The 576,716-nt window shown below is 43.2% G+C and overlaps 1 protein-coding gene across 1 annotated transcript; it reads right to left on the bottom strand.

Annotated features, from left to right (window-relative positions):
- Positions 1-240,311: 240,311 nt before the first annotated feature.
- On the bottom strand, positions 240,312-470,615 carry MXRA5 (matrix remodeling associated 5). The gene is made up of 6 exons (XM_086934665.1): positions 470,404-470,615; positions 337,153-337,282; positions 306,201-306,591; positions 255,784-260,964; positions 251,949-252,849; positions 240,312-244,597 (listed from the first exon to the last, which is right to left on the bottom strand). The coding sequence occupies exons 1-6, from the start codon at positions 470,589-470,591 to the stop codon at positions 242,689-242,691; spliced, it is 8,700 nt and encodes a 2,899-aa protein (XP_086790791.1). The 5' UTR covers positions 470,592-470,615; the 3' UTR covers positions 240,312-242,688.
- Between the last annotated feature and the right edge of the window lie 106,101 nt (positions 470,616-576,716).

Raw genomic sequence — 576,716 nt, 5'->3', positions numbered from 1 at the left:
TCAACCTGATCATCGCATCGCATCAAGGCGCCATCTTACACACCGCAACGGGCCCACAGGCCGAGAATCTACACATCACCTCCGCACCGGTAAGGCTCACGACGAGTCCCGTACTCTGCGCAAGCATTGAGGAAGGACGCAACCGTTCCCCTGGGTCACGGAACCGACGCATATCCCCTTTTGCGAGCCTTTTGTTCACTTTGCGTTACGCATCCAGGTACTTTGTTGAGAACTTTGCGCATTTACCAACAACTTGAACTAAGAGACTTTAATTATCTTTTAAGTAATCTTAAGTGTAGAATTGTGGATTTTTGTCGTTTGTTATCTTATGTTAAGTCTATATAAAGAATACTTATCTTGATAAAACCTGTGTTGTGTCCATCTGTAGTGTTGTCACTGTATTACTGTGTATATTCATAAATGCCTAACACACTGCCTCTGAGATAAGCCTGTCTGCTCGTGCTGAGCTACCAAGGGGGTGAGCAGGGGTTATTAAGGAGTGGAATCCCCTTATCCTGACTTACAAGTAAGGGTCCCTATTTGGTCAAAGGTGGTAACCATTGCCAACTAGAGACCCCCAGATCTAACACCATGTCTGAACTGGGGTGGGCTGGAGTGAGCTAAAAAATGATGATGGTTTAAACCCAGATCAGTTGACTGGGGGTGAGTGCTTGCAATGTTCAACACTCCTTCTATCATCTCCTTTGGTTTTGCTTTGTTCTCCCTAAGTTGGCAGGGTATGCCCAGACGTGGGTCCCTTGCTCACTTTGCCACTGGAGTCAACTAGCCTGGCTGATAACGGCTGATTAGCCCGAAACCGGTCCCAGGATGCTTGTTTCTGGTCCAGGTAAGACATGGCTTGGCAGTTCGGGCTGGACTCTTTCCATGAGGCACAGGGTCAGACTGGTATGCATATGGCCATGCCTGAACTGGGGTGGCGAGTGAGCTAAAGAATGATGATAGATGAAACCCAGATCAGTTGACTGGGGGTGAGTGCTTTCAATGTTCAACACTCTGTCCATCATCCCCTTTGGTTTTCCTTCCACTTTGATGGCTTTTGGTGTCGAAAATATTACTCAGACGTGGCCTGTTTGCACTCCTACACAAAGTTGCAGATGTAGATTTCTTGCCTTGGTAGAGGTGTTTGATACAGTAACTTAATGTTGGGCTCCGGTGTGCTTCTGTGATGGATCTGTTTGGCTACAAACTCGACAGTGTTTGTCAGCCTGGAGAGGTACAAGCACAGTTCGTCCCCCAGTGCTTGGGAGCAAGCCTCTGTGCTTAATTTGACCTGGACCTTTGGGATAGGGGTCCCCATTAGTCTGCATGTCACAATCTAGTCAGGTGTGAGGTGATGAATGCTACTGGTTGTGTTTCTTAGTTTGAAGAGGGCTGGGGAGGCATTGGAGCCTTTTCTATTGAGGCTGGCACATGTTTTGCTTATCTTGTTCTTGAGAAGATCATTAAGTCTCTCAACAATGCAATTGCTTTGCAGGTGGTCTACAGAGACTAGTTTATGTGGGGGAAACCACCGTTACAACGCAACTATTACAACGCACACCGTTACAACGCACACCATTACAACGCAGGTTCCTTTACAACGCATGCCTTTACAACGCATGATATTACATAGCAGATGCTATTACAACGCATGCCTTTACAACGTAAGTATAGGTAAGTATTTCTTTTTATTTAACCTTTTTTTTATTTCAAAAATATTAAAAATAATTAAAAATAAATTTATTAAAGTAATTTTATATATATAGTTTGGGTTTTGGGGTACAGGGGTATTTTTAGGTTTCAGGGTTGGGTTTGGGTTTTGGGGTACAGGGGTATTTTTAGGTTTCAGGGTTGGGTTTGGGTTTTGGGGTACAGGGGTATTTTTAGGTTTCAGGGTTGGGTTTGGGTTTTGGGGTACAGGGGTATTTTTAGGTTTCAGGGTTGGGTTTGTGTTTTGGGGTACAGGGGTATTTTTAGGTTTCAGGGCTGGGTTTGGGTTTTGGGGTACAGGGGTATTTTTAGGTTTCTAGGCTGGGTTTGGGTTTTGGGGTACAGGGGTATTTTTAGGGTTCAGGGCTGGGTTTGGGTTTTGGGGTACAGGGGTATTTTTAGGGTTCAGGGTTGGGTTTGGGTTTTGGGGTACAGGGGTATTTTTAGGGTTCAGGGCTGGGTTTGGGTTATGGGGTACAGGGGTATTTTTAGGGTTCAGGGTTGGGTTTGGGTGTTGGGGTACAGGGGTATTTTTAGGTTTCAGGGTTGGGTTTGGGTTTTGGGGTACAGGGGCATTTTTAGGTTTCAGGGCTGGGTTTGGGTTTTGGAGTACAGGGGTATTTTTAGGTTTCAGGGTTGGGTTTGTGTTTTGGGGTACAGGGGTATTTTTAGGTTTCAGGGCTGGGTTTGGGTTTTGGGGTACAGGGGTATTTTTAGGTTTCAGGGCTGGGTTTGGGTTTTGGGGTACAGGGGTATTTTTAGGGTTCAGGGCTGGGTTTGGGTTTTGGGGTACAGGGGTATTTTTAGGGTTCAGGGTTGGGCTTGGGTTTTGGGGTACAGGGGTATTTTTAGGGTTCAGGGCTGGGTTTGGGTTATGGGGTGCAGGGGTATTTTTATGGTTCAGGGTTGGGTTTGGGTTTTGGGGTACAGGGGTATTTTTAGGTTTCAGGGCTTGGTTTGGGTTCTGGGGTACAGGGGTATTTTTAGGTTTCAGGGCTGGGTTTGGGTTTTGGGGTACAGGGGTTAGGCCTGGGCGGAGTTCGCGGAGTGGGGCTTCGCGGAGCTACGCGAAGTGGGCGAGAAACTACGCCCACCTCCGCACTCCGCGTAGCCCCACTCCGCAAAACCACTAGCCGGCAGCCCCGCAACCCGCCTCCCTCCCGCCCTCCCTAAATACTTTACAATAAAAGAACGCAATAATTTTAAAAGCACTTACCTTGCCGCCGCTGGCCGCCGCGTTCCCCGGGGCTCGTTCTCTTCCGCCTTCCGTATTTTGCAGTAATGCGCATGCGCGGGCGGCCGCGCATGCGCATTTTCTCGTGAAAATGCGCATGCGCGGCCGTCCGCGCATGCGCATTACTGCAAAATACGGAAGGCGGAAGAGAACGAGCCCCGGGGAACGCGGCGGCCAGCGGCGGCAAGGTAAGTGCTTTTAAAATTATTGCGTTCTTTTATTGTAAAGTATTTAGGGAGGGCGGGAGGGAGGCGGGTGGCGGCCAGCTACGCTCCGTCTGCGGAGCGTGCGTAGTGCCGCCTGGCTCCGCCAGCTCCGCAAAATGCGGAGTAGGCGGAACTACGCACACTCCGCAGACGGAGCGTAGCTGGCCGCCCACGGCTAATTTTTAGGGTTCAGGGCTGGGTTTGGGTTATGGGGTACAGGGGTATTTTTAGGGTTGGGTTTGGGTTTTGGGGTACAGGGGTATTTTTAGGGTTCAGGGCTGGGTTTGGGTTTTGGGGTACAGGGGTATTTTTAGCGTTCAGGGTTGGGTTTGGGTTTTGGGGTACAGGGGTATTTTTAGGTTTCAGGGCTGGGTTTGGGTTTTGGGGTACAGGGGTATTTTTAGGTTTCAGGGCTGGGTTTAGGTTTTGGGGTACAGGGGTATTTTTAGGGTTCAGGGCTGGGTTTGGGTTATGGGGTACATGGGTATTTTTAGGGTTCAGGGTTGGGTTTGGGTTTTGGGGTACAGGGGTATTTTTAGGTTTCAGGGCTGGGTTTGGGTTTTGGGGTACAGGGGTATTTTTAGGGTTTTGGGGAACTGGGGTATTTTTAGGGTTCAGTTTTAAAACAAATAATTTAAATTAATTAAAAAAATGTATTTTAATAATTTTTCTTATTTATTAATAATAGTTCTTTATTAATAATAGTTAAAAATATATATATATTTACAAAATATTTATTTAAAAATAATTTAATTTTATAAAATAAAATTTTAATTAATTACATTTTTTGATAAAATAATATACTTTACTATACTTACGTTGTAATGGCATGCATTGTAAAGGCATTCGTTGTAAATGCATCTGCGTTGTAAAAAATGCGTTGCAACGGTGTGCGTTGTAAAAGTTGGCGTTGTAACGTCATACATCTGTTTATGCGTGATACCTAGGAGGGAGCAGATATGATCAAGCATCTTTCCATGAGGCACAGGGTCAGACTGGTTTGCATATGGCCATGCCTGAACTGTGGTGGCGAGTGAGCTAAAGAATGATGATGGATGAAACCCAGATGAGTTGACTGGGGGTGAGTGCTTTCAATGTTCAACACTCCGTCCATCATCCCCTTTGGTTTTCCTTCCACTTTGATGGCTTTTGGTGTCGAAAATATTACTCAAACTTGGCCTGTTTGCACTCCTACGCAAAGTTGCAGATGTAGATTTCTTGCCTGGTAGAGGTGTTTGATACAGTAACTTAATGTTGGGCTCCGGTGTGCTTCTGTGATGGATCTGTTTGGCTAAAAACTCGGCAGTGTTTATCAGCCTGGAGAGGTACAAGTGCAGTTCGTCCCCCAGTGCTTGGGAGCTAGCCTCTGTGCTTAATTTGACCTGGACCTTTGGATAGTGGTGCCCATTAGTCTGCATGTCACAATCTGGTCAGGTGCGAGGTGATGAATGCTACTGGTTGTGTTTCTTAGTTTAAAGAGGGCTGGGGGAGGCAGTGGAGTCTTTTTTTGTGAGACTGGCACATGTTTTGCTTATCTTGTTCTTGAGAAGATCGTTAAGTCTCTCGACAATGCAACTGATTTGCAGGTGGTCTACAGAGACCAGTTTATGCGTGATACCTAGGAGGGAGCAGATATGATCAAGCATTGCGTTGGGAAAGGGCCTCCTGTTTTCTGATCGGATAATTCCAGGCACTCCCACCTTGGTATCGCATCCCTGACAAGGAAAGTTGCTGCTGCCTTGCTGTTGCAGTGTACGCAATGGCCAACCTCAGTCCACCTGGAATAGGGGCAGACTTCAACTATCAAGTACCAATAGTTGGTATATCGGTCTATCATGTTTTCAAAATTCATATGCAGGGCTTTGGACGGCCTGGTGGGTTGAGGGATGGTCGATGCTACGACCGTTAGGGTGGATTTGGGGGAGTATAGTTGGCAGACATTGCAGTTATTGAGGTACATATTTATTATTTCATTCCAGTTGGGGATAAACCAGTCATTCTGAAGCTCAACTGCCATATTTTCTTTGGCCATGTGTGTGGGTAGGTGCAGTTGTGATAAGGCTATGCAAACTAAGCTGCAGGGAATGATGTGTTTCCAAAAGGCTGTGTACCAGTATATGAAGTTGTGTACAGTTTGTGGGCAGCCCCTGGCCAGCCACCATTCCTTCTCTTCAGTTGGGGCCATCTCCCTTAGTTCCCGTAGGTACAAAGTTGCTGTATTGGTGTTTGGTTTGTCATGTGAAGGCTTAGTCTCCTCGCTCTGCTGCAATGACATTATGTGAGTCTCACACACCTTCCTACACGCTGCTCCCTTTGCCATCTAGTTTGCTAATGCATTCCCGTGGGACACAAAATCCTTGTCCCTGGTACGGGAAGCATAGTTTAAAATATATATACATTTCTTTAGTGGTATTTTAAGTAACAACATACTTGAAAGCACTGAATACATACATGGAGTGAAATAATACAGTTGAGATGCCCTCCACAAGTACATAACAGAAAGTGTGTATTGTATAGTGTATATAATTCACACATTGCCTCCAACAAGTATGCATACCAGCCTACCTGTCATTCAATACCAATAATCAAAATGTAACACACTAAACAATTTGAGGGCAGTCAAAAGTGTGGAAGATACATTGTGTGATGACTAGAGGCTTTAGCACAGTGCAACAGCATGGGCTCGTGGATGGCGGTGCCATTCAACCAGGGCAATTAATCTGTCTTTTTTTTGTCGGTCTCGGGAGGGGGGGACTGCAGCCTTTAGTGTGGAGTGGATGGGCCCAGGATCATTGACCCATTCAGGAGGAAGTATGGGCAGCACACTTCACCATGATGATGTGCTGTTGAACGGTTAGTGCATCTGTCAGCAATTCCATGAGGTCCCGGTTTGCCATCTGATTTTATGAACGCCCATCACCTCCACTTTCTGATGCTGGAATGCAGTGGTGGTGACATATGCAGAGTCAGAGTAGATGGTTACTGTTTTCCCTGAGCTCTGGGTAAGGACTTCAATTAATGCGAACATGACAACTAGGCTTGTAGCATACAAATATGCAGAGGCTCATACCTGTCCCACTAAACTATACAAAAAATGATGGATGGAATGCTTTAATTAATCTCGGTCATTGGTAATTGCTCAAGCCACAACCCAATCCACTGTCATTTTGAGCGCCATGCCACCTCAGTTTGGATTCAACTATATGCAAATCAGTCTTGACCATGCTCCAATGGGAACAGCCCAGCCCAAAATGCCAAGCCAGGTCTTCCCTGAGCCGGAACAAAAGCAAACCAGGACCGGTTCACCCTTCCTATGGGCTCATCAGCTGGGTATTGGTTGGTTCCAGAGACACAGTGTACAAGGGACCCATGTCTGGGCAAAACTGCCCCATTAATGGCGACATACTAAAGTACACAAAAATTGATGTATGGAACACTTGAATTAATCTCAGCCACTGGTAATTACTCAGGCTGCATTTTTGTCCATCATTATTTTCTGGGTCAAGACAGATTTGCATATGGCTGGACCCAAACTGAGGTAGCACAGTGTGTAACATAACAACGGACTGGGATGTGGCCCTTTGTAATTACCAGCTACGGAGACTAATTCAAGCATTCCATATATCACTTTTTGTGTATTCTCCTAAATGTGATCCAGGCATTGACTCAGATTAACTGTACTCAGGCAGGCCCTGTACTGTCTTGGAGGGATCTAATGTCTTTGTTTTCATTGATGGTTGGTCTTTGAAAGCTTCCAAGCTCAGATCTTTCAGCAGGTTCCAGAGATCAGCTCCGACAAAACAGATTAACTTCCCACCATGTGATTTCTACAAGAATCTGTTATGGAGAAATAGATTTGCATTGCTGAATCTCATGTTTCGTTTTGGGGATATCATTTGTGAATAAGGAACTGGAGATATTGAGGTCTTATTTCCACCAGTACTTTGAAGTCAATACAGAGTATTTCAAACTCTTTTCTCTGAGCCATTAAAAGTCAGCACAACTATTTAAGAGGCAAATTGATATGGGATGATTTCTTTATATTGAGACACAGTCTGGTTTAGGGTGACCAGATTTTGAGAAGCAAAAACCAGGACAACCCAGACATAGAAGTAGGACTAAAGGCTGACAATGATAATGGTATAAATCAGCCTTGTCGTGGTTTTGGCGTATATATACTCATCCTGCAAGACATAGTTGAAAGTCATGCTCTCTGTTTCCATAGGCGCCCATAAGGTCTGAGGTAGGTTTTGTGGTTTGTTTTATTATTTCGGGCAGCACAAGAGGAGGTCAGATGTGAACGCAGACATTGAAAGAGTGCTTGTATATATGGGGACAAGTTTGCAGGGTTATGTTTGTATGACATTAGCTATGGCAGTATCTCAGAACCTCCACCTTGAAAACCTCTGCTCCCATCCACACTCTGTCTTCTCTCTGCTAGATGAATGCAGCTGACCTCCTCCTGTGCTGCCTAAGACAGGGGGTGGATTGCATGGGCTGTTTCAAACGGTATACAGACATAATATCGACAACAAAAATATCGAGGTAGTTAAATATCGAGTTTAAAATATCGAGTAGACAGAATATAGATAAGACAGAATATAGTCTACAAAAATATCGAATAGAAGGACAATAATATTGAATCAAAAATATAAAATGGACAACATAAATATCGAGGGACAGAATATAGACAACAAAAATATTGAGGGACAGAATATAGACAACAAAAATATCGAGGGACAGAATATAGACAACAAAAATATAGATGGATAGAATATAGACAACAAAAATATCGAACTTTAGGTAAGGTACTAAGTCAATTTATGGTATTTAATTTTTGCGTAATATAATTCTGGAGTGGGTTGTGGGTTTATAGGGGAATAGGGTGGAAAATAATTTAATTATAAATATTTTATTTCTTTTTTATTGGTATTTATTTAGATTGAATTGTAATTTAATTTGTAATTGGTAATTATTTAATTTTAATTGGTAATTAATTTTTATTAATTGACAAATTGATAATTATGTTAATTTTATGTATTTAATTGTGGTAGTGGGTTGTGGGTTTATAGGGGAATTGGGTGGGAAGTCATTTAATTGTAATTAATTACATTTATTAATATATAAATTGGTATTTATGTTGAATTAATTGGTAATTATTTTTAAATGTTTTAATAATTTATTGTTATTTGTAAATATTTTGTATTATTTGGTAATTATTTTTTAGTAATCAAATTAATTTTATTATTTTAAATTGAATAATTATTATAATATCTTAAATTAGGAATTACATTTATCAATTTGTAATTGGTATTAATATTTAATTTATTTTCTAATATATATGAAGTATTTACTTTCCCTACTTTTGCACTCACTGGAGTGGGAATAGTAATTTTTTCCCCCACACTATCCAACGCTTACCCTACTGTTGCACTCTCTGGAGTGGGAATAGTAATTTTTACCCTCCCACTATTCAACGCTTTCCCTACTGTTGCACTCTCTGGAGTGGGAATGGTAATTTTTACCCTCCAACTATCCAACGCTTTCCCTACTGTTGCACTCTCTGGAGTTGGAATAGTAATTTTTACCCCCATGCTATCCAACGTTTTCCCTACTGTTGCACTCACAGGAGTGGGAATAGTAATTTTTACCGCTACGCTATCCAATGTTTTCCCTACTGATGCATTCTCTGGAGTGGGAATATTAATTTTTACCCCTACGCTATCCAATGATTTCCCTACTGTTGCACTCACTGGAGTGGGAATAGTAAATTCTTCCCCTACACTATCCAACGCTTACCCTACTGTTGCACTCTCTGGAGTGGGAGTAATAATTTTTACTCTCCCACTATCCAACGCTTTCCCTACTGTTGCACTCTCTGGAGTGGGAATAGTAATTTTTACCCTCCCACTATCCAACGCTTTCCCTACTGATGCACTCTCTGGAGTTGGATTAGTAATTTTTACCCCTACGCTATCCACAGTTTTCCCTACAGTTGCACTCTCTGGAGTGGGAATAGTAATTTTTACCCCTACGCTATCCAACGTTTTCCCGACTGTTGCACTCACTGGAGTGGAAATAGTAATTTTTACCCCTAAGCTATCCAACGGTTTCCCTACTGTTGCACTCACTGGAGTGGGAATAGTAATGTTTACCCCTACGCTATCCAACGGTTTTCTTACTGTTGCACTCTCTGGAGTGGGAATAGTCATTTTTACCCTCCCACTATCCAACGCTTTCCCTACTGTTGCACTCTCTGGAGTGGGAATAGTATTTTTTACCCCTACACTCTCCAGCGCTTTCCATACTGTTGCGCTCTCTGGAGTGGGAATAGTAATTTTTACCCCTACTCTATCCAACGATTTCCTTACTGTTGCGCTCTTTGGAGTGGGAATAGTTATTTTTACCCTCCCACTATCCAACGCTGTCCCTACTGTTGCACTCTCTGGAGTTGGAATAGTAATTTTTAGTTCTACGCTATCCAACGCTTTCCCTACTGTTGTACTCACTGGAGTGGGAATAGTAATTTTCACCCCTACGCTATCCAACGTTTTCCCTACTGTTGCACTCTCTGAAGTGTGAATAGTCATTTTTACCCTCCCACTATCCAACGCTTTCCCTACTGTTGCACTCTCTGGAGAGGGAATAGTAATTTTTAACCTCCCACTATCCAACGCATTCCCCACTGTTGCACTCTCTGGAGTTGGAATAGTAATTTTTACCCCTACGCTATCCAACGCTTTCCCTACTGTTGTACTCACTGAAGTTGAAATAGTAATTTTTACCGCTATGCTATCCAACGTTTTCCCTACTGTTTCACTCACAGGAGTGGGAATAGTAATTTTTACCCCTACGCTATCCAATGTTTTCCCTAACATTGCACTCTCTGGAGTGGGAATATTAATTTTTGCACCTACGCTATCCAACATTTTCCCTACTGTTGCACTCTCTGGAGTGAGAATAGTAATTTTTATCCTCCCACTATCCACCGATTTCCCTAGAGTTCGACTCTCCGGAGTGGGAATAGTAATTTTTACCCTCCCACTATCCAACGCTTTCCCTACTGTTGCACTCTCTGGAGTTGGAATAGTAATTTTTACACCTACGCTATCCAATGTTTTCCCCACAGTGCACTCTCTGGAGTGGGAATAGTAATGTTTACCCCTACGCTATCTAACGTTTTCCCTACTGTTGCACTCACTGGAGTGGGAATAGTAATTTTTACTCCTAAGCTATCCAACGGTTTCCCTACTGTTTCACTCACTGGAGTGGGAATAGTAACTTTTACCCCTACGCTATCCAAAGGTTTCCTTACTGTTACACTCTCTGGAGTGGGAATAGTAATTTTTACCCTCTCACTATACAACGCTTTCCCTACTGTTGCACTCTCTAGAGTGGGAATAGTATTTTTTACCCCTACACTATCCAGCGCTTTCCATACTGTTGCGCTCTCTGGAGTGGGAATAGTCATTTTTACGCCTACTCTATCCAATGATTTCTTTACTGTTGCGCTCTTTGGAGTGGGAATACTTATTTTTACCCTCCCACTATCCAACGCTTTCCCTACTGTTGCACTCTCTGGAGTTGGAATAGTAATTTTTACCCCTACGCTATCCAATGTTTTCCCTACTGTTGCACTCACTGGAGTGGGAATAGTAATTTTTACCCCTAAGCTATCCAACGGTTTCCCTACTGTTGCACTCACTGGAGTCTGAATGGTAACTTTTTACCCCTACGCTATCCAACGGTTTCCTTACTGTTGCATTCTCTGGAGTGGGAATAGTAATTTTTACCATCCCACTATCCAACGCTTTCCCTACTGTTGCACTCTCTGGAGTGGGAATAGTATTCTTTACCCCTACACTATCCAGCGCTTTCCATACTGTTGTGCTCTCTGGAGTGGGAATAGTAATTTTTACCCCTACTCTATCCAATGATTTCCTTACTGTTGCGCTCTTTGGAGTGGGAATAGTTATTTTTACCCTCCCACTATCCATCGCTTTCCCTTCTGTTGCACTCTCTGGAGTTGGAATTGTAATTTTTACCCCTACGCTATCCAACGCTTTCCCTACTGTTGTACTCACTGGAGTGGGAATAGTAATTTTCACCCCTACGCTATCCAACGTTTTCCCTACTGTTGCACTCTCTGGAGTGGGAATAGTAATTTTTACCCTCCCACTATCCAACGCTTTCCCTACTGTTGCACTCTCTGGAGTGGGAATAGTAATTCTTAACCTCCCACTATCCAACACTTTCCCTACTGTTGCACTCTCTGGAGATGGAATAGTAATTTTTACCCCTATGCTATCCAACGTTTTCCCTACTGTTTCACTCACTGGAGTGGGAATAGTAATTTTTACCCCTACGCTGTCCAATATTTTCCCTTCTGTTGCACTCTCTGGAGTGGGAATATTCATTTTTACCCCTACGCTATCCAACGTTTTCCCTACTGTTGCACTCACTGGAGTGGGAATAGTACATTTTTCCCCTACACTATCCAACGCTTACCCTACTGTTGCACTCTCTGGAGTGAGAATAGTAATTTTTTCCCTCCCACTATCCAACGCTTTCCCTACTGTTGCACTCTCCGGAGTGGGAATAGTAATTTTTACCCTCCCACTATCCAACGCTTTCCCTACAGTTGCACTCTCTGGAGTTGGAATAGTAATTTTTACACCTACGCTATTCAATGTTTTCCCTACAGTTGCACTCTCTAGAGTGGGAATAGTAATGTTTACCCCTACGCTATCCAACGTTTTCCCTACTGTTGCACTCACTGGAGTGGGAATAGAAATTTTTACCCCTAAGCTATCCAACGTTTTCCCTACTGTTGCACTCACTGGAGTGGGAATGGTAATTTTTACCCCTACGCTATCCAACGGTTTCCTTACTGTAGCACTCTCTGGAGTGGGACTAGTCATTTTTACCCTCCCACTATCCAACGCTTTCCCTACTGTTGCACTCTCTGGAGTGGGAATAGTATTTTTTACCCCTACACTCTCCAGCGCTTTCCATGCTGTGTCGCTCTCTGGAGTGGGAATAGTAATTTTTACCCCTACTCTATCCAACGATTTCCTTACTGTCGCGCTCTTTGGGGTGGGAATAGTTATTTTTACCCTCCCACTATCCAACGCTGTCCCTACTGTTTCACTCTCTGGAGTTGGAATAGTAATTGTTACCCCTACGCTATCTAATGCTTTCCCTACTTTTGTACTCACTGGAGTGGGATTAGTAATTTTCACCCCTACGCTATCCAACGTTTTCCCTACTGTTGCACTCTCTGGAGTGGGAATAGTAATTTTTACCCTCCCACTATCCAACACTTTCCCTACTGTTGCACTCTCTGGAGTGGGAATAGTAATTTTCAACCTCCCACTATCCAACGCTTTCCCTACTGTTGCACTCTCTGGAGTTGGAATAGTAATTTTTACCCCTATGCTATCCAACGTTTTCCCTACTGTTTCACTCACTGGAGTGGGAATAGTAATTTTTACCCCTACGCTATCCAATGTTTTCCCTACTGTTGCACTCTCTGGAGTGGAAATATTAATTTTTGCCCCTACGCTATCCAACGTTTTCGCTACTGTTGCACTCACTGGAGAGGGAATAGTACATTTTTCCCCTACACTATCCAACGCTTACCCGACTGTTGCACTCTCTGGAGTGAGAATAGTAATTTTTATCCTTCTACTATCCACCGATTTCACTACTGTTCGACTCTCCGGAGTGGGAATAGTAATTTTTACCCTCCCACTATCCAACGCTTTCCCTACTGTTGCACTCTCTGGAGTTGGAATAGTAATTTTTACACCTACGCTATCCAATGTTTTCCCCACAGTTGTACTCTCTGGAGTGGGAATAGTAATGTTTACCCCTACGCTATCCAAAGTTTTCCCTACTGTTGCACTCACTGGAGTGGGAATAGTAATTTTTACCCCTAAGCTATCCAACGGTTTCCCTACTGTTTCACTCACTGGAGTGGGAATAGTAATTTGTTACCCCTACGCTATCCAACGGTTTCCTTACTGTTGCACTCTCTGGAGTGGGAATAGTAATTTTTACCCTCCCACTATCCAACGCTATCCCTACTGTTGCACTCTCTGGAGTGGGAATAGTATTTTTTACCCCTACACTATCCAGCGCTTTCCATACTTTTGCGCTCTCTGGAGTGGGAATAGTAATTTTTACCCCTACTCTATCCAACGATTTCCTTACTGTTGCGCTCTTTGGAGAGGGAATACTTATTTTTACCCTCCCACTATCCAATGCTTTCCCTACTGTTGCACTCTCTGGAGTTGGAATAGTGTTTTTTACACCTACGCTATCCAATGTTTTCCCTACTGTTGCACTCACTGGAGTGGGAATAGTAATTTTTACTCCAAAGCTATCCAACGTTTTCCCCTACTGTTGCACTCTCTGGACTTGGAATAGTAAATGTTTCCCCTACACTATCCAACGCTTACCCTACTGTTGCACTCTCTGGAGTGAGAATAGTAATTTTTACCCTCCCACTATCCAACGCTTTCCCTACTGTTGCACTCTCCGGAGTGGGAATAGTAATTTTTGCCCTCCCACTATCCAACGCTTTCCCTACTGTTGCACTCTCTGGAGTTGGAATAGTAATTTTTACATCTACGCTATCCAATGTTTTCCCTACTGTTGTACTCTCTGGAGTGGGAATAGTAATGTTTACCCCTACGCTATCCAACGTTTTCCCTACTGTTGCACTCACTGGAGTGGGAATAGTAATTTTTACCCCTAAGCTATCCAACCGTTTCCCTACTGTTGCACTCACTGGAGTGGGAATAGTAATTTTTACCCCTACGCTATCCAACGGTTTCCTTACTGTTGCACTCTCTGGAGTGGGAATAGTATTTTTTACCCTCCCACTATCCAACGCTTTCCCTACTGTTGCACTCTCTGGAGTGGGAATAGTATTTTTTACACCTACACTATCCAGCGCTTTCCATACTGTTTCACTCTCTGGAGTTGGAATAGTAATTTTTACCCCTACGCTATCTAACGCTTTCCCTACTGTTGTACTCACTGGAGTGGGAATAGGAATTTTCACCCCTACGCTATCCAACGTTTTCCCTACTGTTGCACTCTCTGGAGTGGGAATAGTAATTTTTACCCTCCCACTATCCAACACTTTCCCTACTGTTGCACTCTCTGGAGTGGGAATAGTAATTTTCAACCTCCCACTATCCAACGCTTTCCCTACTGTTGCACTCTCTGGAGTTGGAATAGTAATTTTTACCCCTACGCTATCCAACGTTTTCCCTACTGTTTCACTCACTGGAGTGGGAATAGTAATTTTTACCCCTAAGCTATCCAATGTTTTCCCTACTGTTGCACTCTCTGGAGTGGGAATATTAATTTTTGCCCCTACACTATCCAACGTTTTCGCTACTGTTGCACTCACTGGAGAGGGAATAGTAAATTTTTCCCCTACACTATCCAACGCTTACCCGACTGTTGCACTCTCTGGAGTGAGAATAGTAATTTTTATCCTCCTACTATCCACCGATTTCACTACTGTTTGACTCTCCGGAGTGGGAATAGTAATTTTTACCCTTCCACTATCCAACGCTTTCCCTACTGTTGCACTCTCTGGAGTTGGAATAGTAATTTTTACACCTACGCTATCCAATGTTTTCCCCACAGTTGTACTCTCTGGAGTGGGAATAGTAATGTTTACCCCTACGCTATCCAAAGTTTTCTCTACTGTTGCACTCACTGGAGTGGGAATAGTAATTTTTACCCCTAAGCTATTCAACGGTTTCCGTACTGTTTCACTCACTGGAGTGGAAATAGTAATTTTTTACCCCTACACTATCCAACGGTTTCCTTACTGTTGCACTCTCTGGAGTGGGAATAGTAATTTTTACCCTCCCACTATCCAACGCTTTCCCTACTGTTGCACTCTCTGGAGTTGGAATAGTAATTTTTTACCCCTACACTATCCAGCGCTTTCCATACTTTTGCGCTCTCTGGAGTGGGAATAGTAATTTTTACCCCTACTCTATCCAATGATTTCCTTACTGTTGCGCTCTTTGGAGTGGGAATACTTATTTTTACCCTCCCACTATCCAATGCTTTCCCTACTGTTGCACTATCTGGAGTTGGAATAGTGATTTTTACACCTACGCTATCCAATGTTTTCCCTACTTTTGCACTCACTGGAGTGGAAATAGTAATTTTTACCCCTAAGCTATCCAACGTTTTCCCCTACTGTTGCACTCTCTGGAGTTGGAATAGTAAATGTTTCCCCTACATTATCCAACGCTTACCCTACTGTTGCACTCTCTGGAGTGAGAATAGTAATTTTTACCCTCCCACTATCCAAAGATTCCCTACTGTTGCACTCTCCGGAGTGGGAATAGTAATTTTTGCCCTCCCACTATCCAACGCTTTCCCTACTGTTGCACTCTCTGGAGTTGGAATAGTAATTTTTACATCTACGATATCCAATGTTTTCCCTACTGTTGTACTCTCTGGAGTGGGAATAGTAATGTTTACCCCTACGCTATCCAACGTTTTCCCTACTGTTGCACTCACTGGAGTGGGAATAGTAATTTTTACCCCTAAGCTATGCAACGGTTTCCCTACTGTTGCACTCACTGGAGTGGGAATAGTAATTTTTACCCCTACGCTATCCAACGGTTTCCTTACTGTTGCACTCTCTGGAGTGGGAATAGTATTTTTTACCCTCCCACTATCCAACGCTTTCCCTACTGTTGCACTCTCTGGAGTGGGAATAGTATTTTTTACACCTACACTATCCAGCGCTTTCCATACTGTTGCGCTCTCTGGAGTGGGAATAGTAATTTTTACCCCTACTCTATCCAACGATTTCCTTACTGTTGCGCTCTTTGGAGTGGGAATACTTATTTTACCCTCCCACTATCCAATGCTTTCCCTACTGTTGCACTATCTGGAGTTGGAATAGTGATTTTTACACCTACGCTATCAAATGTTTTCCCTACTGTTGCACTCACTGGAGTGGGAATAGTAATTTTTACCCCTAAGCTATCCAACGTTTTCCCCTACTGTTGCACTCTCTGGAGTTGGAATAGTAAATGTTTCCCCTACACTATCCAACGCTTACCCTACTGTTGCACTCTCTGGAGTGAGAATAGTAATTTTTACCCTCCCACTATCCAAAGATTCCCTACTGTTGCACTCTCCGGAGTGGGAATAGTAATTTTTGCCCTCCCACTATCCAACGCTTTCCCTACTGTTGCACTCTCTGGAGTTGGAATAGTAATTTTTACATCTACGCTATCCAATGTTTTCCCTACTGTTGTACTCTCTGGAGTGGGAATAGTAATGTTTACCCCTACGCTATCCAACGTTTTCCCTACTGTTGCACTCACTGGAGTGGGAATAGTAATTTTTACCCCTACGCTATCCAACGGTTTCCTTACTGTTGCACTCTCTGGAGTGGGAATAGTATTTTTTACACCTACACTATTCAGCGCTTTCCATACTGTTGCGCTCTCTGGAGTGGGAATAGTAATTTTTACCCCTACTCTATCCAACGATTTCCTTACTGTTGCGCTCTTTGGAGTGGGAATACTTATTTTTACCCTCCCCCTATCCAACGCTTTCCCTACTGTTGCACTCTCTGGAGTTGGAATAGTAATTTTTACCCATACGCTATTCAATGTTTTCCCTACTGTTGCACTCACTGGAGTGGGAATAGTAATTTTTACCCCTAAGTTATCCAACGGTTTCCCTACAGTTGCACTCACTGGAGTGGGAATAGTAATTTTTACCCCTACGCTATCCAACGGTTTCCTTACTGTTGCACTCTCTGGAGTGGGAATAGTAATTTTTACCCTCCCACTATCCAACACTTTCCCTACTGTGGCACTCTCTGGAGTGGGAATAGTATTTTTTACCCCTACACTATCCAGCGCTTTGCATACTGTTGCACTCTCTGGAGTGGGAATAGTGATTTTTACCCCCACTGTAACCAACGATTTCCTTACTGTTGCGCTATTTGGAGTGGGAATAGTTATTTTTACCCTCCCACTATCCAACGCTTTCCCTACTGTTGCACTCTCTGGAGTTGGAATTGTAATTTTTACCCCTACGCTATCCAACACTTTCCCTACTGTTGTACTCACTGGAGTGGGAATAGTAATTTTCACCCCTACGCTATCCAATGTTTTCCCTACTGTTGCACTCTCTGGAGTGGGAATAGTAATTTTTATCCTTCCACTATCCAACGCTTTCGCTACTGTTGCACTCTCTGGAGTGGGAATAGTAATTTTTAACCTCCCACTATCCAACACTTTCCCTACTGTTGCACTCTCTGGAGTTGGAATAGTAATTTTTACCCCTATGCTATCCAAAGTTTTACCTACTGTTTCACTCACTGGAGTGGGAATAGTAAATTTTACCCCTACTCTATCCAATGTTTTCCCTTCTGTTGCACTCTCTGGAGTGGGAATATACATTTTTACCCCTACGCTATGCAACGTTTTCCCTAATGTTGCACTCACTGGACTGGGAATAGTAAATTTTTCCCCTACACTATCCAACGCTTACCCTACTGTTGCACTCTCTGGAGTGAGAATAGTAATTTTTACCCTCCCACTATCCAACGCTTTCCCTACTGTTGCACTCTCCGGAGTGGGAATAGTAATTTTTACCCTCCCACTATTCAATGCTTTCCCTACTGTTGCACTCTCTGGAGTTGGAATAGTAATTTTTACACCTACGCTATCCAATGTTTTCCCTACAGTTGCACTCTCTGGAGTAGGAATAGTAATGTTTACCCTACGCTATCCAACGTTTTCCCTGTTGTTGCACTCACTGGAGTGGAAATAGTAATTTTTCCCCCTACGCTATCCAATGCTTTCCCTACTGTTGCACTAACTGGAGTGGGAATAGTAATTTATACCCCTACGCTATCCAACGGTTTCCTTACTGTTGCACTCTCTGGAGTGGGAATAGTAATTTTTACCCTCCCACTATCCAACGTTTTCCCTACTGTTGCACTCTCTGGAGTGGGAATAGTAATTTTTACCCTCCCACTATCCAACGCTTTCCCTACTGTTGCACTCTCTGGAGTGGGAATAGTAATTTTTACCCCTACACTATCCAACGCTTTCTATACTGTTGCACTCTCTGGAGTGTGAATAGTAATTTTTCCCCCTACTCTATCCAACGATTTCCTTACTGTTGCGCTCGTTGGAGTGGGAATAGTTATTTTTACCCTCCCACTATCCAACGCTTTCCCTACTGTTGCACTCTCCGGAGTTGGAATAGTAATTTTTACCCCTACGCTATCCAAGGCTTTCCCTACTGTTGTACTCACTGGAGTGGGAATAGTAATTTTCACCCCTACGCTATCCAATGTTTTCCCTACTGTTGCACTCTCTGGAGTGGGAATAGTAATTTTTACCCCTAGGCTATCCAATGCTTTCCCTACTGTTGCACTCTCTGGAGTGGGAATCGTAATTTTCAACCTTCCACTATCCAAGGCTTTCTCTACTGTTGCACTCTCTGGAGTGGGAATAGTAATTTTTACCCCTACGCTATCCAACGTTTTCCCTACTGTTGCGCTCTTTGGAGTGGGAATAGTTATTTTTACCCTCCCACTATCCAACACTTTCCCTACTGTTGCACTCTCTGGCCGCCATAAGTGTGGCAGGGTATGCTCAGACGTGAGTCCCTTGCTCACTTTGCCACTGGATTCAAGCAAGCCGGGCAGAAGACGGCTCGAATGCCAGAAACCGGTCCTCCGAAGCTTGTTTCCGGTCCAGGGAAGACATGGCTTGGCAGTTCGGGCTGGACTGTTCCCATGAGGCACAGGGGCAGACTGATTTGCATACAGCCATGTCTGAACTGGGGTGGCAGAGTGGGCTAAAGAACGGTGATGGATTAAACCCAGATCTTTTGACTGGGTGTGAGTGTTTGATTGATTCAGATGCTCCGTCCATCACCACCCCCTTTTGTACCACTTACTGGAGTGGGAATAGTAATTTTTACCCATACGCTATCCAACGCTTTCCCTACTGTTGCACTCTTTGGAGTGGGAATAGTAATTTTTACCCCTACGCTATCCAACGTTTTCCCTACTGTTACGCTCTTTGGAGTAGGAATAGTAATTTTTACATCTACGCTATCCAATGTTTTCCCTACTGTTGCACTCACTGGAGTGGTTATATTAAATGTAACCCTCTCGCTATCCTATGGTAAAAATATGGTATATGTTTTGTTAATAAAATGTATATATATATATATATATATATATATATATATATATATATATATATATATTCACAGAAAAAACCATAGGTTATAGACCATATATAGTTAGAAATTTGCATTTAAAAAACCATTGAAATTCAATGAAAAAACCATAGGTTATAGACCATATATAGTTAGGGATTTGCATTTACAAAACCTTATTTTACTCGCATAAAACCATTGAAATTCCATATATAGTTAGTTGCGCTAACTATATATCGCGCACCCGCAATCCACTGCTGATGATGTCACATATTACATCATTCATGACATGGTCAGTGACATCACTGATGACATCACTGATGACATCTCATTTGACATTACTGATCACATCACTGATGATATCATTCATGTGATAATACGATGAACCTCTTCAGACTCTAATATAACCTTAGATACAATCAGTGTAAACAGACACTCACAGACTGTCACTCATCCATGGAGTTACTCACACACCTAGTCAGTCATGCAAAGAATCAATCACACCTCCATTTCCTCAACTATACAGTTATACAAACTTTACTTATTCAAACATATACTAACACATATTTACTCTCTTATACAATCCCTGAAACAAGTTCACAATGATCCATACAGCCACTCACACATTCACTGGCTCTTATGCTCAGTTATTTATATATGTTAACTCTCACATGTACTGTGTTTTACATATGTACTTACTTTGACATGTAGCACTGAGATATCCATTCACTCACCAATACACTCATGCACACAGTCAACCGCCCATACAGCTGTTTCCACATGCACTTTTGAAACCATACATCTAGTGAATCAACTGCTCACACATCTATGCACAGAGTCATACACCTCCCAGCCACCCACACACACACTCAGTCTCCCATACAACCAATCAATAACCCATATAGTTACTCATATAGCTACTTATCAACACATGCAGCAGTTTACAGAACAACAGACATAATGATGCACAAATTAAGACAGTTTAGTCACTAACCCATGCACTCAGTGAGACATATTTAATCACTCACTCATACAGTCAGTCATGCACCTACTAAATCCTTCATCCAAACACTTATACATCCACTCATTCTTCAATATGTAAGACATATTTACACTTTACAGAAACATACAGTCACTGGATGTTGTCATCAGTGATGTCATCAGTGATGTCACTGACCATGTCATGAATGATGTAATATGTGACATCATCAGCAGTGGATTGCGGGTGCGCGATATATAGTTAGCGCAACTAACTATATATGGAATTTCAATGGTTTTATGCGAGTAAAATAAGGTTTTGTAAATGCAAATCCCTAACTATATATGGTCTATAACCTATGGTTTTTTTAATTGAATTTCAATGGTTTTTTAAATGCAAATTTCTAACTATATATGGTCTATAACCTATGGTTTTTTTTGTGAATTTCATTGGTTTTTTAAAAGCTAACATCTGTAGCTGTAAAATGTATTCTTCTTTAAATCCCAAAATATATTTAGATGTTTATTGATAATTTTTTTTTTAATTTTTTTTTTCTTCGCTTCTAGTTCACGAACCAGGAAGCTTTCCGTTAGCTCATCTTGATGCCGCGATCTAGTCCGCGAACCGGTCAACGTTACGTTAGCGGAACTGTGACGCGTCGCGGAAGCGCGACGTATCACGTTATCGCGTAATGCGTCTAATGACGCGCCGCGTTAGCGCTCCCAGAAGTGCTCGGAACCGCGAACCGGAAGCGATGTGGTACGCGGCGCACGCCGCGTAACGTAAGCGGAACAGGTCATGTGACTTGTTTATCAAACTTTTCATTGGTTCATTTCACTTTTGGTTTCCAAATGATGTATGACTAGGTCATGTGACCTAAAAATAACACTTTTCATTGGTTCAGAACTTTTGCTTTCCCCAAATCATGTGAACCCCTCCTTATTTCCTCACTCTGACTTTCATCTTGGTGAGAGAAAGACCATTTAGCTAGAATTGAACAATGGCTTCTGTACTTGCTGCAGCTGGTGGAACCCCACCACCACCTCCACCTCCTCATAAGAAGAGAGGACCACCTACTCAATTTATCCCTAACAGAGAGGAGGAAGAGGAGGAAGAAGAAGAAGAGGACAGAGAGGAACAACAATTTGTCGAAGAGTTGCCCCGGGTTTCAAAACGAAAAACAAGCTTCATCTGGCAGTTTTTCTCCATCCCTCCTGGATCAAAGAAGGTGAATGCTAAATATGCCACCTGCCTCATCTGTGATTACAGATTGTCGAGAGGCACAGATAAGAAATACAGTATGGGCAACTATACGATGCACCGACACATGAGCAGGTGGCATCCCTTAAACTACAGCCGGGCTGAGTTAAGGGATCTTCAAGACAATCCCACGACAACTCCTGTGGCCAGATCGACCTCCACAATGTCATTGACGGGAAGAGAGGCACAAGAAACTGTGCCAAACATTCAACCCAACTTCCAGCATATGAAGTTAAGTTGTATATACTGTGGTGCTATGCTGTCATATGGCAACATGAGCGTCAACCTGATGAACATGGCGTACGAAAATCATAAATGCCCTAATGCACCCAAGAAGTAATTTTTTTTTTTGCTCCAGTTGAGCCGTTTTCAATGCCTGTTTTTTGTTGTCTCCCCTCCATAAAAAACACAAAAAAAACATAAAACAGTTCTAAAAATACAAAAAAATCAAAAAATGTTCAAAAAAAAAATAAATAAATAAAACAACAAAAACAAAAAAAAACAGTTCTTTTCAGAACTACCTCCCCTTTCAATCAAAATTGCTAGAATGTTTATCACTCTGGCAAGCTCTATTTCTTTTGGTTCGCTTCAAGTTCGCTGACCGGTTCGCGAACTTTAAGCGAACTAAAAAAATATTTTTTTAAAAAAAAGAAGAGTTAGTATAAGGGAAGTAAACAGAGAATAATGTAAAAAGAAAGACAGCTATAGAGAGTAAATGAGAGATACTGTCAATAACATCATCAGCAGTGCATTGCGGGTAAAAAGAGTAGAAAACATTTACCTTATAATTCTTGTTACCTTTTTTTAAATATTTTTTCATACTTTCAATCTGTAAAAAAAAGAACAAACATTTCCAAAAATATTAAAACATGTATTTAAAAATTAGAAAAGACAAGGGAAAAGGTTCAAAAACAAACAGTTTTTCAACAACTTTGACATTTACAGAAGTCTCTGCTTCTCTACGTCCCCTACACAATCCTAAAGATATATATTCTAAAGAAACTGTATCTTGATGTTGATGAACTGAGGCCTATTTTGGAACATGATGTTTTTCTTGCACTGCTAATGTCTCACAATAGTGATGCAATAGCAGCGCAAAAAAGATGTAAAGCCATCATAAAATTGTGTCTAACATTGTAAATGCTTGATTTAGGATGCAAATAAGATGTGTGCTTTCAAGAGCTTTCTTTGAGGTGAGGCCTCTTTTCTTTTTTTAAAAAAAACACTACCCAGAAGTACAGCATTGAAAGCATTAAAATTGATATTTACAGAACTCAGCTTACCCATATGTACCTCACATTTCTAAATGTATATCATTCATAAGGACAAAAAGCATAACATTAATTATACATGTTAAATGGTTTCTTTTTGCTGTTCTCAGAATGTATCAAATTTCACTTAAATCAGTGACTTGAAGGTATTCATCATGTAACAGCGGGGAAAAAAAAACACAATCAAAATGACTGTGTTTAAAAAACCCATACAACCTTCGAAATCTGATTTCAAAACTCCTTAAAATTAACTTACTTTCAATGACGTCGAACGATCTCCTATGAACAGCATCCACTCTTGTGCTACAAATATTTTCAGCCCGCCACTTTCTGAAAGAAAACCTCCATCGATACGTAAAATATGTTACATAGAAAAAAAGACTTCTCTCATTATATCACATGTTTCCACTAGGCCAAATCATGTTGCCGCGTTTCGCAAGTCTTGTTATTCTTCCAATCAAATCCCGACATTTTCTATTTTCGCAACTTTCAAAAATAAAATATTTGAGATTATTTTCACAATCCTGGACTACTAATAACTTACTCTTCTTTGTCACTCATGTTCTCCTTTTCCTATGACACTGATACTGCTTACTATGAAGCAGACTTACTTGCAGCAAGTTTATATAGTTGGATTTTTAATCTAGACAGCATTGCAGACTTACATTCCCTCTACTTAAAATTTTGGTTTTAAAAACACCAGGTAAGAATTTTTAAGGTCAAACGGCAATTTTTTTTTTAACGTTACAACGGAATCATTACAGAATGACCAGCCGTTTCCAGACTTTAAGTAAGCTGTATAATGTCCTGATGTTGTTGATGGACCATCGTGATAGATAATTGCTACAGTAACAAAAGTCCTCCCTGATATTGACAGCTGAGAAGCCACAAAATTTTTTATTAAAGTTGACAATTTTGATCCATCAGGCCTACAACGTTGGATCATTAAAATGACATACTGGCCATATCTACGTATAAATAATGTTGACATCATATCACATTTACATTGGCTACACTCCATGTTGTGATCTGCTGCATTTACTAGCTTATTAAAGGAGACTGATTTACTGTCTGGCAAAGTTAAATATATAAATCTTTCTGAGTCTACACTAGTAGTACTTGATAGCCTACAATTCTCGCAGTCATGCTGCCATTGATAAGAAAGCCCAAACAGGTGATCTACATCTACACCCTCAACTTGCAATATATCAAGCATATACATTAAAAACTCCTGACAATCTTGCTGATTATTTTCAGAGAAGTCTGTTTGACCTGAACATTCATCTAACAGATAACGAACTTCAGACACACTTTCTACTTTTGTTCGATCAGTGCTACATTTCTCGAAAACAGAATTCAACAAACAGCATAAAATGTGTTCAGAATTCAACAGAATCTGTTCTTTTAAACTCTCTAGTGAAAAGAGAACATTAACCACTACATTTGCATAGCAGTTGACACCAGAACTGTTTTCAAATTGAAAACCGACAACATCTTCAACAGAATCCACTTTCTTTCTGCTAACAATTTTCGGTTCATTGACTTTTAGTCTTTTTGCAACAACCTCCCTACTATTACTGCTTTTTCTACGTTTGCGGCCTACCACACGTTTCTCAAACAAAGGATATTGAGGCAAATGTGGTGCATACTCTCTTCTTAACCTATTGTATTCCTTAACACAATCTAGATCCGCACAAATGTTTGTGACATCACAGTCAATCAAGTACAATCCCGATAAAGTTCTAACTCGTGACAATGCCACATATGCCATACCCTCCTTGAACACAGAACTGCCAATATTCACCAATGCACAGTCTACACTTAAACCTTGCGATTTATGGATTGTCACCGCATATGCCAAGCAAACAGGAAACTGTTTACGGCGAACATATAAATCTTTAACAAGCAAAAACCTAGCAGAACAACGACCAATTTGCTGTACTTCCTCAATGCCATCAAATTTAATTCTTAAAAATTCTATTCCATCTCTATTTCTGTATTTCTCAAAATCAACAACATTACCCATTGATCCATTCACCAGACCTCTTTCTACATGTAAATTCCTTCTCAAAATAATTCGGCAATTTAAACACACATTCAAAGTCTTTTCAAAACCCGCTGTTTTAGATATAGTCTTCTCTAATGAATCCAATTTTGATTTCAAATTGTCTGACAAAATAATTGTTGATCCCATATGCTCTAATTTGTCGATAGCTTCAAGTTTCACAATCTCTTGCTTTTCTAAATTCAACATTTTGTTGTTGAAGATGGCACATTCTGCAAGAGTTGGCATGAGACATATCCCGGATTTCTTCTCAGTAATTTTCTGAAAAATATTCTCAGGCACAATCTCTTGTTTGGGATATAAATTTGACAGTAATCGTGCATTTAAAGCTTCTTTCCCATGCTCGGTCACTTTTCCAATTCTAATATCTTGTAGAATATTCTTGTAATCTTCATCCTTTGCCTGACGCATATTTTGATGCAGTTCTGCATAATTGAAGTTTAACCATATATTGACGTTGCCAATGCTCCCTAGGCACTTCCTGGTATCTTCATGCGTGAGTATTTTGAACACAGGTTGACCTTTTACTGGTGTCAGCTGCAGAAGATCTCCGAAAACAATGATGTGTTTCCCACCAAATAACACATCATATTCAGTTTTAAGTACTTCTTGCATTCTCAAATGCACAAAGGCAAGCATGACATTGGAAACCATGCTTACTTCGTCAATGATAAGTAGTTTAATTTTCCTCAAGACTCTTGAAACTTCACAGCAAGCATCTCCAGATAACTTGTTGTATTGTAATTTGTTGTCATGCTCCACCGGCAGCATCAGTAGACGATGCAAAGTAATACCTTTAATGTTATGTGCTGCCAGTCCAGTAGGAGCGGTGACAACACAAGACAGCGATGACTCAGTCCTTTCCTTCAAATAACAAGAGATTGCTTTAATGAGGAAACTTTTTCCAGTTCCCGCTTCTCCACTCACGTACAGTCGGACAGGCTTCAACGACGTACATGAGCACTCTTTCTTCTCATGACTTAATCCGTGCTCAATTTCCGTGGTAACTTCATCATATATTTTCCTCTGCTCAACGTTGAGTTGTTTTTCCAAGTCTTCTAAGTTAACTGAATCCTCCTGAGCATGTGCCATGGCTCTTTCCACTTCATTCATAGCAGTGGCAGCTTCATTTTCGATAATAGGTCCTCCAAGTGGATCTTGACTCAATGAAACAGAACTCTGACTGTCCTGAGAACTGTCTCTGGCAATCTCGGCTGCAATCGTTGCTTCCTGCTCAATTTCCAAAGTTAGCATTTCTTGATATTTAGAAAAAGCAGGACATTCTATGGACTCCTTGGCTGCATTGAAAGAGTCTTCGTAACAGAGGAAATCTCCAAGCAGTTCCTCTTCTGCACGCCAAGGCTTGAAAAGTTGCAAAAGTGCTAAATAAAAAAACTCCTTTTTTTCTGGAGATTCACCACTCAATTTTCGATGGTTTACTAATTGGCATTTTCTTTGCTTGACCAGGCATCCCTCACTTCCAATTACAGCATACACTCCTTTCTCAATATCTTCTTTGATGTTCCTCTTGAATATATAATTTTGGAGAACCTCATATAGACAAACATTCTCAAGGTGACTGCTTCGATTTGGATAATATGTATCCAACATGTTGGTCTTCAAAATGTCGGTACTGTTTGGTTCCTTTTCTGCCAAATACTCAATTTCCCGGACAGGTTTTAGAACTCGATTTCGCGTTGCAGCAAGACCAAGACTCGCCCAAACGAGACTCCTGGATTTGGCATAGAGACTTGCTGAAGACAACCGGTCAGAACATTCGTAAGCTCCGATTTCTCGATGCGACAACATCTTCAGACTGAAACTGTACAACTTCTTGCTGAGGCTCTTTTCATGAGAAATGTCCTCCCACATATCCTTCAGTTCGGTCTTTTCTTTTTTGGTGATGTAAGATGTCACATACCGAGCCACAGCCATACAGTTGTCAGCCACAAACTGTATATCCATGTTAGCATTCCACATGGACAAAATCACTGGGTTGTAGTCATTGATGTACTTGGACTCTTCGTTCCTTTTCAAATTGTATGTATTCTTGGGTGATTTCCTCGTCACATTATGTCGCAGCGAAGACATCAAACTGTTCACTCTTCCTTTAGAAATCACCGGTCGTGGAAAGTTGAAACGACATTTGGTGTAGAACTTGTCCTTGTTTCTGAATTTACGACGACAGTACTTTCCACAACGATGGCTTTGGAAACGTAGAACTTGTTCTCTTAGACTTTTCTTCTCCGTTGCGTTTGGAACAGCACACGTAGAATACTGTTCGATGAAATTCATCACTAAGTCATCCGGATCTGTTCCAAATTTAGGTGCATCCTTGATCCACAACAACATATGTATATGAGGGGCACCTCTTGCTTGGTACTCCTTTCTCCAGAAGAAATCCAACACCTCTCCAAGAGGTGGATTCTTTTTATTTGTGATGAAAGACATCATAGCTTCAAATCTATGATTGAAGTACCTGCATACATTCACTGGATCCAAAGAACACAGTTCTCCAGGTGTCTTGAATTCAATGTTTTCAATATTTCCATTTGCCTCTCGTAGAAATTCAAGTAAGTCTTCCCAGCCATACTCGGCACAGCTCAGAGTGAGGAACCATGTTGGAGTTCCTAAGTTCCTCAGCATACATTTTAAATCACCATGACGACGGTACCAGTACTCATTAGTACCACGCTGACACGCCATGAGATTAATTAAGTGAGAATCCAAAATACTGTCTTGGACATTGACTTTATGCATAAAGTCACTTGCCGAGATGTTTCGCATCTGTATACCACTTTTTAAGATGTGGTTCACTGCATATGACAGTCCAGACGGATCGCTTTCAAACAGGAGATGAAACAAATAGGGAATGCATTGCCGAAACCTAGGATCTGCTGCATACAATCGTAAAGTCCGGTATTCAGACGCAGGAATTTGATGAGGTCGCTCATCATATCTTCCTCCTTGACCTGTGGGAAATAGCTGTGGGAAACACCGAGCTTCCAAACTTTCCTCCCAAACACTAATGGGACTCCCTTTGGCTTGTTTCATTTGAAACAACTCAATAGCATTCCCCATGACTTCCTTGGAATGCAAAGGATGAACACTATAATGTTCATATATTTCTTCACTTTTAGAGGCCTCTACTTTCTCAATTTGGCCAGCACACAAATCGCTATCCTCTTCATCACTTACTTCCTCTTCTGCAACATATACATTCTTATAGTACTTATTATTTTTCTTCAAATACACTGTTGCCTTTTTGACTTTCCTAACATCCACTAAATCTTGCCATATTTTCTTATTCTTTGTCGGAACCCCATTAACCAAGATAACCAGAGGTTCCTCTTCCACTTTTTCTATTCCAATTGTGTTAATGTTTTTCTTCAAATCTAGAGGCAAATAAACAACTCTTCCCTTTAATCCTCTCTGTAAATCTGCTGGAGGCAACTTCCCTGTCTTTGGCTCCATTCTTACAATAGCCTGAAAGGGATGGATACTTTGAATCAAAATAGATTCATAAGTATTTAAATCCTTCAATTCAGAAGGAATCTCAACCAATTCCAGATTATTATGAACTGCCCTAGCAGGCATCTGGTTTTGGTTTAATTTATTACAACAATAAGTACACACACGTTGATCCGATCCCAAATCAAAATAATTTTCTACCATCAAGTATGTGGCAAAATCCTTCCATTCACTATTATTTTCCCTTCCACTTTTTGCATATAAATCCACTACCTTAGTCTGATTCTTATAATAAGTGCGTCGACAACATACACAAGTGAAATTAGGCCTCTCACTTGATTTCATCTGAAACGTGGCAATTTCCTTCTGAAAATTATCTGTACTGGAAACCTGTACATTATCTTCCACATTACCCTCTACTTCTGGGTCAATTTGAACATTCTCATCTTTACTACCAAAGTAACAAAACTCAATTTCTTCACAAATATTCTTCACATCTATTTCAGAACCATGCAAAAGAGCAGCACATAATTGTTTAAGCATAATTGCTGGACTCTTAGCATAATACAACATTCTCACTAATTTTCTCACTTTATTATGATGCACTGCTAGCATCCTGAAATGATGAAAAACACTCTGGCATACTCTCCTGGAAAGACAAGCCAGTGAATGACCACGCAAACCTGTCATTTCTCTCACTCTGCAAGGATCTAAATCTTGCAACAACTTCATTTTCTGCTTCAAACTTTTCTTATTAAATGTCCGTATAAAATCACAAAGCAAATTGATGGAAACCTGTCGCACACTGCAAATAGAACTACACTTCCAAATGTACACAGGACCCTTAGGACGTCTTCCTAAAACCTCATCACTTAGCACCTCTTCTGTCTCTGTTGTCACAAGTTGTTCTTTTTCAACTGGACAACCATCCTTCACTTCATAAGCTCGACCACTGATGTCAACTGCATGCACCAAATCATTATCCTGAAAATAAGTCTCCTCATTAAAAAATGCCTCAGAACTTGAACTATGCATCCATTCTCCGAAAAAAACTTCACAAAAGTTAGTACGATTTACTACTCTCTTCCATCTACTTTTTGTTTTGAAATCAGAAATTACCTTGCTTAGTTTCCTAATTCTATTGATTACCAAAATAAACAACTTTCGCTTAATTTCAAAAGCATGATCAATAATTTTCTCTACATTTTTCTTCTTCTTATAAAATGCCGCTTTCTGTTGGCCTTTCTTTTTAATACTTTTCAATAAATTAACTAATATCCTATTACGGAACATTCGATTTCGAATGTCCCTAAACTGTTGTTTCCTTCTACTATCATGCACAGAGTTATCTCTTCCTCTACCAGTAACATTTGTGATGGGTCTCTCCTTTCCATTTAAATTGCTTTTCTTTTTGTGGACTGAAACATTTTTTTGAGCAAAACTTTTTTTACTACAAATATTTCTTAAGAATGATTTCGTGCTCTTACCCGGACCTTTCTTGGTGTTTTGACAAGTATTTGGGGAAGAGGACTGCTGCAATAAAACATCATCCTGCTGTCTTTGACGTTTTCTAGCCTTTCGTATTCGACTTTTGGAAGGCATTTTCCAAACTATGAAAGAATCTGCAGTTGAATCTGTGGAAAAATATAATATAAAATGTTATTAACCACTATTACCAAACAGTAAATAAATAACAGTCATCTAAAACTTAATGCCGTACTAATTATTTAACATAGCAAATGTTTTCCACCAGCACTGCATCACAAAAATGACACTCAATGGTACAAAAAAGGCATACAACACTCATAAATCACTCCCTAATATTTTAAATCATTAATTCAGGATGACGATAAGATGTAGCCTATCTAAAGATTTGTTTAGGCCCTGATCTTTAGACTGGGGTAAATGTGTGTCATTGATCCACATTCAGTCCATCACCTGTTTTGTTTATTTGAGGTGAGGCCAACACATGGTTGCAGATAAGATTTTCACTGAAAAATATCAAAATAAAAAAACATGTGAAGGCCTACCAATGAAGTAAATCATTAAATGAAAACCAATACATTTCTGGAAATATGCACTACTAGTGCTTCATAAGATGTTTTGGGTCATATTTATAAGGCATTTGAGTATCTAGTATGCTATTTTACGTTCTTCCTGGTGCAAATTTATTGTAAATATGCTCCCACCTGCGGTTGGCAAATTTAGATTTTGATTATGGGAGTTAGATAGGCATGTTACTAATTTCCCAAAAATTATGTATAACCCCAAACAACCTTTGAAGCAAATGCTCTTAGCCATGTTATCCACCTCCCATTGCATAACATGGCTAAGAAGTGCTTGCAAATGTGAAAAAAAACGGCCGCAATGCATGAATATCGCAGAAAAGTCAGCGATATTCATGCAATTTCCAGCACATGCTCTTAGCCATGTTATCCACTTCCTATTAAATAACATGGCTAAGAACTGCTCAGGGCCCCATGAGGAACGCTTTCCATTTAAAAAGAGAAAAATAACATCAAAGACACTCAAATGCCTTCTAAATATGACCCCAAACAACCTAAGAAGCTCTAACAGTACATATCCTGAAATGTAATTGATTTCAAAATTCGTTTTTAAACACAGCATATAAATCAATTGTATACCTGCATTCAAGGAGAAATGACTAAAAATGTCCTTGAGACACATGAAAGTGTTTTCTGGAATGCCCTAGCACCATTTTTGGGACACTATTAACATGGCTACGTAACTCCCATAATCAAAATCTAAATTTGCCAAGCGCAAGTGGGAGCGTATTTACAAGACACTTGCCCCAAGAGGAACACTTTCCATTTAAAAAGGGAAAAATAACATCGCAGAAAAGTCAGCAATATTCATGCACTTTCCAGCAAATGCTCTTAGCCATGTTATCCACTTCCTATTAAATAACATGGCTAAGAACTGCTCAGGGCCCCATGAGGAACGCTTTCCATTTAAAAAGGGAAAAATAACATCAAAGACACTAAAATGCCTTCTAAATATGACCCCAAACAACCTATGAAGCTCTAACAGAACATATCCTGAAATGTAATTGATTTCAAAATTCGTTTTTAAACACAGCATATAAATCAATTGTATACCTGCATTCATGAAGAAATGACTAAAAATGTCCTTGAGACACATGAAAGTGTTTTCTGCAATTCACTAGCACCATTTTTGGGACACTATTAACATGGCTAGGTAACTCCCATAATCAAAATCTAAATTTGCCAAGCACAAGTGGGAGCGTATTTACAAGACACTTGCCCCATGAGGAACACTTTACATTTTAAAAGGAAAACAAAACATCTTAGACACTCAAATACCTTATAAATATGGCTCAAAACAACCTATGAAGCTCTAGCAGTACATATCCAGAAATGAAATTGATTTCTTAAATCGTTTTTAAAAGCAACATCTCTGTTTCAGCTTACATAACAGACCATAAAATGGGCTCCATGTACCACAATAACTTGTGTTACTGCATGCCAGAATGTTACACCAAATATGCAATTACAATTTCTCTATGAAACTAATTCTATTAGTATATCACTAGAGACAAAACCACATTTTAAAAACACAGCTTTCTTCATCATTTTCTCCTTAAATCATACTATTCTCTATCTAAATTAAATAAATCTTTTCTCACCTTAGCAAATATTTTTTGAGTTTTGAAAACAGTCTGAGAAATACACCAAATTGTCTTCAGCAGAAGAAAAAGGATGCACTCCAAAGGCTGCAGCTATTGAAAGCACAGAAATACAGATATTCTTTTCACATATCTCTCATATTAGCCAATCATACCTCTTCCCTCACTTTTTTCAAATCAAAACCCTTCCCCCCTCTGCCCTGTCTGCCTTGTTTCCATAGCAACCACCTCCTGGAAGACCTCTCATGTTTGCAAATTCACACAACAATGTTTCAATTAAACTCTGAACTCTCAGTGCACCTGCGTATCCAGTGCAATCTTTCATTAAATGTTTCTTCCTTGACCATTCAAATTACATCTTTCAAAGAACACATCCATGCACCCTAACTTTCTGTTTTCAGAAATGGAAATACACCAATCACTGCTAATGAATCATTAGCATTGTAAATCCACAGTTTTTTTTCTTTAGAAACTCCTACTGTTTCAACTGCCCTTTCATTACCACACTTCATCTGACTGCAGAACAACCTTCACCCACCATGTTTAACGTCTGGATTGTTGGACATAGTTACATCCACTGGGCTCAAAGGTATGCTGAGAGCAGAAATTTACCTAACCTCAATTTACAAGATGTGGAAATTAAGTGGTTGGGCCAAAGAGGATTAAAATGTCACCAATTGATACCATTGGTGAAAACCTTTATGCATTTGCCAAAACCTGACCTGTTAATAGTGCACTGTGGAGGTAATGATTTGGGCACTTTGACAGGGGTAGGTCTGGAAATGCTTTTAAAGGACACCTTTGAGCAATTAATGGCACTTTTTCCTCAAACTGCCTTGGTATATTCCAATATATGCCAAAGACAGAAATGGAGGTGGTCCAACCAATTTTGTCCACAAATTGAGAAAGCGAGGAAGCATGTAAACAAATCTGTTTCAGCTTACATGAGAGACCATGGAATGGGCTCTCTGTACAACAATAACTTGCGTTACTACATGCAAGATATCTACAGAGGAGATGGAGTTCACTTCTCAGATGAGGGCAACAGAATTTTCATTCTGAATTTAAGACTGTGCATTGGTACCTACTTATAAGTACCTAAATGTACCATAAACCCAAAAGCTCTTCTCAGAGCTACCCTACATCTGATCACTCACAATTATTATTTTCCTCTAACTTTTTTCACTAATTTTCCACAAAATTCGCTCCCCGGAGCGCTACCCGGTTCGCTAACCGAAAGCTAACCTCGCGGAATTTTTTTTAAAAAAGTTTTTTTTTCCGCACATATAAGCCTCCTCTGCCACGCTCAGAAAACTTAGGGGGTCAAGATAAGTCTACCATGACCCCTTCTACCCATTCTAAACATTATTTGCCCTCCATCTTGTATCTTAATGCGACCGAAACACAAAATGGTGGACTCCCGTGACGCTTAAGGTTCGCTAACCGAGCCGCTTTCCGGGAAGCGGTCCTAAAAAAAGGTGGGAAAGTAATTTACAGAAAAACGACTAGAGACACTCTCACCAAATATAGATTAGCTCATACTACATAAAAATCCCTTTCATTTTTACAAATTTGATTGAAATTTCATTTAGCCATTTAGCCTGTAGACCTCTCTAAGTACCGTGAGGTAAATTACTTCACAAAACACATCTGAAGTGTTGGAATTGACAACCAATGAAAATGTTACTTTCATTTTCTACTTTTGTTACCTGACATTTGATTGGTTATATACCTGAATATATATAAAGGAAGAGAAGGAAACACAGCCATTTTGACTGCTACTTCGTGAAGTGCACAACAAAAAATCAACTGATAACTTCAACTTATATTTAAAAGGTAAGATATTATTTATAAAACTTAAGTATGTTCTGTACTGAAACCTAATTAGAAAAACATTTTCTGAGAATTATATTCTATCACTCTGTAATACTTATAGAAAAAAATAGACTACTCTGTTTTAGTTATGGCAGAGCCATTCCAAGAATTCACAAGACCATAGTCTAAAAAGGAACGTGCGCAAAGCCCCCTCCAATTTACATAAGTGGCATCTTGCAAGGAGACCATTCACAAGCACTGAGGGGGCCCCATTGTCCAGCATTTTGACGCCCCCACAGTTTTAACTTTAAATCCACACACATATCTCACTCCTTCATAGGTGTGAGAATTGATTGTGGTCTAAAAGTTAAAACTGTGGGGGCGCAAAAATGCTGGACAATGGGCCCCCTCAGTGCCTGTGAATGGTCTCCTTGCAATTGAGGGAGCGTCTCCTTCTCCCTCCCCTATACCTCCTGACACCATCCATGGGAGGCCCAAGGAGGGGGCCCCCTGCAATAGACCTTAATTGCAGGCAACACCTTTCTTTGTGAAAAAAACACTATATAAATAACCAAACTGCCAATCTGTACTGAAACCCAACAATGCCCTTTCTGTACTGATATATTTTTTAAAAATTCATTTTTCAGAATTGAAAATGGAAGAACAACAAAACAACATGAAAACTGAAACAGAAGAAAAAATTGAGACACAAGATGACATGGATTTCTACGACGACACAATAAATAATGAACTTATCCAATGCATAGATGCAGTAGATTTTCTACTAAAAAATGAAGAAAAAAATGATCACGATTTTTTAGATTTTCTTTTAAATTTTGAAAAACAAAATGAAAAATAATTTTTAATTTCTTAATTCAAAAATTGTTTCACACATTATTTATTTTTATATGTTTATTGAATGTTAAAAGTTTAATGAATTATGACACACAATCAAAATAAAAAATAAAAATTTAAAATAAAGAAAACAAAAAAAAACAACAAATAATTAACATACAGTACTAGCAAAGTCTATCATTCTTTTATCCTTATAGTACGCTGCCCAGAACGCTTTCCGGTTCGCGAACTTGGCGCTTACCACGCAAAAAAAAAAAAAAAATTTTTTTGACCCTCCTGGGCTCTTTTAAAACCTCCACATAAAACCTAGGGGGTCAACGAGGATCTACTATGCCCCCTTATGGTAATTTCCCCCTTTGTTTTGGCCTCCTCTTGTCTCTCGATCCTACCGAGAGACAAGATGGCGGCCGCTCCGGACTGTTTAGAATGTTGACAGACACCGGAGGGCCAATCAGCTTCTCATCGCAAAGTTCCGTTACGCGAAAGGTTCGCTAACCGGATAGCTGCCCGGAGCGCTGTTACAGATATATATCTTGATTTAAACGTTAATTTCTCAAAATCCACTGAAGCACATATATTGAGACCTAGCAAAGGCACATCGGGCTAACAGTCCCTACAATTTTGCCAAGTTTCGTGGAAATCCATTCAGCCGTTCGGGCTAAAAGTGAGTCCAACCGCCCTATGGAAATTAACATGGGAAAAACGCGTTTTGGGACCCCCCTTTTTTCTCGGCCCCCCTTGACGAACCCCCCCCAAATTTCCAGGAGCTGCTCAGAAACAAAATGTGCCATTTTCCTGAAAATTTCAGCCAATTCCGTCCACAAACGCCAAAGTTATTAGGCATAGAATTTTCAAAAGTCCCATAGAGAAAAAATCCTAACTATATATACCTACTGGCTATCGCCAGTAGGTAATATATATATATATATATATATATATATATATATATATATATATATATATATATATATATATATATATATATATATATATATATATATATATATATATATATATATATATATATATATATATATATATATATATATATATATATGTATTACATTTTCTTTTTTTGTATTTTAAATTTACATTAATAATAATTTAATAATAATAATAATAATAATTTTACATTTATGTAATTATTTTAATAATGTTTAAATTAATTATACTTATTATTATATTACTTTTAAATTAATTTTAAGACATTTAAAACATTCGATATTTTGACAGAATGTATTTTTTACAATCGATATTTTGGAGTCGATATTTTTGTACTTTCCTGTTTCTAGATAGGCAGCCGATATTCTGGCATTCTATATTTTTACCTTGATATTTTGGTAGGTCAAAATGTCTTCTTTCGATATTATGTCAGTGATCCGTTTCAAACTCAAAAGGGGTTGAACATTTTTTTTCAATATTCTTTTGGAGAATGAGTTGACATTTGTCCCAAAAATCAGGATTGCATAAAAAAAAAATGGGAAAAGCATTGGGAAGTCGGGGCAATCCTATGAAAACTAGGCTGTTCAGGGAAATCGGAACATCTGGTCACCCTAGTCTGGCTGCTTGGTTATGCAGTCTCTTGAGTTTCTGAATCTCTTTTTTTGGCAATCCATCATAAACCATAATGCAGAAGTCCAATGTCAATTCCACCAGTGCTCTTTAAAGTTCCTTTGATGATGAAGCTGAAATAATAAGAGAATCTTTCAGAATAGCATGGATATTGCTGTGGAATTTTTAACAAAAGAAAGGTCCGAGTTGAACTATACTGCAAGGTTTAATACTGATTTCCCTGGAGCCGGCATAGTTTCAGGTGCTAAATGTACAAACAATCGATTCACATAAAATGTTTGAAATTGTGCACTGACACTTTATGAACTAATTAAAATTTTGGGAATCAATCTACATACTAATAGTCAGTTAAAAAAATCACCATTCAGAGTAGGTAGCAATTTGATCTACCGCATTAATATTCACAAGGTAGGCATAGGACTTAGGTATCTCTTCTTCATCCATTTATAAAAATCTTTATAGGCAGTTGGACTTGATATTGGTTTTGTTCCTTGAATGAATTAACTCATATATTCAGTAGAATTGTATCTTCATACATTTACAACTGAAGTTGGTATTGAGTGATCTGTTGAGGTAGCGGTCTCAGGATATGTTGAATAGGCAAGGAAGTAAAGATGCGTTTAGTCCTTGTGGAACTCTGCATGTCTTAGGCAACAAAGAAGAACCAACTTTGCTTTGATGGGTCCAGTTTGACAAGAAAGGTTGACACAATAGGAGAGTCATTCCACTAATCCAGACACCATTTTTGAAACAGGCATAGTAATACTTGTTGGTTTGCAGTGTCATAGGCTGCCAACAGCTAAATAAAGATTAGCATTCCAATGCAGCCAGCATCCACAGAGGAAAGCAAATCTTCTCTACTGTCTATTGTGGTTTTCCCCTCTTTTACAGTTTGAGCCCAGATTGCCTGTAGTGGAGGATCCAGGCGGATTCTTTTGCAACAGTATGATGTGCAAGAATGTGACATGGTGATGGGTGGGAAGACACAATAACTAAAGACGTGGCATGGAGAAGCCTAGGAGAAAAATAGGGACAGATGGCAAGACATGTGTGCAGTGTAGGAAACATTGGCAGTTGATGTAAAGGTACAGTGCTGAAGGAGAGATTGTGTAATTCACCGTATATGGTTTCAGTTAGATTCAAGGTACCAAACACTGCTGGCTTCCAAGTTTCAATGTACCATGTTCAAAAGGGTTGGCACTTAAAAGTCATTAAACACATGACAAGTTCTTTCTAAAAGACATGCCAAGACATGCTTAAGTAAATAAAATTAGACTTAAATTGTACATTTACCAGAAAAGCATTACAAATTATATTACAACTAGCATTCTTATGGAAACTGCCTGCAAGGATAAATTACAGTACAAGTCACAGTGCACTTTCATTGCAAGTAGGTTTTAACGAGGTACAAATTATGAATGACTTATTTTCGACGTAACATAAACATTACGTGTGGCATTTCATTTAGTGTAAATGACAACCAATTTTAAAAAGTCCGGAAATGTACCTTGCAAATGCCATTTTAGTGCATGCAGACGATAGCAGAGATGATATGAGACAGAATGTATGTTTCACAAACTGTATTCCTCGAGCCTTTTAGCTATTGCAAATCGTCCAGTCTTAACAGTGTTCCTAAACTTACATTTGACTTTAGCAGCAATAAAAGAAATTGAAGACATCTCAAACACGTCTGCTCAAAATTGTGTCATGAAAGAATCGTTTGGAGAATGAATGCATTACATTCGTAATACATCCACTGAGTAACAAAAAGAAACTTTTTGAATGGTATTTACTCTGAAACATCTTCAGCGATTAAGCAACAAACTATTAAAGGGAAGTCTTAAAAGAAAGGATTGATTCTGCCTTGTTTGAATACATCTGTACAATTGTGTATTTGAGTTTCAGTAGGAAAACACACTCTTTCACAATCTACCACATTTGACACGCTGCAAGATAAAAGGACAAAGAGAACTGCCCGGATATTTCTTAATGCACTTGTGTTTGTTGAAGTTACAACCAATAGAAATTACACTTGGCATAATAAAGCAAATAATTCGACAAGTATAAGACCTAGAAGGACACACTACAAAGAGGTACGTTTATTTCGGATTCTAAATCCATGAAATCAACCTTTGATATAAAAACGATATTAATTGCGGGCCTGAGATAGAAATGCAGCAACACAAATTCAACACTTTGTGTCAAATGTGTACCTCATTATTTGGACATTATTATTGCATCCTTACATGCAGTGATCAAAACACCTCTAAAATATTGCATATATAATAACCTTAACTTCTCTGATACAAACTGAATAACTGAAATAAATTAATCCATAATTGACATTACGCTGTTCATATCCCTCACAATATAAATATATCTTTTGTTTGAAAATTCATAATACATACATCATCACAGAGTGCATTAGAGATATGAACATGAGATGACTATAAATCCAAAGTTTAATTTTCCCTTTAACAATTTTGAGAGGGGCCATTGTTTGCTAGGATTGGTCTTATAAAATGTATTGGGCTAACTTGTGCAGGTGGCTGTGGGGCTGTAATGTATTGAGAAAGCCACAAAGTCTACACACAGTCTTACTTGCCCTAAAGTTATGGGTCCTCCTATAACCGGGCCACCAGGGGAAAGAATGACTTGAATCTTACGGACCACAAGGGACAAAGTGAGACATGGGGATAAGGCTGCTGGTTGACCTGGGTTAGGAGTCTGGGGCTCCCATCACCAGCCCCTTACTCATCCTAAACACAACGTACACTATGTGAATGTGCTTACTATACATATGCATGATTGATCAGCAATCCCTACTTTAAACCCTCAAACATTTTACAACCTGATTCTGGCTTTTGGGCATTTTCATTGGTGATGGACTCTGCAAATTTACAAAAGAACACCACCAAGTGTCAAAAGTAAGTCTCAGTAAGTGAGTGGAAATTTAATATAATGATTCACATGATGTGAACTGGCACTTGTAAATGGAGGTACTCACATTGAAACATGTTCTAGTAAGGCACAACCTTTGAGCTGGGGATAGGTGTGAAAATTCCAGGGAATGGGCAGCTGCCATACCAGCTAAAAACAAGCAAACACAAGAGCCTAATATTCACAAACAATCATAAGACACAAAAAATTGAGATTTACCCCTGTCAAAGGCAGGATTAATTCTCTTTTCGGAGGAGCAATGTGAAGGGGAAACTCCCAAAATTATTATAAGTGTTGGTGGTGGGAATTTTCCATAAGGAAAATAGTTTTTCAGTGGAGAAATAGATAAATAATAATAATATTACCGAGAAAATCCATTACAGTAGGACCTTTCTGTACTTGAAATATACCTATCTATAATCCCATGTGCGAAAATAAATGCACAAGTGAGTACCATTGTGTATCTGCTGCAGGTGTAAGTTCCCAAGAGTACTGCTAATGTTCTTTGAGATATCCAACAAAGTTGCAGTTCTGCTCAAAACATAGGAGATAACCTACATGAATATATATTAATCGGACCCTTAAATATTTCACTGTGCTGCTATTTGACTAGCGGCAGGAAACAGTGACTATCGTCCTCTCAATAATTTGGTTAATAAGTGAGTTTTATTGTTTTCCATATGACTGGCTCAAGAAAAGCTTCATTCAAATTAATCAACAGGTTTTATGATCAGCCATGGGGAGAGTTTTCTTTGAGCCAAGTAAATTGCGATTCTCCTATTAACATGACCAGAGAATCTGGATTTCATTAAAGACACGGAGGCTAACATTATTCATACAACTTTTAATGCAGTCCAAGCATAGCCGCATATGTCACAAAGCAAAAGTTCCAACTTAGAATACATATGAACCAACAATAGCATGAATCACTAGGCAATCAGCCTCTTTTAAATGTGGTGGCAGTGAGAAAGGAAATGTCCAAACAACTCCAATGAAACATCAAACTTGAAGAAGGATGACAGAAGAATACACCATCCACGATTGATTCACCAGATGTGGAATCAAGAAGACAAAATCAAGAAAGGTTATCTGCAAAACAAAGAAAGGTTGTTAATAAACCCAAAGAAAAATATTAAGGATTTGAATAATAAACAATCAGCTAAATAACAGTCCTGAAAAGGAAAAGAAAGTAAACAGTCCTGCAAAGGAAAAGAATGTAAGCTTGTAAGTAAAATATTCAAATAAGCATATCATATCATAAACATCAACCTGTACCGTAATATATCATATAATCAACCACCCAGGGACAGGGTGGGAGGGATAATGTTAGCCTCCGTGTCTTTAATGAAATCCAGATTCTCTGGTCATGTTAATAGGAGAATCTCAATTTCATTACAAGACCGGAGGCTACCATTATGCATGTTGGTAGCCATGTAAAACAACATCAGACATGTGAGATACAGGTTTGGAATAATGATGCGCAAAGGTTCTATAATTAGACCAATCACCAGTCTTTAGAATATTATCTAACTTACCACCTGACCAGAATGACTTACTGGCCATTGCGCCTCTAATAGAATGTGATTTAAAAATATTCAGATTGATTCTAGCAAGCTTCATGACAGTCTTAACCCATCTAGCAATAGAGGAAGATGAAATTCCTTTGTGGGGTTTAACAAAAGAGATGAGTAATTGAGATACATTCAAAGGACGAAGAGAGTTCATTCTAACATCGTATACATCGTATTCTTTCATACATTGAACAACACAGAGTTTAGTGCAACTATCAAAATGAGGATAGAAAATAGAATCTGTCATAGTTTTAGTTCTTCTATGTATTTCGAAATTAACCCCAAACATATCATAAGATCTATAAGAAATATCAAGAGCTTTAACATCAGAAACTCTTCTGCATGAAATTAAGCAAAGAAGAGTAGCTAATTTGATAGAAAGATTCTTCCTGCTGAGAAGAGAATTAACTGGCCAAGAACAGAAAAGGTCGAGAATTAATTTAACATCCCAAAGAGATTGATATCTATGTAGAGGAGGTCTTCTAAGTCTGATACTCTTAAGTATTCTACAAATAATAGGATTTTTCCTACCATTTTACTGTTAATTAGAGAATGCCCAGCAGAAATAGCAGATCTAAAACAATTGAGAGATCTGTAACTCAAACCTCTGTCGAATTGTTCTCCAAGAAAATTAACTATATCAACAATAGGTGCCTCCACGGGATCCAAGTCCCTTTCCAAGCACCAACGTGACCAGACTTTCCAAATGTTGTTGTACCGGTAATGTGTCCCAGGGGCCCACGACTCTCCAAGGAGCGATGAAGCTGTTGACAAAAGTCTTGCGGAGATCGTTAGATCTCCTGACACCTTCCAAGCAAGAAGGTTCAAATTCCCTGTCTGAACAAGAGGGTGAATTTGACCATCTGCGTCTGTGAGAAGATCTTTCAGAGGAGGAATTAGGAAGGGAAAATCGTAGGCTAGTTCCAGAGCTGTTGGGAACCATGCTTGGGATGGCCAAAACGGAGTTACTAGGACGATTGAGGAATGTTCTTGTCTCACTTTCTGAAGGAGTCTCTGGATCATTGCGAATGGAGGGAAGGCATAAGCGTTGATCCCTTCCCAAGATTGGAGAAAGGCATTCACTGCTAGAGCACCGAGATCGGGCATCCAGCTGAAATAGGATACCAATTGGGTAGTCAATCTGCTCGCAAATAAGTCTATTTGGAATGGGCCCCAGAATGATTCAGGGAGTTGAAAACAGAAGTGTTGAGTTTTCAATTGCTGTAATCCAAGATGAATCTTGAATTCCAATCTGCACAAAGATTGGATTTCCCGGGAAGGTATTCTGCTCGCAGAGAGATTTTGTGTTCTAGGCATAAAAACCAAAGCTTCTTTGCTAGATTGGAGAGGTCTTCTGACTTGGTCCCTCCTAGACGGTTTATGTAAGCGACGGCCCTAAAAGTCTGGCTAGTTCTCTTAGGGTGAGATATTTTTTGTTTCAATAAATGACTTATCTCCTTTATGATTTTGGCAATCTTCTTGGGAGGGAGAAGGAGAAGACATTCTGTTGTGTCTACTGTGAAACCCAGGAATTCCATCTTCTTTGAAGGAATTAGAATGGATTTTTCCCTGTTTATGATAAAACCCATACTTTCTAAGAGGTCTATAACTGTCTTGAGATCTTTGATGATTTGAGCATAATCTTGAGAAAGAATCAGGATGTCGTCTAAGTAGATGATGAGACGAATACCTTTTTCTTTTAGACATGAGGCAACTGCTCTCAGTACCTTGGTGAAACACCTGGGACAGAGGAGATACCAAAGGGGAGAGCCTGAAATTGAAAGAGATGGTTTTTCCAAATGAACTGAAGAAAGGGTTGGTGTTCCTTTGCCATGGGAATGGTAAAGTAGGCGTCCTTCAGATCTAATTTGACCAGTCCGTCTCCATCTAATAAGAGGTCTCTGAGAAGATGGATGCCCTCCATCTTGAAATGTCGGTAGACAAGGAATTTGTTGAGTTCTCTGAGATTTATAACCGGTCTCCAACCCTTGTCTTTCTTTTCCACAAGGAAGAGAGTTCTTATGAATCTCATAAATTCCATGGGAACTTCTAAAATTGCTCCTTTTTTTAGCATTGAGGAAATTTCTTCCTCTATGATTTTTTCTTGATCTAGAGGGGGGGAATCGGTCTTGGGAGAGAGTTCTGGATTGGAGTCTGGATGAAATCTATTGAAAAACAGAGAACAGTGTTTAGAACACAGGGGTCTAGTGTAAAATTTTTCCAATTGTGGTAAAAGAATTTCAGTCTCCCATCCACTTTTGGATTCGAGGGAAGGGGAAGCTGTACTCACTTTGAGGGGTGGATTCGGCAGGTGCTCATCTAGCTCGGAATCCTCTCAAGCGAAAACCTCTTCCTCTGGGTGGATAGAACTGTGGTTGGTTGGATGGATGGTATCCTCTACCAAAATTCTCTCTGTTTCTTGGAAAGAGGCGTCGGTTGAACCGGACGGAAGATAGCCCCCTTCTACCAGCCCTTCCAAAAAGGTTGCTGTTGTAGTTAAAAACTTTTTTCATGTTCTGGTGCGCTTTATCTAAAGCGGTAAAGGTCGATACATATTTGCCCAAACTTTTTAATAAATCTTCTCCAAAAAGTAAGCCTTTTGGATTAATTAAGGTTTCCTTTTCAGCCATATCAATTAGTTTAGGGCTAATTTTAGTGAGGACCACTCTTCTTCTTTCACAATTAAGTCCCACATTCACCTTGCCTAAGAGGACTAGTGCCCTTTGGCTCCAACCCCGAATGGAGTGTGTATCAAGAGGGCAGCCATTAAGGTAACTCTCTTCTGCTGCGTTGATTATTTTTTTTTAGGGGTCCTAGAATGTCGAGAACTTTATCTTGACAGATCTTAAGCGATCTTTCCAGGCCTTTACGTGGGTCTCTCCCTAATTTAAATAGGTAGGTCATTAATTCTGGGTCAAGGTTAGGAGTTTGACAAACTTTACCTTCGATTGAAGGTCTGGTACACTCTGCTCTTAAGAGATTAAGAGTCTCTCTTTCTAAAGGATTTCTAATCCATTTAGTTATGAATTTAGATACGTGCTTGTGTGGGGTCCACTCTGAGCTTCTAGGGTGTTTAATGTTAAAAGGGGAGAACATCTCCTCCCCCAAAGGGTCCAAAATACTATCCTTAGAAGATGAAGGACCGTTATTATCATTTAAGAGAAAGGAATCAATATCTTGATCATCCTCATCGAGATCAAGAATATATTTGTCAGGAACATCGGAGCCATCATCAATATCAATAGGATCATTGTCTAGAGCACTTTGATGAATTGTGCCGCGAGGGACACCCATTAAATTTGTGCTGCTAAGGACACCCTTCAAATTTGTGCCGCAAGGCACACCTGAGGCAAATGAGTTGCGAGGACCTCCTGTAAAACCTGGGGTGCTAGGACCTCCCGTGCTCTCTGGGGTATAATCAATATTTTTACTTTTTTTATGCCTCTTACCCCTTTGTTCAGTGAGATCATTAACCTCTGTTATGTCCAGATCTGATAAATAATCGTTTTCATGGATCAAGGATCTCTTAGATGACATAACTTGAGAGAGAGTAGAAAACATACATGATCTCATTTCCTTATGGATAAGTTTTTTGATGGCATCATTAGTAAAATTAGATTCAACAGTATTACCATGAATTGAATCCGAATCTGACTCAGACATGTTAGTCAAATAAATGTATATAAATGTCTGATCCTCAATTTTTTAATTTTTTTTTTAAATAATATAATAAACTTGTAAATATCAATTATAACTGTCTGATTTCCTTTTTTTAATTTTTATAATATAATAAACTTTCTGATTATTGGGGGGGTTACACAGATAATCGGATTATGTTAATAGAGGTAACTAAATATAATAATTTCCCAATTTATAATCAAAGAAAGGAAGCGCAGTAAGAAACATGAAGCCTCGAGCATGACAAAGCTTTCAGAAAATATAAATGAACTCCAAAGCAGTGGGGAAGGTAACTACACTTGTGACGCGAGTCAATGTGTGCTTTTAAACATTTCATGCGCTAGTTTCAAAGACTTAGTATCATTCATGAAATATAAAGACAAACGAAGGGAAGGAAAAAACGGAAGCCAACCTCCGTAAATTGGAGGTTGTGAAACCGAAACCACCTCATTAGCGTGTTATGTTTCCCGAGCACCATGTTTTTCAACATTTATCCCACAGCGTTTATCCTTCACTTTAGCACGCATGAACACGTGTGACCCAGGGGCTCTTATGCCACTTATTCACCTACGTCTTGCGCACTTATTCTACTGGATTTCTTTAACAGTAATTAACTTTATGTAATTGTCTCTTTGCTCACCTTTGTTTGTACATATCGTTCCACCATCGAGGATCATACTTAGTCCATTTTATTTTGCTTTTAGGATTCCCCTGATGAAGGATCTAGTATCCGAAATGCATTGGGAAATGACGTGCACCCATATTCTGTGATATTGGATACATGCATGACGTGTAAATTTCATTGATTTGAAGAAACAATACATGTGAAATTAAACATGGAGAATCAATGATGAACTTGATTTAATTTCTGACTACAACTTTGAATGATTTATTGAAGAAACTCATAGGTTTCTAGTAAGGTTGTGCGCTGAGAGTTGGCATCTATACTAGGTGCCACCAACCATAAGTGATTTCCACACCTTCTAGTCAGGGGGTGATATCTCCGCAGCACACCACAAAATATCAACTTTGGTACATCGAGGAGTGCGTGACCCACACCTTTCTCTTCATAAAAGAGGGTTTCTCAGTATACGGTATTAAGGTAAATTAATAATAAAATACTAATCTTAACTCTAAAATATAAGACTTTTCATGAGCTAAGTAGGAAGTTGACTTATCTTGCTTGGAGCCGCATTTAAAAGAGGCTGATTGCCTAGTGATTCATGCTATTGTTGGTTCATATGTATTCTAAGTTGGAACTTTTGCTTTGTGACATATGCGGCTATGCTTGGACTGCATTAAAAGTTGTATGCATAATGGTAGCCTCCGTTCTTGTAATTAAATTAAATGTGTGACCTCTTTGATATTGTCTTCAGATTGTCACAGCCTGATTATGAGTCTGGTGGTCTGAGGACTGCCAGACTCATTGTGGGCCAGAGGTGGTGGTCTCCCGACTGCCCGATTACATATTGAGCGGTGAGACAATCCATGGGAACACTGCCAGGGAATCACCATCCCCTGAAGTTGGCACAGTAGTCCAGAGGCCACAAAATGCTTGGCCAGACTGCTGTGGTTCCTCCAAGCATATTACAAGTTTCCTCTCCGCCACAGTTTTCTTGGCAGTTCCTGCTCCATGAATACCCTGGTTGTGAGGAAACATGTGCCCCCCTGTGTGCATGCACACAAGTTCCTGCATGGCATGGATTTCAGAGTCCATGCTGTGCAGGAACTCTTTTTGGCGTTCCCATTGTGGTGCCTATTTTTAAAGGCACCACCATTGGAATGGCAAAAAAAGCCTGCCAGACATAGGCTTAACTTGTAATGTGGTGGGGGGCCTGACCACGGGTTTGGCAGTGTGGCAGCATGGCGGACCCACCGCTGCACAGTTAAACTCGTAATGGGGCCCTTGGTGATGTACTATTTCATTGCCTGTATACTCACATGTTTCTATTACCAGTAAGCTTGCATTTTGATGAAGAAAGAGACACTATTGATGATAAAAACTTCAGGAGACCTCTATGGATAGGCATTTGTTTGTCCATATATTTGTTAAATAGATGTATGTTACAATTTTACAAACCACTTCATCATCAACCACAACATTACATACAGAACACTGTTTCACTGAATCATATTTAAACATACTATGTAGTTGATAACTACATCAAAACATGTTTGCTTCTTTTTATGTATTTAATTTTATTTTTAGATTTATTAAAAAACAACTTCAGTTCACATAATTCAATAGTCTAATCTCAGCCTTTCAATGCAGTTAAATACTTATTATAATTGTTTAAATTACCTCTTACATTTCAATGCATGTAAATTCTTTATAATTTACTTAATTAAATAATCAAATAGTATCCTTATAAATGTGTTATTAATTTTTAATCGAGTGAATTCATTAACCCAATCCTGTCAATTTAATATATTTAATTATTTTATAAGTATCACATTTAATGACCTTAAACTAATCTTTATCAATATTTTATTAAGTATAATTGATTTAATTTATTGACCTAATGAAATACTTCCTAAATTACTGAATTAATTTGTTATTTTTTTAATTTGAAAACCTAAACCAAATTTTTTCCAAATATAAATATTGGCTTATAATTAATTTAACTTAATAACTGAATCTTAACCATATTAAAATCTTTGTTTATTTCTTATTTATTCACTAACATGACCTGGATCTTTAAGTTGTTATAAATAATTTGTCATTATTTCACAATAATGAATTAAATCTACTCCATATTTATTCTTACTGATTGTCAGTTTAATTATTATGAGAGATTATTATGAGACACTTCCACTAGATACTCCTAGATGCCAGAATTCGCTTTGTTAGCCTGCTTCACATGTAAGTGAACTCTACCTCCTGCAATTATGCTAATCTCACAGGAACTATTTCCTGGACGATTTACTCCTCTCCTTCATTTTTCTACCTTGCTCTTGTCCTCCCATCCTCCATTTTAGCCCCTCTCCTATTTTCCCGATTCCCTCCTTCTGCCTTACTATCTTCAGACTTCCTCTCAGCTTTCCAATCTTGCCCATCCCCTCATCCCTGCCTTTACTCTCCCCACATTTCAATTTAACATCTTCTTTGACCTCTCATTTCTTTCTCCCCCTCCTCCCTCTCCAGTGAGTCTTCATTTCCACCCTTCTTTACCCTGCCTTAACCCCTCTACCTCTCACTCCTTTCATCCTCTTCGTAAAAACCCTGGCCCCTCTGTACTTTGCCCGGCACCTCCTTCTCATCACCATATTCACTTTGACCATCCTTAGTTTTGTCCTAAATTTCACATCTTGAGCCAGTTATAATAGCTATCATTTCACAATTATTAGCACACTTTTCTTCTACTACCTTTTAAATGTAATTCAACACCTCCTTCTCTGGTAGCGGCTGACATCTACAGGGAGAGGTGGGAGGGCAAACCGTTGGTGGGTAGTGCACTATCATGAGCATGCCTCAAAAATGTTTTTTTTAAATAAAAACCACTGACTTTACACGGACGACAAGGCATCCTCCTCTCAGCATTTCCTCCTCCTGCTGCAGTCTGATGTTCAGGCACACTCCAGCCAACTCCATTAACCAATCCTGGTGCTCTCTCTCCAGCGTGAGAGCAGCACCAGGATTGGAGGGAGTGGCCTCTCTCTCGCCGTTCCCAAGGACACTGGAGCCCTACACTTGCTCTGTCTATAGACAGCTGTGCTACAGCTTTCTAAGCGCACATGTCTGGCTGGCCGTCGCAAGACGGCTGGCCAAAGGGACATGCACACTTTGAGAAGTGCTCAGGTAGTCCACCCTCCTCCCTGGTGCCGTCACTGTGCAAGCCGCCCCCCATCCAGACCCTTCTTTCGGGACGGCGGATGAAAAAAATGGTAATAAACTAGCTTAATTAACCATTTTATTTTTCATCTAGTAGGGGCTTTTGGGGCATTTTACTTGGCGGAGCGACGCTCCTCCGCTCTAATGGAGGAGCCCCCTCTGTCCATCCCTTTGATTTTGTTACACTGAAAAGCACTTTGACTCCTCAGTACAATGGGCTATAAAAAAAGCAAGACACCTTGGACTACCTTCCTAATTAACAGAAACAACTCTCAATGGTTATGGGGAATTGATGCACCAGAAACTTATTGCATTTTGAAAGTAAAGAAAACTAAAACAGTGAACTAGGCTTTTCCATTTTGAGTCTAAGACTATTTAACAATCTGCCGAAGAGCCTAGGACTAAACTACATCCTACTCGTATTCTCATGTAGAATTCTGAAGATCCACCTGTCCAGAACACATTTATAAGACTCTGCTGCCACTTGCTCCTTAAATATAAACTTTTCGAAACCATCCCTTGCTTTCTTTGGCTGCGTTTACAAAACTCTACGTTACTTTTAACTTTATTATATTTGTCTTCTTAAAAAAAAATGCTACATTACCCATATCGTTAGTCTACCCTATATAAATATTACAAATAAATAAATAATAATAAATGTATAACCTAACTTTCACTAATTGTACTTTGTACATCATAGTTTATTTGCAAACCTAACCATAGCATTTAATTTTATTTATTACATTTCAGTGTATACAACTTTTTATTGTTTCAAATTGTATTAAGTGAAGGTATACATCAAACGTGACTAATATATCTTGGGGCTGGCAGGTTTGCCTTTGTATTATATATCCATATATGTTTTATTAATTACATTTACTTTTTATACACAACCCTTTAGCCCAGTGTACTTATATTATATTAAGACTGTCACTTTATTAGTCACTGCAACATCATTGCCTGATATTTGATCAAATGATGTTGTGAGGGTGCAATGATATAATTTACCAGCATGTTTAATACCACAGAGGCAGTGACACTTCCCATCTATAAACAAGAATGTGTACAGTTATGCAAATAACTTTAAAGCGTAAGCTGAAAATGAACCATAAAACAGCACTAGGAACCTCTCTGAAGCATGTGTTGTACCTGAATCGATAAATATAGCTCCTTGTGCTTCTTTGGTAGGAACGTGTATGTGTCACATTGTTTAGGAGAGATCCCTAGGAAAGGAACTCTGTGAAAGTGTTTTCTTTCTATTCCTTTCCATCAACAATGTGTCCTGCTTACATGCTTGGATAGGTGTCATTTCTGCATACACAATTACATTGACACTGGCATTTTCATTCAGGGTTGGATTTTACTTGTGCTCCAATCTTCTGTTACTAACATAGGACTTTGTTGAAATAAAGGATTTTCAAAACAGGCCTTATAATGGTAAATATTATCTTCCTGTGTCCTGCGTACAGGGCTTACTAGCATTATGATCTTGTACTGGATCCTCCCACCTCTGACACTTGTATCATAAATATTAGAACATTGGAATGTTAGGAGCTCCATTGCAGACAATGGAGTGTTCCCTGCTTCTACGGGCCGGTAAAGGCCCGCAGAGCAACATTCCAATGTTCTACAAAGGCTTCTCGAAGCTCAAGGGGATTTATATTCCCTCGAGCTTCGAGAACCCTTTGTTTAATTTGTTAGAACATTCTGCCCTCTAGTGGCAGAATGTTCTTATAGCCTGATAGCCCTTCGTAGCAGCGCTATACCGGTATTAAAGTCCCACTGTCTCGTTAAAGTCCCTCGCCTTCAGCTCAGGCCTTTAACAATTCAGCGGGCCTTTAATAGCCGGTATAGCCCACTACGGCGGGCTATAAGGCTATATTACTGCTGAGAAGACAGGGGCTGTTGTTTGTTACATTTAAGGATGTAGTCTTGTAGGTCACAAAAGCAGTAGGTTTATTAGGTTTAGATCAGGTTACAGGTAAACCATGTAAAGCCCCACCAGGAGCAACATCCTGCTGCTCTCTCTGTCCTTCTCAATCCAACTGTCCACTTATCCAAGCACAAACACTCTCAACATTCCAGCCATCCAATGACCTCACTAACTGGCTGAGCTGCAGGGAACATCAAGAATGTGAAGAAAATGCATAAAATAGCAAGAAGCCACAACATATCTCTTCCCCATGAAACAACAGGAAATTCAGCAAGACACCCTCTCACAAACAGTCCAACAAAACTATAAATACCACCCACCAAAACAAACAGAAAAGGTTAAACAACACTTTCTGCAAAAACTTCAATGCTTCATTGGGATGTAAAATACACAGGCAATGAATATGTCCCATAAATTCGGAATTCAACAGTGCAGATAACCCAAAAACTGAACTCAACTACCTGTTCACTCTATCAGGAACAGCCTGTGACCCTCCATAGCAAAAATTTGAAACGGGACCAGGACTTCTTCCATACTCTACTGCATAGGGTGTAACCACATACTCCCAATATCCGAACAACTAAACAGGACCAGGGATTCACCTAACCTCTACTGTATAGGCGTGTAACAAAGTACCCCCTTAACTTTGGGCTAAAAACTGTCCCATTATCCTAACCCATTGGAAGGATGGTAACTACCCACTGAGCTTAACGCATTGCACCTACATCCTAAACCCCTTAGGAAGGATGGTCAAAATCCCACTTCACAAAATTGTCACTCTACCAAACCTACTCCTTCTGCATAGTAAATAGGACAGAGAAAATGTCCACCCATACAACCTTGGGCTAAACTCATGCCCCTACACACTTGATCCCTTAGGAAGGGTGGAATTTTGGCTTTACGCACTGCCCCTACACCCATCACACAAGAACATTGAAAATTATTCATTGGCAGAGAGCGTTAAATCCACCTCTCCAGTACGTGACTCCTCACTCTAATCCAAAAATCCACGTCAATGGTGAGTCTGCCTCCGCACTCACTGCACTTTACTGTGTAGTTCACTAGGTATTTTACCTTGAAAGCGCTGTTGCCCAATACTTATTTCAACCCAGTGTGCTCATTGCTGGTGTTCCCGCTTTTCAAGGCATATTGCACAAGCTTCACACCCATTACCAATTTACGTGCAGTTCCAGGTGCTTCCACACAGCCATTTGCAAAACCCGCTGCTTCGCGTGGGTGAAGTTAATATACCCTGGTTCCATAATACAGAGACTCCCGATCAAATGCAGTCAGCACTCTAGATTCCTCCGAGTGCATTCTATCTTCCATCTTGATGTAACCCTGTTGAAGGAGGATGTTGTAGCGGTTTAGTTGATCACCCGAGGAGAGAGGAATCCCTGGAAGCACCTCAACACTTTGTATCACTCTCTGGCCATGCTTGGTCAGAGAGCATAAATAAAGGGGCGGGGTTCGCTCGGGACTTCCGGCCCAGACGACCATCATACTGTGTCTGTGGTTCTTGGCCTCATGCGATGCCTGTAAGCATATGACTCCCCATGTTGTATGGCCTGTCGCATCTGTGTTCCCAAAACACAACAATGGTGATGAGGGTGGGATCTGCCTATGCCCTACCTGAACCTGAAGGCGTTACCGGCAGGCTCAAGCTCAGCAGCAAAGAAGCTTGCCGGAGAAGAGCGACATCATCGGCAGGCCCAGGGGTGACCGGCGCGCGGCCCAGCCGACGCTTACCAGCGACTCAGCTCCAGAGAACACTGCGCGCATCGACCGATGGTGCCTTAGCGCTACCGGAGGCTCTCGTAGTCCCCGCGAGCAACCTGCGCATGCGCAGAAGCAGGGAAGGCTGTTGCTGATGGCCGAGTGAGCATGAGGGAAAACACGCCTGGCCACAACGTGATCAGCAGAGATTGTGGGAGGCTCAATTACTGGCATTCGAACACCGAGTAAGCAGTGTAGTGCCCAGAAGCAAGATCAGTCCTTCCCAGGCAGGCCCAGGCAAACAACCATTGGCAAAAGCAACACATGCTTGTGAGAAAAGGCACAATAAACAGTGATGAAAGCAACTCACCTGAGACACTAAACTCCATGGTGGCAAAAACAACATCCCCAGAAGAAAAAGAAAAATAATATAAAAACAGCAAACACTGGCAAAACCAACTCAACCTGGCACAAAGATAAATAGAGACATAAACACGTGGGAAAATACTTGTGCTGCAAATAAGTGAGAGTGCACCATGTCAAACACAGCGGCGCAAGCGGCTCAACAGAAATTGGCCCCACCAGTGCCATCACATCCAGTGCACACCCAGATTACTGCACTTCCACCATTAAGTGAACTAATTGACCCGGCTACAGAGTCACCAAAGTGGAAAGTGTGGGTGGGCTGCCTCACAATTACTTTGTGGCAACGAGGGAGACCGATGGAGCCGTCAAAAGATCACTACTTTTACACTTCGCTGGAGATGAAATATACAAGTTATTTGAGTATCTCCCGAATACTGGCGCGCCCACCGATTATGATGCTGCGGTCAAAGCCTTGAACGCCCATTTTAACCCTCAGATCAATTCTCACTATGAGCAGTTCAAACTCAGACAAGCCAGGCAGAGAGAGAGAGAGTCAATGGACTCCTTTCATGCACGTCTCAGAGAGTTAGCAAGCACCTGCACTGAAGATCATCAGACCAAAGAGGTGACGGCACAAGTCATCCAAGGCTGCCGCAACAAGACGCTGCAGACACTCATACTTTGACAACCCCTCATCTACTTAGAAGAAATCTTGATCCTCGCTCGCTCACACAAATTAACAGACACCCGAGCAAAAGCAAAGGAGACCGCGCTCATTGACCAAACTGAGCAACCAAGTAGCACGAAAACGGAGCGAGCTGACACCATTTGCACACCATCTCGTGGTGGGCGAGGAAGATGGCCCGCCAGGACAACGCAACGTACACAGTGTGGTTACTGCGGGAGAGAAGAGCACCCTCCAGACAGCTGCCCAGCGAGAGGGAAGACGTGCTCCAAGTGTGGCATCCCCAACCATTTTGTGAGCATATGTTGAGATGGCTCGCGAGGTAGAGGAATCCCAGGAAGGAGGATACCGACAGGAGCCATCAGACACCTATTGCTAGAAGAGCCAACAACATCACGATCAACAAGAACACCAACCACCAGCGCATGGATGACTCCTCCACAAGGAGAAGACGAAGAGTGCTACTTCGTATTGTTTGTAAGTGACCTCAAAAGGAGACGACGGCCGCAACCCAAGTGCGACATTGAGATTGATGGGTCCCCAGTAACCGGCCTGATTGACACCGGAGCAATCGTTAATGTGATGGGGTCAGAAAGTTATAAACGGCTGAACCCGAGACCACCACTCACCCCATCCAAAATCAGGATTCTGACGTATGGGAGCCAAAAGCAGTTTCCCCTGAAAGGAAAGATGACAGTCCAAGTGAAGTCGGAGACCTAAGAAGTAACAACAACATTCCATGCTGTTGATAGGGAAGCAGATATGCTAAGTGGAATTCACACCGCCAAAGACCTCAACTTAATTGCGTTTGCAAATGCAGTGAAACTCCTCCAGACCGATGACATTCTGGATTTGTTCCTACAATTGTTTAAAGGATTAGGGAATATAAGGAGACTGCCTGTAAAATTGCATATAGATAAGGGAGTACAACCTGTCGCGCTAAGACACCTGTGAAACCCTTTTATCTCCGACCACTAGTAGAACACAAACTCCTGAAGCTAGAACAACAAGGAGTAATCGAAAAAGTAACATGTCCAACTCCGTGGGTATCCCCCATGGTAATCACTGAAAAGCCATGGTAGCCAGGGAAGATTCGGATCTCATCGATATCCGCATGCCCAATCAAGCCATAAAACGAGAGAGGCATTTAACACCAACAGTTGACGATATCCTAGCCGACCTCAATGGCTCACAGTGGTTCTCGTAGTTAGACATAAACGCTGGTTATCACCAGCTGAAACTAGTAGTGGAAAGCAGGTACATTACCACTTTTTCGACCCACCTTGGGCTTCGTCAGTACAAAAGATTGAATTTTGGGATATCATCCGATGCAGAGATTTTTCAGAACGCTGTGAGGGAGATCCTTTAAGGCCTCCAAGGTGTCCTGAATGTAAGTGACAATATCCTGATTCACTCCAAAACTCTTGAAGACCACCACCGACAGCTCCGAGCCACACTCCAGCGGCTGGCAGAACATGGCGTGACTCTTCACAAGGAAAAATGCCAATTCTTCCGTAAAATGATTGTCTTCTTTGGTTACGTGTTTAGTTCGTAGGGGGTCAAAGTAGATCCCAGGAAGTCAGAAGCAATTCGCCTCGCTCCTGCTCCAACCAATGCTTCTAAAGTAAGGTGTTTTCTAAGGATGGCAACATACTGCAGGCGATTCATCCCAAACCTGGCAACAATTGCAGAACCACTGCGAAACCTCACAAATAAAGAGACCCCCTGGAAGTGGACCTCCGAGGAAGACAAAGCTTTCAAACAAGTAAAATCAGCTCTATTAGATAGTACAACTATGGCATATTTTGACACCACTCTCCCCACAGAGTTGCTAGTAGATGCCAGCCCGGTCGGCCTAGGGCTTTGCTCACCCAAGAGACTGAACCAGGAACCTGGGTCCCACTAGCTTTTGGAAGTAAAGCGCTCACGGCAACCAAGTCCCAGTATTCACAAATAGAGCGAGAAGCACTGGCCATCAAGTGGACATGCAACCATTTTCATTTATATGAGAGCGGCCACCCCTTTCGAGTAGTAACAGACCATCAACCTATTCTTCCTTTATTCAAAAGAACGGCACATCACCCACCTCCCAGGATCGAAAGGTGGGCCATCCAATTGCAACATTACCAGATGGAATTAATGTATCGACCAGGCGCAAAGAACCCCGCTGACTTTTTGTCTCACCACCCAACGCTAACAACCAAAGCTGACGGTGATCAAGAGACAAGGACAGAAGAGTTCGTCAAAATGGTCGCCCAGTGGTCATGTCCGCAAGCTCTCTCGATAGAAGTAGTAAAGGCAAATATGGACAAGGACACGATCCTCCAGCGAGTATCCGACGCTCTGAAGGATGGATCCTGGGAAGGATTCCTTAAGAACATCCAAGGGTTGAGTGAGCCTGACAGGACCCGCCTGGGAACATTTTGGAAAGTTTGAAACAAACTCAGTGCCGCGGAGAACGGAATTATACTAAGAGGTTCACGCATAGTCATACCGCAAAGCCTGCAAAAATGAGCAACGGTCCTCGCACATGAGGGTCATCAAGGCATCGGGCAGATGAAGTCAAGAATGAGGGAAAAAGTGTGGTTCCCCGATCTAGAAGGCAGCGTAGACACCGTCGTACGAAACTGCAGGGCTTGTCAATTCACAAGCAACGCCGAATCTCCGGCACCCGTGATCACCGAGGATCCAGCCCCATCGCTATGGTCGTGGGTTAGCCTTGACTTCGGAAGCTTCCATGACGGGAGAGTCACAGCTGTGCTCATCGACAGTTACACCAAATACCCGATCGTCGAAGTCCTGCCATCTACAACATTTGCTAATCTGCAATCCGTCTTGGAGAAGTCGTTTGCCCTATTTGGCCTGCCACACGTCATCAAGACCGACAACGGGCCCCCATTCCAAGGCAGTGAGTTCAAAGACTTCTTAGCATGAATGAGAGTAAAGCATCACAGAATTACTCCCCAGGGGCCACAAGCCAATCGGGAAGTCGAACGGTTCATGCGCACCACCAACAAAATACTACGCATAGCGATGGCCGAAAACAGAGACCTGGAAGTTGCTCTACAACAATTCCTGAGAGAATACCGCAGCACATCCCAATGTACAACACAACGATCTACATAGTTACTCATACTGACTGGATCTCGACGAGATATGTTACCAATGGCCGACAACTGGAGGAAAGAACCCTACCACCCAGTGGGTGCCCAAGCTAAAAGACAGAAAACCAATGACAAAGCAAGTCATCGACGAAGAGCCAGGATTCGCATAGTGACGCCTGGATGTTCCGTGTTGCTAGGGAATCGGTGGAGCAGAGGGAAATTTCGCACTCCCTATGAGCCCGGGCTGTGCACCGTAAAGTCAACCAAGTGAACGGCAGTCACTGTAGAGCGAGATGGCGAAAAAATAACAAGGAACCTTTCATGATTCAAGAAAGTTCCACCCCCAGTTGGAACACCATGAGGTGTGGAGCAGTCAAGAACTGCCGAGCTGCATCCGATGAGGCTGAAAACAATTTTGATGATATTCCACCTCGAAGCCCAACGAAGTCACCACACTCAGCAACCCTCAGTCTCGAGGACACTGCTAATGGTCAAGGACCAATAAGTCCCAGACAAGAGCAAGAGAGCCGCCGGCACCTGCATAATCTTAGGCGGAACCCGCGGCCTAACAAGAGACTAGCTGACTTCGTTTGCTAAAGTATACTTTTTATTAATTGTTTGGAAAGCCAAGTTGGGATGGGATGTAGGGGTCTAGTTGATCACCCGAGGAGAGAGGAATCCCCAGAAGCACCTCCACACTTTGTTTCACTCTCTGGCCAGGCGTGGCCAGAGAGCATAAATGAAGGGGCTGGGGTCGCTCGGGACTTCCGGCCCAGACGACCATCATCCTGTGTCTGTGGTTATTGGCCTCATGCGATGCCTGTAAGCATATGAATCCCCCTGTTGTATGGCCTGTCGCATCTGTGTCCCCAAAATGCAACAGATGTCAAAAACATGTAGCACACACCCCTTTGATGATCTCTTTAAATACACAGAATATATTGGTGTGCCAGAGCAATGGCTGCACCCTGGGTAGAATGTCCATGAAATGCCAGAAACAAAAGGGTGCGTCCAGATATGTCTTTTCACACAAGACCACCGGTGAGCAGACGTGCACTAGTTTTCACTATGACATGTGTGCGAAGACTCCCATCATGCACTTCACCTCCCACACAGACTTGAAGCGCAGCTTGAGCTCCTCAGTTCGCACATTCCACAACAACACTGCTGACAAGCTACAGAATGCTGCTGCACCAGCATTCAAAACACGCCAGTCATGCTCCAGTATCCAAATGCTTCACGACGCCACTTGGCCAACGGCAAGAAAAGAAAACTTAATAAAGCATTTCACATGGTCCAAATGGCATATAGAAAAGAGGCTCACCACAAGCAAAGCTTAGTCATCAGTACCTTGAGACACTCTAACCTTTTCAACGCTAGTTGCATAAATTAAGTTGAACAGTTCCAAAATGCCTTTTATACAAGGGTTGTTCCAACACTAATTTCAGGTACAGGCTCCCCGCAGGTCAAATGCTTCTTGCCTCATCAGTTCACTCCTCACCAGTGTTTCTCATCCATATGAAATAGGCATCCCTCTGAGTCTGCTGCACACTGATGCTGGCCTGTTAAAATGCCCTGGACTGCAGGCTGTCTGATGTACATAGACACTGGTGGAGCCGCGAGGCTCAATTCTTGCGTACAGGTTTCAAACTCTTTTTCTTTGTAATCCACATAGTTTTTTTATGCAATTCCTCTAGTTTCTTCTCAGTTTCTTGAGTTTGTTCTTAACTTATTGTTCCTCACACATAGTTTCTTTTCCACTCGTCGCCAATGTTGCAATCAAAGATGTAGTCTTGTAGGTTACAAAAGAAGTAGATTTATTAGGTTTAGATCAAGTTACAGGTACAGCATGTAAAACCTCCCCAGGAGTAGGATCCTGCTTCTCTGCCCTTCTCAATCCAACTGTCCACTCATCCAAGCACAAACACTATCAATATTCCAACCCTCAAGTGACCTCACTCACTAGCTGAGCAGCAGGGAACATCAGGACTGTGGGGGGAATGCCTAAGATAGGAGAGGAGTTGGCCTAACGGCTAGGACAGTCGACCTCTAATCTGGGGAACTGTGTTCGAGTCTCAGCAATAACGCTGAACAGCCTGTGATCCTGGGCAAATCACTTAATCCCCCTGTGCCTAACAAAAAAATGAATGTGTCTTTATGCAATGCAACTGGTGCTATGTAAAGTGGTCTGATACCTGATTCGGGTCTAGTTCGCATTATGTAATAAAATAATAACAACTTTCAGGGAAGCGTAAATCCACCACAAAATTCCCATCTGGTTTCTGAATTACTCAGTGTGTTTGTGTTTACAGTGTGGTGACCTCCTTTACATGAATCCAGGGCTGGTGCTAAGGAGAGCAGGCAATGTATGAAAGAGTGTTGGTGTGAAGCAGTTCGCCTATTAGTTGGATTTCCCACAACCTAACAAATCTGTAGGGTTTTCGGTAACCCTCAGTTAGGCACCTGACTCATTAACCTGAGAGACTCATGAAAACACAATGCCAAAGGTCACAAGATGACAAAAGGGGATGGCTGTAACATACCTTTGCACATGGCCTGTAAACATGCACATCAGAACCTTGGAATGCACTGCTGCAGATTGGAGGTGAGTCGAGCACTCATCAGAGATCATTTTTTTAGATGTGTTTTTAACGTTGGTCCATGATATATTGTCTTTTTATTTGTATAGGAGCATCATTGTAGGAGGGTATTCCTAATTAATTATTTACAAGCATCCTTCGCACATTTCACTTTGCTGCTGAAGTCTTGCTGATTTGCACTTTCTTTCACTGATTCCGCTTCCCCAGTCTTGCCGTTTGATTGGAGGGAAGCGGACACACCTTCAGGCAGGAGCGGCCTGACTTCCAGTGGGGAAAGTCAGAATTCAGCATTCTCCCACGCTGGGCCAGCTACTTAGGCTGATGCTCGGCTGGACACGCGTTGTATTGGAGGTGAGTCGAGCACTCATCGGAGATAATTGTTTTTAGACGTGTTTTTAACAATGGGCCATTATACATGGTCTTTTTATCTGTATTGAAGCATCATAGTAGGGCGGTATTCCTAATTAGTTATTACAAGCATTCTTTGCACATTTTACTTTGCTGCTGAAGTCTCGCTGATTTGCACTTTCTTTCACCTTCTCCACTTCCCCGGTCCAACACGGCTCTTGCCGTTTAATTGGAGGGAAGCGGACACACTTTCAGGCAGGAGTGGCCTGACTTCTGGTGGAGGAAGCTGGAACGCAGTATTGTCCCGCGCTCGGCTAGCTCCTTAGGCTGATGCTCGGCCGGACGCTCAGCGGGCGCGCCGCCGGCGCTCCAAAGGCATGCCAAAGGCAATCCCGTCTGCAACCGTCCGCGCCAAGTCCACGACAAGGGCAGGAAATGCTGCCCAACATAGCCGAAAAAAATTGAATATTCCTCAGCCGCACTGCAAATGTTTAACCCTGGTGGGCAGTGTAAGAGCTTGATAACCCCTAAGAAGCTACAAGGGAAATGCTTATGCCTCCACTGTAAAATGGAAATCCCCAGTACAGGCATTATCCCCAAGTCAAACAGATCCAATAGCGCGGTCCAATTTAAAGGGGGACTAATCAATGCACGTTCATTATGCAAGCTCAGCCAAGGCATTAGAGAACTTACAATGGAGCAACAACTTGATTTCCTATTTATCATGGAGACATGGTTGAAAGAATGGTGTAATCCAGATATTACCATAGCTCAACCTCCTTTTTATTCGATCCATAGAAAAGATCGAGAAAACATTAGAGGTGGAGGGTTGGCCATTATCATTCGAGATTCCAAACATTGATTAACCTTCGACTTAGATACATTTAAGGGAGCAGAAAGCTTAGGCTTCTGTATCTCACTGAACGGCTCGGTGGCTTTTGCAGGAGCCCTAATTTATCGCCCACTGGGCTACAGTTCTATTTTTAATGAATCATTGGGAGATACCCTTAGTCATCTTTTTTCGAGATATGCTAATTTTACCCTACTGGGAGATTTAATGTGCACCTAGAGGACAAAAAAGAGCCAGGAGTAGATAACTTCCTCCAAATAATAGAACTACTAGGGCTGACGCAAATGGTGGACTCTCCAACACATCGAGCTGGTCACACACTAGAAGGGGTTTGTTTGAATTCTATTGTTCTCGCAGTAGAACTACCCACCCCACAAATCTGGGCGGATCACAACTTAGTCTCTTTTAATCGTAGTATTCCTAGAACGATCCACCATGACAAACAAGCCAAGGTGCATCACACTAGAAGGAATTGGACACAACTAGGCCGCCGTCCTAAGCTGGTGAGCACCTCTCAAGCGCAGATACCTATTCTCACGAGCAATACTTCCGCAGACTCATGTCTCTTCCACAATTGGATGGCTGCAATAAGTAATAAACTCATCCCACAAGATAAATCTAACACAACTGGAAAAACAGAATCCAAGAGAGCTCCCTGGTTTATGCCCATACTTAAAACAATGCATACCCAACGTAAACAACAGGAGAGTAAATGGAGGAAATGTTACGACGATAAAGAAAATCAAGCATTCAAAAAAAGCAGAATGCTTTATCACAAACAGATCAAATTAGCAAAACAAGCATACTTTTCAAGGAAAATACAGGAAGCTAATCTATCTGTTCATTTGAAGCGGTGTCATTGGACCAAATGCACAAAGCTAGCATGACATGTAAATCGGGTTCCCCTTTAGATGCCTCTCCCCCCTCAATTCTTCACCAGATTATTGATATAGTCAATCCAATTGTCAATCAGATTGTTAATTCCTCTCTAAATTCAGGGACTGTTCCAGAAGATTGGAAGCTAGCAATACTAAAACCTCTGAAAAAGAAGCCTAATATTGATCCATCGGTCTTTTCCAACCTAAAACCCATATCTCTTCTTCCCTTACTAAGAAAAATCACTGACAAATGTGTCCATAAAGAATTAACAAGATTTATAGAGGCCGCTAACATCCTCCACCCCTACCAATCTGGTTTCCGACCTATACATTCCACTGAGTCTGCACTCCTAGAGATTACAGACTGACGTAAAATGATTGCTGACAGGGGTAGGAAGGCTGTGTTGATTTTACTCGACCTATCGGTCGCATTTGATACCATATCACACAGCATCCTCCTCTTCAGGCTCAAATCATGTGGTATTTCACACATTGTCCTGGAGTGGTTATAATCCTTTCTTTCAGGACGCAGGCAAGCTGTATCCCTTGGAATCTTCTTATCAATGGAACGTAACAATACAACAGGGGTACCACAGGGCTCTTTCCTCAGCCCCCTATTGTTTAATGTTTATATGACCCCACTTATCTCATTAATAACTTCATTTGGGATCGAAGTTACGTCCTATGCTGATGACACCCAGATGATTTTATCTCTAGATCACAACTCTAAGGAGGCAGAACTACATTTAAAAAAATGTTTCACCAAGGTCCTCCAGTGGATGAAAGACAACCACCTTAAGTGCAACACGAAAAAAACTGAAATACTACCTATAGGCAAAGAAGTTTATTTCTCACCAGAGGAATGGTGACCAGAGGATACTGCACCCCCTCCGTAAATGGTTGTGGTAGCAAGAAACCTAGGAGTACAGTTTGACTCCGTCCTCAGTTTTAAGCCACATGCACTAAAGGTCGCAGGGACCTGTTTTAATCTTATAAAATCATTAAAAAAATTATTTGACCTACTCCTCCTCACGGCAAGAAAATCAGCAGCGGTGGCCTTAATATTGGCAGAGTTAGACTACTGTAATGGTCTCTTGGCAGGAGCAAATAAACAAGTATTAATAAGACACCAGTTTGTCCAACATGCGGCAGCTCGGTTGGTTCTAAAACTTCAGCGTAGATCCTCTGCATCTGCTGCCCCAAAAACTCTGCATTGGCTCCCTTTGCACAAACAAATACTTTTCAAGATTCTCCTTATTACCTTCAGAGCCTCACTAAAACTGGATCCCCATTACCTCTCGTCAAGATTTACCCCTTATATTACAACCTGAACCCTCAGGTCTTCAACAGCCAACCTACTTAAACCTCCCAGTTTCAGATGTAAAACTAGGGGAGGAAAAACTCTGATTGCATTAGGCGCCAGGGCATGGAATCTATTACCTCCTCATTTGAGAATACACAAATCCGAAACCCAATATAGGAGAGAGCTAAAGACCTGGATTTTTGGTGCTCCAGATGCAGTATGTCTCTCTTTTATCTAAAAACCTCTGCACAGCCACTCACCTACATATCAGCGCCAGGATGCTTCTTTCGGAGTGGCAGATTCGCGCTTTACAAATAACAATTTTCATTTCATTTCAGATTCCATGCACAGGCCCCTCAAAATGTGACCTTGCCCCAAGTATCCATTTGCTATATCCTTAATTTGCTAATTTGCTGATGTTTTTCATTCCAATTATAAAGGTCCACAAAGATGTAAAAAGTATGTAAATGATTTCATGCATACCTCATATCCACTAACTACACTTCTACCTGCAGTTAATGCAGAAGAATGTCTTGCTTACCATTATCACACTGGGAAGTTAGGACAAAGCACTACCAGGTACATGCATCATTGGTGCCGTTTGCGATTCCTTAATTGCGAAAATTAAGGAATCGCAATTAAGGAATCGCAAACGGCAATGCATCAAGAAATCGCAAAAGTTTTAGCGATTTCTTAATATTCCTTATTTGCGATTCCTTAATTGCGAATCGCAAATAAGGAATCGCTTTACATTGATTCCTATGGGCCTAGAGGCCCATAGGAATTAATGGGAAGGCATTTTCATTTTGCGAATTCGCAATTAAGGAATCGCAAAATGAGAATGCAATTTCAAGGGTGCAGGGGGGGTCCAAAGGACCCTCCCCTGCAACCCTGGAATGTCACGTAAGTACATTTTACTCACACACATGTCCCAAGGGCATGTGTGTGTGTAACATGTAAGTGTCAAATATGCATTTATTTGCATTTTTTACATTTTTCGCAAAATTACCATGAAGGTGTACTTCATGGTAATTTTTCCCTACAAAATTGCGAATTCGCAAAATAAAATTAATCATGCATAGCATTTAAGAAATCGCAAATTTTGCGATTTCTTAAATGCTATCGCAATTTGAGAAATCGGAAAAAATTGCGAATTCTTAAATTGCGATACATGAAAAATAAATGATGCATCCCAATAAGTGATTTTGGAATCGCAAACGGGCGATTTTTGCGATTCGCACCGTTTGCGATTCCAAAATCGCTTGATGCATGTGCTTGTACATCTCTTACTAGGTCGTGAGATAGGGGCTGAACATGTGTTCTGTGAAGAACAGTATAGCACACAAAAAGAGGGACTGTTTGTGCTGAGATGTGTTATACAAGAGGCAGTGTTCCTCTCTGGAAGATTCCACACTGTTTCCATCTACCCTATCACTATCCTGTGTTTTTGTGGTGTCGTCCTTGGACGGTAGGGTATAACTGTCCTTCTTTAACTTTTTTACTTAGAGTGTGCACTATGCCAAAGGCACCATAGGTTTGTGTGGTTGGAATAAAGACTCATGTTGCTGTTCGGCCAAAGTTTTACGGCTTCAAACAAAGAAGGCTTATTAGACTTATTGGAATCCTGACAAATTTACATTCATCTAACACCGTCACCCTACTTGCCTGAAGCAGTTCCATTACGTTTCTTGAAAGGACTGCAACATCTGCACCACTCTTGGCAGAATGCAGAAAATTTGCCAAAAAGAATAATTCTGCATTTAGTGCTGTTTTCCTAGGGCAAAAGTGCCTCCTCGCACCCAAAATGGGCACGAGGAGCATTTTGCATTCAGGGATAGCACTAAATGCATCAGAACACGAATCGTGAGTGCGCACAGCTGCTTGTACTTGCTTATTATGCACGTGGGGTAGGTTTTCTCTCCAACTTACTACCAGCATTTAGCACTATTTTCTTAGTGTAAAACATAACAGAATATGAATAGCGAATGCAAGCAGCTAGTTGGGCTCATTAAATGATCTCACTGTAGGTTTTACCCCATAAATTATGCAAGCGCGGGTAATGACATTATTACTGGTAATTCTGTGTTACAGAGTAACGTAGAATAACCAAAATTACTCCAATTACTCCAGCATAATTGAAATTTTACCTAGTCCTATTCCTTAACAGGTTCTGCAACCAGCCACTGGACTTTTTGAGTCGTTCCTCTACTGAGTTCCAGTTTTCACTATTGCCTTCTTGGACATCATGGATGATTTACATTCAGCCCCTCCACACCCTCTATTGACTTGCATGGATTTCCATTCATTTGTCACTGGTTTTACCCTAAACTTGAATTTGGTATTTTCTGATGCTGCAGCTTTTACCTCTTGCTTTTTCTTCCCACATTTTTCTTATCTGTTCCTAGGAGGAGTTCCTATCCAATAGCTTTAGTCCCCAACTGTCTTTGGTACCATGCCTGACTCCTGGATTTTTCAGATGGCTTGCCAGATATTTTTGATTAGGCTCATTGAAAATAACGCTTGACTTTGTGCGCCGTGAAATTAAGTAAATATTGAATTTGACTGACTTTATGTTTCATTAATTGAATTGCAGTGTCTGTACATCTCTATTCCAGGATTGAAAATTGGTGCTGTATGTTGTTCAAAATTCCATTGTTTTATTCCAATTTTGTAGAAAATGTCTTCCTCACTTTCCAAATGGTAATTGCTTGCCTCCGTGTTTCCAATAAAACTAACCTGCAATGCTTGCATAACTTCCTCATGAATATCCTCTTTCTGTTACACTGGGCTGTAATGTGTACATGTTTTTCCTATTCTTTGGATGTCAATATTTTGCTCTGCAATTTAGCGGCAGTTAAATCTGGCTACGCTGTCTGGAAAACCTCTAGTCATCCAACTTAACCCACTTTCAGCAATATGTTGTTTCTAATAATTTACTTTTGCTTCCACAAGGCCATGGAATTTTATGGTTGGTTAAATTGTCCCTTTTCTGATCCTATTGGGTTTAGTAATGGAGTAATAAGTAGTGCTTTAGTTAGACTCTATATAGTATATCACATGTTCCTTAGAAATTATTCAGTATGATTTTGTTATATTTACTTTGTTGACACAATAGCATTTTAATTCATGGCTTTCTGCTTCAGATCTACAGGTGTTTCTGGTCACAAAGTATACAAATGGTCACACATAGGTTTTCTAAGAAAATAGATTTGAAATACAAGCCCTTGCCAACTGTATATAATATGTAACATTTTGCTGTGTATGCCTTTTAAAACCACCATTTACAAAAAACTTCAACTACCCCCTCCTTTTCCTAGCTTTTTTCTTTGACAGCACAGGTTCACTCTACCAAAGCTGTTTGTTCAGGACAGGGCTTCACTTCTAGATTCCATATTGTTGGGCCCGAGATGTTACTTCATTATGGAATTTTCTTTCTAGGACAGCTAGAAGCAACAAAAACAAAGGCCTTATTTAGGCTTTGCCTGGAGTCCCGCCATCTATCTAGGGTGATGGAGATCATGACCACCATCACCACCAACATCCTGGTTGATTCTGCTGAATTTAGAGATCCCTTCCTGAATGCTGGGATCTCTCTTCATTGAAGGAGCTGCTGCTATCCCAGCTCCCTTCACACCAGTAATGTTTGCAAACCAGGCACTATGTTTAAAGCACCTGCTCTGCAAACCTGTGATGTGCAGACAAAACAAGCCCTCGAAGCAGGAGTTTAAATTTTTAGAGCAAAACAAAAATTGCCCTCGCAAGTAATGTGTTTTTTCCCTCAACACTGGAGCCAAGGACACTTCTACCAGTTTCTGCTTGACCCTGCAATGGCAGACACAGGCAGGGAAAATTAGTTATGGTGGTCACTCTCAATGGAACAGGGTGACCCTCACCATGGCCCAGTGATCTTGTCGCAAACACACACTTAATCAGTGGTTACTCTTGATGGCGTCATTGGATGCTCAGCAAACATAACTCAGTAGTTTCCTTGCTTCTAAATTGAGCAGGGGATTGGCAGGTTCTACGAACTCTGCCAAATTCAAAGGCCCAAAGATACCAAACTATTATCAAACCCTTCCTATGATTAAACTATTTTGGCTTGTGAACTGGATTGATGCATTTGGCACGACACATAACATGAAGAGTGCTGTTAGAATAGATTAGTTGAATCTTGAAATAACTCGGGTTTCACTCAAATAGAGAGGTTGTTTAGATATGATTAATAATGCATCTGCATTCGAGGGATAACTGCCAGTTCAATTGATCTGATCGTCAATCTGCAGTCATCGGACACTTACATGATGAGTCTTTTTTGGCTCTCTCGCGGTTATAACTTTAAAATGTTATTAATCTTTCACACTGAAGGTACATACTAGATTTAAGAAAGAAATTTAACATGTATGTGCTATAAATCTCACATGTAATTCAGCAATGTCCTTCACTGACAGTAATAACTGAGTGTGAGCTTTGAATTTTATGAGAGGCTCGGGTCTATAGGTACTGAGAAAACAATGGTTAAAATGACATTATAGTAAGGTGTTGAAATGAGACACAAGCTAACATAATGCACTGCTTATCATCTGAAATATTAAATGGTGAATGGCATCATTGATGTCTTCACCAGTTATCTGTAAAAAATAACATTGTAGAAATTATGAATGAGATCAACCAAAGTGTGCTGCAGCCTTTGTGCAACAGGTGTAATTTAAATACCTACATAAATGGTTAAACTGTTACAATTTTTTCTGTAAACTTTTGAAAGATGATGAAGAAATTGGATGTTTCAGAAGAAGGGCACTTTTGAGAGATGTTATTATCTCTTTACTTGTATTCACCCAAGGAATGGGTGCAGTAGGGGAAGGTTATTTGTGGAGAACTGGCCACTTAACATCATTTAACAACAGGCCTTTTGGTTAAACTTTTGCTGTAAAGGGTTGAAGGCTGAGCAAGTAAGATATTAGCAGGTCATGTAAGTGTGGGCACAGTATTCGGCCACAGGTGAGGCCCTGCAGCCAATCCTGTGCAGTGCATGGTGGACGTGGGCCACATGCGTAGGGCTGGGCACAAGTTCTGGACATAGGACAAATCGGCTGTCTAACCCATGCTGTATGTTGGATGCAGGATACGGTATAAAACTAGGCCTTGCTCAGAACCTCCACTGTGTATATCCAAAGTCTGTGCATAATGTGGGTTGGCTTCTTGTGGAGGGTTGGGTGCAGACCTTGGCCACAGACTGTCATGTGTCAAACTTGCCCCATGTATGGCTCAAATTCTGTGTAGTGGATGTTTGATGCTTGCAGTTGGTTAGGTGCATTGCCACACTCTAAGCACCGAATCCAAGTCCTAATGCAGATTGAATGCAGTACTGGGCAGAGACCATGACTGAGATGTGATGAGTGATGTCATCAATGATGTAATTTAATATGTCATAAATGAGGTAATAAGTTGTCATACATATTTCATTATGGGGTGCAAGTTGTAGCTAGTTCGCTCAACTACAACTGGCCTTTTTCAGTGTTGTTTGGGTTGTTTAATGTTAGCTGGTATCTCATTCCAACACCTAAATATAGTGTTACTTTAACCATTTCTTTTTCAGTGAATTTCAGTTTTTTTACCATAAGCACCTAACCGAACTATAATTCAAATTTGATCTTTGGTGTTTTCATTGAATATATTTATATATTCACTGAAAACGTGACGTTATAATTAGGTGCAGATAAGGTAAAACCTAACATTTAAAAAAACAGAAAAACACTGAAATCAACAAGTTATCTTTACCGGCCTAATTATAACTTGTGCCCCGACCATACACTGCTTATGACCTCACATATTATATCACTCATGACATGTTAAATGACATAATTGATTACATCACTGATGAGATGATGCAGTCATTGTGACATTGAAGGAAATTTTGGCAGCTCCTGCTAGTGTCCCACAGGACTCAGGGAGGCTCCCCTGTGTTGTCCCACAGGACACCTGCAGGAACCAGTGCAACCTCTATGCTGCAGTGGGAGTTCTGAAAGACTGACTTTTTTCTTTAAAGGAAGAATGTGGCGTGTGGTTCCATTGGCGGTTAGTTGATCATGGGGACTTCATGCCCACCTACCCAATATAGGGGGAGAATTATTTTTTTCTTTACAAAAGTCATATCCCGTTTTGGGATTTTTTTTTCAAAATGAAAAAAGATGTTTGTTTGTTATAGGGAAACATCCTTCTGATCAAGCCCTGTAACAGCCAGTAAATGCATTGACGAGAATTGCAGTGACGGCAGTTCCTGCCAATGTCTTTATAAATGATGACTGCTAGGCGGTCATTTATAAATTTGGCAGACGGATTAGTATGGGCCTGGCAGATATAAAGATATAAAGATATAAAGATATTATCTGCCAATAATTAAATTGGGCCCTTAGTTTACTGACCTAACTATAAATTACGCCCTCCATGCCCTGCTTATGACCTCAAATATAATATCACTCATGTTGATGACTTCATTCGTAAGAACTCAAATTACATAATTGATGACATAACTGATGACATCCCTGCTGACATCATCAACTTACTGCTGTTCAAATTACTCTATAAACTAGTACAGGATTTCAGATACCAAATTAAGTTCTGAATGTTGCAGAATCATGTAAACTGTAAATGGACATTTACACACATAAGCTCAGTTAGGTGAAGCAAAAATCTCCGACTCACAGCCTTCATCGTGTACTGAATACATTATGGGTAGCCAAACTTATATGGGCAAGCAATCAGACACAAGTGGGCTAGCTAGTGCAGGTGATCTCTCCCCTCCGAACAATTTGTCAGGTAGAATTCACTTCTTCCAGACACCCAAGCCCCTACTATGTACAGCCTTTACCCTATGCTGAATCTTTTGCAGAAAGCCAACCTCTCATGGACAATCAACCACACATGAGTGGAAAGTACCTATTGCAAATAGTTTTCACCCTGTGCAGAACATCTCCACAGAGACCCCCTTCGGTCTAGGTGGTGAAGGCCCTACTACGCACAGCCTTCACCCTGTACTAAAATAATTTTCAGATAGCTGGCTTCTTCATGGCAATCAAGCACAGATGGGTGGACAACTACCTGGTGTGTACAGTCTTCACTCCTATGCACACATTGTCATACAGATACCACTCCCTCCACTCCCTCCAGACACTCAAGGCCCCGTATGAGAGAAAGCACCTACTACATTCAACCTTTGCCCCTTAGAAAAGCTTTTACAGATAACCAAATTATTGTGAACAATCAACGAGACACGAATCAGCATTTGTCATGTTATAAGTTATATCACCAATGATGTAGTTGGACATAGGTGGAAAGGGCATGCTGTCCTTATGCAGATGTCTCTCTCTTTAACTAGATTTAGTCCCTTTAAAGAAACATATTATTCCTCAAATTACAGAAAAACTGTGATTCTGCTCACATTGATAACCTTTCATAACTGCATTAACACCTCAATGCACACCACAATGCAATGCTCATTTACTTCAACCTGTTCCTCAGGAAAGGCTTTAACTTCAACAGCTCCTATTTTGACAAAGTGGTGTTCAGGTGTGCCTACGTTTGCCTTAAATGCAAAATGTTAGCACAATTATTCATTAGAACTCTGTGTTGAAGCCACCGTTGATCACTAGGCAGTTGACTGACAGACTGCTGCTGGTATTCAAAGTACCTTTTTCATTCTGCATGTCAAAATGTTTAATTGAAATGGAGTAGAAAATATTTGTGAACTCACAGAAAACATGTCATCATTTAAGCTTTCTAGAGAAGTGGCTCTTAATCTGGGGTCTGAGGGCCCATAAAGTTCAGCAAACCTACTCAGGGCTTCCACAATTGCTTAGAAAATTAAATATTATTAACAGATGAAGAAAGTGTAAGTAAATAAAAAAGCAAAATGTAAAGTTGAAAATTTTAACATATTCAATAAATGTTAAAGAATTTGAAATTGGAGACTAAAATTCCTTAGATTGATTGGCGGGAGCAGTGCAAATGCATCAAGCAGATTATAGTTTGAAGAATGAGTGGCCTAAATTGAATTTAGAAAAACTACAACCTTACCATTACATTTAAAATGCTTGTATTTTCTTTTTTGTTTGCAAATTTCATAATTTGTGTATTTGTTTGATGAATGCTGATTTCTGTATTTTTTGTTTATTGTTTTGAGGTTCTAGCTCTAGTAATGACTCAGTGTGGAACCTCTGATTCCAATAAGGATTCAGTGACGATCCCACGTTCCACTAATGATTAAGTGGAGGTTCAGAGAATTCAAGAGGCTAAGAACCACTGCCTTAGAGCACGAACCATCATTTCTATGACAAAAAGAAAATAACGCCTTTATTGTGTTCATTTACTCTTTCATCCACTGTAATTACTTTCAGTTTTGCAGCTTTAATTCCATCAAGATGGTATTCGCAAAGCCCTTGTTAAACATGTATTTTTTGATTTGTGTGCATAAAACGGTTCGTGAGACGAAATGTTACTAAAATCAGATCTATCTTGCCTTTGCACATTTATTTCCAGAGGCATAAATTAAAGTGTTTTGGCTTCTGAAGTTGCCTGATGTAGCTGGCACGGATAGACAACAGCCAGTCCGCAGTTAGTGTGGGTTAATTTATACTGAAATGGCCCTGCTTCAACTCCAAATAGACAGGCTGCTTCGATGTTATTAATGATGCAGACACATTCATGGTGTAACTGACAGTCTATTCAGGTTCACCCTATCTGATTACAGATCTGCAGTCAAACACTCATCCCTAACTCGTTCATTTCAGAGTATTTTTACATCTCTCACTATCACATCTTAAAAGCCTTATGAATCTTTCAAGAAGTCATTTTAGACTTGATTTAAGGTACAAGGTTAAAATGTGTGTGCCATAAATCTTAAAAGCTATTCAGGTATTCACTTGACTGACAGATCGGGATTCCCTTTCAGCATTTTAAATGCAATTTTAACAATCGCAGTTATTCTTCAATATTTCTGTAGTTAAGGTTGGCACTTGAGTACGCACAGGATCACATGTGCACCATTAGCAAATTTTAGCTACCCTTACATCACTAGCACTAAACTTGGAAGCAGGATAATTCATAAGTTGTTCATAGAGTCTCTTAAATGTAATGCCGATAGTTACAATTGTAAGCAGTAACAGGGTACAGAACGTACTACTTTTTCAATTAACATGGGAGTCTGATAGAAGGGAGTGTGGTGGGACTTTTCCATGCCCCAAGGAGCTGCACTTCTACAGGGGCACCCAAAGGGTTGATGGGTTGGTGTGCTATCAACAACACATTCCAGTATTCATCAAACACATTCATATACACAGATACACACAGACACGTTGGCATAAAGGCACACACACACATAAGGTCTGCATGTACTTACATCTCCCACTGACAAACATAACTTTAGTAAGCGCTGATGTTTAGATTACAATCCACATCACACAGACATCCTACACACACCCAAAGCCATGGCCATACAACATTAAACCTTTCAACTCCCATAAAACAAGTAGATTTTTAATGGGTGCTACATCATCTCTATTTGGAAGATTGTGAATTTCAAAACATTCCCCCACATACACGAAACCTTTATGCAGAAATGAGGTCAATAAGGATGCAGGTCCAATCTCACATCTACAGATGAAGAAGCAAAACCATGCACATTTTAAAGATCACGAACATCAACATACACACAAATATATGTCGTCAATGACGTTGAGGACCACACTCTGTAGGCCCCAACTATCTCAACACTCACACAACAGCTGTAGTTCTGATGGATTTTGATGTTTGCACACATAAAGGCACATACACTCTCAACATGCATACTTCCAAGGTTGGTAAGAGTGAGGCCAACATTCAGACCCGCCTAATTCTCAACCAACCCACATTCACACATAAAATGATTGTGAACATTTAAAACAATAAACAATTGCAGACACCTGCAACAACTATACAGAACAGGATCTTCATAACATTCAGATCTAACTCCAATTCTGCTACAGTAATTGCATTAACCTGACCTTGAGTCAAACGGTTGAAGTTGAGAATACATAAGAGAAATGGAGAGCCTGTAAATGTCATCCTGTAGGGCACAAGAGATAATAACTTGCGTACAGTTCCCACCGTTCATCATCAGCAGCCCTTGAGGGCAGTCTGACTAGACAGATATTGCAGACCACATGAAAAGAAGCATCACGGTTATCTCTGCTCATCTCAAAACCCCTCGTTTTGGGTGGTAGAGGTTGCTGCTTGCTGGTCCACATCTCTGTAGGGACACCAGAGGGCATATTACCAAGCCCCTAACGCCACATGAGTGTCACTTTTTTCTGACGCTCCGGTGGCATTGACCATTTGAAAAATTTACAAGGTGGCGCTAAGCCACTTAACGCGGCTCAACTCCACCTTGTAAATATGCCCCTTGCCGCTGCAGTAGTCCGCTGCAGAAAAGGGGTGTGCAATGGGTGTTGCACTGGGCTTTTCACCACAGCACCCATTGCTTTTTGACGCTGCTCCAGATTTACAAGGCTGGGGCAGCGTCAAAAACTACGGCCAGGTAATACCTAGGGGGATATTTGCAATAAAATACCAGAGAATGGTGTTACTCCAAAATTGGTAACACCCTGCTCTAATATTTCTTATACACAGGAATGTGCCGTAGTTATGGAAATACGGCACACATCTGCCTTTCCCCTAGAGTTGGCATTAAAAAAGGTTGCCTAGCACCGGTGCAATGACCCTTGCGCCATTTTACAAGGGTGCCTACGCTTCAGGGGTGATTGTTTATGTGCAGAAAGGGACACCTTCCCACACATAAACAATCTTTACATGTGTTTTGTTGTTTCTATGTGTGCTGCAGAATGCAGCACACATAGAAAGAGCAAAATACAAGGACAAATGAATAATTTCTGCTCATATCGCTAGTCTAAGACCAGGTATTCCCTGGTCTTAGTTTTTGGCTTCTCCATCCTTGTAATTCTGGGGCAGCATCAAAATGGGTGTTGCAGTAGAACACCCACTGCAATACCCATTGCATGCCCCTTTCACACCTAGTGAAGCATGAAAAAGCCCTTATTTACAATGGCGCCTTATAAGTAAGGGGATGAGGATATCGCCACTGGAACACCACTGAAAGTGATGTTCTGGTGGCAATATCTCCTTGTAAATATGTTCCCTGGCCTTAGGAAATCATTAATTTCTCCTCGTATTTGGCTCTTTCTATGTGTGCTGCATTCTGCAGCACACACAGAAAGAGCGAATCGCCATTATGTGCAGGAAGGTGCACCTTCCTGCACATAAACAATCTCCCTTGAAGAATGGCACCCTTGAAAAATGGTGCAAGGGGGCCTGTGCTGGTGCTAGGCATCTTTTTTAGTGGCAGTGCTAGTGGAAATACAGAGGTGTGCCGTATTTTTGTAAATATGGCGTATCCCTACATTTAAAAATTGCCAGAGTGGAGCGTTGCAAAATTTGGCATAACACAACGTTCCGGCATTTGTTTGGAAATATGCCTCCAGGTGTGGCTATAACTAAAGAGGAAAGACAACCACCATCGTCCTTAACATAACGTTCATTTCTAAATGGCACCATCTCCTTGCAGGGCATATTGGAGATGAAATATGATGTTTATTACTATCTAAAGCAAAGGTACAAGTTTTGTCAGCCTCAGAAGGGTGATTCAGTCAGTAAAATTTTATTCGATCTAATTAAAGCTAGATCATAAAAGTATACAAATTTAAAAACAAGACAGTTCATAACATCCATTACTACAATAAGTTTAAAAATAAAAAATAAAATTATTTTAATTTTTTTTATTTCTAGCATTGATAATGATTTAATTTTAGGAGGGGATTTCAATATTTTGATGGATCCACGGTTAGATTCCACAGTACAAGGGAAGAGGCAGACAAAGCCCAGATCTTTGAAAGTTTTGAAATACTATGAATCTGTACTGAACTTACATGATCCATGGCGTTTAGCGTTTCCTTCTCAAAGGAGATATACATGTGGATCTGGTCGATTCTGCTCCTCCTCTTGCATTTATTTCTTTTTTATCTCCCAGGGATTAGAGTGTTTTCAGCAAAAAAAATTCTTTAATGCATTTTCGGACCACGCAATGCTGACTTTAGAAATTCAGCTGGGGGAAGGGTTGAGAATCCCCAAACGGTGGGCCTTTCAAAAGCAATACTTTAATTATAAAGACTGGGTAAAGTCCATGGATTTGAAGCTTAGGCAATGTTTAACTCAGAACATCACCTCTGCTGCTCCACATAGTTTGGTATTCACTGAAAGCATTTGTGCTGGGGCTATTGATAGGTATGTCCAAGAAGGCCAGGTTGGAAAAGTTACAGCTTGAAGATAAGATCCAGGCCCTTAATGAGATATTCCTAGAGGCCCCCACTATTTCTAATAGAAAACTTCTTGATCAGGCTTATCGTGAGCTTTGCACTGCTTATAACATCCAAAGTGAGATCTTTTTTCAACGCTTTCAGCAGACGGTTTATGAAGAAAGTAATTTCACTGGCAGGCTATTGGCGTGGCAGGCCAAAGAGCAGGCCGTAGCAAATCAAATTAAAGCATTAAAATGCCCCCTGACAGCAGTCCCTACAGAAGATCCAGGGATAATAGGGGACATTATGAAGACCTACTATGAAGCTATTTATGGTAAATCACAAAGGGTCGATGACCAACTGCTTGCCAAATTCCTTCAAGAAAAGCCATCTTTAACCCTCTCTGAAATAGACAACCAATCTATGGCGAGCCCTTTTTCTTTGTCTGAACTGGAGGAAGTTGTAATGCTTTTGGGGAATGGCAAGGCCTGCGGTCCAGATGGATTGCCTGCAGAATTTTTAAGGTTTTTTTGGAGCACTGTCAGATTTTCTTTTAGTCCTGATTAATTCTTTATTGGAAGGAGGGCCTGTCCCGGAATCTTTTAGACAAGGGAATATTGTAAGTTTCCCGAAAAAAGGCAAGGATCCTAGCTCCTATCGTCCAATTACGCTGCTGAAGTTGGACTATAAAATCGTAACAAAACTTTTATCTTGTCGGTTCAATACATTCGCAGCACATTTAATCCACCCCGACCAGAACAGGTTTTTAGCTGGAAGACAAATGGCCACAAACACCCACTTTCTTGCAGAAGCCCTGGATTATTTTGAGGGTCAGAAGAATTCGACTCTCATTTTATTATTAGATGCCAAAAAGGCCTTTGACCTTGTGGTTTGGGAGACGTTATTTTAAATTTTACACTCTTTTAATATCCCAAGGTCATTGATATTTTTAATTCAGAGCCTATATGAGAATGCAATGGACAATATAATTATTAATACGGAAGTGGCAGGATCTATTAAAATTAAGCGAGGTACAAGGCAAGGCTGCTCTTTATCTCCGGTGCTGTTTGCGTTTTTTATTGAACCCTTAGCAACAGCTATTCGTAACTGTGCTGATATTTCCCCTCCAATTTCAGCAATGCCCAAAATAAAGCTGTATGCCAATGACATCATGCTCCTAATTAATCCCACAGTCGAGGTGCAATCCAAGATCTTTGAGTGGTTTGCAGACTTTAAAGCTCTAGGGGGGTATCATATTAATAAGGGCAAGACGGAAATTATTCAGTGTGGGAGTGCTGCTCTAAATTTACACCCTGATCTTCGAGGCTCTGCTAACTCTAATCCAAAGAGATATCTGGGAATATTTTTCTCAAACCTAATTGATGATCTTTATAAATTAAACTTTGTCCCCTGATAAAGAAAGTTAAATGGCTGTTCTCCCGATGGAATTTACTTCCCTTATCTATCATGGGATGAGTGGCTCTGATAAAGATGTCTGTTTTACCATTATTTAACTTTTTGTTTGCTTCAATTCCGTGCACTTTATCAAATTCCTTCTTCCCTCAGGTTGACTCTGTGTTTAGAACTTTTATATGGGCAAAGAAAGTCCCACGCCTTGCACTTAGCACTTTATATGAAGACCTTGATCAGGGCGGATTCACACTTCCCAATCTTAAAACCTACTATGATGCGTATTTTGCACAATATTTATTGAGGTTTAAGCCCGCACCACAAGTTCACTTTTTTATCAACTTTTGTATTATTCTTATGTGTCAGGATAGCCAAATTCATTCTCCTCTGTTAATGTATAGATCGCCAAAGCTGGTGCGCTATAAGAGCTTGCAATGGCTTTTTAAAAGAAGGCAGGCTTTTAAAAAAAATATTCCATACCTGCAATCAACACTGCTTCCTTGTTAGAAGAGATTCTCCCCCTTATAGGTGTTAGACAACCCAGTTATCTGGCCGTAAAATGGGCGGAAGTGGGATTTGTTAAAATTGTTCAAATTTCTTCTGATTTTATACGGGATGGTAACTGGGTGTCTATAGCAGATATGCGTCAATTATTAACCAGTGATTTTATCTTAATGAATTCTTATAGTACTCTATTTAGATATCTAGCTGAAATCAGTACTATTTCTTTTTTGGCTCAGAATTAGCTGGTGGAGGATCTGTTAGTCAAGGCTTCAGGCAGGAAACCTGGTGCCAGGAAGAAATATTTGACTTCGATAAGCGGGGAGGATGTTGAATCTAAAGCTTTAAGGAAATGGTCAGAGCAAGAAAACTGTGAAATGTCTTCTCATATCTGTACCACTATTAACAGGTTGAATTTTAGCGCCTTAAGAGGGACAAACTGTCGCAGGATGCTATTTTTTAGTAAATGGCTCCTGTATCGAAACCCAGCTGCCCTGGCCAAATTGTACCCCAATCAGTCTTCCCAATGTTTTAGATGTCTGAATTCTCGTGCTGCAAATTGGTCACATATTATGCTCTGCTGTCCAAAGATTAATGTATTCTGGGCAGAGGTTTTTGTCTATCTCGAAAAAGAATGTAACTTACAGTTGGAAGTAAATGACAGGTTAATCCTATTTGGCTTTGATCAGGACCTCCAGTTTGTTGATTCAGTGATTAGATTGCTCTACATAGTTTTGGCGATTGCGAGATCACTGATTCTCCAAAATTGGCGCTCCAACTCAATTCCGTCGGTCTTGGAATGGGGGTGCAAGATGAGAAGGGTTAAGAAAAGTGAATATACCTTTGCTGCAAGAAATGGGGGACTTGTTAAATTTAATAAAATATGGGGCACAAGATTTGATTAAAACAGAAGGAAAGGACGCAGTGGTTAGCTTGCTTGGTGGTGGGCTGAAATGAGATTTAAAACTTCGTCAATTGGTTACTTATTTATCTATTTATCTATGTGTTGTGTAAATGTTTACAGGGGGCATTTTCTATGGGAATATGATGCTTTCATACTTGATCTCCTATTTTTATGAAGTGTATATGATGTAAGCAGAGACAATGACTTAGCGTGACTTTTGTACTCCAAATAGATTAATTGTGTTGTCTTAATGGTGTGCTATGTATATGTTTTGTTGACAAACCTTGGCTTCAATAAAAAAAAAATGTAAAAAGAAAAAGATGGCCTAATTAAAAAGAATACACAATTTAAAAAAGGAGAGTAACAATATGTTATTCTACATTGTTAAAAATTCAGATTTTGGGTAACATGATTAACTAGCAAATTAACAATCAAACCCTCAAAAAGGGTTAGTTTGGGACTGGCAGAAATCTCACTTATAAAAGGTATCTTTTACGCTGGCAGCCCACAAAAAGGATGCTTCACAAAAGCAGACATGGGAAACAGAAAGTTTCTTCAGATAAAATAAAGCAATTCGACATTGACTAAAACCATGCTGCCTTAGGAGAGGTAGAATGTATCTCAATCTCTGGTCCTTGTAATATTTGCAGAAAAAAAGAAATGAAGGTCTGTTTGTATTGACAAGTTATCACAGGGACACCAATCCAGATCACTAAAAAAGAATTTTTTAGATGGAAAACTCGACATCAAGGTTATAAAATTAGTGCGAAATCTTATTAGAATAAATCTATGCTGTAAGTTGTTTATGCCCTCCAAATACGAACATTCGCATTCATTTATGGGGGGATCTGCTGATAAGGTTTTGCTACTGTTTTTACCTGGTGTATCTCCTTCCTTGCATAGTTGGCCTGAGCCTAAAAAGGGGCTTTAAGTTTCTTTTTACGGTTTTTGGAGCAAGCGCGTGGGTCTGTATACAATTCTAAGATGCCTAAAGAATGTAACGTGGTTCTTACATACTCTAACCAAGGAATTCTGTGAAAATTGTCTAGTAACAAACAATTTCGTAATATGACCTGATTTACATCCACAGTGGATTTTCTCCAAATCGAGTTCCACAACATAATCGGTACAAGTCTTACTATGTCAGTTATGTAGGGTAGATCCAATTCTAAATGATACACATAGTTACAGAACAAAGTGGGAAGAGAGGCAACCCTTTTTAAAAAGCCATCCTCCATCTTCTGCAGGTGGACGACTGACACCATACCCCACAGCCCTGCTCCATATGTAGCTACCGAAATTGTTTTAGCATTATACATTTACTTTATTGTCCCTATGGGTTTAGAGCCCAGTTTTTTACAAAAAGTAGCAATTGCAACCAACGTTCTTTTTATTGATAAAGCCCTACACTTAACCATTTGCTCCTAAGTCTGCGTGTTGTCAAACAAAACCCCCAAATATGAGAAGGTCTCCACAATATCTAATCTTCTTGTCCCTATATAGAAAGATGGTGATCTATTCTTAGGAAGGGAATCTAACACCATGATGAAGGGTTTACTCTAATTAACCTTTAGGTCCAATGATGACATATAACCCACATTTGTCAATGCATATGCTGGAATCGGAAGAGATGCTGGGGGAACGGTTGGGATATCTGCCATGAATCCTTGTTAATTTGGCTTCCACCCTATTTGTGTATAGCGAGAACAAGAAAGGAGCTAGTATACATCCTTGCCTAACTCCTCTCAGAATTTTAAAGGATCTCGTACACTCACTCTTCCCTCAATATCGGACACTTGCTGTCGCCTGTGAGTACATCTCACAGATAATATTAATCAGGTGGGGGTCTATGCTCATCTCCAGCATTATACTCCATAGCTTTACATGGCTTACGCAGTCGAAGGCTGCTTAGAAATCCATGAAAGCCACGTAGATGTGACCTCCTTTGGCTACTGTGTACTTTGCTATGATCATGCTGAGATTTAGGCATTGATCGATCGTGCCTCGGCCCTTTTGAAACCCATACTGAGTTGGCATTAAAATATCTTTTTCCCTTGCCCAATCTTTCAACCTGTTGAAGCAGGACATGGCCTAACAATTTTTCGGTACAATCTAGAAGGGAGATCAGGCGGTATTTTTTTGGGTTAGATTTGACACTTTTCTTATGTATCTGAACTATAATACTAGTTTTCCATGAAGAAGGAGTGCCCTTCTTAACAATTTCAATAAATGTATTGTTTAGCAATGGGGCCCAAAAAAAAGTCAATCGGGACCCTGTCCAGGCCAGGCGCTTTAGCGTGACTACACTTAAGTAGTGATGTTCCCACCTCCTCCAAATTGAAGACCAGACACTCACTTGAGAGCACAACAGAGTCAAAAGGGTCATCTCTTAACCTGCTACTACTCACAAAAATGCCTTCGAAATGCAGCACCCGAACATCCTCATTTACCTGGCTATCCAGGGTCTTAATTGGACCGGTCTTTAATTAAGGAGCATTAACACCATTCCAAAAATCCCTACAATTGTTGGAAGAATCTTCCAATACCTTGTATTTCATGTTCGATTCCCTATTCTTCCTCAGTTTTTTGTATGTCAGACGTAAGTCTTTAATCAATAGGAGTTCACTGGGGACTGCCTTAAGGGCCTTATGGAGATCTTTTAGGGCCTGGGTGCAAGCATCATTGAACCACCCTGCTTCCAGTCTGTTCCCATTCCCAATAAGCCTAGTTAAGGATGATTTAATTCCCTTAAGTAGTTCTAAAAAGTTGGGACTTAAGGAGTCAGACTCTGGGTTCAAGTCTAAGCATTTCATAATCAGATCTAGTTTGTTGTTTACAACCTGCTGTATGATTTGATTCTTGTCTATTCTATCCCATTTCAACTGAATGCCATTCTGCCTAGATATAAGCGGTTTAGGAACCGTTTCTGTCTGTCTTGGGGGGAGTCCTAAACCAATAACCACAAACAGGAGTATTGCGTGGTCACTGAGGTTAAAAAAGTTTTTGGTAGTATGAACAATATTGTCGTGAATGTGAGCGGAGGCAATTATGAAGTTGATTGTCCTCCCATAGTTGCCACGGAGAAAGGTGTTATCTGAAGTGCCTCAAATCAGATCTCTTTTATTGCATATTTCTATATTCCCAGTAGTTAAAATCCTGTGTAAGCTATTTCCATGCTCATTGTGCATAAAATGCACCAATGGATTCCCCTGCATGTATTTTACCCCACACACCATTTCTGATAGATGGGAGCATGTTTGGGCGTTAAAGTCCCCTACCCAGAGAATCCTAATGTCCTTGCCCAAGAGAGTCCTTATAAATCTAATGAGTTCTCTCTCCAAGGACTCTACTGTTAACCCCATACTACCCCAAAATTGTTACTACAATAGTTCACCAATAACCATACTTGCAGAGATTCTGTTTTGAGAGCTAAGAGGTGGAATCTGGAAGATGGGTACTCAGACTTAATAACCTTAAAGTTCAAGTTGCTAGAGATTAAGGTGAGCAAGCCACCTTTGCTCTGCCAGATGGGGATGCAAAAGCATCGGTCTGAAATGATCTGTAACCATTAAATGAGATGGAATCTACTGGCCATGTCTCCTGGAAGCAGATGATATCTCTATCCTGCCAAGTTGAAGCCCACTCTGGTAAACCTTGTTTAGTAGCAATACCCGCTACATTCCATGTGGCTAATTACAGGATGTACTTCTCAGAGCCCGTTCTTTCCAGAGCGGCTGATGTATCTATGTTGCTAGTTCGAGCAGGGTCGCCTTTTACCTGGTCAATATAACCTCCCGCTGCTATACCAATCTGAGTCAGAGTGGTCAGTTGCTCCTGAATACCGGCTAACTCGTTAGTGCTGATAATATTGCCCAGTGTACTATCTTCGGATAGTCAGTCACAGTACTCTAAGTCGGCTAAGGGGATACATCTGTTTGGATATATGCTCCCTCCAGTCTGTGATGACTTATGTCGACCTGTGTTTTGAAGGTTGGAGGGGCTAAGGGTTGATTTAGCACTTTCCAATCATTTATTTGTTGGTGCTGACGAAATGCGGGTCGTGGAGTAGGTCGTGAGATCGGTCTGTAAAAATGTTCTAGCTGAGAACACAGTGATCTTAGAATTAAAAGAGGGGGAGTTATTACAGGCTATTAGCAACTTTCTTGCCTTGTACTGGTTATTAAAATTCACCACCACGCAATCCCCGCTTAGTACTTTGGAAAAAGGCCACACCCAGCATACCCTTTGGGCCATGATGATGTGAAGATCTAATCTAGTCCGCCATAAAACTGGCCCTTTCGTGTAGGAGCTAAACCAGGAAAGAGCATTTGCCATTAGTTGGGAAGTAGCGGCACGTCAACCAAGACCAAAACATAAGGAATGGCAGCCGGGGGAAGATCTAGAGTGTGCAACTCTTTCAGGGCTGTAAGGGTGGGCTCTAAGCTGTAGATTGATTTACCCGCAAATCTTTCGATATGTCCCTTTGAATAACAATGGTCCTGCAGTCTCACTTCACCCTCCAAATGGCTATTATTAGTACCCTGAGTGCTACTAGTTGTGTGTACCTCTAATAAAGTAGATTGGGTCTGTGTGTAACTAGGGTTAGAGTGGGAGGCTTTTTGTGGCAGTATTTGTTTTGTTTTGGCAGTGTGGTAAGAGTTCTCATGGTTGTCTCTTCTTGATCTCTACCTACCAAGCTCACTAACGCTCCTTAAGTTTGATCAGATAAAGGAGGTGAAACCACCCTCTGCCCACTGTTAAAATGTGGGACCCTTTTAATGAGGAGATCTAATGTATCCTCAGTCCTTCCCAGTCTACTATATAGAGGTTCCAACAGGCCGTGTACCTTTTTTTTTTCAGTTGTAAAAAATTGTCCTCATTGGAAAGCCCCCAAATTGTCTCTTGGATTTGGTGGCACTGCAATCCCAATGCCATTAGCCAGTTTATTCACTCTTCGCGCTCTTTTTGGTCCCAATGTCGGTGTCTTATTCCCTACAAGTTGTTTACCCCTGGGCTTTATCCTTTTAACAATAGCTCTACTATTGAGTCATTCAACACGGGAGATGCAGAGGGAGCCAAATGGGGCAATACATTGGGCAATACTGGTGCGGTCAAAGGCACAGATTTGTTAGATGTGAGATACTAACCTTCACCCTCAGAAACTGTTAACTGGGGAATTAAGGGGGGGGTTGCAACAAAGGGCCAGATGGCCTTCCTTCCTCTAATGAAAGGCGTTGCTCGGTGAGCTCAATTTCTTTTGATAGCACACTTGCAGCTCTCGCCAGAAAACAGTCTAGGGTATTGGCGATCTCTCCCTCTGTCGCAAGCGCTGTAGCTTTGCGCATACCCATTTTCATTGAAACCCCCAGCGCTGAGATGTAATTGACCCTTAGATACCTTTGTCAAGCGTTTGGCAGAATTGGGCTTGGAGGGGGGGCCAGCCCAACCTCTTTCAGGCTCCAACCGGCGAGGATGGGCCTGCCCTTGGCCCGGGCACTTCCCGCACTGCGTACTGCACCATGTGGCCACAGTGCGCTTTTAAGCGCATATGTGAAAGCAGAGGAGTTGAAGTCCTCCCCAGCAGTGCAGGCACGGCTTCTCCACAAGCAGCAGGATCCAGTGACAGGCTCCAGTGACAGGCAGCTAAAATATGTGTGTGGCCACGGGGCGCTTTTGAGCATGTATGTGAAAACAGAGGAGTGTGGGAGTTGAAGTTCTACCCAGCGGTGTGTGCACACTTTCTCCACGAGCAGCAGGCTCCAGTGACAGGCTCCAGTGACAGGCAGCTACAGTATGTGCGTGGTTGCAGCACGCTTTTGAGCGCATCTGTGAAAGTAGAGGATTGTGGGAGTTTCAGTCCTTCCCAGTGGTGCAGGCACAGCTTCTCCACGAGCAGCAGGCTCCAGTGACAGGCAGATACAATATTTTTGAGGCCGTGGCACACTTTTAAGCGCATATGTGAAAGCAGAGTAGTGTGGGAGTTGAATACTCCCTAGCAGTGCAGGCATGGATTCTCCATGAGCAGCAGGCTCCAGTGACAGGCTCCAGTGGCAGGCAGCTAAAAGGATGATTCAAACCATCACCATGTGGTTAAAGACAGATCCCTGGAGTGGATGAATTAGTCCACTGGGCAACCAGACCCAGCTTCTAGGAGGACGATGATGATAGACCTTCCTTTTCTGGAGCATTAATTTCACTTCCACTCGTATCTAGATGGGGGTTTTAAGTTAGCAGGATCCTGTCTTTTGTTATTATCCCATGCAAAGTCAGCAGCAGCTACCCTTGGTTCTGCACACTTGCAGAGAACTGATGAAGCTCTGGCAACATCATCCTTACTTTGATCCGTTCCTCTAGGCATACCCTCATGCACTGCACGGCTAAGACAGAGCTAGCGGAATTGTACGATTTGTATGGTTAACACAAGAAAAGTAAGAGCAACCAAATATGTCCACGTGAACTTTGATATAAATGTAGTAACTGAAAACAGGTATTTGCTTGAAGCTCATTTTCAAGCACAATGTAATACGACAGACTTTTGTGCAGGCTTAATCTGTATATGATATGTTATAATAGACAAGACATGTATTCTGTAAAGAATAATAATTTTACAAATGTAAATAATACCATTACAACCACTATTTCATAAAATCAAATCCGATTCAACCGAACCAAAGTTTTATTTAAAACTACAAAAACAAACGATTCTCATCGAATTCATAGTGAAGTGAACAGTAGAAAGATTTATGAAAAACATCCAAAGTGAAAAACCAGAAGGTGAGCCTTTAGGTGAGTATGTACTGTTGTGTAGTTCTGATAAATCTATATAAGATCTGCACTTTTAGACAACATAATCTGCGGGCTTGGTGCCTGAACTTATTCTCGACACCCCCACCGGATATGTTGGCCTGTATACCAGCTAGCTCACAGTGCCACTAGAAAATCCTCTTAAAAAGGAGAGAATAGTTCTTGGCAACTGTCAAACATGACAACCCCGATCCCTCAGAATCATGGAGAAGTGTTTTGAATCCACCCAGGAGAAAGAATCAATTTTCCGGTCAAGAGGTTATGTGCACAGCTTCTGTGAAGAGGGTCTTCCAATCACGCAAGTACCCAGTTTAACAAGTTTAAAAGGAACGTAAAGACTTTCCGATAAATTTAACAGTCTTGTGTCATGTGACAACTACAGTTTATAAATATATATTAGGCAGTCTCATTGAAATCCCAGAGAGCATTATATCTGCGAGGAAAGTACTTACCTGATTAGTAGTTCCTCTTGACTCTTCACTCTCTGTATCAACCTATCAACCAAAAAAAAAGAAAGGTTAGCAATACTTTAGAGACAAGTTTAATAAATCAGAGAAGGAATAGTCAGTCCAGAAGGAAATAATTGTTGATGTTCTTTACAGGATATTGCAAAAAAAACTTCAGTTATACCTAGAGGTGTACCTTAATCTAAAACTACTAATATCCTTAAGAAGAGAGGCAATAGCTTGGTCTCATTTGTGTAGGTAGCATAGAAGTAAGGAAGTGAGATTCGTATTTATATTTTTTTGTTGGTACACACCCAGCTAGACATAAGTAATTTTTTGGGTTGTGTTTTGCAGTGTGTTAGACTTGGCTGTCTCTAGTTGGCAGAGGTATACACTTCTGACAAATAGGGACTCACCTCCTCTAGTCAGGGCAAGGGGATCACACACTTAGATAACCCCTGCTCACCACCTCGGTAGCTTGGCAAAGCAGACAGGCTTATCTCAGAGGCAGTGCTTTAAGCATTTATGACCATATACAGTAATAAAGTGAATACACTACAAATGGACACGACACAGTAGTATTATAAAAATACGGATGTTTATATAAGGCTTAGCACAAGACCAAATAACGAGAAAAATATACCATAATCTTAATAAATACTCTTGGAAGGAAAAATAATAGTTCAAGCGTAGTTTCTTCTTAGCACAAAGTCTTTAGTAACAAAAGCAACTCTTCTTCTTTAGATCACAGTTCTTGGCAACAATGTAACCCACACGGGAGTCACACGACGTCGAGACAAAGTTAATCCAAAGGTTCGGCGTCGACCGCGAGGAGCGCTACGTCGAGCCCGGAGTCACACGGACCCCCCACAACACAGTACCTTGGAAAAGCGAAGCACACGATGATCAGCAGCGTCGAGATGTCCGGCGTCGCGTCTTCGGTGTCGATCAGGCCTCGGAGTCGGGGCCATCTGCAGCGGCGTAGACAGATGTCAGGCAGGAGCAGCACTCACGAGGTGAAGCCGGATACGGCGTCGTCGTTGATGTCGATGATGATGTTGCAAGAGTGAGCAGCGCTCACGGCGTCGAGAGGGCTCGGGGTCGAGGAGGCGTCGGCAGCGGCTTTGCTACTAGTGTCGATCGGGCCCAGAGGCCGGCGTCAAAGATGCGGGACACGGGAGCTGCACTCACGATGTCGAGCTGGATTCGCCGGCGTCCGTCGGCATCAGGATTGCTGGATTTCTTCAGAGGTGCTGGACTTTCAGGTTCCAGCAACAAGCACTTTCAGCAAATGGTGAAGTCCTTTAGCCCTGAGACTTCAACAGGAGGTTGGCACTCTTCCAGCCCTTGGAGATTTCCTTGGCAAAGCTTGTGAGTATCAATAGATCAAGAGGAGAGAGAGGACCAGGTAAGCTGGTCCGAATCCCCGGGGTTATATGTTTTATCAAGAAGGACAAGTACCATGTAAGATTTATTTAAAGGTGAAGACTCAGAGTTGTACGTTTTCCGAAGAAAAGGAACCGCTTGGGTTTTTCATGAAGCCCTCACCCACCGACCTAGTCAGTGGCATGCTTCATCATCGGGCCCACCACAATGACACCGAATGTGTCCCGGGTGTGCTGCGACGCCAGATGTTACTGCGGAGCTGGTATTCTTACTGAGTGTGCAGTGAAAAGGTGAAGGAAGTGAAAGTTAAAATGCCATACAGGAAGTCCCAGTTCCCGAGGGATCAATTAAATTTAATATCTCGGCCCCTGTTAGCGGTTAAAAGGCAAGCGGATGCGGTGGAGTTATTAGTGAACTCCTGCATCCTGTGTGGTCGACATGTTTCAGCCAGGCCTCTTTATTAAAACTGGCTTTGCTCAGGACCAAATGATATGTGAAGAAGTGCAAAGTAAACTATGAAACTAAATTATAGTGATTGTGTTAACTGGTAACAATGTGTCGCTCTAAAGTGCGTATATGTGTTAGAGTGGGATTCCCTCTGGTATTGCTACACAAAACATATATGACAAGGACAAACATACAGGGGAGAGTCATATTTAGTATTTAAAGCAATGTTACGTATCATTCAATGCAATGATGCCGACTTGTTAGGTGGGTGTCCGAGATTTAAGACGGCAGCGATGTGGCAGGAAAATATGCCAGAAAGGGGCGTGATAATTCTACGCCGAATTTGTTCGGAAGTGGTGGTGGGCTAAAACAGCGAAATAATAACCAAGTGAGGCACAATTTGGTGAAACATTTTATCCTCACATAGTCTTTTTCTGTTGAAGCCTTCTTGGGTCACCTGGCAGAGATAGAGACCCTAGGGAAAATATATATTTTATCAAACAACCTGCAAGGGAAGAGAGTTGATGTGGCTTACCAATGTTTTGGAGCTTGATTGGATGTGGTCTTACTCACGGTAATGCCGATCTAGATCCTCTTTGGAACCTACGTCCTTCTGCGGTGCCCGATACAAAGGTAATGGGCCTTGGACGGTGGTTATGTAGGCTGTGCTTTGACCGGATTGGTTCTACCTGTAGTGTAGTAGAGATAGAAGAAGGTGCATGCTTGCACTTTCGCTGAGTCATACGCCGCTTATCACATGTAGGTGTGGGGTTAGTGGGTATTCGCAATGCGCATGTGTGCCAAAGTGGTAGTGGCCAGGCATGCGCAGTGCTTGTCCCTTTTGTCTTGTACATGAGGAGTCCACGTTGGGGGATTACCTCATGGGATCATGGTATATTAAAGTAAAAGGTTGTGTGAGTTAAAAGAATTACAGTTCGAGCGCATAGAGTGGACTGGGAACACTAAAGTAAAGGAGAAGTCAGAGTCCGTAATTAGGAATGATTTAAAGAGATTCCAAGGTATGGAATCGTTGAGGCCATGGGTATGGGTGGAGAGACGGTATATCCAGCGTTGTTCTTTGCTGAACAGGTCCCTTTCATTTCTGTCTGTCAACTTGAACTGTTCAATCACAGTCCAGTTGAAATCGTTGGGAGTGTGGTTATGTGTGAGAAAATGATCGGTGAGTTTGCTCACATTTTTGCCACATCTGATGGTGCTTCTGTGTTCGGACATTCTCGTTTTCACTTTGCGGGTGGTCATGCCCACGTATCTTAGACCACACACGCAGGTGATTAGATATACGAGATTGGCAGAGTTGCAGTTTGTGAATTGGCGTTGAGTTCAGACTTTACCAGGTTCAAGTGACAGTGTTTTGGATGATGAAGTTAAGTGACACACGCTGCAATCATTGCATGGTTGATGGCCAACGAGTTTAGGTAGTCCCCAAGCATTCAGGATTGTGTTGCATTTTGGGGTGTTTGGCGATCTGGGTCTGGTGGAGACCAATTGGTCCCTGAAGTTTTTGCTTTTCTTGTAGGCAAATCTTGGTTTTTCACAGTTCCCTGTGCCCGAGTTAATAGTTTTCCTGTTCTTTTGGATTATTCTCGACACCTGGGTGGACGCTATGTTGTATGTAGTGACACAAGTGAGTACTGGGTCTTCCGGAGGTTTGATGATGTTTTCAAGGAGGGCCTCTCTGTTCTGGTTTCTGGCCCTTTTCTTTGTTTTCTGTATGATCCTGTTGGGGTATCCTCTTTCAAACAGTTTATCAGCTAGATCTTGGGACTGTTTTTTGAAGTCTGATAATTCACTGCAGTTGCGCCGTAGACGTAAAAATTGTCCGTACGGCAGGTTTTCCCTCAGAGCTCGAGGGTGAAAACTTTCGAAGTGCAGAAGGGAGTTTCTTGCAGTTGGTTTGAAGAAAGTGGTGGTTTTCAGGCCTCCATGGCAAGGACCACCACAACATTGGCAAGGCCCACCGCAAGGCACACCTTATGGCCCACCGCCCTTTGGTCCAATACAACCACCACCATTCTTCGATTATCCCCCAATGTATGCACCAGGCAATATGCCTTATTTTCAGGGCAACAACAACCAACGTCGTCCTTTTTTAGGACAGGGCCGGAGACAATGTGGGAAGATTCGGAACTCTACACACGTCCAATGGGCCCCAGAGGAAGAACCGGTGAGCGCCAACACGAGGAACAAATCGAGGGAGCAACCGGGCACCAGCAAATAAGGCCCACTAACCCTTTAGTCTTCAACATATCATCCACCGAACTAAGTCAGGAAGAGATCGACGTCCTCAACAAAGGACTATCGTTTGTCCCCACAGCGAAACTGGACCTCTTCAAACTACACCAAGAACTTGCTGAGTTTTTCCGAAAACTAAAACTCAAAGCGTTCTTCGAGAAACAAAACAACCTGACCATCACCAGCGAAAATGTCAATGAGTCTAACTTTGTTCCACCACCGGCCACAATACCGGTTGAGATTGCAACCTTTGAACAAGCGGTATACACTGAAGTGGAACAACTTGAACATAAGGAACCTTTTCATAACCTCTCGAAAAAAGAACGAGATGTCATTAAAAAATTGCAGAATAACCCAACCCTCACCATTAAGCCTGCAGATAAAGGGGGCGGTATAGTCCTCATGGGTAAAACCGACTACCATAAGGAGTGCACAAGACTCCTGAGCGATGCCAGGAACTACAAACCGCTCAGATCGGATCCTACGGATAATCTGAGAGAAACCATCATCCACTTAGTGACGGAAGCAAAGGACACTGAGAAAATTTCTAAACAAGAAGCGGATTTTCTGTGCAGAAAAAATGCAAGAACACCTTACTTCTACATCCTACCCAAGGTTCACAAGTGCATCAGCCCTCCACCAGGGAGACCCATCGTGTCTGGGATACAATCCCTCCCAGAACCTCTATCACGGTTCTGTGATTTCTTCCTTAATCCCTTGGTACAATGCACGCCATCATACATAAAGGACACTAAGCACCTCTTGTCTATCATCAAAGATATAACCTTTGATCCTTCCAGTCAAATCCTGGTGGGATTAGACGTCGAGAGCCTATACACCAGTTTGCCGCAAGACGCCACTCTGGGGGTCCTTCGGGACGTTCTACTAGGTACCAACTGGACATACCAAACTCCGGTGAGCTTCATTATGGACTGTGCCACCTTAGCTTTGAAGGAGAAATATTTTGAAAATGAAGAGAAATTTTACTTACAGACCAACGGAACCTCGATGGGGAGTGTTTTCGCGCCTAGCGTGGCAGGTCTATACGTTCATCATTTTGAACACACATTCATCCAAACCGCTACCAACCCATACCAGATAAGGATCAAGCTATGGCGTTGTTACATAGACGACATCCTCATCATCTGGGAAGGTGACCAAGACTCACTAAATTCTTTCCTCATCTGGGTTAACAATCGTGACCCTTACCTAAAATTCACCTGCACCCACAGCAAATCTGAACTTTCCTTCCTTGATTTACTCATCAAGGCAGAAGAAGGAGGCCTGAAAACCACCACTTTCCTCAAACCAACTGCAAGAAACTCCCTCCTGCACTTCGAAAGTTTTCACCCTCGAGCTCTGAGGGAAAACCTGCCGTACGGACAATTTTTACGTCTACGGCGCAACTGCAGTGAATTATCAGACTTCAAATAACAGTCCCAAGATCTAGCTGATAAACTGTTTGAAAGAGGATACCTCAACAGGATCATACAGAAAACAAAGAAAAGGGCCAGAAACCAGAACAGAGAGGCCCTCCTTGAAAACATCATCAAACCTCCGGAAGACCCAGTACTCACTTGTGTCACTCCATAAAACATAGCGTCCACCCAGGTGTCGAGAATAATCCAAAAGAACTGGAAAATTATTAACTCGGGCACAAGGAACTGGGAAAAACCAAGATTTGCCTACAAGAGAAGCAAAAACTTCAGGGACCAATTGGTCTCCACCAGACCCAGATCGCCAAACACCCCAAAATGCAACACAATCCTGAATGCTTGGGGACTACCTAAACTCGTTGGCCATCAACCATGCAATGATTGCAGCGTGTGTCACTTAACTTCATCATCCAAAACACTGTCACTTGAACCCGGTAAAGTCTGGACTCAACGCCAATTCACAAACTGCAACTCTGCCAATCTGGTATATCTAATCACCTGCGTGTGTGGTCTCAGATACGTGGGCATGACCACCCGCAAAGTGAAAACCAGAATGTCCGAACACAGAAGCACCATCAGATGTGGCAAAAATGTGAGCAAATTCACCGATCATTTTCTCACACATAACCACACTCCCAACGATTTCAACTGGACTGTGATTGAACAGTTCAAGTTGACAGACAGAAACGAAAGGGACCTGTTCAGCAAAGAACAACGCTGGATATACCGTCTCTCCACCCATACCCATGGCCTCAACGATTCCATACCTTGGAACTCTTTAAATCATTCCTAATTATGGACTCCGACTTCTCCTTTACTTTAGTGTTCCCAGTCTACTCTATGCGCTCGAACTGTAATTCTTTTAACTCACACAACCTTTTACTTTAATATACCATGATCCCGTGAGGTAATCCCCCAATGTGGACTCCTCATGTACAAGACAAAAGGGACAAGCACTGCGCATGCCTGGCCACTACCACTTTGGCACACATGCGCATTGCGAATACCCACTAACCCCACACCTACATGTGATAAGCGGCGTATGACTCAGCGAAAGTGCAAGCATGCACCTTCTTCTATCTCTACTACACTACAGGTAGAACCAATCCGGTCAAAGCACTGCCTACATAACCACCGTCCAAGGCCCATTACCTTTGTATCGGGCACCGCAGAAGGACGTAGGTTCCAAGGAGGATCTAGATCGGCATTACTGTGAGTAAGACCACATCCAATCAAGCTCCAAAACAGGGGTAAGCCACATCAACTCTCTTCCCTTGCAGGTTGTTTGATAAAATATATATTTTCCTTAGGGTCTCTATCTCTGCCAGGTGACCCAAGAAGGCTTCAACAGAAAAAGTCTATGTGAGGATAAAATGTTTCACCAAATTGTGTCTCACTTGGTTATTATTTCGCTGTTTTAGCCCACCACCACTTCCGAACAAATTCGGCGTAGAATTATCACGCCCCTTTCTGGCATATTTTCCTGCCACATCGCTGCCGTCTTAAATCTCGGACACCCACCTAACAAGTCGGCATCATTGCATTGAATGATTCGTAACATTGTTTTAAATACTAAATATAACTCTCCCCTGTATGTTTGTCCTTGTCATATATGTTTTGTGTAGCAATACCAGAGGGAATCTCCCTCTAACACATATACACACTTTAGGGCGTGCAACACATTGTTACCAGTTAACACAATCACTATAATTTAGTTTCATAGTTTACTTTGCACTTCTTCACATATCATTTGGTCCTGAGGAAAGCCAGTTTTAATAAAGAGGCCTGGCTGAAACATGTCAACCACACAGGATGCAGGAGTTCACTAATACCTCCACCACATCCGCTTGCCTTTTAACCGCTAACAGGGGCCCAGATATTAAATTTAATTGATCCCTCGGGAACTGGGACTTCCTGTATGGCATTTTAACTTTCACTTCCTTCACCTTTTCACTGCACACTCAGTAAGAATACCAGCTCCGCAGTAACATCTGGGGTCGCAGCACACGCGGGACACATTCGGTGTCACTGTGGTGGGCCCGATGATGAAGCATGCCACCGACTAGGTCGGTGGGTGAGGGCTTCATGAAAAACCCAAGCGGTTCCTTTTCTTCGGAAAACGTACAACTCTGAGTCTTCACCTTTAAATAAATCTTAAATGGTACTGGTCCTTCTTGATAAAACACAAAGCTTGAGAATACACACTCAGTTCCTCTCTCCTGGTTCCTTGGCAAAAATAAAGAAGTGACTGCAGGATTCCCCCCAGCAAGCAGCACTCTGGCAGAAGGAGTGGGCAAGTCTTTGGATCAGCAGATTTCTTGTCCTTGGTTCAGGGTTCCTTGTCAGAATTGATCTAAAGTCTTTGTTCAGGGGTCCTTCTCTTATACCCCTTTTTGGCTTTGATCCCTTTGTCTATGCAGGGGAACTCCCCCTCATCCCGGGTTTGTTGTGGGTGTAGCCAGGCAGAGGCACCTGGCCTATTCACGGTGCAGGGCTAGGTCCTCAGACTCCCAGCAGGAGGTGGAGCCAGCATTGTCACTGGCAGGAGCAGAGCTATCCATCGCTCGGCAGGAGGTGGAGCCAGCATTGTATCGGGCAGGGCCGGCTATCAGGAGCTACTCTTCCCCTACTCTCAATGCAAATGTACCACTCACCCCACACTGACTCATTCAGAACTCTGGAGCCGCCCTGCCCCTATCACACACACACCAAAGCAGCAGAAACCAGAAATAGTTAGACAAGAAAATAGCCACTTTCTTAAAGTGCTATTTTCAAACCCAGAGTCCAAAAACCATCCACCCAAACGGATGCGTTATTAAACCCTGAGTTCAGGGATACCAAACTCGACATCATACCATGCTCCCCGAGCCAGCTAGAATTATACCACTAATAATCCCGGCAGCCCATTCTTACTTACGGAGAGCAGGTAACCTTACAATAGTGAAGAACGAATATGGCTGTAATTCACTTTTAGGACAGGCCAACTTCGTCAGGCTTGTCCTACCTTATGCTTACAATGCACCCTGCCCTCGGGCCTACCATAGGGGTGACTAACATGAAGTTAAGGGAAGGTTTGGGGACTGGCAAGTAGGTGTACCTGCGCAGTCTGCGTGACAGTACCAGACTGCACGTAGGTCTAGCAATGGCAGACCTTTAGACATACTTTTACTAGGCCACTCTTGTGGGTGGCACAACATGTGCTGCGAGCCCACCATCAGCATTTGCATTTACAAGCCCTGGCACTCTTTTTGCACTAGACTGGGGACTGACAGTAAACCAAATAAGCCAAACATGGAATTCAATCATTACAGTAATTTAACATAGGGAGCACTTGCACTGCTGCACTGATCAGCAGTGGCACAGTGCCCAGAGCAATATACCAGCAAAAACATCGTAAACAGAGGAGGCAAGCAGAAAAAATGGAGGAGAGACTCAGGCCAATGATGTCAGGTCTAACACGTGTCCGCTCCAGCTGAAATGTGGGGAGAACTACCCTTGACCTAGGGAGTCCTCATCACTAAGGCGGAAAAATCGGGACAGACCATCAGCATTGGCGTGATCTGTACCCGGGTGTGCTCCACCGTGAAGTCCATCCCATGTAGGGAAATAGACCACCTCAACAGCTTCGGATTCTCACCCCTCATCTGCATCAACCATCTGAGGGGCCTGTGGTCCGTCTGAACCCGGAAGTGAGTCCCAAACAGGTAGGGTCTTAGCTTCTTCAGCGCCCAGACCACAGCAAATGCTTCTCGCTCTATCGCACTCCACCTCTGTTCCCTGGGAAGTAACCTCCTACTGATGAAGGCTACGGGTAAGTCTCGGCCCTCTTCATTCACCTGAGCTAGAACAGCACCCACGCCATGCTCTGAAGCATCCGTCTGGACAACAAATTCTTTAGAAAAGTCGGGTGCCTGGAGTATGGGTGCTGTACACATTGCAGTTTTCAGGGTGTCAAAGGCCATCTGACAGGCTTCAGTCCAGATCACATTTCGTGGATGCTTCCTGGAAGTCAGCGAAGTCAAGGGGTGCACAACGTTACCATAATCCTTGACAAACCTCCTGTAGTAACCTGTGAGACCTAAGAAGGCTCTCACCTGAGTTTGGGTTTTGGGCGGTGCCCAAGCCAGGATGGTATCTATCTTAGGTTGTAGGGGGGCCACCTTGCTGCTCCCTACTTGGTGCCCCAAGTACACCACTGAACCCTGCCCAATCTGGCACTTACTGGCTTTGATTGTGAGGCCTGCTCTGCGCAGAGCCAACAACACTTCCTGGAGGTGGCGCAAGTGTTCCTCCCAGCTGGCGCTGAACACTGCGATGTCGTCCAGGTAGGCGGCACTGAAATCCTCCAGTCCAGCCAAGACCTGGTTGACCAATCTCTGGAAGGTGGCAGGGTCATTCTTCATCCCAAAGGGCATAACCCGGAACTGGTAGAGCCCATCTGGTCGGGAGAATGCGGACCTCTCTTTTGCCCCATCAGTTAAGGCGATCTGCCAGTACCCAGACGTTAGATCAAACGTGCTAAGGTACCGTGCAGCCCCTAACCGATTTATGAGCTCATCAGCTCTGGGGATGATTAGGTGCGCGTCAGTCTTGGTGACTGAATTGAGTCCTCGGTAATCCACACAGAACCGAAATTCTGGTGAAGCACCAGGCGCTGCAGCCTTTGGGACCAAAACCACTGGGCTGGCCCAAGGACTGCTAGAGGTCTCAATCACCCCTAAGGCAAACATTTTGGAGACCTCCTCCTTAATGTATGCTCTGACCTTGTCAGTCACCCTGTAGGCCTTATGCTTCACAGGAGTGCTGTCCCCGGTGTCCACGTCGTGGACACACCACTGAGTGACACCAGGAATCAAGGAGAACAGATCAGGGAATTGTCCCAACATTTGGCGACAATCTTGCTGCTGCTCAAGGGTCAGTGTGTCAGGGAAGACAACACCATCCACTGACCCATCTTGCTCTTTTGCATACAGGAGTTCAGGAAGAGGCTAGCACTCCTCCTCCATTCCAGCATCTGTAGCTAGGAGCATGCCCACTTCGGACTTTTCTAAGTGGGGCTTTAACCGGTTGACATACAGAACCCTCAAGGGCTTCCTGGGAGATTTCAAGTCCACCAAGTAGGTGACATCGCTCTTCTTCTCCACGGTCCAGTCCACCTGTCCTTGACCGCACAAGGTTCCACAGGGGACATGACCCAAACCTTCTGACCTGGCTGAAGTTCGACCAGAGTGGCATTCCGGTCGTACCACCGCTTCATCTCTTCCTGGCTGGCCTCCAGATTTGCCTGAGCAAGATCTCTGAAGCGCTGAGTCTGGTTCCTAAAGGCCAGCATGTAACTGTATACATCCTGGGGAGGTTTCCTGGGAGATTGCTCCCAGCCTTCTTTGACCAGACTCAAAGGTCCTCTTACCGGGTGTTCATACAAAAGCTCAAAGGGGCTGAACCCTAGAGACTTCTGTGGCACCTCACGGTAAGCAAACAGCAGGCATGGCAAGAGGACGTCCCATTTACGCCTCATTGGTTCTTCAAGATCCATGATCATGCCTTTACGGGTCCGGTTGAATCTCTCAACCAGCCCATTACCTTGAGGGTGGTAAGGAGTGGTGAACTTGTAGGTTACCCCACACTCCTTCCACAGAGACTGCATATAATTGGAAATGAAGCTGGTTCCCTGGTCTGACACCACCTCTCTGGGGAACCCATTCTGGAAAAAAACACCTATCAGTGCTCGTCCCACCACGGGGGCCGTCACTGTTCGGAGAGGGATGGCTTCCGGGTACCGTGTGGCATGGTCCACCAAGACCAGGATGAACCTGTTGCCCAGGGCTGTCTTGGAGTCCAGGGGCCCAACAATGTCAATCCCCACCTGGTCAAAGGGGGTACTGACGACGGGAAAAGGTTGGAGGGGAGCCTTCTGCTTCCTTCCGCTTTTCCCACTTGCCTGGCAAGTTTGACAGGTTTTGCAATGGATATCTGTATCCCATCTCATCTGAGGCCAATAAAAATGGGTGACAAGCCTGTCATAGGTCTTGTCCTGCCCCATATGTCCAGCTAACGGAACGTCATGAGCCAAACCCAGTAGGAAGGCTCTGAAGCGCTGGGGTACCACCAGCACACGGGCTGACCCAGGCTCAGCAGCCTTAGGCTCGCTATACAGGAGGTCGTTCTCCCAGTAGACAAAATGTGATCCTGACTGATCACCTGCGGTTTGGGTGGAGGCCCTCTGCCTCATACCCACAAGAGAAGGGCACACTTTCTGTTCTGCACAAAATTCTTCCCTGGAGGGACCACCATCCTGCTGCCAGTGGGTCAGCTCGGGCAGGTCTCCCAGTTCAGCAACTTGTTCCCCTGTCGGCTCCAGGGCATCCCCCTCAGGGTCTGCCTCCTCCTGGACCACGGGAAATATGGGGGCCTGTTTCCCGCGCCTCCTGCCTCTTCTCTTTACAGCTGGGTCCTGGGCCATACTTTCAGGCTCTGGGACCCCATTAACACCCTTACTTGCTGTAATCAATCGAGTGGTCGCACACACCCACTCCGGCATACCCAACATTTTCAAATGTGTCGCTCGCTCCACCTTAGCTCAAGGGGAGTCTTCCAAATCATTGCCTAGGAGACAATCAACAGGCATGGCGGGCATCACAGCAACTTGAAGAGTACCTGAAACTCCCCCCCCATTCAAAGGGAACCTGAGCTACCTCCCACTCTTTCTGGGAGTTGTCGGCAGCTATCACAGGGTAGAATGCGTGGGGAACCACCTGCTCTCTGGACACCAAGTGACACTTGACAGCTGTCACACTCGCTCCGGTGTCTCTGGGAGCTTTCACTCTATCGCCATTAATGGTCACCCACTGCCTATATTTATTAGTGTTACTAGGCAGAGGGGGGTAGAGGGACCATTTCCATATCTCCTAACAAGACCAGGGACATCTCTGCGGGCCCCCTCCCACCAGGGGCAACCACCTCCTCCCCTCCCAGGGCTACACTCGCCAACGGACGGGCGTGCACGTGGTGGTGCATTCGAGTCCCTCATGGGACACTGGGGATCGTAAAAATGATGTCCCACCTGCTTACAGATGTTGCAGGTCATTGGGCCCCTATGAACAGGTTTACCTGTCGGGCCCCTGACTTCTTCACAAGGGGAGGCTGGGAACCCTTCCCTTGGTTCCCTTGGGGATTACTTTGGGTCCCTTTCTGGGACTCCTTCTGTTTACCCTTGTCCCCCCACTCTTCTGCTGAGGACCCTGCCCACCTTTGGCTGAGTCTCCCACTGGACCCTTTTGAACCCTGGTAGTAACCCAGCGGTCCACCTCCTCAGCAAGTTTTCTAGGGTTAGACATCTTGCTATCAATAAGGTGCTGGCGCAGCTCTGGAAAACAGTTATTAGACAAGCGCTCCCAAGCAAACAAATCATAAAGAGCTTCATAACTTTCCACTTTGCTGCCCTTCACCCAACCATCCATGGCTCTGCCAAAAATGACACATATTCAACCCACGTAGTACCAGGCAATTTCTTACATTCTCTAAAGGCTTGTCTGTACTTTTCTGGAGTTAGGCCATACCTTAACATTAAAGCATCTTTCATATGATTATACGACATCCTATCCTCCACAGGAATATCCAACAGGGTATCTCTCCCCTCATTCACAAAGCGACCCCACAACCCCGCTCCCCAATCCTTCTCAGGGACCCGGTGGGCCAACAATGCTAACTCATACGCTTTAAACCATTGGCCAATATCTTCATTCTTATGATAATCTTTGATCACATATTTGGGAAAATAAAACCTACTTTCTGCAGGCACAGATGGGATGCTGCCACCAGAGGGATTCAACTCTAAACTCTTTGCTTTAAGCTCCATCTCCCTCGCCATTTTCTCACGTTCAAAAGCTAACTTTTCTCTTTCGAACTCCAATCTTTTGATCTTCATATCAGCTTCTCTCCTGCTTCTTGCATTCTCTATCTCCAACTGCCCATCTATCTTAAGTTTTGCCATCTCTAGGTTGTAGGCCCGTTCCTTCGCCCTTTCTTCTCTTTCTTCAGGAGAAAGACCTTTTGAGGACACACTGCTACCGGGAGGAGACACGGGGCCATTCATTGGCACCTCCTCCTCCCCTTTCACTGGCGGTACCACCACCGGTTCAGCGGCATCTGTGGCCTCTAACCAGGCCTGCAATGCTTTGAGAAAGTCCCCTTTCTTTGAGACGCTTGGGGTCGGAACGTTAAACTGCTTGTAAAAGTGTTTCAGCATCTTTACCGGGTATTCGTTGATCTTACTCCTATCAAACTCCTCCACAACAACAGGGGTTGTGGTTTCCGGCATCACTCATGGTCAAAACTGGCAGTGTTCGAACAAGCTTCAGAAAAGCAGAGAACAGAAATAGAATATCCTATCCAAAAATAGATTGTGGCTGCGCTATGGTCTGCTTTCACTATGTAGCGCACACTAATCACTGCACATGGGTCATAAACGCAAAGTTCAAATCCTCACCGCTGGCCCACCAATGTTAGACTTGGCTGTCTCTAGTTGGCAGAGGTATACACTTCTGACAAATAGGGACTCACCTCCTCGAGTCAGGGCAAGGGGATCACACACTTAGATAACCCCTGCTCACCCCCTCGGTAGCTTGGCAAAGCAGACAGGCTTATCTCAGAGGCAGAGCGTTAAGCATTAATGACCATATACAGAAATAAAGTGAATACACTACAAATGGACACGACACAGTAGTATTATAAAAATACGGATGTTTATATAAGGCTTAGCACAAGACCAAATAACGACAAAAATATACCACAATCTTAATAAATACTCTTGGAAGGAAAAATAATAGTTCAAGCGTAGTTTCTTCTTAGCACAAAGTCTTTAGTAACAAAAGTAACTCTTCTTCTTTAGATCACAGTTCTTGGCAACAATGTAACCCACACGGGAGTCACACGACGTCGAGGCAAAGTTAATCCAAAGGTTCGGCGTCGACCACGAGGAGCGCTACGTCGAGCCCGGAGTCACACGGACCCCCCACAACACAGTACCTTGGAAAAGCAAAGCACACAATGATCAGCGGCATCGAGATGTCCGGCGTCGCGTCTTCGGCGTCGATCAGGCCTTGGAGTCGGGGCGATCTGCAGCGGCGTAGACAGATGTCAGGCAGGAGCAGCACTCATGAGGTGAAGTCGGATACGGCGTCGTTGTCGATGTCGTTGGTGATGTTGCAAGAGTGAGCAGTGCTCACGGCGTCGAGAGGGCTCGGGGTCAAGGCGTCGGCAGCGGCTTTACTACTAGCGTCGATTGGGCCTAGAGGCCGGGTCGAAGATGCGGGACACGGGAGCTGCACTCACGATGTCGAGCTAGATTCGGCGGCGTCCGTCGGAGTCGGGATTGCTGGATTTCTTCAGAGGTGCTGGACTTTCAGGTTCCAGCAACAAGCACTTTCAGCAAATGGTGAAGTCCTTTAGCCCTGCGACTTCAACAGGAGGCTGGCACTCTTCTAGCCCTTGGAGATTTCCTTGGCAGAGCTTGAGAGTACACACTCAGTTCCTCTCTCCTGGTTCCTTGGCAAAAATAAAGAAGTGACTGCAGGATCCCCCCCAGCAAAGAGCACTCTGGCAGAAGGGGTAGGCAAGTCCTTGGATCAGAAGGCTTCTTGTCCTTGGTTCAGGGTTCCTTGTCAGAATTGATCTAAAGTCTTGGTTCAGGGGTCCTTCTCTTATATCCCTTTTTGGCTTTGATCCCTGCAGGGGAACTCCTCCTCATCCCGGGTTTGTTGTGGGTGTAGCCAGGCAGAGGCACCTGGCCTATTCACGGTGCAGGGCTGGGTCCTCAGACGCCCAGCAGGAGGTGGAGCCAGCATTGTCACTGGCAGGAGCAGAGCTATCCGTTGCTCGGCAGGAGGTGGAGCCAGCATTGTATCGGGCAGGGCCGGCTATCAAGAGCTACTCTTCCCCTACTCTCAATGCAAATGTACCACTAACCCCACACTGACTCATTCAGAACTCTGTAGCCACCCAGCCCCTGTCACACACACACCAAACCAGCAGAAACCAGAAATAGTTATACAATAAATAGCCACTTTCTAAAAGTGCTATTTTCAAACCCAGAGTCCAAAAACCATCCACCCAAACGGATGCGTTATTAAACCCTGAGTTCAGGGATACCAAACTCGACATCGTACCATGCTCCCCGAGCCAGCTAGGATTATGCCACTGATAATCCCGGCAGCCCATTCTAACTTACGGAGAGCAGGTAACCTTACAATAGTGAAGAACGAATATGGCTGTAATTCACTATTAGGACAGGCCAACTTCGTCAGGCTTGTCCTACCTTATGCTTACAATGCTCCCTGCCCTCGGGCCTACCATAGGGGTGACTAACATGAAGTTAAGGGAAGATTTGGGGACTGGCAAGTAGGTGTACCTGCGCAGTCCGCGTGATAGTACCAGACTGCACGTAGGTCTAGCAATGGCAGATCTTTAGACATACTTTTACTAGGCCGCTCTTGTGGGTGGCACAACATGTGCTGCAAGCCCACTAGCAGCATTTGTATTTACAAGCCCTGGCACTCCTCGTGCACTAGACTAGGGACTGACAGTAAACCAAATAAGCCAAACATGGAATTCAATCAATACAGTAATACAGTAATTTAACATAGGGAGCACTTGCACTGGGGCACTGATCAGCAGTGGCACAGTGCCCAGAGCACTATACCAGCAAAAACATCGTAAACAGAGGACGCAAGCAGAAAAAATGGAGAGACTCAGGCCAATGATGTCAGGTCTAACACAGTGTGACACAGCGCTGAGGCAAGTCAAAAGGCAGCTGTAGATGTCATCCGACTAGAACACCAGGCAGTTTCTTCTCTGTCACATACCCTTTTCCCCCTCAGGAATTATTTCACCCTTCCAGAATATTTCCTTGGGAGTGTGGAGGAAGACTCGGGAGGCATTGGATTTATTCTACGTTCTGCTCCTGTCAGGTATCTGGGAAAACTTCAAGTAAGACTCTGACAGTTATGCCCCAACTTTTTGCTTCTTCCTCCTATTCTTTCCTGATCTGTCTTCGTTGGTTTTAGGACTCTGGGCACTTTACCACTGCTGATCGGTGCTAAAGTGCAAATGCTCTCTGTGTAAATTGTGTTATGGATTGGTTTTTCCATGATTAGCATATTAGATTTACTGGTACGTCCTAGCACTGAGAGTGCCAGGGCCTGTAAATCAAATGCTACTATTGTACCTGCAGCACCGTTTGTGCCACCACAGAAGTAGCCCTGTAAAGGTAACTGCCATGTCGACTTGGTAAGTGCACCTACTTGCCAGGCCCTTATCTTCCCTTTTCTTACGTATTAGTCACCCCTATGGTAGTTCCAAGGCATCCCTGTGGGCAGGGTGCTGTGTATGTTAAAGGTAGGACATGTACTGATGTGTGTAACATGTCCTGATAGAGAAATACTGCCAAATTCGTTTTTCAAAATGGAAAGGCTATCTGTCCCATAGGGTAGAATGGGAGTTTATTTAAAGCATCTTATAAATATACCTTTCCATTGGGACAAGATAAGAAGTTAAAGTGTAGTATGCCTGAACTTAGAATGTAAAAATGCCTCTTTTTAGTAAAGATCATTTTTATGTTTTTTGCTTGTAACTAGCCCTTTTAGAAAGTAGGTATTTTCTTGCTAAGCCATTCTATGTGCCTCTGTTGGTTTGTGTATTGACTGTGTGGCTTTGGAGTGACAGGGGTTGGGGAGGTGCATTCTCTCAGAGAGCCACCGGGGGGGGTGATGTGTGTCCTGGCTTTCCTGAATGAGTCAGAGCTGGGCTGAATAGACCTGGGCTGCATTCATAGTAGTGGGAGGAGTTTTCACTTGCACCTGAATAGTCTTGGTCTGTATTTAGAGTGGTGTTAGGAGATTTCCCTCGACCCTGAATAGGCCCTGCCTGCCTTAGGCAATGTTGTCCCCACCTCCTGCCAGGAAGATGGGCCAGAGAGGACAGAACTGGTTTTGGCTGAGCACAAACACCCTCTGCCTCCAAAGAAGACATGATTTTCTGGATAAATATTAAGGCCCAGAACCCAGGGATTCAGATTACTACTGAACGAAGGAACCTGCCAGGAAGAAGAGCTGGATAAGCTGTCAGGAGGAACTGCCTGCTCTGCTGTGTTTTCCTGCTGCTTGCAGCTTCTGTCTTGGGCAGGGAAAAGACTGGAGTGTACTTTCATTATCCTGCTATTAGAGTTTTCTCCAAGGGCTTCTGGTAGAGATTGACTCCTGTTGGAAGTCTCAGAGATATAAAAGACTTCAAAGATAACTGGCTGGAATCAAGGAACCTGCCAAGAAGAATAGCTTGAAGAGTTGCCAGGAGGAGTACTGCCCCTTTGCTGTGTTGTTCCTTTGTTGGGATAGCCTGCAGTTGTTGCTTCTGCCTTGGGCATTGAGACAACTGGACTGAACTTTCTTTTAATTGTGCTGAATATCTCCAAGGGCTTGAAATAGAGCTTGCCTCCTGTTTTGAAGTCTCAGGGACTACAACAACTTCACCAACCTATGGGTACTGCCTCTGGAACGGATGTTTCAGGTACTACAGAGAAGGGAAACGCAACTGACTCCGTCACCGACTCCATCGCTGGCTGTGTGTCCTGACAGCACTGCCAAAAGCACCGACCTTATCTGCACCGCAAACCCTGGTCTCACCGACGATGATGACCCCTGCCACCGAGCTGGTGCTTGCACTGTGACCTGTGGGCACTGCACTCCACACTGCCTTGTTTCACCTCACCATCCTGGTCTCACCGACACACCACTGCTGCTGACTTTGACACCTGTGACCGCAGCGTGGCTTGGGGTACCGCTCATAAGTTTCATGATGCAGAGGCTTGTCCGACGCAGCAGTATGGGCCGACTGATGCCAGCTCCTGCTAACCAGTTTTGTCGCTTGCACCGCAACCTGCCAACACCGCATTGAGCACCGCCTCACCCATTCTTTCGGAAGTTCAGAATGGTTGAACTTCAATAGGAGATGTCCAACGGGCTGTAAAATGGTGGAAGGAATCAGGAGAGCTGCACCATGTTTTGGCGCTGCTGCATATTCATCACAGGAAAGCAACAGGAAAAGAGGGCAAAGATCTTAGGTGAATTGGAACCATTTCAAATTGTTAAGTGAGTAAAAGGCAACAAAAGCAGTCTTCCTTTCAGAGCAGAAGATGAGTAGAAGACACACCTCCCCTTTCCTTGCTCCACTACACCTTCTTGAAGATTACAGGGTAATTTCTTCAGTGACTGAATGCAACTGCATTCTTGTTATACATTGATTCCTCCAACTTCTGTTTAACAAGAACCCATGACATAGTATTTATCTTCAAATAAAAGAGAGGGCATGCCCAAAGACAGAAAGTTAAATTCCCAGCTTGTGTCACATGAGTCTTTCAAACACAATTCCGTGGAGGCTGCCCAAAAGGTGCATGGCAATGCCATGCCCCATTGAAATTCCAGTCTTTCTGCCCCCCCCCCGGATGCAGATGTGGCAGTAGCCCCCGGGGGGGCAGAAAGCCCATTAGAAACAGTATTGATGTAGGGGTGGGGGCTGCCCAAGATGGGCAGGCCAATGCCCCCATCCCAACAAAAGAATGCAACAGTCTTTTTGCTCCCCATGGGGCAGATGGGGGCAATAGCCCCTGATTTGCTCCCCGGGGTTGGGGCAGAAAGCCCACTAGGCACCAGTCATTTTTTTTCTTTTTTTAATAATGTAGGGGTGAGGCTGCCCAGAATGATGAGCATAATCACTTGCGGTGATTGCTGATGGCGTCTTGCCAGTACTAGAGGACTCAACATATTATGGTCATTCCGAATTTGCTTCTACTTTAACTTGGTGCTACCCGACACCCACTCGTCCTAGGAAGTTTTGGGCTATGACAACCTTAGACTGTGTCTTAAAGATTGGACCATATTCTCAGCTTACCACATTCATCCATCAGTAGTGATTGCCCTGATACCTAGTCTATTACGCCATGGAGAGTTTTTACCTAATAGTTACCAACCGCCCTTCACTCTTGATCTGATTCTGGAATTATTAAAGAATCAATTGATAACCTTAAGAAAGTCTGAGTACTGATCTTGTACAGACGAAACATGTGTTGGCTGTTCCTTACACTGGAAATGAGTTTGCAAAATAATAAAAAGAACGTTTTATACTGAAGCTTTGTGACCTGTTCATCTTGTCCTGTTGAAGTTTGGATTGCTTTATGTTACTACAAGACTATTGGAATTGCTTATCGAAGTTGGATTAATATTGGTCCATAATATAGTGTAATTTCTAGAACCTATTTTACATTGATTATGGGTGTGCTGTATTAGCTTATTTTTTTGGTAGCTGCCCAGAATGGGCATGATAATGCCCCACCCCAAAAACAGAACCTAGTGAGAGCCAGACAAGTCACCCCATCCTGCATTCCCCTGGGTGTCTAGTTTTAAAAAAGTATAGGTTTGCTAGGTTTCCTTAGGTGCTGGAAGAGCTAGGGTTCAAAATCTACAGCTAAGCACTTTGCAAAATGTGGTGTGTCCACATTGCATTTTGGGCCGTTTCCTGCTGCGGGCACTATGCCTACCCACACAAGTGAGGTACCATTTTTCTTGGAACACTTAGAGGAATGTGGGGTGTTGGAATTTTGTGGATCCACTCAGATTCCAGAACTTTCCGCCTCATAAATGTGAGGATTTTATTTTTTTACATATTTTTGTTTGCAAGGAATTCTGGGTAACAGAACCTAGTGAGAGACGGACAAGTCACCCCATCCTGGATTCTCCTGGGTGTCTAGTTAGTCTGTGAAAATGTGGTGTGTCCAAGTTGCGTTTTGGGCCGTTTCCTGTCGCAGGCCCTAGGCCTACCCACACAAGTGCAGTACCATTTTTTTCGGAAGACTTTGGGGAACGCGTGGTGGGTAGAATTTTGTGGCTACATGCAGATTCCAGAACTTTCCACCACAAAAATGTGAGGAAAATGTGGGTTTTTTTTACAAAGTTTTAGGTTTGCAAGGGATTCTGTGTAACAGAACCTGGAGAGAGTCAGTCAAGTCACCCGATCCTGGTGTCTAGTTTACAAAAATGCATAGGTTTGCTAGGGTTCCCTAGGTGCTGGCAGAGCTAGGGTTCAAAATCTACAGCTAGGCACTTTGCAAAAAAAGGATCCGTTTTCACTCTGAAAATGTGGTGTGTCCACGTTGCGTTTTAGGCCGTTTCCTGCCGCGGGCGCTAGGCCTACCCACACAAGTGAGGTACCCTTTTTCTCAGAAGACTTTGAGGAATGCAGGTTGGGGGAATTTTGTTGATCCGCACTGATTCCAGAACTTTCCACCACAGAAATGTGATTAAATGTGTTTTTTTTCACTAATGTTTAGGTTTGCAAGGGATTCTGGGTAATAGAACCTGGTGAGAGCCAGTCAAGTCACCCCATCCTAGATTCCCCTGCGTGTCTAGTTTTAAAAAATGTTTATATCTGCTAGCTTTCCCTTGGTGCCGGCAGATCTAGGGTTCAAAATCTACAGCTAGGCACTTTACAAAAAAGGGTCAGTTTTCACTGTAAAAAAAGTGTGTCCACGTTGCGTTTTGAGCCGTTTCCTGTCACGGGCACTAGGCCTACCCACATAAGTGGGGTACCATTTTTATCAGGAGATTTAGGGTAACACAGAATTGTAGAGCAGCTGTTATTAACCATTGACTTTTGATGCATTTCAGCCTTCCAAATGATAAACAATGTGTAAAAAATAAATCATTTTGAAAAATGACCTATAATTCTCATGCTAGTATGGGTACTCACAGTTTCGGAAATGTCCAAATATCTACTGTTTCTAAACTCTATATTTTGTTCGAATTTCAGAAATACATAGGTGTCTTTCATACCGATTTTCCATGTATAAATGTTCCCAAATTAATTGCAATATACCCATAATAAAAAGCCATTGCAAAACGCTGATCAGTTATTGGCTGTGGGTTCGTCGGGTTTCTGGTGAGCCAACAAGTCCTATATATCCCCACAACCAGAAATATCCAGCGGATGTAACGGTATATTGATTCCAAACAGTTGTCATAATTAGAAGAAGTTACTGGTGAAAATGTTGACACAAATGACTGTTTTTTTAGACTAATTTTCAATATTTCCAATTTCAGCAGTTACTTTCTATAAAGAAACCTTGAAGGATCTACACAAATGACCCCTTGCTGAATTCAGAATTTGTGTTTACTTTTCTTAAATGTATAGCTTTCCAGGATCCATTATTGCTTTCATACCCATTTCTACCATTAACCGGAAAGAGGTTGAAAGAACAAAAAAGTAGCAAAAATGGCTATGACCCAGTAAAATGCAAAACTGGTGTCAAATACTTTGTTTTTCTGGCAAACGTCTACTTGTCCCTGAAAGTTGGGAAGATGGTGATTTCACCACCACAACCCCTTGTTTGATACCTTTTGCTTTCATCTGGAGCCCTTCTTTCCCATTTTTCCCCAAAAATGTATTGCCTAAGGGCATGTCTGTGTGTCACATTGCACAGGTGTGCATGCACAGATGTGCATGCACACCTGTATTCAGTATTTTACCACCCAATAGGATTGGGTGGTAAAATACCGAATCTGACTGACCTTTGGGACTCAGAAGAGTCCCACCTACATATGGAAGTTACCGAATCGATAAAAATACTGATTCGGTATTTTACTGATTCGGTAAATTTACCGATTCGGTAAAATAGGCCCCCTACATCAGGAATGACCATTTACCGGTCGGTAACGGGCGAAATCGGCCGTTACCGGTCGGTAAATGGCGACCTACATCTGGCCCATAGTTATTTTAAATATATTACGTCCTCTGTGTCATAGGGCTTCCCTTATTTATTTACACTTACTTGTAGCTCTTACTTTGAGATCCAAGTTTAGGACTGAACTTACATGGGAGGAAGATATTTCCATTACTTTACCTATACCTACCTGGAAACAAATCTGCACTAAAATTAGAAGGTCCTCCCATGCAGCGCACACTGCATAAACAGTTTTCTTCATTTACAACAGACTTTTTATGACACCAGACACCCTTAATAGCATTAATCAAGCAATTCCAGACACTTGTTGGACGTGTTCTGCACTGCAAGCTGATTTGAAACATTTACTTTTCACGTGTCCCCTAGTCTCTACATTCTAGTTACAAGCTTGGCATCAAATTAATCTTATTTTTCCAGAGTAATATCTCTTTCCCTATTTCCAATTTATTTTTGGGTAGTGTATCCGAAGTTTGGGATAATGTATCTTTTAACATGCAGATACTGGATTTGTTATTAGCAGTTGCTTTTCAACAAATGCCCCATAACTGGAAGGATTTTACGCAATTGTCTTATAAGACATGGTGGTATGCAGTTTGTCACAACCACATAGTGGATGCTGCATATATGCACCATTTATCTCTTGTTTAAAAGCGAAAGGCCCTTTGGACATCTGTTACTAAATTTCTTGATTATTCTGCTATCACAACATTTGTCCCGCCCCCTCATCCCCAGGAAGTTCTGCAACCTCCCTGACTTCCCTTTCAGGATTTTAATACTCATTTATAGCAAGTAGTCCCTCATATTTCCTCTAATATGTATAGTTGATAAATAATCTTTTTTTTCTTACTTTTGTTTTTCCTTTTCTGTATCCCTTGATTAATCTCTTCATTTTATTCTACTGCATGCTGTCATAAGCTGAATAAATATTGTTTTTTAAAACTTGAAAAAAAGAAGGTTAAAAGGATTGGGACTTTTATGACTATTCCTATTGATTTGGATAATGTACAAGGGGATTGGAAACTAGTCCTATTTTCATATGGTGATACTGAATGGATTTTTTAATTACACTGACTTCCCATTAGGATCCCTCTGAATGATTCAATTTCATCCCCAGAGAGTTATACATTTGTATTCTTTACCTCAGTTATCTCTGTGGAGCAGCTTCCTCTGGTTACAGCGTGTGTTCATCTCCACAGAACTGAAGTTTCCAGAAGACAGTTACCCTAGCAAGCAAGCTTACTGGGAGCAGCAGTTCTAAATATCCATAGCGAGCAGATTAAGTTATTGGCTTTGCTATTTTTGGAATCATGTTCTGGTAGCAGAGATTCAAGTTAATGGTGGTGGAGCAAGGTGATATACTTCCTTCCCATTAGCATTTTATTACGGTTTGTTAATGAACAAATATGCAACGTTAGGGCACATTTTTCGCAGGTGAAAATGGCACACGCAGCTAAATGAATTATGACAGCTTAAGGGAAGGATTCAACTTTTATTTTATCTTAAACATGAAATCTAGGGAGTGCTTCAATAACTGAGGCAGTCAAAGAGTGTAGTCTGTGTGCAGGTGCCCTCTGCCAATATAGAATATATAGGATAATCCTTTTTTGTTCATATGTTTTTTTACATAATCTGGATATTGATGTAAAAGATTTATAGTGTAAAGTGGGAGATATCTCATTGATAGAATAGAAAGGATAGCGAAGGTGACAGCTCCTAAGAACAACAGTAGCTATTTTTGATTTTCCAAGCATCTCTTTACCTGTGGAAGTATTAGGTGGCAGACTGTAATGCGCTGGTGTGGTATGATCATACTTATTAATCCTTCTGGACTTGAAATCATTCCTTAAGAAGTGTTGGCTCACTTGTATGGTGAAGGTTTGGGGGACTATGAACTGTTTTATTCCGTTTGCTCATTGTAAACCCTTGCTCCACTGCCGGGGCTCAGCTAACTCGAAATGTATTGGTATGGACAAGTGGAGATTGATACAACTTTTGACCGTAGCCACTCAATATTATTTTAGAGGTAGGAGAGAAGGGGCGAAACTTGGGGACAATTTTACAATATACAGGTGGAGCGCGGTGTAGCTCCAAAATTGCTAACGTCGCGCTCCATCTGTTTAAAAATGCAGGGATGGGCCGTATTCAGAAGAATGCAGCGCACCCCTGCGTTTCCCTAGCCTTGATGCTAAATCTAGCTGCCTAGCGCCAAAGCATAGTGCAATGGTGTTTGTGTTGCAGGGAATGATTGTTCATGTGCAGGAAGGAGAAATTAATAACTTCTCGCATTTTGCCAGATTAAGACCAGGTTTTGCTTGGTCTTATTTTTGGAGCTGTCACATACTCATGCCACCCTTGTAAATAGGGGCCACCCCAACAACCTTTGTCTGCCCCTTTCAAAATAAGGGCTGCGTAAAAATTGTCGCCTTGTTTACCTGGTGGCATTAAAAAGTGCAAATAAGGCAAAGGGTTTATCGCCACCAGAACGCCATAAAAAGTGAGTCCTGGTGGCGATAAGACCTTGTAAACATGCCCCTTGGATTTTCCAACCATGTTTCTTAGTCTTTCATGTGAAGTTTAGCATAGCACTAAATCATTTACTTGGCCAAAGAATTGTAACTTTCAATCGGGTTTTTTTCTTTAGGGCGGATATTTACTTCGCCATGCTGTCCTATTCTACTCTAACAAGAATTATTTTGCACCTCTCCACTTCCTTCCTGTCTTCCTTCACAAAATGATGCGATATCCAGTGCAACCTTGCAAAGCAGGAAGGACTCTGTGTTCTAAGTCTTAAGTCCACATATCCATGGTTAAGAGCGGCAAGGTCAATTCTGTACTGCAGACTACTAGTATCTGTACAGTTTCATGACATAATACTGGATCCCACAATATGTGTCTACTCACCTCTCATCAGTTTAAGCACTCCTGGGTATTAACTAGATGTTATCCACTTGTTTTGTAACCCTTCACTGTTGAGAAAACGCCTCCCACTATGTCCGTCTGTTTATACTGTATTTTAAACTTCAGGGTGCAATATTTACCATACTTGGCAAATTGTGGAGTTGGATACCGCTATGCCATACTTAATGACATTTAGAGTGGTACTTGCTCACGTTAAAATATGCCTTGTTTCTGAGACAGGTGCCTGAATTTTGTTATTTTTTGATAATTTCAGGCTTGTGCGACCTCATCTCTACATGCGCTCTCGGCTGAGAACATGTGCTGCTCATTTTCTGAAGACACATGCAGCTCCAGTGCTTTGGACACTCTCTGACTGAAGAAGCGTGCAAAGTAAAGACGTCCTCATGGAAAGAAGACCATGTAATGAAATGCTCCTGCCATTTGGCATCAGGTAATCTAGCTATATTGCCTCTCGAGGGTTTCCATGTTGACTTAGTGTTGTTTGACAGTTTCAATGCAACACATTTTTCCAAACATCAGTGATTGAACCTTTTTCCTTACTTCAAGAGTCTATGGTGTTTGTTTAGGTTTTTAGGTGGTTGTTTTTACATACAACATTTGGAATAATATAAGATGAGAGGGCGGCACTACCCCATATGAGCGTGAGTGAGGAAATGTTTGAGAAATATTTTGAAGAGTGTTTGAAGACCTCTATTAAGTAGGTGGTGGAGGTGGCTATATTAAAATGAAAAAGAAATAATCCTTCAGAGGAAGAGTATTTTTCATTTTCTGAGGATGAGATACCTGCTTTTAACAAAAACGGAGGAAAGACATTAAAAAAGACAAGGCATCTTGCAAGAGCCTTTGAGAAACTGGCTGGACCAGGGACAAGGAGGGAAGAGGCTTTTTCCTCTATGAGTGGTAGAATTAGAGCTGCAATAGATTGTGATGTGGTGTCCTTAGAGGCACAAACAATAGCCATGAATCCATCCGTTCGGGTGGTGCTCTATGACAATTAAGAAGTAGGGTTTGATCAGTATTTTTTTATCCTGAGAAAGGCTTAGAGGTGCTGAGAAGTCTGGATGATGACTTAAAGTGCCCCTCAAACTCTAAGCCTACTAAAGATCCCCTAGGAGAAGACACATTTAATGCAAACTCAATAAGGCATCCCCCTAGTTCTGAGGTGGCCCTTATCCTATGTTGAGACATTTGTAACACAATGGTGAGAAAACTCCTGAACAGATAAAACCACAATCTTATGAGGGCAGAATGCCCTAGAATCGAAAATAAACTTTGTAATACAACTAATCTTCTTTTTTAAGACAGGAAAGGATGTAAGGAAGGTTTTTGAATGTTGCGTAAAGAAATGCCAAGATAGATCATTGGATGTCCTGGGTCCACTTGCACACATTGTAGACATACTTGAGGAAGCACATTTTAGGGACACAGAGATTGACGTACAATTGTTGAGGGGTTGGAGCAACATGCCATTTGCATGCTTGGTAATGCAAATGCGGGTCTGATAAAGTGTAAAAGATGGTCTTTATGAGGATGAAGCCCAAGTTGGCGGAATTGACCAATAAGGAAACAGTAGGCAATCTAAACGGCCTAATTTTTGGACAGCACTTTATTAAGTCAATAGGGAATTATTTCTCAACTTTTACAGCCCCGAGCAAGGCTCAATCTAACATATGACACATTTTATCAGAGCCAGTAAGAGGGGATGGGCTGCTGGCCGAGGAATCCAAAGGTCCCATTTATACTCTCAAAATACAAGAGGAAATAGGAGAAATTTCCTATCCTCAACCTGATTTTATTTTGCAAAGAGGAAGATCTAGTCGTCCATGAGGAGACAGATCAAGATCACAAGGTGTAGGAAATGAGGGTAAGTGTGAATACTTGTACTGGTTTTTCCCAGTTAAAGGTGGGAGGAAGACTTAAGATTTTCCCTCCCAAGTGGTCATGAATAACAAACGGCATTTGGGTTCTGGAGACAATAGAAAGTTTCAAAAACTTTTTAGGGTAATTCCCTTCCAACAATTTCACCCAAGAAAGTACTCCTAGACAAGGATGGATGGGCTAAGGGGATTTACAGTTTGCCCCTCAGGTGTTAGAAAAAGGAACAATAGTAGCAGTCCAAGAACCAGAGGATGGAAGTGCAATATTCTTGGCAAAGAATAAAAACAAGGCATGGTGTTCAGTAATACATTTGAGGGAACTGAATAACACTCTGGTTTACAGGCATTTCAGTGACCTCTTATATCAATCGCTTGGGAGGCTCAAGGTCAAAGTAGCTAGGAAATGCAGCAAGAGATATGGTATTTCTGTTTGGAATACAACATTATTTAGAGAGAAGAGCATATTCCAGGTATACTGAATCAAAGGTCAGATTGGAATTTGGGACATCTCAAGCACTTCAGCGATTGGCAATTGAATTTGATCCTTTTCAGGAGGGTCCACAGCACTGTGGAGGCCAATAGAGGTGGATTTGTTTGCGAGCAGACCAGGTAGCAAGATATTTCAATTGGAGACAAGACTCAGGGTTCACAGCAGTGGATGCCTTTGCTGAGGTTTGGTCAGTAGACAAGGCTTCCACTCTCCCTCCATTTGCAGTGATTCACGGAGTGCTGTGGAATATTCAGAAAGAGAAGTGCAGGATTATTCTTGTACTCTGTTTTGGATTCCTTAAGTTTGGTTCCTAGGAGTAATGGTACTTGCTGAGGAAGAAACTCATTTGATACCAGTTCACCAAGGATTACTGCTAGGTCCGGAAGGCGAGGAACACCCTTTGGTATTAGAAGGAAAGTTGAACCTTTTGGTTTGGAAGATCTCAGGGATTCCAAAAGACACTCTGGTCTTTCAGGGAAATGTAAAGATTTACTGGATGAATCATGGGAACCAGGTACTAGAAAGAGGTATAAGGGAGTTTGGAGCAAATTGTGATGTTGGTGCATGGAAAGAAATCTGGATCCCCTAGAGGGTCCTGTGACAGAGTTAGCAAATGACTTTGCCGAACTGTTTCAGTCAGGTTTGTCTTACAGGACCATTAATTGCTACAGGTTGGGTGTGTCTGCTGGTTATGCTATGGTGAATGATAGTGCTGCTGGGAGTGATCCTTTAAACCATAGGGTAATTAAAGGAATTAGGCATAAGAGACCACCTATGGTTTGTTATATTTCCTAATGGGATGTGAACTTGTTTTTTATCTAGTGGTTTACTGGACAGGAAACACTTATCTTTCATTAACATAGATATTTCGGAAGCTAGAAACCCTTCTATGTTTAATATCCTTTAGAAGGGTATTGGATGTTGAAGCAGGTTTTATTCCTCAGGTGGTGTTCATTTTGATATTTAAAAGAGAACCAAGCCTATGTCTGAGAATACTTTGTATCCATCATTTTAGGTGCACGAAACGGTGTGTGGTTAGTTGTATGAAAGAATATGAACAAAAAATGTTGACGTTCAAACCTGACAGTGAAGTAAAATTAGTGAAATCCTATGTCAGACTTTATAAAGCGGTATCAACCACTACAATATCAAGATGGGTTGGATCAATTATGAGTGAAGAAGGTATATACTTATTGGTCCACATCCAGCTAGAGGAGCCATTGCTAACAAGGTTTTTAGGGAAATTGGGATCCTTACAGAGATTTTGAAAGTAGCTAATTGGTTCAATGCTAGTACGTTTACAAACTTTTATCTGAGACCAAGGAAGCATGTGAGCAGTTTGGCTCTGGAAAGCTTTAACATGCATAATGATAGCCTCCAGTCTTGTAATGAAATGGCAATTCTCCAATTAGCATGCAGAGAGAATTTTGATTTCATTAAAGACAACGGAGGTTATCATTGTCTCACCTAGCTTCCCCTAAAATATAAATGAGTAAGTTTATGTTAAAAAAACAGGGCAAGAAGTGTATTAAATGAATTGTGTTTCATAAGTTTTATGAGTGGGAATACTAAATTCATCATATGAAATAGTTTACTTTGTTCAAAACAATGATATGTTGTATATTCAGATTTTTCATACTGATTTGTAAAAGAAGTTCCTAATTGTGTTCTTTCTCTGCAGGAACCAACCAGTAATGGGAGTCTGTTGTTGGGGGAATGCCTGAGAAGTTTTGAAATGTTCCACATGGGTTTTTCCTTGAAGCCTAACGAGGAATGTAGCAGTGAGACATTGACTTATATACTGTTTTAATGATTCCTAGACTTATCATTTTGTGATGTTTTTAAGTTCTTTAAAGGGCTGCATTGGGGATGCAAAAATAGGTTATTGCATAATGATAGCATCCTTTCCATGTTAACTGAAGAATCGTCATGCCCCTCAATATATACTCTTCTTTAGGTTGAGAATATACTTTGAATGATCTTGCATAGTGTGGTAATTGTGTGTGGACGTCCTTCGTAAAGTTCCCAATGCATTTCAGGCCAAGGTTTTTTTTAGTAGGGCCTTTATTCGTGTGCTGTGGATAAAAAACATAAAATAATAATATGAAGTCACTCCTAGTAGTTAGGAGTAATGTTCTGCATTTTAAATCAATGAAATGAGGAAAAAAATAAAAAAGAATCTACCAAAAGTCCATTGAGGAGAAACTCTGCTGGTCCATTGTATGATCTCATTGGAAACCATATTATCGGTGCCTCACAAAAAGAAGAGATACTTATTTTGAACTGTGTTGTATTATATACTAATATGCAAAGAAAATATGGTTATATTCCATTAAGTGAAAGTAGCTTGCTAGTGATTGTATTCCTATTTCATTGTGTTGGGTTCTACTGTAGTGATTCTGCCACTTCCAGACTTTCAGGTCCAATCATTTAGGCCATAAAGCATACTCTTAAAAATAACCTTCTACCATGCTGTTTTTTTCTTCTTAGCTTCTTGAACTACGTCTCTTTCTCTCCATGACCCAAATATGTTTTTCCCCTTTTATCTGTGCCCTTGGTCTCTGTGATTGCCTGACTCTAGCTTCAGAGAAACCCAGAAAAACAGGCTAAATAGTCACAATGTACAAATAACAGGAGGGGGAGGTAGAGCAAAGTAGAGAAGGATTCTTGCTCCACAGACTACTTTAATAAACAAAGAGAATCCAACTCAGAGGTAGGGAGAAGTGTTCAACAGATGGTGTTGGAGCACTTAGTATTGCTCATGAAGCAAGCAAGCAAGCTTCATAAGTAAGACCAAGACTTCCAGTAATTTCTAGTAATTTATGTATCTTTGTTGTATGTTTTGTTAGTGTCTTTTTATTTACAGGGCTTATTCAAGCACATGGTACGGTTCCAGGTGACTGCACCTGCTTGAACTACCCGTTACATGGGTGACCATCTCTTTGTTTCTTTTCCCTACAGGCCATTGTACTTGTAGCATACCGCTGTAGGCACATTATAGCCTCATAGTATTTTCACTTTTGATATTTATCAACTTTAATACATTTTGATACATATTTAATGAAACGTTAGTAAGGTGGGGAAGTTGTGCCCCCGTCCTGAAGAAGGAGCTTTGCCTCTGAAACATGTCGACGCACACCCGAGGTTCTGTCCATTAACATGACAGATTTAACCTCACATTGCACCTTTTTTAATAGTATCAGCCAGAGTTAAGAATACATTTTTTCGAGTAAACTCACGTGCCAGGTACTTTTTAAACCTTCACCACGTCCCACCACTCACTTGTAAATACACCTAATACACATGCACCACATATAGTAACTAACTATAAGTGCTCCCACGTAGTCGTAGGTCGCAGCACGCCGCATCCCGTTAGAGGGGTGCGAAGACCCCGATGATGAAGCATGACACCAAGGGGCCTTTCGGTGTGTGAGGGGTATTTTACAAAACACTAAGTGCTCCAACACCATCTGTTGAATACTTCTCCCTACCTCTGAGTTGGATTCTCTTTGTTTATTAAATAGTCACAATATCAGTCCCATATAATACCCATTGGGTAACACCACAATACCTCACCCCAGACACAAAGGGGCAGATTTACAACGCGTTAACACCAACAAGAACGTCCCATTTTCTGATGTTCTGGATTTCGTTAACTCCTTTACATGGCCTAGTGCTGCCTCATAAATAATGCCCCTATTCACTCAACACTTACCATGAAAGGGTGTGCAATTGGTGTTGCAGTGGGTGTTCTGCGGCAAAACCCTTTGCCTATTAACACAGCCCCATATTTACAAGGTATGAGGCAGCGCCAAAATTACCGACAGGCTATACAAGGAGAAATGTTTTATTTCTCCTAGTATTGTGCTCTTACCACATGTGCTGCATTCTGCAGCACGCAAATATAGAGAGAATCGCCAGTAAAGATTGCTTACATGCAGGAAGGTGTCCCTTCCTGCCAGCCGCAGCCTCTGCAGGTAAGAGCTGTAGAGCTGTGAGGCGGTGGGGCCGGCTGAGGAGGATTTCAAGAGACTACCACAAGGGAAAATGTAATAAATAATTAATTTTCCAAAGTGGTCATCTCTCAAAATCGGTCCCAGCTGACCCCACCGCTTTTACCTGCAGCGGCCATGGCTGCTTTCTGCACATAAACAATTGCCACTGCATTGCAGGCACCCTGGCAAAATGCAACTAGGGTGCCTGCACTGGTGCTAGGCAGCATTTGTAACGCTAGTGGTAACACAGGGGTGCCCCACATTCTTGTGAATACAGTGCATCCCTGCATTTTGAAACTGTCGGAGTGTGCTGTTACCAATTTTGGGCTAAAACTGCACTCCACCAGTTTCTTGTAAAAATGCCTCAAAGTCTTTGGAGCTTCAATCCTTCTCCTAAATCCAACAGTCTGTCTACACTTGCCAACATAAATCAAGTGTAAAACCCAGTACTCCTGGTGCAGCAAAGGGCTGCTCGCCAAAAAGGCTGCCTCACTAGAGGCCAGAGTTGGCACATCAGCCACACAGAAGACCATCAGTGGTACTGCCCACAACCCACAGGCAGTGCAGCCAGCACTGAACTATGGTATCAACCAGTGTCAACTAATTATTCTATACAGCACTACTAGCACTAACGGTGGCCAACTCGTCTCTTCCCAGGCATAGTTCATTTGTATCAGCCTCCCTTTGGAAATTATACTAGCCCTGTTTCTCTACTGAAATTCAGAAAGAGAGTGAAGATCGTCATAGTGGGCTAAGATATGTTTAGAACATTGTCAAGAGACCCTCACAGGGTAGTGGAAGTAAACAAATCAAATTGCTGGAATTCTAACTTGTGATATACAGATGCAGTAGATGCCAGCAGTGAACATGCTACTCATTAAGTCATCTTACCAAGAAAGTATGACTTTAATCTCGAAGAACCATTTTCCTAGAAAATGTGTGGACAGTCACACAGTCTTATTTGAAAAATAACAACACCTACAATACAGTCCCAAAAAGGTATTTCTTCAATATGGTGTCTTGGACTTGGCCCTTTTTGCAGGGTCATCCCTGAACTTTTGCCATCTTCCTAGCCATTTTTCTGACATGGTGTTGGTGGTTCTAGGACTCTGGGCACTTTAGCACTGCTGCCCAGTGTAAAGGGCATGTGCTCTCTGTGGTAAACATGGTGAGTTTGGTCTACACCTGTTTGGCATATTTAATTTACCTGTCAGTCCCTTGTAAAGTGGTATCTCAGATACCTGGGGCCGGTAAATTAAATGCTACTGGTGAGCTTGCAGCGCTGATTATGCCACCCACCAAAGTAGCATTTCAAACTTGTCTCAGTCCTCTGCCATTGCAGGGCCTGTGCGCAGTGTTATTGCCACTGGGACATGACACCTAAAGTGTGTGCCATGTCTGTGACCCCCCTTTTACTACATGTCAGTCACCCCTAAGGTAGGCTATAGCTAACCCTATGGGCAGGGTGTTTGTAGATGAAAGGTAGGACATGTAACTTAAGTGTGTAACATGTCCTGATAGTGGCAAACATCCATTTTGGTTTCTCACTCCTGTGAGGCTGCCCTCCAAAAGCGATGCATTGAGGATTCCCTGTTAAGTGTTTCAGTGGTAATTCCTGATATGAGAGGAGCAGCGTGGTCAGTTTTGATATATGTGGAATAGTGATAATAAATGCTACGCAATGGGGTGCACAGATTTATTATACCTATTGTAGAAGTGCCACTTCTAGAAGTTGGCATATCTGTGTGCTATGTGCCTGCCTGATGTGTATTGCATGTCTGGCTTTGGAGTGACGGAGGCTGGTGAGGTGTGTATGACTCCAGGGAGGGCAGGGTAAGTCAGTTCTAGGCTGAATGGGAGATATGCATTTGGAGTACTGGGAGGAGTAATCCCCTGACCCTGAAAAGGCCTGTGCCTGTCTGTGTGATTGCTGGCTCCACCCCCCTGTGGTGTGTCTGATGATAAGCCCCAACCTGACAATAGGGACGAGGAGTCTTGGAAACAGAGTGCTCCAAAACCCCCAGAACCAGCTCAGGCTGGTTCCCCCAAGCTCTGTGCCAAAGGCAGACAAAGGAAAAGGGTGTATAAAAATTGGGGCTTTGACCCCATGAAAATGTTGTGCTTTTGTGCTTCCTTGTGACCTGTTGCTGCAGGGCCCCAGGAGGAAACACCACAAGGGATTGCCTCCCTCCTGGAGGGCCCTGTGAGCTGGCCTGCCTGGGCACAGCCTTTGCCTGTGGGGGCCTTAGCGCCTCGCGGGTGCTCTATTTACTTTTCCAAAGGTATGGATGGTGGCAGCGCTGTGCTGCTTGATGATTTAGAGGGAATCCCTAAGGGGGGAGGTGTGGCACTCTGTGGGTAAATTGCGGTTAGCAATGCTTTTAGTCTCTTAGGTGCTGGCCGGTTGGTTCCCTCTGACCTTAAGGGAGTTCTCAGTAGTAACAAGTAAATGCTGCCAAGTTTGACAGGTTATCCAGTCGCACTCTTTTGGGGAAATCAATCCCTTGTTAGAGGGAATCCCGGCATAGGGATTCCCCCCGAGCTGCTGTAGCAGTGGAAGCTTACCCCGAGTTCGTGCAGCTTTATCGTCGGGAGCCCACCCTGCACTGTGGTGAGCTGAGAATAGAAGCGGGAGCCCACCTCGCATTGCTACCTTTTAAGTGGGAGCCCTCCCCACATGTGCCAGGAATCACCGCCGCGACCCGAAACGAAGAGGAAAGAGCCGCCACAACATGACTCGGAAGACAGGCAGGCTGCCTGACTGTGGCTGGGGCCTGCTGCATCCTTGGAGCCTCACGGGCTCCAGTTCTGCCTCCCTCTGCCGTGGGAAGGCAGTCCAGCAGTTGCAGCAAGGTTGGTGGCCGAAGTCGGGCCCCCGGAAGCCAGGAGAAGCCTGGCTGTGTGCAGAGCCGGCCGAGGCACTGTGCCCCTTTCCCTGACAGTGGGGCAGACCGGAACCAAGTGTGCGCTCCCGGAGGTACCGTGCTGCCTGTGCCTATTTTCCTTGGGGGCTCTTCTTCTGAGAGTCCCGGCGTGGTGGCTTAAAAGGCTGAGTTGGTGGCAGGTCTCATAATCACAGCTGCACCGCACAAGTGCGGGCAGTTGCCACATTGGGCACAATTGTTGTAGAGTCCCAGTGGGGACCCAGGAGGCACATTGGTACCGGTGCTCATTTTGTTCGCCACAGCTGCACCACCAGAGAGAGCGGGCAATTGCAAAACGGGGGCATTTTGTTCATGATAAGAAAGGAGTGAAATCCACTCCCCCGCCCCCGGTGTATTGCGCACCTTGGCTATGCCACTTTGGCAGCCAGAGGGGAATTTGAGAAGCCCTATCTTGGCACCCTGATGTTCTGGACAAAGCGCATTTTGAGCCCCAGTGAAAGACCAGTTGGCCTGGGGGTCATTCTTTTTGGTGAGTTCTAAATGAGAGGTATAATACGTGATTTCTGCATAATGTGTGTGTGCTTGTGATGCCTATGACATAATGTGTTTATGCTTAGGATATTTATGCATACTGCAGTCTATGCCTAAAGCTAATGTGATAAAATGCTGAGGTCATTATTGGGCCAGTAGCTACTGGTTGTGTTTTACAATTGCCATGTGCTTTCTAAAGGTTCTGACAGTGGCCCGATTGGCCCTGTCATGTGTATATAGTCCCCGGTGAATATTGTCTATTTTTTATATAACCTTGAGTGGGGTTTCTTTTGTGGTGTGCATAATGTGTTGCTGCTGTGTGTGGGTGTTGCGCAAACACTTACACATTGCCTCTGGGATAAGCCTGACTGCTCGTGCCAAGCTACCAAGGGGGGTCATCTTCAGCGTGACACTCCCTTGCCTTGATTAGAGAGGTGCTTCTGCCTGGCTTAGGTGCATGCCCTAGCCAACCAGAAATCCCATTCCTAACATGTTGCATGTTTTAGAAAACGTGGATATTTTACACTTGCACAACGAAACATCAACAGTTTAAGCAAAATAAATGTTTAATTGTTGATAAACCTTTATGAACTGCTTATGATATTTTACATATGAATTTTACTTCATTTTTTCTTCGAAATCACCCTTATTTTCATTTTTCTCAGAATTTCCAATTACAGACACTAATCAAAGAATCTATCAAATATGAAAACCAGAGGAATGGTAAGGGTATTTAATAAGGTGACAATATTTAGTTGATGGTGTGCTATTCAATGGTAAGAAACTAGGTTAAATGTGGTGCCAAGGTCCAAGAGCCAAACCTCATGAATGGAAATAAATTACACTTTATAAATAGTCAAAAGAGAAATTGAAAATGCTGCAAAATTAGTGTTCTTAAAGCCCTAATGGGATCGGCTAGCTTCCTGCATCCCAAGGGGTGTCGGCCCCCACTCTTTAGAGTGACCCATTCACCCTAAGGCCTATTATGATATTATCTCTGAGATACAAGGTTCTCATGAGATCTCTCAACATACTTTGCCAGGGTCCCATCATGTTGTGTTATGCCCTTGGGATTCACTATCCATATACTCAAATAAGGAAACACCCAGCGAAATGATAGCGGGATTTAAATAGTTTAGAAGAAAAAATCTATCTTTATATACATGTGATGAGAGAGTGGTACCTTGGGTGTAACTTAAGAGAAAATGTTGTACTCACTTCACAAAGCTATAGATTTTATTCTAGGTGCAAAACACTATGTTCAATTAGCAAAAATAGTTGATGCACTTAAACAGAGCTTTCAGTGTGTGCAAATCTCCTTGCGAGAGGAGTGTTAGAATTCTCCAGAAGTATGTGCACCCCCACAAACATAAATATTCATGCACATTCACAATCTACTTCCTGAGTTGTTCTAGCCACCAATACAGCCAGAGGTTTACTTTTATCAAGGTCTATTGTGATTCCTTTTCCACAGCAGAAGAAAAGAGAACATCCCCAAGGAATTTAAGAGATGCAGTGGAAGAGTTTTCTCTATAATAAGAATGTCTTCCTTATGCAGAAAAAAAAAATCATAGTTATCAAATGTGTTTTTGCTTGCTCTTCCTGTTCCTCATGCCAAACTATGTATAATTGTGCTTCAGAAAATGTAATTTTAAAAACAAATGAAGTAATTTATTGTTTGAATAAATAAAACTAATTACAATAGAAATAAAAACTGAAATAAAATTTCAGGCTGTGCTGCATTCGTCACAATCCCAAAAAATGTAATCATTATGTGTTGGCATTTACAAGAAATAAAAATGTCCTTCTAAACAGATGTAACTGTCATTGTGCTGAAACCTATGCAAAGTGGCACTTAACCCCTTCGCTGCTAGGCCTCCCACCGTGCTAAGCCTTTTGTTTTATATTTTGGGGTAGTTTGCGCTTAGGCCCCTCTAATCTTTAGACCACATAAGAGAGCCACACCAAATTTGCCTCCTTTTTCCCAATATCATGGGGATTCTAAAGGTACCCCGGGTTTGTGGATTGCCTTGGAGGGGACCCAGAAATGAGCCTAAATACAGGTAAATGTTGTTTTTTTCAGAGAAAAGGGCTACAGATGGAAGCAAATGTTTTTTTCCCCTGCAGATGGTATCAAACAAGGGGTTGTGCTGCTAAAATCACCATCTTCCCAGCTTTCAGGGACAAGCAGACTTTTGTCAGAAAACAATAATATTTGACACCGTTTTGGCATTTTTCTGGGAGATAGCCTATTTTTGCAACTTTTTTGTGCTTTCAACCTTTTTCCAGTTAATGGTAGAAATGGGTATGAAAGCAATAATGGATCCTGGAAAGCTATACATTTTAGAAAAGTATATAGGACTTGTTGGTTCACCAAGAACCCGACGGACCCAGAGCCAATAACAGCAGTGTCTTGAAATGGTTTTTTATTATGTACCTGGTATATAGCAATTAATTTGGGAAAATATATACAGCTATGTATTTCTGAAATTAGAACAAAATAGAGTTTGGAGACATTAGATATTTGCACATTTCCGAAATTGTGAGTACCAACTAGCATGAGAATTATAGGTCATTTTTCAAAATGATTTATTTTTTACACATTGTTTATCATTTGGAAGGCAGATATGCATCGAAAGGCAATGGTTAATAGTTGCTCTACAATTCTGTGTTACCCTAAGTCTAGCGATAAAAATTATACCTCACTTGTGTGGGTAGGCCTAGAGCCCGCAACAGGAAACGGCCCAAAACACCTGAAGAACTATTGTTGTTTCATCCAATCCCTCTGTGCTGCCACTAGACGGTACTGCTGTCGTACCTCCTAAGTTTGAACACTTGGGGAGGGAGGGAGGGGAGAGATGTAGGGAGTAAGGGAGGGGAGGGTGTGGAGGGAGGAAGGGACAGATTGAGATTGGGGTTATTTACTGTAATGGTAGTTTCCGTCTGCTTTTTTTGTTTCTTTTATTTTGCGAATGATATAACTTCAGTAGTACCACACAGGTCATGCTCTAACCTCTGGTACCAAACCAGTCTTCACAAACATCCATACATTAAAGGGAATCCATGAACTCCTCAACTACTTAGTCACATACCGCGCAATGATTGGTGTATAGTTGGGTCTCTCCAGCTTTCCAATCTTCCGGCTATAACATGACTTCAGTGACCCCAACTCTCTAAATGTCTCAAATCAATTCCCTAGTAGAAAATCTCACTGTAGTCTCCTTGAATGTCAAGGGTCTCAACCACCCAGTGAAAAGATGGAAGGTTTTTGATTACCTTCAAGAGACTAAACTCTCAAAGGAGGACATGAGTTTTATTAACCTCAACTGGATCTCCCACACACTCTGTTCCTCGGCAAACCACAAGGAGGGAGGAGTGATCATCCTAATCTCAAAAAAATCTAATCTATCTGTTACCTCACACTGACACGACACTGATGGTAGACTATTATTTACCCACCTGATGAGAGACGAACATCCCATTCAAGTGGCAAACATATACGGCCCTAACTCTGATGCCCCAGACTTTTGGGAATCAGTCTCTCTAGCCTTAGAGAACATCCTTCAAGACGATCTTCTAATTGTGGGTGGCAATTTCAATCTCCCAATGGACCCTCTATTAGACCGACAATCAAAATGCTTGCTCCAACCTTCACGTTCTCACGAGTCACTTACACGTCTGTGCACCAAATTCCTACTAAAGGACTCTTGGCGCCTACAGCACCCTGATGGGAGGGACTATACCTTTTACTCTGCCCCACACAACTCATACTCCAGAACTGATTATATTTTCATATCTAGCCCTTTCACCCACCTCATAGAGGAAACAGAAATAGCACCCAAGTTGATCACTGACCACTCCTGTATTACTACAAAGCTAGTGGGTTCCCACTCTATTTTACCCCAAAACGCTGGCGCTTTAATGAGGAGATTCTATTGGATTCTGAAAGCAAACAACAAATAGAAAAAGCTGTTAAGGATTACATCTCACTAAATGATTCCCCTGACATGAACATATCCACCGTCTGGGACGCCCTGAAAGCCACAATTAGGGGAATGATTATTGGCTTAAGAGAAAGGACCAATAAAAATGTTAACGAAGATCTAGATAGGCTTGAAAAAGATATCAAGTCCCTAGAAACCACCCACACAATTGACCTAGACAACAAACGAGTCCTCGAGCAACTTGTCAAAAAGAAATACGAATATAATACTATTGCGAGCAGACGCGCTGGAGTTTGGATTCATACATTTAAAGCCATGAAATTATGCGAGGGGAATAGAGCTGGAAAGCTTCTTGTGTCCTATCTCAAACACAGACAAAAATTACTCACCATCTCATCGATTAAAGACTCCGCTAATAATACACACACCAAGCAAGAAAAAATTGTAGCCACCTTTAAAACCTTCTATGTAGACCTCTACCAAAATATTATGTCATTCGACCCGGTTGCTTGCACTAATTACCTAGACAGTCTGAACCTTCCCAAACTCTCTGCCGCAGACAGTTCCACAATAGGGTCCCCCATCAAGGACATGGAAATCTTTACCTCTATTAAACCACTCAAAAGCAACAAAGCCCCTGGACCGGATGGGTTCTCTGCGAGCTTCTACAAAGCATTTGATAAGTCGCTCACCCCCATGTTCTTAAAACTATTTAATTTGGTTGCCACCTCAGGTAGTATCTCGGAATCAATGGGCGAAGCCACTATAATTGTAATTCCGAAGGAAGGAAAAGACCCCCTTCTAATTAAAAATTATTGCCCCTTCTCGCTTATAAATCTGGACTGCAAAATTTATGCGAAAATTCTGGCGAGAAGACTCAATGCCATTCTCCCTAAATTAATCAGCAACTCTCAGGTGGGATTTTTAAAACATCGCTTGTCCAGCGACAATGCGAGACTATTATGCCACATCCTTGAGAAAGCCAAAATTACACCCTCCCCAACGGTTACCATAACCCTTGATGCTGAAAAAGCGTTCGATAGAGTATCTTGGTCCTTTTTTACAAAATTGCATGAAAGCCTTCAATCTGGGGAACTCTTACATTAATATGGTGATGGCCCTTTACTCTTCACCGTCCGCTAGAATCACCATTAATGGCACCCTATCGGACTCATTTCGACTACAACAGGGCACCAGGCAAGGCTGCCCTCTCTCTCCAGCCCTTTTTCTCTTGGCCCTTTAACAGCTCCTATCAGATATAAAACAAAATAAATAAATAGCGGGAGTAAACTTCGGGGACACACAGGTGAAATTAGCTGCATACGCTGAGGACATTCTAGTGGCTACGGAGAACCCAGAGACTTCCATCGTAGCTCTCATTACCACCATTGATAGATACTCACTACACTGCGGTTATGAAGTGAACCGCGACAAGTCGGAGGTTAAGCTCCTAAATGCACATGGTACCAGAGATATGCTTGGTGCCTCAGGGCTCACATGGCAAACTGGCTTTATAAAATACCTAGGAATTGAATTCGGCAGCTCCCTCCTCGAAACACTCCACCACAATGACTCAATCACGCTAGATAAAATTAAATCACAACTGGATGGCTGGTCACCCCGTTTTATAACTTGGTGGGGAAGGGTCGAAACCATCAAAATGATGATCTCCCCTTTAGTCAACTATCTCATTGCTATGCTCCCTCTTACCCTGTCCCAAGACTTCCAACACAAATTAGATACTATGCTGTCTAAATTCCTATGGAAAGGGAAAAAGGCTAGGATTAGCATAAAAAAGCTACGCCTTAACAAATCCCTCGGTGGGGTCAATCTTGCAGAATTTAAATGATATCAGATTGCCTTCCTTTCCAAACAAGGCTCTTACTGGCTGTCTCCACTGGCTGACTACTCACCTGTTTGGCTTAACGTTGAGAAAGCCCTCCTCAAAAATCTTGCTCCACCATCTATCCTCACTGCTAAAATGAATATGGGCAGTTGCTCGAAATCCATCTTTAAAAACACAAGACTTGCCCTGCTAAAAATGGATACATTCCTGACGAACCATGTAAGACACTCTGAATGGAAGGCGTTATGGCACCATCACTCAATAGTATATAAGGGTAAACCACTACACAACGAACTTTGGATTAATAAAGGTATTTTCTTCCCACTCCAACTGTTTAGTCATTCTTAACCCCTCTCCTTTAAAGAACTCCAAGTCAAATATGACCTAGAAGCGATGAAGTTTTACAACTTTTTGAATATTAAAACAGCGATTACCAAAGCAAAACTATCCAAAAAGCCACCCTCCCTCCCATGCTATCTAGCTACCCTCAATAAGCTGGGACACCAGGTCTCCAGGCTTTACAACATCCTAAGGCCACAGCAATCCAATCTTAATAAATATCTTCAACAGTTCTGGGAATCTCACTCATCGTTACCAATTTCAGACATGGATTGGTCCAAAACCTGGGAATCTACCATGAGACACAAAATAAGCCCTACCCTATCCCAGACGAAGTTTTGGCTCCTCCATAAAGCTTTCTGGACACCGGCGCGCCTCTTCCTACACAATATTAGAGACAACACTACATGCTGGAACTGTAACGAGGAAGATGGAGACCTAGAACACCTACTATTACGCTGTGAATGTGTTACATCTTTCTGGGATAAAGTATTTGCATTCCTTGCAAACGTTTTCTCCTTCTCCCCCACTAGAGAGTTGTCTACCTTAGTGCTTGGCTTCATTAGAGCCGACTCGCTCTTGGATAATGACAGGGCCTTAGTTGACCTTCTTCTCACCACTGCTGTGAAGATAATCCTGAACAATTGGAAAAACACCCGTAAAGCTTCCTTTAAATGTTGGTTAAACTGGATCATCAATCTGAGAGGTGCTGATAATATCTCACTGCTAAATACCCCATGGCGTCCTCCTCACAGACAAATGTGGAATACCCTCGACAATTACTTCAGCTTACATAATCCTCCATGATCTTTCAGCTCACTTCCCGACCTTCAAACCCCTATGACCACACATACTTACCACCGAGCCTAATCTGTAACCTACTTGTTTGCTCCAGATATGCTATCCCAGAAAATCAGAAGACTGTATTACCTGTGCTCACCACCCTAGTGTAGGTACTATTTATGATGTATATGACTGATGTTTTTTTTCCATTCTTTGCTTTTGTCTTATGTTTCTCTTAGCTTTTAAGTTACTCTAATTCTTGTGCTTGTCATTGTCCATACAGATATTTTCCCACTCATTTAAATACTGTAACCCCCACCACACTATTTGTACTCCTCAATGATGCTTATGTTTTTTTTACTCTATGTCTTTAATTTGGAAACTACCAATACAAATTTGTGAAATAAAAAAAAAGTATCTTTTTTTTTATAAGTGCCTAGCTGTAGATTTTGAACCTTAGCTCTGCCAGCACCATGGGAAACCTAGCAAACCTGTACATTTTTTACAACTAGACAACAAGGGAAATCTAGGATGGGGTGACTTGAATGGCTCTCACCCAGTTCTGTTACACAGAATCCCTTGCAAACCTAAACATTTGTCAAAAAATACATATTTTCCTCACATTTCTGTGGTGGAAAGTTATGTTATATGTTATGTTATGTTATGTTATAAAAAGATTTGTATTGCACTCTAATACTCTAGAGTGTCCTGGCGTGTGCACTGGCTGTGGAAGAATGGGCAGGAAAATTAGATGACCAGTTTAAACAGATACATTTTTTAAGACTTTTTTAAAAAGGAAAAAACCCGGTGTATGCAGTAGCTTTACTTGGAGGGCATTCCAGGCAGTTGCTGCTTTGACAGAAAGGGATTGGACACCCAAGCGCGCCCTACGAAACCGCAGGATGACCTGCCGTCGCTGAGCGGCAGATCGTAAAGGGTGACTCGGCGTATACAGAACAAAATGCCTCCTAAGATACGCCGGCCCTTGGCCATGAATGGCCCTGTGAGATAGAATAAGGGCCTTGAATTGCATCCGCTGGGCCACAGGTAGCCAATGCTGATCACGTAAATGCTGCTAGACACTAGATCTCCGAGAGATGTTAAACAGGAGTCTGGCCACGGCATTCTGTATGATTTGAAGTTTCTTAACCAGATAGCCTGGAATGCCAATGAACAGAGCATTGGCATAATCGAGGTGGGAGAGAATGAGGGCGCGCACTACCATTTCTTTAGCCTCCCTCGGAAGCAGGGGAAAGAACCTTCAAAAGGCCTTTAGGGTCCCGAAGCAGACTCCAGTACGTTTTTTAATGTGTTCTGCAAACAGTAGATCTTCCCCAAACCACACCCCCAAGTTCTTTGCCAGGTCACCCACAGAGCTGGGGCATGGAACATTAGGAGGCCACAAAGATTCTCTGAAGGCAGGGGTTAACTGGCCATACAGGAGTACCTCCGACTTTTCCTCATTGCACTTAAGTTGGACATGTGAAAGCTTGTGGAAAACAGAGGAAAGGCAAATCCAAGCGGCCTTGGTATCCAGATCAGAACCCCTCCAAGTAAATAGCATCTAGTTGCCATCCACGTACGCTATCATTTTTGCACCCAGTTCCTCCGCAAAAAAACTCAGGGGGGTCAGATATATATTGAAAAGCAGGGGGCTCAACGTGAAGCCCTGAGGCACTCCAGTTGAAAGTTTCCTCACAGAGGACGAATGGATTCTATCCACTCCAATGCAGGAACGGCAATGCTAATAGATGACAGCCGGGCAAGAAGAAGTTGGTGGGCCACTGTATTGAAGGCGGCAGAGAGGTTCAACAAAATCAGAGCTGCCCTGCCGCCTCCATCTAGGCACTCCCTGATCGCCTCAGTCATTTCCACCAGCGCAGTCTCCGTACTATAGGAGGCTCTAAACCCGATTGAGCAGGGTGCAGAGCCCTAGATGTTTCCACGAAGGCCTCAAGCTGCTGAAATACCACCTTCTCACAGATGTTTGCCAAGACTGGCAAAAGAGAGATGGGACGATAGTTTGATGGAACAGAGGGATCTAACGAAGGTTTTTAAAAAAGGGGTAAAAGTTTAGCCTGCTTCCAGCACACAGGAACGGTGGCAGTCTGAAGGGAGAGATTGATAATCTCAGCTATCTCTGAGCAAACCACCTCTGCTACCCCAGCTAAAACTTGGGCCGGGCACGGATCAGTAGGCAAGCCTGATTTGTAAGATTTCAGAATAGCTAAAATATCAGGCTCAGCCACAGGCAGAAATTGCATAAACAGGGAGGCGGTAGACTAGAAATCAGAGGGGTTGCCAAAAGAGCACTCCTCTGTTCATGGGAAAGAATTCCCAAGCTGTCCTGAATCTTTGCTATTTTCTCAATACAAAAGGAAGACAGGTCCTCACACCATTGTGCAGAGGCTGGCAACGCCCTTTGCTCCGCACAGGGAGATAAAAATCTCTTAACAATAGAGAAAATCTCCTTACTGTTGTTAATAGGTCTGGTAATCCGCCCAGCATAGTATTTACTTTTAGCTTTCCTAATAGCAGTGTAATATTCCCTCTGGGCTGTACGGAGCGCAGACTTAGTGGAAGGGCAGTACTCCTGATACCAGCTGCGCTCCAATTTGTTAAAGCCCAGTTTCAGCTCTTTTAGGGCATTCGAAAACGAAGGCTTCGAAGGTGGAAAACGCTGTTTAACACTAGAAGCTGGTTTGGCAGTGGAGCTAACCCCTCGGCTAATCCAGGAGTCAAAGCTGTCTACTGCCCCAGCAAGATCAAGAGCAGGTGCAGGGCGGGCCTGAAGCAGAGCTTCAGAGAATGCCGGAAGATTGATCTTCTGGGGGCGGGTGCCAGAGAGTATGGCAGAAGTACATGGAGACTTCGCCATGGACCACGAAAACCTGATCAGATAATGATCCGACCAGGTAACTTGTTCTGGTTCCCCTATAGACAAATCACAATTAGTAAAAACTAGGTCCAGTAAGTGGCCCCCTGAGTGCGATGGCATCTTGACCCACTGGGTCAGCTGAGCCAGGTTGAATGAGTCCAGGAGGACTCTGGAGTCAGGGGCTTTAAGTGTGTCCAGGTGAATAATAAAATCCCCCAGGAGGAAGAACTTGGAGAAGCGGAGGGTACAAGGAATGATAACATCGTCCAGGGCTTTAAAAAAATCTCTGGCTGGGCCAGGCAGGCGATAAAACAACGTGCCTCCGAGCGTGAAATGAGGAGATAAAATAAAAGTGAAGTGCAAGGCCTCACCCTCCCCCAACTCGCCAGAGACCTCACTGGAAAAAGACCAAGTATCCTGAACACCACTGCCGTTCCACCACCTCTCCCAATTTTCCGGTCGGCACAGATGATTTTGTAGCCCCTGGGGATAGCATGCTTCACCACCGGGGCACAAGAATCATTCAGCCACGTCTCGGTTATAAATAAAGCATGTAATTTAGCATTGGAGAGAAGCTCATAAATATCCGCTGCGTGCTTGGCCATGGAACGGGCGTTAATAAGTGCTGCATGAATCCTAGTCTCATTTCCAGCTGGTTGGGGGGATCTATGCGCCTTGGATGGAGGCAGAATTTTCAAGAGGGACACGACTTAGAGAGGCTATGCAGAACTTCCCACTGCATACATCCTTTACAATCTGAAACATTCAGCGCCATGAGTTCCTTGCGATTATACACCCTCTTACCAGCACCTCAGCAGGGGCTCAGGCAGCATGGCTGGTGCAGGACGCTCCCAGGGCGCGGCAGGCGCAGATGTGCTTGCCTTTGGAGCGCCTTCGGCGCGCTGGTGGCGCGCCCAAGCACGTGTCTGCTATGCGTCCGGGATAACATGTGCGTTTTATGTAAAATTTCCTCCCCCAGCTAGACCACAGCCACCAGTCCAGCTGGGATGCAGGACTCCCAAAAAGATGGCGCCCTGCCTCCACTCAATTGGCGTAAGAAACAGCAGTGGAACAGGGCAGGGGAAGAACACCTCCTCCTCAGGTAAGTAGGGAGCACAAAAGAATACTGTCGCTAGCAAGGGCAAATTGATTTTTATTTAAAAATGAATGCGAGCACCTTAGCTCATACACTGTAAGCACAGCAATGAGGGCATCCGCAATAGACAAAGATAATAGTAATGTAAATCAAACACAGACTGCCACAACAGCGCAAACGGGGTCGAGCAGGTACTGCCACCACCTACCCTAGTTCTGGAATCTGCATGAATCCACAAAATTCCACCCACCACTCATTCCCCAAAGTCTTCAGAGAAAAATGGTACCACACTTGTGTGGGTAGGCCTAGGGCCCGCGACAGGAAACAGCCCAAAACGCAACATGGTCACACCACATTTTCACAGTGAAAACGGACCCCTTTTTTGCAAAGTGCCTAGCTCTAGATATTGAATCCAAACTCTGCCAGCACCTAGGGAAACCTAGCAAACCTATACATCTTTGGAAACTAGACACCCAGGGGAATCCAGGATGGGGTAACTTGTCTGGCTCTCACTAGGTTCTGTTACCCAGAATCCCTTGCAAACCTCAAAATATGCATTTAAAAATAACACATTTTCCTCACATTTCTGTGGTGGAAAGTTCTGGAATCTGTGTGGATCCACACAATTCCACATACCCCACATTCCCCAAAGTGTTCCAAGAAAAATGGTGCCGCACTTGTGTGGGTAGGCATAGTGCCGCAACAGGAAATGGCCCAAAACGCAACGTGGGCACACCACATATTGATGGTGAAAACTGACCCATTCTGGGAAGCCCCCACCCCTACATTATTAAAAAAAAAGAAAAAAATCCCTGGTGCCTAGTGGGCTTTCTGCCCCACCCCCGGGGGAAGATCAGGGGCTATTGCCTTCATCTGCCCCTGGGGAGCAAAAAGACTGTTGCATTTTTTGTGGGGGTGGGGGTAGGGGCATTGGCCTGCCCATCTTGGGCAGCCCCACCCCTACATCAATAAAAAAAATCCCTGTTTCTAATGGGCCTTTTGCTCTCCCAGGTGGCATATTAGGCTACCGCCCCCATCTGCCCCCCAGGGGGGGCAGAAAGTCTGGAATTTCACTGGCGATGGGGGCATTGTCATGCCCCTTTTGGGAAGCCCCCACCCCAACATCAATAAAAAAATAGTCCCTGATTTCTAGTGGGCTTTCTGCCCCTCTGGGGACAGATTGGGCGCTACTGCCCCCATCTGCCCCCCTGGGGGCACAAAGACTGACATTTACCTTGAGAGGGAGTGGGGTATTGCCATGCTCTTTTTGGGCAGCCTCCACCCCAACATCAATAAAAAAAATCCCTGGTTTCTAGTGGGTTTTCTGGGCCCCCGGGGGAACATTGAGGGCTACTGCCCCATCTCCCCCCTGGGGGCAGAAATACTGACATTTCTCACGGGAGGGTGGGGGTATTGCCAGGCCCTTTTTGGGCAGGCTCCACCCCAGCGTCATAAAAAAAATCCCTGTTTTTTATTGGTGTTTCTGCCCCCTCGGGGGCAGAAAGACTGAGATTTCTGTGGGGGTTGGGTGCATTGCCTTGCCCTTTTTGGGCAGCCCCTATGCCAGCATCAATAAAAATAATTCCCTGGTGTCTAGTGTGCTTTCTGCCCACCTGGGAGACAGCTTGGAGCTACTGCCCCATCTGCCCCCCCATGGGGGAGAAAGACTGTTGTGCCCAAAACACAATGGGGGAGCAAAAGCCCTTGCCCAAGGGGCCGCTACCCCCTCCCTGGTGCTAGTGGGTGGATCCTTGTTGGGGATCGCCCTACTGGGCTGATCCCTGAGCAGGGATCCACTGGGGAAGTGTACCATTGGAAAGGGGAGATTCTCCCCTTTCCAACGATACCTCTCCCAAGTGTTTCAGTGCTGGGGGGCTGAAATAGCCCCACGAGCACTGAAACTAAGTTTCAGTTTCATTATCAATGTAATGAGGATAGCACGCCATGCCCGCGATTGTCATTACAATGAAAACCAGGGAAGGGCCTCCGGAGGTTGGGGAAGCTCTTCCCCACCTCCCGATCCTTCCCAAAAAATGGAAATCCCACTGCTGTTTACAGCAGAGAGATTTCGTGCCCCTGTCCTCATTACGGAATGGTTCTGGCATGAGCACAGGAGCACCGGTGCTCATGACGGAACCATTCCGGCATGAGCACCGAAGGGGTTAAGTGCTTTAATGTTTGCAATCCTGTACAAGGCCAAAAAGCTAATATATCATGGTAGTTAGTGCATTAATATCATATAGTTAATCAATGAGTACAGTCCATGGAAACATTTAAAGCTGTAGATCGGGTTTGCTTGGCCCATGATATTATGCTCCTTGCGCTATACATTGTTTATTTCCACTAGATTGTGCAACTTGTTATTTCATATTCTGTGTACAAAGTTCCACAGTTCTTAAAATGTGTCCAGCCTCTCAGAATAAAACGAATGGTCATCGTTACTTATAAACAGCACTTAGATGATGTAAAGTCCTCCCTAAATAACATGTTGAGCTTATGGGAATGCGTTTTTTCCTCTTGCATGCTCATGACGAGCTGAGCTCGTCATGGCCCGTGGAACGCTCAGGTGCGGGGAGAATTCCCCCGCTGTGCTGAACGTTCCACTGAGCCAATGCAACTGTGACGAGCTGAGCTCGTCATGAGCACAGGAGCGCCGTAGCTCATGATGAGCTCAGGTCGTCATGAGCATGTGGGCGCTGTGCGTGCCCCCCTCCCCCCAGCACAGCGGGGGATTAACCCCCGCAGCGAAGGGGTTAAGGTTTTAACTAGAATGAAGCTCAATATATCACCAGTTCTGGAAAACGGGCTTGCAGCAAAGGCTACAGAAGTTATTAGCCATTGTTGCTTCCTCCTTTTGGTGCTTCCTCATGTTGACACCTCAGGAGCGGTGTTGTTTGAGTGGCTGTTAGGTGGCCTGAATTTGCAGTAGGCAAGGTGGGTGAAGTTTGTTAAATTGATGTATAGGGCTGTATTCTTTGGGTTCAGTGCCACTATAATGCCCTGACTGCAGGACCAGACTACCAGTTTGTTTCACTCAGGTTTCAGTTATAATCTGTGCAAGTCCATCAATGCTGGCCAGATGCATACAACATGCACCGGGGATTCTTCTTGTGCACCACATCCCCTAATTACAGTCTCCTCTGATGGGCATCGCCAGGGAGCTAAACGTTTCAAGAAAGGCCACTCGCCCAGCTTAAGCGTCAAAATTATCTGTTTCAAGTGCAATATGACATTTTCAAAACAGTTTCTGCATTATGCTGAAACTTGCTACGGTGCCAGGCATAAACTTGACATTTTTGAGAATTCCCCCAAAAAATAACTTTGTAGCAATGCACCGCATCCCCTAATTACAGTCTCCTCTGATGGGCATCGCCAGAGAGCTAAACGTTTCAAGAAAGGCCACTCACCCAGCTTATGCGTCAAAAATCTCTGTTTCATGTGCAATATAATATTTTCAAAACAGTTTCTGCATTATGCTGAAACTTTCTATGGTGCCAGGCATAAACTTGACATTTTTGAGAATTCCCAAAAGAAATAACTTTGTAGCAATGCACAAAAAAATACTAAGTACTTGCGTATCAACTAATTCCTTAATACATACATAATGGCGAAATCCACTTTATACTTCAGTACGACTTCGGCACGACTGGAAGGCACACTAGCAGATCCCCTCATTACGGAGAAACGCGCACAGCTATCAAATATTACAATCCAGAAGAGGCCACCTAGTGAAACCAACCCTCTCTACAAGTTACAACAAGGAATGGCGAATGTGAAAATATAAAGAATGGTGGCATAACCATTAAAAAAAAATTCCCTCTTTCTACACTACCACTGTTAAGATCAAAATTGTGAAATAACTGTGGAAGGAAACATGCTGTGCCTGCGTATCTCTTCTGAACTACAAAATATATCCCAAGAATAATCCTGATAACCAATAATAATTGGTATCATCACATATCAGTGCTATACATTTCCTGCTGAACCATCTGCATCATTAAAATCATCAGTACCTTCGCCCTATGAAATAACCGGAACATACTCCGCGCAATTAATAAATAAAGCACTTGTTGTACACCTGTTTGTGTAAAAAACGAAATGACGGTCACCTGATGAAGGCCTCAGGCCGAAACGCGTTGTGTCCCACTCTACCGCATTTTGCCTTCATATAACTTTCCACCGACCGAACATATCGTAAAGCACCTTGTCTGTATTTATTGTATATTGTTGCATGTTTGTTCACAAGAGGTATTATATGTTATTTATTGTTACTGGTATGAATTATTATAGTTATTCTATGAATCATTGTCAAAAAATGGAAAAAAGTTTTTTAGAAAATGAAACAAAAGAATTAGAAAAATAAAATAATCATATATTTTGCATACGTTATTGTCTAAGTGAATTATTAATGTTCATGTAATGATTATGTAAAATGAGGTTGTGACAAGGGCGTAAATACCATCAATTGGTTTGCTATTTTCCCCTTTTCAATTCATGTCTGTACAATCCCTACGATTAGCAAACCACTAGGTTGTAGGGGTCCCCTCTTTCCTACTTGTGAAATCCACTTTATACTTCAGTCCCCTAAAGCAGAGCCTGTTGTCCAACTCAGATACATACCCATTTACACACTCCATTCCCTAGGAAAGGCTTTTGAGGCTGTGATTACATCACAACCGTCAACACATCTTGCATCTACCTTCTTATTGAGGGGCTTCCATTCAGAATTTTTCCGTTGGCAGATCAAGGAAACTACCATGTTAACATCAGATGAGAACTCTTTACCAAAAGACACAAAGTCCAGTGTGGATGCTGATATTTTTGCACCTCTCAAGGACATTTGATTCCATTGATCATAAATCCTTTCTTGATCGTCATATGCTGGTGTATGGGGGTACAGCCCTAATAGGATTACCTTTATTCCTGTCTAATCATACCCACTAAGTCATGGTGGATCCTTTCTTCACTATATCATCCCCTATCATTTGTGGCTTCCCAAAGATTCTACACTCTCTCTGAGTCTCTTTAACATGTACCTACTTCTATTAGTTATCAATGATCACTTGTATGCAGATAAAACTCAAATCTTCGTTAACTTGAAGAATGAAGGACGTTTCATTCTCAGGTAATAAACTGAAGCAAGAGCAAATTAGATTGCATCTTAGTTTGCTTTACCTGAAAGTCTGAAATCTTGCAATTAGGCCTAATCAAGCCTCCACCTCTCCTCCACTTTTGGCCAGTATTTATGAGTCCAACTCTAAACAGTTCTGATGGTCCACAATCTGGACATTATCTTTGACAGCAATCTCACCAGTTTTTCCCCTTCTGAGATCAGTTACTGCATTCTCAGTGGTATCGCTAAGATCTGACTACACAAACTGTAAAAACCTCACAATAAAACAGCAAGGCATATTTGCAGCTCCCTGCCCAACCACCACTTCATCTCCACCTACAAACTGGGTAAATATCTGAGGGATGCACTCATTTTAAAAACAACTATGCATCATTCCCTGGTCTATTGATGGACTTGTGCCAGGCTACCCAATAAAATATTCTCACAGTGCCATCAATGCTGATGCCTTAGGTCATTCTCATCAAGCGTACTGCCCATTCATAGCTTGAAGCTCACAAAATTCAAAGTTGGATCACTCCAGATTCAGGGCTCCCCCATCTGGAAATATGTTCTAAGATGCTTCTTTCCTGGATATCCTATGGCTTGGACTGTGCAGACTGTTGGTCTCTTGCTTACATTTTCCATATCATTTTGGGCCTTTTTACTAGTCAGACATTTAGGACTGGCACAATAACGGCGTAGACATTCCACTCGAGTAATAGTCTTTTATAGACCTTTAAGGCTTTGCCTTTCAGTTCTACACCTATTGATTTAAACCCCCATCATGTAACTTATCGCTGAAGTGAAGTTCCTGATGCCTCTGCCCCTGCCCACCAGCTCCAGCCGTTTGAAACATCTACCCATGGTTTGAGTACTTTGTATTAACTATAAACAGAACAAATAAATAAAGCTAAATGTTATTTACATGCAGTTTAGCAAAACTTCCCAAAATAAATACTAAGGGCCTTTTTTTATTTTGTCAGTTTTTGTCTTAAACTGCCACCATGGTGGTCCCAGGAAGACCGCCAAGCCGATTGATGCACCTGCCTGCCAGATTCTGAGTTGAATCCAGGGTGGGAGGGCAGTGCACCAGCATTGTCACAACAGTGGTCTGTTAGGCATGTAGGAGAGCCCAATAAGCAGCCTGCCAACTTGACAGAGCCTATTGCATTTCCATGCACGGTGTGGCATGCGCCATGTTGTGCATGCCACACTATGCAAGTAGGGAGGTGCAATTAACCCTGAATACACCCCTATGGCCAGATGCGCCCATGGGCCCAGTTAGCGCCCACTTACCTGCAGTTCCACCACCCTTTTCATGATGGGTTCCCCGCCATGAAACAGGTGGTGGAAAAGCAGGTTGTAATATGCTTGGCGGTGCCGCCATCCACACCACCAGCATTTACTGCCCTTCTCCACACTGCCACTGCCTTGGAATCCTGGATCCAGCAGAGGCAGCGGTCTTATGATGGCCCCACCATCACCATCATATTATGGTAGACAGACCCGCTGTGGTGGTCAGACTGCCACTGGAGTAAGGAGATCCCACGACTGCCGTACTCATACTAACGCCTTAAATATAACTACCCAAAACTGACAAAAGGACCCAGAAACATATTAAGAATTTATTAGTATATTATCTGTTGCTGATAGTTTCATATGTATAGTCTTATGAATTCAAACGATATAGACATCATGGCCCGTATTACATAAGGCACCCCGGTGGTGCAGCGGGCATTTGCGCCCGCTTTGCGTGCCCGTGGGGTGCTTTGTACTTTTGAAGGGTGTACAGATGCTTGCGCGCCTCTTCTATAATACCGATAGCGCTGGCGCACTTAAAACACCAGCGCTATCAACAGAGGGTGTCCCATTATTTGTATAGGGGGGTGTCCTATGCATATGAGGGAATTCCTTTGAGACTGCGCCCACGCCATATTACAGACACGGACGCAGAGTCAAAGAAGCTCTCAGGAGGTGCACTGACAGTGTGCCATTTAATAGGTGGTGCACTGTCAGTGCACCTCCTGACAGCAGGCCTCTGCAGGGGGAAAAGGGGGTCCCTTGGACCCCCAGGCATGCCTTTGCAGACAGGTGCAATCACTGACTGCACCCGCCTGCAAGGGGATCTTTAAACCCCTTTGAAAGGGAGCAGCTGCTCTGTGTTTTCACATGAATGCGCTGCCCTTGGAGAAGCATGAGTTTGCAGCTGCTCTGGGAGCAGCACATTAACCATTGGCATTGTTTGTGCCCAGCGCACTTTTTGAAAGATGCGTCGGGTGCAAACAATGGCAATACGTAATACGGCGCCATGTTTTCCATTAAAAAGGACACATCATAATAGAAGAGGTTTGCCATTTTTACACCTGTGTTAAAAAATCTGCACATTCATTAAACCCATGCAATGCTGTCTCATGTTCTGCTGTGGTGATGCATCATAGCATGCCATAAACAAATGTACAGCTAGTATAAACATATTACAGGATTCATGGCAACAAACCTATGTGCAGGATAATGTCTGTATTAATCAATATGGCATGAGGAACATAGGGTTCATTTATTGGAGTTGAAGGACTATCAGCATCTTTAGCAAATGTATTTACAGTTCGTTCGATCATGTTTTTTATTGTATGGGCAGTTGTCTTTAGATTTACAAACATTGACTCATGATTTAAGCTGATAGGCATTTGTAGGAGAAGAATGCATGGGTGATAATCATCCACATACGCTGTTGACAATGTTCTGTATTAATTGATGCCATCATTGGAGTACCACAACAGTGCTGACGGAAGGAATTCACACCACACTAAGTGCACATTTAATTCCCATCTAATTGCCTGTGAAGGAGTACTACTTGTGAGAAAAATGCTCTCAGAAAACCCTATTAGAATTGTGGTCTCTGGTGCATCAGCAGATAGATTGCTCTAGTGGAGCTAGATGAGACACATTACATGATGACACCAGCCAGCCTGATTTCAATTCTGCTGGAAAAGGTAGAGTCCAGTAGCCACGTACCTTGTTTAAATGCTATGAAGTGACTTCACTGACATCATGGACAATCCCCAATGTGGTTCCATCCCATTTATGGAGCATGGTGATACATTCTATAGAGTGAAACAGCACCCAAAAATTTACAAAATAGAATTACGTCCCTCATAGTGGGAAACATTGCGTAAGGCCTGCTGAAGTGGAGACCTGGAGTATGCTTCGAGAACCAATATGTAATCTATGTAACAGATATTTCTCACTGACATAAGGATATACTTAGGTGGAAAAAAGTTAACCAGCAAGCAGCGTTTAATTGAGGTCACACATGTATATATGGATAAAATATTATGACAGATGATCCTCTCTATCATGTTCCTCTAAGACACATGACAACATCTGGTTCGGGAGCCTATAATGACCTACAGTGGTTGTGTATATTTTACCAATTTCATTACAAGACCAGAGGCTACATTATGCATTATCCTTTAATAGCAACTCACAGTAGCCGCACTATATCACAAAGGATAAAGCTCTAGAGTTTACATAACAGTGGACAAAGGAAGTATCCAGGAGATGATCTGCCTCTTTTAAAAGCGGCTTTCTAGCAGATAAGTCACTACTTCTTACTTCTCCATATTTTCTCTTTTGTTGTGGGTTTTGAGCTTTAATTTTGTATATTTATGCTGTTGTAAATGGCTTTATATTTTCTTGTCCCTTTTTAGCGCTATTTATAGCCTTTTCATTGTGTTTTAGCCCTTACATATGGCTAGCCCTTACCTTTCCCTTCCTTCCATTATTTATTACCTTGCCCTCTTTCCCGTGGGTGGTGCTGGCTTCCCCATCCCACCCCCCTCCCTCCCGACTTCCAGTTTATGGTTGTCTCCCCACTTTTCTAAAATATGAGTGCTTCTTTTACCTCTGTCACGCGCGAGCGCGCGCACTTTTAAAATTATAGCTTTCTTCATTTTTGACCCGGGACTTCCCTTGACATGTTCGCTCCCCTTTCGATTGCCTCGCATTTTGAAGAGAACGCCTTTGCTTAGAGAAACGGGTATTAGCAACACCCGCGTTGCGTGCCTCGTTCCCCTAGCGTCTTTCCTCTGTTCTCCGGCGGCGGCTGAGCTTGAGCTCGAGCGATTTTCGCAATTTGACAGTTGCTTTGCTTCAGCCACTGCCGGAGATAATTTGCCTTCTTTCTTCAAGGCTCCTCTTTATAGCTCTGTCCTGTCTTTAGCCTTATTTTCACATATATTTATAATAATAATAGAAATATTATTTTTGTAGTCAGAATTTTAGGATTGCTAGGCTTCTTTACCTACCTTCTTACCTGAACCTTGCCTTCATCCCCTTTACATATAAAAACAAAAGTTTATAAGGTCTGAAATTTAAAAAATATATAATAAAAAAAGAGGAGTTTATAATATTTGACATTTATTATTAATATTAATTCACTATTCTTTGATTTAAATAACACAAAACCCTCTACTCAGGGAGCTTTTTAAATTCACCATCTCTGACATGGAATCTGATGATGCTACTGCAAGCTCACCTGCGCCTGTTAACCACTCACTTAAGAAATTCTTTCAACAGGAGATTAAACCCTGTATGATGTCTTCCTTGAAGGAAGTTATGTTCTCCAAGAGACTGTGTGAGTCCCAAGATCTTCCCCCTAAACACGGTAAGAGGTCTAAAAAGACTAAACATTGTGAAAGCACTACAGGCCCTAGCGCCTCTTACAGAACGGGAGGTCCTAGCACCTCACTTTGGATGGGAGGCCACCGCGCCTCACTTGAACTTGATGTCCCTCGCGACACTGCTTTGAACGGTGCCCATGGGGGGCACAAATTTGGACGGTGTCCCTCGCAGCACATTTTGTAGTAGTGGTAATCAATATAATAACATTGAATTTGACTCCTCTTCCTCTGAAGGCTGCATCTCCAGGGATCTGGACAACGAGTTCGTACTCGACCTAGATGAGGTTGAACCTGACTTTTATCTACAACCTGAAACCGAGCCAGCCTCTAAAAATACGATTCTTAACCCTATTGGTGAGGAGATGTTCTCTCCACTTAATATCTCACGGCCCAATAGTTCAAAGTGGTTCCCTCAAGAGCATGTTTCCCGCTTTGTAACATGTTGGTTAAGGAACCTTCTTGATAGAGATACTCGAAACACCAGGAGATCTGAATCTCCCAGACCTACTATCAAGGGGAAGGTCTGTCAGACTCCAAACCTAGATCCAGACCTTATCAAATTTTTATTCAAGTTAGGGCAAGACCATAGAAAAGGCCTGGAGACAGATCTCTTAAGGGCTGTCAGGACTGCCTTTTAGATGTCCTCGGACCACTAGTTAGAATCTTGGACATGGCTGGACAGTCTCCCTTCTCCTCTACCCCCTTAAATATTGACCTGATTCGAGGCTGGGGCCAAAGGGCAGTTGTTCTCCTTGGCAACGCTACTTCTAGTTTGAATGTTGAAAGGAGGAGATCAATTTTAAACAAAATAAACCCCAAATTAGGAGACCTAGCAGAGAGGGAACCCTCTGAAAATCCTAAAGGCCTCCTTTTCGGAGATGATATAATTAAGGAAATTGGCAAGAACGTGTCAACCTTTACTGCCCTCGACAGAGCACAAAACAACCTTAGACGTGTGTTTAACACCAACCTTTTTGGTCAGACCGGGAGAAGGGGTCGCTCTTCCGGCCGAGGCTACCAACGACTCTACTCGACATTCAGAGGTACCGGAAGAGGCTTCTACCCTCCTAGACAACCCTTCTTTCCCCAAAGAGGAAGAGGCAGATCATCTCCTGGTTACATCCTTTGTCCACTGTTGTGTAAACTCTAGAACTTTATCCTTTATGATGTAGTGCGGCTACTGTGAGTTGCTATTAAAGGATAATGCATAATGTCAGCCTCCGTGTCTTTAATGAAATCCAGATTCTCTGGACATGTTAATAGGAGAATCGCAATTTCATTTCGAATAGATGTTACGATATGTCTGGGGTTAAATTTTAATCACTAAGAAGAGCTAAAACCATGTCAGATTTGATCTTTTATCCTCGTTTTGACAGTTTCCCGAAACTTTGTGTGGTTGCTTGCATGAAAGAGTATGACGTGAGGATGTCTAACCTTCGCCCTTATGATGCAAATCAACTTTTAGTTTCTTTTGTTAGACCTTTTAAACCTGTTTCCTCCACCTCCATAGCTAGATGGGTTACGTCTACCATGAGTCTATCTGGTATTGACCTTTCAAAGTTTCAAGCACATTCTATCAGAGGAACTATGGCCAGTAAATCCTTCTGGGCCGGTGGTAAGCTGGATGATATCCTTAGAGCTGCTGACTGGTCAAATGCTAACACCTTTGCTCGTCATTATTGTAAGCCTACGAGCATATGTCTGATGTTGTCCTTCGGGCTACGAACATGCAGAATGTAGCCTCCGGTCTTGTAATGAAATTGCGATTCTCCTATTAACATGACCAGAGAATCTGGATTTCATTAAAGACACGGAGGCTGACATTATCCCTCCCTCCTCCCTTTAACAACTATTGATATGTCTAATTAAAGATTTTGTTACATCAATTGCCTTTATTCTATCAATTGATTTGATGCTTCTGTTATCTTTATTTAATGTTTTGAAGTTTTTGCTCTCAAGGCCCTTATTTATGGATTTGGTTCTTAATCCTTTCTTTCTCCTTACAGGTAATTCCGTTTAACCGTCTGGTCCTTTCCACTTAAGACACCGAAGTTAATTCCAAGATGTTTTGCAAGTTCTACTTGGATCTCACCGTTTTATGAGAACCTTCCTGCTGCGATTCTTTTAAAAGAGGCAGATCATCTCCTGGATACTTCCTTTGTCCACTGTTATGTAAACTCTAGAGCTTTATCCTTTGTGATGTAGTGCGGCTGCTGTGAGTTGCTATTAAAGGATAATGCATAATGTCAGCCTCCGTGTCTATAATGAAATCCAGATTCTCTGGTCATGTTAATAGGAGAATCGCAATTGCATTACTACTTTGTGGATTCACCCATTTCAAACAGCATACCCCATAATTTGGCTTGGTCAACAGTATGAAAATTCATTGAAAATTCCGCAATTACAGTGTAAGGTCACTGTTCTATGGACCAAATCCCATGGATTTTAGTGCTATCACACAGTGCACCACTGTTCTTGAAAAACAAATAGGTAATTGGTTAGCCAACCTGTATTGCTTACATAAAGGATCAGGATCACTGACATAATATTGACTACAAAAATATAGGCATTTAAAATATCGACTCCAAAATATCGACTACAAAAATATCGAAGTGCTATCTACAAACAGGTAAGTACAAAAATATCGAATCAAAAATATCGTTTAAAAATATGTACTTTGTAAAAATGATCGAATTTATTAAAATTAATGTAAAATTGAAAAAATATTAAAAATAAATAACTAAAATATACTTAAAATTACTTAATATAACCTTACAATTATTAAATAATTAATTTAAGTTATAAAAATACAATTTTATTTGTTAAAACATATATATATATATTAACATAATATTATTAAAAAATATACAATCCAATGAGTGCAACAGTAGGGAAAGCGTTGGATAGCGTAGCGGTAAAGATTACTATTCCGACTCCAAAGAGAGCAACAGTAGGGAAAGCGTTGGATAGCGTAGGGGTAAAAATTACTATTCACACTCCAGTGAGTGAAACAGTAGGGAAAGCGTTGGATAGCGAAGGGGTAAAAATTACTATTCCCACTCCAGTGGGTGCAACAGTAGGGAAAGCATTGGATAGCGTAGGGGTTAAAATGACTATTCCCACTCCAAAGAGTGCAACAGTAGGGAAAGCGTTGGATAGCGTAGGGGTAAAAATTACTATTCCCACTCCAGAAGGTGCAACAGTAGGGAAAGCGTTGGATAGCGTAGGGGTAAAAATTACTATTTCCACTCCAAAGAGTGCAACAGTAGGGAAAGCGTTGGATAGCGTAGGGGTTAAAATTACTATTCCCACTCCAAAGAGTTCAACAGTAGGGAAAGCATTGGATAGCGTAGGGGTTAAAATGACTATTCCCACTCCAAAGAGTGCAACAGTAGGGAAAGCGTTGGATAGCGTAGGGGTAAAAATTACTATTCCCACTCCAGAAGGTGCAACAGTAGGGAAAGCGTTGGATAGCGTAGGGGTAAAAATTACTATTTCCACTCCAAAGAGTGCAACAGTAGGGAAAGCGTTGGATAGCGTAGGGGTTAAAATTACTATTCCCACTCCAAAGAGTTCAACAGTAGGGAAAGCATTGGATAGCGTAGGGGTTAAAATTACTATTCCCATTACAAAGAGTGCAACAGTAGGGAAAGTAAATACTTCATATATTATTTAAAAAAATATAAATTAATGTCTATAAAAAATTAATTAAAAGTAATTAACAATTTAATATAATATAATAATTAATCAATTAAAATTACAAATTAAAATTAACTATTACAATTAGTTACCTAATAATACAAATCAATTAAAAATTAATTAACAATTAATTCAAATTAAATACAATTAAATATATTGAATTATTTAATTAATTATAAATAAATTACTTCCCACCCTATTCCCTATAAACCCACAACCCGCTACAGATTAAGTTACGCAAAAATTAAAATAACAAAATTCATTAATTAAAAACAATTATAACATAAATACACACTTTTCACACATATAATAACATAAAAAAACACTATAAAAAATTTGATATTATTAAAAATTCGATAATTTTAGTAACCTATATTATATACTTCGATATTTTATCTTTCTATATTTTTAACTTTCGATATTACATTACTTACCTTAAAAACGATATTTTTGATGTCTATATTCTGTCCATTCGATATTTTGTCCATTCGATATTTTAAACTCGATCTTATGTCCATTCGATATTTTTTACTTGATATTTTGACTGTTTACCAAAGGATCAACCTCTACAAATGTATGCATTGCAAAAATCTTGACACAGGGTTCACAAAGTCCACTCTTCTATAACTAGCAGGCAGTAATTTATCCATTTTCTTGCAAATTGGCCAGAGTCTCAAAGAATACCAGAACAACCAGGCATCACTATGCCACTGTGCTAAATGAATGTTTTGGAATACAGTGAGCTGGCTACTCAATCAAACCAGTCATCTAAATCATCTCATTCAATTACGTATTATTGATGACACAATAGTATCTTCCCTTGATTATGAGCATGATACAGCCAACCCGTTTAAAAACATAGTGATACAGTAGTGATTTTGACACCTCACAGAGCTCCTAAGGTTGCTTTTTGTGGACAGTGGCATTCTTAACTCACAATAGGAATCCCCCTGGATTGTCTGATGCCTATGTGACCCAAAAAGTGCAGACTCAAGCCTACTTCCTGATTAGCTCCTACTTCCCACGTGTTATAGGCAATTTGAATCATACCAGTAGGTCAGCAAGACCAACATCTATACATTTTCATATATGGTACAGTTCATCTACGTATTTGGTACCCATGAGTCTTTGGGGGCCTGACCACAACTCCATTCTTTTCTATCCCTTAAATATGCCAGAGGGCACAGTTCAGACATAAGAGGGTAGCCTGTGGTTTGTCCTTTGAGTAGCCTTCTGCAAAGCAGTGTTTGAGATCATAGGATTATTCAGCAAAGCACTGAGCATTATTTTTTAGTCAGACTTAAGAGCGGTGCTCCTAGAAAGTTCCTAAGCCACTTTGCCCTTAGCTCCTCCAAATTTCATAAATGTCCACAAGGGGACATATAACTCTACTCATCTTCAACTTGTAGTGCAGAGATTAGGATACGTATAAGAGTTAGGTACAAGACAATGTTTACAAATCTCAAATTGGAGGAGACTATGGCAGATAAGGCTTCAACAAGGTCTGAGTGGATGTTTAGGGAGCTAACTGAAAAACATAAAAGAAGGGAACAAAGGAGGCAAGCAGCTTGGTATCCAGACATAAGGACTTAGGGGTCCATTAGGATGGCGGGCGGGCTTTGGCCGCCCGCCACCCTAACGGAAAAGTGGACCGCCCGCTAACAGTGCGGGGGTCCCGACATAGGCATTAGGATGCGCCCGCCATGCAGGCGGGCGCATCCTGTATGTTTACCATTGCAGCGGGCGAAGCAGAATTCTCCGCCCGCCGCAATGGTAAAAGAGCATGTTGTGCTTTTCAAAGGGCAACATGACAGGCACCGCGCGGTGCCTGCCATGTTGCACTTTGAAATGCCGGGGGGTACCATAGGCACCACCCATGTGCACCCCCCCAAGCCACGGACTCCCAGGGGGCCCGCAACGGGCCCCCGCAGGGAGTCTCCGCATGCCTTTCCGTGGCGGCATGGCCGCCACGGAAAGGCATTGTCCACAGCCCATTGTAATATGGCGGGCGGTGTCTAACAGACACCGCCACCATGTTACTGGTTTTCTGCCCCGGCCGCAAGGCGACCGGGGCGGAAAAACATGCGGGCGGGGTTTGTCACCGCTGCGGTCCCTCCCGCCATACTAATATGGCGGGGGCTGAATTGGGCTGATGATGTCGGGCGGATTTCCTCCGCCAGGCTGGCGGTAGCCACCGCCAGCCTGGCGGAGGAAATCTGCCCGACATCATAATAGACCCCAAAGAGTATAGGCATATTGAATGAATCAGCAGAGGAAGCTTTATGTGTACAGGGAAATGTGGGTCTATAGGTATGGCGTAAGATTCATTTGGGAGTGGTGAGAATATTTTATGGAGAGCAGTGACACTAATGCTGGAACTCAATTTAATGTGTTTAAGATGATGGCTCTTAAGAGAAGGTGATTTTTCAAAGGTCAGTATGTGTTTGTGATTTAAGGTCTCCACAGACATAACATGGGACAGAATAGATTTCATGGACATTTTTTTCAATCTTGTAGGATGGAGTGGGTCAAAGAAACTTTTAACTTAAAGCAAAACTTAAGAAGAGTGCCAGACTAGAAGAACCATAATAGGGAAGGCATGGTAGGGCCTCACAATAGAGATGGCACAGAGATGGGAAAGGTAGAAAATACCAAATCACAGGAACCATGGAAAGTATTCATTGTAGGGAACTAGAGGATACAGGGACTCAAAGGGGAGCTAGGCTCTAAACAAAACCAGTTTCACACAAATAAGCCACTCAAATGTTTTTTATAACAATTTATAATTTACCACATTGTGCTAATTACATACTTCCAAATCTACTTCTAGACACACAAGATATCCTCACACACCTCCAGGTGTCATGTTTTATCATAGGACATTCCCATGATCTCCCAAAAAACGGTTTGATGGAGAGCAGGCGTGCGTCCTGACATCAGGAAGGCACTTGCTACTAGCACAGGATCCATGAAAAATAGCTTAAAAAATGTGTTAACCCAGTCTGTTTCATTACTATATAGGGTCCCACTTGGTATTAAAAATTAGTTGTGGGGGATAGGGAAATTTTAGTACACTAACTGCTTTAGTGGGGCCTGGGTACTAATTCCCCACTGGTTTTTAATCTATTGGTTTATCTAGTAGTAAGTGACTGCCTGATCTCAGGGTGTAGACATGCTGTCCATCAAACTGAGCATAGAGATGTCCTATGATAAAAGATTACACTTGGTGGTGCGTGAGGACATCCCATCATATGTTTGTGGGTCGAGGAGTAGGCTGGGAAGTGTGCAAGTAACACTCAGTGGATTTTTTGTGTTAAATAAAGGATAGAAAATAGACAGAAAGAGATATAGAAACACTATGCCCTCCACGCAGCAAGCAGAAGGGACGGAATAGGGCAAGCCATTATTTTGAACAAGACTGGGCATTTATGGGAAAGGAATAAGCAATAGGTTATTGGAATATCCTAAAGAAGAAAAGTCAGCACAGTCGTCAGTAGGACAACCGAGGCCTCAAAGAATACACCCCAGAGCACCACCCTTGCTTCATCAGAGAAAAGGCATAGCAGAGAGATACCATTGAACAGGAACTGAGAGAAAAGTGAAATAGCAATGGACAGGAGACATCCATGCTACTCCTGGAGATATTAGAATAAACAGCTCTTCTGAATACGGCAGTGGCCAATGTGGTACAATACCCTATAAGGCAGTGCTATCTTTGGAGATGTCACTCTGAACTATTTCCACTAAGGTGCTTTCACTGGCACTGGTAAAAGCAAAAATGTGAGAGCCTGGTTCTTGTCTCATGATAATACACCTACACACTGAGGAGTTATGTTCACTATGCCAAGGGAGGAGCCCACCTAGGCACTCCCTAGGGAGGGACCTTGGGTGGAATCATATTGTCACCAAAGTAACAGCCTCAAACCTATTGCAGCAGGGCAGAGGTACCATAACCTTTTATGGCATGCTTGAAATAACTGACCCTTTTTCAGTGAGGTGACAACCATATGCCAGACAGTCAAAATGGTGTGAACATGGCAGAAGATTTCGTTAAATTTGGCAAATAGTAGTTTTATGTGCTTGCACTCATGCGTACAGAGAAGAAAAACAGTGCATCTTCATCAGTAACAAACTGTGAAACAGATGATAAGAGCTGTCTATTAATTGCCATCAAAACCCATAACAAGTCGAATGAAATGGAGCTTACTAACACCAGTATTTTTTGGGAGAATGGTCATTATTTAATAGAGGGGTTGTTTCCATTCAAGTTGAACATGTATAATCTGATCTGATGTTGAAATGAAATGAAATATACTTGCAGACCTTTGGTCTGATACGAACAACAAGATCCAGTCCCATACATTTTATACATTGGGGGTACCCAGCAATCCTAAGAACTAAGAAAATGATCAAGTGGAGATTGGAATGTTGCAAAGGGTCTTATCATGTCTTGCATGTTTGCGGAAACATTGGTATTTAAAGAGTCTATAATAGCTACTGGAAAATTTTGTCAGTGAATATAACTGACAGAAATAAAGAACTATGCGAGAATGAAGAGAGAATTTAAGTGGGTTGGTTTGATACCCTATTAAGTCGAATAACTCATGATAGATCTTCTAAAGGGACATGTTGATGTCACTAATTGCTCATTTACACACTATTGCATGTACTACTTTACTTTTGAGCATAATCTTGAATGACTTGATGGGATATGTACAAGATTTCCAGAGGCATGAACAGTTTGAGTACTTTTGGAATCCCTCATACAGGTTCGTGGTCTCTTCATCTGACCTACAATTTAAAATCTGCTAGTATTTTTCTGAATATTATGGCTAATAAACTTGGCTTTGTGAGGTCTAGGGCCCATTCACTGGGCTTATGATGGCAGATGTTTTTTACGCTGGAGCAAGCCCCCAAACTGTCTATCTGAGAGAAGATTTACATGATTCATAAATTATCCTTCTACATTGTCTGCTTGGTGAACAAATTCCAAGGTAAGATGGGTTTCTCGATAGTGGCTGCATTTTTAACCATGTTTCTAGGTTAATACATGTCATTCACTGTTTTCTCAACATTAGTTTTATGGGGCCTCCAGGTAATCCTTGTACTGGGGTGGCGAAGTGAGCTAAAGTTCGATGATGGATTCAACCCAGATCTGTAACTGGGGGTGAGTGTCTGAAAAGTTTCAGCGCTCCATCCATCATTTCTTTGTGTTTGCTTAATCCTTGTACATGCTCAGGCTAAGCAAAGCTTTTGAAGTGGTCATTGACTGGAAAAGATTAGAGTCCCAGATCTCAAGATTAATTGCTCTACCAACATTTGGTAATTTCTGGGCATAGAGCTGGACTCTCAAATACAGACGTTCAAGTGTTACATAGAAATTTTGTGCAGGAGCAGTTCCAGTCATTTACGTTTTTTGCTTATGCACTCAACATTGCATTTATTATATTCATTTATTTGAGTGTATATGTTTTCTTTATAAATGTATGTTGCACTTAGCATTTTTTGCACATGTATACCATCTATATTTTGCTTTAATATAGTTTGATAGTTCAGTAATAATTCATAGTTTTTTTACATGATTTATAACGCTTTATAGATTTAGATAAAAATGCAACAAGATTAATATGTTAATTATTTTAGATGACAACATTTGATGTAAAACGTGCCCTTTTCAAAATAATAAGAAAAGGGCATTTAAGCAGGGTACATACAAGTGGAATGCAGAGTGGAAATCTTTGGCTTCTTAGAAGAATTCTGAGATTGAGCTAGCAGAGGACTGTAAACACTCTTCAAAAAGGCTACAGACAAGCATCTTTGGCCAGCTCCACATTATCAGCTTGGTAGGATCCCATATCTACTACTCAGAGACAGACAACAACATTCTTCATATAGAACAACCAGATGTACAATCCTCATTGAAATTTTAGGTGGTTTGTGGGCTACAGTCCACAAGGTTTCCTTGCTCCAGCTTGTAAATTGGACTTGATCCTACACCTTCCCCAGAGGGCTGGAAAACCTAAGTTCTGTGCTGTATTTTGTATGGAATTACAAACAATGTACCACCAGTATCCAGTAGGCAAGCTAAGCTTTGTTCCCTGGAAGTCCAACTTGTCCCCCTTTTTAGTCCTGCTGACAAAGCACACACAGGGGGCCATACACACAAAACACTTCAGCTCTTTAGAAAAAAGCTAAAGATCAAAAAATGGGAGAGACAATGGTGTGTAACTGTGTTGAGGAAAGTGGGAGAATGATCTTGACTTCAACACTTCAACAATATAACAATGAAACAGGAATCACATGGTAATGTTTAGGACTATGCAAAATTATTATTTCACACAGATTTAGCAGTGTCACTCCATAACAGGGTAATATTTTGCAGGAGTAACTCAGGGAGTGGGAAGGGATAGTGAGTGTCCAGCCTTAAAAAATTGTGAATTCTCACAAACACATTAGTTTATTGTAACTTCAAATTTCGCTTCTACCTTTTCCCACTCAGGAAATAGTTTGAGTTTTAGTCTTGAATTAGGAAGAAGTAAACACCTCTTTAGGGTGGGAAGTGCAACCCTCTCCCACCCCTTCTTGGAGAGGAAATTGGTAGAGATAAATTTTTGCAGGAAAATTATTTACCCATTGAGAATATTTTCTTTGCGGATAAAGTAAAGTAAGATAACAGAACCACACCTGGTGGCCCACCGCCCTCAATGAACCTCCCACAGCCACAGACCAAGCACGCAACCTCAGCATCAAGATTGAATCCTCCCTCACCAGGCATAGAGAGATCAATGCCGTACCGTCCACATGCTTCAACACCCTGCATCCTTCACAAGATCTTCAAATGGATCCCCCCAGATCTAGAAGGATCATCACCCATGCACTCATAACTAGCAGACTGGACTGCAGGAATGCCTTCTACGCTGGAAAAACCAAATCTCTACTCCTCAAACTCCAGACAATCCAGAACACCGCAGCTAGGCTTCTCCTGGGCATCCCACGACAACACCACATCACCCAAAACGTATGGGAACTCCACCTGCTCCCTCTAAAGGAGAGCTACCTTCAAGCCCCTAACTCATGCCTACAAATCCCTCCTTCTACGCACCCAATTGAATCCTCCGATCCGCTGATCTTGACCTAGCCGAAATCCCACACATCCACAGAGCTATATCGGGGGGCGATCCTTCTCCTAAATGTGTCCCTCTCTGAAGCTAAGCACAAGTACAAAAGATTAGAAAGAACCTGATGGACTGACTATGCCCCTGAAAGCCTAAGCCTTCTTGAAGTAGCCCTCGTGATTAAAAAAAACTGCTTTGTTCCTCTAAAGCCAATTTTGATGCAGGCAAATTCTCTCATAAATGAATTTTAAGAAAGAGCCTTTTTAAATTGTGAACTCCAAATTGTACTGCTACTTCCAGTACTCCTCCCCAAACACTTTGTGACAATCTATTAGAATTTTTACAAAACAAAAACCAACTTGATCTGTAAATCTTTTTCTATGCAACTTTCAAGTAGAAATACAGATCCTAATGTTTCTGTTTCATCTTCTCCTGTTTCTACTTCTTGCCTTCACAGTTTCTCAATAACATTGGCAATCTTATGTCTGTGGTAAGATCTAGTGCTCCTCTTGTCCATTGCCCCTCCCAGATTATGTGTTCAGTTGTTTCTAGTTGCGCAAGACCATTACCCATCAGCAAAACATCCACTGACACAGGTATGGTTCTGGAAGCCTGGATACGGACCATTGTTATTCTCTTTAGAAAAACGTCTGTATCTGTGGAAAGCTATCAATAAATAGCTCTCTGCTTTCCTTTAGTCTAATCACATTCTGGACTCAGCTCAATCTGAGTTTCAGCCTTCCCAAAGCATTGTTATAGCTTTGGTCTCAGTGCTTTTTGACCTTAAAATGCTGGAGGATTCTTCATCTGCCTTGAACATGATAGATCTGTCTGCTGCCTTTGATTCAGTCTTTCACACCCAACAGTTAGACATTTTCATTGAAGCATGAATACAGGATTCTAATTTAGTTTGGGTAAAACAAATCTTTCCAATAGATTGCAAGATGTTTATTAGTCCCCTAGTGCTCTGAACTCCAAATTCTTCCATTGACCGCTCTTCACCGAGCCCCACTCTTCTTAACATTTATGTCAACCAACTCACTAAGCTCTTCCACTCATTTGGTATGACGTTCATGGGCTATTGTGATGACACTCAAATCTCACTTTGTTTGGCCTGTGACAGCTTCTCCACATTTCAAAACTGTATGTTCTCTTTGTGCCTGACTGGATGAGGCAAACTCACTTAAATGAAACACCAATAACACAGAGTTTTATGATCTCATGCAACAACACCCCTATGATGCTCCCTCCCCTCTTTGGTCACCTGAATTAGGTGTAACTCCCACACTATCTCAGTACACAATTTAGGTTTCCATTTTGATCATCAACTATTTCTTTTTTATCATGTCAGTAAGTGTTCATATACACTCTTCTTGCTGCTTTAGGTGTAACACAAAACTCCCCGGCTTCTTCCAGCTCACATACATCAGACCTTTGTTGTGGCCACCATCTTAATTAGACTAGACTGCTTCAATGCTCTGTTTCTTGAATCTGTTTCTGTTGTCCTTCCCAGACTTCAAATATTCCTAAATGCTGTTGCTCCTCTGGGACTTCAGTTACCTAAAAGAGTGCCTCTCTATCAGCAGTGTTCAGAGAATTACAGTGGTAATCATTTAATGATGGGTTATCTCCAAAGTAATTTGCATAACCTTCCATGCGTCCTGCATTTTGGCCCCAAATACCTGCAGGATGCAGTTCTGCAATACAACCATCAGTGCTCCCTTTGATGCAGAGCTCATCTTCGAAATATTCCAATGTTTTGCCACACCAAGTCTAGTGGCTATGCTTTTTCAGTGGTGGCAGCGAAGCTTTCAAATTTCCTAACCATATCCCAGATGTTGTTACAAGTTGCTACCATTTCAAAAACACTGAAAACCTGGCTATTTTCTTATTAACCCCCTCTTTTACAGCTTTCTTCATATCTTTATATCACTCACTTGCAGAGCACCTTCCAGATAATCTCACACTTTATACATTTTATTAGGTTCACTGATAGAATGTCAATGTTAAAAATATTGATGTTCACAGTATTGAATAAAAATTATAGAGGCTGATTAGCATGGTGGGCGGACTTTGTCCACCCGCCATAGCCCCGGGAAATAGTACCGCCTGCAATGCATGCAGCGGTCCCGCATTAGCAAGTACGATGCGCCAGCCACATTGGCGGGCGCATCCCGCATTTTTTGTATTGCGGCCGGCGGTGCTGTAATCAGCACCTGCTGAAATACAAAATAGAGGCATGTGTGCATTTGCATGCACAACGTGGCAGGCACCGCGCAGTGCCTGCCACGTCATCCATGCAAATGCAGGGGGGTGCCAAAGGTACCCCCCATGTGCCCCCCTCACCCCCCAATATCCCGGGGGCCCGTAACAGGCCCCCAAATCAATCAACCACATGCCTTGACACCGCCTCCATATCAGGCCCCTTTCCCGCCCGGTCACCTGTGTGACTGGCGGAAAACCGGCGGACGGTCTTTCCGTCTGCCGGGTTCCCCCCGCCATACTAATATGGCAGGGGAAATGGGTGGCGGGAGTGGTATGATGTAGGGTGGATCGCCACCTCCCGCATGACAGTGGCAATCCACCCTACATCATAATGGACCCCATAGACTACAAAAATATCAACTCCCATACCTACACTGGCAAGTACAAAAATATTGGATCAAAAATATTGATGTTAAAAAAGTATATGTAAAAATAATAGATTTCAATATATATATAAAATAATAAATATATATATTAAATATTAATATTAATTTTTATAAAATTAATACCATGCAATGTACATTTTTACAGAATATTACAAATTGACCTAGCTTAAAAAAATATACACACCTACATAAAAATGTATACATATATATTTTGAATTTAAAATAATTAATAAACTATTATCTTTAATTTATTTTAAAACTTTACAATTATATAGAAATAATATATATATACATTGTGTGCCTACTTTTCTCTGCCAACACGTACTTTTGTATTACTCGGGCACTTGCCATTATTTCTTTCCAGTTCCCACTCGTGGGGACGGCAATGGGCAATTTTGTCTTCCGACAGCCCGGGATATCTCGCCATTCTATACGCATTACGCGTCAGTAGGGGTGGAGTTTAGGCTCACCCCGAGGTCACATATTTAGATTAGTTTGACACGTTGGTTTTGAGTTGTTGGTAGCAAGAGACACTAGCCTGACCCTGGAGGCTTAGTTTGTGTCTATGCACACGCACGGATGTTTCCGTTTTATTCTACACATTTATCGCAATGTTTCATGAATTATGCAAAAAATATTATCATGTATTCTTAATGATCATATTTGTTGTGGTTAATATACTCAATTTACCATGATTATGAGACCTCATGCATTTAGGTATTCATACGTTTACAATTCTATGTATACATATATGCTTTATATTCAGTTGCATTTTATTTGTATACAAGTCCTGTTTTCATGTCTATGATTGGAATAGATTTAAACCAATGCCTTTCTAACATACTTCCACGTGATCAAGCCGTCTTCACGGCGAAACGCGTTGTGGAATAAACAGCACTTCTTTGATACCGGTGTTCACCTCGTTCTTGTCCTGAGAGCGTGCTCCCAAGACTTTTTGTGTGAGAGAAGTAATATTGTCAGCTTTACTCCGCCGGCGTGCACGCCACCTTTCACGGGTCGTGAGGATCCAGAAGGAGTTGTCTCTTGTGTATGGATATATATATATATATATATATATATATATATATATATATATATATATATATATATATATATATATATATATATATATATATATATTACCTACTGGCGGTCGCCAGTAGGTATATATAGTTAGGATTTTTTCTCTATGGGATTTTTGAAAATTCTATGTCTAATAACTTTGGCGTTTGTGGACGGAATTGGCTGAAATTTTCAGGAAAATTGAACATTTTTTTCTGAGCAGCCCCTGACAATTTGGGGGGGTTTCATCAAGGGGGGGGCCGAGAAAAAAGGGGGGTCCCAAAACGCGTTTTTCCCATGTTAATTTCCATAGGGCGGTTGGCCTCACTTTTAGCTCGAACGGCTGAATGGATTTGCACGAAACTTGGCAAAATTGTAGGGACTGTTAGCCCGATGTGCCTTTGCTAGGTCTCAATATATGTGCTCCAGTGGATTTTGAGTAATTTAGGTTTAAAAAAATATATATATCTGGGCGGAGCCTAACCACACATCTGATCTGATTGGCTGTCAGCACTTCATCCAAGAAGTGTTGGCAGCCATCTTGGGACCAATATACATGATAGCACCTCATTAAAAAGCATTGTAGTTAATAGAGGGTTTTAGGACTTTAGTTACATTATAAATCATTTGTTGATGGTAGCATACTCGTTTTAGGAATTGTGGTGGGTTCTAAGGTGATTTTACCATGTGAAAAAACCTTCTGCTGTGATATCATGAATATTGTTTGAAAGAAAACTAATATCTCATGATTTTCCCACAGTGGTTTGGAAGGGGATCTATAAGCTAAACTGAAAGCATATTTTCTGTAAATTCACATTATCTTTCTCAGTCATGTGAAAATGAAGTCTGACATTCTCAGTAAAACATGTACATCCAACAAGGACAGAGACTGTCAGTTGATTCCTTTGTGCTCTACTGCAGCCTCCTAAAGTGTTCTAAAGAACAACTAGAGCGCTAACAGTCCTACGTATTACAAAGGTATAGCACACCTGGAGCCATCGTGATGGGAATAAAGTGGTAACTCTTAAAACATTTAATTTAAAAAGGAACAAAATGAGGGGGTATATTATGCAATAGAAGGTATTATTAGTGCTGCAGAAAGAAAAATTAGGGCACATTTTGAGTGACTTTTCAAATCCTCTTCTATTTCATTAAAAAATTCTGACATGCAGTCTCCCAAAATGGCCACCAGAGACAAAAGAGCCCAAATGTAGCCCAAATATCACCCAGATGTAGCCCAAGTATAGCCCAATGACAGAATGTCCCAAAGTGTTCTAAAGAACAACTAGAGCGCTAACAGTCCTACTTATTACAAAGGTATGGCACACCTGAAGCCATCTTGATTGGAATAAAGTGGTAACTCTTAAAACATTTAATTTAAAAAGGAACAAAATGAGGGGGTATATTTTGCCATATGAATTATGATTAGTGCTGCAGAAAGAAAAATTAGGGCACATTTTGAGTGACTTCTCAAACCCTCTTCAATTTCATTAAACAATTCTGACATACAGTCTCCCAAGATGGCCACCAGAGACAAAAGAGCCTAAATGTAGCCCAAATATCACCCAGATGTACCCCAAGTATAGCCCAATGACAGAATGTCCCAGAGTGTTCTAAAGAACAACTAGAGCGCTAACAGTCTTACTTATGACAAAAGTATGGCACACCAGAAGCCATCTTGATTGGAATGAAGTGGTAAGTCTGAAAACACTCAATTTAAAAAGGAACAACATGAGGGGGTTAATTTTGCCATAGAAAGTATGATTAGTGCTTCAGAAAGAAAAATTAGGGATCATTTTGAGTGACTTCTCAAATCCTCTTCTATTTCATTAAAAAAATTCTGACATGCAGACTGAAACATGCACTTTGAATACCAGCAGCAGACGTCCCTGGTGAGCAGTAGCTTTACTACAGTGATCTAATGTGCAACTAGAGTGCTAACATTCAGAATTTATGGCAAATGTGTGACACATCTGAATGCCTTCTTGATGGAACCAAAGTAAACAAGCATTGAAAATGCAATCGATCTCGCCCTCGTTTAAGTTAAAGCAATTCTGTTTGTAATGAGGTGGCTTTTTAGCTTTGCTTTTATTAGTGTTTTTTCAACTTTCATGTAAATAACATGCATCTGTATGCATATAAGTATATGTATGCATGCATTTATGTTTGTATTTATATAGATATACAGATGATATATGTTTATATATGTATGTATATATATATATTCACTGAAAAAACCATAGGTTATAGACCATATATAGTTAGGAATTAGCATTTACAAAACCTTGAAAATTCACTGAAAAAACCATAGGTTATAGGCCATATATAGTTAGGAATTAGCATTTACAAAACCTTGAAAATTCACTGAAAAAACCATAGGTTATAGACCATATATAGTTAGGAATTCGCATTTACAAAACCTTATTTTACTCACACAAAACCATTGAAATTCCATATATAGTTAGTTGCACTAACTATATATCGCGCACCCGCAATCCACTGCTGATGATGTCACATATTACATCATTCATGACATGGTCAGTGACATCACTGATGACATCACTGATGACATCTCAAATGACATCACTGATGACATCACTGATGACAACATCCAGTGACTGTATGTTTCTGTAAAGTTAAAATATGTCTTACATATTGAAGAATGAGTGGATGTATAAGTGTCTGGATGAAGGATTTAGTAGGTGCATGACTGACTGTATGAGTGAGTGATTAAATGTGTCTCACCGAGTGCATGGGTTAGTGACTAAACTGTCTTAATTTGTGCATCATTATGTCTGTTGTTCTGTAAACTGTTGCATGTGTTGATAAGTAGCTATATGAGTAACTATATGGGTTATTGATTGGTTGCCCAAGTATTTGTATGGGAGACTGAGTGTGTGTGTGGGTGGCTGGGAGGTGTATGACTGTGCATAGATGTGTGAGCAGTTGATTCACTAGATGTATGGTTTCAAAAGTGCATGTGGAAACAGCTGTATGGGCGGTTGACTGTGTGCATGAGTGTATTGGTGAGTGAATGGATATCTCAGTGCTACATGTCAAAGTAAGTACATATGTAAAACACAGTACATGTGAGAGTTGACATATATAAATAACTGTGCATAAGAGCCAGTGAATGTGTGAGTGGCTGTATGGATCATTGTGAACTTGTATCAGGGATTGTATAAGAGAGTAAATATGTGTTAGTATATGTTTGAATAAGTAAAGTTTGTATAACTGTATAGTTGAGGAAATGGAGGTGTGATTGATTCTTTGCATGACTGACTAGGTGTGTGAGTAACGCCATGGATGAGTGACAGTCTGTGAGTGTCTGTTTACACTGATTGTATCTAAGGTTATATTAGAGTCTGAAGAGGTTCATCGTATTATCACATAAATGATATCATCAGTGATGTGATCAGTAATGTCAAATGAGATGTCATCAGTGATGTCATCAGTGATGTCATTTGAGATGTCATCAGTGATGTCATTTGAGATGTCATCAGTGATGTCATCAGTGATGTCACTGACCATGTCATGAATGATGTAATATGTGACATCATCAGCAGTGGATTGCGGGTGCGCGATATATAGTTAGTGCAACTAACTATATATGGAATTTCAATGGTTTTGTGTGAGTAAAATAAGGTTTTGTAAATGCGAATTCCTAACTATATATGGTCTATAACCTATGGTTTTTTCAGTGAATATATATATATATATAACTAGTTTAAAATAGAAAAATAATTCTGAATGAATTAAAACATTACACTATGAAAATATATTTAAACTAAAAATGCCCAATGCAATCGGTAGGAAAAGTGTTGGATAGCAAAATCATTTATTTACTATTCCAACTCCAGTGAGAGCAACAGTAGGGAAAGTGTTGGATAGCGGAGGGGTAAAAATTCCTATTCCCACTTCAGTGAAAGCAACAGTAAGGATAGTGTTGGATAGAGGAGGGGTAAAAATTACTATTCCAACTATTTATTTTATTTCCTACCCTATAACACCACACCAATAACAAATCACTTCAACATATTTAATTAAATGTATTTACACAATTAACATAATTAACGATCAATTAAAAAAATAATATTAATAAAAAAACGAATAAACATTAATTGACTACATGCTCTTTAACAATGTAAGATCTACAACACACACCTAAATTAAACTATAAAATAAAGACAATTACAACTTATTTTAAAATTAAAATCTATTACTATTAACAACTAATAATTAAAAATGCATTTAATACCCACCCTTTACCCCTTTAAAAGTGAAAACAACATACAAATAAACATTTACCTCAAATAAATATCAAACACTTAACATTAATTACCAACTATTTATTAATTAATTAAACACAAATTACTTCCCACCCTTTAGTTCAATAAACACCCCAACACACACCTGAAATAAATTACACAATTACCATAATTAATTACAAATTACAAATTAGTTCATTAAAATTAACCAATAATTAATTCAACAATTAAAATAAATGACTTTCCACCCTTTACACCTATAAACACCACAACACACACCTACAACTGTTTACATAATTACCAATAGAAATGATGAATTAATTAATTAAAATTAATTAACAACCAATTATTAATTCATAGATTAAAAATAAATTACTTCCCACCCTTCACACCAATAAACACCACAACACACACCTAACATTAAATACACAATTGCCATATTTAATTATCAATTAATTAAAATAAAATTAATTAACAACCAATTCTAAATCCATTAATGAAAAATTACTTTACACATATATAACATCTCAATTAAACAAATATTGATAAATAAAAATGAATCAATATATTTAATATAATAAATTACTTCCTACCCTTTTCCCCTATAAAACCACAACCCGCTATGGAACTAAAAGCACAAAATTCAAAAAAAAAATGTATAACTACTACAAATTTAACATATATATTAAAAATATAATCAATTCTTCTACAAAAATATACATCACATACATATAAAATATATACTAACACACATAACAATACTGAAAAACAATATTTTTAACAACTATATTTTTCAAACGATATTAAATACTTTGATATTTCTAAAATTGATTTTACTTACCTTAAATCAATATTCTTGGCCACAATATTCTTGCTGTCGATAGTGCAGACCCACGATATTAATGATTCGATGTTTGTGCAACTTGATATTTTTTGCACGGTATTCTGTCTCTGCATCCCTTTATCACACTACAGTCAATCAATCTGGGGATTGTAAGCACGCTACTCACCCATGAGGGTCTCAAGGAGCTGTGGGGGGTAAGCAGGTCCGTTCAGTCGAAGAGCCATGTCTTGAGTGCTCTCCTGAAGATGTTTAGAGAGAGGGCCCGTTCCAGGTCTTGCTGCGATGTAGGAGAAGGCTCTTCCACTTGTCCCATCTCCGCAGATGCGTGGGGGTTTCAGCGAGGGCGAGATCGGCAGATTGGAGATTTCTCTTGGGTACGTGGAAGGAGAGTCTGTTGTTGAGGTATTGGTGTCCGGTGTTGTGGAGGCACTTGTAGACATGGGTGAGTATCTTGAAGGTTACTCTCTTCTCAATGGGGAGCAAGTGGAGGTACTGCAGGTGTTGGGTGACGTGTTCGTTTCGAGGGATGCCGAGGGCGAGTCTGGTTGCGGTGTTCTGAATGGTCTGGAGTTTGCGGATTAGAGACTTGCTGATCACGGAGTAGAGGGCTTTTCCGTAGTCCAGTCTTCTGGTTATGAGTGCGTGGGTGACGGTCTACCCTGATTTGGGGGGGATCCATTTGAAGGTCTTTCAGAGGATGCAGAGAGTGTTGAAGCAGCTAGAGGGGACAGCCCTGACCTGTAGGGTCATGGAGAAGGAGGCGTCAAGTATGATGCTGAGGTTTTGGGCGTAGTCCATGGGAGTGGGAGAACTTCCAAGGGTGGTGGGCTACCAAGTGTTGTCCCATCCAGAGGGGGAGGGTCCTAGGGCGAGGACCTCTGTATTTTCCAATTTGAGTTTCAGGTGGCTGCTGCTCATCCAGGATGTGACATCCTTCATTCCTTGCTGGAAATTAAGTCTGGTGCTAATGGGGTCCTTGGTGAGGGAGAAGAAGAGCTGGGTGTTGTCAGCATAGGATAATATGGTACTTCAGTGTTGTCTGATTATGTCAGTGACGGGGGCCATGTAGATGTTGAAGAGCGTAGGGCTGAGTGACGCAGTTGATTTCTGTGGGTTTGCGGAGGAAGGGAGGTAGTCTGATTCTTTGGGTTCTGCCGGTAAGGAAGGAGTGGATCCAGTCGAGGGCGGTTCCCTGTAAGACTGGCATTGTGGAGTCTGGCGGTGAGTGTGCAGTGGGAGACGGTGTCGAACGCTGCAGAGAGGTCGAGTAGGATCAGGGTTGCGGTGTGCCCTTGGTCGAGGAGCCTGCGGATGTCATCTGTGTAACATGTGCAATTCCACAAAGGCTCTGTAACTTTTCAGTATACAGTTTATCCTACGTTCAACTCTGCATTGTTCAAATGCCAGTGATTATGCAACACACAACATTCACAAAGATTTCCATGGATTGGGGAGAGGATGGGGTCTCATGACTAGACTGCCATCTTTGGAGCTGGGAAACCAAGGTTTGAACCTCGGGGTCGACTCCACATCCTGTGATTCTGGGGAAATCACTTATTATCCTCGTGCCTACTAAAAAAATGAATGTGTCATTGTGTAATTTAACTGATGGTCATGTAAAGCGCTCCAATACCTTTGGGTCGAGTTCGCACTATATAAATCTGCTAAAGAAAATTACAAATGGATGCAGTTTTCCATGCTCATGCTTGGAAAGCTTTGCGACTATCTAAAAGGCATACAACTACTTCCATGTGGAAGGGAATAGTTCAGCAGATTTTTGGTGAATTGAGCCAGGAGCTGTTTGGCCCACCAGTTGGCTGTTGCAATGGGAGAGTTCCTAAATATCAGCCAGTGTAGTACCAAAACTTATTACACTTGTAGAACAAACTGGTCCTGATTTACTTGAGGCTGAGCAAGTAAATTACCATCATGGTCACAGAGGGTGCCAGTAACACAGTAGTAGTTATGTTGCTTCAAGGGAAGACAGTTCAGGAGCTTGTCACCTTCAGCAGATGAGCCCATGCTATCCTTCTGCTACAATCACTGGAAGAATGGAGTCTCACGCTGCTGTTTGAGGACCACCCCTGTCCATATAGATCAAGTGAAGGTGTAGGTAGAGATACAAAAGCAGTATTTTGACGAAGCAGTGCCATAGAACATTGGCTTTCAGAGGACACCGCTACAGCCCTTGTGTCTACATGTAGCAGACTACATAAAAAGGTTAGATCCAGTGGGGAGCTAGGGGCCATAATCATAGTTTTTGTCACCCAAATAAGATAAATGAATAAAAAGGCTATCTAATTCCTTTCTAATGATCAGGATGATAGAGTGGTTATTTTTAATAAAGAATAGCAAAAAAAAACACAAATGTGTTTCGCTGGAATACTTTTTCACGTTTTCAGATGTTGAAGGCTTCCACAACAGAGTTCAGCATCTGTTTTATTTCTCTTTCACCTTAACATTTTTGGATGCCTTAGAGTTAGCCAGTTAACAGTGAGTAAAGAAATGATTTTCAGGCTGAGAATGGTTTAGAGACAAAGAAGAGTCCGTCAGAAGTGAGCATGGAAGTCCATCAGTGAATGAGATTTGTGCAATAAAACCAGCAGCAGTTATTTGCTTGTTTGATATAAGAGGCTACACTAGTATAACATTTAGAAATGGTATTCAAGCATATTCAACAATAAACATGGAATGCTCTCATTTCACGTAAAAATCATCATGTTTCTAACAGGTCACCTCTGACTCAATTGTATCATTGTGTGGCCCAGAGGAGCATCTCCATTCCATGTTTTTGTAAGGTGGGTAGACGATTTTGTGTCAGGTGGTTTCTCCGAGATAGATGTTAAAACTGAGGTAAATACTGCACTCATTTATGATTGTGTGGCGTTTAAGCTACATTGCTCGGTATAACAAAAATCAGTTGGTACGGCCTGGGATGCATCATATCTACAAGGATATGACAGATCCCTTTGCTCTCCCCTGCGCTGGTGCACAATTAGCTGCCATGCGCCGATGCAGGCACCCTTGCACCATAGTGCATTGGAAAGAGTAGTAGAAAGAGGTTTGAGATGAGTCAGAGAGCTAAGATAGAAGATATATTGAATGAGGTATAGGGCATAGGGTGAGAACTAGTGTAGTGCATTAGATATGCTGAATTAGAAGAAATTAATAAATATATAGATCCATAAATACATGGAAAGTTTATAGATGCATAAAGGAAGTAAGTATATGTAGAATAAAGATAGTGATAGACGTATAGGGTGAGAAACAAGGTAGTGCATTGAATATGTTTTGGGTTTTTTTTGGAAGAAAGTAACAAATATACTGATCCAAGTACATGGAATGTATATAGATGCATAAAGGAAGTAAGTATAAGTAGATTAAAGATGCATTTGATAAACTCTGGTTTTCAAGTGTTGTACTTTATTTATTTATTATTATTTTTTTAAAACATGTTTATACAAAGCAATACACAAATATATGTACATATCTATAGTATGAATAAATGCATATATACAGAGGGATATGGTATATATTTCTGTTTGAGTATGGTGTCATATGGGGACAAACCAATTCTTGAGTAGTTTTCTGACGATAAGGTGGTTGTCTGTGGATCTTATGTTGGAGGGGAAAGAGTTCCATATTTTAGCTGCTTGAACATAGAAGGATGTGCCACCCATGTTTTTTCTCTTTTTTCCTGGGATTTTGAGGCAAGGTGCAACTTTAAAGTGGAGGTTTCTATGATGAATGTGTGTGGTGAATTTATTCCTGATGAAGAGCAGCCCCATTCCATGTATTGCTTTGTAGGTGATACAAAGCAGCTTGAACATGGATCTTCTGGCAATCGGTAACCATTGCAGGACTTTCAAGGCAGGGGAGATTTGGACAGGTGGTTTGATATGCAAGAGTAGTCTGGCAGCCGAGGTCTGAATCTGTTGTCGTTTTTTCCTAGTTGTTAAAGGTGATAGAGGATATTGGCATAATGGTAGCTTGGACCTTGTGTGGAAATTTCAAATCGGGGAAAATCTGTCGCAGAGTTTTTAATGTAACAAAGCTTGATCTTGCTAGTTAGTCCACTTTGTCATTCATCGATAGCTTGGAGTCCATGGTCATTTCGAGGTTTCATACTTCCTTCAATGCTTTAGGCAGTGATCCCAGTTCATCAAGCAAGGTGGCAAGCGGGTCATTATGTTTCCAATCGCCTCACATGAGTATTCCCGTTTTGGAAGCATTCAATTTTAGATGTCTCAAGGTCATCCATTGATCCACGGCTCTGAGACAACTGAAAATTGGTAAGTCTTTGGGGCATTCCAGTTGAAGGCCTATTTGCATGTCATCTGCATAGTTATAACATGTGAGTTGAAATTGATTGATCAGTACTGCTAATGACTTCATGCAGATGTTGAAAAGCATGGGCGAGATGATAGAGCCTTGAGCTACTCCAGCTTTTGTGGAGTATGGTTTGGACGAGAAAGGTGGGGTATGGATGATATTAGTTCTGTTTCGAAGGTAGGACACATTCCAGTCTAAAGCAGTCCCCTCTTCGTAGAGTCTTTGTATCAGAGTGTCATGGTCAACCATGTCAAAGGCAGCCAAGAGGCCCAAGAGGAGAAGCGCAGCAACCTCGTTGCGGTCAACTGTGTTGTTCAGGTCATCCCAGTTGGCAAGGAGGGCAGATTCTGTGCCTCTTCCCAGACAGAATCCTGTTTGGAATTATGGCATTGTCTTCAATGAATTGTGACATATGGGCAAAAGCTGCTCTTTCTATCAGTTTGCCCAGGAAAGGTCCATTTGTAATGGGTCTGTAGTTGTCAGGGTTCAGCGGTCCAAGTTTATTTTGTTCAGTAAAGAGTGTTTGTATGACTTTTTGAGTTCTTCTGGAAATATTCCAGTATTTAAGGAATCTTTGATGATTCTTCTTACTGGAGTGGCAGCAGAGGTTGTTAGAAGAATCATCTTGAAAGTTTGCAGTGGACACGGGTCAGAAGGGTTGCCGGCAGGCCTGCTTGCTTTGACCAGGTCCAAAAATTCATCATGTGAAATGTGTTAGAAGGAACAGGGAGGCTGAGTTAAGAGTATTCTTGGATTGTTGTTTTGTAAAAGGGTGCTTTGTCTCTGTTTTAATTAAGAATCCAACGTGTCTGCTTTTCCGTGTAATGATTTGCTAGTTTGTCTGTTAAATCTTGAGTAATGGGATGAGTTCTTTCTAGGCAATTTGGTTTATGAAATCCAAGGAGTATTTTATAGAATTCTTTATTTGTATATTTAGCATTTTGAATTCTGTCTGAATAGTACCTTTTCTTTTCCTTTTTGACAGCTGACCTGTATAATCTGTTAATTTTCTGTAGGAGAAATTTATCTTGTTTGCTTTTTGATTTGAGCAAGGCACGTTGCAGTTTTCTAATTTATAGTTGTATGTCCTTTATCTCTGTGTTTCTTCAAGGGGCTTGCTTTCTTTTGTTCTGTTATGTGGTTTTGAGTGGAATCATGATATCAAAAGCATCCTGTAGCCAATCATATAGTTTTTTACCATAATTTATTATTTTAAGTTCTGTACTGGCTGTTAGCTGTGTTTCTAAGTGTTTCAAATTGACCTTGTTACACGGTCGGTAGGTGGATGCACGTAAGGTGGTTTTAGGTTAGGCGCTAAGTGTTATTTTATGTTGGAAAGCAAGCAAATGGTGGTCTAACCATGTGACCGGCGTTAAAGTTTGAAAGGTAACTAGTTCGGTATTACCAAAAATGACTTCTAGGATATGTCTAGCGGTAACTAGTCATAATATCGAATTTAAAATATTGAGTGGACAAAAAAATCGAGTTTTGAATATCGAGTGGACAGGATATCGACCTGCAAAAATATAGCGGTTAAGAATATCGACATGAAGGTGAGAAATATAATTTTTTATAATATCAAAGTTAGTAATATCGTTTATAAAAATATTGTTGTTAATAATATCGATTTTTTTCTGTTTTGTATGTTATAATATGTTAAAAAAGTATGTATTATTTTTGTATTGTATGTTTGAATTTTTTTAAAGTAATGAATTTTATGTAAATTAATTTTTGCAAAATTAAATTCCATAGCAGGTTGTGGGTTTACAGGGGAATAGGATGGCAAGTAATTTAATTATAATATATTGTTTAAGAATTATTTAGAATTCATTAATTATATGTTAATTACTTTTTGCGTAATTTAATTCTGTAGCGGATTGTGGGTTTATAGGAGAATAGGGTGGGAAGTAATTTAATTTAAATTAATTTTTAATTAATTATTGTATTAATTAAAATGTAGTATCTAATAATTTATATTGTTAATTTAGTTAATTCATTAATTATTAATTAATTATAAATTGATTATTAATAATTAATTGGTAATTATGTTAATTGTGTACTTTTTTTAGGAGTGGGTTGGGGTTGATAGGGGAGTAGGGTGAGAAGTAATTTAATTTTAATGTAATTTTTAATATTTTCTATATAATGTTTATTAAAAGGTATTTTATAGTGTTAACTGTGTGAAATATTTAGATTTGATGGTTATTAATGTTATTGTTGATTGTTATTAGTTAATTAATTCATTGCTAATTAATTATGTTAATGTATTAATATTTTACAATCTTGTAGGTGATGTTTCTAGGGGAAAATGGTGGGAGGTCTATTAATGTTGAAAAAATAATTAATTGTTAATGTTAGTTATATTGGAAGAACATGGCGGCAGCAAGCTAGCTCGCCGCGGTGCTCCAGAATGAACTCCCGGTAGGATCGTCTCCCGCCTTGCAGTAAGAGTGTTTTTTTTTGTAATGGATTCGGCTACCTGAAAGTGAAGGTCTCCTGTTCTCTGGTGCTCCTTTTGTGAAGAGTGTAGTTTGCCGGTAACCTTCTTTTTCACCGGGCTTCTTTCCCCGTGCGAGATGCGGTATTTCTCTCAGTGCGGCGGGCGCTGCTGCCGAGTCCTCTCTCTGTCTCCATGGTTCTTGGGGCGGAGTGAGGACGGATCCGAGGACGGGCACGGAGGACGCCGACCGGAGCTCAATGGTAAAAGGTGTAGCGGGGGGTCTCGAGTCGTGCTCTGTGGCGCAGGTAAGTGGCTCTTGGGCAATTGTGATATTCAGGGCACCTGCATCTGCAGTGCTGAGGAAATTTGGCCATTGAAGGGCTCGCCGACTCGAACAGGGAGCGGGTGCTTGACCCCCTCCTCTCCCTTTCCCAAAACCTCCCAGAAACTCGGGTCACTCCTGAGCCCAGCCCGAGGATCTGTTCAGCCGCGCTGGAGCTAAGGAGAGGTAGGAAGCTAAGAAGCTTGATCTCCTTTCGGGGGTTAGTAAACGCAGGGAACGCAGGGAATGCTATGCACACAATCGTAACCTCCAGCTGCAAAGAAGGCTCACAAGATCAGCAGCTTCACCTACAGCATCTTGGTCCTTTTGCTGCAGTGGAGGGGTCCTTGGCACATGAACCCGAGGATGGGAATCTTACAGATCTGTCTCAAATAGTAACTAAACTTACTCCCCTAGATTGCACTCCCTGTGTTGAGGACAGTTTACAGACTTCTCCTATTATAAATACTCCCAATACCTCAAAGACCCTTAACACCTCACCTAATACTCGCAGAGGGGGGGTTAAAAGAGGTCGAAGCCGGGGGCGAAAAAAGAAAACCGGAGTAAGCAAAGTTGGGGTCCCGGAGGGGGGTGCAGAGGTTGGAAAAGGGGTCAACACACCATCTAAGAAAAAATCTTCTTCTTTTTTGAATACAGAACTTAAGTCTAAAAACACTAACGTGAAGAGTAAAAAAAAAGGTGAAGGCTAAAGACTCTAAATCAGTCCTCCCCACAGGCTCAAGAATTACTCCTTCACTTCGCTCCTACTTCAAAGTCGTTCCTCAGATTTTACATCTCTCTGAAGAAATAGACGACTCGGATATGGCATCGGTCCCAGAGGCCAGTTCTTCCTCTCATTGCCAACCTTTCGTGCCAGCAGATACACCTCCGTTGGGGGTGAAAGAAGCAGCTGAGAAGAGCTCTAGTCAGATTATTGAAAATGCTGTAACGTCCAGTCTAGCAGGGGACCTGCAAGGTCTACATGATCTAGAGATAGAACAACAGCCTGTGCAGTCCGTGCAGTCCGTGCAGTTTGCGCAATCTCCGCCACAATCTTCATCGGTGATAGAGCAGAGTTTACCCCTAGTCCCGACTACAGAGCTGGCCGAGGAGGCCGAAGAGACAGATTTTCTTGAGCTAGGAGGCGCATCTGGGGGTGCAGATATGGAAACCTCTTCTGTTCCTGCTCTACTTGATTCCAACTCATTACTGGCCCCTTCTTCTCCTTCTCCGATGACGGCAGCCTCCGTTCTGGAGATGTTTTCAGCACTTACCCTGGAGATAAGAAAGGGATTCGCGGAATCATCTGCTAATCAATTAGAGTTTAGAAACTACTGTGAAACGCTTGATAATAAAATTGAAGGGCTCACTATAAGAACCGGAGTGCTAGAGGAAACTGTTGGTGCGCACTCAATTTATTTGGACCAAGCGAAAGTGGATATTCAGAAACTCACAAAATGGAAGATCTGGCTCTCAGCGAGAGGATGGAGACTCTTGAAAATAATGCAAGACGGGGGAACATTTGTATCCTCAATGTTCCTGAAGGATCTGAAGGGTTAGATATTAAACAATACATCATGTCTCTATTGAAGGAATCCCTGAGTTTAGAGCACACTCTCGCACACTTGTCAGCTGACATTCAGAGGATTCACATGGATCCCTTCAAACTGAACCCCCAGAGGTCCAAACCTCGTAAAATCTTAGTTAATTTCACACTTACCTTTTAAAGGAGCGCATCCTAAATATGGCCTTGAAACAAAAGTCTTTGGCTGGGAAGGGTTTTACTTTTTTGATAAGATCAGACCTTTCTAGAGTTACACTTGAAAAGCAATGGGAATTTTGGAGGCGCCTGGATGCCTTTAGAAAATTAGGTGCAACAGTTCAGCTCATGTTTCCGGCAGCCCTTAAAGTAATGTACAATAACAAGATGTTTTACATCAGGTCTGTACAAGCAGCTGATGAGCTACTAATGGAACTAGGCAAGGGGGCTCGTAAGGTATAAAATCAGGCACCTATAACTCTACCGTACAAATTTAAGGAGACCTCCCATTCAATTCTCTATTTTGATCTGGAAATCTAGATGTTGACGTAGCTCTTCTCTTCTTACTTAAGTGCACTAGTCAATATGGCTACAGTCTTAGTTATTCTCCTCTTTGTCTTGAATTCTTTCTCACTCCTTCTTTGTCATTTGAGTAGAAGGCGGGTGATCTTTCTTGCCGGGAATCAACCGGCGGGGCACTATCTACTGGACATTGTTCCGGTTAGATATTGCAAGGGTTCTTCACGGGGGAGGGGCTCACACCTTGGGCGGGTGAGTGCTGCGGGGTGGCAAAAATATAAAAAAGTCCTCAATAACCTAAATAGTAGTTTAAGGAATGGTAACTCACACATTATACACAATTGTTGTAAGGAAGTCATGAACGTGATTATAAAAAACTTTTTTGGTATAGTATTTTTAGTCGTCTTGGTTTACTGGATGAGAGATGAGTAGTGTTGGGCTCCTCTCCTGGAACGTCAACGGCCTCCGCACCAAGCCCCGAGCCAACAGAATCTTACAATATCTGAAGGACTTGGATGTGCAGGTCGTGGTGTTGCAGGAGACCCATCTAACTCATAGTGAATTGATTGTACTTACCAAGAAGTACAGATGGATCAACTTTGTGGTCTCTACCACTCAAACATCTCATACTAGGGGGGTGGCGATTATTTTTTAAAAAAGGAGCTAAAGCTAAGTTGGTTTGGCAGGCTGTAGATTCCTCTGGTAGATGGGCCATGGCATCAGTCCTCATGGTTGGGTTTTCAGTTACAATTGTGGGCTATTATGGCCCGAACCAGGATGACCCTTCTTGTCTGGAAACCGTTTTTTCGCAGTTACTTTCCGTTTGAGGCCCTATAATACTAGCCAGCGATTTTAACATCGTGTTGGACCCCATCTTGGACAAGTCTCCTAATAATCGATCTTTGGTTTTGTCTAAGACTAGATCCTTCCCATTGGACGCAATGAGGCAGTATGGGTTTGTTGATGTCTGGCGACAAATATCGGGAAAACAACAAGGGGTTTCCTTTCGGAACCTTAAATACCATCACAAGTCAAGGATCGACTTTATTTTAATATCTCAAAGACTAGTTGATTCTGTTAAAACAATAGACTACCTTCCCTCTCACCTTTCAGACCATTCTGCGGTTAAATTGGAGTTAGGTCTCCGTATTAAGAAACCCCGAGCACATGGTCCTTTGATCGCTCTCTCCTTACCAATGATGAGGATATCTCATATCTTAAGTCGGAGACTCAGAACTTCTTTCTATTAAACAACGGTTCTGCCTTAAATAGAATTATCTAGGACTCGTTTAAGGCTAACTTGAGAGGGCTTATTCCAGCTAAAATTGCCTATCATAGGAAGCAATATAACGAAAACATTTCTTCCATTGAAGCAGAAATGGCTCGTATTCAACACGACATTGATATTAATTGTACAGCTTCAGGGTCTATTTTAGATCCTCTTCATAATCAAATGTTGATTCTAACAGGAAGCCTGGCTTCGATTTTAAATCTGAGGGTTCAACAAAGATGGGAAGCCAGTAAGTTGGCGCATTTCGAATATAGTGAAGGCGCTGGTAAATTACTGGCTTGGAAGACCAAAGTAGATCAGGTCCGTAATAACATAGCATCTATAAAAGTAGGAAATAATAACTTTACTTCAGATGATGAAATTAGGAGGGTTTTTAGGGAATTCTTCCAAGATATATATCAAGAAGATAAGGTAATTACTGCTGAGGCTATTAAGAGCTGGTTGAGTAACATCACTTTACCCTCTTTTTCTTTCGAACAATCGTAATATTTGGATAATCCCATTACAGAGGATGAGGTAAGATCTGCTATTAGAAAGGGTAAGAAGGGGAAGGCGTCCGGACCTGATGGGTTCCCAGCTGAGCTATATAAACTCCTGGAGTCAGAAATTGTTCCCTTCCTCACTATTCTGTTTAATCAAATCCTTTTAGAAGGAATGCTACCTCCGGTGTCATGGGATAATGCCTCAATCACCCTTATTTTAAAGCCGGGTAAACCTAAGGAGGCCTGTGGCTCGTATAGGCCGATTTCTATTTTGAATGTGGACTATAAAATCTTCACCACAGTTCTATCCACTAGATTAGCCTCTATCGCGTCCTCTGTCCTTCACTCGGATCAGAAGGGATTCCTGAAAGGGAGACAACTTCATGAATTAACTTATGATTTAATTGGTGCCATAGATATGGCAATAACCAACAATCTCCCATTGGCCGCCCTTACGCTGGACGCAACTAAGGCTTTCGACAGGGTCAATTGGGTGTACCTGTCGGAAGCCTGGCCCAAGTTTGGTGTCGGGAAAGGTTCCGTAGGGTGATAGGCCTGTTATACAGCAATCCATCTGCGTGCCTTCTCGTTAATGGTGACCTCTCGAGCCCCTTTTCCATCTCTAGGGGAACCCGACAGGGATGCCCGCTCTCTCCCTTGCTTTTTGATTTTTACATTGAGCCCTTCGTGCAACATCTAAGGGAGGAGGTCACCATCAAACCTTTTTGCTATCAAGGTTGGATGAGGAAGGTAGCATTATACACCGACGACGTGCTTATTTGAACATCAGAGGTCACCACCGCTCTCCCGGCTATCTTGAAATTGGCCCATGCCTTTGCACAAGTGTCGGAATATGAGATTAATGCTGCCAAGACTGAAATGCTTGTATGGAATGATGAGGACTCCGTAACAGAACTTCAAGCAGGCATTTCAATGCGATACCTAGGCATGACAATAGTGAAGGACATTAATAAACTTGTCCAAGTCAACTTATCTACAGTTGGCAAAGATTGTCGTAAGCTTCTCCAATCATGGTCGATTTTGCCCCTTTCATTACTAGGTAGAGCCAATCTCATTAAAATGTCTATCCTTCCTAAAATTTCTTTTTTATTTAATACCATTCCTTTATACTTTGATCAAACTACTTTAGCCAAGCTCCAATCTAATATCTCATCCTTTATCTGGAATAACCATCTTCCACGGATCGCTTGGAAAAAACTAAGACGGCGATGTGATAAAGGTGGCCTGGCGGCTCCAGACCTAAAGATCTATGCTTGGGCCTTTCAATTATCCCATTCACGAATGTTGTTGAAGGGTCCCTTAGTCTCGGGGGTGGGTCCTATGTATGCAGCTATGTTGGATGGGGAAAGAATTAATTGTTCGGCTTTTCTTTTTAAATTTGGTAATCCTAAGTTTTAAAAAAAAATTAAACTGAAGACTCTACAAGGTCTTGCCAGAACTGGGTCTGAAGTCATGAAATCTATAAAATTAAATTACTTTTGTGAAAAAACTCCGCTGTGGGGGTTGCCTGAAAATCCTGCCTGGCTTGAAGACAGTCTAGCTATTCCTTTGAGAGAGGCAGGCCTGGAAGCTTGGGGAGACCTCTTTTATGAGGGGGATCTACTCTTGTGGGAACATCTGCAAGCTAAGGTTGGCCCCAATCTTTCACGATTTAAATATTTACAGATTCTTAGCTGGACTGTAGCCTATAAAACCTCTCCCGCTAACAGGAACAAATTCGAACTTGGAGGGCATAACCCATTAGTCTCTGATTTAGTAATCTTCGGTCCAGTTAAAAAAGAAGTGTCCAAGTGGTATAATCTCATTCTGGAGGAGTCGGATGGGGAATTTGTCCTGCCGGAGTCGTTATGGGGCTCTGTTTTGATGGACCAGAATCTACAAGATCTTTGGATGACTTCTTTTGAACTTTTGTGGAACATTGTTAAGCCGTCCTGGCTACGTAGAAATCATATCTTTACCCTGCATAGGGCATACTATTCCCCTCTTAGGTTATCCAAATTTGCAGGAGGAGAGTCAGTGTCTTGTGCAAAATGTGGATTGATTGCCGCATCAAATACACATATGTTTTTTGAATGCCCACTGTTAGCCACATTTTGGGAGGATATCAGTAATTCCCTCACAGCGTCATTGGGAAGACTTGTCATCATAGATCTGCCCTTAGTAGTATTTGGTGTTTTAGAAGGCGTACAAAATCCAGCCAGGTGTCTAGTCTTTTATGCAATCCTGCTTGCAAGAAGGGAGATCTGCAGGAAATGGAAAGACACTACACCTCCTACTTTTAGAGAGTGGCAAACTGCAGTCTTACAGACCTCATGTACGGATCTGGCTAGATCTGGTAATAAGAGTAAAAGGGCGTTCTGGTATCTACTATCTTGGCTTCATTGATTCATCCGGGTTTTTTTTTTTTTTTTTTTTTTTTAATTTCCCCCGGGTCCAATGATTGATCTCCTACGGTGCTTCTAAATCTTGCACCTGTGGAACAGCCGTTATCCGGTTCATGCCCGGCCCCATTTGGCTGCTAAACTATCCCAACGTTTGCCGCAGATTGGTATATCACGGACTCTGTGCCTCCAGGAATACAGTTGACAGCTGAGGGATAGATGGCCCCCACAAGATTCGTGTCCCTTCCAGTTTTCCAGTTAAACTGAGACAGCTGCTCTCTGTAAATTCCTTTCGGTACTTTGTCTATATGGTGGTTATGAGAACAAAAAAAAAAATGTTAGTTATATTGCAGGAGTGGGTATACTAAATTATTCCCCTACCCTATCCAACACTTTCCCTACTGTTAAACTTGGTGGAGTGCGAACATTAAATTATTCCAACCCGCTATCCAACACTTTCCCTACTGTTGCACTCACTGGAGTGGGAATAGTAATTTTTACCCCAACGCTTTCCCTACTGTTGCACTCTCTGGAGTGAGAATAGTAATTTTTACCCATGCGCTATCCAACACTTTCCCTACTGGTGCACTCACTGGAGTGGGAATAGTAATTTTTACCCACCCGCTATCCAAAACTTTCCCTATTGTTCCACTCGCTGGAGTGGGAATAGTAATTTTACCCACCCGCTATCCAACACTTTCCGTACTGGTGCATTCACTGGAGTGGGAATAGTAATTTTTACCCTCCTGCTATTCAACACTTTCTCTACTGTAACACTTGGTGGAGTGGGAATAGTACATTATTCCCACCCGCTATCCAACACATTCCCTACTGTTGCACTCACTGGAGTGGGAATAGTAATTTTTAGCCATCCGCTATTCAACACTTTCCCTACTGTTGCACTCACTGGAGTGGAAATAGTCATTTTTACCCACCTGCTATCCAACCCTTTACCTATTGGTGCACTCCCTGGAGTGGGAATAGTAATGTTTACCCTCCTGCTATTCAACACTTTCTCTACTGTAACACTTGGTGGAGTGGGAATAGTAATTTTTACCCAACCGCTATCCAAAACTTTCCCTACTGTTCCACTCGCTGGAGTGGGAATAGTAATTTTTTACCCTCCCGCTATCCAAAACTTTCCCTACTGTTCCACTCGCTGGAGTGGGAATAGTAATTTTTACCCTCCTGCTATCCAACACTTTCTCTACTTTTACACTTGGTGGAGTGGGAATAGTACATTATCACCACCCGCTATCCAACACTTTCCCTCCTGTTGCATTTACTGGAGTGGGATTAGTAATTTTTACCCAACCGCTATCCAACACTTTCCCTTCTGTTGCACTCACTAGAGTAGGAATAGTAATTTTTACCCACCCGCTATCCAACACTTTCCGTACTGGTGCATTCACTGGAGTGGGAATAGTAATTTTTACCCTCCTGCTATCCAACACTTTCTCTACTGTTACACTTGGTGGAGTGGGAATAGTACATTATTCCCACCCACTATCCAACACTTTCCCTACTGTTGCACTCACTGGAGTGGGAATAGTAATTTTTAGCCACCCGCTATCCAACACTTTCCCTACTGTTGCACTCACTGGAGTGGAAATAGTAATTTTTACCCACCCGCTATCCAACCCTTTCCCTATTGGTGCACTCACCGGAGTGGGAATAGTAATTTTTACCCACCCGCTATCCAAAACTTTCCCTACTGTTCCACTCGCTGGAGTGGAAATAGTAATTTTTTACCCTCCCGCTATCCAAAACTTTCCCTACTGTTCCACTCGCTGGAGTGGGAATAGTAATTTTTACCCTCCTGCTATCCAACACTTTCTCTACTTTTACACTTGGTGGAGTGGGAATAGTACATTATTACCACCCGCTATCCAACACTTTCCCTCCTGTTGCATTTACTGGAGTGGGATTAGTAATTTGTACCCACTCGCTATCCAACACTTTCCCTTCTGTTGCACTCACTAGAGTAGGAATAGTATTTTTTTTTCTCCCGCTATCCAACACTTTCCCTACTGTACCACTTGCTGGAGGGGTAATGGTAATTTTATCCCCACCCTATGCAACGTTTTCAGTATTGTTATATTTAATGTAGTGGAAAATATTTTTTTAATATTTATTTGAATGTTTTAACTTATTACATATAATTTATTTTTATATTTATAGTATAGGTTTATTTATATATATGTTTGTGTAAATAATGTTTTTAACATTTTATAATTGAAAATATATATTTTTAAAAATTCTATTAAGTTAATCTATATAAAAACTATGCATGTTTATTTTTTTACATTACATTTATTATTTATTAATTTTAAACTTTTTAAATAATTTTTAGTATGTTTTACAATTATATTTATTGTTTAATTAATTTTATATTATATTACTTTTAAGACATTTAAAAAGTAGATATTTTAGCAAACTATATTATTAACAACAAGATTCAGGATTCAGGATTCAATATTTTTTTACTTACCTGTTTGAAGATAGGAAGTCGATATTCTATCACTCGATATTTTTACCTCGATATTGTGGTAGCTCAATATTCTTCTCCTCGATATTCTGTCAGTGATCCATGTCCAGCGATGTGTGTGGGTTTGTGGACAATCTGATGCTGGTTCAATGTATCTTGGCCAGTGATTATTGTTTTGGAATGAGCCATATGGAATTTGTCAAAACAAATGTTGAGGTCACCCAGAACACATAGGTTGGAGTGTGCAATAACAACAGCCAATTTACCCCATCTAAAGTCCTCTTTTGAAGAGCAAACTCCTCTGACAAATGAGAAAGAACTAAAAATCCTCATAAAGAAATTAAAGTCCGAAGGAGCGGCTGGACCAAACGGTATTCCAAACGCAATCTTTAGGAATAACCCAGACCTGTGGTCTGAAATCCTAACACCATTCTTCAACGAGATTTATGAAAATTCTAATATCCCAGCTTCCTGGAGGGGGTCTGTCATTCACCCCATATATAAAAAGGGAGACCACGGTAAGCCAGGGAATTATAGATTAATCTCCTTGATTGACGTGGAAGCCAAACTATACGCCTCGTGCCTATTGAACCTTCAGCAACATTGGATGGAGGAACAAAACATCATCCCCAACTTCCAAACAGGATTCAGGCAAGGCATGGGCACTCAATCGAACCTTGCAACCCTAGCCCTCCCGACGGAACAGGCGCAAAGAAGAAAAGTCCGCCTCCTAGCCTGTTTCGTGGATATCAAATCAGCATTTGACAGAGTGAGCAGGAACCATTTATGGAGCAAACTTAAAAGTTGGGGCATACCAAATGCACTCCTCACCGTCATTGTAACTTTGCACACTGACACCTGGACAAGAGTCAAGCTGGGAAACGGGTCGAGCACCACTGGAAGCATCCCGACACAAAGTGGCCTGAAGCAAGGCTGTGTCTTGGCCCCAAGTCTTTTTAATCTGTATTTATCGGACATTGCCCGATACTTTGAAAACCCTGATTGTCACCCCCCGAAACTGGCCAATAAGCCAGTCGCAATCCTCCAATATGCGGACGATATAGTACTGCTAAGCCAAACCCCAGTGGGACTACAAAGATCAATAAACAACCTGGCATCGTACCTGGATTCGAATCAGCTGGAGATAAACAAAGAGAAAACAAAAATCATTCATCTAGCTGACTGTAGGAAATTAAAGTACAAATGGAGGGTTAAAGGGGCCCACGTGGAAGAAATAAGTTCATATAAATATTTGGGCGTAATTATCGGGCAGGGCACAAGTCACAAGGAACACAAAATGTCCCTCAAAGCAAAGACCCAGTCCCTGATCTATGCCTATAGATCCCTTCGTAGAAAACTGGACTGCCCTAACCATTCGCATTTGTTAAAAGTTATGGCTGCTCAAATCCAACCAAGCTTGTCATACGGTCTTATCCCTTGGGGTGGCAAAGATTCGCATTTCCAGAACGAATTGCAGTCAAAAATTTATAAAGCAGTTTTTGATTTGCCAAAATGCGCCTCACCCGCCCAGGTAAAACTGGAATTCGGGCTTCAGGACCTCAAATACAGGGAAATGTGCAACTTTATCAAATTCTGTCATACCCTCCGGTCATCCGAAGTGGACACTCTAAATAGACTTTGCTGGGATGTAGTAAGGTCACCGAACAAGCGAGAAACCCCAAACTCTTGGGGGAGCTACCTGAGTACATCTTTGGTCACTTTGGAACTCCAATCAGCATGGGACAACAAGATGAACCAAGCGTCCTTTAACAAAACTGTCAATGTCGCAAGCAAAAATAAATCTTTATTGGAAGATAAACTTGCACTCACAAAGAGACGGCATGGATGGACAGTTATGAACTCATACAACTCTTCGAAGCCACAAACCTACTTATCTGCCAACTTTAGTTCTTTTTTGAAGATGTGCTTCCTAAAGTTCAGGATGGGGGTGCATGTCTCCAAGGATTTATCTCCCTCTTGGTTGACAGTTTTTAACTCAGAACGTTGTCGCTTATGCGGATTCCAAAAGGAAACCCTGGCCCATTTGCTGTGCGCATGCCCTGTCATGTTAACCCAAAGGAGACAATACCTAAAGTCGATCTTTATAAACATGAACATTCGCACTAGCAGACAAGCAGTGATAAGGTGGCTGGAGGGTTCGTCGTGCATCTTGTCTTGCCGAGGAGTCAAGTTTATGAGACTAGTCAACAGCTGCCTTTTGCAAGTGGACATTTTTTAATCTTCACTGTATGTAACAAATTCCTATTCTTTTAAAGTGGTTGCTACACAATCTTAACTTTTTGCTGAAATTTGATCTAAACATAGTTTTAGAATGATTTTAAAATAAAAGATTTTTTACACATTTCAAATGGATGGGAGTCAGAGCACAGTTGCACTTTGTTTATATGACACCTCTAGCTGTTTGAGAAGATGAAACCTATTCTTTTTATGTAGGGGGGGTATTGTGATGATTTTAATTAATCAAACAATAAACATTAAACTTGAAACTTGAAACTAGGTTGGAGTGTATTGTTATCAGATTTGAAACTGTGTCTAGAAGCACATCTTGGAATGTCGCCTTGCTAGGTGGAGGTCTGTAAAGGAGTAGGAAGTTACGGGAGGAATTCAATATACATGAAAAATTACTATTACCTGCCACCCAAGCCGTTCTTATAGCGTTTGGGGCCTGAAATAGCCTGAATTGTCGCACTTGTAGGCATATGATGGTTAGTAGATAGAATGTTTACAAATTAAGTATTGCGGAGCGCTCAGCATTTGACAGACGAATGGAGACATGTCCCTTGACTTACTCAAGGTCATAAATGGCCTAGTAGCTAAATGACTGGGAACAATAAAGAGAACACTGTGCGAATTATACCAGGCATTCGTAGTTGGACACAACAGTACTCATGACAGTGAAAGTGAATTGCAGCACATGTGCTGCCCTTTTTAGGAGCCTTCTGCCAGCAATGGCACGTTTTGTAAATTAATATTGTGCATGTGCAGGATTCATTTGTCACCAGGAAGCAGGAGAACTATTCAAGAAGTATTTACTGTGACCTTAGTACAAGTTGAGAAATATATATACGTTTTCTACCGGAAAGTCTCTGCTGGAGAATAATTTTAAGACTGGTCACTGAATATTTTCATGATTAGAAACATACACCCAGTGATGTATTTTGTAAATGTTGTCTGGTATGTTTTTCTTGGAGTCTTGCCAGTCAGATGCCACACTTTGATAGTAGTTTGCAAACCACAGCTATACTACAAGATAGCCAAAGGGGAAGGGCTGGTAATTCAAGAGCTGTAGTGATTAGAAAATAAGTACGTCTACAAACATATTGGTTTTATTTCCATTTCTATGCAGTCCAAACGATTTGTGCGCAGAGATCCCCAATCCAAAAGCGTACCTCTCTTAATTTGAAACATAATAAAATAGTTACAGTAAAGCATCTGCACATTTGTATTTCTTAGCGTCCTTGCTCAATCAATAGAATTCATTTTAAATGTTTAATGTTAAGGTGCGTCGGTTTTTAATATGAGGTAAACTGTTTGAGAGAGAGACATGAAGGAGGAACTAGATTGAAAGGAGGGGAAGAGTGAGACAAGAAGTAGAGTGGTTGAATGGAGAGGGAGGAGCTCAGATTAATATATGGTGTGACTAAGGATGAGGTAGAGAGAAGTAAATGGAGGGTGAAAGAGTAAAAGAGAGAAGCTGTGAGATGTAAATAGATGGATACATGAGGCAAAGGGAAATTGAAAATGAGGGAGCAGCAGGCAAAGTGGGGGGAAGGAGGGAAAGGGAGCTGGCGAGACAGATATGGACATCAGGACCTAGTCTTAGGGTGTGAGGAAAGGGAAAAGCAGATAGATTTGGAGAAGGGAGTGCTGTAAAGGAAGGAAGGAAGAAAAGAAGTTGCTTGAGATATCCTTGTGGGTTCAGCACCTAAACCAAATGATTTTGGTGACAGATTTAATTCCATTGGGTTTACCTCAGCCTTTAGTTGAAATGAAAAGACCTGCTTTCTCGGGGTCCAACATTCTGGGCAAAAAGGGGAGTTCACATATGAGGCATAAAACAAAAGCAGACAGAGAGGGCATCTTGTGATGCCCTGGAAAACGGAAATCTTTACTAGTTCAGGTAAAAGCTACTGTGCAATTACCTGGTTTTCATCACTTATTCAGCATGTGCAGGAATCAAAAACATTCAATGCATGTAGCGGTTCGCGCCTTTAAAAGAGTGACCACTGGATAAACCATATTGATTTTGAGTTTGGCAGTCATGGTACCACCGTCGAAACAGCGTGAGATTCTCTGCCGCTCAGTTAGGTGTCCGCTCTTGCTATTACGATGCACAGGGTTACATAGATGAAAGACTGTTGTGGCACTGCCGCCACTACCACCACTAGGAAATCTGACTGAAGAGAGATAGGCCAATGCGGTACACAGACAAAATATCGATTTTTAAATATCGATATACAAAAATATCGAAGTTTAAATATCGATGGGACAAAATATCGAAGGTAAGTAATATCGACAGTCTTAATATCGATATTGGTATGATATCAGTAATATCAAAGTTGTAAATATCAATGTCAATAATATCGAAATTAATAACTTTGATGTTACTAATATCAATTTTTAAATAAATTTAGTGTATATTATATTGTATTTATTATGTTTTATTATTTATTTTTAATGTAATTTAATTAAATATTGTCTTTTACTACTGTAGCGGGTTGTGGGTTTATAGGGGAATAGGGTGGGAAGTAATTTAATTATGTTAAATTAATTATTAATTAGTAGGAATTATTAATTAATTAATTGAGAAATAATTTTAAATTATTTTTAATTAATTGATTAATTGATAAATATGTTCTGTAGCGGGTTATGGGTTTATAGGGGAATAGGGTGGGAAGTAACTTAATAATAATAATTAATTGATATATGTGTGTACATATTTTAATTAATAATTAATTGGTAATTAATTTCTATTAATTAGTTAATTAATTAATATAATTGTTTACATATTTAAAATTATTAATTAGTTGGTAATTAATTAATATTAATTATTTAATTACATTAATTATAGTAATTTTTTATATATAATTTATTGTTATTCTTAATTAATTAATTGGGAAAAATAATATTAATTATTAAATTAAATTAATTACAGCAAATGTGCTAATATATTTACTTTATTGTTATTGTTAATTAATAATTAATTGGTAATTAAATAATATTAATTAATTTTGGGTAAAGGAGTATTTTTAGGGTTCAGGGTCAGTTTTCAGTTTTTGGGTAAAGGGGTATTTTTAGGGTTCTGGGTCAGTTTTCAGTTTTGGGTAAAGGGGTATTTTTAGGGTTCAGGGTCAGTTTTCAGTTCATGGGTAAAGGGGTATTTTTAGGGTTCAGGGTCAGTTTTCAGTTTTTGGGTAAAGGGGTATTTTTAGGGTTCAGGGTCAGTTTTCAGTTTTTGGGTAAAGGGGTATTTTTAGGGTTCTGGGTCAGTTTTCAGTTTTTGGGTAAAGGGGTATTTTTAGGGTTTAGGGTCAGTTTTCAGTTCATGGGTAAAGGGGTATTTTTAGGGTTCTGGGTCAGTTTTCAGTTTTTGGGTAAAGGGGTATTTTTAGGGTTTAGGGTCAGTTTTCAGTTTTTGGGTAAAGGGGTATTTTTAGGGTTCAGGGTCAGTTTTCAGTTTTTGGGTAAAGGGGTATTTTTAGGGATAAGGGTCAGTTTTCAGTAGTTGGGTAAAGGGGTATTTTTAGGTTTCAGGGTCAGTTTGGGGTTTTTGGGGTACAGGGATATTATTAGGGTTCAGGGTCAGTTTGGGGTTTTTGGGGTACAGGCGTACAGGGTAAAAAAAAAATATATTACATTAAATCAAATAAATTACATGAAAAAAATTAAAATTACTTTAAATTATTAAGTGTTTTATTTATTTTAAATGTATATGTATTAGTTTTAATTTTGTTTTAATATTTTTATTTAATAGTTGTAAAATTATATGTATTTTAAAATTCTTTTTACATTATTATTAATACATTTAAAAAAACGATATTTTTGATTCCGATATTTTTGTACTGCGATATTATTTTTTCGATATTTTTGCACTTACCTTAATGAAGATAGGATTCCGATATTTTTGCTGTCGATATTTTTGCTCCGATATTTTTGCATTTCGATATTCTGTCTGTCGATATTATGTCAGACATTCAGGCCAATGCATCTGTCGGAGGGCGAACTGCCAGTGTTACCGCAGGCCCAATCACAATGTGTCTTTCCGCCGACGTGAATGTGGCGGTCAAACCTCCACAGATGAGCTAGCGGAAAGGGACTGATATAAGGATTAAACTCACTGGTACTCAACTACACACGTCCTTTGACACTATGTAGCTGATTGTACACATCCTGCCACTACTGCGGCGGTTCGATGACGTCCAAAACTGACACCGTCATTGACACAATTGACGGTAAGTCACAATCTAACCTGTTTCCATTGTTTCCCAGTTAACAGTTGCACAGGCAGGGATATCTTAAGGTGTTTGGGTGATCTGGCCCAAATCAATTTTTTTGGTCCCTGTTAAAAACAGCTTTACTAGTTCAGGTAAAAGCTACTGTGCAATTACCTGGTTTTCATCACTTATTCAGCATGTGTGTGTGTGTTTCGATTTATATAGCGCACTTTAACCCAGGGGCCTCAAGGCGCTTGCTTAGGGAACCCGTCCTGGTATTCCCCTGTGAGATACCACGGCCGGGTATCCACAAGGTGAAAGCCAGGCATCCCGCCGCGAGGGGCCGATGTGGAGATTAAGCAAGCTATTGCCCAGAGTCGCAGAGTGTGACCCCGTGAGTGGAGTAGGCACCAGAGCGAGAATTGTCAACTCCGTGGAATTTTTGAGCCCGAGACCCGCCGAGGCGGGGAATCGAACCCTGGTCCACGGCCGATCTCAGCTTCTGGGTCTGCCGCCTCTAACCACTGAGCCACGCTTCTCCACTACACACGTCCTTTGACACTATGTAGCTGATTGTACACATCCTGCCACTACTGCGGCGGTTCAATGACGTCCAAAACTGACACCGTCATTGGCACAATTGACGGTAAGTCACAATCTAACCTGTTTCCATTGTTTCCCAGTTAACAGTTGCACAGGCAGGGATATCTTAAGGTGTTTCGGTGATCTGGCCCAAATCTATTTTTTTGGTCCCTGTTCAAAACAGCTATAAATGTAAAGACCTAAATTCACCTCTTCAATGCCCTCTTTAGCCAGGTCACTGACTCTGTACAAGCACCCCCTTCCAAATTACAAATGTGTTTACATCTAATATTCATGGATAGTGATATGTGCTTTTAATATTGTAACACAGCAGTAGCTCCTCACTAACATTACATCAAATAAGCTGTGTGTCACCCTCCCATTTCTTACACGCTAGATCCTGTTTTGATTGGAAATACACTTAAATATGGATGTTTCATGAAACAGAAACACACCTCTACAAAAGTTTGATAATAGACTCTCACACATCACCCACATTAAAAAGTAGTTTTTGGAAAATGTTAATTAAACCAATGTGTTAGAAGTATTGCAAGGTGATCATGACGAGACTATCTGTAAAGCAGGGTCGGCTCAATCATGGGCACCCTGAAAGTATGGCTTCCTGGACAAGAGCCCACTTTTCCATGTCTCTACACGTCTCTGTGCTAAGGTCACTGGCTTCAAGTATATCAGGGATAACCAATCGCATCACCAAGTGCCTTGCATATGTGTGTAATGTGTAAGTGCAAGATATAAAAACAAACACAGCATTCTTCTCATATAACTAAAGTAGGTGCAAGGCACACACAAAATAATGGACACATACAAAAACATAACACAACAAGATAGGACAACTAACACGCTTCCATGTGTGGATAAACAAATAACTAACTTGCACACATCAAACACATATTGAAAATACATCATAGGGAGAAGTGCAAACAAAATGATGTAGAAATTACTCAAGACAAGCTGGAATCTTACCATGTGAAATAACACCCCAATCAATGTCTAGCCCAGTTTGAAATCATTCTACATATTCGTCCATGCAACATTTCCCCTTGTCCTGTGTGACTCCTGCACTGGTTCTAAGCTCTAAATATACAAACCTGTTCATATTGACCTGCCAATCAGTGTGAAACAAACACACCATTCAGTCACCCATTCCAAATTATCAAATCACATCCATTAGGTGGTGCAAGTGGTCAACACTACGAAGAATGCCTGCCCATAAAAAGTAATCACATGAAATGTCAAAATATGCTTGCACATAAAATGCACTGCAAAAATATTTTTAGTATAACCTGCCATAATGGGGAAACACAATAACACTGTGTCTCAGTTTAACTCCTGCCACATTGCTATGTTCCCAAAAACAGCTAGGGAAAAGTAATGCCAGGACTAATGTGTTAAAAAACAAAGCAGATTTTAACTAGTCCAAATAAATACAGTCCAGATAGAATTGGTGTAGCTTAGCACACTGCAGTGCCGCCACAAAACATGCCCTGACTGCCCCTTCTAAGGTAACCTACCAAAGGGAAATCCATTGGGCAGGGTAGGCACTGCAAGGTGGTATTTTGGATGGGACATTTGGTCTTGGAAAGGGTGTCATTGAGTTGGAAAGTGGTGGTTTTGGAAGAGGAAAGGGTGGACTTATTTTTAAGAGGGGGCTTTGGAAATTGTAGGTTGAGGGACTTTTGACAGAGATGACTTGGGAAATAGAAGGGGTGGATGGGTGGGTAAGAGGGGTGGGTTTGGAAGTGGAAGAGATGGTCTTGGGTGTGGGAGGGATAGTAAGGTCCTTGGAAGTGGTAGTTGGAGGTTTGGGATGGGTGATGGCAAGGATAAATGAGGGAAGTTAGATAGGGTACTTAGTAGAGGGAATGGTAAGGAGTGGGGTCTTAGAGGTAAAGGGAGTGACTGTGTGTGATGTGCTTAGGTCTATTGCATGTGCAGGTATATGTGTGCCAGGTATATGTACTGCAAGAAAGGGTGTGTTTTGTACCCATGGGCGGATTTCGCGGATCCACGATCCGCGAATTTGCGGATCCGCAAAATCCATGAATTTGCGCATTCGCAGATTTTGCAGATTTTTTAAGGGGGGAGTCTTCTGTGCGGCCTCGACGACGCTCACGATTGTTTTTGGGCTGATAAATGAGTCACTGAATTTGAGCTTCAACTAGTTCCAGCGACCATGTGTGTGTTACTATGCAATTGCCCCGAAGGGCGCAGGGGTCCCTTGAGTGAGCTGTCCATCATAGTGGGTAAATGGCGGGAAGACGGTGCACACCGCGAGTGTGTAAGCGGGGCCAAACGAGCGGGGCTTCCATGCGAGTTCACATGCCTCTTGTGTGTATAAAAGGTCAGAGACCGATCAGAGCAGCAGATCAAGAGAAAGAAGCTCCTGGTCACAGGAACAGCACGAGGATTGCGCTCATGAAAGTCAAGGATGCAAAGGCCTCTATCCAGCATCACAGCTGATTTTCGACGGTAGATTTGGGAAGAAGGCACACCCGCCCAGCCTCGACGATGCTCCCTTGAGTGAGCTGTCCATCCATCATCTTCCTGTAGCTATTTTAGGATGGCGCTGGCAGCTTGCCGGCGCATCCTAAAATAGTTACAACAGCAACTTCAAGCTTGAAGGCTTGAACTTTTTGCTTGCGGATTTTCTGTAAATTTGCGGGAGTTTGCGGATTGCGGATTTACCGAAAATCCGCGAAATCCGCGAGCGGAACGGATTTTGCGCTCACGCTTAGTGTTTTGTTTCTGTGAGGTTTATTAGGTGCTTGATTGTGTGTGTCTGTATTTTCCAAGGTGTGTAGAATGTGACTGGTGTATCTGTGGATGTTGGGGCAGTGGAAGTGGTTGTGTGTGGAGAGTGCAATGGAAGTGATAGATGTTGGGGGTGGTGTCATCTGTGCTGGTATGTGTATGTGGTAGTTGGGGTGTGGTGTGTGCATGGGTGTGTGCTGTCATCTGTGCTGTGTTGGGATGCGAAGAGTGGTGTAAGTATGTGGGCCTGGTATTGTTAACAGTGGTTGTGGATGTGATGGTGGTGAGGTGCCAACAGTTGTGGAGGTGGGTGTGTTGCCTGTCTGGATGTGTCCCCCCATTTTTGTGAGGTTGTTGCTTATGTGTAGATGTGCTGCTTAGGTCTGTATGAGTGTGTGTGTGCAAATGTTTGTGTGTGCTTTAGATAGGTTTGGAAACATGGTATTAGTATGGATAAGGGGTGGGGACAATACAAGGTTGGGGGGATGACAGGCTGCGCTGAGTGAGGAATGTAGAGCCTCAAAAGATCTCTGTAGGTCCGCTATTGCATTGTGAATGCCTTCCAGGTAAGCCAATTTCTGCTGAAGATGGCTGCCTTGCCTCTTGATGGCAATCACTAGTGCAGTCTGGCTCATAGGGATGTTTCTTAGGCGGTCAATAGCCTCCTCTGTTCTGCAATGGGAGAACAGGAGCAGGGACTGAGATTCCTGGAGCAAAAGAGAGGGCTCCCCTCTTAGGGAAGTGGGCTTGGCCAAATGGTTGTGGAGCAACAGGGAGGGTGATTATGGAACTGGGGGTGGCAGACAAAGATGAAGGTGGATAAAATCCTGTGAGGTCGGCCACCACTCAGGAGTGTCCTCTGGAGGATGACTCTGTAGATGACAAAGTTGAACTTGCATCCCTTGTGGCCCTTTCCACACCATCTGGGTCATTGGGTCCCTCAGTGTCTGTACTGTCCCGACCAAAACCAATGTGATCAGATGGACCCCAAGGATGTTGGACCCTTTTTCTTCACTTGCCCGGGATTCATCTGAAATAACATACAAATTTGGTTTACACCGCTGTTGACTGTATTTGGCAGATAATAGCAAATATAACAATATTTAGGATCTCATAATACATTTTTGGGTGTATATTGTGCAGACGTATGTTGCAGAGATATGTGAAGCCCACAATGGGGATGTTTGGTGGATGCTGGACAGTACACAATTATTATGTGAATAATGTGTAATGCTTTCACAAACAGTTATGTTTTGTCACATGACTCTCGGCTTACTCGTCATATATGTTACTGTGGACACTGTGACCAATGTTAAAATTGTTCTCACTCCACACATAGGTACCCTGGAAGAGGGAGGAGATGACAGCCTCCAGTGTATCGCTCATTTCTAGACCTTCAGACCATGGAAGAAAGAGATATTATCAAGAAGTTTTGTTTGGATAGACAAACCAACTGAATTTATATTATCAGTTGGAACCTGATATCCTTCCTCAAAACTCTAATACCACATATATCCCACCAATTGTGAAACTTATGGCAGTTTTACATTTTATGGTCACAGGCTCCTTTTAATACACTGTGGTTATATCTGGTGGTATGTTGCAACCAATGTTCAGTGGTGTACAACAAGATGTGTTTTCAGCAATGATGAGACACATTGACAGCTTCATCCTGTTCCCCAGGCATGATGATTTAGCCACTGTGAAGGTGGACTTCCATTTATTTGGTTGCCTCCCACAAGTGGTTGGAGCCGTTGATGGCACCCATATTGCCTTAGAACCGACGCAAGCCAGGGGACAGGTTTGCAGTAACAGGAAGCACTTCCATTCTATCAACGTGCAAGTTGTTTACTTACCAGATTTATATATCTCAAACGTCTGTGCCCGGTTCATACTATGGAACAGCACTACACCCCAGCTGATGTCACAACTAATATCAGAGAGGGCCAGGCTTGTTGGTAAGTATGTTCAATCCTAACTTTGTGTGAGTAATGTCAGGTAGTGTCATCAGAAAGTGTGTAACTTATTGCTGTACTTATGTCTGTCTTCCATCTAGGAGACTCAGCATATCCCAACCATCCATTGAAGTGTGCACTGCTGGGGGGTATCCAACAAAACCAGGGGTAGTCCACTTCCGTGAGGCCTCTGGAAGACATGACAGCTAGTGAAGCAGGCTTTTGGGCCCCTGAAGGCCAGATTTAAATGTCTGGAGAAGAGTGGGAGAGCCCTTATCTACTCACCCGGGAAGGTGTGTCAAATCACTGTGGCCTGCTGCATTCTCCACAACATCACCCTGCTATGGAACATCTCTTATATTGCAGAAGATGGAGACCATGAAGTGCCATCAGATGAGGATCCTGAAGTACCAAATGATGATGATAGCGGTAAAGTGGAAGGAGCTGAAGTGTCAAAATCGCATTGACAACTCCTTCTCATGCGTATAATTATATTGTGAAATGTTATGACTTTGACTGTTACAGCAACTCTTGTGATGATGTGAAGAGCATATTAAGGTAAAATACTAGGATGGTCAAGCTCTGAAAAAATCTAGGTGAAAGGTGATTTTTTGAGGTAGGTTTTGACACATGGTCTTGCTTTGTTTAGCTTTCATGATGTTGCTTTGTTTAGCTTTCACTTTTTTTCATGGACTGTGTTCTCCAGAATTTTACTATATGAATTGCCTTATATGTATGGTTTGATAGCTATAGTTTTTGTTTTTATCTGTTTTAGGTACCTTCACCATGACATCCTCATTTGGACATTTAAGAGTTGTGACATTTGCTGATGTATGATGCTGTTTGGAAGTACGAAGAGGACACAGGTTGTTCCTGGGAATTACTGTCACAGACTTTGGGTGTACAAATGCCGTACCAAGACAGCTTGCAAAATGATAGGATAGACATTATGAGGAATCTATTGGATGTGCTCCTTTTTGTCTAGTAGTCCTAATACAATATGTGTGTCATGTGCTTCAAGAAAATGTTGTTGTGGGGCCAAATCATGCTAGTCTCCCTTCACATTATCTAAATCCTCATTCTGTGTAAAGTTTATGTAGATGTTGATGTATCTCCTCATCGTAGGGCAATGTGCTTGTGGCATACCACATACATTTGGTTATGACATTCCACCACATACTGCAACAATGGATTGGAATGATCCTGTGATCAGAAAATGCAGTACTGTATGTGTTTGTCTATTTGTGTAATTGATGTGGGATTCCTTTTGGTCTAGGTGATATGGCTCCAGCTGATGACATTGAAAATGTAATCACTGGCACAGAGTCTTGTATGATTTGCTATGTTTCTGACATAATGCCAACTATAGTTGGGACACTGGAATAAAGATGGTATGGTATATGGTAAGATGGATACACTTCTATGAATGTGTTGGTGAGACATGGTTGTGATCCTGCGCTAAAGATTGTGTACATGCAACATAACCATGCTTACACAAGTTGATATTTTTACCATTGTAAAGTTCAGATGAAAGCACATATATGCATTGCTAAATATGAGATATACTACAGCAGGAAATGAGTTTCAGACCAGTGGAGAAGTCAGTAAAGTTAAATGAAAACATGGTTGTAGATGCCACATAGTTTGAAGTCCAATGTCCAAAATACTACTCCCATCAGAAAGGTAAATGTGCCCAGAAACAGTCCATAGAGTGAATGTGTTACACACACTGTAAGAAATTAGGTGTGAGGTTTCTAGCTGGTGGTGGTGGAGGTCTTTCTATCTGCACCTCCTGTGGTTGTCCCGCTTGGCAGCAACAGCTGTGGGGAGAGGGGTGTCCGCTGGTGTCAGGTCTGTCTTTCTCTGGCAGGACCTTCCATCCTGTGGCTGCCGTTTGCTTGGGCCCGATGTTGTTGGACCTCTGGAAGAGGTAGATGGTGCTGGAAAAGCCCTGCACAGGTGTGTGTGAATGTCATGCAGCCACCCAATGAGAGAGCCCATGTTGGTGTTGTGGACTTGCATCCCATGGTGTATGTCCCTCTGCAGCTGCTTCATCTCCCGGATTTCAGTTGGTACGTGGCCCAACACACCTTGGGAGTCCTGATAGGCTCCCAAGATTTTACTAAAGGTGGGCTGGGTGTGATTGCCCCCAGTTGCCTTACTCAACCAGCCCACAGTACCCCTCCCACAAGCCTGCGCCCTTAGCTCAGGGTGCCCTGGGTCCTGGCTCCTCTCTAGCTGGGCTGGTGATTGTCACCTCAGGTTCTAGGACTGAAGGTCGCACAGCTGTAACTGTGCTAGGTACACAGGTTGGGGGAACTGAGGTTGACTGAGGTGTTGCATCTGGGGTGAAAACAGGTATTTTTGTGCGGGAAACAGCCTTTATATGTCATGCTTTACATCTCATTCCACGTTGTTACAACGCGAAACACTACATTGCAAGTTGTTACAACGTCTTGCTGTAAGGGGCGGAAGGTGTTGTATTTACAATCCAACACCTTCCCACAAACTGGAGTAGGAAAAGTAAATTATACTATTCCTAAGTCCAGCGCCCCCCCAAAACAAGTCGTTGAAATGACTTGCGATGTAATGGTTTGCTCTGTAACAACGGAGTTGTTGTAAGGACTGCATTGTAATTTCATGCAATGTAAAGCATGCGTTGTAAAGGTATATATTCTTTTTTGGCAGAACATAACTCAAAATTAAAGTAAGTGACAATAAAATAAAGAATGACGCCAAGATATGTAGGAAAAATGTGCAACAAATGTGTGTGGGTTGTGGTAAAAGGGATGAGGAAAATAGGGCTGCATTATCTCACCAAAAGTGGGAAGGCAATGCCCGACGTTGTTCCCGTGCTCACTGCACCACTGGATTCAAGTTAGCCTAGCTGATGAGGAAGTGATACCCTGAAACGGGTTACAGGATGCTTGTTTTTAGGGAGGACCTGTCTTGGAAGTTCGGGCTGGACCATTCCAATGAGGAGCAGGGTCAAGAATGAATTGCATATCGCTGGGTCCAAACTAGGGTGGCATGGTGGGCAAACAAAATTATGGATTAAATCCAGATCTGTTGACTGGGGGTGAATGTTTGCATTGCTCAGCATTCCATCCATCATCTGTTCTTTTTGCTTTTATCAGCCTAAGTGGGAATGTTATGCCCAGATGAGGGTTCCAAGCTCAATGCACCACTGGAATCAAGCTAGCCTGGCTGATGAGGGGTGATACTCAGAAACCAGTTCCAGGATGCTTGTTTCCAGTCCAGGCAGGACCTTGCTTGCCATTTCGGACTGAAATGTTGTCATGAGGAGCAGGGTCAAGACTGATTCGCATATGGCCGGCCCCACACTGGGGCAGTGTGGTGGGGAAAATGGATTAAACCCAGATCTGGTAACTGGGGGTGAATAATGGTGTGAAACGGGGTGTGTTTTATAGTGTGATTTGAAGATTTTTGCACTTGGCTAATGGACATCAGGTGTGTTGTATTTTCATTCATTCAGTGGCCACTGTTATTGTTATTGGTATTTATTCTTATAGCGCGCACGGTTACCATAAGGTGTCCTGGCGCTAGATGCTGACTGCCTGAGAAGCAGGGATTGTTTTATAGAGAAAAGAGTAGAGTTTTCAAACCCTTCCGGAAAGACAGGAGGTCTGGGGCATTTCTAAGCATGAAAGGCAGGTCGGTCCAGGCTCTAGATGCACAGACAATGAAGCCTCTGCCTCCCCAATTGTTTCTTTTAAAGGAGGCCACTTGTACTTGCTTAGCACCTGTAGATCTTAGGTTCCTACCTGGAACATACCATTGTAGCTTACGTCTGAGAAACTCTGGACCTATTCCGTTAACTGCCTTGAAGACAATGCAGAGAGCTTTAAAGCGAGTTCTTAGTCTTACTGGGAGCCAGCGTAGTTTTTTCAATTCGCTTCTAACAGAAACAAACTTGGGAGTTTCAGTCAGCATTCTTGCCGCTGCATTCTGGACCAATTGAAGCCTATTCAGGTGTTGTTTTTGAGCATTGAGGTATAGACAATTACAATAGTCCAGGTGTGACAGTATAAGGGCTGTCACAACTGTCCTCTGATTATTCTTAGTAAGGAAAGCCTTGATTTTCCTAACTATCCTTAGAACCACAAAGCAGGCTGAGGACACCATACTTACCTAGTCTCCCATAGTAAGCTTAGTGTCCACCAGGACCCCCAAATTCTTAACTTTCCTAGCAGATTCTGGGCATTTGCCAAGGTCCCCAGGCCACCACTCTGGAGTCCAGACCCATGGATTGTTCCCAAATTTCAAGACCTCGGTTTTGGATGAATTTAATTTTAGGCAGTTGGAAGACATCCAGGTCGAAATTGCACTCATGCATTCATAAAAACGAGACCCAGTCTCCTTTTCAGCTCCCTCTGTCAGCGATAGCACAATCTGAGTGTCATCTGCGTAAGAGGTGAGCTGAAAACCAAAGGACCAAGGGGCATATTATCAAGGGGGTTTATCTCCGCTTTTTTGGCTTTAAAAGCCAAGAAAGTGGAGATAAAATTATCTCCCTATTACCTAGCTGTTGCTAACACCAGTTAGCGACAGCTAGTAGGAGATAGCGACCATCTTGGGCCCCACTTTGCAAGTCAGTGATATTTATCACTAATGACATGCAAAGTGGGCGTGCCAAGATGTTAGCGACTGAAAACAGTCGCTAACATCGCTATCTCCTATTACCAACTTTTGGAGATATTCGCGCTAAGCGCGAATATCTCCAAAAGCTAACACCTGCCCTGAGCAGTTCTTAGCCATGTTATCCAATGGGAGGTGGATAACATGGCTAAGAGCATTAGCTCGGTAATGCATGAATATCGCTGACTTTTCAGCGATATTCATGCATTGCAGCGATTTTTATCGCATTTGCGATAAACCTTGGTAATACCAAGGTTTATTTGCGGTAAAAATCGCCGCAGCTCAGCGGTAAATTTTTTCGCGCTAACCAAGCAATAGCGATAATTATCGCTATTGCTTGGTAATATGCCCCCAAATTACTTCCGCCAATGGTGCCACATAAATATTAAATAAGGTGGGACTAAGTGAAGAACCCTGTGGCACCCCGCATGGGAGTGTAAAAGGTTCTGAGGCCATCCCATCAAAGACAACGGTCTGCAACCTGTTGGATAGGAAAGATTGTATGAGCTTCAATGCCGACCCTTTGACACCAACTTCCGACAACCGCTCCATCAATATTTTGTGATGGACTGTGTCAAAAGCCGTGGATAGGTCCAATAAGACAAGTACAGCATTTCCTCCTCTATCGACCGCTTCTCGAATTTCCTACGTAGATTTTAACAGAGCCAACTCAGTGCTATGATAGGCTCTAAAAACATATTGTGATATATCCAGAGATCTATTGAGATGGATAAAAGCACTGGTACAGGACCTTTTCCAATATCTTGGCCGGGAAAGGAAGCCTGGAAATCGGTCTGTAATTGTCGGGGTCCTTAGGGTCCAAATTATTCTTCTTTAGAAGGGGAAGAACAGATGCTTTTTCCATACATTTGGGAATACACCTGCGGTCATAATGACATTCAGCAGCGGGGTTAATGCTGTGCTTATGGTTTCAGGGATTTGTTTAATTATCCGTACCAGACAGGGGTCGCTGAGTGCTCCTGATTTAATCATATAAAGTGTTCTAAGCCTATCTTTCCTCTCCAATGGAGTGAACAGTTAATGTGTTTAGCTGAGAGCTTATTATGGCAGACTACCACCAGTACAACTGTGTTTTTGTAATCAGCACAGTGGAAACTTGCATCCCCGATGGTGACAGAGTATGCATCACCAACATTGCAGTCAACTGCAGTGCAGGTGAGGCAAACTCCATTAACGTGGTTGGCATTTCAGGCTGCATGCATTGTAATAGGGCAGGAGGAAGAGGGTCTTATTGGGACTGCAGCGGAATGGTGGTGGGACCGCCTAATAGGAGCTTAAGTTTGGTTATGGGAGGTACCGAAAGGGGTGGGGGAGGGATCGTTTGGTAAAGTGACTGAATAACTGTTTCACCGGGACCATTGCTATGTATGGGACGGGCTGCTAGAGGAATAAATCATAACCTTTCCCTATCCCGTCAAACCACATAAACATTTTCTTAACGCATACCCACTCTTGGCACGCCCACCCACCCCCTAATTTGGATACTGTTTTTTTAAAGGTATTATATTTTGCACATTGCCACTTTATTTGTAATTTGACAACCTGCTATATTATTATTTGTATTACTATTTAATTATCCTAAGCTCTCCATTCCGACTTGTCCATTGACATTTTAACTGCATCTCACTGTATGTAGAGGCCTTTTACATGTGTGCTGCTTAAGTAAGATATGAAAAAGTTGGCCTATGATCGATAACTTCTTTTAGATTACAGGCAGGTATGGTGGACTACTTGATTTCTAAACCATCTCAAAATAAGCATATTGATGCATACTCTGATTTGTGATTTTGAATATGAGGGGATGCATGAAATAAAATTGTTTATTGATTAAGATATGAAACGGTTTGCTGCTGATGATTGAAATGTTTTTTACCGATTAGGTAAATATTTTACATTGTGAGGGTTTTATAATGTTTATGGTTTTAATTGACAAATTAACTACATATTCATTAATTCATTCATTCATAATGAAGATGTTTAAGGAAGGTCTATATCCTCTGTAGTTGCAACAAAAAAAATAGGTATGAATTAGTCTACCTCCTACCTACTTTGTTTTGTGCAGCGGAAAGTTCGACCTAATAAATGATTTTAACTTCCCATTTGTGTAGAATTGCAGTCAAGATTGTCATAGGTAATTAATAGGTCAAAACATCACCAGTATTCTCTGTGGTGTTCGAGGGTAATTTCCAGGGCTCCATCACTGTATCTTAACAGATTTTTTGTATTGTTTCTTCCATAGTTACACACATAGAGGAACTTAGAGATGGAATGTTTCATCTGAAGCAAAAAGAAACAGAATGCTGAATGAATCAAACATTCACACCCAGTCACAGATCTGGGATGAATCCATTTTTTTGGCACGCTACGCCTTTCCAGTTTAGACCCACCCATATGAAAATCAGTCCAGACCCTGTCCCTCATGGGAACAGTCTTAATGGCGGCCACTGTGAGTGAGTGTGAGAAAGACCTCTGACTTCCTGGTCAGAGAACTGCTCTCCCCTGCAGCTCTGCTGCCTAGTTCCACTGCTCTGGCACTGTGCTCTGGGCACTGTTGCTCAGGTAGGTGTTTGAGGCCCTTGTTCACCCGCAGGCTCCTGTCTGCGCCTCATCCCTGGTTGTCCAGTGGGAGAGCCTTGCTCTTCTGCTGGCCGCTGTTGTCTGTGTCTGTCTTTGTGCTGTTTTTCTGTCTTTTTGTGCCCATTCTCTGTCTCCTCACTCTATCTCTGTTGTGTCTTTTATTGTGCCAGTAATAGTACCTGTGTTCTCTCTGTCTTTTATCGTGCCAGTAATTGTACCTGTGTTCTCTCTGTCTTTTATTGTGCCAGTAATTGTACCTGTGTTCTCTCTGTTTTAGCAATTTTTCCGTCTCCGTGCCTGTTTGCCCTCTGTGCCTTTCCCGCAGCTGCTGCCCCCGTGGCCCCTCCCCCTGCCGGTACCCACTTCCCGCCTCCCAGCTGAGTTCCCCTCCCCCTTTCCAACTTAATGGTGGCCGCTGTGCAGCCACGCTGCCGGCACGCCGAAGGCATGCCCCTCTGCCCCCGTCCGTGACCGACCGCGGCCAGCACCAGGAACCCTGGCTCCACTACCTCCCACCGCTACAACTCCACTGCCATCCTCACACTCAACCCCAGAAGGAACAAAAACTGCCAGAGATCAACGCCAAACACCACTCACGACGATAGAGATCTTGGTTCTGCTTGACACCCTCTCGCGAGATGTTGCCTTCTTCACAGAAACATGGACCAATGCCACCTATGCCCCCGTCATCAGCAGCGCCACCCCCGGCGGATACAAGATCCAGAGAAAGGACTGCCCTCACTTCCAAGGAGGAGGACTCGCACAAAAAAGCTCCCTCTGACTCTCCGCCTCCAGCATGAGCGGCCCCCTCTCCAACACAGAGCACCTCCACTTCCAGATCCAGACCAGCCCTAGAACGACGCTGCTTGGGACCCTCGCTTAAAGACCCCTGGGCCTCGCGCCTCTTCCGCCACCAACATTGCCGACTTCTTCACACCCCACTCCATCGCCTCCAAGTACTACATTCTCATCGAAGACGTGAATGTCCACTTCGACAACCGCAGTGACCCAGACTCCATCACCCTCCTGGACAACCTCACCAACCTCGGACTAAAGCAGCTCGCCATCACCCCCATCCACAGAGCCGGACACAACAATCTCAGCTCCTACTTCCACCGAAAAATCCAGGCCCTCTATGACAACTTAAGTGAACAGACTCCAGACACCACCCTCTACCACCACTGACAACCAGCCCACCGTCACCACCTGGAAACCAGCTACCACCGAAGACACCACCACAATGATGAAGAACACCCACTCAGGAGCCCCCATGGACCCCTGCCCGCAGCACATCTACAACAGAGCAGCCACCACCATAGCACCTGAACTATGCCGGACAATTAACACCTCCTTCAAATCCGGCATCTTCCCCGATGACTGGAAGCGGGCAGAGGTCAAGTTCCTCCTCAAGAAACCCTTGGCTGACCTGACGGACCGGAAACACTACCCGCCCATTTCTCTCCTTTCCTTCCAAGCCAAAGTCATTGAGAGATTCACCAACGCCCAGCTGAGCACCTTCATCGAAGAGAACGACATCTTGACTCCTCCCAATCTGGATTCCACAGCAACCACAGCACAGAGACCGCCCTCCTCGCCGCCACAGATGACTTCCGCATGCTACTCGACCAGGGCCACACTGTGGCCCTCATCCTACTAGACCTCTCCGCAGCCTTCAACGCCATCTCCCACACACTCTTGGAGCCAGACGCCACAAAGCCGACATACGAGGAACCACCCTTGACTGGATCTGCTCCTTTCTCACTGGCAGAACCCAAAGAATCAGACTCCCACCCTTCTACTCTGAACCAACAGAGATCAACTGTAGAGTACCCCTAGGATCCTCGCTCAGCCCCACACTCTTCAACATCTACCTGGCCCCCATCGCCACCATCGTTAGACAGCATGGGCTCAGCATACTATCCTAAGCAGACGAAACCCAGCTCATCCTCTCCCTCACGAAGAACCCCGAAGATACCATACTCAGCTTCCAGGAAGGAATGAAAGACATTGCAGCCTGGATGGACAACAGCTGCCTCAAGCTTAACTCAGAGAAGACAGAGGTCCTCGTCCTTGGACCCTCCTCTGCCGCCTGGGACAACACCTGGTGGCCTTCGGCCCTCTGAAACCCACACCCAAAACCTTGGAATCATCCTAGACTCCTCCCTCACTATGACCTGCCAGATCAAAGCCTTCACCTCCACCTGCTTCAACTCCCTCTACACCCTCCGCAAGGCCTTCAAGTGGATCCCCCCGAATGCAGAAAGACCGTCACCCACGCACTCATAACCAGCAGATTCGTCTTTGACAACGACCTCTGTGCCGGAATCAACAACACCCTTCTACACAAGCTTCAAACCATTCAGAACCCCACAACATGAGCACATGACCCAGCATATATGAGACCTCCACTGACTCCCCCTTGAGAAGATAGTAACCTTCAAGCTACTCACCTATGCCAACAAATCCCTCCAAAAAATCAGACACAAATACCTCAACAAAAGAGTCTCCTTCCACGTGCCGAAAAGGAACCTCCGCTCCGCTGACATCGCACTGGCCGAGACCCCGCGCATCCACAAAACAAGAGCAGGCAGAAGAGCCTTCTCCTACATTACAGTAAATACCTGGAACGAGCTCCCAGTTAACATCAGACACTCCCCCACTCTGCACACCTTTATGAAGAGCCAGGCCAGGTCTTCCCTGGACCAGAAACAAGCAGGGTACTACATTATTTAAGAAATGTATTAAACTTAGTGACAGACAGCACTCCAAGCGACTTAACCTAATTACATCTGGCATTACTTTCTACCCTTTCCATAGTAAGGAAAAAAAATTCTCCTTTGCTGAATTTGTGCTCATGGATAACTGCTGAATCCTGCAGTGTTGTACTGTGACCTTCCATCTTCTCCATGCACCTCATACTTTGCTCCCTTCTTGATGTGGTGGTTATACCCAGAAAACAGATACTTTTTATGCAGCTCCATAGATTACTGAGCTTTTGTTTTCTCTTTCCTCTGCCTGGTGGTGCAGCTATGTGTCTGTCACACTGAGGTTTCTAGATACACTATTGAATACAGTAACTGACCAATGTAGCCCATGTTCCAGGAGGCGTAACCCTTCCATGAATGGCACACATATAAATCATTAGTTAATTGTGAACCTTCAGAAATAATGCCTGGTGACTACATTGGCTGACAAGAAATAACAAATGTACTGTTTGGAGAATGCCTTTGCTTATTATAGGGCGGAGAGTAAACACCATAAAGCCTGCATAAATTCTCCCTGAAGAAATGTTTATTTTCTCTCATCTTTACTCTTCTGGGATTGCCTCTCTAGAACTTTTCACTGTAGTATACTGGTTTTATGTTCCCAGCTAATTACACTTCCAACACCATCAAAACAAAGCTGTCTGTGTTGAACTGGCTTTCTTTTTCAAGTAGCTCTCTGATACTTATGAGTTGATTGTGAGCCCAAACCATTTGGAGACCTAGAATGGCCAATGGTGAAGATCACTGTGCCCTCTTGCTAGACTTGTGTTCTTTTTTCTGTAAAGACAGTGTTGACATTAGCAGAGCTCTTACTTGTCTCTAATCTGGCTACCTAGAGCATCCATGCCATGTCGTCATCATTTAGACTCTAAATCCTGCATTGTTAATACCTTTGTATGCTATCATCTATATGGTATTGCCCTTAGGTTGTATTCCAGGAGTATGTTTTGGATGGGTTCTGTTTTCTTGGCTAATCAGAATGAGATATGTGCTATGACAGATGCCAAGAGATCAAATGGGTTGTAGGCTCCTCAACCTTTCTGTAGAGTTTGCCACATTTGATTCTGCTATCTTAAATGTCTGTCTTGCTGCAACTGGTTTATTTTATAAGGCTCTGCTTTGAGTGGCTGGTCCTTCACTATTGATTGTACCCAGATGGTATCTTTGCCCTTATGGCTAAGCTGTGCCTCATGTAGCCTGTATGGCTCCACTATGATCTGTGATTTCTCTTATCTCATTCAATATTGTGCAACCCCTGCAAGAATTTGCCAAATTGTTAGTATTTAAGGCAGGCTAATGCATAGCTTTTGCTGTGATTTGTTCATCCATCCACTCACAGAATCAGTCAGCAGTCAAGCTGTCATTCACAACTGGATGGACATGAAAAAACAAAATGGCAACTGAAATGTGGTTTTGATCTCATAAGGTGATATGTTTGCTAGTTGAGAAGGTTTGACTCTCTTGCTAGTCCCCATTTCCACTGCAAAAAACCTGAGCATCTTTTTCCCAAAGATCTGTTTTTCGAGGTCCTGGTCCAAAATGTAAGGTCCTGCTTTCTGCAGTTTCAACTCTTGTGGGAGATCCTGTCTTTTATCACTCTGGAATACCCTTCTTTAATAATCATTACCACATTCCTCTTGAACGTTGACAAGGGCAATGCCCTCTGCTTTAGGTTTAAGGATGTTCTGCTGTTCTGATCCACAAACTGCCCAAGTATGATGAAGTATGATCAAGATTCAGTAACTTGCATGTCTCTTCATCACTTTCAGTCCATCAAAGGATGTTGTTAAATAAAAAGCCTTGTAAACTGTTCATCATGCATTCTAGGGACCAGACAACATTTCTTGCCTATCCTACTAACCACACAAGTCCCAGTGAGTAAGCTCAGATCGGACACACTCAGCCTACTCAAAGTCCCTATTTAAGTGAGTCACTGTGAGGGTATTGCTTTCATGCTCTTGGTCCTAACCTATTGAATGGTCTGCTACTTTGACTCTGTTGTATTATTGACCATCTGCATTTCTGTTGTGTCCTTAAACCACAACTCTTCTTTTCGTCTGCTAGTACTTCCCTTCCTGGATCTAAGCACCATCATGCCAGAGGGTGGCAATTGTGTTTTATAAAAAAAAACAACAACAAAAAATGAGTACTGAAAATGAATGAAGTAAGAAATCCTGACTGCAGGTGATAACAGAAGATTACCACAAATGGTCGCAAACGTCACATTCAACGAATGTTGCAGTGGCACCAGTTTAAGGCAGCAGTACAACCTTGTCAGTCATAATGGTCCTACTAGCTTGATATTATTTAGGGCAGTCATGCCTCAGTCCAAACTATGCCTCAAATGGCTAGTCCATTAGCGTAAATCATTGAGTTGTGGCATGAGTATGGTATGGTATTGTATTGTATGGTATGATATGGTATGGTATGGTATGGTATGGTATGGTATGGTATGGTATGGTATGGTATGGTATGGTATGGCATGGTTTGGTGTGTTATGTTATGGAGTGCTGTGGTGTAATGTGGTGTGTTATGGTATAGTATGGTATGGGGTGGGCATGTCGAGGATTAGCTGCTGCCCAGGGCACTCATAAAAAAAAATAAGTCTGAGTTATACTGCTGAACTGGTGTTGGCCTGGGTCCGGAAAAGGTTGGGCTCCCGCAGTCATGGAGAAAGAACCACATAACCCACAGGAGTTTTTGGTTGGTTATTGCCCATGGGTGTTGGATGCATTAAGAGAGTGTAGCTCTCTTGCAAAGAAAATGTCCCAAAAGAGAGGTGGGCTTGCTACAGCTAAAGGAATGAGCAGATCATTTAATGGTAGGAAACACCTAGTACAGCGCACACCAGTGGAAACAAACCAACTGAATAAGGCATATGGCAAACTGTATGGAAAAAGCAAATATGGAAGGAAAATAACTGAACTTACTGCATTTCCCATGCTGCGAGAAGCTCTCTCAGCCTGCCTTTGATGATGAGAAGGAAATCCAGGTGCAATGGTGGCGGGAGCAGCCATAGCCCCACAAACCTTCCGAAAACCAGGAGAAGGGTGGCTGTCTGTTCATTAGTGACAACTGCAGCTAGTAGATGTCATGCGTAAGCAATCATATAACTGCCCTTTATGGTCTACGTGTGAGTGACCTGTAACTACCCTTAGAAGGGCATTTGTAAAGTATTCTGTAAATCCAAAGGATTTTCCAGGTGCTACAGGACTTATGGTTTTGATGACATTACTCCCATCATTTATGAGGGAAAAGCAATGCCTCAAATGCTTTTTAGAATTTCAGGTGACCTCACATTTAAGCATGGGCGGAAAATCCGTTCTGCTCGCGGATTTCGCGGATTTTCGGTAAATTCGCAATCCGCGAGATTCGCGAATTTCCCGCAAAATCCGCGAACGGAAATCCGCAAACGGGGATTGGGTCAAAAGTTCAAGCTGACTTTTGTAACTCTTTTAGAATGACGCCAGCAAGCTGCCAGAGCCATTCTAAAATAGTTACAAAGGTCAGCTTCAACAGGAAGCTCTAATAGATAAAGTAAAGCAGGTGCTGCTCAAATTCAGTTACACAATCATTAATCACCCCCAAACTTGAGGTGATTAATGATTGTGTAACTTAATTTGACCTTCAACTGGAGCACCTGCTTTACTTTATCTATTAGTGCTTCCTGTTGAAGCTATTTCTAGCTATTTTAGAATGGCGCTGGCAGCTTGCCGGCGCCATTCTAAGTGGGGCTGAGGGCAGAAGGGCACAAAAGTGGGACAGAGGGCAGAAGGGGACAAAAAATGAGTGGGGCAGAGGGCAGAAGGGCACAGAAACAAGTGGTACAGAGGGCAGATGGGCATAAAAAACAAGAGGGTGGCAGTGATTAAGTAGGCAAAAAAAAAAACGCGAAATTTCAAAGGGCCTCGCGAACACCCGCGAACACGCAAAGCTCCTCGCGAACACCCGCAAACACGCAAAAATTAAAAAATCTGCGAATTCGCAAATTTTGCGGATTGCCAATTCGCAAATCCGCAAATTCGCGAATTACCAATTCGCAAAATTCGCCCATGCTTACTCACATTCTTTGTACATTTTATAGCCAGACCAGAGGCTAACATTCTTGCAATCTCCTTTATTGCCGCTACTTACAGTAGCTTCTTTAAAAAACATGGAAACCTAACAAAATTTCCATCACAGTAAAAAGGCCAGAACCCCCAGCCATCTTCCTTCTTTTTTGATACTGCTCGTTCAGAGAAGTATACTTTTTTAAATATATCTTGTATGAGGAGTGTATATCTATTTCACTGTTTACAATTTAATTATGTAGCTAAAAGATTTAATTTCAGTAATCAATTTATTTTACTAGGCAGGTGTGTTGGACCTGTCATCCTAAGGGTTGACTTCCCGTAAACATTGTTACTTTTGACCTCCACATTTTGCTGAATCTTTTGTTTGTCTTAAGACTCAGAGCACTTTACCACTGCTGACCAGTGCTAAAGTGCATGTGCTTCTTTCTCAAACATGTCTGCAATTGGTGTATAAATGATTGGTGTATTTAATTTACTAGAAAGTCCCTTGTGAAGTGGTATACCATATATGCAGGGCCTGTAAGTTAAATGCTACTAGTCGGACTGCAGCACCGATTGTGCCTCCCACACAAGTAAGCCTTCAAATCTGGAAGGGAAGGGCTAACACTCCATTGAATAGGTAGTGTCCTGTCCCCACACTAAGGGCTGAATTAAACCCATATTGAAAGGAGGACCTGTGCATTACAAGGAGGTAGTCTGTAGTCATGCCCCACATCCAAGCATCAAAGGCACTTTTAAGTTAGAGTACTTGGTATCTGACCCCCTAAAATCAGACACTACTGGAATTGTAACTGAAGCTCTACCAGAAGAACTGCTTTGCTGTTTGAAGAACTCAACTTGACTGTTGAATTGGAAGGCCTGCTTTACCTGCTTGTTGCCCTACTTCTCTCTTACTTAGCTGAAGGAGAGTTCGACTCTGCCTTTCCTTCAAGTGTGCTCCAAGGGCTTGTTGGCTTTCCCCCTGTTACTTGAGACTCAGGGATATCAAAGTCTCTACCCCTGCTCCTGTGCCTATCTCACTGGAAGTGGCCCAGATACTTGCAACATGGACTTCAATGCATCTCCTGTCTGCAAGTACCAGAACCAGTGCATCGACCCGGTTGATGTTGTAAATTCAGTGCATCGCATCAGAACCAGTGCTTTGCCTCGCAAGATCGACGCATCAGACAGCATGTGCTGTGGCTGCAGCTTAGAAAGATCGACTCATCCCCTTGACTGCATGAAAATACCCGGTGCATCTCTCAAAACCTCTTAACTCCAGCACCTTTCTATTAAACCGACGCATCGCAATCAGCACGTGGAGCAAATTGACACATACTTGACTTGCCGGACACGCTTTGGCGCATCTCATGACACATCTCGCTGTTGCGACCAAGAAAGGTGCTCGCTTTACCTGGGCCTGTGTGGGTCCTGTAGCCGGCCAGGCACCATCACGGTCAGCCGGAACTTTGATTTTGCGACAGCCTAGCAAAACCTCAAGTAACCCATAAAGCGCTATGTACTTCTAAGTGCTATTTTCACCTATTCTTTTGAAATTCAATATCTCAAATTCTATGCATTGGATTTTTGCTATTTTTCTCATAATAATAATCTATTTTTCTGAGCCTGTCTGGAGTCTTTATGTGATGTATTCATTATGATAGTGTGTGTTGAACAAATACTTTACACATTGCCTCTTTAGATAAGCCTAACTGCTTAGCTTAACCTGACTAGTGTGGTGATTTCTGCCTGGGCTGGATGCATACCTCAGCCAACCAGAAAATCTATTTCTAACATTGGTGATCAGTGTTGAGGATAGGACATCTGTCTGTGCAATACCATATGGTAATTCGTTGTTCACTACAACTCTATACTAAGACCAATTTGAGGGGTTTTTCAATTATGACTAATTGGCCTTTTGATTTTTTCAGCTAAATTATGTCTCAATCTGGACAAGTAGCACCAATAACTGAAGTTTTGGAGTTTAATCTGGCCCAGTTAGAATCTTATACTGTGGCTCAAGTTAAGACTTTTGCAAGGGGGTTTAGGTCTCTATGAGAGGCTTCACGGGGAAGGTGGAGCTGCAGAAAGCCTTGAGGGCCTGGGTAGAGACCCAGGTTGCAGGGAATCATGGCCTAGATGAGGAGCAGGCAATTCCTGAGAAGGGGGATACCCTGATTTTGGAGCCTGAGGTGGCGTTGGAACTGCCTGTAGAAGGACCAGCAACATACAGGAGGTAGTTGTGGTTCCCAAAGCAGGGGGCAGTGTCTCCAGGAACCAGTCCACAGAGGAGCTGGCAGACAGGAGGGAGGAAAGAAAGCTGCAGATGACGCTTGCTAAGCTAGAGAAAAATGTACAATTCAAGAGCTTAATATGTAAAACCATTTTCCCACGGCGCCCAGATTGTTTTGTACGCGGATGACACCCAGCTCCTCTTCTCTTGTGATAAGCACTCAGATTTCAATGGAGAGAGCATCAGGAGCTGTCTTGAGGCTGTTTTTGATTGGTTTCAACTTAATGGCCTCAAGTGCAAATCTGATAAGTCAGAGGTACTTTTTTCGGCTGCCCACCAGACCCGGGCTGGAAGTCCTGGTAGCCAGCGGCCATGTTTCCACCCTCTGCCGCTACCTCTGCGGCCAAGAATCTTGGATTGAAGGTAGACAATGGTCTTACTTTAAAGCCACAGATCCTTGGCGTAGTGGGACAGTGCTTCGGTCTCCTAAAAATGCTCAGGAAGTTCCTGCCATTACTATCTCGTGCCCACAGAAGAACCACTGTTCAAATGTTGATAGGCTCTCGCTTGGATTACGCCAATGTGCTCTATCTTGGCCTCCCGGAATTCCTTCTATCACATTTCCAAACAGTGCAAAACTCTGTTTCGCGAGCTATTTTCGGTCTTCATCGGAGATCCACTGCAAGAGACCTTTTAAAGGCCCTCCATTGGCTTCCAATTCGGAAACGTATCATCTTCAAAACTCTTACTCTGGCCTTTAAGGCACTGCATGGCATAGGTGCCAAATACATTAGGAAAAGATTGGACTTTTATCTTCCATCTCGGTCGCTCATGTCGTCCTCCCAGGCCTTGGCTTCTGTCCCGGTAATCAGACGAGTTCGTATTGGAGGTCGCTCCTTCAAACGTTTGGCACCACAACTGTGGAATGCCATGCCTCTATCTTTGAGGAAGAATGGAAATCTCTTAGCCTTTAGGAAGGATATCAAGACATGGCTTTTTGTACAGTAAGCGTGCCATCCTCTCCTGCTCCGTACCTCTTTGGGTTATTAGTGCCGGGACAATCTTTTGAGTAGCTGAGCGCTATATAAAACTTATATTAACATAACATAACTTATTTTCATTAATGTTTGAGTCAATTCACTTAAAGCAGATATTCCTTAGGATAGAGAGTTAAACTTTAACTGTACCATTTCTTGTGGAGAGTCCGATGAGATCACTCTCACTGTGGTCGCTGCACACAGGATCTCTAGTGCGCAGGAGCCTGAGCAATTTTAGGCTTCATCGTGTGTAAAAGGAGTTGCCAGTAGGTGAAGGCCGCATTCTAAGGCACAGGGGGTCGACATGCTGAGTTGGAAGTGCGAGTGCTGGAAGGTGCGGCATGCGTTCTGGCCCAGAGGCCGCCTGACATGATGAGTTGGTGGTGGCTTTCGGGTGAAATATTAGGGATTTTCTAGCATGTTCGGTGATGCTGTGTTGTTGGTACTGTTTAGCGGCAATATTGAGGAAATTTAACTCCACCACTGTCTACTGTAGATAGCGAAGACAGACTTTATTGTGGGCACGCCCGCCTTATGCATTACTTGGCGTGCCGGCAGCCATTTTAGGAAATTGAGAAAAACTATATTTCTGTAATAGCTATGGAAGTTTGACAAATTGGGATGAAATGGGCTGTTTTTTTCAGTTGATACTTTGAATCGTTATAGCTGAGGTGATGTTTAGGCAAGTTGATTTGGTGTGATACTGGTGATATTTGGAGAGGTAGTCTAACATATAGGATTGCAATGAATTATGGTTTTGAGCCTGTGATAGGTAGTCAGGATAGTTATATTTAGATATTTTTAAGATAAGGTGAGGAATCTGACTATGTCAGAGCCTAACACTTTAGATGGTATGGAGATCTCTTTGGAGGAGAGCATTAATTATTTGCTGAATACATTTTCAGCTGATTTGAATGACAAAATGGAAAGAAAACTTGATGATATGTTACAGGCAAGATGTTTGACACCTCAACAGGAAAGGTATTGGTCAGCTGATGAAGGAACAGTGGAAAAGAAGGGTGGTAAAGTAAGTAGGAAGAACAAACATCTTGAAGTGGATCTGACTTAGGCAAAAAGAATTACATCTGCTGCAGCAGAACATGTTTTTTGTGATTGCACAGAGCATGGTAGTGCTGAGGACATGCATGAGGACCATTGGAAGGGATCTGAGACTGTATTGAAGAAGCCTAGAAGGATCCATAGTCATTCTATTGTTCTTTGCAATGAGGCTTCTGGCAGCACAGAAGTGGGTTAGAGTTGCTCTTCAGAATTTGATTCAGATGAAGAAAACAAAAGAAATATTTTGCTGTTGAATCCCTTCGAGGGCATGAGAAGCGGAAAAGCTTATTCTCTAACAGATCCGTTAGGAGACTTTATGTTTCTTCCTCTGCTTTTAAAGCATTTACATTCCCCTCAGTAATCCCCAGCAGCACATGTGGCTGATTATGCTGAGACCTGACTGAGGAAGCAGCTTCCCAAAGATGTTCGGATGTAACTGAGGTCAGAATACCCAAGACTCATTTGGTTAATATGGTCACAATGACGCCAGACTTTGATTCATTAATGCAAGCATATATAGGCAAAGGGATATGAGACCACAGCAAGGGGCTAGGCAAGTGTCAAGAGATGTGTCTGGGTATGTTGCTGGATCTGATATGGCTGAGGGTGCATATATTGCAAGACATTAGATGTTGAGGAATTGAGAGAGCGTCTTCAAAGAACAGTGTTTCTGCTCAGAAATGCGACTACAGTAATATCAGTGGAGGGTAGATAAAGTATTTTGTTAAAGATTGACCTGAAGTTGGTGGAATTGGCCAATTATGAGGCAGGTTAGGTTGCAAATAGTTTGCTGTTTGGAGACAACTTTATCAAAAACATGCATACATATATAGGGACATTTAGTTCTTTACAGAGGTCTCAATGAGAAATTAAGAAGGCCTTTGACACACGTGCTTTTTAGTAGATACCAGGGGCCCGATGTAGGTAGGCATTTACCGGTCGGTAACGGCCGAATTCGGCCGTTACCGACCGGTAAATGCCTTTTCCAATGTAGGTGGCCAATTTTTTACCGATTCAGTAAATTTACCGTATCGGTAAATTTACTGATTCGGTATAATACCGAATCGGTATTTCCCATTGATTCCTATGGGCTTCAAGGCCCATAGGAATCAATGGGAAATACCGATTCGGTATTTACCGAATCGGTAAATACCGAATCCTACAGATTCGGTAATTGTTAAATAAAAATTACCTACATCTGCCTCCTTCCAATTTACCTACTCTTAAATACCGATTCGGTATGATTCGGTATTCAAGAGTAGGTAAATGGAATTACCTACATCGGGCCCCACGTGAACAAGAGGTCAGTTCCCAGCTGTGGTCAGGGTATCACAAGGCTTTAGGCCCAGCCCGAATCAGACCTCTTATCAATATGGAGTTTCTATCCCCAAAAGCAGACATCAAGAACTAGAGGGAGCCACTGAGACTGTTGTTCCCGGGATCAGGCAGGAATAGACCCTAATCATCATCATTAAAATACTTTATTTCAGTCTAGGGGTCATAAAAGTGCAATTGCAATACATACATTATTATAAATAAAACATAGGACTAAATAATACAATGTATAATCATTATAATAGATAGTGAAAATGAGATGAAGCTGGTGGGAAACCTCTGGGGAACAGATACCACAATCAACATAGACCTCCATAGTAACCTAAAGCTAGGCTATAACCTGGTCCGCCAGGTTGAATACCCTGGCCATACAAGTAAAAAAAGAATTATCCCTCTCTTTATGTTTATAGATGTTAAATGCCCTGACCTGATATTAAATAGTTAAAAAGATCACATAGAAAAAAACAAGATTAAAATCAATTAATAAAATCAGTTTGGACTATTGGAACTAGATTTATAAAAAGCACCTCATACATATATAGCAACTATAATGATTACAAATTCCCATGTTAAACTTTTCATACGTATTGACCAAGCCCCTCAAAGAAAACGTGAGACCGCAAATACTACTAACTCTTGACTATTATAAAAGATACTAGTGTCACGTTTCAATATTCACAGTGTCTCCCAGTATTGTCCTTCACCTTCCAGCTTGCACAACGCAATTAATCATTTTTTGTGTAAGATAGAATATCTGGGACAAGAAAACAAAACAAGAAGTGCTCCTCTGTTTTCTTTAATGATGCACAAAAAGGGCAACCCTCTCTAGACCACACTCCATTGAGCTCCATCTCATGGTAAAAGATCTTAAGGTTGGGTGCTGGATGCACAGACGTTTCGCCCGGGGGGGTTTATCTTGTTGAAATAGGTTTCAAAACTTGGCAAACATTTGTGAAGCAGGAAGTGCACTGTAAGGGAACCCTCCATGTGCTCAACCCAGGTTCTAGTCAAAGGCCATTCCCAGTAGGTTTTAATTTAACAACATCTTGTCACCTTTGGTAACTTTATCAGGAGTGGTCCACAAATTTCCCAGATTAAGCAATTCAAACTATTTTCTGGCATGCTTTAGCCATGAAGAACGGACACGTTTATCACATTTTATCAAGTCCCTAAGTGCCTCTCTGTAAGTAGTTAGCTCCAGGGTGGACCATACCCTCACCCAATGTAGCAATGATTTAAGAAGAGATACCAAATGGATGGGGTTGAGGGCTAGATTGAATCTCAATGGAGCTAATGGGGTACTTTGCAGCAAATTTAGAAGACCTTTGATACATTTACTTTCCTCAATGGATAATAGGGAGGCTTTAGTCTACTTCCAAATGTCTGCCCCATAAAGGGCGGCGACACTGTGGTGGCATAGAAGATTTTTAGAGCCGGTGACACAGTCCCTACTGCTCTGGACTTATGCTTCCTTCTTATTAAGAGTGCACGCTGCTTTAATCCGACCTTACTCTTATCTATTTGCATCCGCCAATTCAGAGAGCCTGACATCCTTATTCCCAGTTAGTCAAAGGCCCTATTTTTATCCCATTCAAATTGAGCGGCAGACTTGGTCAATTTATTCGGACAACAGTGGGTCCTTGGGCCCTAGAGACGGTGTAAGGTTATCAAACAGACTTTATAGAGGAGCCTGTTCAATGCCATTTCTCAGGAATGATAAAGTTCAGTACAGATCGGTCAGATTTGGTAAGGAAGGACACCCAGGAATTGGAATGAAAGGTTGCAATTGTGGAAGTAACAGACCATTTAGAGGGGTTAGTAAGCAATATATTTTTGGTGAAGAAAAAGAACAAGGACCTGAGGAACCTGAACGATTGGGTAGAGTACTAACATTTCAAGATGGAGGGCATGCATTTGTTGAGAGATGTGATGTAGACAGGGAATTGGTTGACACAACTGAATTTGAAAGACACTTATGTGACAATTAAAATTTGGAAACCCAATCAGAGATTTCTTCAGTTCAGGTGATCAAGAAAAATGTAGTAATTTATATTTCTACTGTTCGGTCTGTCTTCAGCCCCATGCCGTTTCACAAAGGTTCTTCGACTGGTAGCAGGGCATTGAAGTCAAGGTGGTGTGCATAATTTAATTAGAAGACATTTTGTTAGTGGATCATGACAGATTGAAGGTATAGGAATACACAAGGATGGTGGTTTTATTGTTAGAGGATTTAGGTTCCGTTGTGAACAGACAGAAGCAGTGTCTAACCCGAGTCAGGAAACACAGGGGCTTATTTACAAGCTGTGGCGAAAGGGGCTTGTAAATAAGCCCAGAGTACTTAGGGTTAATGGTAAGCACTGTGGAAGGTCAATGGAAATTACCAAAAGAAAAACTGAAGACGATAAGAAACAGATATGGAAGGTATTGAGTTTGGAGAAAATGTCATTCAGAATGTTATCAAGAGTAGAAGGTCTGTTACCCTCAACAAATTCAGACTATTTACTCTGGTCCTTTGAATTATATAGCACTAAAGAGGCTGAAAGCCGAGCAATTGAGTGGTGGTTTGCAATATTCAGAACAGCTTGTGCTCACAGAAGAAGCAAAAGGGAAGCTTGTTTGGTGGTTTAGGAATATGTAGACATGGAATTGAAAAGCTATCTTTGGAGAGAATCCCGCGAAGATTATAGAATCACATGCGAGATTAGCAGACCGGGACGCATGTTGTGGTGCAATTTCAAAAGGTAGAGTATGGCCGGAGGAGGAGAGCAGATGTCACATAAACAACGGCGGCCCCTCCATTATGGCAGGGGAGCGCCTCCCTCCCTGCCGCCAGCTGCAAATAAAACGATAATTAAAATGGGTTTCTAACCTGTTTTATTATTGTTTTAATTTAACTCCCCGGACCCGTGCCCCAGGACTCTGACAAGTCTTGGGGGTGGTTCCAGGGGGATGACACTATGGAGGGGGAGTGCTACTGCACTCCCTTGTCCCTCACTTTGCATGAGGTGTTTGGACAGCCATTTCAGGCTGGCCAAACACCTCAAGCGCAGTGAAGCTTTCTCCAGCCCCAGATGCGTTGCTGGGCACAGGCTCCCCGTCTGCCTGGGAGCGCAAAGTTGTAGCTTAGGCCAATCATGACACAGCATTCCTGCAGCATCTTGATTGGCCACAGTGCAGTCTGGGAGCTTGATCCAGAAGCAGGAAGAGCGGGATGGAGCAGATGGTGGAGGCGGCGGCGATCATGTAAGTTTACTTTTTTTTTAGTTTGTCCCCCCCGAGTCCCATTTTCCCACCAGCTCCCTCTTCCGGCAAGCCCCACCACTTTGGGAGGGAATGGGGTGGGAGTGTGTATTAATTGTTTAGAACTCTTGGCAGGGTCCTTTGCAATAAGGAGATTCATGGAAAACAAAGGAGAAGTGTTCGGTCCTCTTAAGAATGGACAATGTCTCAGCAGTGAGAAATGTGAACAAGATAGGGGGTTCAAAGTCAAATGATCTTGTGGATCTGCTAAACATTTTCTAGGAATATTGCTTGAGGCAGGATATTTTAGTGCAAGTAGAGCATCTTCCAGGATTGAGCAGTGTGGATTGGTGTTCAAGGAACTACACAGATTTCAGCTATTGGACTCTGAACAGATCAGTTTTCCTGAAGTTGATGGGGATTCGGAGTCCATGTCAGGTGGATATGTTTGCAGAAAGGTTGAATGTCTATTGGTATAGGTTTTTCAGCTGGTTCCTCGACCCAGAGTCAGCAGGCAAAGATGTGTTCCAGCAGAATTGGAGGGGCCTGATGCATTTCCATGTTGGGGACACCTCTTTGGAAGTCACACGTTTGGTATCCAACACTCCTAGAAATGTCGGTGGAGTTGCCAATTCTATTGCCAATGTTTCAGGACATACTAGTGGGTCCAAGAAGAGAGATGCACTATATGGTTATGTCAGGGCAGTTCAAGTTAGTGGCCTGGAAATTTAAATGTGTGTCTGGGAGGTGCCAGGGCTTTCACAAGAAGCAGCAAGTCTTACTAAAGAGTACTTGGCACCATGAATCAGGAAGATGTATAGGCTGGCTTGGCAGAAATGGGTTTGCTGGTGTGTGGAGAGGGATTTCGATCCTGTATCAGTGGACGTTGAAGAAGTGGTTAAATATTTGCCAGAACTGTTTGTCATACTGGATGATTACTGTACATAGATAAGCGATTGTCGCAGGACATGTCTTGCTCAATGGTGTTACCGTTGGACAGGATGTGTTAGGGAAGAGATAGATATGGAGTATACGTTTTTCAAAACCACCAGTTTCTAGATATAACTTCATTTGGGATGTTTCTAAAGTGCTTACCTATCTGGAGGGTTTAGGTACTAATGGTGTTTTGAGTTTGAAAGGTTTGTCTCCAAAGTTGACAATTTTTTATGCCTACTTTTGTTTATAGTGGTTTCAGATGTAAGCACCCTAGACATTTCTAGCAGGATATTTTCCCTGAGGGAGTGTGTAGTAATGAAGACCATACAGGATGTAAATTGAAGATGAAGTTTATTGATGCAAACTGGTGCTGCGCAGCAGCCGGCCCCAGCCCTCACAGTTCATAAAAACTGTCAACATTCAAAACCTAACATTCTAAAGAGAATGCCAGTGAACAGAACAATACGGCGCAGGCATTCTCGACCTTAGAGGAAGACACTAGATTATCCTCCTCCTCATAAACAAAAATAAAAGCAAGAAAAAAAAAGTAAAAAGAACTATGTAAGTAAGAGACATATTAATCAAAATTTTCTAACGATACTTAGCAGGAAAAAAATGTTGCAACTTCTCCATAAACCCACAGTAGTGGGAAAGGATGAAGATGAAACATTATTGAAATCACACAAAGAATTTTGATTGATACATCCAAAGATTTTTACGACCCTAGAAATATTCCACCAATTCTTTAAATTAACTCTTATAGCATGACCACATACTTTGTCAACAGTTAAAGGTTCAGAATATTTTGAGCAGCCGTTTTTACTGTGGACAGGAATCTTAATACGTACAATATCATCAACAGCGAAAGGTTGTGAGACACACCTTTTCCTGGAATCAAAATGAAGTTTTTGTTGAGACTGTGCTTGAGTCACATTGCATCTCACAAACTCATCTACATCACACACAGAATCTAACTTCACCCATCTGGACATCCATTAAGGACAGACTTTCGAGCAAGGTTTCCTTCCTCACAGTAGTTTGTAAGGAGACACTTTGGTGGTCGTGTGTGGCGTGGTGCGATAGAACCTTAACATGGATCTCACAGCAGTCCGGACATTGTACCTTCCAGCCACTGCCCACTGCACACAGTTATTAAGAACTCTATTCATACGCTCCACCAGACCATTGGTCTGTGTATGATAAGGCTCACTTTTAGAATGTGTAATACCACCTTGGCGTAAAAAAAAATCAAACTCTTGGCTAACAAATTGTACGCCATTATCACATACAATTGTAGAGGGAAACCCTTCACGCAAAAACAGATGTTTCAAGAAATCAATTACATTTCTTGAGTTGGGTTCATTAATAAAACACATTTCTGGACAATTAGAATAATTATCTATAGCTACAATTGCAAATCTGGAATTAGGAGGGAGCATATTAAATGGCCCAATAAGTCAATTCCAATCTTTTCCCAAGGTCTATTAGGTAGCTCGATAGGTTGAAGAGGTGGTGTTCTAACCTTCAAACTCTTTTCAGGGTTGGAGCAAACAACACACTCCCCAACAAACATGCCATCATCTTTGCCCATTTGTGGCCACCAAATATTTTCACGTAGTCTTCTCTTTGTAAACGATTTGCCCAAATGACCTTCATGTGCGCCCATGATCAACCTAGTTGTTATGGCATCAGGAGGAACAAGTCTATCCCCGCGTACAAGCAGACCATCTTCGACAGAAAGCTCAATGGAAACCTTAACAAATGTCTGAAGAGAAAAATTAGCATTTTTCTCTTTTGGCCAACCACCTTTAACACAGTTATTAACTTCACAAAGTAAAGCATCTTTGGATAATAAGTCTCTCCACTCCGCCTCACTCACAGCACATATATCATCCAGTACAAGAGAAGCTACGAAACAATCTTCATCATCATCATCCTCACTTTCATTGTCACACTCAACAGGATGCCTAGAGAAATAATCCGCTCTCACATTCTTGTTTTCAGGAATATGAGTGACTTCAAAATCGTATTGTAATAATTTGGTTGACAAACGTGCAATTCATGGGGTATGATCTTTAAGTCTATCTCCAGAGAGAATAGACACCAGCGGGCTATGATCTGTGCGCAACTTGAAATGTTTTCCCCAGATGTAAGGGCTAAATTTTCCTATTGCCCACCAGCACGCTAACAACTCCCTCTCAATAACAGCGAAATTAAACTCCGAGGCATACCCTAAAGTGTTCTCATGCCCATTGATATTTTGGGTGAGGACAGCACCCAATCCCACACCACTAGCATCCACAGTGATGGTGCATGTAACATTGGGATCAAAAGGTTTAAGTATTTTGGGGCCAACTAGCTCATTCTTAATCCAATTGAAAACGTCCTTGCAATGATCATCCCAGAAGAAAGGAACACTTTTCTTGAGCATATTAGACAGGGGCTGAACTTTGGAGACATAGGGCCCCATTACGATATCGGGCGGATTGCCTCCGCCAGGGTGGCGGTGGCCACCACCACCCAGGCGGAGGCAATCCGCCCGACAACCACTCTCGTGCTCCCCTCCGCCTGATTAGGATGGCGGAGGGGACAGCGGTGGACGGAAAGACCGACCGCCACTTTACCGCCGCGGTCTCCTTGCGACCGCGGCGGTAATAGATTAATATGGTGGCGGTGTCCAATGGACACCGCCAGCCATATTACAATTGCAAAAAGCAGAGGCCTTTCCTTGGCGGCAATGCCGCCACGGAAAGGCATGTGGTGATTGCTGCGGGGGCCCCCTGCAGGGCCCCCAGGTTGGCGCCACTGTCTGGGGGGCACATGGGGGGTACCTATGGTACCCCCCCACCTTTGCATATGCAAAGCGGCAGGCACCGCGCGGTGCCTGCCGCTTTGCATATGCAAAAGAGCATTTTTTACATTGTGGCGGGCGGTGCAGAGTGCACCGCCCGCCACAATGCAAACACTACAGGGTGTGCCCGCCACTGTGGCGGGCACATCCTAATTCCCCCCATGGGACCCCCGCCCTTTGGCAGGCGGTCCCGTTCTACGATAGGGTGGCGGGCGGACAATGTCCGCCCGTCATCCTAATGGGGCCCATAGTCAGGTATAAACCGTCAGTAAAACTCACGCATACTCATAAATGACTTACGGCCAATCTTGTCCTTGGGAGCAGGGCAGTCTACAATCGCTTTAACAAAACCTGGCCTTGGTTCAACTCCATGTTCGGAAAGAACATGTCCTAGATATTCCACTTTTTGTGTTTAGCAAACACATTTTTCTTTATTTAAAACAACACCAGCATCACGCAAAACTTTTAAAACACAAAACATGGTATTGTCGTGTGATTCACAGGTCTCACCGTGAATTAAAACATTGTCTTGAAAGACAACTACCTCTTTAATTTTTCTAAGCAAATTAGACATGATTCTCTGAAAAACTGCTGCCGCAGAGGATAAATCCAAAAGGCATGCGGCAGTACTGGAAGGACCCAATAGGGGAAACAAAAGCTGTGAGGTGTCTAGATGATGGATCAAGTACCACCTGGTGATAAGCTAATTTACTAAACCACTTTGAACCATTGATTACTGAAAGCATGTCTGGAATCTTTGGAAGAGGATAAGAATCAATCCAAATATTTTTATTTAGACTGCGCAAGTCTACACAGACACAAATCTCACCATTCTTTTCTTGGCAACGACCAAGAGAGATAACAAAGAGACGATTCTATTGGTTTGATGATTCCTTTCTTACAAAGACCCATGAGCTCCTGTTCCAATTGTTCCCTAATGCTAAACTGAATGTTTCTAGGCCTATGCTTAACAGGTATGGCGTTGTCTTTGACCTTAATAACATGGGTGAATCCCTTAACCTGTCCCAGACCATCACCATATACAGAGGGAAAACGGTCAATCAACATGCCAATAAAATCATCCCACCGAAGAATAGAAACCTGGTCCCTTTTGCCTGGCCTAAGTATCATCTTGAAAAGTCCCTGATGGAACCATCCAAGGATGTTTAAACCTTTGATAGCTACATAGACTTTACCAAAAATCTTTTGTTCTCTAAATTCCAGAGAGTCCTCAAAATACCCCGCTAGCTCAATGGTCCTACCTTCGTATGAAACTGGAGATCTATCTGGAGGTTGCAAAGGAAGAGTTCCCCCAAACTTCTTTGAATCTTTCTTGTGTTAACATAGTTATCCTCGCACCCGATTCAACTAACAAACAAACTTTCTTATTACCAATCTCAACATCAACATTTTGACACACTTTTGAGAAATGACCCAGTCTCCCACATACTCTGCAAATGACATTCTTTGCTGGACAAGGACATCCTGATTTGAAATGTAGGAAATTACCACATTCATAACAAAAATTCATTCGTTTGAAAAACTTGTTTTCAGGCCGTGAAAAAGTATTATTTTTAACCTCTTTGGACCTTACAACACTGACAGATTCCTCTTTCATGGATGTGGATGCAGGCTTCTCATCAAGTTCCTTTCCCGAAAATGTTGAGAGTTCTATGCTTTTGCAACGTGTATAGTCTCCTCAAGAGTTGGATTCCCTAAAGAGAGTAACTTCTGTTGGATGCTCTCATCAGTGCACTTGCAAATATACTGATCTCTTATCAGCTGATCTCTAAACCCTTTGAATTGACATTCTGCACTCAGAATGCGCGGAGCAGAAATGAAATCTTCCACCTTCTCTCCATGCCTCTGTTCACGCTTAAAGAATTTATGCCTCTCAACAACTAGACTGGGTTGAATGTCAAATCGCAATTCCAACTTCTTGACTGTTTCCACATATTCATCAATTTCACCTTCATCAGCAGCATGTACTAAAGGAGGTAAATGTTTAAAAATAGACCTCCCTTCAAACCCCAAACATTTAGCAGGAGACATTTCTTCCTCTCAGCCCTGTAACGTGAACCACCAATAGCACCAATATAAGTAATAAAAGCATCATACCATTTTTTCCATGAAATGGGAGTTTCTCCCGGCATCTCCAGAAAAGGTGGGAGTGGAGAAACTGACTTCATATTAACAGTACAACTCTAGATGACAGTGCTCCAAAAAAATAATAACAAACTACTACCACTTTTTTGTTGTTGAAAATATCACTTTTCTAAAGTAGTCAACATTAATTTCCAAACTAACTTTTAACCCCAAAAAAATTACACATGTCATAGAATATACCCTTTCAGTTTTGCGCATCACTGTGAAAATAGTATGTTCACTGAATTAATGACATGTATCATGTGCTTGGTGTGCGCATCACTGTGCAGATAATTTTTACTCTTTAATAATGTATTGCAGGATTGACAACTGAAATATAAATGCCACGAAGAAGACAAACTTGAAACAATATGTCCCACCAGGTGTGCGTGTCGATAACAAGCACAAATAAAGTATGCCTTTGACTCGAACAACGTGTAAATTGGTGGGCGTGTCACCAATGGCAAGCAACATGGATATGACCTTTCCAGCAGAAATGGCACTCACAGGGTTATTTTCATCTCAGTTATAACATGACTATCGCAGGTCTATTTTACGTCAACGAAGTAAACTAAATCGATGTAATGCCAACCACAAGATGGCATCTATGTCGTGCGTCTATGCTGACGTAGTCAATTCACGAACTTGCGCATACTTTGATTTTAATGCACAAGTCAACGTTGCTTGAAACGCCCAAGATGGTGTGAAGTCTGAAACGTCAACCTCTTTATGGCATACTGTGACGCGCTGGGACTAGGACCAAATCAATGCCCTCTTCTTTGCCATTGCTGTACATCATTTTTTTTTTAACAAACACAGTACTTCAATGCTTCAGCTCCGGCGATATCCCTTCTCGATCTCACCAATGATACGATGTGATGACTGGACCAACAGGAATACTCCAACTCGCTGATCAAAGTGGGATTTCAGGTAAGGATTTCTCTCTTCTTTTTGTGGGTTCTGCAGACACCTGTCTTCGATCGTTGCCATGTAATTTGTAGTAATGAAGACCATACAGGATGTAAATTGAAGATTAACTTTATTGATGCAAACAGGTGTTGCGCAGCATCCGGCCCCCTGCCCTCAGAGTTCATGAAAACTGTCAACATTTAAAGCCTAACATTCTAAAGAGAATGCCAGTGACCATAACATCATGGCGCAGGCATTTTCAACCTTAGAGGAAGACACTACAGAGTGTCTTTTCGTTTGAATAAAAGGACAAATTTAGAATCAATATTCTACCCTTATTTTGATGAGCATGAGAAATTGTGTGTGGTACGTTGTCTCAAGGAGTGTGAGAGGAGAACGTCACAGAAAATATCTGAGCATCAATTGATTATTTCTTTTAGACATCCACAAAGCTGTATCTGCCTTGTTGGGTGAAGAAAGTGATAAAAAATGCTGGTATGGATATAAGCTTGTTTGGTGCACATTCTGGGAGGGGTGTATCAGCTGGGGAGTGCATTACAAAACATTTTCTGGTGTGCAGATTGGTCAGCTTGTGTGATTTGCAGGATTTTTTTTTTAAACCTGTTGAAAGTGCGGGTTCATGCTTGTTGGAGAACCTTTAAACTTGCAATAATGTTAGCATCCTGTCTTGCCATAAAATGTAGATTCTCCCCAGATCAAGTGGACAGAAATTCTGTATTATATGAAAGACACGGAGGCTAATATTATCCCTCCCATTTGCCTAACCCAGTGTTATTTTTCTTGTGGCTCGTGCACAACAATAAGAAGCCGGGGAAATGAAATTAGAATCTCCAGAGGATATGGAACGTGTTTTGACTTTCTGGAGAAGTGTTTCACTTGGATTTGGATTTTTGACTTGGGGCCGAGTTTAGATATTGGTGGAACTACCATTGTCCCACCTTGGCAGCAGTTCAAAGTACTCCATTGAGCTCATGGCCTTCCACCCGCTGTATTTAAATGATGCAGCAACAGATGTTTTTCGGCTGTGGCGGTGGTATTCTCTGCTGGCTAACAGTACTCCATCACTGTCAGGCCGGCAGGTGTATGCCAAACCAATTTCAGATATTCCCATTGTGATGGTGGTGTCCTGGCGGCAGAGTACTTACAGAGTGAGGTCATGGTGGAGGGCAGACAAGTTAGTACTCCTTATCATCATCTCACTACATATATATGTTGTGAATGTGTCAAAATGTATATGTAATGCCCTTTTTTAACACAAAGCAATGCACACCAGTAATAAAAACACACTATTGAATGTACATCCACAATCACAACCACCAGATAAAAAAATAATTAAGTGTCAATACATGTGTGCACATTTTACCAGGATTCGTTATAAGATGTTCACTCATGCATGACACATAAAAGATTGCATGTGAGAGCATTGTAAAAATTCAAGAGGCTAAGGCAAATGTTTGCACATGATTCATAGAGAGACAAGTAGCACAGAAGCCTGCCTTAGATTCCCGTGACAAAGGGGTTGCTTAGCGTAGTGGTCAAGTGGCAGCAAAACAGGAAGGACCTGGACAGTGGGGTTCAAGACGGAAGCAGAAGTGGGGAACCGAAAAAAGGTAAGTTTTCACCTCTTTTTCTTTGGTAATGCCATCTCGAGTTTGGAAGTTTCCCTGCCACAGTTGCCTCGACGAAAGGCACATTGTAATCAGCTTGGATATATTCTTGGTGGGACTCCCTCCGGCAGCCGCTTCTGCCTATGGAGCCATCGATGCAAGAGTAAGATTTTGGTGGAGACAGTGGGACTCCGACAATCTCCCCTCCACTGGCCGTCAACATCTAAATACAGCGGATGGACCGCCAAGTTGACAGGCAGGAAAACCATCAGAAAAGCGATGGCGGAACCAGATCCATCAACATCTAATTCAGGGCCTTGGTTATGAACTTTGTTATGTTTATTTGAAAATATTTTATTAGTGCATGTTATTGATATGTTGAGGTATGCTAAAAAGAAGGATGATGACCAGGGGTTCTGGCTTTTAACTGTGATAGAACCTTTGTTAGGTTCCATGTTCTTTAAAGATGTTGCTGTGATAAGCGGCCACAAAGGAGATTGCAATAATATTAAACTTTGTGGGCCCGATTCACAGAATGAACTTAAGACTAAATCCTAAACTTACTACTATTTGGTATTCACAGAATGCACTTACTACTTTCGGGATTCGCAGAGTGAACTTACTACTTTCGGGATTCACAGAATGAACTTACTACTTTTGGTATTCACAGAATAGATTTTAGACTACTAACTTTATGTCCGTACTCGGGCCGGAAATTCTGGCCCGGAGGCGGAACTTCCGGCTTGGGGGCGGAGCTTGCAGTGGGAAGGCAGAGCTTATGGCCCAGAGGTGGAGATTTCAGCCAATGCTAAATCCCCACTTCTGAGCCGGAAGCTCTGCCTCTAAGCCGCAAGCTCCGCCCCCGGGCTGCAAGCTCCGCCTCCGGGCCAGAAACTCCGCCTCCGGGCCGTAATTTCCTTCCCGAGTGCGGAGGTAAAGTTAGTAGTCTTAAATCTATTCTGTGAATACCGAAAGAAGTAAGTTCATTCTGTGAATCCCGAAAGTAGTAAATTAACTCTGTGAATCCAGAAAGTAGTAAGTGCATTCTGTGAATACCAAATAGTAGTACGTTTAGGATTTAGTCTTAAGTTCATTCTGTGAATCGGGCCCTGTGTTTTTAATAAAATTTTGATTTTCTGTCCACCTGAGCTTGGGAAAATCTACATTTCCTAGAAAAGCGTTCCAGGGATGTCTTTCATGAACTCCAACTCTAAAACTGTGGAGAAAGATCACCAGAGGCATCAAACAGAAGGTTGAAGTGGTGAGGCCACTCAAAATGTTATATATGGGAGACTGTGCAAACAATGACAATGCTACTGATTGTGTTCTGCCAGACAGAAATGTGTATATGTAATATAGTGTGGAGAACTCCTATCAAAATCATTCACCTTACTTCATGGAGAATACAAGCTGATCAGAAATAAATGGTATATTTGTGTACTGGTGCATTGTAATGCCAAGATGTTATTAACTATACATTTTTTGACAAATTACACCAGTACAGATTGTAAAAAGAAACCGTTTTTACATGGAATCTGGTTGCTGGGTCTGCAATAAACAAAACTTGTTCTTTACCTGAATAGTTTCTAGGTGTCAAGTGACATGGGTTTGTTTTTAAGAATGTTTCAGTATTAGTTCAAAATATGAACTGACTGATAAACTGTGCTAAGGAATAGCAGATTCGCTCTTACCTTTTTTCTAGTAAATGACCAACTGAGAGATTGTCAGGAAATCCTAATCCTAATCTGTCAACCACCTCAGGATTTGGCAAACTCTCAGCAGCACCTTGTGGACATGCCAAGCTGAAGTGGTGCATTTGGCTAAAGTATTACCACAATATAACGATGGGCAGGACTGTTGTCCCACAGATTCTTCAGGTCAGCGTGTCCCTGCCTGTGGCCACCGCCAGTCACTTTAGGTCTCACTGCATGTATGGATAATGGTGCCAGCCTGCTCTCAGAATGTGACTTTCTGAAGCAGTGCGCATGCAAAGAAGGATCAGTGTCTTTTTCCGGCAAACACTAAAGTTACTGAGGCAACCCCACCTGCTCCAAGCTCGGGATCATGTAAATGAGCTCCATGCCTCTATTCACCACTTGGCAAGTCCACCACAAGGTTCATTGAAGTTCTGCAGCTACTTCATTGCTTCTTGTCATCCCAAACTCTTAACTCTTTTACTCTCGTGTTCCTTTCTATTCCACCTGCCACCTGTTCAGTGTTTGCCTATTTGACCTTGATTCTCGCTCCCTGACACTTGCAAGTCTTGCCAGCTATATTTTTAACTCTAGTTTCTGGATTATTATTCTCCTCAATCATCGTCATTGTCTGCGTTTGTAACAGGGGTTCTTCCATAACTTACATCCAATGACAGGGGGGCAGGGAGATAGTAGAACAAATACAATGTAAATTACCCCCTTGCTGCTGCTGGTGCGTCTCTTCTTGTTATCCCTCCTCATTGTTGCTCTGCTCCGGACAGAAAAAGGAAGCACCCAGGCTCTCCTGAGCCAATCACAACACTGCAGTGAAAGGGTTCCACCCTCATCCTGGGACTGGGACACTGGGCATGTTCTCCACCCAGGCTGTAATGCAGCCTGCGTGGAGAACATGTAAAGTGCGCATGGCGGTATTGCCGGCCTGAGACAGTCCCCGGCCGAACTGTCATGCGCACTGATAGCCTTGTATACCACTCCTTGTGGGTACCTGTTAACCCCTGGCTACGGGACACAAAATAAAACGATAATAACCCGCTACTTACACTAACTCTTCCTTTCCACTGTGGCTGGACTTCTGATTTAATTAACATCAACATCTCTTGTCATACTCGGAGATAGATGCCCACTTATTCTTGTACTGTGATGTGATGTGTGGTGGTTCATGGGCTGATCTGGGCTTAAGGTCCGCAATTTGCATCTCCTAGTCTTGATCTAACTCATCAGTGGTCTAATAATTTTGTACCTGCTAACACATACCATCTCCTACCTAATTCTATTTTCACCATCCCATAACATTACACCACGTCCAAAAAGTTTCCAGTCACCTTTTACCTTCCCGACTCCAATAACATGCAAATGCAACCTTTCTTAAAGCGAAAAACCTTACTCTCAGATAGCCTTTGCTTCTGCCTTCGCAGCGTCATATGCAAATAACCATATTTGCGACTAAATTCCAGGCTCTCCCGGTGAACTTCATCACATTGAATAATAATTTGATTCAGATAAGATTCAGATGAATGACGTTAAATGAAATTTAGAAAGGAATAAATTAAAGCAAAAAACGAATTAGGCATGCAAGCAACAATGTTATAATCTTCTATGCATTCTCCCTTCAGTTGGCGATTCTGTTACCCAAAATAATTGTAAAACCTGCAAAAGTAATTGTTTATATAAAAACAGCTGGTGCTTTTTCTCTCGAGACTTCAGAGATGTTCCTTCCTTCAAAAGAGCAAATTATGTTTCCAGACAAAATTCAAATATGTTACTTTGTTAAGAATAGATGTTGTTTCTAGACAGATTTCAGAAACAGCTTGAAATCAAGGCTACTCTGCAGAATCAAATAATCTTTTAGGGTATCAGAAGCAAGGACAAGCGCACATTTAATGTGGTAGAATGTATATGCAATCTGTGGTATAATGCTATTTTATCTCACCACAATAAATTACATTTGCTCTCATCCTGCGAGTTAGTAATTGCCCTATAGTAAAAACTGTGATATTCATGTAAGAGAAAGTTCAAATATTTGGTATTCTGCTCTAATCAATGGGGATGCAGCAGACACTAGTTACATATTATTTATTATTAATGCGGTTCTAACAGTAGCACCTTCTGAAGAGGACGTTTACTGTTGTTAATTGCCTGTCTCTGAATTATGGGCCTGAGCTGAAGTTGAAATTGCATAATTCCGCGGATGTATGTCATTACATCGCATACTAATACCACGCATGCCATTACAACGCATGCCATTACACTACCCTAAACCCTAAAACACTACTACGCTACCCACACTACTCCCACCCTTACACTAATCTAAACCCTAAAACACTACTACGCTACCCACACTACTCCCACCCCTACACTACCCTAAACCCTAAAACACTACTACGCTACCCACATTACTCCTACCATTACACTACCCTAAAACACTACTACGCTACCCACACTACTCCCACCCCTACACTACCCTTAACCCTAAAACACTACTACACTACAACACTACCCACACTACTCCCACCCTTACACTACCCTAAACCCTAAAACACGACTACGCTACCCACACTACTCCCACCCCTACAATACCCTAAACCTTAAAACACTACTATGCTACCCACACTACTCCCACCCCTACACTACCCTAAACCCTAAAATACTACTACACTACAACACTACCCACACTACTCCCACCCTTACACTACCCTAAACCCTAAAACACTACTACGCTACCCACACTACTCCCACCCCTACACTACCCTAAACCCTAAAAAACTACTACGCTACCCACACTACTCCCCCCCTACACTACCCTAAACCCTAAAACACTACTACGCTACCCACACTACTCCCACCCCTACACTACCCTAAACCCTAAAACACTACTACACTACCCACACTACTCCCACCCCTACACTATCCTAAACCCTAATACGCTACAATAAACAAACACTACAACACTACACTACCCTAAAACCTAAATCACTACACTACATAACCACTACACTACACTCCCCAATACACTACACAAAACAAACACGACAACACCACAACACACACTAAAACGTTTTTAAAAAATACACACACAACACAAACATTACCACACTACTTTTAAAATACCCTAAACCCTACAAAAGTAACCCCCACCCCATGCACAAACCCCCTTACCTCTCTCCTATCCAGCATTGCCGTGGGATCCTGCTTACTCCTTCCTGCTTGTTTCACCTCGTTGTGAGGAAACAGCCTAAGGTTACTCATAACGACATGAATAGCCGCCCCCGCCGCCGCCATTACACATTACATCGCATGTGTTCTAAAAGCGCATGTGATGTAATGGTATGCGTGGTTTAACCACGCGTTGTAACATCGCATGCGTTGTATTGCATGCGATGTAAAAGCAACGCGTGGTAAAACCCGCGTTGTAATGGCTGTTCCCCTAATTCCGCCACCCTGATCGACAACCTCGCCAACCTCGGCCTCAAACAACTCGTCACCGTACCCACCCACACCGCCAGCCAGACGCTGGACCTCGTCTTCTCCACAGACACCCACTTCGCCTTCGACCACACAACCGAACTCCAATGGACCGACCACCGCTGCATTTATTTCACCTTCAAGAAACCAACCACGCACCACCGCACCCAACAGCTGCCTCGCCGCTGCTGGCGCAAAGTCACCGAAGACTGGCTGATCACCACCCTCGCCCAGAACCCACCCACTGACCCCACCAACCCAGACGCCGCAGCCCACAACCTCAGACAGTGGATCGATGACTGCGCCAACACCCTCGCCCCGCTCAAGAAACTCTCCCACTGCCACGCCAGCAAGAGAGCCACCTGGTTCACCGACGAGATCCAGACCTCCAAACGCGCATGCCGGAAACTGGAGAAAATATGGCTCCACGAACGCACACCAGACAACCACACAGCCCACAAGGACGCCACCCGCAGACATCACCACCTCATCAGATTAGCCAAGAGATCCTCCTTCAAAGACCGTTTGGACAACAACCCACACAACAGCAAAGAGCTCTTCAGCATCGTCAAGGAACTCTCCAACCCCAGCGCCAGCGCCAACGACATCCCGCCCTTTCAAGAACTGTGCGAATCACTACCCACCTTCTTCCACCGCAAGATCGCTGACATCCATGACAGCTTCAACACCACAACCGCCCCGACTACACCAGATTCCACCTCCCAGCGCCATCCGCCTGACCTGCTGGTCCAACGTCAATGACGATGAGACACGCAAGGTCGTGATGAACTCCATCCACTCAGAATCTCCGTCAGACCCGTGCCCACACCACGTATTCAACCAAGGGGACGCAGCCATCGCACCCCAACCACGGAAGGTCATCAACATCTCCTTTGAAACAGCGACATTCCCGGAAAGCTGGAAGCATACCGAAATCAACGCCCTCCTCAAGAAGCCCAAGGCGGACCCCAAGGATCTCAAAAACTTCTGGCCTATCTCCCTGCTCCCGTTCCTGGCAAAGGTCATCGAGAAAATAGTCAACAGGCAATTGGCCCACCACCTGGAAGTCAACAACATCTTGGACCCGTCCCAGTCCAGATTCAGACGAAACCACAGCACAGAGACAGCCCTTATCGCCACCACAGACGCCATCAGGCGCCAACTAGACAACGGCAAAACATCATCCCTCATCCTCCTGAACCTGTCAGCCGCCTTTGACACAGTCTGCCATCGCACTCTAAAGACACGCCTACTAGAAGCCGGAATCCAAGAAAAGGCCCTTGACTAGAGCACGTACTTCCTCACTGGCAGAACCCAGAGCGTCCACCTCCCACCCTTCCAATACGAAGCCACCAACATCATCTGCGGAGTGCCCCAGGGCTCATCCCTCAGCCCGACAGTGTTCAACATCTACATGGCCCCCCTCGCACAAGTGGCCCGCCAGCACGACGTCAACATCATCTCCTACGCCAACGACACCCAGCTAATCCTCTCCCTCACCAAGGACCAACACACCGCCAAAACCAACCTCCGCGAGGGAATGAAGGCCGTCGCCAACTAGATGAGGAGCAACCGTCTGAAGCTGAACTCTGACAAGAAGGAGGTACTCACCCTCGGACCCACCCCCTAAGCCTGGGACGACTCCTGGTGGCCTACCACACTGGGAACAACACCGACACCCACCGACCATGCACGCAACCTAGGATTCATCCTCGAGTCCTCCCTCTCCATGGCTAAGCATGTCAACGCTGTCTCCTCCTCCTGCTACAACATCCTCCGCATGCTCCGCAGGATCTACAAGTGGATCCCGACCGAAACAAGAAGAACGGTGACACAGGCCCTCGTCAGCAGCAGACTGGACTAAGGCAACGCACTCTATGCAGGAATCTCAGCCAAACACCTACGACGACTATAACGCATCCAAAATGCCTCAGCCAGACTGATGGTCAACGTCCCCCGCAGCAGTCACATCACCCCCCTCCTGAGAGACCTACACTGGCTCCCCGTCGACAAGAGGATCACCTTCAAGCTCCTCACCCACGCACACAAGGCACTCCACAACGCCGGACCAGCCTACCTTAACAGCAGACTCATCTTCTACACCCCCACCCGCCAGCTCCGCTCCACCAGCCTTGCCCTCGCCGCTGTATCCAGCATCCAACGAATGACCTTCGGCGGCAGATCCTTCTCCTACCTCGCCGCCAAGACCTGGAACACCCTCCCTACCCACATACGGCAGACCCAAGACCTACTAGCCTTCACAAGACTCCTCAAGACCTGGCTCTTCGAGTAGTAGCAGCACCCCCTCCCCTCAGCGCCTTGAGACCCTCACGGGTAAGTAGTGCGCTCTACAAGTACTTTGATTGATTGATTGATTGATAATTAGGTGAACAGCAATTATTAGTCATTGATACCTGAAATCTTGCCTCTATCATGGCTAATAGTACATGTTCCCCAAATATCACTAAAAACTGGCCGACCAAGAGGCCAATTGTCCCTTCTTGCTCCATGTCCCAGTTTCATTCTCTCACTCAACTTAAAAGGCAGGCAAATAACTGCAGTTAGTTGTAGCATTCCAAGACCTAAGATTGGCAGATTGCCACTTCGCTGGACACTTTGCATATGTGCAGACACATTGCACATGTGTAGAAAGTTTAAGTCAGTGGAGACTTCACAAGATGTTTGTTGAAGAGCAGGTGGTCTATGAGTTGCTTTGCACATTTTGGGGGGGGGGTGTTATTTTGAATCCTCCTTCCTCTAAATCAAGCCATCTTAAAATATATAAGCCTACCAGGGATTCAGCTTATGAACCGTGATTAATATTCATATTGTGTTTGCGTTCTAACCCCTTTACTGCCTCCTAGATTAAGCCTTGACTGCTCGCTATTGCAGCGGTTGCCCGTGCAGGTAAGATCGGTGGGGCCAGGTTGGGAGAGGGATTCAACAAATCAACAGACGACCACAAGGGGAAATTAAATAAATAATTAATTTCCCCTCGTTGTTGTCTGAAGAAAACCCCCTCCCTCACCCTGCTCAACTGCTCCACCAGGCCAGACTGCCCCACCGCTCTTACCTGAATGGGTCGTGGCTGAGCTATTGCAACTTTTCGGAAACAAGTTTAGAAAATGAAAAACTCCGGTATCCAAATGGAATGAAATAGCCAAACACTTTGAAACACTGATGGCAAATATAAGTATCTGCCCCACAGACAGACCAGTACCACTTACTGCTACAGGTCCAGGTCCAGTGGATATGTTTTAGCCAAGGAACTAGGATACTTGACATCTAATCTCATCTTCGTCTGTTAAATATGTTGGAATTAAACACTATATTTTAGAGATTTCCCTAGGAAAGGGCAGCCCTTGTTCCTTTCCCTTAGAATCACTGCCACCACAGCTGTGGTCTAGTAGGATAGCTGGAAATGTGGACTCAGGAGACATAGGGCCTGATTACGAGTTTGGCGGACAGAGTTACTCCGTCACAAATGGGAAGGATATCCCATCCGCTAAATTACAGTTCCATTATAGCCTATGAAATTGTAGTTTAGTGGACCTAATATCCATCATGTTTGTGACGGAGTAAATCTCTCCTAAAAACTCGTAACTAGACCCATAGCTGTTAATCACAGCCTCATGTTTGACCACATTGCGTGCTCTTGAGCAATCACATTTGAAATGTATTATTCTGCTACCTTTTCAACAAGATTGAGAGTATTTATAATCAATGTTCATGCTGCTAGTAAGAGTGGGGTCACAAAATGAACTGTATATTGCATAATGCAGCAGAGAAGTTCCCAGTCCCATAGCATATTCATCAAAATGCAATATGGTAGTAAATGTATAGTCTTTGCAGCAGTATCAGTATGTTGCAGTCTCGGGTCTACTACTTTAGCAAACTGTTTGATACCGGGCAAAACCTACTCTCCCCTTTTCTTAACTGACAATATATGAACACTTTGAAACAAGCTGAATGGAAGAAACATACCCCATGGGCATACTCTGAAGAATGGTCCCTAGCATGGTTTTCATTTACACATTCAGGGCTTTTTTTTAGTCACGTTGATGGGTTTACATTTCAAAAACTGAACTGCTTCTGAAGTTGCATTGAGCAGCACCCCTCCTTTAAGGCAGCCCGTCCTGGTAGCCATCAAATGATACCTCTTTTACAGCTCATAAAGGTTTGAAAGAGTGTGAGTTATGTGATCTTTGACAGATTGTGAAAGATGGGGAACCAAAATGCAAAACAATAGGCACCCCATAGTTTCTCTGTGTGAGCAGCAAACAAGAGCCTGGACTTCAGGACCTACCTCCAAAATGAGGGCCTGCTGTCTATCCTAATCAATCAATTAATCAGGCATTTGTAAAGTGCACTACTTACCCGTGAGGGTCTCAAGGTGCTGAGGGGTGGGGGAATGCTGCTACTGTTTGAAGAGCCAGGTCTTGAGCAGTCTTCTGAAGGTTAGTAGGTCTTGGGTCTGCCGTAGGTGGATGGGGAGGGTGTTCCATGTCTTGGCGGTGAGGTGGGAAAATGATCTGCCACCAGTGGTCACTTTTCGGATGTGGGGGACAGTGGTGAGGGTGTGGTCGGCGGAGCGGAGCTGGCGGGTGGGGGTGTAGAAGCTCAGTCGGCTGTTGAGGTATGCTGGTCCGGTGTTGTGCAGTGCTTTGTGTGCGTGGGTGAGGAGCTTGAAGGTTATCCTCTTGTTGACGGGAAGCCAGTGCAGTTCTCTCATGTGAGGTGTGATGTGGCTGTGGCAAGGGATGTCGAGGATCAGGTGTGCGGAGTCGTTCTGGATGCGTTGGAGCCGTTTCAGGAGTTTGGCCGGGACTCCTGTGAAGAGGGCGCTTCCATAGTCCAACCTGCTGCTGAAGAGCGCCTTGGTGACAGTCCTTCTCGTTTTGGTGGGGATCCACTTGTAGATCCGGCGGAGCATGCAGAGGGTGTTGAAGCAGGAGGAAGAGACGGCGTTGACCTGTTTCGTCATGGAGAGGGTGGAGTCGAGGATGACCCCTAGGTTGCGTGCGTGGTCGGCGGACGTTGGAGCTGTTCCTAGTGCGGTCGGCCACCAGGAGTCCACCCAGGCCGAGGGATTGGATCCGAGGATGAGGACCTCTGTCTTGTCCGAGTTCAGATTCAGTCGGCTGTTTCTCATCCAGTCTTGTTCGCATTACATAAATAATAAATAAATACGCCGCAGATGATCTTGGTGGCTTCGGAGCAGAAGGGGGGGAGGCGGACGCTCTGTGTTCTGCCGGAGATTAAGGAGGTGGTCCAGTCCAGGGCCTTCTCTTGGATCCCAGCGTCATGGAGGCGTGTTTGTAGTGTGCGGTGGCAGACCGTGTCGAAGGCGGCTGACAGGTCCAGGAGGATGAGGGCCGCAGTTTCTTCATTCTCTAGCAGGGTCCTGATGTCATCGGTGGCGGCGATGAGGGCAGTTTAGGTGCTGTGGTTGCTGCGGAACATGGACTGGGATGGGTCCAGGATGCTGTTCTCCTCAAGGAATCTGGTCAGTTGTTTGTTGACTGTCTTCTCGGTGACCTTAACTGGGAACAGGAGTGGGGAGATGGGTTGGAAGTTCTTGAGGTCCTTGGGGTCCGCCTTGGGAGTTTTGAGTAGGGCATTGATCTCGGCATGCTTCCAGCTCTCCAGGAAGGTTGCTGTCTCAAAGGAGATGTTGATGGCTTTCCAGAGAAGGGGTGCGATGGTGGTGCTGAAGATGTGGTGTGGGCATGGGTCTGACAGGGATCCGGACTGGACGGAGTACATGATCTTGATGGTATCATTGTCGTTGATGTTGGTCCAGGGGGTAAGGCGGTTGGTGCGGGTGGTGGAGGTCTCGGTGGTTGCCGAGGCCATTGTGGTGTTGAAGCTGTTGTGGATGTCTGCGATCTTGCAGTGGAAAAAGGTGGACAGCGAGTCACACAGGTCTTGCAAAGGTGGGATGTTGTTGTTATTGGAGCTGTGTTCGGAGAATTCCTTCATGATGTTGAAGAGCTCTTTGCTGTTGTGTGCGTTGTTGTCCAGGCGGTCTTTGAAGGAGGCTCTTTTGGTGGATTTGATGAGGTGGTGGTGTCTGTGGGTGGCACTCTTGTGGGCTGCGTAGCTTTTCAGTGTTCGTTCACAGATCCAGTTCTTCTCTAGCTTTCGGCAGGTTTGCTTGGAGGCCTGGAGGTCTTCGGAGAACCAGCTCGCTTTCTTTCTGGTGTGGCTGTTGGGGGGTTTCTTGAGCGGGACAAGGTTTCAGTCGTCGATCCACTGCATGAGGTTACGGGCTGCGGAGTCGGGGTAGGTCGGGTCTGCGGGTGGGCGGTGGTTAGCTGGTCTTCGGTGACTTCGCTCCAGCAGCGGCGAGGCATCTACTGGGTGCGGTGTTGTGTGGTGGGTTTCAGGAAGGTGAAGTGGATGCAACGGTGGTCGGTCCAGTGGAGTTTGGTGAAGACGTGGGAGCTAGCTGAGAAGATGGGGTCAAGCATGTGCCGGCGGGGTGGGTGGGTGTTGTGATGTGTTGTCTGAGTCCAAGGTTGGCGATCAGGGTGGAGAGTTGGGGTCGTTGTTGTTCTCGAGGTGGAAGTTCAAGTCCCCGAGGAGGATGTAGTCCAAAGAGGCGAGGGTGTGTGTGCCGACTAAGTCGGCGATAGAGTCGCTGAACTGTCGTCGGGGTCCGGGGGGGTCGACGGAACCAATCTCAGCATTCCATGCAGGTGGTTATTAATGTTCAATGCCTCCTTTTTCTTAACCTTTAAATTGTATTCTCCTACCTACCTATACAATAGTTTAACTAAGTGAGAGTTGCAGCAGAAAACTGGCACAAAACATGTGTGATAGTAATGCTGTAAAGTAATTTAGTTATAGTATGTTGCTGGGAAATGGAACAAGAAACCGCATGAAGAGAAAGGGGTCTTTCAAAATCTTTGAGGTTCAAGTAAAATAAAAATATCTTTAATGGAGAAAACATGCTATAAATAGTCCCTTTGGACTCTTGGCCCATTTCTGTCATAAGTATCTACCTGTAATAAGTGCCACGAAATTATGTATTTATTGCAAATTGCTTATATCATGTGTTGTACCTGAAGATCAGGGGTTGCACGAATGGAATGGTCAATGGAGCAACTTGGCATAGTGTTGATGGCTCAATTACCTGGGATAAATAGATGCTCAGTCATACTGAGAATGCACTTTTATACATAAAGTTCAAAAATACACTTGCAAGTCTTAGCTAAATGAGGGGATCTGCCTGAAAAGTAAAAGAATTCCAGAGAGTTGTATTCAGAACTCTTCCAAGACAACATTTGTGCTGAAAGGAGGATCGTTCCCCTAGTAAGTTAAGAGGCAGAGTAAAAGCAGATATTGGCATTGTAGAATGAAGAGGCTGGTTAAACATGGTTTCTGGTAGTCTAGGATGGACAGTCAGATGAAAAGGAAGGAAAACAACTCTGATTGGTGTGGAGAAGTGGTGAAAGCATTTTTGATTATTAAATGATTTATGTACATATATCAACAGTAACATGCCAAATGCAAATGTATTTTTTGCACATATTCCTTGTTTAAACTGATTCTAGTTAATGTTGGCCTGTATTCTAAAAGGGGCTCATGTTAGTTGATTACTTTACTTGTGAAATATCAACATTAATTTTTTTGTCAAAAAGCTGAAGCAACATTGAAAACGCGTAATGTCTATTTTTCTCGTGTCCCATACAGAAAAAAACATTTTGTTCTTTAAGATTTTGGCGGATTTTCACATATTTAATAGTGGCCTTTTAACTGCACCTGCAAGAGAGAGCTCCCTGTATGTCTTATCGACTAGTTTGAAGGTCACAGTCGAAGCCTGCTTGAGAGAAAGTTTTGTATATTTTCATGAGACTGGAACTGTATCTTTTCTGCCTCACATGATCCGTTGACCCTGTGGAAAAATTATGTGACTGATGATGGTAGAATTCCGTTACTTTAAGAATGTTTTTGCAGTTTACTGAATAGATTCCTATTTAACTTAATTTAGAGCAAATTCTCCTTAAGGTTCCTTCCGTCTAGCTTCCTGTAAAACAGATGCCTGTTAACCTTCCCTTTAGCAGTTTAAATTGATTCATGCACAGAGTCCTTCCCCTCATTGTAAACAAAGCTTTACTTAATTTATAGACTTAGGGCCTGATTCACAAAGGGCCTTGTAGTGCAATGAAGGCCTGGACAGATAATGGTTAGGGGGAGGCTGAGAATGTTTCTTCTGAGGAACCCCCTGTAGTGGCCCGGGGGTATAATCCCTGAATTTAAGCTTCCTGTCAGAGCAGCAAGCAGTGTCTCTTCCCGCAGCCTAAACCCAGAAGATCTGAGAGAGAGGAGTGATCAGTGAGAGTTCAAGCTGTAGGTGGGTAAATTAAAATTAGAGGCAGAGTATAAAAAGGTTGAAAGGTCCTTGGATGCAAAGAAGGCTGAGACAGAAGAGCCTTAGCAGAGAAGAAGATTATACTGGCTCATAAACTGAATCCGAAGGAGCTGGATATCAAGGCTAGGCAGGCAGATTTCAGCACTGAGGGTGTAGGCATACGTGAAGTACCTTAAATAGAAAAAAGAATTTGCATAGCCGAGGATTTGGTGCCCAGTTATGTGGTGGGAGATGATATTGATAAATGGTTTTCTGCTTATGAAGTTCCACTGAAAGTTCGCAGGGTTCCTTAGGAGCACTGGAAGGGGTCGTCTGTGGAAACACATGCCTACACTGGGGAAGGATGCACTTCTCACGTTAGAGGTTGTGGACCAAACCAAGTATACCCCTATCAGGGCCAATTTAATTGCCAAATTTGGGCTGATCCCTAAGAAGTATTGCAAAGATTGAGGAACAGCCAGGGGCTCCCCAACCAATCCTTAGTGGATTTTGTGGGCTACTCCATTAAGGCACTAAATGGCTGGGTACAAGGCAGTGAGTTTAGTGATTCTAATGGGTTATACCATCTTACGATGAGAGAGCACATGCTCAGTATATGTTTTCCTGGGTTGCACTAGCACCTGGTTAACCGTAAGCTGACTGATCCCAGTAAGCTTCCTGAGGAGGCAAACCTCTGCACTAGCACCAGAGTGTCCAAGAAGGTACCTGGGAGTGAACTGAAGAAGAGTGGTTCAGGTTCCCCCCAGCTGGGTGTGGCGGAGGCTAAGGATGACCCAGGCAAGTCTCATAGTAAGTTGGAAGAAAGGGTTCCCTTGCTCTATATGAGAAACAGAGGGATGGTTCTAGTGGGTGGGGACCCGGGAGGCACCATTTCCCATCATCTGCTTGGAGTGCTCCCAGTAAGGAGACAAGCAGGGGGACTCTGACTGTCCAAAGAAACCACCCACTGGTGGGACCTTCACAGGGGTGGCCAACATGGCTTTAGGGGTAAGTAGTCCCCAGGTGATGGTCATAGACCATGCCACGATCTCCCTTTGTTGGGCTATAGACTCAGAGAGTAAGCTGATGATCCATGAGGATAGGGGTCTTCACTTCTACCAGGTGAAAGTGAATTGGGTATCAGTCACTTCTCTGAGGTACACCGGTATAGCCAGACCATGGTAGTGGAAAGTCTAGTTACCCCAAAGCAGCACACCAGCCAGATGTGTAGTGTGGGCCCATGGGCAGGATTTTTCTGCCCTATGGTCTTGATATATATGGAGTGGGTGGGAATTGTCATAGTTAGTCCCCAGATACCCATAGACAGCATTCTGGTGGATTAATTGCCCCCAGTGTCAGGAGGAGGCGTGGCTGCCAAGGGCACCCTCACAGTCCAGTTTTCTGGGGGTACTACTCCCAAGCAGAGGGCATGGGAGCCTAGATGAAGGGATGAGAAGATGGAGGACTCATCCCTGCACTATTCAGCCTCATTGAACTGACCCTGGCCCTCTAGTAGCCCCTGGTCCAGCCCTGTGGTGCTGGTATCAAACACTGCCCCACTTGTTACTGCACCAGAACTCTGGTCCTGTCTAGACTAAAAGGGGCTCATTTCAGTTCCTAAAACGAATGTTCACCCCACCTCCAGAGCATGAGCTCATAGTCTCTGCCAAGTTCCTGAGTACTTTGGATTTAACTTCAGGGTACTGATAGATTGACCTAACTGAAGGAGGTAAAGGTAGATCAGCCTTTTCTACTCCAGAGGGCCACATTCAGTTTAAAGTGATGCCCTTTGTGTTGCAAAATGCAACTGCAACATTCCTGAGGCTGGAGAACAAGTTATTGGCTGGTATGGAGTCCTTAAATGTTGCTTACTTTGATGGCACAGCTGTCTTCAATAGCAGCTGGAAGTACCATCTTTTTCACTAGCAGAAGGTCCTTTAGGCCAGCAACACGTAGGTCTGACTATCAAGGCCACTAAATGTCAGATAGGGCAAGGAACTGTGGTGTAATTTGGTCACCTTGTGGGTAGGGTTAAGGTGCAGCCCCTCCATGCCGTGATAAAGACTATTCTGGCTTGGGAGCCGCCAAACACTTAAACCGAGGTGAGGGCCTCCCCGGGCCGCACAGGATGCTGTAGGGGATTTGTGAAGGGGTATGGCACCATTGTTGCTCCCTTGACTGAGCTGACTTCCAAGAAACAGCCAAAGAAGATGATCAGGGCAGCGACTTGCCACAAAGCCTTTGACGTACTCAAAAAGGCCATGTGCATATCCGATGTGCTCAAGGCCCCCTTACTTTTCTATGGAATTTATAATCAAACAGATTCCTCACAGCATGGCATATGGGCCGTCTTATCACAGTTCAATGATGAGGGCCTAGACCAACCTGTAGCTTTCATCGCTAGAATGTTACTTTCCAGGGAACAGAGGTGGAGTGCTATTGAAAGAGAAGACTATGCTGTGGTCTGGGCACTGACAAAGCTGAGACTGTACTTGTTTGTGACTCACTTCCATGTTCAGACAGACCACAGACCCCACAGGTGGTCAGTGCAATTATGAAGTGAGAATCTAAAATTGTTGAGGTGGTTCATCTCCCTATAGGAAATGGACTTACAGTGGAACACTGTCCTGGGTCAGACCACTTCAGTGCTGATGGTATCTTCAGTTTCTTCCGCCAAAGAGATGAGAACTCCCAGAAGTCTGGGTAGTTTTACCCATTTTCAACTGGGGGGCACATGTGTTAGACCTGTCAGCCGTAGGGTGATTTCCCCCAACCAATTTTCCTACTTACCTTAGTTTTTGATGGCCTTAGGACTCTGTGCACTTTACCACTGCTAACCAGCGCTAAAGTGCCTGTGTTTACTCCCCTAAAAATTGTTTGATTAGCATGTACCTAATTGACATATTTGATTTACTTATAAGTTCCTTGTAGAGTGGTATACCATGTACCTGGGTCTGTGCATTAAAGGCTACCAGTGGGCCTGCAGCATTTATTGTTCCACCCACTTAAGTAGCACCCCTCAACATGTCACAGGCCTGCCATTGCAGTCTGAATGCAGTTCAAAACTGTCATGTCGACTTAGCATTGAAACCCCCTTGAAATTCCTTAAATTCTCCTTTTATTACATGTAAGACAACCCTAAGGCAGGTCCTAGGCAACCCATGGGGCAGGATGCTCTGTAATTAAAAGTCTGGACATGTACTTTAAGTTTTACATGTCCTGGTAGTGAAAAATTCCTATATTCGTTTTTCACTACTGCGACACCTACCCCTCCCATAGGTTAACATTGGGGATTGCTTATTACATTTAATAAACTGTAATTCCAAATTGGGAGCATATGTCATTTTTGGTACCTGTGAAATTGTAACTATAACACCTCTTTAATGGTAAAGTTGTTTTTTTTTCATTACAATTTTGGACACTTTTAGAAAGTTGGTATTTTCCTACCCTTAGCCCTTTATCCCTGCATTCTGTTTTGGGTCACATACCTGGCCGTCTCTGACAGTTATACTTTGTTAATTCCTTCCATTCCGGCATCTCCACCTGCACACAGGACTACTAGAAGTAACTCCAATGATTAGTTTGCTGGACTCCTGGTGACAGCCAAGAGCTCTCACCATCGCACCTGGACCCAACCCCCAAGAGGTGTTCCACCAGTCCAGGACTATTGGTTGCGATGCTAAAGGCCTCCAGATCTTCAAAAAACCCAAAATGAGGGCTGAGACACATTTTGGCCGAAAAGTTCTTTGAGAACCCGGAGGAGACCAGGGTCAACCTGCTCGCCTATCCGCCTGCGGTGCATCACTGGTTTGCTGCTTTTCCCGTTATGTTCTCCACAACAGCATATTCTTTTCAGCCAACCTTTCCCAAAGGGATATCTGACGTCATGGAGCTATCTTTGCCTACTGCCTTCTGCCTAGTACCACTGGAGATTTTCGACTTCTATTTTTGCAACTAAGTCTGAACGTAGAAATCTTCACCGTGACTTCAACCCAAGTCCATCTACTAATGAAGCTCCCTCTTTGGACATCACCCACAGCCTTGCTCCGCTGAACTTTACCTTCTCAGACACTCTTCTCAGAATTTCTTCAAAGTCCGAAGGTAAGCGCTGACCAGGTCCAATCCACTTTTTCTATCCGAACTGTGCTTCACCGCGGTTGGATATATATTTTTACTTTGACCCGGTCTCGCACAACTGGATATCTGCAGTTGGTGAGTTGAACTTTTAGGTTTTAATATTCACTAAACTTTAAAGATTCATAGCTCATGTTGTACTTATTGTTGTTTTGCCATTTTGCGGTCAAATAAGGTGTTAAAAATTACAGAATTTTTCTAAATTGGTTTGGGGCTTTTTTTCTTGTTTTGTATTTTCACTTTATTACAGTTTGTGTGCTGTGTTAATACTTTACAAATTACCTCTAAGTTAAGCCCAACTGCTTTTTGTGCCAAGCTATCAAGGGTTAAATAGTACTCAATTTAGTGACTGTTTGTGGTTCACCCTGCAAGGGATTGTGGCTGTTGTTTGACCCGAGCTCACGCCGCCGTCAATCAACAACCCAATGTCTCACATGTATGGTTAGCTCATGCGACACAATACACATCCATATGGCATTACACATGCCAAAAAAGGTCACAAATTACCTCTCTACAAATTGAATGACGTCCCTACAAATTGAACATTCACGTGCCCTTGGCCTGCAAATACTGAAACCAGGGCTAGAAGAAGGGCTCAACAGAAGTGCATTAGTGAGTGCATCTCATACTTTTCGTTGAAAGCCACTTAAAGAAGAGGGACTTGATGCCTCTATTTTGACATTGCATATACTAATAGAATATGCTCTATTGTAGTTCACTGGACTTATTTTTGGGGCTACAGTTGTAATTCATGATGTATACTTCCACAAAAGGAAATTAATCACACTGTGTTTGCAGTGAGGAACGAGAGGACTACATGGATGTCATGAAGCACATGTATTTGACTTTTGAGAATTATTGATTTCAGCAATATGTAGTCAGGAGTTCCACTTTCTAGAGAAGGGCTCTCCTGCCTCTGTAGTAAGTAAGCCCTGCACACAATAATTTCTTTTTGCAGATTTATATAGCGCAAACTCAACCCCAAGGTTTTGGAGCGCTTTACATGAGCACCAGGTACATTACACAAGGACACATACATTTTTTGGGTAGACACGAGGAGAATAAGTGATTTGCCCTGAATCACAGGATGTGGAGTCGACCCCGAGGCTCGGACCTTGGTTTCCCAGCTCCAAGGTCAGCAGTCTAGCTGTGAGACCACATCGGCATATTCATAACAGAATGGAGAAGCGTGGCGTTGAGCAAACATCGCTACTTTCACATGTCTCCATTCTGAAAAGCAGGAATGTGCTGTTTTCACAAGAATGCAGTACACCCAAGCGTTTACCCTATCACTTGCGCTGAGTTCCGCTGCCTAGCTCCAATGCAGGCACCCTTACGCCACAGTGCAAGGGTGTCTGCATTGGGGGAATTCATGGTTTATATGCAGGAGGTCTACCTTCTTGCACATATACAATCATTCATGGCGTTTTGAAAGTTCTATGTGTGCTGCTTAATGCAGGCTGGGGACAGGATGTGGTCTCACGTCTATACTGCTGACCTTGGAGCTGGGAAAGCAAGGTTCGAGCCTCAGGGTTGACTCCACATCCTGTAATTCTGTGTGCAGGAGGGGTCAGCTTCCTGCACATATACAATCATAGGCAATTTACACAAGGCAGCACATATGGAAACAGCAAAAATGAGGAGGAATAAAGCGTTTCTCCTCGTTTCACCTGTTTAAGACCTGGTTTTCCCTAGTCTTAATTTTTGTGCTACCTCCTATTTACGCCGCCCTTGAAAATAGGGGTCAGTGTTAAAATCAATGGGTGTTGTGGTGGATTGCAGTGTGAAAGGGTGCCTTATTTACAAGGCAGCATTAAGCCACGTTAAGTGGCTTAACGCTGCCTTGTAAATAGGGCAAAGCCCCAATCACCAACACAACGTCACTAAAAGTGACGTTGTAGTGGGGATAGGGGCTTGTAAATTTGCCCCTACATATACACAGATGCGTATGCAGAATGGGGTTTTGGACATCCTCTTTCACTCAATGGTTATTGTTGTTTAACTGGATTGAGACATTTGCTAACAGGGTTGTCCATCATTGTTGCTATTAGGCCAGCATTTTGTAAATGTATTCATCCTAAAAAAGAAGATCCAGCACCTTGCACTGCTTTTTCTCTTGCACTATGCCCCCTGCACTCTCTCTATTTACTTTTTCCACCCTGTTCTCTGTTTTTTTCGATTTGTATGTGCTTTTTTGCCAATGTCCCGATAGCTGCACACTGAGACAAACTGCTCAATAATATTTTTACATTCCGCTCACTTAATTTTTTTATATTTACTTTACCATTCTAAAATGTCCTTCAACCATAATGGAACAATAAAGTAAAATGGCCAAAATGGCGGCGAGTGAGTCACAACAGACGTGCACGCTGCACAGTGCTTGCACACACACAGCACCCATCTTGGAATGGTTAAAAACATTCCAAGCTGTTGTGTATTGTGACTCGCCCTAGCCTATTTGGCTGTTTTACTTTACCATTCAAACATGGGAGACGATCATTTTAGAATGGTAAGCTAGAACTATATATTGGCAAAACAACAAAAAAATACTAGGCTCTTCAAGATGACACATATGTGCTTTGCCAGTGCTTGATTTGAATTGTAAATGCACAATGCACAGGAATTCCAAAATAAAAACAAAATGTCAATTAGCTCATAGGGGCATATTTAAAAGCCTCTTTCGCCACTACCAAGTCACTGAAAGTGACGTGATGGCGATAGGAGCTTTGCCTTATTTACAAGGCAGCCTTAAGCTCTTAACGTGGCTTAACGCTGCCTTGTAAATGTGGCTTAAGGCTGCCTTATAAATAAGGCCCCCTTTCGCGCTACACTTAGCGTGAAAGGGGCGGGCAATGGGTGTTGTGGTGGGGGTTTTACCGCAACACCCATTGATTTTGATGCTGCCCCCTATTTACAAGGGCGACGTACATAGGAAGCAGCGCCAAAATTAAGACCAGGGAATACCTGGTCTTAAACAGGCCAAATGAGGAGAAAAGCTTTATATCTCCTCGTTTTAGCGCAAGTGCAGGGGGAAATGTAGGGCTGCACCATAATATTGGAAATATGGTGCTGCCCTGCCTTTCTAAAATGGCGGAGTACTGCTTTAAGCCAGGAAGGCTAACGCCGCACTCTGTCACTTTATTGTAAATATGCCCCACAGTCTCAACTTCATTCTAAAAGAAACGTTACATAAGACAGATCTATCGCATTTTGTAAAAGGAAACATGAATAGACCACAAACAAATCACGATGCGTAGACGTCACTGTTAACTTAATTGTATTTCTTAATATTCCTGTACGTATTAATGTAATAAATATTAGGAATGTACAAACTGCAGCCCCAACGTGTGTGTTTGTTTTCAGTATATCAACAACTCCCAACTTGTTTGGCAACCTTCTGTTATACCATCAAACTCACATTTCACCTTAAGTTCTTTGTTGTTTTTTTTAGCCCAAAACCTGGAGTTAATTAAATGTTGACAACATAATGAGCTTTAAAAAGCAAACTTGCCACAGCCTGGAAAGAAGTTTTGCAGCAAATACAATTTCACGAGTATCACATGTTCCAGATGATAAAGGTCAGAGATAAGGCAAAGGCAATTACAGAATCAAGGGGTTGGCGGTGAGCACAGCAACATTTCCATGTCTTGTGTGGTTTTCTGTTTCCAGATGCATCGAAACCTTAGTCCCCAGCCTTCTCTTCGGAACACATCTCATGCACTAGTGAGAAATAGTCTGGGAAATATTATTTATTGTAAAATGTACAATACAACGATCTTAACATTATAAACACAGTTACGTATCGAAGTCTTTTAAAGACCAATAATTTATAAAAATGAGACTGGCCATTGCAATAACTTTATGTCTCATAGTCGGGCTTTTTAAAAAAAATATACATATATTATCGAAAATATGAGCAGACTGAAAGGATTGGAGCTCTCTATAAAGTTTGCAGAGGATCTGATATGTGTTCTTTATGGTCGAGTTATTAATATGAAAGGCTGTACACTGTACCACATTTCGAACTCATGGAATATTAGAAATAGTTTACTGGACTATTTCACGTGGAAAAAATATTACACTTTTGATACAAACCGTCTGTCAATTATTATCCCAGGCAATTTCTTTGTTAATACTTCTCTGGTAATCTGATGCTTTTGAATTACAGCAATATTAAGTGAATCAGTGAAGCCTGTGAGTGCCCGTGCTACCAAACTGGACTCTACCCAGAACCTTAAAGGCGCCATTACCAGGGGGCAGCAGAGCGCGCTAGACTGCAGAATGCAGCGACAAACATGGCCGCTTTCCTGGGCACTGCTACTCGCACCAGTTCGACCACGTCACTCATCACGAGGCTTGGAACCAAAATTCAAAATCAGACTTCAATCTTTCCTTGAGTCTAGCTCAGAATGTTAAGGTCGGTTTGTATAATGATCTACAAAACACATCACCACCTACAATGATATGGTTCTTTGTATCAAACGGGGCAAAGTAATAGCAGAAATACTGTTGTACTGTTGCTAGAATATGAGTTCAACCTATGTGTGAAGTACGGCGTGTTATTCAGCTTCACAGTCTCCACTCTCTGCTCCTTTCATAGTCACTTTCTGACTTTTGAAAAAAAGTACTTACTGTTCTGGCCAAAACTGCTGATCCTATGGGGATAAAATGTGATATTCGTTCAAATTGTCAAGATTTTCTAGTACATACTTCTAGACAGTGCTTAATTCGAGACAGTTGGCACCAGAACTTATTTTTCACCAACAGTTTTTGGCCCAGAACTAGAGAGATGAGGAAGAGAAAGAAGGAAACAGTTTTAAAGAGAGAGAGAGTAGTAAAGAGAGAGGCAGTGGATGAAAAATAAGTCTGCAAGACTGAGATAAGTGAGTAAAGTGGTGAAAGAAAGAGGCATGATGTGGAATTAAACCTTGGTATTCAGCAACCCCAACAATCGGCCATGGCGCTGATGGGCTTCTGAGAAAAACTTTGGAACCCAGCACTTATTCTTTTATGTGTTAAACACAGCTGCTAGAAATGGACCAGCAGCAAAACATATACCCTCAATTGAAAGCAATTTCTAAGATAGTATTCACACTCTCCTTCAAAATGTTAAAAGTGATCTTGTATTACTTTTTCTGAATCCTCCATAATTGACTTATCTAGCCTGCTACTATTCCATTCTCTCTCCTTCTAAATCAGGATCTCTGAGTACATGGGCATCACACAGTGAATTATTTATAAGTGGGACAAAACCAGGTATTCCATTTGGATTTGGGTGGTAGGTAGGGGATGAAAGGACAGAAGAACTAGGCCCTAGTGAACAGAGGGAGCCAAATTCAAAGTCTACTTCATGCACTTCTGTTCAGTTTTCTTGAAACGCAAGGACAGATGGGTATAGTTACTTGGTAAAGTGGAATTCTAGCTGTACCCATAAAATGTACAACAAACGTAGCGACTTTCTTTCGAACATGGTGGGTAAGCTGTTTAAGCTGAACTGATACTGTGATATGCTGCATTCACTGCAGATCATAATCAATACCTTGGCCAATGATTTAACCCTGCTTCTTTACAAGCAAATTATTGCTGTCTACAAAATCTTGCTGTTATCCCCAAAGACAAAAATAAAATACTCATTAATTTCCATTCAAAGTGAAATACATTTTCCTCCACCGTCATCACTTTAAGGCAAAAATGTGATGTGCTTCTGCTATTTGTGGCCATCTCACTGTTGCTGTGTTCATGCGCGCCCCTTCCTATCTCACGCATAAGTTCATGGGCCCTTTAATATCCTTCCATGAACAGAGCCTTAATGGATTGGTTCATGGTCCATTCTGTCCGAAGAGCTCTTGAGGTATTTCCTTTATGTAAGCCAATGCTAAGGAGCACCTATAAACATAGTAAACATCCAATATTCTTTGGCACAGCTTTGTACCTGTAAAATGCAAAACATCTCATGATGTGTATGGTTAAACTGAAGTACACATTCCAGAACTTTCACGCGATGTATTTCATTTGCAAGTGGTACCCTATAACTGTATCCATTGGGAAGATCAGTGGTCCTCCTTGTCTTCAAGGGACATTTATTCTGATTGTATGTGCCAAGTCATTAAAACACATGTACATATGTTGTCTTTGAATCAGTGCCCAATAAATTTTTAGCAGTGCATTTGTAGAAGCCCACATCCTTATGTGATGAGTGCTGGATGACCAGTGTTCCTTGTGGGTGAAGAAATTTGTTTCCATACAAGCGAGACTGTGCTGATGTTGTCAAGTAGGATTTATCTGGGAGTTCCCAAGTTATTTCTGCTTTAGGGATTCCAATAGTCATGCAATTGAGCTGTACTACTTGTCCAGGACGAGTGTAAATGACGGGTGCGGGTCCACTGGTGATACGTGGTGGGTATGCTATAACTATGACGGGAACATTCATAACAGAGGAACCATATTCAGTGGTAACCTTGCACAAGTAAGTTCCTCTGTCATACACTGAAGCATCACGAACAATGAGTGAACCATTCTCAAGAATAGAAAAGCGACCTCCAGCATGAGGGCCTTTCAGTTGAACTCCATTGGGCAATATCCAACTGACCTCTGGTCGTGGGTGTCCTTGAGTGATGCAATGAAGCTGCAATGTTTCCCCATTAATAATACTCACTAAGTTTTTGTACTGGTTGTTTATTTCTGGTTTTGGGCCAACCTTTAGAGAGACAGGTATCTCTGAATATCCAACCATGTTTCTTGCAGTACAGCGGTAGACCCCAGCATCTGCGGTAGACAGGCTACTGATGTGCAAAGTACCATTTTTCCGATGGTAAAATCGGTTCAAGTGGTGGCCACTTTGAAGTTCTGTTCCATTTGGCAGCACCCACACAATTCCTGGTTCAGGCACTCCCTCCGCAGAGCAATCAAGACTAACAGCATGTCCTGCTGCCATGGCAAGCTTTTCAGGAGGGAGGCTTTTGAAAGATGGCTTCTGCAACTGATCGGTTACTGTGAGCTGCACGATTAACCTTGCTTCTCCACCTTCATTGCGCCCTATGCAGACTAACTGCACCGAGTCAGTGCTCCTCAAAAATTTGATGTCAAGTGTTCCGTTACGGTGTACAGTGATTCTATTTCCATAATATGGAGCAGGCAATATCACACCTTCGGGAAAAGCCCAAAGTATGCGAGGAGCAGGGATACCCTCAGCTTTGCAGTCAATCAATTTTCGAGTATCCTTCATGCCTGTTTCTTGAATGATTGTTACTGCATTCATGAAACCATTTATTTTAGGGGGCTGTACATTGACATGGATATTCACAATCTTCTTGTCCTCACCAGCTTCATTCCGTGCCACACAGGTATAATTTCCATTGTCAGACCTCTGGGCCTTCTGAATAAATAAAGTGCCATCTCTTTGCACTTGATATTTGTTAGAGAAAGCTGATATTGGTCTGTTTGAAGGGGAAAACCAAGTGATCTTTGGAACTGGTTCCCCTTTAACTTCACAGGGTATTGAGAGCACATCACCGTAGGGAACATTAATAACAGCGTATGTTTTATTCCTAATCAAAGCTGGTTCCGCGACCACCTTGATGCTCACCCGCATCTCGTCTTGACCAATTTTATTGACAGCGTAACACGTGTAATCACCTTCTTCTTTCATTCCCACTTCATTAAAAAATAGTGTTCCGTTGTTGAAGACAACATATCTTCTTGTTCGAGTTCCACTGTCATCTGACTGCATTAGGTTGTTTATCATACTTCCATCAGGAAGGCTCCATGAAATCTCTGGATTAGGAAGGCCTGTGGCAACACAATCAACCTTCAAATCTCCACCGTACGTAATCTTATGGTTAACTTCATTTTTGTGTTCTATCTTTGCTGGCTTCATCATAACATTCACCTTGAGTACCACATAATCATCTCCAATCTTATTCCGGGCGACACACAGATAGTCTCCAGCGTCTTTGTCGGTGACTGACTGAACTATCAACGTGCCATTTGTGTAGACTCTGGTACGAGATTCAAAACTATTTAGAGAGAGAAAGAAAAAAAACAAATTAATTACAATGAACAAATTCTCTATTGACATTGAAAATAGCATTGCTTACAAGCTCACTCAAACTCTGAGGATAGAATGGTTTCCTAAAATTTCACCAAATGATGTACAATTCTTTTGAAGATGTCCCTGCTATACTTCAAATCCATAATTGGCCGTTTGCCTTATTTTTTTGTAGTACATGTTCCTAGTTATTTTGTGTCAAATAGATGAGAACGGAACTTTTGGATTAAAATAATATTGGTGACATGCAAGTTTGTGGATTGGCTAAATAAAGGGTTCAGTGTTCTTGGTAAGTAAAAATGCTTTGAAATCGTATTGGGAGTATGTACTATTGCTTGGCGATCAGATTCGTATTGGACAACTAAAATGCAAAAGCCTTCATGTAGACCCTAGCTATAGTACAGCATAAATCGGTGGAAATATTGTTTGGACCTTTTTCAGTAATCCCAACCTTAAATTGAGTTAAAATTGCATGTTCTTGCATATTCTGCTCACACTAACCACAGCCCTTTAAATTGTGAAAGCTACTACTTTAAATCCAGTAAGAAATGCAGAAAGCATGCACACAATGAAACAAATAGTGCATGCTCTGGAGTTGTGTTCTATTTTGCTGAAAATGTATGAATCAAGTGCAATATTAAGAAATTATTTATCAAAACAATCAAATTGGGGAATATCTGTGATTACCAGGTGGTTAGTCCCATGGTATTCCTAATTTTGATGGGTCTAACATAGATATATACCATCTGCTCTGAGCAGTTAGCAGATGTATGCAGGATCTCTGTGTGTGGGGCGAGTGAGTGAAGTGTGCAGAGTTTAAGAGGACATGGGAAAACATCGTCTTGTAGGTGGAAGCATTATATGCGCCCCAGTGTCTTGGCTGATGATTGCATGGGGGCTGACAGAAGGGGCCAAACTAAAATACAGCCCCTTTCCTATGCGATTTTACAAGCCAGACAGATAACACAGGGACTGGTGTTCCTGAACTCAGAACATCTGGTCATCCAGTTATAATTGTGTTTAGCAGAATTCCAGGTGGAAATTCCACTCAACATTGGTCGTAATCAGGGGCACAATGTTAACAAAGCACATCATATTGGGGGTGTTTTACTTTGGTCAGATCTAATGTATAGCTTAAGTGTGTCATGGTGAGATGAAATCCCCTTTTCACTATTAATTTTATCATGAACAACATCAACTAGCTACAGTAGAATGATGGAAGCAGTGCAGGATTTATATGTACCTCCCAAGCAAGGACCACACCAGTGATACCTCTCACAAGTCAGCAACTCTGAGAACACTGTGCAGAACAGAACCCTCTTTCTCTTCCAAATCACTTGATGCAATCCAGACACTGGGCAAGTGGAAGCAACTCTTACTATACTAAAACTTACTTTGAGCATGTTAAAATTTACAATTTCGTTTTTTTCAATAATTTTCAGAGGAATACACTTCTACAGCCATCACAATATTATGAATGACATCTGCCATAAATGGCAGCATTTGCAAATTGTTCCTGAGAGTTGCATAGGCAGATGTAGAGAAGATTTTCAGTCACTGCATTGGGATATGATAATGACTGCTAATTTCTGATAAGTTCTCCTAAAGAATTAGCTAAAGCTTTGCAGAATAGACCTCACAATCTAAGTTAAAATGATTTGTTATTAAAGAATTCACAAAATGTATCTTTTAATCAAGACTTTCCGAGAGGTGAGTTCTGCTAACTGCTTCGGGTGTATAAGATCAGGTCTGTTATCAAATCGAGAAGGAGCACACCAACAACTTGGATGTCACCAACGTCACTTATGTCGTCCAGACTGTTTTCTATTTTGTGCCACCATCTTGAAACGAGCACCTTCTATCCCACCTACTATCCTTGTTATCACAGACACGCAAGCTCCAAGATACAATTAGGCCTATCATATTGCACAGAAGTGCCATCCAACTGCCAGTGGAGGCAAGGTGCAGTAAAAGGATTAAGCAATTATCTCTCCTTTCCCTTCAACTGATACCTAACAGACAGAGCAAGCACTACCCCCAACTTATGGTAAACAAAGAAAAACTAAAGGAAGGTGAGTGTTTGTATTGTCAACGCTCCATCCATCATCCCCTTTGGTTTTTCTTTGTTCGCCCTAAGTTGGCAGGGTATGCTCAGACATGAGTCCCTTGCTCACTTTGCCACTGGATTCAAGCAAGCCCGGCTGAAGACGGCTGTAATGACAGAAACCGGTCCTGGGAAGCATGATTCCGGTCCAGGGAAGACATGGCTTGGCAGTTTGGGCTGGACTGTTCCCATGAGGCACAGGGTCAGACTGATTTGCATATGGCCATCTCTTAACTAGGGTGGCGGAGTGAGCTAAAGAACGGTGATGGATTAAACCCAGATCAGTTCACTGGGGGTGAGTGTTTGTATTGTCATCGCTCCGTCCATCATCCCCTTTGGTTTTTCTTTGTTCGGCTTAAGTTGGCAGGGTATGCTCAGACGTGAGTCCCTTGCTCACTTTGCCACTGGATTCAAGCAAGCCCGGCTGAAGACGGCTGTAATGCCAGAAACCGGTCCTGGGAAGCTTGATTCCGGTCCAGGGAAGACATGGCTTGGCAGTTCGGGATGGACTGTTCCCATGAGGCACAGGCTCAGACTGATTTGCATATGCCCATGTCTGAACTGGGGTGGCGGAGTGAGCTAAAGAACGATGATGGATTAAACCCAGATCAGTTGACTGGAGGTGAGTGTTTGTATTGTCAACGCTCTGTCCATCATCCCCTTTGGTTTGTCTTTGTTCGCCCTACGTTGGCAGGATATGCTCATATGTGAATCCCTTGCTCACTTTGCCACTGGATTCAAGCAAGCCCGGCTGAAGACGGCTATAATGCCAGAAACCGGTCCTGGGAAGCTAGATTCGGGTCCAGGGAAGACATGGCTTGGCAGTTCGGGCTGGACTGTTTCCATGAGGCACAGGGTCAGACTGATTTGCATATAGCCATGTCTGAACTGGGGTGGCGGAGTGAGCTAAAGAACGGTGATGGATTAAACCCAGATCAGTTGACTGGGGGTGAGTGTTTGTATTGTTAACGCTCCGTCCATCATCCCCTTTGGTTTTTCTCACTTTTAGAAGTTGGCATTTCTGTGTGCTATGTGTCTACCGTCCTGGTGTGAATTGCACGTCTGGCTTGTGATTTACAGGAGCTGAGAGGTGTTGGTGGCTCCAGGAGACAGGGTGTGTCAGCCCAGTGATGAATAGAAATATCTGCATGCAGATGGGAGAGAGGAGTTTCACCTGGGAGCTGAATAGGCCTGGGCCTTCCCTCCACAATGCCAGCTCCACCCCCTGTGGTGCATCTGATCACTGAACCCCCAACCTGACAAAAGGGAGAGGAGCTGAGCAAAACAAAGTGCTCCAAATCCCCCCTAACCAGTTCTGACTGGTATCCCCAAGCCCTGTGCTGTGACACAAAGGGATTTTCTAATATAAATATTGGGGCTGTGACCTCATGAAAAAGTCCACTTCTTGTCCCTGTACTCGTAGGGACTTTCTGCTGCTGGGGCCCAGGAGGAACCACCACGGGGACCTCGCTGCTGGAGGGCCCTGTGAGCTGGCCTCCCTGGGACCAGCTATGCCCCTGAAACTCTCCTGGACTTTTGATGTGGAGCTGTGGCTCCTAAACCTAAAGATCACTTCATTTGCATTTCCCCAGGAGGAAGGAGCGCTTCTGCTTTCCACTGCAGCGCTGAGCTGCAGCTTGTTGGGAGGGAATCCCGACATGGGGATCCCCCTCCTTATCGATGCCAAGCTTTGCGGGTGCCCACCCCGCTTATTTCTTTATTTTAAAGGCGGGTGCCCACCCTGCATTTTTGTGGAGCTTTTGCGGGTGCCCACCCTGCTTATATCGGTATATTACCAAGCGGGCCCACCCCGCGTTTCACCGCCGTAGCCCGATTGAGCCCGGAAGCCAGGCAAAGTTTGCCTGCCTTTGGACGGGGCCTGCGTCAGGACTGGAAGTTGTGCCTGTGTCGATGCGTGGCTCCCGTGAGCTGATGAGAGCCCCAGTGTGCAAAGGGGGAGAATGGGAGCCCAACCCGCCTCCTGGAGTAGAAAAGAGAAGTCCTGGGTTCCAGGAGGGGGCCTGGGTGAAGAGTGAAGGTGGCCGAGGCCGCCGATGGCAGCGCAGGGCTCCCTGGTGTGAAGGGAAGCCCGGTGCCAGGAGAAAAGTGCTGCCGGTCCCTGTGAAGCTAAGAGGAGACCGGAGCAGCACAACAGGAAGAGTCCCAAGTCCTGGGTCCCAGGAGGGTGCCTGGGTGAAGTCAGAGGAGACCCAGAACAGCAACAGAGCCCGGTGAGTAGGGGGTTAGCTCAAGTTGGGTTTTCAAGAGCGGCACAGAGTCAGAGTGGCCCGTCTCGTAGCGCGCCCCTCCAACGAGGCTCCCTTATTGTTTGAGGGCATTTCTGACCAGTTTGCTACAGCTGCCCCGTTTAGCTAGAGGGCAGCTGCAAAGCCTTTGGGGGCAAGTTTGTTTTGGATGCATAAGAGAGCCCTTGTTGGCCACAAGAGAGCGGGCCCCCCAACGAGGGGGGCATGGTTGTTGAGAGCCCCAGTGAGGCCCAGATTGCATAATGGTGGCAGGGCCCTTTTTCTGACTCACAGCTGTGCCGCACCAGCGCGGGCAGCTGCAACATATGGAAAATGGTTCCGAGGGCACAATGGTGCCAGGCCCTTCACAGTACTCACAGCAGCACAGCACTTAGTGCCAGCTGCTCCGTTTAGGCCCTCATTCAATATTCCTAGCTGCCCAGCAAGTAGTGGGCAGCTGCTACGTTTAAGTTTGCGCAATGGCGCAATTGGATTAAGCTGCTAGGCAGCAGCCCTGACATTCTGGACACACAGGGAATTTGAGCCCCTTTTGAGATGGCCAGTTGGTCAGAGGGACTGAGAAGCTTGTAGGGTGCCAGGCACTAATTTGAGTTGTGCCTCTACTATGGTCTTTCTTACGAGACTATGTGCTAAATGTCATTTATGTGGTGATAGGAAATATAATTCATGTGATATGATTTACGCACCCTGTTTTGATACCTCTAAATGTAGGTTTATGATTTTGAGGTGGTTTTGCGTATTATGGTTTATGCAAGTGAGATTATGTTCCACTGAGATTATCTCCTTATGTGAGTTATACTTAGGAGGTTAGGGTCTAATGCATTTAGACTCACGAGAGGATTGCATAATGTGTTTATGCTGGTGATGTTGGCGCAAAATGTCATTTGCGCCTATTGTGACACTGTGCATAATGTAGTTTATGTTACAGGCTGATGCTAAGTACAGTGATTACCAGTGGTTACTGGTTATACGTTTATTATCTGTTTTACTTTTACTAAGTTCACTTTGTGATGGTTCTGACAGTGGTCCAGGGGGCCCTGTAAGGTGTAAATAATCCCTTGTAAATATGACTCAGTGCCAGGTGACACCATGTATATTATGTGAGTACTATTCTAATGTGTTATGAGAATACAAAGGCTATTTTTGATATAACCTTGTGTGACGTTCTTTTTGTGGTGTGCCTGGGATGTTGTTGCTGTGTGCATGCGCAAATGCTTTCCACATGGCTTCCGGGATAAGCCTGACTGCTCGTGCCAAGCTACAAAGGGGGTGAGCAGGGTTTATCTTTGGCGTGTAACTCCTTTGCCCTGACTAGAGTGGTAATCTCCGCCTGACTTTGGCACAAGCCTTAGCCAACCAGAGATCCCATTTCTAACAGTACATGACACTCATACAACCCTTTTACAATTCACAAAACAAATGTATTTCTCAAACAACCTAACTACATATACAGCACCAATGTCACTAGAGCAAGTCATCCCTTTTCAATCTCATCTCAACTCTATAAAACAATCAGACTAACTTTCATTTTTGATAAAAGAAGCCTTTCACAACTCAAAATCTTGCTTTCCTTCTTGAGCTCAAAATTATGTCACCTACACATAATAGAAATTCCCAGTCTCATTCACTTTACCTCATAACAATCAATGAGGCATTGATAGAACAAAATGATGCTTACACAGCAGATGCTCTTTAATTGGTCTATAACAAATTCTGTCAAATCGGATAAATATCCTGCTTGTCATTGAGGTTCATCTGCTATCAAACACATTTCTTATGAGGATTCTACCCCAACGCTAACAGTTTGACCCTCTCAGACATATCTCCATCTTTATGAAAACCTCTTTCAAAGCGAATACTGTAATCTCACTGTAAGGGTCAGAACTTTGGTGGCAAGCATTCAAAGAACTTGAGTGATGAGAAGTGACTGTGTTTTGCCCATAGATGCTAAGATCTAAAACAACCCCCAGAGTTAGTGGATCAATAGAATCCCTAGCTTGGACACCTATTTGTTCTCTCCTAACCGTGGCACCATTTACCTAATGTTCATTTCCTGATTTATGATGCCTCATCATTTGAGGGTAGGATATTATCTGGCAGGAAGACCAGCTAAGGTAGTATTCACCTCAGGCAAAGTCAGAAAATATTAACTGCCTATTGCAATGAGCAAAATTTCTCAGCTACACCCAACTACACGAGCAAAGATTGAGCTTAACTTGCTACTTTTTTGAAGACCACCTATTGCATATGCTGCATAAGTATTTCTAACAACCTGACAACTCCCTTACCAACACCAGTACAAGGAATACAAACACCAATAGCAGCACCCTTTCCTCATCCTCTTGCCTTCTTTATTAATCACACTCAACCACTTTCAACACATGCCCTTTGCCCATGTTCTCAGCCACATGACTATCACATCGCTTTGTCCCCTTTCCATCAGACCACCCATGTTCCAACATAATAAACACTAGGAATATATTATCTACAGATCATCTGCAGATACAACATGTCCTGGAACCTCTCCTCAACACCACCTTCTGTTAGGTCTTCCAAAATACCAGCAACATTTGAAACCTATTTTCCTGCTGTACCTTCATCCTAACAGGACTCTATCATCAAATTAGGATTATAGATTGAATCCACTAAATTATTACACCCATGCTTACCAAACTACACAAATGTATTATTATGAAGATGTCAGAGTACCTCATTACCTATGAACAGTTCATTACAGCCAATATCATGGTATTCAATGCTAATAATTTTCTGAATCCAAAGACCGCAATTGGAGTTCATACCACCATTGCCTAGCCAATATATGTCCACTATTTCTCCACCAGTGTCCCACACCCAACTTTCTCCTAAAGACTTCAATTTATACTCTGCAACATTACAGTGTACTGATCTTCTGAACATTCCCCAAATGTCTTTAAACAAGCCTTTACCTATTGAGGGAATCCACAAGCCTTTTAGAAGGCAGTCTCCATAGTATGCGTGGTCCAGGATCGCCATCAGCACTGCAATCCAGACGCAGGGTACTTCCATAAGTGATATCGGTTTTCTGAGGTGAGCTCCTGGTTATCTTCGCATTCGATGAAACTTTCTTTATGGTCAGATGAACAGTCCTCCTTACAGCTCCCACTATATTGGCTGCTATGCATTCATAATTTCCACTGTCTCTAGGTGAGATGCTGCGAATGTACAGTGTCCCATTCGGGAAAACAAAGAGGTTGCCGTTTACAAATTGTGAAGGCCTGACTTGAGTGCCGTCAAAGAGGATCCATCGAATAGTAGGAGCTGGTGCGGCCTTTGCACTGCAATGGATGTAAACACTGTGCCCTGCAGCCAGTGAGATGTTCTCCTCTTTTTCATGTTGAATGATTGGTGGCAGTGCTGCAACATGGAGCCTCACTGTTAGGCTGTCGGTTCCAGCTGCATTACTGGCAATACATTTGTACATTCCCCTGTCGGTAAAGGTGCTCTCCCCAATCGATAAGGATCCATTTTCATAGAGCTTTATGCGCCCCTCTGTGGTAGATGTGGCCCTAACGACTTTCCGGTCTGGGAAGACCCAAGAAATTTGAGGTGCCGGAGTTCCGCTTGCTGGGCACTCAAGTGTCATAGTATCTCCAAGATAAACTGTGGCATCTCTGTAACGGGGAACTAATAATTTTGGCTGTTGTGCAACAACCGTCAATGTGATAACCATTTTGTCAACACCATATTGGTTCTGGGCTGTGCATAGGTATTGTCCACGGTCCTGAAGCTGCACGTTTCTAATCACAAATGTGCCATTTTTCATTACTTCAAATCTCTGTATTTTTGTGTTTGCCGTCATTGTTGCTCCTACATGGGTGAGAAAAAATATGTTTGACAGAATATAGGAGACTTAAAATGCTGCGTTTTATTTCGTATTAACATATTCTTTGATACCTTGTTTGGCATCTTGCGATTGATTGGGACAGTCACTTAAAAAGCAACAATCCAAACTCTGACTGATTTATGAAAAAAGGTGTCATTTATGCCACTGGTAACAGGATTAGCGCCAAAAGTGTATGGTATCCACAAGGTAAACATAATTTCTTTAAGCCTATATGCATGCATTTGATGGACTAGAAACCACTAAAGTAGGGCCATGTCATGAAGTTTACAGCCTCACACTGTGCCTACACTCAGGTGCAAAAAGTGCTATGTGCCCAAGAAACTCTGAAATCCCACAGGCTGTTGAGCTAGTACTCACATGCAAAGCTCCACTTTTGAGGGCACATGCTGCAGGCAGTTCATGTAGAGGCTCTCAGAGTGGAAGTTCACATGCAGCTCTGTCATTCTGCGTCAGTGATACCAGCAACAAAGAGGCAAATGAACCTCTTCTCCAAGTTTCTGTGCATGCACTGCCTGCAGAGGTGCTCTCTCTCCTGTGTTTAATGAGTAAACACATGCCAAAGAGCCAGGGTGTGCAGCACCCTTCTGTGCCTGGGAGAAAGGACCCAATGAGGCTTTATGACTTAATTATAGGGACCCTGATTAGGTGCTCATCACATTTGTTTGCAATTTCCCTGACCACCTTTCTGTGACATCCTAATAATGGCCAAAATACTACCTTAGGTAAAAAACGTAATGGCATAATTAGCACATGTGTTAGTAACTGACACATTCATGTTTCCCAGCCTTATTTCTGCAGTTAAAATATTTTAGATAAAGTGCAACTTAACCACTTGCAAATGACACCTATTATCAAGGTGTAGGTCTGACTTACAACTAGAAAAACGTGAGTTAATTAGGAAGGTTTCCAAATAGTAACCAAGCATTGACTGCCATACATAAGTTAGTTTTAAAGGATTGCCTTCGGCTTCAATCTGCTTTGGATATCCCATGGTTTGTTTCTGTGAAAAAAGCCTGTGTGGAGATTAGCTGCCCCCGTTTATTTGCCACACCGGAGTCCTGTCTTTTCATTGGAAAGGAATTTTAAAACAGCTAGTTTACGATAAGACCACACTGACCAAAGATTATTCTGAAAACCAAAAATCTAGGGTGTGCTCTTGCAATTTGGTCCAAACACAAGAAGGCCTTCAACCGTCTCTTTCCTTTATTTTAAACAGACAGCACAGATTTGTTCTCACTACATTCCATTTTAACCTCCTATTTCTGTTGGCGGTTTCCCTGCCAAATGTTCCATGTTATCTGATGTGAGTCCTTGTCCGTGCGACAGGAGATCTGTCCAGTCGACTTTACATATCATGATTTTTTGCTCTTTTTATCAAAAGCCCAGAAGAAAGATTTTTAGCCTATTTTTAAAAATGTAAAACGTCAACAATGTAGACCTGCTCCTCAATTTTTAAAGCAACCTCACAGTCCTTTGATATGTTGTACGGTTTCCTCTTTTACCTGGCAACTATTCAGATTACGGAAATGTGCAATATTGTGACAGTTTTCTTTGCTGAAATGTTTTATAACTGTACCTTTATGGATTTTATTGTTATTGTATATACTGTTTATTTCTTGTTTTAAACTTGTATACTTCAGAATTGTGATGAATAAAGATATACTTGATTTGACTGTCATTGTCATTCTGGTCACCTAAAACTGGATGAGGTCATCAGGTTTGATAAAGTTTCCTTTTAAATGAAATGTTAAATTGTTAAATTAGTAGGTAACTGGTCACTGTGGACCCAGTTCTCAATCTATATGCACACCTAAATGCAATTTAGGTGCAAAAGATGCATTGGGCCAAGTGCCAATCCTGATCCACAGACTTAAGATTTCCAGAATGATAGCCCTACTAAAGGGATTTTAGGAATGTTAGTTTGCCTTAGTATGGACATATTTAGGCAAATGAAGGTTGAGTGATCTTGTGGGAAGTCTCTAGAAGGGCTGTCTGCAAAAGTAGGCCATCACCTCCAAACTTGGTTTTCGGATACAAACATTCTCCATGCGGGACGTTTCTCACCAAGGACTAACACACACTTGCCAATGAAAAGAAAAGAGTTCTTTGGGGCAGAAATATGGCATCAATACTCTAAAAACTTATAGCGGTGTAGCAGAAGGGATCCTAATGGGAAGAAAATGGAAATATATATTTGTGAAGGCACATTTACATTACATTTTTATTTATTCAATTTTCCACGTGTTGGAAATTTTGAATGTGGGAATGTTAGGCAGAAGAGTGCTGAAAACCGTAACAGTAATATTGTTTTAGGAGTAACCATCGAATTCTTTTAGCATTCCATAAAGTCAGAAATTTGCTCCTTTAATCTACTACTAATACTAACTACTTTAATCTCTCCAGAGTGTAATCTTAATTATTATTGAAACTAGTTGAAGCTATTGGCTAGAACAAGTAAATAGATTTGTCCCTATTATTTTGTGAACTGGAAAGCTACCAGACGAATTTGAATGTAAGGAAATACAAATGTTAAGAAACCCAATCATCAGACGTGTTACCTTCGGCACCACTACTGACAACGCGATTCCACAGGAAGGGACATTCTCAACAGTGAATGAAACAATAGATAATGTAGCATGGGAGAAGTAAATGTGGGTCAGAGCTTATAAACCAGTTTAAGTAGTTGCCACATAATGGATTCCGGGTAAAACAGACACTGACATAATACAGGACGTCCCAACTATTTGCGGCTGCGAAAAATAGCAAATGTGGTGTGTAAGCGCAGGTTACGTCTGTCGCTGGAAGTAGACTACAAGACCCAGTTAGCAAACATGTGGAAGTGAGTAAGTTTGTGCAAGAGTAGGGTAGTAGCACAAATATATATATATTCTTCTTACCTGTAGAGACTTTGGTCCATGTAAGAAAAGGCTTTGGTTCACCCACTGTGTCACATGGGAAGAGGGCATCCATTTCAGCAGGGATGGCTAGGGTTTGATATCCTTTTGTTGTTATTTTCGGTATTTCATTCAGTGTTTTAAAACTAGGTGAAGGTTGTACAGCACTCGAGCTATTCAGACTGGACCCTTTTGCATGTGGTGCTAATGGCAATAATTGATTATTATAGTGCTTATTTCTATGGATGAAAAGATTTGGTGCTTGGTGAGTCGTCATTCTTTGAAGGATTGTTGAAGTTGTGGTCATCAAATGTGTTGTAGGCAATGATCTCTGCGTAGTTGTAGGCTTAATCTCTTGCCGTGCTGAAGCTGACGTGGTCTGTAGTACAGAATTTGTTGCGGTATGGCTAGCCGAGACTGTTGCCATATTCCTTTCTCCCAACACTGTTGGTGGCTTTGGGACGAAAGGTATCAGTGGTTTTGAGGTAGTAGTTAGCCTGTTAAAGGTTCTTGTTCTATTAAACATGTGTGGGATTCTCGGGTTAATATAATATGGCACACCTTGATGTGGGATTCTCATAGCAGTACCCTTAGCATCTGTTGCATAGTTATTTCCAAACAGTCGATGGTTTATAGTTGTTCTACTATTTCCCTGGTTGCTAAATCGACCTGGAAATATAGGATTAGGCCTTTGTAACTGAAAGGGTGTTGTAGCAGGTTGGTATGTATGCATCCTTCTCTCTTGAATTTTGTCTGCAGCAAATGCTGTAATTCCTGGCTTATTTGTGAAATGGAGAGGTGAGTTAGTCACAAAATATCGTGAGGGCCCTCGGGTCGGTAAATAGGGTGGCTTGATTGTGCCTCTGTTTTGACTGTAGTGTGGAGGAATTCCAACAGGCCATTGGTTGAAATTAGATCCATGTCCAGGCTGTCTGCGAAAGTGTGAACTCACTAATAAACTATTGTTTAACCTGCCACTGAATATTTCTTTTGATTGTTTTTGGTTTAGATTGGTCTGAATCCTGTTTTGGTATGAGAATGAAGTACCATGCTCATTTAGCTGAGGCACTAGTTTGTTTTCATTGTTGCCAATTCTATCATTTGTTTCCAATTTTGGAGATTCGACTTGATTGAATCCAATCTGTTCTTTTACATTTTTGGTGGATGGAGCTGGAACAGAGGACAACAAAGTAACCAATGAAGTGGGTGGAGAATGAGTTCCAGGTTGTGCAAGAGGAACAAGTGTGATTCGTGTTGCTGGAGACGAGGACTCTGTTTTCACTGAATTTCTTTCAGTCACTTCATTCAACTTCACCATCACATGCCTTGTCTCTTCTCTTTTAGGTACTTTCGTAAATCCTGGCACTGGGTAAAGAGTAAATGATAATGGTTTGTGCCTTATTTGTTTAGTGATTGGATATTCCCGTGTGCTGTGTGATGCAGAAGTGGTGACTGTCTTTGTTGTATGTATTTTAGCAGCAGTAGTGGATTTTCCATTACCATGGATTAGAGTAGGTGTCTGTGTTGTATATATAGCTGACGGCACCGTGGAAGCAAGATCTGTGCTTGCCAGATAAATGGGTGATAGGGTAGTTGGTAACCCTGGTGTTAGTACAGTTGATGTTGTATGGTACAATTGTCCTTCTGAGCTAATGTAAAGGGAATCTTCTTGAAATGGAATAATGGACTCTGGAGTCAATGACTGATCAGCAATTGCTGGTGTCACCACCTCTACTAAGGTGTCTGGGTAGATGGCGCTGTCTGTGTGTGGCACATCATCTATGGCATCATGCTTTTGCCCAATGATAGTGTTTCCATGATAACCATCATTGTAAGTTGCCAGCGTACTTTTCTGCTCTGCAGGCTGTGCCAATTGTACTTCTATGCTTCCTGTTTTTTTTCCCTTTGTCCTATGCCTACTGTTTGTCATTTGAGTAGTCAGGGGTATAGTAACAGGTGATTGAGTAGCTTTAATTGCAGTAGTAGTAGTAGTAGCAGCAGTAGTAGTGGTAGTATGCATTATATTTGGTGGTTCAGGTAACTGAACTGTAGGCCGTGTTAGTGGAGTAGCAACTTTTCGTTTATCTTCTGATAATAGCAAACCTTTGCTTGCTGAGGATGTTTCCATGGTTGTTGTTACATATACATCTTTTCCAATCTCCAACTCAGTTCTATGCTTATTGTCATGCAAAAGGTCTAGTCTAGAGGACGTTTTAGTAGAATGATCTATTTCAGACATTCCTAGATATGGCTTTTGAATGGAAGGTGCCTCTGGCAAGGTTATGTGGGTGGGAAGAACATTTTTTGGTCTTGGGCGAATCCTATTTGGCCGTAATCGTCTTCTCCCATTGGGTCTTCTTCTGGAATTCTGTATATAATTATTAGCTATTATTTTGGAGGTTGTAGTCCTTGGATAGTGTGTCATGATTTTTATTGTTGTAGCCCTTCTTGTACTTGGTACAGCTGTTGTAATTGGGCCTGGTTCCTCCAATGGGGTGATACTATTTGCAATGATAATATCAGAGCTAGCTGTTGGCATAGATGCTATAATATGTTCTCTGCTTTTGGAATGTCGATTGGAAGGTACTGGTAATATGGTCTGGCTGTTATACCTGGCTCCATCAAGCCCAATTTCTCCAGCAGTGTCTCCATTACTAAAATGGGCAGAATTTTCATATGATTCAACTCTATTGTCCTTATTTGCTGCTTTATCTGTAGGTGATTGGGGCAGAGGAATCACAACGTCTATGGCAGCAATGGCACCTGTTGGCTGTACTGGTATGACTGGAGCAGTGGCAATGGTGATCAGGTCCGTAAAGTCCTCACTAATAATGTCTCTAGGTAGCACAGTTGTATCCTCAACATTTCTGTCCACATCACTGAGCTGTACACTGGCAATCGATTCAGTTTCATCAGTACTAGTTTCAGGGTGGTCAAGTGCTGGAGATCTCAGTGGAAATTGACTCTCATCGGTGTCAAAAATATCTGGAAATGGATTTTCCACTTTGATGTGCAAATCACTTGAAACAGAAGGATTGATCACAAAAATCAATCCATCCAGAGACTCTTCTGTCATACTATTTATGCTTTCTTCAGTTCCCAAAGATGAATCTGTTACAATGTCTTCTTGACCTGGGGCAGCTGAATTGAAATCAGATGAAACTGTGGATATGGTTTCAGTTTCAGATGTGGATAGCTCCTCTGGTGATTCAAATACTTCATATTCACTGGGCTGTTCCATATTCTCGACTGATGGGTTTTTTATTGTTGGCTCTTGAAATGATGCAGGTTCATGTTTGGTCACTGAGCTTGTGGCAGAAGTAGTGGTGTAGAGAAGCCGATCTTCTACTATGTTTGAAGCATCGCCTGATGATTCTTCTATTTCTGTTACTAGCCCTAATGTTGGATGAAGAGGGGGCTTTGCTAATGGAGAGGGTGTTGTCCCTTTACGCCTTAGTAGTGGTGCTGTTGTCATTCTTGTGTTAGAAATAGGAGGGTTCAATGTAGTAATGGCAATATTTTTGCCACGCACCTTTGCCAAAATGTCAGCCCAATGACGTGGATCAATTTTTTTGTTACCCATATTAACCCTCCTCCTGGATTCAAAAACCCTCCGACCTTCTGCAACATTGCTGTCCTCTTCTCCTTCAAGCGCTTTAAATGCTTTAATCTTCTGCCTATCTTTTTTGTTTTGCTTGCTTCGTGCTTTTGAAGACCGATCATTTTTTTGCTTAAATGACACCTCTCTATCCTTTATATTAAGAGATTTTTTGGGCACATCCTCAATTTCTCCATCCCCTGATCCATCCTCATTGTCTACCATAATCGGGTTTCTGTTTGTAGATATTTTAACCACTGGCCGCAGTTTTTTTTTCCGCTTGTCAGGTGATTTGTTGGATACTTTCTTATTTACTTTTACATTCAAAGTGTACTGATCAGCCCCATGTTGATTGACAGCTACACATCTATAAAAACCACTATCACTAATTTGACTGTCTTGAACTAACAGGGTACCATTTTCCAGCACATAGCCTCGTGAGGTATTGAAGGAGGCATCAAGAATACTGTTGTTTGGAAGGATCCAGTTCAGCTGTGCTTCAGGTACTGCAATGGCAGTACAGGGCAGCGTGATCTGCTCTCCAACATTTCTTTCAACTACAATAATCTTGTCAGATGTTTGAATGTCTGAAGACTCAACTACAATTCTGAAGGGCATTATATCCATATCATTGTTGAGTTGGGCAATACAGTGATACAAACCAGAATCAGAAAGATCTATAGTGTTAATAACTAACTGCCCACCATTTGTGATGGAGATCCTGCTAGAAGGATTGCTATATGGCGCTTTCAGCTTGGTTCCATCTGGAAGAACCCATTGTATTGAGGGGTTGTCAGAGGCCTTAACATGGCAGCTCAGGTGACATACCCCACCTTGAATTACACTCTGAGACCCTTGAATTTTCTCATTTTGGTCTATCATAACCCATCCATTTCTTTGGTAGTTCACATTCGTCACTTGGATTGACTGAGAAAACTGAGTGAAAAAAGATAATGTGACTTTAGTTGCTGTGCTCTTGCGTCTGTTTAATTGAAGACTAATCAATGGCTGCATGAGCCATGCAGGTTCAGTAAGTAAATGAGCCTTAACACCAGTGTAATAATACGCATCATGGTTCATATCTTGTTTGTATCTGTAGCTAATTTTGGGGTCTTTGTTGAGCATGAGTCCTCTTTGTAATTTGACTGGCACTTCACTGTAATAGGCTATAAGTTTCCATAACTTTTCATAGTTTTCACGATTCATTGGGCATTCAAAATCCAATGAAAATGTTGCATTGACATCAATTTCTTCAGGTATTGTCTGACTCAGAAGAATTTTTTTGAAATCTGGTGACTTCCTTACAGTACATGCCATGTTCACCATATTTCCATGCTCATCAGTCATGTTCAGAGAAATATTGCCAAGCAAATCCTGAAATTCATCCATGATGCTGAGTTCACTTTCATTTTCCTCTACATTGTTGTTGCTATTGTTTTGCTTCAGAGGGGAATATATAATTGGCCGATTGCAAGAAATATCATCCAGTGTTTGAAGCTCCTTTTTACGCAAGTGTTTGGGGGAGGAGCACATTGCACATAGCTGGCCACCTTCATAGGCTCTGTCTTTCTTGCACTTTAACACACCTTAAAAAACAAGAACAACAAAAAATAAGTTGGTAACAATTGTATTTGTTAACTTGAAATAATATTTAAGTGCAGATTGGTTAGAAATCGTTTTGCATCTATGGCAATTACAAAATAAACAGTTTCGTTATATGTTGTTATATTTGTTTGCAAGAATTCATTCAGTAAGACCTTTGTATAAGTGAATCTTTCAACTCAAACTGCTATGTCAAACAAAATTATGAACGTTTGTCCTTTGTTAACTGGCTAAATTTGTCTGACTTCACTTGAGTCAAGATCTAGATGGCCCAACTCATTGAATGTGATGCTTTCAGTAGCCACATACTTTACATAGGAAAGGAGGAAAATCAGGCTGCAGGAAATCCTTCAGTCTGACACTGAGAGGACATCTTCGACTCTGAGTGGGGACAATTGACCTCCAACTCTTAATCGTAAGGTAACTCAGAGCCTGACAGCAGGAGGTCTTTTCTGCTTTTGAGGGGTAAATTATTTGATTAAAGTTCATTATTTTTATTTATTTTCTCAGAATGCATGTGCTTTCTCTTTGTCAAAATGTATGTGCTAAAAATATGCTCTAAGACAGAGTGATTGAGAACTTTAATACAAACATCAATTACATAATTAATGACTTTATTTGAAGAACCACATTGCATGTCAGTCACCTGTACTTTCTAGACCACTTTATTCCATGAGTGTTTTTTAGGTTGACCCCATTAGCGAGGCATTTTGTGGCTTCCAAAGAACATACAGGGGCTTTCGAGCCCACCCCATTGCTTACCATTGGCTGTCTTTGCTTTTCACTCTCATTGCCTGCTTCTTATTCGTGCCCCAGGTTGTCAATAGTATGTTTGTCTCACCCTTTGAGGATTGCCTCTTTACCATTGCTTTGAGGGGCTGCCGTCTCTGCTGCCATTGCTTGCTTTTCAAGCATTACTTTTTTCTTTTGTGTTGAGCATTCCATAAGAATACGTGTTTTCGATCCATCTACCTCATGTATTTCTCTTCCTCATGTGCTGCTCTGACACCCTCCTCCTTCCCTGCTGCATTTGCCCATGTGACTTCCCCATTGCGTTCCCACCACCCTTGCCTCAGTGTTGCTTCTCCATTCCTCCCTCTCTTCCCTAAATTTCTCAACCCATCCCTCTCTCTCTGTGTTGCTTTCATGTTTGAACCCTCTGCCTCCCCCATGTTGCTAATGCGTTCACACCCCCAGTTTCCCCTGTGATACTTCTGCCTTCCCCAGTTTTGCTTCATACACCCCACAGCTTCCATCAGTGCTCTGTGTTGCTTCTGTTTTTTCTATCTTCCATCCTCCCCCTTTCCCAACAACCCATTTCTTACGTTAATAACTTTAAAAAATGTGGGGGATGTTTTGTTTTCTATTTAGTTACCAATCCAAGTTAGATCAGTAACTAAAAAAGAAGTACCGGTGTCATTTTGTAGGTGCATACATGCAGTGTGCACACACCTATAAAATAATACAAGCAACAGTGTCAAAGTCTTTTTTTCTTTTTTTTAACTTTATCCACGCTGCACAGCATGGCTGGAAACCACTGGCTTAGCCAATATGTATCAATGATGAAAACAGTTTTCTTTGCCAATCCTTGACTTTTGATGGAGTGTATTACTGCATCAAAACATCAGTATTGACATATTATATCAAATTAGATTCATTTTAAGACTGCATTAAATACATTTGGGCCTTTAAGTAGAATGAATTGTTAAGTGGGTAGAAATGGGGAAAGGGAGCTTTAATAACCCGATTTTTAAACATATTGTAGAAAACAATTGCCTGCATAAGAGTATTTGTGTTCTTTCAGTCGTTGGATTCATATTTTAGGGTTATTATAGACTTATAGGGACCATGCAAAGGCTAACCAATGTTAACAATCCATTTTCAACATTAGCTGTTCAGAAGCCAGATGCACTGTGTAACACACTGAAGCTCTAGACATCCGGACTAGAGCAAAAATAATAAAACTTGTTAATTCACTTCCAGGTCTTCGAGAAACAAACTCTCCCAATGTTTATAGGGTTGGATTTATTCCCAGTCCTCAGGCAAGGAATATAGACACAACGATAACATGGTGGTCTGTTTCATCTTTAGCAGAGTAGGTATTGTTGCACAAGGCTACCATGGGTCCCTGGGGTATCCTTGAACAGAAGGGACCACAGAACCTTATCCCTCTGCATTTGAAACATCTCTCAATAGAAACCCTTTAAATCAGTCAAGGAAATCCAAAGCTAGCCCCAGACAGCTCCTTAGAGCACTTAGGAGCCCTAGCAGCCTTCTCTGCAGTGCATTGTTTCAAGATAATTTCAGTGAAAATCAAAGAGTCCCTGTGCGTGCTGTTGAGGTGGTGGATCAACCCGAGCTGCTTCTGCTTGATACAGCAGGCACAAAACCGTATACTGTTAGATCTCATCAGTTAGTGCCCTCTGCATTTGCACCATGCCATTCAAAATCCTGAGCAATCATAACTCAGTATTCCCAACCTGAGTCACAGAGCACATAGGAGTTAAGCGCTACTCGGAGCATGAGCAGGCAGGACCACATATTTAGCTGGAACATCGCAGGGCTAAGGCCATAAATGAAGGATCTGGATTGGGTAGCATTCATCCAAACAAACAGCATTTGCTGTTTCCAGGACCCCCAGTCAATTTGTAATGTGGATTTTGATGGGTATGCAACTTTCTGCATAAAAACCACAAAAACAATGAAAGGTATGATAAAGAGTGGCTTGGCAAACTGGGTTTCAACAAACATCCATACAAACAGACTTGAAAAATATTAAGTTAATGCAAATATGTTACGCATAATAATTGCTAGTGATATACACATAACTGACATCATTAACATCTATTGTCCCCTTAGAGCCACCAAGAGTTATCTTGCCAAAATCAATGATCAGGAGTTGTATATTACATGAGCAAGGAAAAAATATCCTGAGAATAATGTTCTCAGAGATCATAGAAAAAAGTGCTATGAAATTAAAACCATTACATAAATGTGCCCATGCTTGAGTGAGACAAACCTATTAACCCTAAATTCTTGATATAACTTTTAAACCATTTAATTTGGTTCATTAGTTCTATACAGTATTAAATGGAGCAAGTTGGTGGACAAGTATTCATAAATGTTAGCAACATAGGCATAAACATGAAAAGTGAACTGATTTTTTCGAGACTAGTAAAAAAACAAGCAAGCCAAAAACTGTACCCTAGACCATCTGATAATTGAAAAGATGATCTCCACAAAAGGTAACCAGGCAGAGTCAGGCAACGTCTTTTCCAAGCTAGGAAAAACACAACAAATTTCCACATGTATTCGCAGAATGATATACACACAAACATGGCTCTTAGGATACATTATCTACGGGCACAGCTCACGAGACACCACCACACATTTATGACTGGATAAAGGCAGTAAGGATTTCAAAATACATCGGGCGTGGTCGCACAACAACCCAATGTGATGCTGCCAGCAACACTGCACCATTTTTTTTTTATCACAGCAACATGTTGTATATAAGAGACATAAATCGTCAGGCCACTGAATGAAATTATCTGTTTTTGTATTTGAGATGACAAGAGAATGGTGCATAGTTATCCAAGACTCCACTGGGGGTAAAATTGAGTTGGGCCATAAAAAACCCCAGAATAGAAATCAGATGGATCCAGGATTATGAGCAGACATGATTTGAGCAAACTAAGAAAGCACCACATGATTGATTTAATACAATAACAAGATGTAGTTCTGAAGAGCACCAATAAACCAAGTCAATTAAACTGAAATATAGAAAAATTAGAACACTAGGAACATGTATTAGAACAGATCCATTTCTTCAGGTTATCTTGCTGTAATTATGTTTAGACAAAGATTTATATTATAGAGCATGTAAGGAAAAATGGCATGGTTGAATTAAGCTCTGAGACAAGAACATTGGGAAATGGCAATAGAAGGTATAAAGCTGTTCCTCTTCTTATATAATGTGTGCGTAAAAACTTCCATATTTAAAGCCTGGCAGACGGATACTCCATCACAAACCTGGAGGATATCCAGTTCACCATAGTCCAAATGCCATAGGTTGTAATGGACCTGCAATGCAGTGGACGGGATATTCACTGTGTTTCTCATGGAGTATCCCGTCTACCAAAATCTAAATACTTCCATAAATTCAACAAATGCCTACATCTAAACTGAATGGAACCTCCCTTTCTCAGTGCTCCATTCACTACGCCCCAAACACTGTTTTCCTATCTGCTGGATGACCTAGGGTCTAGATATGACTTCCAGGTGTGCTTAAAAGTCCACTTGCTCTCAATAATGCATTATTGCATCAACAAAAAACTTAAATTGTAAAACCTTGGAAAACAACATAGGGAACAATGTTCTCATTTTAGATGTTTTCAATTTAAAAAGTGGCAAAAACAAAAAAAGTATTGAAACTTGAATTAATCTTAGTCACTAACATTTACCCTGGGCCGCATTCTACTCCCTCGTTATCTTGCACACTGTGCCACACCAGCAGGAATCAACATAATAGAAACCCAATAAGAACAGTCCAGTTGAGGTGGAAGACTAGGTCTCTTCTGAACAGGAACACAGGCAATCCCAGATGGGTTTCAACCTTGTTGGACTTCATCAGTGAGATGCTGCTTGATTCCTATAGTACTGTCGGGTATGAACACAATTGCTTTAAATTCTGAACATATCTTCAACAGTTACTCATTATGCCACCTTGATCAAATCATTAAAGTGCAAATCCAAACAAAGAGAAGGGTCAGTAAATATTTTTATTTACTTTTTCATTCATGATTTGTTTTTTCTTTTCTACTGACACCTTGATATATGCATAGCAATTATTTACAAAATACGGCGCATCAAGCGAACAATGTGACATAAAGTGAAAAAATAGTGACTCAGTGATATAACAATTAGTGATCTATGTACATGTGAATGAGGGGTATTGGGGGGAAGGAAGTTAGAAAGCCGATTCCTGATTTAGTGGTATTCAAGTCCACCAAGCTATATTAGTTAGCTATGGTATGTTGGACGCTGTTAACTGGTCCTTGTGATATTCTGTCGACGTTTCGACCCTGTAGACGCCTTATTTATGGGTCTCTGGCGGGTCTTCTTCAGGACGGGTGAAGGGAAGAAATATTGCGCCTGTTGGTTCAATTAAAAAAGGCCATCAAGTTTGGATTTTGCACAGGATTTGCATTAAAAAGATAAAACTGATTTGGGGTAAAAATTACCAGATATCTTCATAAGTCAGACACCTCGAGATTCTGCTGGTCATGGTCTCCTCTCCTATATTGATGAATCTGTGTGACAAGATGCAATTGTCAAAAATATGCTGGTTGGGCATTACCTAAGAGTTTTGATTAGACCCTACGGGTGTTGTCAACTCACCTATTTTGAGCAGATTTGACCTGTGGGAATTATCCTGATTCGATCATGGCGATATTCTTTCATTTTATGAAGATCGTTTATCAATTGCTTCCAACAATCTGAAACTTAAGGTTCATGTGGGTCGTCATTAGTACATTGTAATGAGCGTAAAACGAGTATTGTATTGTGTTCATTGTGAACTCTCGCCGTAAAACTCACCATTAAGTGAAGTTTTCCCCAACGCCTCCGTTAGTTCAAAAGGTTTCAACAACGCCTCGTTATTGTAAGGCACGATTCAGTGACCTGGTCACTCTACCAGGGTATCCGTGACTGATTTCGGCAATCTAAAAGTTAAAGATTAAAGGGAGGGTCGATAAATACTAGTACTACGCTGTATGGTCAGGTTCAGGACTTATTTAATCGATAAGTGTGCTCAAGGTAAGCCGCACTCACCGTAACAAGGAGATTCTCACTTTCCATCCAGGATTCTATATGGTCACCGTCCGTTCAGTTCTGGTAATCCTTACGGCACACCGGGTATGAGAACGTGAATAAATCTATTTCCGCATTCAGTCTCGAGGATGTCCTTGTTGCTAAGCAACCGGGCGTCAGTGCGCAATGTCATAGCAACCACTGTTGCTAGGCAATCCGGTAGCTAGACGTACGGTTCTTTTGTGACTGTCCTGCTTATTCAGGGTGAACGAAGAAATGTTTTCTTGAGAAAAATACTCTTTTACTAAGTAATCTGCCAGTTTAAACATATGATCCTCATACTTCTATCCTGCTTGCTGGGGGCAAAAGAGGAGGTATATTATAAAGAGGAAAAGGCATTTTCCTAAGGGAACTAACACAATAAAAAGGCAATCACATGTACTTCCACAATACATTCTCTAGCAGCTTGTTTACAATTATATGTTGTGAATGGATAAGGGTAAGTCCATCGGAGGCAATCAGGGCAGCCTCGGATTGTTACACAATACATCGTTAATCAGCTGTTTCCTCTCTCTCATTTAGGCCCTGTTGTACACTATTCAAAGAGTGTATCCACCTGCATTCTTTATAGCTCATTATCTTTGCTAATGAACCTCCCCTTGCACCTATGGTTACTTTCTCCAAGACTCTCCACTCCATTTCCCCTGGTTTGTGTTTGTGGGTATTGTAATGCTCCACTAGTGGAGCCCCAACAGTGTTACATCTCAGTCTGCTCATATGCTGCAGAATTCTTGTTTTTACTTTTTGAGTCGTTTGCCCCATATACAGTAACCAACAAGGACAGTGATGGAATATATCACATGGGTGCTGTTACAGTTAGTGAAGCGTAGCAATCTATATGTTTTAGAATTGTGAGTGAAACTTGATCCTTTCTGGCAAAGATCACAGACTTTACAGCTCCCACATTTGTGGTGACCAACCAATGGTGGTAGGTTCATCATACTCCTAAGGTCTTGCTGCTTGGGTTGGTCTAGAAATGCCCTAATCACTACGTCCTTGATGTTTCTTCCTCTTTTGAATGCGAACAACGGTTGCTCCTCCATCTGTATTTCAGTTGCTACAAGGTTCCAGTACTTTTTTATAGTCTTTTTGATATCCGCACTCTTTGTATTGTATGTGGTTACACATACTAGGTTCCTTGTTTCATCCATCCTCTCTTTTGGTTCAAGTAATTGCTCCCGTGGTTGATACCATGCACGTTTCTTTGCTTTTTTGAGCAAACTGGATGGATATCCCCGTTTCCTCAGTCGTAGTGTCAAGTCATCGGCCGCCTGGAAAAAATCATTTCTCCTGTAACAGTTCCTTCTTATCCTCAAATATTGCCCATAGGGCAAATTGTCCCTTAGGTTCCTAGGGTGATGGGATACGTACATTAGAAGCGTATTTCTTTCCATCGGTTTCCGGAATAAGTCGGTATATAAATGACCATCTTCCACTTTGAATGTAAGATCCAGGAAATCAATGGATTCTGAGTTATAAACCATTGTAAATTGGATGTCATCATTCCTGGTATTTAACCAAGTGTAGAATTCTATCAGTTCTGCTTCATTTGCAGACCAGATCATGAGCACATCATCGATGTACCTTTTCCATACATCAATTTTGTGCAGGTACGGATTGCCTAGATCATATAAGTGTTCCTCCTCGTAGTGGTCCATAAAGATATTAGCCAGACTTGGGGCATAGGTAGCACCCATGGCGACTCCTTTACACTGGAAATAGAATTGTTTTTTAAATAAAAAGAAATTCTTCCTCATCGCTATTTCCAGGATGTTGATCAGGAAGTCAGTTGGCATCCAATGAGGTCTTTCCCTTTTATCCAGCGTGATTTTGATGACCTCCATCGCGGTTGTTTGGGGAATTGATGTGTACAAGGATGACACATCTAGTGTCACCAACATCTGTTTCTTGTCATCAAAAGGTTGGCCTTCTAGGAGTTGAATGATGTGCATGCTGTCACGTACATAAGATTTGGTGCATGGGACCCAGGGCTGTAGGAAATGGTCTATAAATTTATTTAAAGGCTCCAGAATCGAGCCACAGCCCGATACTATCGACCTACCGGGCGGTTTCTCAAGTCTCTAGCGCACTTTGGGTAGCGCATATATTGTAGGGATCCTAGGTTCTCGTTGATTGAGGAAATCATGTTCATGTTGGCTTAAAAAGCCCTTTTCCATTCTATTCCCGGTTGTGGTTTCAATTAGTGCTTTTATTTCCGAGGTGGGGTCTCCTCTTATCTTGCTGTAGCTGTCTTGCATTTGGAGTTGTTGTTCAATTTCGCAGATGTAATCATATGAGTTTTGCACTACAATCGCTCCCCCTTTATCCGCCGCCTTTATCACTATGGCTTCATTGCGTGACAGGTCATATAGTGCTTCTTTCTCTTCTTTGCTAGTGTTGAATTTTATATACCACCATTCTCCCATTGTTTGCATGACTTCTTCTAGCACTATTTTTTCAAAAGCCAATATCCTTTCACTCATCATAAATGAGGCCGGTGTGAATGTGGAAATGGGTCTGAACATAGTCGCCGATCGTGTTGGTGTAGAATCGTTTTTTGTAAAAAAGTATTTCAATCTGATCTTCCTGAAAAATCTCTGTAACTCTAACCTTACTTGGAACGAGTCAGGGATAGCTGTTGGTACGAATGACAGCCTTTTGGATAAGATGTTTTTTTCTACGTCTGTTAGGATATAGTCAGATAGATTGATCACTGGGTCCAGATTCAACGTTAGAGCAGTAGTATGTTGGTTCTGAATCACAGTTGCCAGTTCCGTGTGATTAGGATCCAAGATGGCTTCAGCAGGTAATGTGGGGTTCACATGTTCAACCAACGGAGCTACAGACATCATTGTTCCTGCATCAGATGTTAAGTGTGATGATCGTACCATATCATTTGGTGGATGTTCATCTTCACTGGTCGTAGGTCTCTGCAGATCAGGGGGGTTGGTGTTTTCAGGTGTAACTGATGGGATATTTTCATGAGACATCACCATCGATAGGTTTGTCTCCTTGTTGATATCTCCCCATGTGAGTCCGGTTGAAAGAACCTGACCCGGGATGTGCCCTGTGTGGATATTGCCCTTCCCCATCTCCAGGGGTGGTCCCAATTCTGCTGTCTCCCCCCGCCTCTGTTTCCTCTGGGGGGACCCTCCCCTAAAAAAGGGTTCTGTGTTTGGTAGTCTGAATTGCTTGTGGATGGTTGATTAGTGTCTGAATCAGAGCTACTCCCCACCGATGAATTGGAAAAAGTATAAAACCTGCGTGGTCCCTGTCTTCCCTTATTAGTGAAGAAACCCTGACTATCCTGCTGGTGATAATTATCGGCAAGATATGGGTATGCAACCTTTTTATCATAGTTTTTGACGTCTTTTGCTAATTTGTCAAGCTTTCTGCCTAGCGTGATGGTGTTAAATTCAGCCAAAGATTTTTCCGCGCGCTCCAAAGCCTCCTTTGCATTCGTGAGCGCTGAATCACCTAAAATCTCAGTCTTGAGATCTGTTATTTCCTGTATTAGCTTTTTCACATATTCAATGGCTGTCTCTACCCCAAGCACCATCCAGTGCCTGGAGCAATTGTTGGCCACGTGGCTGAACCCTTCTCGAAATTTAGGAACGTCTATAAATATACCTGGTTCGTTTCGAACCTGCAGGCCCTGTGGAATTATATTTGATTCCAGGTATTTGGTCAGAACATGACCATGGAGTGGTGATCTGATCAATTTCTTCTCCAATCGCTCTAATCTCGCAAGTTTTTCATTAAGGCCAGCATCTGCTGGCAATCTATTGTTTCCCAATAGAAAACTAGAGTTACCTTGCTCCTGAATTAATTTCGCTATTAATTCTTCTGTATATGACCGTATTTCTTTGTCAGACATATTCAAGTATACAGAGATTTGAAAGAGACAATACAATTTACATTTATACAATACAGTACAATACAACAATAAATGAGAGTAAAAGAACCCTCGCAGGTAAAAACCTGATCTCTGTAAAGCAAACTTCTTATGGGGCAACCCAGTATCCCTAAGAACCTGGGCAATACATTAATAATTTCAACAGTGGTCCTGTCGGGTATGAACACAATTGCTTTAAATTTTGAACATATCTTCAACAGTAATCATGACATCACTTTGTTACTCATTATGCCACCTTGATCAAATCATTAAAGTGCAAATCCAAACAAAGAGAAGGGTCAGTAAATATTTTTAATTACTTTTTCATTCATGATTTGTTTTTTCTTTTCTACTGACACCTTGATATATGCATAGCAATTATTTACAAAATACGGCGCATCAAGTGAACAATGTGACATAAAGTGAAAAAATAGTGACTCAGTGATATAACAATTAGTGATCTATATACATGTGAATGAGGGGTATTGGGGGGAAGGAAGTTAGAAAGCCGATTCCTGATTTAGTGGTACTCAAGTCCAACACGCTATATTAGTTAGCTATGGTATGTTGGACGAGGTTAACTGGTCCTTGTGATATTCTGTCGACGTTTCAACCCTGTAGACACCTTATTTATGGGTCTCTGGCGGGTCTTCTTCAGGACGGGGGAAGGGAAGAAATATTGCGCCTGTTGGTTCAATTAAAAAAGGCCATCAAGTTTGTATTTTGCACAGGATTTGCATTAAAAAGATAAAACTGATTTGGGGTAAAAATTACCAGTCTTCATAAGTCAGACACCTCGAGATTCTACTGGTCAGGGTCTCCTCTCCTATATTGATGAATCTGTGTGACAAGATGCAATTGTCAAAAATATGCTGGTTGAGCATTACCTAAGAGTTTTGATTAGACCCTACGGGTGTTGTCAACTCACCTATTTTGAGCAGATTTGACCTGTGGTAATTATCCTGATTCAATCATGGCGATATTCTTTCATTTTATGAAGATCGTTTATCAATTGCTTCCAACGATCTGAAATTTAAGGTTCATGTGGGTCGTCATTAGTACATTGTAATGAGCTTAAAACGAGTATTGTGTTCATTGTGAACTCTCGCCGTAAAACTCACCATTAAGTGAAGGTTTCAACAACGCCTCCGTTAGTTCAAAAGGTTTCAACAACGCCTTCGTTATTGTAAGGCACGATTCAGTGACCTTGTCACTCTACCAGGGTATTCCTGACTGATTTCGGCAATCTAAAAGTTAAAGATTAAAGGGAGGGTCGATAAATACTAGTACTACGCTGTATGGTCGGGTTCAGGACTTATTTAATCGATAAGTGCGCTCAAGGCAAGCCGCACTCACCGTAACAAGGAGATTCTCATTTTCCATCCAGGATTCTATATGGTCACCGTCCGTTCAGTTCTGGTAATCCTTACGGCACACCGGGTATGAGAACGCAAATAAATCTATTTCCGCATTCAGTCTCGAGGACGTCCTTGTTGCTATGCAACCGGGCGTCAGTGCGCAATGATGTCATAGCGTCCACCGTTGCTAGGCAATCCGGTAGCTAGACGTAAGGTTCTTGTGTGACTGTCATGCTTATTCAGGGCGAACAAAGAAATTTTTCATAAGAAAAAGACTCTTTTACTAAATAATCTGCTAGTTTAAACATACGATCCTCATACTTTTATCCTGCTTGCTGGGGGCAAAAGATGAGGTATATTATAAAGAGGAAAAGGCATTTTCCAAAGGGAACCATCACAATGAAAAGGCAATCACATGTACTTCCACAATGCATTCTCTAGCAGCTTGTTTACAATTATATGTTGTGAATGGATAAGGGTAAGTCCATCGGAGGCAATCAGGGCAGCCTCGGATTGTTACACAATACATCGTTAATCAGCATGTTTACAGTTATATATTGCGACAAAGCAAGGGGATCAAGGCAGGGATTGGTTAATGATATAGCAAAGACATATTAAGTGGTCACAGTTCTTGCGAATAAATATAAGTAAAAAATGCCAACATATTTATACATTTCCAACAAATTCAATTACAGTTGTCCCATCTGCCTCGCTGTTTCCTCTTTCTCATTTAGGCCCTGTTGTACTAGTGGAGCATTACAATACCCACAAACACAAACCAGGGGAGATGGAGTGGAGAGTCTTGGAGAAAGTAACCATAGGTGCAAGGGGAGGTTCATTAGCAAAGATAATGAGCTATAAAGAATGCAGGTGGATACACTCTTTGAATAGTGTACAACAGGGCCTAAATGAGAGAGCGGAAACAGCGAGGCAGATGGGACAACTGTAATTGAATTCGTGGGAAATGTATAAATATGTTGGCATTTTTTACTTATATTTATTCGCAAGAACTGTGACCACTTAATATGTCTTTGCTATATCATTAACTAATCCCTGCCTTGATCGCCTTGCTTTGCCGCAATATATAACCGTAAACATGCTGATTAACGATGTATTGTGTAACAATCCGAGGCAGCCCTGATTGCCTCCGATGGACTTTCCCTTATCCATTCACAACATATAATTGTAAACAAGCTGCTAGAGAATGTATTGTGGAAGTACATGTGATTGCCTTTTCATTGTGATGGTTCTCCCAGGAAAATGCCCTTTCCTCTTTATAATATAACTCCTCTTTTGCCCCAGCAAGCAGGATAGAAGTGTGAGGATCGTATGTTTAAACTAGCAGATTAGTTAGTAAAAGAGTCTTTTTCTTAAGAAAACATTTCTTCGTTCGCCCTGAATAAGCAGGACAGTCACACAAGAACCGTACGTCTAGCTACTGGATTGCCTAGCAACGGTGGATGCTATGACATCATTGCGCACTGACGCCCGGTTGCTTAGCAACAAGGACGTCCTCGAGACTGAATGTGGAAATAGATTTATTCGCGTTCTCATACCCGGTGCGCCGTAAGGATTACCAGAACTGAACGGACGGTGACCATATAGAATCCTGGATGGAAAATGAGAATCTCCTTGTTACGGTGAGTGCGGCTTACCTTGATCGCACTTATCGATTAAATAAGTCCTGAACCTGACCATACAGCGTAGTACTAGTATTTATCGACCCTCCCTTTAATCTTTAACTTTTAGATTGCCGAAATCAGTCACGGATACCCTGGTAGAGTGACCAGGTCACTGAATCGTGCCTTACAATAACGGAGGCATTGTTGAAACCTTTTGAACTAACGGAGGCGTTGTTGAAACCTTCACTTAATGGTGAGTTTTACAGCGAGAGTTCACAATGAGCACAATACTCGTTTTAAGCTCATTACAATGTACTAATGACGACCCACATGAACCTTAAATTTCAGATCGTTGGAAGCAATTGATAAACGATCTTCATAAAATGAAAGAATATCACCATGATTGAGTCAGGATAATTACCACAGGTCAAATCTGCTCAAAATAGGTGAGTTGACAACACCCGTAGGGTCTAATCAAAACTCCTAGGTAATGCCCAACCAGCATATTTTTGACAATTGCATCTTGTCACACAGATTCATCAATATTGGAGAGGAGACCCTGACCAGTAGAATCTCGAGGTGTCTGACTTATGAAGATATCTGGTAATTTTTGCCCCAAATCAGTTTTATCTTTTTAATGCAAATCGTATGCAAAATCCAAACTTGATGGCCTTTTTTAATTGAACCAACAGGCGCAATATTTCTTCTTTTCCCCCGTCCTGAAGAAGACCCGCCAGAGTCCCATAAATAAGGCGTCTACAGGGTCGAAACGTCGACAGAATATCACAAGGACCAGTTAACCGCGTCCAACATACCATAGCTAACTAATATAGCGTGTTGGACTTGAGTACCACTAAATCAGGAATCGGCTTTCTAACTTCCTTCCCCTCCAATAACCCTCATTCACATGTATATAGATCACTAATTGTTATGTCACTGAGTCACTATTTTTTCACTTTATGTCACATTGTTCACTTGATGCGCCGTATTTTGTAAATAATTGCTATGCATATATCAGGGTGTCAGTAGAAAAGAAAAAAACAAATCATGAATGAAAAAGTAATAAAAAATACTTAATGACCCTTCTCTTTGTTTGGATTTGCACTTTAATGATTTGATCAAGGTGGCATAATGAGTAACAAAGTTATGTCATGATTACTGTTGAAGATATGTTCAGAATTTAAAGCAATTGTGTTCATACCCGACAGGACCACTGTTGAAATTATTAATGTATTGCCCAGGTTCTAAGGGATACTGGGTTGCCCCATAAGAAGTGTGATTCCTATAGTACAGCAAGAATGAAACCCACGTTTGACTTTCCTCATCACTTCTAGAATATCGGACTGAAAAAAGCACAATTATTTTTGGTGCTGCCTAAGGATTGGAGGGGCTTATATGAATTCAAGCATTGGCATCCATCACTTATTGCACTATTTTTCATACAAAATACATCATACGCAAATCCTTATTTTTGTCCTTTAAATTGCACCAAGTGGCATTGTAAAGGGGAAAATAGAGCAATATGTGTTTGGAAAAAAAGAGAGAAGATAAATGAATTGTAGAGAAGTGTAAAAGAAAAAGCCCTGTAAAAAGAGGCAAAGAACCCCCCATAAGAAATTAAATTTATTTGAAGTTTTGTAATTCAATATTTTTACTTCCCAAATTTTGACTGACAAATGTATCTGCGTGTACTACTTTTCAAGGTTCCACCAAAAAGAGCAATTATCCTGACAAAAGACACAGAAGACGGATCCAGAATTTGACATTAGTGGTACTCATGGTATTGAGAAGATTAAAGGACAGACTAGGCTGTGCTGTGGTTTGAAAAGAAACTCTCAACCCTTGAGTTCAGAGATAATACTTCTTATGTAGGCAGAGCCTGTACAGAACTAAAGTAAACTGAAACTATATGCCTGCATTAACTAATGTTTGACCCAAAGCATAGTAACCAAAAATGCTGCAAAGCCTTGTGTCAAAGGGAGAGTGAAACTGCATCATATAAGAAGGGTGAATATGTTTTCTAAAGCATAGGTTTTGTTTTAGAAGAAGACTACAGCAAATGCATTCTGTCCATTTAGTTTGCCAAGATCAAGCTGAACTTGTGCTCCCTACCTCCCTGTGGAGTAGTTGCTAGATAGTGGAAACCAAGTATTTGGCTACATAAAATCAATACAACCAATTGAATTAAACCAGAACATATTTCCTGCTGGAAAATCACTATACAAAATGGTTGAAAATGCACAATTCCACGCTGTCCCAATTAATGAGTATTTTAAGGTGGAGTCAACCAAAGTGATGACACAACTTGGTGCCAAAGATGATCACCGAACAGCGGACACTTTCTTGGACTGTTCAAATTGCACCTTTCTCTCGAATGACAGTGATGCTTCTGTTATCTGTATGGAGGATGTGCAGGTTAACAAAGCGTCACAAGGCCTATGGATACCTGCAGTGCCTTTATCTGGGGTTGATGAAAAAAGAGTGAAATCAGGGTCACCTATTTTTGAGACAACAAATGATAACAATATATTAGGCATATTTGGTCAGGGAATATGTGGTGATGAAAAGGCTAAAGATGATCATGCAATTTTAATTCCTATAAAAAATGAAATTACAACCAACCATCAGGGTGCTCATATTTTAGGTCAAGTTGACATATCATTGTATCTGGCTGATAATATTATTGGCAAGCCCGATAATTCACTGAATGCTGCTGATCTTTTATTTCTGGACAGATATGAAGTTCCACCCAATGTTGATGCACATACTACAATGAATACTATAATAAATAAGAATGCTGATGATATTGGTGTATGGAAAGGCTTGCTAAACACAATGCTCTTGACTTTCATTTCAATAAACTTGAAATTCAGGTGGATCTTTTAAATACTTTAGCAGTCTATGTGGCCGGTATTGATTCAAAACTACAAAATCTGACCGGATTGGTGGTTAAGGCCCAGACTGAGGTTAATGACCAACTAATGAGATGTATTAGAACAACTTGGACAAGACCTCCAGCAGGTACAGGTCAGGGATAATACCATGGCACCTGGCTATTTGATGATAACAACATGTTGTTGTTGTTAAGAAACCTCTAACCCACCTACCTGGTAGGTGGCATGCTTCATCATCGGGGCCCAGCCGGATCACTGAGTGCGATCCAGCTGTGCTGCAACGCCTGTCTATAGCGGAGAAGGATTTCGTGTGAAAGTGAACGTGCTATGTGAGGTGAATTATGTGCAAAAAAAATGCCTATAGGAAATGCCCTGTTAAACGTTTTAATTGAAGGGTCCTATGGCATGGGTAAAAACACAGGCAGGATATAATTGAGGTAAAAATGTCCCTCTATATCTCAATCAAGAAGTGTAGGTCTACTAGTTTCAGCCTTCTACGGTAGGCGTGAGGCTTTCTTCAGGACCAATAGTGTGAGTGGCCAAAAAAGGTATGGGTGGCCACTGCGGTGTGTAGGTATATCAACGCACACCCTAAAGCACGTTGTGTATGTGGTGGATCAATATACTCACAGATCCTGTACGTAGAGTATCTGACAAGAAAACAGTATAATGCAAAGCATATTTTATCATCTTAATCAGAATGGAGTCCAAAACACATACCACGCGCTATTTCTCTGATATTATTTTAATATAGAGTTATACCCACACAGGATGTGCCATAGTTATATTTCTAGGCACCATAAGAGCATCGTACAAGTAGTCGATAAAAGTCCACCTTGGCACATTGTAGCCACGCAAGGTTTTTTTCAGCGTTCCCATACATGCCGCACTTGATCCTGACTTGCATGATGTATGAAAGAAGCAGGTATTTCCACCTGGACATTATTAGCTCACCACCGGCACAATATAAGCGATTCTGATTACGATGATAAAATATGCTTTGCATTATACTGTTTTCTTTTCAGACACTTTACGGACAGGATCTGTGAGTATATAGATCCACCACACACACAACGCGCTTTAGGGTGCGCGTTGATATACCTACACACCGCAGTGGCCACCCATACCTTTTTTGGACACTCACACTATTGGTCCTGAAGAAAGCCTCACGACTACCTTAGAAGGCTGAAACTAGTAGACCTACACTTCTTGATTGAGATATAGAGGGACATTTTTACCTCAAATATATCCTGCCAATGTTTTTACCCATGCCATAGGACCTTTCAATTAAAACTTTTAACAGGGCATTTCCTATAGACATTTTTAGCACATAATTCACCTCACATAGCACGTTCACTTTCACACAAAATCCTGCTCCGCTGTAGACAGGCGTTGCAGCACAGCTGGATCGCACTCAGTGATCCAGCTGGGCCCGATGATGAATCATGCCACCTACCAGGTAGGTGGGTGAGGGGTTTCTTAACAACAAAAACCTGTTGTTATCATCAAATGACGAGGTGCCAGGGTAATATCCCTGACCTGTACCTGCTGGAGGTCTTGTCCAAGTTGTTCTAATATATATGTTTGGGGAAAAGGACAAGCACTACAGTCTATTCCTCTCTCTCTTGTTGCTACCTTGTATTACAACAGCGCACAGCTGTGAGAGTTTCTGAAACTTGTCTTGAACTTTTTCACTGGCTAACCAACTCCTTCAGCCAGCATTCTTAGTACTATCCTTTGAGAATTCATTGATACCATGGCAGAGAACCAGGGACTTACATTCACTGAAGAAGATGTAATTAATATCTTAGCAGCTCCACCTCTGCTCACTGACTTCAATGTGTCACAAACCATCTCACAAAGTGCCGACTGGGAGAACTTAACCGAAAAAAAGAAAAATCGTATCAGAACAATCCTGCATGGAGTAATTTTAACGGAATATCTACGCTCCAACACCGGCCCTAGAGGGCTAATAGTGACCAATGCCCCACGCATTTTTCTGGACGACGCATAATTCCGTCGTGCCTGGGCACAGATTGCATGGCATTGCACCAGAGATGGGATCATTTTGATAATTCAGACAGAAAAGAGACTTTCGGATGCCATATTAATAGACATCCAGGCTACGGAGAGTCATTACAAAACCACCTTGACGTCATTTAAAAAGAAACTTGATGAAGTCAATAAAGAAATGACTGAATACAAAGATGACCTAACCCGGTCCAAAATCCAGCAGTTTCAGAAAGATCTTAAGAAATTCTCATTTGTAAAAACTTATCCATACTCTGACGCTGACTACAAAACTCCTAACAAAACAGGAAACTCAATATCCTCAGACAAAGGATCATCAATAAGTCGTGGTTCAAGCAGTGGATGCCATGGGTCTTACAATAGAAATTACAAAAACAAACAAAGAGGACGAGGCCAAAATATGAACTGGCGACAAAATTGTCCCCATACAAACCCTGGGGGGCACGCTAACTTTTTCGGTCCACACCCACCCATGCTACCTCCTATGAACCCCCACATGATGTATGGATGGAACCTCGCTTTTGCAGCACCACAAATGCAGTTCGGCAATCCAAACCAGAGGTTTCATTTTTTAGAACTGGACCGAAGAGGACGGGGCAGAAAACGAGGAAGGAGCCAAGTACACTGGGAAGAGGATGAGAACCAAAGTGCTAACACACAGAGCAAACAACCCGGCCCGAGCACATCCAAACATTAGTGACCAACCTATCTGACCACATACTGACTCACAATGAAGAAAATCCACTAAATAAAGGTTTGGGATTTTCACCAACATCCAGATTGGATAAATTCAAACAACACTGTGAGCTCTCAGAATTTTTTCGTAAACTGAGACTAAAAGCATTTTTTTTAAATCAGGAGCAAAGTATGACACAAACACTGGATAAGGGGGACAAGAACCTTAAACTGAAATCAACATTCGTACCTCCGCCTCATACAACCCCTGTTGTGCTTTTAACGTTCGAACAATCCACTTACAATGCCATTGAAGACTTAACTGAACAACCAGTGTTCCGGAACACCAGTGCCAACCAGTTGGCGGCCATAAACAGCTTAAAAACAATGACACCATTGTCATAAAACCGGCGGACAGGGGAAGGGGCATTGTCCTACAAAACAAAAAAGCATACCATCATGAGTGCCTACGACTCCTGGATGATGAAAAAAATTACAAACAACTTGACCAAGATCCCACACACAGTTTGAAAACCAAAATCGACACCTGGGTTTTGGAAGCTGAAGCTAATGGCGACATCAGCAGACAAGAAGCCCTATATCTTACCTCTGGAGAAAAATGTATCTCCTACTTTTACACAATACCAAAGATTCATAAGAACAAAAACCCACCACCTGGCCGTCCGATCGTTTCGGGAATCCGATCACTTCTTGAACCACTATCGCGCTTCTGCGATTTTTTTCTGCAGCCACTGGTCCAAGCTACACCAGCATACCTAAAAGACACCAAAGACCTACTGGCTCAGATAAAAGACATTCCATTTGACCCAACTACATCTATCCTGGCCAGTATGGATATTGAAAGCCTGTACACCAGTCTGCCTCAAGACGACACTTTGGATGTCCTTCAGACCGCACTGGAACAAGAAGACTAGCCCTACAGAACACCAAGAAGCTTCATCTTACAATGTGCTGAACTAGCTTTAAAAGACAATTTTTTTGAATATGAAGGTACACTGTCAATCAATCAATCAATCAAAACACTTGTAAAGCGCGCTACTCACCCGGAAGGGTCTCAAGGCACTTGGGGGAGGGGGGGCCGCTACTGCTCGAACAGCCAGGCCTTGAGTTGTCTCCTGAAGGCGAGGTGGTCCTTCGTCAGCCGAAGGTGGGAGGGGAGGGAGTTCCATGTCTTGGCCGCCAGGTAGGAGAAGGATCTGCCTCCGGCGGTGGCTCTTCGGATGCGTGGTACGGTGGCGAGGGCGAGGCTAGCGGACCGTAGCTGGCGGGTGGGCGTGTGGAAGGTCAGGCGGTCGTTGAGGTACTTGGGGCCCCGGTTGTGGAGAGACTTGTGTGCGTGGGTGAGGAGTCTGAACGTGATCCTCTTGTTGATGGGGAGCCAGTGCAGATTCCTCAGGTGGCTGGAGATGTGGCTGCGTCGAGGGATGTCCAGGATGAGTCGGGCGGAGGCGTTCTGGATTTGTTGTAGTCTTTTCTGTAGCTTGGCTGTGGTTTGGGCATAGAGGGAGTTTCCGTAGTCCAGTCGGCTGGTGACGAGGGCCTGGGTGACCGTCTTCCTGGTTTCGATCGGGATCCATCGGAAGATCTTGCGGAGCATGCGGAGGGTGTGAAAGCATGAAGAGGAGATGGCGTTGACTTGTCTGGTTATCGAGAGGGAGGAGTCCAGGATGAAGCCCAGGTTGCGTGCGTGGTCTGTCGGCTTGGGGGCGGTGCCCAGGGCTGGGGGCCACCAGGAGTCATCCCAGGTGTAGGGTGATGGTCCAAGGATGAGGACTTCAGTCTTGTCGGAGTTCAGTTTCAAGCGTCTGTTCTTCATCCACTCTGCGACGTTTTTCATCCCTTCGTGGAGGCTGGTTCTGGCGGTGTCGGGGTCTCTGGTGAGGGAGAGGATCAGCTGGGTGTCGTTGGCGTAGGAGATGAGGTTGAGGTTGTGTTGGCGTGCGATGGCTGCGAGAGGTCTCATGTAGACGTTGAAGAGGGTGGGGCTGAGTGATGATCCTTGCGGGACGCCGCAGATGACTTCGGTGGCTTCGGAACGAAACGGGGGGAGGCTGACTCTCTGTGTTCTTCCAGCGAGGAACGAGATGATCCACTTCAGTGCCTTCTCTTGGATGCCGGTGTTGCTGAGGCGTTGGACTAGGGTGTGGTGGCAGACAGTGTCGAACGCGGCGGAGAGGTCCAGGAGGATGAGTGCCGCTGTTTCCCCGTTGTCGATAAGGGCTCGGATGTCGTCGGTGGCTGCGATGAGGGCGGTCTCGGTGCTGTGGTTGGCTCTGAAACCGGACTGCGAGGGGTCGAGGGATCCATTTGTCTCGAGGAAGGCGGCAAGCTGTCTGTTGGCGATCTTCTCGATGACTTTGGCAGGAAAAGGGAGGAGCGAGATAGGGCGGAAATTTTTGAGGTCGTTGGGGTCCGCTGTAGGTTTCTTCAGTAGGGCGCTGAGCTCGGCATGCTTCCAGCTCTCCGGGAAGGTGGCGGTGTCGAAGGAGGTGTTGATGACGTCTCAGAGTTGGGGTGCGATGGTGGAGTCGGCCTTGTTGTAGACGTGGTGGGGGCAGGGGGCAGTCGGGGAACCGGAGTGGATGGTGTTCAGCATGCAGGCAGTGTCTTCAGTGGTCACTGCGGTCCAGGTGCGGAGGGTCGTGATGGGGTGCGTTGGTTCGTCGGTTGGGTGCGAGGATGGTGTGCCGAATCTGTTGTGGATATCAGCAATCTTGCGGTGGAAGAAGGAGGCGAGGGAGTCGCAGAGGTCTTGTGAGGGGGTGATGTCATTGTTGCCGGTGCTGGGGTTGGAGAACTCCTTGACGATGCTGAAGAGTTCCTTGCTGTCGTGGGCGTTGTTGTCCAGTCGCTCCTTCAGTGATTTCTTCTTGGTGGTGCGGATGAGCTGGTGGTGCTTGCGGGTCGCGTGTTTGAGGGCGGTCATGTTGTCAGTGGTCCGGTAGAATAGCCAAGCTTTCTCGAGGGTGCGGCAGGTCTTTTTGGAGTCCTTGAGTTTGTCGGTGAACCAGGGGGCCTTCTTGCCTCTGGGTTTGTTGGGAGGGTTCTTCAGTATTGCGAGGTCGTCGGCTCAGGCTGTCAGCCATTGCGTGAAGTTGCGGGCAGCTTTGTTGGGGTCCGGTGTGCTGGCAGGTGGGTTCTGGCTGAGGGAGGTGGTGAGCTGGTCGGCGGTGATTTTGCTCCAGCTTCTGTGGGGAACCTGTTGCGGGTGGAGGTGGATAGTGGTTTTCCTGAAGCTGAAGTGGACGCAGCTGTGGTCTGTCCAGTGAAGTCCGGTGGAGTGGTTGAAGGTGATGTGCTTGCTGGATGAGAAGACGGGTCAAGCGTGTGGCCGGCGTAGTGGGTGGGGGTGTTCACCAGTTGCTTGAGTCCGAGGTTGGCGAGGTTGTCCAGCAGGGCGACGGTGTTGCGGTCCTTGTTCTCCAGGTGGAAGTTGAGGTCTCCTAGGAGGATGTAGTCGGCGGAGGGGAGGGCGTGTGGGCTGATGAAGTCCGTGATGTCTTCGCTGAATTGTGTGCGTGGTCCCGGGGGTCTGTAGATGAGGGTGCCTCTGAGGGTCCTCTTTGGGTCGGTGTGGATTTGGAAGTGGAGGTGCTTGGCGGCGGTGAAGGTGTCGTCGGCGTCGGTCGTGATGCGGATGGTGTTCTTGTGGACGATATCGATGCCTCCTCCGGTCTGGTTGACGCGGTCCCTCCTGATGATCTTGTATCTGTCCGGGGTCCTGGCGCTGGCGCGGTCCAGGCGCGGACGGGCGTAGACGGGCTTACCTTTGGCGTGCCTTCGGCGCACAATCGGCGTGCCCGCTGCGCATGACCGCTGCGCGTACGCGCGGTCGCCATATATGGCGAAGTGGGAGGGAGGGAGGAGCAGCTGGGAGGCGGGAGCGGGGAGGACACAGAACAGAAAGGGGGGCGTGGCCGTTGGACGGCGGCGGGAAGCGGGGAGCGGGGTGGGTACAGGGGGCTGAACAGCAATGCAGCGAAGAACACACGCACGAGGAAAAATACAGTTAAAAGCAATTCTGGGTTACAAAAGAGGGCAGTGATAGACGCACGAGGAAGGAAACAGTAAAAAAAACTAAACAGCTACAAAAACCAGGTTAATACACGCACGCAAAATGCGGCGTGGGGGCGGGGAGCACGGAGACAGTCACAACGAGGCTATGGGCAGCAGCGAGGCAAGGGGCACACACAGCTGGTGGCCGTGCGGCGCGGGGGTGTCCTGCAAACTATTCCTACAACAATATGGTACATCTATGGGCAGCACATTCAAGCACACCATGGCACCCTATCGACGAAAACACACTTCAAGCCCACAACAAGAAACTCTCTGCTCAGGTATGAAAGCTTTCATCCGAGACCTTTACGCAAAAATCTTCCATATGGGCAGTATCTAAGATTGAGGTGAAATTGTAGTGAGATCAGAGACTACAAAATACAATCACAAGCCCTCACAAAGAAATTAACTAACAGAGGCTACCCTAAAAGAATCATCCAGAAGGCACAAAAACGGGAAAGAAATCAGAATATGGATGCTTTACTTGAACCCACAGTAAAACAAGACACAACTATCCCACTAACCTGCATAGCAACGTACAATTCCATCTCTACCAAAGTTTCCAAAATCACCCAGAGCAATTGGAAGATACTGACTTCCAGAAAATTACAGTGGGAGAAACCGTTATTTTCCTATAAAAGATCACAAAACCTACGTGACAGTCTGATAGCCACGCGCCCCAGACAAAATCTCAACAAAGACCAGACAGTCCTTAACTCTTGGGGTCTGCCAAACATCACTGGACATTGTGCCTGTGGTAATTGCAGCGTGTGCCACTTGACAAAGACAACAAATAACTTGAGTCTTGAGCCAGGCAAAACATGGCAGATCCACAAACACACTAATTGTAATTTGACCAGCGTTGTTTACATGATCACATGTCCGTGCAGCCTAAGAAAAATTGGCATGACCTCCTGGAAAGTCAAAACCAGGATCTGCAAGCATAGAAGTAATATCCGGTACAAGCCCAACACTACCAAACAAACTGACCACTTCCTCACTGCAGGACATACTACAAATGACATGACATGGGTAGTCATAGAGCAGGTAGAGACTAATAGACATAACCTACAGAATGCTCTTCTTGAGAAGGAACAACGTTGGCTGTATAGACCCCAGACCCACGTTACTGGCCTCAATGATAATGTCCCCTGGAACTCAATACAAAGACCCTGACCACGGGCCCTTATCTAAACTTTAACCGCCAGTAAACATGTTTGTCAGCCTCTGTTACTGTGATTTGATCGCACAAACATGGACTACCATCACTGGCACCCAATCCTATTCCTGCCAGAATGACAAGCCCTTGACGAATTGAAATAACACTGCATCCCTTTCTTTCTATTCCCTGGATAGACATATATAACAATGCCAGGGATTTGGTACTGTCCTGTCTAGTGGTGATTAGTTAAGTGATGGTTCACAGAGTTGGAAGCAACACACCACCATTCACATAATTAATTAGTATAAAAATGGCATTGAGTACACTTTATGTGAGTTTCCACATTTCATGCATGACCACCCTGGTGGCGCGGGGTACTGGTTACTCTTTACGTGTTTTCACTGTTTTTTGGGGGGTTTTGTGACCAGACCATCTTGGGGAATCTGGCGGTTCTTAATACTGGTTCAGTGCTCAATTTATGCACTCCTCTACACCCAGCGACGACTATTTTCGTTTGTCCAGTCATTTTGCCTAATATATGGTTTTATTTATCCTCTTTAATGACTGGTGAATGCTCAATACGCTCTGCTCATGATAAATGTTTGTCAATAAAGTTCAAGCGCTCCACGCATGCATTTTCTTCCCCCTCTGAGCCTCCACGTTTGAGTAAGTCAGCAGTCTGGATGCGGGCACCCACGTGACTCGCACTCGCGATCACATGCTGCTTCAGCCTCCCTATTACAAACATTTAGCGAGACCGCTCAGTTGTCGGCTCCTTATCCATGTACTAGGTTTTGAAGTACCGCTAGAGGAGACAAACGTGAGTAACAGCTACCCATTTACTGGCGTACTGCACCCTTTTCAGGCAGCCGATCTCCTTCATTACGAACTTACGAACTTAAACGCCATAGGCATTTTTAGCACATAATTCACCTCACATAGCACGTTCACTTTCACACCAAATCCCGCTCCGCTGGCCCCAGATGATGAAGCATGCCACCTACCAGGTAGGTGGGTGAGGGGTTTCTTAACAACAACAACCTGTTGTTATCATCAAATGGCCAGGTGCCAGGGTAATATCCCAGACATGCACCTGCTGGAGGTCTTGTCCAAGTTGTTCTAATATATATGTTTGGGGAAAAGGACAAGCACTACAGTCTATTCCTCTCTCTCTTGTTGCTACCTTGTCAGCTAATAAGAAGCACATATTCTCACATTTTGGATAAAATGTCAGATTTTCCAGAAATTGTAGGTTCCTTTGTGAAAGAAGTCCATAAAACAGCAACATATCTTGTTTTGGATTACAATTTTGCCTTTACTAAGAAAGGGGGTGATAATGTTTATGGTGTAAACAAGCAGCAACAAGAAGTTGCAATAAATGTGGGTTGTGATAACTCTGGATTTCTGGAGGAAGTGGAAATGGAGACTGACGTCAGCTTGTGTTCGGATACACAGGCAGAGGATGGCCATGTCCTGAATGGAACCAAGTATGGCAAATCACTGAATACTGCTAAACCACAGTGCTCAAGCGCAGGGGATAGTCTAACCAATTGTCCCCTGTTATCTAAAAGTTTGAGGAAAAGGCTGCTGTAAGCACGGAACAAGGTTAGAAGGTCAGCTGCTATAGTAGCTACAGCAGATAAACCTAAGGATTAATATCCTATATTTAAATCAGTTGTTAAAAAATGCTTACCTAAAGTTGGTGCTGTGACAGATGGAGATTATACCACTATATTGCCAGTTCCAATAAGGGATAATGATCAGGAATTTGCGAATGGTAATAATAATGAAGTTCTTAAACCTGATGGTATAATTAACTTTTGATTTGATGGCTACTAATGAAGAAGGGGTTACTGGGTTGAACAATAAATCACAGGGGTCTGGATCTTTGCGTAATGATCAGGGATTAGTAAATGGTAGTGATAATGATGTCCCTAAACTTAATGCTATTACAAAATCAGACCTGGTAATTATTAATGATGAAGGGGTGCCTAGGTTGGACAATAAACCACAGGGGTTAGGATTTTCACTTAACCCCTTTGATGCTCATGACGAGCTCAGCTCGTCATGAGGCACACTGGAGCTGTGCTGATGACGAGCTGAGCTCGTCATGAATAATGGAGAATGACAATTTCCAGCGCAGGATGGGCATTGCCTTAGCAGCCAAGGTGTTAAGGATACCCCGAGGCTGGTAAGTACTGTAGATATGCTAGAATCTGTTATTACTCAGAGTCAATCTCTATCAAAAATATCTTCTAAATCTAGTTTACCAAAAGATAGTAAGTTAGGGATATTGAATTCTCCGTGTGGAAGGCAGGACTACAGCTGTAGAAATGGGGACACCACATTAGTAATGCATCCCCTGTATGAATCCCAGGGGCCTTATGATAGTAATAATCAATGCTTAATCCTGAAAATCCTTTCTACTATCCCTGATTTAGTGTTTATTAAATCCACCGATTTGGAGTCTGTTCAGCTCAAACAGGTACAGCCCAACTCTCTTTGAGAGTCTACTATTACAACTTGGTCTTCTAACGATATAGTTACTAAGATCTTAGGATCAAGTGTGTATTTCATGTACTATGGAATTAAGGTTGAGATTTGGGCAAGTGTACTATATCCTCCGATCTTGAAAATTCTGGCCCGTAAGGTGGACAAAGGTTGTGAACCAGTAGAAAGCAACAAGCCTAAACCTGTACTTAGAGGAGCAGCAGGCGCATTAAATAATCAATCTTGCAGTTCTGGGCTGTTGATAATTAATTCCCAAACAGAGGGTACGCTGTGTGAGTGGCTACCCAAAAATTATGTGCGAATGGAGGACTGGTCTTGGTTGCCTGTATCATTGGCAAAGGTTTCCCGTGGAGATATCAATTGAATAACCAGAGCTTTGGATGTTAATGTAAATGAAATAAGTCTATGCTCATGGAATGTCCATGGATTGCTCCATTTATTGTTAGACCCAGATACAATACTAGTTTGCAATCTTATTATTCCAAGAAACATGGTGTGAACAGATGACTCCTTTACCTGGATATAATGAATATAGTATACCGGCAGTGAAAACTATAAAATTTGGTTGTGCTAAATGTGGATTGGCATGTTACATCATGGCCAATTTAAACCTAGTTGTGGATATGGTGGATTTTAATCTGGGTTGGCTCCAATGTCTTGTGGTAAATTCCATCGATCTGAGTTTAGTTATTCTTAATGTGTATCTGAGTCCCAGTAAAAACAAGTCTGCACAGTTGTATATCTTGCAGAATGTGTTAACCACATTAATAGTTCAGTATCCTGATGCCAGTTTGATAGTATCAAGTGATTTTAATTTGCAATTAAGCCGGTTCTCAGATTCTAATTGTGAGTCAGAAGGTCTGGCAAGAGAATGCTATGACATTATGTCTGAGGCCGAAGTCAGCCAGTTAAAAGAAAGAACTAGGTTTACGCCAACGTTTAAGAATTCTAAACATTGTTCAATCATTGATTATACATTTGTATCAGATATCCTGAGACCAAATGTGCCGGATTATAAGGTAATTGGCCGGCCAGAAAGTGATCACAACCCCCAGGTTATAAAATGTAATCTTCCTGTGAAGCATCACTCTAAAACGTATGATCTTCCCAATACGTCATATTCTGCATATAACCTGAAGAGGTTGGTTTGGCATTTAGCCAAAGAGGAGGAAATTAGGCAAACTGCTTAGGCATTAGTAAAGGTATGCGACTTGGAAGTCCAGGGTGATATGAATATGATCAATAAATTGAATTTTATTACAATGTCCCTCGCGGGAAAATTTGTAGCCGGTAAGACTAAGCGAAAATTAATACTCATTTAAATATCCCAAAAATATGGTTCCCCGCCAAAATACAAAAGTTAAAGAAACTACTCAACAGAGCTATTCGGGTGGCATATACGCATAGATTTTGCCAGTCCATTTCTGTGTATAAAGAAAATCTGAAGGAACTTAAGACGACCTATAAACAAGAAGTCTGGAAAGCTAAACTTAAATACCAAACCGGGTTATGGAATAGTTTATTACCCACCTCAAAACAAAATAATGAAAAAGAATTCTGGGCGGTTATTAATAAACTTGAAAGAGGAGGTAGTAGTGCTTTTTCTGTAAATATATCAGAAACCAGCTTGGTTATGTTTATATCTAATTTGTATGGTACGTCGGGCCAGAGGGAAAAACCTATTGATACATTGGATAGAGTTATGGGGAATAATATAATATTAAAAATGTGGGGAATGGTGAGTGTCCGGGTTTGAACTCCATTGACCATCTTTTCAATTCCAGTCTTGATTTAAATCTTGATTTAGAAACCCCTAGTTGTGACTAAGTAATGACCCTGCTAAGAGGGCTTCAAGCAATTGGTGTTCCTGGACCCAATGGGTTACCAAATGCTCTGTTTCGTGCTAATGGTGATATGTGGGCAGGCATTTTACATCGTCAACTCAGGGAAGTTTTGACTATGGGAATGGTCCCATAATCCTGGCCAGGCAGCATATTGCAACCTAGTTATAAGAGCGGCCCAGTGGCTAATCCTGCTAACTATCGATTGATCTCGCCTACTGATGTGAATGCAAAGGTGTTTGCCTCAACTCTTTTGATAGAATTGGAAGATTGGCCTTCACAGGAGGGCATAATTCCATTTAATCAGACTCGTTTCCGGAAAGGTCAATCCACTATTACAAATTTGCTGGCTTTAACTTTACTTGCGGAGAGGGCTGTCTTAAATAAGCAAAATGTATACATTGCTTTTATTGACCTTAAGGCAGCCTTCGACTCTGTGCCACGGAACCTGTTATGGAAAAAATTGGTTGATTGTGGCATCTCGAGGAAATTGTTGAATGCAATCATTCTTTTGTATACTGATACCTGGGTCAAGTCAAGTTGGGTGATGGCAATTCCTTATCAAGGAAAATAAGAACATATTATGGCCTAAAGCAAGGATGTGTTCTTGCCCCCTGTCTATTCAATTTATTCTTATCAGATCTTTCCCAATATTTGGATGTCGAAAAAGGCCATGTTCCTAGGATGGGGAGGGGGGAGAAAATTAGTTATCTTCAGAATGCCGATGATATCATCCTTGTGAGTCATACTCCCATCGGCTTACAAAGACTTAATACCGCCTTTAACGACTACTCCCAACAGAATGGCCTTAAACTGAATGTCAAAAAAACTAAAGTGACGAAAGTTGGTGTAGCAAAACAGAAATGTAATTCCTGGAAGGCAAGAGCAGGTACAATTGATACTGTTAAGACATACAGATACCTAGGGGTGGTGTTTGACAATTGTGTGACTTATAAATTTCATCTTAAGGATCTAAGGGCTAGGGCTGTGACTCTGATCCTTGCTTTTAAATGTCTTTAAAAGTAATTGAACTGCCAATCATATGATTTTATTCTTAAAGTAATTAAAGCCAAATTACAACCAACTCTCATATATGGTTCTCCTATTACTAGAGGGAAAGATTTGAAAATACTTGACCTATTGATGGTTAAGGTTTTTAAAGCAACCTTTGGGATTGCTAAATCAGTGTGTCAAGCAGGAATACGAATGGAGTTTGGTCTCCAGAGACAGAGCCTGGTATCAAAAGGAGCATTTTTAAAATGCATGGTCGCATTGTCCACATCAGACCCATCATACTTAGGGAACATTTGTTGGCAAGAAATAGACAAGTCTGTTTATGCGGCTCAAAGGAGATCTTAAATTTTAACTTCCCTATGAGACATCGGCCTGCAAATTGCACTGCAAAATCTGAAAATGCCCAATTATAAGTTAATTTTAAAAAAGCTTATTAAAACTGAATCGTGTAAACTAGACAAAATTGATTTAGCAGAGAAAAATTATGCATGGTATGAGATTAATTAAAAAAAATGACTACGTATTCAGCCGTATTTGAATGTTTTTTTCACAGCGAAGTTCAAAAATATGTTTTTAAGGCTACGTATGGGATTAAACCCAACAAAGGAGGGCACGCAATCATGGATTAAGCAGTAGCCGGACTTTAATTGTAGACTTTGTGGCTGACCACAGGAAACTCTAGTCCATATAGTGTGTGTGTGCCCTAAGTTGGTTAAGCTTCGACGTACAGTTTTGAGACCTTATTTCTTGGAGAGCAGGGTTAGATCTGCTTGTCAAGCATTAATCATGTCTTTATCTGGTGAATCGATTCCGTTATTGTGTCATTTGGTAAAATATTTATTGGCAGTGGAAGAAATGTTTGATACAATAAGGTAGATCTCCAGTATTATCAAGTTTTATCACTTAATAATAATGTTAGAAGGGTGATAACGTGACATCCTAAAAACAGGCGTGCCACTACTATTGTAAATTGACACACTTTATATTTGAGTTAATGTGATGATTAGTGCAATAATTGAATATTAGCACTTTATAGTAAAATGATGCGCTTTATTATTGCTTTAATATTTTGTTTAAGGCAATGAATGTACATTCGTTCTTTGAAATGTAACTTGTGCATGAAATGTAGACGACAACATTTTGGTTTCAGGTATTTTTGCATTTGTATAAGCAAATAGTATGCTGTGCACTACGTCACCTATAAAATATAAAATGTGCTATATCATTGTGTAATTATTGATGTTATGTGAATGGATTCTATTCTTTTGATAAGTTTTAAAATTGTATATATTGGATAGTTTTTATAATATGTGCTGGGAAGATGTTTTTGTAAATGAATTTTTAATGATTAATCTAGTTATTATGATTGTGATGTGAAGTTGTTGTGATTGCAACGATTTTAAGTTCTCAAGCAATAAAGATTTATTACTATTACATAGGTTTTGTTTTAGAAGAAGACTGCAGCAAATGCATTCTTTCCATTTAGTTTGCTAGGATTTTTTGCTATTAGCTAACCAGTTCTTGGACTTTTACTCTGAGCTAGCCTTACTACCCAAGCCTTACTTACAGTAAATGCATTGCAATTGAACTGAGTGTGCTGACTGCCAGTGTCCACCAATTATAATAAGGTCACTGATACAAAGCTAGGGTAGGAGGCACTGGGGTGATTACACAAGAGTACATGTGCAAACAAATGTGCTCATGTGTGGGCTGCTGGTGCAAGTCTACTGTTGTGTGCAGCTTGGCATCTAGAGACAGGTAGCCTGACACATAAAAATTGGCACTGATCTTGGGTAGGCATTCATAGTGTAGGTCTGCACTGCTTGCTGAAAAATCTGTGGTGTTCACCTTATACATATAGTTGAAATCTGTCCTAAAGTACTGTTGTGTTCAATTGCAACCTAAGGAGTCCAGCAGACTGGAGTAAAACATGTACACCAAGTTTGAATTTGCACACCTCAATAATCCACATCTTATGGGACTTCAAGATTTGTAATATTTCTCTGACTCAGATCATAATCAGATTCCAGGTTTTCCCTTCTCACCACCCCAAGCTCGGCCTAGTTAATTAGAGTGATCAAAGACCTTCCCACACATAAGGGCAATTTACAGTGGTCGAGGAAATCTGCATCTTATAATTGGCTTGTCACTCTCCCCCAGCCCAGGCTCACTGGAACAAAGAAGGGGGCCCAGACATCTAGAGCCCACACAAAACGGGCTCACCTTTAAAGGTTTACTAGGAAGGCATGAAGCAGTGGTGTTAGCTAGGGGCGAGCTGTGGCCCTCAGAGGATCTCTTACCAGCTTGAATTATCACAGCATGCTATGCAAGAGGGTTGTCAAGGGGTCTGGACCCAAAAACTTTTCACCCTCGCTAAAAAAAACACCACTAAGGACAGACAGATGTTAAAGACATAGACCTGGGAGTGACAACAGTGAAAAAACGCCCAACTGGAAGAAGAAACCACCTGATGCCCTGCAAGAATGGACTAGGTAGTTTAACTCATCTGACCCCCAGAACTAGGATGGGTATCACCAGGGCCAGTGGTGCTGGCTCCTTTTTTAAGCCTAGAGGACAGTTGGGGAAAATTGACCTGGATATCACTGCCACCTGGGTACCCTTTAATAAACAAGGAGGCTCTGGTGCCAGGGAATTGTGGCAAGGAGGGTGTTCTGCTGACTAGTTTTGGAGAGGTAGTGTACGATGCCCCCTCCAGTGGGAGAGGAAAACCAGAAGCTAGAGGACAAGGATGGAGTAGGGGGTCCAGACAATCCACCTTCCCACCAAATGCACCCCTTTCAAGGCAGGGAGGCCTGATGAAAATGCACTTGGAGGCTAGGCCTGGCCACCAGGAGCAAAATGAGTCCATGATGAAGGAAATCAGCCCCACAGGCCTAAGGATATGAAGGTTTGAAGTCTGCCCTTCTTTAAAAGAGAAAAAAGCAGGAAAAATTAATGCTTATGTTCCACTGAAATTTCTTTGAAATCCCCCTGGGGAAGACCGAGCTCCCAGGAGATAATGCAGTGCTCCCTACCGTTTCATCTAATTACTTCGCCCATTGGGGGTGTGCTCTGGGACCCCAAGCCTGACTTACTGTCAGCCAAGGAGACCCCATATCGGGGTTTCAGTGTATCAGTCATTGTCCCTGGGGTCCTCATCCCCCAAGGACAAATGATGGAATGAGGGAGGCTCCTGGGACCATCTGGAGCCCTTGAGAGCATGACTGATGTCCTTCCCTCCTTACTGTGCCAATGTCGAGAGGGGGGCACACCAGTCAGTAGTTCCCACCCACATGAAACATTGGCAGGTTTGGGAATATACCACTTCCCGTGATGGCAGTGAGTGTGTAAGAGATCAGTGCAGCTGGACATTCAGGTGAGAGTTGTCTCCTTGCACTGCCCGCCTTGCATCTAAGTAGCGGTCACCCAGACTACCAAGAACGAAATGCAGCATTAGGCTGCCTTTTAAAAGTGAAACAAAAGAAAAGGCAATGTAATGTGAAGTGAGGTTGCCAATTTCTGTTCATAAACATTCATAAACTCTGGCCTGTAGTGCCTGCAAATGCCACATAAGGGGGGCAATGTGCATACCTGCTTGCTTGTAGTGCCCCAATGATGGGGAGGGGCACCAGCAACATTTACCCAATGCTCTGTTGGGGGCTGTATGAGGTCCAGCAGAACCCAGGAATGTTCTTAGGAAATTAACTCTACGTGGCCTAGGGGCCTGTGAGGATGTCCCCAGGGGATGTTTATATTGCTTTCAAGTACTCTCAGAGCTGGAACTTTTGCTCTTGGGCTCTAAAGTTTGGGGACCCCTTGTGGTTGGTCCCATGGCCGCATTTTCTGCCCTATAGATTGTGAAGAAAAACTTAAACGGCGTTGTATTCAACTAAGATGCTTTAGTGACAGAACGGATATTGTAAAATGAACATTTGCCATTATAATGAATGCTTATGACTATAAGCACTGATTCTATTTATGTAAATGGTGATGCAAGGTTGAGTAACAACATGTGGCTGATTCTATTGAAGTGGTAAAACCCTGGCAAATGAAACAATGGCTGTAATGCACTCAAATGTACCAGTTTAACCTATCGTTAAAAGTTACAATAGCCTGATACGAACTTAGCGTGCAGGGCTGTAGCAGGCCCTGCCCAGGCCCATGAAGAAATCTTAGGGAAAGCTAGATCACCACAGTGCCCTTGACACAACATGCACAGCTAGCATGTTGTTTCTAGTACACATTGATGATCTACCTTTTTCTTAATACCCTGACAAAGCCAGTAGGCTTGCCTCATCTATACTGACCCCCATTATAATGTGTTACATTGACAAAGGATAACATGGTTATTTCTAAAAATGTGGTAAACCCCTGACAAATCCAATAGACCTTCCTTTGTCGAAAGACATCTCATTATATTATGATGTGCCATCTGGTATAAGTGGGGGATATTGTGATTATGGAGTCACTAGGGTGCAATGTGATATGAGAGTGTCACCAAACGTATTTCCATCTTCCAGACATATATATTTCCAAATAAATGCATAGAATTTAGTAGAGTACTGCAATAGAAGTTTTTTTCTTTTTAAAAGAAAAGGCCCTGATTGGACAATAATTTATTCAGTGTTCTTGTTGCTTGCCAGAGAACTGGTTTTCTAGCCCACACCACCTATCCTGAATAGGCCTTGGACTGCTTTGCAACCCTGCATGAGCCAAATTTCAGAAAATGGTACTCAGTTCCACTAAAGAGACAATTTTGGACCTATTAGTTATCAAGGACTCACATTATTTGCAAATAATAGTCCACATTTATACAGGGACCCTTCCACTACAAATAAATCCCTTAAAACTTTTTTCACTTTGTATGTTTGTTGAATAATGCAGCACAGATTCAAACGTTGGAAAAATAAGGAGAAATAAAAACATTTCTCCTCATTACACCTGGCTCTTTAAGGGGTGGGGTTTTGGTACAAATCCTTTTCTACGAATGTTACAAAGATTTTGACCAGGCTCAAAAGATTTCAGAAATCACATGCAGTGGCATAGTTGCCTTTGAAACGCAGTCTTCCTTAAGCTACAACACAGAAAAATACAGCTTTCGTGGGTAGACTTTTACTTTATATTGTCTGTAGTTGTAAAAGGTACAGTGACTCATGTTAGATGGCTTAATAGTGCTGAACAATGATGTGTGAGGAAAATGGCCAGAAATCCAGGTATATCATGTGGTAATGGGCCCAGTAATCCTTGGACCCATGTGCTATTCCCCATTACAGAGATGAACTTGCAATGGGTGACAACTAGGGTGGTGATATCATCTGGAATCATTAACACCAGACCCGGTATTAAAGTCCTTCTACCAGTCATCTGTAATAGGGTGATTAAAGCATTTCACATTCATGAAGAAGCATTTTCAAGGGAATAAAATAAAGAAATAAGCAAGACTTATGGAACATGAGGAAGAATATCAGAGGTTGCCTTAACAGGACTAATGAGATATTTGTTCCACATCATGTATTCAATAAGAGATAAAAGTGACATCTGAGAATATAATTTGGAGCATCACAAATCTCACCATGAAAACAAAGAATTAAAAAACTTGACTGTAGAAGCAACAACAAATGTAGCCAAATATGGAGAATTATACAAGAAACTAATTTTCCTAGTGGACAAAGTAAGTTGGAAACAGAGCCCATGCATAGAAACACCTTGGGAGCATTATTCACAATAACAAACCTCAGGACAAAGGAATATTAAAAAACATTGACTATATCTTGGAACATTCACTAATGCTTTTGGCAAAACCTCACATCTGCTAAGTTACTGTGAAGAGCATAGCACAGCTTTATTAAAATATGCCAAACAATTTCACATTTGTCTTTAAGTCATCCTCTTTACTTTTGGCACTGACAGCCTTCAGTGAAGTAGGGTGCATCTATCAGAAGTTAATATGAAGTTTATGCAACATAAAAGCATGTCGTTATTTTTCAAGTAATGTTTATTCTGGTTTGATCCTAGATTTCTTCTCATGTCATTTACCCCTCTGATATGTCTATGGCAAAGCTTACAAATTGTTACTACTGACTGGAAGGCACATTGGATAATAATCACCTGCATGCTCAAATTAGAGCAGTGGCCATAAAACACTTTTATGAAGACCAAACTGGTAATTGCTCTGCTGCTATAGGGTGGACTCCCTGGGCAGCAAAAGCTCCACAGCAAATCAAATGGCATTTCTCAAAACAGTACCAACAATCTAGAACCACCAGTGAGGCACCAGTCCATGAATCAGAGTGGATAATGGGAAAGGGCTGTGGAAAAAATAACTGAAGGCAGCTGGTTTTAGTATGAAATATCGAGTAGGAAATATTGTGACAATCTAATATTACACCCCAAAATTTGAGGAAAGAAATATTGAAAGGTAAGTGAGCATAGGAGTGTCTACATTTGTTATTCTTAACCCACTTCTACATTCCTTGACAAAGGCTACTAACAAGCCGAAATGCGTCTCTTTTTTAAAATTGGGATTGAGGCTGATCTGATCAAATAAAACAGATGCCATATCTTACCTGTCCTGAGTCTGTGTCTTTGTCTTCTTCCATGGATTACTCTGTGGGAGTTGGCTGTTTGTGTGTGTGTGTGTATATATATATATATATATATATATATATATATATATATATATATATATATATATATATACTGAAAAAACCATAGGTTATAGACCATATATAGTTAGGAATTCGCATTTACAAAACCTTATTTTACTCACACAAAACCATTGAAATTCCATATATAGTTAGTTGCACTAACTATATATTGTGCACCCGCAATCCACTGCTGATGATGTCACATATTACATCATTCATGACATGGTCAGTGACATCACTGATGACATCTCAAATGACATCACTGATGACATCTCAAATGACATCACTGATGACATCACTGATGACATCTCATTTGACATTACTGATCACATCACTGATGATATCATTCATGTGATAATACGATGAACCTCTTCAGACTCTAATATAACCTTAGATACAATCAGTGTAAACAGACACTCACAGACTGTCACTCATCCATGGAGTTACTCACACACCTAGTCAGTCATGCAAAGAATCAATCACACCTCCATTTCCTCAACTATACAGTTATACAAACTTTACTTATTCAAACATATACTAACACATATTTACTCTCTTATACAATCCCTGATACAAGTTCACAATGATCCATACAGCCACTCACACATTCACTGGCTCTTATGCACAGTTATTTATATATGTCAACTCTCACATGTACTGTGTTTTACATATGTACTTACTTTGACATGTAGCACTGAGATATCCATTCACTCACCAATACACTCATGCACACAGTCAACCGCCCATACAGCTGTTTCCACATGCACTTTTGAAACTGCGAATTCCTAACTATATATGGTCTATAACCTATGGTTTTTTCAGTGAATATATATATATATATATATATATATATATATATATATATATATATATATATATATATATATATATATATATATATATATTCACTGAAAAAACCATAGGTTATAGACCATATATAGTTAGGAATTCGCATTTACAAAACCTTATTTTACTCACACAAAACCATTGAAATTCCATATATAGAGAGAGAGAGTAAATATGTGTTAGTATATGTTTGAATAAGTAAAGTTTGTATAACTGTATAGTTGAGGAAATGGAGGTGTGATTGATTCTTTGCATGACTGACTAGGTGTGTGAGTAACTCCATGGATGAGTGACAGTCTGTGAGTGTCTGTTTACACTGATTGTATCTAAGGTTATATTAGAGTCTGAAGAGGTTCATCGTATTATCACATGAATGATATCATCAGTGATGTGATCAGTAATGTCAAATGAGATGTCATCAGTGATGTCATCAGTGATGTCATTTGAGATGTCATCAGTGATGTCATTTGAGATGTCATCAGTGATGTCATCAGTGATGTCACTGACCATGTCATGAATGATGTAATATGTGACATCATCAGCAGTGGATTGCGGGTGCACAATATATAGTTAGTGCAACTAACTATATATGGAATTTCAATGGTTTTGTGTGAGTAAAATAAGGTTTTGTAAATGCGAATTCCTAACTATATATGGTCTATAACCTATGGTTTTTTCAGTGAATTTTCAAGGTTTTGTAAATGCCAATTCCTAACTATATATGGTCTATAACCTATGGTTTTTTCAGTGAATTTTCAAGGTTTTGTAAATGCTAATTCCTAACTATATATGGTCTATAGCCTATGCTTTTTTCAGTGAATATATATATATACATACATATATAAACATATATCATCTGTATATCTATATAAATACAAACATAAATGCATGCATACATATACTTATATGCATACAGATGCATGTTATTTACATGAAAGTTGAAAAAACACTAATAAAAGCAAAGCTAAAAAGCCACCTCATTACAAACAGAATGGCTTTAACTTAAACGAGGGCGAGATCTATGGCATTTTCAATGCTTGTTTACTTTGGTTCCATCAAGAAGGCATTCAGATGTGTCACACATTTGCCATAAATTCTGAATGTTAGCACTCTAGTTGCACATTAGATCACTGTAGTAAAGCTACTGCTCACCAGGGACGTCTGCTGCTGGTATTCAAAGTGCATGTTTCAGTCTGCATGTCAGAATTTTTTTAATGAAATAGTAGAGGATTTGAGAAGTCACTCAAAATGATCCCTAATTTTTCTTTCTGAAGCACTAATCATACTTTCTATGGCAAAATTAACCCCCTCATGTTGTTCCTTTTTAAATTGAGTGTTTTCAGACTTACCACTTCATTCCAATCAAGATGGCTTCTGGTGTGCCATACTTTTGTCATAAGTAAGACTGTTAGCGCTCTAGTTGTTCTTTAGAACACTCTGGGACATTCTGTCATTGGGCTATACTTGGGGTACATCTGGGTGATATTTGGGCTACATTTAGGCTCTTTTGTCTCTGGTGGCCATCTTGGGAGACTGTATGTCAGAATTTTTTAATGAAATTGAAGAGGGTTTGAGAAGTCACTCAAAATGTGCCCTAATTTTTCTTTCTGCAGCACTAATCATAATTCATATGGCAAAATATACCCCCTCATTTTTTTCCTTTTTAAATTAAATGTTTTAAGAGTTACCACTTTATTCCAATCAAGATGGCTTCAGGTGTGCCATACCTTTGTAATAAGTAGGACTGTTAGCGCTCTAGTTGTTCTTTAGAACACTCTGGGACATTCTGTCATTGGGCTATACTTGGGCTACATCTGGGTGATATTTGGGCTACATTTGGGCTCTTTTGTCTCTGGTGGCCATTTTGGGAGACTGCATGTCAGAATTTTGTAATGAAATAGAAGAGGATTTGAAAAGTCACTCAAAATGTGCCCTAATTTTTCTTTCTGCAGCACTAATAATACCTTCTATTGCATAATATACCCCCTCATTTTGTTCCTTTTTAAATTAAATGTTTTAAGAGTTACCACTTTATTCCCATCACGATGGCTCCAGGTGTGCTATACCTTTGTAATAAGTAGGACTGTTAGTGCTCTAGTTGTTCTTTAGAACACTCTGGGACATTCTGTCATTGGGCTATACTTGGGCTACATCTGGGTGATATTTGGGCTACATTTGGGCTCTTTTTTCTCTGGTGGCCATTTTGGGAGACTGCATGTCAGAATGTTTTAATGAAAAAGAAAAGGATCTGAGAAGTCACTCAAAATGTGCCCTAATTTTTCATTCTGCAGCACTAATCATACTTTCTATGGCAAAATATACCCCCTCATGTTGTTTCTTTTTAAATTAAATGTTTTAAGAGTTACCACTTTATTCCAATCAAGATGGCTTCAGGTGTGCCATACCTTTGCAATAAGTAGGACTGTTAGTGCTCTAGTTGTTCTTTAGAACACTCTAGGAGGCTGCAGTAGAACACAAAGGAATCAACTGACAGTCTCTGTCCTTGTTGGATGTACATGTTTTACTGAGAATGTCAGACTTCATTTTCACATGACTGAGAAAGATAATGTGAATTTACAGAAAATATGCTTTCAGTTTAGCTTATAGATCCCCTTCCAAACCACTGTGGGAAAATCATGAGATATTAGTTTTCTTTCAAACAATATTCATGATATCATAGCAGAAGGTTTTTTCACATGGTAAAATCACCTTAGAACCCACCACAATTCCTAAAACGAGTATGGTACCATCAACAAATGATTTATAATGTAACTAAAGTCCTAAAACCCTCTATTAACTACAATGCTTTTTAATGAGGTGCTATCATGTATATTGGTCCCAAGATGGCTGCCAACACTTCTTGGATGAAGTGCTGACAGCCAATCAGATCAGATGTGTGGTTAGGCTCCGCCCAGATATATATCTTTTTTTGAACCTAAATTACTCAAAATCCACTGGAGCACATATATTGAGACCTAGCAAAGGCACATCGGGCTAACAGTCCCTACAATTTTGCCAAGTTTCGTGCAAATCCATTCAGCCGTTCGAGCTAAAAGTGAGGCCAACCGCCCTATGGAAATTAACATGGGAAAAACGCGTTTTGGGACCCCCCTTTTTTCTCGGCCCCCCCTTGATGAAACCCCCCCAAATTGTCAGGGGCTGCTCAGAAACAAAATGTTCCATTTTCCTGAAAATTTCAGCCAATTCCGTCCACAAACGCCAAAGTTATTAGACATAGAATTTTCAAAAATCCCATAGAGAAAAAATCCTAACTATATATACCTACTGGCGACCGCCAGTAGGTAATATATATATATATATTATATATTATATATATATATTCACAGAAAAAAGCATAGGTTTCAGCCATGTTATAGTTAGGAATTAGCATTTAAAAAACCTTAGAAATTCACTGAAGAAGCATATGTTTCATACAAGTTATAGTTAGCTGGACATTTCACTCATACAAAACCATTGAAATTCCCCCGTTATAGTTAGTTCAGCTAACTATAACTCTTGCGCCCGCATGGCACTGCTGATGACGTCACATATTACATCACTCATGACATGGCCAGCGACATCACTCATGATATCACTGATGACATCTCAAATGATATCACTGAGGTTTTTTAAATGCTAATTCCTAACTATAACGTGGCTGAAACCTATGGTTTTTTCAGTCAATTTCAAAGGTTTTTTAAATGATAATTTTTAAATGTATTAATTGTTATATTTTTTATACTGATTTACTACATTATTTTAAATTATTTGTTTTTATATATTTTATTTTTTAAATTACATGACATGTTTTATAGAAATTGAAAAATAAATGTTTTTAAAAGATTGAAATTGTAATTTTTTTAATATATTTTTTAATTTATATATATTTTATATAGCAGTCAATGATATCGTATGGAAGGAAATTCAAATTATTGTAACTACGATTAGAATTACTTTTCAGGATCAGTAGTGGGCTGAACGATGCAGCACTGAGGTCTTTCCTGATAAGAGGTGAGTAAATCGGAATTCGTAGTTCGGCTGATTTTTGAGGAATTTTTTAAAGTTCCAAAACTCCACACTTAGAAAAATTTCCAAGTTAAACCAGTCAATGTTAGCCTAGAAAAGGAAATTCAAGTTACTATAACTATGGTAAGAATTGCTTTACAGGATCAGTAGTGGGCTGAAAGAGGCAGCACTGAGGTATCTCCTGGCAACAGGTGAGTATATCGGAATTCGTAGTTCGGCTGATTTTAGAGGAATTTTTTTAAGTTCCAAAACTCCACACTTAGAAAAATTTCCAAGTGAAACCAGTCAATGATAGCCTAGGGAAGGAAATTCAAGTTACTGTAACTACGACTAGAATTACTTTTCAGGATCAGTGGTGGGTTGAAAGATGCAGCACTGAGGTCTCTCCTGATAACAGGTGAGTAAATCGGAATTCGTAGTTCGGCTGATTTTTTATGAATTTTTTAAACTTCCAGAACTCCACACTTAGAAAAATTTCCAAGTGAAACCAGTCAAAGTTAGCCTATGGAAGAAAATTCAAGTTACTGTAACTACGATTAGAATTATTTTTCAGGATCAATAGTGGGCTGAAAGATGCAGCACTGAGGTCTCTCCTGATAACAGGTGAGTAAATCAGAATTCCTAGTTCGGCTAATTTTTGGGGAATTTTTTTAAGTTCCAAAACTCCACACTTAGAAGAATTTCCAAGTGAAACCAGTCAATGTTAGCCTATGGAAGGAAATTCAAGTTACTGTAACTACGATTAGAATTACTTTTCAGGATCAGTAGTGGGCTGAAAGATGCAGCACTGAGGTCTCTCCTGATAACAGGTGAGTACATCGGAATTCGGCTGATTTTACAGGAATATTTTGCTCAATGGTGAAGGAAGGGGGCGGGGCCTGGGGTAACATGTGTGCAAACACGCCCTGTGGCGCGTTTTAGGTTGGGGAATTAATTCCTCTTCAATCCTGAGGTCCCCTGTGAGCCAACTAGCTCACCAGGTACCTCCAGTATGTGCCAGGGAGCTGCATTGCAGACAGGTGTTCAGAGGGCACGCCCCCTTTATACAACACTCTGCAACGCAGCTCCGTGGTGCTTACTGGAGGTACCTGTTGGACTAGTTGGCCCCTAGGGGACCTCTGGATTGAAGAAGAATCAATTCTCCAATGTGAAATGCGCCACAGGGCATGTTTGCACACATATCACCTCTACCCCAGCCCCCTACCTTCACCACTTTGCAAACACGCCCCGTACCGCGTTCTAAGTTGGGGGATTAAGTCCCCTTGCATACTGGGGGTCAATGGGGGCCAACTAGCCCACCAGGAACCTCCAGTATGTGCCAGGGGGCTGCGTTGCAGAGAGGTGTAAAAAGGGACATGGCCTCATTACACCTCTCTGCAACTCAGGCCCCTGGCACGTTTGCAGAGGGGGAACTAATTCCCCTTGCATTCTGGGGGTCCCTGGGGGACAACTAGCCCACTAGAAACCTCCAGTATGCGCCAGGGGGCTGCGTTGCAGAGAGGTGTAATGAGGCCACGACCCTTTTTACACCTCTCTGCAACGCAGCCCCCTGGCACGTTTGCAGAGGGAGAACTAATTGCCCTTACATACTGGGGGACCCTGGGGGCTAACTAGCCCACCAGGAACCTCCAGTATGCACCAGGGGGCTGCGTTGCAGAGAGGTGTAATGAGGCCATGCCCCTTTTTACACCTCTCTGCAATGCAGCCCCCTGGGGGCTAACTAGCCCACCAGGTGCTTTCAGTAAGTGCCACTGCGCTGTGTTGCAGAGAGGTGGCCCAGGGTGTGCCCCTTTTTACACCTCTCTGCAATGCAGCTCTGTGGCGCATACTGGAGGCACCTAGTGGGCTAGTTGGACCCTAGGGACCCTCAGGATTCAAGGGGACCTAATCTCTCAACTTAAAACAGACACAGGGCACGTTTACATAGGTGCGAAGGGAGGGGACGGGGCCTGAGGTAACGTGTGCAAACACGCCCTGTGGCATGTTTTAAGTTGGGGAAATAATTCCCCTTCAATCCTGAAGTCCCCTGGGGGCTAACTAGCCCACCAGGTGCTTCCAGTAAGTGCCACTGCGCTGTGTTGCAGAGAGGTGGCCCAGGGTGTGCCCCTTTTTACACCTCCCTGCAATGCAGCTCTGTGGCGCATGTCATGAAAGATGTAATATGTGACATCATCAGAAGTGGATTGGAGGCGCGCGAGCTATAGTTAGCAGAACTAACTATAACGGAGGAATTTCAATGGTTTTGAGTGAAATGTCCAGCTAACTGTAACACCCCTAAAGCCTATGGTTTTTTCAGTGAATTTCTAAGGTTTTTTAAATGCTAATTCCTAACTATAACATGTCTGCAACCTATGGTTTTTTTCAGTGAATATATATATATATATATATATACCACACTGACGAAGGCAGCACGCCGAAACGCGTTTGTGGAGGGTGCCTGCAAGGAACAATAAATCTGCACTTTTCATGAGTAACCCCCGAGTGCTGTCATCTTTCTCGTATTAGAGGAGGATTTGGAGCGTGATATATATATATATATATATTTTTATTAGCTTCATGGTTCATGTATGTGGAGATAAGTGTAGAAATACATACTTTTTTTCGTCCTCAATATTTTGGCTATAAAGGTACAACAATATTTCCTACTCTAAATACCAGACCTACAACGTGGTTGCTGGGACACTCATTTTCTGTGTTTTTCAGAACTTCACTTTTGCTGGAGAGGTGATCAGTTTAAAGAAAAACTCGGTTTACCATCATGTGGGCTAATCATTGCTATCCTCCAACAAAGGTCTATTAGAAGCAATACATCACATAAATATAACCACATTTTCTATTCTGACTTGTCAATAATGAGCGTTTGGTATGAGTTAAAGGGTTTTATTTTACATTTTTTAGTAAATTAACTTTATTACATCATAAGTAAATCCATAAGTTGTAGTCATTAGAATCTTATTAGAAATCTATAATCAATAGCCAATGAATAAATTGCAATAAAACCATTAAGCACGTTCCATAAAGGAAAGAATCTCTATTAAAGGAATTGGGAGAGAATGGTGTCAGGTGGAGCCCAGAAAGAGTTCCAGGTCGCGAGAGAGTGTGACAGTTTAAGTATAAAACTTCAGCTTATAAAGCAGATCAACCAATCAAAAATCAATCAGAGCAGAACTTCCCATAATGAGCGGTTCAAGAAAATCAGTAGTTTCAGAGCAGCGTGGAAAAGGGGTAAAATGGAAAATTGCATGGGCAAGTGATAACCTACTCTAGGAACACGCACTATTATAAGCAGTTGAAAATTATATTGCAATATTCATGATGTATCTTCTCCTCCTCTAGTCCAATCAGTTTTCAGTGCTCTAATAGGAACATGTTCATTCCTCATCTTCACACAGGACATAGGTCCACAGACAGTAATATCTAAGTTTGCTACTATGTTGTACTATTTTTAAATTTATGTGGGTTACTTGCTCATTCAAGACTACTTTTCCAAGTATAACTACATCTCTAACCTTCTAATATGGCAAGTTTTATTCATGCTGACAATGGTCCATGTAAAAGCTGAAACATCTATATCATGGAAAGAAAAACATTTTGCACAACACCATCCTTTGGAATAAAACAAATATGTTAAAAGATGTCAAGGTCAGTGTAAATGCTGCATTTTTACATGAGGTTGTCTTCTTTACTTCACTAAACGACAATTTTAAATCATGTGTTAACAGTGGTCTTTGTGTAAGTAGAAACATACTACAGAGTTTAGATGAAAACATTCATGCAATTAATATTTATTAAGAAAACATGTTCATAGAAAGGTTAAGAATTTGAAATTTTATGTGGGGTTCAGCAATTCTAGTCAGTTGGCTTTTCAAGCAATGTTGCTTTTGCCATTTGAGGCCTAGTATGATTAGATACGGTTGCTTAGTGCACTTTTTACATTTAAAAGCATTTAATTGTCATTAAAGCCTACACATTAATCCAGCACATCTATTATAAACTGTTTTATGTTCTCAATATTATTTAAGACCCACCTTCACTGCTTGTCTTTAAGGACAGTGTTAAAGGATCTAGAATCAGTGGTATGCTCTCAGAGGCATAGGTTCCATCTTTTTTAGAGCAAGCTACAGATCTCTTTTCTTATATAGTCAATGCCACTCTTTGTAAACCTTTCTTCCACTGGGAATCTGATGCTGAAAAGTAATTTTGGGGTTAAAATAGACTGTAAAGTCTCTCACCAAGTATACTCTAAATGGAACCAAAAAACTCAATCTTAAGCATTGGTAGCATACAACCATAATGTTAACGTCTGAATATCAGCTTAATTAAGGAAAATGCAAAAGGGCCCAAAACTTTCTTTTAGCGGTGTATGGTGAGCACTCCAGATGGCAAAATTATATTTTCTTTGAATCACTTGCACTTAAAATTCTCTCACTGTTTATGCATCGTTCATGAGTATGTACCAAACCCGCTCCTGTTGTTTAGTATTACTTTTAAAATACCTCTGTCAGGGAAAGATGCTCACAAATTCTTCTGTACAGGAAGACTTCTCTCACATTGTATTAAACCATTGCAATATACAGCAGATCTTTATACGAAATTGCAATATAATTGTTCACAGTACCATTCTATTGGAAGAACCGGAAAATACCGGACCAAGCCATAATTTTATTCAATATTTACTCAGACTATCAAATGATATAATTGCGTAACAACAAACGGTTATTGACCCAAAGATGTGGAACCATGTTCTTACCTCCAGATTGCTTATCCCATTTAGGAAGCCATTTCATATTGCAGTCACAGGCCCAGGGATTTCCGTGCAGGAAAAGGCTCTCAAGCTGTGGCATGGAGTCGACCATCTTCTCTGGAAGAGTAGTAATCTTGTTTTCAGACAAATACAGGTGCTTGATCGTGGATAGCCGGAAATAATCCAGGAATCCAAAAGTTGTAAATGTGTAGGGATGCAGCTGCTGCAGCAAATTCCCCTCTAGATGCAGCAGTCTCAGGGAGGTTAACCCATTGAAGGCATTGGGGTGGATGAATTCAACTTTGTTGTGGTCAATGTGCAGCCTCATTAATCCTGAAAGGCCCTGGAAGGTTTGGCCTGTGATGACGTTTAACTTGTTGTAGCTCATTTTGAAAACCTGGAATGAAAAAGGAAAACGTGTTGTTGCTCTTTGGTTCAAGACTGTTTAGTGATAAAACAGCCTAAATAGATAATACGCGGGCATCACCTACATCAATACACAAAGTTGATCATTGGAAATGTTATACGGTTTGCTAGAAGACAGTCTGTAGTGGCCTCCTCGCAGCATGTAGCAGCTTAAAAATCATCAATAAATAAGTACGTGCTACATAAATAAATATTATTTTCTTATTCATTGGCGAATGTTCTGAAGTTTGCACACGGTAGGTAGCGTAAGCAGCATTATTCCGGATAACAACAAGCAGTTATGCCATTGTCAACTATAAAATCCTGGAGGCAAATGAAAACAAGCATTCACAAACCCAATATATGTTGCCTTGTCAAGAATGCATTATCTTATTTGTTTTTTTGCAGAAAAGACCCAACAAATTGAGCTAAAAATAAAGGAGCAGGTCATTAGCCCATGCACAAGGAAAACTAGCACAGAAGTGAAGTCTTTTTCAATTGTGCACATGAGATCATGGAAAATGCCGCTTTTTGCAGTGGAAGTCAGCCAAAGGATGTAGTGGGCTGACCCTTTATTTCATGTTAAATGCTGCAGTGGGGAGAAGCAATATGTGAATGACAGTTGAATAGATCAATAGATGAACAGGCATGATTGAAATAAACATGAGACTGGCGACGCTGCTAAAACTGTCTGTAAGCCAGCCCTACAACATTCGGAAGCATTCGTTTTCATATTAAACGGCCAGAATTTGAAAGGAACTTTCATTGCCTATAGGTCAAGATTGATTCCGCCCGACTCATAAAAGAACTGAAAACATTCTTGTTAGGGCATTATATGCCCTTCCCAAAATGCCATTAAACCTTCCTGGAAGAGGTTCTTCTCACAATCCACATTGCATTGTCTTGCCATCTCCAACCCGATAATAACTTTGTGGTCAAATATTATTAAAAAGTTCATATTTAGTAATAATTACCTATATATCTCTGATCAAATTCCGTGCAACCAGCTGCACACTGCTGGACACTGGGTCTAGACTTGCGTCTGGTTAATTAATGCATAAAAAACATAAACATTAGGTCATAGCTTATATTACGGACTTCATAACCTTGGGTGGTTTTTGGCTTTGATTTCAAATCTATTTTCCTTTAAATCCAATATCATGCCTATACATTTCGGTGAATGTATGTACATGCATTTTACAAATAAAATACACAAAGCATGCTGCATTTTAGTATTACCAGATTTGCATTGTGCAAGGAATTTATTTGAAATGATTGAAAACAGACGGAACAGAGTGAAGGCGCAACGAACGTACGCTCGTAACACGGTGAAGATTACGATTGCCCATAGGGACGCTGCGGACCCAATAACTCTTCCATTGATCACGGAGAGCTAGCAATAAGGGCTTTAGGAGGACAGCGACAACAAACAGAAGGAAAAACGATTTTATTGGGCAGATTGAGAAAATAAAAAGGACCAAAAATAAGCTGGACAATATTACTTGTTTTAAATTAATAATTCTCTCTGGAGGATTTGAACCAAATGAGAAGATTCTGAAAACTAAATAGAAGCTACAAACAGGAAACTAAGCCGACCAAGAGAGTAACACAACAGGAGACCAGTGGTAGAATGGGGATCCCTGTCTATGACATAAATCTTCTCCGTGAGTAAGGATTAAGGACAGAAACTTGTGAAAAACATGAACAAGAGGCAATATAATTAACGGTCTTGATAAAGATGGGTGTATAAGGGAAGTACCATCGAAACGCGTTGACGCAGGGGTGAACACAATTCAAAGAATAACCATATCGAGCCAAATGACAAACAAGAGTATAACATTGGTTTGTTGGTTTACAAAAAATCAAATTTGAATGTGTACTGGTATATGACAAGGGGTATTGTGTCATACTGGAGTTGATTGCCTCTTATTTTTCTTCTTGTGCAGGTCATAATAAGAAAATAGGAGAATTATCTTTATTGTCTGTGGGATATAAATATCAGGATTGATGAAATTGTAAATGTATGTAATTTGTTTTTATTGTGTTTTTTTATTGATGGTATAGTTACAACCATTTTTAACCTGCAAGCAAAAAAAAAGTTTTTTGTAATAAAGAATATCTTTATGAATATAGTCAGTGTCAGGTTGTGAGTTATTAGTTCAACCATTTGTGATGGAGATTTGAAATACAGCCAAGGGAATTGTGTTTTTTGATATAGGTTTGTACCTGATTTCCCTTGACGAGTTTAAGGAGTCCCTCTCTAATTTTTTCTAAAACAAGGAATGTAACTACCTGTTTACAACAAAGCAAACAAAATGAAGTGGAGCATGTAAAACTTTAAGATTTGCATCACCGTGTTAGTCTAGACTAAACCTTTTGTCACAATTAGTTTGCATGCACAGTTACTCATCTCTCCTACACAACCTACAAAATATGTGGGTTTGCTCGTTACATATCCTTACTTGTAGATGCTGACACAGATAGCGACTATATGACTTTCAGCTCAGCTTCTGCTGGCCCTGTGACACCAACTACTCCCCTTACCCGCTCTCTCAGGAACGGCCTAATCAGTATGCCATTGAATATCTATTCACACACGCTGCCCACACATACAGGGTTTCCTTTGAAAACGGGTCTGTTCCTCAGCTACCTGCATTGAAACACTCTTTATGAGATAACTTTGTAAGTTGGACTATAAATTCCATAGAGAGTATCAATCTGTGTAAGCGGAGTTGGACCACTTTGAAATCTAGGACTCCCTACGATTTCTTGTAACAGCGTCCTGAGGAGGCCTTAGCTCAATGGGCCAAAACGTGTCAACCTGTTTCTTTATAAGTACTCCGCATTTCAAAGCATGTTGAAACATCTGCAATGATTCATCAATATAAAAATCTTTTGCGACCGGTAAAAAGCCGGCAAAATCCATTTGCGATGCATCAACCCAAAATGCATTAGCAAAATAGGTAATCGCAATTTAAGGGATTACCTATTTTTCGAATGCATTTAGGGAATCGCAATTCGCCATTCCCTACATGCAATCCAAGAAGCATTTTCAAAATGCGATTTTGCATTAAGAAATCGAAAATTAACATCAACTTCAAGTTGATGTTAATTTGCAAATCCTTAAAAAAATGCACAAAATTGCATTTTTCTATGTGCCATGTGGCACATACACATACCCTTAGGACGTGTGTGCACAACATGTCCACACGTACCCTTTTTTGGGGTGTATCGGGGGGGGGGGGCTTAGGCCCCCTATCACCCTTGCAATTGCATTCGAAATTTGTGATCACCTATTTGGTAATTGCAAATTGTGTATGCTTCCCCATACATTCCTATGGGCCTCTAAGCCCATAGGAATGAATAGGAAAGCATTCGCAATTTGCAATTCGCTATTAGGGAATGTGTAGGAATCACTATTATTTTTGCGGAACCTACATGCATAAGGCATTGCGACTCCTAATTAGTGATTCTTTAAAAAATGCTATTAAAGAATCGCAATTCCTTATCTTGACGCATGTTCCCATTTAGCCTTTAAAAGGGATCAGCAGCTAATGGACATTTTTTCACTTAAGAACTACCTCTAAGTGTATTAATGGGCACTTGAAGGTCGTGCGTACACCCCAATAAATGTTTACAAGGAATGTGTAATACAAACATGCACTTTAAAAAATGTCTGTTTTTCTATATATGCCTTAACCAAATGAGGTATCATGCTGTTTAAAATAAACTATGCATCAATTATCTCAGTATAGAATGTGTTCTGGCAAGACTAAACTCAAAAGTGCCTTCACATGCATGTCATTTACCTAGTACTGTCAAAAAAATCATTTTATAGATAGTTGCACAAATAATTATGTTGCTTAAATGATCATGACATATGAACTATTGTGAAATATTAGCAACAGATGGCTTAATTAATACCTTAGGGAACCTTTTCTTAGGACATATTTCAGCTTGGCATATTTGATTATTTAATGATTGCAGCAAATTACTTGTTCCTCATTTTAAGCTTAATGAATGATGGAAAACACTAGGCAGCTGATTGGCTATATGCTGAAGACAAAAAATTCTAAAAGTAAATAATAATGTTTACTGCAGAGTACGGGAGAACTGATAAAACCTGATTTCTTCTCTGTAGCCTAGCTAAAGGCACCAACAAAAAACATTGCAAAAAAGAGATTTCTCTTTAATAGATGTCCTACAAATATGGCAGTGGAGACGCCCCCTGGGGAAGGAAGAGATGTTTTTTTTTCTAGTAGGCAATATTTTATTAATTGTTATTAAACTTTTGGAGTGTTGAGATCTCCATAGAAGAATTAAGTGGCTATGTCCTGGGTCAGTAATGGCTTGTGCAGACCTTGTGCGCCAACATTCCAGTATTGGATTTCCTGTTTCTTCCTTTTTAATGTATACATTTTTACCCCATGTAGGTGGACTGTTGCTCTAGTAATATAACCTTTCTGCCTCAGGTTATGATAATTGTTAAAGTCCATCACTTTCATTAAAGACCTTTTCCTCTGACTTCAGGCTATAACCATCCATTTTATCAGTTTTCGATAAATTCCTAGGTAGAAGGTAGTGATCTACTTTAAATACTACCACACTGCCACTGGTTTCCATTTAGAGTTGGGTGTCAAAAGTGTATCAACCAAAAATGAGCAGATGTTCTATCTGCCCAATACTCAATCATGCTTCCTCTTTTATAGAGATGGGGAAACCACTGGTTTTCTGATGACAGAGTCAGCTGGCTCATCTCTTGAAAATATCCTCTCTCCCGCCCAATGCCCATCAACATTTTTACCTGAGAAACCACCTTTCAAGGGTCTGCTCTTATTCATAAACCTCATCAGCTTCTTTCAGGTCTGAGACCACCACATGAACTATGGTGGTTCAGGGCCTGAAAAGTATTAACTCATCCAAAGCAAAGGAGTTGTCATTATTTTTTCAAAGACAAGCCAACAAAATTAAGAGCAAAATGTCAGGATTTCTGAAGTTGTTTTCAGTAGTGGTTTCCTCCTAAGTGTTGAAACCATTTTGGCAAAATTTTACCACTGAATATGCAGGAAACTCCAGAATGAATGAGCTGATCAGTACTGGGCCACCGGAGATGGTGCCTTCACTGTCCAAACTCCGTAGCAACTGTCTTGCGACCCCCAAATCAGATCCTAAAACTTTTTTGCTGCATATTAGTAACTGAAGCATTTGAGATTAACTGTTGGGCATAGAAGATATAGAGAAAAATTAACAAAAATGACCAAAGTGTGATGAGTGGGGGAAATGAATATAACCCATTATGCCACATCACACATCTACACCATGAATCCTTTTTGCTAGGCTTTATTACATGTCTTCGGAGGGAAAGAGCATAGTGTTTGGTGCCAAACCCCTTTACACTTTTATGTCGAGAAGATTACTTGGCATGTTGAAGCAGACAGATTGTAGATGAAATACAAAACATAGCACAACAAACCACAACAAAGTGCTATTCATAAACAAAAATCAACAAATCAAGAACGCAACACTATGGACCAGCACAACACAATAACACAGCATTAGCAGAATAGAAAAGCAAAATACAAAAGTCAGAAACAAATGCAGGACATGGACCAAACAACAAAATTGGTCAGTGACACAAGCATTAGCAACACGACATACCACAACAACACTAAATCATAATCACACGCTAACATTTTATTGCAACAGAGAAACACAAAACGTCACAATCAACAAGAAAACATCAAAACAATATCCTGTTGTTGTATTAGTGAGTCGTTGTGGTCGAGTATGTTTTGCTTTCTTTATTCACTGTGCTGTGTTATTTTTTTATGCTTTTGTTCTAGCTTGTATGTCAAAATATCGGGAACCAGAATAGTATGGTAAATTTGTATCATGGGCCAAACATTAATCCAGACAAATATTATAATTTTAGGATCTGCTGTGTTTTTGTTGTGATTTAGGTATATTTATTTAAATAACTGTGAGTCTACACATCACAAATATTACTTCAGTACATTTAGGTCGTGCTTTTTCTGTGAGTAACAAAAATATTATTTTCTATACGTTTTCAGCAAATAATGTATACTGTCATTGCCTCAGGGATACCAATCTTGGTGTACATTTGTCGTTATCCTGCAAAGGAACCATAGCATCCTTTTATTTACTCTACGTCTGATGTAAATATGTGCTCGAGGGGAGCACCTTACCTGCTCATAGATGTTGTTTGTGCCTAATTTGACATGTAAAGTTAATTTCACTACACAAAAACCAAAATGACATGGTTTGTTTTATGTTGTGTCCACTCAATATCAACAAAATGCTACATATTCACAATTTGTTCAGAATTATCTTAGCAAAATACAGATAACACTTTTTACAACTATAAAAATAGATTTATTTCTTCTTTACATGCTATAATTAAAACATCTCTTGTATGTACATGTTTTAAAAGAAACATCCTGCATTCTTTACATAAGTTGAAAACAGTTCAATTCCACTTCACGTCCTTTGAAGTTTCCCTAAAGATATGTATAATTATGTCAACCTTGTCTCACACTTTTTATACGCACAATCATCTGTGTGATTTCATTCCTATTTGTGTTTATTCACTTAATTTCTTATGCACTCAGAATTAGAGTTCCTTTTTATTTTGCTTAATCTGCGTTTCACCTATGAATTGTTTTCTGTAGCCTTCATCACAACTTATAACAAATTGATGATATCAATTACTTAAGGAGAGGTGAGGCACAGCGGCGGAAGTGGTTGACCCCGGAGCACAGGGCTAATGGTTTGCACCAGGCAGCTCACTCAGCATCATGTATCACTGAGCAAAAATCTCCCCAATGCCTGGATACCCTTAGAGGTGATAAGTTCACGCTTTACAAATGTGGAATTAATTAATGTATTTTTGGGACAGGGAACCCCATACATTATTTCGCAAAACTAAGGCTAGGTCAGACAATGAAAGAAGGCTTCATCAGAAGCAGAACATACTTTGGAACTAACTACTCTTTGTAATTTGGGGTGATCTAGTAACTGGTGTACCGTTTAATGTTCGCTGTCTATGTAAAGTTATTCATCATTCAAGATGGATATCCTCTATGTATAATGCATATTAGCTTTGGTTTTTGATCTATTGCTTTATCATTATAACATCATCTTCCCAATACCTAAATGGATCGTCCACTTATTCAGGTTTCTTCATATAGTAGCCAAGGACACTAATTTCACTAGTCTGCTATGTTGTCATCCTGACAACCATTCAATCATGCTGGTATTTATTTACAATTATATATCTGTGGTCACAACCAAAACCATCCTGCAAAATATGAAAGGTGGCTCAGCGAGGTACCACTCCAGCATTATGTCAAAAATCATTCTGGGTCACAAGGGTGCACAGTACATTAGGTTTAGTACATCCATCACAACTTTAAACATACTCCACCTTTTAATGATTTTGTTTGTACATCTTGTGTTACTTGCTTTAATTAGGGTAGAGGATCAATGTTGAGTTGTAGACTTCTACCAGATAGGGTACATATAATTACCAATTGGTGTAATATTACAAGTGCGAAAAATGATTAAGGCACATTGCAGAGATTAATTAAACCTCTATGTTTGGCCCCAAAAAGTGTTTACTAAAGTAATGGGTATCACCAATAGTCAAAAAACAAGGTTGGTGGAGGGTCTAAGGGGAAAAATGTTTAAAGACCAAAGGACAGACAAACCCCTTATTCACAGTATAACAATACAAAAAGACTGTCAATGGTCTGTAGAACTAATGGGGGCAAAGAAAAATGTGACGGACACTGTGTCTACCTATAAAGTGTGTACAACAAAAAGGAATTGAATCCCATCGGCCCACCCATATGACAGAGCTTCATCATCTGGGATAGAACCAAAGATGGTCCGGTTAAGGAGCCACACACCTGTTGGAATTATGTGCTTCTCCAAACCCAAGGAACCACCAGTGATGGATCGTACCAAAAGTCAAATCAGTTTGGAATGGCGTGGGATATTAAATTGCAGTGAGAAAAAAAGTGTGCAAAAAGAATCAAAAAGTGAGATGTAAAATTGGCTACCATGATTTAACTCCATGGCTGCTAAGGCAATTCCCCTCCTGTGCTGGAAATTGTCATTTTACTTTATTTCATGACGAGCTGGGCTCGTCATCAGTGTACGAGGAGGCTACACCATGACGAGCCCAGCTCGTCATGAGTGTGGAAGGGGTTAAGGAAAACTTTATTAGGGAAAATCATGGTGTCAAGATTAAAATGAGTGTGAGAAAGTTTGACACAATAACTGTCTATTAAGGATGGTATTTGGTCAACATGTTTCAGCCATTGTAGGAAAGTGTACCCGGCTTTCGTCAGGACCTCTTGAATTAAGCTTGACCTAAGCTTAGTGAAAAAAGCAAAACTTAACACAAATTAATGGTACAAAACATCCTACCATACATTGGATTTTCCAGACAGGGATGTCTGTTTCATAGGGTATTTAGGTCCCCTCCCCCTCGGCTCAGGATCAGTCCAGGGGCACCGACGGACAGAGCGGGACATCCAACCCTGAGCAGTGGCCAGGAAGAGGTGAGGCTTTCTCCCAAGCACTTTTGGGAAAGAATCCTAAATACCTTATGAAACAGACATCCCAGTCTGGAAAATCCAATGGACGGTAGGATGTTTTGGATCATTAATTTGTGTTAATTTTTGCTTTTTTCACTAAGCTTAGGTCAAGCTTAATTGCAGTAGTGTTCAAGAGGTCCTGACGAAAGCCGGGTACACTTTCCTACAATGGCTGAAACATGTTGACCAAATACCATCCTTAATAGACAGTTATTGTGTCAAACTGTGTCACACTCATTTTAATCTTGACACCATGATTTTCCCTAATAAAGTTTTCCTTAAATCATGGTAGCCAATTTTACATCTCACTTTTTGATTCTTTTTGCACACTTTTTTCTCACTGCAATTTAACATCCCACACCATTCCAAACTGATTTGACTTTTGGTACGATCCATCACTGGTAGTTCCTTGGGCTTGGAGAAGCACATAATTCCAACAGGTGTGTGGCTCCTTAACCGGACCATCTTTGGTTCTATCCCAGATGATGAAGCTCTGCCATATGGGTGGGCCGATGGGATTCATTTCCTTTTTGTTGTACACACTTTATAGGTAGACACAGAGTCCGTCACATTTTTCTTTGCCCCCATTAGTTGTACAGACCATTGACAGTCCTTTTGTATTGTTATCTCCAATAGTGTCAGGACCAGTCTATGCAGGTTACTGTATCCCAAAAATCTAAGATCATTCATTGTTCCTGCGTGGACACACTTAACAACCAAATAAGACTTAGAAGTGATGAGTCTAAGCCACTCATACTCATCCAATAGATTGTGGCATGACAAGCGCTTTATATAAGAGGCAAAATCATGTCACTTACAAGTCACTCTAACACAGGGCTGTGGCCATGCAATTGTACAATGTGATAGCTTCACCTGTTACTCCCATATGTGCTCTCCACTCCCTTCAAACATCTTCCTCTCTCTGATGAGTGGTGGTTAATCCAGGACCAGTACCAGTATCTTTATGTGGTGGGGATTCTTGTCGCTCACGCTCCTGGACCTAGATGGCTGTACCTGGACTCCCCTAAGAAATACATTCAGGAAAGGTTGATCCTGCCTTGCTTGGTGCAGGAATAGACATTAACAAAGAACTTAATTCATTCAACAGTAAACTCATGCCAACATGTCCACACTCTAGGTATTGCATTGTACCCTTTTCAACCTATCATGGCAACAGTGATCTGGTACCTGAATTTAAAAGAAAATCTGAAAAGTATAATAAAAGGCCGAACCCTTGCTTCAAAACCTTGACAAAATGATACCTTGTTTACATGGCATCTGTTTGCTTATAGGTTCCTATATTTCCTTTTGCTACTTCTTGAGTGTATTGTTACACCACTGCAGAAATGCAATGCTGTCTGTGATGTTTGTTTCCCTCACTATATTGTGGTGCCCTGTTACCATTTAACCAACCTACACTTCTTCATACACAATTGTCCCTCCTTTGTATACCTTTTAACTTGATTTCATTTCCTTTACCTCCCCTGTACAACATAAGTCTGAACTCCAATAGGAAAACCAGTAATGTAATGCTTTACATCCACTGTGATTTGCCATTATGGAATAAGAATAATCATTTACCACTTCTTCCCCTCAAACTACAACTTTCAAACACCATTTCATGTTCAAGAATCTTGAGTACTTACTTTGCAGTAATCTTAACTTTACCCTCTACCCACAATTTCCTCGGTGCTCCCCAAATGGGATTGCAAACATATTACTCGAACACTATTCTTACTCTTGTTTCAAACTTCACATCATGATAACCCATCCTCTATCTACATTATTGTTCACCTTTTCGGTGTGTTTGAGTTCAACACCCCTTCCTGATAACAACATTTGCTATTTTCAATGTCACTCTATCAACTCTGGACTGGTTCTATTTCTACATCTATATTCAAGCATTCTCTGTCTTCTGGAAAGCCTCATGATACTTGCTCTCCCTGCTCTTTTTATATGCTACCTCATTCAGTGGCATCATCTCCAAGAGCATTTACAAAAGCAACATTACCTTCTTTTCCACTGAGCCAACACTAATACTAATAGTCATGCTATGAGTAAAAATCACCTACTCTAACTGCATTTCCAATTCCAATTAATAAGCTTTATTTGACATCTCAGTAATAAAAGCAATGTAAAACATAAATAAAAGTACAGGTATATATATTATTAAAATTTAGACAAACCAAGTATGAGAGGCATAGCACTGCAGCATACAAGAATGGGATTTCTTGGAACGTGCATGAATATAAGGAAGAGTAGCTTCCGATCCCTGAGTAATTTAATAACTTGTTAAGTGAAAAAAAGCACAAATACAATAATACATATGTGAGCAAGGCAATGGGATCGGAAATGTAGTAGTGGGATTTGGCATCCAATGAACAAAAGCTAGCCTTAAGATGAAGAAGCGTTATGGTTCATTTGGAGCTTGTTTGCGCCTCTTGCTCTAATGGCTTAAATCCACCCCAAAAACTTGGCAATAGCACATGCATGGGCCAGTTTCAGGCCTGATCTGAGAATTCCAAGTGCAAGCCTACAGCTATGAGTCCCCAGGTGTCTACATAATGGTTTAATACATTTCTTTTGGGGGTCAGTGTAGCCTGGGCAAACAAAGAGGACATGACAAATGAATTCTGTTGAATCCTTGCCAGTCAGAAGACCGGAGTCACCATTTGGGGCCCACTTGTGGGTGAATATTTTCAAGGGCAAAGTGCCAACCCTGAATTGTAAATAAAATGCCCTATCAAGTGGGGCAGAGATAGCATCCCAATAGGTCTCAAAAAATCTACTGCATTTGAAATCTAGAAATGTACCTGTTAACTGACTTTTAGTGAGTCTACCCTAATATTTGCTCACAGTTGGTGGAGTTATCAATTTGGCCATGGAAACCCTTTTTATATTTCCCTAGAAAATGTCCACCTTCCAAAATGGATAACAACCAGTGGGCTGCCCCAATACTCCACACCATCAACAAACTGTGAATTTAAAGTGATCCCAAGGACAGTCCTCCCACAAACTTTAACCAGATTCTCTGCAATTCACAATCTGTGATTTGCCCATCTAAACCTTCTTTCTACCCCCAAAACTCCCTTATGCCTCATCTAGATTTCAGACATTCAGCCCTCAGGGAATTGTAATTAGGAGCTTTTTCCTTGCCAGTCTAATTTCTCTTGCGTCTCTTTTTTCACATTAGAAGTTTCAAACACCTACCAGTTATTCTTTGAATGTCTAAACAAATTAATGTCTCTCCTCTTCCACTTTCCTCAGGCAAATAGTTCTGGTCTACATCCCTCCAAATCCACAGTGTCATCTGAGGATGTACAATCTAAGTGTATGTAAATCTATAATTTACTTTCCGTATTTGTAGTCACTGTTGATGTCACCACTCTTTACCACATCATTTCCCATATTCTGTAGGCAATTTTTCCAACCAACAATGATGCTTTACACCATATTGTGGGTGTTCGACTTTAATATTATTTGAAAAGTATTGATCGTCTTTAATATTGCAGCAACAACTTTATGATGTCTAGAATATCAGGGAACATGATGTTGCAGGTCAGAATAGATATATATTTTTATTTGACCAATAATATCAAAGCTTTTAATATTGTTGTATTGAATATTGTTGCTCGAAATATTGTAGAGGGGTTTTTAATATTTTATTTAACCTACTGTTGCTCTGGTTATATTCGGAATAATAAACGTGACCCCTGCAAAGTCCAACACTTTTCTTCCTTATTTTACTCTTCCAAAGCCCAATAATTTCCTTACTGATGTTCCTGTTGGAGTTGGAATAGTAAATGTGATCCCTCCAAAATCCAACTCTTTCCCAACTTTTACTCGGGTTGGACTTTGAATTGTAAATCTGACTCCTCCATATTCCAACATTTGCCCTACTTTTGCTCGGGTTAGATTGGTAATAGGAAATCTGACCCATCCAAAGCCCAAGACTTTCCTTACTGTTGCTCAAGTTGGAGTGAAACTATTAAAGATGATTTTCTTTCATGTAAGTGTTTTTTATTTTTGTTTAAATACAGTTATGATGGCATTTTGTATATGTAATATTTAAAAGTCTATAAAGCTGGAGTTAGAATTGTCAATTTTTATACTTTGGTTAAGTTGCATACATTACTAATGAATGTTGGATTTTATTTATAGTGGTATTTGCAAATATTTTTTCATTATTATTTTTAGTTTATTGTTTGTATTTGTTTTTACTATTGTTGGATACAATTTCTGTACCTTAATTTTAAAGAATATTTTTATTTTTATTTTTATTTTGTATATTTACTTTCCATGTTCCATTTTTTGTGTTGTGTAGTTTAAATTATTTTTTATTAGTATGTTTTCTTTTAAAATTTAATGAATTCGTATTCATACTGCAGCACAAACCGGAACTTCCATTGCATTAAAATCCATGTTGCCTAGCGCGTTTCGGACACCACAGTCCTTGATCACAGGCCCAGTGCAGAGTGAGGCAGCAGCATAATTACAGACACCTGAATACTCAATTATATAATCCCGCTCCAGTGGGCTTCCATGTGAATGATGCATGTGCATTCTGGATAAACTAGTTCTGACAATCAACTTTACCACCAGTGAGTCCACCATCACTTTGCAGTAAATACTAATTATTTTAAAAACCCAAGTGGGCCAACACAATGTTCATTCCTAGTTCAGCTGGGAAATAAACCAAAGCCAATTGCACCACTTGTGACTACAGATCAAAGTCACAGGGACCCGCTTTCTTACGCGGCAGTGCATCTTCAAGTCTGGACCGGCCGTAATATTTCCAAAGCAATGGTTGTCCTCGAACAAAGACGCACACCCAAAGGGCTCTAATTCTTTATTTGGAAACTGCAGCACAAATCGGAACTTCCATTGCATCAAAATCCATGCCTAACTTTTTGTAATATTTTGAATAAAATTCGTTTTAGAAATATTTTTAAATGTAATATTTTTAAAGAAAATTCATTTTTTATATTATATATATAATGCTTACCTCTGTAGGCTAAGATTTTGTCCATTATATTTTACCTGCAATATTTGTGTATCATGATATTTTTGACTTTGATATTATGTCAATAGAAGTATATGGAGTTCAGGGACCACTTTATGTATGCATTCCGAAAAAGACTATTTGTGGAGTAGAATGTGCCTATCCTTTAGATTTCAATAGCTCAGTAAATGGTTCAGGCATATCCATCTTGTTCTAGTGGGTTTTGGATGTTCATGCACTCAATGTAAGTTCCATGGAGCAGAAATAGCTTAAGGGACTACCTTCTCTTGAAAGGCATTTTTTCGGACTTTTCGTTTATTTCTTTTGTTCAATTTGATAATAGAAGATAGCTAATACAGTTTATTCCTGCAATTGTTTTCGACTATTTCCTTTACATCCTTTGTCTTATTACCACACTGATGCCTACTTAACAGTAAGTCATGTGCATGTTCTATGATTCTAAAGGGTGGGGCAAGTATATTTTGGTATTCTAAGATTTAAATTTAGACAGTAGGTTGAGTTTGACACTTACTATGGTACATATACACATTTTTGTCTACTGCACCCTTTCAGCTTCACAAGATAGCTTTTTACATTTTAAACAGCGATTCTGAATTGTACACGGGTATGCACCCTCTAAGTAGTCTTTGCAGGAAAATAGTAAAGTTCAAACCAAGGGCCAATACCATATTTTTTTGCAAAAAGGATAGTCTTGCCATTTATCTGAACAGTAACTACAAGTCCACAGAGAGTTGTGTAAAGAGAGGGAATACCCTCCAGCTCCAAGTGTAGGACTAGTGTGGACCTGGAAGAAGGCTCTGAAGGCCCAAGGAATGGTTCTAGATACGAGAACAAGAGAGAGGAGAAAGATGAGGAATCACAGGGCCAGACTTATGGGGCCTAAAGTTTCCATGTCTGCAATACCTCAGAGAAAACATTTTGAACAACTAAGAACATTTTCCAGACACAGGTGAAGGGGAAACAAGTGCTGAAAAATGAAAGAAGTTTACCCTTTGCAAAATATAAGTAGATCAGCCTCTATACCTGCAAAGACTGAGGTTAATGCTGGATTCTAAAGATGTAGAGTAATTGTACGGACCCAGCAGTGCACGATCCGAGTTTCTTGTATAGCTGTAGGTTCACTCTGATTTTGCAGGTCAAAGTAGCAAGAGCATTTTGTTTGTCTCATTTGAAAATCTTAACAAGAATATTTGAGTTCTTTATTGCTCAATTCTGACTTTACCATTTTCCCAGAAGTCTACTCTTGGTAACTAACAGATGACTGACTCACTGTTGGAAATGGAACCAGCTGGGTGGCTGATGTTTGTCCCTTTAGTCTCCTTGCCCTATGCCTTGAAAACATCTGCAGTCACTTGAGGGCAAATATACTATATTTCAGGCAATGCAGCACAACCACCTAAGATGCTGCATTATGCTGGGCGGGAAGGATAGAGCAGGGCAGTGCCAAATCTGCTAAGATATTGCACTGCTACTCGCTTCCCAAGCATTGGTGCACAACTTGGCAGTCTTGTACCACTCACAAACCTTTGCAGTCCCAAGGTGTATGTGTTATGTCCAGCATGTGTATTTCACTGGGCACTGTTGCAGTGAAAATACTATTCTTAGACTAGCTTAAAACCTTTACCCAGTTTGTATGTGTTCTGTACACAAGTCTCACTCATGGTAATCACATGATAAATGGACTGTACACGTTAACTACCAGTGTCTGCCTTTTAAGATAAGGGCACTTCGACACAGCTATGATAAGGCGTATTTGGCTGGTTACACATGAGCATGTGTTCACACTCTTAGGCACACATGTTCAGGCTATATATGTGAGACTACCATCATGCATAGCCTGGTAATTGTACACATGTAGCCTGGCACAAGAGGGGACTTTGCAAGGTAAGATATTGATCTGGGGTAGGCCTTATTTTACTAGTGGGCACTCATAGGTAACATCAGTAGGGTTTACTTATTTATCAATAGTGTCACTATATTATACTTACAAGGGGGAGTCTTCCCTAAAGTGCAGTTTTCTTCCAGTAGGCAATAAAGTGTAGTAAGGTATCAAACTTGGGTGAAACATGTGTGCCAAATTTGGATATGCCCCAAGAATCTAAATGTACCCCTTAGTGGTCAACCAGAACTGTCATATTTCTCTGGCTTATCTAAGGATTGAATTCCAAGTTTTTTGTTATTCTACCAGGCCAACGTAATTAACCTGATCCCTAGCAAAGGGAACAAAGGCCTCCCCACACAAAAGGAGCAATTACCGCTGCTTCTATCTGCTACTAGGGAGGAAGGTGGGGTTACAATCTGCATCTGTGAATTAGCTGTCACACTGTTCCAGGTATGGGACAGCCCAGACCCACTGAACAAAGGAGTAAGCCCACAACTCTGGAGTCTAGACAGGAGGGAGCTCCTATTTGAAGTTTTGGTGAGAAAGTCCAAGGGAGAGAATTCAGCTAAGGGTGGAACTGGAGATGTGCACAGAAACCTCTATACAGTGTCATTTTGGGTTGTCCCAGCATGTGTGCAGGAGGGTTGAGGCAGGCATGTAGGGGTGATGTGGTACCCTAGTATTGGCCAAGGGTTTCTGGAATCAAGAATTTTCAATCCCCATTTAAAAACTCTTTCTCAAAAGAGAACAAAATCCTCGGCCTGGATTGCGACAGCGGCAACACCAAGGAAGGTGAAAATGACACGCCCCCAAGACGATGAAATGTACTGAAGACTCTCCTTAGCCTAGGACTGGTGGGTGTTTCCAAGGGCCAGTACATCTGACCCACTAACACCCCCTGAGGACCAGTTGGGGAAAGACTTGTTCTTCACCTCCCCCCAGAAGTCCAGGAAGACATCCAAGAGGGCATGGGTTCTGTAGAAGGTACAGCAGAGGATACGTCTTGAGCAAGGAGCCAGCAGAAACAGCTCCCAGCAGATTTTGCCTAGTTAGAGACCAGGGGGCCAACTGAAAATGCTACTGGGCCAGTAATACAGATAGGGTGCACTTTCCATGTTTGCATCTTGGTGCAGCCTAAAGCAGGGGTGATGGATGCGAACATGAAAAGGGAACTCGACCAGGACAGTGCATTCAAGAGAAATATGGAGCAGAATTTTTAAAGCTGCTCCGTGTTTCTCTGTACCGGCGGCAACCCGCATGCACTTTTGAAAGGGATTAGAGATCCCCTTGCAGGCAGATGTTTAACAGTTATTAACTGCACCCACTTGCAATAGTCTATCTGGGGCCCATGGGACCCCCTTTCATCCCTTTAGAAGGCTGCATTGGTGCCACCTTTTGTGCACACTATCAGTGTGCCTTCTAAAGGCATATTTGCCTCTGTACCTACGTCGGTATTATAGCGCGGGGCAGGAGGCAAAGGGATTTCCTCATTTGCATGGTGCCAGGCCTTCATTCGAAGGAGGGCACATCCTCTTATGATAGCTCTGGTGCTGTATCTGCAAAAGGGGCCATACAAGCATCTGCGGCCCCTTCTAATTTACCAAGTGCCCTATGGCACATAAAGAGTGTGCAAACACCCATTGCCCCCCTAGGGCGCATGTGTAATATGGTCCCTGGTGACTAGAGCTCACCACCAGGAAAAAACTGAGCCCGAGATCTTTGAAATTGGCCCTTCAGGACCCCTTATATCCACTTTTAAAGGATTTGACCTTTGACATCGCCAGCAGCAACGAAGCATGTAGAGTGACACTGCATTTTCAGAGAGAAACTACACGGTGGGCAAAGGCCCACGGATCACTGCAAGAGTGGTTCTATAATTTAGATAGGGGCCTTTGTGGAGAACTCCTCTCGGTAATCTATTTGAGCCCCCAGGAGCCCTCATCTCCTCGTCGGTGAACGAAATACAAGGTCAGCACAGCCTGGTCAACTGGGTCCCGGGATTCCATCTCTGGCATCCAGAAGCAAATGGATTGCATGCGGGGTGCTCACCCACCCCGTACCCAGGTTTCAGGGGCCGGCAAACCCTGTTCCAAGCCTCCCACCTGAGTTGAAAGGCAGAAATCCCTCTGTTCCCACTGGTTGGAGTCAGTGGGAACCTAAAGGATGCTGGTTCTCATCCCGAGAGCTGACGCTGCTGTCAAGAGTCCTAGGGCCCCACCGCAGGTCCCAAAAGCCCTGACCATGTGCCAGTGTCCTGGGTGAGACCAGACAGCCATAAGTGCCCCTTTATATAAGAAAAAATATACACAGAGCAGAGGAATGTGGCGTCAGGCTGCAAACCAACCTCTTGTTCCACTAATCAAATATTTAAGGCGCCATGGTGGGAACACCCAAATGCCCTGCAGGGCTCCTTTTGCCTCTGTTCTCTGTCTTGTGGTGGCCACAGGATGAGATGGGCACCCACAACTTGAAATTTAAACACTGTGTGGGGTTTCAGGAGTTTCAGAAGCCGTCCAGCAGTAATATTTACAAGTGAAACCAAGTTTCTGGGTTCATGAAAATCATGACTGCAAAGTCTTCTCATCATAGTTGTCCGAGAACTCATAAGGCTATAACCTTCATATTTCAGCCAGGGAGTGCAGCAACAATCTCTAATGGTTAGTTCAATGGCTGCATCTTATGTGGCTTATGTGTGTTAAAGATAGCCACAAACTCAGTATATGTTGATTTTGAATGTTTTGTTGACCATGTATTATTAACAGGTGATTTTAAATAAGTATTGCAATATTCTATTGATGATAATAATTGCATTTAAGCATGGCTATTGATTTCAGTAATATAATGGTGCTCTTTAGCATACGATTATTGGACTTTTTAAACGGTGGCTTCTGACAGAGCCAACAAGTCTGCTTCATTCAAAGTGATACCACACTACATGGTGACGTTCTATGTGATTTCAGAATGTCACCTAAGGTATTGCTATCTGTCTGATGTATATATGTGTAAATTAAGGTGTTGTATTCAATAGTGTGTGCGTAATATACGTTTTCAAAGCAAAACCACTGTCTAGACAAGCATTTATTGAGTGTTAATATTATGTGGAAGCAAATGGTAATTACTAGTCTACACCACCTCCGTTGAGTGGTGTTCAGACAAAATATCGAAGTTAAAATATCGTCATTCTAAAATATTGTCTCCAAAATATTGTGATATGGAAATATGGTGTGCACGGTAACGTTGTCATGAATATCGATTTTAAGGTAAGTAATATTGATTTTTTAAATATCAAAGTCATTAATATAATTTACAAAACAATAGCTGTTTATAATATCATTTTTTACTTATTTATGTATTTTAGTATATGTTTTAAATGTGTATAATGTGAGTTTTTTGTTTAAATATCTTTTCTGGTTTTTAATATAGATGTTACATTTTTAGTAGTTATGATATTAACTTTCATTATTTTTTGTGATTTTTTTAAGTACCGTAGTGGGTTGTTGGTTTATATGGGTATAGGGTCAAAAGGAATTTATTTATAATAATTATAAATTAGTTTTTAATTAATAATATTTATGTAATTGGTAATTGATTATGTTAAGTGTGCAATTTATTTTTATCTTAATTATAGGTGCAGATTGTGGGGTTTATAGGTGTATTGGGTGGGAAGTAATTTAAATGTAATTAATTAATAATTGGTTGATAATTAATATTATTTATTTAATTGATAACTAATTATCTTAATTGCGTTAATACATGTTTTTTAGGTTGTGGGGCTTATATGGGTGCAGGGTGGGAAGTAAATTCATTCTAAATAATTAATAGCGAGTGGGTAATGAATATGAATTATTTAATTGCTAATTAATTATGTTAATTGTGTAATTAATTATTTTTTTATTAAAATGTTAGGTGTGTGTTGTGGGCTTTATTGCAGTACAGGGTGGGAAGTAAATTAAATTTAAGTAATTCATGTTTCTATTAAAATAATAATTTACATTTAATCAATCATCATCACTAAACTTTATCCGATCTATCGAGATAGACCATAAAAGTACAAGAAGAATAAAAAAGTTACAGTACAATGCAAAAAGATTAAGTGGTTAACAGTACCATATAAAAATGGTTAATGATTTTACATTTACAATTAAAATCAGAGAGAAGGGGAGAAAGGCGAAAACCTTAATTGGCGATCCGCTATACGTTTCAGTATACCGAAGTTTCTCTTAAAATCATCGAGCTTCATTTAAAACTATGTACAATGATTACGACTATAATTAAGACAAAAGTATATGCAGTTAAAACCTTATTGTGTACCTTTAACAATTCAAATCAAGAGCACCTGCCCACTAAGTTACAGGGATACCAACGGGCTGAGGCATAGACCGGGACAATTATGTCAATAGCAGTCACACATGTTTCTTTAAGGACACAGCCATGTCAGTTAATCACAGCTAGATCCAAGCTGGACTGTGGACCTCGAAAGGCTAAGGACGTGTAACACAGATTTGCTGGTAAGCATTTGTAGAAAAATAAATGCTGGTCTGACTTGTCTAAAATTACACTTCTTTAAAATGGGAATAAGATAAGATTTTCTGGGTAACCTGTAAAAACTGCAGAACATAAAAAAATGCATCATGTCCTGTGGAGTTTTCCTGTCAGAGCCACAGACAGGGAGACTCTGATATAATTCACTTATTATATAAGCTAACATGATTACATGACATGGCGTTACCAGTGCTTAATTTGAGCTCCTGTTCGGCACCGTAACTAAATTCTCAACACCGGTATTTGTGACAGTCCATAACACAGTGGTGCTGTTTGTCTAATTTTGAAGTCAGCATAACACCAAAGTGTTTAATAATTCAAAATACACAAACAATTATTAACATCTGCCACGCAGCCATTCTTATGGTTTTGTTTGGCCTGGAATAGTCTGAATTGTCACACTTGTAAGTTGTGTTGGTACTGGCATTGGCAGCATTGACAGGGTCAATAAGTGGTTCAAGCAGCAATGGCCTCCTAGGAAGGGCCCTGGCACTTATTTTTTTTGCAAATTAGGCACAATGTACAGCAGTACATAATGGAGCATATTACAGTCACATAAATACGCAACAAAGAAAGGATTAAAGTACAGATAATAATGCCACTATTCTTATGTTAATAAGATGCACAAAAATGTGAAAAATTGTATATGTGTCATTGCCATCTCTGGAGGCTTACGAGGGTAAAGGATGGCAGCAACACAGTGAGTGAGCTTATGTTAAAATCACCTTTATTACAACCACATTGAATGCTATCCTTGCTTATCTACGTATACACATTTACTGACTCAATGCCATAATCACTATAAACAGACTCACCTCATGTAGGTGACAGCCTTACTGATTTGAGTTTTAGTAAAAACAAGCAATCAGTCTCATTAATGTACAATACAGTGGATGTAAAATCGTCCCTATGTCCGTATACATTGATAAATAAATATACACTCTTTATAAATATATAAATATAAAGGTAGATATACACTCTTTGTTCACTCTGTCATCTATGTAAAAATCATAGATGTACACACTATTTGTAAAAAGTATCCTGTCTAAAGTCACTGTATATATATGAGTGAGTGGTTGAGTGAGTGTCTGTATGGGTGAGTTAGTGCATGTGTGAGAGCCTTTATGAGTGAGTGACTATATCTCTGAGTAGTTGTGTAGATGAGTCAGTGGGTATGTCAGTGGTGTGTGGGTAAGTGAGTATGTCTGTGACTGACTCTATGAGCGATTGAATGGGTGTGTGAGGACCTATATGGATGAATGAGTATATGTGTGACTGGCCGTATGGGTGTATGAGTAGGAGTGTTAGAGCCTGCATGGCTGTAAGACTGCGTGTGTGAGTGGCTGTATTGATGTGCAAGTGGGTGACTCAGTGGATGTATAGGTGACAGGATAGGTGTATGAGTGACTGTATGAGTGAGGTAGTTGGTGTACGAGTATCTGTATGAGTTAGTGACTGACTGTGAGAGTGGTTATATGAGTGAGAGAGTGACTGTGTGTCTTGTATGGGTGAGTGACTGAGTGAGTGTGTGCATGAGTAGCTATATGGGTGAGTCAATGTGTTTGTGCATACCTGTATGAGTGGCTCTATGGGTGTATGAGTAGGAGTGTCAGAGTCTGTATGACTGGATAACTGGGTGTGTGAGTGGCTGTTTTGATATGTGAGTGGGTGTCTCAGTAGATGTATAGGTGACTGGATGAGTGTATTAGTGACTGCATGGGTGAGGTAGTTGGTGTGCAAGTATCTGTATGGGTGAATGACTGACTCTGTGAGGAATATATGTTGTTACAACGCAAACAAATTACAAAGCATGCTTTCTCAACACGGTTTGCATTGTAATGGCAGGCATTGTATTGACATGCATTGTTACTTCCACATCTTTATCCAAACATCTACGATAACACTTATACTCCTATAGAGAGGACAACAAGACTACAAAGAGGTACATCTCCACCAAACAAGGGTACTTCCTCTTAGCTATATGTGGTACTGCTTTGTTTAGTGGAGATGTCCTCAAATTCCTTGTCACCTAAATCATTGGAAACTGTGGCACTTTTGGCAAGCTGTCCATAATCCTGGCAAATGGCAGGGGGATATTTGCATACTACTAAGGTGGGTGGGAACGCCTGCCCAATTATTAGAAGGGGAGGAGGCGTGCAAAGCCTAGGAGGGGGTTCCGCATGGGACCCCTCCATTTTTAAAAATAAAGACCCAGGGAGGTGGTGGTCCCTAGGGCTCAATAAGGCTGAGGAGGGGGTCCTCGGGCACCCCCTCCTTTTAAAAAGAAATGCCCTCGGAACCTGGCCATCCTGGGGGCTCTATTCAAAACAAGCATGGGAACCAGTGTTTGGTTTTTGAAAATATATTTGCAGCACATTCACAGCTCTGTCCCATATCCGCCGCAAAAAAAATATAAAAAAAGAAATGCTTTTTTGCCTTGGTGAAGTCCCATCTTCCTGCATTCACAGGGGGCTCAGCAATCCCCCTGAAGGCAGTGCAGGGAGTGGCTGCACCGGTCTATGTCCATGGGACCCCTATCTCTCCTCCAGAGAGGTACTGTCGGGGGGTCATTTATTGTGCACCATCTCTTTGTGACACACAGTCAGTGACCCTCCTGATGGTCCTTTTGCCTCTAAGATCACATCATCAAATGGCTTAGGGTGCAGCATCAGGTGTTTCCTTCACTTGCATGGGGCCACCCTTAATGCAATGAGGGAAGGCCCCTTGAGATAGCGATTGCGCTATATGTGTATTGGCGCTATTTATATTAACGAAGAGGTGTACCCTTCTGTAGTACAACAAGGAATAGAAAAGAGGCGCACACACTTGTTGTGGCCCCAGGGCACTACAGGATAACCTGAACACACACCAAGCCAATCACACATTAGAATATTCTGCACTCCGAAAGAATGGTAAGGTCATATTACACAAATCACGCTGTAGCCGAGAAATGTTAGCAGGCTTCAGATCAAAAAACAACAACACAAAATGTAGTGGTCCAAAAGCAAAACAAACACTGTGGAAACCATGGGCACAGGGAGTTTCCTGCAATATGTATTCCTGCTTACCAGATCAAAGTGAATAACATGGTCGAATAACATTACATGTACAAGTTGAATGCCATTACATGTACAAGCAGCAATTCCTGTTAGATTTGTTGTTTGTTTGCAGAATTGCAAATTGCATTCTTACTCTGTAACAACCCACATGATGACCTGTATTTTCTTTTGAATAAATTGTCTGGCTAAAGACAAATGCTTATCAATATAGACCTGACTTTGTAAGTAGAAATTGTCATTCTTTTCTCAAACAAAATCTAGAACCAGTGAATATATTTTGCTCCAAGCTATAGTTCAATACATTAGGATGATGTATAGTCACATTACTATTTAGTGCTGGCTCATCTGATGTTGAGCTCGGAACTAAAACGAATGCTTTGCCTGAGAGAGACCAACGTCTGCATAAAGAGCGATCCGGTCCGACATTCCCCCTGGCCACTCAAATCCCATAACCTGTGCATCTATCCAGACCCATGATGCCAGTGGTTTCAGTGCCAGAGCAAATAAGTAGGGGGATAGAGGACAGCCCTGACATGTGCAACGCCCTATGGCTAAGGGCTTTGAGACCGCCCAGACCACTCTAACAGAAGCTGCGAGATCTGTATATAGCAGCCGAATATAGGATAGAAGACGCAATCCAATATTAAGACACTGTAGGAGAGCAAACAGGTACGTCCACCCCTAAGAATCAAATGCCCTATCTATTTCAATGCCGCTGGACCGTCCAGATGGTCAATCGCTGCTACTGTGTTATGGGCCCGGCGGATATTATGTCGGGTGGCCCGGTTGGGCGTAAAGCCCGCCTGGTCTGGATGAACAAGGTCGGACATAAAGGGGGGATACGATTGGCAAGGTCTTTGGCCAGAAGTTTGGCCTCCAGATTCAGCAGTGATATCGGACGATACGAGGAGTGTTGGTTCGGAGGGCGGCAGGGTTTAAGAAATAAAACAATTTTGGCATTTCGACAATCCGACGGGAGCCTCCCATCCTCAAGGGCCGTATTCACCACCTCTAAATAGTTGGTAATAAACTGGGACTGAAAGAGCTTGTAAAACTCGCACGGGAAGCTGTTGGGACCCGGAGCTTTGCCTGTATGCAGGTCTGTAAGGGCTGGACTCAGCTCCTCAATCGTAAAGTGTGCATCCAATTCCGCTTGTGTCGTATCTGACAGGGCTTTGGGAGGTAAGTAGTCTATTAAACGATTAATCACAGAGGCTGAAAACGCATTATGTGGGGTATATAGATCGGCGGAATATGTTGCAAAGCTGAATGCAATCTGGGCTGGGTCTGTCAGCGTTTGGCTATCGTCGCCCAGAATGCTTGGTGTGGTTAGTGGGTGAGACGCCCTTTGGCATAGGCAATGCAGGAGAGACCATGACTTATCCCCCATTGATATATTCGAGTGCAGGTAGCCACCGAAGCCTGCCTGGCTTTTTGTTGCAGAATATTGGCGTGTGCTTCTTGCCCGAAAGAAGCTGGAGGCGAAATTGCCCACCGTCGACCTCTCGACTCCGTTGTTCTAAATCTAATATTTGAGCCTCTGCCTGCAGCAATGTTTCCCGGCGCCCCTTTCATTGGGCACTGCAAAATGATATGTGGGCACCCCTAAGGGTTGGCTTCATAGCCTCCCAGATGGTCAACGCCTAGCTCACCATTCCCAAGTATTCAGTAAAAGAAGCCGTAATGGACTGAAACCTATAGGCTTTATATTGTGGATCGTGAAGTGCCACGTTGAAAGGTGCCATCGAAAGGGAGGGCGGGCTATGGCCAGTCGCAATGTCAGCGCTATGGGAGAGTGATCTGACAGGCCCCTAGGTAAAATAACGACCAACGCAATGTGATAATAGTAAGTGGCGGTATACATGTATAGTCTAAACTTGAGAATGAATCATGCACTGCAGAGTAGTATATGTAGCTTTATACTGTTGGTGTAAATGTCGCTACGTGTCAATCCAGCCCATGTACCGAACCAATGACTGTAGACGTGTTACGCTGAGTAGACCTGACCCTCCACTCGACCTCCATCTATCTTGAGTCAATGTCAAGACATCATTCCAATCCCCGCCCAGAATGGAGAGGCCCTTGGGTATCTCTGACATTGTTCTAGCAAGAAATTCCACAATCTAATCAGATAAGGGGGGTCGCATATATGCTGCCAAAGGTAATGAGTTCCCCATATAGCGTGCCAGTCGCAACCATATATCTGCCCTGGGGGTCAAACCATGCTTTAGTGTGTGTAAAGGGGACTCTCTGATGAATAAGGACTGCCACCCCATGGGATCCCCTGGTAAAGCCAGCATGGAAGATCTGCACATAGCCAAACCGAGAAAGACATGGTGCTTTGGAACCAATAAGGTGGGTTTCCTCCAGTAGCAGGACATCGGCTGAAGCACGCTTGGCCTGTCGCAGGACCACCCCTCTCTTGATCTTATCCAACATCCCTGTATCTTCCAGCTAAGTTTTTGGAGTCTAATATGAAGAATAAATGTGTAGCATGAGTTGTTGCATGGCATGAAGATCATAAGCACAAAGAAAACATGGCACAACACAAACAACATAAGTACTCATTCCCCGAGCCCTGAATACCTCAGAACAGTTGAAGTATCTGTTGCAGCTGGGGCTCTACTCCTGTTCCAAAAGGGGCAAGGCATAACCCCAAACTTGTGGATCCCAGTAAACTATCCCCATACATTGATAAAGTTCTCAGATACTGAGAGAAGGGTTATGGGGGGAAAGGTGCCACCAAGGCCCTGAGAATACTGTCATCAGCCCAAAAAAATATTGTACTCAAGACCTTCAATCTCCATTGTGTGACAGTGATAGTCCATATTCGTCTTCATACCCTTGGAGGTGGAATTCCCCCTTGAATTTAAGCGGCACCTTGAGCGTGATCTATGGTTTTGATTTCTCTTTAGGTTTGACAGTCTTCTGTGCGGCCTCCCCAGAGGACGACTCCGGGTCGATAGGTGGCGGGGGTGTTACTTGAGCTTCTATCTCTCATCCACCCAGGCAAAGACCTCTTTGGGGTATCAAAGAACAGTGTACGTGACTTATAGATAAACTGCAAACGGGCCAGGAAAGGCAGGGCATACTGTATCTTAAAATCTTTGAGCTAGGCCTTCGCTGCCATGAATGGATGTCGGCGTTATGGCAGCAGTCTCATATAATCGGGGAAAATGTAAATGGGATGAGAGTTCATAATAAAGTTTGCCCGCCAGTCTGGCCTGCACGAGGTTGGAATCCCGATCATGAAACTTCAGGAGTCTGGCGATAATGGGCAATGATCTGGCCCGGGAAGAGGCTTCTGCATCAAGGCGTGGTAGGCACGTTCAAGAATAAAGCATTGGGACAAGGCCGACTGAGGGATTTATCCTCCAATCCACGTAGTAAGGAACTGTTCCATGTTGTTGCCTTCGCAGCCCTACGGGAAGCCCATGAAATGAAGATTGTTCCTCTGAGCACTGCCCTTGGCATCCTCCGCCCTGATAGCAAACCCCTTCATAATGGACTCCAAAGAGGATAATCGCTTTTGGAGAGATGTAACTGTATCCTCTGTAGTAGATATATGGGTCTCAGCTTCGGCTATCATGTTAACTGCCTTGCAAAGATCTTGTCAGATCAGCAAAACATCTGACCTCACTGCACTGATCCTGGCCTCTAGAGCGTCACCGGTTTAAGTTATCGCTGCCATCAGCGCAGAGTTGTCCAGGCTGGTGGAGGCCGGAACTGCAGGCTCTGCCTCCTGCGCCCCGGCATAGCGATCCAGTGCGCTCTGTTTGGTGCCCTGTGGTTTATGCGGGTCATTGTCAGTGGTATTAGTCAGTTCCAATAGTGGTAGTATAGGTCTACAGGGTTCGGCACACAGGGCGAGCTTTTGGTGGTCCCCAATTAGAATAGCGATGCCTCATAGGAGTGAGGGAACACCACAGCCGCCGATCCGGGCGACATCTATCTTCAGGGTAGGCAGGAGGCAGGTGGGAAAGAGGGCATCATACACAGGCTGCGCCGGGCCTAGTCCACCTGCTTCTGATTGTAACCACCATCCACCCCCCTAATGGGTGGCTCTGCACACCCCCTTTCAGCAGCGTCATGCAGCACCCATGTGCCTGCGGTCTCGGAAGGTAGGTATAGGAGATGGATTAGTCACCGGTACCACCAGGGAGGCCAGGGCACAGGTAAGTGATGCTCCCAAAGGGTCTCTACGACCAGGAAGTAGGGCAATGACGAAGAGCAATGAGGGTCACAGCTACCCCCTTCTGCGAGGCCCCAGAGCAGTAAAGGGCCAAGTCTGCATACCGCTCAAAGGAGATGTTGATCACAGCGGATCACAAGACGGCCCCCACCTCCAGCAGAGCTGCAGAGACAGCGCCAAGCAGTTAGCCCCGGGTCACAACCTAGGCCGCAGCCAGAACACCAGAGAGGATCAGGCGCAGCAGGCCAGGTGGATGGACAGCAAGTTAGGGTCCAGGCTAGGGCACAGCACAACGAAGAGTCCCCAGGGCTCCGGATCTTAGTCCATGTCTCAGGAAGCTGCTACCTCAGAAGGGAAAAGAGGCAGAGTCAGGGCTGCAGTGGCAACAGAAAAACCCCAACAGGACAAAATGGGGAAATCCAGTGTCGCCAGCCAGCAAGTCCCCTGAGCGCAGCGTCACCCCAGCCCAGCTACACCCCTGCGGTGCTGCACGTGACCGCGACTCAGAATGATGAAGGCAGCCGGCCGTCCCGGCCCCAAGCCCAGAGCAACTTCACATCCTGTCTTCAGGGGGCTGTCGACAAACAGATGACGAGCAAGCCGCACCCAACAGCAGACTCACCGCACGCCTCCTGGGTGTCGCAAGGGCCAACAGTACTACTCTCCGGCCTCAGGCCTGCTGTAGTGCTTCGGTACCCTGTACAGTGTCCCGGTCAGGATAGTACCTGGCACCATTCATCGCAACCGGAAGCTCCCAGGAGTGATGCGAGCACAGAGGTACGGTATGACCAGGATAGTGGGGTAAAATGCAGGCTGATGAATCAGGATAAGTGCAGGATTGCAAGTGGGCCTCCGAAGCTCACTTACAGCGTGTCCGCCATTGTGGGCCGTTTGGTCACCACCCCATGGTGTTGCATTTTAAGTTCTGAGTTTCTGCTTCTCCTGACCACGCACTCTTTAACTATACTGCCTACGAATCCGGATGACATGTGACTCCTACACCTCTGTCTCATGTAACATTTTCTTTACACTGATTTACACATATGATTGATTGTCTCCGTGCAATGTGTGTGTGTGATGTAAAGTGCTCTGACACCCTACACTGGTATGAGTGGCACTATAAGGCTAACTAAATGCATTTGAGATAGAGTGGTTATATAGACTTGAGGAGCACTGTTAAAGGGTGGTAGAGAGGTCACTGGGGGCATCAAACAAACATTCTTGCACTGGGCGCCACCAGTGCTAAAGCCCGCCCTGAATTAAATGCACAGTTGAATTGTGTAATGACATTCCTGCACTTTTCGCTTTTGTTCCTCCCATTTAGACTCGCTGAAATGTTAAGGCTTCTGGCATCATAAAGAGACTGTGAAAACATAATAATGAGTCCCCAGGCCAGGAACACGGCACAAGGAAGAGGTAACAAGAACCAGATCAATTACTGACAAGTGATCACAATGTCAATGGTGAAATAAAGTTTCAGTGCAAGAATGATCAAAATTGCCATAGTGGTCTAAATAATACACCTAACTTGAACAACAGCAAAAGATAGGTCATCCTTCTAGAAAACTATTTAGTCTACAGTCACCGTATTTTGTAGTCTGACAGTTTTGGCCTTTGCCACAATTATGCTGTCTATGCGACAATCTGAGTTGTTTAATAATGCTATCCCTAAAATGTATATTGAAGAGAGGTTGTATTGAAGAAAGGGTGCTTTATTGACAAATTCTGCTGACACTGCTCTCCCCAAAGCATTCATCTTCGAAAGCAGTTTTATTCAAAGCATTTATGAAAACCTGAATACCAAAATACTCTGGAGCTTGGTGTGATTTCAATGTAATTATTAAAACTATTTGCTATCTTAAACTGTTAAGCATTCAAATATAGCCTTATAGCACGCCGTAGCGGGCTATACCAGCCATTAAAGTCCCACTCCAGTGTTAAAGACCCAAGCCGAAGGCTAGGGCCTTTAACAAGGGAGCAGGACTTTAATGGCCGGTGTAGCCCAGCTACAAAGGGCTATAAAGCTATTAGAACATTCTGCCACTAGAGGGCAGAATGTTCTAACAAATAAAACAAAGGCTTCAGGAGCCGGAGGGGATTGAAGTCCCCTCGGGCTCCGAGAGGCCTATGTTCAATTGTGGAATGTTGCTCTGTGGGCCCATAGAAGCACGGAGCACTCCATTGTATTCAATGGAGTGCTCGACAGTCCAATGTTCTAATAATGCATACATTGAAAAATGTGCCCCGAGAAGTTAGATATGCATGCCTGACACAAATGTGAAATTTATAAGATCAATTCCTAGGAGAAAGAAAATACAAGATCGCATCAAAGATAAAAAAAAAACATTGGGCGAAATTCAGAAGCATTTTTCCTTACATAGCTTTCTTTTATTTATTTATGTATTTTCTTGTTAGTGTCCAAAGAGAGAAGTTTGCATGAGTAACCTCAAAATCTTGCTTTATAGACTCAAAACTGATGTAATTTTAATTTTGTAAACTTCTGTTACATACATGGAAAATGCTCACGTTGGGTGGAGTTTCTGCTTTCATAAGTTTAGAAGGGAAAGAGGTGTTTTACAAGGTTGGCAAGGGCCAGTGGAATCTGCAGTGAACATGTACAAAGACATTGGTTTGTGGATGTCAAAATCACAAGCAAAATCCTCTTATCAAACGTAGGGTTGGGATGAGAAGGATGAATGGAGAATTATGCAATGTGTGCTCAATATTTGAAAATGCTGAAGAGAATGATTGTTCCTCAGCTTTACCACATGGTGATTGTAAAATTACTGAATGTAGATACATTTTCCTTGATACTTTACGGACAAAGGATAAAGAAGGGAGTGTGGGTAAAGATATCAAACCCTACAACAATCCTGAAATAGCCTGCCTCACAGACATTTCCCAACTGAACGAGCTATATAAAACAAATTCACTTGTCGCTTTAGAGCACCATTTCATTCCTCTGGATTCTATTTTTAGCTGCCACTTGTTCAGTGGATCTATAACCAGATGTGGAGCAGTGGAATAATAAAGGGAAGTGTTTCTGAGTGTTGTCACAGAAGGGCTCTAGCAATATTAATCAAAGTGGCAAAATATAGACCAGGTTATTGATGTTAAAATACATTGAACTCTTTCACATTAGAATCACACAGTGACAGTTTCTCTTTCTGTAATATACAATATATAAATAGAACTTTTAGTGAGTATCACTGCTTAGCCCTTAGGGTATATTACCTGCAAAGACGATAGATCCCTGAACACCCCATTCGGTATAGCGTGGATTTCATTCCCATGAATCATTAGCAACTCCAATTTTGAAAGTCCAGCAAAAGAGTTGTCAGATAAAGAATTGATACTATTGAACCTGGGAAGGAAAAACAACAACAAATTATTAGGGTACAACTTAAATAGATCTCAAACATAGGAAAAGTAAGGTAAAAGGGTATACGTCCTATTCAAAAAATATTTATTGGAAACTAAATCATAATTTCTGTATGTTGTAGCTCTCAAATCACTTTGCACATGTGCAAAATACCCTGTGGGTATGTGTTTTACAAATAACAATTCAAGATTTGCCCCAAGCACCATGGGAGAGGCCGGGAGAGGCAGAGAATATTCATTACTCACTACATTTATTCTCAAAGGTGTTCACCTGGTAGATATTTCTGTTCACTTCTGCAGTCTTCCACCGAATGGTGTTGTGAAGAATGTGCAAGATGGTCAGGGATTATAAATGCACCCTTTGTGCACTCCAGGTCTCTGTCCTTCAACATGCATAAAAGTCTTGGGCAGAGGAGTACCTTACCACAGGCATTTTAATACTCAGGGATTTTTAAGACTGTTACAGGTTTCTACATGTAAATGCACTCCAGTACTCATACTGTGGAGAGCCTGGATCGTGTGACAGCTGGTCCGATCCACTCACCAAATGTCAACTGAAAGTGATGCATATTAGAGCATCGATGCACACATATGTCCGTTTTACACTGAGGCCCATATTTATCAATATTTTACACAATGCATGAAGCCACCTTTCTGGGTGCCATGAAAGGGAGAGAGCAGAAATGCACCATATTTAGCATTATACTACGTATTCCTGGTCTCTGCCTGCACTGGTGGACAAACTGCTGACCAGCACCAACACAGGCAACCTTGCACCATGGTGCAAAAGTGCATGCATTGTAGACTGAAATGTTTTTGTGCAGTAAGTGGCACCTTTCTGCAGAAAAACAATCCTTAGAGGTGTTTTACTTTTTCTAAATGTGCTGCAGAATGCAGAGGAAACAATGAGGAGAAATAAAGATATTCCTTCTCATTGCACCTATGGTGGGGAGGTGTACTATTCTGATACACTCCCAGGTCTACCAGTGCTGCTAAATCTGAGAAAGATTCAGAATGCATGGGTGGATGCATGGAAACCTCCACGCTCCACCCATGGAACACCTCCCTGCCGCATAGTAACGCAAGGCAGCTGCTTTTGTGTGGCTTGCTAAATCTCATTTAGGTTTTGTGTCACCTTTACCCTTGTTTGGGGCAAGGGCAATGCAAACCCTTCATAAATATGGGCCTGAGTACTTCAGGGGCGCATCATTCATGTGCACTTGCTATCTGCACCCCAAGGCACTTTGATATTACAGAAGGGGATGAAGACTTGAGCAGCCCCTTCTGTAATACAGATCACCCCAGAGCTGCATGTGCATTGGCACAATCTCATAGGGATATTCCATCATTTGCAAGGGGGCATGGCTCTATTCAAATGAGCAAATATTTTGCATCCGCACTCATGCTAGATTACATACACAGGCCCAAAAGCAAAGGAGCTGTCAGGGGATGCACTTACTTTGTACTACACAGAGGTGGCATATAGTCAGTGTGCCACCCAATGATGTAAGTTCTAAGTGGTAGGAGTCATATTGCCCCACACAGATTTTCCTGTAGGCAGGTGCAGTCACTGACTGCACCCACCTCTTGGGGATCTCTGTTCCCCTTTGAAAAGCAGGCTATGTTGTTGTCTTTAAAGCATAAGAGATTGGCTGCTTCGAATTGTCAGTCTGCCTTTCACTGCCTGTCAGTCTGCCCTTCAGCCTTTGCCCCTCAGATGCTTTTCCCGGTGGCCGTGCGTCCGATGCATCTAAATATGGCTCTGCTGGTATGGCTTTCTCTTGGCGTACCCCTGGGGTATTAGGGCAGGCTGCGCTGCTCGCTGTGGTCAGTCCCCTGCACGCGACAAGCTTTCATTAGGCCGTGTAGAGCTGGCCCGGCCTGAAGGAGCCACGGCTCAGAGGCAGAGGGCGGGTTACAGGGCTAGGCAGGGCTGAGGCTTCTATCATGCCTCCAGGCCCAGTGCACTCACTTCATTAAATGTCCCCCGTTTGAGGGGCATCGGCTGCAATAATGGGATCGGAGCCAATCGAAGTGTTTCCCCGCTGAGGATCATCGAAGTGCGGGTCCTCCACCGTCTCTAGTACGCCACAGCCTCCACTCGGAGACTCCCTCAGAGCAGAACTCTCCTACTAGGTGGCCATCTCTGTTCATGGCCAGACGTTTTGTATTTAGGTTGTGTCACTTTTGTGGCGCAGCCCTGACGCAAAATAGTTTTTTGCAAAACTAAGCCACACAAAGTAAATAATGTAGTAACACAATGCAGTACAATGCTCTCCGTTGCGTTACTTAGAGTCGGACATATGTTACATGAGTGGATCATGGGCATTTCCAAGCACCCACCCATGTATTTTGATGCAAACCCTGATTTACAAATACTTGTATACTAGGATTTACACCAAAATGGTGCGCCAACCTGACTGAGGTTAAATAAGGAGAAATATCTTTATTTCTCCTTGTTACTTCTCTTTCCATGTGTGCTGCCTTCTGGAGCACACATGGAAAGAGGAATAAGCCACTAAGGATTGTTTTTGCGCAGGAAGCTATCCCTTGTTGCAAAAAACACAATCGGGCCCATAAGTCAACCACCCTTGCATTATGATGCAAGGGTTCCTACCTTGCCCTAGGCAGCACACATTGCACTAGCACAATGAGAGAGTAACAATTCTCCACATCTTTGTAAATATGGACCATTTCTGCTCTCTAATTTTCACACAACACAGTGCATCATGTTCTCTTACTGTGCTTTGTTGTGCATGCCCTGCTCCGGCAGACTTTTTGTAAGGGACTTTGAAAAGCTCACCACACGCTTGTGCCTGTGGTTTTGTTTTCGTCACAGGCTATTGGCTTTTGTGTGCGTCTTTCTAAGAAAGACAGCAAGCAATTGGGCAAAGGCGGGCGCATGTCAGTGATGGCAGTAAGATATTGCCTTGCTACCTGGAAGCGTTGCTTCAAAATTCATTTATAGAGGGGTGCGAGACTTCGGTGAACAATCTATCTGCGTTCCTTTTGTGTGGGGGAGCTGTCAAACTAATCCACAAAAAGCTGGGATAGATTGCCAACTTGACCCGTGTCATCTTCAGAGCGCCTGGATTGAGCGAGGCTGTCTACAAGGCGCAGGAGCATAGGTGGCTAAGGTTTTGGGGGTCATTTCTCAATAGCACAGCCACCTCCCGTCATCCTGAAATCACCTGAGGTATTGGCTGGCACCGTAGGATCTCTCGGATCACATTGCAAGCTCTTACTCTGGCCCCACGAGTCCCGTCTCGCCCCCTACCCTCAAGCCCACTTTCCTTTCTTCAGTTCACATACTTTGCTTGGTCATCGGCCTTGTGGCTGTCACTTCTGGGATGCCTGGAGTGAGTTGGGAATGAATACTTTGAGTTTTACATTGATATGGAAATCTGCTCAGCAATGTTGCTCAGCTGACGCGCGTGTGGTGTCAGCAGGGATGTGTTTCTAAAGGCTTCTGGCATCCACTTCTCAACAACTAAGAAATGCGCCATATGGGTACTGTAATTATGCTATTGAGCAGTTGGAGCAGGGGGCAGAAGCAAGGAGCAAGAGGCAAGGAACTAGGAGCAAGACCGAGGCGAGGTCGTAAGGAGCCGAGATTGGCAAGGAAGCCTTTACCCCGATGCTGATCTGAGCACCAACCTGAGCCAAATTGAACCAACTTGAGCAAGAGTCAGAGCGACACCTTTCACCCGGAACCTGGCGCACGATATCTGAGGCGCCTCGTAGAGTGGTTGGCGGTGAGCGAGCAGTGAGCGGTGAACGTGGGCAGGTGAGTTTGTTGTGGCTCCCTGCTCGCGGCAGTGATCCCCGTTCTACCCTCTTGCTGCACTCGTGGCACTCACGGCACCTCGCATCCGGCGTCCGGCGCCCGGCGCTTGTCAACTGCTTGTTAACTGCAGCACCTTGGGACAGTGAGAGGAGTGGTGGGCGGCGAGCAGTGAGCACGGGTGAGCGAGTTTGCTCGGGTCTCCCTGCCCTGTCCGCACGCCCTTCCTTATGGCTGTACTGTTTTGGGTCAGACCAGCAGCTGGGAAAGCGAGACAAGCAGGAGGGAGCTTGCTTTACTCCTTCCCTTTGTGCACATCCCTGCCTGCCTGCCATCCAAATATAATGCTATAAAGGACAAAACGACCAAAACAACTAAACTCTGGGAAAGCGAGACAAGCAGGAGGGAGCTTGTTTTACTCTTTTCCTTGTGCACATCCCTGCCCGCCATCCAAAAATGTTGCTTTAAAGGACAAAACAACCGAAACCACCAATACAACCAAACTCAAGCTCAGTTAATAGTAATAGTAATAGTAATAGGGGCATTTATATAGCGCTGGGTTTTTACGCGCACCGGCGTGTCCCCGCGCTTCGACCGCTGCGAAACCCTTCCTGGCTTCCCTGAGAGATGGTCCCTTAATGGGTATCTCCAGGGTGAGACCAGGCATCCCCGGCGGTCTGATGGGGCCGTTAGTGAAGATGAGGCAAGCTAGTGCCCAGAGTTGCCGAGTGTGATCGCTGATCAGAGTGGGCACCGAGGCGAGAGAATTATCGAGTCCGCTGACCCTGGTCCAGAAACCTGCCGCGTCGGGAATCGAACCATGGTCCCGGGCCGTCCTCTGCTCTCGGGTCTGCCGCCTCTAACCAGTGAGCCACACTACTTCACTAGTTAGAAAATCAATTGAATTAATCAATATTAACAAGTCAAATAAAACTAAACCCCCTCGCCATCACCTCCCCTGCGGCTCCCTCTCCCCATGGTGAGAGGGAGGAGTGGCACAGAGAAGCACGGAGCAGTGGAGCAGAGACAAGGCTGAAGGCGGTGAGAATCTGCCAAAAAACTGCTGGCTTACTGGAGAACGCCAGCGAGAGCCTTGAGCTTTGAACCTCGAGTTGTGTGCCCTCCAGAAGTGCTCCCCCTGGAATAAACTGTAACGGGAGAAATTAGATCAGCAGCTCACAGCTAATTCTGAAGTGACAGTTTGTCTCTCCATCTATATCGGTTAGTTTATTCTATGTTTCTTTTTTATGTTTTTCCCGCTTTGTATGCCCGGAGGCTTTGGCGCTGCAAAGGACCCTGATTAAAAGGACTCACTGCGGGTGCCCAGGACTGCGAGGACCAGCATCCTTTGCTCAACTTATAGCTGGTGCCTCTTCCCGGGCGAGCCCCGCTTCCTCTACCAGGTTTATAGTGCCTGTGAACCCCGCTACGGAGGCGCCGCTCGCAGTTGATTCTGAAGTGACAGTTTGCCTCTCTGTTCATATTGGACTACTCCTGAGGTGACAACTTGTTTCTCCGGTCATATCGAACTATTTTTGGGCTCTTTTCCCGCTCTGTCTGCCCGGAGGTTTCGGTGCTGCAAAGGACCCTGATTAAAAGGACTCACTGCGAGTGCCCAGGGACCTCGAGGACCCGCACCCTTTGCTCAACTCATAGCTGGTGCCTCTTCCTGGGCGAGCTTCTCCTTCCTTGGTTTTCACAGCCTTGTATTGATAAACTGATACCTGTAATGACTGCTAAAAAATTAAGGTCTGGGCGACTATTGGTGGGCAGGACTTGCTCCAAGACCAAATCAAATCCCTTACGAAATAAGGATGCTTCTGTTACGCTGTTAAAAGGAAAATGTCAATTATATAGTTTATGGGAAAGGGGAAAGGACAAGGTCCCCACAGAGGAGTTAAAATCTGAAGATAATAACAAAAGAGGAGAATAAGAGGCCCAAACTACCTTGAGGGGGTACAGCAATCATGTTGTTCCAATTGATTTGGCAAATAAGGTAGAGGCTGCTGATTTTCTCACTGCAGGGGTGGGTGGGCCCTTAGACCCCCTGAAATCCTCAATGCTTCTAAAGCAAACCCCCAAGGATAATAATAAAAATAGTACTTTGACCCCCATGGTCCTCTAGGCTCTATTTCTGAAACAGTGGAGGTGATAGTGCATAATCCCTTACTTTCCCCCGGTGAATTATTATCAAAAAAATCTTTTGGTCCATCTCAGTTTGCGGAAGCTCGAAGTAATGATTTTACCTTTCCGGATCTAGATATAGACCTCTGTAAGAGATATATCACTTACGATTCTAGTAAGATCATAGACCTAGCAAACACTCCAGCAGCAATAGCCCCTCCAGGGCTTCAATTATATAGTAGTACTCCCTCTAATAAATCTCAATTTTTCATATCACAGTCAAATAATTCTACGAGCCCTGATCTTAACATCATAGACATCCATCTTAACCAACCCACTATGCATGATAAACCAGTTTCTGATTCTTTGTCAGCTTTAGAACATCTGCTTTCTTCTATTTTATTGTTACTGGAAAAATGTGTTGGTGGCTCAGATTGTGTACTGGAAACTGTAACCCAAATACTTAAGGTATTACTAAACAGTAAACAGGGGAAGGAATCTAGCTTAAAATGTGAGTCTACTCCAATAGGGCCGAAAGTGATGAAAGATAAGATGGCAGAGAACAAGCTTGAGAATGCCCCCCAAGACTCAGCTCTAACTGGACATGATGAGAACCACCTACCTACTGATAGAAAGAAAACAGTAGTAATGTTGGGGAATACCCTCGTAACCCCATCAAATGCCCCTGTAGCTAACTGTGTTATTGAGCTTGATCAAGAAATAGAAACCATGACTGACTCTGAAAAAAGAACAGATAAAGAGCTTTTCCCTATTTTTAAACCCCAGATACTTGAAGGGAAAGAGGATGTTCTGGACTTATCACATGAGGGGAAAAGGAAAAAACAGGGACATTTAAAAAGAACAGAGGAAAAAAGAGGAAACCAACTCGAAGATTTGCAAAAAAGAGGCAGAGGAAAATTAATTTTGAAGAACATTTAGATACCTCTACTGGAAAAAACATCTTTCAAGGTTCTATGCTTAATGCCTCCCAAGATGTGATCCGGCAAGTTGTACTAGACCAAGAGATCTTGAATCCTATTGATCAAGCAACTGATCTATTATCGACTCATAATGGCTTACCCCTTAATTCTATACCCCCCATACCAGTTGCCTATAATATCGTAACAGGGGGGCCCTCCAGTATTATTCCATCTGTGGAGCAGATAAAACCCGCTAGTGTTGCAATAACAGCCCTCAATCCCCTAGCTAAGTTGTTCCCCGACACGATTGGAAGAGAAAAGGCTCCTAAAAAGCCAAAGGATGTCCCTGAAAAAGAATGTATAGATACTTTCCATTTAGATTTTTTCCCTCTGTTTGATACAGATCTTTTACTAAATAGATCTTCTCTCCTCAAATGTTTTCGTAAGATCGAAAGTCTGAAACTTGTTCAAACTAATGACATTGATGTAGTTACTATTTTAAATACAGAGGTTGGGAACCTAACGAGGGTAAGGTTTTACTCTAAACTTATTGTAAATCATATCCTTCAATGGTCAGAAGGGTTACAAAGTAGGGGGATTGATGTTAATCAGTCCCTGCTACCTCAGACAGTTTTGGGTAGCACAGATTGACCAGCTGAAATTGAAGACTTAAAAATCTGTATCTCAAAAAAATGTACGTCATGTGACATACATAAATCCCCTCCCAACGAAATACTGCAGAAGAGAGTCTTCAATGGAACTGGTTGCCCTGTGTCTTGTTGAGCAAATCTAATAACAATCCCAAACCATATTCCCATTTTTAGCAACGACTTAAAAATAATATCGTAGAATGTCGCCGGAATAAAGAATAGCCCATAAAAATGACAATTCTTGCACACATTAGAAGCCAATGTGATCTGTCTCCAAGAGACTTGGTGTGTGGAGAAATTATTGGTGGGAAAGGATTATTTCTCATTAGATGGCAGAGCTACTCCCTCAAGGAGAGGCCATGCAAGGGGCAGAGTGGCTTGTTTGCTGTCTAATGAGATAACATGGAATTTTGCTCACTATCTAGATCCCAGTAATCTTTTCCAGGAAGTAACATTGTTCAGTTTTGACAATGTTGAACCCCGTAAACCAATTGTTATGATAAATGCATATAGTCCCCCAGAAGTTTGTGATAATGTACTTTTAAAGAAGGTCTTTTCCTATATAATCAAAAATTTCCGATATAGAACCTTCCCCCCCCATATAATTTTGTTAGGGGATTTTAATCGTAAAATTTCTAACTTCAGCCTAGAGTTGTTCAGAAATAAGCACAAGGAGGAATCCTTGCAGATTTCTCAAGCTCCTTTTCCAGGCAATATTAAGACAAATAAGAGAGGGAAATTGCTTCCTGAGGAATTGACAGAAGTTGATGGAATTATAGTAAATGGAAGGCTTTTCTCAGATACACCGGCGAATTTCACCCACAAATCAAACAATGGTGAATGCATTCTAGATTATGTGATGGTGGGAAGTACCTCTTTCTCCCTCTTGAAAGATCTTACGGTCTCCAGTACATTACATAGCGATCATAAAGTATTAACTATCACTGTAAATTTAAAACCGCTTAAGACGGACCCATGGTCATTAAACAGTGAATTGGTCAGCTTTGGAGAGAAATCAGGAAGATGCCACTGGGATATTAGGGCAATTAAGGGCTTGGAGAGTATTCTAGAGGCTGCTCTGTACAATTTGGTTAACTGGAAAGGATCTGAAATAATATGTTTTGCTGATTTTATGAACGAAGTGATCTCCATGGCAAAAACATCGAATCAAAAATGAAATACCAAAGTAATTCCCATCTCTCTTCGTTTACTAAATACTGAAATAAACAAAGTAGTAAGGGCACTGTATTTGACTTATTCACCTGAAAGATACCATAGAATAGTTTTATTAAGAAGAAAGAGGAGTAGGGTGAAGATTAAACTGAAAAAAGAGAGGGAAGATACCTTATGGATCAAACTGCGGGAAGCTGCATTTAAAGGTCACGTAGGAACATTTTGGTCGCTTATTGGGGAGGGATGTGGAGCAAGATCAAGACCACTCCCAATACCCATTGAACATTAAACATGGGTTGGTTACATCGAGAACCTGTATGCAAGCAACGGAATGGTGGTTGACTATGGTAGAACTAATGAGGATAGCTCGTCATATGATCCGCCTTCTGAAAAGGATATTGAATTAGCTATTAAGGGCTTGCGCTCCTCTGGGGCTATGGGTCCGGATGAGCTTCCCATCTCGGTCCTCAAACAAAATAGCGATAGGTGGGGCAAAATTCTTTTTCCGGTGTTTAGTTTTAGTTTTTTACACAAAACTGTTCTCCCTTCCTGGAAGGGGAGCATACTAGTCCCCCTTTTCAAGAAGGGAGACCGTGATGCTCCACAGAACTACCGACAAATCACCCTTTTGGACGCCATAGGCAAAGTCTTTGCAAAATGCCTTCTGAAGCTATTTAATGATTGGGTGGTTAAAGGTGAAATTTTACCCCTTGAGCAGACTGGGTTCAGGCAAAGGCATGGAACTATGGATAATTTAACGGCATTGCAAGTCATATCTGAAAAATACATCAAGGTCAGAGGAGGGAGAGTCTATGCAGCCTTCATAGACTTCTCCACAGCATTTGATAAAGTAGACCGTCCTTTGCTGTGGAGGAAATTATCGGACCTTGGCATGCCGACCATGCTTCTGAAGTTAGTCCGGGCTCTCCACTTTGATACCTGGTGTAGAGTCTTGTTGGGAGGGGAAAGAGGCCTTTCTCAAGCTATTTCTTCAGCTAACGGTTTAAAACAAGGTTGTTAATTGGCCCCTGTATTATTTTCCCTATACATATCTGACCTCCCCTATGCCTTTTTTTTGAGTGAAGGTATTGCCCCAGTATTGGGGGGTAAATCGATTGTCTGTCTGATGTATGCCGACGATATATTAATACTGGATTTAACACCAAGAGGCTTAAATAATCGTCTGCAGGCATTACATGAATATGAAGTGGCCCACCACCTGAAGATAAATGTGTCAAAAAGTAAAGCAATGTGCATGACGGGAAGGAAAAAGCTGAAATATGGAAATTTCGCTTGGTCTGTAGGTGGACAAAAGTTGGAAGTGGTAAAATCTTATGTCTTCCTAGGTAAAACAATAGTTACCAATTTAAGTGATAAGGCCCATATAGCAAATAATACCAGGAAGGCAACGACACAAGGCAAAAGTTTAATCTCTCTTTATAGATCTACAGGCAGAAGACACTTCGCCTTTTTGCTAGAGGTCTTCCGTGCTAAAATCCCAGCTTCTCTACTGTATGGTATTGAATTAGTTGATCTAGGAAAATGTTTTTTTTTAAATACTACGGAAGGCAAAATATTGCGGTATTTAACCACAGTTAACACCGCCTGTACTGTGGCCTCTCTTAGGCTGGAATTTGGCCTGCATAGTAGTTGGGTCCAGGGCCTTGCAGGGATAGTGCGAATGGTTTTCAGCCTCGCAAAGGGAGAACCTGGTACTCTAAAATATCTTATTCAAAAAGAATTACTAGGAACTCTAAAAGAGCATTCTCTAATTGTAAAGAATTTTATAATTGCAGTTGATCTTTTACAATTAAATGAATTAGTACTTTTTACACTGTCTGCATACCAGTTGAAGTCTACCTTGAAACTTGCTTCCTGGAAATTAAGCTTTAAGATGGATAGGGAGGCCCGTATTTCAAAGAAAGGTGTTTCTCTGGCTATCGACTCTTACCTAATAAGAAAAGCACAACTTTATGTTACTTGGAATCTCCCTCATGGTGTACGCCGTTTCTGGTTTTTATTGAGGCAGGATCTTCTCCCTTTGAATAATTTATTGTCCAGATGGTATGGTTCTTCAGATGTGTGTAATCTTTGTAATAATTCAATTCAGGATATGACTCATGTGCTTTTTTTTGTCCGGCTCTACTTTTACATCGGCGTAAGTGGTTGAGACCAATTTGCCTAAAATTAAGTATCCTGTCTGCCACCGCTTTTATAGACGCCATTTACAATACACCTAATGAAATGTTTTGTTATAAAATGTTTAACTTTTTTAAAAGCTTTTTAGATATATATTAGTGGTCTATATAATGTCTCATCTTTTTGTATTTCCTCATTGTGATTGTGTGAAAATGTAAATTTTCTTTCTTTTATGTGGATCTCATCAGAGTTCCAAAATCATACATAAATAAAAGTGTAAAAAGTGTAATTAATTCTTTTGTACTATGTCTACGTCTTGTTTGACGCAAGGCCTATGCATCTTTGTTCTGTACTTTGGATATTTAAATGCCAAAAACATTGTGGAACACCATAAATATGCCATTTGAGACTCGGTATGAAATTGATAACAAGCAATGGCATAGCCAATAGGTCTCGCCTTTGGGAACTTATAAGTGTTTAGCCATGCAACTGGATATTGTACTGCATAACTAAATACTTATAAGGTTCCAAAGGTTAGATCTATTGGCTATGCCAATGCTTGTTACATTTACAGTTTCTATAAGTGAGGCAGCTAAAGTGTAGTTGATTTCTGTGTTCATAGAGGTTCATCATTTTCTATTCTAGTTCTCTTGCATGAGGTCATACATACACACAAACATACATTAATCAGTGTGCTGCTTCTTGCATATCCAATGTCCTGTCTTGTGTGTGTCCTTTCTGGACTGTGTACTTGCCACTTCTACGCCTGGACTTACACACATGTTCACACCACTGCTCTACTGCGTGCAAGCCCACCACCACAAACATGAAGCTGCTAGGTGCTCTCATTTTACTTTTTTTTTTTTATTAATTTTTTATTTAGAACCAGCAGTTTAGCAGAGGATAATACACATTCAGTAAGATCCATCCATTATTTACATTTAAATTCAGAGGAAAAGAACAATTAACAGAGAATACATATAAAACTTCAAATTTCCATTAACCAATTCCACTAGGACAGAGCCCTTCTTTCCATATTGATATAGGGTGCCACAGTTCTTTACCACGCAATTTTGTTTTGATTCCTCTGGTCGCATATATAGCAGATTCAAAATAAAAAGCTGCAAGAAAACGAGCTAGCCACATTTGGAAGGTAGGGGGAAGAGTATCCTTCCAGCGCGCAGACAAGATTAATCTCAATACAGCTGTACCTATAAATAAAAGTTTTTGTTCAGATTTACTTAATTTTAACGAGCTGTCAAATCCCAACACATACAAAGTATCAGACTCTGGAAGTTTGTGATGAAAGACTTTCTCCCAAAATGTGGCAATCATATTTTTTAATATACGTAGCTCAGGGCAACTGCTAAACAGGTGAATTAACGTCGCTGGACCTTGTGAACAACGTGGGCATAAGTCGTTTTCCCTTTTCCCCCATGCAAAAAGTTTGGCAGGGGTAAAATATAAGTCATAAATGGTTTTGTACAGTTGTGCCTTTAGATTGCTAGCCATAAATAATTTATTGCTCGTTTCCAGTGTTTTATCTATATCGATATCGGGATTGTTTGATTTTACCATCCATTTAGTTTCTGTTTTCTCGACATCATCGTTAATATTAGTTAATAGAATATTATATAGCGTTCCTATCCTAGTTTTTGCGAGATAGCATGCTTCTATTAAATCGTTCTTCTGAAGATTGATTATATCTTTTTTAGCTTTTAATTTTGCCTGCAATTGTGCAAATTTAAGAAAATCCCCTTCTGGGAGACCAAATCTTATTTTAACGTCTTGAAATGTCGTTTGTGGGCCATTTATCCAAACTTCGTTAATTGTTTTTATGCCTAGGCTATACCATTTCTTAGCTGTATGTTCAAAATCAAGATCAGAAGTAATGGTCGAATGGAATATGGGCGTATATCGGTTGAGTTTGCCAATCTGTGTATGTTTAAGTATCTGATTCCAGATCAGCCAGGCACTTTTAATGATCTCACCCTTAATTTGCTTATAATGGGCTTTTTCCGTTTTTCTTAATAACAAACCATTTGCTTCATGCCCTAGCGTTAGTTCATAGATTGTGGGAATGCTGATGTTGATAGTGTCCAAGGCTAAGGGTGTTTCTAGAATCATTGGTTTTAGGTGTTTTAAAAAGGCTGCCCAATGGTATAGAATAATGTTCGGAGCAGTAAGCCCACCTCTGTTGAGTGGAGTGGATAGGTACAGTAGAGATCGTCTGATCTTCCCATTTTGCCAAACAAATTTGGAGGTAAGTTTATTAATTAAATTAATTATATTAGAATCAATAAGTAAAGGGATGGAATGAAAAAGATACAAACATTTCGGTAGTATATTCATCTTTAAATAATTCACTCTGCCTATAATGGAAAGATGCAAACCATTTACCCTATCCAAATCGAGCTTAATTTTATCTATTAGAGGGTCAAAATTATTTTTGACTAGTATCTTTATATCGGCGGATAAAATCACACCCAGATATGTCGCCGTATTTGCTCTTCTTGAGTCTGGGCATATAGTGTTGTCTGTGCACAGTACAATGGTCTTTCCCCTATTCAGAGAATAGCCCGAATATTTACCATATTGAAGAGAGAGTAGTTCGATTTCCTGTAGAGCTTCGATCGGGTGAGATGTTAATACCGCGATGTCATCAGCATAGGCTAGAACTTTAGTTTCATAATGATTATATACAATCGGCTTTATGTTATTATTTTCTAATAGTTTTAAGATTAGGGGATTAATATAAAGGGCGAAAAGTAAAGGAGAGCAAGGACATCCTTGTCTTGTGCCTCTTGTTATATTAATAAAGTTTGATCCCAATCCTGAAATTGAGACTTTTGCTTTGGGTTGGTGGTACATAGATTTGATAGATTTAAGAAATTTAGGGCCGAAATTAAGACGTGTCATGGCAACCCACAAAAAACTCCATGAGACACGGTCAAAGGCTTTCTCAGCGTCAAGCAGGATCATAGACATCTGATCCCCCGTGACCGACATGGCATCGAATAGAGCGATAGTACGGCGCATATGATCCGTTGTCCCCTTACCCGGAACGAAGCCATGCTGCCACGGAGAAACCAGATGCCCAATGATCCTGCTGAGTCTGAGAGCCATCACTTTGGCATATAATTTAGAGTCCGAATTTATCAGTGAATGGGTCAATACGAAGTCAACTGTTCGGGCGATTTTCCCTTCTTGGGAAATACTATAATGCTAGCCTCATCCCAAGAAGGTGGGGGAATGCCATTATACTGTACGCCAAGAAATAAGTCCAGTAATAAAGGGCTTAATAGGGGGCTAAGAATCTTATAAATCTCAATTGGCAATTTATCCGGGCCTGCTGCTTTGCCCGAGGATAAAAGTGATAAAGCTTCTACAACTTCATCAATAGTAATCTCAGCTTCAAGTATTTCTCTCATCTCATCATCCTGCAAGTTAGTAGCTGCCGTATTGTTAAGGAAACCAGCCAAAAACATATCAATATCTTTTTCGGAATTATTCCCTTCTTCAGAATATAATTTTTGGTAATACTGTTGAAATTGGGTAATAATATCTGTAGACTGAACATAAGAACGTCCACCTTCTACAATAGAAGTAATATTATTATGCACATTTTTTTGACATGTACGCAGGGCCAGTTGTTTGCCTATTTTTTCACCCGTCTCGTAAACCTTCTTCCTATAAGCTCTGTAAGTTTGGGCAGCTTTTTGGCTTAGTTCAGTATTAAGCTCAGCTTTCAAAACCGCCACCCAAAGCCATTGATTATGGGACTCTTTGTTCTGTTCTATTAAACAAGTATGTTCTATTTCAGCTTTCGTTAAATCATTTAACTTTATTTCGTAAAGTTGTCTAGCTTTGATTCGTGCTGCATGTTGAAAACTAGAGATCTCGCCTCTTAAGGCAGATTTATATGAATCCCAAACTATATTTCTGGAAGCGCTAAAGCGATTAATGTTGAAAAATTCCTCAGACCATTTTTTAATATGCAAGATGAATTCAGAGTTAGACAGTAACTTCCGGTCAAATGACCAAGACCTAGATTAAGTAGTAAAAGAATTAAATGTAATTGCACAAATTAAAGCATTATGATCTGAGATTATCCTTGGCATTTTTTTAACCCCTTCGATGCTGATGACGGAGCGGTTCCGTCATCAGCATCGGTTGGGCTGTGCTGATGACGGAACCGCTCCGTCATCAGTGCAGCCCTGGGGGAGAGCGCTGGCGCTCCCCCCCCTGTGCAGCGATCTTGGGGTTTTTTGCTGGGGTGGCATCGGAAGACTTTCCGCTGCCACCCCCTGGCCCCCCCACGCTTCCTGGTGACGTCAGCGCGCACAGCGCGCGCCGACGTCATCAGGAAGCGCTGGACGCGCTGGAAGCCATTTGTTTCCAGCGCGTCCAGGAACAAGGTCGGTGTTTGGTGCTCCGGTGGGGCGGGGGGGCCATTTCTCGGTGCCTTGAGGCATCAGGGGGGAGGAAACACTGTTTCCTCTCCCCTGATGTCCCGATGCTGGGCATTACTGGTTCAGGATCGCGCACAGCGTCGCGATCCTGCACCAGTAATGCCCCCACTAGACACCAGGGATGTTTTTTGTTGGAAAGGAAGCGACCCCTTGGGCAAGGGTCGCTTCCAGGGGGAATTATGTTATAATTCAGACTTTTCTGCCCCCCCTGGGTCGACATCGCTCGTTTTAGCGAGCGATCTCGACCCAGGGGGGGCAGAAAAGCCCACTAGACACCAGGGATTGTTTACGTTACGTTTACGTATGAAAAGGAAGCGACCCCTTGGGCAAGGGTCGCTTCCAGGGGCAAATATTTTGAAATTCAGACTTTTCTGCCCCCCCTGGGTCGACATCGCTCGTTTTAGCGAGCGATCTCGACCCAGGGGGGGCAGAAAAGCCCACTAGACACCAGGGATTTATGTATAATTGTAAAGGAAGCGACCCCTTGGGGAAGGGTCGCTTCCAGGGGCAATATTTTTATAATTCAGACTTTTCTGCCCCCCCTGGGTCGACATCGCTCGTTTTAGCGAGCGATCTCGACCCAGGGGGGGCAGAAAAGCCCACTAGACACCAGGGATTTATGTATAATTGTAAAGGAAGCGACCCCTTGGGGAAGGGTCGCTTCCAGGGGCAATATTTTTATATATCAGACTTTTCTGCCCCCCCTGGGTCGACATCGCTCGTTTTAGCGAGCGATCTCGACCCAGGGGGGGGCAGAAAAGCCCACTAGACACCAGGGATTTATGTATAATTGTAAAGGAAGCGACCCCTTGGGCAAGGGTCGCTTCCAGGGGCAGTTATTTTGTCATTCAGACTTTTCTGCCCCCCCTGGGTCGACATCGCTCGTTTTAGCGAGCGATCTCGACCCAGGGGGGGCAGAAAAGCCCACTAGACACCATGGATTTATGTATAGTTGTAAAGGAAGCGACCCCTTGGGGAAGGGTCGCTTCCTAGGGCCATCATTTTTCAATGCAGACTTTTCTGCCCCCCCCTGGGTGCAGATCGCCCATGTTAGTGCGTTATCTGGACCCAGGGGGGGCAGAAAAGCCCACTAGACACCAGGGATTTATTTCTAATTGTAAAGGAAGCGACCCCCTTGGGGAAGGGTCGCTTCCTAGTGGCCCATAATTTTTTGTAGACTTGTCTGCCCCCCCCTGGGGGCAGATCACCCATTTTTTGGGCCACATCTGGACCCAGGGGGGGTAGAAAAGCCCACTAGACACCAGGGATTTTAGTATATTTATAACGGAAGCGACCCCTTGGGCAAGGGTCGCTTCCAGGGGTTTATAATGATTTATAATCTTCCCCCCTTGGGGACAGACACCCCATTTGTGACATACCCTATGACATAGCCTGTTGTAATGTGTGTTGTTTTTTTTTCTCTTTAGAGTGTTGCAGTGTGCGGTTCCGTTACTGGTTGTTCTGCTGTTTCTGTAGTTGTATGTGTTTGGTAAGAGACCTCTTTTTTGTTCAATTGTACTGTGATTGTATTTTTTTGAAAAGTGTGTAGTAAAATACGAGTATGTTTGGTTTCTGATTGTAAAACATGTTTTGCATTTGTTTTTGATGTGTCCTTCTGTAGATGTAAGTGTGTTTTTTTCTTCTTTCTAGTGGGATATCGTTGCCCCTTTGCTGTGTCTTTGCAGAGTAGGTGCTGGTGAGTGTAGTTGTGTCTTGTAAGTGAATTGTATATATTTTCTAAATTAGTTTTTTTTTTGGAAAAGGCTTACATTTTTCATCTTACTTTGCGCAGTGTTGGGGTTGTTGTTGTTTGTGCAGACTCCTTTATTTGTAAGGATAATGGCTAGCCGCCGGATTACTGCTCAGCAAGTTGTTGGATTGCTTTTTGATTCTTCCTCTGACCATGGTCCAGAGTCTGACTCTGATTCTGAACCAGAGGTGGGAGGTGAAGATTCAGGTAGTGAGTTTTCTCTACACATGGCTTCATCTGATGATGAAGACACTCTGAGTGCTGATGAAGCTACTTTTGGTGTGGATGATGTGCCTGTGGTTGCGGAGGACATTGCTGCGCCTGTGGTTGCAGAGGACATTGTTGTGTCTGTGGTTGCGGAGGACATTCCTGTGCCAATAGTGCGGCAAGAGACATCTGGGCTGCAGCCTGGGGTTGCTAGTATTCCTGTTGGTGCAGTAAGACGAGAGGCAGCTGGGCGGCAGCCTGCGGCTGCAAGACTTGATGTTGAAAGTTCTGACCTCTGGGTTGCACCAGGCATGGTGCAGCCGGCATTGCCTGAATTTACTGGTGTTCCAGGGTGTAGGGTGAACACAGAAAACTTTTTGCCTATTGATTTTTTCAAGTTGTTTATGGATGATGTGTTTGTGGCAGAGATTGTAGAGCAGACTAATTTGTATGCTGAAAATTTTTTGAGGGTGAACAGTGCCAGCCTTAAGCCCCACGCTAGAGCTACCCGGTGGACTCCCACAAATTTGGAGGAGATGAAAAAGTTTTTGGGTTTAACTTTTTTGATGGGCTTGCTTAGGAAACCATCAATGGCTTCATATTGGTCTACTAGTCCCTTGATGGCTACAGCTATATTTCCGGCAGTCATGAGTCGTGATCGGTATTTGCTTCTGCTTCGGATGATGCATTTTGTTGACAATAGTCTTGCTTTGCCACGAGATCACCCTGATTGTGACCGTCTTTTCAAGATTCGGCCTGTCATTGATCATTTCGTTGATCGATTTTCTGAGATCTTTTATCCTGGGAAAGAAATTGCAGTGGACGAGTCTTTGCTGTTGTTCAAAGGTCGCTTGGTATTTCGGCAATACATTCCTAGTAAGAGGGCACGCTATGGAATCAAACTGTATATGCTGTGTGACAGTGAGACTGGATATGTCTCTAATTTCAGGGTGTACACTGGTAAGGAATCCAGGATTAACCCCCCTGGTTGTCCGTCGACTTTTGGAGTGACTGAGAAAATTGTGTGGGAACTTGGTCGTGGATTGTTTAACAAAGGCCATCATTTGTATGTCGATAACTTCTACACTGGTGTGCGGTTGTTCAGGGAATTGGGCAAAGTGGACACTGTTGCTTGTGGCACAATCCGCTCAAACCGTAAAGGTTTCCCAAAAGAACTTGTGTGTCAGAAGCTTGCTCGGGGACAGTGTAGTGCATTGCGTTGTGAGGAGCTTCTAGCTGTGAAGTTTTCAGACAGGAGAGATGTCTACATGTTGACTACAATACATGATGAAAGCACTGAACCGGTGACTGTTTGGGGTCAGGTTGCAGAAGTGCGCAAACCTGTGTGCATAATGCACTACAATAAGTACATGGGTGGTGTTGACAGAGTAGACCAGAGGTTGGAACCGTATGCTGCTCTTCGTAAGGCTTACATTTGGTACAAGAAGTTGGCTATCCATCTTTTCCACTTGGCAACCTTTAATGCTTTTGTTGTGTTCCAGAAATCATGTCCCCAGTCAAAGATTACTTTTGAAAAGTTTCAGGAGTCTGTAATAGGCAGCCTTGTTTTAGTTGAACAGGCAAGTGTTCCTAGAGTTGGAGTGGTGGAGGATATTGCCAGATTGAAAGATCGCCATTTTCCTGGTCAAATTCCTCCTACAACCTCAAAAGACTTTCCCAGTCGGAGATGTAGAGTCTGTTGGCGAAGAGGTTTGCGGAAGGAGGTTCGTATGTACTGCCCTGACTGCCCTTCAAACCCCGGGCTGTGTGTACCTGCTTGTTATAGATTGTACCACACGCAAAAGAATTTTTGGGAGTATCAATGAGTGGTAAAGTGAACTGGTTGGTCTTATTGTTCAGTTTCAAAGTTTGCATTTGTGTAGTCTTTTTAGTGTAGTTGTTGAGTTAGTAGATTTGTATCAATTTGCAATTTGTTTTTGTTTTTCTTTCATTTTCAAAAAAAACTAAAGTATGATGTTGGTTTGCGTGTAGTGTCCTTGTCTGACGGTGTGCATGGTTTGGCGCTTGGCTGCCGGTGTCTGTGGACTGGTGCTTGTCTGGCGGTGTGCGTGGTCTGGTGTTTTGTTGGCCGTGTGCGTGCTCTTGCGCTTGCCTGGTGTTGTGTTTGGATTTGTCCTTGGCTGGTGGTGTGCGTGGAGTGGCGCTTGGCTGGTAGTGTGCGTGGAGTGGCGCTTGGCTGGTGGTGTGCGTGGAGTGATACTTGGCTGTCTGTGCACGAAGTGGTGCTTGGCTGGCGGTGTGTGTGGAGTGGTGCTTGGCTGGTGGTGTGTGTGGAGTGGCGCTTGGCTGGTGGTGTGCATGGAGTGCTACTTGGCTGGCGGTGTGCATGGTCCGGTGCTTGGATGGTGGTGCGCGTGGAGTGGCGCTTGGCTGGCGGTGTGTGTGGAGTGGTACTTGGCTGTCTGTGCACGGAGGGGTGCTTGGCTGGCGTTGTGTGTGGAGTGCCGCTTGGCTTGCAGTGTGCGTGGTGTGTTGCTTGGCTGGTGGTGTGTGTGGAGTGGTACTTGGCTGTCGGTGTGCGCTGAGTGGTGTTTGGCTAGTGGTGTGCATGGTCTGGTGCTTGGGTGGTGGTGTCGGTGGACTGGCGCTCGGCTGGCGGTGTGTGAGTAGTTACTTTGGTCACTACACACACTGCTAGGTGAGTGACACTCCACGCAGTCCATCATTTTGTGTTGTTGAAATGTCAGAAATGTGGGCGTGTGAAAGTGATGGGCCCTTGAATGGCGCTGTCTGCTTGTGTGAGTGTTGAAATGTGATGGGTCCGCGGCTGGCAGTGTGAATGTTTTGTATGTGTCACACGTACGAAAGGTGTATGAATGGCCTGTAAAGAGGTTGGTGCCTTGACGTGGCTTTACAGCTCACGAGCTGTGAGTCAGTGGTTCAGTTTATCATACTTTCAATTATACGCAGTGTATTTCATTTTTTTGAAATTACTTGCAAATACAATTGTATGTACAGAATCATCACTCACCCTCGTGCCAAATCCAACCAGAATGTGTGTGTGCTTGCGGATTTGATGGCTGTGCAGTAATGTTTGTCTTTTATCTCTTTCTGAAGTAGGGTGTACCTTGTCCCTTATTGTGATTGTTGTAATGTGTTGCTGTTCTTTCCGGATGGTGTCAATGGTCTGGTTTGTATCAGGTATGAAAGGCGCGTGAATGGCCTGTAAAACGGTTGGTGCCTTGTCGTGGCTTTACAGCTCACGAGTCGCGAGTCACTGGTTCGGTTTTTATGCATTTATTTATTGACAGAGCATTTCATTTTTTGAAATATCTTGTTAATTAAATTTTATGTACTGAACCATCACTCGCCCTCGTGCCAAATCCAACCTGTATGTGTGTGTCTTTGAGGAATAGTTAGCCGTGCCTTGAATGTTTGACTTTTGAGTAACTCTGTTACGGTGTACATTATAGCCATAAATAACTTACTAAAATTAGTTATTATTGTTAAACCATGGAAGTATATGGTCATGTCTTTCTGGTGAATTCTATTGTTGATTTTTATCCAGAATCTCCTGCAAACTTGAAATTGTCTGTCACAATTTCCTTGAATCACACGCTCTCACATTGAAAACTTAATTCTCCACCGTACAATTTGAACCGTTTCCTGTTGCAGCCACTATGCCTACCCACGCAAGTGAGGTACCATTTTTATCGGGAGACCTGGGGGAACGCTGGGTGGGAGGAAATTTGTGTGAGCCCAGTGATGCCACGCTTTCCCATGCAAAAAAGTTTGACAAAAAAGGATTTTTTTAAGCTAAAATTGAGGTTTGCAAGGGATTCTGGGTAAAGGAACGTTGGAGGATCCACGCAAGCCATACCTCCTTGGAAGCCCCGGGGTGTCTACTTTTCAGAAATGTGTGGGTTTGGTAGGTTTCCCTAAATGGCCGTCTCGCACGGGGCCAAAAACCCAGGTAACCCCTCTTGCAAAAGCTGGTGGGATTGACATTCAATACCACCAGCTTTTGAAAGAGGGGTTACCTGGGTTTTTGGCCCCTTGCGAGACGGCCATGTAGGAAAACCTACCAAACCCACACATTTATGAAAAGTAGACACCCGGGGGCTTCCAAGGAGGTATGGTTTGCGTGGATCCTCCAACGTTCCTTTACCCAGAATCCCTTGCAAACCTCAATTTTTGCAGAAAAAGTCAGTTTTTTCACACTTTTTTTGTGTGGGAAAGCGTGGCGTCACTGGGCTCACACAAATTTCCTCCCACCCAACGTTCCCCCAGGTCTCCCGATAAAAATGGTACCTCACTTGCGTGGGTAGGCATAGTGGCTGCGAAAGGAAATGGTTCAAATTGTACGGTGGTGAATTTACAATACCAAATTGCAAAACAACCTTGATTTTGGGGGGGGGGCACCTGAGTTTTTGGCCCGGGGCTCGGTGGTATTCTTTGGAAAGTACAAAACCCAAACAGTTCTGAAAAGTAGACCCCCGGGGGAGTCCAGGGAGGTATGGCATGCGTGGGTCCCCAAACGTTTTCCTACCAAGAACACCCTGCAAACCTTAAAATTAGGTAAAATAATCACTTTTTCAAACTTTTTTGCGTGGAATCACTGTGCCGGCAAAAATGTCCTACCACCCAGCGCACCCCTTGTTCTCCCGAGTAAAAGGATACCTCACTTGTATGGGTGCCCCAAAGCAGAACAGGCCAAAAACGAATGTTGAAAAAAATTGTATTTCAGTGTAACAAATTAAGCCCCCCTGCCTTAGTCACAGGCCTTTGGCCCACCCACACAAGTGAGGTATCATTTTACTCGGGAGAACAAGGGGAACGCAGGGTGGTAGGACATTTGTGCCGACACGGCGATCCCACGCAAAAATGTATGGAAAACTGTTTTTTTAACCTAAATTTGTGGTTTGCAGGGATTTCTGGGTAGGAAAACATTGGGGGACCCACGCATGCCATACCTCCCTGGACTCCCCCGGGTGTCTAGTTTTCAGAACTGTTTGGGTTTGGTAGTTTCCAAAGATGCCCGCCGAGCCCCGGTCCAAAAACTCAGTCCCCCCCCCAAAAAAAAGAAGGTAATCTTGCTATTGGTTATTGTAATGTCTCCACCGTACGATTTGGACCGTTTCCTGTTGCAGCCACTATGCCTACCCACGCAAGTGAGGTACCATTTTTATCGGGAGACCTGGGGGAACGCTGGGTGGGAGGAAATTTGTGTGAGCCCAGTGACGCCACGCTTTCCCACACAAAAAAAGTGTGTAAAAACTGATTTTTCCATCAAACATTGAGGTTTGCAAGGGATTCTGGGTAAAGGAACGTTGGAGGATCCACGCAAGCCATACCTCCTTGGAAGCCCCCGGGTGTCTACTTTTCAGAAATGTTTGGGTTTGGTAGGTTTTCCTACATGGCCGTCTCGCACGGGGCCAAAAACCCAGGTACCCCCTCTTTCAAAAGCTGGTGGGATTGAATGTCAATCCCACCAGCTTTTGAAAGAGGGGTTACCTGGGTTTTTGGCCCCGTGCGAGACGGCCATCTAGGGAAACCTACCAAACCCACACATTTCTGAAAAGTAGACACCCGGGGGCTTCCAAGGAGGTATGGCTTGCGTGGATCCTCCAACGTTCCTTTACCCAGAATCCCTTGCAAACCTCAATGTTTGATGGAAAAATCAGTTTTTACACACTTTTTTTGTGTGGGAAAGCGTGGCGTCACTGGGCTCACACAAATTTCCTCCCACCCAGCGTTCCCCCAGGTCTCCCGATAAAAATGGTACCTCACTTGCGTGGGTAGGCATAGTGGCTGCAACAGGAAACGGTCCAAATCGTACGGTGGAGACATTACAATAACCAATAGCAAGATTACCTTCTTTTTTTTGGGGGGGGGACTGAGTTTTTGGACCGGGGCTCGGCGGGCATCTTTGGAAACTACCAAACCCAAACAGTTCTGAAAACTAGACACCCGGGGGAGTCCAGGGAGGTATGGCATGCGTGGGTCCCCCAATGTTTTCCTACCCAGAAATCCCTGCAAACCACAAATTTAGGTTAAAAAAACAGTTTTCCATACATTTTTGCGTGGGATCGCCGTGTCGGCACAAATGTCCTACCACCCTGCGTTCCCCTTGTTCTCCCGAGTAAAATGATACCTCACTTGTGTGGGTGGGCCAAAGGCCTGTGACTAAGGCAGGGGGGCTTAATTTGTTACACTGAAATACTACTTTTTTCAACATTCGTTTTTGGCCTGTTCTGCTTTGGGGCACCCACACAAGTGAGGTATCCTTTTACTCGGGAGAACAAGGGGAGCGCTGGGTGGTAGGACATTTTTGCCGGCACGGTGATTCCACGCAAAAAAGTTTGAAAAAGTGAATATTTTACCTAATTTTAAGGTTTGCAAGGTGTTCTGGGTAGGAAAACGTTCGGGGACCCACGCATGCCATACCTCCCTGGACTCCCCCGGGGGTCTACTTTTCAGAACTGTTTGGGTTTTGTACTTTCCAAAGAATACCACCGAGCCCCGGGCCAAAAACTCAGGTGCCCCCCCCCCAAAATCAAGGTTGTTTTGCAATTTGGTATTGTAAATTCACCACCGTACAATTTGAACCATTTCCTTTCGCAGCCACTATGCCTACCCAGGCAAGTGAGGTACCATTTTTCTCGGGAGACCTGGGGGAACGCTGGGTGGGAGGAAATTTGTGTGAGCCCAGTGACGCCACGCTTTCCCACGCATAAAAAGTGTGAAAAAACTGACTTTTTCTGCAAAAATTGAGGTTTGCAAGGGATTCTGGGTAAAGGAACGTTGGAGGATCCACGCAAGCCATACCTCCTTGGAAGCCCCCGGGTGTCTACTTTTCAGAAATGTGTGGGTTTGGTAGGTTTTCCTACATGGCCGTCTCGCACGGGGCCAAAAACCCAGGTAACCCCTCTTTCAAAAGCTGGTGGGATTGACATTCAATCCCACCAGCTTTTGAAAGAGGGGGTACCTGGGTTTTTGGCCCCGTGCGAGACGGCCATCTAGGGAAACCTACCAAACCCACACATTTCTGAAAAGTAGACACCCGGGGGCTTCCAAGGAGGTATGGCTTGCGTGGATCCTCCAACGTTCCTTTACCCAGAATCCCTTGCAAACCTCAATGTTTGATGGAAAAATCAGTTTTTACACACTTTTTTTGTGTGGGAAAGCGTGGCGTCACTGGGCTCACACAAATTTCCTCCCACCCAGCGTTCCCCCAGGTCTCCCGATAAAAATGGTACCTCACTTGCGTGGGTAGGCATAGTGGCTGCAACAGGAAACGGTCCAAATCGTACGGTGGAGACATTACAATAACCAATAGCAAGATTACCTTCTTTTTTTTGGGGGGGGGACTGAGTTTTTGGACCGGGGCTCGGCGGGCATCTTTGGAAACTACCAAACCCAAACAGTTCTGAAAACTAGACACCCGGGGGAGTCCAGGGAGGTATGGCATGCGTGGGTCCCCCAATGTTTTCCTACCCAGAAATCCCTGCAAACCACAAATTTAGGTTAAAAAAACAGTTTTCCATACATTTTTGCGTGGGATCGCCGTGTCGGCACAAATGTCCTACCACCCTGCGTTCCCCTTGTTCTCCCGAGTAAAATGATACCTCACTTGTGTGGGTGGGCCAAAGGCCTGTGACTAAGGCAGGGGGGCTTAATTTGTTACACTGAAATACTACTTTTTTCAACATTCGTTTTTGGCCTGTTCTGCTTTGGGGCACCCACACAAGTGAGGTATCCTTTTACTCGGGAGAACAAGGGGAGCGCTGGGTGGTAGGACATTTTTGCCGGCACGGTGATTCCACGCAAAAAAGTTTGAAAAAGTGAATATTTTACCTAATTTAAGGTTTGCAAGGTGTTCTGGGTAGGAAAACGTTCGGGGACCCACGCATGCCATACCTCCCTGGACTCCCCCGGGGGTCTACTTTTCAGAACTGTTTGGGTTTTGTACTTTCCAAAGAATACCACCGAGCCCCGGGCCAAAAACTCAGGTGCCCCCCCCCCAAAATCAAGGTTGTTTTGCAATTTGGTATTGTAAATTCACCACCGTACAATTTGAACCATTTCCTTTCGCAGCCACTATGCCTACCCAGGCAAGTGAGGTACCATTTTTCTCGGGAGACCTGGGGGAACGCTGGGTGGGTGGAAATTTGTTGACCCACGCAGATTCCGGAACTTTCCACCACAGAAATGTGAGGAAAATGCATTTTTTTTTCTAATTTCTTAGCTTTGCAAGGGATTCTGGGTAAGAGAACCTGGGGGTAGGCAGACGAGTGACCCCATCCTGAATTCCCCTGGGTGTCTACTTTTCAAAAATGTATAGGTTTGCTAGGTTTCCCTAGGTGCCGGCAGAGCTAGGGTTCAAAAACAAAAGGTAGTCTCTTTCCCCAAAACGTGCACAATTTCACTGAAAAATTGAGTTGTGACCACGTTGCTTTTTGCACTGTTTCCTGTCGCAGCCACTATGCCTACCCAGGCAAGTGAGGTACCATTTTTCTCGGGAGACCTGGGGGAACGCTGGGTGGGTGGAAATTTGTTGATCCACGCAGATTCCGGAACTTTCCACCACAGAAATGTGAGGAAAATGCGTTTTTTTTTCCAATTTCTAAGCTTTGCAAGGGATTCTGGGTAAGAGAACCTGGGGGTAGGCAGTCGAGTGACCCCATCCTGAATTCCCCTGGGTGTCTACTTTTCAAAAATGTATAGGTTTGCTAGGTTTCCCTAGGTGCCGGCAGAGCTAGGGTTCAAAAACAAAAGGTAGTCTCTTTGCCCAAAACGTGCACAATTTCACTGAAAAATTGAGTTGTGACCACGTTGTGTTTTGCACTGTTTCCTGTCGCAGCCACTATGCCTACCCAGGCAAGTGAGGTACCATTTTTCTCGGGAGACCTGGGGGAACGCTGGGTGGGTGGAAATTTGTTGATCCACGCAGATTCCGGAACTTTCCACCACAGAAATGTGAGGAAAATGCGTTTTTTTTTCCAATTTCTTAGCTTTGCAAGGGATTCTGGGTAAGAGAACCTGGGGGTAGGCAGATGAGTGACCCCATCCTGAATTCCCCTGGGTGTCTACTTTTCAAAAATGTATAGGTTTGCTAGGTTTCCCTAGGTGCCGGCAGAGCTAGGGTTCAAAAACAAAAGGTAGTCTCTTTCCCCAAAACGTGCACAATTTCACTGAAAAATTGAGTTGTGACCACGTTGCGTTTTGCACTGTTTCCTGTCGCAGCCACTATGCCTACCCAGGCAAGTGAGGTACCATTTTTCTCGGGAGACCTGGGGGAACGCTGGGTGGGTGGAAATTTGTTGATCCACGCAGATTCCGGAACTTTCCACCACAGAAATGTGAGGAAAATGCGTTTTTTTTTCCAATTTCTTAGCTTTGCAAGGGATTCTGGGTAAGAGAACCTGGGGGTAGGCAGACGAGTGACCCCATCCTGAATTCCCCTGGGTGTCTACTTTTCAAAAATGTATAGGTTTGCTAGGTTTCCCTAGGTGCCGGCAGAGCTAGGGTTCAAAAACAAAAGGTAGTCTCTTTCCCCAAAACGTGCACAATTTCACTGAAAAATTGAGTTGTGACCACGTTTCTTTTTGCACTGTTTCCTGTCGCAGCCACTATGCCTACCCAGGCAAGTGAGGTACCATTTTTCTCGGGAGACCTGGGGGAACGCTGGGTGGGTGGAAATTTGTTGATCCACGCAGATTCCGGAACTTTCCACCACAGAAATGTGAGGAAAATGCGTTTTTTTTTCCAATTTCTAAGCTTTGCAAGGGATTCTGGGTAAGAGAACCTGGGGGTAGGCAGTCGAGTGACCCCATCCTGAATTCCCCTGGGTGTCTACTTTTCAAAAATGTATAGGTTTGCTAGGTTTCCCTAGGTGCCGGCAGAGCTAGGGTTCAAAAACAAAAGGTAGTCTCTTTGCCCAAAACGTGCACAATTTCACTGAAAAATTGAGTTGTGACCACGTTGCGTTTTGCACTGTTTCCTGTCGCAGCCACTATGCCTACCCAGGCAAGTGAGGTACCATTTTTCTCGGGAGACCTGGGGGAACGCTGGGTGGGTGGAAATTTGATGATCCACGCAGATTCCGGAACTTTCCACCACAGAAATGTGAGGAACATGCGTTTTTTTTTCCAATTTCTTAGCTTTGCAAGGGATTCTGGGTAAGAGAACCTGGGGGTAGGCAGACGAGTGACCCCATCCTGAATTCCCCTGGGTGTCTACTTTTCAAAAATGTATAGGTTTGCTAGGTTTCCCTAGGTGCCGGCAGAGCTAGGGTTCAAAAACAAAAGGTAGTCTCTTTCCCCAAAACGTGCACAATTTCACTGAAAAATTGAGTTGTGACCACGTTGCGTTTTGCACTGTTTCCTGTCGCAGCCACTATGCCTACCCAGGCAAGTGAGGTACCATTTTTCTCGGGAGACCTGGGGGAACGCTGGGTGGGTGGAAATTTGTTGATCCACGCAGATTCCGGAACTTTCCACCACAGAAATGTGAGGAAAATGCGTTTTTTTTTCCAATTTCTTAGCTTTGCAAGGGATTCTGGGTAAGAGAACCTGGGGGTAGGCAGTCGAGTGACCCCATCCTGAATTCCCCTGGGTGTCTACTTTTCAAAAATGTATAGATTTGCTAGGTTTCCCTAGGTGCCGGCAGAGCTAGGGTTCAAAAACAAAAGGTAGTCTCTTTGCCCAAAACGTGCACAATTTCACTGAAAAATTGAGTTGTGACCACGTTGCGTTTTGCACTGTTTCCTGTCGCAGCCACTATGCCTACCCAGGCAAGTGAGGTACCATTTTTCTCGGGAGACCTGGGGGAACGCTGGGTGGGTGGAAATTTGTTGATCCACGCAGATTCCGGAACTTTCCACCACAGAAATGTGAGGAAAATGCGTTTTTTTTTCCAATTTCTTAGCTTTGCAAGGGATTCTGGGTAAGAGAACCTGGGGGTAGGCAGACGAGTGACCCCATCCTGAATTCCCCTGGGTGTCTACTTTTCAAAAATGTATAGGTTTGCTAGGTTTCCCTAGGTGCCGGCAGAGCTAGGGTTCAAAAACAAAAGGTAGTCTCTTTCCCCAAAACGTGCACAATTTCACTGAAAAATTGAGTTGTGACCACGTTGCGTTTTGCACTGTTTCCTGTCGCAGCCACTATGCCTACCCAGGCAAGTGAGGTACCATTTTTCTCGGGAGACCTGGGGGAACGCTGGGTGGGTGGAAATTTGTTGATCCACGCAGATTCCGGAACTTTCCACCACAGAAATGTGAGGAAAATGCGTTTTTTTTTCCAATTTCTTAGCTTTGCAAGGGATTCTGGGTAAGAGAACCTGGGGGTAGGCAGTCGAGTGACCCCATCCTGAATTCCCCTGGGTGTCTACTTTTCAAAAATGTATAGATTTGCTAGGTTTCCCTAGGTGCCGGCAGAGCTAGGGTTCAAAAACAAAAGGTAGTCTCTTTGCCCAAAACGTGCACAATTTCACTGAAAAATTGAGTTGTGACCACGTTGCGTTTTGCACTGTTTCCTGTCGCAGCCACTATGCCTACCCAGGCAAGTGAGGTACCATTTTTCTCGGGAGACCTGGGGGAATGCTGGGTGGGTGGAAATTTGTTGATCCACGCAGATTCCGGAACTTTCCACCACAGAAATGTGAGGAAAATGCGTTTTTTTTCCCAATTTCTTAGCTTTGCAAGGGATTCTGGGTAAGAGAACCTGGGGGTAGGTAGTCGAGTGACCCCATCCTGAATTCCCCTGGGTGTCTACTTTTCAAAAATGTATAGGTTTGCTAGGTTTCCCTAGGTGCTGGCAGAGCTAGGGCTCAAAAACAAAAGGTAGTCTCTTTGTCCAAAGAGCGCAAGATTTCACTGGGAAATTGAGGTGCGACCACGTTGCGTTTTGCGCTGTTTCGTGTCGCAGCCACTATGCCTACCCACGCAAGTGAGGTACCATTGTTTTCGGGAGACCTGGGGGAACACTGGGTGGGTGGAAATTTGTTGATCCAAGCAGATTCCAGAACTTTCCTCCACAGAAATGTGAGGAAAATGTGTTTTTTTTGTCAAATTCGTAGGTTTGCAAGGGATTCTGGGTAACAAGACCTGGTGGTAGGCAGTCAAGTCACCCCATCCTGAATTCCCCTGGGTGTCTACTTTTCAAAAATGTATAGGTTTGCTAGGTTTCCCTAGGTGCCGGCAGAGCTAGGGTGCAAAAACTACAGGTAGGCACTTTGCTAAAAAAGGGTCAATATGTAACTGCAAAATTTAGGTGTCACCACTTTGCATTTTGCGCCGTTTCCTGTCGCAGGCACAAGGGCGACCCACACAAGTGAGGTACCGTTTTTATCGGGAGACTTGGGGTAATTCAGATTTGTAAATCAACTGTTATTACCAATTGAGCTTTTGCGCATTTCTCCCTTTCAATGAAAGACATTGTGTAACAAAAAAATAATTTTGAAAAATGACCAATAATTCTCATGCTAGTATGAGTATTCCCAATTTTGAAAATTAGCAATAATATACTGTTTCTGAACTCTATATTTTGTACCCAATTCAGAAATACATAGGTGTCTTTCATACAGATTTTTCCATGTATACATTTTCCAAGACAAAGTGCTCGATACCCAGTAAATGAAAAAATACCATTGCAAGTTGCTGCTCAGTTTTTGGATCTGGGTTCGTCGGGTTCTTGGTGAAACTACAAGTCCTATATATCCCCACAACCAGGAAGGTCTAACGGATGTAACGGTATATTGCTTTCTAAGAGCTGTCAAAACTAGAAAAAGTTATAGGTGAAAACGTTGAGACAAAAGGCTGTTTTTTTCAACAAATTTTCAATTATTCCAATATTTAACTGTTAGTTTCTATAAAGAAACCTTCATGGATTTAGACAAATGACCCCTTTCTGAATTCAGAATTTTGTCTACTTTTTGAAAATGTACAGCTTTCTAGGATCCATTATTGCTTTCAAACTCATTTCTACCATTAACTGGAAGGAGGTGGAAAGCTCTAAAAATAGCAAAAATAGGCTATGTCCCAGAAAAATGCCAAAACTGTGTGAAAAATGTCGGTTCTCTGACAAAAGACTGTCATTTCCTAAAAGCTGAGAAAATGGAGATTTCAGCCCCACAAACCCTTTTTTGATAACATTTTCAGGGAAAAACCCAGAGGCTTTCATTTGCAGCCCATTTTTCCCATTTTTCTGAAAAAAACAAAAAAATCACTATATTTTGGTTAATTTCTGGGACCCCTCCAAGGTAATCCACAAACCCTGGGCACCTTTAGAATCCACATGATGTTGGAAGAAAAGGACGCAAATTTGGCGTGGATACCTTATGTGGTCAAAAAGTTACAAGGGCCTAAGCGCGCACTACCCCAAATCGCCAAAAAAGGGCTTAGCACAGGAGGGGAAAAGGCCTAGCAGCGAAGGGGTTAATAGTTGAAAGTGGAATAAGGTCTGCGGTTACAACAATATAATCAATACGGACCTGCTTTTGATGGGGATGAGAGAAATAGGTAGAACCTTGATCACGTGGATTGTTATGTAGCCACAAATCTGTTAACCCAAGATTGCTGATAAGTCTATTGAGGGTTTTATAAACTTTGGGTTTGCGTCCTTGGTATTTTGTTTTTGAGGGGACATTAGACAACGGTGGTATTAATGAGATGTTAAAATCTCCACATAGGATTAGCTGGGCCCTGCCATGTAGGCAACTCGGTCTCTAGTTCTTCAAAAATTGTGGAATCGTCTAGACTTGAACCATAAACTGTACAGATATTTATACCACAGGCGAGTTTAGCAATAGCCCATCTGCCATGGGAATCTGATAAATGTCGTATACTTAAACCCAGACTTTTCTCATTTTACAAGTAACTTGCATCTCACTCTGCTAGTTCTAAATGAGTGGAACAGGTATATTATTTTCCCAATAAATGACAACTAAAGAAGGGAAGAAGCTGCTCGGATATCGAATACTAAATAATGTAAACTGTGTCCTGCTCATTTAGCATTCAATACCCCAGCAGCCACTGCTCTTCTTTGGCATCTCGCCTGTGCAGAATATAATCCATATTGTGGCATTCTGTGCATTGTGCAGAGTTTCCATGTTTGTATTATTATCCTTTGTGCAGCACCTCATCGATTTTGCTACCCTCTTTTTAAAGGTATTAATTTCTTATGAAAGAAGGTTGAGCCATACTGCTGACTCATCCTGGAAGCTGTGCAAGCACAGTGATTTGAAGGGTTAGTTTTGGTCGAATGGGTACTCCTGTGACATGACATCCACAGTAGGGTATTTCCTAGCCAATTTTCTTACATTTTGAGCTGCTGATCATGAGTTGCCCTTTTCTTTCCTCTCCTTGTTGTTTGGACGTGTTGCCCACAAAGTAACTGCTGGTGTATTTTTCTCGTTCAAGTCTGCCAATGCTTAGCTTCTCATGGGTCTTAGACTTTTAAGATTGCAAATTCTCCTTTCCTTCAGCTTCTTCAAAAATAATCTAAAGTTTATATTCTCAGGTACATTGGAAAAGGAAAATAATGTGTTTTCTTCTGACTGTTAACATTGAACATATTCATATTTGCTTTGAGCTTCAATTTAAAATATTGTTTTCTCATTATTAAGGCATAATCACCGATATAATACAAATATTGCTTCAAAAGCCAAAGATGTGTTACTCTGCTCTATTCAGTCCCTGCTTAGCTCCCATACACCTTCATGACTCATTCAAATTCAAAGATTTTCAACAGAATTGACAACTGTTTTCAAATGTGCTGCACTGCATGGTACTGATGAATAAATGTTCCATGGAGTTACGTGTGAAACCATAAGGCCATATTGACATTAGAATTGCTTTGTTATTAAATCACTCCTAGTTCTTTACGATTTTACATGTACAGAAAATGCTATATTAGCTTATTAAGGAAAATTTGAGGATCCCCAACCACATGTAGGGCTAGATCATAAAACGGTTTTAGCGCACTCTCACGTGTCTTTGGTGCTAAATAGTGCAGTGGTTGGTGCACAAACCTTTTTAGCACTGTGTCATGTAAGTAGATTTGTGGTAGTGGTAAAATGTGAGTAGAATGTTTGTACATATTGAATCAGGCAGACTACAGTCGAGGTACAATGACAGCACCACATTATAATGACACATGTGGTGTGGAGGTTGCACTGATGTGTTGTTTTTGTCTTTTCTGTTTTTTGTTGTTGCGATGTTTTGTGTTGTTATTGTGATATGTTGTGGTTGTATGCGTTGTGTTTTTTTTAGAGTCTGTCCGGTAATGTCAAATCCCTTTTTTGTTGTGTTGCATTACTATGGTTCCAGCAAAAGCAACATACTCCATTGAAATGCCAGTGAAAACCAACCATGTGTTACCTCCCAAATGTGATAACATACTCTATAACTTTTTAAGACACCAATAAATCCAAACAAAGGACATTGATCACGTCTTAACACTTGCTGTGCTCACTTTAAATGATCTGGTCCCCTCTGTCCTCGGTCAGTTTATCATCTCCTTAGAAATTCATGCTATGTGCAATAGTTCATGTTTAACAGTTTAATATCTCTTTATGTACGCAGTTCATTGTAGTTCTTTGTAATCGATGCAGATATACCAGCAGCTTCCTAATTCATATTTGGGTTAATGCCTCAATATTCAAAACCTTTCATTGGCTTAATGTCCGTATCAATATCGAACTATGATTGTTATGTAAATTGCCTCAGCAACTACTATAATACAATGCGAAGTGCCATCATTTCACAAGACTATTTGGGCCTCATTGTGTCAGTTACAGCTGTGATCTAAAGGAGTGTATGTTTTTACTACTGATGGGGTTTAAGACATTGAAGCAGGCTAATTCACACATTCAGCTTGGTGCTTAATTTGTGCAGGTGGTGTAAGTGGGCAACTTATTGAGGACTGGCACTAATTTGTCCTCATCAGATTGACCCAGAGCAAGAGAGTGACATTCACACAAGGGGAAAGAAGGAGTAAGAGAAATACAGAAAAAAACTGACAACTAAGAAAGAAGTACCTCTCAAGTGTGAGATAAAAAGGCAGGGAGGGTTTTAAGGTAGATTAAAGAGGCATGAGGCTGAATCAAGTCTATGGAGCCTTGGTAATTGGCATACTGACATACAGTAGCAACGGCTGCGAGCTTCGGAACGAATGATTGTGCCCCAGCACTAATTATTTTACTACTTAAGCACTGATTCAACCCTTACCAGGTTAGATAGTAAACTGGGTCCTGTGACCTGTTCTAAAGCTGCGGTAATGCCATACCACAGTTGTTCATCTCCAATGTCATCAGTACAATTAACATTAGCGGAGAGATGCAGGTAAGACCCAGACAACTAGCTTTCTCAGGGTTCTGTAAACCAACATCAATCCTCTCTTAGATAGATAAGCAGCAAAAAGATGGTATTATTCTCAAGAGTATTTCAGTTCTCCTGAGTTTGCAATCTGATAGGGCAGTAAAGGTGTGCTTAGAAGTGCTCTAGTAGGAAGTTGAATTGTGTCAGCCCTATGCAAATTCCCTATGCAAGTTGTGCAGCTAATGTAGTGGTATGCAATACTGTAATAGTTTAGAACATACCTCAACTGGAAATTAAATACAATTTTAGACTGTGTGAGAGGTTACATACAAGGTAAGCCTTATGATAAACCAATGGTGTCTCCACTGAGACTTCCTGAAATGCAACTGAAAATCTGTATCGCTGATTAGCAGCAGAGAGACACTCACTTCTAGACACATTCTATGGCTTTTAGCAGGCCTTGAGCAAATATGGAAGCAGTTCCAGCCCTGTGGCTACCTCCACCAGCATACGCACACAAAAAGCTATATTCTAAACCCTACTTATAATCCATCTATACTGTCATTAAGATTTGTCTACCAGAAACTGGCTGATGTCTCTAGGAGAGAAGAGGAGTGACACAGTGCACTCAGCCCTGTGTGAGTTTCACACTGCAGAAAGAATACATGTGATGGGGCCAAAACCTGCTCATCTCAGTTGATGTCACTAGATGCAAATGTAAGTAATAACTAATGGTCGTTGTCCATTATAGTGTTCTGGGGAAATAACATGTCCTGCCATTTAGACCAATCATACCTAAATTACAGCCTTACCTTTAAGCTGGATGGATTCTGGATGGATTATGTTAGTGCTTGTGACTGCCAGTAGTTAAAAACTGTCATTCGAACTGTCCCTCCCAGGTCCTATGTTTATGTCCTTATCTTTGAATAAGAACAAAACACAGCAGCTGGATCAAAAAGAACTCAAAACTGAGTGACAGGCAAGAAAGCGGTTAGCTATCTTACCCAACACAATGAGGTTTACTTAAGGTTTTTGAAACTGGCAGGATACTAAGCAACAGAGTTTGGAGTATTTTGGTACAACGCTCACACACTGATCATTTTATAAGCAAAGGTAAGAACATTTAATCCAAGTCTATCCTATCAGTCTTTTTTTTTTTACATTTCACATTTCGTGTTGCATGATATATGTCTCTATTCCCTGCAATTATTTCTTTTTTCTCAGGGTGTTGTGGTTGTATCGATTTGTATTAACAACTGATTTGTATACCATTTACTGCAAAATGAGTTGCTTTTAGCTGTCTCAGTTAGATCACTTATGAGGAGAGGATGTGGCCTAGTACCAGAGCTGATGACTTTGGAATAAGGAACATTCGATCTGGGAAACCAGGTTTGAGTCTTGGCGTTGGCTCAACATTCTGTAATTCTGGGCAAATCACTAAGGGCCCAATTACGACTTTGGCGGCGCCAGGCCGGGTGTGCCCTTTCACCGTACCACCAAAGCTGTGGCCGGGCTGCCCAAAAAATTTGGGGGTTCCTTCTGTCTGGCGGCCTTTTCTTTGGCACTCCCATGGTGGTACTTCTAAAAACAGGCACTGTAATGGGAATGCCAAAACCACTTCCTGAACGGCATGAACTGAAAATGTCATGCTGTGCAGGAACTGGTGTGCATGCACTCAGCCTTGTGTGAATCTCCAGGGCACAGAGGCACCAGGGGGCCCGGCTTGACCACTTTATTATTTCCTCTCCACTAAGATTATCAAGGAGGAGGAACAGCCATGAAAACCCTAGCACAGAGGTAACTCCTAATATGCTTGGCAGTACTGGGGAGGTCCCGCCAAGCATATGGATGCCTCTACACCACCGCAATACCGCCATTGAATAGTGGCTGCCTGGCAGCTGCATTGTTATTGTGGGGGCCCCACCACCCATCTCGTAATAGGGTGGTAGTGAGACCACCATGCCCCAAGAGTCTGGTGGCCTGTGAATTGCCAGACTCGTAATCGGGGCCTTGGGGCCTGATTACGACTTTGGCAATGCAGACCTAGGATTTGCCCCGCGGCTGCATTGCCAAACATGTGGCGTGGCCACCCGCCAGATTAGGATTTTCCTCCTGTCTGGCTGGCTTTTTTTGATGTTCCCACAGTGGTGCCTCGAAAAACGGTACCACAATGGGAACTTCAATAACAGTTCCTGCAGGGCATGGACTAAAAAAGTCCATGCCGTGTAGGAACTGATGTGCATCCACAGGGAGGACCACCATGAAAACCCTGATGGAGAGAAAATGTCTAATATGCTTGGCGGGACCAAAGCGGTCCTGCCAAACATATGGATGCCTTTATGCAGGCGCAACCAAATCAGAGACCGTCACTGCCGCATCCCCGTAAGTCTGGCAGACCGCAGACCCCCAGACTTGCAACTGAGGCCTTAATCTCCCCTGCCTCAAAAATGAATGTGACCTTGTGTAATGTAACTGGTGCTCATGTGAACTGCTCTTATACCTTTGGGTCAAGATTATGCCATACAAAACTGCAAGAAAGAAAACTGAGCTCTCCAGTTGAGGCTGATAACAGGGCGAGTTTCTCAGAGTCCTGTCACTGGTTCATAAATGTTCTCAAACTACATACTCATTCAGTCGTTGGTATCACTGCAGAGCACACAGAGTCATGGTCCCATATGTGCCAGTATTATTTATGGTTCTATGTTGAAGTGTGTGAAGGAGTCCTGCATCTTTGGGAATACTGACACAGCAAAGGGAATAGAATATGCATTGTTTACAGATGGGTGGGAAGTGTGTCTGTGAGAGAGGATGGTGAAGCACTGGAGACAAAAGTAAGCATAGATAGAAATAGAGAGTGAAACATGAGGTGGGAGACATACAGGTGGAGTGACTTTAGAAAGAGACATGTAGGAGTAAAGGGAGTAAGTGACTAACCCAAACGGAGAGAATGCAGAGGATCGTGATATGAAGGGGAACTGGAGTGATTGGGACACTCTGACCCCCCCCCCCCCCCCCCCTTCATCTGGCCATTGTAATATTTAGTTTGCAATATAATATGTTTGGTCTTTTTCACAATCAAGTTTTGAGAAATGAAACGTGAAATATAATTATTCCCACACACATCATTGTTTTTCGATTTTCTGATATTGAAGAAAAATGACCCAAACCAATGTGTTGGTCTTGTTTCAGTGACACTCAAATACTGGTCAAAACGCACAGTGTGTCAAACGTGGCATTCTAGTCACATTCTTTCGGCCACTCACCTATTTACAAAGGCCACAACGCTTATACAGCAGTAATAGCTATACTTCTTTGGACACAACCCTTTCAGTTATCCCCTCCCTACATATACGTACACACACACACACATTCACTTTTCAACTAACTTAAAGAACTGGGTACACTTTCTGGAAAGTTACTAATGACAGAACACCTACGTGTAAAGATTATTTTACAATAACTCTCAAAGATAAACAATAATGCAGAAAAACTGTTTGATTACTTCAGTCCAAAATAGTCCTCAATTCCTTCTCTGCGTTGGGTCACTTCATATACTTATGTGTACGTTAGCATTAAGTGAACTAAAAAAACAAATAGTGTTGATTGACCATAAGTTATGTAGATTCCATCCCAAAATACCCACATTCCAGTGACTAATATTCAAGGTATCCTAAAATGCATAAAATAGAGAATAGGTATGTTCTTTGTTCTGAAACAGAATTCAAATTAAAGTGCGTGTTTGGTTTTTGGAAATGTATATCTCAATGTGTAAAATAATGCGCTTCTGTCTGCACAGCCCTCGTGTTTACTTTTCCACTAACAGCTATCTGGAACCTTCTTTGAAAGCCTGGTATTGGCAGAGCTAGAAACAGAAGCGCTCTTTTTATCCATTGTTCGGCGCCGTGAAGGCATCTGTAACGCGAGATTTCCTCGGTAGCCCGCCAGTGACCTCCGGCCGTTTTGAAAGCGTCCTGGCCCTTCCTCGTAGTTGTGAGATAATTCAGTCTGCATGTGAGGCTGGCCTCGAGCCCCACCGGCTCAAAGACGACCCGCGGTGCCAAGCAGTGCGTAATGTACAGTTTCTCTCTTTTTAACGCTATCCCTTAGGGATTTGGCTCAGACCACCGAAAGCCTCCAAAATCTCAGGTTAAAGTCATATTCCTGATGGTGGCGAGGGCCGGTGATGTATATCGGAATCCGCCATGCTTCGGAAATCTGGCTACCTCATAATTCTTTTCTGTCAACTTGAGAGGAAAATCTATTCATCATTCCGACTCCCTATTCACAGCTAGGAAATGGATGCACTCGGAGGCAGCTCCTTGACAGTCTTGGCAATAAAAAGCTTGCCAATACTCACAACAGATTACAGACATATAAACCTCTTGAAAAAGAAAGAAACAGAAATGGAAAACATAGTAAAGAGCAGTTTACCGCCAGGGGGTGGTTTGTAATTGGATAGTGCACTAATCCTGGAATTAACTGGCTCATTTTACAAAACGTTTTAGATGCGCGTGCCTGATTTGTGTGTGCCATGCATAGTCCTTGAAGGCCCCATCAAGAGTGGTCTGGTAAAAAGGCGTGATAATACCAGGTGTTATTACCCAATCTTTAAATGGTTATTTTAGGTTTATTTATTTATAAAGTTTTGACCAACTAGAAAGGGTAATAGTACATAGAAATAGGGGCAGATTTACAAGCCCCCTGCAGCACTTTTGTGCCACTGTTGTGACGCAGTGGCAGCATAAAAAATGCAGCCAATTTACAACATGACGCATCTAGTGAGATGCGTCAAGTTGTAAAGCCCTGTGTCACATTATACCTGGGTCAAGTATAATGTATGCAGGGTGGACTTTTCTACGCAGGAAAGCTTCAACATTTCATTGCGTCACTTCTAGGATGCCACTGCATCAAAACCTTACGCCTGCTTGAAGCAGGTGTAAGGAGTGACGCAGTGTAGTGCGAATAGGCCTCAAAATGCATTGCTGGAGTTGCGTCGTGCTTGTGACACGACTCCAACAATGCGTGACGTTTGCCCCATCAGATGCGTCAGAATTTCTGACGAATCTGTCAATCAGTGCACCATGATGCGCCGTACTGTAAAGTTGGCCCATCCATGGTGGCACAAGGGTTTCTCACAGTGGCGGAGGGAAAGTGACGCATCTCTACAGATGCGTCACTTTCTTGTAAATCTACCCCAAAGATTATCACACACTGATTTCCGCACAACTTTCCCGGATTTTAGACCGTTTTCATGGACGTGTTCCGCCAGTTTTGCCTAAGTGGATATGTCTCCGGTGTCTTGTGTGGTATTAATGCATGTGATTTTATTTTATGTTATGCTATGGTATTGGAACTTATAGAGTGCGGTATAATCTGAGGTATCAAAGCGCTAGCAGAAAGCACCCAATCCAAGCAAAAAACAAAGAAGCCCGAATAACTAAAGGAGATGGAGAGAGAAAGTATGTTTTCAGTAATTTTTTTAATGCAGGGTATTCCACAGTTTGGCAGCATCCACCGAGATGGACCAACCTCCCCATCTGATTGTGATAGGATCTGAGAAGCCTACTTGGGGAGTACCAGTGATGCAAAACTATAAGAATATGCAGAGACTCTTAAACATAATCCTTTTCATAACTGGAAGCCAGTGGATTGAGTGAATACTTTCTATGACCAAATGATGCCTCAAGATGTAAAGGATAAGTCGGGAAGCAGCATTCTGGGCAAGCTTAAGTTTGTTATCACAGGAAACATTTAAATTGAGGTACAGCGAAGTCCAATAATCCAAATGCGAGGTGATAAGTCTGACACTGACTGATTGGGAAAATCTTTCTCAATGTCCAGATGATTAGAAAGCATGTGCTGGTAGTACGGCTAACCTGAGTATAAAAGCTTAAGGTATTGTTGAATAAAACACCCAGGTTTTTCGCTGATTTGACCACGGTGGAAAGAGGTCTGCAATTAACCGGCCACCAGATGTTAGACCAAACAGACTCATGGGTGCTAAAGACAAATACCTCTGTTTTGTCAGCATTCAGTTTAAGGGTGTTGTCTTTCATTCACCTGTTAATGCCAGACATGCAGTGATTGAACTTCTATGCTACAAAAGTCAGGTCGCTGAAAATGAACACAATGATCTGGGTGTCATCAGTGTACAAAAGTACTTGGAACCTGAAATAATGCACCAATTCAGCCAATGGAGCAACATACATGTTAAAAATGAAATGGACTCAGGGATGAGCCCTGAGGGACTCCACCTTGAAATTTCCATAGCTAACCATTTGTACTCTGTCTGGTAAGAAAAGAGCAGAGGAGCCGAAGAACTGACCCACAGACAACAATTTGCAGCAGCCATTGAATCATCTATGTTATGACACTACCGTAGATTGGGGGTCAGAAGGGAAAGTTTATAGACCAGTGGGTGTGTGTTGTCAAATTATCACCCACTTGGAACCACGCTGCAGGAGCGACGATAGTCCCCTCTCTCTACCCCCGCACAGACTGCAGGCCACGATATAAATACCAATGCACTCTACAGCCTGGGCCAGGAGAGAGGGAAGGGTAAAAATAACAACCCCGGGGAGGAAGAAGGCTTCGGGGACCCAGGAAGTCTCCTGACAGCTCTCATACACTTCAAGAGCATACAAAGAACCTCGCACCCTGCAGAGGAGAGATAAACAGAAAGGAGCACTTATAAAAATCACCTCTGAAGTCTTTCTCTCTATGCACATACAACAACCAGAACCAAACACAGCCTCTTCCCTCCTTCTTACCCGATGAGTGCTTCAGCAGGGCTGCATAGGAGACTCCGTTCCTCGGTTGCAGTAAGGAAGCCTTCAAGACTGAACACCACTCCGAGTTAGTTTTCCTCGCTGTGATATATACGTTAGGGGAAAAAGTCATCGGACTGAAAAAACCCCGTTTTCATTTCTGTTGTGCAAAATAAACTCCCCGCATACCCCGCTTCCCGAAAAATCAGTGGCCACAATGGTAGAAAAAGAAAAAACGTTAGAAAGCAGCCGGTTCGTATACAGAACCCAAAAGTCACACACAAGAACGCCGAGTGTAAACAAACACCCGGAAATGACTGCACCGGCGAGAATGCAATGTTCGTACGCAGCCGCGCACAGGAATCCAACTTCGATCTTTGCGCAAGTTAAAAGTCACTTGCAATGTCCAAATCGCCCACGTAGGTATCCAAATCAAGAATCCCAAAGAAGCACTTTAAGGTCAGAACGAAGCCTCGCTCTGACTCCCAAATCAGTCCCAGGATGAAAAACACGAACTCAGCCAAACAATCTCAGGTGCACGGTCCACAAAAAGACAACGTGACCGGAATTAAAACCAAGCACAGATTGCCCGGTTCCTCTGCCTTAAAAGCGATCACATGGGAGAGGAGGGAGGGGTGTACCCTTCAACATGTGCATAGAGAGAGGACTGGGCGCAGCCCGTTCTAAATCCCAACAGTACCTCCCCGCAAAGGCCTTCCTACAGGACGGGGCTTGGAAGGGTGACGTAAATGGAAAAGCCTCACCAATCTAGGGGCATGTACCCCACTTGCTGCCTCCCAAGTACGATCTTCAGGGGGATATCCCTTCCAATCAATCAAATACATGAGTTTCCCATTCCTTCTCCTGGAATCCAAGATAGCACTAACCTCAAACTCCTCTTCCTCACCTACCACCACAGGGGGAGGAGGGGGCAAAACCTGTGTGGTAACTACATAGGGTTTCAAGAGGGAGGTGTGAAAGACAGGATGGATCCCATACTCATCAGGTAACCCCAACTTCATTGCTACGGGGTTAACTACTTTGTGAACAGGAAAAGGACCCACAAATCGAGGCTGTAATTTTCGCGACCCCCCTAATCTCAAATTTTTGGTGGAAAGCCACACCCTATCCCCCACCCGATAGGAAGGAGCCGGGGCCCTATGTTTATCTGCCTGCCTCTTCATGTCAACCTTGGCCTTCTCTAGATGTTCCAAAGCCGTGTTCCAGATCTGAACCAAAGAGAGACCCAAGGCAGTCACTGCAGGTACCTGGCCTGAGGGCTGGATAGGAATTGCTCGAGGGTGAAACCCCGTGGAACAAAAGAAAGGGGTCATTCCCACTGCTGAATGCACACTGTTGTTATATGCAAATTCAGCCAGCGGGAGAGCCACAACCCAATTACATGACAATGATGTTCCCAGACACCTCAAATACTGCTCCATGGTCTGATTGGTGCGCTCCGTCTGACCATCCGACTGAGGATGATATGTGGAGGACAGACATAGTTTCATCCGTAAAGCAGCACATAATTCAGTCCAAAAATGAGAAACAAATTGAGCCCCCCTATCCGAAACAATGGCCAGAGGTAATCCATGCAGGCGTACCACTGAAGACAAAAAGATCGTTGCCAATTCTCCTACAGTTGGTAACTTAGCTAAGGGTATAAAATGTGCCATCTTAGTGAATGAATCGACCACAACTAATATGGCTGTAAAGCCAGACACCAAAGGTAAGTCCGTCACAAAATCCATACTTATTGTTTGCCAAGGAGCCTTGGGGACAGGGAGAGGATGCAACAATCCTGAGGGCTTAGCATGAGTCGGTTTATTTACGGCACACACAGGACAGGCCTTTACATACGACTGTACGTCTCTAGCCACTGACTCCCACCAGAACCACCGCAAATAAAACTCCATGGTCTTGGTGGAACCAGGATGCCCAGCAAGAGATGAAGAATGACACCATTCCAAGACCATATCCCGGAGATCAGGGGGTATAAACAGTTTGTCCTCATGATACAGCATCCCAGTTCTTAAGGAAATCAAAGGCTGCGACAACCAAGGTGTAAGATCGATCTTTGCCAGTTCTACCCGAACCAAGTCATTAAAGTCATCACTAGAAATACTGCTCACTATTCTTTCAGGAGCTATGAATGAACACCTCTCTTTCTCAACTGTCAGGTCAGTGTGTTTCACATGGATACGGGACAATGCGTCTGATTTTAACTGCTGCACCGCGGACCTATAAGTAATGATAAAATCATACTCATTAAAAAATGAGACCCACCTCATCTGACGAGGGGTTAAGGCGCGCGCTGACCGGAAGAACTCCAAGTTTTTATGATCAGTGAAGATAGTTATCGGATGCCGAGCACCCCACAGATGATGGCGCCACTCTTCAAAAGACAATTTAATGGCCAACAATTCACGCTCCGCCACGGTGTAATTCCTCTCAGCGGGCAGCAAGGTTCTAGAAAAAAAGGCAATCGGATGCATATATCCGTTCTCCCCGTCTCTCTGGGACAACACCCCCCCCCACTGCGCACAAAGAAGCATCCGCTACCACAAAAAAAGGCAATGTAGGGTCAGGATGAACCAAAACAGGTGCTGTAGTAAACCTTTCAATTAAGAGATCCAGTGATGATTGAGCATGATCGGACCAAACAAATGGCACCCCCTTCCGTAACAACACTGTCATGGGGGCTATGATCTCTGAAAAGTGCGAAATAAACCGCCGATAGAAATTGGCGAACCCAAGTAGGACTTGAATATCTCTCACACAAGTCGGCGACGGCCAAGAAGTGATAGCTTCTGTTTTCTTGGGATCCATCATAATCCCCTGTTCGGAAATCACAAATCCCAAAAACTCCACTTTAGGCGTGTGAAAGCTACACTTTTCGAGCCGAACGTACAACTGATGTTCTTTCAGACGCTGCAAGACCTGCCCTACATGGACTACGTGTTCCTAAACAGTGGTGGAAAACACAAGGATATCGTCAATGTAGACTATGACGCTCAAATCCAAATATTCCCTCAATACCTCGTTGATGAAAAACTGAAAAGCAGCCGGAGCGTTACATAGCCCAAAGGGCATAACGCAATACTCATAAAGGCCGAATTTGGTCCGGAAGGCAGTTTTCCATTCATCGCCTTCACGGACACGGATGAGATGGTAAGCACCCCTGAGATCTAACTTGGTGAAAACCGTCGCATGCTTCAGTTGATCAAGCAACACAGGTATCAAGGGAAGAGGGTACTTGTTTTTAATCGTACCCTTGTTGAGCGCTCTATAGTCCACACACACCCGTAGTCCACCTTCCTTTTTTGGAATGAAGAAGATAGCCGATGACACAGGCGAGGAAGAGGGACGGATGAACCCTTTCTCCAGCATCTCTTCGATATACTCCTTCAAATGCTGTTCCTCAGGGCCCAACAAAGCATAAACACGACTACAAGGTAGCGTAGCCCCTGGCATCAGATCAATCCGGCAATCAAAAGTGCGGTGCGGGGGAAGTTCACTAGCTTTCCCTTTATCAAATACATCACGAAAGGCCGAATAGGATTCAAGGACTCCCAACTCTTCCCCCGTTCCCCCAGAACTCACAGCACAAGTCAAGGGGGTTATCCAATCAGTTGCGACCTTGTAACAATTCTGCAAACAATGAACAGAGTCAAGGGTCACTGTTCTCCTTATCCAATCTATTTTGGGATTATGTGTCTGCAACCACGGTACTCCCAAAACCACACCGAAAGAAGGAGCATCGATCAAATCAAAACCTATTTCCTCCGAATGACCATTATCTCCTACCATACATAGAGGTTCGGTCTGACGTGTGATTGTACCAGATGACAATTCAGTACCATCAATGGCCCTTACCGGTTCCGGTTGTTCCTTGTACACCCAGGGAACTCCAATTCTCTCAGCCAACTTGATGTCCATAAAGTTCCCCGTAGCACCGGAGTCTAACAAAGCCGACACTGGAGCCCTATGGTTGTTTGATATAACCAAACAAACGGTGATAGTAAAATGTCTTGGGACCCTCTTCACTATGCCGGGTATCTGATAAGGGGTACATTGAACCGTAGAGTCCTGAAGCAGGGCGTCCCTGTGCACACAAGCCACCGCCTTACGCGAAGGTTCCTTAGATGGTTTCACGGGACAGTCCCTTGCATAATGTCCCTCATGGCCACAATATAAACACAGGTTGTTGGATCTACGCCTTTCTTTTTCTACTGATGTCAACGGTCCTCTGACTCCACCTATTTCCATCGGTTCAGGGGTCTGTTTACCCTCCCCCCCAGTTCCCCTTGATTCACTTCGAATAGGCAGAGGTCTTGACAATAAGTGTCTAGTTCTTTCTTCCTTCCTTTCCAATAACCGGTGATTCAACTTCACCACCAGATCAATAAACTCAGTACAATCCGACGGAGGACTAACCACCTGGGAAACCAAATCCTTTAGTTCCTCACATAATCCCTGATAGAAAATGGAGGTGCGTTTATCAACAGGCCAATGCGTTTCGGACACCAATCTATTGAAGGTGGATACATATGTAAGTAGATCTTGTTTACCTTGCCGTAACTTCAATAGTTCAGCGTCACTGGCCTGCATAAACGCATCTTTAGCAAATAGGGCATGCATCAATTCCTTGAATGTATCATAATTGTTCAAGACGGGATCGTCATTCTCCACTAACGGCACAGCCCAGGTAGCTGCAGTCCCTGCCAAATAGGAGATCACAAATGCCACTTTGGCGGAATCGTTAGGGAAGGCTGCGGGCCTGCACAAAAAGTGGAGATGGCACTGGTTCATGAAGACTGCAAATTTATTCGAGTCCCCCGTAAAGCGTTCAGGGACCGCTAAAGGGATATGGAGTAGGGGTGGTAACATTAACAGTCATTGGAGCAGAGCTATTACCCGCGCCTCTGTCATATTGAAAAGTGGCGGGTTGTATCACAGGTTTACCTGCTCCCCAAATCCCCTGTTCCCGGGACCTGGCCACATCTAATTCCCTACGCAACCCCTGGTTCTCTTGCTTTAAGTCATGCAACTGCGTTTGCAAAGCCGTTATGGCAACCATTATTTCCTGCATAGTGGGGACCCTCTCTTCCTGCCCATTTTCCTCAAGCTTATCAATATCCATCCTCGCTCGGGCAGCGCAACTATTCCTGGGCTTGGTTTTCTGTCAAATTATCACCCACTTGGAACCACGCTGCAGGAGCGACGATAGTCCCCTCTCTCTACCCCCGCACAGATTGCAGGCCACGATATAAATACCAATGCACTCTACAGCCTGGGCCAGGAGAGAGGGAAGGGTAAAAATAACAACCCCGGGGAGGAAGAAGGCTTCGGGGACCCAGGAAGTCTCCTGACAGCTCTCATACACTTCAAGGGCATACAAAGAACCTCGCACCCTGCAGAGGAGAGATAAACAGAAAGGAGCACTTATAAAAATCACCTCTGAAGTCTTTCTCTCTATGCACATACAACAACCAGAACCAAACACAGCCTCTTCCCTCCTTCTTACCCGATGAGTGCTTCAGCAGGGCTGCATAGGAGACTCCGTTCCTCGGTTGCAGTAAGGAAGCCTTCAAGACTGAACACCACTCCGAGTTAGTTTTCCTCGCTGTGATATATACGTTAGGGGAAAAAGTCATCGGACTGAAAAAACCCCGTTTTCATTTCTGTTGTGCAAAATAAACTCCCCGCATACCCCGCTTCCCGAAAAATCAGTGGCCACAATGGTAGAAAAAGAAAAAACATTAGAAAGCAGCCGGTTCGTATACAGAACCCAAAAGTCACACACAAGAACGCCGAGTGTAAACCAACACCCGGAAATGACTGCACCGGCGAGAATGCAATGTTCGTACGCAGCCGCGCACAGGAATCCAACTTCGATCTTTGCGCAAGTTAAAAGTCACTTGCAATGTCCAAATCGCCAACGTAGGTATCCAAATCAGGAATCCCAAAGAAGCACTTTAAGGTCAGAACGAAGCCTCGCTCTGACTCCCAAATCAGTCCCAGGGTGAAAAACACGAACTCAGCCAAACAATCTCAGGTGCACGGTCCACAAAAAGACAACGTGACCGGAATTAAAACCAAGCACAGATTGCCCGGTTCCTCTGCCTTAAAAGCGATCACATGGGAGAGGAGGGAGGGGTGTACCCTTCAACATGTGCATAGAGAGAGGACTGGGCGCAGCCCGTTCTAAATCCCAACATGTGTTCCCTCATTAAGACTCTAAATACCAAAGGACACACCTATAGTCTCATTCATGTGTATGTAAGCAAGATATGCAGTGTGGCCCTGACTCTCTCGAAACTAACGTTTAAGTGATCTTCAAGGGGAAGACATCCCTTAAGGATAAGAACCCTCACTCACCCGGAGGTGACATGCTTCATCATATGGGTCCTCCTTACCTAAATCTACTTTTAACCACGCATCATAGCCTTTGAGGAAGCTGTGCTCTATGATTTTGAAAGAATCTCGACTAGTAACCCTAGCCAGTTCCAGAATATTACTAGAACTGAGAAGACTTCTCTACAAAACTTGGCCAACAATTCAGAAATAGTAATAAAACCCGCTGATAAAGGGGACACTGTGGTACTTCTGAACAAAGAGACCTATAGAGACAAATGTCTACAACAATTAAGTGATCCTAAGTCGTACCAAAGGTTACAACTAGATCCTACCACACGCCTGAAAAATGAGATCATCAAGGCAGTGGAACAGGCAAAAGAAAAGAAGTGGATTACAGAGAATGAAGCACTATACTTGGTAGCTACAACACCAATAGTACCCTACTTTTATGTATTACCTTAAATACATAAAGCCACTAGACCCCCACCAGGCAGACTGATTGTTTCGGGGATCGGTTCTTTACTTGAACCCTTATCAAGCTTCGTAGATGTCTTCCTACGCCCTTGGTATCGCAGATGCCGACTTTCCTCCAGGATACTAAACATCTACTTATGGATATCCAAGACCTACCGTTTGACACAGAAAAGAACTGGCTAGTGTCCTTCGACGTGAAATCTCTCTAAACGTGTATTCCACAAGAAGAGACATTAACCACTATCAAAGGAATGTTGGAAAAACTGACTTGGGAAAGTATTATACCCATTGAATTTGTCATGTTTTGTGCAAGGATGGTGCTTAAAGAAAACTTTTTCAAATTCGAGGACCAGCTGTACCTTCAAATATCAGGTACATGTATGGGAAGTGTGTGTTTTCCCAGCTTGGCCAATTTATATGTCCATAAAGTTGAACAAGAGACGATATTGACATCAGGCAATCCGTTCTTTAACCGCATCGCTGCTGCGGTGATTTTTGCGCTGTGCGGCTGTTTTCCGTTTTCCGCGTTACATGACGAGCTCAGCTCGTCATCAGCACACGCCACCCGTGGCTGATGACGAGCTGAGCTCGTCATCAGCAGCGAAGGGGTTAATCATCTACGTACCTGGAAAAGGTACATAGATTACATTTTTGTCATCTGGAGAGGTGACAAAGAGACTTTGAAAATGTTCCACGAATGTCTCAATATTCAAGATGACTTTCTGAGGTTTACCCTAGAATTTTCCAGAACTAGTCTCCCGTTTCTGGGTTTGCGGATCAAACCGAGAAATGGAGAACTGATAACCGAACTATATAGAAAGCCCACTGCGTGTAATTCCCTTCTGTCATTTCAGAGTTACCATCCACAAGCTCTTTGTGAAAACTTACTGTTTGGGCAGTTTTTATGTATAAGACGTAACTGCACAGAATTGGAACAATACAAGGAACATGCTAAAGCATTATCACGAGATCTAAGGGAGAAGAAATACCCTAGCCAAATAATTTGCAACTCTAAGAAAAGAGCGGCTAACAATAATAGAGAAGCGTTATTGGAAAAGACAAAACTAAAGAAGTAAATCAAAGATTAACTTTTGTGAATACCTTTTCTAGTTTCTCTAACTCTGTTAAAAAAAGTATTAACAAACATTGGCAAGTTTTGAATCTAGCGGACAATGTGCTTCCCCGACCTCTGTTCGCATACAAACGGAGTGCCAATTTGAGAGACAAATTAGTCCATACTTGACCACAAGGGATAAAGGACACTAGGTCCCAGACAACATTATGTAATCTGCCTCCTGTGGTAGGACATTTCCCTTGCGGGACCTGTACAGTTTGCCCTCAAACAGAAAAAACTCTAGAATTTGACATAGGAACCTCTCGCCCATGGAAGATTGAGAAACACACTAATTGTAATAGTGAGCAATTGATCTGTTTGATATGGTGCCCCTGCCAGCTTCGCTACGTGGGAATGACCACTAGAAAAATTAAAACCCGCATTCAAGAACATAAAAGCACGATTAGATGTGGAAAACGTTCCACAAAGTTGACCAATCACTTTTTGGATAAAGGCCACCTTGATACCGATCTACATTGGGTGGTATTAGAAAAACCTTGGATCCCACCACACTTGACTGATCCCTCAAGGTTCTTATTCCGCAAAGAACAACAGTGGATCTATAGACTGAAAACAGATACAATAGGTCTTAATGATGAAATACCTTGGGCTTCTATCTAAAACATTACTCACAAACGTCTTCCATAGAATTAGAAAGACAGGCTGAGCAATGATAAAGAATGAGTGAAATATATTGGTGATGGGTTGCAGAATGAGTAGAATGTCTTAACGCTCACACTCATTGTGTGCCAAGAAGAGACAGCGCGAATATCTTAAAATAGGTCTAGTGACTTGTCACACTACCAATGTACATGATTCTGGGAGACACGAATGAAAGACACAAATATTGCATGAATCGCGTGTTTTTTAACTTAATACCCACGTGGTCCATGAGTCTTCATTGTCTTCCCTGGACTAGATATCCTAAGAGAATGACATTGATCAGGTCCATGTTACAATAGCAACCATGTTAATACGTGCCCTAATTGAATGAAACGAGAGAGTCACTGGGATCACAAGTACCGCGTTTCGAATCTCTATGGGGCTTGTTAAAATAGCGTGTAAAATATTCACTCATGTAAATACATGCCTCAATTGAATACATCGATAGAGTAACCATGATTTCACGCTTTTTTCTAAAATAGAACACAGAGTAAATGACACTGAACAAGCGCGCATGCGCGTAAATTAGTGTCACCCACATACACATATGCCTACCGGAAAGTACGATCCTCCGTGAGAGAACGAGGCAAAAAACATAATGCATAATACAAATGAAGGCAGTGTGACTTGAGTTTAGGTGTTGACAGTTTAGATAAATCGTCATAAAGCAACTTTTCTCAAAAAATAAATGCGGTTAGAAAGCGCTGCATAGAGTGTAGCGTTACGCGTACAGACGCATGCGCAATAGAATAACAGGCAATGGCAAAGAACGCTAGAATGAAAGGACCCATTTTCTTGCACAGCGGCAGACAATCATGCCGCTAGCGTATAAATGTGAGCTCGCCTTTCTGTTCGGTACCTCCCGGGGCGAGCTCTTGTTCGAGTTGAGGTAGCGACGGAAAGGTAAGCTATTCGGCGGGGCAAACCTTTGTTTTTGATTGTAACCTCTGTTTTTGACTGTTGCTAGGCATAGACGAGAGGTATCAAGTACTTTGAAGGAAAATATTATCCTCTCTATCATCTGTAACTCCCAATAGAATTTTTGGCTAAGAATCTTTGGCTAATTTTTAATATCCTCCTCTTTTTAAATTAAAGATAAACTAAGAGGAATTAAACGTGAGGTTTCTGCTTCTGCCTTACCTAGTTGCGCCTATTGGCCTCCTGTTTTACAAAGTAATTCGGATTCAAAGTAGAGATGGTGTAGAAATCTCTGACAATTTCGGCACCTTTCTGTTTTTCCCCGCACCGCGGGGCCTCCCTCCAGAGCAGCCTGTCAGGTAGAGGTGAGGCAGGGCTATCCTACAGTTGAGGGTAAGTCCTTTTTGACTGTGACTAATAAGATAAAAATACTTGTGACATAGTGACAATGCACAATGCTCAAGTTCTCATGTGATTTATTGTTCTTTGTCCTTTTCCTCTCTCGAAACTATCCCCTTTCCTGTTCCTTGTGTTTTATCCATAGATACCTTGGGTATAACCTGACAAAAGGAAGAAAAGCAGGAATACTGGTGTTGTATAAACTTTATTATTTATCACATAGTTGCAGCAGCAATAGCACAATTATATCTGGTCCTGAAGAAAGCCGCTGATACATAGGTTTGATCAACAGGCTGAAACATGTTGACCACAAAGTGACAGTGGTTCTATATCCATACCACTGTGCTGTTTCATTTTAATCCTGTCAGGTAGAACACATTAATAAAGTAATTGTCAGTGATTCTATCTAGGCAGTTTTAACTCACATTCTATTCTTTCACACAGCGCTGCAAACCTCACTACACTCATCTCACTCATCTCTTATATGGGATTACTATCTTGCTCCTTACCCAAAAAAACATCTCTGAGCTCCTTCCTTAAATTTCGAAGTAGTAGCTCCCAGTGTTGACTAGGTTTTCCACACTGGTAAGGAGGACCCATATGATGAAGCATGTCACCTCCGGGTGAGTGAGGGTTCTTATCCTTAGGGTATGTCTTCCCCTTGAAGATCACTTAAACGTTAGTTTCGAGAGAGTCAGGGTCACACTGCATATATTGCTTACATACCCATGAATGAGACTATAGTTGTGTTCTTTGATATTGAATCATCTATACCAGCAAGATGGTATCGGATGCTGCTGACAAATCATACCTCACCAGAATGCCCCCCCCCCTCCCCCGATTGACCTGGCGGCGAATGCTGTCAGCAGTCACAGTAACAGCAGATCCTGTACTGTGCCCACTTGGTAACTCAGCTTGTAATATGGAACTATGTATTAATCCTCAAAAGGAGAAGCAACAGTGACACAGGCAAATGGGTTGCAGATCTTCTACATTTGTAATTGTTACTTGGGGTGATATTACAGCAACTTTGCATTAGTGAAGCAAAAGGCACAACCATTTACCCCTTGTGTAACAGACAATGGAACACATGCAGCCCAGTCAATATTACATAAAAGCTTTTGCATCAGAGTAAAATGTGAGAATGGATTTTGGAACCTTTGCTAAACGTGTATAATATATGTTTTTTTTGTATGAATCTTTGTATGTATGTTATAGAGATTTTCACACAGAAACCATAATGTAAAAAGTTGAGCAAGTTGAGATTTCACAACGCTAGTGATTATATGCTTTAAAATCGAAAAAACCATGCAGGCGGTGGCGATCCGTCCGCCATCCTTGCCCGTCCGCCACCTTTCTTCCCCCCGCCATATTACAATGGCGGGTCAACCGTGGCGGAGGGGAGACCGTCCGCCACTTTTCTGCCGCGGTCGCCCTGCGACCGCAGCGGAAAAGGCCTGATATGGTGGCGGTGTCTATCAGACACCGCCAGCCATGTTAGGATGGCCAGGGAGGAATGCCTTTCTGTGGCGACAATGCCGCCACGAAAAGGCATAAGGTTCCTGCTATAAGGGCCACCCCCCCAGGTTGAAGGGGGGGTGGGGGGTGCACATGGGGGGTACCTATGGTACCCCCCTGCGTATCACAGCACAACATGGCAGTCACCGCGCGGTGCCTGTCATTTTGTGCTGTGAAACGCACAACAAGCATTTTTCACATTGTGGTGGCCAGTGCTTTAAGCACCGTCCACCGCAATGTTAAAAATGCGGGATGCACCCGCCACTGTGGCGGGTGCATCCAAATTGGGGGCACGGTTCCTCCGCCCATGTGGCGGATGGTATCGGGCCTCGACAGGATGGCGGACGGACTTTGTCCGTCCTCCATCCTAATGGACCCTATAGTTTGTATCACACTTATTCAAATCTATATGTTTAAACAACTGGAAACATTGTATTTGGTCTCATCTTATTTTGAAAAAAGAGCAGAAATGATAAGACATAACATTTTACCATGTTTACCATGTGAAAGTAATGGTTTCTTCTTTTCCCATTACACAAGCAACCAAAATGGAGCAAATGGGGATGCCCTGGTTCTCTTTCATCATTGAGAAGTTTCTGTACATTGTACTGTGGTTGTTTAGCAGTAACTATTTCCAAAAGAAATACAAATAAGGTGAACACTCACACAGTGGTAACTTTGTTTATTCACAAATATCTATGCAATATATTTACCGCACTTATTTGTGCTTATAACCTGACCTGTGAATGACTGTAGTGTAACTGGTACAAAAAAGTGTAGGGAAGTGGCCATTATAAAAAAGGAATATATGTCTTTGAGAAGGATATCCAACTATTATGAGAAATCTCATAATGTTTTAAATCCTACAGATATCAAATATCCACAATGAAGAGACTCGGCATACATAGGGTTAGCTGTCGGACTTGGCCCTTTTTGCAGGGTCATCCCTGAACATTTTGCCTTCCTCCTATATTTTTTCTGGCCTGTTGTTGGCTGTTTTATGACTCTGGGCACTTTGCTATTGCTGATCAGTGCTAAAGTGCATATGCTCTCGCCATTGTAAATTGATGTGTGGATTAGTGACTCCATGATTGGCTGATTTGGTTTACTGGTCAGACGCTAGTACAATGCACTGAGTGTGCCCAGGGCTTGTAAACCAAATGCTGCTGGTGGGCTTGCAGCACTCGTTGTGTCACCCACAGAAGCAGCCTGTAAAAGTGTGTCTCAGGTCTGCCATTGCAGAGCCTGTGTGCAGTATGGTACTGCCATGTTGACTGGGCATGTGCACCCACTTGCCAATCCCTAAACCTTCCCTTTTCTTCATGTCAGACACCCCTATGGTTGGCACAAGGGCAGGGTGCATTGTAAGTATAAGGTAGGACAAGCCCTGATGTGTGTGGTATGTCCTAATAGTGAATTACAGCCATTTTCTTTTTTCACTATTGCAAGGCTACCTATTCCCCATAGGCCAGAATGGGCAGTTAGAATATTACATCTTATAATCCTAACTGACTCAGGGAACTAGGTAGACATTCGAGTTTAGTATGCCTGAACTGAGAATGATAAAATGCATCTTTTAGTGAAGTTGGTTTTAACATTCTGTGTTTGAAAATAAAACTTTTAGAAATTAGGTATTTTCTTGTCTAACTATCCAAGCCTGCCTCTGCTAGGCTGTGTATTCCTTGTCTGGAGTTTGAGTGGCAGGGCTGGGGTATTCCAGGAGACAGGGTGTGTCAGCCCAGTGGTGAATAGAAAGATCCGCATCTAGATCGGAGGGAGGAGTTGCACCTGGGACCTGAATAGGGCTGTGCCTGCCCTCCACAATGCTGGCTCCACCTCCTGTGGTGTGTCTAATGTCTTTGCCCTGCACTGTGAAAGGAGAGAAGGAGTAAGGTCAACAGAGTGCTCCAGGGCTGTGCCTTCCCTCCAAGTCCTGTGGGGCATCTGATGTTTCTGCCCTGCACTGTGAAAGGAAAGGAGTCATGTAAACAGAGTGCTCCAGGACTGACCAGAACTGGTTTGGACTAGGCAAATGCCCCTCTGCCCTCAGAGGACAAAGGGTTATGGGTTATAAGTATTGGGACCCTGATCCCAAGAAATTAGATCACTTTTGGACAATAAGAAGAAACCTTTGCTGAGGAGAGGAACCTGAAGAAACTGAGGAGAGACTATCCCTGAGCTGAAGTGCTGCTTGAGGGATTGGCCTGCAGTGTTTTCCTGACTGCCAAAGAAAGGAGAAAGGACTTTGTGTGCTTTATTCAACTTGTAAGGATCTCCAAGGGCTTAAGAGAAGAGCTTGCCTCCTGCTGAAGACTCAGGGACAACAGACTTCAACCCCCAGCTCCCCAAGAGTTCTTTGGAAGTGCCAGCTGCTGTTTTGGGCCTTCTGAGGGACTGCGTGTCGCAAGGAGCTGGAAGCGTGACTCAATCTGATTCCGACATATTATGCTGACGACACCCAGCTGGAGATCTCGACAGTGGGTAAGGACATTAAGAATTCATTAAATCTTCACAACTGTATGTTGTCCATAACACCATCGCTGCTGTTGGAATTCTTCCTCTACGCTGAAAATTGTTGATTCCCATTGTTCATGACGAGCTCAGCTCGTCATGAGCACACAAGAGGTGTACCTCATGACGAGCTGAGCTCATCATGAGCATCGAAGGGGTTAAGCCACTGGATGAGCACTCATTGCTTGAAATTAAACTCTACTAAACCGGAGGTCATCATGTTCGGTAATATTTCTCCTCCTTGGTCCCCAGCTTGGTGGCCAGATAATCTTGGCCCTCCACCTATACCAGTAGATAAAGCAAAGAATCTTGGGGTTATTATAGATGAAAAGCTTAGCTTTAAAACTCAAGTCCCAAAGGTTGTGTCTTCTTCGTTTTTTATGATCAAGACTATTGGGAAAATTCTACCCTTTATTACTAAACCTTGTAGAAAGTCATTAGTAACTTCCTTAATCTTGTCTAAACTTGACTATTGTAACAGATTGTACATTTCCAGAATAAAGGTACTTTCTGAACACACATGACAGTAATCTCAATAATCTTTAGATTGTCTTCACCTGCTTCTTTCACATCATACAAGAGATGAACCCAGATTTAACATAAGTTTTTAGTCCCTAGGAAACAAGTACAAATCATTACACTAGGACAAATTAAGAAACACATGCATTTGTTGAAGCAGAATCCTGCCATTAACCAAGATCAAACAAAAGCACAGGTGAGTGTTTTTGCCATTTCTCTGTTCTATGTTCAACAAAGGGACAATCAAAGGGGTCTTCTCTGTGTATAATTGTCAGGTATGCTGAGATTGAGGAAACAGGTGTGGAAATCTTAGGTATTGCAGCCAGGTACAGCAAATAGTTGTACCTTATTGACTCTTCCAGTATTGCACCTTTGAGAAACATCATTCAGGCATACATGTTTCATCCAATTGGGACGACTAACAATGATGTGAGATACAGCACCAGTGAGAAATCGGCTTATTGTTTTTGGGGGGAGGCTTTAACCCTACTCAAGCAGCAACCACAATCCTGGTCATGGTGAGGCACAAGGAAAAGCCCAAATTAGTCTGTGCTCAACCCTCCGGTAGCTTGGCACAGAACAGTCAGGCTTAACTTAGAGGCAGTGTGTAAAGTATTTATACAGCAATTGAAACAGTAATAAAGTGAACACGCAACACAAGAAAAATTCTCGAGCAATTAAGAAAAATAGAGCCAAATGTAATAAATAAATGCCAGGTCCAACAAACATGTACTGTGATTGATATAGCTTCCTTTGCTGTTTTCCTCTTATAGATTGGGCAGGTCAAGGATAATGACGTTTTCTGGGCAAAATAAATTGAAAAAAGGCAGGGAATGCAGAATTGGGTGAGGTAAATACAGACTCTGTATGCCATGCCTCAGTTACAAGTTGAAAACTCGGAAGGTAAATTATTCACCGCTTTGTAACGGTATTTAAGGTTAATGGTAAATACTACTACACAGCACAGAAAGTTTACTCTTTTGAAGTATGCCCTTTTGGTAACAGTATTTATTTTTTCATACATGTGACTTTTATCTGATATATTGCTCAGATTTTAAAAAAACCTCATCGAAATTAGCCACTGCCTTGCTAACTAGGCTGTCTCCTCCCTTGGTTAAAAACCTGGGCTTCCATAATGCCCATCGCCCTCCCTGCCATCTCTCTGATACCCAAGCCAAGTTGTCTCCTCTCCTTCGATTCCCCCTTTGTCCGGGCCATTGCTCCAAGACCCAAAGCAACACTGGCACAGCAAGCGTGTACTTGGCCCTATTGCAAGAAAGGAAGGACAGTAAAACAGCTATATTTTGGGTTAAGTTGGCCCCTTATACCGCTGGACCCAGGTGCCACTGCACATTCAGCATCAATGATACCTACAGCTATGCGAAGCAGGCTGTTTGCCCTTTCTCACTCCACTGGGCCATCACCCCTAGGCCTGAGGCACCAAGCAGACCTTCTGCCCTGTTGTATAACAAAGGATAAAAGCCCCTCATCTCAGCGCCTATGTTGCAAGCTTAACCTGGGCTATAATATTAGCAAATTTTCCCGCACTCTGCTTTCTCGTGGTAAGACAGAAATAATTAGGGTGTAGAGGCCACCCAAACCCATGGCCCTAGTGCCACAGCACCTGCAGCACTAATTGTAATGATGGCACTTAAAAATAAAAAAAGACCTCTATATGTCACCACCAGTTTGCCCCAGGGGCATCTGTCAGGAAAGCTGTTTCTGTTGATTTGTAAAACAAAAATATGAGCCCTCACATCTCTGAGATTATCTATGGATCTTGCCTCTTTCCTCTTTCTTCTGGGTCATTACTCTGAGGGCCAAGGGGTCTGGACGATCAGGGCTGTGCATCTGGACTCACCCTTTTACAAAAACAACTTTACAATGAAGGTTAAGGGTGACCTTCAGATTTCTCTGCCTGAAAGTAAAAGGGGTGGACTCCTTTGTTGTGAACCAGGATAGAACACTATAGATGACTCAAGCTTTCTCACCTGAGTGTTTGCTACCTGAAAGAAATGTCAATATGTCTATAATTGACTATTCACCAAATATAAAGCTGCTAGGGAGCCAGTATGGGCTTAACTCCTTGTGTGCTTCAGACAGCCCCCGGCCGTCTGACGTCACGGTTTGCAAATGCAGAGGACGGCCAGGGGCCGTCCAAACTCCACTCTTTCAATAAACCGCATGCACAGCATGAAAATTCACGCAGCACGGAACAGGTTAAACTGATGAAGTCACTTGGAACTCCACGGAGGCAAATGTTTATTCTTCCTGGCAGGTAATGTGTGGGTGTTACCAACTGAGTTATTGAGTACATCCTTTTAATGGACACTTATCAAAATGTTTTCAGGTATATTCTGATTACTTATTGCTAAAATATATAGCTATAAATAATGACTTACATATTCACAGTGCTTTCTGTCAATGGCTGGGACCTCATAGCACTATACATGCACATGCCACTATTACTCACTGCACCAACTAGGATTTAGGGTCAGATGTACAAACTTTAGGAATGCCAATTTCCTAATTGTGATTCTCTAGGAATCGCAAACAGAAAATCAGTATTTTTAATGTATGAAATCCATTGAGTTTCATTTAGGAATTCCTTGTGGGTCACAGAATATTAATGAGGCAAGTCACAGTTTGCTACCCATTAGGAATCACAGCTATCAGAGGGATGGTGGTCTGCTGAGGTTAGCAGGCCACCATGTCTGTGACTGCTTTTAAATAAAAAAAATGTAACGCAGACGGTTTTCCTTAAAGGATAATGAGATGTGTTTTACAAAAAAATGAAACATTGAAGTTTCAATTTTTAAGATTATGAAGTGGCCCATGGGAGCACTGCCAGCTCTTAAAAAATCTTATTATTTATATTCTCAGAGGGAAAGGGGTCCCTGGGGACCCCTTCCCCTTTGCAACTGTGTTACAACCACTTTTAAACTGGTGGTAAAGTATAAATGTTTTGCAACCAGAAAACGGTACTAAATACCAAACCAATTCATTCATTCATTAATTCTTTATTTCAGCAAATTTACCATAAAAGAAACAATTCAATACATACATAAACAAAAAACTGTACAGCAAGGAACATAAAATCCATAGGTAAAAACAATTCATTTATAAAATGGAGACAAGGATATACTATGACAGTAAGTTCAACAGTAGCCCACCACTAATTACTTAAAAATCTAACAATTCTATCTCTGGATTTGGTTCCATTTACAGATGATATCCCAGTTTTTTCCTCTGGAAGAAAATGCTATACAAAAATTTGCTAACACTAAATATTATAGGTTGTGTTGTTTTAGTGGAAAGGATTCTTAGGGCCTGAGTACATGATCTCACGCCTAGCGCAAGGCATATCGGTTTTATCCACTTTTTCCTAGCCTGAGCATATACTGGGCAGAAAAATAGGATATGTTGCTCATTTTCTTTTTGGTGGCCTTCGCACATGGGACAAAATTCATCTTTTACTGGGTTTACAGTATTTGGACCACTAGTCCAACGAGACACAATTGAGGCTATTTGGAGATTGCCATATCTAAATTTTAAGAATAGAGTTTTTGCGAGTGGCGGTTCTATTTCATCCAAAAAAGTCTCAAAAAAAGGCTCGTCCTTAAAAGTAAGAAACTTTGTAACCAGTGACCCACCAATTGAGGCACTTTTGATCATATTTGTAATATAGGTCCAAAAGGCCCTTTTTAGTATTTGTTTCGAGTTAGGAGGTAATAGATCCGGGTTCTCCCAAAAGTGTTTCAGACCTAAATTGTTAAACTAAAATTTAACGTGTTTGAACCACGGGATAACTCTGAGGGTATCGAGCTCCATAATTTCTTTTAGGCCATCCCTATAGTCTTGTAGCTCTGGTACCCGCCATAACCTAACCCATAACAATAGTGGGCGTATTATAATGTGGTGGTCTGTTCTTTTAAAATTAAGGTCCAATTGAAGAGGTACTAGGGGAGTACTTCTCGGGACCCTTACCAAGCTTCTCATAAAATTATTGTCCAAAACACTAAATGTGCCCTTGCACCCAGAACCCCAGATTTCTGACCCATAAAGCACTGCTGGTTGTACTTTAAATTTAAAAAGTTCAACCGCCGGAGATACGGCTTTGCTAGTGCTTTGGCTTTGCTCCCTGAGAATAGGTTTGGCATTCTGGGAAAATGTCATCTTACTTTTTTCCAGTTGGGGTTTCCACGAAAATTTGGAATCCATTGTCACCCCCAAATATACAAAATGGGACACCGATTCTAATTTTGCTCCTTTTAAAGTTAAGCAGCCTTTATCTATTTTAGTAGAGTTAAGGGCCATACATTTGGTCTTATTCCCATTTATCTCCAGTCCCTTTCAGCATTTGGAAGGGATGCCCTAAACACGCCCCTTCCAAATACCGACTCACTAATGCAAAATGAGATTTGGTAAAAAATTACAGAATCTCATTTTGCACTGCAAATTGGGCCATTTGTGACCTGAAAAATGCTGTGTACATCTGTCCTTCAGTTTTGTGATTTTCTGGCAGGACCACTGGCATTATGCAATTCTCTGATGTTTTCCACATAAGTAAGGATTCGCCACATTTGTCACTCAATCAGCTATCTCCTGATTTTAACAAAACTAATTTTTCCAGCTCAAACGGATCAAAGATTACTAAACATGCAGCAACATGTGGCCACATAGTGAACTTCCCCTCTCAAAGGATGACTGGCCACTTTACGTTGCTTATTGATGTATTTGGGTGTTTTACTGGTATTAATGAGGAGAAATTGTTGCTAAAACAGTATTTACTTCTGTAAAGATGACAAAATAATGAAATATTTAATAAAATGTGCTGCCTTAAGAGCAAAAGGTTCTATTTTATGCAGCATAACTTAGTGAACACTGCTGCTTAATTTGGTCCTCCCCTGCTGCATAATTCTAGTGGCCCTGCATTCTTTTCTGGCCACACGCAGACATCGGCATTGATTGTATTAGCCAACTGAAGTTTCAAAATAAAATTGATTAGTTTAACTTGTATTGATTTTTCATTTAACATGTACACACTATTTTACATGCCTGAAAGCTAACAAAAAATAACAGAACAGTTACAGAATATATTGTTCTTTTTAGCCACATGTTTGGCCATCCAACTTATTCACTGACCCCAACCCCCTTGCATCCAGGATCACAGTTCGCATTCTCTTTTTAGTCATTTCAAGTGCTGCATGTCAATCAAGACAGCTGGGCATTGTGCCAAATAAACAGATTTGCTCTTCCAGGCCACCTATTTAAAGACCCATTGAGCCCTCCTGGGTATGCAGCCATGGACCCCAGTTTACAGACCTCCGGTATATGGTAAGAATGTTAAGTCAACACAAACTATCCAAAAATGTATTTTCATGTTTATTAGACCATCACCAGCTGCAACTGACTTGTAATGATACCCTAGTGCTATAATATGAGTGTTATTTCAGATAGATAAATTAAGAATATTATTAAAATAAAGTGTAAATCAACCTCTCCTATCAACTCCTTTGATTATCTATTTTGTCACTGACAGTGTGATCTGTGACAGATGTATCTATTACTTACCGTGCAGAAGTCTTAGTTCTGCAGCTTTCACAGAATCTTGACTGATAGGTACCAAAAAAGTGCTACACCAAGTGGGTCCTCTAATAAACTTGAAAAAATAATATCCCCAAACATCTTATTTAAAGTTCTCCTGAGAAAGACAAATTTTAATCTGGGGAAATTCCTGGGAACAATGATATGTAAATAAAAGGAACCTGCACTGATTTGATTTCAAAGCATTGATGGGCATCTTTATGATAAAAACAGTAAAAAGATCCAAACATTACGGAGGAAAAATGTAATATACAAAATATAAAATTGAGGAAGAGTTTTATCCCAGCACCTGCATGAAGAACTTTTATGTCATTCAGCTAATGATATACTGATTGTTTCACACACAGTAATTTTGCTTCCGCATGGTAGTAAACATCCTACCTTAAAGGGACAAAGATTCAAAACTCAATGAATCAGATAACTCAATTTTCAAGACCCACAGGTTGGAACTTGATGGCAGGATAATCCTTGGGTGACCAAGCATGTATGAATCTTGGATATCTTGCATTAGCAAGGAATTTGCATCTTCAAGACACAGATCTGAGTATAATCCTCAAAATCTCTTCAAACTCAAGCTTGCAGCTGGAAGATGAGACTCCATATCATTATAGCCCACCATCGAGGGCGGTGCTGATTATTAGAAGCCACTCCCAAGTTATATGCCCAAGAGAGGTGTGTGGGTATGTCACAGGGAGAATTCTATAATGGCCGCTAAAGCCCAATACAGAACTGCTGTCAAGCTATTAGATCAGCTCACCCATTAAGGGTTAAATGTACTAAATTAAACCGGGAGAAACACTAACACAAACATTGGAATGTTGGAGCATATGTCTCAGCCAGCCATTATTAGCCATCTGTCACTCCACTGCACTCAGTAGAGTGCCCAGCATTCCAATGTTCTAATTAAATGTTATTGGTTACACCTGAGGTCAACAATAGCTGCTAATTACCCTCCCATAAGTTATGTGCACAAGTTGCAGATGAAGGTGCATAACAAAGGAGAGTAATTAACAGATGCTATAGCCTTCAGGCAAGGGCAGCATGGCTATCAGCACTTCCACTCCACCACCAAAAATAGGGAACACAGCGGGAGCAAGAGCTGTCGCTCACTTGAATGAGTGGATTAAAAAATGTCTCTAGTCTCATTTGGCCCTCCCTCAGCCTCTGCTAAAGCAGCTGGTTTACACATTCCTGCCTTGGTTCCTCCTCTTGCTTTTGGCTAGATGGAAGCCTAAACCTCCAAATAGAAAGAAAAATGCACATAGACATTTTCTGCATTTCTTTGGCTGATTTGGTTTCCGTCTCAGTGATAGAAAGTGGAGGAGCCCAGACAGCCATACAAGTGCTTCGAAGAGACTGAAAGAGCATTGCAGGAGAATGGGGCCTTTTGCCATCCAATGATTCAGGTGAGAGAGAGTTCCTGCTTTCACAGTGCCCCCAATGTAGACTATTCTTCAAAACACATTAAAGGTACGTTAGGAGATGGCAGCCACAGAATGTGGGTCTGTAATGCTAGATATTGCCAGCAAAGGAAGCATTCTGTTGTCTGGACACTTTCAAACATTGCAGTCCAGGTTCTGAATCTCATTCAAACGTGATAGCCCCTTTCATCTATTTATCATGGCCTAATTATGTGTGCCTCTATGCCAGTAGATGTTTCCCCATTTTAATGAAAGGGAATTGAGACAAAATTACTTTTGGCTATGTTTTGATCTTCATGTTAACTTGCCTGTACTTTTTACTCTGATCCTTTTAAGTGGCTGGATACTCTCATGGAGACAAGTAGCAGTATACAAATCTACTGATTGATTGATTGATATAAGCCAGGATGTCAATGTTTAATCTTGGACTCATCAAATAGTGTTGAAGTTGGTACAGTGTGTTGTAAGCTTCTTAAAATATAAGGAAGAAGGAAAGGAATGGAGTAATACTAAACAGATCAAATGCAATAGATAACTGCAGTTTAAGGATTAAGTGAACAAAGGGGTGTGTGACTCTGGGACATCTGTAATGTGGAAGTCTAGTTCTATCTGATGGAATATAAATATGCCCTTCGGAGATATTTAGTTATACCAAATATATATTGGACACTATAAGATGTGGACTAGAAACCCCGATGAAAGTGGGTGGGCTCATATCTAGGCCTTGGAATATATAGTACTGGGAGAGCTATGAAGATCCGCATTTCACCATTCACCTCGGAACCCAAGAACATCATCTGCGGCATCCCTCAAGGTTCATCCGTAAGACCTTCTCTGTACAACACCTACTTGAACCCTGGCCAACATCTTCAGAAACCACAGAGTGAACATAATCTCCTATGAAGACGACACCCAGCTCATCCTCTCTCTATTTGAATACCCTTCCACAACAAGGGCAAACTTCCACTGGTGAATGACAAGCATTGCTGACTAGATGCAAAACAACTGCCTCCAACTCAACATAGACAAGACTGAAGTACTGATATTAGGGGACAACACCTCCCTGTGGATTGACTCCTGGTGGACTGTTGAACTGGAACCTTCTCCTACCCCCAAGAACCACGCTTAGAACACGGGCATCATCTTGGACAGCAAACTCACCATGAAGAACCAGATCAATGCAGGCTTCTCTGCCTGCCTCCTCCACATGCTCCAAAAGAACTTCAAATGGCTCCCAGTGTCCAACAGACGCACCGTCACTCAAGCTCTTGTCACCAGACGCTTGGACTACGGCAAAACACTTTACAGAGGAATCACCATGTACCTTCTGCAGAGACTGCAGACCATTCAGAACTCAGAGGTCAGACTCATTGTTGACCTCCCAAAATTGACCCACATCACCGCTCCAAAGGCTCCCCATCCAAAAGAGATGCCAGTTAAGGTTTCTGACTCATGCCCTGCACAACCAAGGACTACCATACACCAACCAACACCTGCGCTTCCATCAACCCAAACCTGAACTTCCATCAACCCTCAATACTCCTGTGATTTGTCTCCCTCTTCCTTGCTCACAACCCTTGCATCCGCTGGAGCAACAGTAAAGGTCATTCCTTCTCCTATCTTGCCGCAAAGTTCTGGAACAGCCTCCCTCCCATTTCCTGACTTCACCCTCTCTTCAGGAATGCAGAAGGGGACTCAAGACCTGGCTCTTCAACAGATGCCACCCGAGCAGTTTGGGTCTCAGCACCTGAATGCCCTCGCAGGTTGTTAGCTGTGTTTTACAAATCCTGCATGATTTATATGACCCTGAATACAATGATACTAGAAATGTATTTAGGGCAAAAGTTGAGGAGTTGAATATGGGGGAACGATTACTGTAAGATAAGGATTTATAATGCCATGTGGAGAATGAAGGGGGGCTATGAAAAGTTGAGAGGCAGTAGCAAGCTTGTCAATGGGATTATTTGGTGGGAATAAAAACTGTGACTTGTGTGCTGTTAGTAAGAATTGAACCAGTGGTAGAGGTTGTTAGAAGGTAGTTGAACAGTGAGAGGAATCATATAGATATTGAAGGATAGAATGGTTGTGGCATCAGGACTGTAGGAACCCAGCAATACATTACGTGTTTCCTCCTTCACCCTTTGGGACACAAAAGCTGTCCAGGGTCAAATCGCACATGGAAAGAGGGAGGTTGCAAAGACGATATGACAACACCTTCAACTATAACCAGCATCTGCTGGCCTACTTTCATGGATTCCCCGCTTGACAAAGATAAGGTTTAATAATTTAAATGGATTATTACAACAAACTCACCCAATGAGAGAGAGAGTAAATATAGACCAAAGAATAAAAACAGTTAAGTTCTCTTTCAAAGTGCTTGTAGACCTGGGCCATGTAAGCATATGTCACAGGTCACTAACCTTCCCTCCAAATTGCAGTCCCTCCACACTTGAATGCTTGAAATGTATTAAAAATAAAGTGACAACGATCAAGACTTCTTACAAAATAAGCAAGTAGGTCACAATAAATGTCAAACTAATCATAACCCCCGTTCCTTTCTTTCATGACCTCATGATAATGTGCAGTAGGCACTGAAAGCTTTAGAAGTCTCTAGGATATATGTTCAGAACTGTGATAATTGAAATATTTTAATGGGAGAAAGAAGTGACTTTCAGACTTGAAAAATGGACAATTGATAGGCAATAGGGACTCCAACATTGGGGGTGCACCTAAAACATGGGTGGAGGAAATTGTATCTTTGGTAGGGTGGTGAAATATGTCAGATCAATGCGACAGTGGGTGAGACCCTCCAGGACACTCCATGGAAGGGAAAGGGCTGGACGGAATAAAAAGTTAAGGAATCTAACCTTGGGATGAAAGACAAAAGTGGAGCCCCACATGATCAATATTTTTCTATCATTGCTGGTTCAACCAATACAACATTCATTGGAATATTGTAAGTGGAACAACCAATTAGAATTCCCAAAAGGCAGTGTGTAGATACCTGCACAGGCCCTTAACTTCAACTTTCACAATAGACAAAGTAATTTTTTTAAAAGAGACAAAAAGGGGGTGAACATTCAGGTGTTAATGTCATTAGTGATGTGGGAGAAAGTCTAAGAAAGCAAGCTGTTGCCCTTTAGCCTCCTATGGTGCCCTCACCAGTGGCTCGAGCTCATTAGCATCAATGGTATATATGTCTATACTTCTCACCTAAAGTAAATGCTGGACCACACAAGTGAACCCACAGTATGGGTTCACATTGTGCTCCAGTGGTTTAAGAAGGGTATAAGTTTTTAGAGTTAGTTAGTGGAGTTAGTGATCGAGATCTTCTGAACAACATACCTACCTCAGCAAAATGTATAGGATTATATATTTATAGTCTACTGCCTCGGGCTATATAAGTTGATAAAGGCCCTCTAGCTGAGCTATGAGATTGAGCCCTAGACAAGGGCATATAACAAGGAAGAGGGCCTTCAACTACCACTATAACCTGAGGCCGAAGCGCAATTGCTGTAATGCTATTTGACCATCGCATCCTTTTATGGCAGAAAATTAGTAATTAAACAGAGAGAAACAGAAAGACACACATTTGAATGTTGGAGCAGAAGGTCTATACCTGGCATTCTTGGTTCCCAGGCACCCTGTCGTCTTTAATTGAGCTCCCAACAGTTAAATTTTCTAATGCAGATGCATATTTACGATAGGAAACCAGATTCCACCAAACGTCAACAAATATTTATACTAGGAAGGAAATTTATTAAATGGGTGTTTTCTCGTTTTATTTTTGATTTTTTATCTCCACATTTTTAAGAGTAATACTGACTCACATTTGAATCCATTTTGTTCTAATTGAACCATAGTCTATATATGTGCATTGATACTATCAGTTCAATGTAGAATTTCAATATCTTTGGCGGCAAAAAAGATGCAGTATTGTTTCATTCTAAATACGTCAGTTCATGGCATTCATTTACATTGGGGCTCTGCATAATGTCCCCCGCACCTCCATAAAACATCACCTTGAGCTCCATGTGTTTGCAAGTTGTTAATACCCTGGGAGTATTTTGATTAATTTCTTGCTTTTTCCTTGCTGAACAGGCATCTGTATGTGACTCCTCAGAGTAGCAGCGCAGCAGTTTCCAGTACATTTCTCAGACTTTTCTGCTTGTAAAACTTGCAAATTCAAAATCCCAAGCTTGTTTTAAATACACTTATATTTATCTGTTTCAAAAACATTTTATTTCAAGCCAGCTTTCTCATGCAGTGACCTCTTTTTCTAGTTAACTTTCTTCACTGATTTGTTTTAGTTTCCAATGATTATACATATTTTTTTTGTTTTGAAAGATTTTGGCTGACTTTTATTAAGCACAGACTCTTACTGAAAACACTGGACTTGAGGGGTTTTATGTAGAACAGGAGGCCTTCACGACATCTGGCTTGATTGAGCAATGGAGATGTTGGATTTTATTTGAAGCACTTACCCTCAAACATCCTGTTTGGGTTTTCTTTAGGCTTCATGGTGAGAGCAAGAAGTTTAAGTGAACAGCAGACAAGGAAATTGTTTTCTTCTTTTCTTGTGAACTTTAGGGGCTCTTTACAAAAACTGCCCAAGATGGTTCTATTCTTTTTAGGCCATTTAATTTGCACTGAAGTGCGATTTAACACCATGCTAGAATTTTGTGAGAGATGTGCTTTTCATTACATTTTATTTTATTAGCAGTCAGTAGGTTTTTGTGTCAGCTCAAATCAGTATTCATATTTTATCAACGACAGACAGAAAGAATATTGTTGTTTGAAAAGTGCATCATCTTCTATTTTTCTTTCCAGATCTCTAATCTCAAAATTATCTTTGATGCCTTTAATTCGTCTTGGTATTATATTATTAATATTAGTGAATATCAAGGATTGAATTAAAATATGGCAGGTCAATATTAAAAAAAAAAATTATCAAAGCCAATAAGTTTGGTGTTGGCTGCCAGCCTTTTGCCTTTGACAAGGCTTCTGTTTTTTTTGCCAAGATTTTTGTAAAACTTTAATGTTGGGGGAGCTCGCAAGTATATAAAAAAATATTGACAATAGCAGTTCTGGCACAGAAGTGAACGACTTTGAGTGAGGATGTCCTCCTTGTGAAATAGCAGACCAGTGCTTATTTTGAGCTGGTGGTTACTGATGGCCAGCACCAGCACTTATTTGTCAACACTGGGACTTATGACAGTCTGCCACATGAATGCGCTGTTTGGCTAATTTTCAGATGGGACAACAACAGCTGTTAATTTGTTCAACACACAGTAAAAATGACTAATACCTGCCGCCCAAACCATTCTTATAGCATTGGGGGTGGAGTGGTGGGGTGGAATAGCCTGAGTCGTCACACTTGTAGGAGTGTGATAGTTAGTAGTTGTGTTGGGACTGTCACTGGCAGTGAAGACATGAGCTTGGGTAAGTATCAGGGACCCCCTGTTAAGGATCTAGCTCCTGGGTCAGGGAAACAACAATTTTTGAAAAGGTATACACCCAGGCAGACTTTAGCTACAAGGAACTGGCTAAATCACAACACATCTTAATAACAACATATGATAAACTCAAAAAATGATAAAAACCAGAAAAATCAACAGACTGTTATGATATCAAAAATACATTTTAATTTCAATTTGTTTTTTTTAAAAATTAATCTAATCAAAGGTTTAGTAAATATCACTGTGTGTACATGATTTGTATAATCAAAAAATTGATACATTGATTAGGAATGACATTTCTAATACATTGTTAAAATACAAAAGAAAACAAATAAAAAATCAGTTTTAAAATTGTTTCTCCAAATTTTTTTGTTAGACTTGGGCTGTGTCAACGCGTTTCGACAAATCTTTTGTCTTCATCAGGACTTTAGAATATGCAGCCACTTTTTTCTATAAAAAGAGAGAATCTTGTAGTGACCTTCCACTGCAGTATTTTTTTGGAAGACTGAACAGGAATGCAGTGCTTTCTCTATATTTTGACGTGGACGGTAAACGCTATCTGAGAAAGCAATAATCGCTGCGTACTTCTTGCTTCTATGGCTCAGGGTCGGTTTCTTTAGCCGTCAGCGACAGAACGGTTCACTCAATTGTTTACAAGGGGTATGTTCCTCATCTAGTGAACGCAGTTGTTCCAAACCAAAAGGTGTGTGATGTAGAGCTGTGGTATTTCAAAGACGTTTTTCAGTTCTAGCCGCTCCCTGTGTCTAGCGAATAACGATGGTAAATAGTCAGAATACTATCAGTATCGAGAAGTTAAAACCCTTTTGGATTCAATACAATATGGCGACGGAAGGTGGAGCCGTTTACATATCTTTGGGCTTCTCAGGGGTTTGTTCAATGCGGTTCCTCCATATGGGTATCGATTAAGTTAATCAGGGGTGCCCGGGACAGTGCAGCCTTGACTTGAAATCGATTTCTAGAAGCAAAAGCGCCGTGCGTCTCCTTCCGTCAGGGGTTCAAGTGAAAAAATGGAAGATCACCGTGAAGACATGAGCAATAGGTGTTGCAAGCTGCAATATCCTCCTGGCAAGGACCTGGAACTTTTTTATTTTTTTACAAACTAAGCACACAAACAGAATGTTGTCATTCAAACTGAAGTCATTCAATGACTGCAGTGAGATGTCCCACTCGCCCATGATGAAGTGCGTGGAAGGAAAATGTGAATGAAAAAACAGCAATTAAGCCCCTCCAACTAAGTATATTGTATGTAATTTTATTAAAATCATAAATTCTTGGCTACCATCAAACCTAAAAAATTCTTGGGAATCTTTGATCTATTTGACACATATTGGTAAATGTCTAAATGAATAATGAGATGTTTAAGGCTTTAGATGACAAAATTCATTGAAGGAATAAATTGGCGCGCCAATTGCTTGGGCATTCCCTATACATGAGTGCATACATGCTGCTGCTCTAATGTAGGCAGATTTATGTGATACACTACTTTTTGTACAAATTACTTCAGGCCAAGCTTTAAATTATTAGAGCTAACAGAGCTTACTGAGACTTTTTATGCAATTTGCTATAGGCTTCTCTTGGGCTGATATGGGGATTAAGAGCGGTAGGGTAGAGATCTCCAGCTGTTTCACTCATCCAGTTGTGGGATAACCCTGTGCTCAATCCTGTTTATCCAATACAGCCATTAGATTCACCCACCTTGGTGCCCTTTGAGTGCATAGGAATTGAGGCTAACCAGTGTGCAGATGGCATCTACCTTTATCAAAAGATATTACATGTGAAAGGCATCAGCTGTGGGTGGCAAAGCTCAGGGCCAGTGAACTGCATGTCTGAAAAATAAACGTATGATTCTTGGTTGTGTGTCATGAGTTTCAAAAGAGGCATGGACAAGCCAATTAAGCTGCTGCTTTTTAGATAGTGGTCTGTTGGGTGCCTTCTGAGATTTCCAATCCAAGGCGAAGTAGAGTCTTTTCCTGTGATGTTAGATCCTGCTTGAATCATATATATGGAAGCATTTGCATGTGATGTGTGTGTTGCAATCCATTTGCTACCATATTTTTTGTTACAATCTTCACCCCTTTGCTTTTATTTTTGTTCCTGATTTTGTTTCTTGCAGTTGGATCTTCTACTGGATCTCCGTCTGGATGTCCTTGCTTGGCTCTTTTCGTTTCCCAGGTGTCAGAGGGAATTTGGTGCCATGCTATTACGTTCTCTATTAATCTTAATATTCAATCAAGAGCTATAAGAGTGCAATGAGTTTTTCTTCCTTTGCGCTTTTTCCCTCCTAACTGAGATCTTCTTTAAGAGTGACAGAACCCCTTTTATATTCACCATTAAGTGCAACGTGACACCATGCCTACTGGGAAAGATGCCTTTCCTTTGGCAATCAAGGGCAGAACTAAAAAAAACTCGCCATCCAGCCTTTGACAAGACCACACACACTAACTCTAATTTACAAACTACAATGTCATGTAGCATCTGCAGTTGAACCAAACTACTATGTGATGCCACATCAGCAAAAACGTTTAAAAACACACATGGATCGCCATCCATGAAATGCCATGGGATAAATGAACAACACATCCAAGCAAAGAATAAGCATGAAAAACATAAAGCAATGGTGGGGTGGACCTGACCCAAAGCTCACTCTTTCTCTCTGTATGGTTCTTTTTTTTTTTTTAAATTGATCACATGAAGGGGCAGAGTTCCAAAAATATCACACCAAGCAGAGCAGGGCAATAAAAGTTGCTGTGTTATAATGCATGAGAGGGAGAGAGCAGAACAAGTCTATATCTACAAAGATATGGTGCAGTTTCTCTCTCCCCCTGCTCTGGTGCACTTTGAGCCTGCCTTGCACCAAGCAAGCACACTTGTGTGTGTGCTTTATGTGTGTGCTTTATGTTTAGCACTGGAAGGGTACCTTTCCAATACAAAATGCTATGAACGCAAACTTTAAAACTTTTCCCACTTTGGATGTGTGCACTATAGAAATTAACTTTGGATGTGTGCACTATAGAAATTAACCATTTCTGCTTTTTAATGCTAGCCTTAGAGAGGCTTTATTTTTTGACACAAAGCCATGTCTACAAATGTAAATAGATAGTGCTGTGCATCAACAACCATGGGTGTATGCATGGGAACGCCCATGAACCACCCACTGTAAGGCCTCTTGATGCAAAGCAGTGCTAGCACTGTTTTGCATTGCTTTAGCGCTACTTTCCAGTGCAAATATGGATTTGCGCTGGTAAGTAAATACCAACTAAACGTTTGCACTGGGTTTGAATCACCTGTGTGAAGCAAATCTGCCTGAAATCTTTAAGACTGGTGATGTTGTCTCTAGCTACACAGATAGATATGTAATATGTGCATCAGACAGTCTTTAAATGGGAAGGGAAAGGAGCCACCATAAGAACACATGTACCTGAGCAATTAATATAATTGTGTCACCAAAGCACGGAGACCAGATTGCAGGACACCAATTATTTATGTGAATAGTACTTTTTGATGTTAATTTTGATTTTATTTGAGGCCATTGATATTGGGAGATCCAAAGTCACAAAAAACAATTCTGCATCATATTTTTATTTGTCCAGAGTTAATGTAGCGACACATTGTTTGTAATTTCTTTATGGTCTAAATGCAGGAAAATTAATTGCAAAACTGCAAAGTCTGCTCCTTGACTCTGAAGGCTTGAGGTCATGGTATGCAATTACACCGAGACTCTGCAGAATGTCCCATAAAGCTCCATAGAGCAAGACCTACAACTTCATGTGTACATGCTGTTTGCAAATTGTTCGTTTCCTGAGACGTTTATGGTTCTTTCTTCGGTTTTTTTCCTCTGAATGGCTAACATATGTGACACCTCAGAGTGGCATTTCTGCATAGTCCATCACTTTTTGTAAAAACCGTTTCTGCTTGTTGAATCACGCATTCACCCACCCGCAGCCAGTTGCCCAAAGACTGTTAAATTTGTCTTTATTTTTATTTTTTATTTTAAGACCTCTTTGTCAATATCACAGCCGCATCCTTGCAGGGAAATGCCTATATGTCGAATGTTTAATTTGTTTCTCCATATATTTGAATACTTTTTGTTTCTGATTCAATTTCTGCAAATGTTTGTTTTGCAAACCTGTAGCCATTTTACTAAAAAAAGAAGTATGGATTACGTTTCAAGTACTAGACGTGCAGCACGTCCACGTCCACTGGGAAGCCCTAAAAACATCTGGTTTGATTGAGCAAAAGAGATGTTTGAGATTATTTTGTTGCACTTAAACTAGGTTTCTTTAGGTTTCAAGACGGGATCAGAAGAGTTAACTGAACAGCAGACAGAGACAGAGTCCGAATACACAGGCTGTTGGACCTGGTCACTTTGATTGTAGCTTTGGAGGGATAAACAATTTAACACATTTTATTCTGTTTTTGCAAAAAAAAACGGCCTCAAATGGTGACGATGGCTCCTTTCCCTTTTTAAATTCTAAGGGGCAGATTTATGATAACTGGCGCATCCCCAGGGATGCGCCAGTTATTTTGCGCTGCTGCTTCGCCACCTATGGTGCGCCGCATTTACAATGCGGCGCACCATGGGGCAAAAACGGCACAGATGCGTGACGCATCCGTGCCGTAAAGGTGGCGCATTGCTGGAGTTGCGTCGCAAGCGCGACGCAGCTCCAGCAAGGCTCGGGGTGCCCCATCTTTACAATGCTGCGTCAAGACCTACGCCTGCTTCAAGCAGGCGCAGGGTTTTGACGCAGCATTAGCCTGAAAGTGACTGAGGGAAATCTTATAGATTTCACTCAGCCACTTTTGCGAGGCACACCTGCCCCGGAACGCCCACCTTGCGCCGGAACACCCACAAGTGGCGCAGGGCTTTACAACGTGACGCATCTGCCTAGATGCATCACGTTGTAAATGGGTGGTAGGGATGCACCACGTTTACGCTGCAGTTGCATGACGCAAACGTGGCGCATTCCCAACATAAAACTGCCGCGTATTATGTATGTCTTTAACTCCATAGCATAATTTTATGGGCTTTTGTCGCATCGTTTGAGAGAAAGACCTACCACGCTAGGTATCAATTCGAGCAGATAACCCATGTTTAGCTATTTCTTCCCTGTTTATAAGGTTTTATGCACATTCCATTATGCATTGAGCTGCTCATTGTTGTCTAAATGTTATACTCTCCTAATGTCCCTCCGCATTTGCACTTTAACATATTTCTCTTAAACCCTGATGAATTTGTTGATTTCTTTTATTGAAATAGAATACAGTGCTTGAATGTTGTAAATGTTTTGGAAGCTTTTCCTTTACTATTTATGTGGTTTTAAGCACATCCCATTACACATTGAGCTGCTAATTGCTGTACAAACTGTTTACTCTCCTAAAGTTCCTCTGCATTTGAACATTAACATACTGTCCTTAAGTACTGATGAATTAGTTGACTGTTTTCATTGGAATGGAATGGAATTGCAGTGCTTAAATGTTACTATGTTTACAGTTACTATGTCGTTCAGTTGATTTATTGCATTTTTTTTTAAGAAGTAAGCCTTTTAGTTGTTTTTAATCGCAGTTTTAACTATTTTAAGGCTGATAGTTGAAACAATAAATAATAAACTTGGAATACATTCAGCAGACGCTGGGTTTATCAATAGTGTTCATTTTGTGTTGAACATCAGAAATTAATTGAAGTGTTAACTTGCCACTCTCTGCGGGGTTAAGTGCTATAGCCTTATCCACCACAGTCAAAAACACAATTAAAATGTCAGAATAACTTCAGTCACCCGCCCCATGATGTGCAAAATCACTTTTCTTATTATGGGTTGACTTACAAGATCACTGACTGAAAAAATTCATAGTTATTATCTCTGGTGTGTTACTGAGATCAAATCATGTTTAACAGGCTCAGCCTAGTCAAGGTATTCTTTTTTGTATCCATGTGCATGTTTGTGTTTCTTTGCGGGATAACTTTGTGTTTTAACATTTATGGCCCTTTTCAAAGTGTTGTGTTTAGCCCAGATTAGAAAAAACTGAACTTTTTCCAGCTCCTGTAATTAATGCATAGATTTCTTAAACCTTATTTATGTTTTCATATTTCAAGTTTTCAAAAACAAGCTTAAACTAAGCTCAGAATAAGCTTGACCCCCCCCCCTCTCCAAATAACTGGAACATCTGATGTGCACTTTGTCTTTTTTTTATGTTGCATGCCTTCACACATCAGTGGATCATGAGAATTTACAGTACTCTGTCAATTTTGAAGTGATACAAAGAACCCAATCACAGCAGCACACAGGCACATTGTGCTCCATAGAGTCAAAGCATTTACTGTGAAATTCCAATGCTACTTCAAATATTTGTAGTCTCTCTACATATAACGATGCTAACGGGTGAGGAAGAGGATTCATTTATACCACCGCTTTACTTTATGCCAATATTCAAAATGACGAATTTTATACACAGAATTCTTTTTCCGTACGTTATTGACCTCTTGCCTTGTTACCCTGATATTGTGGAGAATAGTAAAAGTGCCATAGGGTGCAATTAATAGTGGTGCAGAATGTTGTGTTAATTTTGTTGTTGTGATGGTTAGAGAGTTGCTGCCACATTAAGGCGACTGTAGGCAGCTGCCTTATGGTGTCAACACAAATGGCTACACAGACAGTCTTTACAAAAAGAGGCCTTAAAAGAACTTGTTGATTGGGAAACAATAAGCAACAAAAAAACAAAGTATAAATTTGACAGAGGTTGTGAAAATCCTTGTAACTGAGATGATGGGTTGGAGTGGGTAGTACTGCTGTCTGGAGGAATATGGGGGCATATCAGCAACAGACGGCGATAAATATTGCAAAGCGCGTTTAGCGCTTTAATATTTATCTCCGTTTGTCTTTGGAAATGATCGCCCGGTTAAGCACGCTATCATCAAAGCGTGTCACCGAGGCAATCAAAAATCCTGCAAAAGCGGCATTATACTGGAATATCGCTGCAAATCCAGCCATATTCCCACAACGATAGTAGAACCCTTGATGATAGGGAGATGTGGATTAAGCCATAGGATCCACCTCCCATTATGTGCATAGCTAAGGCTGTTTTTTTGCAGATGTTAGCTTACGACAGTAATTGCGGTTAATGCTACTTTTCTGGATGGAACGCGATCATTGATAATAGGGAGAACTTGTCTTTGCGACTGTTTCCCTTTACTTTTACTGAGGAACGCCTACTTTGCATATCATTAGCGATAAATATCGCTGACATGCACAGCGGCAAGAAAACGAGAGCTATTGCCAGTAAACTGTCGCTAACAGCTGTTAGGACAGCTTGCTAATAGAGCAATGAAAATATCGCAGCTTTAGCGGCAAAAAGTGCTGCTAAAGCGGCGATATTGCCCTTGATAATATGCCCCATGGCATTTTGTCTTGTTGGATAAAGTGGTGTAGTTGGTACTCAGGGAATGATAGGTAATGTGTGGTCCGTGTTTAATAATATACTTCTAACCAACGCTGCTGTTAAATTTTTTATTTGCTGGAGGAAATTGAAGCTCTCTTATCTACTTAGACATAGCGTATTAACAGCCAAGCCAGGAGCAAGTAATCCTCATTTTCTTTACCAATGCATGTCTTAAGATAACACACTGTTTCCCGTGAAGGTTAAATAAACGCAGTCACAACCATATTTTTTTACACAGCTCACAGGTCTTATAGTAATAAATTATTTTAAAATATCATCATACCATTTCTGAACATCCACTAAGGAGGAATCACTGAAAATAATTTGTCCTAATCAGTTCACCCACAAGTAATCACTTGGCAGTCAATCTGCAAACCTCAAACCCACTAAAGTGATTTTCCAATCAAATCTTTCCACTGGGGCATATTTTTTAAAAGCCACAATATTTTTGTATGTCATTTAATACCTCAGTAAGCCTCTTCATTATAGGAGTATGCTCCATGAATGAAACTGACAGTTCAATTTCCTTTTTTAGTTCTCAAAAGTAAGTTTGTACATTTGCTGGCCACATTTTCCATTACAATATTCTAATGCAAAAGCACTTATCATTTTTAGGTCTTTTTGGTTGAGATTTTCAAAACACAGCAGGCGTCCGCAAGAGAGGACTTTGTGCCTTTTCAGTTTTCACAACTATACCTGTGTCGATCAATCTAACGTCCAGTGGTCAAACAAACACCAACAAACCTTTCTCTATTACTCCCGCTCAATTTCTCATGCTTCTTTGATAAATAAGACAATTTCTTCCTACAGCCTAATTACAAATAGGCACTGTCGGATGTGATAATTAACGCATCAGATAAAAATCGGGCACTGAATTCTTTGGAAGTCAATAATTACAACACAATCCTGAGTTTTGGGTATAGCATGGAGATGTTGGTGCTTATCACACCAAAATCTGCACGCCCCAGTAAATACTAAAACGTTTGTCATTGTTAAATTACAGCAGGCTTGAACTGCCAAAATTTAAAGAAAGGCATCATATTAATCACATCTGGTCCACTTGTATTCGTGACCCCAGCCCAAACAGATGTTTATGCAGGGATCGTAATTTAACTCGCCCCTTATAATCAGGCACTTTATGCTTCCGTGAAAATGAAGGCTCTCGGAAATATGACTACATGATCCCCCAGCCCCACTTTTTCCAGTCCACAACATCTTAAGAACAACCCCTGGCAAAGGTAATAGGTCTCTCCTATGCAAGACCTATTAAATTTGTCAATATTTTTGTAGTTATGTGGTATGGTATGGTATGGTATGGTATGGTATGGTATGTTATGGTATGGTATGGTATGGAACGGTATGCTATGCTGTGGGTTGGTATGGTATGACATAGTATGGCCTGTCAGTGCATCACATTGTATGGTGTGGCTTTTTATTGCATATATAGTATTGCCTGTCATTGTATAGAGGACACATCAGCACAAGCAAGGTTCACTTTCATAGATGATGGCAACATACATGATAGACCGCACCAAAATCAAACAGGCTTTTGTGTGTCCCCATTAGTAAGTGGCTGCCGTGTGACAGCCTACATTCTTTCGCCCCTAGCGCCTTATAAACACTGCCAATGCCACTGCCCCCACACCCCTCCTTTCAAAATACATATCATGTGCTGCAACATGTCGTTTACACGCAGCCAGAGAAACGCTGTTCATGTAACATGCAAAATTAGTCATTCTGTGCACACATGCCAGCTCTGCAGATCAACAGCAAAGCCCTTATTCAAGTAGCTCCGCCTACTCAAAAAAGACTCCCCTGCCCTACATTAGCCAAAGAACTGTGAAGGATTTGTGGTGGTACGCAGAAGTCAAACCTCTCACCACCCCCACCAAATTAGGGGGCAGATTTACAATAACTGGCGCATCCCCAGGGATGCGCCAGTTAATGTGCGCCGCAGCTCCGCCACCCATGGTGCGCCGCATTAGAATGCGGCGCACCATGGGGTAAAAACGGCACAGATGCGTGACGCATCTGTGCCGTAAAGGTGGCGCATTGCTGGAGTTGCGTCGCAAGTGCGACGCAGCTCCAGCAAGGCTCGGGGTGCCCTATCTGTCCAATGCTGCGTCAAGCCTTACGCCTGCTTCAAGCAGGCGCAGGGTTTTGACGCAGCATTGGCCTAAAAGTGGCTGAGTGAAATGTAAATGTAAATGTAAATGTAAATGTAAATGTATAGGCATTTATATAGCGCACTACTTACCCGTAGGGTCCCAAGGCGCTTCGACCGCTGTGAAACCCTTCCTGGCTTCCCTGAATGGGTATCTCCAGGGTGAGACCAGGCATCCCCGGCGGTCTGGTGGGGCCGTTAGTGAAGATGAGGCAAGCTAATGCCCAGAGTTGCCGAGTGTGATCGCTGATCAGAGTGGGCACCGAGGCGAGAGTATTATCGAGTCCGCTGACCCTGGTCCAGAAACCTGCCGCGCTGGGAATCGAACCCTGGTCCCGGGCCGTCCTCTGCTCTCGGGTCTGCCGCCTCTAACCAGTGAGCCACACTACTTCACTCAGCCACTTTAGCGAGGCGCACCTGCCCCGGAACGCCCACCCTGTGCCAGAACGCCCACATGTGGCGCAGGGCTTTACAACGTGACGTATCTGCCTAGATTCGTCACGTTGTAAATGGGTCGCAGAGATGCGCCACGTTTACGCCCCCGTTGCATGACGCAAACGTGGCGCAAGTCCAACATAAATCTGCCCCATGATACTTTGGGCAGATATGATGTAAAGAAAAAACACAGTACACTTTCATGGCAAAGTCATCAAATCATAGAGTTGATTGGCTGTCAATGTGGGACTTCGAGTCTCGCGTGCCCATCAGTGGTATATAAATGTATAAATGTCCCAGAATCAAAACAGGACGAAACATCAGCAGAGCTCTTACCTCAACTTTAGGGAATTTTGTACTTTTATTATCAGGGGAAATGGAAGTGTCAACAGACCTAACACACGTAATCTGCGCGGCCACAGGCAAAAACTAAAAACCTGTAAACTGTGTGAGTGAGCAGTGCTTTGAATAGAAGGCATGCTCGCGCACTTTGACGACATTTAGTGGCTGCTTCGGTGTGAACGATTGGGTGGGGAGATGCATGGGGCACTGAGCTCATTGCACTGAACCTCAACAATGGGTTTAAAGCAGGAATACTGTTAAACCACAGGAAGCCTGACTTTTGAAGAAAAGTTATTTTCACAACATTCCGTGCGAAGTCTGAAACATGCTTGGGGTCTCTGAGAAGAAAAGTGTGTGTAGCATTGATGATGAAGAGGGGCAGGGGATGAAGAAATTACACAACAACATCAGCATAACAAGGAAGAGGAAGAAAAAAAAAGTACCACAGTCGTTGTGTGATCAGCGGACGGACACTAATGAAGCAATCAATCACTACCTAATCCATTCTCCATCAAAGGAACAAGCACACATGAAACTGGATGTGCTGACCATTGAGAAGCAAGGAAATGAGAGTGACGATGTAGCCAACCAATAGTATGTAATAGACGTGTTCTAAGCTGTCTGGAGGAAGACCTAACCAGCTGTATCATCTCCAAAGCTATACCCTGCCTAGCTGGCTGACAAGCTTACCATCTCAGGAGACTCTCAGCACACCCACACCTAGAAGACCATTGACAGATTGTAGATGAAGTACAAAAATGAAACAAACAGGTTAACTATCCCTCTCTATCCATGCATCAAGGATCTGTGTTGCATATCTCAGGACTCTGGCCCAGGTCTACCCTCAGCTGCCTGGACTGAGTTTGTTGCACCATCGCACGAGCAGGGGAGACCAGGTTATTTTAGCCCCCCCCCCACACACAACCTACTGAGTAGACCTGCTGGTGTGCAGTCTATGCTGTCTGGGTTACTAAGAATGGCTTAATGGGTTCATGTACTCAGTGGTAATTCAAACCGAATTTCACTATTTAGAAAAGCACACTCAAGCACTGCATTAAGAAAAGACACTACATACATTTAAAAGTATTTACTTACAACAGTCTCATCCTGTTGCTTATAACATGAGTAATAATTGCATAGAATATAATTAAAACAACACTTTTGCATGTTGTTAGCAGTGGGAATAGAACAGTTCTAACACAATTTTACCAAGCGAAAACTACTTCTATTCAAAAGATTGTGAGATCATGGAGAAGCTGACTTGCCTCTAGATTTTCTTGGGGCACATCACATTGCATACCTATTCTCAGCACACGGGCTATGGTTATCAAACTTTAGTCAAGAGAGAGTGTTCCATCAAAAGAAAAGCACATGGTTGGGCTCAGCTCCTCTCATCTCTGTATTCATTCTTGGCATAAGAGTGGATGCTACTGTGTCTGACAGAACCACTTGCGAGAACCTGGTGCAACGGTGTCTTGAATTTAGTGTCCATTTCAAGAGCTTTGTATAGGGTGACCTCTGAACTTTAGTCTACATTGGGGACTTTCCAAGAATCTGAGACATAACCGGTCAATACCAGCATGGTGAAAATGCGTCGACTCCTACTACATCTTTATTTTGCACTTCTACTGTAAGTGTAGATGTTGGTAGCTTGTAGCAGACTTGTGTCACCATATGTGATAGCAAAGTCATTGTTTGGATGAACTGACACATATTTAAGTTCTGAGATTTTATGGCAAGTGGAACATCTCTATATCTATCAGGATAGCCCCGACCCTGCTCCAAATTAGGACAAATGCAGAAAATACACCTTTTTAAAGAACACCACATCTCTAGGTAGTAACAGCACAGGACTGCTAGATACTCCTCCATATCTTTCGCTTTGATCATTGACAGGGCTCAGCTTCCTTTAGGCAAGGTTTGAGCTATATAGTTATTACATACATAAATACAACCACATTCAACTGAAGGATCTATTGATCTGATCTTCTTCTGAATCATAACGTTATTGTAGACTGCAGATTTTCCCTTCAACCTCCACTGCAAATAATATTTCCCAGTTTCTAAAATGTAATGGAACATTTAGGACCTCATTACGATGGCAGCGAGACTGCCACTGACAGCCCGTCGCTGGCAGTCCCACTGCCATCCTTAGAATTGGTCCGACCACCAGAATATGATCCGGTGGTTGGAGGCATCAGTTGTAGGGACAGACTGCTGCTTTTCCGAAGGGCTCAAGGAGCCCATCGGTGCAGCGGTCGGACCGTAATCTCTAAAGTAGGGGCGGTGCCGGCGCAGGTACTGCCATAGGGATTATGTTGTCTGTTTCCCTCAGCCTGTACAAGGCATCCAACCCCCATGTACAGGCAGATGTAAGGGGACTTTGGGGGGCCCTAGCAGGGCCCCTGTTCCCCAATGGCCTCAGCTATAGGGTTTGGGGGAGGGACATGTGGTGACCCTTCAAACATCCATGGAATGTGTGTCCGGCATCTCATGGTGGCTGGCACATGGTCTATGGATGTTTAAAACATGCCTTTTTATATTGTGGCTTGTGCTACAACCCTATTCTGGGCTGCGGCAGAAGCAGCAATAGAAAACAGCATGTTTCTGACCGCCTGCACAGCAGCTGGAACACAATTTGGCAGGTGGAACCGTCGACTATATGTCGGCCGGTATCTATCTCTCAATGATGGTGGTTGGACTGGCCAATGGGGGATGGGGGCCCTGCTAGGGGCCCCCAAAGTCCCTACTGTCTGCCTGTACATGGAGGTCAGACAGTGATGTACAGGCAGAGGGAAATGGATATTGTAATCCCTATGGCAGTGCCTGAGCAGGTACCTCCCCTATTGTAGGGATTGAGGTCTGACTAATGCTCGGACGTGCTCCTTGAGCGCCTCGGAAAAGCAGCGATCTGTCTGTACGAATAATGCCTCCAGCCACGGATCATAATATGGCAGTGGGACCTCTTCTATGTATAGTGGTGAGACCACCACAGATGGGCTGTCAGTGGTGGTCTCACTGCCATTTTAATGAGGTCCTTAGTATGGAACTTTGTTTAAATAATGCTACCAAAAGAAAGCTTGCAGCAGGTAGGCAATCTTTACCAGGAAAACTAATGCTGGGAATTAGGGTGAGTGTTGGAACCCACTCTGTTTACACTCACATTAACAGCCTTGTTAAATTTCTGGAAACTATGTGAAAACGACGCGCCTAGATTAGCAAACATGAGGGTCCCTGCCTTCATGTTTGCTGATGATACCTTGCTGATCTCTAAAACCCTGATGGGACTTCAGAGGCTTCTGGATCAGTTTGATTGCTTCTGCATAATGAGTATATTGGAGATCAATGTAAGTAAAATGAAGTATATGGTGCTTAATCCTGGGCCTTCGACCACGACTCATCTCACTCTGGCAGGGGCCCGATTAGAATGTGTCACTACATTTGTGTATTTAGGTCTCAAACTCACAGAACACCTGGGGTGGCAAGCTCACATTACACAGTGATGATTATAAGCAGAGCAAGTAGTAGGAGGCATTCTCAAAATGTCATGCAGTTCACAGTATCGTCCTATTCTACCAGCTATCCAAATTTACATTCTTAAAGCCTTGGGGACTGCTGCCTATGGTGTCAAGCTGTGGGGACATCAGAGTACGACCTCATTGTAAATGGGGGATAATCGCTTTATGCGACAGCTGGTTGGTCTACCAGTAAGCACTCATTTGCTCCCACTCAGACTGGACCTTGGGGCCAGAAATATCTCAGATAAATTGGCACTGCGCCCCATACTTTATTTGAGGAGGATCTGGGTCACCCCGCAGCTGTCTGCTTATTAACAGGGGTTAGAGGAATCTTGTCCCAAGTGGACTCTAGCAGAATTCCATGACTAAAGCATGTAAAGGATACATTAATAGCCATTGGCCTTGAGGGTCTATGGAATACTCCAGTACAGGCCGGGGCTAGTTCCAAATTACATATTAAAACTGCATACTGGCAATATAGAGATAATCGCATGCATATCCAGTCCAGCAATGGAACTCTAACAAATGCCTATCTCACAGCTAAGAATTTCTTTAAGCTAGAGGACTTCCTGGTTGAAATAGCACATTCTCCAACCAGGCGTCTTTACTTGCAGTTCGAGTAAGGAACTTTACCTATCCGGACCTTTACTGCAAAGTGGAAGTGTGTACTGTGGGCAAAGGAGTTGAAATTGCCCGGCCTGTGGGAATCAAAAAGAAACGATCAAGCACATTATCTTCTTCTGCAAAATCTACGTGTTGCATTGGAGATATTTGATTATTCGTCTCTGTCAGAAATTGGGAGTTAGGAAACTTAAGGAAGCACTCAAGATTCTGAGATACGACACATGGATGTTGTCAATCTTTGCTCTCTCTCGTTTACTGATGAGTGTGTGAAGAATAAGGGACAAGTCAAGTATTCTTCATGAGAACCTTGTATAGTTATGGCAGCTGTACAATTGCAGGAGAGTAGGAAGGCCGATACTTGTTGTATAACAGGATCAGTTTAAATGTTATATTCTTTTAAACTTTTAGCAGGTGATTAACCTATTTTATTGCCCAGAAAGCCACGCTCGCTTAGCTTCAGGATAGCTGGATTTGCAATTATGTCAACAATTAATTTAAGCCTAGGGAGGTACCAGGCACACCCTGACAAATTGCTTGAAATCCTTATGCTGTTGGAGCCCACTTCATGGCAAGTAGTCATAGGTTGCTTCAATGGTTATGATATTGTACAGAAGTTTGCACATTTATATTGTAAATGCCAAATGTGTTATGTATGTTTTATTTCCATGTGCTTTTATGGCTTACAGCTGAAATAACGTTTTTAAAAAGGAATTAGATTCAAGTTAACAGCTACATCAGTTATGTGATAGTAATCATATTCTGCTTGAGGGCACATTTCTGCCTGGAATCACATCCAACTCACATCACTTTTTGATGACCTTGCTCTCCAGTTGCCACTTCATAAAACCGGTCATTTAGTGCCCCAGATAAAAGGAAGGGGTCACTTGAGTCTTGCCAGGTAGGACATCTGTGCTGGGAGAGAATCCCTATCACCATTTCAACTTTAGATAGGAGGCCTGACAGACTGAGGAGAGCCATTGTTTGCAAGGGATTGAACCCAAGTATATACCGTGGTGAGATAAATTCCTTTGAAGGGTATCCGAGTGAACATGGAGGGCTGACTTTGGAGTTGGACGGCAGGAAAGAGCACTTCACAGTTGAGCCAAAGATTCACCATTTTGATTTTTGAGTACATGAACTATGAGATAGTATTGATGGAACATGACAGGTAGTATACCATTATGCTGAAAAACTGAGGTTAATATGCACAAAAACTTCGAATTTCTAGACAATGCCACCAATGATTGATTTATTTACCCTTTAAAACACATTGCTAGGCCCACTTCAAGGAGCTGATCTGCCTGGAAAAGTGGAGGACAGAAGGCATCCCAGACTGCTGCATTGACGAACTGCTGCCTGTCAGTCAGAAACCAGTGAGAAGAGTTGTCTCCTGTTCACTCTGAACTACTACTACCAGAATTTTGAAATAGGGCTTGTCGTGCCAAGAATCCTGCTGAACTACAAGGCTAAAGTGAGTTCAATATCCTGCCATTGCAGCATGCTTGCCCCTATGAAACTCCCTTTGTCTGCACTGAAGGTGCAGAGGTAAGCTGTTGCTTGTTTGGAAGAACTTTAGTGACCCTACTGGTGCACTGTATTTCTTCTAGACCTAGAGGATACGTTGTGGAAACCTCTTCTGTGACTGTTGGAAGATGACTGGAGTCTTAGCAGCCAGGTCTGAAGATGGTTAAGGTAGTACTGCTACAAAAACTTGACGAAAAAGCTTTGACTTTGTGAAATTTGACAAACTCACCACAAAAAAGACACAACGTTGCAAGTTCTCCGAGGCTTTTCTCCTGCTCAGAGCATTGTAGAATTAAATAACAGACTACAGTGGTATTCCCCACTTATTATATTTAAAACTAAAGAGCCTTCACTGGACACGGTATACAGGATTGCCCACCTGTGTTTTCTTCCCTCCAGTAATGTTTGAAGTCTGAAGGTAAATACTTTCTGCGGAACCGTCAACCAACTTCAATTGAACTGCATTCACTCACAACACACTTAGACATTTTTTTCTAATTGTTACCATTAACCATAGTATAACATTGAAAGCATTTTTCAGTGATTTCTTTAGTTAGTTTTTGTATTCAATATTACTTTCTAGAACTACTTCAAATATTCTTGTTTTTCTGATGTTTCTTAATTCATTTTCATGCTAATAACTAATTTGGGGGCATATTATCAAGACAGGCGATAAAATTATCGCCGTTTTAGGGGCAGAAAACTGCCGCTTAAACGGCGATAATGGGCTTGATAATATGCTCTATGGAATTCCAATTGAAGCCTATGTTAAATGTGAAGGACATCTAACATGGGCTTCAATTGGAATTCCATAGAGCATATTATCAAGCCCATTATCACCGTTTTAGCAGCAGTATTCTGCCTCTAAAACGGCGATAATTTTATTGCCTGTCTTAATAATATGCCCCTTGGTTTGCTCATATATATGTCTTTACTTCTTGCCTGCAAGTGAGCCAAAGATTCCTGTCAGAAACCAGTTCTGAGTCCCAGATTATTTGGGGGCTTTGGGAGTTCAGTTACAGATCATATTATACAGTGGCATATATCCCGCCTTCCCTAATTCTCAAATTTCCTAAACCTATGACATTCAATTTCAGTTCTTGCTATGACTGAGATTGCATGTAAACTAGCGAGAGGGAAAGTTTGTTCACTGTACACTAACTATCTCTGCCTGCCGACCACCTTCTGTTTTATAAATCAGAAGACTGTTAACCTCCCTCTTTCAATGCACACGAAGCTAACGCCAGAATCACTTATTTTTCTCAAATTCCAAAAGCACTGTGGCACCAAGACTGCATGTGCAGACACCAACTGTCACAATGGTCTAGCTCTTCATCACACATAATAAGAATGGTCACCAAAACATAACATTTTTTGCTCCTTCTAATGCAATGCAACATGCTTCCGAATAGAGGGTCATGCATCTAGCTTCACAAGCACTATTAGTGGCCCACCCTTCACCACAAATCATGCCACAGATTTATAGTAGTCTTCTTGAGTCTCAATAGGCATTTTTATTCCTGTGCAAATCTATGCTCTCAGCAATCCCACAATTTACTGAGGCACCAGCCCTATTACCCCCAGGTCCCTCCTGACCCCGTCCCATTCCTTAAAATAGGGAGATAACCATCTCCACGACAGAAAAAAGAAAAGGAGCATGCTGGGATACCCTACCTGCTCCCTCCCACTGGGAGTACATAAGCAGTACCAACCCAGCATGCAGCCTGTTCTTTTTTCTGTCTCCGACAGATTGGATTGTTCGTGTATGCTGTGATGTTTTTCCTTACCTGGATTCTTCTTCCGGATGGCGCCCGCTCCTGCTGGGCTGGGGTGGCGTGCTGGTCCTTCTCTGCTTCCCCTGCCCGGCTGCCTGGCTTCCCGGGCAGGGGTGTTGTTTCCTGGTGTCTGCCTCCCGGCCTGCCTGGCTTGCTGGGTCGCGGGGCTTCTTCCTGGCTGCTTTCCGGTTTACCGGCCCTTTGCGGCTGGTGCGCCGTCATCCCGCTGTTCTTCCGGGTCGCCTGGGCGCGTCTCCCCGTGCTTGGCCGGGTGGGAGACGCGCTGCTCCTGTGGCTGGCAGGCGAGGCGCTGGATGGTTTCTGGTGACGGCTGGGGGTGTGGGGCCTTGTTTCGTGGTGCTGCGGCCCCCACTATGGGTGAGTCCCGCTTTGCGGTGATTGCCTCCTTTCTTGTGTCCATGTCTGTTTCGCCAGCAGCCTTCGCTCGCAATTTTCTGCCTAAACTGTGGAGCCCGGGGTTATCTTCCCCGACGGGGTGCCGCTTTTCCCTTTCAGGCTGGCCGCAGACCGTTTACTTGTGCTGAGGTCTGTGTTACGTGGCTGCTTGGGCACCTCCTGGTGGTCTGGACTGCGCCCTCCCGGAGGTTGCCGTGTTGTTGTGTCTTCAAACAGCCACTTTGGGTCTTGGTCATCGGACACTGTGCCACGCTTCCACTGGGTGTGTTTGCCTGGCGGCCACCTGTCTTCCCCGGACCCCTGCTGTCGCGGTGGTGTGGTCTGCTCTGCCTGGCGCTGATGTCCTGGAGGGTGCCTGCACAGTTTCTTGGGGGGCGATGAGCTGTTGGGGCGCTCCTCCTGCCCTCCTGGTGAGTACCGCATAGCGGTCCCTCTTTGTGGGTTTTTTGTTGCCCGCATTTTCCCGCTGTCTTTTTTTTGCAGGTTTCCTCCTGGCCTGGTCCTTGGCTCCCTGCCTGTGGCCTCTGTGGATCTTGCTGTGGCCTCGGCAGGACGGACTTCTCTGCCCGGCGCTGGGTTCTGGTGGGCGCCTGGACAGTCTGTTGGGGCTATAGGGGGGGGGGGGGGGTGCTGTTGTGGCCCTCTTCCTGACCTCCTGGTGAGTGCCGCGTAGCGGTTCCTGTTTCCTGCCTTTTTTCCTGTGTCCTGTGTTTCCTGCTGTCTTTCTTTTGCAGGTTCCTCCTGGGCCTGGCCTGGGCTCCCTCCCTGCGGCCGGTGTGGTTCTTGCTGTGGCCTCTTCAGGGGGGGGGGGGGGACTTCTCTGCCCTGCGCTGTGTTCTGGTGGGCGCCAGGGCTCCCTGTTGGGGGAAGGGGGGGTGTTTTGGGGCCCTCTTCCTGCCTTCCTGGTGAGTTCCGTGTGTGGTACGCCCCTGTTTCCTTCCTGTTCCCTGACCTTCTTTGCGGTGTAGCGGTTGGGCTGTGTATGGGCGGGTTGGCCTTGATGGGCTTGGTTCCGTCTCTTGGCCTGTTGTCCTTGGCTGTTGCTGGTGGGAGTCGTCCTTTGGGCGTCTCTCTGCCGGTCATTTTGGGTGGATGCTGTTTTCCTCAGTTTCCTCCTCTCGTTTCCGCCTTGGTTTGCCTTCCCCGTGCCTCCTCGGCTGGTTGGGTTCTGTTAGTCGAGGCTGTGAGCTGGGGGTGCGTTATTCCTGCCTCCTTGCTGTCCTTTCTCCTCCTCTGGAGTTTCGGCTTTGGAGTGGCCCTGGGTTCGGGTGGGCCTCCTCCTTTTGGCTCTCTCGGGGGTTCTCCGGCCCTTCTTTCTTGCTGGGGGGGGGGGGGGGGCGTCCGCCTGTTGCTTGGCCTCCCCTGCTCTGCGGTTGTTCTGCCCCTGGTGAGGTGCGCTTGTGCCCTTGGTACTTGGTGGTTGGAAGGTTCTTCCTTCCTGCATGCGCCCTGGCCCTCTGTCTTCCTGGGTTGCCTCTGTTTTCGCCTGTTTGCCGTTGGCGTGCCTCTTTGGTTGGCTTGCCCTTGCGGCGTGGCTTGTGTTTTTTTCTTCCTGTTCCCCTGGCCTGCGTGCTGTTTTGGGGATTCGGGTTGGCCCTTGTCGGGCTCTTGTTTCTGGCCTTCTCCGGCTGCTGCGGTTCCCTGTGCTTTCTGGTTCCGGGGTTCTTGCTGCTTGGCTTTGCCGTTTCTGTCTGGCATGCTGGGGCTTGTCCCTTGGTGTTGGTCGTTTGCCGCTTGTTCTCTGCGGCTGTGTTGTCTTGTGGCTTTGGCTTCTGGTCCTCCTGGCCGTCCCTGGTGGGGGGTCTACCTGCGGGGCCGGGGCTCGCTTTCTGCGTCCTGCTGCCCTTTGGTTCCTGGCGTTCCTGTGGGTTCGGTCCTGGTGCATGCCTGTCGGGTTCCTGCGGTTTTCCGCTGCTGGTTGCTTCTTGCTCCCTCTGGGTTCCCTTGCTTGGGCTCTGCTCCGGGCTTCTGGCTTTCGACGGGTTCATGTGTCCTCCCCTGGTTTCCTTGTCTGGGAGCTGTTGGGCCCTTCCTCTGTCCTGGGGGCGCCTTGTCCTTGTTCGGCTGTTGGCTCCGGTCCGGCCGGGTTGGGCTCTTGTTGGGTCCTGTTGTTGGGGGTTTTTCTTCTCCCCTTCTGCTTGCTGGGGTTTGGTTTCCTGTTGTGGTTTCCTTCTCCCCTCTTGTCTCTCCGGCTGGTTTGTGCTTTGGGGCTTTGCTTGGCTGGCCGCTCTTGCCTCCGGTGGTGGCTGGGTCGTGGCTCTGCCTTGGGTGGCCGCTTGTTCTTCGTCTGCCTGGCTCCTGTGCCCCGTTCTGTTTACCGGTCCTGCCTGGACTGTGCCCTTTCCCTGCTGGTGGGTTTTTGGGTGTTGGTCTCCCCGGGTGTGTGGCCTTTCTGCTGCCTTCTGGTGGTTCTCCCCCCCCCCCTCGGGTTTCTGGGGGGGGGGGGTTTGTCGGGCCCTTCCTCGGTGCTGGTGGGCCTTGGCCTTTTTTGCTGGTGTTGGCTTTGCCTGCTGTCCTGTTTCCCTCTGGTGGGGGCTGGGTTTTGTTGGTCGTCCTTGGCTTTTGCTTTGGGTGGCCTCTTGTTCTTGGGTTGTTCGGCTCTTGTGCCCTGGCTTGTGGCCGTGCCTTGTCCCTGCTTGTGGGGTTGGGTGTCTGCCTTTCCGGGTTTCTGGGCCTTTGCTCTCTTGTCGGTGCTGGGGTGTTCCTTCACGCTCCCTTCTTGAGTGGTGCGCCTTGGACTTCTCGGGGCTCCTCTCCTTTGCTTTCGGGTGCAGGGGTTTTTTCCCCGTGTGCTCTGGTGGCCGGGGCTCTGCCTCTGTGTTTTTGCCTCCCGGTCTCCGTTTTGCCTTCCCGTCCGCTTTGCGGTCGGGTCGCTGGTGCTCTTCCTTGGTGGTGTTGAGCTTTGTGCTGTGTGGCCCTTCTTTGCTTGGGGTCCTTTTGTGGTCCCTGCTGGGGTTCTTTCCTGGCTGCTCCTTCTCTTGGGCTTTGTCGCGGTCCTGGGGTGTTCTTCGGTCCCTTCGGGGTCCACTCCCTTCGGTTGGCTTTGGTTCTGGGTCTGTTTTGTGGGCTCTGGGCTCCCGCCTTCAGTTTCTGTTTTCTGGGGCGGGCTGGCTCGGGTTGGCTGTTGTGCTTTCCTGGCCTCCTTCCTGGTGGGCGGTTCCTTTGTGGCTCTCCGTCTGGGTCCTGGTGGTCCGCTGTTGTGTGCCTCCTGGCTGGCTGGCCTGCCTCTTCTGCGGCGGGTTTCTTGGGGTTGGGCTGTGGGCCTTGTTGTTGGTCCTCGGCTTTTGGGGTTTCGCCTTCGGTGGTTCCGTGGTGTCCCCCTTTTCCTCCTGGGGTTCGGTGCCTCCTTTTCCGGTTCTGGGGTTTTGGTTTCCCTGGTTCCGTGTGGTCCTTTGTTGTCTTTCTTGGTTGTGCCCTGGGTTTTTCCGGGTCTGTTTTTGGTTGGGCTTTTTGCTCTCCCTGCCCTCTGTTGTGGTGGTTGCTGGTTCTGCTGGGGTTGGCCTTTGGTCGGCCCTGCCCTGTGGCCTGGTTCCTTTGTGGTTCCTTGTTGCTGCCCTCTTTCGGTTCTGCTGGGGGCCTCCCCTGCTGTGTGGGGGTCGTCCTTCTGCTTTGTTCCTCCCTGGTCCTTCGGCTTCTCCGCCCTGTGTGGGCTGTTCTTTCTGCCTTTGTCCTTTGGGCTGGGTTGGCCTGTTGGTCTCTGGTTGTTTGGCGGCCTGGGGGGCCTGGTTCCGGGGGCTGCGCCCTTGGGGGTTTCTCGCGGGTTGGTTGCCTTTTCCTGGCTCCTTTCTCCGTTGGGTCGCGCGCTCTTCTCCTGGCCTTCCGTTGGTCGGGGGGGGGGGGGGTCCTTGGTTTTGGCCCCCTCTGCTTGCTCCCTTGGGGGCTTGGCTCTGCTTCTGTGCCTTCCTTCCGGCTTGCCGGATTGGTGGTGGTTGTTTTCCTGGCAGTCCCTTTCTGTCCTTTGGAGGTCTTGGTTCGGGTCTGTGGGGTTCTGTTTTTTGGTCTGGTGCCCTTGTTGTTGGTGGGGTTCCGGAAGGCCGGCTTCTCTGCTTTGGTATTCTCCCTATTTTAAGGAATGGGACGGGGTCAGGAGGGACCTGGGGGTAATGTCCTATTACTTACCGGTAATCTTCATTACTCCTGGTCCCGTTGACCCCGTCCCATTCCTTACTTCCCTCCCTCCCTCCCTTGCGGCCGGCCTTCCTGTTGTTGGCTTGGTGTTTTTCAGGCTGCATGCTGGGTTGGTACTGCTTATGTACTCCCAGTGGGAGGGAGCAGGTAGGGTATCCCAGCATGCTCCTTTTCTTTTTTCTGTCGTGGAGATGGTTATCTCCCTATTTTAAGGAATGGGACGGGGTCAACGGGACCAGGAGTAATGAAGATTACCGGTAAGTAATAGGACAGTACTCTAAACACTCAATGAGTTCGATTTTCACCAGACTTTACCTCATTCTTCAAAAGTTCAGCCCCCAACGTGTAGCAGGCTATGCTTGTTGTTTACAAGAATAGCACCTGATATTGGCATTATCTTCTGTGCAAATTATATCACATTTTCCAGATTCACCAAAAAGTCTATAGAAAACGTTGTACATACATAAATCTCATTTTATTTGGTCTTCAAATATATTGGTTTTCCCTGCATTAATATTTCAAACCATTTTAGGATCAGTTTTGTCCCATCCTTCCAATGATGATCACCCTGTCTTCAAAGTAAAATGTGTTCCAATTTTCGATCAGATTTCTTTCAAGACCATTTCTACAAACCTAACAGAAACATCATCATAGATATGAGACAAATGCCTCGCTACCTCATTAACTCAAATATGTCAAAACACGCCTAAAATAAACATTCCTCTTGATTTAACATAATTGACAACCTTGAATGTATCAGCTCCATATCTGAATGCCCATCTATCCTTCAATCAAAATATGAGGTGCTAACTTGAGATTACTGTTTGTTGCTGCATGTTTTTCAAATGTATACACCTACCCTCCGTACTGCAATTAGGTGTGCTAACTACATCCTTATAGACACAGGGGTATCCTTTTGAACACTTGAAGCATGATATATTTGTGCTGCATACAGTGGACTATCACTTATTGACCAGTGTTATCACTGTTGAAACACCTCACTTTCACAATCTCACACAGCTGAGTTCTGTTATGTAATTTCTGTTTTTTACGTAAGATACTTGTGTATATGTAAAACATGTACATATTGATTAATTGACTGAAATCTGCAGTAACTTATATGCCATTGGCACAGTGGTGTTAGATGCTGGCCATGAGAATGTGCGATGGTCACTATGGAACTTTAACATTAAGAGCAGAGGGAAGAGTGCTGTTAAGACGGGTGCTGAAGCTGTGCTGTATTTTGGTGGAAGAATTAAAGATTTGAAGACAACCCTGTCTCCTGGATTAATCTTAACATTGACGACAAGCTACCTGTGAGGGGCAGGTCATTCACTAACACCTCTTAAGGATCCTGACAGCACCAAACTTGCTGTTTCTTTATTGGAAAGTAACAGATTTATTGGAACTAGACGAATGTAAAGTTTTGCCACACACTAAAGAAATTGGAGCAATGGGTTGTGAGTAATAATAGACGTTTTATCGAAATATTGATTTGTCAGATTTTTTGTTTCTTTTTACTGTTATGTTCTGCATCTAATTGTGAGCTATGTTCTTGAAGATTCCTTAGACACCGCTACGACAAGTGTGAGAACTTCTCATGCACAGCTTACTGTGATGTCCACCTGCGGTTGTATGACGTTACAACGCATACTTTTACAACGCATGCCTTTACAACGCATTTTTCACATAGCAACATCCTTTACAACGCATTCCATTACATTGCATGACACGACATCGCATTTTAAGAAACTACCTTTGCAACGTATTCCATTACTTCGCATACTACCTTTACAACGCATACCATTACAAAGCATACCATTACATTGCATTTATGGTAAGTATTGGATAGTATAGGGGTAAAGATTACTATCCTAACTCCAGGGGGTGCAACAGTAGCGTAAGTGTTGGATAGTGTAAGGGTAAAATTTACTATTCTAACTCCAGGGGGGTGCAACAGTAGAGTAAGTGTTGGATAGTGTAAGGGTGCTATGCGTTGTAATGGTATGCGTTGTAATGGTATGCGTTGTAGTGTCATTCGATGTAATGGTTGCGTTGTAATGGCATGCGAAGTAAGGGATGTTACGATGTAATGACTGCAATGTAATAGTAGTGCAATGTAAAAGTTGCATTGTAATGGTTGTTTCCCGTCCACCTGCTGATCAGCGAATGCAGAACTATAAGCATGTTTAGCTGCGTGGGGCCTATCTAGCTACTCGCCTGGAGTCATGTGGCTCATAACATGGCTACATCATTATGCCTCATTTTCACCAACTAGACTGAGTTGAAAATGTTTACCGTGTCGAACATTCATTGTTTTTTTTTGCCGCATTACAGGAATTTTTTCAGGAACGAAAAAAGAAAAACTGACTCATCGGGTCTTTGTGCATGTTTTATTGGAATTACTACAATAATTTGGGACATCTTCTTATCGCTCCAGTTGGATTCATAGCACAGTTTTTGACTCTAGCAGATAATCTTGGTGTTAATATTTAATACAATTCATCTGTTTTAATATGGATGTTATTTTAATATATTGTGTTAGTTTATTCATTTCTGAATTGTTTTAGCTTACTTTGTCAGTCAATTTCTTTAGATTGCTGTTTGAGTTTACCTTTGCAGGGTCAAAATTATGTCTGTTCCAAGTATGTCCCAGCCTTCGCAAATTTTTATCTGACCATGAGGAATCATTAGTGCCCTAGTTGAAATGGAAATTAATGTATGATTCATGCCTCATAGCTATTGGTGGAGAGAAGTTTTCTTCTGCGAAGCAACAAGGAATTCTACTCCACAACTTAGGTATAAAGGGGCATAATGCACAGGAGAGCCTGGATTAAATCACTATTTACCACACTAAGGGTAAGCAAAGAGATTTACAGGAGATGTAAATTTTGATGATGGAGAAACATTTTGGCCCACATATGAATATTGTTCTGGAAAGGAACAAATTCTTCATAAGAAACCAAGCTAAAGGTAGGAGGGTTGGAAATTATATAGCCTTGTTAAAAAGCTTTGACCTTACATGCGAATTTGGTGAGTTGACTGAATCTCTCATAAGGAATCAATTGATATGTTGCACTAATGACATTAGAGTACATGAAAAACATTTAGCTAACAATACCTCATTATAGGAAGTGGTGGAAATTGTTGAGGACATGGAACACACTTCTAGTTGGGTAAGAGAAATGTGAGGCACTATTCCACACTCTGTGGAAAGAGTTACCAATACCACTGTTGTGATGGCCATAAGTAAATGCAATAAAGTAGTTAACCAGAAAACTACGTGGAAAGGGCCAATCAAGAATTTTAATCAAGGGAAGGTCTCAAGTTTAATGTTGTAAGTGTGGCAGTTCCACTCATTAATCGACTGACCCAAATTGTTATGCTCGTAATTATGTTTGTCGGAGTTGCGGGCAAAAAGGGCACTTTACTCACATGTGTAAATGAGGTGACAGAAATGCCTGAGATCAGCCAAAAAGCTATTTTTCAAGTGGTACCCCTTTTCCCGAATGTCAAACAGATGGATGGAGAGATTGAGGTGGGTTAGGTCAAGATGCCTGAGTCTGAGACGGTAATTAGTGGGAAGAATCTCATAGTATCAGCTGTATCAGGTTACCCATTTACCCTCATAGGTGATAAGAACTGGTAGAGAACATATGGGAGTGAGAACATCACATTGTTACCACCTCACATAAACCCAGAAGGGTATGGTGGTCTGAAAATCAATTTAATTGGGTACACGGTTATGAACATTAAATTCAAAGGCAGGGAGACTGTAAGGAAAGTCTGCCTGGCTAAACAAGGTGACAACCTTCTCAGGTGGCATCACCAAAGTATTATTCTTTATCCTTTTTCTCCAAAGCAGATCCTTTTGGTTGTGAAGATTGGTGAAGCTTTGGATGTGGTGAAGAAATTCCAGAATGTAATTAGGGAAGAACTTGATCTTTCAAAGGATTTTGAACACAAGATTATTCTAAAGAAAAACGCCAGGCTTGTGGTACACAAGGTGAGAAGGGTACCTAATCTAATGTACCCTTGATTGGACTGGAGCACGCGGCGGAGTAACATTAAACTACATCCACGTCCCATCACGGTGTGCGGACTCTGCTCTCAATGACTACTGGTGGTGCAGTCGACTTAAGCATGATTTCGAGTTGCAGTTCAAAAACGTTGTTTTATTTTATTTGCAGTGAATGAGTACAGTCAAAGCACTGGAGCGACTACTGTGTTCTGAAGGGGTCCCTAGAACTTGCCCCCCGCCCCGCAATGCGGGGTCTGCAGGGGCCTTTGTTATGCCACTGCACATAGTTATATCATCCACAAGCGAGTGCTCTTGTCGAAAGCCTGAATCATTTGTGGAAAGCCTGTGCCCAGAATATAGTTGAGAACAGTGTATTCTTAAAGATAGATCTCCAGGAGATACTGTGGGCACATCGCAATACCCCCAATTCTGTTACCCAAATATTGTGGTTTCAGTGTTTCACAGGGAGATTGGCTGGCACCTAGCTTAATCTGGCATGGTTGGATTATAGGAGAGCTGCCAAGGGCGTGAATTTCCGTTCAGTCAGAGATTATCAGAAGGAGTATAAAAAGCAGTTGGATTAGAGGCATGAAGTGTGTGAATGTAAATGGAATGTGGGTGATGTACTCTTTGTGAAGATGCCTGTTTAGTCACCGAAAGGGAAGTCCAAGCATATAGGCCCGAAACGCACCTCTCAAGTGAAGAAGAATGTGGTCATATTGAGTGATGGTGGTATGTGAAGTATGTCACGTTTAGGTAAGTGCACAGACAAAGATGGAGTGGGTGATGATCCCTCTGAAGCCCAGTAGTCTTGCACAGTGCAGAGTCTGTGAATGATTGTAATCTGAAGATGGATTCCAGTTCCAACCAAGGGAGGTTCGTGGTCGCTCCCAGTACAGGAGGAAACCTCTATATCTTGGTGATTGTGACCTGAAATGAAATGGTTGTTACTTATTTAGGTTTGGGATAAGAGGTGTCTATATTACAATGATAAGTATTCTTGACATTCTGGTCTTACTACAATACCTTATATTTATGATTCTGCTATTGTTACAAAACATTCAATGTTTTTCTTTTTGATTGTTGTGTGGTGGTGTTTTGGCCTATGATGTACATTAGTGTATATTTTACTGTTTATTTATGTGTCTGTTATTTTCTTTGGCTATTACATTTAAAGGAAGGGAGATGTGTTGTAACATACATGCCATTGGCACAGTGGTGTTCCATTCTGACCATGAGACTGTACTGTGGAAACCATGTTACATTGGGAGCAAAGGGAAAAGTGCTGTTAAGATTGGTGCTGAAGCTGTGCTGTATGTTCGTGGAAAAAATAACGATTTAAAAACAATCCTGTCACCTTGAGCAATCTTAACAAAATCCTCCTCTAATTCCCTTAGAGAAATTTCACCAATATATATACGATCTATCCGCCTCGATACAACAAACATTTGGTTTCTGACATCAGATGATCCTCTTGCTGCTCTGTTGAAAATGTTGCAGCTGAAGGTCTTTTTGGAGGATTACCTAACAACTGGGCCTAGACAGGTAATTCTTTAACTCTCTGATTCGGTACTTCACCCAAGGGGGCATTGGTCCTCAGATGAACCTTTCTTCGTTGTAGTGAGGGGTGAGAAATCAGGATGTCCTGCTGTTGGTCACCCAATGAGGAACAATAATTGGTAGCCAACTCACAAATTAGAGAACAGGTTCAAACATTACTCTCAGACCCATGATGTAAAAATAGAGTATTGCAATTGGAAGACTCAGCCTTCTGAAGAAGTTCAGTCTGACATGAATCATATAAACCAATAGTTCTGCTGTGGCTACACAGAAGAAGAGCAAAAGAGCTTGATGTTCTGAAAATAATATATGATTCTCCCTATCATCCATTTAGAATTTAAATTATTATAGATATGATCTCTGTAAAAAGACCATTAAGACATAAAAAGATTCAGTTAATTTGGTTACTGTACTAAAGATCCAAATCAATGCACATAAGTAACATTTTAATAAGCTCTGTCGTGGGTCTAACAGCTCAAAATATAAAATCACACTTCTAGCCAAAATAAATCCATTTCTAAATATAATAATCTATAAGAAGATGGTTCCAGAGTTAGGGATCCCTACCACCAACAAGGACAGAAGAAAAGTTCACAAAGGTTCTCAGCTTGGGCAAGGGGATCAAGTTTTAGTCCACTAGGGAAAAGTCCACGGGCATGGGCAAGGGAAATTGACCATTAATCGGGAAGGTTCAAGCCTGGGGTCTCATCTGACAGCTCCAAATCATCCAGCAGGCAAGTACATCATTAAGGGAAAAAGGCATAGGCATGAAAAGAGAGTCCAGCAGGCAGGCTGGAGGCAAGGAAAGTGAAGGGGAGCGCAGAATTTCTCCCTCCTCCCAGGGAAGTAATTGTTTATACTTCAAATTGTCCATGTGGAACATTGGTATTTACTGTACAATGGGCTGATCATCATTTGATCGTTCTTCCTTTCACCAGTTACAAATTGAAACTCTAGCATACTTTCCCATGCTGGTAATGGGAAAGGACTGTCCATTCTGTCCTCAAAGGTTAGTTGAAGAGCTTAATAACCCTGGGCGGAGTTCGCGGAGTGGGGCTTCGCGGAGCTACGCGAAGTGGGCGAGAAACTACGCCCACCTCCGCACTCCGCGTAGCCCCACTCCGCAAACACCACTGGCCGCCAGCCCCGCCACCCGCCTCCCTCCCGCCCTCCCTAAATACTTTGAAATAAAAGAATCAAATAATTTAAAAGCACTTACCTTGCCGCCGCTGCCCACCGCGTCCCCGGGGCTCGCGATCTTCCGTCTTCCGTATTTTCTCGTGAAAATGCGCATGCGCGGCCGCCCGCGCATGCGCATTAGTACGGAAGACGGAAGACCGAAGTAAGTGAGCCCCGGGGACGCGGCGGGCAGCGGCGGCAAGGTAAGTGCTTTTTAAATTATTTCATTTCTTTATTTCAAAGTATTTAGGGAGGGCGGGAGGGAGGCGGGTGGCGGCCAGCTACGCTCCGTCTGCGGAGTGCCGCCTGGCTCCGCCAGCTCCGCAAAATGCGGAGTAGGCGGCACTACGCATACTCCGCAGACGGAGCGTAGCTGGCCGCCCACCCCTAGAGCTTAATTACTTTGTTGCTCTCCATGAATATACTCCAACAGTTAGGCTCCCATCGATTCATGTCTTGTCACTTAAAGAATGTTGCATAAACAGAACAGATAAAGCAACATTTGAGGAAACGTATCAAAAGCCTGTTCCACCAGGCTATGAAATAATGCATCCTAATGAAAAAGTCAATTCAGTGCATTTTAAAGTTAGCATATCTTATTTAGTAAAATATACTCCTAATTAAGTTCAAAGTAAAACCAAAGGGGATGATGGACGGAGTGTTGAACAATGCAAGCACTCACCCCCAATCAACTGATCTGGGTGTAATCCATCATCATTCTTTAGCTCACTCCGCCACCCCACTTCAGACAAGGCCATATGCAAATCAGTCTGACCCTGTTCCTCATGGGAACAGTCCAGCCCGAACTGCCAAGCCATGTCTTACCTGGACCAGAAACAAGCATCCTGGGACCGTTTTCTGGCTAATCAGCCGTCATGAGACAGGCTAGCTTGAATCCAGTGGCAAAGTGAGCAAGGGACCCACGTCTGGGCATACCCTGCCAACTTAGAGCGAACAAAACAATCCCAAAGGGGTATGCCCAGTGTGATTTCAGGTGGGAACGTCACCTTAGGTTTACTCTAATGGCATTTATTTTTCCCAGGAGTGTAGCTGCTGCCAGGCCCTGCCTCTTCACAGACACTTCTGTGAATTACAGGCAGGTCAAGGGAATGACCAGTCACTGTTTTACTCATAGCAGTCACAGCCCAGACAAAACCATTACCCAAATAAGGGAAAGCCAACTTCTGGAGTCTCCAATACTGGTGTGGAGGGTTCTCATGAAGGGCTGCATTATCCTTGATGGATCACAATCACCTGGGGGGTCAAAGGTAATACAGCACAGCTTCAGGTATAGCACAAAGTAGGGGAACTGCTGATCACAGTACAACTCAAGGTAGTACACAGTGATTCAGGAAGAAGTTTGAGGCCCTTCAGCAATGAAGTTGAGCCTCTTTGCAGCAGGACACCCCATTGCAGATATCAGGCAATTGTGTCCCCATTGGCAAATGCACCAACTTTTCCAGGCCATGGAGGAGGACCAAGGTAAACTTCAACGTCCATTTTCCAGCAGAGAGGCACACACACCACAGGTAGGGAGCAAGGGCACACCACAGTCTTTTGTAGCAAAACATTCCTCAGGACGCAGTAATGTCAATGTCACTTATGGTTTCTTGACAAACAATCCATCTTGTAGCTAATGCTGGAATCTCCTCTAAGCAGCTTTTTTTTAGGATCACCCCTGGTGCCCAATTTTCAGCAGCAAGTGAGGCCCCTTGTCCAGAGGAGATCCTCAGTTCCTCCTACAGAATGTTGCAGACGTACCAGGTGAAATCTCCATCTGTAGTTGGGAAGCTGGCAGGTAATAATCCAACCCTGGATCTCAGACATTTCTCCAACTCCCTTTCGGTGTCACCTAGCACTGGTCAGTGAGATGTACTGAAATACTTATTTGGGGTTTCCGTTCCCTTCTTATACCACCATAATGCCAGCCAGGATTTGACAATTCTACAGGCACAATCTTTGTCTTCTTGTGTCAGCAGGAAGGAGAGGTGGTGCATGAACTTGTCTGCACTGATAGACAAGAAACAGAGGCACAGAGGTGAGGGCAGCCCTGAAGCTGAAAGGTTAGCAGCATGTGTTTTGAGCCGAACCTCTTTAATGTACCCTGTTTTTAAATATTTACTCGTTTTGTGTTATCTTCTTGTTTTTTAACTTTGCACTGTTATAGACTGCACTTGGGAAAGGGAGTATGTTTTTTATGAACAGTAAATGTTTTAAATTGGAGATCAAATATGAATCGTGAAGCTGCAATATTATGTTCCGAGGTTAACACTTACTCCTGCAGTCCGCTTCCTCTGATCTGGTTGTGGGAGACAGGTGGGGGTTCTCTTGCCGGCTGTCTCGAGTGCTTGGTGAGTGGCAGCCATCTTTCCTCCAGGGACAGCTAGAGCAGCCATCTTTGCTAGTGCGCGCTCTAGCTTTCCAAACAGGCTGTTGCATGTAAACCGAGCCGCTGCACGGAAGCGGTTGCTAAAAGGTTAGCAGCGTGTGTTTTTGCGCTGAACCTCTTTTATGTACCCTTATTTTAAATCTTTACTCATTTTGTGTTATCTTCTTGTTTTTAACTTTGCACTGTTATAGACCACACTTGGGGAAGGGAGTACATTTTTTATGAACAGTAAATGTTTTAAATTGGAAAATGAATTTGAATCGTGAAGCTGAAATATTACGTTCCTATGTTAACACTTACTTCTGCAGTCTGCTTCCTTTGATCTGGTTGTGGGAGACAAGTGGGGGTTCTCTTTCCGGCCGCCTCAAGTGCTTGGTGGGCGGCTGCCATCTTTCCTCCAGGGACAGCTAGAGCGGCCATCTTTGCTAGTGCACGCTCTAGCTTTCCATACAGGATGATTCATTTAAACTGGGCCGATGCGCAGACGCGCACAGCGGGCTCGCCAAAGGCAAGCCCGTCTACGCCCGTCATCGCCCCTGAAGCGACCAGCACCAGCCATTATGTCCAAATCAGCAAAATTGGTAAGCACTGGCATACCTATAACTCTTCACAACTTCATTCCCTCAATACTATCCCCAGCTGCACACCACTGAGCTTGGACACTCTAAGTCCCTCTGGAAACCGATGCACCTCCTGCAATGTTTTCTTGAGGAATAATAAATCCACCCCAACACTACTCGGAGCAGGTCCCTTCACTCAAGGCAGCATTAATACATGCGCGCTCCCTACCAACGCATGCTATTTATATATATTTGACCTTCTTGGGGAGGAAGACCTTCATGCTCTGTCTGTAACAGAGACCAGGCTTACGGACTCTTCGGTCCTGACATTTGGACAGCTATCCCTGAGGGCTATAAAATTGTATGGAAGGATAGAAATGGGGGCAGAGGTGGTGGGATAGCTATTATTTTTAAAGACTGCAATACCCTGACTCAGCTGCCCCAGGTGAACCTGGAGATGGCAGAGATACTGGGATTAACCCTGGCTTTTTCTCCCAAACAATCAATATCCGGGAGCCTTATATACAGACCCCCGGGGCACATCTTCAGGATTCGTTTAGGCTCTTTGTGAAATGGTATCCCCTTTGGCCCTGAGGTACGGACACTGCGTCCTGCTGGGGGACTTTAATCTACACATGGACTGTGGCAACAAAGGACAGGGTTTTCGGTGTGAGGGAAATACTGGGCGCACTGCTAAGGTTGACGCACAGGAGAATGCTGTGAGGCCAAGGTGCATACAGGAGAGAGGCAAGTCCCTGAAACCCCTCCAAGTGTGTTTGGAGAACACACTGTACACAATTACAAACAAAACCTGTTGCACACTAAAGAATAAAGTATAAAGCAATAAGATGTCTGAATGGACATAAAGTTCATTTGTTAAAGGCGAAGGATTCGATCATCAGTGTTTCCAATTTTCTTTTATTGGTTCCAGAAGGCCAGCCGACACGTGTTTCGTTGCAGGAAAAAACACACTTTTCCGCGACTCCTCAGGGCTGGGGAGGATACAAACAATGGATGGAGTACATAGTGTATACAAAAGCATGAGGTCAAATGTGACTGTTTGTGGTAACTGGTGAGGGTAAGTGACTGGTGAACATGGTGAACCAAAACATATGAGTAGATGCACAAAACACCACCCTGGTACCTGTGATACACATCTTGATATTTGTGACAGGGTAAGGAAGGGGGGAAGTGGGTCGGCAGTGATAATAAGGTGAGGAATAAACCAGTACCAAATATAAACTGGTATTCAATGCAAACTTAACAGGTAGATGTGTCGAATTGGGCAGGAAGGAAGTGACATTAAGGAAAATCACAAAAGAAAGTAGTGTGATGGGGGTAACAGGAAGAGAGTACGACTAGCAGGAAGGTGGTAGTGGTCGTTATAAAGTGGGGTGGAGTAGGGAGAATCGAAGTATAAGGAAGAAAGTAATCTCGCTTATAGACCAGGGTATAAGGTTTGAAGGGGGAAGTGCGCATCCTACCTGTAGATTAGAGAATTTTAGCTACCTGGGAAGCTAACCTGTACTTCCATGTTCTATTGTATAAATCATGTAATTAAGCGTAAACGCGATAGGAATTGGGTAGGTAATATTGAGAGAAAGAAAAAGAAAATCGAGGAGAATTACAAGCTCAGGGGATAATTGTATAAAGCATGTAGTACAGCTGCTGTTTACATGGAAGGAAAATGAGCCCTGTCTTGGTACGTTAATCGGTTCTTGCCTCTCAGCGGTTTTCAGTTGGTTTGCCACGAACCAGTTGAAATGCAATCTTGGAAAGACAGAGCTACTATTTTTCGGCAAAGACGCTGAGACTCCTCTGCAGGTCTTCTGGCCAGCGGACGATCCCGCCCCTACGGTGAATAAGCAGGTGGTGAAAAACCTAGGATTTAAATTGGATAACCAGCCGCTATTCCATGGCTGAGTTAATGCAGTAGTAGGCACCTGTTTTGCTCGGCTGCGTCTTCTGTGGAAATATTTGTTCTTTCTGTCCAGAGCTGCCAGACAAAAGGTGATTCAAGCACTGATCATATCTAGGCTGGACTACGGGAATGGGCGCTATTTTGGCATGCCTAGCTATTTGCTGGACAGGCTTCAATTTGTCCAGAATGCTGCTGCCCGTACCATCTTTGAGCTCCCTTGAAATGTGCATGTGTCCCACCTTCTGCAGAGCCTTCATTGGCTCCCTGACTCTGCTCATTACTCAGAAAGCCCTATACGGGGAAGGACCTGGTTACCTCAAACATAGTATTTCTTTCTATACCCCACATAGAAATCTTTGCTCCTTTAATCTCCTGCTTACGCATATTCCCTGTTTTAAAAACGACTAGGTCGGGGAGTAAGGCTCTCTCCTACCTTGGAACCTTCCACTGGAACAAAATGCCCCTCCATCTGAGAAACGTTGAATCCGCACCCCAGTTTAAAAAAATGAAATCCTGGCTTTTCTATTGCACCTAACCTTTCTTCCACGCTGTCATCGCTCAGCTTTAGCACCAGGAAATTCCTTGGAGTAGCAGTGCGCTCTGCAAGTATCCCCACACAAAAAAAGCCAAAGTGGCGGCAATGCTTTTGATAATCATGTGGAATATTCTGAAAGAGCACGGTCTAACAGAGAGCCTGATTTGGTAGTCTTGCTCACTGAGATTATGCTTGTTCTTGTAGACCTGCAAGGTATCTCTTAATGGAGATAATCCTTGCTCCAAGTTGCAAAAAATGCATATGTCTCAAAAAAGCAAATTGAAATCTAATAGCGTTAGTGTTAAACTCAAGGTATAGTTTGTCACTTTCATCACAGAAGAAAGAAGATAATGCCTCAGAGAATTGCTGAGAAGCAACAAAGGAATTATTACATGCTTTCGGCTCTACTAAGTTCTTTATTAAATTGAAGAGTTCCAAAGATTTATTTTTATCAACAGAAATCCTGTAGGCACAAAACTCAGCTTTAGCTGCATTGAGCTCATTCTTATGCTTTTTAATTGCTTGCCTATAATTAGTGTAGGAGACTAGTGTATATTCCTTGCACCACAGGTGTTCCAGGGATGTGCAAGTTTTTTTAATGGAATTTAGATCTTTAGAAAACCAATTATGAGAAGGAGATTTTAAAATCTTATAATGTATTCTCACAGGGCAATCTTCAAGTAGTGGGATCTTCAGGAAAGTTAATTCAAAAGGGTAAATAGAAGCAGCTTACAGTTTAAATTCATCAATGAGAACAAGAGATCTACTAAAGCTCAATTGTGATTTTGTTTGCATGTTGTCCTAAAGCAGTAACGAGTAGGTGAGCAATATGATCCTGGCACACACAAGCATTGTAAAACAAATATTATGTTGGTGCTAGAATAGACAATCAGTGCGTGAACATGCCGTTTGTCAAAGATTATAGAAATTTGTTTAGTCCATAATGCTGCTCATGCTCAAATTGCACAATAGAAGATGCAATGGAATATGTTTTTCATTTTCCAGAAGCGCCAAAACTGGTGCCAAAGCGTCTTTGGGGCCTATTTACGAGAATGTTGTGCAGTTCAATGCAGCAAGTCACCTTGCTGTGATGCGTGACAGGAAAAGGGCACGAATGTGCTGAATTTAAGGCAATATGGTGCATTCCTGCCATTTCTCCTGTGCTGGCGCCCATTTCAGAAGCCTATCACCAATGAAGGGATGTACCATGTTACCACGCGTACTTTTAGCACGCATACCATTACCAGGGATTTATTACAACGCAGGTCATGTTACAACAGATACCATTACAACGCAATACACTACAACGCACATACTATTACAACGCATACCATTACAACGTAAGTATAGGTAAGTATATATATTTTATTTAAAAATATTTTTGTAATATTTAATTTAATAATTCATTATTATATTTAAAATAATTATTTTTTAAATATTTAATTTAAATATTTATTATTTAATCATTAAATATTTATATTAATGAAATTATTTTTAATTGTAAATGTTTAAAATATATATTAAAAATACCCCTGTACCCCAAAACCCATACCCAGCCCTAAAACCTAAAAATACACCTGTACCCCAAAACCCAAACCCAACCCTAAAACCTAAAAATACTCCTGTACCCCAAAACCCAAACCCAGCCCTAAAACCTAAAAATACCCCTGTACCCCAAAACCCAAACCCAGCCCTAAAACCTAAAAATATCCCTGTTCCCCAAAGCCCAAACCCAGCCCTAAAACCTAAAAATACCCCTGTACCCCAAAACCCAAACCCAACCCTAAAACCTAAAAATACCCCTGTACCCCAAAACCCAAACCCAGCCCTAAAACCTAAAAATACCCCTGTACCCCAAAACCCAAACCCAGCCCTAAAACCTAAAAATACCCCTGTACCCCAAAACCCAATCCCAACCCTAAAACCTAAAAATACCCCTGTACCCCAAAACCCAATCCCAACCCTAAAACCTAAAAATACCCCTGTACCCCAAAACCCATACCCAACCCTAAAACCTAAAAATACCCCTGTACCCCAAAACCCATACCCAGCCCTAAAACCTAAAAATACCCCTGTACCCCAAAACCCAAACCCAGCCCTAAAACCTAAAAATATCCCTGTTCCCCAAAGCCCAAACCCAGCCCTAAAACCTAAAAATACCCCTGTACCCCAAAACCCAAACCCAACCCTAAAACCTAAAAATACCCCTGTACCCAAAACCCAAACCCAGCCCTAAAACCTAAAAATACCCCTGTACCCCAAAACCCAAACCCAGCCCTAAAACCTAAAAATACCCCTGTACCCCAAAACCCAATCCCAACCCTAAAACCTAAAAATACCCCTGTACCCCAAAACCCATACCCAACCCTAAAACCTAAACATACCCCTGTACCTCAAAACCCAAACCCAACCCTAAAACCTAAAAATACCCCTGTACCCCAAAACCCATACCCAACCCTAAAACCTAAAAATACCCCTGTACCACAAACCCAAACCCAACCCTAAAACCTAAAAATACCCCTGTACCCCAAAACCCAAACCCAGCCCTAAAACCTAAAAATACCCCTGTACCCCAAAACCCAAACCCAGCCCTAAAACCTAAAAATACCCCTGTACCCCAAAACCCAAACCCAACCCTAAAACCTAAAAATACCCCTGTACCCCAAACCCCATACCCAACCCTAAAACCTAAAAATACCCCTGTACCCCAAAACCCAAACCCAACCCCAAAACCTAAAAATTCCCCTGTACCTCAAAACCCAAACCCAGCCCTAAAACCTAAAAATACCCCTGTACCCCAAAACGCAAACCCAACCCTAAAACCTAAAAATACCCCTGTACCCCAAAACCCAAACCCAATACCCCAATACTTACCTTTAAACTTACCTAAATATACGATGTAATGGTATGCGTTGTAATAGTACCTGTGTTGTAAAAAAATGCGTGGTAAAGGTATCCGTGGTAATGGATCCTGCGTGGTAATGGATCCGTGGTAACGGTACTGCGTGCTAAAAAATCTGTGGTAACAGTTACATACCCCAATGAAGGCACCCATGCACCTTCCTGCCCAAAATAAATCACGAGAGGCACATTCTTCCTTCTATATGTGCTGCAGAATGCAGCACATATAGAAAGAAGACATTACGAGTTGAAATTTCATGTGGTTACAGCGCACCTGAGAAGGGGTATCTTTTTGGCATATTCCCAGGTCTGGTAAATCTGGGAATGCGCTAAAAACTATGGGAGTTGCATAGGAACAACAACGCAATGCCCATGGAATGCCTTCCAAAGGTAGAGTAAGGCAAAGCAGCAATTTGAGCTGCATTGCTCTTAGAAATTAAGATTCTGGTTGGCAGAATATACACCCTGACCAAGCATGAACCACAATCCTAATCATGGTAGGTCAGATACACAGCACATATTAACCTGTGCTCACCCTCTGGTAGATTGGCGCAGAACAGTTAGGCTTAGCTTAAGAGGCAATGCGTAAAGCTTTTTTGCACACAACACACAGTAAGACAGGGTAAAACATCACAACAAGACTCCACACTACTAAAATAGCGAATCTATATATATAAAACCGAATGTGTCTGTCTGTTTGTCCTTTATGCATTACTACACCATTCATCCGATCGGCATGAAACTTTGGGGAGTTGTTGAGTACACTCCTGCAAAGGTTTCTGGCACATAAATAAATAAATAAATAAATAAATAAATAAATAAATAAATAATAAAATAAAAAAATTGTTAAATATCGGCCCCCGCCCCCCAGGGCCCTCATAATCTTTCCAACACTGAACATTTACAGTTTCCGGTGCGACTCGCTTTTGCAATGACCATCAAAGGATTCTGGCAAAAAAAAAAAAATTGTTAAATATCGCCCCCCCGACCCGCCAGGGCCCACATAATCTTTCCAATACTGAACATTTACAGTTTCCCGTGCGACTCGCTTTTGCATTGACCATCAACAAAGCTCAAGGACAATCGCTGCAAGTGTGTGGACTAGATTTGGAGAATCCGTGCTTCTCACATGGACAACTGTATGTGGCCAGCTCACATGTCGGAAAACCTTCTGATTTACTTTAAAATGTTTTCCTTATTAAAATGAATGTTTCAATAAAAATGACACAATGTAAATTGAATGTTATCATAACAAGTTTCCTTAAATTTCCTTTCTTCTGAGATCGCAGCAACACGCGACGGGTGAGCTATTAAGTTTATAAATATAACAAGACCAAAACAACAAAAATCCAATCAGTAAAATTCGAGATATGAATTTTTAAAGATTAAATGCCAAAATAGTGCTTAGATGCAAGTAGCAATGAAAGAGTAAATTGACCGCACTGGACCGTGACAAAGTCAAGAGTTAAGGACTGTTGCGAAGGAGTATAGACTGGCTACAGGACCCATTGAGTGAAATTCCATAATCCTTTGTAGTGTAGTTCCTAGTTTCCCACTAGGCCCTGCGCATTGGAATAACATAAACAGTAGTATCGACGTGGAACTGCGGATATTCCAGGCCTCCACTGACTATGCCAAACTTAATTGGGTTGTGTTACCAACTAGCTCAGAGGTCACTGGAAACTTTCTTCTCTCCCTTGGGGGATTCAGTTTTCCAACAACCGTGCAACATGACAACTTTGCTCCTCAGATCAAAAGTCAATCTCTAGGGTCGTGTGAAACAATAGACATGTATTTCACTCAGTCAGTCTAGTGCAGTTTACTTTCACAAGATGTAGAGAATAGAGAGACGGGCGTGTATCAATAAAGGTTAACATTTATTGAACAGTCTTTCTTCTCGTACAAGAGAAATGTATTGCCACAATTGCAATAATTGTTATTATAAAAAGTACGTACAGTAAGATAAGTATTGCGAAATAGAACTGTAGAAGCATTGATATGGTTTCTTAGCGATACAATGGTTTAAAAGTAATAAAACATATATACAGTCATATATACATTAGGCTAACATACTCAACTGGTGCTTCTAACTAAGCCTACCCCAGTGTGCCTGACCTAAGCCTAACACGTGAAAGGGGAGTAAGTAAGTAGCTTTAAGTTAAGTTGGTTTTGCCAAGGTTTGTTTCAAGAATTCTCGTCTAAGGGTTTAGTCAACACCATACCTCTGAATAGAATGATGGAGGATTGGTATCTCCTTCAGGGGTCTCTCTCGATATCCCAGTCACCCGCGAGGGTAAACCGGAAGCGCCGGGACTGGATTTCTCTGCACGAGAAAGGCAGCGGCTTCTCTTCAGCGCGTCGAGGAAGGAGGGGGGACAGCGTCCGCGGGCAGCTGAAATCTGCTGGATGTCTTCGCAGAGGACGGCTGTTCAGCTCCTTAAGCGTACTGCACCATAGTTCGCGCTGTAGCGGCGATAATGGTAATCAGCAGCTTCACCACCACAGGATAGCAGGCTGCAGCGACAGAGTGCTAGATTTACCAACACAGGGTCATGCAGGCAGCTGGCATCAGCAACAGGCAACGAACATTGCTTAAGGCAACGTTGGTATTATTTATACCTGACAGGTGCCGGGTTTGACGCAAGTTTGCTGGACATAAGACGTCAATTAAAGATGTCACTAGGAAGTGATAGTTATCAGTTGCTCATTAGAGTTCCATTACTAATCAAAACATAGCAAGCGGGGATTTCCAGGTTTGCTAAGTTTTTATCTTGTTGAAGAACTCGGAGTGTTATCTAGGAATATCAGATAGGGACTGCTGCACTGTCATGCACTAATTGGTCGCAAAGGAAGTAGCAGAGAGTCATGCTGGAATGTGGCTCTGTTCGTGTGAGGCCAGAGATGACTTTTCAGAAAATCACACTTGAACGGTTATGCCAATATAGGGAATAAATGGATTTATAGCCGAATAGGGGCATAAGGTCACAGTATTGATCAGGAACCTAGATAAACACGCAACACCCACTCCACGGGTTAATGTCCATCAAAATTACTAAAACTAAGCAATTAGATGCATGTGTAACATTGCCCACCCCAAAATACAAAAATGCATTCGAAATAGGCGTACTTGTAATACATGGAATTTAGGTACTGTACGTTTTTTTAAAGCATAGTAATCATTCAAAAAATTATTGCATATGAAATCAACGAACGATTATGCAAAAGGAATTACACATGAAGTATCTCTGACAGAAGAAAGGCGAGATAAATCATCACATAAAAATGCATTGTAATAACATGTGTGCTAGAGGCTGGTGTAATGTTGTTATGTCTCTAGATGTGTTTAGAAATAGAAGTGTGAAGCTTCTGTTCTCTAAGAATAGTTTTTACGTTAAGCAAAGAATTTGTTCGTGCCAAAAAAGGTCAATATTAGAAAAATTGTCCAATTCAAAGAAAATAGATTTCCAAAGCTCTTGGCAGTTTTTGTTGATCAAAACTGAAGGCCGAATTCAGAGTTCATGGGAACGCTGTGTGTCGGAAAGCTTTTCAAAAGTTATTGTTTCTCTGTGGGTGAGAACATCGTATCAGACAGGCTCTCAAAGAATTGGTCTACAAAATCAAGTGATAGTTCAACCAAATTAGATAGCGCTGTAACTTGGCAGGTGTGAGAATGATTGCTGTCATCGAAGGCAGGACCAGCAATGCTCACAGAACGTTGTACCTGGATGATGTTGCTTTTGTCACTCGCTCCACTGTTACCACTTGGCTGTAGTACAGGAGTCTCCACAAATGCCGTCATCAGGATTGGTAGCCGCTGGGGACAACACAATGCGTGAGCCGTTATTGGACTGAGCAAAGTATCGACGTCCATTGGTACTGCTGATGGAAGTGAAAGACAGATGTCCAACACGCATTCATCGCCGCAAAGCATACACCGTAGCACAGGTAAAATGCAATTTTGCCATATCGGTCTGAATGAAAGGAACCAGGTCATGTTTAGATCTCTCAGCCTGGCCAATCCAAGGACGTTAGTTATCCTGTCCCTGTAGCGCATTGCTAGGATTGTCTCTTCCATTCCCATGGGAGCTATGTCTGAGCCGAGGCTTGCCATAACGTAGCAGGAGGGTCAAAAACAGAATCCCTGCGACGAGTCCCAAAAATAATGGTATGTCGCCAAAAATGGAGTGCACAAAATTAGGAAAGATTCCCAAAATTGCCTGGAAGGGTGTTAGCAGTCCCGTAAAGACTGTCTTAAATATGCCTGGGATGCTTGTTGCACTAGACATGTTAAGGAGTTGGCTGAACATTTCTACGAAATGCACGGGGCAATTTGTTAATAAAAGGTCATGAACCTCAGTAGCCGTCCTTGCGACTAGAAGATCATACGTCTCTTTAGATGACGTTATAGGCACTGTTGTCTGTAAAAGTACAGATTTCATTTTGCTTAATGTATCAATTCGTATAGAATAGAGATTCAGACGAGGCCAGAGGGGAGTCACTATGTCTGGAGGCCCGCTCGGGAACAATGCTTGCATACAACATTTGACCATGGACGTTACTTGTACTAGATAACTTTTCCCTAGCGTCAGGCCACAACATCTGTGATCCGTTCTAAGAATGTAACTCCTGTTTGCGAGTTGCATAAAGAAGGGCTCTATCTGAGTTGCAGGTGTGACTAGCTGGTGGCATGAAAGGTTGTTTGAATTTCCATCACATGCTCCGTGTAAATTAATACCCTGACACAAAAGTATACCGCTTAGTGAGTGTTTACAGTTGTTACCACTAAGAAATACATTTTTGTCACTGTCACTATAGCAAGAATGAGTGTATGGTAATTTCCATTCGGATTTTACATATCCCTTACCCAATTGTTCATATTGGCCAGCAGGTATGTACTCAAGGCACTTTTTAAATCGGAAAGTAGTAATCGGAATTGTGATAATTCTGTGTGTTATCCATTCAATGACAGGACTCTCTGACATTGTCAATGGTAATCTCTCGAGTTTTTCGATGCTCAGGATTGTATAGTCTGCTCCTTTCTGTGCCAAACTGATCTGTTTATCAGTAAGGTTAAAACTGGAAAATAATGACGTTGTGTTGATTAAACGCCAAGGCACATAGCCTGAACGAAGATTTTGCAGCGTCCAGCCTAATTCTATAATAGAGCGTAATTGAGACTGGCCATGTTGTAACATTAGCAAATCTCTGTCTATCACATCAAAGGCAGAGGATACAATATTGTCCAAAGAATATATTCTGGAAGACAGAGTCGTTAACCCATTGTCTACCACAGAAAGTGATTTCTCCAAATTAATACGATCGATTTCTCGTATTTTTTCAGCAGTTTCAATTTGCTTTACTTTCCAAGCCTCGTTGTAAGCAGCATAGATACTGGCCGCTATGAAACGCTTCTGACGCTGTTTGCGTGGTCCAAGAATGAAATCGCGCAAATCAGCACCATCTTTTAATAAAGACAAGTGTTGCTTAATTTCAGCCAGTGTGGACGAGGTTAGCCATTCAAGGCAGAGCTTCCCTACACTGTATGTTGTTATAATCCCTGGATGTTGTCTCTGGGAGTATCTTGAGTCTAATCTGGTCATTTGAAACCCTGTGTTTTATTCAGGAATCTATCTTGACAGCTATTTGTGTCTGTAGGCCAGATTAACCACTTTTTCCAATCAGGATGTGTTCTGTTGAAATATAAAATTTGTGACACGTCTAACTCAATATCTGTGGTTGTATTCTCAGGTATTGGCTTTGGTATAGACGGTGTTTTAAGGTCTTTGTTCTTAGCTAGGCCAAGACAAGATGTTTGGTGTATTGTGTCATTTAAAAATAACATTTGTTCAGGTATCATGCAGGTTCTAAATAGTGCTTCTATGCCTTGCACCTGACAATCTTTTGTACCCCAAATTGTTTTCGTTTCAATATTATTTTTCCAATAATCAAAACCAAATGTCATCATTTTGTCATAAAATGCTTCTGAATATATCAATTTAGAATTTGTCAGCATTGTTTTCATTCCTGTTTTATCTAACAGTTTATAATAAAACGTTTCTGCATTACTTGTGTTAACCCCTGAGAAGTATTTGAATTTCTCAAAAAATGCTTTGGAACTGCTTTTAGGTGGTGTAGAACAATGTTCCCATTGATTATACATAAAAACATTTCTAGGCTGTGCAGATTTATGCAAGTAATGATCCCCATAGTGGGTGTAACAGAATAACTGCTCTTAACTAGATGAACCTTGTAAATAATCATGATCTGTGAATCTAGCTGACATTACTAAATCAGACATCATGTCATTAATACTGTTAAAGTCCCAATCATCAGAGAATGTACTTGGTGTCACAAAGTCACTTAAGGAAACCTTTAGTTGATGAGGATACTTCAGGATTTCTACCGGACCATAGATCTCATAGTCTGTTTTCTCCCATACTACCCCACCAGGTATTGGAATTGCTGTGACATTTACTGTTGACAGTTCTCTTTTCTTCACGTGGGATGATCTGTGTGGTTTCAGGACTAGGTTGATGTTCTGACTTGTTGTGTCCATTGTAATATATTTTCCTTCAATGAATTTTCCCAAACACAGTACCATGATGAGCCAAAGCAGGAGGAAAAATATACCTAGACCGAACCAGAACTCTAGCCAAGGGGAAATTAGGTAGATTTCCTTCAGTTGATGAAAGAGTTCCGTTGCTTTTTCTGTAAAAGACTTTTTGGTTTCTGGCATCACTTCGGGGTCGTTTAAATCTTCAGAGAAGTTGTCGAAGTTGATGAAATAACCAGAGGCAGTTCTGTCGATTGATGGGATTGTTCTTTCAATCTGTCTTTCGGTAGCACTTTCTGATGCCACATCATTATAGACTGGTGTTGTTTCTTGACGAACTGTTTCAATCTGTGTTTCAAGAGGCACGAGTTCCATGGCATTATTGCATAGTCCTTCATTGTGCACTGCAGGCTGATCGAATGTGATGAGTCTTTCAGTTTGAACCTCTTGGATTGTTGCAAGTTTGGGTATTCTGTTGTTTCTTGGGAGTCCACTGGGCCTACTGTTGATTATAGGCCACATGCTTGTGGTTTTACCAGATCGATAGACACAACTCTGTTCTCCTTTTTACCAGCAAGGGGCGGTAGCACAACTGATCTTGTTCCGGTGACTGCTAAGACAGGTACTGCTTTTCTGTAAGAAGGCCCGAATTCCTTCTTAACCGCGATCTTTTCTCTGACTAGATCCCCAATCTTTGGAATCCAGACAGGCCTTGCTGGGGCTGTTGCGGGTGGTGCCTCGTCAGTGGTACTTGGCTGTTGCTTTAACTTTATGTTGCTTAATGATTTTCTTGTTTCATTCAGTTCCTGTAAAACAGCCAAACGGTCTTTTACATCAAAGTGCGTTGTTTCTTCTTGTACCACTGACATCTGACTATCGAGGTCCTGAACGCGCATTCTAATTCCGAACAATAGTTCGTATGGGCTGAAACCTTTTAGAGAATTTCTTGGCATGTTGTTAAGACTAGTCTGGACACTTATTAAATGTTTGACCCACCCAGCGCCTGAACCTAATACCTTCGCTGTTATAGATTGCTTTATGTCACGGTTTTTTCTTTCTACCACACTATTCCTTTCGGGGTGCGACGGACAAGAATACCGCAACCCAATTCCCATGCTGGCCATGGCCTCCTTATAGGCTCGAGAGCTGAAAGCAGGACCCTGGTCAGAATGGAACGTGGTAATTGCGTATGTGCCGATATAGACTCGCAAATCTTTTATAACCGTTCTAGCGTCAGCCGAGCGCTGGGGCCACATCCATATGAACCTCGTACAGGAATCCACTGCTACCATGATATATCTATAGTTGCCGTCCCTTTGTAGGGGACCACAGTGGTCCAGGTAAACGCATGCAAATGGTTTATCCGAGATGAGAAGGGGTGTCTGCGCTGGTCGTTTTACTGTTGATACTTTTATCCTTTGGCATATGTCGCATTCTAATACATACTTTTTAGTTTGTATTCTCAAGCGAGGCCACCAATATCTCTGTTTTAATAGTGATATTGTTGCGGAAACGCTAGCGTGTGCAGAAGCAATCCCTTCGTGTGCCGCTTTGATTAGTCCTAGTCTGTGTTCCCTGTTTGGAATTACTCTATCCCCCACTCCAGGGATTCGAGCAAAAGGAACATTATTTGTATCCGTTAAGTACAAGTACTTTTCAGGAAAGCCTTTTGGGAGTGTTTTCTTATCATTTTTTACCGACGCACTGACAGCTTGTAGAATATCGCTGTCTATTTTTGTTTGTGACCGAGTTATCGCAGCTACGGAAGCCGTTTGCACAGCTGCCTTCGCGGCTTCATCAGCCAATGAATTCCCTGCAACGTGAACGCCATCACGTTGATGACTCAGTGTATGTATCACGTGAGTCTTTTGTAGTTCTTTCTGTAAAAGAACTACCTGTTCCCAAAGCATTTTATGCTTTATTGTGCCACCTTTTGCATCTTTGAAACCATTTTCCACCCAATTCTGCAAGTATTCATTATAAGATTGTACGCAATAAAAAGAATCGCACACTATTAGTGTGGGGAATTCGCGATCGGTATTTTCTAGCGCCATCTTAAATGCTACTAATTCAGCTCGTTGAGCCGAGCAATCTCCTAGAGATTGTGTTTTAGTGACCACTGGTCTAAATTTTCCTTTGTGCCAGCGACCTTTAACAATCGCGCACGCAGCACTGTAAGCTTGCTTACCCCCAACTGCGGGTTGTGCTGATCCGTCAGTATATATAATACTTCCGTATTCTTCGAGAGGCAGGATTTCAATTGGCAGAGGACATTCATATTCATATTGTAAAAATTCCTGTGTTTTTAAGTTAGGATCAAATTCGTAAACTACGTCTGTTGCAGCAAGAGAATTAACCCACTGAATCCATCTCGGATGCAAAGCTTTAGCATTAGGAATGCTTGCTTTAGTTACCGCTTCTAAAGCCGGTATTGGTGTTACGAATATTATTCGTTTACCTTGTGCTAGGGGCCTTTCTTTTGCTACAGCAGTCTGAACCGCAGTTAGAATTTTCTCCGTTGAACTGAATTTTATTTCAGCCTTTGTATACAAATGTGATTTGTAAGCTATTGGTACCTTTTCTCCCCCATTAGAGGTTAGGTACGTGAATCCGCATCTTCCTGGGATGACTCGGATTACAAGATCACGTGTGTTGTCACGTGTATCTAATTTTGTTTTTGCTAACATGTCTGTTTGCAGTGATCTCAAAATTTCTGTGTGTTTTTGAGTCCAATTGATTTGTTTTAAATCAGGTTTTATTAGTTCGTAGAGAGGTTTAACCCTCTCTGCGTAATTTAGTATGTAAGTTCTTCCGAAATTCAGAAAACCTAGTATTGATTGTAAATTCTTCAGCGTTTTTGGAGCTTGGAGTACAGCGCACTTCTCTAAGAAGTTGTCCGCTAGGCTTTTCCCTTCACTTGATAATTCATACCCTAAGAATAGTACTGTCAGATGGGCAATTCGGGACTTTTTAAAGTTGAATTTGTAACCCTCTGCTGCGAACTCAAGTATAATGGTGTTCACTCTTTTCAAGTGAGTATCCAAGTCGTCGTCTGTGAGATAAATATCATCTACGTAAGATAATGCTTCATCCTCATAGATTTGTAGTAACTCTGTTACCCTAGCTGAGAATAGTCCTGGGCTGTTCTTGAACCCCTGTGGGAGTCGACAGAATTTTTTCTGTGACCCAAATGCGGAGAAAGCGGTCAAATATCTGCTTTCTGGTGCAATGTTTTGACAAAAGAAACCATTAGATATGTCTAATGTCGTTTTGTATTTTTTCCTAACTATGTTATTCATTAGGGCTGCACTATGCGAGTTTTGTACTGCAAAAGTTTTGCAACATGTATTAAGATGTCTGTAGTCCAAAACTAGACGATATGAATTGTCTGGCTTGGAGACAGGAAACAAAGGATTGTTCATTTGAGAGATGCATGTTTCAATCACCCCCTGGTACTCAAGTTGATCTAAGATCTCCCTGACTTGTTTTTTAGCTTCTTGCTTTATGGGATACTGCCGTTGGGCAGTTGGTTCACTTTTTAATTGGATTTTGTGAGGCGGTGAATCCTCATCCCATCCTACATGATTTTTATATAATGCAGGTGCCTGGGCCACTGCCCATTTCCTTGCATATGTATATTTTTTGTGAATCGGAATGTGATTCGAGAAGGCAGGCATAATCCCTTCTTCGCCACGAGGGCACTCCCTGACAAACTCCGGGGGCCAATCTTTTTCAGCTAACAGAATATCATAGCCTTTTGAGAGCTTATCCCAAAATAGACCCTTAATTTTCCTAGTCTTATCACCCTCTATACGCAATGTTATTTCGTATATTTTATGGGGCTCGCTAAGTCTGGCGTCGGCAGTTTCAACCTGAATGTATTCATTCGTGTCCACTGTCTCCAGATGACTCATCAAGATCTTGCGCGCTATACTGATTTCTGCTGCACTGTCCAACATTGTCAATGCCCACTCCCCGTTTTTCAACTGTGTCCTCAGTATTCTCGGCATGGTTGATTACTCTAATACTGGCTACCTTCTTTTTCTGAAATTGAGATTTCTTATTTTGAGCAGGTTCCTTGTCTTTGGACTTGGTGTGCTCTCCTGGGTCTGACCGTCCTCTTCTTTCCGAATTCTGTGGAAAAGATCGAGAGGGACGTGTATCAATACTTTGATATCTATCAGGTTTTTTCAGATTATCCCTATTTCTAAGGTTATATCTTTTCTCAGAGGGCTCCCGTTGGGGAGACTGGCGTTCTCGAGTCGGAGTTCTTTCCCTCCGTCGAGGAGACCTTCCTCTGGACTGAAAAACTTTTTCCTTGGGAGTGGATTGTTTATTTCCATCCCAGCTCTTTTTAGGAGTATTTAAATTATTTTTAATAAATAATTTTTCAGGATTTTCGAGCAGTTGGGGCTTAACTGGTTTTCCACCCAAGCTGTCTCTACCTAATTCTACCTAATTCTTCATAGCATTTTTCTATGATTTTTGCAAGCTCAACAGGATCTTTTATATCTGTTTCCCTCAACTTCTGGCGGATCGCCACAGATGCTGCTTCTCCCTTTATGTTGGCTAATAATATAGCCGTGACCTGCTTGAAGTCTTTCAGTAATTTCATACCTAGATTTAAAGCGGGCTCTGGACCGAATTCATTTTGAATCTGTTTTAGCACTTCTGGTATTACCGCCATAGACGGACCACCGTGTGTTTTTGTGTAAATGGAAGCAAAGACTGTACCCCAAGTGTCACAGTCCTCCACGTGTGGTGCGATTCCCATAGGAAGGCAGATGGTCAAGATTCTGTGTTTCTCAATAGGGGTAGTATCAGGAAATACTGCCTCTATTTGAGTGATTTTCTGGGCTAACCAGAAAGGAATTTGTTCTCGTTTTACGGGTGTTTTACCAAGACATGACTGTATGTTCTGTGGTGTAATTTTATTTGTGTTCCCCTGGTGAGGGGTCAGCTGGTGTGAATTAACAGCTGGCTGGACTGTTGCAGTCCGCATTACATATTGGACTAATTGCCTATGTATTTTTATTAATGTGTTTAGCTGTGCTAACAGCTCTTCCTTAGACATTTTTGCAATGTCAGGATGTGGTGTGTAGCTGGCTAGAACCGGCCACGTGGCTCCTGGTCTACCTAGTGGACCGAGCCTAGTTATTTGATCAGTGTGTTTTAGGGCGCCATTAAACCAGAGCAGGTGCTCTTGAAATTTAAGTGGAATTTCAATCTCCTCGAAAGGAGCGTACTCTTCCGGAGGTTTCTCTATTTTGTAATAGTGAAACTCTTTTGTTATAGCGTTTACCGCTGGAAAGTTTATCCATGAATAGAATACCTCTGTCTGCCGATATTCGTGAGCCTCTATCACGAAAATTACTGTACCACCTTGAGGTGTCAGTCCGTTTACTATAAGTTTTGAATTTATAGATTTTCTTAAATGTGCTGGGATGATTATTGCATCCGGGTCTGTGTATTCGGGACCTTGCTGAGTCGCATCTGCTGCGGCCCCAGTGGTTCCGTTTTCTGGAATTGTAAAAATGCGATGTTTGCAGAGTAGGTCTCCAAGGAGACAAAGATTAGGTGCACAATATTTTGGAACACTGTATCCTTCAACGTTGAATAAACCAGAGCTTTACATAGGAATCTCTTCCTACTGAGGTCGGGCGGATTTTAACCTTTCACCCACTCCAGACGTCTATTGGAGTATTTACGGGAGAAAGGGGTGTGAAATATGCACGACTGAGTTACTCTACAAGTCTTGCGTTAGTTTATCGCCTTACCAAACGTTTGGGCGCCATGTAGTGTAGTTTCTAGTTTCCCACTAGGCCCTGCGCATTGGAATAACATAAACAGTAGTATCGACGTGGAACTGCGGATATTCCAGGCCTCCACTGACTATGCTAAACTTAATTGGGTTGTGTTACCAACTAGCTCAGAGGTCACTGGAAACTTTCTTCTCTGCATAGGAAGTGATCAGCTTCCTTGGCACAGACAAGAAGGGATTCAGTTTTCCAACAACCGTGCAACATGACAACTTTGCTCCTCAGATCAAGAGTCAATCTCTAGGGTCGTGTGAAACAATAGACATGTATTTCACTCAGTCAGTCTAGTGCAGTTTACTTTCACAAGATGTAGAGAATAGAGAGACGGGCGTGTATCAATAAAGGTTAACATTTATTGAACAGTCTTTCTTCTCGTACAAGAGAAATGTATTGCCACAATTGCAATAATTGTTATTATAAAAAGTATGTACAGTAAGATAAGTATTGCAAAATAGAACTGTAAAAGCATTGATATGGTTTCTTAGCCATACAATGGTTTAAAAGTAATAAAACATATATACAGTCATATATACATTAGGCTAACATACTCAACTGGTGCTTCTAACTAAGCCTACCCCAGTGTGCCTGACCTAAGCCTAACACGTGAAAGGGGAGTAAGTAAGTAGCTTTAAGTTAAGTTGGTTTTGCCAAGGTTTGTTTCAAGAATTCTCGTCTAAGGGTTTAGTCAACACCATACCTCTGAATAGAATGATGGAGGATTGGTATCTCCTTCAGGGGTCTCTCTCGATATCCCAGTCACCCGCGAGGGTAAACCGGAAGCGCCGGGACTGGATTTCTCTGCACGAGAAAGGCAGCGGCTTCTCTTCAGCGCGTCGAGGAAGGAGGGGGGACAGCGTCTGCGGGCAGCTGGAATCTGCTGGATGTCTTCGCAGAGGACGGCTGTTCAGCTCCTTAAGCGTACTGCACCATAGTTCGCGCTGTAGCGGCGATAATGGTAATCAGCAGCTTCACCACCACAGGATAGCAGGCTGCAGCGACAGAGTGCTAGATTTACCAACACAGGGTCATGCAGGCAGCTGGCATCAGCAACAGGCAACGAAGATTGCTTAAGGCAACGTTGGTAATATTTATACATGACAGGTGCCGGGTTTGACGCAAGTTTGCTGGACATAAGACGTCAATTAAAGATGTCACTAGGAAGTGATAGTTATCAGTTGCTCATTAGAGTTCCATTACTAATCAAAACATAGCAAGCGGGGATTTCCAGGTTTGCTAAGTTTTTATCTTGTTGAAGAACTCGGAGTGTTATCTAGGAATATCAGATAGGGACTGCTGCACTGTCATTGCACTAATTGGTCGCAAAGGAAGTAGCAGAGAGTCATGCTGGAATGTGGCTCTGTTCGTGTGAGGCCAGAGATGACTTTTCAGAAAATCGCACTTGAACGGTTATGCCAATCTAGGGAATAAATGGATTTATAGCCGAATAGGGGCATAAGGTCACAGTATCGATCAGGAACCTAGATAAACACGCAACACCTTGTCGCACCACGAAATGCGGGCATGATGAGTCGATGCTCCCAATGCAGTTGAGGTTGTACTGGATTTCTCCACGCAGTAGTCGCAGTGCGTTGGTTCCGTAGATGAAGTGGCGATTCAGGAGTGCAGATGTTCCGAAGGTTATGTACCGGGTAAATCCACATTGGAGGTGCAATGTAGGATCTTCTCCATGCAGTGGTGGCAATGAGTTGGTTTTGGAGGTGATGCCGCAGTTCCGAGTGCAATGTCCCAGGCTCAGTTCCCGCAGTAGCGGTGATGCGTCAATCCTGATCTCGCAGCATGAATTCCGTCAGTTCTGATCTGCGAAGGGCATTGATGAGCCGGTTTTTGTCAGTAGCAGCACTTTAAACTCACTTCCAAGGGTTCTGGACGGGATTGGTACCACCTGACAGAGGAAGACTTAAGGCAAGTAAAGTCTGAGTGCCAGGTTGAAGATGAAAAGTGAAATCTTTGATATACCCGAGACTTCAACAAAAAGAGGCAAGCCCACATGCCCTTGTAGAGTACTTAGGTTCTGGGATGTAGAGATGCAGGGCCAGTCCTTCTCATTTCCAGGCAAGTAGCAGTAGGCATCAGGACAACGCAGCATAGCAGTTCAGCATAGTGGCAGTTTCTCTTAGCAACACAGCAGTCCTTCTTCATGGTAGAATGTCTCTGAGTTGGTGGAGTCAGAGGCCCAGGACTTATACCCCATTTGGTCTTTGAAGTAAAGAGACTTCAAAGAGATTCTTTGAAGTGCACAAGACCCTAATTTTTCTGCCCTGTCTGCAGACTCGCTCCAGAAGAGTATGCAGTCTCTTATTTGCGAACAGGACATAGTCCTTTCAGGTGCAGAGTGTTAGCTCCTCACTCCCCTCCTCCTCATGATGACCCATCAACATGCAGTTGACTAGGCAGTCACATCTACATTTCCGCTGTGTGTGGCTGTCTAGAGGGGATGCCAGAATTCAGGTGTCACCCACCCCAGATGTGTATTCACGAGACACGCAGAAGAAACTTTCTAAAAGAGGCATTTTCAAAACTGCAAATTAAAAACAAACTTCACCATAAGTTGTGTATTTGAATTGTGATTCCAGAGATATTAAATTTGGTTATCCTATTTTTTCCCAATTGGAAACTGCACAAATAAAATGTCATAAGGCAGTCACAATGTTATCTTATGGGAGAGATAGGCAAATTAATTTAAGTGTATTTCAATTCCATGACATGAAAACTTAAAAGTATATGTTCTACATTTCAAGTACATTGCACCCTGCCCATGACCTGTTCAGGGCCTACGATAGGTGTGACTAATAAAAGGAAGGATTAGGCCTGTCAAGTAGGTTAACCGGCCAGATCGAAATAGCAGCTTAAAACTGTACACACAGGCTCTGTAGTGGCAGGCCTGAGACATGTTTAAAGGGCTACTTAAGTGTGTGGCACAATCAGTGTTGCAAGCCCATGAGTCGCCTTGGATTTACAGGCCGTGGGCACATGTAGAGCACTTTACTAGGGACTTATAAGTAAATCAAATATGCCAACTGTGGAAAAAACATATTTTAAGTAAAGAGCACATGCACTTTGGTACTGGTTAGCAGTGGGAAAGTGCTCAGATTCCTAAGGCCAGCAAACATTAAGCCAGCAAAAACAGGAGGTCATAAAGCAAAAAGTCAGGAAAAATCATACGAGGCCCAAGTTTTAACAGTGCCTTACTCTAGATTCACGGAAGCCCTCAGGGCCATGCAAGGCAACTTTGCATGGCTCCATAAATCACATGTAAGGTTTGCGGCACTCTTGCACCAAACAACAAAATCGTATCATAAATAGGCCCCCCAGTGTTTACAGATGTACTAAAATCTGATTATTTGCTATAATCATAAACCAACTGCAAGATATGTTTTAGAATGTTACAAATGCAACAACATTTTAGACTGTTCAATTAACTGCCAGTGTACCAATGAGTGAAAAAAATGATGAGGGAAGAAGCAACTTAATCATGTTTATGTTTAAATACATGTATGTAGCAAACTAAAGATATACAATCTATTATTTTCTGTTTCACTGTTTAATTTTGTGTGAGCAGCAAATGCATATATGACTGAGTCGAAAGAAGCCCATTCAACAATAAACCTTCATTGCGGTCTTGAACAAAAATATTTTCATGGAAAGAATATTTTTAACTTAAAAGCACAATACTTTAGGGTTGCTTAATATTAAAAACTGGCTTAAACCCAACAAAAATCCGTCACAGCAGAGGAAATCAAAGCCAATTTGTTGCTTACAGCTTTAAACCGAAGAAGTTTAGCAGCAAAATAAATACTAATTTGAAGCAGGACGTTGTGAAAATCACTCTGTATTACATTATAACATTTGGAGAATAAAATACCAGCAGTTGCAAGGGCAACAGCGTGTAAGGAACTCCATCTGCAACTCTCCACTGATTTTATGTTTCTGGCTTCTGTTTGTTTTTTCCCTCTGTTGTGGTGTGGGACCTTCTAACCATGCTCCAGGCCAATGAAGTCTTGTTGAGTGATGCCTTTAATCTACCTAAAAAATGCAGCTTCTATTAGAATGAGACATGGTTTAAGATATTAGGCTAATAATGAGGGACAATTGACTAATTCTTAGTTTATTGTAACAGTAATAGCCCACCGTAGTTGCGTCACAGCCATGCACAATAATGTCTAAAGACATTGTGAGACTTGGAGTGCATGAAATTAAATCTCACAAGAACTGGGTTATCTCATAATGAGAATAAAGTGGGAATAGGCCATGTAAGACATTCCTAAGGATTTTGTAAGGGGTTCCTACACTGACTTTGATGCAAGTAACCTTTTTAAGCCCATGCAAAGCCCACTTTTTGTTAGAATCTATTTGAAACATAAAGATTAGGGAGAAATCACTGCCCTATTTTGAAAGATTCTTGAATCTGTTTGGTGACAATGAACACTGTGAGCAGATTTACTACTGTTTCACACAACGCACCAAGACAACTTGCTGCACTGCATTGTGTGAAAGGGAGAGATGCATTTCTATTCTTTGCCTGACCTGGTGAACTTTGTGCTGACTAGCGCCAATGCAAGCACCATTTTGCCATGCTGCAAGGGTGCCTGTGTTACCAGGAGGATTGTTTTTGTGAAGTAAGAAGTCAACATTCTTTAAAGGCATATTCCTTGTTCCATGTGTATGGCAGAATGCAGCACACATGGAAAGAGGAAGTAACGAGTAGAAATAAAGAAATTTCCCGTTGGTACACCTGGATCGGGGAGACACATCATTCTGATGTAATCCCAGGTTTTTTTACCTTAACAAATCTAATGTTGTGTCAAAAACCACGGGTGGATGTGAGGGAATTCCCAGACTCCACCCCTGGAATGCCTCCTTGCTGCTATGCTCTGCCTTGTATTACATTGGAAACCCAGAGCCACACAAGGTGGCCATGCAGGGCTTAGTCAATCCCAATAATAGACTTGTGTTGCCCTGTGACTACTTGCGCCACACAAGGGCAATGCAAGGACTTAGTAAATCTGCTCCTGGGGGACTGTCCATACATCTAGATTACATCCTAGTACTAAAACATGATCAGTCAAATGGATAGCTGGTACTAGTCTTCAGCTGATCCACATTGCTAAAGATTCACAACTCTGCCTGAAAATGTAGCCCATCCGTGTGGCACGGCCCACCTGTGTCTGATGGGTGTGCAATATCCCAGAACAGAAGGCAGTAGTTCAGTTACAGGTGTATCCAGTTAAAAAATGAACTGCAGTACAACACTTGTCCCTCCCTCAGGGCCTTAATTACAAGATGCTGCCGTTGTGCAGTGGCACAGGACTTCATGTGGCACTGCCCTACGTGGCACTGCCTTACGGCAAAAGTAAAGGGCAGGAATGCATTGTATCTGTCAGATATGAAACATTCCTTTCCTTTTGCTCAGCGCTGGTGCTGTATCAGGTATCTTGTGTTGGATCTTTTGGCCACAGTCGCAACTTAAAGTAGCATGTGCATGAAGGCCTAGGACGGTCTTTGACCTACAACAGGTCCTAAACCTATCATGGGTCAAGACGGGCGCACCAAGCGAGGCCCCATTAGTGAAAGAAGACTACTGTCCCTGTCACGGGTTCACATGTGTAACACAGGGTGGGTAGCATGCCAAGTTTTGTAGTTATCATAGTATGATCAGACCTTTTTTCACATGAGTGAGACCAAACAACCCTACTCATAGTAATTTTCACTACTAACAGTGAACCAGGGATCCTAATATTAAGATCCCAAGCACCTGGAGGAATGTGTGTGTATCTGAAGTATTGAATACACTGCTTGAGTATCTGAGTGAACCAGAGTGATCCAGGCCTTTGGGGTCCATTTTGAGAACACCTGGCCTGTTCATGTGCACAAGATGGAGTTGAGGTTTCTTTCCCAGACAGTGGAAGTGTATTACTGAAATTCCCTCATGCTGGAAGGGGAGACCCCAAATACTGATAAGGGGAAAGAGATCATATGCTTCTCCTGAGAAGTTCTATTTCTGATGCAGAGGATTACTGGCTGGTCTTCCTGAAACTGCCATTTGGGGGATAGCAGTGTTGAAAGGTGTGGCTGCCATTCCTGTTGCTACAGTGTGAGGGGTTTCCAGAAGGGGAGCAGCATTTTGTCATCTCCTGATCACTGACAGGCGTGGCGGTTGATGGTCAGGTGCAAACTGCTCCTATCTGTTTGTAGCTCTGTTGTGAGTGCTCCGGCCTGGAGATAGCCTTTCTGTGACGAGCATCACTCAAAACAAAACTCTGAGCCAAGAAGAACATGAAAAGGAGATCTGCCCAAAAATGGTTCTGAAAGGGCATTCAGGGAATCCACACCCCCTGTCTGCCATCTCTGTATTACAGAGTCTGGCACTGTGCAGATTCAAACATTTTTGGGGGGAATTTGACTTGGAGGCTTTGTCTGCTTGCAGCCGGAGACATGTTTGGGCGGAATACCAGTCACCTAGGTGGTTCCTGCTGAAGTTATAATTTTGATGTACCAAGTAACTACAGCTACTGGGCCAATGCAGATTAACCTGCCACATGCATTAAGGTTACTGGAGCATAGGAATTTAAGTTACTTTGGCTTTTTTCCTGAGTCGTGCAGTGGTATTCAATTCCTATTCTATTTATAGCGAAAAAAGGCAAACTTCAATTAGGAGTTTTAGGCCATTTGACTACCCCTCTCTTTTTTAACGTAATAGTTGGTTCTAGCCCTTTTTGACACTTAGCCAACGTTGTACATCTTTTGTAGACTTAGTAACTCTGGATATTCTGTATTAAGTAGTAAGTAAATGATTCAGCATGCAAGTTCGTGGGAGCAGATCAGATGGGAGCCCCTGGCTTCCCCTCCATATACATTAATTCTTGATAGCTTTTATGACGGAGGATTATTGGGAGATTCCTATTTTTCTCAGGACCATAAAAAACACGAGTTACTATGTAGCTACTGATGAAATAAGATCTGGCTGAGATACTCATCTATGGATCATTGGTACTTATCTCGGTTATGCCACATGACCAAAGGTTGTGTGATTATAGGCAAATCAAGAAAGCTGTCTTTGCCTGAGATGTGTGTGCGTGTTTTAAAAATATGTTCTGTATTGTCCCATTTATCAACAACTACTTTCCCATTTCTGTGGACTATGATCTCTTCTGCTACTGTGTTACTATGTACACTTTTTCTGATAGAAAGACTTTACTTACTATTAAAGAATTTTAGGCTAGATGTAGGTAATTGGGATTTACCAATTCATAAATACCGAATTTTACTGATTCGGTATTTATGAATCGGTAAATCCAATGTAGGTAATAATTCGGTAAAAAATACCGAATCGATAGGATTCGGTATTTACCAAATCGGTATTTACTGATTCGGTATTTGCCATTGATTCCTATGGGCCTGGAGGCCCATAGGAATGAATGTCGATTACCGAATCGGTAATTACCGATTCGGTAAATACCGAAAAATGAAAGGGTGGCAGGGTGTCACTGTGACACCCTGTTACACCCCTGATTAGTGCTTGTGTGCCACATTGAACAGGTGTAAATGCACATATTTGCATTTACTTAGGAATTCGTTATTTACCACCAACTAATAGTTGGTGATAAATAACGAATCCTTAAAGCCCTGTAGCACTGTTTACAGTGCTACCTACATTACAAAATACAGATTCGGTAATTTTACCGAATCTGTAATTTTACCGAATCAGTAATTTTACCGAATCGGTAAAATTACTGATTCAGTAAAATTACCGATTCGGTAAAATTACTGAATCTGTATTTTGAGATGCCCTACATCTCAGTATCTAAATACCGGTTGGTAACTGCCGAAAATCGGTATTTTCGGCCGTTACCGACCGGTATTTGGATACCTACATTTAGCCCTTAAATCCCAGAGCACGGAAAGTAAAGTCTCTACAACATGTAATCACTTTTGTAAGCAAACCTCCCTTTCAAACCACCATACAAGTGTCTTATATCTCAGACCACTCCCCATAAATGATACCCAGTCACCACAACTTCTTGACCGCTCAGCTCAAACTGTATGGAGAGTAGACAGTATGAAAACTTCCGAAAACATCCAACTACAAAACTTCTATTTAAACATTTTCTGAGTACACATTACACCTAGACCCATCATGCTGTATTTGAACAATCCGAGACCATAAGGCTATCTTTCAAATAGCAGAGAAGGCATGTTTCGCAAATATCCAGTAGCATAAAAATGTTTAGGTGAAAATCTTTTCCATTTACTGGGTCATTTCTGTGAATCCCCATTGTGCTTTCAATGTTGTATGTTGCTTCCAACGTCTTTCAGGTTAAATAAGTGAAACGCTGCAGCAACCAATAGAGAAATCTGTGGTGATTTGGCTTACTGTTAGTTCACATTTGGCTGTCATTTTTTGAGTTGGTTTGTTGTTGACATAATGCCAAAACACTTGAGCCTATGTGCCCACCTCTGGCTAGTGGTGCGGCACCATTCCCTATAGGTTTGCTATGCCAAATCTCTGACTATGGAAATGACAAACACCTCGGGTTACAGTGCATTAGACTTGTTTTCATATAACTGCTGTTTGAGCTTGTAGGAATCCTGTGGCATTTTATAATTGAATAATAATCTGTGCATCACAGTGAAATGAGCAATGACCTTGGAAACAATAATGTTGTATTTCCCAAAAGAAGTGGGGTATTCAGATGTTGTTAATCTCACATGAAGCCTATCACTGTTGTGGTCGGCAAACATCTGCCTTCAGCTTTAAAATCGGTCATTCTGCCTTGCAATCCAGTCACCCTTTTGAGGTAACAAGAGTATTGTTCCTGTTCTGGTCAGACCACTTTTGCATAGTGGATACGGTTGTCCCAAATAAGGGCGGTATAGAAACTTTAGGTGACACAGCATCATGTTGTGAGGCTATCTCCCACTATGATCCTCCGCACCATATTCGAAGAATATCTGGGTGACGAGCTCAAATCCAGAAAACCCAGAGAAGCGTGTCCCTCAGTAAAGCTCTGGACAGACACTGAGAATCAACACTCCTTAGCTGATCTGATAAATGTAAGAGATAAACATCAAACTTCTCTTTGGAAACATGCCTAGTACTTTTGAAACTGGACATTGAAGCATTATTCGGCCCACCTCCAAATGACCATCAAAATGTCCCAATGTAGGGAAGTGTTTTCAAGCACACCGAGCTCCACAACATTTCCCCTCAGTAGAGAGACTGCACCACTTGTAATATTGGCCACCACAGATAGTGGGACGTACTTCCCGCAGAGATACTGAATCCAGAGGGAATGCACTGAAGTCAGGAATTATTATCCGTCGCGCAATGGAGGTGCTGCATGAAAGCATTGTGTCGCATTGCACTATTGTTATAACAGTAAAACAGCTCCTAATTTACAAAGAGTAGTCTGTGATGACATCAGTAATAGAACTTAAACAAAAAAAGCCTGTTTGTGTGTAGCTCAACCTCTCGGACCCAATTAGTTTAGAGCTCAGCAGCAGCTAACAGCATACAGCCATTCTACAAAAAAACTAAATAAATAAATATATAATCCAGATACACGAAGATTTTGTTCTAACTCACTGCTGTGGTTTTTGGGGCCTGAAATTCACGAATAAGCCAAAAGTGTTACACGGACTTCTTTATCTCGTTACTCCAAATCCTACAATGCAAATCTTGTATGGTGTGAAATTTCACCATTAAAAAAAAATGTAGCAAGGTTTCCATTTTTCTACATTCTAGAGGTTATTATTCTAGAAAGTGGCTATGCATTGGACTCATGAATAAATAATTGAAAACATCATGGACAAGGTTTTGGTGTTAGACAATGATTTTTTTAAGTAGCTTCCCTTCAGACCCCACAAGAGCTGTAATTAACTTACTTTTTATGTACACCCAACCATTCCACAATCAGGGTGAACGGACTCCGGAAATAAATCAGTTTTGTTCTGTAGAGCCAGAACTATTTCCCCAGTCATAGGCCATTCATGAGGTCGAATCAATCCTGGCCCGTAAATCAGGCAGGCGCTTTGACCTGTTGCCTCTCTTCCCTGCCCCCCACTGGCCTTGTGTTGGCTCTGCTTGAGTTATATGTGGCTTTCGGGCATGGGCCTTTTGTTACTCTAACCGTTGTAGCCACGCTTTCAACCAAAGGGTTGAGGAGAAAAGAGGGGGCATTTGTCTGAGAGATAAAAGTGTACTTCACAAAGGGAAAACATGGAGCTGTTGTTTGCTTTAGAAAACTAACACTGAGGTAACCCTAAAAGCGAAACAATATTTGCCATAATTCAAGCTTTTAAACGTTGTAGTGGTCAGCTAAAAACTTTTCACCATTAATCAAACTTGACATTTTATAAAGGCATTTCAATTCCCTCCTGCATTTTTAATAAATTTCCAAGTGGAACATGTGTTTTGCAAATGTCAAATACACTTACCCTCACCTAACACGCTTTTTCTTACATCCAAATTATGCTTGAGTCATAGAACACGTGTCGAGCCGTTAATGGTATATGATATTAGATTATTGTGTTTTTTTTTAAACAGGAGTTGGCTTAATCCAAATGGTGGGACTATTATAGAAGCACCTTCAAAGGTGTTTGCTGTTAACATCAATTGTAGACTCACTGGTACTCAGGAATGGCGCTGTCCACCTTTTAGCGCAAAACTTATATCTGAAGTGAAACAGAAATGGCCTAATCGCCTTCGTCCATCTGCCATCCAGATCATGGCCCCTTCAAGATTAGCATGGGTTGGATGACCCATGTTGTTCTCAAATTAATCTGATTGGAACCTTTAGCAAATCTCTGAGCTCCCTTCTCACTGCTGACGGGTAGGTTCATCCATAGGACCTCTGACTTGGGCTGGATGGGCCTTCCTCAAAATGTAGGCTACTCCTGGACCCCAGCACCAACCGGTGTAATTGGTGCCTCTAAGATGCTCAATAGCTACCTCAATTCTGGTGCCTGCAGTTGACAATACTGTATGATTGAAAAGCATGGTAATATGTTGATATAACACCCAAATACTTTCCCCATGCATATAGACAGCACAGGGGTTGACTGGGATACTCTTGGCTGCCCACCCACATTAAACGACACGATGTAGCGACCCGCGCACACAGGGATTTATTTACATTTAAAGCCAAGGAACAGTAAACATAAATAAGTCTTATTTTGTGTAAGCCCTTCTTATTTTATACAAACATAAAAAATATATATAATCTTTTACTTGATTAAAGCAAAGAAAATCTGCGTATTTGTTTTTTACCTCTGCATATGTGTTGAAATGCCAACTGTTATGTATGCTAAAACACGGCTAACTAGCTTGAGATGCTGATGTGATTTAAAACATGCCATGAGACATCGAACATACTTGATATATTTTAGTACTCCTTCTAAACAGTTACCAGTGTGTCACTGTTTCAGATATTAATAATATTTGCCTTTAAAAATAGAGGATGACCGAATCAACTGGTCCTTCTATACTGAAAAGACACTTGAATTTGTTGAGTCACACATCTTCGCCTCTGGTACAATGTGAAACTAATATCCACAATCCTTTCACAGTCATTAATTGGGAAAGCGTGTACATCTGGAAGCGTTTTATCCACTGTAATATTGAGAATGTTTCCCTTTGTACATCAAACACTCCTCATGCCATACTCTGGCAGTTATAGCCACAGAATGTACTACTCACATCCAGATAACAGAATGTGCTTGTTTTAAGCCAGTTGGAGGTTCTGCTCGTGCAGGAAGTGAGTAAAGAGCAGATTATAAAACTATTTTGGCTACTTGGAAGTGTCCTTGTGGAATGAGGTTAATAGTTCTGTAAACAGGACCTATATAGTCCCTGTTCAGTATTTATAACACAATTGATTAATTGTAGGCAGGATTGTAAGTAACCAGAGGACGTGTGCCTGATTCATAAGCATGCTTGCCTAGATCTGTGCCCCACAAAGTGTGCTGCAAAGGCTTGTGATGGGACAATATAATGGAAATTGACTTTGCCACACCATCATTGCTCTTCGGATGACTTAAGTCGCTTCCGAATTGTACTTTCCCATTGACAGAGAATTATGAGGAAATGATTCAGTAAAAACGTTTATTTTGAGGGTGCATTCAGGGTCAAATTGTGCAATTTCCATAAGAGCCTGGTAAAGAATATAACACTTTTGGTTACTAGCCACAGAATTGCACTTATCAGAGCCATTGTGGATCTAACATTGAGTATGCTAGCGTGTTGGCAAAAACCATGCAAAGCTGGTATTTTATGCAATATTACTGGCACGCAGAGAAATTTGTAAGCAATGGTTTGCCCAAACCCCTCCTCCATACAAGGATTGGTTATTATCTGTAAAGAGTATCGCCAGATTGGATATTTCGGACAAGGGAAATAGAAGGTATGAGTTCCGGTTACCTCTACTAAGGTGGATTGAGCAACAGGGAAGCAGGTTGGATCAGGGGTCTGATGATTAAGTCTACTCATGCTCACAGAAAATGTGCTTTGAAAAAGGGGTCTTCACAATCTGAAGGTGGTAACGTTTGAACTCTTTTTTTCTTTCACTTCTCAGCAAAAGGGCAGGACACCCCAGATACGGTGAGAGTGGAATGGTGTTTAGAGGCAAATGAGGACAATAAATGTAAAACCCAAAAAAAATGTAGCGTGTTGCATGCTGGTTTTACTACCTATTTGACTGTAAGGCTCAAGTTGGTCCCTAAGAAAGCTGGAGACAATAGATATTCCCACTTTATTTTGCATCAGCTACTAGCACCCAAATTAGCTGATGCAAAGATACTCTTACCAAACAGAGCTTTCAGTAGGTAAGGCTACTCCAACTTTCCTGCTTTGAGTCCAGGCATCCGTTTATGATCAACCACAGAAATTCTGGATTTCAGATTTTAAAGGGATCAAATGAGGTGTTTGTACTTAAATGGTTCAAAGTCCCAAACTTTGAAAGAAGCTAGAAATCGGTATACCAGCAAATAATGGCAAATAAGGATCATATAAACGTCCAGGAAACTGGAATTTGTTTGCAGAATGTTCAACTGCTGCTTTTTCATGCTATGGCTGCAGTTTTGAGTTCTTACTTTCACCACCCTTTTCGCTTTTTTTTTAGTCACCAGGGATTAAGAAGATTACATAATTATGGCTTTACATAACATGGAACTTCGTTTATGGTGCTGTGTGTTTGCTGGTCTTCAAGAGAAGTGGTGGGTTGTCTTCAGACACTCCTTTCCTTATAAAAAAACGTTTTCGCGTATTTTTCAGGGAAGCAATTTATGAAAACTGCTTAGCTTAAAAATAAAGTTCACAAGGTTTAAGGGATATCATATTATAGAAATGAGTGATGGACAGTGTGAAAACTAGTCCCAGATAAGGTAAAATGTCTGTACTAGCACTTACTTTAAACCCCAAGCTCAACTCCATTCTAAGTCGAAAAGCACATAATGTGGAAGACCCAGTAGTAAAATGGAGAAAATGATAGGGAAGTTGCCCAAAATCCTCACTTGAATTCTGTTGATGTAAATGACTCCTTACTAAGTTGTAACCAGGGAAAAAACTTGGTAAAGCTCCAAAGTAAAATGCCAGGGGCTGTGAGTGCTGAGTGAGATCTGAGTGTGCTGTGGACAATTTACTGTGTCAGTGTTTGTTTTCTGGAAAACCAGAAAGTAATCAGAATTGATTTAACATGTATTAGTTGTTTGGGTAGAAATGTTCTACCATTGATGCTGGTTTCTCCCGTGGGGCCCTCTTGCTTAGGCATGGAGTCCTTAAAATGTGGGGGAATCCTGCAACATTGGACACCGAATTTCCTGGGGATGAATTCCAGTGAATTGATATGTTGAAAGGACATGGGTCTTATGATTGGAACCATAACAGCAACTTTCACCAGTAGAACTGGAGATGTTGGAGGGGCCTTGGGACTTGTTATCATGATTTTCCCACTGATCATACAACAATAGTCAATTTGGGAATTTGTCAATCAACTGTCACCAAGTTGACACGTGGAGACGCCGCAGCTAACCAATTTGTAACATATGTGTATTGTTTACATTCTTCCATTGTTGTTCTTTATACAAGAAAGAGGCTTGGCATAATACCAGACAAAACCAAGATCATGATTTCCCTAGGCAGAGGCTCAACCAGTTTGAAACATTGGCCAGTTGTTTTAATGACTAACAATAAATGAATGAAGACCAACTGGAACTGCTTAATCGTGACATGATTAATGAATATTAGAACATTGGAATGTTGGGCGCTCCATTGAAGATAATGGAGTGCTCCCTGCTTCTATGCGCCGGAAAAAGCCTGTAGAGCAACATTCCAATGTTTTACAAAGGCCTGTCGGAGCTCGAGGGGATTTAAATCCCCTCGAGCATCAAGAGGCCTTTGTTTTATTTTTTTGAACATTCTGCCCTCAAGTGGCAGAATTTTCTAATAACCGTATAGCCCTTCGTAGCAGGGCTATACCGGCTATTAAAGTCCTGTTCACTTGTTAAAGTCCCTTGCCTTCAGCTCGGGCCTTTAACGCGGGAGTGGAACTTTAGTAGCCGGTATAACCCGCTACGGCAGGCTATAAGGCTATAGTACTATTGTTTTTTGGTTTTTTTTACATTTTATCAAGACTTACAATGTCCAGAAACAAATTGACAATATACAGATTGCAGTACAACTACATCCATCATCCGGTATATTGCAAATAGTCAGTGTCACCTTTGAGTATATTATTTCGTTTTACAGTTCAATGCACAGTTAAGCAGCTTCGTTCATTTGTAGCTATTGTTTGTCAATCTTTATGGACTTCGCAATATTTGACATTTTTTCATCTAGAAATTGTGGTTATGACAAACGATTTTGGGATACATTGTTAACATGCTAATTAACTAGAAGTGCTCTGCTCGAGGTGGTCTCCTTATTTGACAACAAAGAGGTAATGGTTTGTAAATCCAAATATGTTGGATATATCAGCTGCCCTTGGCTCTCATCTGTACTGTCATGGTAATGATATTCCCCGTTCTGTCTATTTTCATGAAATTCATACACATAAGAAGCAGCAACCATATTTATGAATATTCTAATACAAGCATACATTCACACTACTGTAATTCCATTAGTATTGACATTATTAGAACAGCAAGGCGCTAGAAGAAAAACTGTACAAAACATGCGCTGGCAAAGCTAAATAGATCAGGTTTTACAAAAAAGCAAAGCCATTCACAAATACTATTTATATACATTCCCTCACAAATGCTTTACATCATGCTAAAGTCAGTCCTACTGGCTTTGCCATTGCTTGGCAATAAAATAGCAAATCTGCATTGCTTTCTGTATAGAACGCATGGGAGAGATAAATAAATGAATGTGTCAACCAGTGTGAGGACTGAGAGTACTTTCAGATGTAAAATAGCCCCATCATGCATTCCAATGGAAGCACTTCCTGTAAGGCAGAACCATACACAAGGTGTCAATAGACTGAGGCAACAGACAAATACTCCTTCGGTGGAGTCAAACCCCACTCTATGAATATTTTAATGCATTGGTAACAATACTTCTTACAGACAGCTGCACTATCAAGCCAGACCTAAAACTGGCCCACTGTGTGTAGACTTTAGAATTTAAAGTACTGTGATCAAACACAGCTCGTGGGACAGGTTGCAGCCCCACAGATCCTGCTGTTACAAAAAAGATGTATAATATACTGTAAATTAAACTGATTATGCAAAGAGAGACTCTCTGAGGACCAATCAGTTCTTTGCTTCTAGAGACGATTGACTCTACTCAAATAGTTTCATTGAAATAAGATATAGGTCTCAATGTAAGATCCACAATTACAGACCAGCATAGTCCTTTTTGCACATCTCTGTCTGTAATACACGTGTCTTGCTTCAGTATTGTGAAGTAGAAACATTCTATCATCCAAAAACTACAAACAGTCAGAAAACAGTGCACTGATGTGTTTAGAGTAGAAAAGAAAATAGTTGTGATTGTAAAAAGGGATATATATATACACTTCTCAATTATAATGCAATACAAACCCCAGATTCATCCTTTCCACATGTTTAGGAATTCTTGCTGGCACAGCTGCTAAAGATCGAAATGTGCAGTGAACTTCAGTCTGCACATAACAGGCACATGGGTGAGGGCAGGAAACAGTAGTCTGGGGAAATCCCAGGGACAGAATCAGCACCACGGACAGAGCCAACACGTTCGCCCATTCTTGCATGGCGTCAAAGATTTTGATCTTCAGCCCCTGTTTAAACAAATAAACATAATTAGGATTTGCACATCTGTGAGGAAGGGCATGTATTTTCAACTTTCAACAATACACCTCATGTGAACGTGTTTATTTAAATTGGGCTTTTCTGCTTCAATAATCTCCAGAAATTCTGCAGGAGGGGCCTGCTGTCGTTGTGGACATGTTTAGACCAGATGTTGCATGCTTGAAACCAGTTCATCATCAGTGACAGATATCACAGCATGCTATGTCTTCTCTGATAGCAATTTATTGGGCTCTTAGTAAGCTGCTCGCTCTGTTCAAAGAACCCAGTTGTTAATAAGAGGAGGAAGAAAAGGAAAAAACAATGAGTGTGAGCAAGAACAAGGGCTTGCAAAGAGGAGGGGATGTAAAAACAACCAATAGAACTTAGCAGACAAGATATCCGTCACGCTGTTAACTTTCTTGAAGAGATGGGCTTTTATCAACTTATTGAACTTTTTTATAATCATACAGGTATGTCAGTGCAGATCAGAGGTCATTTAATTAAATGCCCCCTTCTTTAGGAAGTGATGAACCACCATATCTCTGTTTCTTTAATGGATGCCATGTTATCGTGGGTGGTAATTATATTGTGTTATGTAACAATCAAGTCAAGTCAATAAAAACTTTTTTCGGCCAAGTTCTGCCCATAAAAGTACATTTTACATAAAAACACGTACATTTTAGATTAAAATACACAAGATTTAAATAATTGCATGATAAAAGACATGTGCTAACAACCCGGGTCATAATTATTAGCCCCCCATATTGTTTCTTTTACAAATTGCCCCTGATAAGAAATGTGCAACCAATTCCAATTCCAAAAATTCTTTATTTCGGCCACATAGGCCATAAAAGATGCAATAAAATACAGTACATATATTACACAATAAAATGCAGTATAAATAATACACAGTATTTATATGTAAAAAGTCTGGAGGGTCTGCATGGGGTAAGGAGTGCACGGTTGTACCAGTTCAGGGGGACATTTTCTTCCTTATTATCCAAGCTGCCATTAGGAATTTTGAAACAGCAAAGACAATATGTCCCAGGGTATTGGTTTTCATGACCCTGTAAGCTTGTAGATACTCCCGAAAACCCAGGTTTCGGCACATCGGTGCTATCCAGCGCTTCCTGGGACTCTGGTACGCGTGGCAAACAAACATTATGTGCAAATCGTCTTCATCCTTGGTTTTACAACAAGGACAGAGTTTATCACCCCCTATGGTCCATTTATGGGTGAATACTTTAGTGGGGAGTGTGCCAAACCTCCATTGCAGAAACAATTTCCTCGCCAAAAGAGGAAAGATAAAATCCATAAAAGGTTCAAAAAGGTAAGAATTTTTGGATTCGATAAAACGTCCCATCAAGGTGCCGCTGCTATGAGCATTATCCATGTCAGCCAGATTTCTGTTTTTGTAGAGCTGGGCAAGAGTTTTACGCGTGATCCTTTGGCAACCCTGAGCTGGATCATCCCAAAGGTCTGGCAAGTTCAAACTGAACAATTCTGATTTAATATAGGCCAGCCAGGGGATATTATTGCTACCATTCAGCCTCAGTACATGGATAAGGTCCTGCCTATAATGGTACAGTTCCTCGGTAGACCATATCCGGTGCCAAAACTTCACGGGTTTCGATAGGAGATCTTCAGCAATGGAGTGTATCCCCAAATCCAATCTTAGAGGGAGGAGTGGCGTACCTTGCGGGAGAGCAAGTAGGCGTCTCAAAAAACTATTTTCCACCGCTACCAGTGCCTTCCCTGCTTTGTGACCCCACAACTCACTGCCATACATGGCTGCTGCCTTCGCTTGGGATCTGTATGTTTCAAGGGCCGGGCTTACAGGCTTAAAGGTGGACTTATTTACCACCTTCAGGAGTGCGCCTGCTAGCTGGGATAGTTTCAGCCTTGATCTCGCTATCTGGCAGTCCCAAGCTAAGTTTTCTTGTAGCGTTACCCCCAGATATATAAAGGTCGAGACCCTCTCAAGGCTAACTTCCCCCAGTTTTGGGTTGGGTCTGGTTCTGGCAGGGGGATTGAAGATCATAAACTTGGTTTTATCTGTGTTGACCTCCAACCCATGTTGACGACAGAAAAGGCCAAAACCATTCACAATCCTCTGGATCCCCATGGGGGATTTGGAAAGCAGGAGGGTATCATCAGCAAACATGATTGCCGGAACCCTCCTGCCTGCCAAAACCGGGGCATCATTGTCCTCAACAGTGTCAAGATGTTGAATGACACTGTTGATGAAAAGGCAGAACAGGGTCGGCGCCAAGACACAGCCCTGTCTGACTCCTCGGCGGACCGGAAATTTGCCCGAGAGCTTACCATCCCTCCCACACCTCACTTGTGCATAGTTGTTCTCGTGCAGCCTGATGATAATGCTAAGGAGGTGGGGGGGCACTCCTAGCTTCTGCAGAACCTCCCATAGTTTCCCTCTGGGAACTAGGTCAAAGGCTGACCTCAGATCCACGAAGACCATGTACAGTCTTCCTCCCTCTATAGTTACAGTCTTCCAATATAGGAGAAGAAGGCGGAAGATCTGGTCCATGGTCGACGTGTTCTTTCTGAAGCCAGCCTGAAGGGGGCTCATGATGTCATTGTCCTCCACCCAGTCCAGGAGGTGATTAAGGATGAGGCGCGCAAAGAGCTTTTGGGGTACATCTATTAGGCTAATAGGCCTGTAGTTGGCGGGGAGCAGAGTAGATCCCTTCTTGTGGATCGGAACAATCTCTGCCCCCAGCCACGACCCAGGGATTGACATACCTCCTAGGATGGCATTGAAAAGAATAAGAAGGTATGGGCCCCAGATGTCCGTGTGGTGCCTAAACAAATCCCCAGGTAGCCTATCCAGACCAGGCGCCTTCCCCGATGATAAGTGCTTCAGGGCTGCCTCCACTTCCCCCAGGGATAGTTCCATTTCACAGTCCTGTGCGCCACAGGGCGCAAACAGGGCTGTGTCAGGGCAGGGGTTGGTGTCTTGATAGAGCTCCCCAAAATGGGCCTCCCAAACCTCGGGGGCGATATTGGGTTCCACTGCTTTTTTGAGTTCCCCTATGCCATTGTTAACAAGGGCCCAGAATTTGCGGGAGTCCCTGACTTTTAGGGCATCATGAAGATCTTGCCAGTGATTCCAGTCCCACTCGGTCCTGGCAGTCGCCATCACAGCTTTATAGTATTTCCTAAGGTCACGTACCTTGGCCTTATTTGTCCCCTCTTTTATTGCAGCAATGAGCTCAGTCTTTGCTGCCCTACAAGAGGAGGTATACCAGGTGGGAACATGGGTCTTTTTCTTTCTATTGGGCACCACCGGGTAGAATACCTCAGCCAAGTCTCTTACAAGATCCTGGTGGATATCACCCAGTTTCTCATTGTATTCCGGGGTTCTTGGTGCGTTTAGAAGTGCGTCCACCTCCATACCTTGGGAGTGCCAACTGGTATAGCTTGCTAATGGTCTCTTCTGAGCTCACAAGCTTTCCCCACATAACCCTGCGCCTGTTGGTTGTAAGGACCAATTCCCCCGTGTCTCCCCCTGGGTTTTCTACCACTTTGCCCGCTAAATGGATGGGCCACTGGATATTTAAACAAAGGGCATTATGGTCACTATCTGACCTGTTTATTACCCTAAAGTCGAGGACTTTGGGCCAGAGTGTAATGTCTAACATGATGTAATCTAGCCTCGACTCGTGACCCCTCCTATTGAAAGTACACACTGAGGGAGTATCGGAAGGGGTGCGACCATTACAAGCCCTCAGTGCGTAGTTCAGGGTAAGGGACATAAGTTGTATTGCAAGGGGGGACCAGGCTTTGGGATGGGGGAAGACGAGGGTGGGACCCCCCAATAGTCATCCTCGGCCGTGAGGACACCCTCCGACATGCCCTCCAAAGGTTCAAAGTGGCAGTTGAAGTCTCCTCCAAGCACCACCTTGAGATCACCTGGGAGTTGCCCCAGGAAGGAGGACAAGTCGTTAAGGGTTGGAGATTCGTTTGGCGCGGCAACCGGTCGCGAATAGACGTTCACAATAGCCCATGATGGTTTACCAGGCCATGTGAGCCGGACACACTGGATGTCCTGCGAGAACGTGTGCACCTGTTCCGCCTGGCACCCAGCGTGGCTCGCGATCCAGATTGCCAGACCACCTGACGGCCTCCCCCTCCCACCCCATTTGGCAGGGATTTCAAATACTTCAAACCCGCTCCTGGTTGCGGTGTCCCTCGCCCACGTTTCCTGGAGAAGGAGGATGTCGCTACTGCCCACTAAATGGTCCCACTCCAGTGTGCCTTCCTTATTTGCAATGCCCGCTACATTCCATGAAACAATTCTCAAGCCCTGATCTATTGGTGAAGGGCCTTGACCTACAGTAGGGGATTGTCCAGGGACTGTGGGTGGATGAATTCCTGGCAGAGGAGTAGTGCACTCCGTGATGGCGGATGGACCAGCCAACTCCGCCCCCCCGGGTTGCAGGATATGGTCAGTCCCGATGTTGTGATAAGACCCCTGTAAGCCCAGACTGTCACCACTGCTAAGTGATCGATCTTTGGCGTTATCCTGCGGGCCGTGTTCAGTTGCAGGGGCTGCAGCCATTCCCACCCGATTTTGCACCTCAACTTTAGCATTGTCCTGCGGGCCAAGTTCAGTTACAGGGGCTATACTCTCTCCCACCCGACTTTGAACGTCATCCACCGTCTTCCCAGGGCTGAAAGAGGTCTCCCTGGTTTGTGGTCAGTCGACCTGGTCTAGGCAGGAAAATCTATTATGATGTATGAGGTTTGCCTGGGCATGTAGTGGGTGGTGCCTTGGTCTATAGCGTGAGCCATCCACAGCAAAGCCTACTCTAGTCCACCCCTTCTCCCCCCCTGCCTCACTGCTGCTTACATTTGGGTAGAAGTATGAGAGGGGGACAAGTTCAATATTGGACTTGTCAGGCCTTACAAGCCAGTTGGAGATGTAGTTAGCTACATGGGGGCTTTTGAAGCTTATGATAATACAATCCCCTGCCCTATTCTTTGGGGTATGACCAATCCAAGGGATCCTCCTGACCATCAGGACCTCGCCTTTCAGGTCAGGAGGCAGCGGCCTGTTGATACTAAGCCAGCTTATCACCTTATTACGTAACGAGTCTTGGGGCTCCCTCATATCACCAGTTAACTCAGGTACTCCCACCATGATTACCGTGTATGGAACTGCTTCTGGGGGCAGATTCACCACCCTGCGCCTGTCAAAATGGGGAGCGGGACCAACAGTGGGACCATTAGTAGGGTTCACTACTCCCCCTATCTGTGGCGCAGGAATTTGCTTTGATCTCCTTGGGGCCGGGACAGGGGGCCTAGGTGCCGAAGGTAACAGAGGGTGCGTCTGGGGAACAAGCGCACCGTCTGTACCTGGCAGCACCATATTTGCGCCCTGAGACGGTGCAGCGGACAGCAGACTATTCCCCGAAATGTGCAACCCCATAACAAACAAGTGGGGAGGAAAGCAGTTGTAAGTAAATCAATGCTGGCCTAACTTGTGCAAATTGGCAATCTCTTAAAAGTGGTAGGATATATTTAATTCGCTTTAGATTTGATGGAGGAAGGCTCAAATGTTCAACGAGCCCTGTGAAATTCGCAGGTTCTAGAATTTGTTACCGGATGTCATTGGAAACCAGAAAAAAACACTTGGTGTCGGGTGGATGTGATATCTTGGCATGAAATAGGAAATGTGGCAGGCTGCTTTCTTCTGAAGTTTCTGGGCTTTACCAGAAACATTGGACTGGCACAGCTTAATGCCCATGCTGGAAATGTTAGGCAGTGCCAGGCGCAAACTCGTTTTATCGCCATACTATGAATGCAGATTTCTAGAGTTGGTAAAATGCAACAAGAATAATTCATTTTAACCTCATGCGCGCTAGCGGAATTCCGCTCCTGCGCTGAGATTTTTCAAATCGCACTTTGCGATGACGAGCTGGGCTCGTCATCAGCGTGCGAGCGGGCTACGCCATGGCGAGCCCAGCTCGTCATCAGCCTCGAAGGGGTTAAACATTGTGCAGCCTTTTGTTATGCAAATATATGTTCTGTTGCTTTTCTGTTCTAGTGCAGTCGAGCTGCATTATCGTAACAGGAGGCTGCTGTGTTGCACTGTGGTCATTGTGTTGCTTACTGTTTTCACTTTTTTACTGAGTGTCCTGTATGTTATTGTGTTATGTTATTGAATACGCGAGTCAGCAAATGCTGCTACATTTCCAGACAATAGCAGCATAAGCCTTTAAAGTTGCAGTTAAAGCAAGCATTTACCACTGATAAAGGTGGTAAAATATCACTTTTGTACCCCTTTAACCTTTTAAAAAAACAATCAATCCAAAAGGTTGTCAGAAACCATAGGCAGGATAACAAAACATTTTTGACTGGCACTATTCCATGTCCATGTAACTCAGTCTTTGATGTAAAGACCTTTTACTACAGTTTTATGAAAGCAGAATTCTGGAGGTCGTAGTATGTGACAAAATGTTTAAGCATGTTTGTTGTGTGTCATGTTTTGTGGTGGAGTTTTTTTTGTATTTTTGTGTGCTTTTCTGCTGTATTAATGCAGTGTGAATCGTTGTATTGTGGTTACTGTGTTGTGCTCACACAGCACCTGCTTATTGTGTGTGCCATATTGTGTTTACATTGTGTTGTTTTTGTTGCTTTGTGTGTGCAATTGTGTTATTATCTGTTGTTTACTTTAGAGATGTTAACACAAGCTGCTCTAAGGTTCTAGCCTAATGCACCACATGCCTTTAAAGCAACCTCTTACCAATGCCTATGATGATAAAATAACACTACACCATCCCCTCAACCATTTAAGACACACATCTGCACAAACCTGTGGCAGAAAACAGTCTTCGATTTAGCACTATCAGTGCTCACATTATGTGACATGGCTCGGTGTCTTAAATTAGCAGTAGCATTTGCATGTCTCTCCTTATATAATACTGCATGCAGTCTTCATTTGAATGTAGCTCCAGAAACTTTTCAGCTGGGCTGCCTACATACATCAAGGTACCATATTCAATTTCAAAAAGACATTTAGGGGCATATGTGCAAGCCCCTATCGCCACCATAATGTCACTTTTTACAACTTTGTGGTGGCGATAGGGGCTTTGCCTTATTTACAAGGCAGCGTTAAGCTACTTAACGTGGCCTAACGCTGCCTTGTAAATAAGGCCCCCTTCCAAGCTATGCTTAGCGTGAAAAGGACGGGCAGTGAGTATTGTGGTGGGCGTACCACCCCAACACCCATTGATTTTGATGTTGCACCCTATTTAGAAGGGCAGCGTAAATAGGAGGCAGTGGCAAAATTAGAACCAGGGAAAACCTGGTTTTAACACCTTCGCTGCGGCGGCTATTCCGCCGCAGCGCTAACGGTCGCGGGGGGCGCGCGGCTCACCTGCGCGGGTGACAGAACCGTTCTGTCACGGCTCGCGGGTGAGCTGTGCTTGTGACGGAACGGTTCCGTCACGGCCCCGCCCGCTTAATGAAACGCGCCGCGAAGGCGCGGAGAGCGGGCCGTGACGGAACCGTTCCGTCATGAGCACAGCCCACCCGAGGGGCGTGACGGAACGGTTCCGTCAATAGCGTCGAAGGTGTTAACTTGGCGGAACGGGGAGAAATACATTATTTATCCTCGTTTTTGCTTTCTCCATGTGTGCTGCCTTGTGCAGCATACATGGAGAAAGCAAAATGCCTTGGATTGTTTATGTACAGTAAGGTCCCCCTTCCTGTACATGAGCAATCTTTTTTAAAAATTCCATTTTGTGACTTTCATGTGTAAAGCATTAGGAGGCACACATAGAAGTGACAAAAGGGTATTTAAAGGTTGTTTATGTGCAAGAAGGGGGACCTTCCTATACATAAACAATCTTTCCCCAGCACGCAGACACCCTTGCACTATGGTGCAAGGGTGCTTGTGTTGGCGCTACACTGTTAAGTGTAGCACTAGCGCAGGGGGAAACGCAAGGCTGCACCATATCCTTGTAAATATGGTGCAGCCATGCATTTCAGAAGTGGCAGAGTGAGGCATTAAGTCATGATGACTAACGCCTCACTCCGCCACTACCTTGAACATATCCTCCTTAGAGCCTGATTTAGAGTTTGGTGTCAACTGAACATCCTCCAATTTCTGAAAATGGCACTGAATACGGAGTAAAGACTACTAGCTGAATTTTCTCCAAAATGCCATGCAAAAAGTGGAGGAAATTGATCTAAAGGATTTTCATATGATTTTATAGGGGACCCTCTTGCAGAAAGTGAAAACTGACATTTGGACGCTTGCCCCGGATTGCGCCTGCTGTCTCTAGTGTGGCCATCACTCCTCGCCGCACCCGCTTTGCGGGTGCCGCATCGCAGGGACCGGCTGGTGGAAAAGCTGAGTGTGGACTGTGGGAGCCGGAGGAGAGCAACACCAGCAGGGAGAGGCGCTACGCGGCAGGGACTCGTTCTCCCAGGAGTCCCTGCACGCCCACTATCACCTGGCCTGCGCCCCCTGACAGCTCCGCCCCAAGCCGGTAAATCGTCCAAAAACGCCGGATTCCTTCAGGGCAGTGGGACCCTCTTGCAGAAAGTGAAAACTGACCTTTTGAAGTTTGCCCCAGATTGCGCCTGCTGTCTCTTGTGTGGCCATCACTCCTCGCTGCACCCGCTTTGTGGGTGCCGCATCGCAGGGACCGGCTGGTGGAAAAGCCAAGTGTGGACTGTGGGAGCCGGAGGGGAGCAACACCAGCAACAGGGGAGAGGCACTATGCGGCAAGGACTCGCTCTCCCAGGAGTCCCTGCACGCCCACTATCACCTGGGCTGCGCCCCCTGTCAGCCCCGCCCCAAGCCGGTAAATCGTCTAAAAACGCCGGATTCCTTCAGGGCAGTGGGACCCTCTTGCAGAAAGTGAAAACTGAACTTTGGACGCTTGCCCCGGATTGCGCCTGCGGTCTCTTGTGTGGCCATGACTCCTCGGCGCACCCTCTTTGCGGGTGCCGCATCGCAGGGACCGGCTGGTGGAAAAGCCGAGTGTGGACTGTGGGAGCCGGAGGGGAGCAACACCAGCAACAGGGTAGAGGCACTACGCGGCACGGACTCGCTCTCCCAGGAGTCCCTGCATGCCCACTATCACCTGGGCTGCGCCCCCTGTCAGCCCCGCCCCAAGCTATCATTCCGCCTACTTAACTGGATCAGTGTCCCGCAGCGCGGGATGAGCGCGGGATGAGCCGGGCGAAGCCCGGGCAAAGGGCGGGCCATCTACGGCCGTCCGAGGCCGGCTGAGGCTGGGCTGGGCCATCCCCCTTAGTTTATTATTCTAGTACTTACCTGGCGTATTACAACAGTGATCCTTTTTGGTCTTTGTTCCAAGGCAATCACTGTGTTTACTAGATAACTCTGGTCTGAGGTGTAATGGCGGCTCAGCCAGCCAAGGGAGGCACGGATGGTGAGAAATCTAATGCTGTAAGCATTTTTGGTACTCTGGACAATTATTTTACATGGGTCTCTGTTGCACTGGAACATCAGATAAGTGCTGTCGAGAAAAGATTATCAGCTGAAATTTTTTTGAAACGTTCCTCTCTGGGGGCGATTCAGCATTGCACTACGCCTGAGAATCGCATCAGCCAACGGCTAAGTATTTTGGGTCTGCCCGAGTCCAGCATCGAACTGGATTCCCTTGCAAATATCCTTGAGGAAAACAATTCTTTCACACAGCCAGCTAGTGCTGATTTAGTTGAAATTCCCACTTGTATATCTTCACCCAATAGCTCTCCTGTTAGTTTGGTAGTTGACTCACCGCCCTCAAACAAAAGAGTGACAGGTAAAAGAAAAAGAAGAGGGGGCGGACCGCAATGTAAAAGAGCTAAAAGGTCTAAATCAACAAAAAAGGGGAATAAGCCATTGGGTGCGGGGATTCCTATAGATTCTGATAATACAGTATATCCTATTTCCTCTCCACAACTTCCTCCTGATGTGCATGGTGACGGGTCTCTGGTGGGGCAGGTTGAACACCTGATTCGTTCTTTTCTACTCCCCATCATTGAGAGACTGAGACTAGTCACTGCTAGTTTGGATAAACTGGAAATTGCAGTCAAGGATAACTCGCAAATGTTACATTTCTTAGCTTATGAAAAGAGTAAGGGCAAAGATCCTTCTGTTATTCCAGAACAGGTGGTCATCAGAAGTGACCAAGTACCCACTATCTGTAAATCCCCCCTGCTGAATGGAAATAAAACAGTAGTACATAGTGATGCAAGTCTAGTCAAGTTAGGTGATAAAAATACATGCCCCGGTTCTTCCAAGGGCCTGACGGGGGCATCGTAATTTCACCAGGAAGCTCGCCCAGAACCTGTTAGACTTGTATTTGGGTATTTGGCTCCTAACAATTCTGATTTAGTTACAGGAAATCAATTCACACTAGACTTACCCCCCCAAAGTGCACCCTTAGTGGTGGTCATGACTAATGTTCCCCCTCTCTGAGCTGGTCAACTGAGGGGTTTTATCAACTGAAGACAAAGGTCACCCACTGGTTCTCAAAGAATCTAGAAGAGGGTCACGAAGTAGGACGCGACATACTCATGGTTCGTAGAGTAGGATGGGTGGGTCGCTCAAGGAAGACCAGAGAGGATGACTGCATAGTCATAAATTTTAATAACTCGAATGCAGTTGCCAGAATACTATGGGAGACAGAACAGCATTCATTAGCGAGGGGGCAGGGTATTGAAATGTTGCCCCTCGGGTTCTTCTATAGACCGGGCGCCCAGGGAAAACCCATACATAGGATTCCCACATCGAGGAATTTTACCAATCAAACTCGCCCTATGGGAGGACAGGGGTTGCGATCTAAAACTCATTTGATACCATCTGGTTCTTGGCATGGGGGAGACTTAAGTTACAGAGGCGGAGTAGAAATTACAAATAGATTCAACGCCCTCTTGGGGCTTAATGATTGCGACTGACTTGCCCCCAATCAAGTTGGCCGCAACTCGGTGCATGCCGCCAATCCCCCTCATGATCATCCTTCTAATGGGGTGGCTCCAACGAAGGGGAATTCTAATCTAGTAGAGTCTATTGGTAATGCTACCGATCCTGACGTACCCCCGCTAGGCACTCCTAGTGAACCTGTAAAAAATTATATGGAGGGTGTAGGAAGTTTGGTTTCTTGGAACATAGCTGGCATCCGCCCCAAACTGGAGTCACAGAATGGGTAGATTTTGTAAATTGCTTTGACGTGTGTATGTTCCAGGAGACATGGATGTGTGAGCCCTGTTTTCTCCAAGGGTATCTGAACTATTCGGTCCCGGCAACAAAAGGCCAAAAGGGTCGTCCAAAGGGTGGCCTGATTATATGGGCACGTCAATGTCTGCCCTTCTCTATTAAAGTGGTTGAAACTGGTAGTAAGGATATCCAACTTATAAAAGTGGACATGGGCTTATCAGGGTGTCTTGATATATACAATGTATATGCCAGGGGTTCCAACGGGGGGAAATCAGCAGTTCTTGCGGCACTGGTCTCCCTACTCGAAACATACTCCCTAAATAATAATATCATTATTGCTGGAGATTTTAACTGCACGTTTGAACCCCTGGACATTTGTGACAATCTAGTTGGGGTGGAAGAGGACATGCAATGGGGAGTTCCCAAATCAAATTTAGACCCAATTAATCGTTGGTCTGAGGACATTATCTGTTTAAATGCCATTTGTTTGGAAAGGGGCCTTAGGGCACTAAATGGGTAAACAATGAGTGACAAGGGGGGGGGCTTGTACCTTTGATAACGGACTAAATAGGAGTAGGATAGACTACGTTCTGTGCAGCCTCCAACTATGGAAGGGAGTCCGTGATATGGAAGTAAAGCACAGGCTTGAAAGCGACCATGACCCTCTGTGCGCAGTGCACAAATAGTGGCTATCCTCAATAGGGAAACCCGTTATAGAGTGGGATGGTGTTCCCTTGCCTGTCCCCACCAATGACATGCGTCAGCAAAAATGGCCCAGTGTTTTGGCTAATCGACAGTCTATGGCTAGTATAGACATGGAGGTGGACAGGGCGATAATTGCCCTAGAACAGGCTAACATAGTTGCACCAGGGTCATACGAAATAACTGCTATACATGATAATCTCTTTTGTGTCATTAAATCCCATTTCCAGAAACCGGGTAGGAAAATCATTAAGGCACCTCCCAGACCTGTGAGGTGGTATAACGCACAGTGCAGGAAAGCCAGGTTAGCTCTGGGAATAGCTATTAAGAGTAGGGAACAAGTGGCAATCCGTAGTGCAAGAAGGATCTACAAGGCAGTATAGCCACAGCAAAAACAACATGGGATGAGCGGCATTGGAATGAACTAAGGGAGGCAAGTAGGACTAAAGATTCCAGGCTCTTCTGGAGCATTGTCAAATGGGGTAGTGGCGGTTTACCCAATTGCCCCGATAATAACGTTGGTGAGGAGGACTGGGTCAATTATTTTAAGCCACAATATGCTGATAGCCACCCTGGCTCTGAGATGGATGGTTTCAAGGCTGTATATCCCAAAGATAAATTTTTTACTCACGGTGAGGTGTTGTTGGCCTTAAGTGCAGTGTCTAGAGGAAGAGCTCCCGGTTTGGATTGGGTCCCGGCGGATCTTTTTATTAACGATAGGGAACGCTGGGGTAAATATATTTTTCTTCTGGTTAACACTGTTGCCCAAGGAGCAATGGTTCCGTCATCCTGGAAGGGTGCAATCATTATCCCCGTATATAAGAAAGGCGATTGGGGTTTGCCTGGTAATTACAGACCCATAAGCTTGATAGCTACCATCCAAAAGGTGGTGGGGAGGATGGTGGTGAACAGGCTTATGGTTAGGGTTGATGAGAACAATGCATTATCCCCTTACCAGGCTGGGTTCCGGAAGGCCACTAGTACGGTGGACCAGGTGTTCCGCTTTACCTTGCTACGGTGGCGAACTGTGGTGCTGGGTGGGGGCAGCCTGTATGCCGCTTTTGTAGATTTGCGGGCTGCCTTCAACCTGGTTCCCAGGACTAAGCTGTGGTCAGTGCTGTGGAACCTGGGCCTACCGGAGGATCTATTGACCCTGGTTATGAGGTTGCACGAGGTGAATTTTGCCAAGATACAGTGGGGCAGTCAAGGTGAGGTCACTGCGGACTTCCCGGTCGAGCGGGGAGTTCGGCAGGGGTGTGCGTTGGCCCCCTTGCTCTTTTCCTTGTTTATCAACGTAGTAGTAGCCAGAATGCTGTCTGTTAATCTAGATGCCCCCTCGTTGGCGGACATTAAGGTCCCAATATTAATGTTTGCCCACAATACCCTTATTCTATCTAAGATCCCGAGTGGCCTGCAGCGTGCCCGACATATCTTTGAGGAATTTTGTGGGGAGCATGGTCTTGAAGTTAACGTGGCCAAAACCAAGTTAATGATTTTTAACCCCAACCGTAGTTTCTGTTCCAGGCTGTCTATGAACCATCGTCCCTTAGAGGTAGTTAAAGCTTTTACCTATCTTGGTATTTATGTAACCAACAATCTCAAATGGTCCCAGCACATTGATCTTGCGACATTAAGGCACAGACAATTAGCCGGAGCCCTTGGGGCAGAACACAGAAAATCTAAATCTAAACCAATCGCGCCAGCCCTACAGGTCTATGAAGTGAAAGCCCTTGGCTCAGCACTATACGGAGCTGAGCTGTGGGGTTTTGGGAAGCTCCCGTCAATACAGAAGTCCGAAAATAAGTTCTTTAGGACAATTACTGGTCTTCCCAAAAGTACCCCCCCTTCTCCCCCTTAGATATGAGCTGGGCAGAAAGGCTGTGGATGATTTGGCAGAGCTTTGCCCGATCTTGTATTGGAGACGACTCTGGATCACTCTAGAACTCAAGCATTATGCTGAGGGCTTTTTAGCGCTGATCAAAGCAGATGTATTTCATAGGATCAAATTGCTAAAAGATCTTAGATCCTTGTTATGTTTGTTGGGTCTCCAAACCCTTTGGGATAACCCGTCAGTCGCACTATGTTTGTTGGGTCTCCAAACCCTTTGGGATAACCCGTCAGTCACACTTTTTCCTAGCAAAAAACACTAAAGGAGTTGTATTGGGACTATGTAGCCGAGCGGGACTGGAGAAACACTGTTGCTAGATCTATGACAGGATGCTATTTGGAAGTTAAAATCTCTCCTAACCATGAACTCTATTGGGACAATATAACTAAGCCATGGGATAGGAAGCTTCTATTCCAATTGAGGATAGGTGCTCTTCTGCTCAGGTCCCTAACTGGCAGGTGGAGGGGTTCATCTAATACTTCCTGCCCCGCTTGTGGATCTGTAAAGGACACTATTGGGCACTTTCTATTTTCTTGTCAAGCCTATGCCGTCCCTAGGCGAATTTGGTTAAAACCTGTATGTAAAAACTTAGGTACCAACAGTGGCATTGTAGCTTTGAGAATCATTTGCACTAGTTCTTGTTTGCCACTGGCCATAGCAGTAGCGAAATTTCTGGGGTGGGATTGGTCTATTAGGCATAAAGCACTAGCCGAGTAACTGTTTACATTGGGATGGTTTTACTGAATCTACTTGATGTAGTTTGTCATTTTATAGTATATGCATTTTTATGCTTTTTATGTAAAGTATTTGTTTTTTATTTGATCGAGGCAACCATTTAATGACGTTTTAAATGTTTGTATGTACAGTGCTTTTATGAGAAATACTCAATTAAAGTCTCTTTAAATTGAATTGGATTTTCATATGCATTTAGAGTGTACTTTGGAAATGTGATATTTTTTGGGTACAACCAACGGTAAGCCAAAGCCTAGTTGCAATCAGGGTGTTCCGGAGGGGCATGCAAAGAATTAGATGAGACTGTTGGCAAGCTTTAGAGGAAATTAAAATTTCTAAATCAAATGCCCCAAATCCAGCATGGCCTGTGTAAGTGACTCATAGACTGGCTAACAGTTTGGCAGACAGACTGCCAAACACCCTCCCTGCCACTCTAGAGGCAGGAAACTCAGCTTGTTGAGAGTTATCTGCCTTTGCTGGGCCTTTTATGTCTATATTGCACCTGACAATTTGGTTAGAGCACGTTCTGTGAATTGTCAATGCTGCTATATAATGTTGCCTGCTCATTACTGCTTTTTTTTTAAAGTAAACAACCCCTCAAAACATGGTTTGTTTTTGAGATACAAAAAAAGCTCCTTGACACACAGGGTATTTTTCCCTGTGTGTGAGGACCTTGTTTTTGTTTTTATGCATGGCACTGCCATAAAATCAAATCAGTTTCAGTTCTGCTGGTAAATGGTTTTCAATAGCAGAACTCACAAAGACTGCGTCGTTATCATCCAGGCGGCTTCTTCATCTTTAAATGAATTGTGAGGGCCCCAGTGTGGCAGAGCAAGATATCCAGTGATGTGTGGAGGTGATCTACATCTACCACACTCATAAGGACCCCCCTAATAGACTGTAGAGGCAATAAGCAGTCCTACAACTTTACTTAAGATTAGTGCATTTCATTACAGTTACCTCCAGGAAAGTTACTGAAAGCATTGCTCTCCAAAGTTTTTTTTTTACCAAGAAAGTCATATCTACATTTATTGGAAATCATACCTTTGAGACTTTTGATGTATCATGAATGAAAAGACAGTTTCACTTAGGGTGTATTTGTGTTTGTAGGCCACCAAACACTATAAGTTTAGGTGTAATCGTACACCACTTAACGATGATTTACATAGTCTGAGCCCTCTTCTTTGAGGGATCACTGACCGAATAGTGGAAGCAGAAATATTGTGTGGACATAATATTTTGTCAAAAGTTTCAGGGACCAAAATATCGAGAATGTAAGTGCAAATAGGTAGTATAGATGTACTATTCTTAACTCTGCGTACCTTGAAGATATAAATGTCATCAAGGTACATATATGTAGAGTTATATATAGTAAAACTGTGCTTACACATAGAAACTTACCTTCACTATATGTACGTCCTCGATATTCTTGACACAAAAATGTGTCCACGATATTTCTGTGTCTGATATTCCGTCTAAGTACGTTGAATTGTTTAAGGATATACTGTTATCCTTCATAGGAACATCACTTTGTTGTACAAAAAAAAAGCATTCTTCCTGGGAACAGACCCAATGCTCAAACAAAATAGGTATATTGCAGATGAGCATAATATTACCAATCACCTAGTGCATAGATCTAACAGCTGTTTTTTTAGTTTGGACAAAATAGTCTGGCCATAATGGGTTTGACATAATGGATCAAGATATCCTGTACAGTGCTTCCACACATGAACAAACTTGTGCAGCGTGCAAATTACCATCTTTGCCAATTAAAGAGAATTACATTATTTCTCTCCATTTCGGATTACTACAGCCAAGCCCTGATCATTTTGAGAATTGGTGCAGGAATTGTCATTGTCGTTTTGGGTCTTCCAAGGTATAACCTGTCCTTCCTCAAGGCTATGCTCTGATCCACAGCCAAAGTGCCCTAATTCTGCGAGATCTACACTGGCTACTGAAGCTCAGATAAAGTGTTAAAACCAGTCTTGCATCCAAAGCCCTCTAATCTGATGGATGAAGATATCTAGCCAATCTCCTGAACATTTTGGGTGGCTCATGAGTTTCTAGGAACAAGAGTTCCCTCCTCATGAAATCTCCTAAATGCCAAACCTCTCCAGCTATAAAGCAATATTTTTCTGGCTCTGCTACTACGACATGTAGCTATCCCTCTACATCTAAAATTAACTTGACCTCTATTTCATTCCGCAAATGCGTAAAGACTTTCCTTTACTGGATGACAAAGTGGATGAGTGACCGTGAATGATCCTGGTGTGTTGTCCCTCAGACCTTACAGTGTCCATCCCGGTTGGCCATTTAACCTCAGCCATCTTGGGCTACCCAGGCTATTTGGTGTCCCCATCATGGCACTAAATTTTACCATTCCTTCTTGGCGCATATTTTGAGATATATGGCTTTATATTTCCCACCTCTGGCATAAGTCTTTTCACTCTGAGAATACTGTTGGCATTTTTCACTTGAGTCAGGTCACCACTGGCATTTTGCTGGTCCTCGCGCAACAGTCCTTTATTATTATGGAGCCTATCCATGATGTAATGGTAGCCATGAAAAATGGTGGCCATTCTTTGCATATTGTTGCTTTCTTTGGCATGAGGATACCCACATAGAGGATAATACTGGCCATCCACCCCATATTGTGGGCATTCCTGGCATTAATGAGCCTCAACTTGGCATAATGATGACCCTGCTTAAAGGGTAAATACACATGGCATATTTTTGACATCCTTTCAATTATGAGGTGAACCATTTTAGTAGTGATGTCATGCATAATAGTGTCACCGGCATAATGGTGGCCATCCATAAATATATGAACTTCAAATGATCAAAGAGTTTCATTTGTAAACACCTATTGAACTGTTCTCTGTTTTGTTCCCAAAGCATTTCTACCACTCTATCACGGGGATATGTGCCCAAGCAGTTTACAGAGAACAGGTTTAAAGGGACAGGAGGCAATTAAAAGCCTTAGAACACAGATAACATTAAACTTCTTATGGGTGCCTGAACTGTATACTGGATATTATGTGTATAGGAGTCAGAGAACACAGACTGTGCAATGCACCCATGGTTGAATGGATTCCTCTGAGTGTAATTAGAGCACACATAATCTCTTTCCATAAGCTTTTTAGAATATCCAGGAATGCTTTCAAAACGAAAAGGTGAAAAACATGGTTCTGCAATGATCTGATATCATTGTGACTGAAATATCTACTCTGTTCCTTAAGCAGCGAGTATCATGAGCACTCTCAGTACATATCTCTAACACGTAATCATAATATACAGTTCAAATGACCAAAGTAAACTTTGTACCTAGGAATGGTAACTTGTCTTCTTAAGACACGTGTTGTGATTGCAACTTAGATGGTATTTGTAATTTTAGTATAATTCAGATACAACCAATATACAGTTACATGTTTATATGAATTAAAGCAAATTAACAAAAATCTAGAAGTTATAAATGCATATAAGTGATGTGTATTCAGATAGGGATGCGCTAGCTGGAGCTCAGAAATTATTTTGATTTCGTTTGTACTCTTTTGGTGCATTTGGATACCTGTTAATTTTACATGACATTCAGAACACACTCTCTCGTCGTCTTGCAATTTACTTATGAAGTGGTTCAAGGTCATAGTACCGAATGTCTGACAAAATATCGAAAACAAAAATATCGATATACAAAAATATCGGAACAAAAATATCGAAGTCAAAAATATAGGAATCCTATCCCTAACAAGGTAAGTACAAATATATCGAAAATAAAATATAGAATGACAAAAATATCGTTTTTTGTAAAATATCGTTTTTTTTAATATAATAAAAATGTAATATTAACAAAATAATACTTATAAATGTAGTAACATATTTAAAAATGTACTATCATATTTAAAATTAATACATAATATAATACAAATTAATATTAATAAATATATAATACATAATATATTTTTCATTAATAATAACTCTAAATTAATTATTGTCATAACTTAAAAACAAATAAAAATGTAATATTTTACTAATACATTTATTTACATAAAATATTCCCATAAATAACAATTAATAACAACATAATACTAATAAAAAAACTAAATACATTTTAGAGAGCGTATGAGTAAAAATTACTATTCCCACTCCAGAGAGTGCGACAGTAGGGAAAGTGTTGGATAGCGTAGCATTAACAATTACTATTCCCACTCCAGAGAGTGCAACAGTAGGGAAAGTGTTGGATAGCGTAGGGTTAAAAATTACTATTCCAACTCCAGAGAGTGCAACAGTAGGGAAAGTGTTGGATAGCGTAGGGGTATCTATTACTATTCCTACTCCAGAGAGTGCAACAGTAGGGAAAGTTTTAGATAGCGTAGGGGTAAAAACTTACTATTTCCACTCCAGAGAGTGCAACAGTAGGGAAAGTGTTGGATAGCGTCAGGGTAACAATTACTATTCCAACTCCAGAGAGTGCAACAGTAGGGAAAGTGTTGGATAGCGTAGGATTAAAAATTACTATTCCAACTCCTGAGAGTGCAACAGTAGGGAAAGTGTTGTATAGCGTAGGGTTAAAAATTACTTATCCAACTCCAGAGAGTGCAACAGTAGGGAAAGTGTTGGATAGCGTAGGGGTAAAAATTACAATTTCCACTCCAGAGAGTGCAACAGTAGGGAAAGTGTTGGATAGCGTAGGGGTAACAATTACTATTCCAACTCCAGAGAGTGCAACAGTAGGGAAAGTGTTGGATAGCGTAGGATTAAAAATTACTATTCTAACTCCAGAGAGTGCAACAGTAGGGAAAGTGTTGGATAGCGTAGGGGTAACAATTACTATTCCAATTCCAGAGAGTGCAACAGTAGGGAAAGTGTTGGATAGCGTAGGGGTAACAAATACTATTCCCACTCCAGAGAGTGCAACAGTAGGGAAAGTGTTGGATAGCGTAGGGGTAACAATTACTATTCCAACTCCAGAGAGTGCAACAGTAGGGAAAGTGTTGGATAGCGTAGGGGTAAAAATTACTATTCCCACTCCAGAGAGTGCAACAGTAGGGAAAGTGTTGGATAGCGTCAGGGTAACAATTACTATTCCAACTCTAGAGAGTGCAACAGTAGGGAAAGTGTTGGATAGCGTAGGATTAAAAATTACTATTCCAACTCCAGAGAGTGCAACAGTAGGGAAAGTGTTGGATAGCGTAGGGTTAAAAATTACTATTCCAACGCCAGAGAGTGCAACAGTAGGGAAAGTGTTGGATAGCGTAGGGGTATCTATTACTATTCCTACTCCAGGGAGTGCAACAGTAGTGAAAGTTTTAGATAGCGTAGGGGTAAAAACTTACTATTTCCACTCCAGAGAGTGCAACAGTAGGGAAAGTGTTGGATAGCGTCAGGGTAACAATTACTATTCCAACTCCAGAGAGTGCAACAGTAGGGAAAGTGTTGGATAGCGTAGGATTAAAAATTACTATTCCAACTCCTGAGAGTGCAACAGTAGGGAAAGTGTTGGATAGCGTAGGGTTAAAAATTACTATTCCAACGCCAGAGAGTGCAACAGTAGGGAAAGTGTTGGATAGCGTAGGGGTATCTATTACTATTCCTACTCCAGGGAGTGCAACAGTAGGGGTAAAAACTTACTATTTCCACTCCAGAGAGTGCAACAGTAGGGAAAGTGTTGGATAGCGTAGGGGTAACAAATACTATTCCCACTCCAGAGAGTGCAACAGTAGGGAAAGTGTTGGATAGCGTAGGGGTAACAATTACTATTCCAACTCCAGAGAGTGCAACAGTAGGGAAAGTGTTGGATAGCGTAGGGGTAAAAATTACTATTCCCACTCCAGAGAGTGCAACAGTAGGGAAAGTGTTGGATAGCGTCAGGGTAACAATTACTATTCCAACTCTAGAGAGTGCAACAGTAGGGAAAGTGTTGGATAGCGTAGGATTAAAAATTACTATTCCAACTCCAGAGAGTGCAACAGTAGGGAAAGTGTTGGATAGCGTAGGGTTAAAAATTACTATTCCAACGCCAGAGAGTGCAACAGTAGGGAAAGTGTTGGATAGCGTAGGGGTATCTATTACTATTCCTACTCCAGGGAGTGCAACAGTAGGGAAAGTTTTAGATAGCGTAGGGGTAAAAACTTACTATTTCCACTCCAGAGAGTGCAACAGTAGGGAAAGTGTTGGATAGCGTCAGGGTAACAATTACTATTCCAACTCCAGAGAGTGCAACAGTAGGGAAAGTGTTGGATAGCGTAGGATTAAAAATTACTATTCCAACTCCTGAGAGTGCAACAGTAGGGAAAGTGTTGGATAGCGTAGGGTTAAAAATTACTTATCCAACTCCAGAGAGTGCAACAGTAGGGAAAGTGTTGGATAGCGTAGGGGTAAAAATTACTATTTCCACTCCAGAGAGTGCAACAGTAGGGAAAGTGTTGGATAGCGTAGGATTAAAAATTACTATTCTAACTCCAGAGAGTGCAACAGTAGGGAAAGTGTTGGATAGCGTAGGGGTAACAAATACTATTCCCACTCCAGAGAGTGCAACAGTAGGGAAAGTGTTGGATAGCGTCAGGGTAACAATTACTATTCCAACTCTAGAGAGTGCAACAGTAGGGAAAGTGTTGGATAGCGTAGGATTAAAAATTACTATTCCAACTCCAGAGAGTGCAACAGTAGGGAAAGTGTTGGATAGCGTAGGATTAAAAATTACTATTCTAACTCCAGAGAGTGCAACAGTAGGGAAAGTGTTGGATAGCGTAGGGGTAACAATTACTATTCCAACTCCAGAGAGTGCAACAGTAGGGAAAGTGTTGGATAGCGTAGGATTAAAAATTACTATTCCAACTCCTGAGAGTGCAACAGTAGGGAAAGTGTTGGATAGCGTAGGGTTACAAATTACTTAGCGAACTCCAGAGAGTGCAACAGTAGGGAAAGTGTTGGATAGCGTAGGGGTAAAAATTACTATTTCCACTCCAGAGAGTGCAACAGTAGGGAAAGTGTTGGATAGCGTAGGATTAAAAATTACTATTCCAATTCCAGAGAGTGCAACAGTAGGGAAAGTGTTGGATAGCGTAGGGGTAACAAATACTATTCCCACTCCAGAGAGTGCAACAGTAGGGAAAGTGTTGGATAGCGTAGGGGTAACAATTACTATTCCAACTCCAGAGAGTGCAACAGTAGGGAAAGTGTTGGATAGCGTAGGGGTAAAAATTACTATTCCCACTCCAGAGAGTGCAACAGTAGGGAAAGTGTTGGATAGCGTCAGGGTAACAATTACTATTCCAACTCTAGAGAGTGCAACAGTAGGGAAAGTGTTGGATAGCGTAGGATTAAAAATTACTATTCCAACTCCAGAGAGTGCAACAGTAGGGAAAGTGTTGGATAGCGTAGGGTTAAAAATTACTTATCCAACTCCAGAGAGTGCAACAGTAGGGAAAGTGTTGGATAGCGTAGGGGTAAAAATTACTATTTCCACTCCAGAGAGTGCAACAGTAGGGAAAGTGTTGGATAGCGTAGGGGTAACAATTACTATTCCAACTCCAGAGAATGCAACAGTAGGGAAAGTGTTGGATAGCGTAGGATTAAAAATTACTATTCTAACTCCAGAGAGTGCAACAGTAGGGAAAGTGTTGGATAGCGTAGGGGTAACAATTACTATTCCAATTCCAGAGAGTGCAACAGTAGGGAAAGTGTTGGATAGCGTAGGGGTAACAAATACTATTCCCATTTCAGAGTGTGCAACAGTAGGGAAAGTGTTGGATAGCGTAGGGGTAACAATTAGTATTCCAACTCCAGAGAGTGCAACAGTAGGGAAAGTGTTGGATAGCGTAGGGGTTTAAATTACATACTTATAAATTACATATATCAATTAATTAATTATTTAAAACTAATTACCAATTAATGAAATTAATTTATCAGTTAATAAAAATAAATGTATACTTCCTACTAATTAATAATTAATTCTACATAATGAAATTACTTCCCACCCTATTCCCCTATAAACCAATAACCCGCTACAGAACATATTTATCAATTAATTAAAAATATTTACCAAAATAATTAAATATAATTACCAATTATTTTTAATTAATGTATGATTCCTACTAATAATAATTATTGAAACATTATTACATTACTTCCGACCCTATTCCCCTATAAACCCATAACCCGCTACAGAACATATTGATCAATTAATCAATTAATTAAATTTAATTAAAAATGAATTCTCAATTAATTAATTAATAATTCCTACTAATAATAATTAATTTAACATAAATAAATTACTTCCCACCCTATTCCACTATAAACCCACTACCCGCTACAGTACTAAAAGACAATATATAATTAAATTACATTAAAAATAAATAATAAAACATAATAAATACAATATAATATACACAAAATTTATTTAAAAATCGATATTAGTAACATCGAAATTATTTATTTCGATAATATTGACATCGATATTTAAAACTTCGAAATTACTAATTTCATACTAATATCGATATTACGACTGTCGATATTACTTACCTTCTATATTATGTCCCATCGATATTTAAACTTCGATATAATTGTATATCGAAATTTAAAACTCGATATTTTGTCTGTGTACCCATAGGACCATTTGTAGCATCTTTATATCTCATTTGCTCAATAATTGTATAAAAATTGCATTATGATATGGAGGGAGCACAGGTAACAGCTCGAAAATGTTACTTTTGTATATGGTTTGTGCTGTGCTGCAGGAAGTGTGTGGAAAGCAGATGGTTGAACTTTTAAGTGGAATTTGATGGAACATGTGCGCCGAGGGTAGATGAAGGGGCAGCAAAATGAGCCCTGGATGGTGCTGCAGATCTGACGAAAGTCAAAAGATGAGGAGGTTTTTAAACACCAATGCTTTGAGAAAAATGACATGCACACCTTTATATTGTCTCAAAATATCCAAGTGCGTATAATGTTAGAGCCTGAATTAAAAGGAGTGGTAATGGGACAACCTGCTAAAAAATGTAGTAGCCCTGTTGGCCCTCCTCTTTCCCGGACATTATTAATTGTAATGTCATACTATAGGCCTGATTCTGATGCGGTTAGGAAAGCATTCCTGCCAAGGGCCTGATTCTGATGCGGTTTGGAAGGCCTCCTAATGGCATTTGCTCCTTCCAAATCGGATCAGGAACGTGTCTTCCCGACCCAGGGCCCAATTATGATGCGGTTAGGGACATATGCTCCCATTGAAGTCAATGGGAGTTTAACCAAATCGTATCTGGAAGCATCCGGATTCATCGTACTCCGTCGGTCGGACTCTCCCGATCCGAGTGGGCCGGAAACCATTTCCAAACCGATTCGGTCTGGAAGCTTTCCAACCCGCATTAGAATCAGGCCCTAAGTGTTTCTTCAATGTTTACTCTGCCTTGAGCAATGTTTTATTTATTATGCCTTATTCTGTTTTGGTCACTTTTTAACCTTTTTCAAATGACAGGACTGCCCTGATGATAAACCCCCCCCCATCACTCCTGTTGGTCGAAATGTCGACACAACAAATCAATTTACGGTGGCAATTTGTGGATCAGATCATGAACCACATTGTGCAGCAAAAATCATTTATGTGTACAGTTCCCGATAGACATGTTCCCCTCCACTTGCAGCAGTGGCTCCTTATCAGGAACTTCTGGGCACAGCATCCTGTGAGGCCCATGTGCATTTTCAATTTTAGCAGTGTTTATGGAAACACATTTTTCCAGCGTGCAGGTCAGCCCTCTTTTCCTCATCTCTAGGCTCCTGATGACATGGGGAGGAGGGGGCGAGGTGGATGAGGCATGATCCAGCTACAGAGTGTTGTTTCAAAATAAAACATTGGGTAGCTGTATGTCTGGATTGCACATTTCTGGAGGGCGTAGTTCAACTACAAGCGTATCACACAGGCGCAATCCATTTTATTTAGCTGACATACTGCTCTGGCCTCAGCAGCAAAGAATACCTGCTAAAATGTGTCTGTCACTATGCACGTCAGTGCACTCTTAGCCAATGAAAAGCCACACTGTGTAGCAGATGAAGGATCCCCAGTACTAGCCCAACTTCTTTTAGGGCTGTGCTTTAAGTCCATTCTGCTGGGAGAGGCATTGAGGTAGGTTTTCCCCTCTTCAATCCTGCATGTGCTGCTCCATTTGGCTCATATTGGGAATCATGGCTTGCTTAGTCCAATGCTCAGCACTAGATTCCTGCTCTTCTGCTGCCATGGGCCCTCCAAATTACCAGCTAAGTAAGCAAGGTTAGCAAAACATGTATTGGTTATGCATCTGTGTTTGTGCGAGTGTGTTTTTGAGAAATTGAAAGTGAATGGTATTGAGTGAAACTGTGTTGTGAGTGTGTTTGAGCGTGTCAATGAGAGAGAAAGTGAGCGAGACTCGGAGGTTGAGTGTGCGCATGAAAAAGTGAGTCTGAGGGAGTGAGCGAAGGAGTATGAGTGTATTAGAATGTCTTATTAGTTAGAGGTCGTTGGAGGGAGTGTAAGTGAGTCAGGGATATAGCAATCAATGGCGCAGCAGATGCAGTGGCACCCAGGCCCAGAGTCAGTGAGTGTGTTTAAGTATGTTAGTAAGTGAAAATGAGAACCATTGAGTATGAGTTTGTGTGTGAGTAACAGTGAGTGGGAGTGTGAATGAGCGAGAATGATTAAGTGATAGAATTTGAGTTAGGGTGAGTGAGGAGAGGAGGCTAAATGTGAACGGAAGTGAGTATGAGTGAGGCAATGTTTAAAAAATGGGTTGATCTTGTGGCTGGCATCCTGCCCCACTACTTTCAACATATACCGGCCTCAACTGGCCACTTGTATAAATCACTGCCATACTGTTACTCCTGTTAGCTCTGCATTGAATTTGTGTGTGTGTGTGTGCGTGCGTGTGTGTGTGTGTGATCACTCTCTGAGTACTCCGTCAGTTCATTTACATTGTCCATCCGTTAACATGCAGAATATGGCCAACAATTGTTCTTTCATAAATAAACTTTGTTGAATGGGCCACCAAATCAAAAGAATAACCCAATAATTCAAACTACTATTTCAAACTCAATGGCCTTTGCATTGATTTTGTGTTTGAATGTTGTAGAATCTGAAATAACCATTGATTCTACAATCCATAGAATATTGTATTATATTTTATATATTATTTGTAAAGCGTGGCTATCGCTCCAAGGGAGAATCGTGGCGCTATGCGGGATACTACACAATGCTCAGAGAGTGCTGCAGCCAAATGCGAAATATCAGATAAGAGAGGGGCACAGGGGTCCATCTGGAAAACAGGATTGCCCGAATCTTGTTGGAGGAAGGACTCTCCGAATGTCAGTTACATTGTAGATGTGGATACTGGAAATGTTGATGAGACCGTCTTAATGGAGAAAAGTCCCACTGTTTATGCAAGGAACTCACAATTGAGTAGACTGCCTGCTGGAGCTGTTTCCCCACATCACTGGCGACACGAGGCCCACTCATCAAGAATTAAAAAAGACCCACGAAAAATTGGATCCAGTCTATGATCAGAGGAGAGTAGGGAGAAACAACTGTTTTATATATTTCATTCTGTCATGCTGTAAGGCAGGAATATTATTGAAACTTTGTTAACATTTGCCTTCAAAGAACAAAAACCAATATTGCTGTGCACATGTTGGCAGACTTCCTGAACCACGGGGGTCACGCTAGAATGTAGGTTTGTGACAAGTAAGTGAATGAGTTAAGTACAAAAGGCATTATTTTTCAGTGAAAGTCAACTAGAGGCACCAGGAGTTGCACATCCCCGTTCACAAAGCTGATGTTTGATGGGTCGGAAATATTCATAACATTTTTCAGTGCTTTGAATAGATTTATGAATATTATGGAGTTCACAAATGTTCGAAATAGCACTCTTGGTAATCATCCACAGCTGTGGATGTGACGCAGTATGGCAAGTTTACAAAATGTACTCTTGTTGTTTTTCACTAATTACAAAACGTGCATGAGTAAATGATGCATACATGTGCATTTGCACTTCTAACACATTTTTCTTTGTAGGTAAACTTTAATTCGGTTTTTCACCACAGGAAAACCCTTTCGACTACATCACCATGAATTATGGGGATTTCCGATCCCTTTCACGCCCTACATTTTTGTACATCTTCAGGTGTGTAAACCACCTGACACATGTTGGTGAATGCTCCAAACTTAACATTTCATGGATATTCACTACATTGTGCAGATCACCATCCTAAAAAGTCACTTTCGCCACCCCTAAATCAAGCATTGCAATAGTGGCAATGTGTTACATGAATACATTTTCCACTGTCAGAAGTGCATTTTGACGCCTAAGTAACATCAAGCTGCACAAAATGCACAGGGCCATAACATTTTGGCGTAGGGCAGCGAAGCAAGGCACTTGCTGCGCTGCCCTACATCAAAGTAAAAGGGCAGGAATATGGTGCAGAGTAAAGCGATGGTAAACTTTTCGCTGCATCGCCTTACCTATGATTTACGAGGCCATTTAAAGCCTCAGAGGGTGGCTTCATAAATCTTAATGAGAGCCCTGCATCATGCATGCACCACTTTCCGTGGTTTCCAAGGAACGTAGGGCTCTCTTAAATAAACGCACAGCGTATTTGACTTTAGCGAGATCGGTCACACACAGGCCCAAATTTATTAAGATTTCACACAATGCAGAAAAATGTCAAAACCTGCTGTTCTTGGTTGCGTAAAATAAATCTGCAGTCTTGTATCCACAAAGTTTGGCCTACTACTGTGCCATACCCTGCGCTTGCATAAAAACAATGGGGCATATTATCAAGGCAGGCGATATGAAATTATCGTCACTTTTGCGGCCGTGTTTGATGGAGATTGTTGAGCATTTGATGGCCCTGGGGACCACCACCTCCCAGAGCCGGCTCTTGTTTCATCGCCCTATTAGCAAGCTGTCGCTAACATTAGTTAGCGGCAGCTTTGAGGCGATAGTGAGTGGTTTGGGGCCCACTTTGCATGTCAGCAATATTTATCGCTAATGACATGCAAAGTGGGTGTACCCAACCTGTTAGCAAGTGAAAGCAGTCACTAACATCGCTATCGCCTATTATCAATGCAGGCGTAGCAATAAAAAAATTTGCACTAAGCGCGAATATCGCTGAAAACAAACCCCTGCTCAGCCCAGTTCTTAACCTGTATTTGCAATGGGAGTTGGATATTCAGGTTAAGACCCTATTGGCGTTAATGCCTAAATATCGCTGGATTCCCAGCAATATTCACGCATTTTGCCGCTATCGCCGGATATTTGATCCCATTTGAGATAAACATTGCTAATAGCACGTTATCTCTGTGATAAAATCCGGCAATGCGCGGTGATAAAAAAATATTGCTAAACCCATTTAGCGATAAATATTGCTAGTTGTTGATAATATGGCCCAATCTGCCTTGAGTAAAGCATGGTCTCGGACTATAGTGCAGATGCAAGTGTGCACTGTGTAGCGTAAGATCTGTACTGGAAGCATATCCTTTCGGGACAAAATCCTATCTGTAGACAAACTCAAAACATTCCTACACACTGGATATGCAGCGCACTTTCAATCATCGGTTTCCTTGGCAATCCAACACATTTTCCCTTCTCTGCCGCTTCGTCCACAGATGTAAGTTTTCGATGCCAAGTCGGATCTGGCTATCTTAGTAGATCAGGCTTTGTGTCAAACGCCTTAGGTGTTTGTACTGATTTGCTCCCCAGAAATGCTCCCTTGACACAAAGCAGTTTGATTCTATATCACAGAATGGACGCAAGGCCTTAGTGTATCTGGGCAACAGTATTTTTCGCAGAGAGGGCAATGAATGCACATCTCTGTTGACAAATGTGAAGCATGAAAACTGTAATTGCAAAAATCTGGAAACAACAAAGAGCGAACATAGTGCTAAAAAGACCTAAAAGGAAATCTGGGGACCATATGGGGCATTAAAAGTGGCAATATAATTATGCAGAGATGAAAGCAAAAAAGATGGGGTAGGCGTACATTATGTTTTATGTGTTCCCAGATTGACATACCTACTTTCAATCTGTTTCACTGACAAAACCCAGATCATATGAGCTCCTGAGCTACTCTAGCATAAAGAACAAGACCACTCACCTCAGCACCAATCTTTGAGTGAGCTCTACTTCAATACTGAAGTTTCAATATCAACCTGACATATATTGTCTCCACAAAATCTAGTGTTAACATAGTGTCAAGATAAATAGACGCAAATCTAAAATTGAAAATTCTGCAATTACCTATATATGCTTAAGTTACATGGACAATATGCAGTTAGTCAATATCGTGGAATTGATACATGTGAAACTTTGCTATTATTGACCTCGATATTGTGTGAATCCTTGTATTTACAAAGGATTGTTTGTATAAATGTGTCACAAAAAGGGAAATTAAAATGTTTTCACTTGTGTTGCTGCCAAAAGGTTTAGTCGTTGAAAAGCTGTGTTAGCCATCACATGAACCAGCACTATCACACCAGGCCCAGATACATCATGGGCAGTCATCCTATCAAGCACATCCATAAGACACAGTCACCCCTGTTAGAAATTGGTTTCCTGGTTGACTGGGGTATAAGCCCTGGTCAATCGGTAAACACAATCATAGTTAGGGTCAGGCACAAGCACTCCCTAAATTAACCTGTTCTCACCCTCTGGTAGCTTGGCACGGAGCAGTCTGGCTTAACTATAGAGGCAATGTGTGAAGTATTTGTGCAACACTTCAAACAGTTAAACAATGAGAACACCACAATAAAAAGAAATCACACCAGGTTACAAAAATAGAGCTTAATTTTATAAATAAAATCTGATCAAAACAACAAAAATCCAGTAAATAGAACCAATGTTATGAATTTTTAAAGAATAACTGTATAATAGTGCTTAGAAGCATAAAACGTCAACAAGGGATATCTAGTCACGATGGACTGGGTCAAATTCAAAGGTTCAGGCTGATTGTGATGGAGTGCTGGTCGAATAAAGTCCACGGTTAATCCCGCTGAAGTTTTACCTTTTCAAGTTTAGTGCCAAGAGTCTCCTTCGCAGGTGAGAAATTCACTGGAAGCAGGAGAGATTCAGTGGCGATGACCAGCGGGATGCCAAGAGCAGGCAGGGCATCACGGACTGACAGGCTGGAGCATCGCAGTGGCGATCCACACTGGTGGACAATGCTTGCAGTCCAAAGAGATGAATGTGCAGCAGCTCAAGCTGATTCTCTGTGCAAGCTGCGTGGTTCTGGAGTGTAGGGGCTCTTTCACTTTTGAGAAGAACCCTAAAGCTTGACTTAAAAAGATTAAAAAACACCTCCAAGGGCTCAGAACCTGGGAGATGCCTCTTAGAGGTCAAGAGCACATTGAAGACAGGCCCAGTAGTTGTGGGAGCCTGTTATGTCCCTGAGACTGACATCAGGAGGCCAACAGATTAGCCATTTGAGTTCCTCAGATTGTGGAGCAAAATTATTTTCCCGGTGTTTAGTTTTTGTTTTGCATGCAAAACCGTCCTCCCATCTTGGGAGGGGAGCATATTAGTCCCCCTTTTCAAGAAGGTAGACCGTGATGCCCCACATAACTATCGACACATTGCCCTTCTGGATGCCATAGGTAAAGTCTTCGCCAAATGCCTTCTGATGTTGATTAATGATTGGGTAGTTAAGGGTGAAATTCTACCCTTTGAACAGACTGGGTTCAGGCGAAAGCATGGAACTATGGATAATCTTACGGCATTGCAAGTCTTAACAGAAAAATACATTAAGGCCCAAGGAGGGAGAATCTATGCAGCCTTCATAGACTTCTCCACAGCATTCGATAAAGTAGATCGTCCTTTGCTGTGGAGGAAACTATCGGATCTTGGCATGCCATCTACCCTTCTGGAGCTAGTTCGGGCTCTCCACTCTGATACTTGGTGTAGAGTCTTGATGGGAGGGGAAAGAGTCCATTCCCAAGCCATTCCTACGGCAAATGGTTTAAAACAAGGTTGTTTGCTGCGCCCTTTATTATTTTCCTTATACATATCTGACCTCCCCTATGCCTTGTCTTCATGTGAAGGTATCGCCCCTTTACTGGGGGGCAAATCGATTGTCTGTCTGCTTTATGCAGACGATATATTAATCCTGGACTTAACTCAGCGGGGATTAAATAATCATCTGCAGGCATTACATGATTATGCAGAGACTCACCACTTAAAGATAAATGTGGCAAAAAGGAAAGTAATGTGTGTGACGGGAAGGAAAAAGCCGAAATATGGGTATTTCACTTGGTCAGTAGGTGGACAAAAACTGGAAGTGGTAAAATCTTATGTCTTTCTAGGAAAAATTATAGGTGGAAATTTAAGTGATAAGGCTCACATAGCAAATAACGCTCAGAAAGCATTGGCACAAGGCAAAAGTTTAATCTCTCTCTATAGATCTACAGGTAAAAGACATTTTTCCTTTCTACTAGAGGTTTACCTCGTTAAAATTCCAGCTTCCTTACTGTATGGCATTGAATTACTTGACCTGGCAAAGTGTGGTTTTTTAAATACAACTGAAGGTAAAATTTTGCGGATTTTAACCTCATTTAATTCCGGCTGTTCCGTGGCCGCCCTTAGGCTAGAATTTGGTCTGCTTAGCAGGTGGGTTCAGGGACTTGCAGGGAAAGTGCGATGGGTTTTTAGCCTCGCAAAGGGAGAACCTGGTACATTAAGATTTCTTATTCAGAAAGAATTATTAGGAACTCTGAAAGAGCATTCTTTAATTGTAAAACATTTTCGAAAGGCGGTCGACCTGCTTCAATTATCTGAATCTGTACTTTCTACTCTATCCCCATATCAGCTAAAGTCTATTTTGAAATCGGCCTCTTGGAAATTAAGCTTCAATATGGATAGGGAAGCTTGCATTTCAAAGAAAGGTGTTGCTCTGACCATTGACTCTTGTCTGATAAGAAAAGTACAACCTTATATTACTTGGAATCTCCCCTATGGAGTACGCCGTTTTTGGCTTTTATTGAGGCTGGATCTTCTTCCTCTGAATAATGTATTGTCCAGATGGTATGGTTCTTCAGCTATGTGTAACTTTTGTAATAATTCAATTCAGGATGTTACTCATGTGCATTTTGTCTGCCTGGCTCTATTTTTACATCGGCGTAAGTGGATGAGACCAATTTGTCTACAACTAAACATTTTGTCTGCCACCGCATTAATTGACGCTATTCATAATCCACCAAATGAAATGTTCTGCCATAGAATTTTTTATTTTTTTAAAAAGTTTTTTAGATATATATTAAATAATCTTTTTATGGATGTTATGATCCTTTTAGAGATTTTATTCGATGTTCTTAAAATGTTATTTCTGATTCTTTTACTTGATTGTATGAAAATGTATATTTTTGTTTGGGTTCTTCTTTTATGTGGACCTCTTTGGAGTTCCAAAATCATAAATAAATAAATTGAAATTTAATTGAATTTAGTCCCTCAGGGGTCCTGTGTTCTAGATGGGTTTCAGGTTCAGTTCTTCCTCTCCAGGAAAAAGGGCAGCAGGTTGCAGGTCAGCAGAGCGAGGCTGCAGCCACTTCCGAGTGGTCGTCCAGCACAGTGGCAGTCCTTTCAGCAACACAGAAGTACTTCTTCCTGGCAGAGTATCTACTGGTCCAGAGATGTACTGAAGTGGTAGTGTCTGAGGTCCAGTACTTACACCCAATTGTGCCTTTTTTATGGGGGAAACTTCAAAGACATGACTTTAAGTGCACAGAGGACCTACCTTCCTTCCCGGGCTCCAGACTCAACACAGAGTGGTATGCAGCCCTGTGGGGACAGAGCTCAGCCTATTTAGATGTAAGTGAGGCTGGGTTCAGCTCCTCCCTCCCATCTTGCAAGGATGGTCCATCAAGTCACACCTAAGCTTCGATTGTGTGTGGCTGTCTCAGGAGAATACACAATGCCCAACTGTCATCCACACCAGACATGCGGTCAGAGATGGGCAGCAGATACCAAATAGCTAAAGTAAGAAACTGCAAACTTTCCAAAAGCGGCATTTTCAGAACTACAACTTAAAATCCAAATTTACCATCAGTTTGGATTTTTCATTGTGATTCCAAAGACACCAAACTTTGAAAGTCGATCTCTTAACAATGAAGCCTGGGCAGTGAACTCCGCTCCACTCGCGGAGTTTCCTGCACTCCGCGTTACGCGGTGCTCGCGGAGTTCCAAAAACTCTGCTTCGCGGAGCGGAGTTTTTTCCTCGCTCACGTTCACCAACGTCAAGTTGGCGAGCGCGAGCGGGGAAAATCAACCTCCCAGTGAGATTTTTCCTTGTTCGCGATCGTCAACATCAAGTTGGCGAGCGCATGCGTGGAAAATAAAGATCCCAGCGAGATTTCTCAGAGCAGGATGGTCAGGTTTCTCATTGCGATTGGTCGCGTATGCTCGCATCCTCTCGCAATCAGAAACTAGTTGTTTACATTGAGAAAGCTGCCCCTCGAGTAAAAATCTACTCGAGAGACAGAAAAGAAAAAGAAGAAACCGCTTGCGTTCTGCAGGGTGCCGTTCGCAATGATTGCCCAGTGCGGACAAGCATCGGCACTGTGCAATCACCGCAAACTGCAGTTTTCTATGGAACTCCGCCGCTTGCGGAGCTCCGCGTAGTGCGATGGAGTTTTTGTTGCACTTCACATAGCTCCGCGTAGAGCAACTCTGTGTACTCCAACCCGGGCTATTAACAATTAGGAATTACACTTAGACAATGGAATAAGGTAATACCAATGGTATCCTATGGGAGAGATTGTAGTGTTGTTTGGCCATGTACAGTAGGACCCTGGTGGTCCTAGGAGGACTCCTTACAAAGTTACACAATCAGTTGAGAGGTATTTGGGTGTGCCTAGGTGTAGTCAATAAAGTCTATGATGCAGTAAGTTCAGTTAACTTTGCATGCCAAAGAACAAAGTCATGTATTACAGAGCTTTGTGTGTGACGAATTTATTTGCATGCTCCAGAGCTGGAGTGGATGCCACAACTGATGACGAGTAGGGGATAGGTGCCCAGGAGAAACTAGACTGCTCTCCATGAGAGTTTACCGAGGTGCAGCAAACTGCTCAGCCATACTGTGTGTGCCCCAAGCAGCAAGTTACAGTTGGCGTATGTGGAGTCTAAGCACTGCTCTAGCTCACACAAAGCTCTCAAAGAAAGGGAGGCCCTACAAAGGAGTACCGTCAGAAAGCCTGCCAGAAGCTTACTTGTAAGATTAAAAAAAGAGATACCGGGGGGGCGTGGCTTGGCGGGCGAAGATGGCGGTCGCAGCTTAGTAGAGCTCCCGCCGGACCGAACTTACTTTCATCACTTATCCTGGCCCCCGAGCCCGCAGGAGATACCTAGCTAGCGACACCGATCCAGGAGTGTGTCCTGCTCTCTCCGGTGACGAGTTCCCGCAACTTCGTCTCCACCGGGACCCTGAGGCGCCGATAGTGGTGTGCGGCCTGGCGACTGGCAGTGAGCCGCGGTCCTCGATTTTGGAGACGCCGAGTGGCCACTGCCGGAGCGCTGCCGAGAGTTACGTCAGCGGTGCGGACCCCGGACGGCCCTGAAGCACTCGGACCCCGAGCCCGCGGGTGGTGCCTGGCGAGCGCCGTCGGTCCTGGAGTGGGCCCTGTCTTCTCTGGTGCCTGGATCTGGCGTCTCCATCCCCTCTGGGACCCTGAGGCGCCGACGGCGGTCTGCGGCCTAGCGGCTGGCTGGAAGCCGGGGACCTCGATTTTCGGACCGCCGAGGGGCGGCTGTAGGCGCGCTGCTGTGTGGCGTCAGCGGCGCGGACCTCGGCCGTGCCTTGCAGCATTGGTTGCCTGAGGATTGCGGAGGTGCCCTGCCTCCTCTGGTTCCTGAGAACACTCGTGGGTGACACGGCGTGGTGGGGGCCTGTCCGGTCCTGTGAAGCCAGGGCCTTGAGTTTCGTGACGCCGGGGTCGCGTTGGCCTGCCACAGTTTCCTACACAGTCACCAGACCCGACGTCCGGACGCGGGGCCAGGGGCCTCCTGTGCCCATAGTGGTGGACTTGCTGCCCAAGGCCTGCTGAACCTGCGGCGGGCGGCGCCCGCCCCGTCCAGTGTGAAGACCCGCTGTGTCCGTGAGCGGCCATGACCAGGGGTGGTGGAGGGGGCCCGCCTAAGCAGGACCCCATGGACAAGTTTGCCGGGCCCAGTGGCGGCGCCGGGGCATCTGGCGGTGGAGGCGGATCGGGGCCGGACAACGCGACCATCCTGGCGGCCATTACCCAATCCCGGGACATGCTAGATGCCAAAATAGGGGCAGTGGGAGCGGACGTTACGCTGCCTCGCCAGGACCTCCGGAACGCGGTGGCGCGGATCACTGAGACTGAATCTCGCATCTCGGTGACCGAAACTGACATCGGCGCCCTAAAGAAAAGAATGGCAGAGGTGGAATGTGTCCAGAAGACTCTTGCGGCCTGTGTGGAAGATGCCGAAGGGCGCGCACGGAGGAATAACCTCCGTTTTATCGGCTTTCCGGAGCGGTGTGAGAAAGATGGCATGGAGCGGTTCCTGACCCACTGGCTGGAGAGCTGGGTCCCTGAGGGGACACTGTCGGCGTGCTTTGTGATTGAACGGGCACACAGGGCCTTGACTCAACGGCCACCTGAGGGGGAGCGTCCTCGGCCGGTCATCGCCCGGCTGCTGAACTATCATGACCGTGATGCCATACTGCGGGAGGCGAGGAACAAGGGTTCGCTTACTTATGAAAATCACACCATAATGATCTTCCCGGACTACACGAAAATGGTTCAGCAGCAGCGACAATCCTTTGTGGCCGCCAAGGCTAAGTTGCGAGGCCTGAAGCTCCAATACTCTCTCCTGTACCCGGCCCGCTTGCGGGTGGTACACCAGTCCCAGACGCACTTCTTCGATACACCCGAGGAGGTATTCGGCTGGACCGACGAGACGGTGCGACTTCGGCCACATGCCCAGCCGGGGCTGGACCCTGGCGGGTCCCAAAGGTCATCACCGGAGCGGACGGACCGCACTAACCGGAAGGGACGAGATCTAAGAAACGATCAGCCTCCGCTAGTGCGACGCAGACGAACGGCGCACTTGACTCTGAACACTCTGATGCTGGCAGTTGAACCCTGGTGGAGCCTAGACATTGGTGTTGCTTTATGCTGGAATGGATCGGCTGGTGAGACTGTTCCTTATGACTCTATTCGTGTTTATCTCTATGCTCCTGAGACACTCTGAGGCTCTGGGTTGAGCCACTGCGGGGCTCGGGTGGCGGTTTCTATGGGCCTTAGCCCCACACGAGTAGTGGGTGTTGTTGGGGGGGTGGTGAGTGTGTGTTAATGGGAGTGTTGGGATCCATTGGTATGGCGGGCCCTGGGTTCTCTGTTCTGGACCCGGGTCTCTCCATGCCGCGACAGATACTTCACTGTTTTCTGAGGTATTGGGGTGGGGGGTGTGGGGCGCAGGGGGGGGTTGCCTTGCTGTTGGCGTTTGGGGACGTTCGGGCTTGGGGTGGCCTGGTGGGTGTTGGGGTGCTGAGAGTTCGGGCTGGGAGGGTGGGACCGCACGTGTGTATGGCTTTTGATTTTGTTGCTTTGTGGGGTGCGCCAGGGTGGGGCGGAGGGCCGGATACTGGACACTGTATTGATAATGGCTGATAATATGACTATGTCTCCTCAAAAGACCCTGCGGGTTGTGACGTGGAATGTGAGGGGTATTCTGGATAAAATCAAGCGTGGGGCTGTGCTGCGTTGGGGAAAAGAGAGATGGTGGATGTGCTGCTGCTTCAGGAGACCCACATGCTGGGCTCCAAGGCCCTTAGCCTCCAGAGGTTCGGATTTCAGCAGGTGTACCATGCGGGCTTCACGAGGGGCTCGCGGAGAGTGGCTATCTTGGTGCACCGCAGGGTGGCTTATGTGCATGAAAAGCAATGGATTGATCCTCAGGGCCGGTATATTTTCATCAAAGGCCTGTTGGGTACCGAACAAGTGGTTTTTGGTAGCGTATACGCCCCCCCCCCTCTGCAGTGGGCCTTGTCTGAGCGGCTGTTCGCGCTGTGGGATGAGATTCCGGAGGTACTGACCATGGTGGGAGGCGATTGGAACGAGGTTATGGATGTGGGCCTGGATCGCCTGAGGCGGGTGCCTGCTGTTTCGGATCCCCCCCCAGCTGCTGCTCCCACCAAATTGTGTGCAACTGTGAATGGCCTGGGCTGGGTTGATGTGTGTTGACATTTTCATCCAGCTGCGCGTGAATTCACATATGTGTCGGCGGTGCATGGGTCCTTTTCGAGACTAGATTATCTGTTTGTGCCGGGTGCCTGTCTGAGTCGAGTCAGAGATGCTGTGATACTCCCCAGAGGCCTGTCTGACCATTCACCTGTCCTGGCTACTATGACCCTCCCCTCCACAAAACAGCCGTTTCGATGGCGGATGTCATCATGGCAGCTGCAGCGGCCTGAGTATGTGCATCACCTGCGCGAGGCGATCGATCACTTCTGGCGCGAGAATTTGGTGGGGGATGTGGATGTAATGGTGGTGTGGGAGGCGCTGAAACCTACGCTTCGGGGCATCGATATAGCTTGGTGCGTGGCTGCTCGGCGAAAACATCGGGAGGCCGTTGTGACCACCGCGGCCCGCGTAGAGGAGCTGGAGCAGCGTGGTCGGCTCGGGGGCGACGAAGGTGTTGTGAGGCAGCTCCTGCAGGCCCAACAGTCATACGCCTCCGTCCTTTACGAGGAAGCCCGGCAGGCGTGGCTTGCCACGCGCAGCAGGGTGTATCAGTGGGGTGACAAGTCCTGTTCTATGCTGCATAGGTTATGCCAGGCGACCTTCCAGCCCCTGGTGTTGCCGGGCCTTACGGCGGATGACGGCTCGGTCATGAACGACCCGGATTTGCTGGCGGCTAGTTTTGCCCGTTATTACGAGGCGCAATACGCTCCTCGTGATCACCTGGAGACGAGCGGGATATCCACGTATCTTCATGACCTGCTACCACAGGCCATCCCCGATGAGACCAGGACCGCCCTGGATACCCCACTTACGGCTGAGGAACTCGGGGACGCCCTTGGTCAACTGAACACTGGTAAGGCGCCCGGCCCGAGTGGCTACCCAAGTGAATTCTATAAAAAGTTTTACGTCCAGCTGGGGCCCCACTATCGCAGCGCCCTGGAGGCGGCACGGGTTCAGGGAGAGCTGCCACCAGATTGGCGTCATGCTGAAATTGTGGTCTTTTTGAAGCCGGGCAGGGCACCGGACAGGCACGACTCTTACAGGCCGATTTCCCTTCTTAACATCGAGGCCAAGATTCTGGCTAAGGCCTTGGCGAACCGCCTCTTGCCCCACATTGCTGATCTAGTCCACCCCGACCAGGCTGATTCATGCCTCGCAGGGCCACCCGGCATAATATTCGGCGGGCGCAGGCAGCGGTGGATGCCATAGGTGCTAGAGATGAACAGGCGGCACTCCTCCTGGCGGACACGGACCGAGCCTTTGATTCGGTGAGTTGGGCATATCTGTTCACACTGTTGGCCCACCTCAACCTGGGGCCGGTCTTCTTGTCGTACGTTCGTCTCCTCTACACTAACGTAACGGCCTCGGTTCGAGTGGCCGGTGCTACCTCTGGGCGCTTCCATATAGGTCGCGGTACTCGGCAGGGTTGCCCGCTGTCCCCATACCTGTTTGCCCTCGCCATGGAGCCCCTGGCGTCGCGGATACGAGCAGATGCCCAGTTGCGTGGTTTCATCTGGAATGAGGACCTGGTGGATAGGATTGCACTATATGCAGACGACGTCCTCCTCTTCCTTACTGATCTGCGGCGATCGGGTCCCCGGGTCCTGGAGATCATGCGGGCGTTTGGCGAGGTCTCGGGTCTTCATCTTAACCTGCATAAATCGACCCTGTGGGTGCTGGGTGGCGGAGTGGTGGCCGACCCCTGGGCTGCTGAGTTGCGAGTGGCCTCGGATGGCTTAAAATACCTGGGCGTTTTCCTCCCAGAGTCACGGGCGGTGGCCTGGGCGCGTGGAGTCTTGCCGGTGTGGGAGCGGGTCCAGGCTGATGTCAAGACTTGGTCCAGAATGCCGCTCACCATCTTTGGGAGATCGGCCATCTTCAAGATGGTGGCGCTTCCGCGGCTCCTATACCAAATCCAGAATTTCCCGCACCCCATTGGCCTGGAGTGGTTCCGTCAGGTTAGTTCAGTGTTGGGTCGCTTCTTGTGGGGTGGCGGTGCAGCCAGAGTGGCCTTGAAGACGTGCTTTCTGTCCACATACTGTGGTGGCCTGGCCACCTCGGACCGACTCTCCTACTACCAGGCTTCCCAACTACTTGTCCTTAATGAATGGTGGTATGGGGATAGGGGCGATCCGGCTTATGCTCTGGAACGATTGCTCATGGGTGATCGCACGCTCCACACCATTCTTTATTCAGCTCGCCTGCGCCGTGGGTTGCCGTCGGTCACCGGGGTGGTCTTTGCGGTGTGGCGACAGTCACTACGCCGCATGGGATGGTGGGGCAGATTGACGGCTGAGACGCCGCTTTGGCATAACGGCCTGCTCCCGGAGCTGGCGGCCTTGACCGGGTTTGAGGGTTGGGAAGCCATTGGGATTACACAACTGGGCCAGGTCATGTCCGGCACCACCCTCAAATCCTTCGAGGAGCTCCGCACAGAGTTCCAAATGCCTCAGTCCCAGTTCTTCCGCTACCTCCAGCTGCGGCATGCCCTCACCCCGAGCATCGCCGGTCTCAACTCCTTGCCGGAGTTTAGCCCAGTCGAGGCTAAAGTGTTTATGGGGGACCTGGGGGACAGGAAGGTCTCTAGGATTTACCAGACACTTGTTATTCATTGCTCCTCCACCCTGCACTCCCTTCGGGAGGCGTGGGAAGTGGACGTGGGCCCCCTGGATGAGGACGATTGGAGGGAGGCGCTGGAATCCCCACGTGGAACCGCCATTGCGGTCCGGCTCCGGCTAATCCAATTCAAATACTTGCATCGTGCTTATTATACGCGTGAACGGTTGTGGAAGGCTGGTTTGATTGCATCCCCGGAATGCCTGCGATGTGGGGCGGTGCCTGGCTCCTTGATGCACACAGTGTGGTCGTATGGCCGGCTGACTGGGTTCTGGAGGGGTGTGTGGAGTTGCCTGGCTGAGGTCCTGGGCTGGGACCTTCCTCGTACCCACCGGCTGGGCCTACTGCATATTATGGAAGGGATTGGGGGCAATGTGTATAAGCGCCACTTGTTGCTCTTGGGGCTGGTCGTGGCTAAGCGGGACCTGGCCCGGGCGTGGAAGTCGGTGAGGGCTCCCCCTCTATCTGCATGGAAGGCTGGGCTGGATTATTTTATGGGTCTGTAGAGGCCGATCTTTGAAGCAAGGGGCTGCCCGCGCAAACACTACAAAATCTGGAAGCGTTGGGCCGACTATCGTGGTGTGTCCTTGGACCCCCCGGCGGAGCAGGAGGAGGACATTTGAATACAGTGACAATTTTGGCCTGATGCAGCGACGCCCTGGTGGCATTACACCTGTCTTTATATATTTTTATTTTCTCTGTTGCTTCTATACACGTGTGGTAAGGGGGGTTGGGGGGGGGGTATTCAGAGCGGGGGGGGGTAGTGTTGTGGGTTAGGGTAGGTTGCTGGGGAGTTTCTATACTGAGCCTATTCTGAGTCTGCTCTATCACTTGCTGCCTATGTAATTGCTATATTGATATTGTTGTGGTGTTCTTGGTGTGTGGAGATGCCACATTCTTGATGCTCATTTGCTCAATAAAATTGGTTGTGGAAAAAAAGAGATACCGTGCCACAAATTAACACAGAGCCATTGTCCATACAATGCAGAAACATTAACAGTAGCGAAAACCAGGTACGAAGAAGCGCCAAAGGCAGTGACAGCAGGTGCAACAAAATCTCTATAGGCAGACACGACTGGGTGCAAAGTAATGCTGAAGGCAGGAATGACCAGGTACAACACGACCTCGAACAGCGTGTTGCGACCAAGCCCGGTTGAGCTGCTGATGTTTGCAAAGTGGCAGGTAGCATTCACTAAACCAAACCTTGCTCACTTTGCCACTGGATTCAAGCTAGACTGGCTGATGACGGCTGTTAGCCAGAAACCGGTCCCAGGATGCTTGTTTCCGGGCCCGGGAAGACATGGCTTGGCAGTTTGGGCTGGACTGTTCCCATGAGGCACAGGGTCAATCTGATTTGCATATGGCCATGTCTGAACGGGGGAGGCAGAGTGAGCTAAAGAATTATGATGGATTGAACCCAGATCAGTTGACTGGGGGTGAGTGCTTGCAATCTTTAACACTCCTTTGATTATCCCCTTTGGTTTTCCTTTGGTCGCCCTAAATTGGCAGGGTATGCCCAGACGTGGGTCCCCTGCTCACTTTGCCAATGGATTCAAGCTAGCCTGGCTGATGACAGCTGTTAGCCAGAAACCGGTCTCAGGATTCTTGTTTCCGGTCCAGGGAAGTCATGGCTTGGCAGTTTGGGCTGGACTGTTCCCATGAGGCACAGGGTCAAACTGATTTGCATATGGCCATGTCTGAACTGGGGTGGTGGAGTGAGCTAAAGAATGATGATGGTTTAATCCCAGATCAGTTGACTGGGGGTGAGTGCTTGCATTGTTCAACCCTCCGTCCATCATCCCCTTTGGTTTTGCTTTGTTTGCCCTAAGTTGGCAGGGTATGCCCAGACGTGGGTCCCTTGCTCACTTTGCCACTGGATTCAAGCTAGCCTGGCTGATGACGGCTGTTAGTCAGAAACGGGTCCCAGGATGCGTGTTTACGGTCCAGGGAAGACCTGGGGTGGCGGAGTGAGCTAAAGAATGATGATGGATTAAACCCAGATCAGTTGACTGGGGGTGAGTGCTTGATATGTTCAACACTCCGTCCATCATTCCCTTTGGTTTAACTTTATAAAAGTGGCATTTTTTAAATTGCAACTTACAATCCAACTTTACAATTAAAGATTATTTTCAATTACAATTTATTTGTGTGTAAACATAATTTCTCTATCTGCTGCCAATTTTAAGTTCACTTATTAAGTGTAATAAGGCATCTCAATGGTAGTTCATGGGAGAAATAGCCTAACAGCAATAAAAGACAACTTTTTTCAGATTTTTCACTGCCTGGACAAGTAAAACTAAAGTACGTATATCCTACTTTTTAAATACTATTCACCCTGCCCTATAAGCCTTCAGGGTCTTCCTTATAAGTGCCATATAGGTATTACAAATGAAGGTTTAGGACTGGCAATAGGTTCATATTACCAGGTCAATATTGCATTTTGAAAACTGCACTGCAGACTTCATTACCAGGCCTGATATATATTTTAAAAGGCTACTTAAATGGGTGGCACAATGAGTGCTGCTGTCCACTAGTAGCATTTATTTTATAGGCCCTGGGAACAGGTAGCACCCTTTGCTAGGGACTTAAAATTAAATTAAATGCACCAATCAAGTGTAAGCCAACTGTACCAAGTTTAGAGGAGAGAATACAAGCCTTTTACCACTGGTTAGCAGGAAAAAATAACGTCTTAAAAAGCAAAGAAAACGGGTTCAGCAAAGGAAGCCATGGGAAGGCATAAATCTGGGCTGGCCCTGCAGAACGTGTGTTACATGCTATACCTAAAAACTGAATTGAGTTATTTCCTGCTTTACTTCATGGCAATAGCTAATAAGCAGCTGATATAGTCCGGACATCATCATCATTATCATTCCCTACATATGCAGTGCACATACACACAAGAGCATCTTAGCACTAGGAGACACAGCCAGAGAAAAGAGTCGACATGGGCACAGTATAAATCTGCAGAATAACAAGGAGATGAAACCGAAAAATTTACAAACCCATAGGCTTTCCAGGCCAAATAGTGGTACTGAATACAGTCTACCTGAGCTAGTAAATCATTCCAAACATAGCACCCATGTTTCTGGTTCAGCATCTAACACAATGAGACCTTTTGACTCTGGGAACATAGAAGGGTTGAACTAAGAGCATTTACGATTCTCTCTTGCAGACCAGACAGTCTGAATAGATCCTATGCATCATGCACAGGACATTAAAGCAAACCACCTGCTTCACAGGAATTTGGTGCATCTATTTCTATTCTGTGGAGACGTTATCAATGTTTTTCAAGTGAGACAGCCTGTTGACAGCCAGATTATCAATTCGCTGCATTTTCATAATAGCGACATCGGGTATGCCAAAGTAGAGGCTATTGCAGTAGTCTGTATTCAAAAGTACACAAGAAGATACAACGCTAGGGTCTTTTGGAAGAGTCTTACTAATAATATACTGTGAATAGAAGCATGACATAGACACTGTGCTAATCTGAGCAGTCAAGGAGAGAATATTATCCGCATTCATGCCAAGTACTTGAACCTTTCCTGTACATATGGGTGTATCCAATTTTTTAAGTTTGGATGAGGTCACACCAATGTTTTTTGTTCTTACCTACTATTAGAATTCTGGAGTTTTGGCTCATCCAACTTGGTATACCCATAAAACAGATGCTGAGATTGTGAAGTAAGTCACAGGCACCCTGACTTAAGTGGGCAAGAACCAGTGTTTCACCTGCATAGAGTGAAGCTAGATTAATGGATGAGCATAGACTTTGAAAAACGTAGGTGAATGCAGGGAGCTCATTGGGACTTCACACTAACCTTAATAGCTACATGAGTGAAACTGTGTAATGGACAGGACCTGATGTGATTCTTATGGAAGAAAGCAAAGCATGTAGCCTCTATCTCAGAGTTGTTTTTATACGTGGCCTGTTGTTAAGAATGGTGCAATCAACAGAATAAATGCAGTGGGAAGCCCAAGAATATGACTTCCACTGCTTTGCCATAATCCATGATATCCCTTGTTTCTACAATATCAAGTTCCAGTACTGTATCAGAAACCCCTTTGGAGATAAATCGCAGCTTCCAGGGGTCCAGGATGCCTGACTCTTCCAAAAAGATACAAAGCTGTTTTGCAACCAAATTATCTAATAATGTACCCATCAAGAGGAGCATGGTGATGGTTCTGTAATTTTCTAAAAGGAAGCAAGCAATCCAACTTAGTTTTTAGCAGTCACATTATCAATTGAAGATTTCCAAAGAGCAGTCATAGTTCTAGAAGTTACAGACTTAGGGCCTGATTACGACTGGAGGTCCGAGGATCACGAGACTCGTGGTGGTGCGGCGGTGGCGGTCTCCCGGCAGCCCGATTACGAATTAAGCAGTAGGACCACCATGGATCCTCCATAGGACCCCAACACCACCTGGGAACACGCCAAACAAATCTGGCACACCATCACGACACACGCCCCCGGTGCATTCTTCATCACAGAAACCTGGCTGAACCCCATATCCGCTCCAGACATCACCAAAGCCACCCCGACAAATACAAGATCACACACCAAGACCGAACCCACAGAAACGGCAGAGGCATCGCCATGATTTACAAAGAGAACCTTGAATGTTCAACCACCACAGAGGACTCCACCCCTTTCATGGAGCACCTCCACTTTCTACTCCGTACAAACATCAAAACCACCATCAGAGGCACCCTAGCCTACATACCTCCAGAACTCCACCCTGCTCTCTGCAATGCAATCCACAACTTCATTGCTCCTTTTGACATCGACTTAAATCTGTATATATTCCCAGGAGACCCCAACTTTCACCTTGAGAACACCGAAGACGTCAACACAGCCAACCTCCTAGAAAGCATAGCCAACTTCGGACTCAAGCAAATAGTCACTGACTCCACCAACTCAGCAGGACCCACGCTTGACCCATTCTTCTCAGACAGCAATAGAGTAAAATACACCTACACAGAGGAGCTCATCTAGACCGATCACAATTGTGTCCACTTTGTCATCTCAGAACTCGCCACAACTGCCAGCGAAACACGGGGCAGTTGGACAAAGGTATCAGACCAATGCCCTCATTCCGCACCTACCACATATACCGAAGACACGGAACAAGCAAAAGAAGACTTTAGAAACTAGATCCCTGCAAGAACAGGTGAAGTTGCACAAATGAAACCCACCTACCCTAAGAGTTAAACACAACACCCCAAGTGGTAGTACTGAAAACCCAAAAACGCAACTGGACAGAGAAAGAAAGAAGATTGCACACTAGTAAGACCATTAAAGACCAACAATGATTCAAAGACACCCACAAACGATACCACACCTACTGAAAAACACCAAGAAGACTACCCTAGTGAACCGCATCGGTGACAGCTCCAACAACAGCAAGTAACTGTTCAGCATAGTCAGGAAGTTTGCCAACCCCTCTGCTACTGAAAACATCACCACACCCTTGCAAACCCTTTCAGATATTTTCCACGGCAAAATCAACACCACCTACCAAGACTTCGCACCCGACCCCCTACCATGGACAACATTGATCTCTTTATGGTAGGTGACGCCCACCCACAGCAGCTCACCTCGTAGAATGCCCTCTCAGAGAAGGAAACTGCATCCGTCATGAGATTCGTCCACTCCGGAGCCCCAGCAGACCCCTGCCCCCCTACTACACTTTCAACGCTGGCAATCAACCCATCATCAAAGTACTCACTGTGGTTCTCAACTCCTTAATCACCACAGCCTACCACCCCTAGAAATGGAAACATGCCGACGTGTAGCCACTGCTGAAGAAACAATCTGCGAACCCAGGAGAACCCAAGAACTACCTACCAATCTCCCTGCTCCCTTTCCCAGCCAAGGTCATCAATAAAGCTATCAACATCCAGCTCACTAGACATGTGGAGAACCACTACCTTCTGGACTCCTCCTAATCTGGCTTCAGAGCAAGCCACAGCACAGAGACAGCTCTAGTTGCAGCCATGAGCGACATCAAAATGCTGCTGAACTAAGGAGAAACAGCTGCCCTCATTCTCCTCAACCTCTCAGCAGCCTTAAACACTGTATCCCACCATACACTGATCAACAGACTCCACCAAATCAGAATACAAGGAGCAGCCCTCGAGTAAATTGCATCCTACCTCACAGGAAGAACACAGAAGATCATACTCCCTCCCTACTCCTTGCTCCCTAAGAACATCACCTGCGATGTACCTCAAAGCTCATCCCTAAACCTGACCCTGTTCAAATGTACATTATACGTCTGGCCAACATCATCAGGAGCCTCAGCCTCAACATCATCAACACCATCGCCAACAACACCCAATTCATCCTCTCCCTGAATAATGGCCCAAAGACCATTAAAGACAAGATCCAATGATGCATGAAAGATGTGGCCGTCTGGATAACCAAGAACTGTTTCAAACTCAACAAAGACAAAACAGAAGTTTTCATCTTTGGAAAAGGAAATGACCCTCTCTGAAACAGCGAATGGTGGCCATCTTAGTTGGGCCAAACCCACCGAGTACACACGTAACCTCGGCATCAACCTTTTCAGCCAGCTTTCCTTGAAGAAGTAGGTCAGCAGGTCAGCACTGTTTCCTCCACTTGCTTCCTCACGTATGAACAGGAAGATCTTCAGATGACCCCCATCCAACACCAGGCGTACCATCAAGCAAGCTCTGGTTAACAGCAGACTTGACTACTGCAACTTTCTCTATGTAGGAATCAACCAATGAGGAAACTTCAGACCATCCAGAACACAGTTGGCAAAATCAGACAGATGCATATCACCCCTGTGAGAAGTTAGCCTGGCATATGATTTCCACTAGTTCTAGTGGGCACCTTGCACCAGTCTAATTGACCCTTATTGATGGTGGTTGTAAAGTCAACCTTATAGAAAGCTATCCTAGAGGTAGCATGAACCAGCAGTCTTCAGGCTAAGACTTCAGTAGGCGAGTTAAGCAAGTTGTTTTACCATATATAATCCCTTGAATAACAAGTGAAAGGACACCACACAAAGTATATATCAAATATATATGTATTTAATCTAAACACAACCCCTCTGCACTCTTTATGAGGTCAGAGGTCAAAATGCAATACAAGTCACACAGTTAATATACGATAAGTTGCACAGTATATGTTATGCCCTAGGGGCCTCACAAACCATATACTAAGAAAGCGGTATAAGTACCACGTAGGAGTTAGAAATCAGGCCTAGGGCCTGTGGAATCGCTGGGGCTACACTAAAAAACCAAAGGTTAAGAAGTAGGAGACCCACGGGAGACGCAAGCAGTGTCTAAACACAGACGGGGGTTACCATTGACTTTCTATGGGAAACGAAGAAGTTACAAATATACAATTTAAGGACACTTCCGGATGGACTAGGATGGAACCCTTTTAAACTAGGACACTTCAAGAGTCAAGACCCACGGGAGCACCGGACTACTCGCGTTACCTCACCCAGGGAAACCGGGTGCATAGGTGTCTTTTCGTGTCGGGTTTCGTCGTCGTTTTCTATAGAGAGCTGCGAAGAAGTGCTGCAAGCGACCATAGGAAAAGTGTCCGGGTGGATCCAAGGGTGGGTCAGTGATGTGAAGAACCTGAAAGCAGAGGGGACAGAGTCTGGGTCACTAGCCAGTGACCAGGAAGGTACCAGGAAGGAACCAGGCGATGACAGGTGCTTGAAGGTGAAGAAGGTGAGTTTGTCTCTTCATCCACGAGGTCCAGGAGGCATCGATGATGAACAGTAGCTGGATTCGAGCTGTCTTACAATGGATCTAGATGACTGCAGTTTTGGTATCCAGATTGGACCCAACAAGCCTTGGCGACTGCAACCCACGCAGGATGTCAAGATTGGCTCTGTTGCAGACCAGCAAGGTCTGTGGCACTTCTCCTTTTCAGGGAAGCTGGAGCAAGCCTGGAGCAACCAGAACAACAAAGTAAATTCAGGATGGCATCTTCAGGGGTCTCACTAGCCAACGGGCAAGGAACCAGGAAGACGCGTCAAGCTCAAATGCAAAGGTGGGGCCCATAGGACACTCGCAGAGTATGGGGGCCTGGGCTTCAGTGCAAATGGTGCTCTGGGCTGGGGCTTCTTGTACCCCAATGCACAACTTACTGAGGCTTCAGGAAAGGAGTGCAGATAGCAAAATGCAGGATGTCCAAGATGTCCGGTCCCACGTCCCTCTTGTCCGCCAAGGGTCTCAGCTTTGCTGAGGATGTGGATCGTGGTCAGAGAAGTCTGGAAGTCCAGTTCTTGAGTCTTTGGGTTCTGACGGGAACCTTGAAACTGCAGACTGGCGAAGTTTCTGTTGGTGCCTGTTTGCACAGGGTGGTCACTCCTTGACCACAAGGGAGATATCTTCCGTCTTCCAGCCAGAATGGAATGTCGAAGGTCCAAGATATGTCTTTCAAAGATTCATCCAGGATAATCTAAAGTCCTGGGGACAAGCTCCTATACTTATACTAAGAAATGGGGCTATATTACCTGACTAGGTCCCTCCTATGGGTGGACCTGAGAAGGGGGTGGTTACACCCCTTTCCCTTTGTCCAGTTTCACGTCAGAGCTGGGGCTGGAGTGCCCCAGCAACTGGTTTGAACCGGGCTATGCATGGAGCACCTTGTGTGCCCCAGGCAGTGTCTAGATGCATTCACTGAATGCAGCCCTCCCTGCCCCAATACACAAAACCCCTGTCTGGGGAGGTACCAGCACCTCCCTGGACAGGAAACCTATTGTCCAGGTCTCCCCTGCCGGAGTTTTGTCCAGCAACAGGAGGTCAGACTTGTGTCTGTGGCAGCAGCATCCATTTTGTGATGCGGAGGCTCTGTTTAACTTTAACCGGGTAAAGCAGTAAACTACATGTCTTTTCCCTCTAAAAGGGTGGAATGTAGTATTCCAAAGTGTTTGACACCTTACACGACATGTTTTGATAAAGCCAAACTAAAGTTAGCATTAACCGCGAGGACTGTAATCCACTTGAGTATATGGTATGGCTATATCATAGAACAGTATAAGGAGATGGTACCGAAAGCTGCAGAGGGGCTCAGCTCATGCTAGGGCACTCTCTCACATAAAACCAAGCACTCTGCCTCCAGGATTGTCGAGGCCTACCATAGAAGTGGCGTATGGGGGTATATCTGTCTATATATAAAGGTAGATATAGGTATACTATATCTAAGTAAGGGGTGATTACACCACCTTACCCAGGCTGTGTGAGCAGACCTGTGGTGTCACTTAGAAGGCAAACCAGGGGTGGCACAATACATGCTGCAGCCCCTGGTAGGCCTAAGGTGAACCTATGCCCTGGGTACCTATGGTACACTATACAGGGGCTCACAAGGGTGCCCCAGTAACCAATCTGGTATGTACCTAAAGTACATGGAGTCCATTTTATAGAGAAAGCAGATAGTCTGGGGCCCTGACTAACAGGGTCCCAGGCCAACTAAGTCAAAAACCAGCAAAACACCAGGCAAAAAGTTGAGGTAACCATATAGTCAGATATCCACCTTCCTACAACCCCCACCTCAGGAAACTCCACTGGCTACCATTTGTGAAGAGATGCCAGTTTAAGGTGCTCACCCACACTCACAAGGCACTATACAATGAAGGACTGGCCTTCCTCAACATATGAGTGAATTTCCACCAACCGACCATAGAACTCCATTCCAGATCCCTCTCCCTAGTAGCTACCCGACAGATCCGTCTGGCAAACAGCGAAGGCCACTCCTTCTCCCAGCTAAGATAACCCCTGATGACCCCCTTGGTTGCTTGTCACAGAGCATCCAGACTTATCCAGGAGTCATTGTGTAAAGTATTTAAACACACACACACACACACACACACACAAAGTAGCACAGTGGAAACACTACAAAAATACTCCACAGTAGTTTAGTAAACTAGCCAATATTGATCTGAGTCAAACAAGACCAATACAACAAAAATCAGAGAATACACACGTACAAATATCACTTTTAAAAGGTTAAGCAAGTTTAGTCCATATAAATTAATAGATGCGCTTGTTTAGGACAAAATATCTTAGATGTGTCAAAGAATCAAAGGTGATGCCAGGCGCAGGGGAGTCAAGATCAACAAAAACCGGTGACCCGTCAGTTTCATATTGCTACAGGGGAGGTGAGGCCTCAGTTCCTTACTGCTAGACAGGGGAATTGATGCATCCGTTTCCTACTGTTGCAGGGGAGGTGATGTGTTGTTTATGGACACGATTTGTCGATTCCTTACTGTTGTGTGGTGTCAATAAAGAAATCGGTGCCCAGGGATGATACACAGAAGCTCCGGTCATGCTGCCTCGTTTCTATAGTTATGAAGCAGGTGCTGCATCAGAGTCAGAGGGATGCATCACAGACTTCAGTGATGCGGTGCTCAGAACTCACGCTGCAGCAGTTCTTCTGATATGCTGCACTGGAAAGCTGGGGCCTGTGTTGAAAGCCCAGGTCATTGCGACTAGTGGGGACCATGCTGGCAGCGGTGATGCATGGAGTTTTGCAGCAAGCGCAGGTTTGGAATGCATGCATTTTCTTCTTGAAATCACCAGAGGAACTTGATTTGACACCACTTGGCAAGTCAAGACTCTCCGCAGAAGGTACTGGCATGTGAAGTCTTTGATGGCCCTGAGACTTCTTAACAGGACACTAACTCAACTCGAGCCCTTGGAGAACCTTGGAAGCAGGATAGAGGAAAGCAACGTCCAGTCCTTTCACTCCCAGGACAGAAGCAGCAAGCAGCAGGTCAACACAGCAAAGCAAACGGCAAAGTGGCAGCCCCTCCTGACAGCTTATTCAGCTCTTCTTCCTGGCATAATGTCCTCAATCCAGAAGGGTTCTAATGATATGGGGTCACAGGTCAAGTACTTAAACCCATTTTAGTCTTTGAAGTAGGCCAATTTCAAAGGACAGTCTTTGTGGAGCACAAAACCCTGCCTTTCCTAGCCCTGGCTCCAGACAAACTACTGGAGGGGGCAGCGTTGTGTGAGGCCAAGCACAGCCCTTTTCAGATGTCACTGTCAACTCCTCCCACCACTCTAGCTCAGAATGGGCCATCAGGAAATATAGGGCACACCTCAGCTCACTCTGTGTGACTGTCTAGAGTGAATGCACAAACAGCCCAACTGTCATCCTAACCCAGACATGTATTCAGCAGACAGGCAGAGGCATATAATGTTTATAGTAAGAAAATGCCATCTTTCTAAAAGTTAAAAAAAACTAGGGGGGCCTGGTATCCTACTCAATTATACACTTGATTTATCACAACAACCAACACTATATTACTTTAGTGATTGGGTTATTTATTCACTTTTTTTTCAATAATCTGTTTTTATATTTTGTGTAAGGATCTCACATTCTTTTACTGAAACACATATCAAGTAACATATACATATTTACGTATATGACAATTTACAAAACATTTATCAAATTTATACAATAACCACAATTTACACAAACATTAATTTGACATCATAAACATGAATATAACACAAAACCAATGCATCATATATACTCCAAAAGACACCACTGAATTTTCTTTGGTGTTCCTATAAATTAGTCCAATATTTCCTGAATTATGCGTGCATCCATAACAATATTTGCCATCTTAATTTGACATTGCCGCATTTCAAGCCACACGGTTTCTCAATGGGCTCTCATCAGGGCTTCTTAGTAATAGCACATTGGAAAAATCTGCCGGTCTTTGTCTCTTAACCAATTCTGAATGACCAAGTATTTCAAGTGTTCTTTGAAAGGCTTCACTAGGAAAGAGGAGCTGCAAAAGGCCCTGAGGCGCAGCGAGTCTGGTGAGCACACAGAGGAGGGAAATGTTAATGTGGACATGATGGATCATTTGTGTATCAGTATCTAATGGGGGAGCACCTTCCAGGGCCAGCGGCAGTGTTTCATGCAAAGGTCTGTGCCCAGAGGAGCTGAAGGACAGGCAGGAAGCTAGGCAGCACAAACTGGAGCTTGAAAGGCTCAAGATGTAAATGGAGGGAAAGAAAATAGCTATGGAAGAAAGGAAAATTATTTGAATCATGACCTGAGCTTAAAGCAGTTGGACTTGAAAAGCAAGGCCAGCGCCGATGGTGGCAGCATTTCTTCAATGCAGTCTGAAAGAAGGCTGCACATACCCAAGAACTTAGGAAAAGATCACACCAAGGAGGATTGCATCCAGAGGTGGAATCAGGGCTATGAAGCAGCTCTCCACATGAACAAGAGTGTGGGGGCAGCTTTGTGGAACTACTTAACAGTTGAGAGGGGGACACATTGTTAGCCCTCAGGAAAGCAAGTGAACTCACCTACACTGCCATGAGGGATGCCCTAATCACTAAGTATGGTCTTATCCCAGAGAGGTACAGGGACAAGTTTAGGCAGAGCAATGTACTTGATTCCCAGACACGGCTTGAGTGTGTGGATTCTTTTTGCAAAGCACTGGATTACTGGGTGAAAGGCAGTGAGGTAACAGATAATTAGGGCCTCTACAATTTAATTGTGTGGGAGCACTTGTAAAGTCTGTTTTCCAGAGCTGCACCAGCACTTGATGGACAGCAAGCTTATTGACCCCAGGAAGCTTGCTCAGGAGGCGGACCGCTGGATGAGTACTAGGGTCCACAAGAAGTTCTATGGGAAGACTCCGCTTAGGGTGGGCAGGGTCTCAATCAGCAGAAGGGGGAACACAGGTAACAATGGGGATTTCTTTAAAGGGCACCAAACCAGTTCCCAGGCTAAGGATTCCCACCCCCTAGTAAAAAGAGTGTTGTTTCTCCAGGGAAGTCTGGAGAAAGGGGTCCCTGAAGTGTTTTAAGTGTAATCAGGAAGGACACTTTAAGGGGATCCCAAGTGTCCCATGCGGGCACATCCCCCACCAGTGGGCAGTCACAGGGGATGGCCAGTGTAGCACTTGGGGAGGAGTTGGTCCCATGTAGGTGTGGAGAACTAGCTGAGATTACCCTTGTCCCACTAGGAAACAGTGAGGTGGTCCAGAGAACCCTCATTCCTGATAACACTAAGAAATACAGGCAGTGGGTGGCCATTATTGGGCAGAGGGGAGAGGCTCTGACTCAGGAGCCAGTCTGACCACTGTCAGGTGTTACCTGGTCTCTTAAGAGCAAATGGTCCCTGGCGTGCTTCACAAAGTTGTTGCAGTAGACAACAGTGAACACCAATTTAAGGTGGCACAGGTTTCTTGAGGGTAGATATGAGCCCATCCATGCCTGTTGATTGCTAGGCAACAATCTGGAACATACCGCCTGGAAGAAGATGGAGTTCAGGTCACACTTGGAGATGTGGGGATTTCCTGAGTGGGTGTGCCTGACCACATGGACCACACAGCCAAGGATTATCAGGAGGCTTGGAGCCTAAAAGAGGAGCCCATGTGCCTCCTAGGAAGGGGGACAGGGATGCAGAATACCCCCTCCAGAAATTTTCATGGTCTGGGAGGAGGCTGACCCTGAGGTGGATGCACCTACAGGGGAAGAAGTGACCAAACAGGAGAACTAGCCTGAGTTGACCCATTGGCAGCAGGAAGGGGATCCCAACAGAGAGGAATTCAGCACAGAGCAGAGAGAGTGTCCCATTCTTGTGGGTCTTCGGCAACAGGCCGAGGGCCAGACAGCTGGCAAAGAATCTGGATCTCACCTGATCTATTGGGAGAACAGTCTCTTATATAGCAAGCCTAAGGTTGATGAGCCTAGGGCAGCCCGTCTGGTGGAGGTACCCCAGTGCTTCAGATTCTTCCTACTGGGTTTGGCTTATGATGTGCCTTTGGCAGGTCATTTGGGGTAGGGCACGACCTTAGACAGGCTTGTCACCCACTTTTGCTGGCCCCAAATGAGAAAACACTCAGTGGCATCTGTTGGTCTTGTCAGACTTGCCAGGCATGTGGCAAGAGTTAGGAGAGAAGTAAGGCTCCCCTGCAACCGTTCCCTGTTGTGAGCACCGCTTTCAAGCAGGTGGGCATGAACATTGTGGGGCTCTAGACCCCAAGACAGCCATGGGCAACAGGTTTTTCCTGTTCTTGGTGGACTACACCACCTGGTACCCAGACACTATCCCTCTGAGGATGATGACGGCGCCCATCGTCGCCTGGACACCAATGGGGATCTTTACTTGTGTGGGTTTCCCCAAAGAGGTGTTATCCGACTGGGATACCAACTTCATGTCCCTGTATATGAAGGCCATGTGGAAGGCATGTTGAGTGAACTACAAATTCACCACCCCAAATGAATTGGTTGGTTGAAAGATTCAATCATACCCTAAAGGGCATGATTATGGGTCTGTCGGAAGCCATGAGGCATAAGTGGGACGCCCTCTTACCATGTCTTCTATTTGCCTACAGTGATGTACCGCAGAAGGGGGTTGGCTTCAGAACCTTTGAACTTTTGTATGGGCACCCTATTAGTGGACCTCTTTCTCAGCTTGGTAAAGGAGGGCTGGGAGCAAGCACCTAGGAAGTAAGCATGGGCGAATTTTGCGAATCTCGCGTTCGCGAATTTTGCGGATTTGCGAATTCGCAATCCGCCAAATCCGCGAATTCCTGCGAATTTGCGGATTTTTTTTTGTGTTTGCCCGTGTTTCTGCCAGTTCGCGAGGGTTTTTACAATTTCGCAATTTGCGAACTTACCTGTCGGGTCGCAAGTTTTGCGAACTTGTTGTTTCTACGTGTCCAGCCTGTTTGGGACACTCTTCTTCATCACTGCCACTCTCTGTCACCACTGCCACTCTCTGACTACTCATGCCACCCTCTGGCCCACCCATGCCACCCTCTGTTTCATCACCACACCCTCTGGTTGTCCAGTGTACATTATTTTTCGGCAAAGCAAAGCACACCTTCCCTGCCTCAAGTGACCTGAATTAATTTGGGGCTGATTAATGTGTCACAGAATATTTTTTTAGCTGGCACCTGCTTCCTTAGTGCGCCCTGATTAGTGATCTTTTGCACTTGCTAAGTGCTTTCATTGTTGCAAAATTAGTTACAACACCTGCCCTGCCCCAACTGACAATAATGAATTAGGGGCTGATTAATGGATTTTAACTTCCAGCCTGGCTCCTGCTTGTCTCCCTTAGCTGTAATTCAGGACCTTTGTGGCATATGTGTAACTATTCTGAGGTTCAGAGCAGGGTCACATAATAGTTGCAACTGGCAACTGAACTCTGGAGGGGCCCCTCAGGAAGCACTACAGGAAATGGCTACTAATGATGAGCCTGAACTTTTGAACCTGGTAAGTAGTTTCAGTTTTGCTAAGATCGTATTTCTGCAATTTAGCACTTATTCGCGGGGCGCGAAGTTGTACTGGGAAGCCGCGAACTCACGCGAACAGTGCGAGCAAAATCCGCTGCTCGCGGATTTGCGGATTTTGCAGGAGATTCGCGAATCTCGCGGATTGCGAATTTCCCGAAAATCCGCAAAATCCGCGAGCGAAACGGATTTTCCGCCCATGCCTACTAGGAAGCCACCCCCTTCAGTTACATGCTGGCTTCCTGGAACTAGTCAACCCACTTCAGGAAAGTCGCCCAAGAGAACCTAGATGCTAGCTAGGAGGACATGAAAAATTGGTATGACCAGAATACCACTCTGGTTGAGTTTCAACCTGGTCAAAAGGTGTGGGTGATGGCACCAGTGGAGCCCCGTTCTCTACAGGACAAGTGGTCTGGCCCAATTGAGGTGAAGGAGACCTACAGTGATGTTGCCTACTGGTGGACTTGCAGACTCCTAGGAACCCCTTGACGGTCCTACGCGTAATCCCCTCAAACCGCACTTTGAGAGGTCTGAGTTGACCATGCTCTCAGCTACTGATGATGGGGTGGAAGAGGAGAGTGAACTCTCCCTGATTCCCTGTCTGCCCAGGAACAGGATGGGTCAGTGGAGGATGTGAGCTTTTTCTGTACACCGACCCTAGAGCTACAGAGTGACTATCACCTGTTGCTGGGACAGTTTGCAACTCTATTTTCACTCATCCCCGGAGTCACCCATTGGTGCACTCATGACATCGATAGTGGGGATAGTCTACCAGTGAAGCATAAGAATTAAAGGATGACTGACGAGTGAAGAATAGCATTAAGGAAGAAGTTTCAAAAATGTTAGCACTAGGGGTGATTGAGTCTTCCAGCAGTCCTTGGTCCAGGCAAGTGGTCTTGGTTCTAAAGGCTGCCCCGCCCAGTGTCACTCCTGAACCGTGGTTCTGTTTGGGCTCAATGCTATCACCAGGACTGACATGCACCCCATCCCTTGAGCTGATGAGCTCATCGATCAGTTGGAAGATTGCAAGTTCCTCAGTACGTTTAATCTAACATCTGGGTACTGACAGATGTCTTGACTGAGGTGGCACAAGAGAGGTCAGTGTTCTCAATGCCAGAACGGCAGTACCAGTTCCGCGTTATGCCTTTTGAGTTGAAGAACGCCCCTGGCACATTTAGAAGGTTGGTCAATCATGTCCTGGATTGGTTGGAGAACTTCAGTACCACCTACCTTGATGACTTTGCAGTTTTCAGCTCCAGTTGGAAGAACCATTTGTAGCATCTTCAGGAGGTGTTGAAGACTCTGCAGAGCATAGGCCTCACTATCAGGACCAGTAAGTGCCAGATTGGGCAGGGGTCTGTGGTGTACTTGGGACACCAGGTAGGAAGCGGCCAGGTGGCACCCCTACAACCCAAGCTTGAAACCATTTTGGCTTGGGCACACCCAAGACTCAGACAGAGATGAGAGCCTTCTTAGGCCTCACTGGATAGTACCGGAGATTCATCAAGGGGTATGGCACTATTATTCCCCCCATGACAGAGCTGACTTCCAGGAAGCAACAACATCAGGCAATCTGCACCAACGCATGCAAGACCACTTTTAACACTCTGCCAGAGGCCTTGTGCACGGTGCCCATGCTCAAGGCTTGTGACGTCTGCAAGGAGTTTGTGGTGCAGACGGATGCCTCAGAGCATGGTGTGGGGGCTGTGCTTTCACAGCTGAATGAAGATGGCCTAGATCAACCTGTAGCCTTCATTTTTAGGAGGCTACTACTCAGGGAACAGAGGTGGAGCGTAATTGAGAGAGAAGCTTTTTGCTGTAGTCTGGGCACTGAAGAATCTAAGACCCTCCTTGTTTGGGACTCAATTCTGATTTCATACAGACTACAGGCCCCTCAGATGGTTAATGCAGATGACGGATAAGAACCCAAAACTGTTAATGTGGCCCATCTCCCCACTGAGAATGGACTTTGTAGTGGAACACTGCCCTGGAACAGAACACACTAACTCTAACGCTCTTCCACCTTAGCGATGAGAAGTCCCAGGAGGTTGGGTAGTTTTTTAACTAGAGGTTAGGGTGTTAGGCCTAAGGGAAGTTGGGGGGTTTGGGGTAGTTTTAGGGATATCGCAGGGGTGGAGTTGGTTGGGGTAGTGTATGTAAAGGGGTAGGGTTTTAGGCCTCAGGGCAGAGGGAAGAGGAATGGTAGTTGGGGACGTATTTAGGGCTATGGGGCGGGTGGGTCGTTTTTAGCACTAAGGGGGGTTAGGGTAGTTTTTTTTAATTAAGGGTTAGGGTTTTAAGCTTAAGGGCAGTGGAAGGGGTTGGGAAAGTTTTAGGATTAGCGCGGGGTGGGAGGGGTCGGTTGAAGGTTTTGGGCCTCAGGAGGGGGGCAGGTAGGGGGTATGTAGCTTAGAGGGGGGTTCAGGGGGGTCAGAGTAGTGGCGACCTTAGAAATGCATACCCCCTAACCATTTAGGGACACCTTCGCCACGCAATTTCTTGGTAAAGGTGTTCATGGTAAAGGAATGGGTGGTTACGAAGCATTTGTGGTTCAGGCTGTGTTGTAAGGGCGCGTGTGGTTTAGCCATGCGTGCCTCTATCATAAAAAAGTCTGGGTTACTCTCTTGCCTGGAAACAACAGGTAAACTTAGAAAGGATCAACAAAATTAAAGGTCTAAAGATTTGTGCTCAGCCCCAATATCTCAGGAGAGTAGAGTGTAAAGAAGATTATTGTTCTGAAAAGCAGTCAGCAAAAACCATGGAATCAATACAAGGCCAAATAGGGAGGGTATACTGAAAGAATGGTGAGAATGCTGAGAGTAGAAATAACCTGGTCAACAGTCACAGCTCTGTCCAGCAGAGATCAATATCTCATTTTATAAATTGGAGAAACAATCCCTCATTTAATCAAACAAATCTACAGACTGAGCAAGGGCCAGCCCTTCACCAACAGTGCTGTGCACAACTTTTTATTACACTAGTACAGTCTCATGGAGTTTTAACGAGTGGGCTGTAGTGGAGTGTCTCTCTTCTCCTTCCCCGATGTAATCACATAGTTTTTTTCTCTTAAAAGCATTAATTGGTGCCAATAACTCGCGAGCATGAATTGGTGTGCCTGTACTGCAGTAGGCAGCAGGCAGGGCTGTGTAATGCGGCTTGCTATAGCCACAACCACCTGCAGCTTCTCTAAGGACACTAATGTCTCTGGGCCCAAAATGATAAGGTCTGAAGATTTCGAACCCAATAATCCTGGGCTTGGAACATTCATAAATGCAAACTGCGCTACTACACCCAGAGTTACCACTCAAGGTGAAATAACACAACTCAAAATGAAAGCCATAGTAGTTTCAAGCAGAATGCAGATCAGATTTGTAACATCCAAAAAAGCCAGAATGGGCAGACCTTAAGATTGAATCTTAGGTTATACAGCAACTTTGCACAGCAGCATGGGTTTTAAGAGTAAGCATGGGCTCATCTGAAGACAACCATGTTGCCGGCCTTACCGTGCAGACTGTGGCTTTAGTTTTATTAGGGACTATATTGTTTAGGGTTGTGGTTGTTCCAATTAAGTAGGCCTTGATTTCTCTGGCAAACAATTGACAATATGTAAAGAACTACACTATCAACACAAAATAATCTTTGCCAAAACCAACAGTCCTGGCATTAGCTGTCAGTCTTTTGGCTTTATCAATGCTTGTTTTGTCTTGGTTTCCAAACCCTTTGGGACAGATTTACCAATATTTCGCACTGCGCTGCACTGCATTGTATGAAAAGGAGAGAGCAGAAAGGCCCCAAATCTTCTAAGATATGGCGCATATCTTCTGTCTCCAAGTGCTGGCACACTTGTGGCTGCCTTGCACCAATGCAGGCACCCTTGCGCCATGCTGCAAGGGTGCCTGAGTTACGAGCAGGATTGTTTTTGTGCAGGAAAGGACACCTTCCGGCACAAAAACAAACCATTGAGGTGTAATGAGGAAACAGAAAAAAGATATTTCTCCTCATCACACCTCTACTGGAAAGGCATACCATTTTAAAGCAATGCCAGGTTTACTAACCTTAGTAAAAGTGGGATTGCATCAAAATCCAGGTTGGATGCGTGAGGATGCCCACCCATTGAACGCCTTCCCAGCGAGGAGTAGTGCAAGACAGTGGTCTGGGCTACCTTGCTTTTCTGTGGATTTACCAAGCCATGCAAGGTAGCTTTGCGCAGCTGAGTAAATCCAACTAAAGGTCTTGTGTTTGTTGGCTTGCATCATCATTAAATGATGCAAGGGCAAAGCAAGCCCTTTGTAAATCTGGGCCACTATTGTTGTGGAAGCAAAAAAAGACATTAGCTAAAAGCAAAAATATTTTTGGGTCTCAAAAAGCACACATTGCTATATTAGTTCCTGGCAGTGTTGGAACGATTTTTGTGTGGATATGCTCCTTGGGAAAGGATACCATCACTCACAGTGACCACAACAATGGCGGAAGTGTACTGACCCATTGCATTATGTAATGGACAGAAAAAAAATGGAAATTACACAAAAACAAACTAATGGATGAAGAGGTCTGATTAAAATCCCCTGAAAATAATTGTATTATATATATCGTTTTAGTCAAACCAAAAAGTCTTGGTTAACGCCAGACCTACAAATGTGCATGGAGGCATATAAAACTTGCAATCTTCAAAACATTGCAGTGCATTAGTTCGGCTCATATCATTTATGCCGAGCCAACGATTCTTTTCAGGTTATGCTCGGTTTTTAATAATACATTCTCCCAGAAGTCATGCAAATCAATGCTGTCCTTGTTTTCTTTATTGAAATCAGGTTTTTGAACTGGAAGCAGGTCACGGCCACTTCGCGTGACCCCTGTTTTTATTGGCAGGCTGCACAGAGGGAACCACGCGCTGCCAAGATTTGATAGATAAAGAAAACACTCACAGAAGCGATCTACCACATATGAAAAGCCCCTTCTCAGGGGAGCTAATCTTTCAATCATCTGAGTTAGCGCTGACTGCTGGTGGGACTGTTGGGGTTTTCCCGGATTTCCTGAAATGGTGAAACTGTGCTGCGTGTGCACGTGACCACCACCTTCCTCCAGTTCTCCTAATGCTTGGCAGTTGGTAATGACTGTCAGTGGGTTTACTGAGGCGGGAAATTGAATGGAGAGCAGAGGAAATGCGAGAACAGCTGTAGAATGGTAGCCATAAATACCACTGACTGGAAGTGGAATAAACAACCGAAGGGTCAAATACTGTAGAGACCTGGTGGAAAATTAATTTGCCAAGTTGGACATGTCTCCTCATGGGTGTTTTATTCATCAAAAGGTCAGGGGCAACATGCACTCATTTCGCCACTCTCACCCTCGCACAGACCTGGCGCTTCTGCTGAAGTCAGAGCGGAGGCTGTTCCTTCTCCAACATCGTCAGAACCCACGACCTCAACATCATATTCTACATGGACGACACCCAGCTCATCCTTTCGCTCTCAGCAAACCCTGCCACCACAAACACTAACTTCCACAGCTTTGTGAAGAACGTCACCGACTGGATGAAGAACAACTGACAAAAGCTCAACACTAACAAGACCTAAGTGCTGATCTTTGGCAACATACCTCCCCTTGGAACGCCGCCAAACTCAGACCCACTTCCAAACCAACAGACCACGCCAGCAACCTCGATATCATCTTGGACAAGCTCATCATGGAGCAACAGATCAATGCAGTCTCCTCCACCTGCTTCCATACCCTCTGCATGCTCTAAAGAATCTTCAAATGGCTCCCTACTGGCACAAGGAAAGCTATCACTCAAGCCCTAGTCACCAGTCGGCTGGTTTAAGGCACAGGAGGAATCACCACTGAACTCATGAAAAGACTACAGATGATACAGAACTCAGCGGACAGACTCATCCTCAACCTGCCCAAATGGACCCGCATCACTCCACGTCTTAGGAACCTCCACTGGCTCCCTGTCCGGAAAAGATGGCAATTCCAGATATTGACACATGCCTACAAAGCCCTCTATTACCTGGGACCAGCATACATCAACCAATGCCTGAAACTCCACCAACCATCCAGAGACCTTCGCTTCGCCACTCTCACCCTCGCACAGACCTGGCGCTTCTGCTGAAGCCAGAGCGGAGGCTGTTCCTTCTCCTACCTCGCTGCCAATTCCTGGATCAGCCTTCCTCTCCATCTTTGGACGTCACCCTCGCTGGAGAAAATCAGGAAGAGGCTCCAGACCTGGCTTTTCAACTGCTACCCAGCACCTGGATACCCTCACAGGTAATTAGTCCCACCATAGAAATACTGATTGATTGATTAATATATGCCCTGTTAACTTTCCAACAAATGCCCTCTGCAGACCTTTAGATTAATCTTCACACCTCTGCTTTTTGACCCACAATCTCAACACACACATATTGGTGGAAGGTTGTTCTCTGTGAAAGCTGCCATGCTGTGAAATAGTCTTCCCCTTTCCCTTCATTCTTTAGAACATCGGATTCACTTTTGAGCATTGAAAGCTCATGTATTTGTTTCTTTGGACTTTCTTCTAATACCTGACCTTGAACCGTGCTAAGATGCCTTCAGATAGGAATGTGCTAATAAATGGTGCAATCAATTAATTATCCGATCACAGCAATGGAAGTGAAGGTGCCATCTATCAATGGTAAAAACAGGAATCACATGACAATCAGCTTTGCAAGAAAAGCAAAGAGTCGGCAATGAATCAGAGCCTGCAACCTCTAGTATAATGGATCAGTGTGAGACTTAGCAACCCTGGGGGAAAGTTCCTCACCAACATGTGGCTTCTTTTGGCTCCCAATGTAAAAGTACATCAGGGACCGACATTAGTATGGGGGTCAATTGGGAGTGGCGAGTGGCACAAGCTGCTACACCTTGTTTGCCCTTCTGTACCATTTAGTCTACTACAGCTGCCCCTGGAGCAGAGCTCATCAAGGCAATTGCAGGACCAGAAAATAATAAACTGGGTTATAAGAGCCCTCATTACTTTCTGTAGCTTCCATGCATCCTGCTTGTTGGAGTTGCCCCTTTCTGTGAGGTCATCCCCAATCTTTTTACCTTCACCCTCTTGTTTTCTTAACCTGTGTTGTATACCTGCAAAAGATTCAGAGCTCCTTCTCTCAATTTGTGGGAAGAGCAATGTTTCAAAAAATTGTAAAATACCCCTCACACACTGAAACCTGATTCAGTGTCATGCTTCATCATTGAGATCTTCCCGCCCCTCTACGGGATGGGGCGTGCTACGACTTATGTAGACGCAGGAACACTTTATTCAGTGATTGGTGAGTATGTGTCGGGCGTGGGATCGTGAAAAGAAAATGTGAGATGGTTAAAAATTCTCTGGCTAGTGGAATGAAAAAAACTTTATTGTCTTCACAGTTTAAAAAGGATGAGTGCACAGACTTTTGCTAAACATCTCCCATTTTTCCAAAGTTCGTCATAGGAGTATGAATGCCAGTGCTCAGGTGCTATGAACATCAATCTGTAACCTATTGGGGCACAATAGGAGTGTACAAATACTTCCTTTATGTATGAATGTATTGTAACATAGGATGTATCTTGCTAGGAGATACATATGTATGAAAGAGTATTGAATAAATGTGATACAGGGCACTAGAAATTACAAGAAGTGTTCTTTTAGATTTATGAGTAGAGGATTCTTACCAAAAGGTTCCATTACCTACAACATGGTTGCACAAGAGAAATATATCACAAAAAAGCTTACAACTTTCCACGTGATGGTGATGTGAATAGAAAAGATAAATGATGAAAGCCACGATTTATCCAAAATAATTTTCTTTTCAGGTTCTTAAGATACACAAGTAGTATATTTTCTACTCCCATTACAGGGAACAAAGGACAGTGTATGTGACTATCAGGCATAAGTACATTTATTCTATCACTCATTGAGGTGTTAAAGGGATCGTTTTTTGGTCCTGCAGAAGAAAGCCAAGGGGATCGCTTCTGAAACATGTCGACATTGTAGGAGGTGACTCATTATAGTACACCACCTACACCTCCCCATTTTTACTATTCTCAGTCAGGTAAGACAATAAAGTTTTTTTGTTCAACTAGCCAGAGAATTTTTAACCATCTGACATTTTCTTTTCACGATCCCAAGCACTACACATACTTAACAGTCACTGAATAAAGTGCTCCTGCGTCTACCTAAGTCGTAGCAAGCCCCGTCCAGTTGGGGGGTGGGAAGACCCCAATGATGAAGCATGACACTAAATCAGGTTTCAATGTGAGGGGTATTTTACAATTTTTTGGAACATTGCTCTTCCCACAAATTGAGAGAAGGAGCTCTGAACCTTTTGCACCATTTTCACGTATGACTAAACAATTCAAATAAAAATAAAAATAGCAGCACACACATCGGTGCATATATATTTGCATAATACATGGTAGAATCCCTATGTTGGATAACAGTATCAAGAGGAGGACGATTCTACCTTTTTCCTCTTCACTCCCTCCTTTGATTATTTGATTATTCATGACAGCGTACAGCTGTGGGAGTTTGGGTCACCGCTGAATCTAAACTTCATCTTTCTAGAGAGATACAACATCCTCCTCTCATCTTTGATAGAACACCCTTAACCCAGATCACACAAAGAGAACATGCGTACCAGGTTACAACAGACCAACCACAAGAATGGCAGAAAACCCAGGCCTAACCTTCTCGGAAGAAGAGATAGGCAGCATCATAGCCTCACTGAACAACTTTGAGGGGCTAAATACACCAGATCCAATACCTACAAACAATGACTGGGACAAGATAGAACAACTAAGGCGCACCCAGATAAAAACAGCCCTCCACGGTCTCCTCATGACTGAATAGCTTAAAAGCAATGTGGCCCCTAATGGGCTAATAGTAAGAAATTAACCATACATTTTTCAATATGACAAGATTTTTAAAAAAGATTGGTCATTATTAAGTTGGCATTGCACACGAGATTGGCTTGTGCTAATAATTAAGACAGCTGGCAGATTAGCACAAGAACTGAAAATTGAAATTCAAGAAATAGAAGTTTGTTTAAAGAGCTATGAAACACTGAGTGCCCTAAAAAACATCTAGAAGAGTTAACCAAAACTCTCAATGACTTTGAAATAACGTTGAAACAGAGCAAGTACCATAAACGAAAAAAAGATGTTACCCGTTTCAGTCATGAGAGGATCTATTCATACATAAGAGATGATTACAAACCTAAGGAGAACCGTCACGAAATGACAACTGACAATGATTCATCTGATTCAGGTACCAGTGGATCTGACTCAAGTAAAGGGAAATACCAACAATAACGAGGTGAGAGGAGCAACAACAGACGTCCTTGGTTCCACGGCCATAGAGGAGGGGGCCATTACCAAGGTCCACCTCCATACCCCATGCACCCCTTAGGACCTCCGATATACCACATCAACAAGGAGCCTACCCTCAATGGAACTACCCTCCACAGGATTACCCCTTCTATGAGGAGTGTGGCTCACTGATTAGAGTGGCAGACACTGATGCAGAGGTCTGGCCCGGGACCAGGGTTCAATTCCCGACGCGGCAGGGTCCTGAGCCCAAAAATGTCCACGGACTCGATAATTCTCGCCTCGGTGCCTACTCTAATCATGGGGTCCCACGCTGCAACTCTGGGCAATAGCTTGCTTAATCTCCACTACGGCGGCCCACCTGCTGCGGGATGCCTGGCTTTCACCTTGGGGATGCCCAGTAGGGGTTATCTCACAGGGAAAAGCCAGGACGGGTTCCCAAGGCAAGCGCCTTGATGCCTTCGGGTGATACGTGTGCTATATAAGTCGCAATACACTTATGAACAGCCCCATTTTTTAGGGCTACGCCAAGGGAGAAACAGAGGGAGGAACCGGAGAGGGAGCAATGTTCACTGGGCTCCACAAAAAGAAAAACAAATCCGGATAGCAACAAGGAGCATGCCAGGGGCCTCAACCATAAAGAAATGAATCTGGCAGTCAACCTTACAAACCACATTCTAACACCGGCACAGATCAAAGTCCTAGAAAAAGGACTAGGCTTTGTACCAACTGCGAAATTGGATAAATTCCAATTATGCAAAGAGATTAAAGAATTCAGGAGGAGACTTAAGTTACAAATCTTTTTCAAAGACAAACAAAATGACCAGCAGGATGGAGACCCTGTTTGAGACCAAAATCTACTTTCACTCCACCCGAAGCCAATCTACCAGTAGAACTGATCGCCTTCAAAAAAGCTGTCATGAAGGATCTGGAAGAAATAGATCCAGCAACCAATAGGGTCTTTCACAATATCACCAGAGAGAAAATTGAGGCACTCAGAGAACTAGCAAAGAACCCAGAATTGGTAATAAAATCAGCCGATAAAGGAGGGGTGATTGTAATACAATCAGCCGAGAAGTATGACCAAGAGTGCCTACGCCTCCTCCGCGATGAAAGGAACTACGAGGTCCTCAACCAGGACCCCACGGAGTTAATACGAGTGAAAATAGCAAGTATGGTGGAAGAGGCATGATCACATGGGTGGATATCTAAAAAGGAAGGGGATTTTCTAACCACAACTTCACCAAGAACACCTTACCTGCACACTATATCAAAATCCACATAAATCTGGTCTCCCCAACGGGACGTCCAATAGTGTCTGGAATTGGATCCATTTTGGAACCAGTCTCCAAATTTGCGGACGCTTTTTTAAGACCACTTGTACAACAAACTTCAACATACCTGAAAGACACCAAAGACATCCTGCAATTGTTAAAAGGGCAAACATTTCAACCAGAAAGAGAATTATTTGATAAGCTATGATGTGGAGAGCTTATATACGAGCCTTCCCCACAACAAGACCCTCAACATCATAGAAGATGTCCTGTTTGACACCGATTGGGACTACCAGACACCGAGAAACGTGATTATGGAGTGCTGCCAATTGGCACTCAAAGAAAATGTATTTGAATACTGGAACACTCTCTATTTTCAAAAACATGGGACCAGCATGGGGAGCACTTTTTCTCCTAGCATAGCTAGTCTCTATGTACATCAACTTGAAAAACAAAAGATCCTAAATCTCAACAATCCATTTCATAACCATATACATATATGGAAATGATATATAGATGACATATTAATTATCTGGGAAGAAGATGAAACCACCTCCAGACGTTTCCTAACATGGTTGAACTGCCAAGACCAATTTTGGGGATTCACAAGCACTATCTCAAATGAAAAACTTGTCTTCCTTGAAGTAAACATATATGCAAAAGAGGGAAAACTAAGAACTGCTACTCATTTCAAAGACGTTTAAAAAAAGAATTATTAACACGCAGAGGGATGGACCGGAACAAATAATGAAATTTTGGCAAAATCTTAATTTTTATTAGATTTATCCGCCCACTTATACCTAGAGGCACCTTATGCCACTTTTTAAATTAAATAACTGTTTCTTTCAGTAATACCTCATAGTTTAACGCTACTATCTCATCTAATTTTGCCAAAACTCTGACCCCTAGGTAAGTAGCAACACTACAAACTCCCTGTATTGGAGCCGGAGACTTATAGTTCATCAATACTTGAGTTTTATTAGTATTCAGTCTGTAGCCTGAGATAGCCTCAAATCTCCTTGCCTCCAGAATTATCCCCTTCATTGCTTCCCCAACATCTGCTGAGTACACTGCAATGCTGTCTGCATATACAGTAATTTTAAGAGAATTCAAGCCAGAGACAAAGGGGATTATTCTGGGTTGGTTTTGCAGGGCCGACAAAAATGGCTCCATTGATAGTGCAAATAATAAAGGTGACAGAGGGCACCATTGACGAGTACCACGAGATATTAAAAACTTAGAGGATTGCAACCCCGCATAGCTGATTTTGGCGCTGGGATTGTCATATAGAGCTCGTATCCATTGTAAAAACTGGCCTTTAAATCCAAATGCTGATAATGCAGCCCAAAGAAAGTCCCACCCCACTAGGTAAAAAGCTTTTTCAGCATCTAATAATATCATACCGAGTGGGTTTGACTTAGTCCTAGCAACATCAAATGCTGTCACAGCCATATTTACATGGGTCGTGGTATCCCTTCCTAATATGAACCCATGTTGTTGAGGGGACACCAGGCCAGGCATTATTGGTGCTAGGTGAGTCGCCAAAATTTTAGAAAATATTTTTGCGTTGATGTTTATGAGCGATATAGGTCTATATGACCCACATTCGTCAGCAGTTTTTTTTTTTTTTAAAGATCTGTGTAATGTTTCATGAATTAGGGGTCTTTCCTCCTGTTCCAAAAAATCTAGCTACCTGACTGAACTGTGGGACTAACTCATCCATGCATGTCTTATATAACTCCAGCGGAATTGAATCCTCTACCGATGCTTTGCCCGACGGCAAGGCAGTAATTGCCTGTTTAATTTCTGCCATTTGTGATATGTCCTATTAATGAATCAGATTTTTCATTCTCTATACGGTTCAGTGAGCTAGTTTGCAGATATGTATGAATATCGCCCAGCACAGGCCGATTCTCCGGGGTGTAGAGTTCTCTATAATGATTAGCAACTTGTTCCAGTATCTGATTGGGACGCTCATAGACCAAGTTATTAGGCCCCTTAATTACCTTTATGAGAGTTTTAGCCTTATCGTCTGCTACTTTATATGCCAGAATCTTCCCTATTTTTTCTCCACTCTCATACTGGGATAGATGATATTTATTTAGCTTAGTAATGCTTTTTTCCCTGAGTGTATTTTTTAGGGCAAATTTAAAGTCAACCAGAGTGTATCCCAAATCTTCTACATTTGTCGAGCCCTGGAGTAGTGCATCAGTCATTTGATTCTCTACTATAAGTATATTTGCAATCGTTTTTTTCTGTTTCCTTCTTGCGTTCATAGTTCTGTCTCAGTATAAATTGTTGAGTAAAGCCTCTAATACTGTCCTTGAAAAACATCCCATACCAAAGTAGGTGGGGCTGAATTAATGTTGATTTCCAAGAATTCTTTTAAATGTGCCTTAAGCTGCATTATAAAGTCTGAATTTAAAAATAGATACCTGGGAAATGAAAAAAGCTGAGGTCTCTGCCTCTCCGCTGATATTCTAAAAGAGAGGAGGATGGGATTATGGTCAGAGTGACCCTTGGACAAATCTCCATAATGCTTGTTTCTAAAATCTTATCTGATACCCAGGCCATGTCTATACGTGAGCATAATTTATGTGCAACTGAGTAATAAGTATAGCCTGCCACATTTGGATATAGTACCCGCCAACCATCCATTATGGTATGTATTCGGACCATTTCTCTGATTGCGGCACGTGTCTTCTGCATCTTCTGGAAGGCCCCTCATCTGGTAGTGTTGATGTCATAGTTCATGATACAATTAAAATCACCCACTACCACCCGTTCTCCCTCCCAACCTAACAGCTTGATGTTTACCCTATCAAGAACTGAGGGGTCATCTATATTTGGACCGTATAAAACACAGAAAGTATATTCACAGCCTTCCATTATTATTTGTGCTATAGCCCATCTACCAGCTTTGTCTGAAGCTGTTTTGCTAATCTCGGCTCTAAATTGCTTATATTTTAAAATTGCAACTCCTGGTATTGAGGCGTTTAAGTCTAAACTAACAACTACATCATAACCTAATTTCCTTAATAAACTGGGGGCTTTGTAGGAGATATGCGTTTCTGAGAGTAGAACTATATGCAGATTGTACATCCTTAATTCTTAAAAAACTAACCGCTGCTTATTTCTACTATTCATCCCTGCCACATTCCAGGCTAAACATCTCAATCGATCCATCCTAGTAATTTTTTCCTTCCTTCCTTATTCATTAAATCCAAGATGATCTTACTATTGGTGCTCTTGATGCACATTATCCTCATGTTGTTTTTACTAGATTTTTTGCCCCAACCGTGAACCCACCCAACTCCTACCCCCTCCACCCCACACCTACCCACCCTACTTTCCCTTTCCCATAGAGGAGGACTCCCCTCTTTATCCAGCTGCCATTGTCTGGGCAGCCATACAGAGTCACAGCCTACCCCACATCTCTTCGGTCTACATTACCAATTTTAAAGATTGCACTTAATATACCTTAATCATGCTCAAATGTTTAAGATATGTAAAGTATACAAGAAAATAGCTTCTGCTTGCCACTTGGCCAATGACTGTTCAGCTTCTTTTTCATCCGTGAAAAAATATGTGTGGCCACTCTTCAATACTTTTAAGTGTGCTGGTTCTTGCAGAAAAGCTTGGCCACCAAGGGCTTTAATTGGATCTATAAACTGTTGCAGCTTCCAACGCTTTTCTATTGTGGCTTTGTTTAAGTCTGACCTTACAAGAAAAGTGAAAGATTCTACTGAGACTGGAGAGGTAGGTTGAGCCTTCAATGAGACAGCCTGTCGCAATAGAAAGTTTCCTAGGTAGATCAAAAATGGCCGAGGGTATTGGCCTCCCTTATTCCTCTGTACTAACGGTAATCTGTGGACTCTTTGCAGCTGTGAGTCCCAGTCGGAGAGGTCAGGGTATGCCTTTTGAAATAATTGGACTATGTAGGTCCTCGGATCTGCCCCTTCTGCCCCTTCCGGGATTCCAAAAAGTCTAAGTTTTTGACGCCGCTGGCGATTTTCCATATCCTCCAGCTTAGCCTTTATGCTTAAGATTTAAACATCGTACTTCTTTGCAAGAACCTCTGTACAAGCTGACAGTTCTTCAGTACCCGCAATTCTCTGCTGCAATTCTGAGATTTCTTGAATTAGTCCTCCAAGTTTCCCCGCCATCTCCTGGAGGGAGTATTGAATTCTGCTGTTATCTTCTCGTACCTGCTGATAATGCTGTTGGGCTTCCTGTCTTTGCTCGTTTAAAGTCTGTAATATAAGACACAATGATGATGTCTCATCTTCCTGATTATCCGTAGCCCCATCCCTCAATTGAGTTGCCTCTTGAGTCAAACAAGTGCTTTCTATAATTTGAACCATCTGGAAACTAAAGTTGTAGATTGAGTCCCGTCTGGGGAGCCCAACTTAGAGCTGTTGGCTATTATTGTGGGCGGGGGATGAATCTTCGTTAGACTTCCATCCGTAGGACTAGTACCCGAGAATCGTAATGCCACAGAATTGACACCGCCCTTTGCCTGCACCCATCTCCGTAAAGGGCTGTTATCAGAAATAGCTTTTCCTTGTGGGATTGTAGTGTTTTGCTCACCAGTTGCCTTTTTTACTTTATTTTTTGGGCTTCCCTCTCCCTTTCTTGTCCCCAGTTGTTTTGCCCTTGTCCGTAGGAGTTTGAGTAGCAATCTCTGTTAGGTCCACAAAATCTTCATTTGAGCCTGTTTCATCACCCACGCCTGCTTCTTCCAGCATACCATCTATAGCCGCGCAGACCTTTGCCCCCAATTCCACTACTTCAGCCGCTCTCAGAGTGTCACTGGAGCAAGCTCCTGAATTTGGCATATTTGTATGGCTAAATAAGTTAGGTATGTCAGGGGGGTCAGGTAGGCTAGACGGGCTTCTGTCAGATGTATCGAACATACCCACCGACTGAGCTATTGTAGAGGTGAGTCTCTGCCACTGCAGTGTCATTCCGATCCCCTGAACATGCCCTGTCATCATTTAAAGCTTCAGCCTCTAAAGTCAAATCAGCCCTAACAATCTCAGTCTCAATAGCAAAAATGTTGCGAGGTGGGATCGCTGCCAGTAAAGCCTCAGTGATGTTATTGCCAGTAAAATCTTTCCCCTGGTTACTAGAAAGGAGCTCTGTCACTTTCCCTGACTGCAGCAAACGTGTTAGCGGTTTACTGACAGTCTGGCCAAGTTTCTCCACCATATCCCCTCCGTCAGCAGTACCTGCTTCTCCTGCGGTGGCGTTCCTACCAGTGCGAGTTTCTTGGGGCAGTTTTTGGTGGCACCATCCTCAGCTGTACTGCAGCCTCAGTCGCAGCCTCAAGCACTGGAGCCACGGCGGGAGCAACCGCAAGCAGCAGACCTAACCAGCCAAGCATCGACCGGCCAGCCAATCTACGCGAAGGTAACCACGCTCCCTGCAGCAGCCACCCGATTCGAATCATGAGAAGTCGCCACACCCGCTCGTCCATACCTGTTGTTATTACGCCAGGTCAGAGGTCTTTTCTTTTCAGCTTTCAGCTTTTAATTCGCAGTTCACAGAGAGCTCCAAAGTCTGAGAGTCCCGTTTTGAGCAATTAAGCACCTTTCTTTAGGTTTCTACCATGGGTGCGAGGAGAACCTCCACTCTGCTGTGCTCCATGGCTGCTTCACTCCGCCATCATGTCTCCCCACAAAATATGTTATTCTCATGCTTCCAAGGTCTTGCGTCGTCTCTGCTCCTGACCTCGGCGCTTTGTGCTTCAAAGCACTATTTTGACTTGCATCTTCGAAATAGCATATATCCTGTTCTACTAATTAGATTTTTGCTGTTTTGCAGGCAAATAGTTTATTAACTTTTAGTCTGTATTTCTAAATTGTTGTGGGATTATCATGAGGTATGTTTTTGCTTTATGACTGTTTGAAGTGCTGCATAAATACTTTACATGTTGCCTCTAAGACTGTTTGGGTGCCAAGCTACGAGAGGGTTAAGCACAGGTTAATTTGGGGTTTGCTTGTGTTTCACCCTAACAGAAAATGTGGCTGCTTCTTGAGTAGGGTTTTACCCCCCTCAACCAGTAATCCAATTTCCAACACAGCTTCTGAGGCGTAAATTTTGCTCCCCCTGGCCTTTTGTTAAATCTACAGACTACAATCTCAAGTAGGATAATCTTTCCTTCTGATAACTGTCTCATGCAGTAATGACGAGCACATTTGTTGACTCTCACACCACACATTGGGAACTCTGCACCGGAATTGTAAAAAAAAGCCCTTATAAGCTTGTATTGAATTTCTTTGAAACTGAGTTTAAAATAATGCATTATTTTTCCATTTCTCAGAGGTATGTCTCATTTCCAGACGCAATCAAAAGGGGACAGGAGAGATTGTAAGCCAGATTTAGTGCCACACAAAAAGAGCAACTAGAGTTGCAGTGCTGTGTTGTGCTAAGGAGAGAAGAGACAGCAGCGCAGAGCAATATTTACTAAATATTGCGCTGCTGCACGTTTTCCCCCTGTGTTTTCCCTCTTTAATGCTGCCTATCGCTACCCACAAACTTTTACTCGTTAGTGGAAAGATGTATGCATGATGTCTAGCATTGGCTTTTTACTGGAAGGGAAACCTTCCAGTACAAAAATACTGCGGCTAGACAAAGTGTTTTTTCCACATTGGATGCATGCTGTAAAATGCAGCAACCATTCAATGAGCGAAATGTGAGTAGAATTAAAGAAATATTTCTCCTACTTTGCAAGTGCCTCAAGGGAGAGTTATTTTTATGGCAAGGCCATGTCTGACAATCTTTGTAAATTGAGCTTTGTGTCAAACTTATAGTTAGTTGCTTTGGGATGCCCAAACACCACCCATGAAACGCCCCCATGATGGAAAGTAGCCTAAAGCAGAACAAAAAGTGATTTGTGATACTTTGAGGGCAAATTTCCAGGTCAAAAAATGATTTGCCCCTCAAAGTAAATTTTTCATCCAGACTTTGCACTGCCTTGTGCTACGTTGTGGCAGCACAAATTCTTGATAAATCTGGTCCAAAGTGTGCAAATGACGGGCAATCTGAGAAATCCTCAAGTACAGGTCATCCTTCCATGCATCCGCATCTCAGAAAGCAGCGCCCACAGTTAGGCTCTCTCCTGAACATTCCAGTGGAGGGATCACTGAGGGACGGACTGCGGGTGGGCCAGTTTGTGGCAAAATCATAGTACTTCGGGTGAATTAAATCAGCTCTACTTGCAACTTCTGCCGGAATCAATGAACGCGACTCAACAGTAATACTAGTGCCAAAAAAGTTGTGTAGGGCTGGGGAGGAGCCACCCACATAGAAGACCTGCTCCTCTTATACATCTCCATATCTGGAAGGAACAGAAAAGATCCCATTGCATGCGTGTGTTTTGAGAAAATGGGTGAGCTTTGACATGGTCACTCACACATCTGGTAAAGGCTCCTAGAGCATGAGATAGAGTAATGCAAAAAGAACAATTGACGGACAGAAAGTGGAACAATGTCATACATTCTCCCCAGTACAGAGATCTGGGCCTAAATCCATCGTTCTTTTGCTCCCCATGCCATTCCAGATGGTAGGGAAGAGGCAGTTCAGTCAACTGCGAAGCATGAGTCTCTGAGAGAAGATGCAGAGTTGGATTTTTGAGAGCATTTAACATGTTAATTACATAGTTCGCCAGAAAAAAAAATCAGACTTGGCTCAGTCTAATGAAGCCCGACACAACTAATATGTGAGGAGAGCAGCCCAAACTCCTAAATAATTGTGTACAATGAAACAACCATTTACGCGCACGCGCATATAACTACACACTTCACACACACATGCACACTTAGGGTGTGGTGGGTACCCCCTCCTCAACTCTGGCTTGATCTTGAGCGCCCGTTCATGCGTATGTCATGAGGAGCAGCCATTGGTCAAGATACCGTTCAAACTGTGGAACCCCGCCACTGATGACATATAATCATGGACAAGGAAGCCGATAAGCCGAGGGTCGGTCAAACCGGGCAGGAGCTAAACAATACCACCGTTTTCAAACGCTTACTGCGCACACTAACATTAACTGGCGAGCAACTCCACCAAACTGTGAAAAGATGTGCAAGAGCTACATTAATGTTATTCACACCAAATGGCAGCCCCCGCTACAGTCAAAGAATGCTATCACTGTGAACAGCCCGAGGTGTGGGACAGCAAGATGCAACAAGAGTCTCGACAATCTGGCAGTGATTTCCCGAAAGCCTCCGCAAATGATAAAAAAAACAACACACATGAAAAGTTGATGGTTTAACCAGCTGCAGAGCACGAAGTAGCGGCCCGGCTGCCCTTCAAGCGATCTCCTTTTTGAGGCTCAAATTGCCCCCTTGAGGTAGACGTGGGGAGCATCTGCGGCGGGAAAATGGTGCCTCTCCATCCAATTTTCCGACAGGGAAAGGTGATCACAGATGAGGTCCGCCGGTGTAGCTATTAATTGTGCAGTGGGTGCAGTTGCACCGGGACCTCGTGAGGCCCAATCAAAGCTGCACTCTACTATCCGACCGGGGGATAGGGGCCCCATTATCCTTGCACTCGGGTCGAGAACGCCACTGGTCACTCTCCTCGCCAACGAGCCACATTTGAATTCTCAGGGGCGCCTGGCCCGCCTTCTTCGCAGGTACCCCACCCCCTTCCACCCTTCCGAACCCACAACATGGCAGGGTACATCAAAGCCCCTGCCAGAGGTCTACAAAAGCCCCCAGCAGTTCCCGTGGCACAGGTTGGCCCCAGTCCTGGCAACGATTCAAGGGAACCCTAACACATCATCCAGGCCCCCCTATTTATCCCAAGGCCAAGGAATATCGATAAGATCTGGGCGCCTCGAGGACCCAACCCATCAAATTCTGCAGGGGGGGCATCATGATGGGCAACGCCATTGCTACCTTTTCTATTCACAGTTGTTAAACAGGTTTAGTCCCCATCCCGGTGTGCCACTTTTCCCTCTGGAACCACGAACAGTGGGCCCGGCCCCTGCCTGCCTCCCTTCCCGGCTTCAATCATTTAAGATGGTCAAACGCAGCACGTGACTGGAACCACTTTCACTCGGGTGCCAACCAAAGGAGATGAGACCCGGCCCACACCTGCAACCCTTCTCCCCTGGCTCACGGTGATGGAGTTCAGAGCCCACCCCTTGTCTGCCATGTCACGTCTTTCACCAGGACGGCGAGGCCAGAATCCAAATCCTGCCCCTGGCGAATCCATTCACCTCTCCCAGGGGGCGTGGAAGTCGGATCAGCATTGCCTGAGATCCTGTCCCTCTTCTAGGAAAAACAGGCCTGGGCCAGGGGGACTTACAAGGGCCCCCCAGCCGCCCGGAGACCTCTACCCTTCAGGGGTCCTCCATTCAGCCCAACGTATATAAATATTTGTGATATATTGGAGACTCAGGACACTTTGTCACATTCTATGGAGGGGAGGGGTCTTTGGGGGGGCTACTGGTTGGAGCTCAACCCTCGACTGCCACCTTATCTCTATCCCACTACGAAAAGGAGGGCAAACCCAAATTCTCTTCCACATTTCCCTCCACCAGGAAACGGAGGTCAGCCCTTCTCCCTCTCGCTCGCTCGCCAAGCCACATTCTCGTTTTCACTGAAAAAAAATCTATTTAGCATGTGGTCAGAATTAAAACAAGACGCCAAGAAGCTAATACAGACGGCTCTGTAATACACACCCACCCCCTCTCCTTAAATTACTGGAAGTTCTATTAGTGGCTAAACACAAGCATTCAAAGTCCAGGAACTAACTACTTAGGGTCCACGTAAACCGCGATCACAGCCCTCCGAGGCGCTGAATGTATTTTACGAGTACTGGGAGGACTCTTCTTTGTCTTACTTTTTTGTGCGCGTTTTGCAGGAAAATACGACAGTGCTCTTGACAACTGGAGCTTTTAATTGGGTCATTTCTTTGCCTTTTTTAAACAGAACAGTATCACTTTCTTAGCAGGGAGACGCTCAGAGATTAGACGGTGACACCTCTGTATACAAAAGGTCTCAATCCATCCATCCATCCCTATTCCCTGCACATTACAACCTAAATACATTAACTCATTTCGAATATCTGTTTAAATCCGTCTATCATTCATCCATCCAAACAGCCATTAATCCAGTCATCCATTACTTTAAATCTGCAGAGCCATCCATCCATTGCCATCCATCCATGCACAGAAGATGCATTTATCCATCCATCCATTCATTCATTTTGATGTCGTAACTTCACGAATGCGCACAGTACCTGCATGGTGTAATCCGTGTTAGTTTCACAGGAGTTTGCCGCAGCCCATTGTCAGACGGTTCTTCACTTCGGAGTATTAAATGCAGCCGTGTAAACGATTAAAATGCAAAAAAAATATCAGTTTCTCCCGTGTTTGATGGAGTCGTCAATGGTAGAAAATAGAATGCAACCTTTCAACTTTTATTACAGGTTCCTCATAATCCTTATGGGGCAGGCTCCAGGCTTGTGACAAATAGACGGATACAATCTGTAGACAAATCGGACATCTGACCCTCTTGCGGGCACTTCCAAACGCACAATCCAAGTTTCTCCACAAATAAAAGAGGTCCCCTGCCCGAGAGGTCAACTTGGTCCGAGCCACCTGTAGCCTCGCGGGAGCGGGACTGCAGCGCTTGACAGCACAGTGGGCAGCTGAGTGCCCAAGGCGCCGGGCAGCACAGTGGGCAGCTGAGTGTGCTAGGCCAGAGTTCAGGGGGTAGCACTGGACGTCACAGGGGTCATCTGAATGTGCAAGGTCAGAGTTCAAGGGGTAGCAATGGGCAGCACAGGGGCCAGTTGAGTGTGTCTGGTTCAGAATCTGCCCTATCCTTGCGCCGCTGTCCGCGGTGGACTGAGTGTGCTGAAACGGAGGCTGGGCGCCCTGCTCGCTCTCCCCTCCCGCCGCTCTGATGTGCCGGGGAGTGGGAGGGGAGGAGGGGACAGCTGCTCTCCGCTTCTCCTGTTTCGCGGTGGGCGGCTCTGTGGGGAGGTTCTGAGAGGAAAGGTGCCTTGGGAGGCTGCCGGGGACCCGGGGCTGCGCGCTCGCTCATCTGGCCTCCGCCCTCACACACAGGAGCACCGGGTAAAGACATTTCCCCGCGGATCAAAGGCATTTCTGATCAAACACGCCGAGGAGGGCGCTTCCCAGGGAAAATCAGCGAGGTTCCCGCTGTCCCAGAGCCAGATAATGCACAGGTGTACATCGTTTTTTTAAAAAAAAGAAAACATACCCAGGCGATTCACTCTCCTAAGCGTACTTTTTTTTTTAAACAGAGTTCCACATTTTGCCTCTTACGGTTATACTTCACATTCCATTACTTAAAAGGTACACGTGCTGATCCCGCGGCGTTCGACGACAGTACAGCTGATATTTTTTCTTCCCTCTAAATACGAAACATGTCAAAATGCTTTTCTAGGAAAACCCCTTTTACTGGCATTACTTAAACGTATTCTCCTTTTTATAGACGTTTTACGGACATTTTATGGAAGACGCCAGACAGACAGAAAACCGACTGCTTAAAATAATACGGCTGTGTGCAAAAGCAAACATGACCAAAATAGTCTGTGGGCCACCGACACCCCAAATTCAATCACCACCGTACATCACCACAGTGCCTGTACAAATTCATCCATATATGAATCTGTTGGTACATAATTTCAGACCTGGCAGAAAAAAAGGCAGGAAAAAAAAGTTTGAGCGTACTCGCCTGATGTCAAGATCACTCGTCCAATACTTTCAGGAAAAAGCTGTCAATGTAATTCTTACACTAAGCAATGTAAATATTCACCCTGAGAACCAGCTCAGGTCGCACCTCATCTAGAGGGAGTGCATTTATTCTAAGCCCATTAGCACCACGTGCTTTCATAATTTTTCACTGGATAGCTTTGATTTAATAACTAAAAATTGGAGCAGGTCGGTTTGAGCACTGTAAAAGGAACGGACTAAACTGTCGTGTCCCGCAGCGGTATGTAGTTGTAAACTTATTTTTAAACTACTATTTACAAAACTCACTAGGGATTCCTGAATGTCTGTTCATAGCAGACATGACAACGACAAAGTGAATGGCTTTAGCATTTTACAGCACGCAGTACAATGTCCTCATTCACCTCTTACATGCCGTGTACACCATCAAACTGTCATCATCGACACACTGGACAGACCTCACGCAGAATGTCTGTTGCTGGAGTTCGGAATACTAAGAGACTCAACTCCCATTTTTTCAAAACAAGTTGCTGTCCAAATAACAAGTAGCCAAAACGGCAACAAGACATTAAAAGAGCATCAGTGGGCTGCAATGACTGGTGCTTCTGTTACTCAAAGCAGGGGGACTCACTTTATCATCGTTCAAAAGGCGACAGGCCGAGAACCCGTGGAATTTGATCCCGCGATGCGCAGTTAGCAAACAGATTTCCGAAACAGGTGCATTGACCCTCTGAGCAATTTTACCACATGTTAAAAAGTGAAAGGGAAATTAAGACGCCATGTAGTTGCAATCCAGGGCCACCATCACATGGTATATGTTTATCCTTTAAAGCAGACACGCTGTGCATGTGGCTACCCTTTTAGCTTGTTGTTTTTTTCCTCTTTGATCTAAGTGTTGTTAACCAGTATAGCGCATGGAGTTCACGGATTGGGCTTTTCCGAATGGAACCTTCCTCTCACAATGGTTTGTATTAGGGTGTAAATCCGAATATGCCACTCAGCGTAAAAGAAAAAAAAGACTATATTCCGCCGACCAATAAATGAGGTAATGCTACCACTGACAGGTAAAGGGCCTTCATAACTCATTTCCTTCTGAAACTGGTCTATTTGTGAACATACAAAAAATGATAGTGGGATATAAGCAATAGAAATCTATAAAGTGGACGAAGGACGCTACGGAACCTGATCATATTCTGCAAGCCTATCCTGAGATACATATCTACATAGTCGCCTAATTGATTAATGTTTATACAATTTCAGCATGGCGTCTCCCTTTTCCAAACACTGACAAGTGAATAATAGTGCTCTATCATCTAATCAAAAGTAAACCTCATTAATTATCTTCTAGGTTGTAAGGCATGGCTATTGATCGATGGATGAAAATATGTATATCACTGTGTTCAACCTATCAATCAATCAATCAATCAATCAATCAAATCAATCAATCAATCATTTGTAAAGCGCACTACATACCCGTGAGGGTATCAAGGCGTTGGGGGGGGTGCTACTGATCGAACAGCCAGGTCTTGAGTATCCTCCTGAAGTTCAGCAGGTCTTGGGTCTGTTGTAGGCTCAGTGGGAGGGTGTTCCATGTCTTGGCGGCGGGGTGGGAGAAAGATCTCCCACCAGTGGTTGTTCTTCTGATGCACGGGATGGTGGTGAGTGAGAGGTCGGCAGAGCGTAGCTGGCTGTTGGGGATGTAGAAGTAGAGTCGTCTATTGAGGTAGGCTGGGCCGGTCTTGTGGAGTGCCTTGTGTGCGTGGGTGAGGAGCTTGAAGGATATCCTCTTGTTGATGGGGAGCCAGTGCAGGTTTCTCAGGTGGGGGGTGATGTGGCCGTGGCGTGGTACGTCGAGGATCAGTCGTGCCGAGGCGTTTTGGATGCGTTGTAGTCGTTTGAGGAACTTAGTCGGGGCTCCTGCGTGGAGGGCGTTTCCGTAGTCCAGTCTGCTGCTGACGAGGGCCTGGGTGACTGTCTTTCTTGTAACTGTCGGGATCCATCTGTAGATCTTGCAGAGCATGCAGTGGGTGTTGAAGCAGGAGGAGGAGACGGCGTTGACTTGCTTGGTCATTGAGAGGGTTGAGTCGAGGATGATTCCCAGGTTGCGTGCGTGGATGGTGGGTGTCAGGTCTGCCCCCAGTGCAGTCGCCACAAGGTGTCGTCCCTGGTTGAAGGGTTAGAGCCGAGGATGAGGACCTCCGTCTTGTCCGAGTTCAGCTTCAGTCGGCTGCTCTTCATCCAGTCGGTAGACAGCCTTCATTCCTTCCTGGAGGTTGGCTTTGGCGGTGATGGGGTCCTTGGTGAGAGAGAGGATCAGCTGAGTGTCGTCGGCGTAGGAGATTATGTTGAGGTTGTGCTGTCAGGCTACGTGTGCGAGAGGGGTCATGTAAATGTTGAACAGCGTCAGGCTGAGGGAGGATCCCTGGGGTACGCCGCAGATGATCTCGGAGGCTTTGAAACGGAATGGGGGGAGGTGGACGCTCTGGATTCTGCCAGAGAGGAAGGAGGTGGTCCAATCCAGAGCCTTGTCCTGGATTCCTGCGGCATGGAGGCGTGCGCGTAGTGTGCGGTGGCAGACAGTGTCGAAGGCGGCAGAGAGGTCTAGGAGGATGAGTGCTGCGGTCACGCCGTTGTCCAGAAGGGTCCTGATGTCGTCGGTGGCGGCGATGAGGGCAGTCCCAGTGCTGTGGTTGCAGCGGAACCCTGACTGGGAAGGGTCCAGGATTCTGTTTTCTTCGAGGTATCAGGTTAGCTGTCTGTTGACGGTTTTCTCGATGACCTTGGCCGGGAAGGGGAGCAGAGAGATTGGCCGGAAGTTCTTGAGGTCTCTTGGGCCTGCCTTAGGTTTTTTGAGGGGGGTGATGATCTCTGCGTGTTTTCATATCTCTGGGAAGGTTGCGGTCTCAAGGGAGAGATTGATGATGTTGCGCAGGTGGGGTGTGATGGAGCTGCTTGCTCTGTTGAAGACGTGGTGCGGGAATGGGTCCGACGGAGAGCCGGAGTGGATTGAGCGCATGGTCTTGATGGTGTCATCGATGTTTACGCTGGCCCAGGCTAGCAGGGGGTCGTGAGCGATGGTGTAGGGAGGGTCTGTTGTGTTGCTGTCTGTTGGGGCTGTCTGGGTGTTGAAGCTGTCGTGGATGTCTGCTATCTGGCGGTGGAAAAAGGTGGCGAGGGAGTCGCACAGGGCTCGCGGCGGCGGGATGTCGTTAGTGTTGGAGCTGGGGTTGGGGAGTTCCCTCACGATGTTGAAGAGCTCTTTGCTATTGTGTGCGCTGCTGTTGAGGCGGTCTTTGAAGGTGGTCCTCTTGGCTGCCCTGATGAGGTGGTGGTGGTTGCGGATGGTGTCCTTGTGTGCTGCGTGGCTGTCCGGAGTTTGTTCACTGTGCCATTTCTTCTCTAGTTTCCGGCAGGCTTGCTTGGAGGCTAGGAGTTCTGGGGTGAACCAGCTGGCCCTCTTGCTTTTGTCTCTGTGGGAGGGTTTCTTCAGCGGTGCGAGGGTGTTGGCGCAGTCCTCAATCCAGCGTCTGAGGCTGTGGGCAGCGTCGTCAGTGTTGGAGGGTTTGGTGGGCGGGCTGAGAGCGAGGTTTGCGTGTAGTTGGTCTTCGGTGATTTTGCTCCAGCAGCGGCGGGGGATCTGTTGGGTGCGGTGTTGTGTGGTGGGTTTCTGGAAGGCGAAGTGGATGCAGCAGTAGTCGGTCCAGAGGAGTTCGGTGATGTGGCTGACGGAGACGTGCAGGCTTGAGGAGAAGACGGTGAAGTACTAAAATTATATACCATAGAGCTATACTTACCAATAGCACATATACCTTATTTACCAAGAATAAGTCAGTCGGCAATGGAGATGGTTCAATCGTTTATTTTGCAAAAGCGCCCTATATAGGGGAGCCTCTCTCTCGTCCTCACCCTCAAAGGTGCGCAGAGGAGACTGATGGATTACATTCAAAACAGTGCATATATACTTTCATGAAGACCCCGTACATGGAAAAGTACCACTTCTCGTGAAGCCAACAGGAAAACCCATATAAGGCACAATTAATTGATTCAAAACTCAGCTCAAACTATTCCGGGGGAAGGTCAGTGAAGGCGTCTCCCTTTCGTTCTGGGGCATGGGAGTACAGTAACGGCGCCTGCAAGAATGTGCTCATCCTACAAGAAAGACAGATGCGACCTTGAGTTTCCTAAGTTGGAATCAATGGTCTGTTCATAGCCCAGGCCGACCTCTCAGGCTCTCTACACAGTAGCAGGTCACGTGTTTTCCTAACTAAAGGAAGAGGTACAGGGAAATGAGACAAAGATGGCGTTTCTTCAGTCGAGGCCCAATTCTTTATGTATGCATGGTTCGAGTGTATTTACAAGGAGGTTTCCTATGGTGGCATGTTAATATATTGGATACATTGGGTCAACATTATACAATATCGATTTATATTCCTTCAGACCGCCCTTTTGGCCTGATGTAGCCAATATATACACAAAGAAAACAGCAGATTTTAATCCAAAAACACACCTTCATCTATTTGCATAAGATCTGTAACTTCCTTTTGCACTGACTGCCTTTCTATTTTCGCCTGGCGCGAAACTGTCAATGAGGAAGTAAGCTTGGCAGCGCAATAAGAGCAACATCCTGGCCCACAATGCAGGCATAAACAACAAGTAAATACCACCCCAATTACTCCAGCAAGGTTCATGAAGATCTTCCAACCCCAGGTGGACAAGAGGTTCCAGAACCACCCTGTTAAGGACCAAGTACCAGTGTCAGCATGAACTTCCGCTTCCGCTGCCAAGCGGTGCAATTTCTGAATGGCCAAATGTATAGTTGGAGCAAAATCAGGTATATACACGCAGCAGGAACTGCCGATCACGCGGCATGCTCCTCCTCGATCAGCTAGGATGACGTCAAGCACCATCCGATTTTGAAGCAAAAGGAGCCTCGTAGCTTGAAGCTCTACCGTTAGGTTAGCCAAAATTCCAGCAGTGGTTTGAACTACATTTTCCACTACTCTGGACAGGCGTACAACATCTCTGCTGATAAAAATAGGAGCCCATATAGGAAAGAGACCCTTTGCTATATCCACAAACTGCTATAAGGCAGTGTCAGTTTGATCTGTACTATCAGTACTGATACTTCTACTAGTTCGTATGAAATCTGAATTTAGTTTAGTCAGCTGGTGATTCTTATGATAGTTAGAAGGGGCTATGAATACTGGAGGATTAAGGAAAGACAGCTAACAATATCCTGCCCATCCTCGGGGAAGCCAAGTGTAGGCGTTTTCACTGCATACAAAATACACGTTAGGCGGAGCTATAAAGGGCGGGGTGCTATTAGTATGCAAAATGTAGGTGTAATTACGTTGGCTGTCTCCTTCCTTAACATGACCTTTACCTCTAATACAAAATGAAGCAGTACTATTTAATATGGGAACTGGCATTGCCTTATCATCTGTGACATTACGATCTTGGAAATACTGGAAATATTGCGTGGAGTTGAAGTGTTCAAAATCTAACATTTCTTCCTTTAACCAAGTAGCATTCTCATAAGTGGTATACATATTCATACAGGCATCTGGGTCTTAAGATCCCTCTCCTTGGTTTCCCAAAGCGTCAAATCCCTGATGTTGTTCTATATATCTTAACACAGCTTCATAATCCTTGTCAGTATATATTTTGGGTTCGGCTACATAATGTAAATACATCAGAGATAACAATTGAAACCAGGCCTCACAACTTGCTAAGTGTGATAATGGCAAAGAAATGAATAGATCATGACGATGCATTACAGATGGAAAAAAGACCACATACCCAACAGTTATTCTTATTTGTGGTGCTATGAGCTTGATGCAGCATTTCAATGCACACATTTTTAGCATAAGTTTCTTTCCTTATGGGGAGGCAAAGTATAAAAGAAATGTTCAGGCGGAGCTGTTGTAGTACCTAACACCTTATGCATAGGATATTGAAATTCTAAATACACAAACACACTCATTAATATTATCATGATTACTGCAATAATTATTACAAAGGCTATCTTCACTCTGATAGCCCAACCGGAAAACATGGGGATATTTTCAGACAAAGGTCGGGGAGCAAGGGGTCGTTCATCTTAAAGGGCAAACCGGGCAAAGGGATACATCCTAACTAAAAGTCCAAACTAAGCTCAGAAAGAGATGCAAGCCAACTGCCAGAGGGTTTCGTCTTCCTGTGTCGATCTAGAGCCTCACAGGCAGGCTCCTATCGTTCGCCAAAAAGAACAATTTCAAACTTTGATTCCACCTTTGCAATTTAGGCCCTTAAGGTAACACAGTCTTTCTTTCTGAACAGAGCAATGTTACAGTTCTAGGCTCTCAACGGGTTCAATCCAGTGTCTTACTCAGTACCCCAGTAAAGAGCTAACTTCAACCCTTCATCTCAAGTCTTTCCCTATCTCCTGGAATCCGAAACTGGGGTACTGCGTTGTTTTCGGGGCCGTAAATTGTATCGAAGATGGCCAGGTTGTTCCTGGTCATGAAACAACACAGCAGCAGGGACATTTGGTGCAACAAGGCCCTCAGAAGCCTCTGAGGAATCAGCCTTATCAAAGGATTCAGGGACTGGGGCTGATTCGTCTCCTTGCGGTATCAACAATCCTTCCTCTTACCCGATTTCAAGGGCATCTGAGAAAGGCACAAAACTCAACCTCCACTCTCCTTCTTGCATTAGAACTCCGTCTCGGTTCTGCTGGTCAAAAGGGAGCAGTAGGGGCAATTTTTTCACGTGGGAGACGTGAATCCAGTGTTTCCTCCCATCCACTTTCACTTCTGTCCGAGTAACCAAAAGAATCTGGTAGGGACGGCTCAACCTTGGTTCCAAACTCGATTTTTGCTTATAATTTCAGGCTAGGACCCACTGTCCTCGCTCCAAACGGTGTCCGGGCCCTCCGGCAGCGGCTGCAGTACAGCTGACACCTGTTGATGAATGGAACGCAAATCTTTAGTTAAAGCGTACAGGTAATCTGTCATCATAGGGTAATCAATATCACGGAAGGACCTAGGTCTCGGGACACCCCACACTTTAGCTCGTCGACCAAAAACGACCTCATAAGGTGAAGGCCCGGCTCGTGAATGGGGGGTTACTCTTAATGACATTAACGCTAGGGGCAAAGAATCAGGCCAGCTCAAGCCCGTGATTTCTTGAATCTATGCCATCTTTATCTTCAGTGTACCATTATATTTCTCAACCAGTCCTGCAGACTGCGGATGTCGTGCTGCATGAAATTTCTGTTTTGTCTGTAAACCATTACAAATATATTTGACAAAGTCTGTATTAAAATGTACCCCGTTGTCCGTCCAAATGACTTGCGGCAAACCGAATCAGGGCAGGAACTCTTTGATTAGTGCTTTTGCAGTGGCCATAGCGGTGTTATCTTTGGTAGGATATGCTTTAACCCATTTACTAAAAGCACATACTACCACTAGCACGTACTTGCGGTTATTCACCCTTTCGAGTTGAATATCATCCATTTGTATTACTTCAAATGGTAAAGAAGGAGGCGCAAAATTCCCACTAAGGACTGTCTCCCTCCCTCCAGGATTATACTGTAAACAGACCATGCAATACTTGACCACATGAGCAGCAGTTTTTAAAATATTGGGTTATTCCACAGAGGGCCTAATAATGCACAAATACCTTTTGCACCAATGTGAGCGGGACCATGGGCCATCACAACTACTGCATATACCAGTGCATTGGGCAAAAGCCATCATTATTTTTCAGTCAAATCAATCCAACAATTGTTTTTATCCAACTTCCCTATTTCCTGTTCCCATTTTGTTATTTCATCAGGGGTAGCTTCATTCTGTAGTTCTCTAACACTTTCAATAGTATTGTCAAACACTGTTGTCTCCACCACCCACCTTGCTGATACACTAGGGAACATAGCAGGCATTTTAGTTTGTGCGGTATCCTTTGCTACCTGGTCGGCAAAGGCATTTCCCTCCCCTGTGGTGTTAATAATTTTCTTGTGGGCTCTACACTTGATAATGGCCACCTTTTCTGGTAAGGTTAAGGCATTCAGCAATCTTTCAATCAAAGGGCCATGTTGTATCCTCTGACCATGGGAGGTAAGAAATCCTCGTTCCCTCCACAGCCGCCCAAAACTATGGGCTACGCCAAAGGCGTACTGCCTGTCTGTAAAAATATTTACTCTTAAACCTTCACTCAGTTCACATGCTCTTAATAATGCTATTAGTTCAGCTGCTTGCGCTGAGTGATGGGAAACCCGAGCGGTCTCCACTACAGTTCTAAGAGTAGTTATAGCATATGCAGCTGTAGTCGTGCCATCTGGTAATTTAAAACATGAGCCATCCACATACAACTTCCCTTGGGGATCAGATAAAGGGGTGTCAGTGAGGTCTACTCGTCCCTTAGTTTCTTCTTCGGTCCGAAATATACAATCATGGACATCGTCCTTTTGGTCACTCGAAGGGAGGGGTAGTAACGTGGCTGGATTCAGAGTGGCACATCGTTTAATAGTAATGTGGGGTGCAAATAGAGTTGATTCGTAACCAGTCAATCGTGCACTCGTAAGGTGCTGAGTTTTTGTTCGATTCAATAATATATCCACAGCATGCGGTACCATCACTGTGAGATCAGTATTCAACATAATCCCCTCTGACTGTCGAATGGCCACCACCACAGCAGCAGTAGCCCTTCGACAGCTAGGACGGGCTCTGGCAACATTATCCAATACTGCCAAAAAATATGCACAAGGTTGTTGCTTTCCGCCAAAACCCTGTGTTAGCACTGAAAGTGAACAACCATCCACCTCATGTACGTAAAGTACAAAAGGCTTTTGGTAATCCAGAGTACCCAAGACAGGTGCAGAGCAAAGAGCAGATTTCAAAGAATCAAAAGCGTCCTGACATTCATCCGTCCAGGGCAAGGGTTCATGCACATCTTTGGTAGTCAAATGCAACAAGGGTTTAGCAAAAAGAGAAAAATTAGGAATCCATTGGCGACAGTAAGAGGTTATGTGTGTGAAAATAGGAGGTATCCCCGACTAAATTCCTAAACCGGGATAAATCAAATGTTTGCAAAAATAAGGTTTAGTGAATAATAAAACTAGCTAAAACTGTGGACATAATTGGACACAATGATATGAAGTAGGGTCTGTGTTAAACTTAAATATACACTAAAGTGCACAAACAGATTTTATTAAAAAATTCCTTTTTATTAATATTTATTTCAATTGTTTAATATTCTTCATATTTGATGTGGTGAACCTTGTTTCAACATATATATTACTTTTGTACTTTGTTTTCTTTTTCAATTAATACAATAAGTAAATCATTTCAAATAACAGTTAAATTATATACAGACATTCTTGTATTTAACATGGCTAGAAGACAGTGGTTAAGGATGACAAAAAACAAAAGTCTCTTAATGCTACGCGCGTTTTGGCTACAAGCCTTCCTCAGGGAGCCATGGTGTTGTGCGCTTAGTGCCACCTAAATTGGAGCAAGTGGTGGCTGTCTTATCTTAACTTGACTGATAGTGGCCCTTTAGGTGGTGGGTATTAATTTTCTGGAAGCCTCCGGAATGTGGAGTTACCCAACCCTTAAGTTTGTTTGACGAGGGCTCTTGGTCGCGGAACCAGCTGATGAAAAAAGGAGATTTTATGGAAGATAACAGGACCTGTTGACTGGCGTGGCCCTACAAACAGCAATACTGGATCGACTTGTGAGCTGTCCTATCTGTTATTGCGGCCGCACGAACAACACGTTGAGTACGGGGCAAAGACATGTTAGAAATAACAGTTATTCTTTCAGGAGTTAGTCTTCTCCCCGCTTTTGACAGTAAATGACCAAGGTAGGTCACTTCCTGTCGACAATACTGAAATTTAGATAGGGATACTTTATTACCATTAGCCGCTAAATGAGTCAATAGTTTGGCAGTGGCCTCTTTTCAACCTTCTGCCGTGTCTGACCCACCAGTATATCATCCACATATTGGATAAGAACATTACCAGGGGGTAGGAATAATTCATCCTATACTGCTTTTAGTGCTTGGCTATAAATACAAGGACTCTCTGCATAGCCTTGAGGAGCACGACAAAATCTAAAACTGCGGCCAGATAACGAGAATCCAAAAATATGACGGCAGGCAGGGTGGATTGGAATGCTAAAGAAAGCATTCTTCAAATCTATCACTGAGAAATACTGGGCAGTAGGGAGAATCATAGTAAGAATTGCAGTGATATCCGGAACCACAGGATAATAGGGAATCACTATTTTATTAACCTCTCTTAAGTCAATCACAAAATGATACGAATTTTTATAATCAGGGTCACCATCCAGTGGGGCCTTTTTCAAAATCGGTAAAATGGGGCTATTACAAACATTAGCAGCTGTTTCCTCTACCACTCCTTTCTTAATCAAGTCACGAATGATCTGTAATAAGGCCTGTTCACCCTCTGGCGTAATTCGATATCGTGGGATACATGGCAAATGTGCATTCGGTTTTAAGGTAATTGATACAGGGGGTATTTTTAACAATCCCACATCCGTGTCCCCGTTGCCCAAAGGGTCTGGGGAATTTTGGAAAATTCAGGTGTTAGATGTTCATTTTTGACAAAAGATTGAGACGTGCATTTAGTAGGGGGCTGCATGGTTAAATAAACACCATCAGGAGAACAGTAAATACGAGCATGCAATTTCTTCAATATATCCAATCCTAACAGATTCTCGCCACAACTGGAAGTAAGCAAAAATGGAGAGTCCACAGTAATTGGGCCGATAGTAAATGGAAGTGGCTTTGTAATGCAGCTTACTACTGGGATTCCTGAGAAACCCACTGATATGTTATTTTGCTCAGACAGAGCAGCCCCTGGGACCAGTGAATGAGCAACAGAACTATTCATTGCTCCAGTATCCACCAAAAACTTCTCAGATGTCCCCATCAATTGCCCCTTTACATAAGGCCCCTGTTGGTCAACTGGTACTGATATGTGTCCCCTGCTCTGTCCATGGCTGTCTCATGCATAGCCATTTCCATCATATCCATCCTCCTGATAATCCTCATTGTAGTATTGTCTCCCTTGAGGATCATCAAAATTGTTCCTTCCTGACTCACCACCGGACATGTCCCCGCGTCTCATATTATTCCGATAAAGACCACCTCATTGTCTTCCTCTTCCTCTGTTAAAAGCGACTCGTCCATGTAATATTGGACACTGAGTTCGCCAGTGTCCCTCTTGTCTACAATTGGAACACTGATGTATCCCTATATCAGGAGCCGGACCTGCTCCTCCTCCTCGTTTCATCGTTGCCCTTCTTGGAAATGAACCTCTTCCTCCCCTTCCAGCATTTTGTCCTCTACTAACCTGTTGCAGCAGCACTCAGATTTTTAACTCTTTAACCTTTTTATCAGACTTGTCCTTGCTCTCATTTTCCCAATGTTAATAATACTGGGCCATGCTAAGAATAGCTGAAGGGATCGAAGTGTTCCATGTACTTTCAGCAGCTTGTAATTGTGTCATTATTTCAGGCAACAAATTAGTGACAAATCTATTCACAAATAATCGCATGTCACCTTCCGTGGACAAGTCTTGCCCACTAAAATCAAAAAATTCCTTCTTGAACCGTGTGAAGAAATCAGACACACTTTCATCCTTTTTCTGTTCACAAGCCATTAATTTATCCCAATCCACTTTTCGTGGGGGAATAAGAGTTTGTATGTGTGTTATAATACGGGCAGGTATAGCTAAAATCTCATCTTTAGGTTTATCACCCGGCTTCCGATCTTTATCCCAAACTTTAATCTGATCCCAGGCCCCTCCAAGTTCTGCAACATGATCTGAGTCATGTACCTGTCTCCATATATCCACTGGGATCAAAAGGCCGAAAAATAGCTCAATATCAGCTAAAGTCATGACAGACGAGTTTGCGGCTTCGGTTAATTCCTTATAATAGGCTGTAGGATTTTTACGTGGGTCAGGATGTTGGGCTTTCAATGTAAGCCCCTCACTTCACTTCCAAGGGGTATAAACCCATTGTTCTTGGAATCGCGACTCTACATATTTTCTAATCACTGCTCCACCAACATCTTTTAGCTCGAGAATCTCAGGATGGAAGAGGGGATGCACTTCTCTCATAGGATGTTGTGCCCCCCAGTCTGGACATTTCCTATGCATGCGCTCCCGATAATGTACCAATGTCTCGACATTCTGAAATACGTCTTCAACTGTTAATTCGAACTTAAAAGCTCGATCCCTGATATCACATAGTATCTGAGGAGCCAGCCCTTCTTCAAAACATTGTTCCCATAAGGAAATTAATCGGATTGCCATGTGTTCTAATGCCAATTGGTGCGCAACTGGTTCAAGATCTTTCATAGTACTCCAAATATCTTCTAAAGTATAAATCGGATTCCGCATCCATTGGGATGCCTGAATCACTATAGTCCCTTTTTCTTCAGATCCTAAGGACGAACGAGTAAAAACTCGTCGGCCTTCCAAACCTCCCCCCACGGGGCGTCATGGCGTAACATCTGAAGAGGCAGTGGTCATTCCCATAGGGGAGACCACTGATCCTACGGCTGGGGGTGTTAAAACTACCTGGGGTAATGGGGAAGCAGCAACCGGCCCAGGTACCAAAGTAATCAAATCTGAGGTAGTTGGATGAAGGGTAGGAGGAGGAAACAACTGAGCCGGAGGGTGCACGGCTAACGGTGCAGTAGCGACTGAGGGCACCGTTGCGGGAGATGGGGCTCCACCCGTCCTCGTTGTAGTTATTGGCACCGCAGGATATAAACCTTGAGGGGCATATGGAGGTGGGGGACGGGCTTCCAATAATTCCTCTATATCATCTTCTACTTCAGTTCGTGTCATATAACTCTTATCTGTTTGTAATCGAAATTGTATATCCATTTGTACAACATTTTTTTTTACCTTTTCCTTTTCATACGCTACTGCTTTTTGGGTAACAGTCTGTCCTGCTTTAATTTTTCCCAATTTTTCTTCTCTTATTCGCCGCCGTTTCGCTTCCTTTAACCATAGGTTCAAGGAATCAAACATAGTTTGACAGCTCTTCTTCATAAACAATTTGTTTTGTAAATAAATAATTTTTCTTTCATCAAAAGACCCCGTTAAAGGCCATTGTAGCTCTGAATTATCTTTGGTATACTTATTCCAAAGTATATTAAACAAAATTGGAGAGATACCATGTTTTATATACATATCAAAACTAGGGCTGCCTTCCGGAGGAGCAGGCTGTCTTTCTTCCAGACGTCCACTCCGGCGACAGCAACATCCAAAACACAATTAAATAAAACACAACATGTTTATAAATTCAAAAATTCATACCGTTTCAATTGGACTTACTCACATGGACACTCTGTTTTTTTTCATACTCATTTGCTCCTAAATGATACAGTTTCACTCACTACTCATACATAAACTTCATAATTTCGATCAATAAACGCAATTCAGTCACGGTTCTTAATACAAGGCAACGATTTCCAAAATACAAAATGACATGTCTTCCAAATCGAACAGAGCCCGTCGACTCCTGTTCGGGGAATTGATCACGCCGGATTCCAGACCACACAGATTCACAAAAGAGACAGTCCAAAGACTGCCCTGGGATCATCAGACAGGCGAACCATGGATCCTCTTACAGACCATCCCATAGTCCTGTGCTGGTTGAGCCGGGACGACTGGGCGCGTAGCTCCAGACCCCAAGCTTACACAGTTTTTCCTGGGGCTTTTCTGAAGAGGATCCGGCCAAGTGAGCACCCCCCTTGCAACACTAAGGCGTCCGATGTTATCCCAAATAATCACCAAACAAGTTTGTAAGGCATCTGCCCGTGCAGTTACTCCACTGCCACGTCAGACCCCCAAATTCCCTGTGGTTCACTAACCACCACATTCCAAATACAGTTAACTGTTTCAATAATCTACTTCTCCAAAGTGCTTGTTCAAAAGACGTCAAAAGACATACAATACAATTCACTCACCTGGTGCACTCAGGTCTGATTGCGTGTTCTCCACTGCCGACTCCTTTATAGACCAACACGGTCAGCTGTTCCGGGTTAAGCCCGAAGGACTCCGGCGAAGGGTTATTTAGCAGCTGGGAATGTCACCGGGCTCGAGAGTGGAATTTCCTTTTCTACCACAAACTGGTTTCTCAATTAGGATCCTTTTTCAATCTACCCACTCGACCAGAACCCCTCCCTGTCCCTCTTCTCCAGTGAAGTAGTGTGGCTCACTGGTTAGAGGCGGCAGACCCGAGAGCAGAGGACGGCCGGGACCAGGGTTCGATTCCCGGCGCGGCAGGTTTCTGGACCAGGGTCAGCGGACTCGATAATTCTCTCACCTCGGTGCCCACTCTGATCAGCGATCACACTCGGCAACTCTGGGCATTAGCTTGCCTCATCTTCACTAACGGCCCCACCAGACCGCCGGGGATGCCTGGTCTCACCCTGGAGATACCCATTAAGGGACCATCTCCCAGGGAAGCCAGGAAGGGTTTCGCAGCGGTCGAAGCGTCTTGGGACCCTCCGGGTAAGTAGTGCGCTATATAAATGCCTATACATTACATACACATTACATTTACAGGAGGTGATGACCCTATCGCGGAGTCCTGGCGGAGTCGCCAACTGAAGTACTAAAATTATATACCATAGAGCTATACTTATCAATAGCCCATATACCTTATTTACCAAGAATAAGTCAGTCGGCAATGGAGAAGGTTCAATCGTTTATTTAGCAAAAGTGCCCTATATAGGGGAGCCTCTCTCTCGTCCTCACCCTCAAAGGTGCGCAGAGGAGACTGCTGGATTACATTCAAAACAGTGCATATATACTTTCAGCATACCTCATGAAGACCCCGTACATGGAAAAGTACCACTTCTCGTGAATCCAACAGGAAACCCATATAAGGCACAATTGATTGATTCGAAACTCAGCTCAAACTATTCCGGGAGTAGGTCAGTGAACGTGCCTCCCTTTTGTTCTGGGGCATGGGAGTACAGGCACAGCGCCTTCAAGAATGTGCTCATCCTACAAGAAAGACAGATGCGACCTTGAGTTTCCTAAGTTAGAATCAATGGTCTGTTCATAGCCCAGGCCTACCTCTCAGGCTCTCTACACAGTAGCAGGTCACGTGTTTTCCTAACTAAAGAAAGAGGTACAGGGAAATGAGACAAAGATGGCGTTTCTTCAGTCGATGCCCGATTCTTAATGTATGCATGGTTCGAGTGTATTTACAAGGGGTTTTCCTACGGTGGCATGTTAATATATTGGATACATTGGGTCAACATTATACAATATCGATTTATATTCCTTCAACGCGGTCGAGCGTGTGGCCAGCTGAGTGGGTGGGCGTTGTGACGAGTTGCTTCAGTTCAAGGTTGGCGAGGTTATCGATCAGGGTTGTGTGACCACCAGGTGCTATACGGACTGGAGGAACGGTATCATACATCCAAGGAGACTGATCGAGCATTTCCGTGCTCCCGCGAGTCGGCTGCGGTCAGTGGGAAGGCTTCACTTATCATTTTGAAACACCGATTTGATAAATAATTCTGGAGACCAGGTTTAAGTGGCACATCAATTTGAAGGTGCACTTCCTGATCATAGAAGCTTCTTGAGTGTTGAGACAATTAGGGGTCCAAAAAGGCACATTATCTTGAAGGTTCACGCCCTATACACATTCGACTTTTGGGACTAATAGGGTCTTCATCCACAGCCTTCTCCTCATTTACCCTGACCAGGGATCCTGTCTCCTTCGAAATAGTGAACAGATATACTTCACTACTTATATGTAAATATCTACACGGACGATACAACGCACAGCAACTATCTACATCTATTCGCCATGACAATACTGGTGGATTTACCCACAAGGATCTACCACGCCCTGAAGAAGTCCCATGAGGGACGAAACACGCCGGCTCTTCTTGCGTACAAATGGAACAATAAAGTGGATTTTTCTTTAAAAAATATTGGACATTATTTGCATTGTCTTTGTAATAAGCTAATGATACAGATTGTGATCAATTCGATATGTGGTGCACCTGTGCTTTTGAATGAAAATAGGGTTGTGGAGCTGTTGTTGTTATTCTCAAGGTGAAAGTACAGGTCTCCGAGGAGGATGTAGTCGGTGGAGGTCAGGGCGTGCGTGCTGATCAAGTCGACAATGGAGTCGCTGAATTGGGGGTGGGGTCCTGGGGGTCAGTAGACGAGGGTACCTCTGAGGGTGGTGTTAGGGTCTGTGTGGATCTGGAAATGCACGTGTTCAGCAGTGCTGACCTCCTTGTCAGTGCTAGTCGAGTCCCTGATGCTGTTCTTGTGGATGATTGCGATTCCTCCTCCGTTGGTGCGGTCTCTGCAGGTGATCTTGTAGCCGTCTGGGATGGCTATGGCGATGCCGGATGCGGAGGAGTGGTTAAACCAGGTCTATGTCAGGAAGGCGACGTCCGGGGATGTTGTGTCGAGCAGGTCCCAGAGCTCGACGGCATGCTTGCGTGCGGAGTGGGTGTTCAGTAGTATGTATCGGAGGTGGTTGGGGTTTTTCTTGGCCGGTGGTTCGTCAGCTCTGAGGCTGGTGCAGCTGCAATTCCGGCAGGTGAAGGGGCCGTGTGTGCGTTTCGGGCGGCCTTGAAGCAGGTATGGCTCCATCTGGAGTTGAGAGTGTGCAGAGTGCTAGTGTCATAGCGGCGGTGGTCGTCATGGTGAGTGCGTGGGCCACGGGTTTTGGCGCTGTGCGCGGTTGAGGCGCGGATGTGCGCAGACCGGCTTGCCTTAGGAGCGCGGCTGGCATATATGGAGAGGTGGGAGGGAGGAGCAGCTGGGAGGCGGGAGGCGGGGTAAGCGAATGGGCAGTGGGCAGTCAGGGGGGCAGGGCTGCACGGGACGTAGCGGCGAGGTTGGTGAGGGACCACAAATGTAACAGAAGGAAAAAGGGGCACAGAAACAAGGGTAAAATGAGTGGCACAGAGGGCAGAAGGGCACAAAAAAAGAGTGGAACAGAGGGGAGAAGGGCACAAAAAACGAGTGGTATAGAAGGCAGAAGGGCACAAAAAACAAGGGGAAAAATGAGTGGCCCGAGGGCAGAAGGGCACAGAAAAACGAGTGGAACAGAGGGCAGAGGGCACAAAAAAGGATTGGAACGGAAGGCAAAAGGGGCACAAAAACTAGGGAAAAACGAGTGGCACAGAGGGCAGAAGGGCACAAAAAAAACGAGTGGAATAGAGGGCAGAAGGGCACAAGAAACAAGTGGAACAGAAGGCAGAAGGGCACAAAAAACGAGGGAAAACAAGTGGCACAGAGGGCACAAAAAAAGAGTGGAACAGAGGGCAGAAGGGCACAAAAAAAGAGTGTAACAGAAGGCAAAAGAGGCACAAAAACGAGGGAAAAACGAGTGGCACAGAAGGCAGAAAGGACACAGAAATACCGGAAAAACAAGTGGCACAGAGGCAAAATACAGAATACCGAAATACAGGGACAGCTAAGAACAGAAGGCAGAACGGGCAGAGAGGCACGGGGCAGCGAGCGGAACAGAAGGGAAAACCGGGCAGGGACACGTGGGCAGCGAGGGGTACAGAAGGAAAGACCGGGAAGAGAGAGCACTGGGACAGCGAGGGGAACAGAGGGAAGAAAAAGGGGCACGGACCACGTGCAGGCAGCGGGGGAAGACAGACAACATCAGTCACAGACACAACAATGAAAATACAGGCAATACAAGAAAATCAATAAAGCGGAGGATGAACAAACCTACCTACGGCCTACCACTGGCCACGAGGGATGAGGCGCAGGTGGTAGCCTGCGGGTGGTGGAGGGCCTTGAACTTCCTCAGCAGCGGCAGCAGCATCTAGAGCAGGGACACACAGGCGGTGCTGTGAGGAGGGGGAGCGACCCGCCTGGTAGGGTCAAGGGTCGCTCTCCTCACCACGCAGCGGCCGGCCTATATGGGGAGGTGGGAAGGAGGAGCAGCTGGGAGGTGGGAGGTGGGGGCAGCGAAGGGGCAGCGGGCAATCAAGGGGGCTGGGCCACAGGGGGAGGGCGGTGAGGGAAAATGAAGGTAACGGAAGGAAAAAGGGGCACGGAAACAAGGGACAAACAAGTGGAGCAGAAGGCAGAAGGGCACAAAAAATGAGGGAAAAACGAGTGGCACAGAGTGCAGAAGGGCACAAAAAAACGCGTAGAACAGAGGGCAGAGGGCACAAAAAGGAGTGGAACAGAAGGCAGAAGGGCACAAAAAACGAGGGAAAAACAAGTGGCTCACAGGGCAGAAGGGCACAAAAAACTAGTGGAACAGTAGGCAAAAGGGGCACAAAACAAGAGGATAACTAGTGGCTCAGAGGGCAGAAGGGCACAAAAAACGAGTGGAACAGAGGGCAGAAGGGCACAAAAATCGAGGGAAAACAAGTGGCACAGAGGGCACAAAAAAAGAGTGGAACAGAGGGCAGAAGGGCACAAAAAACGAGTGGAACAAAAGGCAAAAGAGGCACAAAAACGAGGGAAAAATGAGTGGCACAGAAGGCAGAAAGGACACAGAAATACCGGAAAAACTAATGGCACAGAGGCAAAATACAGAATACCGAAATACAGGGACAGCTAAGAACAGAAGGCAGAACGGGCAGAGAGGCACGGGGGCAGCGAGGGGAACAGAAGGGAAAACCGGGCAGGGACACGTGGGCAGCGAGGGGTACAGAAGGAAAGACCAGGCAGAGAGAGCACTGGGACAGCGAGGGGAACAGAGGGAAGAAAAAGGGGCACGGACCACGTGCAGGCAGCGGGGGAAGACAGACAACAGCAGTCACAGACACAACAATGAAAATACAGGCAATACAAGAAAAGCAATAAAGCGGAGGATGAACAAACCTACCTATGGCCTACCACTGGCCACCAGGGATGAGGCGCAGGTGGTAGCCTGCGGGTGGTGGAGGGCCTTGAACTTCCTCAGCAGCGGCAGCTAGGGCAGGGACACACAGGCGGTGCTGTGAGGAGGGGGAGCGACCCACCTGGTAGGGTCAAGGGTCGCTCTCCTCACCACGCAGCGGCCGGCCTATATGGGGAGGTAGGAGGGAGGAGCAGCTGGGAGGTGGGAGGGGGGGGCAGCGAAGGGGCAGTGGGCAATCAGGGGGGCTGGGCCCCAGGGGCGAGGGCGGTGAGGGAAAATGAAGGTAACGGAAGGAAAAAGGGGCACGGAAACAAGGGACAAACAAGTAGCACAGACGGCAGAAGGGCACAAAAAATTAGTGGAACAGAGGTCAGAAGGTCACAAAAAACAAATGGAACAGAAGGCAGAAGGGCACAAAAAATGAGGGAAAAACGAGTGGCACAGAGTGCAGAAGGGCACAAAAAAAACGAGTAGAACAGAGGGCAGAGGGCACAAAAAGGAGTGGAACAGAAGGCAGAAGGGCACAAAAACGAGGGAAAAACAAGTGGCACACAAGGCAGAAGGGCACAAAAAACTAGTGGAACAGTAGGCAAAAGGGGCACAAAACGAGAGGAAAACTAGTGGCTCAGAGGGCAGAAGGGCACAAAAAACAAGTGGAACAGAGGGCAGAAGGGCACAAAAAATTAGTGGAACAGAAGGCAGAAGGGCACAAAAAACGATGGAAAAACGAGTGGCACATAGGGCAGAACGGCACAAAATACGAATGGAACAGAGGGCAGAAGGCTACAAACAATGAGTGGAACAGAAGGCAAAAGAGGCACAAAAACGAGGGAAAAACGAGTGGCACAGAAGGCAAAAAGGGCACAAAAACGATGGAAAAACGAGTAGCACTGAGGGCAGAAGGGTACAACAAAACGAGTGGAACAGAGGGCAGAAGGGCACAAGAAACGATGGAAAAACGAGTGGCACACAGGGCAGAACAGCACAAAATATGAGTGGAACAGAGGGCAGAAGACTACAAACAACGAGTGGAACAGAAGCACAAAAACGAGGGAAAAACGAGTTGTACAGAAGGCAAAAAGGGCAAAATACAGAATACTGAAATACAGGGGCAGCTAAGAACAGAAGGCAGAACGGGCAGAGAGGCACGAGGGCAGCGAGGGGAACAGAAGGCAAAACCGGGCAGGGACACAGGGGCAGCGAGGGGTACAGTCACAGACAAAAAAATGAAAATACAGGCAATACAATAAAAGCAATAAAGCGGAGGATGAATAAACCTACCTACTGCCTACCACTGGCCACCAGGGATGAGGCGCAGGTGGTAGCCTGCGGGTGGTGGAGGGCGGTGAACTTCCTCAGCAGCGGCAGCTGGGGCAGGGACACACAGGCAGTGCTGTGCGGAGGGGGAATGACCTACCTGGTAGGGTCAAGGGTCGCTAATTTGGAACTTGTCATTCTAAACCTCCCCCCAAAAATTACACCTCCAGTAAATTTAATATGATCTTATGCCAGTTGAATTTGACTGCAGCACCACTGTGGACATAAGACTCTAAGAGAGATGCCATGCACATCACATTCATGCCAACATGCTTTATCCTACAGACTGTTACAGAGTTGGAGCAACATGCCTAGACTGCACATTCGTTTAAACCGCTACAGATGGCTGCTATTGGCGCAGGCCCAAGCAGAGGGGCCACCTGGTAACTTTGCATATTGAATGGATATAGCTCTCTTGCCAATAACTTCTGATGCTCAGTAGCGCTGATGCAACTGCCTTATGGTTAGATTTCCAGCCATGAGTCACATGGAACCTCATGTTCAGGTATCAGCTTTAGGCAGGACTTTTACCAATTGAAGTGAGCTACTTATAGGAAGTTACGTGCAATGAACACACAGTGACAGTAGTGCAATCATGCTGTAAAAGCCATGTCTTGGCTATCATCACTTTAGATTAGCAAGAGCCGCTTTTGGACATCCAGGGATGTCTGTAGCAAAGGTAGGCCTAGTAACTAATTGTGACTTCTAGTATGCCTTCAGAAAAGCAGGTATAAGTCTATTATGTTCAAGAGTCACCTAGGGGATGTGATGTCATGTTAGCCCTATAACAGGAATATAGCCATCAAGCTTCACAGAAGTAATGACTTTGCAAGAGCAGTCCAAATGACTGTCTAAAGACAGGATGATGAAAGTAGAAATGGCATACAATTCAGAAGCCGAAGTGGGATCCTAGAGTGCAGAGTTGATGCATGTGAATTTATAATGGCCGACAAGGCCATCCATACGTTAAGACCATATCTAACAAGGGTTTTCTTGAGTGAAGCAACTTTGAACGCATGCAACATTGGTCTACTTAGGGAATAGCATATGGTTATAGGAGAGGGCAACGTAGTGCAGATGTTATCAGTTCCATACCTCCATGTTTACTGCAGACACTCATTTGATCTATGGCAAGTTTCCCCCGCCCCCTTGGAATACCACTAGGATCTCAGTTGAAGCAACCAGGAGTGATCCGTGGCAATGCCCATGCAAAGTGATGGTGACTCTAAGGCATGAGGTTAATCATGTCTTTGGAGCAAGATGGACCAACCAGCTTAGTACCAACCAGGAAACCAGGAGTACTCTGCAAAGGAAAAGGTGAACCCTTGAATAGAGAGATGTTGTCTTGTCAACTTTTGCAGCAGTTCCCCTGTGCCAGACCGTACCAAGAGTGGCTGATTCTTAATCATGTTTTGTGGAGTCCCTACTGGCTGATCTTTCCCTCTAAAATTCAGATTATTGTACCGGAGTTTGTGAGTAGATGAGTTTACCCCTTCTTTCAATAAATACGTTTTGGAGACACCTTTTTACATGACATCCCCTCAACATTTACTTTTCATTTTTTACTAATACATGTCCTGCTTCTCCGTATGAATTTTAATAGTCCTGTCGATGGCCCATTACAAATCTAGTGATGAAATGGAGTGGACATAAAGGGTGAATGGAACCTATATGATTGTATCAAGTGATATACCAATATTGGACTTTACGGAATATCAATATTTTGTTCATTTTATTATTTTACACACTGCATTATTTGTAACCACTGTGTGAACACTCACAGGCACTGAGCACTTTTTGTACAACAGTGCACAGTTGGGATACTTGTTTATGGGTTTCTCTGCTTCATTAATTGTGTTTAAAAAAAATCAAAATACTCATATATTCATTTTTGTTGAATTCTGTAAAAGAACACATTTCTTATTACATGGAACCATTGCTGTTCCTTCTCCTCTAGATATTTACCACATACATTCTGTGCATCTTCCAACAATTACAATAGTGTTCCAATCACCACCCCTAACTGCATAATGTCCCCCCTCTCCCTTTGCAACCCTCTGTTGTCTCTGAATCCTCCCTTTATGCATTCCATGAGATAAATAAGAAGTTGGATGGGACATGTGTAGGCAAGTAGGCATGGTTGCTGCAAACAGTGGTCTGTCCTCCAAGTCATACCAAAACACAGAGCATGGTCAGAAATAGAGAATTGGGCTATTTGTGACTGCGAAAATGGCTACTGGCATGTAGTAATCCTATTGTGTGAGTCAATAACCTATTACGTCTCGCAAAGTAGGGTTTGCGAGTTACTATTAGGAAGGGGTGTGCCAAGGACATCCCTTCCTATTAGCGAGTATCAGGGGCATGTATAAATGTTTTGCGACTGGAATGTGGTAGCAAAACATTCATACCTTACCCACAGACCATTGCCTACTCTTAAAAAATAAAAATTAAACTTGTCATTATTCTTTTTAAATGCATCCCATTTTCTTTTAAGGAAAACGTGCTGCATTAAAAAAAATGCTTTATTTAAAAAGCAATTACAGATATGGTGGTCTGCTGACCTCAGGCGGCCACCTTCCCTGTGCAGGCCATTCCCAATGGGTCACAAATGGTGAGCTGCCTCGTGAATATTGATGAGGAAGATCATTTGCAACCCGATTGGGAATCGCTAAATGAGACACATTAGTACATTACATTTTTTGAGTCTCAAATTGTGACGTGCAAAAGATCACAATTAGTGACTCGCAAAATGAAATGGTCTTACATCTGGCCCAATATGTAAAAAATTACACTGGTCAGTTACCAACACAAGTTGATGATAATCCCAAAAATGTGATCTTTCTCCCATCCTCTTGGGCTGCAATGCTGCCCTAGGCTGATGTTGTAGGAAATGTAAAATATGAACCAACTGTAGAAAATGTAAAAAACGAAAACATAGCGCAACAACAAACAGGAGCAGAAAACACACAGCTGTACTTAGTGAAGGAACAGTTTAGACCCAAATCTTGCACTGCAATGAAAGAACAGGTTAGTCCCAAATCTTGCGCTGGCCAGAGTAAGGTGAAAAGTTCACTTGTGCACACAATGGAATAGGTAACTTGAAAGAGTTTCAGTTAGAGGCCATTTCTGTGCAGCAAGCATAACAATACTTATGGGTTTAGACCACAGGATCACCGGCACTCACTTTGTGCTTCCAAAGAGGTTTTATCCTGATTAGACAATGGGCGCAGGAAATCAAATTAGGTTAGAACACACAGAGGTTGTAGGTGCACAATGATGAAAAAATACACTCAACTAAAATTACTTTGCAACAAATGCACATGCAGGAAAAGAAGAATGCTTCTTTGGTTGAGCAGTTTAATAAAGAATGAGTAGACAATAAGGTCAGTTTGGGGTTATGGGGTCACAGGTCTTTTGAGTGTTTTTCTGTCTTCAATCTGTAATCTGCAAATCAATTATTATTTGCTGTTTTGTAATAAAGCATTGTGTAACTTGAGTATGAAAAGAGCTGCCTGTAGAGCAGCAATTTGAGAGAGATCTTCCCTGCATGTGTGCAGGGAAGGTTTGTCTTCCTGTCACAACAGTAAATAGGTGTATTTTCATTGCCAAGAGATGTCTGAGTTTTTTTTTTTATTTTAAAGGTTTTAGTCACCCCGCAACAGTTGGTGAGCCAGATATGTGATCCCTTTTTGCCCCCACCTGGCTGCTGAGACTGAAGATCACCTACCCCCACTACATAGATCATTGTGCACCTTTTTGATATGTTCACTAAAGTCCTGCCTCTGCACGGGGTTGGGGAGGATCCAGGGACTGCTGTCGTTTTATGGAGAGGACAGTGTGGATCACGTTCCATGATTGTGTATTGACGTGTTTTTTTTTGCAATGCTAAACACATAAGTGATAAGGGTACCGTATGTGAGGGTATGTATTGTGTACATGTGGGGAACAATAGCTAAGGGAGCTATATAACTGCTTAACTTGATAGTCCCAATATGACGTTGGAAGAGGTCAGTCTGGGTAATTTGAAATTGGAAGGAGACAAGGTTTAAATTGCTGCCCTGGACCTAATGTCCAGAAGTCATTCTATAGTCTCGAACAAACACATGGTTGGAAAGGAATCTACTCTCAGGCACAGAGGGAAGTGGCCAGGGGTTGCCAGTTGAATTTACAGAGAAGAACAGGAAATGTTGATTAAGGCGCAGCATACGCGGTTAACCTGATATTCCCTCTATATCATTGGAAGTGGTCAGTCTGGGTAACTTGAAATTGGAAGGTGCCTATATGTGTTGCAATGCTTGAAACAGAGGGACAGCTAAAAAGCTGGTATTGCTAAACTTTACCTTCGTAATCTGAACACGTGGATGCATTGTTCGAAAGGAATCCGCTCTCAAGCCCGGACAGAAGTGGCCAGGGGTTGCCGATTATATTTACAGAGTAGAATAGAAAATATTTATTATTATTTATAAGAAGTAGAAGTGTTCATATTTGTATGCTGACTATGGGTGTATGCGTGTATGAATGAAATGTGTGAAAGGTATGATGTTGTTTTGTAATGTATACAAAAACCATCATCCCCTTTGGTTTTTCGTTGTTTTGTAATGTGGCATAAGGTGCACAATTGGCAAAAACACAAATTGGTATTTTTTGTTGGTTGGTTGAAAGCTTTATTCTATATGCAAAGACATCTTACAAGCATAACATACATTATAAAAACAACATTACAAAAAGTGCAAGTATGTCATACATTTTAAGAGGATAAAATTGTAGGGGACCCCTAGAATAAATTAGCTAAAAAGAGATTAAACCAAAATAGACAATCTATTGCAACGTATCAACCAGCAACGTTTTAAAAATTTGGAGACACCACAAACTATAAAAGGGGAGGTATCAGTCAATAGAATTCGGAGAGCCACCGAATGCATGCGTGTTCCCAAGCGTTTGAAGAGGTGTTTCAGCCAGCATCTCCTTGGGTGGATATAGTCTGGACACTCAAAAAGTACATGTGCCACCGTCTCGGGCCTGGCTGGGCAGCGTGCACAAAAGGGGGATAAATGAGCATGGGACTTCCACTTAGAAACAATTGCTCCAAGCGGGAGAGTGCCAACTCTAAACTTGAAGTAGAGGGCCCTATCCGCTGGCATAGTAATTAGGTCCATGTAGGGTTCGTATAATACCACATCCTTTATTCTGAGGAACACTGCAGTCGAATTACAGTGATGTGGATTTCCAATTAGTTGGCAAGAGACCCAGTCCCAATATAGTTTTTTGAGGACTGCCTTGGGAGGGGCAGATCTTGCGGTCCAACAATCTCCTAGGCCCAGTTCCCCCAAAAGGTTTTTTGTGTCCCTCAACCACTTGTTTTTGTTCCAACCCCCCATGTTCATTACTTCTGATAAACCCTCAGCGTAGGATTTTAGTTCCGGGACCCTCCATATGCGGGACCATAGGAGCAATGGGCGAAGTCGGGCCTGGTCTTTGATACTTCTGCAACCCAAGTCCAATAGCACCGGAACTGTAGGGGTGCTCGAGGGGAGAGCTAGGAGGTCCTTCAGGAGCTTATTTTCGGCCTTGGATAGGGAATCCAAATTAGAGTGACCCCATAGCTCCGCGCCATAGAGGGCAGAAGAGACCCCCCTAGCCTTGTAGATCTCGATTACAGGCGCCACTGAAGATCTGGAGGATGCATGATATTCCTTTAGTAAGGCACCCCCTACCCTTTTGTGACAGAGAACCATCTTATCGATGTGGGAAGACCAACTCATTTTGTCGTTCAAACGTAGACCCAAATAATCAAATTCAGACACTTTCTCCAGTGGGACCGAGTTCAGGGTGGGAGGACGACCTAGTTTCCTTGGTGGGCGTAGTATCAAATATTTCGTTTTTTCTACGTTTATCACCAGCCCTCTGGTTACACAAAAGTCCTGAAAACGGGTCAACAACTTCTGAAGCCCCTGGGGGGTCTTCGAAATAAGGAGAGTGTCATCCGCGAACAAAAATGTTGGGGTCCGCACACCCCCCAGGCAGGGTGCGTCCGCAGGTTCCTGTAGCAGATGCTCCACCACGCCATTTACATATAGGGAAAAGAGTGTGGGAGCTAACACGCAGCCCTGTCTAACACCCCTACAAACCGGTATCCTATCTGTTGTTTCGCCATTTCTCCCCCAACGAACCTGGGCAAAGTTGTTCATGTGAAGTTTGGTGAGGAGAAACAGGATATACGGGGGCAGGCCCAGACCGTGAAGAACCCTCCAGAGTTCCTCCCTGGGAACTAGGTCAAAGGCAGTCTTCAAGTCGATGAAAGCCAAATAGAGACTGCCCTTGCCAAGTTCCACCACCTTCCAGTAGAGGAGTGTTAACCTAAAGACCTGCTCAATTGTGCCTGTTCCTGAGCGAAAGCCTGCTTGGAAGTCCGATAGAACTTGGTTCTCATCCACCCATTGAAGGATTCTCCCCAGGATAACTTTTCCGGCTACTTTTTGTGTAGAGTCAATCAGGCTTATTGGCCTATAATTCCCTGGGATGTCTCTACTACCCTTTTTGTAAATGGGGACTCCCACTGCCCCTCTCCACGACTCTGGGATCGGGCCACCCTCCAAGATGGCATTCAAGAGGGCCGAGATCATGAGACCCCAGTCAGATGGGTAGGCCCGCAGTAAATCCCCTGGGAGTCCATCCGGGCCAGCAGCTTTCAATGGGACCACGGTCTTAATGGCGTTCTCAACCTCCCGCGGTGTAAACAAACCAAGGGTGCTAGCCTCCATCGAAAAGGGAAATGCAGCTGGCTCATTTAGGGGCCCTTCTATCGCTGAATATAAGGCCTCGAAATGGTGAAACCAGCTCTGGGATGGAATAGTACAGGTCCTCAGGGTATCATCGGGTCTACTACGGGAACCTATCAATTTCCAAAACCCCTGGCGTCTTTACCTTTGCTAGCAGCCAGCAAATCATCCCAGAATTTCTCTTCCCATTCTTTCTTTGCTGTCTGGATAGACTTGGAGTAGGCCTTCCTAGCCACTCTTGTCCTAACTTGGGATTTTGCTTTTACTGCCTCAACTAGGTTTTTTTTCGCCTTCCTACAATTATGGGTGTACCAGCCTTCTCTTTTATTAGCCCTTTCTTTCACCCCAGTATGCCCCTGGCGCACAGTGAACAGATTTGTCAGGCCCCCAGTTAGCTCACAAAATACTTCACATACCTCCCCCAAGCCTCCGTCGACTGTGCCTAAGTTATGATGGGCTAGGGCCAGAAGTTGGGACACAGCCTCAAGTTTTCCGGCAGACAAGAGAAGTTTTGACCACTTCAGGCGCCTACCGCAAAGTGATACCTCCGACTCACCTAGGTCAACCGTGGGGCTAGGTACAGAACCCCCACTGCTAAGAGACCACCAGGGGGCTAGAGTGAGGGACAGCAAGTTGTGGTCACTGTAGGAGAGTAGGGTCTGCAATCCTATGATCACCCAGATTTTTTTGCTTTTGTTTCACTGGTTTACGACTTTCTCTGGCTGTGGGCCTGCCAATCAGACCCACAGCCTGGCTGTTCTCTTTCTAAATTACAATATGTACCCTAGGTGCATTTACCAATTGGTACTGGGCCACCTTATCAGACCCCGTAACGCAGGGCATAGGTGTACCCAGGGCCGCCAGGGGCTGCAGCATGTATTATGCCACCCCTGGCTGGCCTCCTAAATTTGACACAACTGGCTGCATGACAGCTGGGGCAAAGTCGTGTAATCACCCTTTGCTTTAGGTATAGTAGCTCTATATCTAACCATACAATGGACACCCGAGTTCCTATCAGTCACTCCTATGGCAGGCCTTGACAATCCTGAAGGCAGAGTGCGTGGGCTCGTGTGAACTAGGTTCTGGCCCGAGCCGAGCCCGGTTGCAGCTTGCGGAATCAAGACCCAATGGCTGTTCCATGATAACGCGTACCACATCGGTAACTTCGGTGTCGCGTTATCAAGGCATGTCGAGTAAGGTGTCATACGAATCGGGATGCTGCCCCCTCACCAATTCTGGCGACGAGGTTAGCATTCCGCCCTTCTGGAGGGACACGACATGTACGTAACTGTGAACCCCGGTTAAAGTTAACTAAAGCCTCAGCTCCACAAAATGGATGCTGCCACCACAGACACGAGTCTGACCTCCTGCTGCTGGGAGTCCTTCCAGCGAGGAGGGCTTGGACAAAGGGTTTCCTGTCAAGGGCGGTGTTCGCACCGTCCCAGACAGGGTTTGTGTATTCTGGGTAGGTAGGGCTTTTGCGAGAAGGTGACTGCGGAGTGGCACCCCGGTGCTCACTACGCATCTGCCGGTCAGAACCAGTTCCAGGGGCGCCAGCCCTGGCCTGGGGAAAGTCCGGCAGGGGAGAGGGGTGTAACTACCCCCCTTCCTGGTCCCACCCTTAGGGCAGGACCTAGTCATGTACCCACCCCTTTCTTTAGGATAAAGACCGGAGCGGGGACCCTTCCAAATTAGATCATCTTTGAATCAAGAATACTTTCTACGAAAGGACTTCGAGACTCTTCTCAAGATTTCTCCCTTGTGACTAAGGAGTAGTCACCCTGCATCAGCGGGCACCATCTAAGAACTCTGCGGTTTGCTGTAAGTCCTTCCTCAAGGAATCCGACGGCCCAGCTCGACGAGAACCGGCTTCCCTGGCACCTCCGACCTCTACCCACGTCATCAGCTCAGCTGTGATCTGTGGGTGCGACGAGACCTCGAGGGACCGGCCATCATCAAAACCTGCACGCTTTCTTAACCAGCACGACCATCGAAGTAATTCTCTGGTGAGTGCTCTGGGGTCCGAGAAGCCCCGACCCTGAGCCGCTCCAGCACCGAAGTGCAGTCTCCCAGCATCTCCACGATCTGCGTGGGGCCCTTCTGCTCGCTGCTCAGCACGTTGTCTGGTCACTAGCCGCTGGCTTGTGCCCTTCTGTGACGACATCCGACAATCAACACTGCTGGTCTGGTTGCTCCAG

This window comes from Lissotriton vulgaris, chromosome 8, assembly GCF_964263255.1.
Source record: "Lissotriton vulgaris chromosome 8, aLisVul1.2, whole genome shotgun sequence".
NCBI lineage: Eukaryota > Metazoa > Chordata > Amphibia > Caudata > Salamandridae > Lissotriton > Lissotriton vulgaris.
The sequence above is the reverse complement of the archived record's forward strand: the minus strand, read 5'-3'. Positions and strand labels throughout refer to the sequence as shown.

What these genes read in the sequence shown, in the direction of transcription:
- MXRA5 (XM_086934665.1), bottom strand. Translation starts at nt 470,591, where the DNA reads ATGCAAGAATGGGCGAACGTGTTGGCTCTGTCCGTGGTGCTGATTCTG. An exon ending in GGGATCTATCGTCTTTGCAG is followed by an intron (nt 306,592 to 337,152) that starts GTAATATACCCT and finishes TTTTCATTCCAG; the next exon opens with GTTTTCAAAATGAGCTACAA. An exon ending in ATGGGATAAGCAATCTGGAG is followed by an intron (nt 260,965 to 306,200) that starts GTAAGAACATGG and finishes TTGTTTTTTAAG; the next exon opens with GTGTGTTAAAGTGCAAGAAA.